The 442,473-nt window shown below is 45.4% G+C and overlaps 17 protein-coding genes across 73 annotated transcripts; 10 read left to right on the forward strand and 7 right to left on the reverse strand.

The window, feature by feature from the left end:
• Positions 1 to 23,299: 23,299 nt before the first annotated feature.
• On the forward strand, positions 23,300 to 308,644 carry LOC111072361 (CUGBP Elav-like family member 4). Of its 37 annotated transcripts, none has more exons than XM_041591599.1 (13): positions 172,572 to 172,661; positions 174,665 to 175,177; positions 189,588 to 189,629; positions 203,889 to 203,937; positions 243,657 to 243,791; positions 251,704 to 251,754; positions 262,839 to 262,918; positions 304,082 to 304,225; positions 304,296 to 304,569; positions 304,683 to 304,781; positions 305,780 to 305,857; positions 307,387 to 307,563; positions 307,636 to 307,910. In XM_041591599.1, exons 2-13 carry the CDS (start codon positions 175,118 to 175,120, stop codon positions 307,761 to 307,763), a joined length of 1,317 nt encoding a protein of 438 aa, XP_041447533.1. In that variant the 5' UTR covers positions 172,572 to 172,661; positions 174,665 to 175,117; the 3' UTR covers positions 307,764 to 307,910. The 37 variants fall into 37 exon arrangements, with proteins under 37 accessions (XP_022219848.2, XP_022219851.2, XP_041447531.1 ...); XM_022364167.2 differs by lacking the exon at positions 172,572 to 172,661 and adding an exon at positions 172,903 to 173,010; XM_022364156.2 differs by lacking the exons at positions 172,572 to 172,661; positions 174,665 to 175,177; positions 189,588 to 189,629 and adding exons at positions 23,300 to 23,526; positions 30,688 to 30,806 and having other exon boundaries at positions 307,405 to 307,563.
• An 8,475-nt stretch (positions 308,645 to 317,119) lies between these two features.
• LOC111072359 lies at positions 317,120 to 323,114 on the forward strand. Of its 8 annotated transcripts, none has more exons than XM_022364149.2 (2): positions 317,120 to 317,905; positions 320,710 to 323,114. In XM_022364149.2, the coding sequence occupies exon 2, from the start codon at positions 320,721 to 320,723 to the stop codon at positions 322,905 to 322,907; it is 2,187 nt and encodes a 728-aa protein (XP_022219841.2). In that variant the 5' UTR covers positions 317,120 to 317,905; positions 320,710 to 320,720; the 3' UTR covers positions 322,908 to 323,114. The 8 variants fall into 8 exon arrangements, with proteins under 8 accessions (XP_022219841.2, XP_022219844.2, XP_022219842.2 ...); XM_022364152.2 differs by lacking the exon at positions 317,120 to 317,905 and adding an exon at positions 317,926 to 318,191; XM_022364150.2 differs by lacking the exon at positions 317,120 to 317,905 and adding an exon at positions 317,926 to 318,173.
• Positions 323,115 to 323,181: 67 nt separating this feature from the next.
• On the reverse strand, positions 323,182 to 326,028 carry LOC111072360 (liprin-beta-1). Its single transcript, XM_022364154.2, has 3 exons — positions 325,634 to 326,028; positions 324,623 to 325,572; positions 323,182 to 324,568 (listed from the first exon to the last, which is right to left on the reverse strand). Exons 1-3 carry the CDS (start codon positions 325,829 to 325,831, stop codon positions 323,671 to 323,673), a joined length of 2,046 nt encoding a protein of 681 aa, XP_022219846.2. The 5' UTR covers positions 325,832 to 326,028; the 3' UTR covers positions 323,182 to 323,670.
• Positions 326,029 to 339,627: 13,599 nt separating this feature from the next.
• Positions 339,628 to 341,068, forward strand: LOC111072378 (vacuolar protein-sorting-associated protein 36). Its single transcript, XM_022364215.2, has 3 exons — positions 339,628 to 339,781; positions 339,837 to 340,562; positions 340,628 to 341,068. The coding sequence occupies exons 1-3, from the start codon at positions 339,686 to 339,688 to the stop codon at positions 341,003 to 341,005; spliced, it is 1,200 nt and encodes a 399-aa protein (XP_022219907.1). The 5' UTR covers positions 339,628 to 339,685; the 3' UTR covers positions 341,006 to 341,068.
• Positions 341,069 to 341,117: 49 nt separating this feature from the next.
• Positions 341,118 to 350,329, reverse strand: LOC111072380 (mediator of RNA polymerase II transcription subunit 12). Of its 3 annotated transcripts, none has more exons than XM_041596475.1 (8): positions 349,985 to 350,329; positions 349,713 to 349,899; positions 348,606 to 349,625; positions 346,328 to 348,511; positions 346,036 to 346,267; positions 344,338 to 345,960; positions 343,531 to 343,821; positions 341,118 to 343,472 (listed from the first exon to the last, which is right to left on the reverse strand). In XM_041596475.1, exons 2-8 carry the CDS (start codon positions 349,746 to 349,748, stop codon positions 343,072 to 343,074), a joined length of 5,787 nt encoding a protein of 1,928 aa, XP_041452409.1. In that variant the 5' UTR covers positions 349,749 to 349,899; positions 349,985 to 350,329; the 3' UTR covers positions 341,118 to 343,071. The 3 variants fall into 3 exon arrangements, with proteins under 3 accessions (XP_041452409.1, XP_041452408.1, XP_041447495.1); XM_041596474.1 differs by having other exon boundaries at positions 349,713 to 349,912; XM_041591561.1 differs by lacking the exons at positions 341,118 to 343,472; positions 343,531 to 343,821 and adding an exon at positions 343,902 to 343,998 and having other exon boundaries at positions 349,713 to 349,912.
• An 821-nt stretch (positions 350,330 to 351,150) lies between these two features.
• Positions 351,151 to 368,054, reverse strand: LOC111072381 (extensin). 2 transcript variants are annotated; one of them, XM_022364221.2, is made up of 4 exons: positions 367,833 to 368,054; positions 367,081 to 367,207; positions 352,458 to 352,793; positions 351,151 to 352,397 (listed from the first exon to the last, which is right to left on the reverse strand). In XM_022364221.2, exons 2-4 carry the CDS (start codon positions 367,139 to 367,141, stop codon positions 351,580 to 351,582), a joined length of 1,215 nt encoding a protein of 404 aa, XP_022219913.2. In that variant the 5' UTR covers positions 367,142 to 367,207; positions 367,833 to 368,054; the 3' UTR covers positions 351,151 to 351,579. The 2 variants fall into 2 exon arrangements, with proteins under 2 accessions (XP_022219913.2, XP_022219912.2); XM_022364220.2 differs by lacking the exon at positions 367,833 to 368,054 and adding an exon at positions 367,269 to 367,763.
• Positions 368,055 to 368,189: 135 nt separating this feature from the next.
• On the forward strand, positions 368,190 to 370,842 carry LOC111072371 (drebrin-like protein). Its single transcript, XM_022364207.2, has 5 exons — positions 368,190 to 368,870; positions 368,954 to 369,405; positions 369,471 to 369,647; positions 369,706 to 370,196; positions 370,249 to 370,842. The coding sequence occupies exons 1-5, from the start codon at positions 368,616 to 368,618 to the stop codon at positions 370,479 to 370,481; spliced, it is 1,608 nt and encodes a 535-aa protein (XP_022219899.2). The 5' UTR covers positions 368,190 to 368,615; the 3' UTR covers positions 370,482 to 370,842.
• An 825-nt stretch (positions 370,843 to 371,667) lies between these two features.
• Positions 371,668 to 376,407, reverse strand: LOC111072370 (BAG domain-containing protein Samui). 3 transcript variants are annotated; one of them, XM_022364204.2, is made up of 4 exons: positions 375,539 to 376,406; positions 373,559 to 373,667; positions 372,289 to 373,483; positions 371,668 to 372,222 (listed from the first exon to the last, which is right to left on the reverse strand). In XM_022364204.2, exons 1-4 carry the CDS (start codon positions 375,812 to 375,814, stop codon positions 371,913 to 371,915), a joined length of 1,890 nt encoding a protein of 629 aa, XP_022219896.2. In that variant the 5' UTR covers positions 375,815 to 376,406; the 3' UTR covers positions 371,668 to 371,912. The 3 variants fall into 3 exon arrangements, with proteins under 3 accessions (XP_022219896.2, XP_022219895.2, XP_022219897.2); XM_022364203.2 differs by having other exon boundaries at positions 372,289 to 373,667; positions 375,539 to 376,407; XM_022364205.2 differs by lacking the exon at positions 375,539 to 376,406 and adding an exon at positions 373,945 to 374,082 and having other exon boundaries at positions 372,289 to 373,667.
• A 2,558-nt stretch (positions 376,408 to 378,965) lies between these two features.
• Positions 378,966 to 388,631, forward strand: LOC111072373. Of its 2 annotated transcripts, XM_022364212.2 has the most exons (7): positions 378,966 to 379,609; positions 383,962 to 384,048; positions 385,974 to 386,090; positions 386,174 to 386,624; positions 387,157 to 387,714; positions 387,789 to 387,984; positions 388,063 to 388,631. In XM_022364212.2, exons 2-7 carry the CDS (start codon positions 384,028 to 384,030, stop codon positions 388,091 to 388,093), a joined length of 1,374 nt encoding a protein of 457 aa, XP_022219904.2. In that variant the 5' UTR covers positions 378,966 to 379,609; positions 383,962 to 384,027; the 3' UTR covers positions 388,094 to 388,631. The 2 variants fall into 2 exon arrangements, with proteins under 2 accessions (XP_022219904.2, XP_041449481.1); XM_041593547.1 differs by lacking the exons at positions 378,966 to 379,609; positions 383,962 to 384,048; positions 386,174 to 386,624; ... (1 more) ...; positions 387,789 to 387,984; positions 388,063 to 388,631 and adding an exon at positions 384,956 to 385,867 and having other exon boundaries at positions 385,974 to 386,065.
• Positions 388,632 to 389,930: 1,299 nt separating this feature from the next.
• On the forward strand, positions 389,931 to 391,279 carry LOC111072375 (dual specificity protein phosphatase 22-like). The gene is made up of 3 exons (XM_022364213.2): positions 389,931 to 390,080; positions 390,141 to 390,257; positions 390,318 to 391,279. Exons 1-3 carry the CDS (start codon positions 389,982 to 389,984, stop codon positions 391,035 to 391,037), a joined length of 936 nt encoding a protein of 311 aa, XP_022219905.2. The 5' UTR covers positions 389,931 to 389,981; the 3' UTR covers positions 391,038 to 391,279.
• On the reverse strand, positions 390,960 to 396,499 carry LOC111072372 (speract receptor). 5 transcript variants are annotated; one of them, XM_041593622.1, is made up of 15 exons: positions 395,973 to 396,499; positions 395,602 to 395,911; positions 395,289 to 395,539; positions 395,078 to 395,149; positions 394,850 to 394,995; positions 394,616 to 394,784; positions 394,527 to 394,532; positions 394,329 to 394,419; positions 394,057 to 394,244; positions 393,648 to 393,866; positions 393,476 to 393,580; positions 393,325 to 393,396; positions 393,067 to 393,241; positions 391,679 to 392,999; positions 390,960 to 391,610 (listed from the first exon to the last, which is right to left on the reverse strand). In XM_041593622.1, exons 1-15 carry the CDS (start codon positions 396,390 to 396,392, stop codon positions 391,403 to 391,405), a joined length of 3,753 nt encoding a protein of 1,250 aa, XP_041449556.1. In that variant the 5' UTR covers positions 396,393 to 396,499; the 3' UTR covers positions 390,960 to 391,402. The 5 variants fall into 5 exon arrangements, with proteins under 5 accessions (XP_041449556.1, XP_041449555.1, XP_022219900.2 ...); XM_041593621.1 differs by having other exon boundaries at positions 390,961 to 391,610; positions 393,648 to 393,827; positions 394,527 to 394,529; XM_022364208.2 differs by having other exon boundaries at positions 390,961 to 391,610; positions 393,648 to 393,827.
• Positions 396,500 to 399,629: 3,130 nt separating this feature from the next.
• LOC111072247 (pancreatic lipase-related protein 3) lies at positions 399,630 to 400,721 on the forward strand. Its single transcript, XM_022363983.2, has 3 exons — positions 399,630 to 399,694; positions 399,752 to 399,872; positions 399,939 to 400,721. Exons 1-3 carry the CDS (start codon positions 399,637 to 399,639, stop codon positions 400,630 to 400,632), a joined length of 873 nt encoding a protein of 290 aa, XP_022219675.2. The 5' UTR covers positions 399,630 to 399,636; the 3' UTR covers positions 400,633 to 400,721.
• Positions 400,722 to 406,773: 6,052 nt separating this feature from the next.
• Positions 406,774 to 412,326, forward strand: LOC111072277 (dnaJ homolog subfamily C member 5 homolog). Of its 4 annotated transcripts, none has more exons than XM_022364020.2 (7): positions 406,774 to 407,014; positions 408,566 to 408,704; positions 408,785 to 408,937; positions 409,024 to 409,155; positions 410,453 to 410,515; positions 411,152 to 411,359; positions 411,927 to 412,322. In XM_022364020.2, exons 1-7 carry the CDS (start codon positions 406,983 to 406,985, stop codon positions 411,956 to 411,958), a joined length of 759 nt encoding a protein of 252 aa, XP_022219712.1. In that variant the 5' UTR covers positions 406,774 to 406,982; the 3' UTR covers positions 411,959 to 412,322. The 4 variants fall into 4 exon arrangements, with proteins under 4 accessions (XP_022219712.1, XP_022219713.1, XP_022219714.1 ...); XM_022364021.2 differs by having other exon boundaries at positions 406,775 to 407,014; positions 412,223 to 412,325; XM_022364022.2 differs by lacking the exon at positions 410,453 to 410,515 and having other exon boundaries at positions 406,775 to 407,014.
• A 3,069-nt stretch (positions 412,327 to 415,395) lies between these two features.
• On the reverse strand, positions 415,396 to 417,668 carry LOC111072273. Its single transcript, XM_041591829.1, has 3 exons — positions 417,633 to 417,668; positions 415,682 to 416,047; positions 415,396 to 415,539 (listed from the first exon to the last, which is right to left on the reverse strand). The coding sequence occupies exons 1-3, from the start codon at positions 417,666 to 417,668 to the stop codon at positions 415,396 to 415,398; spliced, it is 546 nt and encodes a 181-aa protein (XP_041447763.1).
• A 205-nt stretch (positions 417,669 to 417,873) lies between these two features.
• On the forward strand, positions 417,874 to 423,106 carry LOC111072276 (SRSF protein kinase 2). Its single transcript, XM_041594296.1, is given in 9 exon segments — positions 417,874 to 419,181; positions 419,307 to 419,528; positions 419,589 to 420,040; positions 420,112 to 420,464; positions 420,742 to 420,869; positions 421,669 to 421,717; positions 421,720 to 422,313; positions 422,387 to 422,657; positions 422,724 to 423,106. Coding segments are annotated over 9 exon segments (2,961 nt in total). The 5' UTR covers positions 417,874 to 418,486; the 3' UTR covers positions 422,921 to 423,106.
• A 1,317-nt stretch (positions 423,107 to 424,423) lies between these two features.
• LOC111072275 (membrane-associated protein Hem) lies at positions 424,424 to 428,276 on the reverse strand. The gene is made up of 2 exons (XM_022364014.2): positions 426,901 to 428,276; positions 424,424 to 426,829 (listed from the first exon to the last, which is right to left on the reverse strand). The coding sequence occupies exons 1-2, from the start codon at positions 428,078 to 428,080 to the stop codon at positions 424,635 to 424,637; spliced, it is 3,375 nt and encodes a 1,124-aa protein (XP_022219706.1). The 5' UTR covers positions 428,081 to 428,276; the 3' UTR covers positions 424,424 to 424,634.
• Positions 428,277 to 437,347: 9,071 nt separating this feature from the next.
• Positions 437,348 to 441,688, forward strand: LOC111072233 (isoleucine--tRNA ligase, cytoplasmic). The gene is made up of 7 exons (XM_022363965.2): positions 437,348 to 437,550; positions 437,603 to 437,747; positions 437,818 to 438,436; positions 438,493 to 439,125; positions 439,181 to 440,031; positions 440,097 to 440,589; positions 440,650 to 441,688. Exons 2-7 carry the CDS (start codon positions 437,605 to 437,607, stop codon positions 441,598 to 441,600), a joined length of 3,690 nt encoding a protein of 1,229 aa, XP_022219657.2. The 5' UTR covers positions 437,348 to 437,550; positions 437,603 to 437,604; the 3' UTR covers positions 441,601 to 441,688.
• The last annotated feature ends 785 nt before the right edge of the window (positions 441,689 to 442,473 follow it).

Genomic DNA, 442,473 nt, shown 5'->3' on the forward strand with positions numbered 1-442,473 from the left:
TCTCCTCCTTAACTCAAAGTTCCGCCCAAATTCATCCACACTTTTCGCTGACTTTTCTTCCCATTTTCGGTTGCTCTGACCTTTTCTGCCAGTTCTGTTCAGCATTTTCAAGGACATGCTCTGGAATTTGATGAGTGTTTTTTGCTCCTTTGCAACTTTCGTTTCGGTTTTGTCAGTTATTCAATATTTGGAGCGTGTATAAGATTACTAAAAGGGTTATCGCTAGCCTGGCTTGCGCCTTTATTACGCCTCTGCTCTTATTTCGCCTCTGTTAATGTGCACAGGAGGGGTAGGAATAATGGAAAACAGAAACCCTTATAAGACTCTGAATGTATCTATCTATCTATAAGATAACATTTATGCATTCATAACCATTCATAAAAAAAAAATATCCTACGCTCGAGACATCGTTTGCAGCACAGCTGCTTCACTTTTCAGATTTTGCCTATTTATCTTAGCTCTCTCTAGCTAGGCCGAAGAGTAATTCCACTTGGCATTTTCCCTGCCAGTTTTAAATGCATTTCATGTAAATCTCCTTCAAGCTTATTGCATTTCCTCTCTGTAAATGCATTTCCGATTTATGAGACATATTGATGGGTGTTCTGGAAAAAATGAGAGGAAAATAAAAAATAAATATAAAAATTGGCAATCAAGTGCCTCTGCACGCCCCACCGAAACATAAACATGTTTACCGAAACACCAGTCCTCAGTGCCCTGTCCCGGGCAACGTGTCGTATGCGTAATAAACAGAATCGATTCCGGAATGGAGGAGGTCCTAACGATGATGGGTGGGCTGCGTGTTTATCGCTGAAATTGCCTCAACATCTTTCAGATACAACCAAGTCCTAGACGAAGGCGCAAGGCGCAAGGAATCGGTTCCCCAATCAATGGCAGAATGTGTTTAATAAGCTGAAACGGTGCTACAGATAAAATGGTAAAAGAAACAAAGCGACGACACACAGGCCCTCACAGAGATTTTTTTCGTTGTTGTTTGGATGGAGAGAGAGAGAGAGAGAGATTGAGTCTGGAGGACATGGAATGTATCTTGTATCTGAGAGTAAGCACGTGATGTGCATTTTAATACAATTTACTCGGTTTGCCGCCTCTCTCCAAAGGTGTGTTTACTTGCTTTAAATCTAATTTAAGTATCTCTTCAGCCATAGGCTTCGTTCGGAGGAATCTTTACCCTAAGTTTTAGACAATGAGCACTCTCCCCACCCCCAATTGTCCCTTTTTATTTGGCCAGTCAGTAGACAACAGACAAGAGAACAACATTGCCCAGAGCGACTGGTGATTCCTCCCTGGTCGATGTTCATTGTTGTTGCAGCTTCCTTTATTATTATTATAATACCCACAGCAGCTACAACAAGTTGGCTCTGCATTCTTGGTTAGTTTTTATGATTCTGAGGCTGCTCGCAGTCTGACTGCCCTGTCGGTGTCTGCCTGTGTGGCAGGCGTTGACCTTCCATTGTCATTTGACATTTTGGGGCAGTTTTTCGTTGGGTTAGCAGAAAGACGAGCGTATGTATACATATTGAATGCTATTAAAGCACTCTCTGTCCACATTTAGTTGACTGAACTTAAGTTAAAGTTGGCCACAAACTTGAAAATGTTTCGTGGGAAATACTTTTTGTAAAAATAATTATTGAATTCCAGTAAATATTACCTAAAGAAGGTAAAAGAAATTCTAAGAAATATTTTACAAAATCCATTCGCAGCTCTACAAAATAATTTTGCAATAAGTAATTAATCAACTTTCTTTGTTGTTCTTGCCTTTTAAACTTTTTTATGTGGCTGTAGGGCTTGATGGAGGCGAAGATTCTTCTAAGAAGAAAGTTTCCAAATGCCTTTAGATTTTTAATCAGTGTTTGTCTTAGTCTTTTATGAGGTTAGCTTGTATAAAATATGACACCAATGGTCTGTGGGAAGGAGTACGGGAAAAAAATGATTTACCTTGAATGGATTTACTTTTTCTAGCTGGATTCCTGTAAATCCTATTCTTAAGTTAACTATTATTTTTGAAATCTTCTGCTCTTTCCCTCATTTCTTATTTCCTCCTGAGTTCTGCATCCATTTTCATCCTTCCCGCCATAATACTAAACCATTTCTTGGGCTGTACAAAATTGTTCACTTAAATCGCAAGTGCTTCCTCCCCTCTTTACCATTATTCGCTATTTCGTCCGCCAGGACAACTCTTAAAGAAGAGAAAAAAATGCGAGAAAATATTTATAGAAAAAATGTTTATGTCTGACATCGCATTTTATGCGAGCTGCGACTGAAATTTATGCGATTCCCCGCTCAGCTTTCCCCAGACCCTGTCTCTCGTGCTGCGCTCTTTTCCTGTTGAGAGTATATCCTCGAACAGGACTCAAATTATATTTTGTAACAATTTTCGTAGGGGAATTTTCCCGCTGGTTGTTGTGGTAAGATTGTAATCTTTATGACCAAAAAACAACTCAAGCGACAAACAAGCAATGAAAAATCACAATAAGCCGATTGGAGAGGGGAAACAGAGAGGAATGCACATAAATTATTTGCTGCTGAATTGGCAATTATTTGATGTAATTTATTGTGTTGATAAATTTATATGTTGGCCATTTTTTTATTTAATTTGAAAATAATTAATTTTCTGCCAGAGCGAGAAGGAGAGAGCGTCAGATTTCAATTCCTGCTGTCCGGCTACGTCCTGCCGAGCTTTTCAAACAAATAAAGTGCCCCACACATGCACAGGCATGCTCACACAAGCCCACACACACACATGGCCATCGTGCATCCTGGCAGCTGCTGCTCCTGCTGGTCCTGCTACTTCTCCTCCTGCAGTGCAGCCCCTACAATATGTAATGACTTAAGTCAACGATGTCAATCATTGTTGTCATCTTCATTTAATCAATATATGTATGTGTATGTAGATACTCATGTGTTTGCGTGTGCTTGCAGTGTGCGTGTGCAGTCTGCTGCTGCAGCCATTGCAGCTGCAGCTGCTGATGTTGGCAGAAACTCAACTCTGACTCGATTAAATGCATCGAGAGCATCGAGTGAGCGGTGGAGAGGGAGACAGATGTCTGGCCTGTCATCAAAGCAAGCTTACTGAATGCATCTCCCATCCATGGCCTCACCTCTGACTCATATCCTAATACATCCCTGCTCCTATTATATCGGAAGGGAACGGAAACCCATGTCGAGTCATTGACGTCAGCCTCTGTGTGCATGTGCTGTAGCCTGTCCCGGAATTAAGTGTTATTTAAATACACATCTGTTGGAGGGAGAAGTATTCGCCATCATTGATTTTTTGAATTCACAAGTCTTAATGGATTAAAAGTGCATTCATGCTATTGGAAACAAGAGCTCATTAAGCACACTGACAAACAGGACAGACAAACAGGCAACTTCATATGCTTGGAGAACGGAAAGAGAAGGCGCTGCTCAATAAATTAAAAGCGGGAGATAAGCAGCTGGTGAAATGATTAGACGATAGTTTTCCACTGAAAAAGTCCGGATTGCTATTTACCAATGCATCTACCGACGCAATTTCAATAATCTATTCATTCACGATTTTTATCTAAGCTGAAAAAATCCTTTTTAAGCGTTAAGTACAAGAAAAATATACTCGAGGTAAGTGCAAACGTCACTGACAGCTTAAGAGAGAAAAAAAAATCTCTTAAAAGCTGTGGAAATGAAAAACTGGCGGCACTTTTGCTGTCACAATCTGAGAATAATTAATATATTGCTCACACGCAACGTGCGACATGCACTTATTGAAGCTCTGTTCTGGGTGCACGACAGCGTGGCCCGACCAGGCCAATCCAATGGAGAATCCAAGTCAGAGACATAAATCTTGAAACAATAGAGCAGACCACCAGCCATAGAAGGGCTCATCCATCTATGATTTACGGCTGCTCCTGGGGTACATCGTAAGCCCTTTTAATAGCATTTACATGACCGCCAACTCTGGCTCTGGCTCATGCTCCGACTCCCCCCCCCACCCCATGAAATATGATCTCGGATCGATGTCACTTTGGTGTTTGGCCGCTTACATTTGCATTGTGGTTACGCGCGCTGGTTCCAGCTCACACCCTGTGGGTCGTCTGCCCACTTTAATGGCCCCCATCGAGGTCGCAGCATAAACCAATTTATCTGACTAAATATATTTTGAGTGCCGAGTGCACAATTGAATTATGCATTTTCAATTTCACTTTACACAGCCAAATTAGTCGCTAAACATTTATTTATGGCCAAATATTTCTGGCTGCGTATTAATGTACGCTTTAGTGCATAAGCGGAAAATTAATGTATGGCTTTCATTAAAAATCTGCATAATATACTTAATAGATTTTGTGTCCGTTGTGTCCGTGTCCGTGTCCCTCTGTGGACTTTTCTGGCTCTGGTTGATCCGAGATTTCAGCGGCTTTTCCTGATTTGTAGTGGGAATTCTGTTTGACCGGGGGATATGATAATAATTGGGCCAATTAAAATTATTTTAGCTCTAATACAGAACTGTCAAGCTTGAAAATAATTAAATAATCTTGTAAACATTCCACCCCAATTGCGGGTTAAAGCAACATAAAAAGAGAGGGAGAGAAAGTAACAAACAAAAGTGAGAAAGGAAAAAAAAAACGTTTCACTGTCCAACAGCAGCTGTTGCTCTCCTCCTGCTCCTGTGGAAACTTCTTCTCCACTGGTTGTTGTGGGTATTGCCAATTTAAGCGCAAATGCAATTGGAATTTGCAATGAATATTTAAACAAACGTACACACACACACACACACACAGGGAGTGGCGTGGGGCCCGCCAGTGCTGTTGCTGTGGTACACCGTTGGAGTGTAGGGCGGGAGGATAGGCGGAATAAAATTAACGCAAGTGTTGAGCAAAGTGCATGCGTAATGCGTTTTTGCACCAGCACCAGCACCAGCAACAGAAGAGCACCCGGGAAAAGCCAGAAACAACCAGAGAAACCAGAAAAACGAAAACCCATCGGACGCTGTCCGTCACTCAACTTCGCTCCGTACAGCAGCCATCCGCTCTGTTTTGTTTTCCCTTTTCTTTTTTTCTTTCTGTGGTTTCTCTGTGGATACCCTAACGGGTGAGGTACGTTTTGAGGGAGTGTGGAATGGAACAGAGATGATTATCCAAAAGAGAAGAAGAGCTAGCGAATAGGATGTGGAGGTTGTGGCAGCATAAATGAAAGAAAGAGCATATCCAATTCGTGGCATTTTCCCTAATTTTGATGTTTATTTTGTTTCCTTTTTTTATTTCCTACAGTTGGCCAAATGAGCCTTAAAGTTGTAAATAAATTACCAGCACTGGGCAGAGAGCAGAGTGTGGCAATTAAAATATAGTTAATTGTTCAAGTTCCTTTTGGGAGGGAGAGAGAGCGGGTGGAGCATGGGGATATCTAAAGCGTAACGTACGGGCTAAAAGTGGAGGACCCACTGTCTTGGCGGCAGAAGTTTGCGCTTAAATCATAGCGCCATGGCTCTCCACGTTCTCATAAGCCTCGAGTGCAAGTCTGTGCGAGATAAGGCCTCAAAAGTTAGCTACGAGTGAGTAGGGAACCGAGACAGAGTCAGTGTGAGTGCAAGCGGCAGAGAGGGACGAGGAGATGTGCATATGTGCGAGAATGGTGAAGAGGCATATAACTCATGCGACGTGTGTGACAGCGTAGAGAAGCAGAAGAGCAGCAGAACAGGCCAGGAAGCAGAGGGAGGAGCAGATAGAGAGATGAAGAGCTGGCACACCCCAACGACAGTTTAAACTTTTCTGGGGGAGCGATAAGGATACGCTTTAAAGCGGCCATTTGGAGTGCAATAGTGCGAAAATAAAGAAAGATAACTTTAAGTGGCGGTATAAGGAGAAGGTCTGCGAATTGCAGGGCGAAAAAGGCTGCTCAGAGAAAAGAGATTATCACTAAGCTACCGAAAGGATAGGTGCTGTTGTCTTTATATTAAAAAGAAGAGCATTTCAGAGACAAGAGAAAAATACGAGAAAGATCGAGGAATGAAACACAGAATTTAGGAGAGAAGTAACTTCTTATAGTAGATCCTAGAAGACCTGCTAAGATCAAATCCCTGAGGAAATGAGAAAACATCTCCCACCCGAAACAGATTTTTTCTTGTACATGCCGGAGTACTTGACGTCCAAATTGTCGGCGTAGTCCAATTTAATTGTCGTTGCAACTGCCGAGTCCTCACCGACAGCTCCTCCTCTCTCATAGTTACCCATGTAGCTACTTCGCTCTCCAAGCTCTGCCTTCATTTTGGTCCGTTCTTCCCCTCGTTCTCTCAGCTCTCCCCCGCTTCTGTTAAGCCCAGACTTTGATTTATGCACGAACAAGCTGGGAAAATATCTTCGTCTGCTTCGTTTGCTCTTTTTTTCTGTGTTGTCTGCGGCTACAACAATTTCAATTTGCGTTAACTAGTCGGCCCAGTCCTTCTGTCTATATGCCCGCCAGTTCTGCCTTTCTGCATCTCCTCCTTTCGCTTCTGCAGCTGCAGGCCAAACCCTTTTGCTGTAAGTTGTCCTGGAGCAGTCGGAGGCTCATCGAATCCCTTTGCTCATTCCTGTAGTCGTCATTGGGATGCCACCATTTTCTGTTGATTTGATTTTGGGACGTCTTGTTTGTGGGCGTGATCCGTTTTTGCCCACTGCCATGCACAATTTCGCATGTGAAATTTGGCGGCTGACATGTCTGCCATTGCCGCCTGTGCTCTGCCGCTCCTTTGCTTTGCTTTGCTTTGCTCTGTTCTGTTCATGTTGGAGTAGGTAATTTTTAATGCATTTAAACGGCTGTCAAGTGGCCCACACACGCCATATACCCTCCGGTTCTACTCCATCCGTGCCACGCCATTGTTTGTTGCCCCAAAAATATGCAAAAACCGCGAGCACTTACGACACATACCCCGACGACCTCGTATATCAGTGCCACACAGAGGGCAGCCGGTCTCGACAACAAACCTGAAGTTAGACATTCTCTGTGCTGCTGTTTTGTGTTCAGTTCTCAGTCAACGAAAAATGCCACCAAATGCCAAAATAAAATAACTTTTTCATAGGCCTAACCAGGCTTAGAGAAGGCGGACTGAAAGCAGAGTGGAGTGGAGTGGAGTACTCTGTGTGGAAACACATGCCATGCATTTTGTATGCCCTTCATGTGGAGCTTGGCACGTGGGCTAATGGACGATTCACACATAGTTGAATGGTCGTGAATTTAGGGAACAACTATAATTTATCTATGATAAAAGTGTTGCTGAAATAACAGGGAATGCATCTACTTCAGAGCAGTTTAGAGAAAAATAGTCTTGGAACTAATAAAAACTTTGTAGCTCCGTTCAGAGTATCCAATCTTCGTTATGTTTGGGCCATACAAATATTAAACAAAAAATTCTCAGACAGTTGTTTTTTTCGCTCACTCATTTTCTGGAAAGGGCGGGGGCCAGAGCACATGCAAAATTGAAAGAGAATACAAACATGTTGGCAACTTTTCGCAAAACAAAAACCACTGCCACTGCTGTTGGGTTTGAGCCTACATCAGCAGCAGCAGCAGCAGCAGCAGGGAGGGGTGGGTGGAATGAAGCGGGATGGATGGTAGTCCGGAGAGGAAAAAAGTTTTAACTGATTACGTTTGCTGTTGATAATGTTGAGTGACATTTGGTTTGCGTATTAACTTAAGTGAGCGACAGCGGCTTCCCTCGCCTGTTCCGACAACTGCCCCCCTCTGGGGCATATGTGAAGTGCTCTCCAGCCCAGCCGCACCGAATCCCCACGTCCCTCAGTTGTGGCCTTGGCGTGCTCTGCTCTGGCTGCGTGGATTGCCAAGGGGTTTGTGTTTCAATTAAAAAGGGTATGATTTTAATGCGCTTCAGAGCCGTGGAATGATTTTTAGAAATTAATTTCGAGAAGAAACATAAAATCAGCGAGAAACGAGTCGGTACGGCAAGTACCAAGTACCTCCGTACTTAGTCAGTTTTATATGTAATAATATGATTTATGTAACCCATAACATATATTTTATACTGAGTATAAAATCCACCTATAGTATCCACCTAGTGAACAATATTCTAGCTCTCAGAGACTCTGAGAACAATTAATACTGACTAATAATACTGATTCCCTATACTCTTTAAATTATTTATAAAAGAAACTCAAGGGCTGCTTTTCCTTCATTTACCGTGTTCCCATCGCATAAAATGACTCTCTAGCAGGCATCGGATTCTAATGAGAATTTCATTCAAACAATCTCGATAGCCTCGAAAACTTGCTGGTCAGGTAACAAGCTATCATTACAGCCATGTTCAACATGCTCCCAAACACACACACACTCTCAACTTTGACATTCAAAAGGGGGCGGAGGTGGTGGTGGAGTGGTGCTGCTACCAAAAAACTTGCCCTTAACCTTAGTCATACGAGCGAGTGTACGAGCTAACAGGGCACCAGCTATGGAGCTACCAACTGCATATACATATTTACATCTTTTAAGCCCTTTTGCCAAACCAATAAACCAGCACTTAACCACAATTACCCCCTTTTCGGCAAACAAGGGCGAACAGTAACGTTTTTTATCCGCACCCCCTTTTTGCACCTGCCCCCTCCCTGTCGACACAAAATCATGTGCACTGCAATCAGTCTTCATTTACACTTTGCACCTGCGGCACTGGCACTTGGCCTGCTGTTAGTCTCTCCCCACCAGGCTCCCAGTTCTCAGCCACACGAATGGAGCATTAGGCTGGGGTGGTATGTGGCAGAGGGTGGTGCTCTGCCTGAAGAGGAAGGCTCTCAACTTTGGGGTCCAACAACTTTGAACTTGCATGCAACCAGAGCCGAGGACCAGAGAGAAAGAGAGAGAGAGAGAGGGAGAATAAGTTTGTGTGTAGGTTGCACAGAGAAAGCGACAAATAAACAAGCAAAAACTCAGGTCCGTTTTTTTCGGGGCGTATATGATAAAGATGGAGAAGGCTTTACATCTCCTACGAATATAAGCGCGGAGGGGTAGGTGAAACAAGCTGATTATAGTACCTGGCAAGAGATTGGGTGTATGCGGTGCAGCAGGTGCAGAGCGGGCAAATACATATATGTAATACATACATATTTATAAATATGTACATACCTAAATATAAATTAAACGTATTCAACCCGCAAACAATTTTAATTGAATTAATTTGACATTTATTTAACATTTCTTGAATTCAACCGGTCGGAACCGTGTTGGCGATTTTAATTAGTTTTCCATGAATAGTTTAAAATTGGTTCTTGATTTTGAAAACAGCGTCCCTTATATCTGTGAATGAGGGCTATTAATTTTTACACAATATATTGATGTTCCTTCATCGTTCAAAAATTCCGGATCGCTAAGTGCGAAACGCATTCACCTTTTTATGTATGTACAGCAGCGCATCATGTCATTGGAAAAGGGTATAAGTGCGATCAAATGTATTGTAGGAGTGCCAAGTTGACATCAAACCCTAGATAAATCCCACAGCTATTATTAAAGGACTCAACTTACGACACCTTCTTTTATATCTATCAAACGTATCTTAAAGGGTATCCATCAGTCCACAAATCGTATTCCAAGGTTTCCTTGTGGTTTTTATTATAACACTATGTACTACAATTGTTTCTTGTTCATTTTTGTTTCTTTTCCTGCTGGTTTTATTGTTCAAAAGTTGCACTTTCAACGTAATGCTAACGAGTAACAGTGCCAGGGAGACGAACGAGATGGATAGGACTGGGCTGGGCTGGGCCGGGGCAAGAGAAAGCGGGGGAGCCTTTTCTGATAATAGGGGTAGTCGTATTTCCGTTATTTCACCTCACAATCCGTCCCCTACCACCTGCCGCCGATGCCTGTGGCCAAAGCCTGAATGAGTTTCATGTTTGGGTTTCTGTTTTTGCTGTCGTTGCTGTTGTTGTGTTTTGCGGAGCTATTGTATTAACTTGACTTTTATTTCATCATTACAATTGTAGTTGTGGCATTGTTACTGTTAACATTGAGCACAGTCAACCTGTAAGCCCTCCGCCCTCTCTCTTTCTCTTTGTGCATGACTGTACCTCTCTCAGACCCATTTTAATTGTTGTTTTAGTCCCCGCAGGAATGGATTCGTTATGGGGTCTGGCAATGCGAATATACCCGAGTGAAAGGCGATAAAGGGGCAAGGAAAATGGAGAGTGCAAGGGGTAGACTTGTGCCTTTTTTCTGGTCAAAGTTTACAATGTTAATTATAATTGCGATTTGTAGCGAGGTGCACAGGCATGGATAGCTCTGCCAATAAAGAAGACTTTGTATGATTTTCAGCAGGCAGACCAGATCCGATCCGAAAATGTTTGCTGTGGTTAAAACTGACAATCCCATAGCCACAGAGAAATGCAAACATGATTGACTCATACCGGAGGGTAGCAGCTCCCTACTAAGGGAATCTTCGATTTCACTGTACACTCTCTGACAAAGACAGGACTTAACATTTCTAATTTCCGCCACAACCAAACTGGCGACAACAATTGACATTAGCAGTGTGTGAGGCGAAACAATGGGAAGCTGAGAGCACAGAGAAGATGCACACTACATGAGTGGCAGGCAGAGAACACACAGTGCCGCAGAGCCAGCTAGAGAATGCTTTGTTTTGTCATTACAATATGTCAAAATCATATACAGGGAATCGAAAGGAGACTCCCCCCCTCTGTTTGCCCGCCTCAACTGCCCCGGGCATGTCATCAAAATTTTGCATTCAGCCATCACCAGTCCGGGGGCCATTGCCACAGCCAAACTGGGCAAACCGCAAATAAGTTTTCTGGGCTCTTTGTGAGCACACACTGTTGGCAGTAGTGTAGGTGTAGTTCTCACTCCTCCGCCTCATTGCGATGTCTGGAATATTTGTCTGCTTATAATTTGCAGCGCAAATGACCAAGAGCTTGTGTACTCCTCGGGTCTGGTCTGGTGCTTTGCCTTGCTGCTCCTCGCTGCTGGCACAAGAAAGCAAATTACAGCTTTATGAATTAATGATTCGGGGGCCCGGCCTGGCCTGGCCCGGACTGGTCCTGGCTCTGGGTCTCTTGACCCCGTCTGGTCTCCTGTGCTGGCGCTCTCATCCTGGCATTCTCGTTTAAATTTTGAGTAAATTTTATTTGTCTTGTGTGTCATGGATATTTAGGGTCTCTCTTTCTGAGCGGAGAGGCTAGAATATTATGTGAATAGAGTATCATCCAGAATTTTAATATTTTTCCAATTAATTAATGCTTCAATATATTTTGGAGGAGAAGTGTCACTTTACATATTTTCCTATTACCTCCATCTGAGAGAGAATTTATATTTTCTTCTGAATATGACTCTTAAAGTGTGTTAATACTTTTTGAGAAATATATTTCATTATTACTCATTCGCCATGCAGACAGAGGTGAGGCATTGTTGCTGCTGCTTTCATTATTCTCCTATCCTGCCTTTGTCTGCCTAGAGTTTCCACACTCGTTTTCTCCCACATACCCGAAGGAATTCTGTGCTCATTATAATGGTTAGATTAAAAGCCATTTTGTTTGCTTTTGTGTCCAACAAAGTTGTTAATATGGAGAATCATTTACTCGAGGCAGAGAGCTGAGCGGATGGCCAGATATGGCCACAAACAAAAGGCACTCTTGCGGTGGTGGGTCAATGTTTGCCAATCGCACACTTATGGCAGCCACTGTTGTAGCCTCAGCCTCAGCACATTCAATTAGTTGCATGGCTTGTGCATTTTCATATTAACAGTCCCCTCACCGGAATGAGCTCATTCGGTTTCCAGTTGGCGTCTGTGATTCAGCTCCAACTAATAATGATTATTAAATTTTCATGCACCATTCCAGATTAAATTTGTGGAATTTTCGAGAGAGAATTTCTTAATTTGAACTGAGACCTGCAATTTAAGATGTTCATAATTAAAGTCTGTTAGGGTGGAACTATTTGGCTTGAATCATAGTTTTGATGTTGGATGGAGGCACATCCACAAGCTGAGCTAGAATCAAATTTAAATCGAATTTTGGTGTGCAAAGCGACTAAGAGAAAGGAAAAGAGAATATTGCAGAGATGTCAAGTAAGAGAGAAACTAGGGATAAAGAGAAAATAGCCAGCCTCAGGCGCGAGCAAAAATTCTGAGCACGATTGTTGAACTTGTGGACCAACAAATTTTAAGGAAAGTGTTTTCAGACAAACATCTCACTCTCTCTTGCCTAAAACTTGACCCCTTCTCCTATATGATTTTTCTATGATGCCAAAAAAGTTATATGAGAAAAAGTGTGTGAAATTTTGTTGCCAAACCAAAATTAAATAACTTTTGCAACACGATATCTGATTTGGAGGCATACGAACGAGCACTCTAATTACTGTGGAAAGTACTTTAAGATCTCAACTTTTTCTCACTCCCATTGGGACGCTAAGCCAGTGTAAGACACGACTCCTGACTGGATTTGCACGCTGGCTTAGGCGTTTGAGTTGTGTGTGGAAATATAGTATTAGCCACACGCAATCACGCTGACATACACCATACTCTTGGCTGTGTGTGAGGGTCCTCTGGTTAGAGCTACACCAAGAGCGCAATCCCCGAAATCGAAGCCCACTCTTCCGTTTTTTAGCTCAATATTTATTTCAAAGCTATTAGCAAATTTTTCCAACGTTCTTTTCTCTCTCTCTGCTTTGTGATTTGTTTCTCTGTCTCTAACACCCCATCCTCACCTTTGAGTCTATCTGCGTTTTTTGTGGTATTTTTATTTCCTATTTGCGCTGCTGCCCCGACTGACTTCCACATTTTGAAAATGAGATTCTTGGCACCAATTCAACACTAAATTGATTTTGAACAATGGACCGCGCCCCCAATCACCATGGTCGGTGGCGAGGGCGTTGCATAGGCGGTCCATCGGCATTGCCTTCTATTCTGCTATCTTTGGCAATTTATCTGGCCATGATTTTGGAGCGATGCTTCCGCTTTACCCTCTCCTTTTACTACACCGGGATCGTCGCCAGCAATTAAAGTTGCAAATAAAAGCCATCAAATTCAATTTCCCAGAGCCATTACCATCCACGCACCCCTGCACCCATCTGCCGACTGCATGCAAATTGTAATTGTGTGCCAAGGCTCGCTCGGACGACACTGGTGGAAGCGCTATCATAATTTTTCCGCTCCTTGCACACACAAAGGCATTTTTAGCTGCTCTGCCCTGGCAAACCATCCCTTCAATGGCTGCCGACATAATCAATAGTTGTGACTTCCTTTAATGGTTTTCCGGTGATTCAGCACTTCCCGTGGCGCTCCAGACCCCCCCAAACTTACTCCGCTATCCACCAATCCAGCGTCCTGCTTGTCTATTATTTTATTTGCAAGTTATTTGCCTCTTTTGTCACTTGTTGGACTTCGACTCTCTCTACGTCTCCAACTGCCAAAAAAATTGGTCTCGTTGGCTTCTTATTAGTTGTTCAGGCAGGGGTTTTTGCCCGCGGTCCCCAGGGATGAATAATGTGCAAATTTTGAACGAAGATATGGACAAAAAGTGAAGCTGTGTTAGGTTTACATTCTGGTTGGCTTTTTAAAATGTTATTAATTTTTCCGTATGAAATTTATGTTATTTTTTTTGGCCACACATGGCGGCTGGCTTGAACGCCTCCTAAAATAAGGAGCAGGAGATTAGTGTGGCATAAATGGGCTCTTATAATCTTTTTAAGCATTTTTTCACGCTCCGTAGATTGCAGTCGTTTAAATTCTGGGGTCTGTTGCGGTCTAAACATGCTCTTTAAGCAGGATGTTTGGGAGGGTATGTCGTGATTGAAGGTAATACCAAAAGATTTTAAAGGCTTCCCGATAGTCGAACCTATTTCACCGTTTCGGTGTGACTCTGCTTTTGTGTGCTCATTTCTTTTTTCCCCACTTTGTTTATTCATTCCTCTCAGCTTCTTTTTTTGTATTCCTTTTCCTGTTGTAAACTAAAACACATGTTACGTGTTGGCCAAACAAGCAGAAAATATATAAAAAGTGGACAATGTTATGGCTGGGCAAAAATTTGACCATTATCATATGTTACGGCTGAGAGCTGGGATAAAAAACTATCAAAGCTGCCCCGGGGCTCATCACTTATATGCGATTTTTTCCAGCACTTTTTCCATGGGCCATACATTTTTGCAACACAGCGCAGTCATTAATCAATGCAGGATATTTTTCTATTCATGAAATTCTGATATATATATTCCCACAGACTGGCAACTCGTTCCAGTTCTGACTTAGAGGTTTGGCAGATTAGTTTTTGTCCTCTTCTCTGGGGCCTGCGTTAACACTGAGGTCACGTGCTCCAACTTAATGCATTTTAATTAAGCGGAGCGTCGAGAGTTGAGTCAGCTTTCTGTCAGGGTCTGTTAGTAGTTGAAAAACTGCAAGCTGACCAACGCCAAAGTTTATCCCTTTGAATTTCGTAATTTATGCATAATTTTTTACAAAAAAAAATGTTGCAGCCTCACCATGTTACCTGCTAGAACTGAGCTAAAAATTGTATGTATAGGGTAGGAGAATAAGAAAAGAATATTAACGATTGGGTAGGATAGTGAAACTTTCCAGAAAGTACAATTATTATTTACTTAAATAGAGAAGATAAAGAAGGAAAGAAATCCTCCTGGGTTTTGCCGGAATGTTTCTTTCTACTTCCAAAATATATCTACCCATAATGGAATTCAACCCTATATCTTAATATTCACTCACTCTCTACAGCTGTACGTTATGACTACAGAAAGCTCGGCTGGCCTGGTTGCAATGGGCAACACCTTTAGTTTGAGCCTCTTCTGCTTCTCCGGGACTCCAAGGGAGAGCTGTGGACCCATGAGCAGTCCCTCTGGCACTGTGCTGGGTGTTGCCGCGAATTAATTAAGGAATTCAATTTAAATGCACATTTTACATTTTGTTCGCGTCGTTCACGTGGCGTATGAGCAACGGCTGTTCGCAACGGTTGACGGCAAGGGGATGGAGTCGCGTCACCTTTTTTGGGTTTTTGCTGAAAAATCTGCTGATTTTAATATTCATGAAAGTTGAACAGTTTTTGGGTTATTTATTTAATGTGAACTGAAATCCAGCAAGTCCATCGAGAATCTACAACAGCGAATGGGATCGTCGAGGGAAGAGTTTGGAACGGTGGGAAAGACATGTGTGCATAAATTTATATCATCACGTGTACATTTTTGTGCTTTTCCTTTTTTATGAGTTTGTAATTTTGTGAATAAATAATTCAAGATAATCATTTGGCATTATGGCGGCCGGGGCCGAGAGGCGAGCAGGTTCTGTAAAAGTTTTAATCGAATTTCATTTAAAGTTTTTACTCAGCAGGGAAATGGTCCCCCTCCATTTTGTGACGGCATTAAATTGTAATTTGGGAATTTTATTTATGCATTTCACGCTCATAAAACAAAAGTAAGCAATTTATTTCCCCAAAAATTCAAGATTTGCGATACAAATTTGTTAAAATTTAAAAAAGGATCTTTAAATAATATGTTAAGTTTCAGATGATATACATTACATTATTATCTGTCACCTAGCTACTCTTTTGGCTGGGTCTTAAAGCTGTTCTTTGTAATTCACAGATTCCCAAACACTCTTCGCCGCTCTTTATGCTATTTTGTCTCGGTTTTACTTCTGGTCATGGCTGTACTTTTTCTTCGTAGTGACATCACAGCTTCTGATTTTCCTTATATTTTTCTACTTGTTGGCCTTTAAATGCCTTAACCAGGATATGAACAAGCTTCCTTTTCCCCTTCCATTCCGTTTCGTAAAATGTGCTGGCTGGTGACATTTCTTGCTCTGGTATTTGCTGTCTCTTGTCTCGGCTTCAGCCTCTCCGCAAATGCGAATTCGTATTCGATGGCAGCAAACAGAAATGGAAAATTTTCTTCTCCTGCTGCTGTTGCTGCTGCTGCTGCTGCTAGTCGAGCTCTGAGATATTGCACATAATCAATATTAAAGATAACAAAGCGGGAGCCAACGAAGAACAATTTGTTCGATTTTTGCCAGCAAAAGAGTATAGAAAACAAATACAGGATTATTATGGCCAAAGTCAATAAGAAGAGGGCCTGCTTTTGTTGTGGTGAATGAAGACGCAGGCGGAGTGAGCCTGTATATTTCCATCAAGAACAAGAAAAATCGATGAGTGGGAAAACGGCAGTGCAAAGGAAAGCGGGAAAGCCAAGCCAAGCAACCAAAGCATTGAATAAGAAATCATTTGCACTAATGATGCTGGCACTGAATAAAGAACCAGATGAAGACGATGAAGATGAAGATGGAGGAGCTCCTGAAGACGTCATTGAGTTGGATGAGGTCCGACGATGTGTTGATGATTGGTTTTTGCGGCTTTAAACTTCTGGCCACACGAAAGCAAGGCCCTGACAATGATTTAGCTGACAGATTTATATTTTTCAAGTGTTTAGTGAGTGCGAGAGAGATGGAACTCAAATAAATTTCTTACACGATCAATCTAATCAATCAAAATAACAAAAAAATAAAATAAAAGCAACGATGAGAGGGGGAAATCGAAAAAAACCTCCAGGGAGAAAAGGGCACTTTGTCGCTGTCTAGAGACTGGGAATGAAAGCTGAAAATTAACTACAAAAACTGCTCTTTCCAGAAAAAACAAAAAAAAACCATCTGATGGATGGGGCACGGCACAGCAGAATTTTTACTAGGGCCAAGGACACTTAGCCCTTTGTCGGGGCGTTCTTCTGATTGTTTGTTGGCCCTCAGCCAAGAAGCGAGACGTGGAATGGAACCAGAATCAGAATCTGCCTAGGAAATGGGTCAGTTACTTTCAGGCGCCAGTCCACAATTATATCGTTCCTGTAACACACACATATATATATATATATATATATATATATATATATATATAATATACATACATATATCCATATATCTGCTCGCTGCCACTGATTGTCGTCGTTCTCTGGCAAATATTTATCCTCTCACTTTGCATACAAGAGATAGGTCCGGGCCTCCCTTTTGGAATTGACTTATATTTAAATAAAATTAGTTACATAAACAATAATTGACTTCAATTGGCTTTTGTGTTGGCATAAAATTCAATTTTCATTTCCGCCATTGAATCGAATTACGAATGACAATGATTGCGGGTCGGACAGTGGGCTGGATGCTGGGGGGCTGTGACACTGCTGCTCCTGGTTGGTTGTCTGGCAGTGGCATTTTCTTATTCCTTGCATGGACGGCTCTCTGCTCGTGGCCTGTTCTGCTTCTGTTTTGTCCGTAGACTTTGTTACTGGCAATTGCGCTACGTTTTTTTAGCATCCTCTCTGCTTTGTGGTCTTTAAAGTGCTGAAGAAATGGCTAGGAAACAACTCTGATTACCATAGTGAGTGGAATGGAAGGGAAGGGACAAATAAGGCAGTTTTTGATTGGGTGCTCTAGTAGGGCCTCTTTTAAAGCACTTCTCTGGTGTTAGCTATCGGAGCTACTATTTTCCTACCCCAGACTGGTCGAATCATTTCTTCTTCTCAAGCAATTTCCTCTAATTGTCTAGCATTTGGGGCTAAAATTTATTTACCTCTACTGGAGACCATTTACATTGCTTACGCGATTGCTTGCACTACTGCTGACCAGGCCAGGGGCAGACTAAGGATTTTCCAGATTTATCCCTTAAACTCCACGCTGTCGTCCACTCGCACCACCCCCTCTACCCTTTACGGACTGCTTCCCCTGACTCGCCACCACACACACTTAACACACGTTCAACACACACTTGAATTGCTCTGCTCTGCCCTTGCTCGCGCTTTCTTTCGAAAGAATAAAAGGAAATACAGAAAGAACTTCAGTGGCATCTGCAGCTGTGCGGCTATGTGTATAAATATTTGTTGCTGTATCGTTTTGTATGAGTGTCTATGTGTGTATTGCTGGTAACTCGAGCATGAATGTCTCGTCCTTAAGCACACATCAATTTCAAAACAATAATTGAAAATTGCAACAATTGGAAATTTTTGTTTCGCTCCTCTTGAGTTGTTCCCGGCGCCACGTACTAAAGAAAATCGAAAATGCTGCTGTTAAAAATAGTTGTGCATTTAATTCGTACTATTCGGGCATTAAAGCGCATGGAGCTGCAACAATTGTTTGAATATTTAAGTTTACAATCTGTGTACAGTCAAATGGGTGTATGCATTTTCATATGTGTTTTTGCAACACGCAAAGAGTTGGCCTGGCTGTGCGCCTAAATAAATAATTTACCCAACAACAAAAAACAGAAACAATGTATAGAAAATTAAATAATAAATATACGGAAAATACAATATACGGAAAATATATGCATATATTATTTATAATATTGCCTGCGAATGGAGTTGAACAAAAGTTGAACAGAAATCGAAAAGGGTTATTTTTGTACAGCATACTCAAAGAGTCCACCACATATACCACATATTATTTTCTTTATACATAGCATATACATGCTAGAGAATATACATATCTACTTATCTACAGAATGAACTAAAACAATTGAAACCCCCACCTGTCATTGCGCTGCTTGAACATCTGAATTGCGAACTCTATTAATGCTAGATCAATTCCCTTTTAATTATGAGTGCATTCTGTTTTATTTGCTAGCCAGGTTAAACGAATATTCGAAATTTAATTTTCGTCGCGTTGACACATTTAAATAAAAACAATTATCAGTGAAGAGTTGTGACATTTTGTTGTTTTGCTTTTATTAGCTCTACTCTCGGGCCTAGGGATTTGGGGTAGCATTGGAATGTCTGTCTGTCGTTGGAGTAAATGTATATGAAATTTTAATTACAATTATATTGTTATACAAACGGAGTAGAGGCATGCTAAATTCCATGAAAAAGCAATCATCGCATGACGAAATAAAATGACTGATTGCAGATGAAACTATCCGAGTGCTGGATACTGAACTGCTTGAATTATCTTAGTCTCTGCAAACTGTCGTTTATATGAAATTAATGTATAAGTAATATGCGAGCCGCTCAACGGCCCGCCTAAGCGCCGTCTTAGCCACGTTAACGAAAACTAATTGCAGCTGGCTTTTGCTTTTGTATGGGAACACGTTTTAGTGCTAAATGCCCTTCCTTACCGTCTTCTAATTAGATTTGCAAGCCTATGCACTACTACTCTTGCTAGGTGCATGGGGGAGTGGGAGAGGACAGGTGAATGGGAAAAACGAATTTAATTAAAATTTATATGCATAATGCCAGGGGAAACAACAGCTAAATAAGCATATGCTACGGCAGGACCACGACCCAACAGTCGGACTGGGGTTCTTCCACTATGAAATTTTTAATTACTCGTTCTCTCAACTTTCAAAAACTGAAGCTGAAGCTAACACTGGGCCAGAAGAAGAGGGCGCGCGAGCTCATTTTGAAAATTTTCATAATTACTCGACGACAAGTCACTCACACATACAGAGACAGAGACAGAAACAGAGAGTGAGAGAGAGAGAGTGAAGGAGAGATAAATAAAAAGAGAAAGAAAGAGAGGACGTTGTCAGACACGGACACATGGACCCCAGGATCAGGGGACCAGGTCAGACGAGTTGGAAGATGGGAAGGCGTACTTAAGAGCACTCACATGAGCAGCGACCAAAGCTAAATGAACTTATGCACTCATACACACACACACACACAGATATACACCTGAATGAACCTGTGCATGTGTGGTGAGCATCACCTCACGCTGATGTGGAGGATGGTGGCTGTATGCAGCGGTTTCCGGAGAGGCCGTGCACTTGAAACTAAAGGCTAAGTAGGCGCATTCATATAAACATTCACATTCTCACAACAACTCAACAGATACATATCCATGTGTGAGTAGGAGTATCGTATCTGTGTGTGTGCTTACTCATACACAAACATGGCGCCAAAGTTGAGTAGAAGCAGAGCGATGAAGGCCTTTAGTTCTGGATGGGGCCGCGGCCTCTGCTCTCTTTCAGCACTCTGCCCCTGGTTATGTAATTAAATTTATTTCATTATATTTATCATACAGAATACACACACACACACACATGAAAGATATACACTGGAATCCTGCGATTTATTTTCCCTTTACCAGCTAGTGGGGAGGAGGCGGAGGCAGCCTCTTTCTTGGGCTCATAAGCTTTACAAATAGCTGGAAGCAATGGAAAAATATAAATTTTATAAACTACTAAAACATAGGCAATGGGATATGTAAGCCAAAAGGTTAAAGCTTCAAGCGAAGTGGAGTAAATGCGCTAAAGATTGGTTAATTTGTTAATTGATGGAGTAGAATCTCACGTACAGCTACCTCAAATGAGATGTGAAGCGAAGCTGAAAGCACATGCAAATTGTATACACGAAAATTCCATTATGTTTTCCCTGTCAGAGAGGGCGAGAGGGGGAGGATATTAAGGCTAGACAAACCCCAAACAATGCATGGTTTTTGGCTTTAGCCCCCCGACTAATGTCTAACGAAAAACCGGCAACAGAAGCAGAATAACAGCAATAAAAACTTCATGGAATTTAAGTCTACATCAGTTAGAACCCACAAAAAAAAAAAACCATCAGCTAGGCTAGAGAATGCAGAAAAGCATAATCACATTTCGCAAAATTTGTCGTGGTTATTTTGGGGCTCTGAAAAATATTTTAACTGCTGCAGCATGGACACAGAAATCTCAAAGCCGAGTAAACGGTGTTTATTTTATGTGTATCGATAGGCTTATATATATACCCTATAGGAGCCAGCAAGGCAGACAGTCCGACGTCTTCGTCATTATTATCATCATCATCCTCGTCATCGTTGTAGTGGCTCGCCCTTTGTTTTTGCTACAATGTACCACACCATTATGGTTGAATGGTCAGAAAAGTTGCAGACAACACCCACGTGAGGGAGAGTGAGAGTGGGGAAGTTGGAAAAGTTGTGTGCTCCTGGCTTTTGGAAGCAAAAGCAGCAGCCCCACGTGTTTTGTCTGTATCCACGGAGAATATCGCAGGAGGGGCAACATTAACGTGCAGAAGCAAAATCAATATTTATATGGCATGCGTTTAGGGCTCATTAAAGTTTCAATGTCCTCAATAAGCTGCATAAAGAAGTAAGGGCACCGTGGAATGGCACTCTGCACTCATAGCTTGTGGCAAGTTCTTCTCAACCCATACGCTTAGCGAGTATTGTGCTTTGGGTGTGGGCTTTCCACTCAACGTCATGCTGTCAATTTGCTAATTAGGCCAAAAGCCTCAATGTAAAGAAAGTTGCTCAAGGGTGGTAGTAGCGATGGCTGGGACTGGCAATGGTCTACTGCCTACAAATACATGCTGTAAGTATATATAGTTGGAACAAAAATATTTGAGAGACCAGCCTGCCATTTAATTGAGGTCTGGCCTTGACAGATAACTACAAACTGCACTCAAGCATACAGGAAAAGCAATCAGAATGGGCGTCAGGCCCCGGGACTCAAATTGAAAAGCGAAAGCGTTACAAATTTAATTTTCGACTTTAATTTGTGTGCCAAGTCGTGGCCAAAATATCCTTATGGAAGTTCGCCTCCTTCTGTCGAGACTCTGGCTGTGGTCCTTGACTTGATGACTTTGCCGGTGGCCCTCTCTGCACTTTCGCGGTCTCAGAAATTTCCACCAAGCCAGAAATTCCTGGCATATTTCTCAGTTATGGTCGCTTCGTGCAAATGGTACCACACAACAAAGTTATTCAAATTAAAGTCACATTAATGCCAGGACACACAGATAAAGGCAAGCTTCGTGTCTTTTATTATTAATTTAAGATTTTCTGAGGCATTCTCCTGCAGTTCCAAGTAATTTTGCGCCCCTGTCTGCCTCCTGGCTGCTACGTTCATTAGCTTCCGTTGCGGAAGCGGAAGTGCTACACAGTCGCGCAGTCAGACATACTCGAACGTGGAGTCCAACTGGCACTCTCCTTGCACTACCCCGCCCCCAAAGCCCATTGAGTGAGTTTGTGTTATTTTGTGCAGAGGTAAAAGTATTTTTATGGAATTTTTGGTGGAATATCTGTGCAGAGGAAACCTTAGGCTAGGGGAGGCCTTGATGGGATTGATAGTGTTTTAATATGCAAGGAGCTACATACGTTTGCCGATCACTGACAACCATGAGTAAACATGAAGTACTGCTATGGAATTTATCTTAATTATTCACCAAAATCCGTGCTCCGAATCTTGTTCTAAAAATATTTATATAATAAAAAAGAACAGTTTCTCATAGCATTATCCTGTGATGCAGCCACATGTAGTAAAATCTGCCTGGTTCTATTCTTCTATCCATCTAAAAATAAATGCCAATAGAATACATCTTGCCAGGCGTTATGCTAGATTGGGGAAAGAATATTTTCCTACTACCACTAACAGGAATTTTGTATTTTAGAACAAATTTTAGGCTTCAAGATTTGCGCGATTTTGTTTATTTTTATTTTGGTTTCCCTTCACAGCTAATCGAATTTTTTTTGCTGTGCTTTTTTGACATGGCAGTTAACTAACTTTGGCCAAAACAAAACTCATTGAAGGCCAGAATGGCGGACTGAGTGAATGAGTGTTTTGCCAATCGTTTTGGTTGCTTTTGGTTGCCTGTCGTCTCTCGTTCATATTTTATTTTTGACATTTAGGTTCGATTGTTTGAACGCCTGTCCGGACCTGTCCCGCCTGTCCGTTTGTGTTCCATGCACTCGATGCCGTCACTCCCCCCTACTAATAAAGAGTAGCACCTCCTAGCCATTCGCCTTCGCTCTTCCACTCCCCACCACACTCATCTACTGCTGCTTACGGTGCTAGAAACGGAAGCGAAAAAATTCACTTCCGCAGCATGTGCTTCCGTTTGGTTGGGTGTGCGCTTCGTTGAGCCGCCGCCGCCTGGAATCGGGGAGTAGTAGCTCCCGCCTGGATGCCAAGGGTTCTGCCAAATGCGCCCCCTGCTGCACAATGCAATTTTCATGTGTCTGTATTTCGTTGTTTACTGGGACTCGGCGCCACTTAAAAGTTGTTTCCTAAAACTAATGGTTATGTTCTTAATATTTTGTGAAACCCAAAGCAAGAGAAGCCTGGGCCCTTTAAGTCATCCCCAGCTATCGGCTGAGCAGCGAATTTATAGCTAGTAAGTAGAAAAAAAAGCCAAAAAGTAGAATTTTAACTACAAACTGCGGGTCTGAAGTGAAACTTAATTATTTGGCAGATATCATGAATAATGAGGAATAAGGAATATATACAGAAAGAGTTACTTCAAGCGGTAGTTTATTCATTTGAACAATTAATACTTATGTAGCCATAACCCTTGCCATCCCATAAGCAATTAATAATATTAAATGAATATATTTTGTTGCACTATTTTTCCAGGCATTAACAAAGGTTATACCAGTACATCTAAAATTTAACACGGTTGATTCCCGAAAGTCAAAGTGTGAAATTCACCGCAGCAGTCGCAAACAGGATCGGAAGAGGCGGAAATTCATCGTACTACAACGGGCTAAGCCGCGTAAAGAGAGCCGCGTACAAAACATATATTTGGACACCGGAAAAGCCGAGCACACAGTAAACATGTTGGCCTTCCACAACGAGCACATTGCCAGTGAGTACCAAAACTAAAGGGATATTTTTGGGGCACCGCTTAAAGGTTTAACTCTGGGCTGGCTGTGGGCTGGCTGTAGGGCCATGGTCTACATGGCCGGCATATTTACAAATATAGTAATAATTTTAAAAGCAGCAGACAGGCAGCAGGAGAGCTGTGCTGGCCCCCACTCTCTCTCTGTGTTCGGGGAAAAATCGCAAAAATTCGTTCACATTACAAACACTTGGGACACGGCAATTACACTTAAAAGGCAACTAGCGCCATTAAGCAATGGCACTCCGGGAGCGGACTTCCACAGCTGCTCATATGGGATGCGGAGCTCTCGACGGCCAGGAGGCGGATAGGGAATGGAAAAGGGAAAGCTCTTTGCCTCTTTGCAAGTTAAAAAACCAAAGGAGCGAAAGACGCCGCCTGGCAACACTTGCAATCCATTAACAATAATGCTGGCCCATTATGTTATGATTAAAAAAAAGAAGAAAAAAAAAGGACGGAAATTCCAGAAAGCCTGGAATTGGTCCCAGTTGGTCCTTTTTGCAAATGCTCGTATGAGCGAACACTCGAAGCGAACAGAACTCAAAGGTTCTTCCACTAATTCCACGACTCTAGATTTTGTTCAGCTGATATTGAAGTATGCAATGAAACTTTAGTCAAACTCAATTCAACTTCTGGGCTTAAGATAGAGATCTCAAGGCAGTAAACCACTCAAGGCATAAGCCGGGACTGATAGAACTTTCCTGTTCGAAAGAGAGATGTAGAGGGGGAATGAGAGATTTAATCAGAGCCAGGAGCCAAGAAAAAGGGGTGCAGAAAGACTTAACCACTTATGTATGAGCCACAAACTAATCAATTATTAAGGGAGCAGCGTTTAACATTAAAGGCTTTTCCTACCTGCAACTCCTGGAGAACAGAGTCAGGAAAAGAAAAGCCATTAAGCATAACAATTTCCTGTGTTCTTCTGGTGGAGGTAGGAAGGAGCTAGGTAAAAGCAACTCGACGCTGCACTTAAGATGTTGCAGAGGAGCCAACACAGAGGTTTGAGAGTCTGGAAGGGCAAATACTGAGTGGAATGTAAGCCCTGCCAATAAACAATAAAAGCCAGCGAGCAAACTCCTTGAGAAGCCCTTCACATTGTATTGTGTGAGGTTTAAACACATAATAACTTAATGAATAACTTATAAGTACCTTCCTTCATCCACACATGGCTGCCAAGGGTCGCAGTCGAAGGAACGTCAATTATTTAACTAGACGCCTGTGGCATATTAGATAATATGAGCTCAACCCTCTACCCTTGCCTCTTCTGTTTCTCCCAATTGGAGGTGCATAATTCATGGATGACTAATAAGGCGGCAATTTGGTAGGGCCCGTCCACGCCCCTTTATTCATATTTGGCTTTCCTTTCCATTCCATTTCTCGTTTTCCTTTTCCCCCTATTGGGCAACATATATTTGAGTGCCACTTTTATATGCACGCCCTGCTATTTTTCAGAGCTCTAGTTTTGTTTTTTTTTTGCTGCCTTTTATAAGTGGATTTCTATAGATTCATTTATTGTTTTATTTTTATTTTTTTCCCCAGTTTTTCTTAAGTTAATGCAACCAAACGTTTACAAATGTTTGAGTAGTTTTGCGGAGTTGAGTAAAGATATTTTCAATGTCTTGTAAATTAAAGAGTATCTGAGGCTTCGGGCCCAGATTCTGTTGTCTCTTTCTTGTTTCGCCGCCTTTTTTTGCTGTTGCCACTTGCCGTCTTTTGTGGTTTGTCTACAACTTTTGTCTGTGCCATTGCCCCAGCTAACTCCCATTCCAACATTTCTCTTCTTTTTTTTTTTTTTTTTGCATGTAATAAAGCAAAGTTCAGCGGCCATTATCAGGGTGCCACCATCGAGAGTCATGGGGGCCTAGACGCCAGGCAATTGCCCTGCCAGTCCCGAAAAGTGTGCTTTTACTTTTACTTTACGGACACTGCGCGAGTCGAGTGTGTTGTGGGTCGGTTGTGATGTGCTGGGATGGGAGCGGCTTGTGTTTTGGCAGTCGCTTTTCGTGTTGGCGCATTCTTTTCTCAATGGTTATTGTTGCCACTCCATGCACTCCGCGCTGTCTGCTGTCTGCTGTCTGGCTGGCAGCTTATGAAATATTCAATTGAATTTAATGTACACGACCGACTGACTGACTAAGCTCTGTCTCTCTCTCCCTCTCTCTCTTCTGTCGGTATCGGGGGCGGACTGACAGTGGTGGGTAGTGTGTGTCAAAAAGCTTATTTACTTTTTCCCAAATCTGTAGTTTGGCTGTTAATAACTTAACACGGGCCCGCCTGTGGCTCTGCTCTTCTGCTCGGTGTGCGGGAAATGTCAAAGGTGGTGGAATCAGCTCGATCCAAATGCCACTGCAACTGGCAGTTGCAAGGCCAAGCCACAAATTTTAATTGCAACTCATCAAAGCTGCCCCACTGGCTCGCCCATCGCTGGAGTGTGCACTCGAGAAACTTTTTTGGCCAGCTCAAAAGGCGCGACTTTAAATTACCCCAATGTTGCTCCTTCTGTTGCTGCCTCTGTTTCTGTTTCTGTTTCCGTTCCTGATTCTATTTCAGTTCTCTCTCAAGTTAATTTTTTATGCATGCACTGAATTTCAATGACTTTGACAGGAACCGCAGGGCTGGTGAGGGGAGGCAACAAAAAGAGACCAAGGGTGCAGGCTTCTGTATCTTGAATACCCTGTATTTGCAGGGTACCCTAATAATTGTGCGTGCTTCTTGATCGTTTAATTTCGCATAACCACTAAAATATTGAAAACTGTTAAAGCTAGAGGTTTAATCATTCTGAATCATTTCGATTTGGAAAATATTAAGTCAGAACCACAAACAATAAATCGAAGAAGTGGGTATCTTTTGGTCTAAGCATGGACTATGGAAATTCAAGCTTGGTGTTTTTTTTTTTTTTTGCTGTGCCTACTTACATTTCTCTTTCTGTTTCTCTCACTTTTGAAACTTTTAATAAAATAAACTTATTTGCACAACATAAAAATGCATAAAACATTTCTGGTCTTTGATATTTCAATTTCCATAGCTAAGAGAATCAGAGTACGGGAGACAGAGTGAGAGAGAGAGAGAGAGAGAAGAGAATTCTGAAAGAGAGGGGAAACTGAAACTTATGCTAATTAAATTGTTCAGTTGTCGTTCTAGTCTCAACTTTTCGCCTTCTTTGTTGCTTTTGAGAACCGCAGAGCACCAGAACCATTCGAAAGTGGTGCTTGGTGGCCTGGCGCCTGGTGGTGCTTTAGTCTGCGGTCAGTGGGTCGGCAAAAGTGATTCATTAGCGGGCTGAGGTGAATACACGAGTATTCGCTTGCCCCCTTGTTGCCCCCCTGGCCAGCCGCAAAAGAGATCCCAACGAGCGGGTCCTCTTCCGTTTGTAAGTGAAAAGTTTTGAGGGGCCCCCACAAAATCATGCTTCGGGGGCACATTACAGAAGCCACATAAGCGGAAAGTTATGCCAGTGAAAGTGGTTAATGTGGGTTAATAAATTCAAAAAGAGATGAATTTACACATCCATACGAGTAGATGGGGTAGAACTTCGTTTTGCCATCGTTTTGCTTGGGTGGGAGGGGCACGGCACTAAGCAAATAATTGCTTTGACCAGCAGCTAACAACGCAGTTAACAACATTGTAGAGGCAGCTTTTCGAGTGGGCACAAAACGGGGTGGCGGCGGCGGTGGCCCCTTTAAACGATGCCAATTTGCAGGCACTCAACTGCCTTTGCACTCAAGTGTCTTGCTGCAGAAGGCCAGAGGCCAGAGGAAAATACGCACATGTCGCAAGTTGTCGCGACCACAAAAAAAGGCAAAACAATGCGGGGCCCACACCAATAAAAGAGGGACAGAGGTGCACTGAGAGAAAGGTCTATCGAATGCACACGAAATATTTTCCTTGCTTTTCCATACAAAGAACTTCTGCTTTTCTCCAAGTGCTTGTGAGTCACTGTGGTTCCCTGGCAGGTCATAAAAGTTGCATTTTAAAAATCGTTAGCAGCTTTGCTCCTTTCCCCATTATAGAGAAACCTTTTTGTTGGCGTGGATGTGTGATAAAAGTCCCTCACATACAGACAAAAATAAAAAAGAAGGATCGCGCGTTAAAGTTTGCACAAACATTTTCATACTCATGGGTTCTACCAAAGACAATATAAGTATACTTATATTGTCTTTGGTTCTACGGATACAGTTCTCATATAAGAATTGGCAAAACATGGCAGAATGCGATGTGTTTCAAACTATAATTTTTTGACATGCTGCGAGCCATGCAGAACCAGCGCAGATCCACCTTCGGATTGTAAGTCAGTCGTAACGGCACACAGAGCAAACAAGACAGAGCTGAAATCAAAAAAAGAGGGGCGGTGGAAAGGGGGGAAGCACACGTCAGCAATGCCAGCAAAATATCACCCCATCATTGTACGCAAAGATTTACGCGCAAGAGACATAACGGGATGGCTGATAACGGTAAATGGAATTAGTGAGAGAGAGACACGGTAGCAGAAGAAACATTTGGAGAAGAGCAGAAACGAATTGCACCGATTTCGCAATGAGAGCGAGCAGGGGCGTACCCAAGATTATGCGAAGGGGGTTTTTTTATTTTCCCATATCAAATCAAATCACTGAAACAAACAAAATCAAACAAAACTGCAATGGAAATTATATATAAAGTTGTTTTAATACGAAGAAGTATCCCCTTTGCGTACGCCCCTGAGAGCGACCAAAGAAGAAAGAAACAGAGCGAGAGAGAGAGAGAGCATGGAATGAGAGAGATCATTTGACTGCTACTCAGCTGCACAACAGTAAAAAGTGCGCGAAATGTTAAAATATTGGAAAATATTGCCGCGTAGTGTTTTATGATGAGAAGTAAATAAGTTCTGTGATCTACTACGAGACGAACCAAATGCGGAATATGTGAAATATGTGGTCAATCAAAGTAATACAAGTGTGTTGTAAATGTAATAGAATTATATTGAACATACCGTATTTTTTTCTTGAGCAAAAAGCCGCTGAGATTCCATCGGTTCCATGGTTCCGTTTTGTCTGCAGATGTCTCAAATATGTTCGTTCGTTTTTTCATTGCGGTGTGTGTAAGTGGAGAGCGAGAGAATGCAAAAGCAGCAACAAGTCGCTCTCCATTCGCATGGAGCGTGACATCAGAGAGCAGAAGAGGAAGAAAAACAGAAAAGGAGCAAGCTAAAGAGAATGATTTTGTATGTTTTTATTGCTTATTATGTTATTTATTTTGAAGAGCATGTTTCTATATCATACCTTGTATACACTATTTTTCTCTTCCTCCCACTCCTCCTTAGACCCACGTAGTTAGGATATGCAGACTTCGGCTCGCCTAAGGTTTAACTTTCTTGCTGTTCTCTTGACACACGACTCTCGTATGTACAGGCTGTAGCTGAGATTGGATTGTCCTCTCTTTTTTTTTTTGGTTTGTTTTCGTTGTGTTTAGGAAAGTCTCTCTAGCTAGCAGTGGCTGCTCTTTTACACTCAGTTGCCGCTGTGCTGATGTGGCTGCAGAAAGTTGAAGTGTAAATTAATAATTTATAGTTAATTTGTTGTGCTTTTAATGGAAATCTAATGCGCAAAGCGTGATCTAACATATGTACATACATATGTAGCTGCCAATGAAAAGCTCATTTGGGCACTTATGAGTTTTACAATGATGCCGTTGCATGCAACACACATTGGTCGGAGAGCTAATCGGAGCACAGTTAATTGCCAAAAAATATTCAAGTACAAAAGAAAACTAAGACCCGCTACTCTCTTTATGCCCTTTGATACGCTTTGTTTATCTGCCGCAGGAAATTAAGGAAATAATTTTGTGCCGTAGCTCTTCGTGTATTTCTAGCTAGGACATTAGCCAAGAAAGTCTATAGCGGATATTCCCCATTGCATTTAGCTATATAAAAATAGGATATCGACCCATTTATGAATATATGAAACCCGTACATGCCTTGTCCTCTGTAGCTGGTTAGTTCGCTGCTATTTTTCACTGGAGACCTGCAATTAGTGTGTGGCGCCGAATGCCATTCTTGGGAAATTCCATGCGAGCAAGAGGGTGATTTTTATTAATTAATAAACTCATTAGGCAGACCAGACCAGACCCTTTGGTCAACCTTTTTGTGCTCGTTGCTGTTTCCTTTATGTTTTACTAATTTTAATTACTGTCAACCTGCCTCTCTTCCGCTTTTCTGCTACAGAGCTCCTAATAATTTCCTGGAATTTCCACAATGTGCCGACAATTTTTATGTTTTTAGATGGCGCTGACAGTCAACACTTGTCGTTCAACTTTTGACGTGTTGCATGCTGTGGCCGGTGGTGCAGGGGTCTGTTGCCAGACAAAAGGCCACCAAAAATACACTCGAACGCGTCCAGGCTTGTCCTAAACGTGCCTAAAAATTAAATATAATTGTTGTTGCACCTGATGGGGAGGGAGGGGCTGAGCAGACAACCGGTTTGAGGGGCAGGATTGGGTGGCGTTTAGAACCACATGTCATAGATGGGATTTGTGTTGGCTGACTCCACGTTGGCAAATCGGTCTGGCATGACACGGGGTCCTCCTCCTGTTGGAGCCGTGTGGTTCGCTGAGCAGGGGTGTGCGAGTTAATGAGGGAGACGGTGTAGAGGACGGCCCGACACCTGACAGTCACCACAGCTCGACAGTAAAAAGGAGGAAATATTACACGGATTTATGAAAATGGCCACAAAACTGTGCTAAACATGTTGACGCGTTCCACACGCAAAGCGTAGAAAGCTTTGAAATTATGTGCGGTTCTAGCGAAAATAAACCACATCGTACCGCAACCCCTCTGTACAAGTCACCAGCCATTTACGCCAAGATCACAAAGTAAAGCTTTAATTGAGCAACAATATGAAACAGGGATAATCATGAAAATTCGGGCAGACACTAATAGATAAAATTGGTGGAGGAACACACAAAATTAAAAATTGCAGCAGTTAAAAAAATATCAAGTTTAATAGTGGGCAAAACCAAAATTCGACACTCCTGATACATATACCTTTAAATGCTTTGGTAATTGTAATTATATGTACTCCTGAACTCACACTTAAAATAAATTTGTAATTCCACCATTAATTGAGAATATATTTCCCTTCCATCTTCTTTTTGCAGGCTGTGCTTTCCTGACCTACTATACACCGGAGAGCTCCACGGCCACGGCGGCCAGCTCGCCCACCTCATCCGCCGCACAGGCGACGACGCTCTTCAATGACAAACAGGCCATATCAGGGGTAAGAGCCAGGGATCCCGATCTCTCCCGCTGTATACAGTAGTTCTCGAAAATTTGTGTTTCGGTGTTTTATGTATTAATTGTTGTGTGTCTTTCTGTTCACTAGATTTGCATACAATCCCAGACAATAATCCAAGAATAACCAATCGGATGGCTAAACAGAAACTGGTTTGCTATAGTACCCTTGCAGCGGTTTTGAATTAAATAATTAAAGTACAACAGTCGATAGGACATGTCTGCCAGTCGGTTCGATTTTTCTTTTAATAAGCACTATGAATACCTGAATTGCGGGAACTAAACAAATTAAACAAGAGCTTCGTTTCGCAAAAAAAATAGGCCAAGAAAAAACCCTTGTTAGCATCCAAAAGTGTGATGAAATAGGATTCCCAGTTGCCAAACCCATAACCAATATTTTCAGAAATATTCCAATCATTGTAGGGACACAAATTATAGCTTATTAGTGCATTGCTTGTGTTCGGTATTAAGAATATACAAACAAACTCAATATACTGTAAAACGTATTTAAAATTCGATTTCCAAATCAGATGATTATATGAAATGGTTTCCACACAAATGATGGATCTGCAAGGGTATTTAAAGCTTCGACATCCATATTACTATCTTATTTATTCAGTTCACAGTTCACAGTTCAGTGTCATATATTGACACTGCCCCCATATATACTATATCAGCTCTATCCTTGAAATTTAATTTTGTTTTGCATGTCGCCGCTCTATAGAATAAAGACCCCTCCTTCGCACCCTAGCATGGTCCACTGCAAACTGAATAAACTGCATTTTGTTGTTTGTTCATCGTTTGTTGTTTGTCTGTTCTATGTGGCATTTGTTGTAATTTTGATAAATAATTTTTGCAAAAGTCATTCTATCTCTCCCTCTAATTGTGTTGATTTGGGCAGTCCCCAGGCAGCCAGCAGGGCTGGCATTGGGCTGGAAAACTGTAAACGAAATGTTTGCAAATTTATAACAATTTTCACAGTCAATAAATTAAGGGCTTTATTTCAGAATTTGTGATTATTTATTTTTAGTATAATTTTCACCCCCTTAAATGCTTAACACGTGTAAATTTGTTAATGCGTGAAGGGAACGTATGTTTTAGGTTTCTGATTTTCCCTCGTCCCAGGAAAAGTGAATTAGCTGCAAATGCAAACTATATAATTGAAATTGGTGAAAACAGTGTTGAAATTGGCGTGAAAAATTGCGACTCAATTGGGGGAATGAGGATACACAAATATATAGGTAACATGGAACGGTTTTTTGTGGCGAACAAATTTCAGACTTTAATGGAAATTTCCCCATTGTTCTGGAGATCATTCGAAGCAGGATAGTCCCGAGTGTAAATAAACCTAAACAAAGATCTTGATGCCCACCGTTTGTTCTGCCCTTTGGCTCTGCTTCTGTCTGTGTCCTTTGTCTAAAATTCATAATCGAAATTAAGTTTTGCATAAAGCGACAAACAAAAACAAAAATCTAAATCAAACTTAAAATAAAGGCCAAAAACAGAAAAGTTGATTAAATATGCAAAATGTTTTGCGTATATTGTTGAAGCAATTATAAAAACTCTGCAAAAGAGAGATAGATAGATGGATAGATAGGCTGGCTGGCTGGATGGTTGGTTCGTTTGCCTATCACATGCTGCTCCTACACCATTTTCCCCTTTTTGTTTTCATATTTTAGTTGTCTTACTCTTCGACAGAGAGAGAGATAGAGTGGGGAAGAGTAGGAAATTTATGGTCGTTTTTGTAAAGAAATTTATTACATTTTCTTAGCCCGAGCCTCACACAGAGATTGGTACGAGTATGGCGTTCTTGCTCTGCTTTGCTGCGTTCTTGTAGAACTTTTAGCTCCTTGTACCACTTGTCTGTCTATATGGCTGTGTGTGTGTGGCAAAAACTTTTCAGGGCAGCTCTTATTGAAATTTTCTAAGCAAAAGGGAAATTCAGCCTTTGTTCAGCTGTCGCTGCTGCAGAAGAAAGAAAAAGCGGGAAAAGGGTATGGTATCCTGTTGCACAAGAGTTGATTCATCGAGTCGAGTCGAGCTCTGCTCTGTTCCACTGGGTTCGCTCTTGAAACAACCATTCTCTGAGTGGTAATTAACATATCGAGAGTGCTTTGATGAGTGGAGTCCCGCACAGTTCAAGGATCGGGTGTCGCCTCCCGCATGCCATCTGCTGTTACCCGCCGCTCGCCGCACGGACGATATAACTTCCGTTTTCCGCTTCAGAACATGGTTCGGATAGGGCTAAGTTCTAAGTTTTTTTGTGCAAATGAAATGCGGCCTGTCCGCAGAGAGGAAACAGTTTAGCATAAAAATGAAAAGTCAAATAAGTAGAAGGGCGAACGGACGGAAGGACTGCAGCGGGAACTGGAGCTGGAGCTGTAGCTGGAGCACCGCTCAACTTCATGGCAACTGGCAGTTTGGCTTTATCTGAATCTTATGCGCTGCTTTGTCGTATTCAAATTTCTGCAGAGAAAAAACGAGCACGGAAAACTGCTCCGAATTGTGTGGGAGCATGGCGGCACATCGGCGGAGAGGAAATCATAACGGAAATTTTTTCGAAAATGAAAAATATCTGCAGCGAAGCGAAACAGGAGACAGGATGTGGGCAGTAACTTTGCACACATGCCAGGAGGCGGCCAGAAATCCTTAGACCAGGAAGTGTCTGCAAAAGAAATGCCAGGCGGAAATCGCCACAACCGAACCAAGTCCTCTTTCTCTCCTATTTTTTGCCATGAGTATCATACTCGTATCCTCCCTACCGAGCAACCAAAGCAACGAAATGTATGCAGTAAATAATATAGCGCATACTTTAAGATTCTACGACTGGCAATGGGGCTGGGTGCAGTGCCCCACAGCTGCATCCAATTGATAAATGGTCCCGGGCTTTTGCTAATTCTCAGCAGCAGAAAAAATACCCAGAGCAGGAGTTGTAGCCGTAACAGATATACGAGTACGGCAGGATGATCAGACCACCAGCAATAGGCACTTTTATTCGGGCAATTTCGCGGTGTCTACTCTCCTTTTGTCCGCGGGCTGAGCATTGTGTTTCCGCCCTGTCCAGCTGTAAAATATTTTTGCTTACGTGTTCATACTCCACGAAAGTACAAGCGGGGGAAAGAAGCAGAGCTAACCGCAGAAAAACTGCCGAAATCAGCACAAAAAAGGATTTAACCACAGTCTGCAATTAATCAAGCACGCCCTCTCATGTTGCGCCCAAAAAAAGACAGTAAGAGGCGCTGGCGAAATTCAACGGCTGATAAATGCCCTGCACTCGACCTGCAAGTTTGCCCTAAAGTGGAATGTCTCTGATTGGAGGAAAGGAAAACTACGGATTATAATTAAATTAATTTTGTGAAGTTTAGCTAAAGATCGCTCCATAAAATATTCAAAAGTTACGGAAAAGTTTGAAGTTAATTTAAATTTAAATCATTGTAGTTTGAATGCTGATACGCAGATACTTTAAATTGGATTCAACATTACAGTATGAAATTTTTTGTAGAAACTAATGGAACATGGGCCTATTTTTTTGAGCTAAAACAAAATATTTTACAGAAACATTTCTGCTCAGTATTCTCAGAGTATTTTTTCTATTAATACAATGTTGTGCATTGCATCATTTTGTTACCATTAAAAAAATATGATTGCTCCTAATATTCGTCACTATCAGCTGTAGAGCATTCAGGCATCCTCCTCTAAAACCGCAAGAGGATCGAAAGCCAAAAGGCCTTTGATTTTAGTGCTACACACCATTTTACTCACCTCTCTTGCCAACATCCTTGCCCTTTTTTTGTTTTTTTTGTGGTTTGTCGAGGGGGCCCTTTAAAAAATATAATCCAAATTGTTGGCCAGTCCACAGACCTCAACCGAGACGAGCCGAAGAGAAGAGAACTAAAAGCGATTGGGATTTGGGTGCTTGGCGCTTCACTTTGCCAATTTATCTGGCCCCATCTGCATTTTTGTTGATTTTGCGTCGGCGACTGGACCGCAATGTATGCTATTGTCCCGCTTTGCATAAGAACTAACGAACTAGATTTTTTCAACATTTCTTCTTTGGTCCGGCAGCCAGGCTCTACATCCGCGCTGGGGTCTGTGCCTGTGTCTAGGTCTGGGCTTACAGCTCTCCAGCTTGGAGCTCGGCATTCGCTTCATTGGCATATCAATCAACGGCCAAAAGCGGGAAATGAATTCGCTTACTCACACCAGGCGAAGCAGGAGGGGCAAAGTGAAGGTTTGGGGGCGGAGCCACAGTGGGCAGATGAAGAATTTTGTCTGCTGCCTTGGCCGGATGCCCTTTTAATTAAGTGTAAGCCTAGAAGGGAGTCCGCCATGTCTCCTGACCAAGAGGCATTTAACATTTAAACGGGGAAAAAATATTTTAACCCATTCCCGTACAGCGAATGACAGAAAAGAGAGGGAGAGTTGAGCTGGTTTCTGCACTCCGATGCAACTGACAGTTTAATTATTATTTTTTCAAATTTGTTTTAGATAATTAATTAAGATAAGATAAAGACACTGTTCAAAGAGGTTGTTTCAGCTGCAGATTCTCTACCGCCAATTAATCATTATTGAATGGTTAAATGTAGCTGCATTCGAAATTCTCCCACAGACTTCGAGAGCCGAACAACGTAAGCAATGAAAGGATTAACTTCTAGCCTTATGCATACATGAGCTTTATGCACTTTCTCTATACACTTTCTCTATATGCATATATGCATATTACCGAGACTTATGAGTTTTATATGTATGTATGTTTCGGTCCATTTCACACAGCACAAGGGAGTGCACTCTAGGTTTTTTTTTTCAAAGCGGCTTTGTTGGCAATTAAAACCGCTTGGAAAATTTATGACCAACGAATTGCTCTTTGTGGTTTCGTGCTGGCAACAAGAACGGTACGAAATGTGTTCGTTGGGGCTTGGGGAAACCCGGACTAGCTTCTTCGAAAGACCACCATCTTCTTTGTCGGAGGATTAGCTGCGGTGAGGAGTTACCTTATATTCGATTTAAAAGTGTTTCCTGTTGCTTTTTCTCTTCTAACCCAAATGTAAGAGAGGAAAAAGTAAGAGACTGAGAGCCAAAGAAGCAATTAAGCATAAATCGCAGCGTCAAAGGGAAAGCGAGCAAAAAATGACAGAGAAAACCCGCCAGAAAAGCAAAGATTAAAACTGGTAAAAGGATGACCTAAAAAAAAATAGGGGGTGGAGCAGCATGGGAACCCAACCATTGGAAAACCACAATACCCTGCTCATAATGAGGAAAAGGACTTGATTAATGTGAGAAGAGGCATCTCCTTGTGGCAGCCATAAAAAATTGTCTGCGCAGGAACATCAGCATCAGCAAAAGCAATTTTCAACTTTGGCAAATCCATGAAATGTGGTCGACGCCGCCGCCGACTACAAAGGGAATATTTTATGCAGGCGCATGTGTAATAATATATTTTATTAGAAAACTGCCAGACGACAGAGTGGTGCTGGTTCTGGTGCTGGAGCTGGAGCTGCTTTTTGCATTTGAAAGCCCAATGCGCGACATTTTTATTGAAGTGCCGCACATCTAATAAAAATGTGAAAATTCTCGTTGTTGGAATGGGTGGGTGTGCTCCACAAGGTGCTTTTACATATTTCGCACATTATTCAGTCAGCAGCAAAAGGAACAACTGTTGCGCCATGGCTTAAAGACAGACAATTGTCTGCGAGATGAATGTTATATTAAATTCGGCATTTGTATGGCCGCAAAAGGCCCAACAAAAGAGGTTGAAAAATATAAATTCCCATTCGTTTGATATTTTATTGAATTTTAAAATATTTTTGAACGCCCTATTCCGGGCAGCACAAAAGGCCAGACTCTGTTTGTCGTTTGCGGACATTTTCGCTTTGTAATTATACTCTATGAAGGGGAAGATAGAGAGAATATAGGATATGCGTTGGTTTTGGGTCATTTGGGTGGTGTTTTTCCATAAACCATTTCTATGGCGACTCTTTCCCTATTCATATCTCAATTATTTTTTATCACACATAAAGAATTGTATGCTGGTTTTCCATTTACACATACCACAAATTGTATTTAATGCCTTTTTTTGTTTGGCTTAGTTCAATATGCTTTTGGTCCGCGAGAAGCGACCAGCACCAAACGCCATTTTAATTTGAATTATTTGCTGCAGCTCCCATTCGCCATTCGCCGTTCGCCATTTTTTCCAATTTCATTTGTAGAGCTCCATATTTTGTATACATTTTTTAATGCTTTTTGTTTTGTTTTGGTTTTTTTTTTTTTTGGCACGAAATGGAAATTCTTGTTTATGGAGCGACCGCTTAAATGTCTGCTGTTCCTTTGGGCTGGCCATTTAATTTGAATTTTTACCACTTTTGCTCTCATTTTTATAGTCCACTCCGAAGTTTGCTGAGTAATTGAAAGTAGAAGCCCGTAGAACCGAGCCTTCTTTTGCGGCACTTTATGGTGCTCTTTAATGCTGCATAAGTTGGATGCGTGACACACTGGAAAAAGTTTTTTTTTTTTGTGGATGTCCTTTGGTAGCGACAAACTATTTACTCATTTTAATATGTTATTCCAGTTCTGGGATTATATAATGAATGATATATTTTTGTTTGGGAGATTTCTTAGCGTTAAGTATTTAAAACACATTTTTGCATGCTCTGTCAATGTTTTTCTCTCTCACTTTTCTCTGTGCACTTTTGTTACTCTTCAAACTAATTATTTATAATATACGAAAATGTCTTATTCTAAACGGTAAGTGCCATATATATACGATTATGTGTACCATCTATGTGTATGTGTATCCTTTGAATGTCTCTCTAAGCAAGTCTAACCAATCAATGAATTTGGGTTTTTATTTTGAGCTGAAGGGAGTCGAGAGAGAGACTCGATAATGGGGGCTCTACTTACAATAAAATAAATATACAATAAAAATATAATTTATATAAATCGATGTTGTTATTGACTTCCATATATTGATGTTGTTCTATAATTGATGTTGTTGTTGTTGATGTTGTTTCTACTCTATTCTATTGTACTCCTATGATTCTATATAAAAGCAAAAAAAGATACTTCCCAATGATCATGATTTCTGTTTGTCATATATACACCCGCATATATATCGATACATACATATATTCCAATCCCCCTCCCACCATTGATGTTGTTGTTGTTATTGTTTACCCTCTTTAATCCGCATTTCAAGCAAGAGGAGTGCAATATTTTCTTTGAGTTTTCCTTTGAGTGTTGTGCCACATTCTGTGCTTGTGTTTTCTCTCTTGAATCTCTCATCAATTCTCTTGCAGGTTGCGTATCCCTGTGGTGCCCTGAGCGTGCGGCGCATGCGCTGGCAACAGCATCAGCAGCACCAGCAACAGCACCATCAACAACAACAGCAGCAGCATCATGTTACACAGTCACAGAGGCATCACTTTGGGTACCCCTATCCCCGTCTGTGTCTCGCTCAGCGGCTGCAGTTGCAAGGCCATCAGCAACAGCAGCAGCAGCAGGAATCGCATCAGCAATCGAGTCTGGGCCGCCTCATTGCCAGCAGTCGCAGCAATTTGCGCGAAATTTGTAAAACTCGTGCGATTTGCTAACAGCCATTGCATGCCTCAGCCAGCGATGCAGAAGCAACAACAACAACAACAGCAGCAACAACAACAGCAGCAACATCATTATGTAACTCAACAAAAAGAACAACCTCAACAACAAGAACAACATCGACAACAACAAGTCAACTGGTGCAGTCGCAAAAAGTGCAAATGCAACTGCAACCGTTGCCGTGTCCTACGCAAATTAGTCAAAACAAATTGGTAGGTGACCCCGACCCCCGAGCCCCGACCACCGACCACCGACACAACAGTCAAGTCCCCGAAGCCAGAAACCTCATCCCACACCCACACCCCCCTTTTGGACCCAGCGACTGATTGTGTTGAAAGAGCAGCTCAAAGCTTGATTAGGCTCCGAGAGAGCAAGCATTTTACAATGGAACTGTAAAAGTATCAGCTAGGAACTATTTTTGCACCATCCACATATAGGCCTCCGAAATCAACCAACATAATTATTGGAAAATATTCCTCAGCCTAGTGCAGCTAAAAGGTTGAATTTAATCGCGCAGAGAAATTTGGCAGGGTTATTTACTCGTATTACAATAAGAACCAAACATCAGGAAGTAAGCTCAGGATGAATGCTCAGCAGGAAGTACAAAATTAAGTCAGTATAATTCAGTTTTATAATAGCTAATGACAGCTAAGGATTGACTTCGAAACTAGAGGATTGACTTCAAAGATATAAATCTTCTTAAGTGCTATAATATTTTCCTAAATCAAAATTCCTTATGTAATCGGGTTAGCTTTCTTTTCAACTTCTCAGCTAATTATTGTATTAATTAACTCCATGCCGAAACTTCGTGAAAAGTCGTATTGAACTATTACTTAATAAAGTAATACGAAATTCGTATTAAATTCCCAGTGGACATGTCTTTATGTGTGGTGCAAGCATTTAATGGCTTCATACAACTTGCCGGAGGCGGCTAAAGACGCCTCTTTATCATCGTCCTCATCATTGGCGTCGTTTCAGTGGGGGCAGTGGGGGTGTTTGTGTGTGTGTGTGTGTGTGCTCTGCTCTCGTCATCATTTCCATCAGGCTGAATAGCTTTTCAAATGCCAAATTTATGCAAATTCCGTCAGAGCCGAGCCGCGACGACGAGAGACGAGACGAGAGAGCACACGGCATTTTGCACATGAATATTTTTGTGCCCAGGATTTTGGAGCCCCACACACACACACACTCCTCCACTCCTCACCTTTCCCTCTCATTTCGTGTGTCTGTATTTTTACCTGTGCCTAGTTTTTGAATTGCCATTTTCCGTTTTTGGCGTCCAAACGGGCTCCAGGTTATCCAGGACCCCCACTGGCACTGGCGGCAGTGGCATGGCGTGTGTCGCACACGTGCCTTTTTGTATTGCCTTCAATCATCTATCAATTTTTTCAGCACGTGTGCAGCTTTCAGCCGTTACTTTTGCATACGTTCGGGGCCGCTGCAGTCCCACGTCTCTCTCTCTCTCTCTCTCTCTCTCTTGTGCACCCGCCTACAGTTTTTCCTGACAATTTAGCAAAGTTTTCGTAAGTCCGGCAACCTTTGCTCCCTCACAATCCACCTCCACGAAGGCATAATTCATGTTGTTCAGTCGCGTTTGAATGTGCATCACGTAAATGGCAAACAAGACGCTGTCGTCGTCGTGCCCCTTGCTGGTCATCGTGATTTGTAGTCGCCGCACACGTGGTGTGTAAACGTAAAGGTAAATGCCCCCGAAGCTCTGCACTTGTCCAGCTGCATTCTCTTTAAGGACTTTGGGCTCCTCGCAGACTCGTGCTCGTTGCATACTTTTGCTTAATTGAGAGAGAGAGAGAAAGCAGGGAAAATCCAAGGGCGAACGTACCAAATGGAATGCAAGGATAATTACACTCCCCTAGGTACAGCAACCTGCCTCCACGCCTGTTACTGCTCTGACAACATCATCCGCCTCGTGTGCAATCGTCGGCCAAGGTGTTGACTGGAAATTAAAATTAATTTAGAATTCCGTGTGCATTCCAAAACGAGAGTGTCGCCAAAAGGCTGCAGCAGAAACAGGTTCTGGGAGACATGGTACATGGTACCCCACATGGGCTACTTCCGTTTCCCATTCTTCTCCCATCTATCTCTCATCTCACGTGCCAACTTTTTGGGGTTTTGACCTTCCTTCCTTCCTTCCTTCCTTGCGTTCTGCCGTCCTTCATGGCTGGCGAACTTTTGGCACTGGCCACTGGTCCAAATCAAGTCGGAAAGCTGCTCCGCTAACTGCTTTTTTTAATAAGCTTAATTATTGTTAAATTGCTTTACGTGACGTCAGCGAAGGGAGCAAAAGTTCGCCCCGACCTGTTTACACTGCCATGAAATTTTCTCCCTCTTTATCTCCGTGGAGTCGAGGTGCAAAAAAGTTACTCGGACTACACTTTCCCGGAGGCAATTAATGAGCCAGCATTGTCAGCAGCTACAGCTGCAAAAGCAATTATTTCGGGACCTATTTCCAGCGGAAAGGAGAGAAAAAACTAAACGATTTTAAAGGGTTAACTAACGAAAGTTTGCACGTCGATTATGATTGTAAATAAATGCAATAAATGCTCGCAGCGAATACTAAAAGTGCTAGCAGATCTTCTAATATGTAAATTTCAATGAAGATTCAATGGAAACACGAAGGACAGTCATTCCCAGCTGAGAATTTGGTAGCTGGAATTGTTATATCTCTGACAATGTATGGGACAAATCGAAATAAATTATTCTGACATTTTAGGAGTGGGACTGTTATTTTTGTCCTGTAAATTCCTGTCCAAAATATGCCAGCATACACACATTTTTTTCTGGAATTTTGTTGTTGTTTGTAAATGACAATGCAATAATATTTTGCTTAACGCCTGTCCGCATTCCTTTGGAGCCCACTGCTGTGCGAGAAATTAAACAATTTAATTATATTCATATGGAAAAGTTATGATGCTTTCGCTGCGTTGTTTGTTGCCTGTGTTGTCCCTGGTAAAGGTAAACACAGACAACGAATGAGCCGAGCCGGCTCCAGAGTACCGAGCGGCAATTGCAATTAATTGCATATTTTAAGCGATCCCTGATTAAAACCGCAGACAACGCAAACAACAACAGCAGCAGCAGCAGCAACATCAGTAACATGAAACGTTATGCTTAATGTCCATAATAATGATATCAAAAAGAGGCCGGAAAGGTTGCATTTGGTAGCCGAATATTCTGATATCCTTGCAGATCGATTTTGTGGGAAAATTTTTTTTTTTACTGCCAAATCTAAGTGACGTTATGGCATAGAAATTATTTCAAATATTCACCCAACTGTTGATGGACATTATCAGATATGTCCATGTGATCGGAAATGCATTACATCTGATCAGAATCATACAACTCTCTGAGAGCGTAAAAAAAAACAATGAGAAGCCGAACAGAATAGCGAAAAGAATTCCTCAATGAAGTCAGGGCCAGTTGTGCCAAAGAAGGAAATTAATTGCTCTTTATGGTACAAATTAACAATTATTATCATCATTAAAATTCGCTTTTTGTACGCTATTGCGACAGAAATAATTATGCAGAATGCAAGTCAAGGGGTTTTCACAGTCACCTGAGATCATTTATTTAATGTTTATATTTATGACGGCAATAAAAAGCAGGAATCAAAATAATAACTTTGAAGCTACATTTAATCGAAATAAAGAGGATTATTTAGCTTGAAAAATTACGTTCCATATTTTAAATCGAAGGAGAAGTAAAGTTGAAAGTTTAAGTACCTTTAGGGTACACATGGAACATCTTGAACATTCATTGATCCTAGTAGTTGTTACTAGAGATAACTTTACGTTTGTACTTGAGATATTTTAAATAATATATCTCTGTACCCCCGCTTCCTGCTCCTCCGCCGCTTTCCAGCTTTCAACACATGTGCATGCTAGATGGCTTAACTTAGTCGCCTGCTGCTGTGTGAAGTTTTGATTCATTTTGTGCACGTATGTGGAGGAGCTCCACTGTGATTCCGAGTCCTGGCAACATGCGTGGAACAAACAGAGGGGTGTAGCTGAGTGGGTACCCACCCACGCGGCTGCTGGAGTTTGTTTCCTCAACTCCACAAGTCCACGCTTTCACTCTGTTTCCCTTGTTTAGACATGCAACATGCAACAAACTACATGGACTCGCCACGATGTGATGGGGGCGGAAAGGTGTGCGGTGTGTGAGTATGGAGTGTGTGTCCTGGAAGTCGCTTTTTGCTAGCTGCTTCATCACGCATGCTAAACAAGCAGACGACAGCAGCAGACGAGCAAAGAAAATACTATTTGAATTTTGATAGAATGCAGCTGACTTTTTGTGGTGCGCTGGAGCGTCCTTCCATTGCCATGGACATGCCTTCTACTCTCTCTCTCTCTCTCTCTCTCTTTCTCTCTCTACTTCTTGCATTTTTTGTTGTTTCTCTACATGACATTCATTGATATTTTGTGCAAGCGTAGCGTAAATTCAATTTAATTTTGTGTAAATTGGCTGCAAATGCAATTTAAAAGTCCAGGAAAATTCCAAACTCCAGCTGCATCTGAGAAGCATGCGTTCCCGCCTCTTTTTTGGTTGTGTGTTGGAGCTGTCCAGGACATGACTGGAGATGTGAATGAAGATTTGCTGTTCTGTTTATTTTTGGAGCATGCGTGACGGCAACCTTTGGAGCCGGACCTCTGGTAGTTTCAGCTAAACAAAGTCTGTTTTAATCACTGATCTGCCTCCAAATTCCCTTTTTTGTTATGTCTAAAGTTTCAACTTTTATTCCTTCCACGGCAATCGATCACTGGGGGTTAACAAACCCAGTCGAGTATTCCGTTGGTGCTAGCCCTGACCTCGTGGTAGTGTCAACGACAGACGAGGGTGCCTGCCTAGACAGCACCTACCTGGAACTGCTGCTCTCACCCAGCCAAAACTTTGGCAAATGCGTGTGGTGAAAAAAGACGAAGCCCTGGCATCGTTTTCAGGTTTTTAGAGCCATAAAGCTGCAGCGGGTATTTACAATGCTGCACTAAAAATAATGTTGCATACTGCGTGGCACCCCCAGTGATTTATGCCAGTCACTCAGCACCACCCACAACCCACCCTCTTGAGCTCTAACTTTTAAATGCCAACACGGCTGGGAAGTGGTCCGAGTGGGAGGAGCAGCTATAGTTGTTAGACTACAAAGTTGCAGGTGCAAGTCCGCCCTACATCATCGCTTTACACGTGATGGTCGGGCATGGTGGTGGGGGTGTGGCGTAGAAAGTGGGGCTTAAGAAAACACAAATATGTATATAAAAAGTTGATTAAATATTCAAGCACGCAGCCAGTTTTGTCAGAATTTTGCAAAAATGTATTAAAAAGCGGAGAAGGCCTATAATTATTTGGTGACCAGGTCTCGAAATAATTTTTAAGGGGCAGGAGAAAATAATTACAGACATGAACACTTTTTTATACGAGTATTTCATTAAGAAATCAATTCGCTTGCAGCAAAGAAATTAAAATATATAAATACAAGCAGATGCAGATACGAAGAGCAGAACTCTGGCCCAAGAACCTCTCGAGTCCCAATATTGTGATGCCAAGTGTAGGGCAACACTTGGTTAATACGTGTATTCAACAGTTAGAGGCAGTGACCAAGTGGCTGCCGCCTGGGATGGAGAGAAATCTCAAGACAGAGTGAGAGAAAGCCATCATTGTTGTCGTCGTCTTCGTCGTTGTAAATTATGCAAAGTTCAATCAACTTGCGCTGATTCGAGAGCCACAATGCGGCGAGTGTCAAGTGGGTGGCTGGAGCAGGAGGGCCAATAAATCAAACTCTTCTATATATGTGTAGAAAGAGAGAGAGAGATAGAAACGGTGGGGCAGCGTGGAACGAGGCATCCATTAGAAGTGTTTGCTGCAGTATATGCTGCGCTTTCCAGGCTTCCATCGCACCTCGTGTTAAGATGTTTTAAGCACACATTTCGCATTATTTAATGTGGCAGCAGGTCCAAGAAAAGTTCTCATTCCACGCCTGGGACTTGGGTGACGAGTCATCTTCAAGAGTGCAAAAAAAAAAAAGGCAGAAAAATCTCTATCAATACCCCACATTTGAGTCTTTTTATTGGGACTTTCACGGAGCCTCCCTTTTTTAAAGTGGCTCCCAAATATCACAAGTTCATTGGGTTGCATACGCTTTGGGACCCATCCTTCTTCATGGAATAAAATGCTCACAGAAAACGTACGAAACTCTTCAGGTTTTGTTTCCTTGCCTCTCTGGTGCCCTTTAGCAGCGGGGGCTGAGTGTTTTTCGTTCCGTGTGCATCCTCATCAATATCATATTTATGCTCGGCTGCCAACAAACAATCGAAAACAATACAAAATACTTAGTAATTCCTTTGCTCCTTTTCCCAGTCCGCCCAGTTTCCCAGTCTCTGAATCTCTCTGCCTCTCCTATGAATTGTTTTATGTATGATTCCTCCTACCCAGACATGGGACCCCTTTTGAGTGTGTTTGTCTGTGCCATGAATTGGCCTTGCGCCAGAATATTCCCTCCTCCTCTTCTTTCCTTGTATATTGTTTTGCTATCGCTTTTTCGGTTCTTCGGTTCTTTGGTTCTTTGGTTTTTGTTTCCGTCTGGGGAAGTGGATAAATATCCACCAAGTGGAGGCCACAGGGCTACAGGGCCAGGCATAGTTTTTGGGTTAGGCCGTTATGCATATTTGCCATTCAGAGGGGAGGCCATTCGGGATATTCCCATCCCATCCCAAAAACGAATATACAAATGCCGAAAATGTGCGTCATGTGCTGTCAAATGTTGATGATGTGGGAATAAGGAGCTCGAATAAGAAGCTTCCCAGGTGGAGGAAGGTGCAGCAGAATCAGGCTTTAAGGTCATAGGAAAATATTGTTTGCTGTTGGATTGAAATGGAAATGAACTCTTAATATTTATGATTTATTTTCTATGCAATAACTAATCTCGATTTCTCTCTCTTTCAGGTAAGTTTATGACGAAATCAATTCGCAACAGCACAGTAAAACAGAGTGAGTAGAATCTGAGGGGGGGATGGCGGGTTCCTTGATCTTTCCCTGGTTCTCACAGCCTGCTGCAGTCATTCGATATGTGTGTGTGTGCGACATTCATTGTGCGAAGCCGCAGTGGCAGTGAAGAGCCAGAAAAGTCGCAATAAATCAATCAATATCCTACGTAAATAAATGTTCGGTCTGCCATATGGTCTGGCTTCGGTTGTGCCTTTCCGTCTGCCACTGTCACTGCGGCGACATCACCTTAAAGCCCCGGGACTGCCAGCGTCTGTTTACATTCTTCTGCTTCCATTCCAGCTCCTCTTCTTGCTTGCAGTTTAGCTTTCTATTTTGGGAGCTTTTGGCTTGCGGCCTGAGACCTTTATTTGTTGGGCTGCGGGGCAAGTGCTGTGCGACAATTCGTTTTAAATCTGCCCATAAATTGCATGGCTCATTAATTTTCCTGAAATGGCGCTCTGCGCTCATTACTGTGACTCTTCCCATCGCTTCCCTCGCCGTGTTTGGAAAATGATATGGCTGGGACCCCAAACGCATAATTGATTTAAATTGTACACGCACATGGAGTAGGGAAACACTGTGTGCGAGTCCCTGGACTCGCCGGCGGTCAGATCTGCTGATATGGTGGCAGATAATATAGCCATTCCCCCTGTGTTCCGTCCAACTGTTGATTAGCCAAATGCATTCAGACCACATGGCGTACTATGTGTGTATATATGTGGCATGTACCGACAGGGAAAGGCAACAATTATGCCAGGGAAGTGGTAAGAGGTTGTGCATGAAGAAAAAACAACTATCATTGATTGAATGCCAAATCACTTAACCCAGTTCGAAGTCATTGGCAACAACTTGGCAGAGAAATGGCAAATGGTCGATTGGCAGCTTAATGGCAGCCACGCTTTCCGCCTGCAGCCTCTACCACCATCTCGGCCAGCACCAAGGCGGCGGCTAAGAAGGCAGCTAAATAGCAAAGCGCCAGAATATGACTCCATCAGTGGTCTGCCATCGGGGTGCTGCAGTCAGCATCTGCCTGGCTTTGTATGCCATATAAATTTTAATTTCCTCCCTGCCTGGCGGCAAGCCAAAGCCCAATCCGTACCCAAAGATAGAGCCCCAACCAAAGCGAACAATCTGCAAAGTGGGAGCAGGCCACCAATTCCAATGCCGACTCCACAATTGTTGCTGAGTTAACACAAAATGCAGCCAATCTCCTTTGGCCAAGTCTCTTCTGGCTGTGGCTCTGCTCCTACCGCTTTGGATATTTGTCAATGTCCCCTGGCCAAAACTGTTTGGGCACTGGCAGCGCCCCTTCCAACATTCGAGTGTGTTTTCCGGTCTCCTCTTGAGTTTATTAGTGATTCGGATTCCGAGTCTTTCGAGCCAGCCATTTTGCATATAATTCTGGCGTATATTTAATGCAGCTCTTGGCATTGATAATCCCTCTGTTTGCCCGGTTGATTGTTGGCCGGAGCAGGGAGCCAGAGTGAGTGTGTCCATCAATATATTATGTCTCTATTTATGTGGTATTTTGCTGCTCGACCAAATGTGTTTGCTTGATAAACGTATTTCCATTTGCATAGCTCCAGGAGTAGAGAACTCCTCGCTCTATTAATTTGCTCTCTGCCCCACTTGACGTATGCTTAATAATTTGTTTACGTTGTCTAATGGCCAGACTTTTAACTTTTTTATATTCCCTGCTCTGCTTTCCTCATATGTAGCCGCCACTCCGCCACTTCTCTGACTTTCTCTCCTTCTCTGGCCTGTAACCTCACCGCACATAAAACAAACTTTGCGGTTACTTAATGAAGCTGAAAAATTGCCTTGGTTTTGCCATTTTATTTGCACTTGCTTTCGTTCTATCTCCCCCTGCTCTTGTTGCATATTCCTCGTTTTTTCTTGCACTTGTCTATCTTTTTCCTCGGCTTCGCCTTCTTTTTTACAGATTGTAAACGCTGGTTAGGCTTGGGCTAAGAGTGAGAGCAGTAGTAGGAGATCTCCAGCAGTCAACGATTTAGCCTCTTGCCTCAATTCAAGTTGAGTGACTGTCTGGCTGTAACGGGGCTAGAGAGGGGCAGGGACTGCCATTAAGCAGCCTCCCTGCCATAAACCCAGCAGGAGGAAACTTAACGCAAGTCTTCAACCCAGGCCCAGGAACCAGAACCAGAAGCTGGAGCTGGAGCCACTTTCGCAGTCTCTCGCCCAGTCATAACCGCAGTCTGTCTCTTTTTCTGGCTGAAAGTTTCGACTTCATCATATCCAATTTTCATTTAAATTTTTTGCAACATTTCATTTTTAACTGCTGAACTTTGCATAATATTTCTTGCCGGTAACTTTTTCTGCTTATTAAGTGTCTGTTTTGGCTGGAGCTCTCAGCTCACTGCTCTCACTCCTCCACCAACTGCTGATGACACCCATGCGAGCAATTGGTAATTTCCATATGGAACGAACTCTCTAGACATTTAAGGCTTCTGATGTGGAAACTTTGGTAAAATCAATTAAATCCTTCCCTGGATTGGGCCCAATCCCTGCTCAGTTCTGCTCTGTTCTGTTCTGTTCCGTTCGGTTGGGGCCCTATAAATAATGACTGCTGATTTGTAAATGTCGGCGGCCAGTCGACGCCTCTGAGCTGGACTCTCGGACCTCGGACTCGCACTGGCACTCGCACTGACAGTGGCACTGGAGCTGTCCGCCATGTTTGCCACTTCATTCATCTGTCTTAAGTGCTTACCACGCTGACGTTGTCGTGGTTGTCCCGTCGCACTCCTGGCGGCGGCCTGGCGCCATGCAAAGAGCATGTGTATTGTGTATGCTTTGCTAATTGGCCACCGACCCGACCTCGTGGTACGTACTCCGTACAGGGAGCTCCAATTCCCCATGCCAGACCTCGCCTTGTGATTGATTTGTATGGCTTAAGCTATATGCGCGTGAAACGCAACGATAAACGGTGTAAAATTAATTAGTCAGCCATGGGACGTGGCACTTGAATATATAGCCAAATAAACTCCTCCAATCCTCCGACTGTCTGTCTGGCGCTGGCTATGGCACTGGCCCTGGGTTTATAAATAAATAAATGACTCGAGCTTATGCCACCTCCTGTTTCCCATTTTTAAAGCCTTTCAAAAGGTGCTCTCTTCTTTCGCTTTCAATTGCTGTGGCATAAAGTTGAACCCGGCTCACATTTGGACGATAAAATTATTGACTCTACCCGTAAAAAGACTCAAGAGAGCGAGAGAACTGGCCACGATAAACATTTTATTTTTGGCACCGCACTCGACACAAGTTGTCGTCGTTCTGCCGGTCAACAGCCACCCGTTCAGAGATAATTTTCCGACTAGTTGTGGTCTTTCGACTGTGAAACTGCACTAAGAATTTCCTCCCACGACTCCTCCCACCCACAATTGTTGTTTATTGAGAGCCGAACAAAGTTTTCCCCCTCTTCTTCTTCGCCATCTGTGGAAAGTGTTGCGGGAAAAGTATCCTTCGTTTGAAGTGGGTGATTTTTAGGATAAAAATGTCCAATAAATGTTTAATTTTTGACACGCTAAAAATTTATTGTGGATCTTCACTAAAATTCTGTCGTATAAGAACTAGAAAATCCCGACCCCGACTCTATTTCTTGATGGCCTTCCATGCGCTTACTTGCATTTGGAGCGTCAGCAGACGTTGCTTGAGGTCGTCTGACACATTCTGGCCAGGAATCGACCAGCCCTGCGGCTGAATCTGCGGCTGGGTGCGGGCTGAATGCATCCTCAGTGGACTGGTGCTTCTTCCTTTCGAGGGACGCTCGATCTTGGGAATGTGAGGGGCCTTGGGCGGCAGAGATTTCTTTCGGCGGGTCGGATATTTAAGCATAATTTAGCTTGGACTTGCGTTAATCAAAGGGAACCCAAAAGATGAAAATATACAACAAAAGTTTGATCGAGAGAGAATATGTAACTTCAATGAAATTTTGTATTACAACAATCATCGGGTTTCTGTCTTATTTGGGGTAGCCCTGTACAGAGCCAGCTGTGATTCCTGTCTACCTTAGCTACGCACATAATTCCTGGTCTGTGTTTGAGGGACATTTGCCCAATGCAGCCACAAATGGAATTTTTAATTGTCTGCCTGCAAATAGAAATTATGGCCAGGTCATGATTCCTTGAATTCTGCTGAGCCGCTGCTCATCTGCCAGCCAGCTCCATGCACAGCCCGTTACAAAAGCCTTCACTGCTTAGCCCGCTCTCGAGTCACTGTATTATGTAAGCATCCTCTTTGGTTTCCTCCTCATTCCGTCAACCCCTCAAGTGTTGGCATAAAAAGGTAAATTCCAGTGCCTCCCCTAGAGCCGAAGAGCGGCTGCTGTTGCTGCTGAACTTTGTCCCTCCGGTGGGGACAACTTAAGTTATCTTTATGCCTCAAAAGGCCTACAACTGACGACTGTCTGGGCTGGGGTGTGGCTCGGTCTGGGTCACTGTTTGTCTGACAAGCTGGGGATGAACTGTGCTACAGTTGTGAGAGATATCTGCAAGTGTGTGCAGGTCGGAGTTGTGTGGCAGCCCGTTGGGTCTGGAGCCGCACCCGTGCCCATCTCTAATGCTCCAATTGAAATGCACAGCAGCACAATTAAAAATCAAGTCAAGTGATGCGTCCTATGCCAAGTGTTTGTTGTTTAAAAATGGCATAATGGCCATAAATGGCAAAGTTGTGGCAGGCCCAGGCCCAGGCCCCGTGGTGGTATCATCGTCAGGCTGAAGCATCATCTCTGCCACCATTGTGGGTGCTGCTGCTCACTGGTCCGGCTTCTGGCTGTATTTCTTTGTTGGTTTATGTGTCGCTTTGCCGTGGGCTTTTCCCTTTTCATGAAGAGTGCTCAGCCGGGGAATATTTTGCTTTCTTTTTCACTCTCTGTCTGTTTATTTTGTTGTTCTTTGCTGTGACGACCCCTTTTTTTCTTGTATGCTCCCGCACAAAAGAGCAATAGGAAGACAAATGTCTACAAAGCAGATTACAATTAAAAGGATTTATTAAGTCCGAGCCTAATAGCAGGGCATAAAAGGAAAGAAATCTGCGAAAGGATTGAGGGACGGGACGAGACGCCAATTGGGCGATTAAATAATTAAATTTAATTCGTGTATTTCCCCGAATATACTGGGCCATTGGTAGCTCTGCCTTAAACTAAATTTAGAACCTGTCAGCTGGAGCAGTAAATGAAAATGAATGAATCTGAGTCCAGTGCTGTCGGGGCGGGGCGGGGTAAGAAGCGGAATAGAATAATCGAATTCTCCTGCCAGATGCAGAATTTTTGCAGCTGCAAAATTTTTTATACAGTTCCGATGCCCCATCCACCAGCCCCTCTGGTATCTGGCGAATCAGTGAAGCGTGTTTTTTGGCATTTAACAAGCCAGCAGCTGTCCAGCAATGGTTTCGACATCATCCCAACGCTGACTCTCTCCTTCTACCTCTCTCTCTTTCTCTGCCTCTCGCTCTCGGAAGACCAGACAAAAATGCCTTTAATTAAAAAATGTTTGCAGCCCGAACTTTGCATAATTTCATCTCGATAGTTTTTCAGGCAACTGTTTTTGGCACACAGATACACACACATACGTACACAGACACAGACACGGACACGGACAGGCACTTAGGCAGAGCAGTTGTTGGAGACTGCCAGGACTGCCAGGACTGCCGGACTGCCGGATTTCAGGCGACGACATGTGACAACTCATCAGGCCACGCACGCAAAGGGAAAAGCTTTGGTCACCTGCGTGTCTATATCCATGTGTTCCCGGCAGTGGGGGACATGGTGGACATTTCCCACCGTCACTGTGTGCGAATTAGTGTCCAGCTGTTGTGGAGAGAGTGTCCTGCCAGGCCATTGTGATATTTTTGCAGTCGTCCTGCAGCGAACAGACTGTTCTGCAAGTGCTAATGGCTTTGGCAAATCAAAAGCGAGCTTTGTCAATGGGCTTTGCAATTGAGTGGCAGGATAAATTCGCATCAGCACCGCACCGCACTCCACTCTGGCGCTTCTTTTACTCCTAGCTGGTTTATAAATTTGCTGAAAATATCATGGGAAAATGCGGCATATGCCGCAATCAAATTTCATAAAATTCTACAAAAAAAAAAGAAACCAAATCCAGACAAATCTGAAAGCTTAGTCTAATAAGGTTGGCTTGTCGTACACAATGACAATATCCTGTAATAAAATTGATTTCCATGGTGCCTCAGTTGGTTACGTAGCCGTGTCCGTTGCGCCCTTAAAACTATTGAGAGGTACCAAAATGAATAAAATTTAACAATTGCTGCAGTTTTGGCACAAAGGATGAGGCAAGAGCTGGCCGGGTGAAGGGGAATGCATATTTTTGATGCTGAAAAATATTTGCAAATAAATTGCCAAAGCCAAGAGTGGGCAGCACTTTCAGGGTGGAGATCCCAAAAATGGCCAGCAATGGACGCAACTGCAATTGCAGTTGGCTAAAACCCTGCCCCCCCACACACTGCACCTCCCTCCCCTGCATCCATCTAGCCCAGCCCCTGCCTGGGAGTCGGCTGGCAGTGACGTAAATCTATTTCAGTTGAGGGATTTGTGCATGAAACATGCCGGACAGTTTAGAATTTCAGAGCTGCTCCTTCTCCTCCTCCTCCCCCCTTTTGTTGTGTTGCTCCTGCGCTGCTGCTCTGCGTCACACAGCCATAGTGCGTATGAGCAATCTTTGTTCCTATTTTTAGAGAATTTCCATCGGTTTTATCATCTATTTTATAACCCTCTCGTTTTGATTAAAAATCTGCACTGCAAATTTATTTCATTTAATTTCTCGCTGCACTTGTTTGTTGTCCAGAGCATGCAAAAGTATTTGAATTTTAATTTGCTTTGCCCCTACAGAGGATATCTCCCTGAGAGCAAAAGGAAACTAAACTCCGTGCCACCCTCAGATTTATTTTGAAGCTCGTACATCAAATTGAATTGGTTTTCGTTGTCCATTTGGTTAGTTGTTGGGGCTGTTGCAGATTTTTTTGGTAAGTGAATGGTTTTTATTTAGTTATGCGGCGATAGCCAGCCCAGACTCCAAAATCCAATAGGGAACTCACCAAAAAGTGGTTGTGGATTGGGGATCCCAAGGAATAAAACACCGAGGGGGTTGGGGCTTGTTTGGGTCTTTTAATGAATGAATGGGGGACGGGGCACGAGCAGCGTTTTAAATTTATAGATGAAGGGTATAGGTATAGGCCAGAGTTTCGACTCAAAGTGGTTATATTGCCAAAGGCTTTGTGCTGAAAATAATAAAATGTGAAATTCATTTGGGATTATTGGTTATTGTCCTTTCTTTCTACTTGCCCAAGCCACATAACGAAAGTAATAGCTAGATTAAAGCAGTTTCCTTTTTAGTAATCGAGCAAATTTATTTCAGCGGGCAAATACAAACGGCCCAGAGCAACGAGTGCGAGCGCTGCCACATCAAATTGAGCATTTTGTTTGGGCCCCCCCATTCATTCCGTTTGAACGGCGCGGGCCAAGCCAAAGGCCACACCCGTTTTGCATCCCGTCGCCTCGCTGATTTGCATGCAAACTGAATGGCGGGCCGCTTGACAGCAGCGGAACAACGAGACCTCAAAGTCAGTCCTAAAGGGGAGTTCCCGCTCCCATACCCGGCCTGCCACTCGTCGTCGTCGTCGTTGTCGTCGTCGTCGTGCTATGTGTGACATTTGTTTGTTCAGACGGCACTCCTGGCGACAAATATAAATGTTAGTTACGCTACCAGAGTTCTGCTTGCCAAATTGCCCGTCAAGTTTTCCCCCAGTTGTGGCTGAGACAGGGACTTGGCCTGAAAGAAGGGTTAACTGGGCCTGGGACTGAGACTGGTACTGGGACTGACACTGGGACTGGGGGGGGGGGGCTATAAATATCTGAGTTTGCCGAGTCACATACAATTTGTCTACTCCACCCTCAACTCTCAACTCGCAGAGAGAACGGGAACCTCCTGCAGAACGGATGCCTACTCGTATTATCCTGCTTGATCAGTCAGATGTACGACCAGAGCGTATTCCCTTAAAGTTGCAGCATTGCCAGTCATCATCCTTCTAGGAGGTGGGACGGTAACCAATCGGCCGAGAACTGCCCACTGACGTCATGGTGGCGTCAGTCTCCTCTCATTGCGGGGGGGTTGGCTATAATCGAATTTCCAACCAGTTAGCCCCGGCTGTCCGTTCGTCTGGTCCGTCTGGTCCCCTTGTGACTAAAATGGCAAATAGTTGGCCATTTTTCTTTTGTCTTTTGGCTCGTTTACACGCATAAGAGCACAAGTCCCATACACTAGAAGATAGACGAGGGCGCAAATTGCGTGTCTGGCCATAAAATTGCCTCGTCCTGGCCCAAAAACCTCAGTCTCAACCCCTCTTGTAAGGCTGCCAAGGATACTAAACCCTCAAGGCCAGACCTATGTCCATTTCGAGTCCTGTTTGCTTTGTGGCCATCCTCTGGGCATTGACACTGATTTCCTTGCATTTGTTTCATACATCGGTTTAGATTTTGTGCCTCGATTCGGGCGCTGCTGCCCTTTTGGTGGTTTAGTAAATCTAATTTATTTTAAGTAAGCTTGTTAAAATATACAAAAACTAGAGAGGAGGTGAGGTTAAAGAGTTTTTAACCACGTGACCCAAATTTGAGCGGAGCAGAGGCCCCACTGGTGCAGCACAGGAGCTGCTCGTTCTCCCTTTTCGAACAGTATGTATGTATTTTTTTTTTTTGTAGATTTTTCCTTCCTTTGTGGCTGCCACAATAGCATACAATTTGCTCATTTCAACCGCACCAACGGCGGAGTAGAGTGGAGCGAAGAGGCGCCCATTGGGGCACTCACATAAATAGTAATTTGTGTAGTGCGTTTTTGTGGGCGCAGGTAGGCGTGTGCTTCACCGTTTTAGCTAAATTGCCGCCGTCCGGGGCAGCACTCTCTAACACACCCCCATCCACACACAGACACACACACACACTCAGGAAAATAGGGGAAAAGCCGCTTAAGTTGCAGCCGAAACTATTGGAGTGGAGCGGTGAGCGGGGAGGAGGAGCTGGTGGCATGGGAAGGACGATGACGAATGCTGATGACGAGGCCAACGACGACGAGGACGACGACGACGACGACTGCAAAATGTACTCGTTCAAAATCGAAAATGTAATGAAAACCGCAGGACGCCTACGAGCGTCTGGTCAGATCCCCAGCAGTACGATGGGTTCAGCCTCGGCACCGGCCTAGTCACGTTGAATGGGATTGTTAAACAGACGGTGAACAGTGCAACAAACTGCAGCGAAGGTGCTTAAAATTTATTAAGGTTAGCCATAGATTAAAGAGAAATTTTCTATACTAAAATACGGCATCCAAATTCAGATTTAATTTTTGCAGCCATGGTACAAATATTACTTTTGAAATGAACATATTTCCAAATAAATAAATTTCTATGAGTATCTTTGGACACACTATACTACTGTCCAGCGGCGTTGCCACAGCCAGCACAGCCAGAGTTTTGACAGGTAGCCCCCCACGCACCCACGCACCCACGCACCCACTCACCCACAAACCATACACCCAACCTTAGCCACTAGCAAATCCTTCTACACAGCTGGCGCAAAATAAAACGTAGGCCACAATTGATCCAACTCGAGAGCCCAAAAATTTGCCCAAATTAATGCTGGCCCGCAAATTGATAGTAAAATATATTTTTCCCCCTTTTTTTCCTGCCCTTACTGCCGGGGGGTTCTCATCTTTCCACTCTACTTTTTTTGTGCATACTTTTAGCCGTAATAAAGTTGGCCGCTCCAACCACAAATAGAATTTTTGGCGCTTGTGGTTTCCCTACGTGAGTATTAGCAACTGAGAGAGTGTGTGTTTGTGTGTGTGTGTTTCAGTGTGTGCATTAGAGTGTGTCAATGTGTGTGTGCGTGTTTAAATTGCACTCTCTCTCGCCGTGGTGGCATCATTACATATTCAAAGAGGCAGCTCACGTAGAGAATTTTTATGAAATTTTACTCGCTTCTAATGTAATCGTTATGCCTCTGGCCCCAGCTCGAGCTTCCCCCGGTCTTCTCTGCCTCATCATCGTCAGCCTCGTGCTGCTCCTGGTCCTCATCCTGGGGCCTGTCATTTAAGAACGCATAAAGTAAATGTCCTGTGTTTAAGCGTTCCAGCCACACAGATACTTACGAGACATTGCTGCCTCCTGGCGTTGCTCTCTTGGCCTCCCCTCGTGACCCAGCTGGAGGAGACCATCGCTGCTAGAATCGAGTATGAGAAAGTTGGAAAATAATCTCTGGTGGATCGGCGATCCGCCAAATTGTTTACCCATAATTGTTTAACATATTTTGCCCTCCAGCAGCTTCAAGCGCGTATTGTGCATTCTATTCAAAAGTTTAAGAATTGTTTATAATATTTAATATTTAAAAGGGCCGCGCTCTTGTTATTTTTATTCGAATTTGATATATTCTTTTATCGACTTAATATCCTTTTTGTATAACGATATTTCTATCGAAGGACTGCCATCACGATTTGTACAAAAAATCCGCTAGGTGGCGTCGCACTTAGTGACGTGTGCAACAAATGGCAACCAGATGGCGTGCCACATTTAACGTAAAACGCCCTCTTGCGGCGAAAAATCAGACACTGCAGCGAAAAAATCTTTTTCGAACTTTAATTTTACATTACATTATAAATTTACATGAGACATGGCCACAGGACATGTGTTCTAAACCAGAATTTTTCTCCTTAAACGAAGCGATTAAAATTTGTAAGCAACAACATTTCGGATCCATTAAGATGGGTGGCCTCCTACCGGGAGCAGCATTGCCACCCATTTCAGCGGATGCGGAACGGAGCAATTATCTTTCGTCGTTACTCTCTCTCTCTCGACATGTTACGTATGTAAAAATTAGACACGAGACTACATGTAAAGTAAAAGTGCAGAATAACTTTTGGGCTCTGTTAATTTAACAGAAGAGCTTTTCGAAACTGTTAAGCTAACAGGTGGTTGGATTTTCGATCCAACTAGCTAAAAACCGAATCAGCTTTTGCTGGCATAAAGCAAACAGATAGTTTTACCTTTTAGATATTTCCATAATTATTTCTAACTTTAGTTTACTTTTAGATCTATAGATAAAGACATGGCAGGTTCAAATATAAAGATGGAATAATTTTTAATGGAAACATTCTACTTGGAGGCGACTGAGAATACTCTTTAATGGAGCATGGAAACCCTTTTTCAGGGGTCACAACTAAAACGAATCATTTACTTACTTGATTCACCCTTGCTCGCTTTCAGAGCACACATAAGCAATAAATTGAATCAAGCGTATACAAGTTGACACCCTTTGAGCCAAGCAACTGATTTCACAGAATCCGCAATTTCCCTTCTAAGAACACACGTGCCGTGCCGTGCCGTGCCGCCCTTCTCTTCAGCTCCTTCTTCTTCAGTTGATCCCAAAAGCAGCCGCTGCGACAGCAACAATAAATAAATATAAAATCCCCACTAATTGAGTGCGATTTTCGAGCATCAATTTCATAAAGCATACCGACAGAGCAAAAAAAGAATGATTTCTATATATGTGTGTGTATACATATACATTTATATATATATATATATATATAGCTGCGGAGAGAAGAGTAAGGCGGGGCAGGAAACATACAATAAATATTAAAAATAAAAAAAAATATGGACTCGACTCGACTGTGGCACCAAAAATCTGTTGTTGCCAATCATATATGTATACACTTTTTTGTTGCCCCATGCTTTCTCTCTCTCTATGGGACCCAAAATCCAGCAGCAAGGATAATACAACAAGAGCAGGCGCACTTATGACACATACAGATACTCTTTCCTTACTTATTCCAACGTTATGCTGATACACTTTGATTAGAGTACAGTTCAATATCAGTACCACTTTGTATGGCTCTAAAATGTCTGATGTTGGGTGCCTCTGGTACGGCTTTAGCCATGTCTTTCCTTGATTATATATTATTGTACCTTTGATTAAAGAAAAATACTTGCAAAATCGAATAGAAAATATTCAGACCCCACATCCACATTAAATATGAGTTTTGTAGAGACAATTATGCGGAAATCATTCTGTGCTGTGGAGGACTCCTCCTCCTCGCAAATACATTTTGAAAATATTAAAAACAAATAAGCTTATATTTAATTTGATGCAAATCGAATAAAGTCTTTGTAGCTGTCGTGGGAGCCAGCCTATATCTATGAGCAAAGGGTGTCTATAGCTTCGGTCCTATGCTAGCCGTTCTTTTTTGTCTTCCTTTATTTTTGTACTTTTCACATCTTTTCTACTCCTCCACTCAGAAACACACAGCCACAACCTTCTACGGCTGCTGCCGTTTTCTCCTCTCGGTTTTTCCTGCATTTTTGCAGCTGCTCTGAACAGAACTCAATAACAAATTATAACGTATTATAGCCATGGCAAACTGTTGCGTTGCTTAGCAATCGGCAAAGAGGGCCGGGCCGAGCCCCGCAGAACCAGAACCAAAACCAGTCCCAGAACCCAGAAACGGCCCTCAACATAACTTTTTTTCTCTGCCAACTATGGTGCCCAGTAACAAAGTTGCCCTGGGTGATGTCGATGATGATGATGTGGCCCCCAGCTTCAGCCCCAGCTCTCAGCTCCCAGCTCCCAGCAGATTCCCATTCTGTGCCCCCTTTTTTTTTTCTCCACCCACTTGTGATATTTTTGCTCTTGAGCCGGAGTTGTTGACGAGGTCGTTTTGTGTTGATTGCCTGCACCGCCCCGTTCCCAGACTTTGGTTTGAGTTTTGGGCTGTCGAATGGGGAATCATCCGGGAAACTGAAATGGAGAGAGAGAGAGGAGAGCGGAAAGAGTAGTATGGCTGCTAGGATGGAAATATGAAGTGCTTCATAATTTTTACCTTTTATTTACCTTTTTTTTTTTTAGTTGTTTAACTCGTGTTTTTCCCCCCTTTCCGGCTGTTTTTTCTTTGCAATTTTTTTTTTGTGTTGTTTATCTGCTGATAAAGTTGGGTTTTTAATTATGTGGCATAGATAGGTTTTTACCCCCACGATAGAAAGCCAGACAAATTGTTGTACAAAGTGGAAATTAGTTGTGAGCTTTTGCAAATTGTGTGGATACCCATAATCAGGTATTTGAAAGAAAGGGGAAAGAGTCCCATCGGACTGTAAGTGAATGTTTAATGCTGCAAAATGCCAAACAAAAATTATAGTTTTTATTGGGCATTTTATGAGCATAATCACATAGCCTTGTCTTTGATTTGCCAAAAGGGCGATTTTGGAGCATGTAGGATGAGTTGGTAGAATCCCTTGTATGGGGGCCAAATCCGCAGTCCAAACCAGGAAAACGCGCTCAATAAATCTGCTGGCCATTGAGGCGTAAAACGATGCTGGCTGGCTCTCTCTCCTGATTAAATGATGAATTTATGAGTACAACTCACACAAAAGAAGATGGCAATGGGGTAAATAGGGAAAATGCCAACTTTAACTATGCATTTCTTTTCGTATCGGCAAGCCTCACCTGACTGGCTGGTTGGCTGGCTGGCTGACTGTGCTGCATGCAACACATTTTGCCAGGTGCCTTGCAAACTGCTTCTCCGGCGATGCATTTATGCGTAAAAATCGTAGAAATATGAAAAATATTGGATTTGTTTATGGCACAAGTGGCCAGCACTTTGGATTTTGGTTAAGGCTACTACCCATTGCCCATTGCCCGTACACCATACCCAAATCCCATTTCCATTCCGATTTCGATTTAGATTCAGAGTCAGAGTCAGTGCTGGATTCTTGCTCTCAGAATCAATAAGGCAAAAGGGCTGGCTGTGCTCAATTTGGCGTGTAATTTAGCATGTAACGATGATGGCCATAAAGGAGCAGAGCCAAATGCAGTAGAAGGAGTAGCAGCAGCAGCAGAAGCATCAGCATCAGCAGAAGCTGAACCATGACGAGGATGAGTGTCCTGGCCTGCCACTGAAGCTGCTGCCCCTTTCATTGTTGAACATTTATTAGTTAGACTTGCCTTTGGCATTATGCATTTATGCTTCATTGATGCGCAATTTCTCTACTCAACTTTTTCGCTAGTTGCTCGCTCTCCCGCTCTCCCACTCCCACTCTCTCTCTCTCTCTTTATCGCTCTTTAGCCACTTCTCTAGCTGTCCCTTTCTCAACTCGAACTTAAATTGTCAATTTATGGACGTCGTCGAAAGTATTTTCTCATAGTAATTCTCTGCTCGGCTGACTTTTGCACAACTTTTCTTGCTGAGCAGAAAATTTTAATAAAGTTAACAACTTTATTGAAATCGTAAAAAAAAAAATTGCTCTTCTTCTCTATATACATATCTCCATCTCATCTCATCTCATCTCAGTTTTTCCCTCTTTGCTCTGTCTCTTTATATATTTTGATTCATAACTTTTCGTTTTTCCGTTCGTGTTTTTATTGCCTCTTTTTCAACACTTGGCTCGCTGTTTCGACCATTTTGCACATTTGATGAGAAAATTCTTGAGCTAATTATGTCTGCTTCGTTGTGCACACACACACACACACACACGCACACAAGCACACTCATACGCAAAGAGAGCGAAAGAGAGAGGCAGAGAAAAGCAATGGCAAATGGAGTCGTCCGTCTCCTGCCTTCATATTTCCATTGCTTTTTGACTCTCAATAAAATAGCAATTTGTAAAATTTGGAAAATTTTTGCGGCTTGTTTGCTGCTCTGTCTGCTGTCTCCCTCTCCCCTCTCTCTTTTATCGTATGAGTGTGTGGGTGGTTGAATGCGGCGGCACGCTTGGTTTTATGAACTTTTTAAGTTGTTTCCTGCTCGGTCGTCAAATTGATGCTGAGATGAGATGACCGACCCCTTGGCTCAAAGTTGGTAAAGAATTTCCATGGGTTTGATGGCTGGCAACCACTGTGACCCTTGCCACCCACCACACACAGCCCAGCAAGAACGAGAACATAATTAAAGAAAAACCGTCAGCGGCTTGGCTGAGATGTGCCACAAAAATTCAAATTCGATCAATCAGCCAGTTGCCCCAATGCCGAGGGACAGGCATACGGACAGACAGACATGTGGCAGGGGAGCGCGTCAAAGCCAGTGATGCCGGGCAGGACCATGAATGGGGAAAGGCGGTGGGGACTGCCAAGTAACGTTTGAGAAAATTGATTTGATTTGATTTTAGATTTGCCACTCGCCAACGCCCTACATGCCACACAGAATGCTCGGCTATATACATACATAAGTAATTCGAATTTTCAATCAAATGCAGAGGCGTAGTGTGGAGGGGGGTCGTAGGGGGTTGTTAAAATAAATTGCTGCATATTTTCGTGCGGGCGGCGACTTGGAGTCTGCTCTCAGCCTCTCAGCTTCAGCTTCAGCCTTTCGCCACGGCCTCAGATTTGCACTGGTCCAAGGAATTGCAAATAAATTGATTTAATTTACAAATATATTCAGCAATTGTATGCCGTATCTGTGCGTTGTTGCTCTGTCAGTACAAATTAAAGTAATGATCATTTGAGAGTGTGGCCGTGTCCGTCCTGATGACTCTCTCGGTCTGTCTGTCTGTCTGTCTGTCAACACTCTGTATGTGTAATCATTTTCTGTTCGTGCATTTCGACTTGGAAGCTGGCCTAAACAAATTTAATTAATTTACAACTGAGTTTTTCCCGGCAGCTGCTGCTCCCCCACATACATACATATGCTGGATAACTCGATTCAACAAATGCAAACTCATTTAAATCATTTTTATGACTGCCGGGCCCCAGATGAGCAAATCCAGAGCCGAAGCAATGCAAATTTGCAATTCTTCTATTTATGCAAATATTTGCACATCGCAGAGGCTGAGGTTTCTGGCTCAAAGTACAACTATGTTAGGAATACTTTTAAATGCTCCATAGAAGGAACCGAGTTAATCGTAGGCTGAGGAATGATTTCCAATGAGAAATCTAAAAAAAACGGATCCTAGTCTGGGAAGTAGATTTCTTGCAGCACCCAGGACACACACAAGCGACAGGCAACTGTAAGCCATGTTCTTCCATGAAGAGACATCTGCTGGAGATATCTGAGGAATGTCGAGCTACCAGCCAGTCATATTTCATTTGGTAATTGATCTACCTTCTGGCACGCCCCCTCAAAAAGGTAACCGCAAGAATTCCCCCCTGGGTAATCGCACAGAAACCGCAGGCAGCAGCCATAAGGAATATTTCTGCCAAACAAATCTGCATGTCACTTTGGCCTGCTCCTCCTCCTCTCGCTCAGGCAGCTCCTTTTAGCTAGCTTTTCCCAGTCCCTCCCGCTCTATCCGAATCATCTTTCTTTTGGGGTTTTTTTTTTTTTTTTCTTCATTGAAACGCCTTGCAATTTCTTGCTTGCCACAAGGTCTCCCACTACTCTCCGCTTCTCTCTCCTGCTCTATGTACCCATCTGCAACTCCATCTTCATCTGCAGCTTGGCTGTTGCTTTATGCATGACATTTAATCAAGTTGACGACTGCATTTGATGCCACAAATATTTCAAAATGACGCAAGACAGCCAGTGCTAGGTGTGTGTGTGTGGGTTGTTTGGGTGTGTGGTGTGTGTGTGAAAAGTTGCATATTAAACGCAGACAGGGAAGCCAAAGGCTGCCAGCGACTTTTGCCGCAGTTAATGCAATTTCCCGTCGACCCGCCAGCCCCGGCCACCGCCCGCTGTGCGCGATAATTCAAGCGGAAACGGAAGTGCCAACGTCAAAAGCCGCAAGCAGCAGAAATTCAACAAAATGGAAACTATTAAATGCACTGAATGCGAGATCCTCGACCTGCCTGCCCCCCCCAAAAAGACTTGCCATCACTCGCTTTCTTCTGCTGCCAACTTACATTTGACAATCTGCATCGACCGGCAGGCTGAGACCTCAACGAAGCGCTGATGCCCTAACCTTGATCTGAGACTGTGATTGTGTTGGAGTGTCTGCCCCTCTCTTGAGCATCATCGCATCATTCTGTGCTCTAGCTTTTGGTTAAAATTCGCATATAAAATCTTTTTCTTAGGGTATTTTGTTTGTCCGGGCGGATTCAAATGCTTGCTGCCTGCTGCATTTAATGACATCTGTCCCTGCGTGTCCTGCTCTGCATCCTGCCCTGTGGCATGCCACTCGGATAAGTTATTTCATATAATAAACTCTTCCCGCTCACGCAGAGGGAGTGGTGCGGAGGCGAGCGAGAGGCAAAGATGACTTAATGAAAACCGCAAATTGTTTGTGTTTGTCTTCGCAACACCCTAAACCCTCCCACAACCCACCACCGCACAATGCAAATTAAAAAATACCTGCTAACAAAAACAGGTAACAGGTAACAGCAACCAGAAACCACTGCCACTGGGGATGGGGGGAGGGGCAATGGATGAGGGGCAGATGAGAAGTAGCAACTGTTAGCTGCGGCTTGTTATTAATATTTATCTTTGGTAATTTAAGGTATTTTTTAATAACAAAAGCCAAGCGAAATGTTGTCTGCATTTTCCCTTTTCTGCCCCCAGCTGGAATTGCGCCTGAGGACGTCTGAGGAGAAGCGCTTCGGCTGGACTTGGTCTGGACCCTGGACTGCAACAGCATCCAAAGTCGAAGGGCAAATATTTGCCTAGTTCTGCATTGGAGAAAGTTTTTGCCTGCTGCCTGGGCAAACTTACTTTTCTGCGGTTTAGCAATTGAAATGCTGTGGCTTGCTCTGCACAGTGTAGAAATAAGGCAAAAATTGCACTGAAGGATGGGGCTAGGCTAGGCATGAAGCAAAACTGACCTCTAGGTAAAGCAGCCAGAGCGGGAGGACGCTAGTCATAGCGTTTAAATTTGTGCACCTTCTGATTAATTTTATATTGTTTTTTTCCACATCGTTTTCCACTCGACTGCCAGTCCACTCTAATTACCCGGGAATCTGCAATAACAGTTTATCAATAACATCCTCCGGCTTAGCGCATTGAGTCGGCAACTAATGTGCGTCTCTCCTCTCCTCTCCTCTCCTCTCCGGGAGGCGTACACACAAAAACTTGTCGAACATTTCACGCTGCATTGAGCAGGCTGCCAAGCAAACTGCACACTCAATCATTAAAAACAAAAACAAAAACAAAAAAGAAACTTTGTAGTTAATTTTAACAATTTTTTTTTTTTTTTGTTGGCAAAGGAAGGAAGCGGTAGACACTCATAAACTCAATCATATCACCACTTGCCTGCTTAATGTGCCATGCAGTAAATTTTCCAAGCACACACACACACACACATATGGCAGAGCGGAGCTGTGCGAAAAAATGTGTAGCTCTTCCTGGTTTATGCCTCCAGTGTGCGTGTGCAGCATGGCGAAGGAGGGGAGGCTGGCTGCTGGCTGCTGGCTGGCTGGATAGACTGCTGCACAAAGCGCTGCAATTAACGTGGCCCAGACTCAGTCGAGCTGCAACCGCAGTCCAGTCCAGTCCAGTCATTGGCATTGGCTTAATTTCCATGGAGTCCGGCGACTCTCGCTCTGTCTATCCCTCTGGGTCTGGCCACGGCCTCGTCCTCGTCCTCGGCTTCGGCTGTTTATCTTGTGCGTTGAATTTTTGGCTCCACTCTACTCGTACACACCCATACTCGCACAAATTGAAAATCCGCAATGCAAAAGATCTGTCCTCGCCCCGTTGCAGCCCCAATGAATGACTCGCATCCAATGAGGCAATAATCCATAATAACAATGGTTCGTCGAGAGAGAACGAGAAGAAATTGGGAGAAAGAGATGCTTGAAAAACAATACACGGCATTGATTGTGCGTCCACAGCTATACATACGACTGTTGCTCGTTGATTTAAATGCCAGTCAGAATCAGAGTCAGGGTAAGACTCAGAGTCATAAATAGCACTTGACTTTTGTTTCATAAGCAGCGCAGAGAAAGAGTCAGAAGAAGACACTAAATAGAGAGATAGAGTAAGCGGTGGGGGTAGCATTATGTACCTACTATCCGCTCTGGTTCCATCCTTTATTTTGGTACAGATAAATCCCACAACTAAACCGCTTAGTCCTCTTCCTCTCTGCCGTCACTGCGCCCTGTGGACTGAAATGCAAAACTATTTGTGGCAATTATGTTGGCATTAAAACCCAACCGCACATGCAAAACTAAACTATGCTCGCAAAATCTGCAAGTTTATGTGGAAAAGATCGAGAACATTTCGTAAATTATTGGCAGGCAAAAATGCACTAAGCTCTGGCAGCTCTTCGTCTCGTTCTCGTTCTATGCTGGTGGATGGTGGTTGGTGGGAGTGAGGGTGGGAGGGAGGTGAAAGTGCAAACATGTTAATAGGTTTTCAAAATTATACAACTTTTGTTGGAGCATTGGGCTGGCTGGCTGGGGGGAGGGGGGGTTAAAAAAGTAGGAAAGTGAGCGGCAAAATATCCAAAATAATATGCCAAACAAAATGAGTTGGCAAAATAGTTAAGCAGCTTTCTGCTCGACTGAGTTTTGTGGCTACATCGAGTGGAAAGGATGGCTCTGTGGCTCGAGTAGTTCTAGTTAGAAATTAAATCCCTTGCCAACGCATAACGAATAATATTATAGCAGTAAGGACTACAATTAAATTTCGTGAGTGGAAAAACGATGGATTACATTAAATGTAATGTAGAATATAATAGAATAATTTTTGTGGGATTACGACAACCAGAACATGAGAAGCAAAATCAAAATGAATCAATAAATTGTTATCTTTTTACCCGATTATTCATTAGCTAAGAAAACTAGAAATCCTTAAGCTTTGCCCATTGTGATTATCCCAGAAGATAACTGATTTTTGCGTATCTCAAAGTTGCTCTAATTGTTGGCTAAACTTTCACCAGCGAAACTCTAACCAATCCTCTTTCTCTCTTTTTATTTTTCACTGCAGGTAAGCGCCAGGCTGTGCCAAAACTGTAATTAGTCGTTGGTAAATGGCTCCGATGGAGACGGTATTGTTATGGCCCAAAAGGGAGGGGGTTTGCCTAAGTATATGCAAATTAAAAGGCAATTGAAATTTTATGGGCCAAAGTCGCGTTTAATTTATAGCCGCAAGAATTTCTGTTTCTGTTACCGTTCGAATGTCCCCACTTGCCTTTATATTTTTTTTTGCTATACCGGCGCATCCAATTAAAAGACAATTGAAAAATACTTAAGCACATGAGACTGGAGGTGGTGGTATGGTCGTAAAGAAGCTGAAATTACAGACCAGTAATTGCCTGAGAATAGAGCCGGAGGCGAGAGAGAGCAGCGGCTTGAGGGACTGCCAGTTGGCACGCTCCAAGTAAATAAAATATTGAATATGCCAAAGTATTTATGGGCTCTTCTTCCACTAACTCGCCCTCCATCTCTCCAAGCATCTCCCTTGGAACGTGTGTGGCAGATAGACGGCAGATGTGTACGTGTTTGTGTGTTTGTGTGTGTGTGTGTGTGTGTGTATTTAGTAAATTAATTACTTCACTCGAGCCCAAAAGGAAGGATGGAAGCGATTGCCCTAGATGTGAGTGCGTGAGGGGATCACCAGAGTCGTGAGTGGAAACCACCTTGAGAGATCACGAACGAGCATTTCCACTTGCCATACGATGCCAGAACAATAAGAAAACAGCATTTGTGAAAATTGGAAAATTCTCTTTCTTTGTATAGTGCCAAGAACAAGAACAAGAAAAAGACCAGGCCGAAGGACGATGGCAGAGCGAGCCAAAGCCAACCAAAGCTATTGCTATTAACTTGTTTTTCAATCTCGAGGCACGCCTCGTTTCTATTTGCTTCCTGCTGCTGCTGCTCCTCCTCCTTCCCCCGGTCCTTCTGCGCTCGTGCAGCCTCTACTCTGTGTCTATTGTTTTACAGGTGCTTTTTGCTTGTTTTTTTTGTTTTGTTTTCCACCAACCTGTTTTCCATTGTTTGCCTGCATTGGGGTCGGTGGAACGGCTGGCGGGTTGTGGGTGGAAAATCTACAAAAATAATTGCCCCGGCAGGCAGCCATTTGCCATTTGGTGCGCTTTTAAGCTTCACTTAAATGAAATTGTAATGAAATAGAAATGGAAATGAAAATGTATTTCTATGGCTTGATGTTTCGCCTGCCTCCCTGCCTCCCTGGCTACCTGCCTTCTACTGCCGTAATTGCTTAGGATAAAAGTTGCATTTAGTTTTAATTCAATTAGTTTTGTTGTGAGCGTGTGTGTGTGTGTGTGTGTGTGCATTCCTTGGGAAGTTTTTTGGAGCGAGTCTTGTAATGTACTTTGCCAAAGCTGCTGCAGTCCAACGGATTCAAGGTGAATGCAAAACAGTGCAAAAAATAATAAATTTATGGCCTATGGTTGGGTTGCTTTTGTGGCCAGAAATTGGTCAACGCCTTTCTTGGCTATGGCCCATAAAATGGGTGGTAAATGCAACTGGTTGAGTTAAAGGTTTGGGGTTGGATAGCAAAAATTGGTTGATATCTGGAATTAAACTTGTTATTGGTTTTGGGTTTGATAAATCAATCATATAGCCTGATGTGACAGAGAAATGCATTTTCCCTACTTGATTATGGTATTCTTATATGCAAACCACTTTAAAATAAACTATTATTAAACGAATAACTGATAAAAAGTTATTAATACATACGTGCATATGTATGTGAATAATTACAGCGAATGAAAAAAAATATGCTTCGGATTTGAATATTAATATGACATATAAAATATCAATGCATCAATGTTTATATGTATTATATATATTTATATTTATATTTTTTATAATTTTTAAGTACATATTTATGTTTTAGCTTTCTCTTTAATTTTAAGTGCAGTTTTTGGATATTCATTGCGGCTTGCTCTCTTGCTTTAAAATCCGCTCTCTCTCTGTCTCTCTATTTCTCTCTGCCAGGCAGAATGTCTCTTCCTACGTGCGTTGTTATTAACACACACACAGACACTCTCATATTCACAACGACACTCACACACACACACACACCCATATGAGATACACCCACACAGATGTACGTCATTAGCAGGGCCATTGTTTTCGCACAACAATATGCTTATTATCTCCAATTTCCGGGCAAAATGCATTACAAATAAAACCAACAACAACAACGCCATTCACTTTACCGATGTGTCAGAGCAGGACAGCATATACAGATATATACACAAAGAGAAAGAGAGAGCGCGAGAGAGTGAGAGAGAGAGTGAGAGAAATAGACAGACAGGCAGGCAATGGTTTATGGTTTATGGTTGCCAGTGCCAGTTGAAACGTAAAGTTTGCATTTCATGGCAAGCGCCTAACTTTAGGTACTTAAGCCTAAGCCTCCTCTCAATTGGAGCCATGGGAAGAGCAGAGCAGAGAGGCGCAGGGGACAGGCGGTGGATCCGCAGGAGGCGCGCTGCGGAGGACCTGCGGGCCAGGAGCTGTAACTGCAAACAATAAGCGCGCTAATTGAGGATAATATGTGTGCCTGCGATCCCCATGATGCTGCCAAGGCAGCCGACGGCCAAACGAGTGGCAAAAGAAGCCTTTACCCATTCGTATTTGATGTACTCCAAATCTGCAGGCAAATTCTATGCATAAAAATATGTACGTACATCAGAGGGAGTCTATACATACATATGTGGTTTATTTTGGCCCTACCCTACCCTCTAATCCTCCTTAATTAGCTGCCAACCAAGGCATTCCATTCGTTTGATGTAGCAGCAGCAGCAAAGAAAAAAAAATCAGCAAATTTCTCATTAATTTATTAAAATAAATAAATAAACATAAAAATATGTAATATGTTTTTTGAGAATAATTTGCGTATGTCAGCGAGTAAAAAGAGAAAGACTGTGGGGGGTGAGGTACACAAGCTACTTATGGCTACACGCAGCGGCAAAAGTTTTCCTTTTGAGTTCTTTTCGGCTTTGGCCCCCCCATATGTGGCACAATTCCCATGAACGAAACGAAACGAATGTAGCCTTGGTCTCTGTAAATGTTATCTTCATTGCTGCCATACCAATATCGATATACATACGTATATATATGTGTATAGCTCCCATCTGCATCCGTTCTACCTGGGCGACAGGCTCATCAAACTGTTTTACAGCTCATGTGACATTTTAATTGAAAACCATACGCAAATTGGCTTTCCAAAAAATGTCCACAGCCCGTTTTTGTGGGGACGATTTTGTTTCCATTTAGGATGGACGCATGACCGGTGTGATGTGACACCCATTGGTCAGAGTCTCTAAGACGGATTGCTGCCATTTCTGCCTGCTCCTTACCTGCAAGGTCAAGGCTCTGCAAGCATAGGATAGCATTTAGCGCATCCGTTGGTGTTGTGCTGAGAGCTCCACTGATGCATAGGGCTGCAGTGCGCTGCACCTTGCCCAGTTGTTTAGTGATGGTCCCCTTCGATAGGGCTGGCCACCACACTGCGACTCCGTAGAGTAGTATTGGTCTGACTATTGCCAGGTAAATCCATTGGACTATTCTTGGGTTCATGCCCCATCTTAGCCCAATGGCTTTCTTGCAAGTGTAGAGTGCTATCGTGGCCTTCTTCACTCTGTCTTTTATGCTCAGGTTCCAGCTAAGTTTTTTGTCAATTACCAACCCTAAGTAACTGGCACTGTCGCTGAATGAGAGCCTACATCCGTTTAGTATTGGGGGGTTGAGGGACGGGATTTTGTATTTGGTTGTAAACAATACAAGTTCCGTTTTAGAGGGATTGATTCCCAGTCCACGCGACTTTGTCCATTCTGAGAGTCGCGCGAGCTTTGCGGTCATTAGATCGCAGAGTGTTTGAGGGAATTTTCCCGAGAAAATAATGGCAACGTCGTCCGCGTATGCTACCACCTTGCAGCCCCCCCCTTCCAGGTCACACAGTATCTTATTGACTGCTATGTTCCATAGAAGGGGAGACAGGACACCACCTTGCGGGGTGCCTCTGTTGACATACCTAGACTGAGTGGACGATCCCATTGATGATGTCACTGTCCTGCATGTGAGCAATTGATCTATGAGCATCATCAAGTGACGATCCACTCCCAGGTCAGTCAGGGCCTCTGTGATGGCTCCCGGTATGACGTTGTTAAAAGCTCCCTCAATGTCTAGGAAAGCGATTAAGGAGTATTCGTTGACTTGTAGAGATTTCTCTACCGCCGAGATTACTTCATGGAGTGCCGTTTCCGTGGATTTTCCTTTTCGGTAGGCATGTTGAGCGCCTGACAGCCACTGAGGATTTATAGTTGTCCTCAGCTGCAGCCCTACTAGTCTCTCAAAGGTTTTGAGAAGAAAGGACGATAGACTTATTGGTCTGAAGTCTTTTGGGGTTGTGTGTGAGGGTTTCCCTGCCTTGGGGATAAAGACTATTTTAGCCTTTAGCCAAGCTCGGGGGATTTTTCCCACTGTCAGTATCTTCCTGAAGATACTTTGCAGCCAGTTGATGGCCATATCCCCGGCTTTTTGCAACTGAGCCGGAATGACTTGGTCCGGGCCAGGCGATTTGTAGGATTTGAAGCTGTTTACTGCCCAGCTAATATTCCGTTTTGTGAGGATGTGCCCCATCGAGGTTTCCGGGCCTTCACTTGGGGTGTCTGCCGGCTCGATGGTCGTACACCCAGGAAAATGAGTATCGAGTAGAATGTGTAGGGAGTCCTCACTAGAGTTAGTCCACGTACCATCCGTTCTCTTGAGGTATCCCACCGAGGGGATGTTTTTGACAGGATCTTGCGTAGCCTTGAGGCTTCTGACGTGTCCTCAATTTCGGAGCAAAATTTGTGCCAAGAGGCCCTTTTTGCTCTCCTTGTTTCTTTTTTGTATAGGGTTAGCTTACTTTTGTAATTTTCCCAGTGCGCTTCCTCGCTGCTGCTTTTGGCTCTGTTAAAGAGAGTCCTGCAGTCTTTCCGGAGGGTATCTATATGTTTAGACCACCAGGGGGGTTTCTTTTTCCCTCTTGGTTTGGTTGGGGTGCAAGCTGCCATGAAGGCCTTGTTGCAAGCTTCCGTGAAATTGTCCACAAGACGATTGAGATCGTCTTGAGTGTCAGGGCATTTTGGGGCTAGGGGGGGGAGTAATTCCTCCATTTTTGCACTATACATATCCCAGTTGGCTTTCCTTGGGTTAGTATAGCTAGTGGGTATGGTGCTTTCGAGCGATAGGATTGTCTCGATGTACCTGTGGTCGGAGAAGGAGTGGTCCTCTAGGACTCTCCAACTTTTCATTATGTCTGACAGTTTGTGAGACAATAGAGTGAGGTCAATAACCTCTTGACGGTTTTTTATGATAAAAGTGGGGTCATTACCCCGATTACCGATAATTAGGTTGGAGTTCAGGATGAAGCTGAAAAGTGACTCACCCCTTGCATTTGTATCCGAGCTCCCCCATTGGGTGTGATGAGCGTTGGCATCGCAGCCTATTAGTAGGCTTGTATCCGACCTCTCGCTGTCTCTGGCAATCTTGCGAACGAGGTCACTGGGAGGATCGCTTTCCTCGTGAGCCATGTAGGACGACACCAGGTTTAGGCGTGTCCCTTGTAGCTCTAGGCTAGCTGCCGTATTGTCGCCATTGCTAAAATTGTGGAGCAGAAAGATATTTAGGTGCTTCCTTGCTAATATGCAGGTTCTAATTTTACCTTCAGTTTGGGCTACAATCAGCTTGTAGTCCTTCGTCACTAATCCACAGACCCTGCCTCCTACCACCCAGGGCTCTTGGATTAGGACTATGTCCCCTCCGCTTGCGACCAAGGGAGTATCAGGGCAGCAGATGCTGCTTTACAGTGGTGGAGATTTATCTGCAGAAGCCTCAGAGACTTCATTAGAAACGTTCTCCACCACTGTTATGTCGGCGTCAGAGTCGTTCGAGTATCTCGTCCCGACACAACGCCTCAAAATCGAGCATCAGCTCCGTCTCTGAGGAGTAGCTCTCCAGGGCCGGCTCCGGCTCCGGGTCTACTTCGGGTGCCTCGATCTCCAAGGCAACGTCCTGCTCAACTGGGTTGTTGACAGAACGCGCCTCGGTCGCTGCGTCCGACTTGTAGACCTTCATGGTCACCGAGCTGAACCCGAAGTTAAGCTCTCCTCTGGCTGCCTCGATCGGGGCTAGCGATTCCTTATTTAGGACTACCACTGCCTGATTTGTGGGGCCCTTTGATGCCTCCACTTTGACCACCCTCCAGTCTGAGGTTGGCAGTGTGGGATTGCATCTTTGCAGCATCGTCAGGATCCGCTCGGGCTCCTTGAAAGTGGCCGGTACCCATATACGGGCCCTTGGCCTACTGGGCACCTCGCTCCAGTCCACAGCGACGAGCTTTGCCCCGGCGTAGACCTCACCGATTTGCGCCACCGCAGCTTTGTATAGCTTTACGGAGCGCTCATCCTCGCAGGCTACTACCTTGATGCTCCCCTGGAACCATCCCATGTCTTTGCAGACTGGGGGTGGCCCGGGATCCTTTTCAAGAAGCTCGAAGCAGCGGTCGGCCAGTGCCGCTTCCACCCACTTCCACTGGCTTCTGGGTATTTTCCCCTCCGCGCTGCCTTTGTCGAGAACGCCTATCAGCGTCCTGCACTTATCGTAAGGTAAATAAGCCACTTGTAACTCAAGTAGAACAGGCCCGGACAGGGAGCCCACGAACCATACCAGCGTTCTGTGTGCTTTGGGCTGCTCATGTATTTTTAATATCCCACCTCAAGTGTCTGCCTCAAGAGCCACCAAAAAAAGAGAAAGAGATAGGAAGAGAGGGAGAGGCTGGGTGGCTGGGAGGCTGCCTCTCACATATCCCTTTTGCCCCTTTTCAGTCGACTTTTATCGGCCTTAAAGTGTTGGCAGTTCCACACGAGGACTCAGCCTTCTTTTGGCCCCCATTGTCTGTCTGTCTGTCTTCCATTCCGTTTGCCGGCGCTGCTGCTGCTGCTGCTCCTGCGCCCACGGGACCCATAACCATAAACGCTCCATGTTGTTGCGGTGGCCCGTTCGGGAATGTGTCCTCCACCCGCCCACCGCTACCGCAGTTTCCTTTGAAATTGGTGCATTTAAAGGCACATGGAATTGGCCTTAAGATGTGTTTAGGCTAATTCGATGGCGATTGGTGGAGGCTGAAGCAAATGTCCAGCTGAATGGCAGCCCATACAAGTAAGCACTCGTTGAAATTATGTTTTTTTTTTTTGTTTGCTCCCCTGAAGAGCCCAGCATAATGAATACTTTTGGCCAAGTGGCTCGGCCCCAAACCCTTCTCTTCTGCCAGTTCTCCTCAACTGCTTTCTGTGTGGCTTTTCAGCCCAGACTCGAGAACTTGGAAACAATTGCAATGGCCAAGCGACGACTGCCAACAAAAAATTAAGACCCAGCCATTATGTGGCAGCTGATGAAGGCAATCATCGGCATAATGATGATGAAGATAATGCAGCTCTCTCCAACAGACGACGACTACGACGCGACTCTGCCAATTGAAAAATCTCCTCCTGTCTATTTTTATTCTTTCATTCCTTTCTTCTTTTCAGCGACTTCTTTTTGTGGCTTCTATCCTGGCTTCTCTTTTGTTTGGTGGGACTGGCACGGGACGAGGGGCTCAGTTATGAAAGAAACGTTTATGCGAAAATTGCTGGTTAATTGTGCTGTACTGTACCGCCCCCCCCAAAACCCCCGCAACTGAACAGCCATCAGAAAACCCAACATTTACAAAATTGAAGTGGCCCGAGGAGTTTGGCTCAATTAAATTACTTGTGATTTAAATTTTAATTGTAGACGAAGCAAATTGTCTCGCGGCTATCATCATCAGTTTTCCATTTTGATTTCCTTTTCGTATCGTTTTTTTTTTTTTTGGAAATTGTAAATTTACATAATAAGCTTTGGAAAATGCTGTAGCTGCCGGGTGAGGCGCAGGGAGTGGGCGCGACACATGCCGACCGACAGGTTTATAAGAAGTTCTTCGATTATGGCAGAACTGGTTGGGTGTTGGGCTGCGTTGGGGTGTCCCGTGTGACATTATTTTCCAGCGGAATAAGCAGCCGACTGGAGTGGAGTTGCCACTGACAACAAGTGGCTGGCAGCCAGGAGCAGCGGCAGCAAATTCATTATAATTTATAATAAGCAACAACGCTGACAAGGACGACACCAACGACAAAGAAATACATAGATATATGTGTGTGTGTATGTATGTATGTATGTACGATCCATACCTACACACTCGCATGGATACAGTGCAGGACGAGCAATATAACCAATAATGAAGCTCATCATTATCCTGTGCACAAATCCAATTTGATTATGTTAATACACGTGGAAAAGGAAAATGCTTTCGCAATTGCAATTGGCATTGCCTCCGCTGACAAGCCATGGCCGAAAGCATGGCACCAAACACCTACGCCACTCCCACTACGCCGCTAACCACCCCCACCCCACCCCGGTTTGTAGCCATAGGGCTTGGGTCCCGCCTTAACATGAAGTCTCTGCTTCAATTTTGTGACTTTGATTGAAGTGGCGCCACCTCGACACAGCCAGTTCCAAACTCCAGAGAGAGAGAGAGAGAGAGAGAGAAATTTTTATAAAAATTCAGCAACTGCACTTGACTGCATTCAAATGAATGCCCCCACCAATCCCACCGGGGATGTGCACAACCGCATTCTAATTAAACGCTCCCGACACATCCCAAATGCCAGTGTGACCAATGCGAGTGCAAGAGCCTTAAATGTCACACGAATGCATGACAAAAGCCCCACTGCTGCAACTGCAATGCACTTTCCATCTACGAGTGCGAGTGCGAGTGCGAGTGTATATGGGAGTGTTTCTATATCTATGCATGTGCATTTGTGTTTGGCAAGAGGCTTATATAATCGTGAGTGTCTGCGAGGGGCCTGCCCTATGCCGAAACCTTCTCGAATCCTTTGCCATTGCGTAAATAAATTATATTTACGCAAATTCGCACTGCAAAAGCGCGTGGGACATGGCCAGTGTATATTCCTCTGACGGTGTAGAGATGGTGTCAAAGGGGGATTGGACAGGGGCAGGGGCAGCAGTAGGAGTAAGGGCCACAATGACGACGACTGCGAGTGACATGATAACATTTTGGCCTAAAATTGGCAACAACAACAACAACAGAAGCAACAACGAGGCTCAGGCCCAGACAATGGAATCTGGCGGCCATAGGTGATGGAGCGGCAAGTAGGAAAGAGAAAGCCCATTGGGTAGAGTGGCAGTGGCAGTGATTGTGGCAGGGTAGGGCAGGGCAGGGCAGGGCAGGGGAAACCTTCATTGTTAGTGCTCGTAATTGGGTAGCAACAATTTATGCCACGGCTGTAGGGCATGGTGCGGGGGAGTGCTGGGTGCTGGGCTCCCAACATGAATTACAATTCGGTTTTCCACATGTGATGCGTCAGTCAGAGTAAAACCCACCCATCCTTCCCCCCTTTTTATCAACCAATTTATGGTTGCTTGCTGCATTATTTTTCACCATTTTCTTTTCCATGCAAACTCTTTGAAAATACCCAGAAATTTGTTTTACAAACCACCAACCAACCAACCAATCAACCATTTCAATGATTGATCTATAAAAGATTATAAAAACGAAGGATTCGATTTCGCTGAATTCCGCACAGTATGTGCATAAATTGCGCTCTCTCTATGTACTCTATGTACGAGTATCTCTGAGATTTTCTTCGTCTCTGTTTGCGTTTTCTTTCGACGAATTTTGTTTGTGACACAATTCCATTTAATCGGTTCTTTGGCGCCAAGAAAGGGGCTAAGGCGCTTGCTGCGGGTGTGGCAAGGGCGGGCCAAGATACCAATTGGAATAATAATGAATGCTTTCATTATCATAGATTTGGCTGGTGTAGGTTGTTTTTGTTGTTGTTGTTGGCACTGTTCTACTACTTCTGGCCTTGTTTACCCCTTTTTGGTGGCGTCGTCTGGTTGGGCACCGTCTGCAGTTGCTCCTCTTCTGGCGGCTGGCGGCTGCCGGATGGTGGATGGAGCAGAGACAGGCCGCTTTAGTTCCGGTCAATGTGCGGCTGCTGCCTGTCCGCTTCTCTGGCGCCTTTTACAATGGCAAATTGAGTCGGGTTAAGGGAATGCACTGACCGAAAAAAAAAGGTTTATGGCCATTGGTTCACTGGCTTAATTATGAGCTGACAAGGAATCCACAAAAGTACCAGAGAAATGCAAAAACATTAAAACTAGCTCATCTGTGCAATTGGAAATATAATATAATAATTCTTTGCATTAGTAAAGTTTCACAGTATCTAAATTAAAGTTCTTAGGAAAATCCCATCAATTTTTGTTGTCACAGAAAATTTTCACAGTTTCGCAATTATTTTATTTTGATGTTTTTTTTGTATTAAATTGCCTTAATTTAATAGTTTAAGAAATCGTTGAGAAAATCTGAAATCATTTTTTTTTTTATTAATTCGATTTTGAAAATGATTATTTAAGCTTTTGCAAGATATCATTTCAGAGCTGGTCGATAAGAAATTATTAAATTTTTAAAAGTTACCGGATGAATGTTTCATTTAGGAACTATTATCTGGGGTCACAATGACAGAATATTAAAGACCTTAATTTGGAATATTAAATCGGCAAAATGTACTCTTAAAAATATTTATATATTTTGTATAGATATTTAAAAACCGTCGGCCAGGTCTATAATTATACGAGTTCCTATCTATCGTGAAAAATTGTGTAACCAGCTTTGTGGCGGCTTTCACAATGTGCTGGCCTTGCTCATTTGCCTGCTTTTTGGCGGGGGACCTGCTAAGGAACCTCTGGCGCCCAAACCCTTTGTTCTGCTGTGCGCCCACCCGCAACCCCACAAGAGACTCAGCTGCTGCGGCAAATGCATTTAATTATAATTCTGTACGGGAGAGTGTGCGTGTGGGAGTGTTGCCTTAGTGGCATTTAATATATGCACATGATGAATGCAGCGGTAGCAGCAGCGCAGCAGCAACAACAACAACAACTGCCACAGAGGTTGCACATTCAAAACAACGCGAAGAGCGAAAGCGGATGCAGCGGAAACGGATGTTTGGGTGTTGCACATTGTTGGGTAGGTGGGTGAATGGGTGGCTGCTACGGCGTAAGTGCATGGATATGTGTACAGGTGTGTCGCTTAGTTTCCTCCAGTAGTAGCAGCAGCAGCAGAAGCAGCACCAGCAGCATTGTGGTGGAATTGCTTACTAGGTGTTAAATTTATGCATTTCGGATGGATGACAATACAACAATGCAGATATGTATATTGTAGATACAACTGTAGACGGCAACATTTAAAGAATTTAATAAGCCCACAGAGGGAGAGCGATTAGAGCTAGACTGAGGTAGAGCGCGAAAACGTGTGCTTTCAATCATCAAAGAGATAAAAAGCAAGAGACGCCGGCGTCTGCCAAATTGCAAATAAATTGCAGAAATTGAATCAAATACGCATGCAATTGCAAACAAATAGAGCGGGAGAACCCACAAGAGAAAGACAGGGAAAAAAACGGAGAGAAAGAAAGACCAGAAGCGAGACAAATAAACAGAGAGAGAGAGAGAGGCAGAGAGAGAAAGAGAGATAGATCCCGTGCTAGACAAACATGCCGAGACTCGTGGCCATCCCGCCTGCCTTGAAGCAAGATATTTGTTGCAAAAAAGCAATTTTATGCTTGCAAAGGCATGAAAAGCCTTTGTTCGTGTCTATTTCACGTTAGTTTGGCGTCTGCGGCGGTGGCGGCGGCGACTCGCCTCCCCCTCCCCAATCACAGACCCCGTCAGCCTTTGACTGTTGCATATGTTGCGCATACGCCACGTACCCACAGCGAGAAAAAAAAAAGCTTAGAAATGTTGTGCACATTTAGACTAGGCGGTTACCCTTCATTTGGAAATATTTTGGCAGTGAATTTAGATGGAACAAGGTAAAGAATTACTCCAAAAAAAAAATGATGAAAATAATTATGATTCTTTTAAGACATTATTTTGCAGTTTATTTTTCGTGTAGAAGGCTCAATTAATTAACTAAAAATTCCCAATTTGGTTTTCCCACAATCGATATTTACAAATACAAAAAAATGGCTAGAAATTTCATCTGTTAATTCTTCCAATTGTCTCCATTTGAGTCCATTTTCTAGCACACCCCATTTGGATATCATCTGTTAAGGGTAACTCGTAAAAAAAGGCTGTTCAAGTTAAGTTAGCAGGCGGGAAATGAATTATTTATGAAGTGGTTGCCTTGCTCTGGTTTAGCCCTCTCCTATTGCTGTTTCAATTGCTGGTAGTCCTGGTCCTGGTCCTGGTCCTGGTAGTACTCCTGCTGTTTCTGGTACTTCTCCTGCTGTTTGTTGTTACTGTTCAACACTCAACACTCGACTCGACTCGGATCACAGCTCCTACTCCCCCATTGTCGTTGAGCCTTTGTTACAGGAGCGAGTCAGTGCCTGGTGCCTGGTCCTGTGCCTCTGCCTCTGCCTCTGCCTGGGTGCAGTTTGAAGTGTTTTTTACTTTATCAATTGGTTGCTTTGCACTTATTTGCTATTTGTTCTTACACACTCACTCTCGCACACACACACACACACACACCCCAGATGCATTTCCGCTTCCGTTTTGTTAGACGGGCCTCTCGCTCTCTATCAGTGTCTCTCCTCGCTTTATTGGCAACTGTTGCGCTCCGGGGGAAGTTATTTATTTTATTTGCTCTACCCTGCCACTGCTCGTTTGCTAAAAATCAAAGAGGAAATTGAATTTGTTGTGAAAATTTATGTGTTCAAATGGAAATGTTGTTTGCCGTTGTTGCCGTCAATTTCCTGGACTTCTGGATCTGCCGCCTCTTGTTGCTCATATTTTTCCTTTGGCCTGCCCTGCCCTCTGCCTCCCGACACCCACCCTGCCACTGATTAGTAGATGGCTTGGACAGTACTGACCCTTGGCCGGGCAAATGCATCATCATCCTGTTTCAGCCGGGACACAAACGAGGGGAATCTAATCTTCAAGTCGCTCACAATTTTTCATGCCAGCGCACAGAAGCTCATCCTGCTACTGGATCCCTCTTCTTACTTCTCCTCTTTATTTTGTGCGTTGACGTCTTCGGCTCTCTGGCTTCTTTCTGCTGCTGCAAAATTTATGCATGCAAAAGTGACAAGTGGGCGTGGTTCGCTGTCAGACAGGCAGCCAGGCAGCCAGCCACGCAGCCAGCCAGGCAGCCAACTAGCCAGCCTGCCGCTGGATAAACTTAATGGCTTGTGCCTTGTTGAATGTCATGTGATAGTATGTTATCGATAATCGGCTTTAGTCAGCTGTGAAAGGCTTACAGCCAGGCGAAAGGGCGTGGCATCTGTAGCAGCATGCAAAGTGAGTGTAGCGAGGGGCTTTAGGCAACGGAAAATGGGGATATACTCGCATGTAGAGGCATGAGAAATGGATACAATGAATGAGGAATGCCTAAATTTCAAGAGCCATACTCAGGCGATACACAAGATGTCAACGGGACAGCAACGACTTTCTTTGAGAGATAAATAATATAAGGGGAGGGCAGCAAAAACATATTCTCTTTAAATAGCTGCACAAAAAATGATGCTACAAAATCTGAGCTTCGCAGAGTTCCTATAATAAACCCAATTCATCAGAATCCTTTGTTATTTTGCCAAGTTAAGGCTACAAAATTAATGGAAATATATGAAATAAAAAATCGTTGTTTTGATTTTTGATCAGGAATCTGTACATTTGTAAAGACTGTGGCTAGTTCTTGACGGCTGCAGCCGATCTCGTTATCTCGATCTTTGTTCTTCGGGGATTCCACCTCAGCTCAAAGATACATACATACATAAACGACAGATAAATGTAAAATATATATCAGAAATTTGTCATGCATCTATTTAGAGTTTTTTCTTTTCCATAGCGGAGCATTTTTTACAGTGCCACACAGGCTGTCGGGTTTTTTTGTGGAAAATTAATTAAACTAAATTAAATTTGATAGCTCGTTTACGCAACAAAATTACACAACGACAAAAAACGAGTCGCGAAAGTTGTGTGATATTAAATGAAATTAACGAACGGTGGATGCTGATTGGGAATATATATATACACATACAAACATATATATACATATATATATATTAAATTACTTATTTATCATTTTGCAGCAATTTGTAAAATTCACTCATTAATTTAATTAAAACCAATTAAATGAAATTGTCACTGTCATTTCGGGCATCGATTTTCATCGCTGGCTTTTGCCGAATGCGGTTATTCGGTTGCTTCTGCCACCATGGCCCCATGGTCTTTGCCTCTCATCCGCACTCGCTCTCTGGTGTTTTTTGGTTAAATGTGAAGAGAAAGAGTGAAAGAGAGAGAGAGAGAGAGACGCCTTGACAATTACATATTTCACATTGTACAAATTGCAGGCGACTCTGTTCGGTCGGTTCGATGGTTGCGGTAATTTAATAACTTTGCCATTTAATGAAGCGACATCAGCAACAAACAAGAATAAACAGCTGATGATGTCGAGAGAGAGAGAGGAGGATATTGGCATTGGGTGGGTCTTGGCCTGGGCACATGGGGTGCTCGCCCCTTCCCCGTCCTGTCAAAGTACGAGTATTTTGTTCATTATTTATGACATTGCATTTGCAAAAGTACGAGTATTTAAATGAAATTAAATTAAACACACCACATGCAACCAAGCCACCGGACCACCAACCCACCAAAGTTCTCGCATTGAGCATACGCCGCGTTGCGTGTGTGCCCATGCAATTCACACTCGATTTAAGTTTATTACAGATGTAAGCGAGTACAAACAATGGCTGGGCCCCCCCAGTGCACACTTCGTTTGCATTTTGATGGGCGGCAAGTGGAACGTGGAAATCTGCTGCATAATTCAATTTCACATGAAAAGACGGAAAAGCGGAAACGTAAAACGAAATCGAATCGTAGTGTGGCGCTGCAGGTGCAGGTGCAGATGCAGGATGCAGAACCCAAGTGTTGTTACCAGGCAACGACGCGGAAGGACTCTTCTGTAGTGCCAACCCCAAAAGCCTTTGTCCAGCAAAGGGGATATGGCACGAGAACTCCAACGAATATTTGACATAATTCCGAGCTTAACTCAATTAAGCTCTTGCTAATTCAGTTTCCGCAGCACTTTTTCGTAGCACATTTTATGTCTTAATTGAATTCTGAAAACTTTTACCACAATATATTGCATGGAATACCACCCGTGCTGCGCTCTCTCTCTCTCTCTCTCTCCCTCTCCCTCCGACTCTTTGTGTGTGACATTGACATGGGAAAATAGTTTCGCTGTTTACTGATTTGTTGCATTGTTTATTCATCACTCGGCGTGCAGCACAGCATTTTGATTTAATTAATTAAATTTATTGCGCATGCCGTGCATATGTAGATGTAAGCATCTACGTGCCCGCTTTACCCCAAAACGAAACCAACAACAAAACAACTCAAAGCTGCAACGGGCGTTTCCTGTTTTTCCATCAAAAGAACATTAAGCACAGCGGTGGTCGAGATGCCACAAAGGGCAGGATGCACCCTGCAATGAAATCAAAAATGATAATACAAAAAAAAATGTAAAGGTAAAACGTCGCAGCAAAGCGGCAAAGGAATCCTGGGGATATTCGCCATGGAATCACGCATATGAGCGAGTAGAAAGAAACTCCTTTTATTTACGTTGTCTAGGGTATGCCTTGGCCGTAACTCACTTATCTTTTGAACATATTTCGAGATCGACTTGTTGTTTATTTGCGTGGCTGTCAAGAGTACCAGGCGCCGCAGAAGGACTTTCAAAGGCAGCCGCACAGCATGGTGGTTGACACCACCGCTGGCCCCAGCCCCAGCCACAGCAACAGACCCAGGTCGGCAGCGGAGCACACCTTTCTTTGTTTGTTTTGTCACCCAAGACCCCCCGCCCTTCCCCAGGGATGGGTTATGTATGCAGTTTTTTATTACGCTGACAGGACATAAAAGAGAGAAATGTACATAAAAGTCGGTGAAGGTGTTTGCTGATGCGTTCGCTCGGTTGCCTTGCTGCGGGAGGGCGGGGTCTTGGCTGGTTACATGATCCAAACAGCAGTACTTATTCTTAAGAAACTGCTTTTATCATATGTCCTCTCATACACGCACACACACACACGCTCAAAATGGCCGCCTCAGTTGCACACTTCCGGCAGCGGAAGTTGTATATGTTATTAGCCGAGTTCACCCCTTGACAACTGGACAGACAGGTATAGACAGACGGAAGCGACAAGCTCAAATTATTGAATGCGAAGCGAGTCTGATGTGTGTGTGTGTGTGTCTTGCAGAGATCAAAAGTTTAAGTCCTTGGCTTTTCTCTCGACTTGAAGCTTTTGTCAAGTTTTGCTGCCTGCCTGCCTGCCTGCTGCCTGCCGCCTGCTATAAAATTAATATCCGGTGTAAATAAAAAATAAATTTTAGCCCCTCTGCTTTCCCATTACCCAACATCCAGCACCCCCTGCACTTTTTAAGCAAGCATCCAGCAACTTCCGCCAGCGAAGATGCTCCGCTCGCACTTTCGGAGTACATTTGTTTGTCTTAAGCCGGAAATTGAAAGAAACAAAAAAAACAACAGAGAACAGAAAACAGCAAATTTTTTGCTTTTTGCTGAAAGTTTTCGGTTTCAACTTTTTCTTTTTTTTTTCCATTTTTTATTTTTGGGCTCCCTGACAACGTTTCCCTACATAATTATAAAACCACTTTATTGTATTTTTCAATTACCTTTAAAAATTGACAACAAAAGAGGCTCCAGAGAGATAGCAGGAAGAGAGAGAGAGAGAGAGAGACAGAGAAAGGGAAAATGCAAAAAACGGCGAATGCAAATTACAGGGAATATTTAATTACGAAAAATTCGCATAATTATGTGGACTGACCAATATGTCGTCTCTGCCACTGCCACCCACTGAACGCTCTCTTCCTCCCGCCATCTGGCAGGGACAGTGCCTGCCATATTATATGGCCACATAAATAAAGCGACGTTGCGGCCACTGTCGTCCTTCGCCTGACGTCAGCGTCAGCGTCAATAAAAATGAGCAGCAAGCTATTGAAACGAGGCCGTGGGTAAGTCGCTTTCACAGTGAGATGGCAGAGGACTGACTGACACCGAATCGCAGCTCATAAAGCATATGCATATAACAGGGTGTGACAGGTTAGAGTGGTCCCTAAAATGGTATTGCGAGAGAGGCTTAAGAGAATAAAAAAAAATATATTACAAGGATTTTCCTCATATATTTTATGCACATCAAAAAATAATATATATCTCGATAAATGAAACCAACTTATGCTTTTGATTTAGATTTCAAGGTCTTGAAACTTGGTTCCATTTTCTTAAGATTTTATTTTCTTTAATGATTTGGTGGAATTTTTTCTATATCTCTGGTTTATCCATAAATGCAACCCACTCTGTGCATACATTTTTAAGCACCAGCCTAATTACAAGAACCACAAAGCCGAGCTCGACTTTTCGTAGGCCCAGCCGCTTTCGACTCTTGGCTTTCTGCGCTTTTGCTCTCGCTGTCTGTTTGGTCGGTTGGGTAATATTTTATAATGTTCGATTGCTTGGTCGGGTAAGTTGGGGTCTTTTCTGCTGTGCTCTTGAGCTGTGCAGCTCATTATGATAATTTTGCGGTGATGCCGAAACACTTTCGGACTGGCAATTAAAAATCTGCCATTATGCAGACATGTTACAATCTCATTCGCTTGCAGTTTCGCCTCGATTTTTATGCAATTTTAATTTGCGTACACACATTGTCATATGCCTCAAAAGGTGAGCGCGCTGCAGCGCTCTGTTGTGCGAGGCGAATCTGAGGGATCTGAACCGGCGATAAGAGTACAAAAATTATTTAAAAATTTAATTAAAGCAGCTGCAGGAACCGCAGGAACAACGACTGGGTCTGGAGCTGGCGACTGAAATTGGGTGTGGCAGTGGGACTGGAACTGAAACTGGAACGTGGAGGCGGAGGTGGACCACAACGAGAACAGCAATCACGTTGTTGTTGACGAGACGTAAACAACGTTGATGTTGACGTCGACTCTATTAAAATTTTCGCTTGATCAACAAGACAACGAGGAGATGTGAAGCGGTGGAGAGGAGCAGTGGCTGCCCCTGCCACATCCTGCTGCTGCTGCTGCTTCACCTCTCTTGTTATTGTTACTTGTGGCGTCTGGCAGCGACGCCATTTTGTTGTTTGTTTGTTTCACCTTGTGTGTGGCTGGCTGGCTGTCCCATTGTTTCCACAGAGAAACGGAGTAACTGAGACAAGGCCAACGCGAAAGAATGATTGAGCCGGGGGGACAGGGCAAGCAGATAATTATGAAATACACTTTTTCTTTGAGGCAATCCAAGGGGGTGTGTTGCGTCTGTGAAGTGTAACGGATAACGGATAACACAACGCAAAGGTTAGAAATATCCTGCGACTGATAGTATTGAGCAGGGAGCGGTCCAGAGTTTAAGCTTAAGGAAGGAAACATTTGCGACCCTTTTAAAATTGTTGATCTGCTACTCTGTGCAAAGAAACTTATCGCCCTTTGCCCAACTCGGGCGCCACAAAACCACTTGACTGTAAATTGTTTGATTTGGTGCAATCTTTGGCAAAACTCCCTCATTACCCATTCCCATTGCCAATGCCAATTCCAGTCGCAGGCCAAAAACAAATTCAAAAGTCAAAGCCCGACAAACAACTTCTTCTGGCCAATAAGTAAGCGAAACTTTTTCCTTATGTTTTGTGCCAACAAATGTGCAAAAAGGGAGTTCAGTTCCTGCCACTGCAGGTGGCCAAAAGTTTGCCAAAGGCCAAATTGATTTGCAACATTTTGCTGGGCGCCGACAGGATGGGTCTGTGAATGAAAGGAAATATCCACGATAATATTTCTTCATTTTGGCTGCCTTTGACGTGGCGGGCGGCCAATTAAATGGCTGCCATAAGTCAGGCAATCAAAGTCCAAGCGCAATGGTGGCAAGATTCCCGCAGAAACAGCGCCGATATAGGGGAATAGAGTGCTCCGGCAATTAACTGGGAATTGGGAATGCAAACAAAAACAACTAAAGAAATGTTGCTGCGCATACAACGAAAGCCAGATGCTCTCTCTCTGTCCAATAAACGTATGCAGGGCAGTGGGATAGAGCTGATGGCTACCCTGCCAAACTAAGTCACATAGTTTGATGGCCGATCGCCAAGAGTGTGGCAAGAAAAATGGCAAATTAATGCACTTCGGCATGTCTCAATCCGCTGTTCTCCTGCACACCGTCGCAACATCGAGCTGGCCTGGGCTGCTGCTGCTGTCGCTCGCATTGCAATCAATTTAATTAATTTTTAATGTCATTTTCTGCAATTTCAATTCCATTTCGCAAAAAACACACTCACTCGCTCACCGGCTGCCTGGTCAGTTGGATTGTTGTACACCTGGAAATCCATTAAATTGTCGCCTTGGCAAATTGAGAATTACGATGGTCGACCGACCGACCGACCCACTCTGCTACTCCTCCTCCCAAGCTCCCTAGCTAGGGGGCCCCCTCCCTACCATTTCCGTTGAATGTGGCAAAAAGCTCAAGACAAAAGCCAAAGTGCCATAAAACCTGCCAAGCTATATAAATGTGGCAACAATGTAAACTGTGTCAACTTTGAGGTGGCATTTGAGTGAGCGGGCAGGGCGTACCCGGGGAACCACAAAGCGGCTATAGGAAGTGCGGCAGAGAGAGAGAGAAAGACAGCAAAGAAAATTCCCTCGATGATCGTGTCCTGGCGTGACAAAGTATCGCCTCACGCGCCCATCCCCGGACACACGCAAAGTAATTTCTTAACGCAACGAGCGCTCTCCAGCGAGCAGCGCCAGAGGACGACAATTTTGCAATCGCCATTTTGTTGACTAAGAAATATCGAAGCCATCTTGAAGTGCGAATATGCTGCCATGTCAGAGACACATAGAGGGGTCGGGTGAGGGGCAGACACACCCACAGAGGATACAGAAATGTTCGCCTCTTCCTCTGGCTTGCGGTTTCTACTGGGAGTGGTGTGGAGTGGAGTGTAGTGTGGCAGTCAAGCGGCGGTCTGCGGGCGGGCTCCTCGGACCATCTCCGTCCCATCCCTTCCCATCCCAGTTGTCTTGTCCTGCCATTGGCATACATTTCCTTGGCTTCCGTTCACTTCCTCTCGGGCCACGCGCATGTCCTTCTGGTTACAAATTAAACTTCCGTATTTGTTTAGAAATCCATTTGTTAAATTACTTTGCCCAGGCCCAGGCCCAGGCACAGGCACAGGGATATGTATATGGATAGGGACTTTTTGCAAATATGAAAAATGAATTGCATTTCGGGGACGGGGGGCCGCAGGCACAGGCAACTAAAGCCCCCACCGCTCTCTCTCATCCACAAATGTATATATGTACGTATGTATAAGCCGATTTCTTCAACACAAATTTATTGCTAGGCTATAATGCCTAAAATGCATTTGATAGCTCAACAAAAGCCGCCCCCCTCCTACTGATAGAGTGAAAATTGAAATGCAATTTTTTTGCGGCAGTTTACAGTTATGCTTTACTGTAAATAACAAACAGAGAATTCAAATGCAAAACAAACAGCTGAAAATTGTTACAGAAAATGTTCACTGAACGCGTGTTTAGGCCCCGATAGCAGCCATTGGCCATTGTGTGGCTGCTGGAGATGGGAAGGAAATTGGTAGGGGAAGGGTGGAGAACAGCACTTGGCCGAGCATATGTTTTTTATAGATTTTTGTTTTAAACTTTTTTATGTGGAAACTCCCCATAAGAAAAAAACTGCACTCTAAAGTTGTAAAAATTATTAAAGTTAGCATAAAAAAAGAGGAAAAAAAAAATAATCGGAGCACGGGCATGTACATATGTTCCGTGTAATTTGGATTCGTTCAATAAATAGAAACCAAAACCACTTCATCATCATTCACCCCTTTAAAAACAAAAAGAGTTCTCTCTCCGTCTCTATTTGGGGGCCATCACTTTGCCAGGATGCAGTCCAGCCCATTGCGCCGTGAACTGTGCAATATATTTTTATGCATCAGGCCACAGATTTATTTGAAACATTTCAATGCGATAGAAACAAACACACTCACACACACACAAAATGCTCGCACATGCAATAGAGGATGGGGAAATCGTTCTCATTGTTTCTGGTGAGATGAGGTTTTATATTTCAAAACGGCTACGACAAATGTCCAAACATTGCCACCAACACATACACACACGCTCACACGAGTATACAGAGAAATGTAGATGGAGAAATGGAGAATAAGAGAAATGGTAAATGAGCGAAGGAGGGAGGACAGCCAGAGCCGGGGGACTTACAGCGCTTTGACCTCTCTCACACAGTGTGTGTGTCGCTTGACATTTTATTTAGAAATAAATACCATTATTACTTGGTATACATTCCAATTTTTTGTATACCCATGCCGCACTCTCTGGGGAGCCATTGGGGAGTACTCGAATTGGAGAACAATATGTGCAGGAATAGCCTGCTAGCAGGTGGTGATTATTTGGTGATCACTGCCTGCCACGATAAATAGGTTATCTCTCCTAGTCCTGCTTGGATGTCTAAAATTTATGATAGAACACATTTATAGAAAATATCCCACGAAATTCTCCTTTTATGACTTCCTCCCATCGTCGTTTATTTGATTATTTTGGGTAGAAATTCTTGAACGATTTTTGTAGCTACTCCCAACAATTTTCCCAATTAATCTATGTACGTAGCATTAGCTGCAACTAACCAGGGTATTCCCTAGTTCGTAACCCGCTAAGATGCTTCACTTTTTTCTCTATTCTTTTTTACTATTCTTTGCAAAGTATTTTTCTAAAATACCCCAAAAAGCATTTGTTGGCCGTCATCGCTTGGCATTACTCCCCCCCACCACCCTCCTTATTGCTGTGCTGTCCATGTGTGTGTGGACTTTGGCCCCCTGCGTGGCAATGGCGGACTGTCAATTGGTGGGAGGGGATGCAGGGGGGGGGCCTTCATCAAATTCACTTGTCTGCAGCAACCGGTATTACCGATGAAAATTATATGTTTGTGTTTCGTAGTCGTAGTCGTCGTCGTAGTCCAACGACCATCGAAAAAAGGACATAAATGAACCTGTGACCTTTTGGCCGCCTACCCCCACCAACCCTGAATCCTGAATTCCGCCACGATTCGGGATACTCTTTTGCGGGTTTTGTGTTTCAGTTTTATGTTTGCCCATTTTTTGGGTACGTGACTAGAGTGATACCGAGGTGTAAATCACAAACAAAATATATATATAAATTGCATTTGATAAATGCATACAGAAATATCGAATGTTTGCACTCGGATTGGAGCAAACGAGAGATACAGATCGGATGTGTGTGTGTGTGCTGTGAATGGGGCTGATGGGGATTTTCGTGGGATTTGCATGGTGGTGGAGAACACTTTAAGAGCCAGAGCCAGAGCCAGAGCCAGAGCCAGAGCCAGAACCAGCGGTCATTGCGGTACGAGTATAAGTATCTGCTGCTGCCTGAAACGATCGCTTCACACTCAAATGGTAATATGTCTGACTTGTTAAGAACCGGGTCGTTTACTTTCCCATACATTGCAGCTGCTGCTGCCCTGCCCTGTCCCGCGCCATCTCAAACCCCAAAACCCTTTGATGGCCTCGCCAAGGACCTCAGCTGGTTTGGCTCTTTGCTTTCCCATCGTCTGTCCCCTGTCCCGTGTCCCCCTTTCGCTGTCGCCGTGTGAAAATTGTTCGCTTTGTTTGTTGTTTGTTTGTTGACACTGCTGCTGGTGCAGCACCGCCTCCGACAGTGCCACCGCTTTTCCGGACCTGGTCCTTGCCTGCTTTGGCATTTCACTTAGAGCCCAACACCTTGGCCCAGTCCATTGCTTGGCTCGCAGCCACTGCCTGGCTGGCGCATTTTTATGCTTTGACATTTTTACGGCTCGTATTTTTACGGCACTGGCAGCTGACTGACTTGAGACTAACTGCTGCGAAACTGCCCCTCTGGCTAGAGCGCCAGAACCTGACTACAGTCAGAGCTGACTCCAGCTCTGGCCCTGGAGTTGCTCCCCGTTTGCTAATAAAGTTCTCTTCGGTGGCCTTTAAATGGGTTTTCCTGGGGTTCTGGCCCCGCCCCCATTCAGGGCTGTGTTTGCTTTTCTTGTCTTTGACTTTAATGCGCTTTCAATAAAATTTTATGCGAGTTTTGCTTGCATGCAAATTTTATAGTCCTAAGGACTTGACAAATACAGAAAGAAAAGGGAAAAGAAATACTAAAAAAAAAAATGACAATGCAATTTTTTATTTGCACTGAAGTTGGTTCCTTTCGTTTTGGTTCTTGTTATGCCCTCGCAACGGGTATATGATGATTTTTAATACCTTTTGAAATATCTAGGGTACATCAAATAATGAGAAAATCTTTGTGATTAATTCAACATAAATTTCTAAAAGTTAAAAATCGTACCAAAAAAATCATACATAGCTGATATGGGTATAAACAATTGATTGTATGAATATTCTGATTTTACTGACATTCCAATTAAACTTAATTAATTTAGCTATATTTTTTAAGTTGTTTCTTTAAAGCTCACTGAAATTTAATCATATTTGGAATACCAAATAACATACATATTATAATACTATTAAATAATATATGAAGGCCTAAATGTATTACACATATTTAAGGGTATTAAAAGCTTCGCTTGGCGCAGACAGTCTTTTTTTTTCTTTTATTTTATTTTCTGTATTGGTTTTTTTTATTTTATTTCGTTTTCTATCGCGAACAAATTCATTGCAGTTGTAACCGTTTGGTTGTTGCCGCTGCTGCTGCTTCTGCTGGGCGACTGTAAATTGCGCTTGTTATAGATAAATCATGCAACCATTATTTATGGTGTTCTCATGTGTGTGTGTGTGTGTGTGTGTGCTTGTGTATATCTGTGTCTCGGTCTGCGTTTGTGTGCAGCTGCCTGCATATGTGGCTGGTGACTGGTGACTGGCGCCTCCGCCATCCTCCTGCCTGCCCAGGGCCCTGGGCCCTGTCTATGCTGAAAATTATTTTTCAGTTTTCGATTTTTCCGCTTTGAAATACCCATTTCATGTATAGCCGTGTGTTTCGTTGCCTTGATTCTCCCTCGTTCCCTCTTCCCTATTTTTTGTTGTTGTTTCTTTTCTTATTTTATGGTTTTTTTCCTTCACTCTTTTCCCTCACTTCATCTCTCTCTCTCTCTGGTTGCGATTTTTCCGTATTGCATGCTTTTTAGCATATGCCATTGGCCGTCTGTTGGGTATCCCCCCATCACCCCAATCCTCTCCAGGCTTTCCCAATCTCGCAGCTTTTCATTGTGTGTAAGGTTTTTCACTTCGGCACCCCACCCCATCCCACCCCTGCCCATACTATTCTTCTCGCTCGTTCTTGTTGCTGTTTTTTAGCATTTAATACAGTTGAGTGTCTGGCACAAATGTTTGGTAGAAATCGATAAACTGACAAATTGCTTGTTGCCCATATGTGTGTCTGTCTGTGTGTGTGTGTGTGTGTGTGTGTGTGTGTGTGTGTGTTTTTTTTTTTTTTAATTCCTTAACTCGTTTATTTTCTTTTAAATTACGCATATAGAGAATATTAACTACTAGCTTAATGATTATTATATATTAGGTTATAGACTAGATATTATTCGCCGCCAGGATGCGTGGGGCGACAGAGGAAGTACCGTGTCCCTGCGGGACGGCCGCGAAGCATTGCTTCGCAGGGACGATGGTTCCTCCTAAACTGCCTCCCTTCTAAGGCGCTCGCATCTCCGGAGCTCTTTCAATGCAGCGGCAGCAAAATTAGTTACTGCTGTCCATACCGCCTCGTCTCCTATCATCGCTTCCACCAGGTTGCTGGGTGATAGCCGCCTGCCAATGGACTGCCACAGTTCGCACCTCGTCTGGTCGAAGCGCCCGCATACAAACATGATGTGCTCTGCGTCCTCTGTGCCGCCAGCGCACCATCTGCAGTGTGGCGAGACTTCGTGCCCGAATCTAAATAAATACTGGCCGAAGCAGCCATGTCCGCTGAGGAGTTGCGTGGTGTAGAAGTTCACCGCACCGTGTCCCCTGTTGGTCCAGCTTCTCACATCTGGGATGAGACGGTGGGTCCACCGGCCGTTTTCGGAGCTGTCCCAGCGGCTTTGCCACACGCTGAGGCTCTCCTCTCTTGCCTGCTCACGCGCCACCTTCCGTTCGGCTCCTGCCCGGATGGCCACAGCTACATTCTTCTCCTCGACGACTAAGAGATCGATGGGGAGAACTCCTGCTATCACCAGCGCGGCGTCGTCTGATATGGTACGGAAGCCGCAGCATATTCTCAGCGCGCAAAGCCGATGTATCGATTTTACGCCCCTCGCGTAGCTGGCGATTTTGATGGCGTCCGCCCACACAGCTGCAGCGTATGTTATGGCTGAGCGAACTACGCTGGTTAGCAAAAGCCTTCTCTCCTGCTTCGGCCCACGGGTGTTTAGTAGCAGGCGGAACAGGGCTCGGCTTGTATTGGCTGCTTTCTCCTGTACGAAACTCAGGTGCTCCCGGAAGCAGAGCCTGGTGTCTATCATCACGCCTAAGTAGCGGATGGCTCGCTTCGACGCTATAGTCTGGTCTCCCACTCGGACGTGCGCTGTCTCCACCGTTGATCGAGTGCTGACCAACACTGCCTCCGTTTTTTGTGCCGCTAACTCCAGCCCCACAGACAGAAGCCAGTCTGCTATAGTCTCTATTGCCGCGTTGCAGGTTTCCTCTGCCGCTTGCAGGTGTTTGGCCACCACAGAAAGGGCTACGTCGTCCGCGTAGCACGTGAGCTGACAACCGGCTGGTAGGGTCAGCCGCATAACTCCATCGTACGCTATATTCCATAGTAGCGGGCCCAGCACAGAGCCTTGGGGAACACCTGCCGAAATGCGGTGGGATTGCATGCCAGTCGCCGTGTCGAAGTTCAGCGTTCTTCCTTCAAAGTAGCTGCCTACAATCGACTGCAGATATGGAGGGATGCCCATCTGTCCCAGTGAGTTGACAATGCAGTCCCAGTTCACAGAGTTGAAGGCGTTCTTAACGTCCAGCGTGACGATTAGGCAGTATTCTTTTTTGCCGCCCTTCCATCTCGTGCCCTCTGCCGCCTTGGCTGCGATCCGGACAACTCTGTCGATGGCATCCACTGTCGAGCTGCCCTTTCGGAAGCCGAACTGATTGGCAGATAGCCCACCGGCTTCGTCCACCGCCCTCTCCATCCGTGTGCAGATTATCTGCTCCATCGTCTTCCCCAATGAGTCGATCAAGCATATCGGGCGAAATGAGGAGGGGTCCTCTGGCGGCTTACCTGGTTTTGGTAAGAGCACGAGGTGCTGTGTCTTCCATTGCGAAGGAAACAGTCCTTCTTGGAGGCACTTAGTGAACGCCGTCGCGAACTCTTGCGGCTTATGCGAGACAGCTAGCTTGACTGCCCTGCTGGGGATCCCATCGGGACCTGGGGCCTTATTTGGCTTCAACCTGCGGGCCGCTGTGATAGCCTCGTCTGCCGTTACCGGTTCCACCTCGTATGAGTGCGCTTCGTCGTTTTGAGGCAGGTTATGCATCCTAGTTGGGAACAACGCCTCCACGATGGCTGAGAGTTGGTCCGGGTCAGAGGGAGCTGCATTGTTGGTGTGCAGCCTCTTCATCACCGTCTTGTAGGCTCTTCCCCACGGGTCGTGCTCTGCTGAGTCGCAGAGTTGCAGGAAGCACTCCCGTTTGCTCCTCTTGATGGAGGTCTTCAGTACCTTCCTAGCAGCGCGGTACGCCATGTGAAGACTCGGCCAGTCGCTGTCGTTCCTTCTGCGAGCCCTCTGGTACCTCCTTCTGGAGGTCAGGCAGGTGCGCCTGGCATCCGCGATCTGATCGCTCCACCAGTAGGTCGGCGGCTGCGCGCCCCTGAACATCTTTCTCCGGGTCATGCTTGCTTCACATGCGAGTCGAAGCTGGGCCGTGAGCTGTGTGGCCATCTGCTGAGCTGATCCTCCGACTGTTAAGTCGCTCATCTCATCCAGGAAACGTTGGACCTGCAAGCTTTCGGGCTTGTATACCGTCCTCTGTGCTGCGTGGTTCGGGGTTGGTGCCATTCCTCCGCCAACTGTGAATAACAGCGCCTCGTGGTCGCTAGCCGTGTAGTGATTGCCTACTCGCCAGTTTGCCCGTGGGGAAAGGGAGCTCGTCACGAAGGTGAGGTCGATAACAGAGCCGGCGCCTCCCCGGTTAAAGGTGTTTGCTGTGCCCTGGTTTAGTAACACCACGTCTAGGGTCGCAAAGGCTTCCAGAAGGGCTTGACCCTTGTTTATGGCATCTGAGCTGCTGCCTCTGGTGATGTCACTGCCCCATTCTTGGGCCCATGCGTTGAAGTCCCCTGCGATTATGGTAGGCTTGTGGTCTCTGGCATCGTCGACCAGTTCGTCTATGGCTGCTGCAAAGCTCTGGCGGCTCAGACTGGGTGGAAGATAGCAGCTATATATCCAGAAGCTAGCTAGCTTTGCTCGGACGAAGTGCCTTTTTGCTTCACACGATGTTGGCCGCAACGGCGGCCTGCCACAGGACCATAGCGCTGCTTTGCCCGACGAGCTTTGGACCCAGTAGCCATCTGCTGGGGATCTGTATGGCTCGCTGATGATGGCGACATCTGTTCTCTGGTCACGAACCGACTGGGTGAGCAGGTCGCTAGCTGCCTCGCAATGGTTCAGGTTTATTTGGTAAAACCTACGCATGACGTTTGTTTCGTGCCTTCTCCTGGGCTGTGGGAGCCATTGGGCACCTGGCGCTGCCTGCTGCGTGTTTATGTGGCTGGCCCTTGGTAGCGCAATAGAAGCACTTGGCCTCATTGAGGCAGTCGCGTATCTTGTGGTCCGCGGCTCCACATCGGAAGCACCACCCGCTTCTGTCCACTGCGCTGCCACAGTTCGCTGCGATGTGTCCCAGCTCCAAACACCTAAAACATCTGGTGGGGAGATTTCGCTCCCGGATTCGGCAGACCGACCAGGCGATCCTGACCTTGCTAACGGAGAGGACCTTGGCTGCTATTGCTGCCGGAAGGCTAATGATAGCCCGCTGCGTACTGCCGTACGCTGGGCGCAGGCTTTTTATGGCGTTCTCCTCGAGAGCGACGCCGATTTGCTCTTTGAAGGCGTGTTGCAGGTCTTCCACCGTGGCCATCTCGTCCAGGTCCACTACTTCCAGCCTCGTCTGTTGGGTAAGTGCTCGTGCTTCAACCTTACCCTGTAAGGCCGTAGTAATGCTGTCTCTCAGCCGCTGCGTGTTCTCCAAGGTGGTGTCGTTGAGCTCTAGCAGGAGTGCGCCTTTGGCTGTGCACTTCACCCTGCGCACACTCTCACCAACGCTCTTCAGTTTATCGCTTTGACTGCGAGTAACTAGGCTTAGGATTTCGGCGTAGGACATTTTTTCCTTGGGCTCGATTATTATTGCATCAGCACGCGGACGCGGCTGTCGAGCATGCGCCCTTCCCTTGACTTCTATCCACTCATTTGGGGGATCTGTCTCTGTCCGCCGGGCTGCTTTTTGTTGGGCCTTCTCTGGCGCGTGGCCTCCCAGTCCTTTCCTTGGTTTTGGATGGTTCCTGGCTGTCCTCTCCGTTTTCGCTCCGTTCTGTCGTGGGGACCACTGCGTATCCTGGTCTTGCTGTGAGACCCTCTCGATTCTCCGAGTATTCGCGTCGAAGCTAAAGAGTGCAGATTTTTGGAGTCTCACCACCTTCTGCGCCAGATCCTTCATGTCCTTGTTAAGGTAGCGTGCGTCCTTTAGCATTTTTGACAACTCCGTCGACCTTTCGACTAGAGTAGCGAGGATTGACCGCAGGTCTGTGTCTGCCTCCGTCCCTGTGGTGTTCCTCTCTTCGACGGCGCCATTGAAGTCGAAGGGATTAACTGGGACTTCTGCTGGGGCTGAAACGGTCAGTATTGGCTGTTGCCTCACATTCAAGGGCTCCTTTAAGGGGGAGTCGGTCCCTAGGCCTAATTGAGCCATCCTATCGACCGCCTGCTCTCTGGGCCAAACGCCCCTAGGCGTCTGCCACTGCGGTGGGGAGCGCTGCAGGCTCAACCTCCGCCCAAAAGCTAGTTTTTCCTCCTCCTCCATATCTACGGCACTTGTTCAAAAGTTGGCGCCCAACTTCTAACCGTTTGGCCGATCTGGCAACCCTTCGGCGCTCCGCTGCTTTCTGGCAACTCCGTGCGGGAAGCAACTCTGCACGATCAGCTGCTCAGTGACGAAGCTCCAGACAAAACAATCAGGTTGAGTGAAAATTGTTTGTATTTTCCTCCCGCTGACGCGATGGACAGTGGAAGGCGCCAAAACAGAGGTTCACCCCCCCCTCCTGTGTGTAGCACGGCTGCTTGTGCCCCTGCAACCAGGCGCGATGTCGGCGAGATCAGTTACCTTGCGCAGTACGTACCGCCGCAACAGTGTGCTGTTCTAAACCGTTTTCCTTTTGTTTCCCAGGTGTGGTGCGGATTCTTTGCGTCGAAAACTCGGAGCTCGCATGGAAACACGGCCGCACTTGGAAACTTGGTATCTACCTCACTTGGTGTGTGTGTGTGTGTGTGTGTGTGTTGTATGTAGAGTGTTGGTGGAATGTGTTGGAGAGTGTGTGGTAAAGAGCATTTTTCCTTTGGCCATATATAAAGGAGCAATGGCATAATGGTGAATGGGGGGGATTGGGAACTGGGGACTGGGAACTGAGGACTGCCGAGTGCCGAGTGCAGCTGGAATGCCAAAAGGGGACAAATTGTACAACTGTAATTGTTGTCATATTTAAAATGCAAGGCATTTGTTACATTTTTGTGTGTCCGAGAGTGTGCGGTGTGGTGGGGTGTGGTGTGTGCGTTTGAAAAGAAAGATTAAACTTTAGTCCACTGTCGGGACTAAAGTTCTGAGCTTATCCAAATCGAGGCAGAAAAAACAAGTCAAATTGGTTGAAACACAATCACATTTTCACTACACATATATTCCAGCAGAAAACTCATATCTCAAATGCCATAAATTCCACTTAATACGCAGTCATAATTGTCATTTTTGGGTGCATTTTTTCGAGCTTATTTCTGTGTCTATTTCTGTATGTGTTTGCAGTTGAACGGGGTCGCATCTCTCAATATTTTCATTAGGAATTATATTGAAATTTATTCAGCAGACGCAACCCGGTCTTGTGTATTTTATATACATTTTGGCAATTTAGAAATGCAGCAGGGAGCGAAATGCAATGTTGTGCAGCATTTTCTTGCTAAAAGCAAACACTAAATGGCACAGAGAGAGAGAAGGGGAACGAAATTAATATTTCCATGTTAAGCACGCATCAAAGAAAAAGAAAAAAAAAAAGGAAAAGGAAAAGGCACACAGCAAAACGTGTTCTGCATCCGTATGCCAAAGGAATGTACATATACTCGTACCTCTCATATGCATCTACCATCTATATCCCTCAATGCACATGTGTGTGTGTGTGTGTGTTGTCGATATTATTGACAGCACTTTGATAGCCGCTGGTGATTGTCACCAATGTACGTATTGAAGACAAATATGATATGCTTGTCAAGGTAACGAACGACTGCCTCTGTTCGATGGTCTGTACCCCTCCTGCTGCCAAACGAGATAGTCCTTTGGCTCTCTGCGTCATATTTTAATAAAATGCATGCTTGCCTGCACAAACAAAGGCCCGGCAATGGCTTTTACCTGATGAAAATGGAAGGAAATGCGACGAATGTGAATCTCAATATATTTGCTTGACAAATATTTACAATGTTCTTTCGTATTTTATTATGAGTGTTTCGTTTCTCTAATTAAAGTGTGCTTAAAGCACACTTCACGCTCTTGTAGATATTGCGACTCAAGGATATCTGGCAATCAGATTTAAATCTTAGGCAATAAGTAGAATATGAGCTAATGGGATTAAAGCATTCGAACATAATGGCAGCTGGCCAAGGTAAATATATTTCTTGCACTTCCTAATCTTTAATTGGAAATAAATGCCACACAACTTTTGAAAATCGATGAGCCGCCTTTTCTCTTATTGTCTGTCACCTGCAGCTAATACAGCAACACACAGCAATGCCCTTGTCTGGCAGTCTGCAATACAACAATAAGGAGAACTTTCTCGCCCACCAAGCTGAATGCTTCTGCTGGGATTTATATGCCAAACATGCCCCAAGTAGATTAATCTATTATCGATAAGTGCAAGCATCGAAAATTTATAACCGTTGAAAAAAAAAAACACCAGCAGAGAGTGAAGCTGAAGCGGGAGCCGGAGCCGGAGCCGGAGCCGGAGCCTGCAGCCAAAAGGAGTCCCAAGTCAGACCGCCAGACTGCACTTAAGTGCTTGAAAATTGTTTTCGATATTATTTGGCTGACTCTCTCTCTCTCTCTCTGCCACATCACCCTCTTCTATATCCTGGCCCCTGTGTGTGCTTGTGCTGCCTTTCAGCACATTTGGCCATTGGCATTTGTCTTGTCTGGACAGTGGCCAAGAGCCAAAAAACCATTTGTTGCTCAGTTGAACTGCCCTCCGTCTCCGGTCTCTGCCGCAGCTGCAGTGAATTTTATTTATTTGAACGGTCAGAGAGTTGTCCCAAGTCTTGGTCCCCCCGGCTTTAACTGTTATTTATGATTATATTTTTGACTTTGCACTGCATTAGCCGCGCAAGGATTTGGCCATTGTCCATTGCCCTGGCCATTGTTGTTGTTGTTGTTGTTGTTGCCGTAATTAGGCAGCTTTGCTCGGATTTTCCTGGCTGTCCATTAACTGTAAATCTCATTCAACAGTTTATTGGACAGCTTTTTGTGTGCTGGATCTTGGATTTTGATGCATTAGCTGCTAAAGTATTTGTAAAGCTGCTCAGTAGCTCAGCTCAGCAGCAGATCCGCTTGAGGTTTTAATAACCCAAAAGGGTGGATAGGAAGCCAGCCCCATGCCCCATGCCTCATGCCAGATCCATGCCATGGAGGGTGAGGGCTGAGGGACAGCTGCAGCTGCTTGGATTAAGATAACATTGCATTGCATTTACGGTTAGTAAATTTTTATGGCCTGGCCATGACTTGATTTACCCGTTTTACGATCATTTCATTCGGTTCAGCAGACGCGATATGAGGTGCTGATGGAATAAAATGTAATCCACGCTACGTGGATCGTTTACAATGGGCTCTTTCTCTCCTGCTCAGCCTGCTTCAGCCGCTGTAACGAGCTCTTCTCTGTTCTTTTCTATTCCCATTTAGTCTGCTGCTCTGCTGATTGAGTCCGCCAACTGCTAATTTTTGGTCTTCCATTAATTAAGAAATATTTGTGGGGCTTTTCACTCCGCCAATACGCCACTGCCACTGCCACTGCCACTCCATGGAGCCAAAGAGAAGCGAATGTCCGGTTAGACTGCGGCTTGAGGCTTAACTTTTTTATTTACACTACTTAATTCCTCGCATATTCAGCCATGCCACACACAGAGAGAGAAGGATCAGGTCGAGGACAGGACCACGAGCAGGCCAGTACCAAAAACCAGTTGTCGCCGGGCAACCACAAAACTAGACAGGAGTCAATGAAAAAGGCATTGCATAGATATTGGGGACCTGAGCCGGGCTCTCCGGGTCTCCGGGGCTGGGTACGGATTTGGCTGCACTCCCATCGAGGTTGTGAATTTTCCCTATCCTCTAGTACGCTTCTTCCTTTTTTTTAGTTTTTTTTTTTTAGTACGTATCCAGGCTCCGGGTCCGGCAGTATATTGAAGTGTTAAAGAAAAATGCAGTCGAGTGTGGCGAAAGGACATTACTGGCTTTTAGCGAGCATAGAAGGGGGAGGGGGAGGGCAGAGCCACATGAGGAGAGGCAGCTAGGATGGGAAAGTGGGAAATAAAATGAATGTTGTATGGCAGTCAGCGAGCATATTGAAGTGTTGAATTCGCCCTAGATCCCCACAGGCCCCCACGGCCCCCCAAAGAAGGGTGGCAACACACAGAGCAGAGGACTGGGCTCAGAGCTGAATCTAGGGCTTGGACTGGGTCTGCTCTGGTTTGGGTTCTGGTTCTGGTTCTGGTTCTGGCTCTGGTCGATTCCGATGCCAATGTCGATGAGTCGATGACGATGAGCACACGCCCCACTGAAGTAGTAAGTGCCGTTCGCCACTGGATGACAATAAATTTCCATTTAATCGGATTTATTTGAAATTCTTATTCCTCTTGATGCTTCTCTCCCTTACCGCTGATGTTCCTCCGCCTGCTTGTTCATGGCTGCTGCTGCTGCTGCTGCGGTTTTTACTTGGACGTTTGCCACTTCCCAAAATTTTCGCTGCTCCATCTGCATCTCCCTTTTCTTTTTTATTGTTTTTAACGATTCCTCGTCCAGTGGATGGGAGGCCCAGAAACGAAATGATTTAATTCATAGTACGTCATATTTTTCGTGATTTTAATTTCATTTGATTTCAATGCAGACCGAGATCTAGAAATGCTGATATTTTATTCAAATTCCATTTAGGTATTGGATTCAAAAGAAAGAATAGAGCAGCCTAATCAATAATTTCTCTAAATAATAATTTCTAAATTTTCCTTTCTTTCAGGTGAGTTAACTCGAAAGCTTTTGCATGATTTGAATGCCCCAAAATGCATAGTAAGTAATAGTAATAGTTTAGTTAATTAGAAAACCATTAACCGCAGTAGCTTTTCAGCCAGTGTCTGCTTTAGTGCATTATCATCCATCAAATTTGATAAGCAAATGAACGGGCAAACAACCAAAGAACAAGAAATGCCATAATATGCAATCAACTTTGAAGTTGCATGTCACTTTCAGTACAGAGACAAATGAGGCAAGGCGTTGCAAACTGGAGCAAAGTGGTGGCAGGGCCGAGTGAGTGTCAGCACAAGTACGTCAACGTAGCGCGGTGTCCATGAAAGTTGTCTGAAGTACTACTTCAGAGCGCGGGTATATTCGGCTGGAAACAGATCCATGTGTATACTGAAATCTACGTGTAGTCCATTTTGGAATGGGTTTGGAGAGATTGTATTAATCAGTTTGAGACCTAGCTCTGTATCGGCAATAGCTTGGAATCTATAGGTTTTTTTAAATTTTCCCTTTATAATAATAAGATCTACTTGTGCTTCCCTCAGTGAAGATAGAGAGCATCCATCCCATCAGATTCAATTATTATATATTTTCTTACCTAAAATCATCAAAGAATTGACTCAAATTTGGCTTGCAATGTTATCAAAATTTTCTTTAAGAGTCACCAAAGTGTTCGACTCTTACATTGTGCTACGATTTCTATGCAATGCATTTTTGCTTTTAGTTTAATTAAAATTGTTGCTTCTGCTGTGTGATATTTGTTGTTTGCATTAATTATCGCGTTGTCCATCCATTTGGCGAATTATGCACATGGCAAGTTTTTAATTAAAATATAATGTAACATTTGATTGGCTGGAGAAATCACATTGAATGTGTATGTTTGTATGTGTATACAGGGATGCTGTCCATGGCTGGTTCGGGGGGTTCCGGGCTGAAGGCTGATGGCTGATGGCTGGCAGCTAAATGAAAACCCATCAAATTGATGGGCAGACTGGCGCACACTGTAATTAAGTCTAATCAGAAATTGCAGCAAGCAAAAAACATGCGTATCCAGGGCCGTCAAGGCTGCGTTGCGCTGGCTCCAGGGCCAGATCTCTCAGATCTCGCACATTTCTCTCCCTGGCTGACAACTCCAAGCTCCCCGTTCCCGTTGCCGCTCGGACTCCACCCGGTGGCTGGGTAACATGAGCTTCATTAGTGTATGCAATAATGGCCGACATTTTTTGCCTGCCAGGCCTGAATGGCCACGACGATGACGGCTACTATGAAGTCCTGTCGGTGGCCACATGGCGTATGCGCAACGAGAGGAGCAGTCTTCGCCCAGGCACTGCCAGCATGCAGTATGCAGGATGTGGGCCTGATATTTGATACCCGAATATGTAGGTGGGATGTGGCATGATGAGTGTGGGTGTGGGTGTGGGATGGTCGATGCATGTGCATTGAGTTGCATGCCACACATCAGCAGCTGCTGCTGCTGCTGCTGCTGCAACGATGACAAGGCCTTGTGATTTTGTATTTCGTATTTCTCGAAATTTGAATTTGGATATGATTCAACCTGATGGACTGGAAATAAGCGGAGGAGGACGCCTGGCCTCGGCCTGTCAAGGGTTTTTAATTATTTTGTTTGGTTTTTCTCTCTGCGTGTGGGTGCGTGTGTGTGGGTGTGGATGTGCGTGGGTGTGTGCGTGTGCGTGTGTGTGGTTTTGTAATGCAAAGTTAATTGATGGCCAAGAGACGCCCTGCAACGTGTCACAATACCAGGGAAGCAGCAGCAGCCAGCGACTTATTATCTCACACAATAACTGGAATATCAAATGACAATTTCCCTGACGAATTTCGGAGAGTAGAGCCTCTCCGAATTGAGACATATTTGGGGCTTCAGTTGCCATGACGTTACACCTATTCTTGTTTATGGATGGACCTTTGCTGTTTTTGGTTTTTGCGCAGCCAAAGCCAAAGCAATGGGGTGTCCGTGTTCGTGTCGCTGGCTGCCCTTTGCTGCCGCATGCACCAGTTTTTAATTAAGTTCTGCTGCTGACAAAATTACTTTGCCACTAGCGCTTGCATTGCTCCCCCCCTTAGAACACCAAAAACCAAACTCAAACTCAAACCCGAATGGAAATTGCTCGCATGCTTTCTTTCACGCTTCAATAGCTGGAAGTTTCAAGCAAAGATTCCTATTGGGCGCTGGCTGTGAAGGGGGCGAGCGATCAGTTTGCTGTGCTGCCAAAGTCTAATTGCACGGAACGAAACAAACGACTTGGATAAGAACTGCAATGCAGTGGAGTGCAGGGAAGAGCAGACAGGAGCAGAGAAGAGCAGAGAAGAGCAGTCGAAGCAGAAGAAAAAACTATTTTGCATGCATGTGAGGCGCTGAAGAGTATGCTATGGCAAAAGTTGCCAAACCCACTTGTCGTGTCACTGCCAACAGCAGAGGCAACACTCCCCGGCTGGCCCCTACCCAAACTACCATGTAAGAGGGGGAGTACGACGAGCAGGGGACTAACTGGCAACGTCGTTTCGCTGGCTGGAATTGTTGCATAAAAGTCAAAAATCTTCAACTTGCAGCATCAACTATATAAACGACGCGAAGCGACGCGACTGCTCTGCTCAAGTCGTCAATGGCAACGAGAACACTTGAGTGTGTGTGTGTTTGTGTGTGTGTGTGTGTGCTTTGCAAACACACAGACAGACCAGCACATGTGTAAGAAGAGTCTCAGTTGAAATCATTGCCATTCTCGATTTCTTCACTGCCATCTCCCACGCCGTCGCCCACAAGCCCTCAATCTTCTGTCGCTGTCGTCTATCATGGCACAAAAAAAGCGCTCATATTTGCCCAGCCCTCGCATCGCATGTCCTTTTTTTGTCCTTCGACTTACGTTGCTGCTGCTGCTGCTCCTGCTGCCGCTGCTATTGGTGCTGCCGATGATGCTGCTTCCGCCCCGACTGGTTATGGATATGCCTTTGAGCGTTTTAAATTTCATATTGCAACTGCATCGTCTTCTGTGCTCATTGGGCTTTCGTCTCGTGTATTTGCACAGTGTCATTCAGCGCCAGTCAGGCACGGGGCAGGAGTAGACTTGGGGATACCCAAGCATATGAATTTGATTGAGCAGGCAACGCACTCAATCCTAATCCAAGGAGTGGTTTGACTCATTAGCGATGAGCGAAAACGTACGCCAGGGTATCTGCCATTCGATTCTGCTGGCTGCTCTTGTGGGGTACATGCAATTATCCTGCCGAACCGAATGAAATCACACTGACCAGGCTCTAGAATCATTTTTCAAAAATCATTCACAGCCAAGTGTGCATTCAATCGTGCACCACTCTCCCTCTTTCACTCTCCCCTCCCCACCCCGCCCCACCCCGACCAACTACCCTTTTGCCTGCTTGCATGTAGTGCATAAAGCGTGCGTGTGTGCGGATGCACCCTCTGTCCACGGCCCCTTCTGTGGACATGGAATATTCAATTTTTCAATATCTCATGCTCCGGTCTATACCCATTCCCAGCCTCAGGCAAGCTTTGGCAAAAATCAACTGTAGCATTCGAGCCGACTCGTTGCAAGGACAACCGCCCCGACCGCCCCGCCCCACTCGCCCCCGACACTCTCTGCGGCTCGGTTTGCTTCTGTCCTGTCCTGTGCATCACAGTGATTAATGTCTGTGGCAAATGCATTAAATTCTGTTAAATGTATTACAATTTTGCCAGTCCTCCCCACCCATCAGCCATACCATCTCCAGCTGCAATCCAGTCTATCCCCTCGATCCATTCCAATCCCACCCCCCGCCCCACACAGCTGGCTAGGCTACCGTTTTCACACCAATATCTGCGTCTGGCTGATTGATGGTCGCCTCGTCTGCTCCAGTTGTTGTGTTTGTGGGCGGACCTCTTTCATGTAACTGTTCTTGTCTGTGGCTGCTGCTGCTGCTGCTGCTGCTACTGCTGCTGCTTTTGATGCTCTAAGTCCTTTGCTGGGTTATGAATTTGTACAGTTTAAATTTTCATAGCTGGAACTTGAAGAAAGGCTTCTCCCATTCGACTGGGGTTCTCGGTGGCCAAAGTTCTTTAAAAATTAATCAACTTAGGGTTGCCCGGATGCATGGTCGCGGGCAGTGTCACAAAATAAGATTTGTTCTATGTATATATTTAATTTATTTATTTATTTTTATTGTAAACCGCGCTCGACTTCCATGCTCCCAGGTGTTATTATTTTTGTCTCAATTGAACCGAAATTATCCCGTTTCACCTTCGAATATCCTGCAGAACGTAAACATAGCATTTGCCTGCTTGGAATTATCCCACTGATATCCAAATATGCATTATTGGCCGCATCCATCATTGATAAAATCTTCTTGAACTCTTTTAAGCTTATCCAAATAAAACCCAACTGAAATTAAAACTTTTCTCGTATGTATTCCGAATCGATGTGGAATCAGTGCCCAGCCGCTTAAATTCGAAGCATTTTCAGGCTTTAATTCGATTTGAGTGCTCATCCTTGGCTCTGGATTTGGGGGGGCTGAAAGCCGGCAAGTTATTCCTTTAAAACTCTTTTCAGTAGCCAAATCCCAGGCACGCACTTCAAATGCCAAACAGCACAACAATCTTCATTTGTAAGCCACAGATACACGCACACGCACATACACACACACACATGAGTCGCACATACAGACGCAGGCAGGGAGAGTTCTCTTTTTATAGCATACTTACCAGCGCCGCCTTATGCTTAATGCCAATTCAATTTATAAATTTGATTTGGCCTCTCTCTCTCGCTCTCTCTATCTCTCTCTGTCTCTCTCTTTTTCTCTGTCTCTTTCCGCACCGCAGCATTTTGGCAAACAAGTTTTGCACACTTGAAATTTTTGTGATTGATGTGCTTTGCTACATTTGCCACTGCCACTGCCGCCGCTGCCACAGCCTTTGCCGCTGTTTGACTTTGATGTCTCTCTGTCCCAGACTTCCCCGAATCTCAATCTCATACCAGAACTAGTTCCATCGCCATCTGCACCCGTACCCCTCGAGGAATGCCTGGGATGTGTGCATCTTGAGTTGGTGAAAGTTTTAATTGCTTTTTGCAATTAGAACTATTAGTGAGTGTGGCCGGGTTACAACTGCGTTGCTTGCATCAGTTGACTGAACAGCCGCAGAGGCTGCCGCTCCACTTCACCCCCCTTGCATTACCTAACTTTTGCCACCCACAGATCGGGTTCTTTTCTTCTACCTCTTCCTCGTCCCTAGTAATATCTAAGCAATTCATTTAATTGCTTTGCAATTTTCATGCATGCGAGAGTGAGCGCCTCTCCAATGATTTGTGCAAATATTTTTAAAGTTCACACACACACACACAGTCTTTCTCGATTCTCTGCTGCTGCCGACGCCCCTGATGCCTTCCCAATTATCAGATCGCGGGGCAGGGCACAGCGGCAAAGTTTAAAAAGGGATTTAATATTATTTTTTATTTTATTTTTTTGTTTTCCCCTCTCTCTTTCTGTTTTTATTTTTTACATTTTTGCACACAAATCATATTGTGCTTGAAGCTGCATTGACATGGCCAAAGCGTGGACTTCCTTTTGTGGCAAATCGAACCGGAGTCGACTCGATTCCGTTGTGTTGTTGGCACTTTGAGTGGTGCCCCTCCCCACAATCGGTTTGTTGCTGCTCTCCGCTCTACGTTTTTTTTTTACCCCCATTTCTCTGCAATCTTTTTGCATGTAGCAAAACAAATCAACTTTCCTGTTTGCTGCTGGGAAAGCGAGAGAACGCGTTACAGAAAGCAGAGCTGCATTCAATGGCAATCACAGCCGTCAGGAGGTGGGTGCTTTAGAGTGGGGTAGTGGGGAGGTTTGTGGTCAGTGGTGTGGTCTTGTCAAGGGGGGGGGGAAGTGGTCACTCCAAGTGAAAAATCTTTGACGAAACAAGATTTCCCTTCTGAAGAAAACTCACTCAAATGTCAACTTTTTGAACAGAACTTTTCTGGTCGTGAACGCAACCCCCTCCCCACAACCAAAGTTCCGCCCCTGTTGCTGTATTTTTAGTTGTATTCGAGATTCTCCGCCTCTCTCTCTCTCTCTCACTCCCTCTGGCCGACCCTGACCAGAGCCCCTTTGACTGTTTGTATCAAAAAATTAAACTAGATTTCCCTTTAGCTTTGCATGTTTCCCAGCCGCCGCGAGCAATCGCTTACTTTGTGCCTGACCAGAGAGTGAGTGGGGAGAGAGAGAGAGGGAGTCCCTTTTCCCTGGTCTATTCAGAACCGAACTCCGTTATGTGTGCAGTGCCAGTGTGGCCAATGTCGATTGCAATTCGAAGAAGCAATTTCAATACGCCTCAGAGCTGAAGGCGGCCAAAAGCACCACAAACGCGCCAACGGTTTTTTAATTGCCATGTGGCCCAGGGTCTGGTCTGTACTCTGGTCTGGCCATTCCAGACGACAGCCAGCATGATAGTAGGAGTGGTAGATTTAGGTTCTGGCTTGGCCAAAGGCTCAAAATATGAATCATAGCTCCAAAGGACGACCATGGGGCCGCCGCCGCCGCCGCCGCCGCCGCCGCCGCTGCCGCCAATGCCAATGACTAATTATGAAATGTTTGATTTCCCCGGGGATGTTAAAAAGCGCGACGAATATTTTCAGCACCGCTAGCTTTCTACCTGACTGAAGGACCAAAGGACTGAGGGACTGAAGGACTGGAGGTTTGCCTGGCTGCAGACTCAGTGCTGGTGGATGATGGAAGGGCGTTGCGGTGTGTCCTCGATATTGCGCTTTTTTTTTTTTTTGCCCATCCATTTTTCGTGATGAATTTTTGGCGCAGGGAGACAATCAACAAGGAAGCGCAGATGGCACGTGCTTGGGGAAAGGAGCAACGAGGAGCGAGGAGCGAGGGGAAGCCAAGTTCGTCACATAAATTCGTGATGAAATGAAATGAAAAATCAAAAACAAATTGCCCAGAAATGTAATGAATTTTAAGCATCCCACCTACGTACGTTATGCTCTCCGGGCATGATGAAAAGCAGCTGAATAAGGATACGTGTGGGTGTGGGTGTGTGTGGGTGGGTGGTGTGCTTTTGACAACTGTCTAGTGAGGCCATGTCACACTATACGGTCATGTCTCTTTGCGGTCGGCCACAGGGTGTCTCTGACGATGATGACAGCGCCGCACAGTGGGTCCAAAGGCCATGCAAAAACTAATATCCAGATAGATATTATTCAAAAGGCCATAATGAATGGGGCCGCAGCCACTGTAGACCACAACGACTCCTTCGTGTGCTGTGTCCTCTGTCCGTGCCAGGCATGACAAATATTTTGCAACTTCTCTGCAGCGCGCTCTCTCTCACACTCACACTCTGTCTCTTTGTCTCTATATCTATCTGTGATCCCTGTATCTCTCGCTCTCTCTCTCTCTGTGGTTTAAGTTTAAAATATTTGTGTTGAAATTGCACTTGATTTAATTGTTGTTGCTGCTGTTGCTGTTGCTGCTGCTGTTGCCTGTTGACTCTGTTTGCCTCGTATCATTTACATTTTGCCTCTCTTTCGGCTTGAGCTGCCTTTGTGGTGACTTAAACAAAAGTCACTTGCAGCATTCAATGGAAAATGAAAACCATTTTTTGGAAAAATCAAGTAAAATCTCTCAGCCGTTTGTGTGATGCTTTAAGCCCAGCACAAATCTGGACACAAATCAAAGTGGGAAAGAACCGCAAACAAATGCTGCCCTCGAGCCTTAAATGTCTGGGTACTCGGCTTCTCAGGCGGCGGAGGGGGAGGCAGGACTTGACCAGCAAATACTCGTAAGAGCTCAACGATTGTTGATTTGCTTCGGCTTTGATTGAATTGTTATAGCCACGTCTCCGTCCCCGTCTCCGTACCCGTCCCCGCCTCTGTCCACTGCCCACAGTCCGGGTGATGACATTTTCCAGTGACTGAGTTTTATGTTGATTACAGATTAAGATTGCAACATTTTGCCTCTCGATCTATTTGTCAATAATGCCTTTGAGCCGTGTCCTTTGGCCCGAGCATCATCCCCTGCTCGCACTGGGCTATCCAATTCCGATTCCCATTCTAGCCATTACCTTGGGTCCCATTTGACTTGGTCCGTTCTCCGTTCTCCGTTACCCTACCCCTTCTACTTCTGGGCTAAAGTGTTAATTTGGTTGAGTGGGTTTTTGGTCGCTTGATTTGAATACGAAGCATTCCCTTTCCCCTTTTCCCTTTCCCATTCCCAATGACATTCCCAATTCCCGATGCCCGTATTCCCCCGACAATGGCCAAAGTGTTGATAATAATGAGCTGACAGCTTGGCATTAGTTGTACGAAGTTGTATCGGGGATGATGTCTGCACCTCCTAACCGGCTCCGCTCCGCTCCGCTCCTATCTATCTATCCCTCACTGTCTGTGCAAGTAAATGTCTCGGGCTTAGTTACAATGTTGTCAACATTTCATGTTCGTCTAAGGAGGGACGCTGCCGATTCCAGTGCCGTAGATGTAGATGCCAATGTCTTTGTTGCTCTTGCAGCTCTCGCTCTCTGGTAATTAATTTTAAAAAGAGCCCCAGGCTAGTCAAACAAAGTGTAACAGGATATTACATTTGATGACTGGGGAAAGCGGAAGTGTTAAAGTGTGTATACAGTTGATACAATGATGGAGCGACACGATAAGAGCATCGGAGGCTAGCTCATTGCCAGAGGAAGTTCACATAAACACACACACACACACACACACTTACGCACGCACATACATATGTATATCCTATTGTCTCGTGTCAATCTTCAGTTTCGGTTGCCCATTAAACAACAAGCCCACCCACCCAATTCCAAATCAGGCAAGCTGACTGTCAACCATTCCTCCGCCTACGTAAATCCTATTGTTTCTTGTCAATCCTAAGATGCCTGTGGGCTCCTGCCAGTCCTTAGTTAGATTTGGTATTATATTTCCATATAATCGAAGATTCTATTAAGAGAATTCTGTCGCCTCCTTCTGGGCATTTTCTGCCATAAAATATACAAGTCCCTACACAGCGGCGCTCCGATGCCATACAACTTCAACAGGTGCTCGCTAACATCACTTAAATAAAGTGTCCACCTTCGCGCACACACCCACACACACACACACACACACACACACACACACAGATATTTTAAAATTCGATTATGTAAGCGACATGCAACCATTTCTATAAAGGCAACAAGGCGAAACAGAAACAGCAGAAAAAAATTTGCACTGGAGAATGGCAAAAGTTTCACATTTTTTTTCTGCCTGGCCCCGCACTGGCGACGGGCTGTAATGAAAATTCAGTTTCCATGTACTCAACTGCTAATGACAGTTTTTTAATGATGTTCTCGCGGCCACTGTTCGGACACCGGCTACACAGGGCAGGTCGCCAGGGGAGTGGAGACAGGGCAGCAAAAATATTGCAAAAATTAAATGGCTATAAAAAAAAAGTTTGTGCGCCAACAACTCACATAACAAAACGGCAAATGGACATTTAATAGGATAGACGTCGATGCTGATGCTGATGCCGGTGATGCTGCAGCGGATGCGGAAGCTGCGCTCGCGTAATTCTATTTTATTTAATTTCAGTATTTTTTCTATAAATTATTTCAAACATAAATCCGGTTGAGTGTTTTGTCCCTGAGCATGGTGAATATACACCCTCACGTGTGCCCTGCCATCAAATGGGGGAGTATATCACACACCCAAGGAGGGTTTGAAAGTCCTTACTTAATCTTGAATATTTAATAGCCGGAAAAGGCTGCTCCAGCTCTCCACGAATAAACGAAATATCAATCAACAAGAAATCAAAGATCATTGCCTGGAACTGCCCGCAGGTATTCCATATTTAAGAGTCCTTTGACCAAAGCAAAACTGCTTGCAGGGTTATGAGGGGCTTTTATCACCTGCCAGGTATGCTCCGATCTACTCTGCAGCGGTACGCAGTCAACCTCGACGCAACTAAGCTGCGGTCCGCACAGCACTTACCCAAAGCAGACCTCAAAAAGTTTTCCCAGCCACCCACACACACACACACACACACACGTCGCATCCACCTGCCCTTCCCTCGCCGCACTGTTCCATCCTTCGACGCTATAAAAAGGTGCAAAAAGCACCCGCTGGAATGGTGGCGCTTGGAAGGAGGACCATCGCAGGACCTCGCCGTAGCCGTTGCCGTTGCCGTCGCAGTCACCATCCTCGACCGACACTAAGCCTGAGTGCATTTTCTTGTTGTTTGTGTACGCGCGCGTAGTTTTCTGTTTGCCGTGCGTAAAATCCGCAACGTTACGCCATTTTGTGTGTGCTTTCTTTTGTGCGCTGCCAACACACCCAGCACCCTCCCATCCCTCTGGCCTTTTTATAATGCCCCGTTTCCGACACATTCCCCCGCAACCATCCATCCACCGACTGACTGCCCTGCGACGCGTCGCGTCGCCTGTAAAATGCAAAAAAGGTGCGAAAAGTGTGGCCAGAGCATAGCAGTGGCGGTGGGAGAAAGTGAGTGAGTTGTTGCTTCCTTCTCCCTGCTGCTGTTGCACAGCAGTTTGTCGATGCTGACGCTTTGATAGTGCCCGCCAGTAGAAAGAAGACGCCGAGTGTGGTGAGGTGAGGTGAGAGAAATGCCAGCGAGAGTAAGAAATATGGGTGAGCTAGAGATGGGCAGCATGACGGCGAAACTATCGCTCATCTCTGGAGGATTAGAAAGCGCTAAATGAAAAGCCATCGCTCCATATATTCTCGTTGTGTGTCCTGGCCGAGGGAGAACAATCTACAGAGTATGCAGCTAGCAAAAGCCTGAAGGATATTTAAGACAATTTTAAGCCACTGACTGGGGGAACATCTCTAGAACGAATTTCGTCTCTGCTCGGAATGGGTCTTCCCTCTCTCTCTGTTTCTTCGCGCCTTGCCGTAAAAGTAAAAGCCACGTTATTAAGTTGAAAGCACGTGCAACTTGTTGTTGCCTTCCAGCAGAGTCGGACTGCCTCCCCACCCACTCTGCTGCTCGCTGCTCGCTGCTCTGTGTGCTGTGGTCCTGGCCAAAGCCTGTTGGCAGTTGCTTTTATTGTTATTACTACAATACATTTGCCACTTGCCACTATTTCTGCCTCTGCCACTGCAATCTGCCGCTGCGGCCCCACCGATTCCTCTTCTATGTTTTCTTTCTCTTTGGGACTGCTTGCTAAATATATTTCTCACCTTTCCTGTTTGCCGTTTGCCTTTGCTTTTTAATGGCCTTTTGGTGCTGGGCAGCAAGCCGTCCCTCTCTGGCATCTGCCTGCAGTAGTATTTCATGATTTCCATGGCCACCGTATCGCCATATTCATTTGGCGATCTTAAATCAAAATGTTTGTGCTACCTACCACTACCACTGGCTGGGGCCAGCCCTAGAGTCGTAAATCTGACGAATCGAGGCATATGAGTTGAGTAGAAAAGTGGTGGAAAATGTTGCTCCATTTGGCAGAGTATTCTAGAGTCTGGTTCATAGAAGTAGAACCGTTTTACACTCCACCTCTAATAATCAGCATAAAAAAAACAAGAACGACAACAGCAAACATAAACGAGAGCAGCGGAAACAAAAACCAGCCCGAAACAGAAGCTGAAATTATTTTGCGCTTAATGGCATTTTAAATAAACTACACAAAGCTGTAAAAAACCATCTGAAGGTGGATGTAGGATGTACATCTCCCCGTGTGCGGACAATGGCGCACTTTTAGCCATTTTAATGGGGCTAAGTAGATTATTGCCCTGTGCAAATGTGCAAATAAAATACTTCAAATGGCTGCGATACACATATATATGTATTTTCTGTACAATACTCACTCCTGGGTAGGCCTCGAAAAGCCAAGGGTGGGGTGCTGTGGGCCTAATACCCATCCCATATGGTTGGCATAAAAAAGTTTTAATGATTTTGGACTAAAACTAGCAGATTGGCGGCTCTTAAAGTTACTAGAGGAAATGGAATCGCGTTTTAGCATAAAGGAAATGAAAGAACCACCATTAAACTCAGCACTGCAAGTAAACCTTATTATTTTTATTGCGTACCTTTTAGTACACATTTTCTTTATGTTTTAAACTTTTGGCGTTATTCATTAATATTTAAATATTTCTTTAATAAATTAAATGGGGTGAAAAGATGGCTCTATGACTTCATTCCAGAGAGAGAGAGAGAGAGTAAGCCAAGTTCCTCTGCTGGACAACATTCTGGGAATGTTTTTATTCATTTCAATTTTCTTTCAATGTTAGGTATGAATTTTCACCCATTAATATCCGCTTCATCAAGTCACTTCTAGGGAGGAGGCAAGGCAGGGAGGGCAGCCTGGTTGCTGGACAACTGTACAACTGCATAAACAAATGCAAGATTCTGATTAAATTGACAATTACAACAATAGCAGCAGCAGCAACAGCAGCTACAGCAGCAGCAACAGCAACAGCAAGAACAATGATAATGAGGACCGGACCTTCTTCCAACTGCCATTCGAATGTTGTTGCCATTTGCTGATAGCCATCAATGCCAGGCAACACAACAAAACATGGCCAGGGAGAGAAAACCAAAGCCCCAAGAGAGAAACAGAGAGATAGAGTCGGAATGAGGGATTGCTCCTCCTCACTCTGCGATGATGATGATGATGATGACGATGAAGTGATAATAATTAAATTTGCATAATGTTAAGTGATTAAGTTGTTGTCAACCGTGTTCGATGGATGTCCTGGCCATGGCAAGAGGGACAGAAACAGGAGCAGTCATTGTCAGGCCAAACGATTGCGAAATCCCAGCCAGCTCCAGCTACCCAATTGTTGCCCAACACTTTTCGATTCGTTTTCTCGACCGGACAGATAGCCTTGCTGCATGTCCTTGCTTTGCTGTGTCCTGTCCGTGTCCTCTGTGCCCTGGGATTAATTTTGTTATGTTTTTTTCCTAAATAAAACATTTTCGATGCGTTTCGTTTGGTAGTTAAACTAATTGAAATGGCGACAATGTCATGCAACAGGCAACAGGCAGCACTCAGCCACCCATCAATACCCCTCACTCACAATGCCACCTTGTAACGGATAAGGTTCTAGCAATTTATGACTCATCACGTTCTCGCCCCAACCTTCGCTTCGCTTCCCCCTCGACCAGTTTGAGGTCTTCTAATTACAGCGCTTATGTATAATTGATTTGTGGCAATTTAATTAATTTGAATTTAACTATTTAATGAGGATTACCAGGCCAGGGCCAGTGGCAGTGCCAGTGCCACTACCAGAGACTGGTTCTCGACAGGAGCCGTCGATGTCGATGTCGATGTCCCAGGGCATGACTGCACCACCGCTGCGGCATACGCGCTGAAAGCCGCATTTTAGTAGCCAGTCAACTAATTAGCTGTTGAATTTTATATTAAGCCTCAGCCGCTGCTCTCCTCAACCTGGTAGGCCCAGCCCAATTTATGGGTTAATTGTGGCAACATCTACCCAGTTGCCAGTATTGGGGATGGGGCACTTTTTGGCTGAAATATATTCTTCCTGTTTATGGGGTATATTATCAATCCGTGGTATGGGATTAATGTTAATGCATTTTGGCTGTTTTAGTTGCAAATAAATTTTCCACCTGATTGGCCAACAATACATTAATTGTCATTTAATATGCACGTCGTTAGTTATCACGTGGTTTTTCTTTTCACCAGCCACTAATTGCATTTGAAAAGTGCATTAGGTTAGATTTTTCTCTGTGGTTGGCTGTTGGTTAAATAGATTGATTAGGGCAGATGATGACAGGCCTAATTAAAATGTGATCAAGTTGTTGGCCAATTCGGTACAAGAGAACTAATTAAATTAAAATATCAAGGACTTATGTACATATATTCCTGTCCGACGGATAACTAACTGTAGGTAGCAACTTAATCACAATAGATTTCGAAGTATGCTGAGAATTCTGGTTGCAACGCTGGGATTTAATTGCCCAAATATAATTTAATTTAAAATTTACAATGTAAACAATGTAAAATGTCTTTTATTTTAGCTGAGTCAATTTTCTACTTACAAAATTATTTCTTTGCCCATTCAATAAAGTACAATAAAGCTGCTCGTCGGTTAGCTAGGTAAACACCTACGTCAGCTAAGCAAAATCGTTTGATAATCCTGAATACACCCCTCCACTGCCCGCCCATCGACAACAAAAACTATTCCTCGACACCCAAATGAAAACAAACTTGGCGCTGTCCACCCACGCATTCGTCGTACCGTACCCCCTTCCTGCAGTTCCCCCCAACCAATGCCAACCCCTGGGACATTTATTTGCTTAAGTATGAAATTTACATTCCATTAAACAAATTATTTTTCAAAGCTGCAAGGATACGCAACAATGCTCGGTTGGTGTGGCAGGGTGAGGAGGGGACTTCCCCGTCCCCAATCCCCCCTCGCTTATACTAATACTTTTTGCATGGCAATTATTTGTTTACCCCTTTGGCAGAGACCTTGCTCCCTAGAGGAATGTCATAGTGGGGTCGGTCGGTCGGTCGGTCTGCACTACTGTTTTTGCCATCCTTTCGATTCTGTTTTAATAACTTAAGCCAACACGTCGCCAGGCGGCGTCTTTACTTCACCCCACACCACTCCCACTTCACTTCACCTCCCCATCATCATTCTCATGCTGTTTTTGTTATCCTTTCTGCGCCATTGACAACATCGGGAGTGCGGGAGTGCGGGAGTGCGGGGTAGTGTGGCGCACCTGTAATGTCAACATGACCACGCCCCACACTAGCCCATTTCGTGCCACCTGCCCACCTGCCCACCTATGTCATGTCTTCGCACGCCTCAACGGTTCAATTGTCTTAATTTCTTGTCTGGCGTTTTGTTTGTTTCTCCGTTGCCGGGTCCACATCCACGTAGCCACCGCCATGGCCCCCAACCGCACAGACACAGACACATTCACATTCGCATTCCCATATATATGCGTCCTCGGCCACGTCCTTCGACGACATTCGTTGTCGTTGTCCTGCCGTTGTCATCATCCTTGCGGTTAGCGCTGGCATCTGCAGCTGCTTCCTACACTTCAGCTCATCCTGCTTCTGATTCTGCTCCGGCTGCAGTTCCAGCTGCTCCTCGTCCTGGGTCCTGGTTCTGCACTTGGCTCTCGTATTTTGTGCTGCGGACAATGTGGCTCCAATTTTGACACATTCAAGCGGCGCCAGTCAGCAGCAACTGCGGAGAGGCATCTTCACCGGATCCACACACAGTGGCCGAAAGTGCTCCAAATGGAATATCAAGTGCGGCATACAACATTCAACCGTTTATTGTGCTGCTCTGACCCACTGTTCTCCTATCTCTCCCTCGCTTTTGGTCATGCGTTATCCTGCTGCTGGTGCTCCTGCCCCTGCCCCTGTCCCTGCCCCTTCTGTCCATTCATTATTTGTCAATGTCAGTTGGAGTCAGTCCGTCAACTCTCTCTCTCTCGCTCTCTGTGTCTCTTTCTCAGCAGTTCTCTGTTTGCGTTTTGTCAAAATGGAAATGAAGAAAATTTGCACGGTCGCTGCATTTGTGGCATTTTTCCTTCGCGACGTTTTAGGTGTTTGCATGTCCTTTTTAATCATTTTTGTTTTCCCAGTCTCACCCGCCCTTTAACCCCCTCCCCACCCCACTGTTTTCTGCATTTTTTGTGCATTTTTGCACATTCCTGTCTGCTCCTTCGCCGCCGCCCCCGTGGCAGTGCTCTCCTCTCCATTTGTCTTGCATTTTTATGCGTATTCGAGAATGTCCTGCGAGTCCTGCTGTGCGAGTCGTTTGTTGCGTGCAACCATTTTTGAAATGCGACAACTTTTTGCCAATGGACAACTGGCCCCTCCATGCCCAGCCCATCCTGCCTCGCCCATCGTTGTTGCCGTTGTTGCCGTTGTTGCTGCTACGTGCAGTTCATTTATTATGTTGACACTTTGAAATTAACTAAGGAAATGAAATAAATTGATGTGACTTTATGAAGTGAGCGCGCAAACTGTAGCAGCGCTACGTCTTCTCCGGAGGGCTGCTTGCCCCCTCGGTTAGCCCTCTTTGTCAGAGACAGAGCGCTTAAAGTTTTTAGTGGATGCTGGCTGGCAGAGGGTCAGGGCAGGCAGGCAGGCAGGCAGGCAGCAGGATAATTAAAGATTCTGTTGAGCAAGAAGGAGGAGCTGGGGCCAAGCAGAGTCCAAACCCTGCCATACCTTCGCATATAACCGACAAGAGAGCAGGGCTGGCGCCTACTTACAGCCCTTAAAGCCCCCAAGCCATTAGGGAACTGACTCAAAGACACCTACTCCCTACTTCAATCATATCGATAACTGAAAAAAGTGTCAAGTTCAAAGCGATCATCAGTGGGAGGGGATGGTGCGGCGAGGGAGCACTTCCTACCGAGCTTCTGCGAATGCCAAAGCAATTTCCCGTTGCGAGCATTTCACGCGTCTGCTGGCAAAGCCAGCCAACAGGAAACCCCATGAAAGCACGCGTTACTAATTAAATTCAAGCAACGGAGATGGGGTGCAAGGGGAAATGTTTGAAATTTAAATTAAGGCAAAGCTGATTTTGAAAGAATGGAATAGAAGAGAAGCAGGCAGGCAGGTGCGAGCAAACAATGCCACGTACGTATGTGTAAAGAAGTCTCATGGCCCATTCTTGGGAGCCCCTCGCCTAAGCGCTGATCCAGATACTGCTCCGCCTGCTGTGGCAGCTACTACTCTCCTGCATCCTCCTCCGTCCACGTCTGAGGTTAAGTTTTTGAGCTGACAAAGTAATAGCAAGTGCAGCAGCAGCAGCAGCAGCAACGACGACGACGACGACACCACCGACGATGACGATGACGATGACAACAACGGCGGATATCCTGGCAACGTGCGCGGTTCCCAGTCTCTTCCCAGTCCAAAAAGCAGGGCATGATGCGTGATGGAGGGGGAGCAGGGAGCAGCCATTAATTCACGACTTGTAATTTCCTCACTTCAACTGCAGCCAGAGCCGAGGAGTCGTGAATGACATCGTTTCACGTGAGGACGAAACTGTTTTTGACTATCAATTAAGGCAGTAGCCAGAAGACCTGGTCTGCACCTCTGCAGGCTTTGCGTATAGCGAGGCAGTCACAAATCTGGCCCTTTATGCCCAAATGGATTTATTAAACAGCTGAGCCACAATAACCCAATGCTGATACACTATTAAATTGCGAAAGACTGTTGACTGTATAAATTTAGAGTTTGGTTGTGCAGAACGCCCTTGCACAATGCACTAGCAACAGAGCAGCAACAGTCCAAGCCATAAAGTTTCCATATGCAGGGTTCGTGATTGCTTCATTACCTGCAGCTTGATCTGAAATCAAATGAAATAATAAATCAATAATTTCATATGGAGAGGAGACTTCTATATTCACTTAGTGATAATTAAAAGAACGGGATACAGAATGGATTTTCTCCTAAATCGGTATTAAAAGTATTCAGAAATTATAGCATTTTATTTTAATATTTAGCTCTGAAAACTTTTTAACTTTTATAGATAAATATAACGTGGCTTGACGAACTCCGATAATAAATGTTATATTATCTGCAACATGTAGACGAACCTACTGAAGATTATTAAAAATTAATTAAAAATTAAAATATGACAAAAATATATTTTTTCTTACCATAATTTTGCAATCATAATAGACTGAGTGGATGCATTATTGTTAGCGCAGTGCAGATCACTGCAAGAAAACCACATGGAAATATCGTACTATAAATATTAAAAGGAAAAGAAAATTGTTTAAATTTAATTAACCCTTAATTAATGGGAAAATTATATTTTATTTAATCGAAGACTTAAATTAATTTTCAGCGTTAAAATGCCACCCATGCATGGACCTGCTGCGTTGCAAGCGGCGTCTTGGCCAAAATGAAAGTACTTTCCGTAAGGGTGGACAATTTTGCATGTGTCACCTAATTAAAATGTTTCTCGAGCGACCATTTCAAGTCTATTAATTACCTACACTTGCAGCCAGCCCAGGCCCACAGCCAGTGGCAGGGATCAGACAGTCCCAGTCCAAGGCTCAGTCGAAGGACGAAAGACAAAAGTGTCAGGGGTCTGAAACTCCTTTTGTTATGCATTGTAAATCACAGCGAACGAAGTGGAGAGGTGCAGTGGGGTGCGGTGCGGTGCTGTAGGGTCGTATTGCAGTGTGTGGCACTGTGGCTGGGGCCAAATGCAATCACTCGCCTTCAATTTTCACACCCATTGTCAACAAAAATCTGTGCAACTCCAAGCGAACTCTGCGACAGGGGGCCATCATTATGCCCACTGATGAATATGTGTGAGGAGAGGCTGTGCATCTGTGTGTCTGTGTGTGTGGGTAAAGTCAAAACGTCATTGTCCTAGGCCTCCCTCTCTCTCTCTCACCCCCCCCTCGCTTTTCTCTGATGTGTGTGTGTGTGTGTTTCTCCTCATGCAATGCATGCAACATTTCAGTCGTCGTCATCGTCACTTGCAGAAGTTGGCAGTAATTTTGAGAGAGAGAGCGAGACAGCGAGAGAGAGAGAGAAAAGAAGGAGCAGGAGAAAGGGGGGAGAAGTGGGTGCCGTCCCACACATAGGCCAGTGCGTGCAGCCGCAACATTTACGCAGGCGGACAAGAAGGAGCTGCAACTCCGTTCTATCGCCATGCACTGTGACAAAACCAGCAGGAAATTGCTGAGCCTGAGAGTGAGAGTGAGAGGATAAGGGGCAATGGATAAGACTGTGGGGCTACCTTTCTTACAGTGCATTCTCGGGGCCCTCTCACTGTGGTTGCCAGCTGAAAATGTGTCGGTGATTTACAAGAATGTCGCCTACACAAATTTTCCAAATGTGTTTTTGCCACGAAAGCAAACGCAGGCCAGGCCGCAACACCCCAGCCCCCACACAACTCGCATTGACACGCATGTTGCAGTCTGGCCTGCATTGGTGTGTGTGCGTGGCACGATCCTAGCTGCTTGCTGCCGCCGCTATGTCCTTGTTGTTGAGAGAGAAGGATAGAGAGTGCTGCCGAGTGCGACTTTATTAGCGGAAGTGCTTTATTTAAGCTACAGAGAATCGGGCTGGGGCTTGGGCTCGGGCAGGACCAGAACGAGAACCAGCACTGAGACTAGGACTAGGACTAGGACTAGGACACCTCTCCTTTAGAGCAGGACAACGTGCACTCGTTTGTAATACGTCCACGTAGCCAGAGCCAGATCCAGAGTCAGAGCCACAGGAGGGTCCTCTGGTTGGGTGAAGGGGTGTGACAAAAGCGCATGGCAGGCATTTTACTTGAAGGAAATTGCATTTTCGACATTTTTCACACTTGGAGGGGAGCTGCAACCGACAGAAAGGGAGCCGAGCTCCATGGTGCCGCAGGCAGGGACGGAAAAGCCGAGGCACAAAGCATAGCAAAAAGCACAGCAAACACCTAAACAGGACAGTGGCACCGGCCGGGGGGAGGGGCTGCCAGATACTTTGCATGCGCAGCGCCAGGACAGCAGGTGGTCCCAGGGAGAGCGAAGGCCCAGCGATGGAGGCGTGACGGGACTCATTGAGGATATATCTTCCAGGGGCCTGTGTCACGCGCTCATCTCTGGCTGGGACTTCGTCCGAACGCCTCCCTGCCGTTCAGCCCTTTTTGTCACACTTTTGCCAAAAGGTGTCAAAGGTGCATTCGTCCTTGTTGTCGTTCTGGGTGGGTGCGTGTGTGGCATTTCCGTTCATTTGTTTTACTTCTGCCACACAGTCGGTGCTCGCCCCGCCCCGTCCCGGCCCCTACTGCCCCGCCGCCTTGCGGAAAAAGCGCAATCAAAGCGGAAATGAAATTTGCAGGAAGTCGAGAGGCAGCAACAACAGAAAACACCAAAGGAGCAGCATTTTTTTTTTGTTGCTGTTTCCCTTTGAATTTTAAACACACACAAAGGAAAAGTGGCGGAGTGGGAAGCGGGGAAAATCGTAAAGAGGGCGAAAGGTTTTGGGATTTAATAAAATTTTTCGAAACGCTTTTGGCCCAGGCCAATTTGCTTACTGCCAAGTCGGAGTCGTTTGCCATTCGCTCCGCCTGCCGCCAACTGCATGCTGTCGATAACGTAGCCGTGGGTGGAGGGGCGTATGGGGAAAATGGGACTGTTGCATTAGGACTCAGTGGAGCGTCCCGCGTCCTCTGTTGAGTGTTTGTGGGGTCTGCATTGTCAGTGATCGAATGGAAATTGGTCGAGGGCGTAGCACAGTGGGCAGTGCCCCTTTGAAAGGGGCAACTTCTACGCCCAAAAAGGCGGCCATATTCCACACTCCAATCCCCCATAAATGACGCTGCATAGAGGAAGAGCTTATCCCCTTTTAGATGATGTGATGATGTGGGAGAGCTGTCAGAAGCATGAAAATTGCATTTGGTTTTTGTCGGGGCCAAGCATAAAACAATATTCTACTTAATGCTAAGAAAGCTGACAATTTCTTCACCCTCACATTTTTCGGTGGCGAAAAGATAGTGACAGAGATAGGGAGAGAGACACAGAGAACAATAAAAAGTTATAATGAAAATGTCACACGCATTAATGACACTCAAGGTGTCAGCCCGATGTTTGTTCTTGTTGCAACAATGCAGTCAGTCCCCCTGAGAGAGAGAGAGAGAGAGGAGAATGTAAGCCTGTCTCTGACAATATTGCTGCCAAAGAGAGCTTTTTGTGATGGTGCTGTGCCCTCTCTGCCCTTTCACTGGTCTCTTTCCTCGTGTGTTGGCATTAAAACCTAAAAGATAAAAGGATTTCATAAATGCAACATGATGATGTTGTTGTTGTTGTTGTTGTTGTTGCTGTTATTGTATCTTCTGCTGCTGACAACAAAGTTACATGTTGCAACTCCCTGCCACCCCTCTGTCAACCCAAATACTCATACGTACGTATAAATAAATAAATGTTGCAGCTTGGGAGAGAATGTCCAAACGACTTCAACACGCCTGTCGTCTGTCTCTTTGTGTCTCCCTGTCTCTCCAGCGCTGCTCAAGCTATCCCTCTCCAACTCTTTCTATGTCCGTTCTCTCGCCGATGTCCGCCCATCTCGCTTTGTCTTCCTATTTGTCGTTTAAATGAAATTGCAGCCCTTGGGCATTGCAAACTCTATTCATTAATACAGATGTCAAGCCAGAGGTTAAGCAACGTTAAACAGCAGATATCAGAACGCGCAAAGTTAATCAATAATTTTCAATAATTTCCTCATTTTATCTGTCCTTCTTTTTGGGTAAGTTTTTTGAGCTGCTATTCTGTTCGCCTGTAGGTATGCGTTTTCTACAATTTTATATTAATCCGATTAATTCCTTATGCATTCATCATTTTAATTGCTGAAATTCAAGTGTCCTTTGCCCTTATAGCACATACATAAAAAAAACCTTAATTAGCTTTTGCTGAACGATTTAAATCGACGTGGAATGTGCTTCATAAAGTCAAAGTCCCATAAATAACGCAGTGGCAACGAACATTCAACTGACCGAACGCCCAAACTCCCCCCTAACCCTACAGCCAACTAACCAGCCAGCGTAGAGCCGAAGCCAATCCCAGACCCAATACCAATACCAATCCCGATCCCAGCTGGATTCATCCATCAATAGGTGGAAAGACTTTTCAATAGCGCACAAAAGGCATTTAGCCGCTGTTTGGTATCGCCCATTGAACTACGCATTGAATAGGCTTAGCAGGGACCTTCTTCCACTCCCACTCCAACTCTCTCACTCGTACTCCTTTTGGGCCAGCCTTTTTCTTTAGGGCATACAAAACGAATCGAGCCAAATGAATGAATGGCTGTGGTTGGTTATATATACTCGTAGATGGGGAGGGGTACCTGCCTGACCCTTATCCATTCAACACACGCTGCACTGAGCGTATGTTTTATATGCAATTGAAGAACTGAGAACCATACAGAAATCAATGCTTATCTCCCAGTGTATGTATGTGTATGCCATGAATGGAATGGTTGTTATCGTTACACACTTTATGATTAAACTATTGACGGTTCGTGTGCGGATTCGCGTTGGGTTATGGATTGGCTGGCTGGCTGGCTGGGTGTCCAGGGTGACCATTATGCATGGGCCACAGAGCATTAAAAATGATGCTTGGCTAATTAAAATGGCTGTTCGCCAGAGCTGTAGCTCTTTCTATCTCTCTCTCTTTCCCTGTGTCTGTTTTTTTTTTTAACAAAAAATAGAAGATGAAAAAACGGAACTTTCTCTGCAGTTTTTTCGCTTGCTCTGCTGGAAGCCTTTTACCATTGACATTTGTAAAGCGAGAGATATGCTTTGTCTCCATCCGTCTCTATCTCTTCTACTCTCTCTGTCTCTCTCTCTCTCTATATTTCACTCCACACTCTGTCGACGTGTGTGTGTGTGTTATACATTTGTTAATTATTTCGCTTTGATGCGCACAAAAGTATGCAGCGGCACGGATGCAAAAAATTGTCGTTTGAAAGGACATAGAAAAACAGTTTTTGCTGTTAATCAGAGTTGTAGCTTAATTAGTTTCCTTATCATGTGTGTTTGTGTGTGTGTGTGTGTGTGTGTGTGTGTGTGTGTGAGCCATGAAATTAATTAACGTTTTTCTGTTTGGCTCACTGTCCGTCGCGACCTCCAAGGGAAAGCAACAAGCAACCGCTAGGGCCACGCCAAGCCAAGCCACATGGTGAGCTGTCGATGTCCCCGACCCACCCACTGTGAGCCGGACAATCCTTTGCCTGCAACCGTAAACAAGAATAGCCCGCTGGGTTGGCTATTCACCCCCTTTCTACCCGCGCTCCTTCTGCTTTTTTGGCCATATTTTGGGCGGTAAACAGGAAACAATAAGCGCCTTGATTTTGCACAAATGAAATTTAATTATGCCTCTCTCTCCATTTCTTTCCTTATGCATATACATATGTACATGCATATGTGTGTGATAAATTTTTTGTATTGAATAAAAATGCATTCCTCCCCACGCTACTTGTCCCGCAACGCCACAGCCCCCCCTCACAATTCGCTGAAAAGAAGTGCGGCCTTTAAATGTTGTCGCTGTTGGCTGTCAACCGCAGAGCCAAGTGGGAAAAACTCGGCTGAAAGAAAATTTCGTATGCTCGGACAACAGAAAAGCGAAAAAGAAGTAGTGGGAGTAGAGGAGTGGAGAGGGTGGACAGAAGCAGAGACAGAGACAGAGAGTGAGTGAGATGGCATGTCAGATGCCATGGGCTTGTCAGATTTTCATGCATTTGTTCTCTTACTCTTTTTCTTCCCCGCCTCCATTTTCTTCTGAAACTCCTCCCGCTACCCCCCTTTGTCCTCCTTCTGATGATTCGTCTTTTGTTTTTTTTTTATTTTTTTTATTTCCTGCAGCAGCTGTTTCTGTGGGCGTGGCACACGGAAAATCACAAGATAAAGAGACCGAGACAGGGGGGACAGAAAATTTTCATAAAAATTGCGCCTGTTAAAACGCTGTGGTCACTTTTTCCGTCCACTTGCGTCCCACGCCGTTCTTACAAATTAATAATTTTATTTTTATTGTCTTTGCCTGGACGCTCCTGTCCCAAGTCCAGACCCGAGCAGTCCCGTCCACTGCGATCCAGGGGAGATGTAACGCGTAACTGTTGCTGACGCATATATGCCAGACATTTTTATTTCATTTCACATAGGCAATAAATATTGAAATACTCTATAGGGTAGGAAAGCTGCTAGATTTTCTAGCGGAACCTGACATTTAAGAAGCGAAGAAATGCAAACACCACAGAGGCTTTTCGCTTGAAAACAGTGCCTTTCTTTGTCGATTCCTAAAAGGTTATTGCTCGAATTCTTTTCTACTTTTCTAGATTTAATTTACAGAAAAAATTGAGTGCAAAATTATTAATTTATTTGTTGAACTTGAAACTTAAAATTGTTTGAAAAATACATTTATTTTCGAATTTAATTCCTAAGAATTCTGCACCTAAGATATTTAAAATTTGAGTAAAAAAAACTGTTCTGAACGCCTGTGATAAGTTGGCGAGGAAATTGGGATAGTTAAGCTTTGCTCCCCCTCCTTCCTTCAGCTTTCAGATTTTTCTCCAGAGCATTACAATTTCGTGGAGCATTTCAGCTATAGTTTTCATTCATTTTGTCAACTTTTGTTGCTATTTTTATTTGTTTTCCCCATACGTTTTGTTCCGTTTTTTTCGTCATTTTGCTGGGTCACTCATACGCCATGTTGTCATCGCCGTCGTCGCGTTGTTGCTTTTGCTGCCTTGGGTTTTTATTGAAAAATAATTACATGTTACAGTCATGCCGACGTGCGTGTCTCTCCCTCAAACTGTCCGTTTGTTTGTCTGTCCGGGCTGTCGGAGTGTCCGTCTGGATTGGATTCTCACATGGTGCGGTCTATTTGTGCCGCCTTCTGTCCGACTGTCTACCGTGCTGCAACTTTTCTCCTGCCGCTCTCCCTCGTGCTGCAGCTTTTCTCCTGCCACACGCTCTTGCTCCCCCGTTCCGCTGCCTGTCAAGTGCAGCATGTATGTGTGTGCGAGAGGAAACGTTCTGTGCGCTGACAAAGGGCTATCATAAAATAAAACACGTTCATATAATATATATATATTTTTACAGATATATTTCTCTTTTTTTTTATTCCCTACCGCGCTATCACACTCCCTTTTCTCTTTTCCGCTACTGCATTGTCAACGCTGCAAGTTGTTCCCCTTCTGCTCCTGCTGCCGCTCCTGGCCCAGTGCTGCAGTTGCTTTTGTTGCATAGCTTGTGACAAGTTTTATTTAATTTTAATTGCTTGTTGTATATTAAGTTATATTGTCAGCAAAAACGGTTCGCCTGTCATGTGGTCCGGTCCGGTCAGTTCTCTCTCTGCGCTCTCCCCCTCTCTGTGTGCTCTCGCAACAAATTGTATTTTAGTTTTGTTCGAGTGCTAGATGAGGGCTTTTAATCAAAATCTGTTTGAAGTGGATTTTCGTCAGAGAACTCTTCGGAATGTAACCAAGTAATATCTTTTCTAATATGCTCTGCCCCGTTCCCATTTGGGGGCAGGCATCAACCATTTTTGTGGAGAACCTCTTTGGCAATTAACAGGAAATACTCCTCGTATTTCGAGTTCAAAAAGTCAACTTTTGTGGGGCCTTTCGTTTTTGGTTTGCGTTTGGATTGGGTTGGGGGAGGGAACACGAAGCACTCCTGCCCCATCTACTCACATATTTCGCTCATGTCTGTATTCCCCCGTTCCTCTCTCCTCCTTTCGCTCCTTCTCATTTAAATGTGTTGAAATGACCGAAAAAGATAAGCAAACATCAAAAATACATACGTGAAATCCAGCAACAATTTCTGAGCTTTTGCCAGGTTATGTGCATGTGTGTGTGTGTGTCGTACACAAAGTGAGCAATACGTGGGTGTATGTGTGTGTGTGTGTGTGCGTGTGTGTAACTGTGTGTCATATTTGAGTGTATCAAAAGATAAAAACGTTAAAACAAACAAGCCAGCGATGGGGCCAGGGCAGGAGGGAGGCATGGGACACTGGGGACACAAACACGTAGCAAACAGTAATAAGCATGCAGCAGAGCACACATGAATTGACCCTCTCCCTCTGCCTCTGCCTCGTACCACTCTTTGATGGGAGCAAAAACCACACACAGAAGGAAAGAGATGGCTGCCGAGTGTATGAAAGATAGACAGAGAGAGAGAGAGAGACCAGAAGCGAGTGAGAGAGAGGGTGGGCAGTGATGTGATGCCTGTGCCTGTGATGAATGACTCTTTTAATTAGTTGCCGCAGGAAATGCATGAATTGCAAAATGACTCTGTTTGTTTACCCAGCGACGACGACGACGACGACGACGAATCATCTACCTCTCTCTTTCTGTCTATGTCTCTGTCTCTTTCTCTCCCTCTCCATCTCTCTAGGGAATGTCCGACACACAACCACACACATGGCAGCAACAGCAGCAGCAGCAGCAACAACAGCAGCAGCAGCACTCCTGTATCTCATCGTTGTGTCCCCTCCTCTATGCGCTCATTTATTAAATAGTAGTTTTCAAGTGTCCTTCAGTGACATGTTGTTTGTTGGTTCATGTTGCTGTTGCTGTTGCTGTTGTTATTGTTGTTGGTAGGTGCTGTCCCTAAGCCAAGCATGGGGTGTCCTGTCCGGTCCTGTCCTGTCCTGTCCCTAGCCCAACGTGCATCTACCATGCCCAAGTTTTGAAGCTATTTGGCTGTAACCCCTCACCGCATTTCCTTATATTTCCTGCACGCCTTATATACATATATGTATATATGTGCATGCCCATCTGTATGTCGCATATCATAGAAACGATCGATCGAACCTGCGCGTAAAATATGTATTTAACCAAAGCAGACAATTAACTTACATTAAATTCAGTTAAAGATAATCCGAATCAGAGGATATTATCATATAGTTAGTACCTAAAGTTTTGTCCTTCGGGTTGGGTTGGATTTTCTGCAACAAGTTTTTCCCGCTAGTCGTTTGGGAAAGCTTATTAATAATTTTGCCAGTTGCATACAAAGCAAAGGATAAAAGGGAGAACACAGAAAATAATGAGAGAATTAGCAAAACAAGCCTAAGCCCGGGGATAGGCATTAATTAATATGATAAAGAAATTTTACGATGAATATTTTCAATGCATGGTTGGATCTACAAAAATGTTGCTTGTTTTTTAAATCTCAAAACTATTTGCCTGCTGGATAGCAGTCGATAATGAGAAAAAGTTTTCGCGCACCATTCACCCCGGTATTCCGTTGTAATTGTGCTTATATTTTACATATAAATCATATATACCACCTAAGCTACACCGCCCAAAGTTTGACCTTAAAATTAGGTAGAATAAAAAATTGTATTTCCTCCACAATCAAACCAGCCCAGTGGGGCCTACGCCCTTGTCAGACAGGCGAGACACGCCTACCTCATGCAACAATGCAAAAACAGAATAAAATGAAGCAAAGTAAAAAAAAAAACAAAAAGAAAGATAAAGGGAAAGGAAAAACAACAGTGGGAGAAAATAATTTAAGTCGACTTTTGCGGCTTTAAATTCTGGAAAACTTGAATGCGGCTGTCGCTCTGTTTAATAAAACTTTCAGCAAACTCAATTAACAAAAGTTTTTGCTGGCCGCAGCAAGAAATGCAAGAAAAGTGGCATAAACAAGGCAAACAAACAAGGCCAAAGGGTTGTGGGGTGGGGGGAGTCCAAGAAGAATGGTCTAAGATGGTGTCGTGGCCAGGACACTGCCTAGAAAGGACTACCAACTAGGCGCTGATTTATTGTGGAAGTGTAAACGGATATGCCCAGTCGGTGGAAGTGGTGGAAAGACATTTGAATGCGGGACGAGTCATCTTCGTTTTGTCATTGAAAGTCCACTTAACATTTTGTCATTTACAGTTTTGAAATAGTTTTCGAAAACTTGACACCAAACAAATCTGCACTATAAAATTGCAGGAAACAATTGCTGACAGGCAGACGGAACGGCATGGAACGGGAACAGGACTAGTCTGGCCTGTGGGAGAATCAGAATCAGACCCAGACCCAGAGCTAGACTCTCCAGTCCAAACTTCGTATCAGGAATGTCAGCAAGCGCGTTATAAACTTTTATTGCAACAACAATGCGGGTGTTGCAGGCAACAGAACAGCACAGAGAGGAGAACTGCTTTTTTTTTACGAGTACGAGTATAGTCAAAGTAATCGAAAATGATGCGTCCTGCAGGACAAAGGGGTGGGGGGGTTGAATAATAGAATGAAATGAGGCTCTTGATGCAAATTGATTTGGATTAGAAACTTTTAATACAGAGCCAGACCAAAACAAGCGAATAAACGAAACGAACAACTCTCTCTCCCACATGGGCCATCCAGAGCCAGAGCCAGAGCCAGAGCAGCGATGGAAACATTTCCAGACTCGTCTCGAAAGTGCATAAAAATTGATCACCAAACCCCCAACCGAATCGAACTGAAAGTGCAACCAATGGCGCACACTCGAAACCCCCCAAAAATCCAGCCATTCAGCCAGCCAGCCATAAGGATGGGGAATGGTGGATGGGTGGGTGAGTAGTGCCGGCGGAGATTGAGTGACTTTTATGCAGGAGATTCAATTTTAGGGATATCAAGAGTTCGGAATCGGAATTGACCCGACTTGAAGTGGGGAATTTTCTGTTAAATTTCCGTTCGAGTATGGATCGTTTAATACGCATACGAATACGAATACGAATCCGAGTATGAGTGTTGTTTGGTTTAAAGCTGCATGCAAATAATGGATAATGGATGCTGCAACATTCATCTCCTGGGCCACTTAATTAAGCTTTATGGCCGAACGACAATCCATTTACATGCGCCGGAACTCCTTTTGGCCAATAATAATAATAATAATAATACACAGGTTGTTTATAAATCAACAGTGGCATAAATCAGAATCCAAACGATTCGATTGCCAAACGAACGGCTGGCAAAATGTAATTTCATCCATGCGCTTCAATTGCCTTGAGCATTGGCTCCTCTTTATACTCTGCCACTGCCACTGCCTCTGCCTCTGTCACTCTCCTCTGCCAATTGGCTGGGCAAACAAATGAGACACCGACCGACCATCAATACTCGCATAAATAAATAAATCTTTGCCGTTCGTTCGTTCCATAACAACAAAATCAGTTGCAGTGGCACGCACATCTCCCATACGCACTCGTGCAGCAGCGACAGGCAGGCAGGCAGCGGGCAGGCGGCAGGCAGGAAAAATAATAACAATTTAATTAAAATATTCAACAAAAACACATTTCCACAGATAGAGCCAGAGATCGGAGCGGACAGCTTATGAAAATGCAATTTTTATTTTTTAATTGATTTCTTGTTTGGCCAATATTTACTCATATCTGTGTGTGGCCTTTCCCCCTCCCCATCCTCGGATTCGTTCCGAGTTCTTTATTGCACTTTTTCTGGTGTGCAACAAGAGCTTTATTTATTATTTGCTTACGCGCTATTATTAACTCCCCGGGGTAAATATATATCACCGACTCTCTCTCTCTCTCTCTCTATCCCACTCTGAGTTTATCGCTGATGGATGTAGCCATGCTTGACAGTTTTTAAAGAATATTTGCGAAATATTTGATTGTGCGAATGTATCTTTAAATTGTTTAAATATATGATAGATAGTAGGCCACGCAATGGTTCCATTATTACCTAATTTTATATATTTTTTTTTTCTATTATGTTAGCATTGAAGAATGCAACGGAAATCGAACAAGTAATTGTAGGAAATATTCAATTAAAAAATGTTCACTTTCTGAATTCATTAAATACTGTTTGTTGCCCCTGCTTGTTGCCCAATTGTATCAGTGATTCATTTGGGTTGCCGGAAAATGTCATTCCACCAGCTTTGACATTATTTTGGTGTTTTTATGAATTTTGCGGCTTTCACTTTGGGGTCTGGTCGGAACGCTGGCATGGCATTGTTCTCCGGCCCAAGGTCCTGGGTGGGAGATTGCACCGCAAAATTCTGGACAGAGCACAGCAGCAACAATGGCTAGGTAATGATGACAACCCAAAAACCGCAGTCTCGCTTCATGCATGTGTGTGTCTGTGGGTGTGTGTGGGTGGGTGGATATTATAATTATATTAGGGGCCCAAAATGTAAGCAATCAATTCAAAATTAATGCAAATGCAGCAACAATATCCCCCCGCCATCACACGCATAGAAACACGATGGATGCATGGCTGGATGGTTATATAGGGAATGGTTATGTAGGGGAGGGTGGAGAGGAGAGATCCATGTGCAAACAAGCTGCCTGGCGTACGGAAGTCGTCGGTTGCGGTTTTCCAGAGTTGGCCATGCAGTCCAGCAGTCGAGCAGCCTGCACTGCCACCCGTCACCGCCTCCGCACTTTCCACAATTGCCATGGCAACTCTGTCTGTAGCCAGCTGTCAGCGCAAACGCCCACAAACTGTCAAATTCATCAAAATCACACGAATGCAACCAAATAGAGACACGGAGAGACACCGAGAGACACCGAGAGGATGGTGCCGAGAATGGTGAGCTCATCACATACACAGTTGCAGTTGCAGATACAGATACGAAGAATAGATGGATAGATAGATAGATAGACAGTTTTGGACTGTCATCCACCTGGAAATGTTTTTATATTGTTATTCTATGAAATCTAGTGAAAATCATTCACTCAGTGAAGCTTTCTTTCAGTGTAGGGAGGGCGACTGTTTAATGGTCAGAGTTTGCCTCTGTTTGCTGTCAGCTGAAGCGTTTTAGTTAGTTGAAGTGATTAGCATCGTTAGTGGCTTTTTCGTTTCCACCAAAGCGGAAATACACATGCAAAGGAATTGGCTAACCATTTATGAGTATGTTAATATGACAGAGGGAATCTGCACTCCAAACTCCCACTATCAGTCTCTCTCGCTCTCGCTCTGTCTCTCACCCTCTATCTGGCTTGCCTTTTGCGGCCCACAACATTTTGCAGCTTATTAAATGAATTTAAATGTTCGTCATTATTAGCTCTCCCACAGAGCTCTTTTGAAGGGCACACTGCCCTGAGAATCTGACAAACAAAATATCCCAAAAAGCTTCTGGTAACTGGTTTGCTACGAAAATAATTAATATGTCACATATCCCCTAGGCGACAGCTTCCTTACATTTTTATTAGCATCTGCAGAGGTCACAAAAATTCACAGCACTTCATAGAAATGTAGTCGGATATATGTATGTATGTTTGTATGTATATATCCGTGTGCATAAACAAATTATGTTACTTTTGCTTAGTTGGAAAGGCGAAGCACTTCAGCTTTGGACAGTTGTTGCGGTTGCCTTGGCAAATTGAAGTACAATGGGTAGCTCCAAAAAAAAAAAGAATAATAATAAAAATAAAGTATAAGCAAGCAAAAGTTATATAGGAATTTCTCATGACTATGAGGCTTCTTGCGACCTGTATGCGAAACCCATAGAAATGCCATCGTCGATGGCGAAAAGGAAACTGTGATCTCCCGGCCCTCTGTTCATGCCACTCAGCGGATTTTCCAATGCCAAAGCCGCACTCCCAGCCCCGTGCCCCATGCCCATGCCACCTCTATGATCCGTATTCGCATATTCCCCAAAGAAATTTCCTTTTGATTTCACGCCGTAATTGGGTGTCAAACGTTACTTTTGTTACTGGCTTTCCGCTTTATTTTTTGCTCTCTTTCATTCCCTCTCTGTGTGGCACTTATTGACATCTGCCACCTTGTTGTTTTGTCTCTTTTACACACACGCATACATGCACACATATATATATATATATATATATATATATTTTATATATTTTTTTTTGCACTGATTCCCGCACAGTCTTTAGAATGAAATCAGCTGGCTGGCGCTGGCTGCCTGGATGGGATGGTTGGAGACGAGTACCAAATGATTGTCAGGGCCTGGATAGAGACAAGCAAATTGACAACGAAAAGGGACGGACGCATGAGAACACCCAGCGGGTAGCAGATAGAGGGAAACTAGATCAATATTATTCGATTTTGAATGAGTGACAGTCGCACTGACAGATTGACACGCATCCTGGGGATGTGTAATGCCAGATAATTCGATAAGAACTCCCACGGATCGTAGCGGCAACTTAAATTGGAAAGTTTTTAAATTTGGCTCTGGAAAAGAGAGAAAAGTGAAGGAGCGATAGAGAGAGAGAGAGAGAGAGGGCACAAGGGCGATAACAGGACATGCTAATTTCGGCAGGATACTCCAGCAAACCGGAGCAGCAACGGATGCTAACCCCAGAAACCGGAAGTCATAAATCATATACGAGTATGTGCATGCAGTTGCTTTAGGAATCCTCTGGCGTGGCCATGTGTGTGGTCCTCCGTGAAGCGCCACAACCGCAGGTGTTGGCTTGCCATGTCGCCCCTCCCAAAAAGAAGCATGCAACAAATGTGGAAAGCAGGAAGGGAAAAAGGAAGGGGCATGGAAGCTGTAAAACCTCTGGAAAAAAATGTAACAGAAATTAAAGTTTCTAGGGATTGCCATTAAAATTAAGTTGGCTAGAAGGATTGATATATATTGTTAAAAAAAATATATTATGGATTGATTGTCTGGTAAGATTGGACTACCAAAAAATAGGAAACTCAGTTCTTATATTTCAGGACAGGTAACAGGGAAAGCAGCCTCCTCCCTGCCAATACTGCAGGTCCTGTCCCACCACTTAAAAAGAATATTCTGGCAAGTGGAAGATTTGGGCCCTAGCTAGGCCGAAACGCGCTCACAGCGATTTCTATTGTTTGTTTTGAAATTTAATTTTCGTTAGCATATTTTTAATGTTTGGCCAGTGTTTGTCGTTTTGACTAACAACTGGACATGGTCTATTCCCCTATTCCACACCCTCCTAGCTGCCGCCACAAACGGAAGCACTTTAAAATTATATGAGGCCTTTGCCGGGTATACTCTCTCTCTCGGTCGTTCTGCCACAATATCCCTGTGTGTATCCTCTTGTGTCCTTCAAGCCACAAGCCGGTAACCAACGAAAACTCAACTCAAAAAGTTTTCCCTGCTTTTCCTCGTGTGTGTGTGTGTGTGTGGCGACACTTCTATCGCTTGGCTGCGCTTTTTCCCTTTCTCCACAGCAGGGGGGAGCAAAGGCGAGAGTGGTGTCTCGTCACCCATTGGGATACTTGCAGGACGAGAGTATGCAGCGTGTATTTTTGTTGGCCAACTATTTTTCGGTTAGTGGCACTTTTTGATGCAACTAAGCGTATTTATTACTTATTTATACACAGGGAAGTGCCATCCGTCCCCGTATGTGACATAAATAATTGAAAGGCCAAAAGCGAGTAAACAGTTGTAGCGGCAAAGTGTGTTCGAGTGTTTTCCCCCCACCCCCTGCCATCAGCCAGAGGAAATTCCTCGAAAATATTAGAAATTAAATTAGTGAAAGGCACTCGCTCTCTCTCTCTCTCTCTCCTACCTAGCCCCAATTGGAATTCCTGGGGCACTCTGCACATTCCCTCAGTCATTCTGGGATAAGGCCCAGAGACTACCATGAAAGATAATTAATTAACTAGACTTTGGGCCATGCATTCATACCCTCTACCCCTCTCAAGGTTTTTATTGTGTAAACTCGCAAATAAATGGATTAAATGGCATCAAATGCTTTTAGTTGAGTCTTAAACAGGTGCAGCCCCGGCCCACACTCTTAGCCATTAAAATATGGACACTGCTACGAAATGGTGTTCACTATTTCAGCTGCGCGTAGACTGAATACTGGCACTGTGGCAGCTAGAGAGAGTGAGAGAGAGAGAGAGAGTCGTGTGGAGCAGAGTATTTACAAGCCAGCGAGCAACAGTGTTAAGCTGCTTAAAATTTATTACCTTTTGCTTGAAATAACTTGCCAGGAACAAATACCCCCAGATACCTACATCTACACGCACACTCAGATACACAGAGACAGAGAGACACACAAACACAGAGACATAAAACAATGCGCAATGATAATACAATAAAATACCAAAAAACACACAAAAAGGATGGATGCCAACGAGCACGAGGGCAAGAACAATAACAAGTGCCATTGTTATAAGCAAAGCACAAGCCCAGAAAACTCTACAACAAAACAGAAAAAAAAATGAATGAATGAATGAATGAACGAATGAGCGAATGAAGAAACCAAGTCTTGAAATGGAATAGAACTGGCTTCAGATACCATTGAAGGACTGTGTTGCCTTGGGAGCTGTATGATGCTTTACAAAAATATCAAGAAATTTACTGATAAATAGTACAAAAGTCGCTACGACGTGTGCCTTGTGGATATATACATAAACTTCTTTCCTCCAGGTAACTAAGAACCTTTTTGGCTTCTTATCTGAAAATAAGATACGACTTGAGTCCATTCCACTAAGAGTAGCAGGAACTTTGCCCCGAAGTAAACGAAACGTAAAACAGAAGAATAGAAAAAAATTAAAATTAAAATACATACAGGAAACCAATTAGACAGTTTCGTCCAATGGAATATGGTCTAAAAATCATAGGACAGAAAGTGTTCCATACTCAAATGATCAAAATGTGTGAGGAAAACCTTCAGTTGAGTTCTCAATTGACTGAGTAAATCATTTGAGTCTCTCCTATTTTGAAGCACTCTCCCTACAGTTCTTTTTCGCGCAGTAATCATCATAAATTATAAATTTGGAACATCCTAACGCGGTCTGCCATGGGGGAAAGTTGCACGCCAAAAAAAGTGCCTAATATCTTATTATTACTCGCATCTATAGAATAATTTTTTTTTTTTTTTTGGCACGCACTTTCCCCAGACGGGGGCCCCCAAAGAGCACCAAGTTCTGTGCCGTGCCCCCTCTGCAGCTGTCAGACTCGGTAAGCATTTTGCAGTGCATTTCCTGCTACTCAACCCAACTCCTCCTAATACTATTTATTCCCCCACCGCCACACTGTCTAAATAATAAATTTCAATTTTTAAAGATTTTTACGTGTTATTGAAAAGCTTCTCTGGCTACTTTTCTTTTTCTCTTTTCTTTTTGTGTGGCATTCTTTGCCCCGCTGCTTCTGCTGTCTTGGGGACCACCCGCCCTGGGGGACATGACTTTCGCTTTATTATGTGTGGGTTTGGTACCACCACCCCCCAGCCGGCCCCCGTGCTACCCCTCAGCTGGGCTCATCATGTGCATTATATTTGCTTTTTTGTTCATATAAACATAAATAACTTATGTATTGCTACACTTTGCTGAATTTTCACATCCTCTTCGGTTTCTTAATACACTTTGCTCGGACAAATTTTGGGAATAAAAAGGTGGATGGGTGGGTACAGTACCGGTACCGGTCCCGCTGACATCTTGCTACATTTTTCATCATTTCTGTCACATTTTCGTTTTGTCATTGCCGTCAAGATTGTTGTATTGAATTTGAAAATAAATTTGTAGGGCCTGGCCCTGGGGTCCAGGGTCAAAGTTGATTAAATTGTACACAGAAATTAAGGCACAAATTCAAGTAAACGTGGCACTGTTCGTAAACCTGAAAATTCCTTCACTTAGCATGGAGAAAAGTTGAGGAGTATTCCTGACATTTGTTAGCATTTAATGTAACAAAAGCATTTTGCAGAATGCAAATACTTTTGCAAAATACTATATACTCGTAGAGTGCAGTTGCTTTCTGGGAAGAATGGGAAAGGTACATAGAATTCACAATAAAGCCGAACGTGCAATACACTTACAAATACATATACATAGGTGTAAGAGGAGCTGCTTATAATATCAGTTAAATAACTAAAATAAATAAATTAATATTAATCTGAGTTCCACTGAACAGTGAATTCTCGAATGTCTACTATTATGGGGGAAATAACCTCCGAGTATTAGTCAAGCGATATATTTATTGGCATCTTTATTATATTTTATATTATATGTATTAACTGGCACTTCTCTGGCATTTTTTAAATTACTCACATTCTGTTAGTTCTGTAGATATATATTTTATAATGCTCTATATATTTTTCTTATGCTGTAACTTTTTATTAAATTGTAATAAGCATCCGCCGAACCATGTTGAAAGATCTACCCTTTCGAATCGGCTTTCGTTAACTCTTTCCTTTCGGTGAGTGTATGAAATACATTTTCCTCTGACTTTGGAATGCCAAGTAGGTAGCATAAATATGTACGAGTATTGGTAGGTTCTTAACTTTTATTTGACATCATTTTGTTCGCTCTACCTCCAGCACGCCCTCTCCTTTCACGCTCCTCATTCCGGAAAATAAGTAAAGAGATGTTGCTGCTGCTGCTGATGTTGTTGTTGTTGTTGTTAACTTATGCCATCTCTGGAGATAATTTGCCATGGCAACAAACTGAGGAGCAGGCCACCAAAAAGAGGTACACGAACCGAGAGTAAGGGAAGAGAAGAGGAGACTGACATGTACAGAGAGAGGGAGAGAGAGAGAGAGAGAGAAAGATGGGAAGAAGCTGGAGCTTCAGGTAACTCTTAAGCTTTCTCAACGCTGTGGTTTTTACGTTTGTTGTTGACGCTGCCAGCCGTTATAGAGGTAGATTGCTGCACCGAAGAAGAGTGGGAGAGTGGGGGAACGAACTCTTTTGGTAACGCTTATCCACTTGTCTTGTGATTTTAATGCAGTGGGCGGAACTCAGGAAGAGAATATGGCTGTAGATTGCCAAGGGCAACCAGAAGGAGCAGCAGCTGCAAATACTTTGCCGTGTTGTTGTGTTTCTCTCTCGGATTTGGTTGGATGGATGGAGAGGGTGGTGTGGTGTGGCATCGGAAAGTGGGTGCCTGCGGTTCCCACGAGACCCAAACAGATCCTTTATATACTAGAAGATATGTATGATAAATTCCTGGAAATTCATTTGCAAGAATTCTTTTGAAAGAGTTCTTATCAATAGATTCACATTCATGTTCTAAGAATTGGGTAGTTATGCCCGAAATGTAAAGTCTACAGCTGCCCATTGGTGTGCTTTTATTTGTCCAGTTATTTTGTTCTCAGAGTTTGGCTAATTTTCAAGAAAAAGGACAGGCTCTGAGTGTCAACGAAAAAGCTGAAAGATAATCAAGTGCAGCAGCAACGAGCTATTGTCATGGAAACGAAAAATTGTTCATAAATCGCCTTAAGTTGTACTGTCCTGTGTCCTTGCCTCCCCACTGCCCTGTCCTGGCCTGTCCTGTCCTGTCCTGGCCTGTCCTTCACCATCCACTGTCGATGCTCGGGACCTTCATGGTCAGCCATTTGTATGAAATTGGCTTCTTGAGTCGCCTCGCCCGTTGTGCCGGGGCACGTCGTAACTTGAATTGAAATTGAAGTTCGCTTATGGAATTGGAAAAAACTCTGCCCGCTCTGCCAGCTCTGCCAGCTCTGCGTTGTCGTCGCCGTTGCCGCTCAGCGAGTTTTGCAATTTTCCTCACACACTTCATGTTCAGAATTAATTTAATATTAATTTTATTTTTATATACGAGTATGTATGTATGTCTGTTTGGTTCTCTGTTTGCTCTGTTGCTGCTCTCTTTGCGATACTTTCTGCCGCCGACCGGCACGGCACCCTTTCCCTTGGCGCAACTCCATCTGCCACTTGAGTGCTCATTTCAAGATTTCCTTCCTTCCGTCGCGACGTCTGAAGCTCGAGAGCCGGGACTCAGGCAGGACCCCTTGTGTGGACACCAGTGGAATTTTAAATTGTATTAGCTGAACATAATTTCGAATTAAATGTAGTTTTTGGACGCTTTTCAGGAAAAGTGCTCCAAAGGAAAGGGAAAATGCCAAGAGTGAAACTTTCATCGATTTGTGGCCACAACCCATCAATGCCCACGGAAGGAAATATCTCCCAGGTCTACTCATACTTCATATTACACATCACTCCCCCTAATGATGGTCTGCTCTGCCTCTTCAGCCCTTAAACGCTACCTACCTGTGCCAAGCCTCCCTTTCCATCGGCCACCGCCTTAAACGTATGTTTTCCTGGCCCAAAAAACCGCAATCAACGTTAGGCCTTTTCATATATTTCGGTCACGTTTCCTGTCCATTCAGAATGGATGCTTCCACTGCCGCCACTGATCCCATTCTGTGGGGGTAAAAGTGTCATTTGATAGTGGGACATGCAGACACACACACACACACAAACACACAGATACGAATACGAATACAGAAGGCAACTTAAAGCTTTTGCGAGCTTCCCAATTTCCTTCGAGCCCAGAGTTCAAACTAAGCCAATTAATTAGGACGACTTTCGTTTGGTCCGTATGTCAAGCAATTTGCCTCGTTGCGCCTGTTGCATTCCCAGGCCCCCCTCGGAAAACAAAAGCAGACACCAAAAAAAAAACCTGAAAGGGAGAACCAGCTGGGGAAAACAAGGAAAACAAAATGCCGAGGCCAAAAGAGCAGGAATGTAACTAAATAAATCAGCTTACGAGGAGTAGTGGCCCACGCACAAATTAAACCCAATGAACTTGCATAATGGGTACCCGGCCAGACTCGCTCTCGCTCTCGCCCCCCTGCCTGAGACAATATGGCGGCATTAATTAAAGTAATTTATCATTTGGGGGTCAGGGCGAAGCCAGCTCGAAGAAAAGAACCAACACGAGCAACCTTTTGATTTGCCAGGAAGCTGTATAAATATTTGCCTTCTGTGACTTCGACTGCGACTGCGACGACACAGTAACAGAGACCGAGAGAGAGAGAGAGATGAACTTGGGTGGCAAACCGAACTGTTGGCATGCCATATGGAAATCAAACCCAAGCCAGGAAACCTCCAAATGATCCATCCACCTACTCCCTACTTACTCACTCCACTCCAGACCGTTGGGCCACGCTTCATTTCGTGTCAGGCTTTAATCTTTTAGCACGCATCTTTGGCATTTTTATTGTAATTTGTTTCGATTTGTGCGAACCGCCACCCACCCCCCAGTGCGTGTGCGTGGCAAGCACGAATGGGGGCATACACTAACGACAGCCAGTGGGATACACGGAGTGCGACTAGTTGCTAGAGAGCTGCCCAAAGCCATGAGCAAGCCACAATACTCGTACCTTAGCGAGGGTCTCTCCGCCTTCTTATTCTCGATTCTCGATTCGTCAGCATGGGAATAAATTATGCGTGTAATTCAACATTTTATTTAATGAAAACCTAATGAAATGCAAAATGCTAACACAAATGAAATAAATTTTCGTCGAGCCAAGGGACTGACTGTAGCTGTTGCTCCTACCCCTGCTCTGTCTACTTGTGACGTTTTGGGCAAATTGATTAGGCGCAAAATCCTGCTAATACAGGGGAGGTTGTACTTGTGTGGATTCCAGCAGAAAATACAGGATACAGTGGCGAGTGGGGAATGGGAAAAGCGTCGTTGGCTGCACTGACTTTGATTAATAATGTGCGCTTTCGGCCAGGTACAAGTTATAACAGCACTGAGGAGGGAGCACACAGCACACAGCAAATGAGCTGCATAAATGGGATGAAAGCATTCTCCAGACATTCTCCCGAAAATATCTAATTAAATGGCAATGCAGAAAAAATTGGTTATCTAAGCGCAAATAAAGAAGGGAAAACCACATTCAAATATGCAATTTCATCTGCAAATATTTATGCGCTCCAAAGCAGGGAAATTCCACTAAAATCTCATCACTCACATCCGTAAATGGTTTCGTTCTAAAAGGTGTTCGAGCGTTTCAGCCGAAACCAAAGCCAAAACCGAAATGCAAAATTCATATTTAGCCACATAATAAAGCAGAATGAGTTTTGTCCAGAGAGCGCGAGTGTGTAAAAAGGCGGCGAACTGAAAAATCCCCAAGTCAATTAGAATGAACAACGGGGGGCGGTTGTTCACCCCGGTTACTCCACCAAAAAATAAGCTAAGCGCTCAAATTCCCCAACAATCAGAAACAAAAGACACGCAAACGGATTTAGCAAGAGTAAGTCGGTTGAAGAATACCCTTCCTTTGGCCGCTTTCAGTGCGAGTTTTTACTGCTAATTAGGTTATTTTTAGTTCGTACAAAAGTGGGAATTTCCTTGCCCAGAGAGTGTCTAAAAAGCCAGAGGAGAACTGGCAAATATGCTGCCATAATAACTGCTTCCGACAGCTATGAGTGGGGTGGGGTGTGGTGTTGGTGTTGGTGGAGGCATGCGTCGCCACGCTGGCAATCACATTCATTTCATTTCGCACAGAAATTTATTTACACACACACACACACACCAACAAAAATCATGGCCAGAAGGAGATGGAGAAACGAAGAGTGAGAGAGGGAGAGAGAGAGAGCTGCCGGGGAATGCGCTGTGGCAGCCACTTCCGGCGGAAACTAGCTTTTAACCCCATGAATGAGTCTAGGCGTTAATATGGCGCCCAGCTATCCAACCCTATCCCAGAGCTTCTGCTTTTGCTTCGGCTGCTTGTCCTGTGTACTCCGCTTTCTCCGCCACTCTGCCACTCTGCCCTGCCGTCTATGCGTAATGAAAAATGCAAATTCCCAGCGGCTAAATTCTAGCAAACAAGCAAAACGACGCGCCGCGTCGAGAGCAGCGCGTTTCATTTTTTTGCTCCATGCGCTGAGAGAAAGAATTGGCACAGAAAAGTGCCACAAATCGCAGAGATCTTCACTTGCCTCAGACTCGAAAGAAAGTAGTTCCACTGGGATGCAGATCGCCAGTTCCACTTGTATTTAGCCTTAAAGCTGGCAACAAGTCAAATTTCAACACAATTTCTCTGAGTGTGTGCAAATAGACTTGCCTTGGCCTGCCCTCCCCCATCTCCCAACCAAGATGCAGCAGCTAGAGCAATTGCAGCCAGTCCACAGAGAGTGAGAAAGAGAGAGAGAGAGAGGGAGAGAGGAAGTGCTCCCTCCTCCTCATCGTTGTTGCCGCTCTCCAGCGTATTGTGTGGCAAATGACAGGAAATTTAAAAGGATGCCTTTGTACTCTTCCCATGCAGCCCCACACCAGAAGCAAGCAGCAACAGCATCGCCACCACGACCAAGAGCAGCAACAGCAGCGGCAGCGGCAGCATTCCCCATAACAAAGTGCTGTGTTCTATTCCAAAGTCTCTGGCATCCCGGGCGCTGCGCTGCCTTCGTCCGTGGTGTTCTGGTGTCTAGCTCGCGGCCATAATTTCAATGCTCAACTTGATAAGCAGCTTAACCCACCAGTGGCGCAGCCACTACCAGCGCCAGCGCCAGCGCCAGCGCCAGTGCCAGAGTCTGCCTCCCACTTGACCTGCCCCACTTCTCGTACATCCGCTTGCACGGCATGGCCTCTTTGGCCATGAATCCCATTTGTGTGTTGTTTGCTGAGCCTTGGCATTGCTTCAAAATTTCACGCATTTAAATTAATTAGCCCGCCCCAACGACCGCCGCCCCACCCCCCCACACTGAATGGGTTCTGAATGGTTCCTTCCGCAGTGCTCCTTCACCGTTGTCTTCTATGATTTGGCAGAAAATGTGGCGGCGCGCAAATGGAAAGGCGCTGATGGAATTCAGTGTTTGCGGTAATTGAATTTAAGCTTGGGGTTCAGGTTTTGTGTGTGCTGTGGGATCAGCCATGGGGGCAGATCAGATCACATTCATATTTATTACATACATTGAGAAATTCTTTGCAGGCATTTTAAGTGTTTAAATCATACTTTCCAGGGGCGTTTGTTGTCTCTTGTTTTCCCTGCTTTATTCTTGCATATTCTTGACATTTTCTTCGACATAAAATTTCCGCCTACGCAAGTGCGTTAAATGTTTATTATCCGTTCCATCCGCTGTCTCTCTCTAAGCATTACCATTGGCCTTAAAATATTTATAAATTGAGCTTTTTATGCAGAAATCTGGCGAACATTTTACAAAGTTCGACGCCATTAAATTGAGCCGCTGCCCGTCCAGCCACCTCTCCTGCTCCTGTTGCTGCTGCTGTTGCTCCTGCTGCTGCTGCTCTTGCTCTTGATCCTGCTGCTGCTCGTCCTGTCCAATAGTTTATGAGCGCAGCTTATGAAAATCCTTTTGTTACACAATTTTACAGTTATTTTAAGAAGGAGGCAGAGGATGGGTCGGGAAGGCAGGCAGCAAGATGGGGTAAAGCAGGCTAATTTTGTCGTCTCGGACGTGCCAAAGCAACCGAAGAAAGAAGCGGAGCGACAGGGCTCAGAGCAGAGCGGCAGCGGCAGCCAGACAATGTTGGGTGTCCTGTCTTGGCAATTAAAAACAGTTGACATTCTGCAAACTGAAGCAGAACGAAGACGAAGATGAAGCAGCACCAGGAACGATGGGGGGGAGGGCGATGGCGAGGGCTTGCCTATAAACTAAGCAACGTGAGTTTGCCTAAAATTATGCTAAGCCGTGCAGCCAATGCCAAGAAAAGCGCAGCAGCAGATGCCCTTCCCTTCCCGCAGCAGTAGCAGCAGGCAGCAGGACGAAGGCAGCAGGACGAAGACAAAGTAGTCAACGCAATGCATCTTCGTCCTGCTCAACTGGCTTGCTCTCTCTTTCTTTCTCAGCATCGCTCTCTCTCTCTCTCTTACTCTCTGGGTGTAGTCGTATCTCTGGTCCCGGCATAAGTACTTAAGGCAACAAAGTAGACTTTTGCATGCAAGCGCATGCCGCCAGCGGGCGCTGACAACTTTGTATACTTTTTGGGGGGGGGGCGGTGGAGAGGAGTGTGGGCTAGGATGGGATAGGATACTGGGGCTCTGAGGCAAGGCTATTGACAGCTTCAAACTGCACACAGCATAAATAATTTTCAATTTTTTCCAAGCAATTTTCCAGCACAACTTACAAAGTTGTTCGCGCTACTGTCTCTCTCTCCCTCTCCCTCTCTCACCCAATATTCCACAAGAAGTTTTTTGTATTTTTTCGGAGTCGGTTCAGCGCTTTAAATGAGTTGCACATAATATGTTGCCGTTGCCGTTTGCTTGGCTCTTAGATGCGAGCTAGAAAGCTGTAGTCCGTAGTCTGTAGTCCTCCTGCGGGCAGCCTCTCGCAGGATAAGTCTCAGATGTCGGGGCAGGATATCTAGGCAGCCTCGTTAAGCGCCCAAGCAGGACAAGCTCAACAAGTTTTACCACTCAGAACGAGCAGATGACAGAATTTCGTGCAGCAGCTATGTACAGTGGGATGCACTGGCTGCTGGATGACTCAAAGACACAAAATATATCCCACAAAATCGAAGGGAAATGGGATAAAATTTATGATACTTGCGGGGAAAAATGTAATCTTGTACTTGCTTTAATATTAACATTAAATTTAAAAATAATTTAAATTAAATTAAATTTTAAATTAAATTTATTCTCGGAATGCTCGGAAACAAATGATTTTTTTTTTTGGTTGATAGGCTAATCCTTTTACTGCCGCTGTCTGGCTTCAATTGCATTTTGATTCCCCCGGCTTAGGGCGGAGGAGGACTACTACTACTCAGTACCCAGGACACTCGGGAGAGTGGCGCCGGCACGCAGCTGCTAATGTGTCTTGGGTAATTGACTCGGCACAAAATTCAGCATTGTTGTCACGCATTCTCCTCTCCGTCGGACTTGACTGTCTAACTGTCTGACTGTCTGCCTGCCTCTGATAGTGTGTGACTGAGCCTGGTCCTGGGACTCTGCCTGAGACTGGGACTGGGACTGAGACTGAGACTGGGTCTGAGGAATATGCAAATCAAAGTTGTCGTCAATCCTCGTCCTGTACTGGTTTTGGTTTTGGTTCAGACTCTGCTGTGCTCTTGAGGCGAGGCGACAAAACTAGCGCGCCAACTAGGCAAACACTTCCGGTGGCCGGAAGCATAAAACAACTCGACAGCGGAAGTTGGCAAAGGCGTCGCTCTCCGGCGACCCTTTCGTTGCCATCGCTGGCGCTGCTTATTCATGTGCTTGAGTTTAATGATTGGAGTTTCGGATCGACTTGGCTCCGACTTGGTACGGCACCGCGCACTTATTATAATTATTATTTTATGTGCGGCGGGCATATTGCGTGCCACATTTGCACGTGAGCTGTTTAGCCAAAAATGTGTTAAAACCCCATAAAACTCGAGCATGAAAGGTGCGCAGCCATAGAAGTGTGAATACCCTTTATGGCCATATCAGAGCTACTCCGCCCCAAAAAAATGCACACAAAACTTTTGCCCAAAACTTGTTTTATGCCGCCTTGAACTAGAGTATACTTTGTGCCCATAATGAAATTGTTGGCTGGATAATAATGCAGGCGACATGCATGGGTAATAGGGAATGGGTGTGGGTCGGTGCGGCGATGTTTCGGAGGTGTTTACGAGGCCGGGCAATTAATTTAACTGCAGTTGCTCCCTCGGCACAGCAGTCACGCCAGCGCAAAGGCCATAACAAAATTGATGGCCAACAACAGTTTTGTCAATAACTTTTATAGGAAATCGTCCCACGTTTCGGTCTGCAGCATTCGTACTCCTACCCCACCTAATCTAGCCGGCACTTCATTAATCCAAAGCTCGCAGTTAATGCCATGCATGTCAGAGCAGCAGACAAATGTTAGGAGGATCCTCCTGCTTCTGGCTTTGCCTGTGGCTGCTGCTGCTGCTGCCTGGGAAATTTATGAGCCACAGCAAAATGCAACTGCCAAGGCAGCATATCAAATTATATGGGCGGCCACAAAGCAAAAAGAAAAAAAAAAGAGAAGTGTATCTGTGCACGGGCAAGGAACAGGGAACAGGGAGTAGGGAGTAGGGAACAGCACCAGAGATTGCCTGGCTGCATAAATTCTGATGAATCACTGCACCTTTTGACTGGCTGAATGGCTGGCTGGGTATGTGTATGGGGTTCCCCGAAAATGTTTCCACGTAATGCGGCATCTAATAATAAATTTAGCTTGTGCAACCAACGAGCGAGCGCGCACAGCAAAACTTTGCAGAATGCATAATTCAAAATAATTCAAAACACAGAGAACAGAGAACTCTGATTTGGTCCTCCCCCACCGCAACGCAGGTTGTGCTTCCACTTTTCATAGCAGGTGGTCGGGAGGGGTGGGGTGGAGAGGGGAATGCCAATAACATAGCCAAGGAGATGAGGCATTAACTAGACTCGTGCCTCGGATATCTTTTCATACTTTGAATGGAGGCTAGTGCAATCAGAAACTCTGGCACTGAAATGCATTGGAAGAACTAGATTCCCTTATGCTGGAAATCAAAATTAAACTCAAAAATAAACCACAGGGGTCTCAAGATTTATTTTATTATTGGATGATCAATCTAACGCAGTTTCAACTCTCTTCGAGATGGAAGAGAAGGCAAGTAAACAGAGTAGCCATCCTCCAACGAAAGCCCTTCTCTTCAAGCAAATAGCGTGAATTCTCCTTTGGCTGGAAGAGATGTACTATATAGTATAGCTCTCTGTATATGTATCTGTATACGTTTACTTCATTTGAATAACCTGATTGCCTGTTTCTGTCAGAAGAAAACCTTTGAGCTTCCCTGCCATTTTCCTTTCTTCCTTCCTTATACGCTCGTCCAACCAATTCTGGCCTTAATTACTTTCCCCCCAATCGACGTAAGTGCATCCCCGACCCGGCAGCATCTCCTTTGACTTGTGCTCCGTATATGACTAATTGTTTTACCATTTCCTTCTCCCTTTTCCTTGCAGGTAAGTCTGGCAATTCAATCGGCATTCAGCGAAATGATTTCCTTAAACACTTTTCACAATTCTCCGGTAAGTTTTCCCCCCCTTTTACTGTCTGTCTGTCTGGATGGTCTGATGGTCTGCCGGTGCTCTCCAGCCTCAATTACGAATGTTTACATGCGAATCAGATTGGTGGGGTCGGCCAGATAGTGATTGAGGCAGCTGTAGAGCGGAGAGCAGAGAGCAGAGGAAAGCCAGCGGTTTTCCAGGGGTTTCCCTTGCTTGAAAATATTTATTAAATATTTTCAACAATCGAATATCATTTTTATTTGCGTATCAATAATATTGAATATTTCCCGTGCCCCAATTGCCTTCCACGCTCTATAATGGAGGGGAGCGGACTGCTGACTGCGGACGTCGGACTGCGCCCTCTTGTAATCACACAAACATATAGCTTTTCACTCAATTATACATAACAATAAATATTGGATGCGAACAAACACGGCGCACAGTGGGCACTTTATTTAATAATAAACTCCTCTGGAATGGCACTCCTCCTTCTCTTCCTTTGCCACTTTGCTCAGTTCCTCCAGCGAGACTATCCACGTACTGGCATCCTTCGCATCCTTAATATGCATTAAAGTGCAATTCATATTTATTTGTGCAAATTTTTCACATGCTCCGTGAATCTGGGTGCCGAGACGGGCAGCAAATTCTGCGTTCCACTCCACTCCACGCCATTCCGTTACGTTTCATTTTGACTCATTCCTTCTCCTTTATTCTCTTTCTCATTTATTCGTTTTTTTCTCTGCATTGTTGTGTGTTGATATTAACCAGATGTAGAATATACCCTTAAACCAATTAAAATTGTTTGAGTAAAAAATATCTTTTCAATCCAAAGATCGTAAAAACAATTCCATATATATATAAATAAATAAATTTGTCATATTAGACTTTTAATAAACCCTCGAATTATTTTATCAAGTCTCAAGTATTAATTTCTTCTTCTGAATTGGGGATATATATATTTTCAAAATTCGATTGATTTATTTTTGTTTGTTTTGTTTTATTTGCCGATAACTTTAACGAGCATTGGGACTATTCTTTCCTTCATTCAAAAGCAGATACAGAAATGAATATCCATCAATCCCTGCAGCATAACATAGCAGTGCGCTCTTAATTGTATTTTCATATTTTTAGGCAATTGGATCTGTTAACCGTATTCACTTTTGCGAAAAGAGTATGATCCAAAATTACATGGCCTTTCGCTCTACGCTCTTTTGTCTCTTTCTCTGCAGCTCTCTGCAGCAAGAGCTATGCGCACGCATAAACAATAAATAAGGCTTCATAATTTTCCTTCATTGAACTTGCTGAATCCCCTCCCCTCCCCGCCCCACCCTGCTCACCCACTGTTCCTGTTCCGCCCACAGCAATGCTTCATCATGCCATGCCGCTGCCGCTGGTGCTGTTGCTGGTTCTGTTTCTGCCGCTGCTGCTGCCATGCGGCCCGCATTGTTGTCATTGGCAACCCGGAGAGTCTGTCCGGAGTCCCGGAGTATGGCAGCAGTCCGTAGTCCGTAGTCCGTTTGCCGATCCGTGGGCCGTGCCTTGCACTGGGGTCCGTAGTTGCTGCTGAATCCTGTGAACGTGCTTTTGTCGTAATCCTTTGAATTTCGTTGCAATAATTCCACTTGAATGTTTATTTGTGTATACAACACCCCACAGAGTGGGTGGCAGAGTGGGTGGTAGCAGAGGGTGGCAGAGGGAGCGTGGGCTTGCTTTCGGGCTGTGTGGGAGCCCCGTTCGCTTCGGTTCGGCCTTACGGTTTTATAAGGTTATTGTTTGCGTCACAGGCGTCAGTTTAAAACGCACTCCGCCATCGCCTCAATGCTGTCTATGGGACCCGGGCTCGGGCGCGGGCCCACCTCATAGGCACTGCCAACTCTTTCCCTGTAATCTTAGCCATTTGTTTGCTCTGAGCTAGTGGAACCCAATCGGCATCCCCGGATCCGAGAGTATCTGCAAATACGCCAAACGACAGGTGGCTGGAAAGAACCGGAAATCAGAATGCAAAAAAAAACAGGAGAAAAAAATTCATAAATTTTTCACCAATGCTGCTTTGGTTTCGAATCCATAAGCCATTGATGCTTTTTCCATTAGTGACAACGGAGTCCTTATTCTCGTTATGGTTCCTTGTTCTGCTATTCCTTCTCCCCAGCATTCTTTGCCGCCTCATTCTTGTCGTCTTTGCGGCTTCAAGAGGCTTAGAGACTCACCCATCGATGGGGAGTGAGGCGAGAGAGCTCTGCTCTGATCTGCTCTGCTCTGCTCTGCTCTCTTCATATTCAATTAGCAGAGCATTAATTGTTGTAGTGCCGATAAGCCGCCCACCCACTTGCAGCGCCACCCGAAACCCTTTGTTGGGCAATCACCATGCATGCATGTAATTAAAATTGGTTTAAATGCGAGCACGCCCTGCAGTCCTGAAACGGTCCACAATCACCAGTCGGCCGCTCTGTATTGGGCCCACGGCACAGCTTAGATTAGAGCAGAGCATTACTGGGGGAGAGTGTAGGATTGGGCGGGGGGGCGATTGTGTTGCTTGGACTGCATCAGGCAGCTATTTAAGCTGCAGCCGGAGTCCCTTTCTCGCCCAGCAGCCACTCATGTATGTCCATTTTTCGATAGCTTCAAAGTAGCTTAGTTATCTACAGAGTCTCTCCATAAACCCCTTCCGGTCTACCAGTCAAATAAACCAAGTCAAGCCTAAGCAAAGCGCATTCCATGAAAGTTGCCAAGCACCGAACAGCAGCATCGAGTACCGAGCAGCAGCACCGAGCAAATTAACAAAACAATAGCCATAGCCTAACAATAGGCGCGCTTCATCTAAGGCTCGAACCCCATCACCATCCCCATCACCAGCATCGGCATTGGCTGTGGCTCTGTGAGGTTTGAACCTACTGCTGCTGCTGCTGCTGCTGCTGCTGCTGCTGCTGCTGCTACTACAGGGCCTGTTGGCAGTTGGCGAAACAAGCCAAATCCAAATGCAAACAGACAGTCTTGACCAAATACCAAAGCGAAAACGAAGAGCTCACCACTGCAATGGAATGGAGAGGGAGGGAGCGGGAGCGGGAGCGGGAGCGTGGGGCTCGATGCCTGAATTTATGCAGTGTTTGGTTTGTTATTACCAGGCGAAGGTTGCCACGAGTAGAGAACGGGGACAGCATGGCTGCAGCTGCAGCAGCTCATTTCCTACCTTTTCTGGTAATAGGCATAGGAATGGGCTTCATCAGAAAAACCCGCATGCAAAAGTTGCCCTGTGGCCGGTGCGAGGGCTATGCCAGGTACAGCAACAAAACACTGAAAGAATTATTAAGCTAATATTAAGCTAATAATTCGATGATTAGTGCAACAATATCTACCCACCTTTAGCTCTAATATATTATTCAGAATATTTTATTCTTCTTTTTTCTTGGATACTACGCATAGAAGTTCTTTTTGTGGTGCCATGGCTACTAAGCAGGATCATGGAGCATATATATTTCTCGCAGTGTGGCAACTGCAGATTGGATGCCTGTTTGCCTGCTCTCCCCCTGCTTGCAATCTCAGTTTGTGGTTAATATTATGCTGCATTTCTCATTTCGCGCAGGTTGCCGTCGCCGCTGCTGCCGCTGCTGCCGCTGCTGCTGCTACTGCTAGTGTTATCCTGGCTGTTGTAGGTTTATTATCACTGGCATTGCCAATGCAAACACCTTCATTGCCCCCCCTCCCCAACACCACCCACGCCATTCGACCCGGGGCGTCCCAAGGACTGCATTCAAGGGTTTATCTGTTCGTTTGGTGTTCGGTGTTCGGTCTGTCCCTGTCCCTGTCCCTGAGCCGTGTCCTTGTTGTTATTGCAATGTTTTTGACAAATAGTCAGGGAAATGCACACGGATGTCTGTTTATTGTGCCGTGCATGCGGTTTACGTTTATCTTCAACTTATGCAGACAGAACCGACCGCCCGGCAGCCCGCCCGAGTACTGTTGGGTTCCGTTACGAGTTCGTTCGGTGGTTCGGTTGAAGGAACCAATGTGCAACGCTCCCCCCCCCAGTGCATCGCTGGTAGGACTTGCTGTGGTCTGAGACATTTTTGACGGGAGGCGGCTGGAGCGTTGCAGGATGGTGTGGTGTTTGGTCCAGACACATTTCGTTGTGGTTGCTTCCTATTCTCTGGCCTCTGGTCTCTGGTCTCTGGTCCTCTGGTGCTCTGGCCTCTGGCCAGACCACAAGATCAACTCCACTGCCAGAAGCTGGTTTAGCTTTTGGTTTTCTCATCTCTCCCACCACACCCAAAATGACTCTGTGTGTGTGTGTTTGTGTGTGTGTCTGTGCTTTGTTTGCCACTTTCGGCGTGTCTGCACTTTCAATAATAATAATCTAATTAGGGCCGGAGCTGGGTCTACTTACTCGCATGTGGATTTGGGGCTGATAGGCTAATGAATAGCCTGCCAGCGAATGGGAAATCTTCTATGGTTTTTCATCCATTATCGAGTTAATTAACACATGGCCAGGAAGCCCGCCCAAGGCATACGAAATGTGGCATAAAGGCATTCTATCAATGTGCTAAGCTGCTTCGATAATCCCCCATTGTTCGCTCTATTTCCAGTCAATATTAATCAAAATTCAGTAAAGTAAAGCAAAGGATTCGGGCTCTGAGCCTGAGCCTGAGCCTGAGAGCAAGACGCTTATTAATAAACTTTTAAGCATTTGACAAAGCCTCTTACACAGTGCAGGTGAAAAGTCTATGGCTCAAGTGAGTCAAGGCAGAGTTGCAGCTGTCCTAAAAGTATGCAATAAATCATTGATGCCGCCTAATTGCATCGGAAGGAGGGAAGTATCCATGACGCACTAGCAGCAGCCATGGCAGCCCTTTAGTGGGGCCCGGACTGCAGCTAATTGGCTTGAAAGCCCGAAAGTATGCAGGGCACATCAAAGTAATGCAATTAGCCCAAGAAAAGACAAACATCTTGGCAGCAGCTGCCACAGAGCTGCACAGTCGAGGCGGCATGCAACAAAAAGCCAATTATTGGCTGTGGCCCCGTCGCCAAACAATGGCAAATTATGCACAGAATTTTGACATTAGATTAAATGTCATGACAGGCCATAAACAAAAGGCTCAACTTTTGCCGCACCAGAAAGTATGCCGAACTAAAGTTGCACTGTGTGTGAATTCGAGTGTGTGTGACTATGTGTGTGTGTGTGTGTTTGTGTGGGTGTGTAGTGAATGCCTAACTCAATTATGGGCAGGGCAAATGTTTTGGCGCACAAAAAGCTCAAAAGCCACAGGAACACGGCCCATAAACGGAATGAAGCGCACTCCGCTCCGCTCCGTTCCGATCCGCCCTTGAACTGAACTGCTGCCCACTTTCTACCTTTCTCTCTCTCGCTGTCTCTACCTCTGTATACTCTGCTCTGCTCTCTCACTCTTTCGCTGTGTGGCAGCTGCGCCTAATTGCAGGCAACATCAACAGCAGCAGCACCAGGAAACCCATCCCACAGCACACCCACACACACACACACACACACACACACAACAAACCCATGCAAACTCATTTATACATGCAATAATTTGGTTTATTATTGGCTTCCTCTTTACCAGCCTCTCCTCTCCCGTAACCGTAACCGTTCCCCGTACCCTTTACGCTACATTTGCCATAACTTTTAATTAAATTAAAATGCACAGCCCAATGCTATCAGAGAGCGAGAGAGAGAGAGAGAGTGGGAGAGGGGGAGAGGAAGGTACGTACCCCCGTTGGACGTTAATAACCAATTCGCTTTGTAGCCGAAATGCTCTGCTGCGTTCTGCTGCTGTAAACATATTTATGAATATTTAAGCAAAAGGCCTCAGTAAACGATATGTGGGAAAGGGGTGAGAGAACGAGGCATGTTAAACAAGTTAGCGATACGGTAAATGGACTATAAAATGAGCCTTCAACTATGCACGAGAATATGTGATGCGAGTATTTCCCGTGGGGGAGAGCACGGATCCTCCCGCTGCATTCAACATCAATGCAGTCACACACACCTCAACTCTCAGTCTCAGTCTCTGCACACCTCAACTCTCAGTCTCAGTCTCTGCACACTTCAACACCTAAGTCACATGATTCTACCATCCCCATTCCCATTCCCAATTTCCATTCATTTGGCCAAATTCTGATCCGGCTTCTGCTCCTGTTCCTCCTCCTGTTCCTGCTCCTGCTCCATGTGCTCCATGTGCCATATGGTTAGCCAACTTCATAAAAATGCAAACTTATGCTTTTCACAACTTTTGGTGTTTGGCCAACCCTCCTCGTCTACGTGGACATCGGCATCACCACTCCACAATCACTGCTCCCCCTGCACACGCACACTCACACTCACACATACACATACACCTGTAATCCAATTAAAGGTAGCACAGTAGTTGGCTTTTAGCGTTGGCTGTGCCTCGGCAGGTGCCTCCAGCTGCTGCACCAGCTACCTGCTTTATCGGGGGCACCTTAAAAGCTTTTACCAATCGACAACTCGCCTTGATTTTCAGCTTCAGCGCAGCAGCAGCAGCAGTGTCGAGGCCAGGAGATGGAGATGGCCATGGCGATGTTCTGGCTCTGGCGATGTCCTGTCGCTGTTCGCGTTTTACGTATACTTAATTTGATTTTTCACACAGGCCCCCCCACTTTCACACACACACACATAGAGACAGTGGTCATGCTCTGATTTTCGTTGGGGAAAAAAGAAAATCTGAAGCGAAAAAGAGTCCGGGAAAAGCCAGTACGAAAGAGCGACCCAGCCAGCGAGCAAAAAATAAAAAAAAAAATCTAATTTCTGTGCAATTTAACGAGACATTTACGTTTTTTCATTTGATTATCTCACAGTCAGTTTGGCAACTGGGCTCCGCCCCACGCCCCCACGCCCCCACAACCCGAAAACCGGCGAACCCAAAGCCGCCATGAGGAGCGTTGATTGTGAAGATTTGCTGCAGTCGCTTCCCTATTCTCCATTATGTCTCCCTTTGTCCCTGTGTCGCATTCAAAACGCTTAGCAAAGGACTTACCTGGTCATTGCTCGGAAATTCACTTGCATTATGCCCAAGGCAAAAAGCGGAGAGGGTAGAAAGAAGTTTCTGCATAAAAAGAGTTCGTATGGCATTTGAATGAAAATAGAAGACAAAACCCTTTGGCCATAATATTGGTTTATAATTCGGTTAGTTACGGAAGTGATTATGTTGAGGATATTATGAGATTAGAAAAAGGTTAAACGGCAGCAGAAATGTTAAACTGACTTACCATGTAAGCGGAAAGAAGGATAAATTGAACTCAAAGATTTAGCTTCCTTGCATTTTACTCAATTAATAAGCTAAGAGAAAGATACGAAACTGGATCAGTGACTGAAACTCCCTACAAAGGTTCCTCTACACTTCAATCTTTATGGTGAGAGCATCCCACGTTCGTTGCCAGCTATGCAGCTCGGGGTACTTGCATTTTGTAGCATACTTTTGCGGGCTATGGAGCCTGCAACTTTTCGTGTAATTTGTTTTATGTGATTGCTCATTGGCTCCATTTTTGGGATCGCATTAGCAACGGCGCTCGGCTTTCAGCCTGTAAGCCACAAAAGCGCACACATATGTATGTACCTCCGGCTCCAGCTCCGGTCTGCCGGCTCCTACCCCGCTGCAGAGAGTGGCCAAAAGTATGCAACAAATAGCATATGGACAAGCGAAACACGAGTTCGAGGGGAGCACGAGAGCGAGAGAGAGATGGGTAGATAGGTGGATTCGGAAGGACACACACCTTTTGTGTACGTGATGTCATTATGGCCAAAAGGTAAATTTCAACTGTCAGGGACTCTAAACGACTCTTTCGATCTGCTTGCCACACCACACTCTCTCCGCTCTCCCCACTCTACAGCACCCATGTGCTGCTGCGCTGCTGCGCTGCTGCTTTGTGGCTGGCTATGCCACCAAATCGCAACTAACCCCAACGCAAATGCACGTTTAATGTATTTGACATTTTGAAAGTCAAACCGAAAAACAGAGAGCACCGCCCGGCCAGGCAACATTTAAACATATTCCTGAACGTGGGGTAGGGATGGAACTCCAGCCCCCGCCCCCTCCCCCGCCCACTCCCCTGCCAGCCGCCCGACACATTTGTCATTCGAGTTGACCCGATTTTTGTGGTCCGCCGTCTGTTTTTGCGCCTGTTTAGAGTTTAAATTTCCAGCTGCTGCCTCCTGCTGCCGTTTCTGTTTCTATTTCGGCTGCCACTCGGATTGCTCCTGTTCTGTGGCCAGGTCCTGGCTGGCCTGGTTGTTGTTGCAAATTTGTAATTTGAATAATGCGTAATTACAAACTGGCCGGCCAGTGGAAGTCATTAGAATGGCGAACGCGATCTGTGCAGCGATTCGTGTTTTCGTACACAATTTTTTAATGGCTACTCTGATGCCAATTTGTGTTTGGTACAGCGGTGCAGCTTACTGCAACCTGACTGGGCACCAGATCCCTGGTTAGCTGATAGACAGGAGAGCTGTACTTGGGAGAACCGCTTGCCCCTAATTGTCTTTAGCTTTTTTTATGGCTCTTTGTCAATGCGTCAATGGCGTCTCAACTGCTTCGGACTCGTTAGCTGCAGCAAATACAAGGAAAAATGGTAAAAAAGTGACCAAACATTTAGTCTTAATTAGGGCCACGCACAGATGACAGTATACGAAACGACAAAAACAATTAATAAGCCACACAAATTTGACATTCATTGGACTAACTACTCGACTACCAACCACCCACGCCATCGGAACCAGGCCAAGACAACATTTGTTCTGTTTATGAGGCTAGCAGCGCACCATATAGTAGACCAGGACTTCAGCTCACCCCTCGCCCTGCTAGAAGTTACTTTCCTACCCTACTTTGTATGCCCTTGCAGAGGGTAATATGACTTTGAACAGAAGCCCAAAAAAACTCTCAGCTATGAAGAAATCACCTATAGCTGTAGCTATTAATAAATGTAGCATAATTCTATACTTATATAAAATTAATCATATTATATGGCATCATCTGTTAGTGTATCAGACCCTTCGACTATGCAGCGTGACGCATTTTTCTTGTTTTTTACATGCTGTCATTTATTTGCTTTTATTTATGCATTATTTTTATGGGCCTCTCGTTTTTGTTTTGTTTTGTTTTTTTTTTTATGGACCCCGTCATTATCCAGCGTTGTTGTTGTGTTTGCTTTGACTAAACAAATATTATGGCCATTAAGCAAATTGGTCAAAATGAGACACCGAGTGGAACGTGAAACGGGGAACGTGGAACGGGGGTGGGGGGGATAGATAGATGTGGGTGGGTGGGTCAGAGTGCTGTCGGCCATAAATGTCGGAGACAATTAAAAATGTGGCAGAAGTTGGCTTCGATCATCCACATGTCCGTCCGGCGCGGCAAGTTCTCGCCTAATTGAACCTGGCACTGCGGTCGAAAGCAATTAATCAACAATTTTGTCAATTAAAAGGGCGCTGAAAAAGCGCCCGTGCCGAAACCAAAAAGAAAAATCGGTGCAATTATGCAAATTGCAGAGAAAAAGAGAGAGAGAGAGAGACTTTTCCTTCGTTTCTTTTCTAATCTGAGCAACCCTTTCCAGAGTCGTGACCTTGCTTTGTTGTCTCATTAGACGCATAATTACGCAGCTCTCAGGCTGCTCTCCCTCAGCCTAAGGGGGCTAAAGGTCTTCAGTTTAAATTAAAAATAAATTACTAGGAAATCCGTGCCGGGCCAAATCGAAGAAAGAAACAAGCTCTCGAACCCAAACCCCAAGCTCGAGCGTGGAACGTGGAACGTGGAACGTGGCAGCCTCCACCCACCAGAGGAACCTGTCAAAATTAGCGAAATTAATGCAAAAGCGAAACGAAACTGTCAAATGCAAAGACCAACAAATGTGGGGCTCATCAAATGAGAAAATACGAGTAGAGTACGAGTCGACTTCAAGGAATACCCTTTGAGCAGCCATCGAAGAAAATTTATATGAAAGTTTCTTGTTATTCTCCTTGGAAGCAGTTCTTACCCAATAGATGGGATAGCCAGGGTAAAAATGCCGGCTTATGTGTCAAATACTAGCCGAGGGGCAAAATCCAAAGCAAAAAGGTTCTTTCAACAAGAAAACGGAAACATTTTCCACGTCGTCGGGAAAAATGTCCTTCTCTCATTACGCGCTACAACCCTAACTCAGCATCAACACTTCACTCCACTCCCCTCCCCCATACACCTATACGCCACACCAACCCGCTCCATTCAGATTGAAATCCAATTAATGCCGCTCAAAGCTTTCAACTGATTTCTTTTCCCACTCCCACTCCCACTGCCCTCCCCTGCCCATCATCTCCTGTTCTTTGATGAGCAAACGACTTGGAAAAAAGGGAGTCGTCAACACGTCCACCTTTTGCCGCCTGGAAAATCCTTTTTTTCTCAGTTCTTCTTTTGTTTTTTTTTTTTTTAAATGGCAAACGCGTTGCGGCCTTAATATGTAAAAATTCGAGTGCGGTGTAGCAGGGTCAGGGAGTTGCCCTGGGCTCGAAAAGGAAGAGGGAAAAAAAACCCCTTCACGGGTACGGAAACTGTCAACGCGATGATTGTGACCGCATATACCCGATGCGCGCGATGGCCAGCAACTTTGGCGGATCGGCGAAAAGTTTCTCGGGGCCTGCGTAATGCGAAAGTCCCGGGCCAATCCAATTGAGGCTTAATTAGAAGACAGGCCCGGCCAGCCGAGCCCAGCCCAGCCCAGCCCAGCCCAGCCCAGCCCAGGAGGAAGTCCAGACAAATTGGATGCACAAAAGTTGGAAAGCCTTTCCAATAAAAAGCTATCAATGGCACGACTGGGTCAGACAGAGTGTGAGAGAGAGTGCGAGAGAGAGGGGGAAGCAAAGAGAAAGTTTCAGCGGCTTAATACAGCGGCGATAGCTATCTATCATTCGAGTGCTATTAGAAAATCCCACCTGTAAATATTTGCTGGCGAAACAATTAACTTTGACCACAACATTCTAATTACGCAGTTGGCCGTGGAAATATCCACTTCAGGATACACATGCAACCCATGCACCCCCCCCAGCCAGCCCACTAGGGGGCGAGTCCTAACCCTCTAGATACCAAAAACGTTTTGTTGATTCAGTCAGCGCTCATAATACAAATTTATATGTGTGCTTAATAAATAAACATTTTCTACGCTATATAAACGCAAATATGCTGGAAAAACAACAGCAACGCAACAGAGTAACCAGCATGAAAAATGCGTAAATGGGTGGGGTGGGGTGTGGAGTGTGTGGGGGGCGGTAAAAAGTACGAGAAACATTTCCTCTTGGCAACAAAAATATTGTGCTAAAATAATAAAAGCAGGCAAAACAGAATTCCAGGCACAGAAACAACAATTAGTGTGGAATGTTTACACTGTATGCAACTTTACTTAATTATTGACAAATGCATTAGCATAGAAGAGGAGCGAAGGAGAACATACAAACATACATACATATATATTCGTGCAATGACATTATGGCAGGAGCATTCCAGTAGGAGATTTCTCCTGGAATTCTATGATTAGTCTTTCAAAGAACCAGAAGCTTATCCGAGCAGACTTTGTTTTTTATAGTTCTCCGCAATAATATAAATAAATACCGAGCTTTCCATTCCATTTTCCACGTATATTCAGTTCATATTTTCAGTCATCTTTTTGGGAACACTTCTCGTTGGTTTCCCCTCATTAGCATGTGCGCCCACAAAATGTTATCTACTTTTATTTTTCACCCAACCCCAAAACAAAATAGAGATACTTTTTCCGCTGGCCAAGCGCATTAATAAACAGAAATTAAGCGCTTGTAGCTGCATCTAAAAAATATGTACATTCATGCCAGTATATATATATTTCAGATTTCATATTTGTTTGCAGTTTGTAGAGCATAACTTGGTTTTGGCTTTGGCTTTTGGCTTGTTCGAGTGTGAAAAATGTTGGTGAAATAAAATTCGGTTGCAGCATTTTGTGACTTTTAGTGATAGATTAATGTCTCTCTTTCACCCACACTGCCTCGCTCTGTCTCTGTCTCTCTCTATCTCGCTGTCTCTTGCTATCTTTGTTTCTCTGTTTCTCTTAGTGTGTGTTCCCAATTAGATTTGATTGTTTTCGGTGCGATTGCAGTTCGAATTGTTTGATGCTTGTCGTTCCCTACCTCTCTCTCACTCTCTCTCTCTCTCCCTACCTACTGCGTCTGTCTGTCTCTTTCTAATTGTTATAGTTGTTGTAATTAGTGAAGCGCAAACAAATGTCGCTTAATGATTCATTCAGCAGACAACAGAAACTACCATAACGATTTGTGGGTATCAATATAAATTGTAATGCCTGGCAAACAGCTTATGCTGCTTTAAAGCCAAACCCTTTGATAACCTTGACAAAATTCTATTAAATTCCGAGCTGGAATCAGAGTCTCCGAAAATAACCGCTGGGCAATCCACAGACAGAGAGAGCGAGATAAGTCCATGCGAGCCAAGTTCAATAATAATTAGTTTGAGATTTAATTTTAATTACTTTGAGTTGTGTCGAGGCATCCTTGTTGCCTGCGGGCTCCTCAGCTGCCTGCCTCAGCACTGTAATTAATATGAGGGACAGTAGGACATGCGTGTATGTGTGTGTGTTAGCTGTTTATTTACTTATGGTCAAGGCTAAGACTCAACGAAGTTTTCCTTGGTTTTAGTTTCATTAAATTGCACTCGTCGTTTCTTGGCTAAACAAAAATGTGCCCCACGGCGGAATCCAGCCTGGACAGGACATGTGGCCGGCAGGAGGAGCTTGTGGAGTATCAGCCCCATCTTTGCTGACCTGGCCATCTGTCAAACATCTAATAATCGCCTACACCTCTCTCTCTCTCAGCATTCATGAGGCAGAACATTCCGCTTGACCCCTTGGTTGAACTCCTCAACGAACCACTTAGCCATCCATCTCTGTCCCGGACCCTGGCATTTCATTAGCCCAAAAATGGAAAGGGGCAAAAGTTTTTCCGGGACATCTTCATTGGTTGCTGGACAGCTGTTGGCCGCCCCATTTCATTATAGTTTTTCTCTTCGGCCATAATGAGACGTGAGGCCCGCCCTGATGATGATCAGACATATTTTACTTGATTTTTGGCACACATTTGTTGCAATTTGCACACACTCCTCTCCCACGTACGCCCTGCCAACGCCTCAGCAGACCAACCCCTCGCCATATTTGATGAATTATGCGTTACATAAAATTCGCCAGCTCATGACACTCATGAAGCGGCTCAACCTTGGGTCACGGTGCGCCAGTGAACGGGCAGAAGGAAAACGGAAGAAAAGTTTTTCCACAGCACTGCCCTTATTTATGCATGCCTAATTTATGAAAATTTGATGTACTTGTAAGCCATTTCGGCGGGATACTTTTATATTTGTTTGCTCATAACCGCAACACATGCTCGTTGGGTGGGGGTGCGGGGGCCCAAAAAGCTGTCGATGTGCCCATCATGCCAGCACAGAAGCAATCCCTATCCCTTCGATTCTCTGACGCACAGGAAGGGAGAGTGGAAGGAAGGAAGGAAGGCTGAAGAAGAGTCTCAAAAACTTGCGCCTAAATAAATTACTTGTAAAACTTTTCAAATACTCGTAATTCTACATGATGTTGTTGAGGTCGTCAACGCAACAACCAACGTTCGATGCACAGACCTTAGTCTGCTTTCTTCACTTCCATTCCCCACAGCCACCGCCCCCACCCTAGACCACTTCTTTGCAATGAGTCTGCTGCAGCATCCTACTGAACCATTCAGCGTTATCGCCAAAGTTTACTAAACCAACATAAATACCATTTACTGCAGAAAGTTGCCAGCAAACACCACCAACATCGGCACGAACAACCAGGCAAGGGCAGGAGCATCACAGGAGGCTCTGGAAAAAAATGCCAAAAATGAGTGGCGATTGTTGGCACCAAAAATTGCGAAGGAATCGTAAAGGACACGTTTGAATGCTCTAACAAATGAACCTGAAAAGGGTGCAATAATGAGAGGACTGCTCTGACTATATATTCCGTTTTGGTTCAGTTCTGTGCAGAGTTTTACAATTCCAACGTTCCGTGCACCTTGACGGGGCAAGTGTAGCGCATTGCTATCTTCTGTCAAATATAAATATACCCTACATACAGCCTAAAATTCTAAAAAGAAACTTTGATATGCATGCTTAATATGTTGCCTTCTTTTTCTCTCTCTCTCTCCCTGCCCGCAAACATACAGCGTTTATTTTATTGACTCTGCACGCAGACACACACACACACACAGCTATACCCCTGATTGTGCTTGTGTGTGTTTATGCGTGTGTACGTGTGGACTTTCTAATAAGTTGCCGCCATTGCCATTGCCGGCGACAACAACAAACAACTGTTCATCAATACTTTTGGTCTCAACAAACAGAGGAGGGAAGCAGACCCCCAAACAAAAACAGAGTGGGAGTAGAAAGGCAATTCAAGAGTGGGAAATGGGAGAGCTACAGAGAAAGAGAGTGAGTGCGAAATCGCCTTCAAGTGTTTTCTGTATTTCTGGGGATCACTGCAAAAAAGTAGCAACAGAACTTGTAAATTTGTGTGTCAAAGTGCCCACATGAGTGGCGGCCGCTCTTTTCTTCTTCTTCCCTTTCTGCCACCCCTCCCCGTAATTTTCATATTTGTATTTTGTCTACCTTATAGACCCAGGAACAACTCCCACTCCAAGGAAACATTTTATATTTTAGTATCGATATTTCTTATTGTTGTTGTGAGCCTTGTTTGAGCAGCAGCCGAAAACTTTTTCCTTGCCAAAACAGAAAGATGGAAAAAACTTTTCCAGCACGCACCCAAAAATGCGAGTGGGTGGGTTGGGTGGCTGGGGCATGGGTGATAAGGGACGGACCCTTGCTACTTGCGAAAGCACACTTAAGTCGCCTGTTTGTTGCACGAAGAGAACGTACAAAAGAAGAAGAAATACTTTGTTGCTGAAACTAGAGAAGAGGAAAGGAACAGGGACAGGAACAGGGACAGGGAAAAGTGTATAGAAAGAGGTAAGGAATCCCTCTGAGGCAGAGCGATGGAACTTTTATGTTTTGAGGATAGGTAAATACGAGTATATGGAAGATAGCCGAATCCCGATCATCTTCAAAAGAGTTTTGAATGCTTTCATCATGTGCGTCCCCAATCCCTGGGCCTGTGCCTGTTGCGCAAAACCCTTCCGCAAATAAAATTCAATAAAACGGAACTGTCACAGGCAGGCAGGCAGTCCTCGCAAGACTTGAGACCTGAGATCTGAGACCCTCCCGTGCTGTTCCAATAATAGCATTAAAACATTTTCTACATCAATGATGCATGACGTATGTACGTATCCATACGTCAGTGTTGGGCAATGACGCGATGTGTGGCAGATATGCTTATGTAAGGCGGGGGATGCCGAGGGCAGGCCCGAACTGATTGATTTACATGGTTTGCCACGCGTAGCACTGTCAGAGTCCATTGACTTTGACATGACGGAATATATGTGGGACAGATATGAAGGGAGTTTCAGACAAAAATTCGTGGGCATTATGAACTTATTGCTATTTATAATAAGAAGGAGGAGTAGGTATCTATCTAAATCCTGCCGCTATTCCAATGGATTTTAATGTCAATTTAAAAATGAAAGAACTCCCATTAAATATCAATTTTCGGTTATGTGCCAACACGATGCCTTCCACTTAGTTTTATTAGACAACGAACGCCACAACGCTACGTCTCTCAGTCTCAGTATCAGTCTCTCTTTTGCAGAGCCCCCCCACAAAAATTGCCCAGCAATTTCCTTTATTATCCTGCGGCCTTCCTCCGCGTTTCCATGTGTGTGTGTGCCAGCTGCTTGCGGAAATGTGTTGCCTGGCCATAGGCGCATTACTATAAATTTTTAAACCATTTCCCTGCCTTGGACTACAGGTGTAAAAGGCTCTTTAAATGGGATGGGGGTAGCTGTGGCGGCAGGTGGGTTCTTGCTACAATTTTTATGGCTGCCCCAACAATATAATAATCTGTTTTCCTTCCATCCTACCCTTATCCCCATCACCACTTCCTGTCCTAAGAAATCACAATTTTATTGACAACTCAAGTTGTTGCTGATTACACTGACTGTGTGCCTGTGTGCGTGTGTGTGTGCGTATCCGACAGATACAGACAGAACCCACACATGCACACCCTTTTAAGTTTATTAAATTTGGCAATTTCTTAGTCCCGCAAAAGTCTCGAGCTTAAGGTGAACTGCCCCAATGCCCCAGCCCGATGGGTCCCCCACCCCTTACCACTCAAATCCCTGGCGAGTGCGTGTCTAATGCTCTGATGTCCAAATTTCGTTTTCAACATTTAATACCCTCACTCACGTGAGCAGTACATCTGCTTTAATTCCTTTTTGTACCTCTATAGATATTCGTATTTCTTAGACTGAATTGTGTACCCTTATTAGGGTATTTCCACTTCGTATTGCCCGACGGCTACTAAATCCTATTTCTGGCCTTCTCCATTTGTTCTTTCCATCGTTTTTAGCTTTCTACGTCTGACAAGAAGCCGCCTTTCGCTGACTGCCTGAGTGGGTGAGGCTGGGTGTGGGTGAGGGTTGGCTGTCTGAATGGGAGGTGGGAGGGATGACTGCAAAATATTATTAAAAAGGTTTTTGGCTGCTGTCATATGTACATCCTCTGCCAGACTTCACTTTGCTTCTGATTGATTAACGCTTGTCAAATAGTTTTCGCTACAAAAATTCACTCAAGAACGAGTCCTCGAAAGCGTCTGCCAGAGCTGTTGACAAAAGCTATTTGCACAGAAGTGCATTTTGCATTTTTGATGCTAATCAAAAAAAATTCCGGACATTTGGCAATGGATTTTCATTGAGGCCAAAGCTGCTAGCTAATGTGGACACACTTTTCACAGCTCTCTCTCTCTCTCGTTCTCCCTGATCCTCTATTTGTCTTCCTGTTGTGACTTGGCCAGGGATTGTGCCAGCAATTTGTGCGCAGCTAGCACAATGTGCTTTGAATGTCGCCTTTTGATTTATTCGAATATATTTTGGGCGCACAGCACAGCAAGGCAGTGAATTATTATCTATAGACCAGTAAATATATGTTGAGGTGCTAGATTTACCTTCAGTCCTGCTGCTTAATGTTGCTTCTTTTCTAGGCATGAATTACCCTACTTTTCAGGCTTTTCTCTACCCTCTACCCTCTTACTTTTATTTTGTATTTCCTGAAGTTCTTTATGGTTCTATTCTTTAACTTACCTTCAATGTGGCAGTTCATTTACTTCAATGCAATTTTTCGCTACACTGCTTGCTCTCTGTTTCAGCTCTCCGTTCTTGCTGTTCCCGTTTAAGCCAACTGATTTGACTCTCGTTCGTAGAACGCTCGCACATATATTTATTTGAGCGTGCTTAGCAGCTATGCAACGTGTTTTGGCTTAATAAAGTCGGGAAGAACCATGGCTAAGTGGGTGGAAGAAGCCAACATAAATTCACAAACACACACGCGGTCTCCACCAACGCCACACCACAACTCCACCCCCACCTCTAAGATACTGCCCGATATACAGTTATAAATTTAAGCAATGTTGTTGATGTGATTTACTTGCACACCTCGCCGCCAGCCCCCAACCTCCTTCAATCCTCCTACGCCCTACGCCCTACGCCATACTGCCCATCGCCTGTAAGATGGCAACAAATATTACAAGAGTCACAGTATCTGTATCTGTGTCTGCCTCTGTGTGTATGTTTGTGTGTTTTTGTGTAAATGACTTTATCTATGTCTGTGTCTGGGCCCCAAGCAGCGGGTGGCATTCTATGCGTGCAACATGTGCGCTGAATGTTGACGTTAATATTAAGAAAAATAAATAACCAAGCTGTTTGTTATCTAAGTTTATATAAACTGAACACACAGCCAAAGAGAAAGAGATGGAGCAGAGAGGAGGTAGCTTCCGAGAAAGAGAGGGAGGGAGAGAGAGGTAGAAGGGGATGCTTTTGTTTTATTTATTGTATGGCAAACTACACGAATTGCGTTTTGGGGTTTTGTCTTAAATAACAACAAAACATCGCAAGGCGCTTATAAATTTTTGTTGTGTAGCCAAAGGGAAGTGCCCGCCTTCCCTTGCCCCCCCCTATGACACCGCCGTGCGGTTGTCCAGGTGAGAAATATCCTTTGACCCCCCGAGCACCACCCCACCACCGAAAATAAATGTGATGAAGGAAACTATAATATGAAATGCTGTGGCAAGCGACTGCCTCAACCAAATGGAATGGAAATGGCAATAAATTCAAATGAATGCTTAAATGTTCGAGTGGCAGAGACAGAACGGATGAGAGGGCCTATAAATAGAATATGGAGAGAGGAGAGGTGGTGAATTGTCTACAAATTAATGTTGTCTTGGGTTGAATATTTATGGGAGAATCAGGGAAAGAGGTCAAGACACAAGAAAAAGCAGTGGACTATGGATATAAGACAAGGATCGATCTTGCAGCATTTATTATTAATAATGGGCTGCTGAAAAATACTTTATTTCTAAAAATGAATCAACTGTAGAAGACTAGACATTTTTCCAGCTATATTTTTGGTTCCTTAAATATGGAGAATTGTCTGATCGAATGAGATCGTACACAAAGTTACTCTCATGAAGATGATCTCCTCAGGTTTGCCTTTTTTCGTACCATGAAGTAAATAATTATCCCATAAGGAGGACGATGTCCGATTCCCAAAAAAAGATCTTTATGGTTGAAATCCCATGGCGAAAACCCCTTCGGCCCATCTTCTGGCTGCGCGTATTTCTAAGTGCATTGGACGCTACCTGTTCTCCATCTCATGCTCCCCTTATCGACCAGCACCCCAAGCCGAATCCCTTCATTAATCTTGCTCAATTCCCCTGAAGTATTGCCTGCCCTGGAGGCGCTAACTATTTGCGCACTCACGCATCTATGGAGAAGCGAAGAAGCCGCCAACGATGAGCCCGAAGCTAATTTTTCATCATCATCATCGGACATGGAGGTTGCTGAAGGCCTGATGCCTGATGCCCGATGCCTGATGCAATTTCCCTGCCGCTGGCCGATGGCTGCCGCCATCCTCTCGACTTTCATTGCCATGTGCAATTCATCAATATCATTTTATCAATTTTCACCGCTGTCCAACAGCAGCAGCAGCAGCAGCAGGAGCAGGACACAGGGACAGAACCGGGACAACGTGGCCATCAACTCAACTGTATATCACATTGCAATTTGTTGTCTATTTGCTGAAGGATATGCAGATGTGACTCCCTCCCTTGGCAAACACAACAAAAAAACAGGGCGCCTCCTTCTGTCGTTTTTCATATGCGTTGACTTTTTTCCCGTTACCCCCACCCACCATATCATTCACTCCATGGATCTGGGATCTGGTTCTGGTTCTGGCTCTGGGTGTATGCATGGGCGTATGGGCGTGGCAGTGTTTGCTCTTTCAGGATTCAGCGTTTTGCAACTGTAATTCAATTTTAACAATTTTTCAACTGCATTTCGTTATTGACGTGACGCATCGTCAGATGATGATTTGTTGCCCCCCCAGCGTGTGCGGGGGCTGGTGGGGGTGGGGCACTCTCTACTCTTTGCAGAGGTTTTGTTTGGTCATTTGTTATTTGCATTGATTTTTTGTTTGGGGCTGTGCGTGACCCGAACAGGTAGAACAGGGGGCACACAGCAAACAGCTGGGTAGAGAGTGTGGTGTGTGGTGCGGGGGGTTATATCACATTTCATTGGCCGTAATCAAATATTGAGTGGCCAAATATTGAGTTTCATGTGACAGATACGCTAAATTACTGCTGGCAAACGGTTTTCGTGGCTAATTCGATTGGCTGTCATTTAGAAAGCTGAGAGAGACAGAGAGAGAGAGTTGCTAATGGAATCTATGGCTTCAGAGCACCAGCTGATCGATAAGTAATTGTTGGGGTGTCTCTTCCCTCCATTAAAGCCATCATCTCATGGCTTATTTGCCGCTTTGTTTCACATATTTAACGCTTCGTTCAATGCTACTACTTTTCCTCCCGTCAATGCTCACGTGGCACGGCCTACCTACCTGCACAGAGGGGGCGCGTAAAGTAGAGAGGGAAAGGGAATACTTCAAAAATGATAGCCACAACTTTGTTATACAAAATACTGGCAATTTGTTTGACGTTGTTGTGATTTGTGTGTGCTAAAAGTATCTGCCAGATACATTGTGGCTCTTCCCTTTTTCAGGCTGGCAACCGCAACCATATGGTGGCACATATCTCTCTCTCTCTCACTCTCTCTCGCTCTCTCACTCTGCCACTGTGTGCACATGTATTTCCATTTCTTTCATTCATCTGCATCTGGGGTCAACAGCAGTTCAATTGCTCTTGCCGGCCGCCTCACTTGCTGCCTGCCACTGCTGCCTGCTGCTGATTAGAATAATTAGCTGCCGCTGCCGCTGCTCGCTCATACACTGCTTTGTATCTGGCACGCATTGCGGCACGTTCCCCTGCTCCTATTACCCATCTGCTGCTGCACTCGCTTCCCGTGCCAGCAGTCTGCAGTCAATGCCAATCATTAGGCAGCCTTCTGGTGTAAACAACACAAAAAATGCAACTATTAATAGACCCTGTCGAAGTGTGTTCGTATTGCAGGCGTTGCTGCGTACAATTGTTCTTGTTGCTGCCATTTGAAATATTTATTATGAAGAGTATGAGCCACGGAACAGATTCCACTACGATTCCATATCTGATTTGAGGCCCAAGTCAAAGCAAAGTTCAACCGAGTCTAGCTAAAGTAAAACAAAAACAAATTAAAGTCAAAATCAAAATCAAGGAGCGATTGATAGAGGGGAAAAACAGAAACAGTTCCAATAGGGGTAAGCCATGTGGCCAATTCAAGCGGCGAATGTGAGGGGAAATTTCCCAAGAGAAGAAAGCAAGTCTAGCATCCTTCCCTTTAAGGAGCCCCCTCAAAAGGGAAATTTTCCTCCAAACACAGCGAACTTTGCCGCCGCAACATCATCGCTTTGGTGCCGCGGCGAATTCAATGCCATGGCTACAACACATGCGCACTTTCCAGGCCCCGAGCTTCCAGGACCACTTAAGAGAGAGAGAGGCTTTTTTGAAAGAGAAACCAAAAAACAGACAACAAACAAAAAAGCGGATGGAAGCGACAAAAAGAGGAACAAAGTGAAACAAACTTTTCTTTTTGCCACTGATTTTTTTTTTGTTTTTTGTTTTGTTTGCCCCCCATCTTTCTTTTTTTTTTTTTGTTTTGTTGTTTGTGCAAAATCAGCAAAAACATGAAACGACATAAGTATGTCAAAATGCATGGAGAGATGGCACAACACAGTCACAGTCACAGACATAGACGCAGACAGGGGGAAACACGAGGGCACGTACTTATATAAGGGCCTAGGAGTACTTTTCCCAGCACATACTATATATCTATATACTATACATATATTTATCCGTATGGGAAGGAGTACGAGTACATGTGTCTATGTGTGGCGGAGTATAGTACATTCTAGGGAGCAGCGAAACACGAAGGGCAGAACGAAAATGTGAATGTTTGGCTGAGTTGAGGCTTTCGGTTGCCGCCCAGATGATTTGCCCCAACAATAACAGGAACGGAGAGTGGAGTGTGGGGCAAGTACAAGTAGGGTCTGTCTCCCAAAGGGAGTCTGTAGGGATCTCAGTAGCCTGGTGGTAGCCAAGGCAACGTCAATCACAGGAGCCGAGAAAGCAACAAAAATTTCTGAATGCTGCGATATATGGCCAAAACAAAATCCAACACACACACACACACACACACACACGGAGGGATAGCGAGCGAAAGAGACAACAAATGTGTGCGAAAGAGAGCAAATAGAAGACAAATAAAAATACGGAAATGTGTGGGGCTAGGGTGTGGGTGGGATCTACGAATGTAAGAGTGTGTGGTGCGACTACTACTCGTTTATATATGTGTGTGTGTGTGTGTGTGTGTGTGTGTGTGTGTGTGTGTATATATATTTTATTCAAGCAAAAATCCATATAATTCAATGGATTGGCTCCAACTAAAAGCGGAGACGGGGCAGCAGACGAAGAAAAAGAGGCTATGGGAAGGGGTGGGCGGGGAGAACACAAAATGAACACAACAAAAAGCAAACCGCTGATTATGAGACCAGCTGGTGTGGGTGTGAGGATGGATATAGTACGAGGAGGGGCGACAGGACCTCGACGACGAGGACGACGACGACGATGGCAACGACGACGCGCTGTGTGGCCAGTCAGACATATTAATGACAAAATGATTATGATGACACTAACTGAGGTCTGTCAATCCAGATAGAGTGTACGTCGAGAAACAGAGTGAGAGAGAGAGAGAGAGAGAGATAGAGAGAGAGTGAGTGAGAGATGGACAAGGCGAGGAGATAAGCTAAGAGGGGTGCGTTAGACAGAGGGATGGATGCCATGGCAGACTCTTCCGTGATGTATGTAAAACAAGATTGACAAACAAACCAAATACTTTAAATGATACTTAAAGTTGACACAGCTGTCGAGCGTAGCAGAAGATGAGGGAACTCGCTCAAGTGAAATTAATGACAAAGAAATGGGCAAAAGTGATGTGATAAGAGATAAACGATATAAAATAATACACAAAAGATTGCCATATTGTGGCAAGAAGTCATCAGATTCAGAGAGAAAACTGATTTTAAGTGATTTATTTTACGTTTGAAAATCAGTTGAAGTTTATAAATATTTGTACGAAAGTAAATAACATTAAAACATAACATAAAGATCGGCATATGGTAAAGATTTTACCAAAACAAAAACTAGGCTTAAAAAAGCAAATATATGTAACAAATATAAAATAAAATATAATATAAACATATGTATATACAAATTATATAAATATATATATAATATATATAATATAATAATATAATATATATATTATATAAATATAAAAAATATAAAATAAAATATATAAAAATTATATAAATATAAAAAATATAAAAAGCATATACTAAATTATTTATTGCTTAGCAGTTAGTTAAAATAATAAATTCAGTTCAGCTGATTAACACCAGCAACAGTTTTCTGCAAGTAAATCTGATATTTTTGATGCTGAGAGGTGCCATTAACATCCCAGCTGACATCGATACTTGTGGCTTCTTGTCAAATTATTATGGCTGGTCTGGCTTGGGCTGCGTCGTTGTCACCTGCCTGGAAAACACTTTCCATTTTTTAAACGCTTTTCGGTTTTGCTTTAGCTGCGCTCTGCTCCATCGGCTAAAATAAGAAAAAAGGGAAGAAAACCCCCGAAGCCAGATGCCAGAAACAGCTAAGAAAACCCGCGCTAACCGCGCCACCTCATGGAAACTACCTTCTACCCGCTCAGATCGCAGTTCCCCAATCCATGTTGCCCCCACCCCACCTTCCCCCTGCCACCATCGACAATGGCAAGACCAAGACCAAGCGCCCCCGTTAATTAGATTTTGCGGTTTTTGTGTTGTGCAAACTTCAAAAGCAAAAGCAACACACAGATGATGATGACGCTGCCGGCTTCATACCCATACTACTTTCATAAGCATTCCCTCTATGCCAAGCCCCTCCTTGGCGGTGGCTGCCAAACGCCAAAAAGTATGCTTTAAAATTTTTTGATACAACATAAAATTGGAATTGAAATGGTAGCAGGGAGCGAGAAAAAGATAGAGAAGGAGAAAGAGTTGGAGGTGGAGGTGGAGGTTATTTGGTTGCTGCGCGTCGCAAAACAAAATCGATAAATAAAACTTTTTACAATGCGGCAACACTTTCACGCACTTTGCCCCCTTCCCTTTCCTATGCCACATGCCACATCTCGCCCTCTCGCTCTCTCTTTCTTGTGGTGGCATTGAAAAACCGCCTGAAAGTATGCGCCAACAACAAGTTTTTTACGCAATTAGTGTACAATTTCTTAATTTATACGCTGTCGCCAATTTATCAGAGGCAACACAGGCCAGAGACGTCGACGGGTAGAGGTTGGGTCGAGACCAAAGTGAAATATTATTATGAGTACGTGCTGTGTTCGGGAGCTCTGTGTTTTGCCAGAGCTGGGCGGCAGCCCTTAAGTTTGTCCCGCTTGTCCCCCGAAGGGCTAAAAGGGTTGCTGTTTGCTGTTGCTGCTTCCTGGCCTCTATTTTCCGAGCTTAACATATGCTACTTTGACATAGTTCTGTGGGTCGAGCGTTGCTAGTGAAATATGAAATGCTATTTATAACTTAATCAGCCCCGGATGGGTTAGATGCAAAGCAGGGGATGACAAGGACTCATTCCCAGTATCTATCATGCTCACAGCTCCGATGAAAAGATGAACTGGCTGGGGGGATGGATTGGAATTAGTGTTGGGTGTGGGACGGTGACGGCGGACGGGGGACAGGGGACGAGCCTGTGCATGTGGATATATGGCTGTTAATTAAGTTATGATGGCAAGCCACAAACATTGCGATGGCTTCTGGTGGTGAGCCCGGGCTCAAGTTCCTGAGATAGGATAGGATATATATACTTCGTACATACGTAGTAGGCACCGCCGTCAGTTTATGAAATTTTCATTAATTTTCGACCACAAGAGAGTTTCTGCTGATGCTGTTGATGTGCCCTCTCTGACCCTCGGGCTGACAGCAGAACGAAAACTTGACGACACAGCAGGAATAGAGAAGGCAGCGACAGCGACAGCGGCAGCAGCAGCAGCAGTTGTAATGAAATTTTGCGACATGTATGACAGGACATTCAGTTTCGGTTCAGCTCAGCTCTGTTCTGTTCTGTTCCGTTCTGTTCGGTTCGGTTCTGTACCGAACTTTTGACAGGCATTTCGGCAAAGTATTCTGTGACCTTTGTCTCCCCTGCTGATGGATGATGACAAATGTATTCGAACATAAGAAACTTTCTCCTAATTATATGATAATCAAAATCTATCAGCATCGACTCACATTTGGGGTTTTTAATTAGCACCGGAACGGAAAAGTGGGCCATTCCATTCGCAAGATGCGTAATCATCATAACAATGCTCTCTCATATACCCCCGCCCCACATTTACAGTTCATTTTGTGGGCCACAGAAGCTGGAGAAGGGAGCAGAGATCTGGTATCTGGTATCGGGGATCAGGAGCGAAGTCATGGCCAACACATGATGCCTCCTACTTCTGGCATGGCATTTAGCTTTAGCACTGGCATATAATTTAGATTTATCGCTTGATTTTCGCATAAATATCGACCATGTCAAGAGGGTAGGGCTGGGGCCCGTGCCCGGAGGTGGGTCGCGGTAGTCGATGGTCCTCTGCCACTTTTGTGTGCTCGCTGATGCATAAAGAGGCATTGGCTCGCTCTCTCATTCTCTGAGTGCCCGGCTCGGCCTAACGACTTGTTGTCCGTCCCGTATATGTATATGGAAGATGTAAAATCCAAATGACATTGAGCGAGTGTACATATATGTGTGTGGCAGTGTGGCAGTGTGTGTCGGGGGGCATGAAAGTGTCAGATAATGTCGTACTGCATAAAGCCAAAGTAAATGGCAGAAAAAATCATTGGTGATTTTACGTTTTATTGATTTCAGTGCCACTTCAGGAGTCCGCTAATGCTCGCAGGCAGATTTTTTTCACGCATAACAGCGTTCATGCACGGTCCTGAAATATCCTCGGATAACAGATCCCCAGTTAAATATGCTTTAAGGACCGTTCATAGCCGGTTAATAACCGTTTCAATGCATATTTTGTAGCGTTAAAAAACCGTTAAGAAACTTGGATTACCGCTGGCGTATTCCATCAAAACCTGCTGCCTCTGCTTGTACAATTGATTTCGTATCATCGTCGTCGCCATCTTGACACTGATTATGTGCCTTAACACATCAGTGCCTCCTGGCATATTCCGCCTGCCTAGAAAAATGCCTAAAAAAGAAAGAAAGAAAAAATATCAACAGACCATTTAGCGCTAAATACACAACAAGCCTGGACGACGACGTCCCGTCCCCATCGGAGAGTTTAAGCTTCCCAGAGGAGTGGCAAGGAGAGGGGGCTGGGCGTCCACTGTTGGTGTCCAAAAAATTAACGCAAAATCAAAGTAAAAATGCGATAAATTGGCGACGACAAGCGCAACAAACCGCCTGGCGATGATGGCAACGTTGTTCCGCGCTCGAAATGAGCGAGAATCGGTCGAGCATATCAAATTGAAAAACTCCAAGACAACGCACGGGGATGGTGATGCTGGCATGATGAAGGGGGGAGGATGCTCTGCTTCCGACTTCTCTTATGGGGGGAGATAGAACGAGAGAGAGAGAGCAAGCGGGAGATTGTGGCGCGTGATACTTTTGCGTATCCTAGTGACACACAAACACATCGAAAGAGAGATAGAAACAGACACCCCACCCACCCAGCCACGCACAAAGAACCGAAAGCAAAAAGCGCGTAGCAAAAATATCAGGCGAAAAAAAAAGAAATAACAGCTACAATAATAACGCTTGAGCGGAGTGGCATGTCATGGCATTCGGGGGTAGAGCAGGGTAGTGGTCCAGATGGACAGGCAACGGAGTAGACGACATTCATTGCTGCTTTGGCAGGTTGTTAGGTTTCAGACCCTGTCAAGGGCGCAGATTGTTAGCAGCTTGAATGAAGGACTGACTGACTGACTGAACGCAACTGAACTGGACTGAATTGAGCTGACTATTGATGTATTTTGGCGTATTAGCTGGCAGATTAACAGCCCTACTAGGCATTAAATTGGCGTCTTTCTACTTGTAACCGATACCAAACCCGGCTCAGAAAAACAAACCTTTATAAAATGATAATTAAACTTCATACTTCACTTAATTATTAATTATTAATATTTATTATTTTTATATTGTTGATGCACTAATCACAATCGTTGGGAAAAACCTTCTTTAGAGACACCAATCACAGCATCGCGAATTATCACCAAATTGCTGGGAATTCTATCACCCACTGTGTGAACGCATCGCTAACACTAATCCCAATTGAAACAACCTTTCCCGCTGTTATCCATTGTGACTTGCAGCCCAAAACTGTGTCTCAACTATGAGGGAAGCGCCGCAAAGAAAAAAAAAAAACAACCCGGAAACCGGAAAAATAAATAAAAAATCAAACAATCCCAAGCCGCGCCCCAAAAACTTGGCTCACATCACATTCGATGCCTCGCAGATGTTTTTCTTGTTGCTGTTTTTGTTTTGTTGCCGGCTTTAAGCCACGCACAAAAACGTTACCCTCCACCCACCTACCTACCCACCCACTCTGTTGTTGTAGTTCGGGCAAAAATTGTTGCGTTTCGCATATTAATTTCTTCCTGTCTTCATCATCAACATCTCAGCATCAGGCATCAGGCATCAACATCATAATGATGTATTTTGAAAATATTTTGGTGAATGGAGTGAAAGAGAGTTCACTGTCTCTCTCTTAGGGCTCTCTTTAGTCCGTTCGGTTCTCTCTTAGCTGCTCTTATTGGCGTAGCCTTCCAGCCACGTTTTGTGTGTTTTTGCTTTTTGGCAGCGCAATAAAAACAGCAAAAGAAATGCGAAAAAGAATGAAAAACTGTTACCCAGCCGTAATTATATATATTGTGAGTCATGTGTTTCATAAATACGAGCATTCAAGCGATGCGATGATGAGCAGCGCTTTTCCAGTCAAAACAGAAACAGAAAACAGAAAATGCAAAAACAAAGTGAATCGCGGGGAAAACGCACATGTTTTCAGTTGTACGCTCTCCTCTCTCTCTCTCTCTCTCTGTCTTTCTTCTGCCGCCCGCCTCGTCATAACACTCACCCACTCTCCCCCAGCTCTCGCTGCCCCCCCACCCCACCACCCGCTGTAGGCACAGTCCGGCCAGCCAGTAAGCCCGGCACATGGCAGCCACGCGCTCTGCTCTCGCGCTCTCCCACTCAGATGCATTCCGCTCCACTATACAAAACACCTCACATATCTAAGGCGCAAGCTAACCGCTAGCCGTCTCGCTCGCTCTCTCACCACCAGTGCGAGAGAGGGAGTGACAGAGCGAGAGAGAAGGCGCCGCGAGTGAGAGAGCAAAGGCTGCGCGTGCTTCGGCTAGCACGAGTGGGTGGTCGGGTGGAACGGAGGGTCGTCGGTGGGTCGGTTGGGTCGGTTGAGTCGGTTGAGTCGGCTATTTTCCCTTTAGGCCTTGTTGTATTTTCCAGCCTCTGTGTGCCGCTATTCGGTCTCGGTCGTTTTCCTTTTCCCTCGATTCTTGGTTGTGTTTTGTGTTATGCTCTGCAACGGATGGCAGAGAATGCGATTTGTTCTTGAGAAATGCCCTAAGAAAAGGGCTTTATAATGGTTTCTAAGGATATCCATGATAATATAATGATAATAGTTTCCAGCATAACAACTATTCGCAGAGGGACTTTTTCTTATCAGTTACTTATCGGGTGCGGACCCGACGCGACGCCCATCCTTCCACCCAGATCTTGTTCTTAACTTCCGAACTTCCTGCTGCTTGTTTTGGTTCGACATCGAACCGCAGCACACATGTTCGACAACGCTTGTGTGGGTGGCTGCTGTGGGTGGATGGGTGGTGCATTGTATTGTTGTTTACCGCTCCACCCACCTACTCGTTCGTGTTGCCGGCTGTGTGTGTTGGGCTGTTGCGTTCGCTAGTTCGAATTGGTCGGATGTGTTGTAAGTTCGTTGGTGTTCGGTCTTGTTCGCTTCGGTTCGGTTCGGTTCGTGGTTCGTGGTTCGCTTCGGTTCGGTTCGGCTCGTCTTTTGGGGTTCTTCTCGCCTTCGAAAGCGCCGTCCTTCTTCAGTATTTTCCACATTTTCACGTACAGTTCAATCGTGAGGTTCAGCCTAGTGAGTTCTGTGTAGTTAAGTCGGAATATTTCGTATAGTTCTCGTCGACTGTCGTGTGACATTTGTTCTTCGATTCCGAAACGCTGCATTGAAACACAAAAAAATAATACAAATTAGAATATTCAACCAAAACCAAGGAAACGAAAAAATCCAATTAAAATTTTAACAACATAATAATTCGCTTCAAAATATATTGCAAATATATCAACAAATTTAATCAAATCAAATTCACCAAAAACAAAAAAACCAAAATCGAAAACAAAGTCTACAAATTCGCTTACTCAAAAACCCCCCAAAAAAAAAACACAAAACAACCAAAAACCGAATAAAATATATAACTGTTAAATCTGTAAGCAAGGGCAATTACCACTAAGATCATCCTCCGTTCACGCTTAAAAGTATTTCTCATAGCTCACAGCACACACATAAAGCAGTTCCCGTATCATCCCAAACCGATTTCAGAATTCTTTTCAGTTTCTGTTCCAACTCTCAACAGCGCCTCATCGACATTAGCTCTCAAAATAGATCGACTGCCATGATAAACAAAACCCCAAAATAATTCCAAATAATTGGTAAACAAAAAAGGCCCAAATAGAACTGAAAAAAAAGAGCAGAACTCAGGCTGCTGATCAGGTTGTTTTGCTCTCTGTGCGATGGGGGCTTACTTAAAAAAAAAAAAAAAAACACACACACACACCTTTTCCTCTCTGTTATTTTTTGTGTCTTCTATTTTTTCCAATTTGCCTACATAAACAAACAAACGGAAAATTGTTTCACGCTCGCAGCACACGAAAACATTTTCAATTAAAATTTTGGCCCAAAAAGCAAACCAAACCCAGAGTAGAGAAAATGCTTCTCACATTGAATTTGAATATTTTGAGCATTCCATAATTTCATATTCATTTCCATGGCATTCCTCCGCCGATTCTCCAGCACTCGACAGACCCGAGAGGCCCATTGAAACCATTTTTGCCAAAATAAAATCTGTTTTGTTTGCCGTAGTTTTTGGATTTGAAGTGCGTTTGCCTGGGCGTTCTCCCAATACAAAGATGTACACAAATATGCACATAGTCTATATTTTCGATAGAATTTATACGAGTATGGCCATGTTAATTGAACATGCATTTCTCTTAATGATTTTTGGCCAGCAGAGCATGATTTTTGGCTCTATGGGCTGGGACTTTGGCCTGTGCTTTCTGGAAATACTATTGTATGGAGAGTATTTTCGGTTCGTTAAATTATTTTACGGCCGCTTTGATGTGGCCCGATTGGCATACATTAAATTAAATTATTTGCCTGGCCAAAACTGAAAATTTCTGCCTCTCAACGAGTGTTAAAATGGTTCTAAATGGCTTTAACAATGTCTAATAGTTTTCTGTGGGGTAAAAAAATAATGCCCTATTTCAAAGATTTTTTAAGTGAATTTTCTTAGACATATTCTTTCATTTTTGTGCTCGACGACTGCTCATGTGTGTCTCTGGTTTGCTGAAATATTTTGCTGGTAAACGGCTTGAAATAAATTTTTTTTTTGATTAATTTTCAATCTAGTGCTGAAAAATGTTGTCAAATTCCACTCAAAATTCAAAGTGAAGTGCTTGGAAATGTTTTTTGTTCAAAGTGCACTAAAATGTAGACTCAAAAATTGTTTTAAATGATTTTTGTAGAGTTTCAATATTAGGGAATGTTTCATAAATCATTTTCCCAAGAATAAATCCATGCATTGAATAAAAACAATAAATAATTTGCTTTGCCAAAAACAATAAACATCAAAAAACATTTGAACCAAAAATTGTGCAGTGCTACAGATTTTATTTATTTCCTCCGCCTTCAGCACCGGCCTATGCCACACCTCATTTCCAAGCAATTAAACACGAAACGCTTATCTAAATATGTATCCGAAAAAAATTATTTCAAACCGACAGTACCTGAAAAGCGCTCCAAATTACCCATGCTTACACCAGACACGAAAAATCCATGAAATACAAATTTTAATTCGATTTTAGAAACGAGCAGGAGATCCACTGGGAAGCGAGAGAGAGAGAGGAAGGGCAACATCAGCAGCAGCAGTACTACACGCGTGTGTGTTTAAATACTGGAAAATACAGATAAGATAAATTATTATAGACACTCACGAGTACATTTAGAGCAGACCAAAGGCAGAGATAGACAACCGCAGAGAATCAAATGCACTCAAAGAGCAAATCTATAAAATAAAAGAAACAAAAAAAAAACAAAACAACATCAAAAACAAAGAGAAAAAGTGCAAAAAAAAAAGAAACAAAAATTAAAAAAAAAGTGTTACCCAAAACAAACTTGAAAAAAAAAAAAATAAAAAAAAAAAGAGAAAAACCGTACACATAACGGTGCAGACAACAGAACATACCCAGTGAAAATTCTGAAAAGCGTTGAACATTTTTTCTCGCAAAGGCGCCACGTCCAAAAGCAAATCGTTCCATATGGTTCATATTATTGAATTGGTCGGCCAGCCGAAGGTTGAGTTTGCTCAACAAGTTACTGTGAGTATCAAATCGAGAGTGGAATGAATTTCCACACCACACCACAGCACAGCAGCGGGGAGAAGTGAAGAGAGGAAGTGCAGGAAACAGGAGAGTGCAGAGTGCTGTGTGGAGTGTGTAGAGTGTGTGGAGCGGTCCCGGAGAGAGGACAAAATGATAATAAATCTTGTTGTCCGTAGAGTCACGTAATGACAACTTAATACAAATACATATGCATACATGACCGCACACACACACACACACACACTAACGCACATTTTATTATGTTGTTGTGAACGCTTTCCCCCGCTCGCTCTCTTCATTTTTCCGCTCTCCACTACCTTTTCCTCTTCCACAAGTTTTTTTTTTTTGGCTTTGCTCAACATATTTTGACAATTAATCATTTGCCAGTGTGTCTGTGTTTTATGCATGTCCTTTATGTATGTGTGCGTGTGTGATATATATTTTTTCTGGTGGGAAATTCAAAATCAGTGTATGTGTGTGTGTGTGTAGGTCAATGTGACTCTCGTTTTGGCCCGTCTGCCTCTCTGGGCCATTAACGCACTGCAATCTTTGAATTGGCCCACATCTGCTGGTGTTTTTGTTATGACTGCTTTGTTCTCCAGGAGCTGAATGAGTTGGTGTTCTTTGTTCTTATCCCGAAAGCAGACTACAGTTTTGGCCAAATATGCACTTTAATCATAATTTATTGGAGATTTTTCGAAGCTTAGCTTCACATTAAAGTGAGCTTGGAATTATTAGGGAGAGACATAAAAAATTCCAAAATTGTCTTCAGAGGAGAAGTCATACCAATTATTTAATTTAACAGAAATATATAGAGGAACTCAAAAGTGTGTAAATTTATCATTTTGAAAGAAAAACAAAACTTTTAAATTTATTTTTACATTTTTTAACCATTTTAAGTGGTCAAATAAACGTTTGAACTAGTATATTTTGAGAAATTGTGAAAGATTTTGTGTGGAAATGTTTTTCCCTTTACCTATTTAAACTCTTAAAGTTCTGAAAAATTCTATAAAACAAATTTCTTAAGTTCTTTGCTAAACATTCGAATTTCCACACTACTCAAAAACTATTTAATTACTGAACCACACTTTTAACAGTCCCCCAATCTCTTATTAGATATTTCTAGATTTCAGGTGACCACTTAACTCCTTTCAAATATTATCTATGCCTTTCTGTTACCCAATAGATTGGAACATTCTACTTTCTAAAGTAAATCATACACCTACCTATTGATTTATCCACTGTATTTTCCCTTTGCCTGTTCTCGCTGCTTTATCCCACTACCTCTTTCTCTTAAAGTTGTCCACCAGCTTTGGGAAATTTACGAAAAACTTAAATTCTAATCGGATTTACATATATTTCTGTTGCGTTACAGTCCGCTCTCTCTCTCTCTGTCTCCCTGCCTTCGTCTCTCTTTGCATCTGTCTGTCTGTTTCACTTTCAGCTGACTGCTTTATCACATGTTGTTGGTGTTGTCCGCTTGTCACCCTCTTTCCTCTTATTCACTCTGTGCTCTACACTTCTTTATTCTTTATTCTCTATTTTCTGATTTTATTACAGAGAAAAGTCTGTTACTTGGGAGGATATTGCGTAAATTTCATTGTGTATTTCACTGTTATGGTGGTGGCTGTCTAGGATCGGGTGCTAGTGCTACTACCATCGTGTGGGGATGGTATGGGGTGGCATAATGTCACAAGAGGTGGGTGGGCGGTCGGTCGGGCGTTTGTGCGTGCGGCGTTAGATGACGTCGCCGGCGTTCTTTGTTGTGCTTTGTGCGTGCGTTCCGAGTCCTGGTGTCCTCGTGTCCTGGCCCTGTTCCTCATCCACCACCCACTTCCTACTTATTCCACTTCTGTCTGTTTTTACATTCATCCTTGACAGGGGATGTTCGCCCCGTCTCTGTTTCTGTCTCTGTCTCTTCTCTGCTCTGCTTATTCCTATAATGAAACATGCGTTCGTTCTCTGTTGCTTTTTCTTATCGAGAAACTCTCTCTCTCTCTCTATCTCCCCCTGGGTTCCTCTCTCCGTGCCTCTGTGTCTCTTTTCTCTATTGTTGTTCAATATTTTTGTGCCACTTGTTTTGAATTTTTTCACATCCCTTTGCTGCTGGCATTACGTGTTGGCTAACTCGCTCGTTAAATGGTTAAGTGGAGCAAAGTCGTTGACACAGTTCTTGGGGTCCTTTCTCCCTTCCATTTTCCGAGCAGTGCGATTGCATTTTGGGCTATGACTCAGACACGAACTTGCTTTTTAAAGTTTTATTTCTCGGTTGCCAGCAAGTGAGTTTTCCATTGTCATTCACAGATAGAGAGCCCAGCCCGGACGCAGGGGTGAGACTTGTCAGTACAATGAATTTAGTGAAGGACACAGAAAAGTTGCCAGCTAAGACATTTCCATGCAAGAAAGTCGTATAATTTGATAGGGGAAATGCTGTTAAATGGAAAATGGCAAAGGGAAACCTTAAAAGTTTTGTAGTGGGGGATATAATGATATCTTAGATGCTGAAAACTTTCTAATTGATTGATTATTAAAGTACAAAAATCCACAGCAAACAATCAAATATTTTACTGGGGTTGTAATGTGTGGAGAGTTCCTGAAAAAGTTGCTTATAGTTTCTGCCATTTGAGTTTATTTATTGAATGCTGAAAGTAACATTGATTATATAGAAATTAAAGTAGGAAAATAACAGTAATTGCTCTCAAATATATTCCAACTTGTATCTTTCTTTCAACATTCGTGTCTGTAAAATACTTAGCCCCATGCAAACCCCCTCTTAATTGTGGCTCCCATCAATCCTCTTTCATCTTTACCCTTCAAAACCCTCTTCTGCTTCACTCAACGCCATCCCCATCGTCAGCCCCTCGAGTAGGCACTCTCCCGCAGCACTTGGCACAATCATACACTTAATTTTCCACTTCATTTCATAATTTTACCCTTGAAACCAATAATCTTGAACGGTGCCTGGCCACAGCCACATGCCACACAAGGAGAGACCGGAGACCAAAGGAGCCGTGTCTCTGTCTTGTCAGCCGCTGGCATAATTTACCTTTTGACATGCCACTCCTGACTCGCTGCCCACCTGGGGGCGCATTCAACAGCGCCATGGCACTCACAAACACACACACTCACATAGTGAGTGCTATTAAATTACATGCCACTGCAAATTACTTGGGAAAACAAAGCGGTAGAAACAAAAAAGAAAACAAAGAGCCAGCGCCTTGACGTATGCAACAATAATAATAACGGGTTGTGGTCGCCTTTTCCTTGACTTTTGCTTGCCTTCCCCGCCATTGTTATGCTTGGACTTGGGTTTTGTAAGCCGTCAAGCATTTACATACCATTAGGAAGGGGATCTTGGATGGGGGAAATTGGATGGCGAAGCGTATAAATATTGAAAAGCGCCAACGCCTTTTGTTGGCTTGCCTGGTAATTGCCTAAGTCGGCAAATTGCTCGGCCTAATCAACATAAATACTGCCCAAGGAGTGGGTAAAGCAATGGAGGTGGAAAGTTGTTTGCCAATGGGAATTATCGTAGTGGGCGGGTAAGCAAAACGAAGTAGTGGAAACTTAACATTTTAAACCATAAATTGAGCAGCCAAAAATACATTTTTTTGTAGTCATGTTTCGATTTTTGATATATTGAAGAAAAATTTATATATTAAAGATATATTGAATTCGTAATATTGTTTTTTTTAGGAGTTTTTGTATTCGAATTATTTGATAGAAGATAAACAAAATTCAAGGAATTGCAATTAAAAAATCCAGGGGGTGCTTAAGCCCCTTTAGAAAATGAAATAATTCTTGCAATACTTCGCTTCCCTATTGAAAAACGTCGTGCGATTTTTTTTCCAATCAATTCGATTAATTGCCCAAAAGAAAATTGAATGACTCATTTCGTTGGTTCTAATGAGAGGAGGAGAGCCTTTCTGGAACCCAATAAAGCTATGCTCGACTGCAGTAATTTGCGTTTTTATGATGTATGCTAAAAGCCACGCGACTGGCTCTGCGCCTTGGCGTCTCTTGATTATTATAGGTGACAGTTTTATAGCTTTGTTAACAGGGAACACAGGCCGACTGCACCCTCCCCTGAAGCACAGCCACAGCCTCGCCCACATTCTCTTTTGCATTCTTTTGTTGTGCTTGGCATGTTTAGCGCTGATTATGCTTTGTGCCAGCAACAGCAGCAAAAACTCACCCTCACCCCCTGAAAGGCAGAAAGAGAGACAGAGAGAGAGAGAGAAAATGAGTGAAAAAGGAAAACTTATCGCTACAGGGCAGAGCGGGCAACACGGTTGAGGGTGCGGGTCTGTTCGGGGCATTGGAATTACTTGCGTGATTAACGCACACCCCAGAGCGTATCCCTGGCCCATGGTGCCCATGGTGCCCACGGTGCCCCCTGCTCTCTGGGGTCTTATCTATGGCTGCCCGCCTTAATTGTGGGTCTTCCATCTGACTATCGATCCATTTGCGATTCCATTCAATTCGATCATCGTAATGAGGCAACTTCAAAAGCTGCACAGCTCATTAGGTTTCCCTATATACATATGTATATTGTGCTCGCACTTGTATATACTCGCATTTATATTAGTTATACATTTTCCGACTCATCTCCGATTTCCTTCACTTCACTTCTCATCTGCTTTCGATTCGCTTTTCCTTTGGCTTCTGCACGTTTTCCTTTCTTTTGTTTATGGCTTCTCAAAATAGCTGAATCGAAATGTAAACAAAAGCGCAAAAAAACACCAAAAAGCAAAGAAAAACCGAAAGAAAATCTCACAGTTCATAGCGGCAGCTGCGTGCGTCATGTGAACACATTTTCCAGATGCTTGCCTTTTCCTCTCTTTCTCTCTTTTGCTCTCTCTGTATATTTCTCTGTTGCTGTGGCAGGAGTGGGATGGGTGGTGGCACCATCATCCGTATACATTTATGCATAATTTGTTTAATGTATTTCGCCAAAAGTGCAAAACCGCATGAAAGAGGCCTTTGGCTTGGGCCTTTGCTCTCTTTCGATTGGGAAAGACTATATTTTGTATATCGGATTATTATAGTTTATGTGGCGCAACAGAATGTTCTTTTCCCATATTTCTAAATTTTAAATTTCCTTCACCACTAATTATTTCCTGCCATTGTGGTTTCCTCTTATACTTCCACTCTCATAGCTACTTGAACTCAACTTATCCTTCCTATTGTTGTTTCCACTTGGTCAATAAATCAACAAACACTCACACACAAAAAATAGAGAGAGGAAAACCCACTCGGAGAGAGGAAAAACCATTCAGTTAGAGCGGGAGACGGGGCACAATGTTAACATTATGCCAAGGAAAACTCGGCAAACAAAACCGCTAATTGTCGATAAACAACCAATAAAATACAAATTTCCCAAAAACATTTATCAAAAATAATATAAATAATAACAATAACCACACGCACACGTACACACACACACACACACATACACAGGAACACTCACAGACACTCGAGGGCGATAAATAAAAATGGCAAAAGGAAACTCGGAACGGTCTTCGACGGGCAAACACAGAAGAAAAACCTGTCGGAGATGGGGCTGGGCATGGGGACGGGGACGGAGACAGAGACGGAGAGAGAAGAAATGTATGGAAAATAGTGTTTGACAGCTCATAAAAAATAATGTCGCATTCATTAAGGGGTGCCGCCGGCAGGGGTGGAAAACCTGTAAGGGAGTGTTGTGGCAAGGAAGTTGCCAAAAGCGAATTTCATTTTATTTACGACAGGAAGCGGCCCCGAACAGCAACAGCCACTTGAAACGCACGCATGCAATGTTCCAGCAGCGGGTGGAGGGGATGACATGTTGCAGGGGGGAATCCTAACGAGATACCACAATGGGTGAGTGGTGCCAGTGGAGAGACAGGCCCAAGTCAATGGGAACACTAAATGAGACATCGAATCATATGGAAAATGCGAAAAGAACTTGAAGGTTAAGTAAAGCATAAGGAACTTGCAATACCCTTACTTGAAGGTTAAGTAAAGCATAAAGAACCTGCAACACCCTTACTCTTACCCTCCTTCAGTTGGAGTACATCCCTCTCTGCCATGCTACTCGCTATGCTATGAACAAGCAGCGCTCCCAAATGACATTGACAATGTCAGGGGACTTTAGTAATGAGCAAATGATTGAATGACACACTGACAGAATGACAGTGTCCCTCTGGCCGGGGGCTGGGCAGGTGTTTTATGGTTGGTTGTTGCCGCTGTCGTTGTTCCTGCTTTATCGTATACTCGTGTACCTGTACTCTGCTGCGTTTGCTAGAGGTTTGCGTGCTGAAACTTTTGAAAGTTGTTCGGCTAAACAGCACGAGGGGGCGCAGCACGGGGTGCGGCGGGGGGTTTGTTTGTTGGTTGGTTGAAACATGCAAATGTTACAAGGTGTTATGCTTTATGTACATTTAATTGAGACTTATTAGGTAGTGAAGTGAACACTAGTTAAATGTGCTTGTTGTTTATGGGGCTTGTTGATAGTGTCGTTAGCGGCTGAATGGATGCGGCTGTTGGTGCGGGTGCCTGCGTGCCTGGGTGCTGGAGGGGTGGCCCCGTCGAATCGATGGCTTGAAGAACTGTCAACTTTTGTTGACAAATCCTCTAACCTAATCAACCCCATCCATGCATCTATCTCGATATTCCCTTTCCCGAACTTCAGCGAAACGAAAACTGCGCAGCCAAAGTGCATATCTTATTGAGGAATTGTAACCGACAGCAGGAAAAAAGAAGGAACAAAACAACTCAGAAATGTATCGGGAAGCTGTAACCTCCAGAGCACCCACAGCCACTCCGCCAACCCCACCCCCCTTCGGGTACATTAGACCCACCGCCGCCACTTCAATGCGCATTTGAAAACTTATTTTTCTCGTTTTGTGTGTGTTGTGTGTGTTGGTTTTGTTGCATTTTTCTATTTTTGGGTGCAAAAATACAAAAGCACGAAACGGATTCCGCCTTCGACGAGCCCCGACCCGACCCCATCCAACCCCGTCAACGCCGCGGCGTCCCTGGCGGTCTGCCTTTCAGCATTTTCCTTTCTATTTTCAATAGACGTTTGCTGCTGTTGTTGTTGCTGTTGCTGCTGTTGCTGTTGCTATTTTCTTGCAGCCGACAAACAATAAAAATGATGCGTTGTATTGCAAAAGCACTGCTGTCCACACCCAGACCTCACTGCTGGTGGTTCTGCCCCATCTGCCACCTCTCTGTTGCACAGCATAGCACAGCATATGTTGCAACTCTGTTGCTGGACTCAGCTGAACTGAACTGAAGGAACGAGAATGAGAGAGAGAGTGGGGGTTGGGCAGATTTTCACCCATTGATATTGATGAAAACGACGTCCAGTTACAGTTCGTTGGCTTTTGGTGCATTTTTCAAGGGAAAAACACACGAAACGCGCCGCTGCAATCGGAGCAGAGTGGGAGTGGTGGAGTGGGGGAGTGGTGGTGGGGGCCATGGACCCGCAACAGCTGAGGATATGCAAATGGTATACATTTTGTCAAAGCATAAAGACGATGTTTGGCAGGGATATAAAAAATACATGACACATGTTACTCGCAGATACACAGATACTCGCACACTCGCACGACTACACAGTTTCAGTTCGGCATGCAGAGCTGCAGATGCAGATGCAAATAGAGACGGAGATGGAGATAGAGATAGATGGAGAAATGCATATGCATCATTTATCCAGAAGCAGTGGCACAAAGCGGAGTAGGACATCCTAAATAGAAGCGAGAGGATACCGCCAATCTCTTATGATGTTATATTCCTTTTGATTTACGTTGTTTCAGACCTTAGAATAGACTGGAATAGGTTGAATTAGGAATATGAGTGGGTGTTCTAAGGCACTTAAAATTTGCACTATTTTTTAATGGTTCCATTAGGATCAAACTGACAGTCAATAAGTAAGTCATATTTAAGTCTTATTTGCAGTCAGGGTTAGCTGCACTCCGGTGCTTCTGGTTAACTTCGATTGCCAGAATTCTCTAATCCTGTAAGAGCTTCTTTTTTGTTAGTTTCCGTTGAATCAGAAATATATGTCAGCTCTGAAAGAATCCCCTTTTTTTTTGTGTTATCTCAACACGTTGTGCAACACTTTCAATCTGCCATCTTCAATCTCCATCCTTGCAGTTTCAATTTGCCGCCTTTCGCTAACTAATCTCTGCCTTCGGGCATTTCATTTTCTTTCTATTGTCTGCCTGTCTGGCTTAATTTAACGCTCCACGCACATGTACTCCCCCCCCACCCAACCTATGACCCCACCGCACGGGAGACTCCACACCCCCGCTAAATTGTCACTAATATGCCGCCTTGTGTTCAGCGTTGCGTGCCCCGGCACATAATTCATAGAGAGAAAGGGGCAGGGAGACAAGGCTAACAACTGCAATTGTCGGCAAGAAAAGGAAAAACTTAATAATTGCCACAGCGCAACAGCGCAACACTTTAACGCCACAGCCCCAGCACCAGCACCACAGTCCCAGCCCGGCACTGTGCCCCATCCCAACCACCAGACGACAGTGCCACATGTGCTGTCCAGCCAGAAAAGTTCTATGCAAATCTTTCTGGTACTCGCAGTCCGTGGAGGTGGGGACTAGCCAAGTGACAATGCACAGCTAACACACACACACACACACACACACACACAACGAGAAGCACTCACACAAATACTCATGGAAGAGCTCCACAAAGCAGGCCAGGACAGGACACTTCGCAGAGCTTGGGGAGCTCCTCCTTCCTGGTTTTCCGGTTATATGTTTTTTCTTTTTTTTTTTGCCTTCCATTCATTTCATACCTTCGTTTTTTTCTATCGTTTTTTGCCTGCTGTGTGCAAGTTTGTGCAACTATTTTCCATGCGCATGGGCACAAAAAGGCAACCACCACGACGTCGACTACTGGCAACTATGAGCCAGGGGAAGTGCCCATGCCCATGCCCATGCCCATGCCAAAGCCCAAGCCCAAGCCCGGCTCTCAGCCCTTTCCTCCTCAACCTACGAGTATTCCCCTTCGGGAGGCCCCAACCCTTAGCCGAGCATGTGGCCAGTGGCAGGCACAGCCAACCAGAGCCACCAGAAACTGAGCATTGCAACTATTTATTTGTTGTAGTGGAGACTCCGAGGAGGAGACGAAGGAGAGGACTTTTTTTTTCCATTACGCGCTCGTTTATTACGGGAATTTCAGTTCACGCCTAAATGTATGCAACATTTTGTGATGCTCCCATGCTGAAGGCGGAAGGCTGAAGGCTGATGGATGCAGCGCAATCAGTGGAAGAAGTCCTTTCATCTTTTGTCGCCTGGCCTGCGGTCATGGGAGTCTCCTGTGTAACGCACAAATTAAGCAATCCACTGCCACCCCCCACCATCTCCCCGTGGATTGATGGCCAACTGTCAATTGCTAAGCTTCCTAGTCAGAGCCAGAATCACAATCAGAGTTGGAGTCAGTCAATGGAAAGAAAGTTGAAGAGAAAGGCAACACAGCGAAAGAGAGAGAAAGACAGAGAGAGAAAGAGAGAGAGAGAGAGAGAGCGCTGGAAAAAAAAAAGGAGAAAAGCGAAACTTTTTAATGATGTAAAGTACAAAGTTTTCTGTCTTGTCGCTGGCGCAAGTAACTTGAGTAAACTTTGAGTTATGCCCTGCCTTAGACGGCGACTACGGCGGCAACGGCGACGACCTCAAAGCACAACTTGGGAGGACATCCTTTCGCCCAAAAGCGAGCAAGAGAGAGGAGCAAAAGAGTCTATCGATCGATGCAGTCCTCCGACTGGTATTTTGTCGTTTGTTAAAAGTTTTCAACACTCATTTTTATTATGACATACGCGCCAAAGTACGCCGAGCCCCAGCCGAGCCAAATTAGTGCCATGCAGAGAGAGAGAGAGAGATCGAGAGAGAGTGGGTGAGTGGGTGAGTGGGAGAGTGGGAAAAGATTGCCGGCAATGGGTTCGCTAATAAAATGCCAATTTGCTGCCATTGAATGGCTGCTTTATTGGCCGCCATTACAACTCGTACGCATAAAAAAAAAGGGAATCCATTTCCAGACCAAGCCTCATCCGCCCACATCTACACGAAGAGGCAGGAACACGCTTTGGCACAGCCATACGCACACTCATGTGTGTGTGTGTGTGTGTGTGTGGCAGGACTCTTGCTTTTATGACGGCAACATTTACACGCATAAAATATGCATGATAAAACTTTGTTGTTGCAATAAATCAGCCCCCCAAAAAAATTGTGCAACGCCTTGGCCTTCCTCGTGCTCCGCCTCCACTGATGTGATTACAAAACCATTCCAAGCGGAACATGGATCACGCAGCAGCGGGCGAGAGAGGCCAGAGTGGCAGCCAGCCTTATCGGCGATTTAGCCGGAATGAGTTGAGTGCCAAATCAATTGCGGCTCTAGGCTGACTGTCAAACTACTTAAACTGCCATTAAACTATTGAGGAAGGAGCAGTGCCAAAAGAAGGGACAACTTTTGCGGGCTCGACTCCTCAATCAGAAAAAATACTCGCACTCTTACCCCTACCCTACCCTTATTCGGGGTGCAAAAAATATTCCCAACTTTGTTAGAGGTGCAAATGCTTCACAAACAGATAGAACAACTCGGCGCCTGCAACCCGCACCCCCGACCATCTTCTTGCAGTGCTTACTTTTTTTGGCCATTGTGTTTTGACTGCTTTTGTTGCATGCATAAAATATTTATGCGCTGGAAAATATGCAGCAACAAAAAAGCGTTGCAGGGCGGAGGGTTTGCCTTTATTTGCCGCAATTTCCAACTACGTCTGCCTTACCGCCTGTCCGTGTGCCCGCCTGCCTTCCTGCCCCATGTGCGTGCAACTTTTCACACTCAAATGAAATTACGACGAAAAAAAAGTGGAGGAGAGGAAACTTTGCTACTTAAATGTAGCATTCTCTTTCTGGTCTCACGCTCGTTCTGGTTCCTCGTCCGCTCGCCCCACTCGGCCCTTTCTGCTCTTTTTTTTTTATTGCCTTCTGCACTTTATCAAGCATTTTGCCATGGCTCAGTGAGCGCTCAATTGCTGGCTGCCAAAACGAGGAGTGAGCATAGGGCAGGGCAGAGAGGGTGCTGGGTGTAAACTTTTCATTAATAACGATTTTCCATTAACTATCGATTGATTTCGAGTCCCGAGGACAGCCAGCATCCTTGCCTGCCCCCCACAACAATGGGGCGAAAGTAGCGAACGCACTTCAGACAATGAATGCAACCGGCAGCTCCTTCTGCAGCAGAAGCAGCAAGGACAGCAACAACAACAACAACAAGAGCACTCGAGTCTATTTAAAACGCAAACAACAATAAACCGCCAGAGGAAGAATCCGGAGGGGCACGCTCATAACCGACGACGACGACGCCGCCGCCGACAGGAAAAACTCATTGAAAAGTTTTTCTTTTTTACACTTGGCGCGCTCTCGCGTGCTGCAACCTCCACTCTGCCGCACCATGCCAGCCTCCTCTCTCTCTCTGTCTCCCTGTCTTACACCTAAGCTGTGTATCGAAGGAGCAAGTTTTTAATTTTTTATCGCGCCACCGCCAACGCCGAACCTGGAACCAGGAACCAGTGCCAGTCCATGCAACGTTTCTGGATACGCTTAGGTAGATTCAGGGTACTCCATATTTGGTTAGAGATTTTGGAAGGCTTAAAAGTAGCTGTCAGATATATATCCACCTGGATGGGATACCTTAAAACTTCCACGATACGAAGTAGAGTGAGCTTCAACAGTTTTTCCAGCTGAGACATGATCTAATTTATGACGATTATCTACCAAATGTTTGCAAAAATCTCCCATTAATAATAATCGTTATTTTATTCCTTTATTTCATGCTATATCCTAACGCTACAAATTATATTAAATGTTTTAAATACGAAGCTATAGTAAATAATACTTTTTGCTGATGAAGAAATACACAAAAGGGTACCTTGACTTAATACAAAGTTTTTTAATAAAATTTTTGACTGAATTCTGCGCTGATTCTACGCTATCTAGATGATAAACTACACGACTGTCTGGACTCTAGAGTATGATAGCTTCGACTTGCAGATAAACATAATTTTATTCTTTAAATTCCTCTCCTTCTTCATGCTAGCCTACCACCCTCCCCCCAACCTTATTGCTACACGCGTTACCTTCACGGTACTGGGGACTGGTTGTTGTTGTTGTTGCCACTCCATTTGTTGTTGCAACCATTATGTGTATTGCCTTTTGTGTAGGTCGTCGGCATTGCGTTTTTCCCAGATATTTTTTTTGTTTGTTTTTTTTTGCCCCCATTTGGGTTTTGTTTTGCCCTTACCGTTGCCATTTTATATGGGCAAAGCGCTCGCGCGCCCAATATATATAAATTATTGCATAAAGTTTGGCGCTAAGTTGCAAAAAGTTTCCTTTTCATTGCTGCGGCTGCCGCGACGACGTCGGCAACGTGAACGACACACAATAGTCTATAAATCTTTATGGTCAGCAGAGATTACATGGCCACAGACGCAGAGAAGAAAGCCTTCATGTAGTTTACTGCCCATCCCTCCCCCTCCCCACATACCGAGAGCAAGTCCTTTTCTCTCTCTCTGGCAGCTCGCATTGGCCTTAGCAGCTTTTTAGGCGCTCTGCGTTGTTTTGATTTGTGTGCTCGTTCGTATTCCTGAACCTGGACGCGGACGCGGACCAGACCGGGCACGGCCGAGCAACTGGCTGCTGCCAGTTGTTGTGGCTTTTCCGATTGTTATGTGGAATGGGTAGAGGAGGAAAAGCGTGAAGCGGGAAGCGGGAAGCGGGAAAGAGCCTGAGCATATGGCCATAAAAATGTGGTGCAGACGTGGTAGATGTTAGATAAATCATTGCAAAGCCTCGAAAAGTATGCAATCCTAGATGTGAATGCATAGAAAATGCTTGTAAAAATCAGCGCATGGAGTTTTCCCTATCCTATTCGCCATCTCTCTCCATTCCTCTGCCCCCGTCTGGCCTACCTTTAATTGCTTGAATTTTTGTCATTTCGCGTGGGCTTCGAGCATTTCCCCAATTCGATTTCTCGTGGCCTCGTAAACAACTTTCCAAAAAAAAAAAAAAAAAATACCTATAAAATAGATGCCAAAGACGTACGTATATAGGTTTACCGTTAGCGGCATTTTACATAAAAATGCAATAAATAGCAATACAAACATTTATGGTGCTGGGTAAAGGAAAAGGAACAGGAACAGGAAAAGGGGAGATCCTATCCTTCTCAGTGCCCCAATGGACTCTCTCGTAAATGTCAAATGTCGTGTGCCGGAAAGCGAGGGGCGACTCGAAGTATGCTTATAAATTGCTCTAAATAGCACTTTTTGGGCAGTAGTCTTCCTATTCACTTTTCTTCAGGGAGTAGACAAGAGAGAGAGAGAGAGGGAGAGAGAGAGAGCGAGCGAGCGAGTGTCGTGTCATTTGTTCGTTTTCTTTATTAGTGTCATGTATTTTTATAGTTCAAAGGACATTTGAATGATTGAATGAACTGTTTGCCCCACAGCTCCAGCCCTGTGCCCACCCCCTCCACATGGGGTGGCAGTGGCATGCTTGACCAAAAACGAGTTGCGCGCATGATTTCATCCCTTGCAGCGATGGGTTCCGTTCCGTTCCATACCGTTCCCTTTACGTGCGGTCAGCTCCTGCTCCTAGTCAGTGTCCGTGTCCTGGTCAGCGGCGGCGTTGGCGGTCCCAGGCACGTTTCATCATGTTGGTCGGGCGACTATATCAAATAACGACTATTGACTACGCCTGTCCTCTCCTGGCTCCTGGCTCCTGGTCGTGCCCTGTCCTGTCCTGGACTCACTCTCTTTATGCACGTGTAGGGTTACACGACTCTTTTCCACGCCTGCCCCCTGTGGCCCCTGTGGGTGCTCATGATGACGATGATGATGATGATGATGTTGTTGTCGCCATCGCCATCGCCGTAGCCATCGCCATCGACATCGCTCTGTCGTGGCGATGACGAATGAAAATCAATATTTATTAGATTACTTTCGAAATTTTATACGAAAATAGAATTTTTATGACATTTTTTTTTTTCTTTGGTTTTGCCCTCGGCAAACTTTGGGCCATGTGCTTGGGTTTGGGCGTGTTAAAGTGTTGTCGATAATCAATTTTTCCAGCAGACTTGAGAGTGGCAGCGTGACAGTCTTTAAGAGAGCGAAACGGAGCGTCCTTAAGCTGATTTGATCCTAAATGCTTTCATCTTTCATCAGACCTAATTACAGTTTGTGTCCCAGCTGGATTGGATTATATTTCATAGTTTTATCCACCCCTCTGATTATGACATAATTATAGTTTTAGCCAATTATCCCAGTGCGCCCAAGAGCCCTTCCCTTTTCCGCGCCACACGCCACACATAAAATTAAACTTTTCGTGTTCTCCCTTATCTGTCTTTCCAGGTAAGTTGCCATCATCCATTAATACCACCAGCCATCAAATTAGTAAGTACACAAAACGACCTGCTAACACTCTTTATATTCATCTTTAGCTGTATAAGACCCGCATCCGTATCCGTATCCCCACACCTCACGCCCATCTATCCTATCTGTACCCATCATCCTGTTCATATACCCCTACTTTCTACTCATACCATATATTGTAAGGAATATAAAGCAAATGCATTTTAGTGCCCTCAGTTGACCTCGTTTGGGGCTTGTTTTTATGGCCCGAAGCCCAAGCGATGATGCTACTCACGTGGCTCAAAACTAAAAGCTCCCCTGAGTGTGTCTTTCCCCTGACCCTGCCACTCTCCACTGTTTTTACCCCCACCGGCCACTGCTAGTTTTTGTCTGTGTGTTTGTGTTTGTGTCTCTTCCCTCGTTGCCGCCTTGGGAGTCACTTAATTATGAAGCTGCACATGAAGTAAAACGTCATAAAGCGTCGAGTGGCATTCTGGTCTGGTATGGTCTGGTCTGGCCTGGTCGGGGGCAATGGCAATACTGTGATGGCTGCCACATGCGAGTATATATGGGTTGACTTGGGTAGCATCATCAGTCCCCACGGCTGTCTGCCAGTTCCTCTCACAGTTTTGTTTCTTTTTTTTTTTTTATCTTTTTCCTTTGGAACGGGTACGGGTCTGGCAACATTCTGCAGTTAATTTTCCGTTGCTAAATAAACTGTTTATGGCATTTATGCCAAAAATTGTTGGCCAAAGCCAGAGCGGCGCAGAGCGCAGAGGGCGAGAGAAAGCCCAGGATGAAGGATGACGATGAATGAGCCCCACCTCCAGTGCCAGCCATGGGTGTGTGTGTGTGCGTGTATGTGGAGCTGAGAAATTTTTGCATAACCAACAAACAGAGGAACGCTGCTGCTGCTCATCGTGGCCCTGTTCCCGTTCCCGCTCCTGTTTCTGTTTCTGTTCCTGTTTCTGTTGTGTATTCTGTGTGCCCGAAATTGACTTTTAATTGTAATTTTTTGCCCGACTTTAAGCCGTTAAAGCAGAATTCTGCTTGTAAATTCTATAAATTTTACTTAATTTAAAGGAAATTTTGTTTGCATTTTGGCTATAAAGCGAAGGGGTTTTCTTCCTTGGGCTAAATTATAAAAGAAGAAACAAACTAAAAAAAAGCTCTGCTCCGATTTGACTGCTACTGACTGCTGAATACATATCGAAAGGATTATCTTTGCTTGTCCTGATACGGCTGTTTTTGATGACTTTTCTGTATTCACTGACCCCACCTCAATCACACTCACCCATACACATACACACGGGGGGAGGGGGACATAATGAATATTTACATATTATGCAAACACACACCCTTGCAGCTTTCCACGGCATACATCCACACACACACACACACACACACACACATTTATCCACTGACAATTTGGCAGTCACCGCAATCATAAAAATTTCCACTTCCAAGAATGTGTGGTGGGTATGTGGGTGGGTCGGTGGGTGACAGGGAAAACGAGGCCCGTCAGTCAGTCGCCTCTGCGCCTCATTTAAATGCAAATTTTTGACGAGCGGTTTTAACGTTCTTCTTCTTCTGCCGCTGCTGCTGCTGCTGCTGCTCCTCCTCTTTGGCTCGACTGCGTCTGCTGGCGGGGGAATGAAAACATTAAAATTAAAAAATAAAAAAAATGTAGTCTGCTTTTAGGCAGAACTCTCAGGGTGTGTGTGTGTGTCTGGATCTGGTTCTGTTTCTGGTTCTGGAACTGTATGCGACTGTTTGTGTGCTCGTGAGAATAATTCAAGGTGATAGCTTAATTGAAATATGCTTTTAGGCGCTTTGCCACTCCCCATCCCCATCTCTCTCTCACTCTCTCTCCCATTTTGCATACTTCACTTTGTTGTGAAGCACTCGGCACCGCACCGCACCGCACCACACCGCAACACTCCACTCCACTCTGGGTGCATATTTTATGGAGCTGCGGTCGACCACAGAGACCCGCAAATAAAAAGAACAGAGCAGGGCTGCGAATCCGAATCGGAATACAAAAAAAAAAACGAAAAAAAAACCAGAACTAAAGAGAACTGAAGCTGCTTAATGTTATGCAAAGTGTTTGGGCCTGCGGCATGCGTAAACCTACTGGAAAAAGGAAGGACCAATCCAGGAAGGCAACGGGACAGGCAGGAACGGAAGGGGGCGGGGGTTGAAAGCTGTAATGGAAATGGCCCGAAGTGAGGTGCGACGGCGCCATCATCATCTTTAATTGCTAGCCATTTCAATTCTCATTACAACTTCAATTGACTTTTGCCGGATGTGGATGTGAATGGAAACAGAGCAAAAGAGCGACCTAGAGATTACCTTCAAACAAAAAGGGGTAGCAATGGGCATGACCGACTGGCAAAAAGGTGGCGCACCTCCATATGGTAATTGCTCCACCCCCCGTTGGATCTGCCATAAACATTCATATGCATAAATTGGACATAAAAAATACTCCTAGCTCAGGCCTTTTGCCAGCCAGCAAGCCAGCCAGCAGCTCCCAAGAGTCTGGTCTGGGGAAATTTATGCACATAACAGCCACTCCACTCAGACACCGCCCCAAGTGCAACATTCGCTGGCATTCAGTGAAGTTGATTTTAATGAAAAGCGACAGCGAAAGATGCTCGAGGAACGAATCTGTTTGGCAATTTATAAATTGCCCCCAAAAAGCCAAAGGAAGCCAAAGAAAAACAAAGGGAAATTCGGCTTATATTTTATGCAATATGCCACACCGCGCGTTTTATTAAGCAAATTACGATGAACGATGCCCCGGCAAGAAAAGAGTCGGCAGGAAATGGAATCTCGGCAAGTCCTACTTATGACCTTGGCAAAAACAGCCTCCACATCCCTCCACTCTCCACTCTCCCCTCTCCACATTGCCCGTCTGAATTGCTGCTAAGCAATTGGGTAAACAGACTCTCGAGTGAACTCTCTCCACTCTCGAAGCATTTTTGCTGCTCTTAACGCACATTTTCATATATAAATTATTAATTTTGTATGCCTGCCTGATCCGGCACGAGGACGAGCCCCGTCCACCCCCGGCCCACAGATGCGCTGGCCTTTGCGGGGGAGGTGGCAGAAAACCGCACGCCTAAGCAGCAGAGAATGGGAACAGGGGAGCAGGCGAGCAAAATGCATTTTGTGCTCCATTAAATAATAAAAGCAAACGTGGCAAAGATAGCTGCCTCGGATAGCGACTGTCTCTGTGTCTCCCTCACTGTGTGTGTACACACAATAAAAATCTCACACGAAGAGCATAAAAATAAAGCAAAAGATACCCCCAAAGTGGGATTTCCCCAAAACTCACACTCTCTCTCTCTTATCTAATGGCAGAGTCAAAGCCCCATTGTGATTTTTAAGTTGGCAACCTTTATGGGAAGTACGAGTACGAGTATATGTTTGCCGGGGAGCGGGAGAGAGAGAGTGCATAAATAAGTAAGCAAATGCCTGTCGCTTAAGATTACATGGCAAATAAGCAGCCGGCAGTGGGCACAGAAAGCACTGCAGGACAGGACAGGACAGCAGAGCATTTGAATGTGGGGAATGGGATTCCCCTGCCTCGCTTACTTGCTTATTCATAGCCAGACCTGGCGGCAAGTGTGTGTCTTGAGGGGGCATAAAAATCAGCATAAACAGCGATTGTTATGGGCTGTGAATGAAGCCTGAGATCAGAGCCACACCAGCAGCACTTCAGTGCCAGTTCTGTTGAGGTAATTTCGGCCCTCAAGCAGCACAAATCAATGACATTGCAATGCCATAGTCATAGGGGCATTTAAACTGCATTCTCCCTAGAATCACTTGACGAAACACCTCTCGGCCTTGCCATTCTTTCTGGTTACATTTCAATTCAAATCTGAGTTCCTCCCATTGTGCCTCTCTGAGCATCAGCTCACATAAAGGGTGGAAGGCAGGGAGTTTGACACGCACGTGTCCTTGCCAATGACAAGGGAAATTTTACAACTTTCAAGTTTAATTTGGCAAAAGTAGCAATCAACCAGCAGCCAGCAGCCAGCGGCCCGAGCAGAGAGAGACAACCCCGAGAAGGGTGGCTTTTTAAAGGACTGTGTATGGGGGATGGGGTTAGGGGAAAGAGTGCCAACGCCAACCCTTTCGACCTAATTGCATGGAAGTTGTTAAATGTAAAAATTAAAATGTATAAAATTGTATTTTATATAAAACAGAGGTAGAGGAAGAGGCAGCAGCAGCAGCAGCAGCAGAGCTCTCCAACTGTCAGTCACTCACTTTCACTCTCTCCTCTACTCACTCAGCCATTCAGTCATTCAGTCAGCCATTCGTTCCTCATTCAGTCATTCATTTATTCAGCCAGAACGTAGCCTGTTTTATGAGGTGTTAAGTGGGCTTAAATTAAAAGTGGGTGTAGGCGCAATGTGACGAAATGTTTGCATATTTATTCAAGTTATGGCTCTGCCAAAGAGCAGAGCTCCTCCACTTGAGAGCTTCCAGAAAAGCTGAGGCTTTTCCCTTACCCCCATTTCTCCTTTACCCTCTGGAGAGGCAAAACTTGATTTTTGTTTGTTTTTCGTTTGACATGAAGGGGCCACATGTGCGTGTTATAAATTTACATTTAATAAACTTTCTTCTTGCCGCTGAGGCTTAAGTGGGACTCGCAGTATCTGTGTGTCAGGGATCGGCATCCCTGGCAGAGATGGCAAGTGACAGGGCAAAGGGGAGAGGGCAAAGCACAAAGGAGAAAGCTGTTAATGAACATGGGAAGTGCCACATCGGTCCAAAGTAACAGTCGGACTTAAGATACAAATCTCTGCCAGATGATAATCAAGTTATTTCATTCACGTTCTCGTTCTCCGGGCTTTTCCCCATTAAATTCTTTGCGCACCCTGTACTTTATCACCGTCCCACCACTCTCATATATATGAAGTTACATAAAGCCCATTTCTTTGTTTACTTTGGTCACACACTCTCTCGTAACGCTCTCGCGTAACCGTGTCAGGGGACACGTGCTCGCATTTTGAGCGGCAGCAGCAGCAAATTGCTTATTAAAATAATAACAAGGCAAGCCGGAAAAAAAAAATGAGACACTGAATTGCAATCAACCCCTCGGAGAACTAGCCCCTGCCCACGGACAGGCAGCAGAAATTACAGATGCGGAATCAACCCACCCGATAATGAAATAGGCCGAAAAAAAGATTCTGCGAGCACTTCTTAAAGTTTTAAAGCTGAATGCGGCCTAATATGTGCGCCTCTTTGATCATAAAATCAAGTTGTTCCTTGCTCTATGGATGGGGCAAGTTCTTGTGTGTGTGCTGCTCGAGGACCCAAGGAAGCAACTATTTTTGACCCAAGAGACAGGACGACAGCCGGGGGAGACAGAACTAAATGAAATCTAAATTAATACAATTTTCGGGTCGCTACGCTCAGTCCGGTCCGGTCCGGTCCGGAACGGTCGGACCGGTCCGTCTCCCTTTCTGCTGCCATATTGACAGCCATCAAGATCAAAGATGTGTTAAGAACTTTTGCTCGCAAGGAATTTGCGTTTGTTGGATGGCAGGGCGGGGCGGGGAGTGGCAAGCAAGCAGAGCAGGCAGAGCAGGAGGTAAATTGAGACATGGACACGGACCAATTTTTGGTTCATACGGCGCCCAGGGAGCATGGCAAATAAAATAAATGGCAATGAATGACTAAGCAAATGAATAAATGGGAGACATTTTTGCTTTGAAATTCAAATTTCAAAAGTTGTCATGACATTGTGTTTATGACATTTAGTTGCAGCAACCAGAAAGAGATGCAAACACAGATGATGATAGAGAGAGAGACACACAAAGACACAGAGAGAGAGAGAGAGAGAGAGAGAGAGAGCTGCTGCTGTCAATTCTTCCATTTTTACTCCTCATGTTTTGGAATGGCGGAACGGGACGGACTGCATATTTAAAATTGAATATTTGCACGCCTTGAGCATTTCAGATTACAAAGATATACTTCACTTATGCGCACACAAATCCATTTAAACGTATCTCTCTCTCACTCACTCTCTCCCTGTGTGCGTATATGTGTGTGCATGTGTGGGTGTGTGTCTTGTTGTCATTTGCATGCGCTATATGCCATGGTACTCGCATGCTATTTGCACTGCTCAAAGCGATGTTAAGCGGTTTTTTCTTTTTGTTTGTTTTTTTTCTTCGTTTTTTTTTTTGTATGCACAGCAAACAAAATTTGCTAGTCGAAAATTGAATTTAAAGAGATGTTCATAGCGCTGCAGATGGCAAGGAGAGATACGCAGGCAGTCTTCAAATATGTAGATGTCAGATCTAAGCCCAGGGACTTGTCCGCTGTGTCATTTGTAACGCATCATTTTATCACAATTTTCTTTTGTTTTTTTGCATAAAATATCTGGCCATTTCATACAATATTCTACACCAATCCTACCCTAATTTAGCCATGCCCTGTTCGCATCCAATCCCCTGCACATATCCATTGCTTTAGCCATACTTGTACCTGAGGGCACTGTGCTTTAAATTTAATATGAAAATATGAATTTCCATGATTTCATCAACTGTTTGGGCTGAGGGATCTGGCTGAGATATGAGTTACATATAATGTATCTCACAGATACATTTGCAAGTGTACAGGCAGGCAGGCAGGCAGGCAGGCAACCCGCCGCTGCTGAGAAACGTACGCGATTGCTATTTACAAAAACACGCTGCCGTATGCCGCACACGATTTTCCAATTGAACTCACACGTGTACACACACACACACACACACACAGAGAGAGAGATACGGATGTGCAGGGAAACAGATACACAGATACACAGAAGATACGGATACAAATAGAGTACTGCCAGGGGGTGGGCAGGTGCAGTGGGCAGGGCACATGCAGTGCTCATGTAGGAGCGAGCCTGCCATTGATGCAGTCGTGCATTCAATCGCTGCGTCGTCACCTCAGCAAGCGAGCAGTACGGACCACAGAGCCCGGTCCTGGGGATTTGGAACTGTGGACTGGGTACTGGGTACTGTGGACTGTGGACTGACTGCCCGAAATCATTTCAAGTTAATAATAAATGGAGCATCATCATCAGACATCAAACCCGAAGAGCAAATATCGAGTATCCTTTTGGTCCTCGTTCTCACTGTGTTTGTGTTTGCGTGTTTGTCTGTCTTTCAGTCTCTCAGTCGTCTCCCTCCCCATCGGAATGTTTGCATTGCCATTGATTTACTTTTGGCATGAGTTTTTCAATTTGTAACCCGAGCAGCGGCGCCTGCTCCATGTCATTTAATGAGGAGCTGTTGCCTCGAGTACTGGCACGAGTACTGCCTCCCACTGAAGCTCCTTGTGTGGCACGAATCAATTAAAATACGTGCCAAGCATTAGAAGAGGAGTGTGTCGTGGCCAGGAGGCTCGAACCCAGACTGACTGGGCAATATTTCAATCAAATTTTTTGCTATGCCTGTCCAAATGGATATTTATGCTTATCATGCTTATGGGAAATTCACATTAGACTGAAAGTCAAGAGGCTGCCAACATGCCAGCTCAATTGACAGTCCCGGCCAAGGCGGTTCGGGGCGGGGCGGGGCGGGGCCGGGGTCCGTGTGTAAATACTTATATGCCCAATCCTTATGCTCGTACATCAGCATACAGGAGTATATATATATATATGTATGTATGTATGGGTGGATATATATGCTTAATATATATACTGTCATCCTGTTGACAGCCAAGGTATCCCACACACACACACACCCACACACACACAGAGAATCACATACACAAATACACATGAGTGCGTGTTTGTTGCCCTTAACAGACATTTTCACAGTTGAGTGCGTTGTTTGGGCCCAGCCTCTTCTGAATCTTCCCAATCTGCCGACTCTTCTGCTCTTGGTGGTGTGGGTGTGTGGGTGTGGTGGCTCTATGTAATTTGTAGCATTTCTAGCACGCCTGCTGGTATGCAGCAAAAAATTACATAAGCTGCTTCTCGATTGCTTGGCCCAAAAGGTAGGCTAGGCTTTTAATGCCACCCCCCCCTCAACACCACCCACTCAACACCAATCTCCAGCCAAAAGCAATCAAATGGGTCATCGCCCCAAAAAGCGTAGGCATTAAATTTATGCCTCTGCCAAAGCCGAAGCCAAAGAGGAACCAAAAACCGGCAAGCAACCACCGGCCGGAGTTTTAATTAAAATATATATATTTGAGGCGGCACGAGATGCCGGGCAGTCGAATTTTAAAGTCAGTCCAAACATTACGCAATCGCAATCGATAATTCAGAGCCGCCATGCCATGACACACAGCTCGACAAACACGACAAGACACAGTCAGTCAGACAGTCAGACAGGCGTCCGTCTTCTCCAGGCTAATTAGTAATTTCTGCAAAAGGTTCGTCTGCCATTGGAGCGGGATTGGAGCTGAGAGGCCCAAAAGTATTGATTAGCTTTCGCTGGGCATTTGGTTGGGTAATAAATTACCAAAACTAATGTTTGTCTGACGCTGGCCCCCAAAGTTTGCCTAATTAATGGCAAACCTTTCAAAAAGGCTACACCTTGTTCCATATTCCCCTAGTCGCCCTAGAACATTTTCGTGGCGCTGTAGCCGGACGCGGACGGACAGGGCTCGAACCGTGCCGAGCCGGTCATTAGCATGCGTTAAAATGGCGTTAAATGTGTAACGGAAACGCGGCCTGGCCAAGCCGGGGGGACAAGCACAGGGACGCGGACATGCTTTTACTTTCATTTCTTTGCCATAATAAAAATGTCATAAATATTTGGCATTGTGTCCCCTGTCCCTGTCTCTCTCTCTCTCTCGATTTCTTTGCTTTCGTTTGCTTCGGTGTGTGTGTTAATTTTTTCTAATTGTCTAAAATTTAGATAATTACATGCCATTAATTATTTGCATAATAATAACGTTCCTTTTTTTCCCCCTTTCTCGCGCTTTACAGTTTTGCGGTTGACTTGACTGAGGGTGGCGCACCCACTCACGTGTACAAGTGTGCATAGGTATACGTACATGTATACTGTATAGGTATAGGTAGTATAGGTTTTGTTGTGGTTTGGGGAATAAAATTAAATTTACATAATTTATGACTTACTCAGCACTGTTCCACGGGCGTTGTGTTGCATAATTTTAGGCATTTTTGTTTATTGCGGCGTAAAATGTGAATTATGAATCAGGAATAGGCAACCGTTTCACTCTTCCTTCTTCGTTCGTCCTAACCTGCCCTTCCCCGTTGCGTTGCTTCCGTGTAAGGGTTACATTCTGAGGTTATTAGTAATTTATTTGCATATTTTGTGGGCATTGGACAGGACGGGGGAGGGTGAACCGCAGCTGACGGACAGGAGCAGGAACTCAAGTGTCATACGACAGTCAAGTGTCGTGTCTTGAATGAAATACGCTTTGAGTTGGGTCGCCCAGGTGGGGGCAGGTGTGTGGCATTGGTCTCCTGGCTTAAGCTTGGGACTGGAGCTGAGGCTGGAGCTGGAGCTGGGGCTGGTTCTGGAGCTAAGAACTCTTCTAACGAAAGATTCGACGTTTTTAATGGACTCTTTTTTCATTTGCCCATTGCCGTTGGTTAACAGCTCTCGTGCTGGCCAATCTGTTGTCTGGCCCTCGATAATATATATATATACATATATGAACCAATAAACATTCCACCTACCCCACGCCTGCCACTGGCTGCCGGCTACCGGCTGCTCACTGCCTGCTCGTCGTCGTGTGGGTTCAATGCCAGACTCCGACCAACTTTAATTGCCACTTGCTAATTGCAAACTCCCACAGACCCATCCGCAGAGCGGACCATTATATATGTACAGATGCCATATTTCATACATCACAGATACATAAAGAATATAGATATTTCCCATTGAGAGCGTGGAGCCCAGACAACATAAAAAATGGAAGAAACAGCCACTGATTAGTATCAAAAAAGGGGAAGTGCAGGGTGTGGGTGTGGGTGTGGCTGGCAGTATGGATGCTACAGTTGCGGTTGGTTGTTTGCCCTCCAGCTGAAGCTGAAGCTGGAACTAGTGCTGTAACTGCAGCTGGAGCTGAGGCTCTCTGCCTGGGCTCTGGAAGCAGTGAAAAACTTTTGATTAAGCTGCAGTTATGGCAGGTTGTTGGCGAAGGAGCACAGAGCAGCCTCAGAGCAGCAGCAGCAGCAACAGCAGCAGCAGGAAAAGGAGCTGGAGCTACAAGCTTTTGTTTTGCTTGCTTGCTCGTTAGTTTGTTTTGCTTTTACCTCTATCGCAGAAAGCTCCCTTTGCTGCCACTCCCTTGTACCAGCAACACACACACCAACACACATGACAGATGCTTGAGGCAACATTGTCTACTTTTAGGTGCTTTGCCAGTGACAAATTTGAGCAGCGTATCTCGCAGTGCGCCGACTACCCGTATCTGTATGCCGCAAGAGAGAGAGAGCAAAAAAAAAAAAAATCGGAAAAACTTTTGCATAAAACTTTGATGATTTTTGTTAGAGAAGAAGCAAAGCGAAGCTGCGTTTTTCAATAAGCAGAGTTATCCCACTCGCCCACACTCTCTCACCCTCCGGCTAGCCCCATAAAATATTACTTTTCTATCAACAAAACTTGCCGGGGAACCCACTCAATTCGAAACCATTTTCCAAACTATCATCATCATCCTCGTAGTCGTCGTCGTCGTTGTAGTCGTCGTCTCTGGCCGAGTGGAGAAAGCATAATAAAAATAGCTCTTCATGTGGTTCGCTTTGGTAGAGGGGGGCAGTGGAGGTTAGTGGAGGCTGACTGCTGCCATAACAAAGCCATAAAACGTAGTTTTAATTGCATTTTCGTTGTTCCGTTTTATGGAGTTCGACTAGCGAATGCAGGGAAACCAGAACAGAACAGAACAGAGCAGAACAGGAACAGAAACAGAAACAGAACAACAAGAACATCACAGGAATGACCAGAACAGAGCAGACCAGAAGAGAGCGGAAAGCTTCGGCTTTGGACTGGTTCAATGCGCCGCATTCTAATTGCATAGAGGGGGAAGGGATGGGCACTTACGGCTTGACTGGATATGGGTGGGATCTCCCAGTCAGCCAGGCAGTGTCCCATCCGCTTGCTGTCTCAGCGCACTTCGCTCTGCTCACTTAGCGCTCTGGCATCATAAACTAACGCAGTTTATGGGTCCATGCACCCAACGCAGGCAGACAAGGACGGAGAGCAACACACAGCACACACAGTACACACAGCACTTGGCCAAGTTGGCACTTTTGGCCATTGCATATGCGTAGGCGGCGACACTGCGGCTAGCCAGTGGCCCACTGGCCCTCTCTCGGACATGCTGGGGCGCTAAAATTTGCGGTTTAACGTTGCCACTGGCGCCTGTCGACTCTCAACTGTGGCTGCAGTATCTCATTCCCCCTCCAAACCCCGAACACCAAGCACCAAGCACCAAACCCAACCCCCACACAGACACTTTGTCATAAGCAATTGCCAAGGGTAATTGTGTCGAGGCAGGCATCTTTTGATTCCTCCTGCAGCACACACCACCACCCCCACCAACAGCAGAGAGAATGACCAAAAAAAAAGAGAGAAAGATTTAATTAACATTTTGACTCTCAAAGGCTTCGTTCGGCTTTTGGCAACATTTAAATTTCAAATTATGTGCGCTAATTACACGGCCAAAGAAGGTTGGCGGCGGCAGTGGCAATCCTTGCTCTTGGTCTTGCTCTTGCTGGCGGTAATAATTAGCCAGCCTTTTGTGCAGATACAGAGCGAGAGAGAGAGGCCTTAGAAGGGCAGTCAAAAAAAAAAAAATAAACGAAAAGTTTCAGCGTACTCAGAAGAACTCAGAGAAGTGCAGTGAAAGCACTCGGCACTCATGTGGCTGCCAGAGAATGCTTTGACTTGGTGCCTCAATTTTCCAGGAAATTCTTCCATAAATTGCCAGCAGTTCATTAGCCAAAAGGCAAAGCGGGACATCATTGAATGCTGCCTGCTGCCTGCCTGCCGCCTGCCAGTTCAGCTTTTGCTGTTGCACTGATTTCTGTTGTGTTTGTTGGATTTTCCAGGGCTAGCTGCTGCTGCGGGCTTTTCAGCGCAGATAATGGATAGCAAGCAGCCTGCCTGCATGCTCTTTGGCTCCTCCTTCTTTGAGATGCTGCTCCGAGCATTACTTGTGCTGAAAACATTTTCCAATTTATTAAACCACGACACATCAATCATTCATCAGCATCAGGAGCATCAGGAGCATCAGAAGCAGCCAGAGCAGCCAGAGCAGCCAGAGCTGGGGCCATCCCCCAGGAGAGGAGAACGTGCGACTAAATGAACATTTTTCGGTTAAACATTGGTTTAAATTTTGCGGCGTCACCCGACCACCCACCCACCCTTCCACTCCACTCCACTATCCACTCTCTATCTCTCTCGCTCTCTCTGTCTCACTCTCTGTGCCTGCCCCCCGCATCACTGTCAACAACATGGTGCTGCTGCCGTCGACATCGCCTGTATATAAAATCCACAAGGCTTCAGTTCATCGACCACTTAATTTATCCAGCTGAGCTTTGAGTAAGGCAAAAGCGCATTTGTGTGTTGTCTGGCCAAGAGTGATGAAGTGGGAAATGGCGAGAGGGGATGTGAAACAGAAAAGTGTGTGGAATGGAGGGGGTGTTGGGATGGGAGTGGTTCGGCATGCCTTTGGTCAGACAGTGAAATGCACTTAATTGCCGTGCCACCGCCCTGTTTAGTGGGGGGACTCCGATGGAGTTACGATTAAAAAATCAACCAGCCAAAAATAAAGTGCAGCCTGCATTTAGGCGCACTGTCTGCTGGTCCATCCATACTCCTCGTCTCCATGTCCTCGCGGGGAACTGCTGCACTCATTCATTATGCATTAATGTAAATACGGTAAATGTTGTCCAATCATTAACATAATTGAATTACAAACAAGAGCCGAGGAGAGGCCCCAAAATTTCGGTTCCATGCGCGTGCATAAATCGCAATTTTAATTACTTGCCTCCGACTAATGGATTGTTCCAAAAAAAACACACACACATACACACACACACAAACACACACTGAAGGGCAGAACCGACCCGACTATGACATTAAATATTTCATAATACGAGAAGGGCTCTGGCTCTCCGCTCTGCCAGCCACTACCCCCACGGTTATATAAAGCAATTGAATTTTGCAGTTAAAAGCTTCAATCATTTTCAATTGCCGCAAACTAATGGCTGATTATAAAATATTCATGCGACAAGCGTCAGGCGATGAGACGACAGACTTCCATGCGGCTAATGACAGGCAGAGGCAAAGGCCCAGGCCCAGGCACAGTTCCTGGAGCCCAGGACCTCGCCTTGCCCCCAACTTGCCCTGGGCCCACTGTTGATGAGCCAATCTAAGGCCAGGAAGCCCAGGGGCGTTGCCAGAGCCGCCCCCTTTTGCATCTGTGTGCGGTGCAAATAAATTACACCTGCGAAAGGCAGAGAGGAAGAGAGGAGAGCCGTTGTGGTATCCCCACCTTTTTTTGGTTATTGATTTGCTTGGGTTTTTGCGGTTTTCGTTGGAGCGTTGGAGGCGGGTGGACACTCGATTCGAAGAGTCGGTATAAAGCCCTCAATTAAGTTTTATTTTAATGCATTTCATTTGAACGTCTTTTAATGGGATTTTTCGTGCTCCGGCATGGCAATATTACTCATTTGCCATAAACCGAAAGGTGACCACAACACGTAGCCCTGTCCCAGTCCCAAACCCAAACCCAGGCCCAGTTTCAGACCCAAACCCAGACCCAGTCCCAGATCCCACTACCAACAGCAGAGGGAATGAGCAGAGCGAGAGAAAGAGAGAGCAGAGCAGAGCGGATGAGTGGATGAGTGGACGAGTGGACGAGGGAGGAGAACGTTAAGTGTTGGCTGGCCAGAATCGACATGGGTCGCTTGGGTGAGATTTAAGCTTTAATGATGCATGAAGCGGCACAGGATGTGGCTGCCCAGTCGTGGGTAAAAGGCAATGAGCGCAAATGTGCAGAGGAGAGAGAGCCACAGAGAGAGAGAGATAGAGAGAGAGTGGGGCAGAGCGAGAGACAGGACATGACAGGAGATGGGCTTGCATATTGAGTGCCATTTAAATGCTTGAAAATGCTTCGCTGGTCAAATGTGTTTTTGGAGGTGTTTATGAAGAGGTTCTATTCCGCCGCCCCACAGTATGTTGATTGAATTTGAGGGGTAACCAGTACAAATAGCATCGTCTGCCCGTATAATTATCGCATAATCTGAAACTCATCGAAATCGCAATCCCAATACGATATTAACTTCGATATTTTCTCTCTGCTTCACTTTCCTTCCAGATGAACCGTGCTTTACAGCTGAAGCCAGCTGAAAATGAAAGTCGCAGCGGTAAGTAATCAAAATCTGCATTATCTTTATATATCATATATATTTTCCATAGTTTACCTTACATAAGTGTGGACTCCCCATGGCTAGAAAAATCAATCAAGTCTCTCCATAGGTGACCCAAACAAATAATTACAAAAAAAACTTGACCCGTCTTTCGCTTTGGGTAAAAGTTTCTGTGCCAAAGTAGTCGGCCAAAAAGTGCAGAGCCAGCAAAAGTTTTGTAGCCCGCATCTAAGTGTGTGCCAGCGCCCGTTCTTCCTCTCTCTCCCTCTCTCTCACCCTGTTTTATTCTATATTTTCAACACCTACAACACACGTCAGCAGAAATTACGAGCGCACTTCGATAAACTGTCAAAACTGTCTGCAAAAATTTGACATTTCAGAAAAATACAAAAAAGAAAGAAAAGAAAAAACAGCAGAAAAAAAGAGAAGCTCGAAAAAAAATACTTGGAAATGGTAGAGAAAATGGGAAAAGCGTATAGCAAAACAACGTTCGACTGTCAATGGCAGTCAGGCCGGTACACACAGGAGCCGGCGACCCGACCCGTGAGCGGTGAGGGGTGAGCGGCAGGCCGAAGCTGGCCAGGGCGCCATATTGTTTTTACCGGGTTCCCTCCCTCACACAGTTGTCGTGTTTCACGCTTGTTTGTGACAGCCCATCGACCCAGGAACCCCTCCAGAATTCGTCATCGCCCCACCACACCACAGCACACCACACCAACCGTTGGGATGGTAAAAAGAATGATAAAGATTTGCATAATTTACACAGCACTTCAACTTTGTTTTTGGGTCAGCTGCCGCTGCCCGAGTAGTTGTTGCTTTGATAAACTTATTGACAGGCTCATTATGCAGCCGGGCTTTCAAAAGTAATTTCAATATTTCTCCCGCCCCTACCCCCTCACCTCTTACTTGGGGTGAGAGCTTAGCACTCGGCTAAACCCCTGCTCATTATACTTTCTGCCCTGTCCCTGGCAGAGGTGCAATCGCACAAAAGTATGCTACACATTTCGCAATCAACTCTCGGGCTGCCCCGGGGCCCAGAATCCATCCACAAGTTGGTTTGGAGTCGCCGGAGTCAGTGCACTCTGCAATCTTTTAAGACATTTTGCAGCTGGCATCGCTTATCACAGCAGAGCAAAGCAGAGCAGCGCAGCGCAGAGCAGTGAGAACCGGGAGCAGCGCCCAAAATGTCCATTGCACAAATTGCTTGTGCACACACTCACAGGCAGCGACACAGTCTCTGCGAGAGACGAGTGGCTGTGTCGCTGGGTGGGGCAGACACAGCCATTGCTCATAACAGTCGCTGTCGCTGTCGCAGTCGCTGTTTCCGTTGCCTGGTGGCTCTGTGGCAAGAACCTTGACAAAGTTGATGTGTCAAATCAGCAGCCAACGAACGTTGAGCGAACGCAGAGCGAACGCAGAGCGAAGGATGCCAGCCAGCCAGTTGCGCTGAGCTGAGCTGGGCCCTCCTCCGGATGACCTTTAAACTTTGCCAAAGGACATGAAAGCACTAATCGTTACGTTGCTCCTTTCTTTATTCATTCATTCATTCATTCTTTTGGCTGCTTCGATTTCGCTTTGCTTTCGTTCTTTGGCTCTCTCTCTCTCTCTCTCTCTGTCTCTGACTCTGTCGCTGGCTGGCTCGGCGGCAACAATTTAAACTTTCTTAATCCGCTGGGGATTGGAAACTTCAAGCTGCACAAGCAACTGAACTCCGCTCTGGCAACTTGCTGGCAATCTGTCCGCACAATTGTGGACCTGAACCTGGACCTGGACTAGAAGCTGGGCTAGAACGAGGACCAAACCATCAACGACGCAATCAAGTCGACATTTTTGTTTGTTGCTTTGTTGGCGGCTCGTCGTCCCACCCCAGGCCCCACCCCCGTCTTCATCACTCGAGTGGGAACAAATTTCTAAGAAATTAAAGCGCTAAACTTTTGTGGGCCCCCCTATCAGCAACGTACTTGGCAACTCTGCACCCGAGCCCTTTGCTTTCTCCAACTCCCCTTGGCTGAGACTTTTGACTTGGCCTGCTTGTGTGTGTGTGTGTGTGTGGCAGGAGGGATCTTTGGCTTTGGGTTTAGGCCAAAATGCAATTAGACAAGGACAAGTTTAATTGCTTGGTCGAGAGAGGTCCTGATATCCTGCAGGCTGCTGCTGCTGCAAGCTTCACCCGCTGACATTTGCATTTTTCAGCCGCACAAAGAAGTTTAATTTATTTAAACTCAAATCAAGCCTGAAATGTGAATGAGTGTGGTGTGGCGTGGCGTGGCGTGGTGTGGGCGAGGGGTATGAATACATTTTTTACTGTTGACAAGTGCGTGGGGCAGAGATCATTTAGGGGCTGGGGCAAACCCTGCTCATACTGTTCTCCTTTTTGGGCTCTATCCCCTGCCTTCAATCTGCCTGAAACTTCATCAATTTTAACTTACAGAATGGGCATGTAGGAGGACTTTGTTGACATGTCTATGCTTTGACCAAAAACCCAAACTGAAACCCAAACCCAAGCCCTGAGAACTGTGAGCACAAATTGTTGCCGTTGTCTTTCAGCCGTTGTCCCTGGTCCTTGGTCCTTCTGACGTCCTGACAACGTTTGCCGCATTTGCAATCTTCTGTGCCATATCTGAGTCTGATGATTGCCACACACACACACACACCCAGACATACATCCCTTGCTTAGTTATTTATCTTGATATTCCTCCGCCTCACACACATACACACACATCCATCCATCCCATGCCTCATCATTATCAAACTCATATTGTCGTCTGTCTGCCCTTTCTCTCTCTCTCTCTCGCACTCTCCATCTATCTCTTTTTCGCTTTCACGCGTAATTTGTACTTGTCTGACACGTAATGATGTCACGTAAATTGCATACGTTCGCTTACGTTTACGTTGACGTGTTACGTTAGCTGTGGCTCTGCTTTTTCCCTGCGACTTAAAGTCAAATTAATATCACTCATACGACCCGTGAGCAAGGTAGATCTGCTTGGCTATGGCCTGTAACCGTGCTTCCCTCTCTGTATGTAGCATACAAACATAAATTGTGAAATCCCCGCCATTTCCTCACGAACACTTTTACACATACCTTCACACACACACACACACACATACATATATATACAGCCAAACACTCTCACACAGATTTATATTTCTAACTACGCATTAATTTCCTTACCTTTATCCCAGTCGGGCTGTGTCCTCGCTTGACTCCTTGTCACACGTCAGTAAATCAGATGCCGTCGCTGCCCTGCTGCCCGGCTTCCCGTCTTCCCTTCTCGCCTCATTCATCATACTTATAAATATTCATTTCCTCCTTGTGGTGCCGCAGGGGAATATACTCCGAAAGGGAAGCGCTGCTACAGAAATGATTGCAAAAGATTAAAAATCAACTCCATAAAAATTTCCTCGAATCTTTCACCTCATGATAAATGACAAACGAAAATTAACAAAGCAGCCGCTCCCGAATCCCAACGAGAGAGAGACAGAGAGAGAGATAGAGAGGGAGAGGGAGAGTGTAGAGCAGAACCTTAAAGAAAACTGAAGGCGCATATGTGGAAAATTCCGGAGCAGAAAACTTTCGACGAGCTCATTATAGACAACGTCTCATCAAATTGAAAAGCAATGAGCTATGAAAGGGAAGCACATCCCCTGCTAATAATCAGGCTGGCAAAAGTTTTAGGGCGAAAAACTAATAATAATAATAATACGCAGGCAGCGTTGGCCCCGAAAAAAAACTTTTCTCATTTCGTTCGCAGCCCCCTGTCTGCCCTGCCCTGCCCTGCACGCTGCTTCTTTCGCCTGATTACGCATTTGAATTGTGTTCGCTGGCAATTTGTGTTGCCTACTTTTGGGCGGGCACTCAGCCCCGCTACCAAATTTCATTTCATTTCGACATAAAGTTAGCGACACATTCCACTCTACCTGCTCCAGCTCGCTGCTGCTGCTGCTGCTGCTGCTGCGACCTTATTAGTGTCAACATTTTTATGGCAGCTTGGAAAGAATGCCATACAATTTGATTAATACAAATAAAGGGCGACAAATTCAATTGAATTTGTAATATAGATTGACTGCCAATGATGATTGGCTTCAGCAGCGACTCCTTTTATCTGTCCCACATGTGCTCCCCCCTTGCTTGGAGATTTGGTGGCTTGAAGTTTGTTTGGGGGAGTGCAAATTAAAAGAGACGCCAAGCAGGGCAGGGCAAGGCAAGGCGAATGCGAATGCGTAGGCCAGGATATTCACCGCTAAGCCCCCAAATAACAAAGCCTCTGAGGCCAGACAAAAGGCATAAATAAAGCCCATCCAGCAGCAGCAGCAGCAGCAGCAACAGCAGCCGCATCTACGCGTACGCCTAAAAGCAGACATCAATTTCTGCCTTTCTGCGTTTTTCTTTGCTCTTCCATTCTCTCGCTATTCATTCACTTCTCCGCTGCTCCAGTGGGATGGTCGGCGGTCGATGGTCGGTGGTCGGTGGTCGGGAGGGAGGCTCAATTCTTTAATCAGCTTAAATTCACACGTACCAAAAGCGACGCATAGCCATTGATTGGAGGCTTACCCCCCAGTCGCTGCCACTCCGCTTTTGGGCCGAGTCTTCTTGCTTTTATCAAAGCCAGTTCAAAGGCTCGTATGTGTATTTAGGCTTTTATTGTTTTTGACCTTTTTTTTTTTGCAAGAGACGAAATAAAAATCGATTTTTCACCATACACACACACGCACACACACAGAGATACATCTCACGCACAAAAAGGAAGGAAAAATAGGGAGGAAAAACCGAGCCGAAATAAAAGTAAATCACAAGCATCGCTGCTGGCAGCATTCACAAGTTCAAATAAGCGATAATAAGTATTTATAGGCGGGCAAACAGATTCGGTTTTGTACATAACAGCCTGCCACCACCCCTCCCGAACAGCCTGCTAAATGCGTTTTAATGTTTTTTAAACTTTTCCCAACTCTGCTTCTCTGCTCTGTTCTCTTTAATATTTAAGTATACTTTTAGGCAGCTTCTCCCTACGTAGTTTTCCCTCGAAAGTTTTGTCTGCGCATCATTTTTCTTCGTTGCTTGATTTTGTTTTTACGAGCGACTGAAGCCTGTCAATTGGCTGAATGCCTCGTAAAAATGCCAGAGGCCTATGAGGCAGGGTCTTTCGCTTACGCTTTCCCTTTCCCTTCCCATATCCCTTGGAAGGCAACCGTAAAACGGAGAAAAAAAAAGAAAACGATTTGTTATGTTTTCTCAGGCAGCGAGAAACAGGAAACGGAAAAGCACACAAAGACAAAGACAAAATGTGCCTGCCATCTCGCTCTCACTCATCTTCCCCCTGTGCTTCCACTTGCTTTTGGCCCTGCTTTTAGTTTGTTATTTTGTTTTCTTTTGGCCGCTGCTTAGGCCTGCCAAATGTCATCATTAGCGTTTCAATTGCCATTTTAGTCCGTGACACTTGAAACATTTGCATAAAATACCAAAAGTCAAGTTTGTTGGCGTTGATATTGTGCGCGGGTGGGGGAGGGGGTTCTTTGATGTTTACCTTCGTGCCCGAGGAGAGAGACCTACATAAAGACGACAAGGAAATGCTCTTACTGGATGGGATTATCTCTGAAGAGAATCGGAGTTCTCCGTCAGAGGGTTCCTGCTTTATTTTCCCCTATTACAAGCGCTCAAAATTATTCCCATCTGAACTTTGAGCTGCCCCCAATCACAATTCCAAACCCAATCCCAATCCCAACCCAAGGCAAAGTACTCTGCACGAAGCATTCCCCATTCAATTTATGAGCCATTCTGCCTTATTGAATAGAGTTGACGCGGCTTAGCCATGATTAAGTTCCCATTCTTATGGATACCCCGCACTTCCATTCGACTTCCCCTTGCGCTCAGTCAGGTGCTGGACACTATACAAAAAAACATTTCTTTTTAGCTGATCTTATCGGCTCGGCAATTGTCTGACGCTTTTTTTTGCCTTGGCCATCGCCATTGCCATTTCTCCGTCTTCTGCTTTTGGTTGTGGCTTTTGGTTGTGGCTTTTGGGTGTCTTCATTTTTGTTTTGGCCAAAAGCAATGATAAGCGACACGCAAACGCGACACTTTCCTGTGATGATGGAGAAGGAACACTGGGGGGGCAGGAGTAGTAGTAGTAGGAAGTGGGTCTACAATTGTGACCGCAATCAATAGAGCTGGCTGAGGGGATGAGAGGGTAGCAGAGGAGCAGCAGGCGTATGTGTAATATAAAAAGTAATTATTTCTTATGCAATATGGACGCCTGGTCTGGGATAAGCATCTGGAACAGCATTTTATGGAGGGCAGAGTGGGGCCAAGGGGAGTCAGAGAAGCATTGTTTTTAATTGTTTGTCGTGGCAGGGTAGCCAGGCTTCTTTTTGCAGCACAGCACAGTACAGCACAGCAGAGCAGAACAGCTGCAATATAGATTGTAATCTTAATTGCATTTAGAGTGCCCCGCATTGTAGGTTAATAATCATAAATGTTATGGTAATAGTTACGAGTGCAGTGGACTGAGTGTGAGTGTGGGTGTGGGCGTGGGCGTGGCAGGTGGGACATTTCTGTTATTGTCGAGCGGTATTTAGTTACAGTTTGTTGCTGCCGTTGCAACAATGTAATGGAGAGGCTGTCCCCGACTGATTTAAGCTTGCCACGAAAAGTGGCGGTGCAATTACACAAATTGTTATGGGAGAGGAACCTACAAAAAAGCAAGCAAAAAATTATGGATTTACCTTTGAAACCAAAATCTCTCTAGAGAGATTTTTTTTGCCGTTTGCTCAGATTTCTGAAAAACATAAAAGATCTATAAAATCTGTGCAGGTTGCAGGCGAATCGAATTTCATGGCTTTGCTTTTGTATAGCTTACATTTTGGTATCCCTTACACGAAGGTCCCTCTCCCATCCCTGCCCATGGCTTGGCTTGGCTTGGCTTGGCGTGTTGTGGAGTGATTGACCCAGCTGGGGGCTATTCCTATTTATGGGCAAAAGAAGAAAGAAAAATGTATAGCAGCAACGAAACAAAGCAGGACAACGAGCAGCAGAAAATACGAGTATCAACTGCATCTACTTTAAATGCAGTTAGCAGGAGGAGGAGGAGGAGGAGCAGCAGCAAGAGGAGCTGAATAGCTTTCGGAATCCTGCACATGACTTTGAAGCGACTTTGAGGAGAGCCAACACTAAAGAGCAGGGACACAAAGCATACAGGCACGGCAAACGTGTGGAACATTAATCTTGTCTGGGCCACAAGACAGTCTAGCATGCTCTCGCTCTCTCTCTGTTGTGTAGTTAGATACTTGTTTAATGAGCTGTGAGCCTGACGGGGCATTAAAAATTATGAAAAGAAAGGCAGAAAAACTGCTGGGTAAATGCATTTAAAATGCAATAATAAAAATGAAAATAATGAAAATGATAATGGCATTATAATACTAAGCCCCCCCCCACCATCCCCTGCAAACAAACAGTTTTCATATTCAGCCGGGCAGCGGAGCGCATTTGATGCCAGAAAGTATGCTACATTACTTTCAGCTCGTTAATTTTTATAGGATATTCTCTGCTTAAATTGTTGTTACACTCGGCCACCTACATGGCGCGGCAGCACTCTCTCTTCCCGCTCTCTCTTTTTCTTTTTATACTCTTTATATTGATTTCAGCTAAATTAACGCACGCTGAGAAAGCTTGTAGCCAAAATATACAGACAACAAAACTCAACCCAAAGCTTGTTTTCTCCATGTAGCTGCTGTGGTTTTTGTGCTGTGCTCTGCTGTGCTGTGCTGTCCCCCGTTGTTATTTTTATGAGACTTTTCATATTATTTTACTTTTTGGCTTCGACTTTTGGCTTTAATGTGCCAAATTTCCACCGCCCTGCGCTGCTACCCCGCTGTCAACCAACTGGCCAAAACATGTCTTTGCTTTCTAGCTTCAACGCTCAACTCCAGCTCCAGCTCTAGCTGGCTCTCCTTGCCCCAGCTCTGGCTGCGTCTTCTATTAAGTTATCAAGATTTGTAAAGTATATGAGCCGAGCAAGCGCTGCCTTTGTACGGCTCTGCTCAAGTGTGCACAAGAGGGATGGAAGAACGCATAAAAGTGCTATCTGTCTCTTTTACACGTTCCCATTCGCGTCAGCAGGGCACACAGCCCGAGAATGAGCCAGAGATATGGCCAAATGGCGTGTTGGCAGGCCACAAGGAGCTGCTCGGATGGTTAGAAGGAGTGCTCCGATAGTGAGTGGAGATGCCATGCCGTGTGGTTGGTTAATACATTAGAGGACTTGGCCAGGATATGGAAATTATAGAGGGCTCTTCCTGCTCTTCTCTTGCGCTTCTCTTTCGCTGCGAATCACAAAAAATTATGCAACAATTTGTGCTCAGTCTGGCAGTACGCCTTTAAGGCACAGCATTCTCTCTTGCTCTCTCCCTTACTCTCTCTCTCTCTCTCTCACCATCAGTCAAGTGTAAATGCAGTTGCAACTGTAGCCAGAGCATAACGCATCAATGGCCAGCCAGATATGGGGGCTGGCCAGAGTCTATGCCCCATATGGAGGTTCATTTTGTGCTTCTCCTACTGCTGTTATTGCTTCTATTCCTGATGCTGTTGTTTTCGTCTGGCGTTGATTTTACGTAACGTTACGTTAGCTGGGAGAAGGAGAGGGAGCAGGAGCAGCAGTAGAAGTGCGAGGGCGAGTGAGTAGTGGAAACAGCAGGAGGTGCTTCAGCTGACTAACTCGACTGCTGTTGCTGGACGCTTAAGCCTTCAATAACAGCAGCCTGAAGCAGCAGGAGGAGCAGCAACAACAAAACTTTTTAGCCTTTTTGTTATGTCCAGGATCAGGAGCATGGCAGGGCACAAAAAACAACAACGGCCAAGCAGAAGAATTTATATGATAAGCGTAGGGACAGGCAGCCAGGCAGCCAGGCAGGCAGGCGTTTCGGGGTCCGTCAATGTGAACTCCAGGGCCATAGCTCAACGGGTCCGGTACGGTCCGGTCCGGCTTGCCATGTCCTGTGGGTCTCAGTGGGGAACTTTCTTCTTTTTTTTTTTGTTGCGCCCCAATGCGTGTCAGAGAGAGAGAAAGAGAGTACAAAATATGACAGCGGCAGGAGGCCTTTTGTTCTCTTCTTTCTGTGTAGACAAACAACATTAAAAATAACAGGAAGCAACAACAACAGCAACAACTATAAGTCCAATATGTACGCTTTAAGCATAGCATATTAGTTTGCTCTGCTCTGCTCTCAGTGCTGGGACGAGGGGAGCCAGAGCAGTTCTGAAAAGTGAAAAAGAGGATTCAGTACCAAATAGCCCGAAATGTTGGAGGGGCAGAGAGCTCTCGGGGGCCAGTTGTAGCTTGGATGTAGTTTGTTGTGTTTGCAAAGCCAAATGCATGCAAGAGCTGGACAGCTTGATGTGAGCAGAGCAGTGGAGTGGGGGGAAGTGTGCATGTATAACCAGGGGTAGGCAGGGCGGGTATTTGGGTATACTCCGGGCAGACAAAGGCTTCATCGTGCGGGTCAGCGAGCTTCGCTGCATGACTTGCTGCATTGCATAGATGGATGGATGGATGGATGGATGGCTGGATGAATGGATGACTTGGCTCGGCCCAACTCCCACTCCCCCCTCATATATAGATAGCTATAGATGGCTGTATGACTATGGCCATGTTTTGTTGCAGGCCACATTTGCCCCAGGCAAATATCCCTGCCGAAACAACAAGCGATTTGCAGGGAGTAAGTGCATTGCATTCGATCAGTAGATGACAGAGGGAGAGGGGAGAGGTCAAGTCAATTGGAAGTGGATTGCAGAGCTTTAACTTCGCTTTTAAATAACAAATGACCAGTTCGATTAGCCAGAGACTTCATCGAGAGTTCCATGGCGCCCATTGCCCTTAGAAAGTGCAAACAAAAAGGTCGCAGAACCCAGGTTAACCGCATTCTCGGTAAGACATAGAAGTTATTCGCCCCCGCACTCCCTCTCCTTCTCCCCCTCTCTCTCCCTCTTCGTATTGTAACTTTGGCTATAACTTGCAATTTGTGCCAAGCAATTATGAGTTTTCTTCAAAACAGTTTGCCTCTGCCTGCGCTTCCGCCAGGATATAATGTTGCAAGAACGAGTTGACTGCGTCTCTGCCTCTCTCTCTCTCTCTTCCCCTCAGTCTGTCTGTGCATTGTTTTTAATGTTCTCTGGCAGAGCAAATGTAATGCAATATAAAACAAAAAAAAAAATGGGCAAGAAAAAAAGAGCAAAAGGCATTAAAAGGAAATGCTCACTTTCAAGTTGTTTGTCTCTCTGTCGCTAGCTCCCTCTACCTCTACCTCTCCCTCTCTCTCTTGCACTCACTGCCGTTTTTTTTGTGCACACAATCGTCGAGCACAGAGAGTCCGTCTGGTACACATCCCCATTCCCAGTCCCATTCCCAGTACTGTTCTATCTTGTTTGCCTCAAGTTGCACATTTTCTTGTTGCACTGTTTGACGTAATTATAATTGAAGTGAAGTCGTGAACGAGTTTCAGTTTCCTTTCCATCCTCCACTCCTGTTCCCTGTGTGCTCTCTCCGTGTCTGTGTCTGGGCCCCTGCCTTTTGCTTTTGCTTTTGCTTTTGCTCTCTCTTTCTGGCCCGTGCACCATAATGAGCATGTTAACAGGCAGACAATGGCACTCAAATGCGAGTGTGGTCTGGGCCATAAGCTTCATCATAATTTTATTACCCTTCTGTGCAGCGCTCTGCCCTGCTCTCAAACGCTTCAATGTCGTTTCAAAGTCAAACGCGTCGCCATTGCCAACTTTCAATTAAACTAGCTCCCATATATATTTCTGGGATAGAACTGCCACAGCCACTGCCACTGCACTGTCCCTCCCCTCCCACATCCTTCTACAGCTAAGCACCCAATAAAATGTCATTTTTATCGCGCGCTCTCAGGCACTAGACTGAAATTTGTAGCACACTTTGCAGAGCTTTCTCTGGCTCTTTGCTTATTTATTAATGGCGAAACTCATCTGGACTTGCATTCGATTACGTTTTTCGGCCCATTAGAAGCGGCGAATATTTTTGTTTTCATTATGCTAGTAAATTTTTAACTATCAGACAATGTGACGTCTCCGTCCAGCTGTCGGGCCCATCCATCGCGGGCTAATCCTTCGACTCTGGGCATTATTCTGTTTTGTGTAATTAAAAACATGCGCGCTTTGCTCGCTTATTTGATAGACTTCTCTCGCTCTCTTCCATATACTTTATATATATACGAGTAGATATATCTCTTCCGCTGTATTTCTGTGAGTCACACTCTGACTGAATGGCAAATTTCATTACGTTGATGAGTTTATAGTGCTGCCAGCTTGTCTGAGCGGGGGGATAAGTGGCAACAGTTGTGTTTTATGACCGCCAAGCGTTTGGTTAATTATTATTTGGCATTTAGTTTCCGATGGCAGATTGGACAGGCAGCTTGATGATGACTTGAGTTGGAATTGGTTGCCTTCCCTTTGACGTAACAGCGGCTGTACCGAAACAGGTTTTGGTTTTTGGAAAGAAAACTGTCAATTGGGGCTGGAATTAATTCGATTCCATATGAGTGCAGAGCATGCCCATGACCATCTTCCAAGCATCGAGAATGGCCAACTGCAAGCGACATAAATATGCAAGTAAGCGCCTTAACAACGATCTGCCACACCCCTACCCGGAGGGGGGTAGGACTCCCAGAGTCCCAGAGTGAACTGTGAAAACTTATTAAAATTACACAGAAAGAACAGTGGAGAACAGAGGGGAACTCTGATGCTGGATGCTGGATGCTGGATGGATGCTGGGCCATGGATATGGTTGGCATGGCATGGCATGGCACTCCCTTTAAGCTGCGTCTGCATAAGCAATGAGCAGGCGCTGGAACAGGCTATAAATTTCTGCCAACTGTATTTTAAAAGAATTATGCACGTGCAATTAAATAAAGCGACAGCGCCCGAAAGTATGCAGCGGATAATGCAATAATAACAGCAATAAATGCTCTTGGAAGAGCACTTGGACGGAGACGGAGACGGTGACTGAATGTGTACAGTCAGTCCGACTACAGACGCCGACGCCTCCTGACAGTTATTGTTGTGTATTTAACTACGGACGAGCTTCATGCAAATTAACTTTCAATTTCCTAGCACGGGGCTAGGACGCCCCTCTGACTCCCACCCTGCCAGACAGAGACAATCAAAACTAATTTGCATAAATGTTGCCTTGCCCAAGCAACAAAAACCAAACCAAAAATAGCTGCCGACTCCTCTCCGTACTACGGGCAGTTCTTGTATCTGTATTTGTTGCTGCCGCTAGTTTTGGCCAACGACCCTGAGACAGAGACGTGAATTTGCGAAACAAAAAGTCTAAATTAATAAGTTTTCGGACGGACCCAGAGACAGAGAGGAGCAACAATAAAGAACAGATTTTTTTGTGGGCTGGGGGCACAAGTGGCGTCCACCCTGAAATAAATTACTGCTGAGAGATCTTGCCCCGTCATCTCTCACAGTGACAGTAGCGGCGGGGCAGGGCTGGGATGATGAGGAAAGTGGAGTAAAAGGCAGGCTGTGGACAACTTCTCTCATTTTGTCTGCGCTTTTCTGTTATTGTCTCCTCCACCTCTGGACTATTGTCCGGCTGCAGCTCTGGCTCCGGATTGGACCGAGTCCACTTTGCTCGGGTCCTTTCCTGGTCCTTGTTCAACTGCCGGTCCTTGGTTCAGAGTGCAGCCTGTAAAAGATATCAATAAAATGGCAACCACTGGCAGCGTTCAGGAATGAAAGAAATTCTTTAAATTTAAGAATAACTTAAGGCAGCTCCTCACAGTTTCAGAATTTAAGATGCTCGAAAAATGCATTTTCACTGGCAGGCTGTAGGACAAAAAAATTCCAACTCAAAGAGCAAATATCGAAAGCTATCATCAGCTGTCCGAAACCAACCAAACCACCCACTCACCAGCACCAGCCTACCCATTCCCTATAGTTTTTCGATCGTTTTCAATTTTTACTGTTGCTGCCGTCGCAGGGCGCTGAAATTTCACAACTAATTGAATATTTAAAACTGCCAAACCGCAATTTCAAATTTATTACCCAATGCAGCGATCCAAGGGGGAATACTCACACACACAGCACACACACACACACACACACACACACCGATGCAGCATTTGTAGTGGCTGGTGGGCAGGCCAGACCATGGCCATTACCTCACTTTTGACTGGGCACGGAACAGAGACTGGACTGAAGCGAACCGAACCGAACCGAACAGAGCATGGAGCTGGGTATAAAATGTCACTTAATTGCAATTTAGTAAATTGTTTTCCATGTTGTATAACAACAGCGGCAACAAGCGGCAGCAGCAGCAGCAGCCTTCTCTCCACCACTGATGATGAAGGGCGTGGCAGTTACACACACACACACACGCGTACATATATTAAAAACCATAAATTTTGCGGTGATTTATCTTAATTTAAATGCTGCAACAATGCATCGAGGCAGCAGCAACGTCTGTACTCGGCTTTTGTTTAAATATAACAAAGCAACTAAAAGTATGCAACGGTACACATTTTTTCGTTACATATATATTTTTGGGTGAATGCTGATGTGTGTGTGCGGGTGTGTGTGCGTGTGTGCTTATATTATATGGCGCGCATTTCATGTCGTCTACCCCGGGTAGATGTAGATGGCAGAAGAATGTAGCTTTTGTTATTTGCCGCCATGCTGTGTGCGAAAAATCAATTAAAAATTCATCAAATAATTAACAAAAGCATCGCAGTGAGTGCCGAGAGTACTGTGGATGGTTGGTGCGGGGGGGGGGGAGGGCCACCAAGGGGTTTAACAATAGCCGTCTTCGTCTCGCTTGCCGTTCTCTCTCCGGCACTCACACTCTGGGGAGTGTTTAACTTGGCCTCTGCATTGGGTTGAGGATGTAATATTCTCTGGTGCTGCTGCTGCTGCTGTTCCTCCATGGTCCATGTGTGCGACGCGCAAAACAAATTAAATTCAATTTAGTCAGCAAGAGCCAGGGGGGCAGCCAGGTTGGTGGGAGGAGGAGCAGTAACAGGAGCTCCTACAAGAAGGTGCAATTTTGATGGATTGCTTTTGCCTGCCTCCCTGCCTGAGCAGGGATGCCTGCCTGCCTGCCTGCCTGCTTTTCTTCTTGCCAGAGTTCAGGACTGGGACAGGACCTTGTTTGTTGCTTAGCTGCAAAACTTTGCCATGTGTGCGTGCCTGCATCTGTGTGTGTGTGTGTGTGCGTAATTTGCATACGTGTGCGTGTGCGTGTGAGTTAAGACCAAGTTAAGGCAGCTGCATTTAAACTTTGTTTTGCCGAATGAATGGTGGCAGGGAGGGCGGAAATAAAGTGCAAAGCAGCGGAGGCAGCTACACGAAATTAAAAACTTTTCCAGCTAAATGACATTAAGCATTAAAGTGTGGCACTCAACTCTACTGTACTCTACTGTATTGTACTGTAGTGTAGTGTAGAATAGGGTAAGTCCCACTGCGTTTTGGCCATTCATTAATCCATTCTTGGGCTCACTTTTTAGCCTACATATTCATTATTAATTGTTTTGCCAGCGGAGGGCAGACATCTAAGTGAATTTTCTGCTGCTTATTAATGACTGAGCGCCTCGGGCTGTCTGTTTGCCTGAGTGCCTAATTAAACACGAAATCAGATCTCGCTCAAAGGCGCTCGCAGGCGCTGGCCATATCTCTGTCGCCTCTGAAACTCTGCCGCACGAAACAAGTCAGAAACCAAACCAAAAATCACAAATTTCCGTTTTTTAATGAAGGAACCCCCAAGCAAAGGGTTGAGTGAGTGAGTGGCTGCCCCAGCAATTGTGTTTGGTGGGGGGGGGCGTGAGTCGCAACGATAACACGTCGCAAGCTGTAACTGTAACCGGGTTTCGTTTGCGAAACTGAAGTCGCCGTGACATGTCAGGTTTACCAGGCATTCTACGAGCTGCTCCCCCCAGCCCAACTGCTGGGTCTGCCAACTTCATTTATAACAGAAATAAAAACCCTTTTCTGCTCTTGCTCTGCTCTGCTCTGCTTTTTCCCTTGGCCTCTGACTTTTGGCTTTTTGTAATTTATACCCGCTTAAAGGCGTCATGTTGGCAACACCTACAAAATTCTTTTGCCCCGCGTTCTCTGAGCTTTTTTTTGCATAACGTCAACGTCTGACAAATGTGCCATAAGCAGGGTATTGGCCATGGTGGAGGCAGCAGCAGGCGGCGGGGGGAGACAAACTTTTGCGTGCGGTTTTTGGTTTTGGTTTTTCTGCTGCTCCCTCTGCTGCTGCTGCTGCTGATTCTGCTGCTGGTGCTGGCCAGCGTGTAAAAAAGTTGTGGCCAAATAAATGGGCAAATGGCAGAAAATGACAAATGACCGTCAATCATGACAGGCCAGACGAGGGGCAGATTGTGGGAGGAATACCAGGTGGCGGCGGGAAGGCCCAGGGCTAAGCTGTGTCTGGCCTGGAACACACCTGCTGGTCAATGACAGAGTCGAAAGCTCATCATTGGTTCGTCCTCTTCTGGCCAGGGCTGGGGCAGGGGCATGGGCATGGCCATGGGCAGGGCGCCATCTAAATGGGTGTTTTGTGTTAGATAACCTGACTAGCTCCTAATCTGCTGGGGATTGAGGGGAATAAAATATGGATGGGCCCATTATAATGGAACTACAGGAATATACGAATTCGAATTTGGTTTTGGTTTTGGCGTAACGAGAAGGAGATTCGTTCCAGCTGGGCTGGCCTGGGCAGTGAGTAGTGCGGTGAGTTTTCGCCTTTTCACTTTGGCATTTAAAAGCCCTCCACAGAATAAACACTCACTGTAAAGGGAGTGGAAAAAAAACCGTAAATGAAAGCGCGGCAAATCACTTTTTAAATTTAATTTGACACTTTCTTTTCTGCGCTTTGCGACTACAAAGTGTAAACTTTTCCAAAAGAAATTTCATTTTCGTTGCCCAAGGGTTTTGTCCCTCAGCCAGCGGAGAACGAGCAGCAGGAAGCGATGGAGTTGGGCTTGGGCTTGGTCTTGGGGGGTACGGGGAATGGGGTGAGCTGTGGGACTTGGTATTTAAATTTGGTTGCCTCCTTTCTGGCCGAAAGTTAAATGTTTTGTAGTTTTCATTTAAGTGCAAAGTTTTTTGCGCTGCATAAACTTTGCGTTATTTCACACGCAGGTATTATATGGCCCAGCCAGCGCACACAAAGGCAAATGCAATAAATGAGTGACACAAAGAGAGACAGAGAGTGAAAGAGAGAGAGAGAGAGAGAGAAGAGGAGACAGAGAACAGTAGAGAAAATGTTTGCAATCTCATATTAAATGGCATCAACAACTTTGTCTCCGTTTTGGGGCAGCGCTGGCAAAGGAGAGAGCGAACGAAAGCGCACAGAAAGTTTCCTCTGCTTATTATATTCAATAAAATATTTTACAGTGGCACTTTGGGGGATAGCCCCCACACCCACCCGCCTTGTGCCACACAAAAAACTTTGCCAGCTCGCGAAAAATTTTGATAAGATTTTCTTTTTGGCTGTCCATCGGGCCGGGAAGCTCCCCACTACTGCTTCCACTTATTTGGCTCTTGGCGAGATTGCAAAACTAAAATTATAAATTTGAGCCGGCAAACGGTTTTGTTTACTCGCTTTGCTTAAAGTTTTTTTTTTTACTGCTGGCATTACCCATACGCATCGTTGTCCGCTTATGAATACAACCCACTCACACTCAGTCGGTTGCCAGCGGCTGTTCATATGGCATGTATAGACGGGGTCTGAGTGTGTGTCACTCGATGACACTTGCCACTAGCTGCTGCACTGAAGGAGTCTCTGCTCGGAGTACAAACAATTTTTCATTTCCAAGGCACGAACTGAAATCCCTGCCTGTCTGCCTGCCTGATCAATAGGTTTGTCCTTCAGGTGCGTGTGAGTGTAAAGTCAACGTTTTTCCGTTTGACTTGATTTGAATGCATTCCGCGAGGCGCCAGATCCCCCCACTTCCACTCCCACTGTACCACTCTACATGTACCTTCCACACTGCAGTGCAGTTCACCAGCTCTCCCGCTGCTCATCCATTGATTCATTTATTTCGTAGGTAGGCACTTGTGTCTCTGATTGTGCCGCCTGCTCGCTGCTGAGTTCGCTTTCAATGACACTTTTTTTTTGCCGCCACCGCCGCCACCGCCGCCGCCGCCGCTGCCGTACTCCCAAACTTCGTTTGATTGAGTGCCTTTTTCATTGGCAGGCAACAAACTTAATCAATTTCAGCGCCTGTGTCCAAACAAAAGGTACGCCCAAAGGCTGGAAAATTGCTGGGCTCAATTCTGTTGCATAGTTTTAGGGGCTGGCTGACTGGCAGACAGACAGACAGACAGAAGGACAGTGCTCCTGTGACTCACCCACTAGCGCCTTTGACTGGTCCTTCTGGGCTCTCAGACAGGGGGGCTTGGATTGCGACTGTGTGTTTGCCCAACGCAAGCGCCATAAAATAATTTTGTTTTAACACAAACACATAGCACACACACACACACACACATATAGAGACTCTGGCACGGCCACACAGAGACATATTTGCCTGGCGCAAATACGAAACGCAAATGTATATATTTAATTCGAGCAAATAACTATTTTTGGCAGCAGACAGACAGGCAGGCAGGCAGGCAGGGTGGCAGGCAGCTCTTACCCTTCCTTGTTCCGCCTTCGTTCACTCTGTTTACATTTTGCTGCCGCTGCCACTGCCGCATACAAAATATTTGAAATAATTAGTGTAAAATATTTGCATAGAAATTATTTGTTACTTGCGGTGGCCGAGGACGAGGCCAGAGAGTGCCCAAAAATTCTTGTGCCGCCTTAATTGAGCGCCTCTGAGGTGGTAAAGTTGGTGGGTCCAACAATTGGGGATGCCACTGTAAAACCAGAACAGGATGCTTTGATTAAGAGTCACCAAACTGTAAGTCGGCAAAGATTGAGCCATATCAGACCGACTCTAGAAATCGGAGCCGAAACCTCGCTCAATACTCCCAACAGCACTGTTGACTGGCACGACCACCAGTGTAGACAGGCCAGGACTGTGACAGTCAGACCTTTTAATTAAAAACTATTTTGCTTTGCATTTTTAAGGCCTGTGGCGTTAAGGAGGGGGCCCAATGGGCGTGAGTGCTGACGCCCACAGCTTGAGCTGGCAAATTTTAGCATTTTAATTTTAATTTAATGTGGGCGTGGCATGGCGTGCAAACTGTTGCACCCGCCCCCACCCCGTGCAACCGCTTCGTGTATCTTGCCTTTTTTTCTGTCCGTTGCCGTTGCCGTTGCCTGACTGCATTAAGTCAAACGTAATCCGCACATGGCCAGCCACAGCCGGGCATAAAGAGACACGGACTCTGACACGGCTGCAGGAGACGGCGACGGGAGCGAGGACAAAGCAGAGGATATCTCACACTCGCAGCCCTCTTGCTTCTCTTACTTTTTCACTTTGTTGGTGCTGGTGCTGGGGCTGGTCCTCGTGTTGCTGCTGGTTCTATTGGTTTTCTGGTTAGGTCTCTTCTAGTCTTCTGACTTCTGGGGTTTGGGTTGATGTGGTCTGGGTTCAGTTCGGTTTGGTTTGGTTTTGGCTTACGGTTTGCTTTGACTGGTTGCCCAGCTGCCGTTCCCACACCCTCCACCGCTTGCCTGCCGCGCTGCCTTGTCGTTTCATTAAGTTATACAATTTAACGCCCTTTCAGCAGTCGGACTTCTATTTACATTTGCTTTGGGTCAAATTACACAAAATTCTACGGGTGTTGCGGCGACAAAAGCCATCGACAGCCAACCGGCGGCAGCGGCGTCTCCTTCACAGTCTCTGTATCTGTATCTGTCTCTGTCTCCATCTCCATCTCCGGTCTGCGTCTCGGTCTCCGGCTGTGTCTCTAAATAAATTTCATACGAATTGTTTGCACAACGTCGTCTCTGGGTAATTTTAAACTTTGCTCTTTCTTTTGTTTCAGCGGCCAGACAAATATTATTGAACTCGGGGATTTCCCTTTGACTTGCAACTGGTCTTTAAGCTCTCTAGCCGAGCATTTCCGCCTGCTTGCCGGGCTTCCCTTCCAACCTGACCCAATTAGGCTCCTGCTACCTGGCCGTTGGCTTTGTCTGACTTTCGAATATGTCGTAGGCAAAAAGTTCTGTTGAGCACAGGAGCCACCAATACGCCAGAAGACGCAACCCTTGGCGCATTTTGACTGCAGCCATGTTGCCATTATCAAATTGAATTTCTCATGCAAATTGTTTTTGGGTCTTCTAAAAAGCTTTCAAGTTTTATGGCACGGAAATTGGCTCTTGGAAGTTTCTTCCCGGGCCAGGATGCTGCTGCTGCTGGTGCTTCTGTATACTGGCCTGGCCTGTCCCGGTCTGGCCTATTCCCGCATAGAGATGTGCTGCGCTGCTCTTTGGGTGTCGTGACTCACGTTCTGCGTGCTTCACCCTTAGCACGTTTTTGCACATTTTAACCTCTGGCCCCAAAGCATGTCAAGCTAATTTCGAGCGCCCAATGCTAATTATGATGTCTTTTACGTGCCAACAAACGCTCAAGTGAGTTAGCCCAGTCGGAGTGCAGGAGTCCCAGTCGCAGGCTCCACTTAAATATTTATTTCACTGTAAACTCAACCTAAAAACCCAACGAATACTCGCTCCCAGCTGTACGGAACGGTACGGAGGCGAGGACGAGAACGAGAACGACTGCCAAACCCCATTCAAAATTCAAGTGGGCGTGTTCTGATGACATGCTGCCTGCTTACCTTCGGCACGTAATGCGCTAGGGATTCGCCAATATTAGCCAGAGGACTGAAACCGACAGAGAGAGAGAGAAAGAGGCAGAGTTCTTGTATACGGAATAGAGAAAAAAAAAACAATATTAATAACGGAGAGCCAGCCCACAGAGCCCAATCTAGAGGGCCATAATAATACATCAGCTGTGGCAATGCCCCCGCAAGGGGTTGTGCCGCACACAGGACGCAGGACGCAAGACAGACGGCGAGGCGAGGCGAGGACATTGAGGACATCATCCCAGCCAGGCAGCTAATAGTCGAGGCTGCTTCGATGTCCCTGTTCCTGTCCCGTTCCTGACTGACTGACGAACGAAAGAAACAGACCGACAGAGAGACAGACACAAAGCGAGCGAAAGAGAGCGGGCAAATCCAACGTTCGCTTCATTGAAAAGTTTCAGCGTAATGGCTTTTGTTTGGCGTCGTCGCCGAGTAGTCGCTGAAGGGGGACCCGGGACCCGGGACCCGGGACCCGCCCGGCCAGAGTGGGGCTTTCTTCTATAGCATTAAGTAATTGATTACATCTCGAGGGACTTTTAAGCAAGCCGAACCAGGCAGGCACGCCACTTCCACTGCCACTGCCACTATACTCGTAAACCTCATAAATTTCTATAAAACTTGACTGCTCCGCACAATTTAATGTAAATACATTTTTTTTTTTCCGCTAAATACTACGGGTCGAAGCGTGGGTTGGTGGCGCAAGAAAAGGGGTAGGATATAAGAGTGGAAGTGTGAGTGGTAGGGTTGGGAGGCCGACCACCGATTCGGCTAGACCAGACCTCGACCTTAACCGTGTTTTACCATAAACAATAACCATAATTTAATTCCCCTGCCACCCAAACAAAGTGTCCGTTAATATGGTTAGTGGTAGGAGATTGTGCACAGGAAAATCCAGCGAAAAAATGTAGGATGGATAGCCATTAGTGGGGGGCATAGTTCTCCCCAAGGATCCATGCAGAGAATATCTACCTGCCAGCCATACAGAACTGATCGTAAATCAAGTTCCTCGACTGATCTGTACCCTGGACCGAAATATCTGCCACTCTGATATCTCAATGCAACTTTGTTCTCTATGTATATAACTCTGCGCATTCTTTGCGGCTGCTCACGTTTCGCTGTGGATTTTAAATTAAAAATCCCGTGAGATTCTGCGGGCTGTGCGGGTCGAGAATGAAACAAGGAAAAACAAAAGACGCAAAGATAAACAACCACGCCCAACTGGGGCGGTTAGCCATTTTTATGGCGCCTAATTGCCAAACGCTCCCAGAGAGAGAGTGGGAGTCAGAAAGGGGGGAAAGTACGGTACTGGAACTGGACAGGGCCTCGGCTGTTATAATCATAAAATTGCTTTTGTGGCATACAAACCGGTTATATTGCTCCCGTGTGATAGTCCCCCATCCCTAGTGCTCCCCAGATCCCACATTCACATCCAGACCCGGCTCCTTTTTTATTTACCCCCCCCCTCATACAAATGAAAAATGTTGCGGTTTATTTTCATTTGGAGTTTTTCCCCGACCAAGTCCGCGCTCTAAACATAATTTGTTGCATTAATGTTGGCCACATGCACATGAAAATAGAAAATGGAAAGCTTGCCCCACACACATAGACACACACGCACACATACATAGTTTTTGTTTAATTTCAATGTAAATTACTTGAGGGGAGTGGTGAAGAGGCATCTGGCTGTGTCTGTGTGCTCTGCTAATTGCTTGGAGCCCTTGAGCTAGAAATTTTGCGCATAATTAGTGGCAAATGTGCATATGGAAAATGTGTTTGGAAATTGCCCGGAAAGCCGAACTGGAGACCCCATAAAATATACAGAGATGTTGTTTTGACATGGGTTAAATGTAGCAGACAAGGAACGAGCAGAGCGAACTCTCCTTTAAGCAATGTTAAATTCGCAAATGCAAGTAACTTAATGGCGTTCTTCTTTGGCGCAGAGAAAGTTTTCATTATCATTCAAAAACGCCTGACCCCAATCCCATCTCCCATTTTCGCCCTGCTCCTTTGGTGACGCTGTCCCATTTGCCTGTCACACCATAAACCTACATTTTAGTACTGCCCCCCCGCCTCGGCTAAATGTCCCATAAAATATACAGGCCAGGCCAGGCCAAGGCATATTGCCTCCACCCGCAGTGGCGCCAAGGTGAATGGACAAACATAAAAATGAGAAATAATAATGCCATTGACAAATACAAAGCCATAAATTATAAATGCGAAATGCTTACTTATACACGATATCTACTTGGAGCACCGGCCGGAATAAAAGGAACAAAAAACAAAATACTGACATCAGACGGGGAGGGGTGGTGGGTGCAGCGGCAGGCCAAGGCAAAACTGAAAACTGAAAACGCAACAGAAATACAAACCGCAACTTGTTATAAAATTAGTCAAATTTTCTCAGCAAACATTTACATTAACTACAAGGCCCAAACACACACACACACACACAGAGCCACACAGCCACAGAGAAAGTGCGAGGGCGGGGAAATTCCCAGCTCTGGGAGCCCTAAGCACCCACAAGGACTTCAAAAGACCCATAGAAGCGGAACAAGGCATTGGGAGAAGGAAAGCCCAAGCCATCAGAAGTAGCAGAAGCAGCAGAAGCAGAGCAAGCACAAAAATACGAGTATTATAAAAAGCAAACGAGTCCTGAGCCTTGTCCCAAAAGTATTAAGAGAGCAAAGCAATTAAAATATGAAAATGTACAACTTTCATCTTTTTGAGCTCATTGCATAAATCATTTCGAATGCCTGACATTGGGGGGAAACCCAAATTTACTGTGTCGCTTTTTCTACTAATCAGCATAAGTCCTTGCCAGGCGCACAAATGCTGCCCACGACCACGACTCGGTGGGAGGACAAAAAGTGATTTATTTCAAAAATTCTTCTTCTTCTGCTGCTCGTTTACCTGTAGCTACTTTTGGGTGGGTGAGTCGCAGGAGGGTTCGGGTTCAGATGGTGGCAGGATGACTCTGCCACGACCACTGGCAACCACTGACAATATAGAACATAATTATAATCATTGCGGCCATGGTCTCAATTGTAATTATAAGTAGGAAACTAAGCCATCTCCCCGCTCCCACCACCCACAGTGGCTGTGGCAATGCCCGCGAGGCTGAACGCTCGAAATTTTACATAGAACAACGCGCACGGGGCGGCAATTTCCATCATGCCCAAGCCCAAGCCCCAGCCCCAGCCGAGGGATGCGTGTAAAGGGAATGTCTCATGTTCATGTCGTCTTCAATTAAAAGTTTGTACAAATTGCCAGCAATTTGAGCGCGACTCGGTTAATTGCTGGAAGGGTATCATACGGAAGGGACGTACTGGCCGTGAAGCTGATGCCAACGAAGTTGAACAAGCGAACTTTTCAGGCAGCATGCAAATTGATTGTTATTAAAAAACTCATAAAAAATCAAATCATTGTGAATAATAACAAATTGCCTGGGCACACGCAGAGAGGGGGGAGGACGGCACACTTGAAATTTGCATACGAGTTTTGGCCGCCGATTTTGTTGCATATTCCCCGACTTACAGCGTGTAACAAACTAACAAAACATGAAAATCAAAAATCATATTTTAAACCAAAATAATTGAAGTATCACATAGGCAGTGTGTACTCGTATATTTATACAAATAAATACTCAGTACACATAAAAATATATGCTCTATATAGAGTGAGTGAGTGAACGGGTGGGGGAGGGGGAGTGGAAGCGGGAGCGTCAGAGTGGTTGATCCAACCAAACGAGATGTGCGTATATAAACACAAGTATAACCAATCAAAAATCCAATTAAAATTGAGGAAAATTCGATTTGCATGTAAAATATGGGGGGAAAAAAGCAGAAGAGAAGAGAAAAGATGAGATGAGAAGACGAGAAACGAAAAGCGACGAGCACTCGCATCGGGGGGAAAACATAAAAAATATTTGCTATATGTGAAATTGAAAAGCCCGAAAAAAGGGCAGCCCGACACCGAGAACAGAGCTCTGTTAGCATTGGATTGATGTGTGCTCGAGAGAAAGGGATCTGGCAGTGACTGCCACTGCCACAGCAGCAGCCGAAGCCACAGCCAAAACCCGTGCCACTGCCGCCAAAAAAAACAAAAAAGAAACAAAAACAGAAAAGCATGCGGCAAAAAATGCAAATAATAAAATAAAACAAATTTTGTTACCTATAAACGTGCGGCATTTACACACGGCAAATATTATTCCGGCAGGCGTGTATAGTGCTGCAGATTGGGTGGCTCTTGCCACAAATAAGAAACGGAAGCTGGCTGCTGAGAGCAAAAACACAAATCGATTTAGCCGTGGGGGAGTTCCACACACTTAAACATCATTTAATAACTTATTATTATAATTTCTAATATCTTTTCTCTCCCTCTCTCTCTCATTCTAGGTAAGTGTTATCTACCATATATCTATTCCGGTCAGATCTAGTAATAAGCTCGCAGTAAGTCTATCGTTTAATAAATATAAATAGAACAACCAAATGTTTCATAAGTTACGCTTTTACTTCTGCAACGTTCACTCTTTCACTCCTAAGAATTTCCTCCTCTCAGTGTTGATCCTTTCTTTGCTGTTTCTGCATTTGTGTTAGCTCCGTTTGAGATGCTTTTTTATGGGGTGTATTATGCGGCTGATTTGTGTGCATTTGACACTTTGCATTTTTCCCTAAATTCCCTTGGAATTGAGTTTGTCGAAAAAGGCAATTTTCGAACTATTAAACACTCTATTATGGGGCGAGACTCGGTCGATTTAATTAGTTTATTATTTGCATTATTGAGAGTGTTATTTGTGTGTGTGTGTGTGTGTGTGTGCGTATGAATGCGTAGTCGAAATTTTCTAATAATTATTATTTATTTGGTGTTAATCATTTTAGCGACGGCGATTTTTAGCTCGCTTACAATTTTAATTGCGTATTTTTGTGCAATCTCTGTGCGGCGGCTGAGTGTTAATTAATTTTGCGCCTGTAACGATGTCAGTTGCAGTTTCCATTGACTGTGAACTCAGAGAAGGGAGAGCGAGGATCGTCGCCTTTTAATTAGACTTCAGTTTCCAATTAAATAATGCTTTTGCATTAATTAAATTTCCATTTTTGCGCTCTCATTGCTTGCTCCCCTCTATCCTGTCAACCCCATCCCAGCCCCCGCGTTGCATGTAATTTGTACAAAATTAATTAGAAATGTTTCCCTCACCCACCGGAGGGCGAAGAAATCAAATCAGAACAGAACAGAACTGAACTGAACAGAACTGTCGTGCACCAAGAAAAATAACTCGAGGTAAATAAATAATTGAATTCATTAGGCAAATGAAAAACTCTGTCACGAAGTCTGGCGACAGATAAATATAAATAGAAAGCGAGGGCCAAAGACTGTGGAAAGGACTAAGGAACCGTAACCATACTCGTATTGACCTAAATCCAAGGGATAAACCCTCGGACAGGCGCCTGCCAGGACTGTTAAAAATGTAAAGACAAATAGATAAAATACCTGTCACCCTGCCCCTGCCCCTGCCCCTGCCTCTGCCTCTGCCCTGCGTCACGCCCTTCTCAAGTTCGCTGCTCTTTTACGGCTGCTCATTAGTGACGAAAATCGAAGAACCCGACTAAAAACTAACAACGATAATAGCACACACTACGCACACTCGTACATACATATGTCCTCGTATCTCTCCCATCGTACTCGTAGTACCTACGTTGGTAGCTTCATCAAAGGCAGAACAGGATATCAAGGATATACATACATACATAGGGGTACATATGTGATGGAGGAGATGTAGGAAAAAAATACGAAAAATAACAATGGCCACGACAAGGAAGCAAACAATGCGACAGAAATAATACATCGACAGAGACATGGAAAGAGCGGGAAAGACAGGAAGCCCGAGGAGGCCACCACACTCATAGTCACACTCCCACTCGCACACTGTGGCCACATTAAAGGTGTGCTGTGGTTATTTTTTTGTTAGTTTCGTAGATATCGCATCATGTTAACAAAAGCAGAGCCACAGGGATGGGTTGGAGGCTACAGGGTGGAAAGGAAAGCAAAGGAAGGGGGCGTTTGCTCAGCTGGGAGGTGTTACATAAATCGATTCGATGCCATGCGAGTATATTGAGCTGAGAGCGAGCGTAATCATTGAGAGGAAATGTCATCTACGGAAGTGGATGTTGAAGCTTGGAATATGTATCTCATTAAGTTGTGATACCCGCTTGATTGATGTTATCCAATTATCTGGCATAGCTGGAACCCGAACCGCAGCAGCAACCACCGCAGCAGCACATCCCACATCAAGCCCAGGGCAAAATCTGTCCAAGTGGGGAGTGCTCGTGCTCGTATTCCACCACTAAATTGCATTGCATAGTTATAAGCTGAAATTAACCAGAAACAAAACAGCCCAAAAAGAGCATTAAGCCAGAGGGAGGAGAGGCTCCCAGGCAGAGGCTCCTCGCTACACGCTTAATTATGCAGCAAATTAGGCCCGAGACGGGCACCAAGGGTGCAGTGCAGAAGGTAGAGTCGGTGTCTGTATGCCGAGATGATGAAACGAAATTTTGCATTATGCATGGAAAATATGCAGTGCCAGCAGGCCAAACTCGGCGAGGCTCCATGCTCCATTACACGTCAACCAAGACGACAACGACAACGGCAACGACGAACTTGGCCACCTATGCACCACCCAGAGCAAGTCAGGCCAGCTGCAAGCTGCTCTCTCCTCTCTCTCTCTCTCTCTCTCTGGCTCTCTCAGAGGGTAGACTTTATTATTAAATCCGAAAACTTAAACGCATGTGGAGGAGAAGCAGCAGGCGAGCCAAGCAAAGCAGAGTCCTCTCTGCCTGGCAGCTCTCCAGAGTGCACTCAGTGCACAGTGAGTTATTAACACGCTTTGCCACATTTGCTGCCGAGCTAATGTGGCTTGGTTTAGTGGCTACCCCGGCAGTTCTCCTCTGTCTACTCTGCCTACTCTGTCTCTTTCTGCATGTTTCGGGGGCCATGCTCCTGTGCCTGTCATTATGCTAAACTAAACGGCAGGCAGTGCTAGAATTTGCACCCGCAACCAGGTGGCCTTCTGCCTGCATGCCCCATGCCACCATGTGCCCAGCCCCAAAACCCCTTTTTGCACGTGCTCTTGCCAGGTATAACGGCAACATTTCCGTTGCAGCTTCCGCTGCTGCGAGCGCTTTATAATTATTTCGCCTGGCGGGCCTTCAGTGGATGGCATATGCTGCCTGTTGCCAGGATTGTCAGAACATGTACGTGTTGCACGTTGCAAGTGTGCGGGGCGGGGTGCCTTGTGGTGGGGTGAGGGTGGGGTTAAAGTGGAAGACGGCGGGAGTTATAAGCTTCATTAAGCATATGTACAGCACGTTGTAAGCTCTCTCTCTGTCTCTATATGTACGAGTATCTGTGTGTCTGGCTGTGTGTGTGTGTTGCATTTAAGCATATATTTAGCAAAAGGATTTGTCATTAACGCTAAAACTTCTACACACACACACACATGAATAGATGGATAATTAAATGAGGGCTAATGCAAATTTTAATTGCTGCCAACTCAAGTTCAAAGTATAAGCAGATACTTCTGCTACGAGTACGAGTGCGAGTACCAGCATCTTCCCTACATATGTGCTAAGTCTGCTTTGGGTTTTCCCCATTTTAAAGCCACTTCTGGCTGACATTTCTATTAAAAGCCATCAAGCCATGGTCGCCTCAAATTGCTTTGACCTTTGTACACCAGATGCGACTTTCCGTACTCCCTCCCTCGGCACGAACCCGCACATAACTCTCTGGAAGGCGACTGGAAGGGGGCGAAAAAATTCTTCCACACGCACATTAAGTCACGTTTTCGCACCATTAACCCATAAAGAACGAGACTCCGAGCAGGAAGGAGCGCGGCAGCGTTACTGACGGGGGAAAACTGAGCCAAGAAGCAGCAGCAGAAGATTTACAAATATTGAACTTTTTCTGCTTCGGGATGCTGGCTCCTGGCTGCTGGCTGCTGGCTTTCGAGTCGTAAAGCAGTCACAAGCATATTTTATAGATTTTAATATGCGCGCTACATAGCACACCCCCCACCACCACATCCAGCATCACCCCCACAAGGCCAGCAGCACCCATGATTTCTGCCTTTTAAATTCACGCCGAAAAGTAGGCAAGGCTTTCTTCTCGGCTGATTTTTTTTTTGCACCCTTGTCAGATACCTCCGCGTTTCGTTTAGTGACTTTTCTCCACGCCCCCCTATCCGACTGGTGCCGCGCCCCCTGACAGGGTGTCAACGTGACTCCTGTGTGGTGTGGCATGTGCGACTAAAAAATCCACTTGATAAGGGTTTATCAACGCGACACAGTAACTTAGTGATTTACTCGTGTGTGCGCCGAGTTTTTTTTTTTGGTTTTCTAATTTTGAAAATTGAAAAAGTGACTTTTGCTTTCCCGACTCCAGAGATGCTGTCGCTTCCGGGTGCCCCTGGGGCTTAGGCTGGGCTATGGAAATGTAATTGAAACTGGCTTACGAGCGGATCATTGGGGACTCAAAGATCTTTATTTATATCCGCCATCTGATTCGTTGCCTCTGCAGCTTCAACTATCTTTAACTGTCATCATCATTGACTGCACTCTCAGCCACTCCCTCTACTGGCCCGACTATCACTTCAATCTGCCAACTCAAAAAGTTGCCAACAAATTCTTGTGGCTCTCAACGGTCACCTCTTACACCCATATCCCATATAGACGCTTTCAATCCTCCCACACATACAGAAAGAAAGCCAAAAAATGTTGTGCCAAAAAGCGCTTTTCATCTTATGAAATCATTTTTGGCTTTCAAGGATTTCTGAGCGCACACACAAAGAAGCAACCAGGAGGAGAACGGCCGAAAGATACACCTGCATAAGCGGGCCAGAGTTTCCAATGCTATTTAAAATAAATAACAGCATACACACACACACACACACACACACAGTGAGAGAGGGAGAGGGAGATGGAGAGAGGAGAGAAAAGCAAATAAATTGGTTTCGTAACCGCAAAAGCCAAACGAGCTCGGAGATGGAGAATGGGGAATGGAGAAGAGCACTCACTCTCTCACATCCATCCATTCAATTCAATCAGACATCAAGCATATACAATTTTCACTCGCAACACAAGAATTATACAATCAATGGCTTGCCAGAGAGCAGACTATCCTCAGCTCAGCTCAGAACCGCACCACACCGCCACACCACCTGAGCTGCACCAGCTCTCCTGCCGCCCCGGTATCTGGCTGGAAAGGAAATAAAATGCGGCAGGCACGTTGCAACACTATTACTTATTTCGTCGGGCACACAGACAGGCAGAGGCAGAGGCACATGCACAGGCAGTGGCACAGACGACAAGGACGACGTCTGACTGAAATGAACTACGTTTGTTTGTGATTGTGTGGCCGTGCCTGTGCCTGTGCCCAGGTGAAAGCAGGGCGGGATCAGAGCTGGGCCGTGGTGGGTTGGCAGTCTAAAAATGCAATAATCTTTCAGCGCCGTCGTCGTCAGCGTTTAAACGTGACTTTTAAGCATGATGTTGTAATATTTTAACCTGACTAAGAAAGAAGGAATGTAAGGGGAGAGCCACAGAGCCACAGGACGAGGGTTGCTCCTCCATTGTGTGTATGGCTGCAAAATTGTTACAAATGCCCCCAGCGTGCATTTTATGGCCAGTGCGATAAATAAAATGTTGCAACAAACACGAGCACACACACACACACACACACTCACTGCCAGATAGAAAGAGAGAGAGAGAGGGTAGAAATATGTGCAAATAATATGGGAGCAGGCCCCTGGCCAAAAGGTACGTAGTAGTAGTAGTCCTACGGTCTTCCGTTCCTGCTCCTCTCCTCCTAGCTGGCAGGCAGTCAGACAAACAATAACATAAATTTCGTTAGCTATTTTATTTTGTGCCCCCTACTCGCTCTCCCTCTCTCTATCTCTATCTCTGTGGCAAGTAATTGTGCAATATGTTTTAGAGGATGGCTGGCAGGAATGGAGTAATAGCTGCAGCCTTGACCAGAATGTGAAGCGGGGCAGTGGTAGTGGGAGTGCAAGTTGCTAAGTAGTGGGAGTCAAGCGAAGAAGATCGGGAGAGCCTTGAAGGAGACTTCCTTTAAATTCTGGACTATTTCTCGTGTTCACGGGTTAAAGGTCCGTTAAGCTGCTAAATGTTTTGCCTACTTTGTCTGTCATTACAATTACTGTTGGCCATTCTTCTTCAGCTACGAACACGGACCGGTTCTCTCCTTCATCTCGTTCTGGGCTTCTCTGCTGTGTTCTCTGTTCTATGCGTAATTGTAATTGCAAAGGCTTCGAGGGTCTCTTACTTTCCCTTCCCCTCCCTTTATTGCCACTCTTTTTTGCTTTACCCTTCCCCGACATTCCGTTTCGTTTCCATTCCACCTCCTCTCTGCTATCTGTCTTGGACGGAAGCTTAGACAAGTTTGCTGCTAAGCCAGCATAAGACCCGCAAGCATTTCATATACCCAGAACGGAACGGAAAAGGCAACAAACTACACAACTTGCTGGTGTATTTGTGTACTCGTATCTGTGTGTTGTTCTCTCTCTCTGTTTCTGTTGTTATCGTTGTGGTTGTGTTTGTCTTAGTTAAATTCCGTAAAGCGTAACGGGGCAAACGAGGCTGAGCCAGGGACTGCATTGAGTGTGGCTTAAGTGTTCATCGACTCAACCGCAGCAGAAACTCTTCCTCTCTCTCTCTCTCTCTCTCTCTCTACACTGTCGAGCTCTCTATCAACCCTGCCCCACCCAGCTGTCAATAGTCTCCGGTCTGCTGCAAGTTCAATTAATTGCGCGCAACGAACAAACAAACAACAGCAACAGCAGCAGCAACAGCAACGACGAGGAGGGGCAACCACAAAAATTAAATTAAAGTAGAGCGCACATTGTCTTCCCTCTCGCACTCGTCTGGCCTCACTCTCTCTCTCTCTCCCTACCCATTCTTTCGTGTAAATGAGCGATGTGCATGGAGAGAGTGCTAAACCCCTTTTGTTTGCTTGTGTGAGTGACTGTGGTGTACAAGTATTTATATAGGTATGTATATGTATATCCGTTTGGGGCTAGATGAAGACGTATGGTTATTGTGATGACTTGGAAAATTGATAAATATTGCAAAACACACACAGACACATACACACACGCACACCCGTGCACAGATATACTCGAAGGAGAGAGAAAATATAATTTAATTAAAATGTTTCATGTAAGACATGTTTATTGAACCATTTTCTTTCAAAACTTCCCAAAGCAATTTGATTGACGGACTTGACTTGGTTGTTGTTCTTTTTGTTGTTGTTGTTGTTGTTGTTGCACAACATCTCTTTCTCTTAATGGTGCTGTTGCACCCTACCTATTTTCCTCTCCTCTCTCATTGAAGTTGTTTGTTTTTGCTTTTATTGCTTTTATTTGTTTATTTGAGACATCAGCTGCTGTCAAGGTGTTGAAGAGTGTTCCACGCCCCAGGTTCTGCATTGATTTGTTGCCTTGATAGAGTGTGTGGTTGTGTTCGTGTGTGTGTGTGTGTGATGGAATGTGCGTGTGGAAAGGACTCGAGCAGCGGTTGTTGGTTTTGCACGGGTTGAGCTTGAGCCGGACAATATTTTTCAATTAGCAAGGCATTCAATCAGATGGAAAGAATCTATGATTGAGAGCCTTGTGTATCAGATCTTGCCAATATATTTGAAGCTTTCACCAAATTTCCCCAAAATCGTTAGATATTTTCTGATATTAAAATTTTGGCAAAGAAATTCGGCAAATTTTTGAAAATTCATAAATCATCAAATAGGATATACTCGTATTTCTGTGGATTGTTCTTACTTTATAAACACTAAATCGTAATATCCTGTTCCATTGTTGTGGTAATTATTTGCCTTTGGCAATAGGCCTTGTTGGTATTGCTAACACCTAGATTATTTATTTATACCTTAGCCTTATATCTAATATAATCTAATCACCATTATTTCCGTATTTGTCGTGGTTGTCGTGTATTTTACAATATTACCTACATATATATCGTGCGTACATTATATTACTATATATACCCCCCAAAAACATTATATCAGTTATCAGACTTTGATGCTTTTGAACATCAGCCATGACTTACTCGTACTCTTTACATATTGTCAATTCAAATTCTGTGATTTATCTAACACCCTAGCCTAACCCCCTACACTTCCTCTTTAAACTAATAACATTTTTCTGTTCCTTTTTCCTTTTCCCCCCCTATAAAGTTTTTATATCTCAGTGTTGTTGTTCCTTGATGTTGTGAAAAAACAAAAAAAAAAAACGAATAAAGTGGAAAAAATGCAAGAAAATCTGAAAATTTATGCTAAATGTTGTGCTATATACCCGTATACCTACCACTGCAAAAGATTTGAAGCAAAAAATGGTTTGCAATTCGTTATAGTATGACACGTAAATATTTGTTGTGCGTAATTTTCCCGTTGCTCATTTTCCGTAGTGCAAACAAAGATAAAACCCACAATTAAAACAGTTGAAAAAACACTGATAGACAATTTAATTAATTAACAATAAGCAACAACATTTTCAAAGTAAATATTTCACCATAAAAGCCCACAAATAAGAAAACTTCCAATCAGATGAAAAAAAAAGCAACAGAGATTATAAAAATTTTATTTATTCTTACTTTTTCTCTTTCTTTTTTCTGCTCTTCTCTTTTTTTGCGCAAAAACTTTAACCAACAACAACAACAACAAATACCACAAAATACCATAAATTTGTACACAAATTTAGCAAAAGGCGTGACAAGCTGGAAAATGGCAGCATTCAACTAAAGACAGCAGCCGATCGATACCGCGTTCCAAGAAGATGGTCGATGACAGGGCTAAGAGAGTCTATCCCACAGTAACTAATAAATTAACCAAATGATTAAATAGACCCCAGAGGATATATCAATGAGGAGTAGTTCAATTAGCTGAGCTTTAAAAGCATCAAAGTTTGTTACTGATATCATCGTCGTAAACACCATAGCCACACGATCAGTTACATTAGTTGGTGATACATTTACCCTACATATATAGATCTGCAAGCGTGCCTCAAAAAGACAGAACTTAAACCTCTCAAATCCTTCAGTTCAAACCGGCAATGTGCGGAACTCTAACACGACAACAGGGATAGACAAAACTAATTTAATATTTAAAACTAGAGATACAGAAAAAATACGACAAAAATACAGAGTGGTATACAGAGTTTCTAGAGAAAAAAAAGCAGAATAAAATCCAACAAAAAGTAAGCATATTTATGAATACTCTACAACTAAGATAGCTATTTAATTAGTTTTTAGTATTTAACGATGGTTTATGTACAATGGCCCGATGGCGGCTTGTGGCCCAGCCCAGTCTATTGGCCATTTGGGGCAATCTCCTGCGTGAATGGTATAAAAGCGGCACAGACCATATAAATGCGAGAGCGTTTGCAGGACGGTCTCTGCCTAGAGCTCATAAACTTAAAATTCCGCTTTATCGCGGTAGATGCTCAGTTTTCGCCTTATTATGTATACATACTTCTACGAGCGAGTACAAGGAGTATATGTATATGAAATAAAAAACAAATCTGCACACACATAAAGCGGCAGCCACAAAGAGGACATTCCCCGGGTGACATTTCCCTTTTTCTCTATCCATTCTCTTCTGTTCTCCGCATGCCACCCTCTGCTGTGGTTCTATTCGCTTTCCTTTCTTTAAACATTTCACGGGGTCGGTCGGACGGTGGACACTTTTATGCGTTTGAAATGAAAATGCCATGTGCCATTAACATTATCCCTGACGCGTCACTACTTAAAATAAAAATTTCTATATTTTTTATATGTATATATATACCGGTTATATGTATGTGCATAAAGACAGCTAGGGAGAGGAGAGTACCTTTTGGTCGTGGCTCGCCTTTTATAGCCAATTTCTGGTTACCCACAGACAGTCACTGTGTGCAGCCAATTTCATGTCAAGCTGCAGCAGCAGCACCGAAAAATGATAATCCCGAGGTCATAAAAAGAATTTTTACTTTATATTGACTTTTAGTGTGATAGTCGAGGCAGCTGAAAAAAAAAAAACGTGGAGAAAAGGTGCACATGAAATGTTAATGGCATGTCAAGATTGTCTTTCCAGAGAGCACAGGCGAACAGACAAATTTATTGCCACCTGCAACATGAAATGCAAATGGAAAGATGGCCAGGGCTGATCTTAAAGGGGATGAAATGGATGCCAAGCTCTACGCCTTTTCCATTTCTTATTTTCGCATGCCCTTCTCCTCTTCCCAAGTAAGAGAAAAGTTTATCCTTTTCAATATTAATTAACACTTCAATACCACAATAGCAAGGAGGCAGAGGCAGAAGCCCAAGACAAAGTTTTGCCTTCTTCTTGTTTCCGTTTGGTCTGCCGCTGACTTTTGGCTCCAGCCAAACAAAAACTTTTGTGCCTAAAAATGTGACTATAGAAATGTCTGCCACTGTGCATACCCACAAACAAAGTCACGCTGACACTAATTAACAATTAGGCGCATTTTAGCGGCATTTTCCCCGGCCTCCGTTGCTCCGTTTCTCCATTCCTCGGATCCTTCATTGCTATTTCCATCCGAGAGTCTGTCAGCGACTTGAGCAGGAACTTTGTGAACTACTTACAAGGCTAATAACTAATTTACTTCTGACTTTGGCTAAACTCCATCCTACTTTACCATCATCCTGGGTTCAGCTGGCGCGGTGCCATTTGCAGGGTTTGTCCCCAGCCTATAGTCGAGTTTTACGCTTATTACTCCAGAATTTCAAACTGACAAATAAACACGTCTCTTAAAGTCGGAAAGTCGGAAGGAGACCCAAAGGATTCCCAGCCACAATGGCAACAAAAGCCACCAAGAACCGGCCTTGCACTTTTCGGTGTCAACGTCTTTTGGGTGGGGGCCTGGAAAATGCCTGCCTGCCTGCCTGCCATTCTGACTTATCTCTAGTCATATATAAACGTCAAGTCGTCGACGAGACAGAACGGAATGGAATGGGACGACTCGGGAGACTTTTGACAATTGCCACACAATTGTCGAGCCACGACACCAACTGTTTGCCTCCGTCGACGTTCCCGTTCCCTTTCCCTTTCCCGTCCCCGGCTCCATATCCGGACCGTTCTGGGAGTCATAAAGGAAAAATTTAGCTTATTTGCTGTATAAATACTGACACCTCCGACGCGTCGGCTGTGCAGGGATGGCAGTTTTCCCGTCTGGCAGTCTGTCTGAGTGCCATAAAAATGGGATGTGGCCTGCAGCGACGCTTGGCTGTGACTTTCGACTCTTGACTCTCGACTCTCGACAGGGTCCACATCCAGATGAGATGGGGCAGAACAATTGCCGGTAATATTGATGGTGCAGCAGCTGATGCTGATTCCGGATGATTCAGACCCGACATAAGGCAGCAATCTAGAGGAATCACTTTCATTTCAATGTATATCTGAGAGTAGAGCTGGCTCTCCAGCTCCTTTCCATTTCTATTCTGATATGAGAATCTGTGAGATTTCTACATTAGCCTCGTTACATGTCAAATGAGTGTCACTAATTACATATTAATTAGTTTCCTTTTCCCAGTCACTCCCTCTCCTACTCCAGCTACCAGCCATCCAGGCACATCATCAATCAAACAGAGCAGCGAACATAGACCCGCAGGGAGAGAGTGAAGAGAGAGGAGGGGTCCACTAATAAAATATAGAAAAATGCAAATGAAAAACTACTCAAGTCCAGGGCTCAGACTGTTGCCCTTCACTTAATCAATGTACATAATTCTAATTAAATTTGCATTATGAGCAGCAGGGAAAAACAACAACAGAACAGCAGCAACAGCAGCAGCAGGAGCAGCAGGCTGAGCGCTGGGAAAATAGTATTAAGTATACGGCTTGGTACTCATTTACCCATTTCCTGCCTAAGTAATTACAATTTCAATAATTTATAGGAAAATAAACGTAGTCGAATGCACTGCCCAGGCAAGTCCAGATGAGCAGATACAGAGATACAAAGATACAAACGAGCAGAAGCAGCAGCATCATCAGAAGGAGACGTTGAGCTGATGATTCCTTTATATTTCAATCAATTTTTGCCAAGCAAATATTATTCGAAAACAGCACTCGAGTCCCGCAAAGTTTTGTAATTATAACGAAGAGAGTCGAGAGCTAGGAAATCTCCACAAAATAATTAATAACTTAAACATATTTACATAGCATTCTCAGCTATCTGGTGTAATCAGATTAAGGCCTTTTCAGATATGAATTGGTCGCATTATGGCAGGATCTCAGTTCTCAGCTCTCAGCTGCTTCTCCAAGCTCTGACTAAGCTGTGAAAATTAATGGAGTATTTATTTGTTTGCTTAATGATTTATTAGCTGCAATCAGAGTCCATTCGTCTCGAATGCCAAAAGGGTTTTCAGAGAAGAGTGAAAAGCCATGCCATGGTCTGGGGAATTCCAGAAATGTGAATGTGAGTTGTGGCATCTTCTGCATTTGTACACCTCAATGAACAGAAACTCCTCCACTAACCTGTCCTAATGTATTCAAATGGCTAACCTCTTGGATTCCTTCTATTCTCTCTTCTGTGTGCTCTTCTCGCTTTGGGAGAGAGAACTAATCCTCAGACGCTCATTAGCAACCATTAAATGTCAATTTACATGTCAATTGGCAACAGTGCACAGCAAGCCAGCCAGCCAGCCAGCCAGACAGCCATCTAGCTAGCCAGCCAGTTAGTACAGTAAAAAATGGAATAAGGAACACGAAGGGAATGGGACATGTGCTTTGAGCTTTGACTCTCGCGTTGTCAGCGACTCTCTGTTTAGTTTTTTTTTTGTGTGTGCTTGTCTCCTCTGGCGCCGCTGACTCCACTGACTCCACTGTCTCCACAGTTTTTTGTATAATTTATAGACGCGACTGGCTCTTCCACCTTTGGCTTTCGCTAGGTCTTAAAATACAATTACTTGCCCCCGGGGGAGGGCAAGGCAGGGAGGGGCGGATCAGCCAGAGAGCAACTCAAAGGGAGATAAGCAAAAACATAACATGCAACAATTAGTGGCCTGTCCTTGTCTCCTGCCGTGCCACATACAAAAGTTACCATGTGGTTAACTAATTTAATTTGGTTTTCTTTTTGCCTGTGCCACTCGACTCCGTTCCACAAACTCCCTGCCCAAGCCACCTTTTGACGGCAGCATCAAAGACAACGACACGTTAATGACTTCTTTTGCCTTTGCCTTGGCAACAGACAACGGGGATGTAGACTTGGACGTGGACGTGAATGTGGATGTAGAAGTGGAAGTGCATGTGGACTAAGAGGAGAGCAGGCATGAAAATAAAATCTAAAAATTGCCACACATGGCCGGCAAAGGAATCACGAACAAGGATGGAGACCAGGAGCCACTTAACTTGTCTATATGAGCCTAATGGCCTTTAATATTATTTTCACTGCTCTTTCCTTTAGCTCGGAGACAGAAACAAAAACAAGAACAAGAACAACACTCTAAAGAGCTGAAAAAAAGTGAAACGGCCAAAAGGGAATCACTGAAAGCCCTGTGTGCATTTTATCCCTGCCGGTCGGTGGCTCGGTGGCTCGGTCTGTGTCGTTGTGCCCCCAGGTAATTGTAGAAAATTGCTGCAACGCCAGGCTAAACATTGTGCAAATCCTTTTGTCCTGCTCGGGTCTTCTCTTTTTCTCCTGTTCTTTTCAGTCTACTTGGCTCTATTCCCCATTCCCGTCTCCATTTGCTCGTTCTTTACCCACCACTCCCTCTCTCGCTCTCTTTGGTTTTTTGGCCGCAACTGTTAACAGCCAGTTGAACTATGCCATTTCATATGTACAACAGCAGGCGCCGCAAAGTATGCTGCACTATTTTTACCTTGTCCCAGCTCGCCTGGGAGACCCCTGACCATCGCGTCCCAGCCTCGAACCCTGGAAACCCGGAACCCCCAAACCCACCACCACCACTCTGAGCCAACGTGCTTTACATTTTTATTAAGCCAACCCTTTTCTCCAGCTCCTCTTCGTTTTTGTTGCTTAGCATGCCAGGGGCGTTGTTTGGCTTATTGCACGTGCTCGGAGGTGGGGCGAGAGTGTAAAAGGCCAGAACGGAACCCAAATGCCATTAGGCTTAACCCGGACACAAGACAATTGCCTGCAGGCCATGTGTGCATGCATGGGTCCAACGTGTCGTATTAGTTATTTTCTACTTCGATTGCTTTTGCCACTTTAGCGCGACAGCAGCTGTGCGGCGGGCTCCTTGTCTCGGCCCGTGTGCCAAGTGTTTTGCCAATTATGTGATGCTCAATTTTCGATATGATACGAGAGGATGCCCCCAAACCTCAGATCTCAGACCTCCGACCAGAAGCTTAAATGGTGTTCGGGCTTCCACAGGGTAAGAGAAAGGACTGGCAATCGATTGGGGACAGCTGTCCTCAATATGGGTTCATCTTTCGCACATCCCAGTAGATTAGACTTAAGCGAATCTATTGATCCCTATTCTACTTCCTTTCAACCTCTTTCTAGTCTAGTCTAGTTTAGTCTAAGTACTCGTAGTCAGTAAGTATTCTTAAGCTATGCATTTGTTGATTCCCAGCATACCAACTTTTACCATATCTTTTCCAAGTAGTGGCTAACGTGTTCTATTCCCCCATCAATGTCTATCCTTAACTCCGTAGCCAGCTCGTAATTGTGTGCGTGCCAGTGGCTGTTCTATATATATTTAAACATACCTACCACCTATATACATATATTATACGTATATATCTAGCTAATTGTTACTGTCAATCATTTGACATTTTCGATTCTCGTAAGTTGTAAGTTAAAACAAAAACAAAACAAAAATTGTGCGACAACTTTAACTAAATATCACCCATTTTTGTCTTCTTTTCTTTCCTTTTTATGTAACACTTGTTCGTGCTCTGTATCAAAAAAAAAATATATATATGATTGAAAACGAAAAAAAAAAATAATAATATTTACATCAAAATTGGCAAAATTGGAAAACTGACAATTCTTCTACTTATGATTTCCTGAAAATTCTGTATTACTTTCCTTTCATTTGATTTTATTCGATTCGGTTTGATTTGATCTAAAACCGAAATTTTTTCTTACTTGATGCAACAATTTCCTCAAAAAAAAAAAAAAAAAAAACAATTATGAAAACCATTTGTTCCGCTTTTAAAAATCCAAAATTTATATCCCCGTACCTACCCCGAAACCCTGTTAACCCACATTAATAAATGTTGTAACTGTATTTGCTCTATTGGTGCTCAAAATATCCACCCGAAACACCAACAAAAATCTCTCGTTAACTAAATGTTGTTGCTTTTACTTTTCTTTGGGTATTTTGCGCCTGTTGAAATCTTTGAAATTATCGAAAACACACAATTACATAAATGTGCCTGCCTCGTTCTCGTTACTCGTTACAAAAACAAAAACATACAAAAAATAAATAAAAAATGTACCGAAAAAATTAAATGATATGTGCTACGTAATATGTAACCTTGTTACATTTACATTCTTTAATACGATACACATATATATTAATATATATAAAAAAAAAACCACAATGAAAATTTTATTTTTTTCGGTATTAAATTTTTTGTTATCATTTTAATTTTGTGCGAAAATTGTCTGGCTATGGCTTCTTGATTGAAAACTTATAATTTCCGGAATAAAACAAAAAACAAAAAACAAAAAAAAAACAATCGCACACCCACATTGACACTGCCACATTGCCATTTATCCATTTTGCCGCCTCTTTTGGTGCCTGAACAATCGAAATCAATCAATCAATCCGATTCAATCGATACGATTCAATCCGATCCGAACCGATCGTATCACATAACATTACATGAAACATGAACATGAACCAAAAAATCGAAACTGAAACTGAAACCGAAACCGAACCAAAACCCGAACCCAAAACAGAGCATCTAGATCGCAAGCTCTTCGTTGGCATGCTCAGCAAACAACAGACCGAAGACGATGTTAGACAAATCTTCCACCCGTTCGGCTCTATAGAGGAGTGCACCATATTGCGGGGCCCGGACGGTACGAGCAAAGGTGAGTACAGCCCCCAAAAAAATATTTATTAATACATAAACTACATCTACTATATATCTACTATTGCTATACTTCCTATTTCTTGTTTATTTATTTTTGATACTGTTTATATCAAGTATACGTAACGTGTTCAGCTCGTTATCCGTTGTAATTGCCAGTTTTATTCCATTGATTACCAATTTTGCGATTTTGTTGAACGTTGCGTTTTTGGTATTAGTTTTGATTGTGCGTAGATATCTAGCATTTTACAAATATAAACTGTACCTTTTAGGGATCTGCATATATGTATCAAGCATATCTCATGGCTGCAACTGAGTAGCTCTTTTAGCTTGAGGAGTGAATTCAGTAGTGCAGGGCCCTCTGCCCTGCCAAATGGCTCTACTGATAATGGCCCAGCCATGTTGGCAGCTGTGCAACGAGCCAAATAATCATCACACACATAACCGTAACAATTACAGTGCTCTGGATGGAATGGGGGGACGGGTGTGAGTCCCGAGGTGGCATAAAATAAAAATCGGGTAAACAGTTCAATTAAAGTTGTTTGCTTTTGGCAGCGCTGCTCGTTTCACACGCTCGCCATTTGCATTGTGTCTGTATCTGTGTGAGAGTATTTTTACTTGCAAATGCCACGCATACACATACAGACACAGCGCATAAAAAGGCAGCGACAGAGGGTGACAGAGTGAGGGAGAGAGAGAGTGCGGGAGAAAAGTTTCGTTTGTTTTAATATGCAAGTAACTTTTTTAACAATAACATTCCATTTTATTATGTCAAAAGTTTTGGTTTTACAAACACATAAACACACACTGTATTTGTATCTGTGTATCTGTGTGTTTGTTTGTTTTTTTGTATCTTTTTGTTATATATATTTTTATTTTGCTTACATTTGCAACATTTTTGACTGCCGCCTTTTGTGTCCCTGTATCCCACACCCGCCCATTCCCTGTGCGTGTGTATTTTCATGTTAATGTTTGTTATTTCTGTTCTTTTGTTGGCGTTTATTGTTGCCATTTTGATATGCATGAAAAGGCACTCGGAAGGGGGCGTGGCACGCGGCCATATGACACTTTGCATAGAAAACCAATGAGGAGCGTGGAGACAAACATATTTTTGTTTTGGCTGTAAAATGGGGACACACAGCTCCTGAGATTGCAGCCCTCAATTGCTCCTTCAGGCATACTTTAAGCCGCCCCCCTGCGGCTCCCTCACCGTTTCGATAGCCAAGTTAATGTTAAATCAAATTGATGCCACAACTGCCACAAATTTGAATTGCCGAAATATCTCACTGAATACATTTCCGGCCACCGCCCCAGACCCCTCCCCAAAGCAATGCCACGCACACACACATATTTTTGACAAAGCCGCCACATAATTTGATACACATTTTCAGTTTTTCTGTGTTCTATTCTTCCCCAACTTCCTGTTGAGCGGGAAAACTTACTGTTGCCGTTTGCGCTGTCGCTGTCGACAGCCTTCAAGTTCGACAGTTACCGGCGCGCAAAGTTCAAAGCCGCGAAAACTGTCAGTCGATGGTGGTGACGGAGCAGTGGGTCGATTGCGGCTGTTGTGGCTGCGATGCCAACATATCATTCTTCATTAAAATGCGCTTCAAAGTCAGCCGTTCGGGAGCTTCGTTTTTTGAAGGAGGAGTCGGTAGTCCGGAGTCGGAGACGGCGTTGACTCTGGGGTGAAGTGACAGGCGCTAGCCTGTGTAAGTGCCAAAATCCATCAACGTCAATGCTTTCTTTCCACCACTTTTCCACCGCTTTCCTTTCCGCACAGTGCCGCGAATTATATTCAAGGAAAATCGAGTCAGCTTAGGCGGGGAAAATGGGAAAAAGAGAGCAATGGAACGAGGGACAAGCGAAAAACGAACGAAGTAATGAGGAATGAACATTGACTGACTGGGCGAACTGCAAAATGTATGCAAATGATGATGCATGTGGCAGCAGAATGCGGTGACGCTGAATGGAAGGAGTGGAGAGGACAGCCGTGGCCCAACCAACAATAATAACCAAGGAGGTGTTCCCGCTGCTCCTGCTCAAGTCTGTCCGTGCTGTAGGTGTGTATGTGTGTGTGGGTGTATGTGTGTATCTGACAGGCAACAGGAATAAGCGCAACCATCATGTTAAATTATGCAAATTCGATTTCAGTGAGTGAATGAAATGAAACGAGGTAAAGGCAAGGTTTTTCTGAGGGAGCGGCTCAAACTGACTTTGAAACTTTTGCCAACACAAAACACAAAGCATGTGGTGCCCCCAACACTGAGCGAAATTAAATACCAAATGGGGGATTAAACTTGGCCACACTTGAAGCATTTGACACTTGTTTTTTCTCCGGGTGTAGCCAGGCGTAGACACAAGCAAATTTTCTAGCTCGACAATGGCAGGAGCCAGACCCAGACCCAGACCCAGACCCGGACCGAGACCTGGCCAGGACACTGGCTGGTGGCTCATTTGATTAGAATATTCATGCATGCACTTCATTGTCATCAAGGCTTGCAAGGCAGCAAAGTTGTCATCTCGTCCTACGTCTTGTCATCTGTGCAATCAACACAATTGTGTGTGGCTCGACGAGTCCACCTCCACCTCCAGCTTCCACTCCGTACCCCTTCTCTGGCTCTGGCACTGGCTCTGGCGGTAATCAAAGCTTCCTTCTACACGAGTATGTGGCAGCTGCAACGGGTGTCGTCTATTGGCAGAGCCGAGCATTTTGCATAAGTAGCCGCATGTGTGTGCTGCTCAGGCCAGGCCAGGCCAGGCCAGACCATGCCCAGAACGGGGGCCGGCTCCTGTTGCTGACAGACAGTTGGCATAAGTTGACGTTGAATGCGCCGAGTTGGCATTGCCAATGATGCTCAGAGACCAGAGGCTTTTCCAGCTTAAAGCGTACCTCGGCCTAATCACTGCAACTGGAACCTGTCATTAAGTAATTGCTGTCGGGGGGTGGGGTGGAAAGGGTAGCGCAGGTTGATAGAGCCAAGATTTTAGAGTGAATAATGGGACACAACTTCATGAATTAAATTGACGGAATTTTCAACCGAAAATCTCTGATTGCCAGCTAAGATTCAGCAGATTTACCGCAGACCTTGAATCAGAATCCGACTCAATCGACCCACTCAATTCGGGTAATGGCATTGTCAAGTTGTGCTGCCAAAAACATAAATTGAATTAAAACGTCGTTTAGACTCAAAATTAATTCGAATGTCTCGCTTTGTCAAATTAACTTTTAATTGCCGCAAAAGCCAGCAGCATCAGCGGCAGAAGCAGCATCAGCAGCAGCGGCGTCTTCTCCTCTGGCAACTGACACACAAAAACAAATTCCAATTAATACAACCGTACGCACACACAGCACACACATAAATGAAGATGCCACACACAGACGCACACACTCAAAGCCACAACAATAGCAGCCGGTGCGCGCCGTAAAGTAGACTTCAAATTTCGGCCTGCATTGTCGTCTATCATATCAAAAGCGGCGCAAACCCCATAAATGCCAATAATTAATGTGACATTTTCGGCGTAATTGAGGCAAGTATGCAGCAGCAGTACACAGCCTGTCACAACCACACATACACTCTCACCCACACACGGCCAATATGCCATGGCTGAGTGTATCTGTCTCTGTATCTCTCTCTCTCTCTCTCTCTGTATCTGTGCCTGTGCGTGTGCTTCAAAGCATTCCCCAAAACTGCATGGCATGCCAAGTGGCAAACTGCTTCCTTTCCTCTGCTCACCACGCATGGCTGGCTAATTGAATTTCTGCACATAGCACTGGCAAATTCTATGAGTGGGCTGCAGGCCCACAAAAAATAAACCCTCCCCCGCCCAAACCTGAACTCGAGCCCCAAACAAGAATCGGAGTCGAGTGTGGAGTGTGCAACAAAATTGTGTCGCCGCTGTTCAGGTGGGTGAAAGAAGCTCTGCTGGAAGAGAAAATTTATTGCCTGCAAAAAAATATCAGAAAAAGAAGTTAAGTAGCCTTCACATAATTGCTCAGAGGAAAGTTTTTTAATACCTCTCCGGTGCCTCCTTTGGATGGGTATCCTACCCAGCTTTGCCTCAAACTTTCCAATGACAGTTTAAGTTGTTTTTCAGGCTGTTGCTGCTGCTGTTGCTGTTGCTCTACTTGTTGTTTGGCCAACAAATTTTTACAGGCAGCCATTGTGGAGAAGCTCTACATAGCTCTCCGCTGGTTGTCAACTCTCACCAGCCTCGGCCCACACCCACACACATAGATACACAGACACAAATACAAAAATACAGAGATACAGAGATACATACTACACTCAAATATCAACGTGGCAGCTCTCGCATCATCATTTCATTTCATTTCAATTTCAATTTATATGAGCAAAGTTTTATGAAGTGCATGTCATGCTGCTGCCTCTCCTGTTGCCTCTCCGCCGGACGCAATGCATTTATTAAATTTCATTTCATTCCAACTCTATGCTCGTACTCATGTTTATTTTACAGCACACTAAAAAGTTCTAACAAGTGCTGATTGAGAGCGCTGCAAAAACTGTCAAACAGTGCCCAACAAAAGCACACAAAAACACACAGCCAAACACACACACGCACACAGCCAAACACACAAACATACATACAGTCACTGGTAACCACACACAAAAATGTTGTAAAACTCAAATTGAATTTAACGCTTATGACATGCGAGAGAGAGCTCTACTTTCAATTTTTTATCATAATGGCCGAGAGTGTGATGGGATTTCGGAATTTACCACTCAAGCGTTGTTGATTGATTCCAAGGGGGGAAATCCCATCCCATGCCATACCATGCTATAAATTCCATATCCTATGGCTCTGCCAATCTCTATGCAGCGCCATTAATGACTCCCCCAGCTTGGGGCATAACTCTGTTTTAGCTAAACTTTCGATAATTAAAGCATCTGCATCTGCTGCATAGGGACAGAGAGAGCGAGAGCAACACCCGCAGGCCTCGTAAAACATTCCACTTAATGTGCCTTAATTAAAACAAAACTCGCTCTTCTCGCTCTCAGTGAGTGGTCTCTGCAGTCTATAACTATTTATTGTGTGGCACGAAGAAGCATTTGTACAAGCATAAGAAAAAATCGGAGTAATAATAATAATGTAAGTTGTGGCATAAGCTCATAAGTGCCATTTAAGCCAGAGTCATCCTTGTTGTTGCTTCGACTGCTGCTGCTGCTGCTACAGCTGCTGCTGCTGCTGCTGCTATTGCTGCTGGTAAGCTAAAAGTCCCAGAGTCGTAGAGCCCGACTGCAAAATGCCACACAGGCCATGGAATTAAAATACATATCAAAAAGGAAAAAGGAACAAACGCGAACTTTGGCGTCCCCCGTCCATAGACCAACCCAAAAACCAAAACCAGAAAACCCAGCCAGCAAACTTTGCCGTCATCGTAGTCGGAGTCGTTGCCATGGCCACAAGTCTTTTGTGAGGTCTGATCCTCTGAGCCTGAGCCGCTCTCTCTATCTCTCTCTCTCTCTCTCTGTCTCTGTCTCTCTTTAGCTGTAAGTTTTGTGTGTGGGCCGCAGTTTAATGCAGCTTAAATTTAATTGCAATATAGCAAAAGTTTCATATGCAGAGTGAACGGAGCGAACGGAGCGAACCGAGCGGAGAGAGCGACAACAGCCGAGTCCAATAAATTTTTATCACATACAACTAGCAAAGGCAAAATGTGTTTAGACTCTCCCTTGTCCCTCCCTTCGTCTGCGTTGCCTGTTTAATGCTAATTAACATGCAACATGCCCGAAACTATGCAACGCATACAGCCAGGCCCTCGCACAAAGGTCAAGGCAATTAAACGTAGCCAAGGATGCGACAGGAGCAGCCGAGAAGGTACCAGGAACTAGCTGAAATGTGATGCCCCAAAGCCAAGCCAAGCCAAGCAAGTCATAAAAGCCACACAAAGTGCCAGCCAACTTATGCTACACTAGCCAACAAAGAAGCGGCTGTAGCCCGAATACCCTCACCAGATCAGGCACCACTTAGGCAGATCTTTGATCTTGTCTCTAGTCAAATGTTACCAGCTTAATGCGGGGACGCGTATACCCTGCCTCAAGCCGTGGCAATCTGGTTTCTTTCCGCAATTTCGTTTCATTATGTGGCCACGTTGGTGGCAAGTGTGCTTTATTAACACATTTCGTGGCCCACACACACACACACACACACATACAGCCTCATCCTCTACCACACACAAACGTATAGCTAAGAACATAACTTTTTTAATACCCATCGCCATCGCCATTGCCATCGCCCATTCGCTTGGCAGGCAGCCCTACCGGCCGGCCGGCCGGCTGGCTGCCTGCCTGGCTGGCTTTAGTTGTAATAGTTTAATAAAGTAGTAAAAGCTGCGGAAATTAGATTTGACCGCAACACACGGGCACACGGGAGACCGACCAGAGACGAGAGGAAACTTTGCCGCAACGCAGCGCAGCCCAGGAGGTTGGTCGGAAAAAAATGTTGTACACGACCACCGCATGGGAGAGGAAACCCTTGGCTGCTTCTGTTGCTTCCTTGGGCTCCTGGATTCTTGTCAATAAAAATGTCAAAAAAGTTTTGGCTAAGCATTCAACAAAAAGTTCGGGGCTGGCCTGAGCGGGGCAGAGCTGAGAGGCTGAAAAGGGTTGCCCAAGCATACTTCGGAGAATGTGTCTGGGGACGGGCATGAGAGTGAGGTTGAAGATGAAGATGAGGATGCGGATAGGGATGTGCTTATTAAAGGACAGGCCGAGTCGATTCGAGTCGAGTCCCAGGCGACGGCAGCGGCAGCGGCAGGAAGAAGGCCTTGCAGCAAATTTAATTAACTCAGTTGAGCGCGTTCGCCTTCGGTTCGTATCGTTGGTTCCGGCATCAATAAAAGATTAGTCCTATCAGCCGTGAGGTATGACACTTAAGATATTTGTTTTAGTTGCGCTGGATTATTGAAAAATTAATGCAATAAGCGGCAGCATAAGGATACGGATACGGGTACGGATACGAGCCTCGACTGCAATTAAGCGAAAGCGAAACTGACAGAGGCGCTGCCTCCTCCGCCCCCTAATGGTTATTGATGTGCCCACACATACTCTGCCTCGCCAGCAGCAGGCGCCCTACGGTAGGCTTTAATTTTAATAAACGGCATAAGGCGGCAGCCACTGAAAGCTTATTAAATTTCAGTCAGCGGGCAGGCTCGGCTGTCGTGTCTCTTGTGTCTGCTGCTGGGTGCCGGCTCCCGGGTTGGGTCCTGCCACCTGTCAGTTGCACATATTTTGTTATTATCAGGCGGCGAGGCGCGGCGGCGCCATTGCGTATGCCACATACATATTCTGGAGCTCATTTCCTAGCTCATTGCCGGGGCCAAGACATGAGCTAAATTAATTTATTCCACTTTTGTTGTTAGACAATATCCCGCGCAGCCGCCTCCACCTCCGCCTCCGGTAAAAGGATCCGGGCCGAGGCCGTGGCCGGGGCAGGGGCTGGCAGCGCCGCGAAGGCATTTAATGAAAATGAAAACGTCTAGAGCCCGAACAGGATACGTGGCTGCCTCGGTCGCTATCCTTTTTCAAAGCTGAAGGCACAAACTGATATAAAATAATATAAAACTGACACTGACGATGGGCCTGCCTGGGCTGGGCGGCTTGCTAAGCCGCGTCAAGTGTCGCCAGGCAGCAGGAAAGGCATGAGGCAGGAGCCAAGGATAGGATGCTGGGGCCCAGACTTTGCACCCCCCCTCAGCAAAACAAATGTTTATGTTTATGCACTTAAATCCCGGGTGGGTTCAGCGAATGGTACCTCCCTAAAGTTTTTCCTGTGTTTCTTTGACGTTTCCTTGGTTAAACCCATTACATATATATAGTACCTACGTAAGCCCGATCGATAATGCTCTGCTTTACCCCGAACTCATTGAGTTTTCATTCTTCTCTCTGTTTTAGGTAAGTGCACAAGGCTTCATCCTTACAACAGAACACGTGATCCACGTGGCGGTAAGCAGATGACAAAACACTATTTAACCATTCATCCAATGCCATCCATACCTGCAGGTAGCCTCATCAGATCTCCCCTCATGCTCGTACTCGTATGTTACATTTCACATTTAACCCCCCTCTCAACCCACTCAACCCACTCTCTCTCTCTCAACACCCTCTCTCAAAATGCAAATGAACGAGTAGCCCTGGCCAAACACAAAAAAATATCAAGTATCAGCATATTGTCAGGCCACAATGAATAATAATGAGAGTAAACATTCATACTTACATATGCACGTATGTATGGGGCAGGTCTTTGCCAGACTTATGCACGAAATAATAAAGTCTCTTGGTCGGCGCACTGGACCTGCAAATGCAATAAATAATTTCTAAAAATTGTGTGCCTTGAAACTTCATACTTCACACTTTAGCCGGCAGTAGCACGATTATGAGACGTTGCATTTTATCCACAACAAAAATTTACAAGGCCTTAGGCCTAAGCTTTTTGCCCCTCTGGTTTTTTGCTTCTGTTTTCTCGGCACTCAATCAAAAATCACATTTCCGTGTCGGCTATTTTGGCATACGAAAAAAAAAAAAGGAAAAAGGAAAAAGCAAATAGCACTCACTCCCAACCACACGGCCACACAGATGAAGCAAATGTAATTAAAATTCGATATACTTGTTTTCGCAAAACTGCCCACAGGGAGCAGCACCAAATGGGGGGCGAGAGTATTGAAGCGGAGCTGGGCATAGGCCAGTGCAACATCAGCCAGCCAACCCTCTGCTGTGCATCAGAGTTGGGCAAGGGATAGGGTAGAACAGTTGCATACATCATCATCATCATCATCATGGTAGACGACGTCGTCATCCACGTTGCAGGCTGCAAAATTTGGCAAAAATTTTAGCTTCAATTTAAATTTTTGGTCAGATTTGCACGTACTCGACTCCGCTTCGTCTGTGTCTGTGTATGTGTGTTTGTAATTACATATACACACACGCACAATCAAGCACACACACACACACACACAGCCAGCAACACAACCACACAATTCATGCAAATTGATGTTGCTTTTAGCATGCACAGGGAGAAAATGTGGAGTATCCAGGAGCAGCAGCAGCAGGGGCTTTGAAAAATATTTGGTAGTGTCCGTTCTACTTTACTCCGCTCTCGGGCCCAAAACAATGAAGATTTATAATGCCCTTCTGGCCTCTGCTCCGCTCCGCTTCGGTCCGCTCCACTCCGCTCCGCTCCGCTCCGCTCCTTCCGTTGCCATGGCTATACGTGGCATACGCATCCTTGGGGCCAAAAGCACTGTATGCCATAATAGCCATATATTAGGGTTCAGCAGCGATTTGGCCGCAACCAACAACAATTGAAGCTGGCGGCCACTGGGAGAGTAAAAACAAGTAAAGAAGGCTTGCCTGGTATAGCCGAAGCTATAGATACCCTTGCAGGTCGGTGGGCTCATGACACATCAATATCATGACATTTGAAAGCAAATATAGACATGGAATGTCATATAGAAACCTGTGCAAAGTTATAGGCAGTTGCGAAAGAGATATATAAATATACACATGGTATATCGCCTCCACATCGACTGCCTTCGCTGTGCTGCAAACATGTTTGTAAGCCGAAATACCCTCTGTAAAGGTAAAACATGGCCAGTGGGAGGGAACTAGAGATTTTTGATCGCTTGTAATTGGAAAGAGCTTAGACCTGAAGCGAATCAACCTAGAAGAGATCCAACCACATTGAAGTACTGTCCAAAAAACAGTCTTAAGATGCATACATACATACTCCTGCTCCTGCTGCTGCTCCTGCTGCTGCTGTCTCTGGCATTGTATAAGTTATGCCAATCACATAACAAAATATATGTTTTTGCTCTTCTCAAATTAAATAAGAGCCGCAGTGCAACAACATAACGCAGCATCACTACCAACACTAACTCCACCACCACTAGAAATACCAGCAACAGCAACAGCAAAACACCAACAACAACTACAAATCGCACACTCGAGCGCAGAGCGTAACAAAATTCAATATCGCTTTTAATTGCATGTTGCCCCGGCAACGGCAACAGCAGCAGGAGCAGCAGCAACACCAGCAACAGCAACAACAACATGCGACAGACATTGTAAGCCCCTTGCAAACTGAACTGTAGTGTGGATGAGAGAGGTTGGGTGGGATGAAGGCCACTTATATAAGGCCGAATGCCTGGGACGAACCTGTAATTTAGCAAAATGTTATGTAAACTTTAAATCGAGTTATGCATTTTAATTGGTTGTTGTACAATTTCGCAAGCGGCACGTTTTGTTTGCCACATCACAGAGCACACGGCTCACAGCACAGAGCTCACAGAGCACAAACTGCACACTGCACAGAGAGTTGCCATTACGCATACACAGATACAATATATAAATATACTCTCACATACATATACATATACATATGTATGTATGTATCAACAATTGAAACTGCAATACTTCACAAATTTTTGCGTAACGCAATTGAAGTCTTGTTCAATTAAAACAATTTTCAATATGATTTAAAGGCATTCTTACTGGTTCTGGTTACTTCGTTGCCTGTTTTCCATTGTGCTTGGAGCCTGGAGCCTGAAGTGGCTTCTTTCTGGCTTATTTATTGCGGAAAAACTCCCCCAAAATGAAGCACTCGTTTTCCTGCTTCCCATTTCTGGCTAATTAAATAAATTTCGAGACACACAAAGCCCCAGAGAGTGCAGCGAGCGCATCTGTCTCGTCAAAGGCAAGCGGCGGCTTCAAGTTAATCTACCTCATGGCTTAATTGCTGCCATTGCCACTGCCACAGCGATGCCACTGCAAATTGCACCCAAAAGGCCAACAGCAGCCACCGAGCTGTCTCAGTTCTAGGCGTTCGGTCTCCTTCTCCTTTTCCATTTCCTTGCTCCAGCTGCTGGCCCCTGTCTACGACGCTAACTCATTTTAATGATGCTCCTACCTGGGGCGCCTTAAGTGCAGTGGCAGTAGCAGTGGCAGTGGCTTGGCTGGTGTCGTCTTCCGCCCGGTTTGGTCTCAGTCTCGGGGCAATTATGGCCAACTTGGCTGTGCTTACATGTGGCCAAATTGTTGTGGTCGTTGCTAGCTCCATCGCCGTCTCGGGCGCATTAAAAATGAATAATGTGCGCGACTTGGGCGCACAATTTATGCACTCGCTGTCCGACCGCATCCAGATGCTTACCGCGTGGGCCCAGAGCCAGAGACTGAGACTGAGCCCTGTGCCTGGCCCTTTTCAATCATATATAAATCCATGCAATCAAATTCCTTTGGGCAATACAATTAGCTTCGTCTTCGCTCCCTCTTCGTTACGGGGAAAATAAATTTGCTGCATGCTTTTGGGCGCGCAGTTTATTAGGCTTAACCTACCTGTCCAGGTCGAGGTCGAGGTACAGGTACAGGTCCAAGTCCTGGTCCCTTGTCCCTCGTCCTTGCTTATGCTTTGATGTTCCAGCTAAGCCCAGGTAAATTGATTTTCCCTGCCGGCCATGCCGGTCCGTGTTGCTGTCTTTATTTTTATTCCACGGACCCCACGAAGTCAGCAATAAAGTTCAAATGAAGCGAGTCGCTATTAAGTTATGCGGCTTTAGTTCCCCCCACGACAGAGTTCGGTGCTCCTTCGGTGAATAAGTGGGCGCATAAATCGTCAAAGAATACCAAATGAAATGCTGTGGAATAAGCTGAAACAATGCCAGGTCCATTGCCAGATAAACCTCTCACTCGAAGGGCGTAACAGTTACCTAGATGGAGCTACCTATCAGAGTCGTACAGCTGCTGCATGAGATTAAAGTTTATTTCCCTCACGTCTTTCCCCCCTGCTCGCTGCTCGCTACAGCTACCGGCCCCTGCCCTCGAAAAACCTCAGCGCCCCAAACGGTTCTGCGGTTTTAGTTGCATTTGACTTTGCGGTTTGACGTTGTTGCGTTTTTCCCCGTTGTTTTGTTGTTTTGTTGTTTTTATGTATTTGTTGCTTTCGCTCTCTGGCCATCCCCAGTCGCAGTTCGTGCCCCACTCCTTGTGTGCTGCAGCACACGCAACAGCTTTTTGTTCACACTTTCGCCTGGCAAAAACAATTTTCCTCCCAAATCAGGAATAGGAGAAGGAGCAGAAAGCAGAAAGCGGAGTGTGGAGTGTGGAGAGTGGAGTGACTGCTGCCTGCCTGCCCCGCATGCATTGCGGTTTCTGTTGCATAATTATTATGTTGCGGTTGCGAACCTTCCCCCGAACACCCTCTAACCAGAGCACCACTGCACCCGCATTTGCCACCAGCCTCGTGTTGCTGTTGTTGCAAAAGCATTTACCTTGTTTGTGGTTCGCTGAGCGCTGGCAACAGTTTTTCAGAGGCCCCTTTCTGGCCTGGCCTGGCCTGGCCCGAAATTACTTTGGTCTGGGTATGGGCTCTGGGCCTAGGAGGAAGTGGGAAGCCTGCCTGTCGAGGCCTTTAAATCTTTGACGGTGCCGTTTATTTTTCTGTTACTTTACGCCACGAACCTCCCTCAACTTTAACGAGTTTTAAAGTGACATTTGCTGATTTGATTCGAGCGTTAATTGAACTGCACTAAACGAAAATAATCATCTCTGTGTAGAAGCTGCATGCCAGCATACCAATTTGCTCTTATAAAAGAGTATTTGCGTTAAATATTTTAACTTCAGAGTCAAATTCCACTGATGTTAGAGACGCTGTGACATGGGTTTGGGTTGCTATGCGGAGAATCTGGCCCACTAAAGGGTTCGAACCCCCCTCAAAAAGGAAACACAAAACTAAACAACAGAAGGGCGACTTCCAGAAGTAGAAGGACAACTACAACAGGAATAAGTTCTAGTAGAAAAGGGTGGAAGGGGAGGGTGGAGCAGCAGCAGCAGCAGCATACTTTTTCGGCTGCGCTCAACAAATGTTACACAAAGCAGCAGCAGCAGCAGCAGAAGAAAGAGATGGAACACACAGGGAGGGAGCGACAGAGAAGGGTGAACGTGAACAGTGACTATTTGGCTTGTCCTGGTCGGGCTTCTTCTTCATCTGTTGGTGTCATTTGTTAAAGAGGCTTGTCAACATGCCTTATAACAAGCTGGCTCGGACTTGAGAGTCAGAGTCAGACTCAGTTTCAGAGCGCCAGCCAGACCCAGAGCAGACTCTAAAGTGGAAGGCAAGGCGAAGAACTTTTGTGGGAAAATAAAACAGGGACGGGGAAAGGGACAGGGCCAAAAGCAATAATATTTCAGCTTTTGTTATAGGTTTTGGCTCTCGCTTTGGGATCGTAGCTGGTAGCTGGTAGCTGGTGTTGGTGTTTGTTCGTATTTTGTAGCATACTTTTGTGCATTATTTGCACAGCACTTGTACGGAACTAGAGACGAAGGCGTCGCTTGGCTTTTGCTATGGCTATGGCTATGGCTTTTCAATTTGCCAGAGACATTTGTCTAAGTGTGTGTGTGTGTGTGTGTGTGTGTGTACACAAAATATTATTTTCTTAATTGGTGTTTATTGTGTGTCAGACGCACACACAAACATACCAGCCAGCAGACACACAGCCGAAGTGAGGCGGCGGGGTCTAGTATACTTTTAGGCCAGCACTCGAGAGTGCCATAAAAATGTCAGCAATGTGGCCCTGAGCCTGGATCTGCCGCTCGATCTGTATCTGACTCTCATCTATTAAATTGTTAGAGATGGAACACACACACAATTTCTGCCTTGTTGAAATGTAATTTCCAGTTTGCCCTTTTCGTTTGTGTCCCCATTGTCCCTGCCCAGCCCTGCGGCGCGCTCCAGAACTCGTTCGTCCTGAGCGAATCAGGCAAATTTCCCAGTCAGTCAAAAAACAGAACAAAAAGTTTCGTCTCCGACTGTATCTCTCGTCCAGTGGCAAATTGCTTATGAAATTGCAATTTGAGCCCGCTCTGGATACTGATTTTTATTTAATTTGGCTTGCGGATGCCTTAGACTCGGAGCCAGGACAGCCAGTGGAAAATATATCACATTACACGTACGGGGAAAACACACAGGGACCCGGACAAAGCTACAAATATTTTGCATGCGACTTTAGAGTCCGTCTGTTGAGCAATGGATTCGCATATGAAGTGACTCTGAGCCGAAATGTTATTTACTAAAGTTGCAAATCCTCAAAATGCTTTAGGCCTTTGTCCAACCAAAGTTTCGTTGTTTATCAACTGGCAAAAGGTAGTTGAAAGTTTCTTTCTTTCTCCGTCTCTCCCCGTCTCTCCCCGTCACCCCCCACCCCCTTCATACTGGCCAAAATCAAGAATAATGCTCCCACTGGGCATGTCGACATTGCACGTGAGAGATTGTGTGAGTGTGTGCTGGGGGATGAGAGATGAGAGATGCTAGATGGTAGATGGGATGGACATAGACCCCAATGGACTCTGTATGATTTGTATGCAAAGTGCTGGGGCCTCATGCCTGGCAGAGTTCAATTTCAGGCGGCTGGGTTCACAGTTGTGTTTGAGTTTGTGTTTGGCAGTGCTCGTGTTCGTACTGGTAGTTGGCCATATTGATAAGTTCTGCCTCTGCGATAAACTTGATTAGAAATGCTGGTCAAAGTTTTGTGGACACATATGTCTGCTCTGTGTGCTTGTTGGAGTGACTTGAAACGACATTAGTTACCTGTACCTGTCCGGTACATCATATGTTGCATTCGAATGAGTTTATTCGATTTCTTTTGGCATGAGATGCATTCAACTGCGAGTGCCGTGCCACAAATGCAATTTTCAGTGGCAGTGGCATCCATCCACAGATGAATGGAGTGGCGAGGCAAGGCCAGTATCCATCCTAGCATCCTTCCTCATGCATCAAACAAATTCGATAGCCTTGCCGGGGCATAATAAGCGTAAACGTTGGCTAACAAGATTCATGCTACGCTCTTGCGCCCAAGAGGCAAACATGCAATGGCCATCAACGTGGTCCAGTCACATCCTCATACTCGCTTCTCATCTCTGGACCCATGCTCGGTCGTCGGTACTCTCTCCGACAAATGACTGTGACGCGACCGGCGGCCAACGAATGTCGCGCGCTTAATGCAACTTTGTTGCTGATGCCTGTCCAGCCATCCCTGTCTCCTCCCCTTGTCAACATCGAAGGCAGCAACAGCAACAGCAGCAGCAGTAGTAGCAGCGATTGAAAAATCCCACTAGGGCGTTTTTAATTGGATTTTAAAATACTTGTCCCATGCAGCAACAGAAACAGCAGCAGCAGCAGCAGCAGCAGCAGGAGCGGCAGCAGGCAACATCAGGCATCACAGGCAGGCGGAGGCAGAGGCCATAACATGAGCCTGCCGCTGCCCTTACTGCTGCTTCGACAATCCTTCCAGCCGACAAGGCCAACATATCGACCCAAACCCCGTTAACAGAGTGGGACGGCGGTTGCGGGGGGGCCTCAACACGCTCGTTATCCTTGTTTCCTGCTGTTGCTGCTGCTCCTGGTTCTGGTGCTGTTTCTTCCCCTGATCCTACTGCCACTGCCAATGCCACTGCCGCTGCTGCTGCTGTGCACAATTTGGTTACGTGTTTGACCATCGGCGATTTTTCATGGCAAGGCATTTTGGGGTATTTTTTTTGTTGCTGTGACCAGGGGGAGAATTGGGGTTTCCCATACATTAATGGCATTGCAAATTTGTATTGCAAATGTGCAAGTTGTGGCCAGGCATGAATACTCCGCTCCAGAGCGCCCTCCCCCATGCAGACCCATAAATACCATAATCGCATGTGTTTGCATGAAATCTCGTGCAACTCAATTGTCGTACCATACTTTTTGTATGGTCAGACAGAGATTGACCCATTAGGGCCAAATGTCGCCCGATAGCCAAATGGAAAAGTACAGCCATACTCGTACAGTGGACATACGGAGAAAACCCATTATTATGAGTACTATTTCTCTAATGCTGCAAATACAAGTAAACTTTTGCTTGAGGAAGCCATGGGAGGGGCAGGGCAGGGGCTCTGGCAAGCAACAACTTTTGCCCGACTATAATTTTAATGACAGCTCAACTTTAGCATTATCATTAGCATATTTGATTAAAAAGTGTCATTAGGCTCAGCTCAGCTCTACTGCTCATCTCTGCAGTCTTCAGTCTCCTGCCGCTGTCTCCTGCACTTTTCACGCTTCACGCTTCACCGGAAGTTGCACAAGACGCTGAAAACTTGGCGCACTCGCTCTCACATTTTAATTTCAACTAATTGCTGAGAATCAGGGATTCAAAAAGACAGAGAGAGAGAGGGAGAGGGAGATCTCCAACCATCTCTCTGGCAGTTAAGTAATTAAAGCGTTGCACTTTGTTAGCTTTAAGGAGGAGCGTTGTCCTGCCACCTGTCCTGTCCTGTTGCGCTAATTGTCAGGAGTGTTGGCCGCTGCCTTGGCTTGATTTGTATGCAAATTGAATTTGACTTCTTCTGCGAGCACTGGCGACTACATCACATCAAAGCAAAAGTCGAGCTAACTGAACTGATGAGCTCCGACTCACTCGGACTTCCGTCTGAGTCACCTCTTTGGCTGGCTAATTTGCTTTTAATTAATATAATGACTCCAAGTTCGACTCACAAATTATCCCTGACGATAGTTAGGCGAACGTCGCCGGAAAAAGGTAAATAGTCAAATGGAACCATTCAGTCCAAGTCCAAGTCCGAGACATCATCCTTGGAATCCAACTCCATTAAAAGATACACAAATTAGCTGGATGGCCAGCCATGTTCTGCTAGTGTTTGTCCAAAACGCTAATGAATATGAAAGTACCAGAGTTTGCCTTGTAGCAGGAGGCGGGTTGGGCAGAAGGAGCCCCGTGATACTTTTCAATAAATACGAAATGAGATAAAGAACTTACCCCTGCCCTGACGTAACAAAGGAAACATTTATAAAGCATTTTCAGATATCATTTGGGGGCATCACATAGGTGGGACTGCTACGTACAACAGTTTAAGCCTCCACAATGTTCCAAAAACTTTTGGCTCAGAAAAGTTATGCCAAGAAAAATATACAATATTTCACATAAACATAAAGAAGTCTCCCCCTAAAAAAAAAAAATTGTAAAAACGAAAAGAAAAACACACAAAACACAACAAAAAAAAGGACAGAAAAACACGAAAAAAAACAGAAAAAGGAACACAAAATCAACTTTGATTTAAGTTTACAAAAATGCTTAGCAATTGTGTTGCTTTTTTAGCTTTTTTTGTTGTTGTGTGTTATTTTCTGTTGTTTTTCCATTTCGTTGTTCGCTCTCTGTCGCTTTTTTTCTTCTCTGTTTTGCAGCTGTGTGTGTGTGTGTGTGTGTGTGTGGATTAACAGGCAACAAAATATTTTATTTTTTATTGTTTAGCAACGCTGATTTGCACTCTTGTGTCCCTGTCCTTGCCCCTCCTATCCGCCTGTCCGTCTGTCCGCCTACGCGCCTGTCCGCTGTATGGGACAGAGAAATTCTGGATTTTGTTGTCACTTCAACACACAAAACATAAAATACACAAGAGTCGAGTCCACAGACGAGGCGGGACGAACAAAACTCCACTTGAATTTTTTACACTTTATTTTTTGTACATTTTCTGTGAGAGGAATCCAAAAAAAAAATAAAAAAAAATAAAACGAAGAGGAAAAGGGGATTGCTTCCAGCTCTTCGCGCTGTTTGCACGCGAAATTTGCGCTTGTCTGCCTTTCGGCTTGTCAGCTCGCATGTTGCATGGTTTTAGGCGGGATTTGTTCTGTTGTTCTGCCTCTGCCTTGCCACCACTCCCTTAAAACTCCCTTCTGGAATAGCGTCAACTACAAAGGCAACAGAACAGATACAACCAGGGCAACCAGAACAAGCAGAGCAGCAGCAGCAGCAGGAGCAGAGGCAAGAGCCCAAGCCGCAATTTGGACACCCATCCATTCCGAACCCTCGCCGGGCCGGGCCTGTGCTAAGGGTTTGGGAATTAGACATTTGGGAGGGTTTTTCAAACGGATAGCCCTGGCCCCATACTCCGGGGTGTATGCTGGAGGGTCTTAATTTTCAACATTGTTGATGTTGTTGCGTAAAGAACAGAAAAAACAAGCGAAGAGCAAAGGTTAAGCTCAGGGAGTGAGCGGCAGAAGCCCTAATTAATTCCATGGCTCTGTTTTGTTGGCGAAACAGAAGATAAATAAGCTAGACTTCCCAGAGAAAGTGTGCATAGAGGCCGAGAATATATTATTAAAAAATCGCAACTATCCAGGTGCATAGTGTAGCGCACCTGCCACTGATGGAACTCTTAATTTGTTCTCCATTTACAACTGTAAAACAATACTTGAGCCGCTCCGCTTTTACCGCATTTTAAAATCGCTTTCAAGCACCAGCTTACATGTGGCATAAACCGCACTTACTCCGGCTCTGCCCCTCTCCCTGCCCGCCCTCGAATCCCCCAGGAAAGTCCTTACTTTTTGTGGTTATTACTGTATATTAAATTAGCATAAATGATTTTTAATAATTATGCCATTGAAGCCGGGCCCTGAAGACCCAGCCCCAGCCTCCAACCAGCAGCTGGCACCCAAATTACAATATAATGAGCGCGCAAGTGCAGCGTATATTTTTTTTGTATATTTTTCGGTTTGAATTTTACATTCCCTCCATTCCATTCCAGTCCAACGCAGGCCGACTATTATTTTTATATAATGGGCGTTGATGGGCGAGTATGCCATGGCCCCCCTGCCACCCTATGTCCATGTTGATTTTCATGCAAGAGTGCACGAAGCGATTCTTGCAAAAATGTTTTTTAATTGCACTTAAAATTTTATTTAAATGCCCCACACACATGCCACCGAAAGCGTCGCGGCTGTACGAGTATCTGAAGCTGCATCAGCTTACGCTCCAGACCCATCCACCCCCCCACACCCCACACTCAACACCACTCAATTGGTCTTTATGGAATTTTTACTGATTTTTAAATTCAATATTCAATATTGTGGAAATTTCAGTTGATTTTCGCACAGGATGTGGAAACAATTGAGTTTACCAGACACAGTTAGTTATGCATACGATCAACTATATTACGTACTTCACGATTTATTGCCCCCATCCATTCCCGAATGCTAATCAACGTCTTGTATATCTCATTTACAGGCTGCGCTTTCGTCAAATTCGGCACGCAACAGGAGGCTCAGTCAGCAATAGCCAATCTACACGGAAGTCAAACTATGCCGGTAAGTGTACAATTTCTATACCTTCTACGAGTGCGTTTAGTATAACTGAACCGATGTCCGCATCGGGCGGGCGGCTGTCATTTCCCACGCCGCTTGGGAAAATTAGAAATTTTTATTTTCTGTTCACCATCTCTGGCCAGGGCCCAGCACCCTCCTTGGCTCTGCCTTCTCGAGCACATGATGGCACTTGTGTGCGAATAATACGAAAATAATGAAATTTCAAACCTGAAGTACGCGTACTCAGGGTTGTTGTTGTTGTTGTTGGAAAGTACTTAGCAAACTTCATTTAAGCTACAAGTGCCCGCCCCCCATCCGGCCCGTTCCGCCCACCTCAAACTTCACTTCACATTTTATAAATAAAATTAGAATTAAATTAAATGCCGAGCAGCAAAATGTATTATTATTTTTCCTTTGCGCCGCACTTCAATGGGAAATCAAGAAGCTCGTTCTACTCTAATTTTCTAAAAAAGAAAAAAATAAAATACCTAAAAAGCAAAAAATCAAAAAAAAAAAAAGTGAAAGAAAAAAATAAATCAAAATAGCTTTTGGCCTGAGAGAAAAGCGACAGACAGAAGAACGACGAAGGTTTGCCGCCAAGTGACTTCATTATGCTCGAATTTTGTAAGGAATCACCATATATAGACGATGCTGAGGCTGAGGCTCTGATGCTGAGGCTGAGGCTGTGAGGCAGAGGCAGAGGCTAGGAGTGCGGCTGTAGCCATAGCTATAGAGCGAAGAGCCCGTTAGCTCTATGACAACGTAGCCCGGGAATAATTTCGTCTTTTTCTCGCTTTGCTTCTTGCGAAAAATAAATGAAATTTGCATGACACTTGAGTTATTTTGCACGTAAATTGCTTCTTTTGACAAACAAACAAGCAAATACACAAACCAGCTGCCGGGGCAGTCGAGAGAGAGAGACTTGGTAGGGGAATTCTCTGTGAGGGAAGCGAACTGGCGCCATTGTTGTATTTTCGGTGTTTACGGGCAGCAGAGGCAGCAGCAGCGGCAGCATCCATCCAGTGCAATCCCAAGTCTCCTCGGAACCATCCTTAGCCCTCGCTTTCTATCGCACTTTCGGCAAACGAATTTTACATTTGGGGTTTTGTGTGTTTGCTGGTTGTTGCCGTCCCTTTCTGCCGCTCCATTCGTCTTTCTATCACTCTCTCTCTTTGGTATGCTGCGATTCTCAAGTCGACAACTCGTTGCCGCATTTAAATTCAAATTCAAATATTGTTGATGAAATTTGTTGCTTAATTTGCAATTTAGATGCGTTTTTAAACAAACGCCGCGCTGCTGCTGCTGCCTGAGAAATCATGTGTTTACTTAGGCGGAAGTTGATGATGATGGCGACAGGATGGGGGCAGGAATTGTGGCAGTAACTGTGGCACCAACTGGGACAGCAACTGTGGCAGCATGGAGCAAAACTCCAGCCGCGTAATTACAGCTGTCTGTGTGTGCGTGGATTCCGGGGACTGCGCCGCCGGGCCACAGTTACACTTTTTCTGGCTCACAACTGGCGAAAACTTCAAAAATATAGCCGCAAGTGGGACGCCACAGCCGCAGCCACAAACAAACAAAACGAGACCCAATTCCACTTCAGAGGCAAGTGCAAACAACTGAGGCTTAAGTCAATTTCAATTTCATGGGGATGCCGTCACATTTTATAGCTGATTGCAGTCGATACACAGAAAATCAAAGCGTATCCCGGGGCCCTCGCAATGCCTCCCAATGATCGAAAAGGGTTTTCCAATCTAAGATGAAATCTGTGTAAGTTGAAAGTTGTTCCCGAACCCCCAACCCCCGACCCACTCCTGAACATTTCCATAATTCTTTTCTTGTATTACGGCGGAGCTGCGTCTCCGCTTCGGGCCTACATCCAACTGCACTTTAACTCAAATTATGCTGGGCTGGGCCTGGGCATGGGCATGGGCTTTGTCCCACCTTTTGCCCGGAGCGATACACGCTTCGAATGTCTGACCTGGCCCGACCCCGACCCCGACACAACCCACCTGTCCGACCGGTCACGCCTCTGGGGCCAGGAGGCAGGGCCCACGCCAGCAACATGCAGCACATGAAGGACTAACAACGACAGCTGCAATTTTTCACCTGGCCAATTTTTAAGATGAGCAGCAATCCGCTTCCCCTAAACGAAGACTATGGCAAATGGCTGCTGCCTTGGCATGGCAGCAGGGCAGTAAAAAACGAGCCAAAGCAAGTTGTACATTTTTTCTACTTGCTCGTTTCATTTTTTTTTTTTTTAATTTTAAGAGCGCGTAATTTTTGTATACCTGCCTGAGCATTAAGCATTTTAATGTCAGTGTGGCACCAGCCTCCCCACCGCGCCACCACCGCCCCCTTCAGAAACTTGGCTGTAATTGCAATTTGGCATTACGACTGCTTCGGTCCTGGGTCTTGGATCCCGGTCTCAGGTCTCGGTCTCTGGCTCTGTCTCCGTCTCTCTCTTGCAGAGAGTGAGCGTTGCACCCTCGGCTGGGAGTGAGGTAATTAGCGCTAAAACGACGCCAGCTGCTGTGTTGTATAAAAATTTTAGCTGCCACACTTTTTCCCGGCACCAGGCATACATTAATTATACAACCAAGTGCATTGGGAAGGGGATTAGTGGGGTGGGGGGCGGGAGAGTACTACAAACGGGAGGAACCGAATTGATTGCCTACCTGCAGGCGTCAAAGTTGCGCCAGACAGAACCGCAAGTTAATTTCAAGCTTAACAAAGTTCTCCCAACAGTGGGCAGTGGGGGCAGTCCAATCCTCTGCTGCCTGTCATGCTGATGTGCCACCGAATGCTTTTAAAAAAAAAATGCAGAAGAAGAGCATTTTTTGATTACGCCAAAACCTTAAGCAGCTTATGAATGCCCCTTCGTTCCCGGGACTGGACGCAGCCCTCATTAAAAGGGAATTTTCAGTGCTGGCCACATTGGGAACCCACCTCAGTCCTCACACGTTCGTTCCGTTGTTAATCTCTTGGCACTCAACATGTTATAAGTCGCTTTTAGTGCGGTTTGCAAACGTTTTTCTAAATGCAAAACAAAAACAAAAAAATACACAAACAGAAACAGATAGAGAGATGGAGAGAGAGAGAGAGAGAGTGGGCAGGCGTAGAGGAGGGGTAAAAGTTTACAGTTTACAGTTGTAAACAATAATTTCGTATTCACTCAACACCCACACACACACAGCCAGACAAATGAACACAGATACAGACGAACACACACACAGAGGCATTTGCATAAGCCGCTGATGCGATTTTTTTTGCTGCCCGCTGAGCTTCTGTGGGCGCGGCTTAGAAGTGGGCGTGGTCCGGGCACTTGTTAATGAAAGCTCGCGCATGCATTAAAGCTGCCGCTGGCTCTCTAAATGCTTTTGATTGACGAAGCGCAAAAGCCTCACTGCCAACACACACAAAATACAACAACAAAAACAGTAACTGAAAATAAAAATAACACAACGCCAGGGGCAGGAAGGTGGGTAGGTAGGAAGTAGGTGTAGGAGAGGGCAATGGGAAAGCCCGCACAACACATAAATAAATATTTTAAATTACAAGCAGACCCCTGGACTGAAACGAGGGCAAACGGCAGTCCTGCACCTTTGGCTGCCACACTTTTTCGAATAAATTAGTCAATTAGCATTTCCAGTTTTATTATTTGTTTCGTTTTGCTGCGGCGAAAGAGTAAGTGGGGGAAGGTAGGAAGCGAGCCACGAATAGTGGCCATTATGGTCGTGGGGGGAGACACACTTCATAAACATTTGTCGCACCTTGCTCATTATGCTGTACACACACTCATTCCAAATTCCAGCACAGATGCAGGCGATGAGAACATATGTTTTTCCAGCCATAGAAGCACACTCGTCACCATCGTTATCGTTATCGCTATCGTCATCAAAGACGCTTTTTCCAGCAGCAAACTTGCTCCATGCGCATTTAAATTTCAAATTAATTTCTCGCCATGTGAGCACAAAAGGAACAACAAATAGCAGCAATTGAAAGCAGTAAGAAATCTGCAAGCTGACATCGTTCATACATACACACATACATACATATTTAGGGGAAAGTCCCTGAATAAATACGAGTGGCGTCCGCGCTGTCCCAAAAAATGATATGCGAGGCAGCAGTAGGAGTACCTGGAGCTGGAGCTGGAGCCGGAGCCGGGGACATCTCGCTTCCATCCCATCAAACCTGTTTTCACAGTCATTTCGCAGTGAGGGTCCCGTAAAATATGCAAAAGAAGAACAATTTTTGCGCGCAGTCCGCACTGCTTTCTTTCTATTACTCTTAACAGTGACGGGTATATTGTCTTCAATTAATCGCATGTAACAGTCAGATAATAGATCAAGGAGACTACAGCTAGAGCAACCTTTCTTCCAATTTATACCATATAATATCTTTCAGTAAACAGAAGTTCATCTAGCTCGAATAATTATGAGAGTCAGATTAAACAGACCGATTTCGATTACTGGGTATTTTATAGTCGGTATGTGGCGACCTGTTTCTGCCTCTACTGATGCTGATGCAGATGCTGATGCTGGGGGGGTTCCCCATTTTGTTTTCGCTGCTCATGGCTGAATTGACGCAACATATGCCAGTCGAATGCTGTGCGACTGCTGCTACGTCAACTACTCCTCCTTCTGGCGCTCCTTCTCTCGCTCCCTTTGTTTTCCTTCCCTCTGTTCGGTGTGTCTCGCATCAATTATGCTTTTATTTATACAACAATTTTCGTTCTGCTGGCCGTTCAATTTTCGTCAGCAGACGAGCAGAACGAGCTGAGCGAACGAGCGCCGCCTTAATGCGACTTGACAAAAATGGCGTCCAATATGGCGCAAATGTGGCTATGCTGTGGCTGCTGTACGCCGTGCTGGGTGTGCTGGGTGAGTTTGGGGGTTTTCTTCTTAACGCTTGAGCGACGCCCACACGCGCACACACCATCAGACGCACACATACTCACACACAGATCGCACCTTGGCGCGTCAAGATGACGACCAGAAGAACGTTCCCGGGTCTGTTCCGGGGTCTGGCTTTCTATTTTAATTCACACGCCATTGTTGCGCGGCGCCTAAAAGAAGACGAGGCGAAGTTGAATTTCTAATGTGCAGCAGCTGCTAACAATGGAAGTGTGGGGCATCGGCAGGGGCAGGGGCAGGGGCTGTAAGGCAGGTGATTTTGGCATAGGGAGAGGCATGGGGCCGCAACCTGATTGTGTTTTGGCAGCTTCTTCTTGTTGTGTTTGTGTGCTTGTACACGCGTATTGTGCTCTTCTTTCTAAAGCATACTTATGAGCGCGTTTAAGCAATTTTTAAATCGCTGTCATGTAAGCCAGTACCAGCGTGTACCAGCGCCACCTCAGCAGCAGCGGTTGAGGCAGAAACAATCTTTATGAAAAGTTAGAGAGCTGAAAATCTTGTAAGTGGGAATTTAAGCAACCTAAATTGGGATATTTACAGCAAGAAATATTCACTAAATTGAGTATGAAATAAATTAAAGCCATTGGCAGTTCTATGCCTAGGGAAGCAATACAGAGCATTTTTTTGAGAGTCAGTAAAGTAAGATAATTTATTAGTTCTATGCCATTTTGACGATTTACCAATAAGAGAATTTTAGATAATTTTTCTATTATTCGGTATATTAATGAAATAAACTGACATATCCAACCAAAAGAAGAACCAATTGAACAGAAAATACTTTTGAAATTTTATTAAACTTTGCCAAAAAAATACATCAGGTTCCTTCTATGTATTGTCCATCCTTTCATACTCCAAAATCGATACTCCAAGTGAGCACTACATCGAAAAATCGCACTTCATATCGTTAAATTCTTTGGGTTTATTGTTGAGGTTTGTTGATGGGCTTAGGGATACCGTTTCTTACAACTTTACAACTAATTTTCAGCTGCTGTACATTTTCATAAGCAGACACGCCAGATAATAGTGCAGAGGCGACATAAATCTTGGGGTTAATGGCAAAGCCAGATCGACTCATCCACCACTAAATCATGTTTGATGTTTAGCATATTAGACACATGCTCGGGGCCCCCTTTGCCGGTATTGATTTGGCAGCCAATCTGGTATCCACTCACTCCACTCAAGACCCACCCCCACGCTCTCGGGCCGCCTTCAGCTTTCAGGCTCCATCAATTTCAATTTCGCTTCAGCACAAAATCCAAACAACGGCTGCCACATACAATTTCTGGCACTGCCTGCAGACTGGCTCCTTCCTCGGGTCTGTCTCCTCGCGGCCTGGGCATCGGCGTTTTTCGGTAAACTAATTTTCTTGCTCAATATCTTGACAGTGAAATTGGCACGCGGCAATGTTGCCAATCAAACCCCCACGCACCGACAGACACACAGACAGAGACGGAGAAATGGGAATGGAAATGGAAATGGAGGCAGGCTCCTCCCAAGAGTAAAGCAGACTTTAAGGAGCTGTTCCACCTGTTTTGCTATTGACATCACGTTCCGCGTTCACGGCGGATTCTAGACCAACTCCAAGTCCTGCCTGCCTGCCTGCCTGCCGGCTGAACGCCTCCTGGCTGAAATTTCCTGCGGAGTGGACATAAATATTTGGTTTTTAGTCGCCCGGAAATTGAAGTTGAAAGTCTTTCGAGTGCAACATCTTCCAGTCGCTGAGAGACAGAGAGAAAGACAGCAGAGAAATCTGACATTTCCTTGGCCCATAAAAGAATCACTGGTAATGGTTTTCTTTGGGGTTCTTCCGCTCATAAAACCAAGTCATGGCAGCTAAGAGCTCAAAGCTTCCGGCTTTTTTGTGTCCGAACGCGCGTGCATCATTAAAAGTGGCATCGGGCCGTGTTTCTGCCCCCAAAAACTGTGTGCAACATAAAAAGCTGTGCAGTGGCAGCTGCGCGACAGTCGCTAGAGTTGTTCGACTCTCCGGCAGCGTGTTATAAACAATTTTAATGGACTTGCTTAAGGGCAAACATTTGCAGGTAGCCCTCCGACTTGTCTGTGCTGCAGTCATCCTCCTCAGGAGCCTCAGAAGCGAAACATTGCAGCTGCTTCATCTTCATCACCATCATCATCTCCATCATCATCATCATCCCCGATGTACCCCCATTGTCTTTTGCATTTGTTCTTGCTGCTGCTACGTGCCGCTCTGCATTCGACGTCGTCCGATGCGGCGGCTACTTAATTTAATGCACGTCTGTTTGCATAAACCCAAACCTTATTGAATCGGGAGAAGCAGCAAACAGCAGGCGGCAGGCAGCAGGCATCAAGCAGCTTGCAACATGCAGCGGGGCATCATCAATGTATGGGCACGTTCGCCGCCAATGCTCCGGTTGCCGGCGAATGATGAGCAAACTTCAATTCGCTGCCAGTCCTAGGAGCCGTCTGGGAGCATAAACTTTAATGAGCCGCACGAACTGGCCAGAAGAAATTGAATGCTGACGTGATTTTCGGCACACAAAACTCCTGGCATACTTGCGGCGAAGGAACTTTCAGGAAATGACTAAGAAAACCCACTATACCCACCCACTCGCAGTATCTTAGTCTCTGTATCTGTATCTGGTTCGTTTCGCTGCTATCCTGTTTGGCTTTGTTTGTTGCATACCTTGAGGCGCTGTCAACCGCTTGGCTTTTTGCATTCGCCTTTCATTTAAGCCGGAATAAGAATGAGAATGAGAATGGGAGAGAACCCTTTCCCCGAGGCCAATGGGGCTGGGCTGTTTTAGATTTCTATCACACATCGAACGGGTGTGGGTGTGGGTGTGCTGCTGTGGTGTTGAGAACACCAAACCAAACACTTCAAGTCAAAAAGGGAAACCGGGGCCCAGCCTTCTTCCGCTTTACGTGCCAATGATGACAATTGGTTTTCTTTTTTTTCTATTTTCCTCCCTGGCTTCGCGGCTTCGATTTTGTTATTTCTTTCGTTTCGTTTCGTTTCGTTTCGTTTGGTTTGGTTTCCTTTCCGTTTTCTGTGTTTTTGTGTGTTGCACGTCGTCGTCAGTTTTTCGCCGCTTGTCTACAATTTCAATAAAATTTTATTAACGAATTCCGGCGAATGGTCGGCGGACGGAATCGGCGATGACAAGGCAGTGCAGGGCCGACAGTGACTGTGAGACCAGACTGTGGACATTTTTATACCTCCACACGAATGCGAATCGATATTATTATTACAATAACAACAGCAGAAGTAGCAGCAGCAGCAGCAGCAAAAGGCTGGCTGGCAGGCAGGAAAGGAAAAGTGGCATGGCGGGATGGTGATGGGGGCAGGGGCAAGGCAACTGTGGCAATTGCCTGTCAGCATTGTACTTGTCGATTTTGCAGCTTACTTTGCTGGCATTGCATACTTTTAAGGCGCTTTGACAATTCTTTTTATCTGCGCCCAGGACCGAAGGCAAGGACTTACTTGGCTTGTTTGTTTGTCATTTACGCCACCCCCAGCCCCATACCACCCACTCCTTGGCTGCCCGCTCCCCTGCTGCTGCTGCCGCTGCTGCTGCTGAACCAAGTTGAAAGCCCGCAGTTCAATTCTCAATGGCGCAGCAGTTTTTCTTTCTTTCTAATGGCAACGTTTCCGCTCCGTGCCCGACGTCGCCGTCACAGAGTTTGTTTTCTTCTCCTGACACTCCGCCCCCTCTCTCACTCCTCCTCTCGCTCTCTCTCAGACGCTCCTCCTACCCACCATTTTTGCCACCCAAAAGTTGACATCAATTCTGTTCAATTTTATTATTTTCATCTTCATTTCAGCGCCAAATCTATAATTGTATTTATGTCAAATTTTTTTTTTAAATAGATGATGTGCTTAGGGGTGTCCCTTGGGTAGTCCCCACCCCCTGCTCCCTGCTGCTGCACTCACTCTAGACTTGTGGAGTATGGGGCGTGGCATTATAATAATGACTTTGCTTTTGTGATAACGACTTACGGAAATGTTTGGGCATGTCATTAGCGTTTGCTAAGAAATTTGTCTTCAAACGATATTATTAATAGACAGGAAAAGTGCCAAGAGGGTAAACTAGAGTCAGAGCTGCCAGCAGTACGAGGATATTTATGTGGGCGCCAGAGAGTACGAGTATGCAAAGCAGCAGCTAGCCGGAATATTTATGGGTAAAGTTACAAGTGCAATATAAATTAAATGTATGTCTGAGCGGCAGAGAGTGGGAGAAAGAGAGAGACAAAGACAAAGACAAAGACAAAGACGATGTTGCATGAGTAATGGGAACATGCAACTATCGACTGGGGCACAGGGAGAGAGAGTGAAGATATCTAAGAACTGCATATAATCCGGCCTCCTACAGTAGCTCCAAGTAGCTCTTTCATCCTCTCTCTCTCTCTCTCTCTCTCTCTCTGAGACAAAGTCCAAACATTTTCGACTCTCCAAAAAACTTGCTAAAAACTCGAAACGAACCCTGGCCAAAAACTATCAACTGTAATCAAGTCGGCTGGCCTGGGACTAAAAGCCAAAGCAAAAGCTGCTAAAAAGCATTAAGGCGCTGTACCTCCAGGCAAACGTCAAGAGTGGCGGAAGGGTGCAGGTTGGGGTGGGGGGTAAAACTATAGACGGAAGTCGGCAGACATTAGTGCCAAAAGTGCGTCACAAACAATATTTCCGTATCAGGCAGTAAAACTAAAGCGCAGGCAAAGCCTAGACACTTTTTAAGAGATTAAATTTTGGTTGTTCCGTCCCGTTCCTCTGGTCTCCATCCCCACCCATGTCCATGCCCATGGCACAGTGTCTGCCATGAAGCGACGAAACTGTAACGAAACATTTACGGTGAGCACACAGATACGAGTACATACTCGTGCATACAAACATGCATGCATCCGAGCACATACACGAGAAGTTTTGCGAAACAACAATGGGAAGGACAGAATGGCAGATGGGCAGATGGCGAGGAGAAAGGCTTAGAGAATGATGCGAGCATACAAGAGGGTATGGATAAGGGTAAGGGTATGGGATGGGTATGGGTATGGAATGGGAACCTGCAACTAAAATAGCCAGCAGCATTTTTGCGTTTGCGTTGTTTAAACATGCGCAAAGTTCGGGGTTTTGAACTTTTATCAAACATACGCCAAGCCAACCCGATCCGATCCGAGGGCAGAACGGAGCAAAGCGGAGCGGTGCGGAGTGGGAAGGTCTGGGACGGTCTGGGCCGAGCCAAGAGCAAGCCGAGACATGCAGCATACTTTTAGGATGGCCCAACAAATCTATCCCACCCTCCTCGTTTCCACTTCTGTGACTGTGTGCTGGTGAGGATGTAAAAAGCAACTATCAGAGCCCTGAGGCCGAGCTCTTGTTATTCCAGCTTGGCTCATTTCCTCCTCTCGGGGCGCGGGGGTACTGGCCGCCACCGCCCGATACAGCCAGAAAGGACATTAAGGAAATTACCAAAATTAGTAATAGCATATAAATTACCCACAGCCCAAGTGGGGGGAACTCTCGGCGAGAACTGAGCAATAGATAGAAATAAAAATTTTTTACGCTACGCATAAATATTTCATAAGACTCGCGGCTGTTGCCGCATAAAAAACTTGACAGCTGTCAAAACTTGCCGCGCTGTCGTTCTCTCCAACTCCAACTCTCTGTCTGTCAGTCTGTCAGTTTGTCTGTTTAAAATTTACATTGCATACATTTGGGGCTCTTGACGGTTCTGGCTTTCAATTTTCATTAAACGAGGCGAATGGCAGCGCCACCAGCTCCTTGAGGACTGCTCCCTGAGAAGTTGCTCTTGGTTGGAGGGCGCAACAAATAACTAAATTCCACAATAAAATCTTTTAATCCCAATGAACTGTGCAGATCTGTCCGAGCTCGTGTCGGCGTCGTCATCTCTGCTTCTCTGCTGCTCTGCTGCTCTGCCTGGGAAAACAACAAGCAAACGTTTCAGGCATTTACTTTATCGACAAGGGATTAGGTCTGGCCAAGAACCATCCACGTAGCAGCTAGTCCCCGTCACCGTGCCCCTGCTCCAGCGCCTTGCAATGTTGGTTTCCATTTGGCTTCGTCCCGTGCCCACTTTAAATTGAGAATTATTGTCGCAAGCAACTGTCTGTGTGTGTCTGGGTCAGCCCGGGGGGTCCCGGCCCCTGATAAGGATATATTGTGTCTCACGCAGTTTGGACAGCTTTAATCTCGGGCCAAGCTCCGGAGTCCGGACCGAGCGCGTACGTGCTTAATTTTGTTTGCACTTTTAAGCCAGCCTCCAGCCCCAGCCCCAGCCACAACCTCAGCTTCGGCTCTTGTTCCAGCTTCGACCCTGTCGACCAGCGACGCCTGCAGTTAGGCTACAAAAATCATGGGGATGCGCCAGAGGATGGGGCCGCCGCATGCGCTTGGCCGGGGATTAGCGCTGATTGAAATTGCAAATGAAAATTTATTTTTACTGCGCCTGGGTCGAGACCCCGCTACCCCCGACTCCCGACCCCGCACAATGTTAGTTTAGCTTAGCTCTTGGCCAGCGAAAGGGGGAAAGGAAAAAGACCGCCTGCGGGTCGGAGAGAGTGCTCCACCGCGCTGCCCCATTGTATTAAAATTTAATTGAGTTACTGACATTTTATTTTTGTATAATTAAATTAAGCCCCGGCTTAGCGTTTGATTTTAATTTGTGCGACATTTGTCCGGTCAGGCAGCCCGGACAGTTCCGTCTGCATTAATGTGTCATAGAAAATGCAGCTGCCCCAAGCCCTGCTAATGCCACTGACTCACTCTCCTGCATTGTCAGCAATTATTTTGCCATAAATTGTTTTTATATAAATATTAATGTGAATGCCGCAGGATTAGTTGCAAAAATTATGTCGCTTTTTTCGAGGCTCTTTAAAGCCCCGTTCAGTCGCAGGCGTTGGCGCATAATTTATTGTCCTGCCGACTGAGTGTCTGTTTGCACAGCTGTGTCCGGCCAGGAGCTTAACCAATTGATTGGCCGGGCCGACAGTTGGGGGGAGGGTGACTTATATGGAAATTAATATTCTCTCGTCCCACTGCCACTGCCACTGCGCTGATAGAGATCTTTATTGAGGCTGGACGAACTTCTGCTAATTAAGAAATACTCGGAGGAGAGGCACACACATACACACACAGTTTGCTGTGGGGATAACAATGGGAAAGAGTGTACTCGCCTAAGCAAATATTAACCATCCGCCATGTAAGCCGCGCTTTTGCTCAGCCACTTTTTTAATAATAAAAATTTCATTATTTCAACAAACAGAGTGGGAGAGGGAGGGGTTCCCTGTTCCCCCTACGGTTTTGTTACGTTCCGTTCCGTTCTCTTAGCATGTACATACAACGTTTTTAATTAAAAAATCCTTTGGTCAAGCAATTACGGGGCCACATTAAAATAAACACTGAGCCAGGACCAGAACCAGAAGCAGAACCAGCCACCTTCCGCCCCATCCGCAGCCCTTGCGCCAGAAAGTTGGAAGCGGGTCCCGGCATGAGGCAAGCGAACCCTGGACCCTTGTTGGCACATTATTAAAGCGGAATGTATTACAAACTAAGCTTTCATCTAAGGGAACGGGCGCCCGACCGGCTGACCTAAGTAAATATTAATAATACATATTAATAACGACGGGCGCTGCCCTTTCGGCTATTTGCACGTAATTCCTGTAATGCATAATTACGGGCAGCAGATGCCGATGCAAAGGTCCCTTTGGGAGGCTGGTGGCTGGGAGCTGGGGCTGGGAATTCCGGATTATTGAGGCATTAGGCAATTACAAATATTTGGCCGTTGCATGTCTAATGCGTTCTAAGCTACAATGTTCAAGAAAGAAAAACCATCTGACATCTCCATATCTCATGCCCCCACCCCTCCCATGCTCCATCCAGCTAAAGCCACACCTTTGGCTTGCAATTTATGGCACACTTTTAGGCGCACTGTCATTAGAAATGGAATTAAGCCTACGAAACTGGGTGTCGGTGTCGGTGTAGGTGTCTGTGTCGACGGCCTTTTGCGGGGCTTACTTAAAAATTACATAAATTTTGCTTTATGTGCCAGGCCTGGTGCGGGCCGTGCCTAAGCCAGGCAATCTTTTAAAAACCCATCCATAAAGTATGCAATTAAATTTTCACTTAAACGATTATCACATAAATCCCCACATAGCACACATTGAAACTGGCACAAGGAAAACGTTAGGACCTGGCCGGAGTCAAACGTGTTTGCATTTAAATTAAAAGAGCCATTTTTCTTCGACACGGCCACGATTAGAGCGGTGTGAGCCCAGGTGGGCATGCCGAACCGACAGTGTGGGAGGTGTAACGACCACAAAGAGCCCGCCCACCTTATGATAAGACCATTACAGAGTCTGGCCAAGTATCTGGTCTGAACCGCAGCACGCCTCTCACGTACACACGGAGCACACACGGAACAGAGCCAAAAGCCCAAGCCCAACCGAACCGTACCCGTACCGTACCGAACCCGTTGTATATGTATATATTTGCTTATGTTAATTGCCGTTGAATCCATTTCCATTAAGATGCAAGTCCTGCTCTTGACGATAATTCCACACACACACACACACACACACACACACATATAGTGATGGGATGAGGAGGAGGATGGTCGCATAATTGCTTACAGGGGAGAGCGCACAAAAGTATGCCTTGACCGAGGCAAACGTTAAGCTCGAACCCAGCCCAGCCCGGCCCGCCCCGGACCGGTCTTGCTCTCGCCGTTGCCTTTGCTTTTCAATATGCACAGCAATATCCTTGGGTAAACACAGATCCTGGTCTCTGGCCTGGCCCTGGTGCGAGCCCTAGTCCTGGTCTTGGTCCTGTCATGTGGCAGCTTCGGCTTGGCCATTTTATTATACAATAACAAAAAAGCTCCGGCATACCAAGTGGCGCACTAATGCCAACGCACCGACCCTGCCTGCCACTGCCTCCCTTTCAGCCACTGCGGAATCTCCGGAACGTGCTCTTACATATTAGTAAACTTCATAATTTTTAATTGATACATTAAATTCCGTGCAAATATTGATCGAGCTGAGTAGTGTGCCGCCCCGCTGGGGCAAATGTTTCTGTGGGCCTTCCATGGGGCGGACGTCATACTTGAGTGACAGCTTAACGATGTAAAGCCCAGTTTATTATGCATGGCGAGATGGCTGGGATTACTTGGCCAATGCTTAAAAGTAGGCACTGTTTGCCCAGGCAGTATACAACAATCTTTTGGCTTTGCTTCTTTCCCGGCATGGATGTATTAATAAACTGCGCCCAAAAAGTGCTCGCAGATCAATCTAAGTGCTGGCATGGGCTATCCATCAGTCTGTTCGGGCGTCGTTGTTCCATTAGTGGCCTGTTGCCCTTTTCATAATCTGCCTCTTTGCACTGTGTCTCTAAGTTCACACAAGAAATTCGCATTCATATTTGGAAGCGGGGTGGAGAGTTTTGTATGATGCTCGGATTCTCCGACTGTTTGCTGTCTAGGGCCAAACACTCAAAAGCAATTTGCCCGCATTTTGACTTTGCCGTTTTCAGTTTTTTCCCAGGGCCCAGTGCCCAGTTTTGCAGCTTTCTTTTTTGGCACTCTCTTTATCATTGACGTCGTCGGAGCCCTACAGCGGGGCCCCATTTGGCACTCAACCGCAAATGCATTTCAACGTAAAGTTTTTAAGCAAATATTTGCTCAACTTGCAGCCGAGCCGTGCTTGGTTGGGCTTCATTTTTTTTCCCCAGTGGGTCTGTGCCTCAGTCCTGGCATTCAAACAATGCACAGCACAGCACAGGCTGCCGGGCTCCGGCAGGAGTTCAGGTCCAGGCCATGCAGCCAGCCATAAAATGAGCAAACGGTGCGCCATGCGGTATGCAACAGTTTTTTGTGAGTGTATCTCTCTGTGCACGCTCCTTTCATATTTGTAGGCATGGCAAGGACAGGGCAGGACGGGGCAGGACAGGGCAGGGCCGAGGCAAACAAATGGTACAAAAATGTATTTGCAACTGTTGCGGCCAGGACCTGCTCTTGGCTGGCAACTCCATAAATGAATGTCCTTTTGATTTTGTTCAACGAGCCTAGCGAGCGACTCAATTCAGCAGCTCCAGCTGGAGCTACGGCAGCTACAGAGGCCCTTTTGTTTCGGTCTGGGCCGGCATTCTTCTAGGCGGCCCACCTACTACTTCCTCTCGGTTCCTTTCTTCTCTTCGTTTGTAGGAATGTTTTAATTTGTTTTCCTATCCGCCAGCTCTGTGGCGCTTCTTTTTATTGCCCTGCCACGGAATCGGTTTGATTGTTTGCCACTGCCACTTGTTTATGTGGAGCCGCTTCCTGGACCCACCCCCTCCCGCCGCTCTCCGGCTTCCACCGATTTCTGTTTGCATTCATGACACATGACACACGACACACGCGGCATGCTACGGATACTCTCTCTCTCTCTACGTGTTTCCCTCTGCTTTCTACTCTGCACTGTGCTCTGTGGGGTCGTTAAATCTCCTTCTTATATACACTCGCATATTTCTTTTATTGTTTGTTGGGATGATTAATTGGAGTCATAATAATATGGCGAGAATTTCAATTCCATACAAAAATATTTAATTAAAACATTGGCTCATTCCCCCTCTCTCTCTCTTTTACTCTCTTTACTTACAGGTAAGTGACGTCCATCCAGATCCTGGACAAAGCGTAAGTCCATTCGCCTAATGAACAACAATATCCATGGGCAAATCTATTTACTGGGCAGGGAGTGGGTATGGGAATGAGAGTGGGAGTGGGAGTGCAGTCACCGCACGCTTTTGTATTTAATTACAAAAGCAACTATCTTTCAATTATTTACACCTGCAACAAAAACCGTAGCCAGACCGTGTCCGTATCTGTGTCCATGTCCGTGTCTGTGTCTGTGTCTGGGTCTGGCCTCAATGGGGCTGCACTTCTTGGCAAGCCAAACAAAATATATATCCGCTCTTTACATTGATTACCCCATGGACTCCATGGTCCGGGGTGGTGGTCGGATTGGGACTGGGATCCGCGCAGTCACTTACTCTCGCCCACTTGACGACCGCGCCCACTTTCGATAATTAATTGCAGACATCAGTTGCAGTTGCCAGTGTTTGCGACTGTGGATGGGGTTTTTGCTGGGTTATTTTCCGGCAGTGAAAATGGTAGTACGAATGGGGGATGGAGAAATGAAGCATCCCATCCATTTGTCTTTCAGTTTGTAGCATACTTTTAGGTGGGCAAGCAATTGTTCTGCAGACGCGCATCGCGGACCAAACTGAGCTGGAGTGAAGTGCAATTACAAATGCAACTCAAGTAGCAGCTGAGACGGGGTGGAGGACAAAACGCTTGAGGAAATGCTATTAGTCGGAGTGACACAGGCAAATAAAAGCAGGTGAAGCGAGAAGCACTGAACAATGGAGAGGAGTGTCGAACGCCAAAAAGTATGCAACAAACTGTTGTTGCGAACGTTGGAAATTCTGTTATGAGAACTGCGTTAACTAAACAACAATCTACTAGTAATAGTATGTGCTACAAAATTGGATATTGGATTGGATTACAGCTGATTATTTGATTTATCAAGCATCTTTCAGGCATTCCTCCCTCGGACATGTCAATCGATCGAAGTGAACGAAGATTTATTCGTTGTGCCAGTTCATTGGAAAGGCTCCTACTGGAGCCGGTAGAAGCAGACAAGTTTCTCATCCACCAGCCAGCAGACAAAGCTGTGCAGACAATGACCGCAAATCTAATAAAAATAAATAACAATTAATATGTGCTTTGCTCTCTGGCTCTCTGGTTCGTTGCTTTTTTGTGCTTTCTTCTGCCACTTTCGCTATCCTCCGCCTCTTTGCGTGGTTTTTAAAAGCTTAAACGTGTTGGGATGCCCAGCTCTAGCCTCTAGCCTCCCTTTGTCTCTCCTTCATTAGATCCACCTCTTAAAAATTTAGTTGGAATTTCAAATTACCTCACTGAGAACGGTGGAAGAGAGAGGAGAGTCGTGCGGGAACGCAGTTAACTCGCGGAATTTAATTAAAAGAATTGTAAATGTTGCTTGTGGCACTTTCCGCGTTCCCAACTTCCAACTCCCCACGGCCGACTCCCAGCCGACTCTCCGATAGTTAAAGTCGGTCTAGTACAGCTCATAAATGCCCCGGCTTCAGAGTATCCGCTGACTAATTGCATTTTATGAATATTGCATCGCATTTGCCGTGACACAGGACACGGAACTGACGGTGCTGCAAGATAAATGGCCAGCAAGCGGCTAAGTGGCTGCCCCACTCCTAGGGCGCTGTGGCCTGTCCGATTGTCGTCGTCCCTCAAAAGTTAAACCTCAGGTGTGTCCCTGCCAGTGCATTAGATTAATGAAACGCTGCCGGGCAGTCGTGCGGCGTTGGCGGGATAGAACTTTTCGGGGGGGACTGGTGACTGGAACCCTTTTCCAATAAATGCCAAATTAATTAAAAAATACAGCACAAAAGTAAAGAAAAAGCCAAACTCAAGCAACCCGAAAAGGAAAACTTGAGACACACAATGAGGTTTCCCTTCTCCATTCTCCCCTTTTTTTTTTTTTTGTTTCTGTTATATGCGTTTCTTTCTTTTCATTATATCCCGTATCTGTGTGTATTGTATTTTCTCTCTCCTTCTGCTCCCTTTCTCCTGCTGCTCAACTTGAAAGTGTTAATTAAAAATTGTTTCACAGTTTAGCTGCGAAAATGAAAATTGAAAAAGGCAAAGGCAAAAGCAAAGGGAGTCGAGTCAGTGAGTCAGTCTCGGATCCAGTCCCAGGCCCAGTCCCAAGCTTCATATTTTCCTTTTGCGCTTTCACTCTGCACTGTCCTCCTATCCCTATCTCGGCCTTGCCTTATTTTTTCATTAGCCGCCTCAATTTGAGGAAGGGACCCAAGTGTATTTATCTTAGGACCTCTTCGCCAACTTGTAGTTGTAATTGCAAGTGGAATGCAGTCGGCCTCAGTCTTAGTCCCACTCCCACTCCCAGCCCACTCTGAGAAACTTGGCCATATTACGGTGCTTGACCTTAGTCCACTCCTCTTGGACTTGAAGTGCTCTCCTGATTGTTAGTGCAGCGCTGCTGGCGTTGCATGCAGCTTCTCTATCTGCATCTGCTGTAATTGCAACAACTTAAACCGCTTCGCTGCTAGCCGGAGATGGCAGTCGCCAGCAATTGTCCCACAATTAGGTTCCATCTCTCGGCTAGAAATCTTTTGGAAATGGGTTAAGATTAGAAAGGAATTGAGTGAGCTATTATCCTCTTCCATTGCCATTCTTTCGCCCTTTTTATGCATTCCTCTTGCTCGCTTTCCCCGGAAATAGAAATGTATTTTCTGTGGAAAAAAACGCTTTCCATCAAAATGGTTGGACTTTCTATTTGAGTTTTTCATTTAATGCCGGGAGACTAGCGCAAAGAAACAAAAAACGGGCTACAGCCGGCAGATTTTCCATCATCTGGCTGGGATTTTGGGGGCGTGGCAGTCAGACTCCCCCTAGCAGCAGTTTGCCACCCCTTTCTGAGGGGAGGTAGCGGCTGTTTATCTTGCACTGCGTGTTTTTAATTTTGCGCGTTTCGCTTGTTCTAATTGAAAGCCGCGTTGTGTGTACTTGCCACGGGGGGGGGTGTAGCTGGTGGGCGATAATAAAACACAGTGGTGGTGGGTGGTGGGTGGTGTGTGGTGGGTGTGGGCCATGTATGCTTTTCCTGTCTTGTGTTTGTCTTAACATTTATACGCCACGCACACTTACACGCGTACAGCACTTCCAATTTCCTTCTGGCTGCTGCTGCTGCTGCTCTACACTCGTAGATAAATAATTTACTTTTTGCGCACTAAGGCACAAACAAACATTGAGCAAGATACGGAAAAGGATACGGGAATGGGACAGGGGACACGGACGGGCCACGGACAGGACACGGGCCAGGAACAGGAACAGGAGACCGTGACAGGCAACAACTAAAAGCAGCGTCGTCGGCATATCTTTTCTTACAGTAAATATTTATATGTATATCTGAGTGTGTGTGTGTGTGTGTGTATCTGTGTTTGTTTATAATATAATGTACAGACAACAGCAACAACAGCAGTGCGTAGATGTGGGGAGCAGCAAAAAAGAGAAATTTTTGCCAACATTTTTTGTGTTTGTTGATTTTGGGCAAACAAAACTTTGCACTTCTTCCCCTCCCCTCCCCTCACGCAACGCAACGCAACGAAAGAAGAGAAAAACCCTTTTCCAGTCCGCCCCCCAAGGCGGAAAGGTGGCGCTGAAGTGTGGAGCGGGTAAGGGTTCGGCTGACGCATTTTTCTTTGCTTTTACTTCTCATATTTTGTTTTGTTTTTTCTTGTCCCTTTTTTGAGGCCTGAAATTAAAAATTAAGTTTATTTAGCCCAAGACCAGACCAGTGGAAGGAGTGTGGAAAAGGGGCTGCACAGTGAGGCAGATCCATCAATTTTCGTTGCCTTTGCCCTTAAGTCATGACCTTGTGGGCGTGGCCGGAGGGGTGGTGTGGGGTGGGTCTGCTGCTAAGCTCGATGCACTTAAATCATGTTATTGCCCCAAAAACTAAAAAGTATGCAAATGATACACAGACACACACACAGACACACACAAACACACTCTCCCATGTATGGATGTGGGAGACACTCCCAGAGAGACGTGAAAAAATTGCATCGCATAATTTATGGTGATTCCGCTCTCTTTCCTCGCTTTCCCTTAGCCCGTCTTTTCACTGGCCGTGCAAAAAAAACACAACAGACAATTTGCCCTGTGTAAAAGCATGTGATTTGTCTTGGTTTTCTCGTTGAACTCTGCCCAAAGGATCCGCAAAAAAGAGAGACACTCCAACAGAGGGCTAGTGCAACAGAGGGACGGGCTAGTAGGAGTATATTCTCCTGTATTTGGTTTGCTTGGAAAATGTCAACAGCAGACGATGCCTAGGCCCCAGGACCAGTCCGCACTCTCCGACTCGGAGGCTGAGAACCGAAACCCCAAACGCCTGTCGCGCATTTTGACGAAATAGACAAATTTGCGTTTTGTTGCAACCAAATGCCCTGAAACTGGCAGGACACTGCCACTGCCACAGTATCCCTCTCTCTCTCTCTCTCGCTCGCATGGCACATGCATTTCCACTGCAATAAATCATATGCAGAGAGACAGCAGCAGCAGCAGCGGCAGAGGCAACAACACCAACGTGGCAGCAAAGAGTGGGGCTAGCAAAAACAATGTTGCGGCAAAAAGTTTGCTGTTCTCCGCCAGCCCCATTGGGGTTTTTTATGTTCCTACAACAGCAATGTGACAAATACATAAATTTGCCAAAAATGTCGCCGCCTTTCAAAAAATTTGAGCTGGCAATTTGAAATTGTTGTGCTTCCTGCCCCCTACACTACCTCGTGCCTCCTGTGGCATTTAAAGTAAAAAGCCTGACGACGACGCGTCATGCCCATAAATCAAACGGCTGCGGAATGTTCGAAAGGGCAAAGCGACCTGGCAAAGGGTTCGGCTCGATTAATTTTTAAACATTTAATCTACACATCGCCGGCACTTCGATGAGATTGAAATGTCTCGTGGGTATAGGGAAGGCCTAAGGGGTTCTTGTCCCAATTGGCTTCGGCTTCATTGGCCAGAGTTCTTGTTGTTTTCCAGCTAAAACTTATTTTTCAAACTGCTTCATATTAAATTAATCAAAATCAAGGCAAACATCTTTGGTTGAGTTTCTCGACAATGGTGTACCCTGTGTTCAGATCCCGTTGACAAAAAATTGAGATAATTATGTGTGGTTTTATCTTGAATCTTAACAGCTGCTAACCAATCCACCTGCAGGATTAATAATTATCTTCTTATTTTTTGTTTGGCAATAATCGGGAATGCCCTGGGATGGGTTATAAATCAAAAATACCCTCATACGCCACGGGTACTGGGTATACTAGTGAAAAGAATAATTTCTTCCCTTGTGATGTCGCAAGTGGAAAAACTCCGATACATAATTCACATGCCAAAACAGCACGAAATGTTTTGCATAGCTGCGATAGTGGGCGGGGCGTGGTAGCGGCGTCCCGGGTGTCACGGACGCGGACGCCGACGAGGACAACAACAAAGTGGAAGCCATTAAATTTCATGCATGCAACTAGTAAAAAAGTACAAAAAAAAAAGAAAGGAGCGTCACAAAGCGGAGGGGCGAAGGTAACGCTATCTGCCACGCCCACGCGCTGTTTTGCACAGGCGGCCAAGAAATGAGTTTGCACTTTTGTTATGCAAAAAAAAGAAAAGGGAAGCACCTGCAATGTTGCACCTTAAAAAATGCTGCTGAGACAGCAGACGCTGCCAGCAGAGGGCATGCAGCGGGACAGTGCTCCCCCAGAAGACGTTGCCCTGAAAGTTTTTAGCATGTTTTTCATATTTATCCTGGCAAAAGAAGCCTGGCAGACAGGCAGCCATGCAGCCAGGCAGCCTGAAGAAGCAGAAGCACTGAAGGGTTAAGATGCGTGTGCGAAATTATTTAGCCAAAGTGTCAGAATGCCAGCTAGCCATCCTCCACTTTTGCTTAAGTACTGCCCTCTCCTCTCCGCTTCGCTCCTCTCTGGGCTGAAATATTTGTCTGCCTTATTTATTGCTTACCCTCAGGTGCACACACTCGCATGAGCGCTTCTCCAGCTGCCAGAGTGTGTGTGTGTGTGTGTGTACCTGTGTGTCAGGTGTCAGTGCCTGCAGCTATGAAAATACTTTGTAAACATTTCCTATTTCTATTAGCGAACCCTCTCGTCAGCTCTCCTTTGCTCTCCCTTTGGCCCAAATGGCCTTCAAAAAATTGCATACCATTCCCCTTTGCGCAGCGCCCAAAACTATGCAACAATGTTTTGTCAGACAGACAGGGGGTAAAAAGTTTGCCCATAAGTGCTTGGAGTCCCTAGAAAAGTACAAATATCTTACCACTTTGGCCACCTTATCGATGCCCCGGCTGAACCGAGCCCGAGCCCGAGCCCGCGGCTATGGGGCCATAAATTATATTTTTTGAAGTCTCACCCAGAGACAGTACCCAAAAATAAAAGCAACAACAGCAGCAGCAGCCAAACAGAGAGAAAGAGACTGAAAACTTTTTGGCAGTTATTACCAAGTGTTTTGTCGTCTCTTCCTACCGTCCTGAAGTTGCATATCTGTAAACATTTTTTGCGACTTTGAAGCGCACCTGAAAAAAGTTGCGACCGAGCGGAGAGTTGGAAAGGATATCTCCCGCTCGCTTACTTTCGCCAAAACTTTGACTGCAGTTTGTGCAAAAGTTTTTGAAGGTTGCTAGACCTTTAATTATTTTGTGATAAATGATGACACTCGAGTGCTGGAACACGGCAAAAACAATTACAAATACGAACGAGAGTAGGAGTAGGAGTACGAGTGAGTGTAGTCGTAGAGCCTCGTAGAAAATCTGCTGCGTCAGGGGCGAACACTTCATTAGCACCTGCCAGCCCTGTTAGAAGATGAGATCTCGCCTCGAACCACCTTTGACAAAGCCAAACACGAAAATGTTAGTGCAAACAACAGCTGACAATGACATGGCCACACAGAAACAGTGGGGCCCAAGATTGTCCAGCCCATCATCCACTTAAAAGCGCTTTAAACCGGCAGAGTCCTGGACAAACAAAGCCGGCCAAGTCCACCTTGGACAGCCAGAGCCAGAGCCACAGCCACAGCCCTGTCGATGATTGATGATGGCATGTGACACTAATGGTGATTGTTGCTATTTTATCACACATCCTACAGCGGAAGAAGGGGCTACAGCGCTACCCCCAACCACCTGCAATTTGCTGCTACACTGGCAAACATATTTTTTCATAAATATCCCCTATCCGTGGCCGTATCCTTGGTCTAATTTTACATTCTAATAGGGCTTTATGTGCGGACGCCTAAAACTATGCAACAGCTTCCATGATTTATGATTGGACCTGCCAGGACCCCGAAAACAATTACTCAAATTTGATATTTACTCAGGCGGGAAGGGATTTGGAACAAGTGTTTTCGGCTAGATTAAATATACTTTCTAGGTGCTATATTTTTTATTATTTTGCGTTGATTAATGTTCAGTTAGCTGACTCGAAAGAGGCCCAAAATGTCTGGAGATCCGATGGGATATGGACGTATATTATTTCGGACTTCATTCCGATGGCTAATACCCGACAAACAATTCATTCAAATGCATTCCAAAATGAACCACAACCACTCCAGCCTCCCGGGTAGCTGAACCACCCCAGCATACCCCTCTGGTCGAAACAATTGTTAATTAACTTTAATGGAAAACATTTCTCCAACTGGCTGAACACTGGGCAAAAATTCCAAAAATTGTTGGGCTAGCCACTGAACAATTCACACAAGCGGAAGTCGTGGCCGAGCATTGAGCAAATGCTATTAATGTAATTTAGCATTTATTTATGCATTGCCATTAAAACAAATAGACACGCGGCGCGCGAATCATAATGCAAAATGATATAATAATTATAATTGTGCTGACAGGCAAATAACAAGTACGAGTGTTGTCCCCGACATTTGATGAACATTGAAAATGCATTTTTACAGGCTCATTTGCATGTAGCGAGTAGCGATTGCAACTCAATCTGAACATAAATAATTTTCCATTTGATCTGGTCCTCTGCTCGTATTTACCATCCACACTCCTCCATTTTTCCACTAATCTCTCGGGTGCTTTTCCGAGTTAAGCCTGAAATTGGCGGCTTTTCCTTGATGTATTTTCTCTGGCTTGCCGCCGGCCATTTGAATTTTAATTAAAAATCAAAAATAATTAGCTATTTGTTTAATTACATGAAAATCATTTGCGCCTGGTCGCAGCCATTAATATTTATTTGAAATATATTTCCTCGCTCTATCTTGCTCTGCTTCCCATTTATAGTATTTGTTTGTTGCATTATTTATTAACGTTTCAAACATGTGTCAACATGGCCGCTGGCCAAAAATGTATGCAAATATAAATGAGAGAACAGATAAATATATTGAAAATGGCATAAGCATGTATCGGGATACGCCCATGCATACATACATACATACATATGTATATACATATGTATATCTATGAGTATCTGCATCTGTGGATGTGGCAGATGAATTATGTTCGCGCCAGCCCATAAATGCATATTTAATTACAAAATTAATTAACATGAAAAATAACTAACGCAAAAGGTATTATAGCAACAAAACAAAACAAAAAAAGTATAAATAAAATAAAATTATGGAAAAAGGCTATATATTTATGTATATACGTATGCTCGTACATATATTTAATAATTGTATAATACAGAGTTCACTCGTACGTGTAGAAATTAAAGACAAATATAAGTTTTTTATGCATTTGATAATATTTAATTCAATTAAAAGCATTTATGGAAATTTATTTTTCATATATTTCAGTCATTGCTTTCCGTTCTCTTCCGCTCTCCCTCTTTCTATTCGTTTCTCAATCGCTCCCTGAGTATATTCATTTGCCTGTTCCCAATGTTCTCCAATCAATTTTAATTAAATTAATTCCTCAAATTTAGCACACTTCCAGACCACAGGCAAACTCGGGCCAGGTCCTGGGAGAAGGGAAAGTTTTCCAGCACCCCCTTAACCGAAATGAGTTAATATTTGGCCTGGGCCTGGTTCTAGTACTGGCCTAACCATGAAACCATGAAACAGGCCATGTCCCCCCGGGCAAATATCACTTACTTGTGTTTAGTTGTTGGGTAATAACTTGTGCCTTGCCTTGCCTCTGCCCAAGGGCTGTGGCGCCTGCTGTTAATGACACAGCCGCAAACAAAGTGCGAGGAGCACACACAGACACACATACTCGTATGCATGTGTGGAGAGGGGAGCAGTAAGAGGAAAGCTTGTTGTGTAATGGCATAGCTCATTAGCTTTGCAGGCAAACAAGTTTTAAAGCATGCATTTAGGCGCGCTGCGGTTTGACAGCCAGCCTCCGCCTGCAGGCACTCGCTCTCTCTACCATGCGCGTTTGTGTGTGCTTGCGAGTGTGTGTGTGTGTGTGTGTTGACACAACAATTAAAAGCATTTAAAATAAAGCATGCCACACTCGTAGGCGGCTGTAGGCGCCACACAGCCAGACCCTGCCACAACACCCTGGCGTGACCCCTCCTGCAAATGCATAAATTCTGCCTTACAGCTGTCTGACTGTGTCTGTGTCTGCGTCTGTAGCTATGTGTGCGTGTGGGTTAGTCACTAATTAGTATGTCTTTAGCTTTGGGATGGCTTATGGCATTGGCACTGGCACCGGCGCTAACATTTGTTATGGCCATAAACCCCAGAGGGCATGGGCAGTTCGGGCAATTATAACACATATGCCACACTGGAAGTGGGAGCCATAAGCATTCTCTTTATGAGAAGAGTATTCCTTCCTCGACTTGGCAATTGATTTCTCCGATGTCTGACCAAATATTGTTTGGCATTCGTAATTATGTGCTGCCAGGAGCCATTTAGCATTTAACATTGAACAACAGCTACTACAGCTTGAATAGAGTACAGTCCATCCCCTCAGCTCCACAGCTCAGCTCCATAGACAGACAGACACATTAAATTTTCAAGCCATGACAAACAACAAATATTACTTCAAACAAAAGACAAATTGCCACGGGGCCAGGAATTCTTACCTCAATCAGACGCCGCCAATCTGCGATTCTTTCACAAACTGCGTTCCTTCTCAACTCAACTCAAGTCGACTCGATTCGACTTGGATCAAGTCCGCGTCAAGTGTTTGCCAAGGAGAGTGGAGCAGACTTATCGGGTCTGGCCCGTTGTTTGCTAAATTGCAAACACATGCTGCTTCCAGTGGCGCACAACGAGCGGTGGCACGGACGGATAAAGGACTCCGAACGGGGCAGGACAATGGCCAAAGTTTAATCAGGCGTGAAATCAAGCAGGTGTTTCAATTTTTACCAAATTGACTTGAATCTACCTGACTGCCTTTGTACTCTACTCCGCTCCGCTCCGCTCCTCACGCTCGCCCTTCATCCGTGGCTTGACGGGCGTTGATAAATCGGTCCCAGCTCTGACACCAGCTATGGTCTGGGTTCTGGGGTCTGATGTCGTTGTCAGGTCGTCTCATTAAAACGATTATTATGCATTGCATTTCTGATTATACAAACCAAATTAAAACTTATTTATGCAATGATTCGGTACGACGATATACTCGCACCCGAGTACACGCATATGACAAAAAATTATATTTGTATTTTTCTATGTGGCATTTAATATTTCACATTTACTTTCTGACAATGGCCGAAGACGGGACGGAGCGGAGCGCAGCGGAGCCATGGACACGGAAGGTTCCGTGGAACTGTGGCGCTGTCAATTCAATGTAAAAATCAAACAAACAAATGACACAAAAATTAATTATATAAAAAATACTCAATACTCAATAATAATAACAATAATCTGGTCATGCGTGTCTGGGCCCACGCACTGATTTCGAATATATCTCGACTGCAAAAAGAATTGTAATTATTATATAATTATATATGTGATATATGTAGCCAAAGAGATCGAACCACACAATGTCCTCTCGTCTGAATAGGTACAGTTGCATGCACAGTTGTGTGTGTGTGTGCGTCTGATTTATGAACGGGTGCGAAATGAAACCAAAAGTTGAATGGAATCATCCCGAATTGCAGTTCCAATTGTACATATTACTGTGACCAGCATTGTGTGCCCACACCTACACACCTACCAACCTCCCACCACTCCCCCATGTGTTGTCCATTCTGCTTCTGTTTGCTGTTGGGGGGGACTACCATTTTTTTGTTTGCTGTTTTCTGTATATTATGTCAAGCATAAATTGGCATTTTCAACTGGATTTGCATGTTAATTAAAATGGCGCACGCACGGACAGTGGAAAGCAAATTCAGACACGGCATTAAAGCTGCTGTCTCTGCCTCTGCCCCCTTGCTCTCTTAACAGCTGACCGAGCAAGGAGGGGGGCTCGGTAGGGGCTTACGATAAGTGCGAGCAGAGCCACGAACCAGATCGATGACAGGCGGCAGGGACGGACCCAGCACTTCACCCGCGGCTGGTTGCATTTCATTTTGAACTCTATTTACTTGAGTGTTCGCCAAGCAAAGGCAAAAGAAGACGAAGTGCAGTGCAGCAGCAGCAGCAGCAGCAGCAGAGGCAACAGAAACAGCAAGCTGGGAGTAACGTCCCCAATCCCAGTTCCAGTCCCAGTTTCAATCCCAACTGAGCTGAACTCTACAACACAGAGCGCGACCCGACCAACGACCTACACTTGACTTAACCAGCATTGTCGATTGCATGGCCCCGCCTTGCGGAGCTGCAACGCCTGCTGGCGGAGGAGGGACAGGACTACAGCAAGACTTTAATGATGATTTCTTTGGCGCTTAAGTCGTTTAAACTGCGCCCCCATCTTCGACAGCACCAGCAACAGCCACAGCCAAAGCAACGGCGACTTGGGCACGGGGCTTGGGCTTGGACGACGACGTCGTCTCTTCGTCTTCGTCTCCGTCGTCATGGACTTGACGAGTGCCTTTTTGTGTGTCTGACTGGGAAAGCGGGTGGAGTTCTTCGCTTCGCTTTTTTATTGCTCAAGTCTCCTTTCATGTGCATTATGGAGCACTCGTTCTCGTCGTCGTCGCTCTCTTGAGCTGCTTTAACCACTTGACTTGGCCTAGAGGAAGCAGTAGCAGCAGCCCCGGGACGGCACAGGTCCAGGCCCATCCCGCATCCACTTGGCTGGCTTAAAGATTGCGCTCGTCTTGATGGAATTATGGACAAGTGCATAGTCGTAAAGTTCAATATTTTTATAGTTCAGTGTCTGTATCTCTCACTACCTAAAAGTCTGCAAACATTGATGGCCTTCCCCAGCCACCCACCACATTTCCAATGCCAATTTCCCGCTCTCACACGGACTCGAACATTTATCAACTATTAAATAAATGTGCAGCTGCATTTTACTTAATTCATGCGGCTGCAAATTTTATAATTTATTATAAGCAGCCTCTGCCTGTCAGCGATTGTCCGGGGCCCCCCTTCCGCTGCCCGTTTAATTGACATATTTAAAATATTAAATTGCATCCGTGTGCAGAAATGTTGGGGGCATTCTTTTCGGGTTTTGGCGCTGCATTTCTAGAGCTAGGCAGCAGTGCTTTGTGGGCAATTATGAATTTTTAATCAAGTAAATAACACTGTGCACGAAACGCAAACAAACTGACAGGACGGGACGGGACGGGACAGGACAACAGCCAGACAGGATACATAACAGAACAGCGCAGCGCAGAATAGAACAGAACAGAGCAGGAAGGGACTACTAACCACAATGTGCGTGATTTCCTTTTTTGTTTTCAATGAGAAAGCAAGGTGAAAAATCAGTGCGAGTCGGGAAATGCTCTTTAATGACACTTTAATTGGTATCGTATTCGAATATATTCGAGGAAGATACAGCACCGACAAATTGTATCCGACTTTGAGGAATGTAGTGTGTAAAACAACCTTTCAGGCGTAACACTTCCAGATCGATTACGATTTAATTTAATTACCGCCGAGGGGCAAAGAAAAAGAGAGAGACTGAGAACTGCTGCCGTCGCTCAAAACCGCATTCGAAAGCCTGTAAAGCCTCAAACGTTGAGCGGAAAACACGCTGCAAGTCTGAAAAATTAATAACAAAATTTGCAATGCCAGTAGAATGACAGCAATTATCCCGGGGACAGTGGCAAAAGAGGAGGCCAGAGACCAACCGCTCGGTGGCGTGGCTATATTATTAATTAAATGACGCTTAAAAGTTTGCTCACAAAAACGAGCTTAGGGCTGGCCAATATCTATGTACAATATTTTCCAGTGTTTATTTTTTATTATTTTCAGCATATTTCGATTTTGTTTTTGCCTATCGACTGCAGCTGGAAATTTATTATCAGTGACAGGCAGACGGACAAACAGCAGCAGAGCAGCCTCTGAGCGAGAGAAGTCGTTGACAAAAATTTAATAAACTAAAAACCGCAGGATATTTACACTGCACTCGATTGCAGGCCACCTATCAGTGTCAATGTCCGTGTCCATGTCTGTGCCTGTGTCCGTGTCGGTATGTGCACTTCGTGTGCCTGGCATTTCAATTTGAATCAGTGTAAAATTAGTTTGTCTGTGCCATATTTTTGTGGATTCTTTTTTGTGTGTGTTGAGAGCTGCTGCTGCTGCTGCTTCGAAATTAGTTGCTGTTTATCGCATATTTGGTCATGCATAAAATGCGCTGATTCGTGTTGCATAGCTCTGGATGCCCGAGCTGTTTGTTTAGTTGTTGTGACTGCCACTGTCAGTGCCCGGAGGCCATTGAGGCGCTCCGCCAGAGCTTTGATTTATTATGGAGAACTCGTGTTGGGTCGCCGGCACTCGAGGCACTACCATAAAATTAAAGCTGCTTTGATTTAAATGACAGCAAAGTCTAAGTGCAAACTGTGATTTGGATTGCTGCTGGCAGAAAAAGGTCTCGAATGTCGAACACTATATGATTGAAGGAAACCCCATTAAGATCATATTATTTATCTACCCTAAAGCCAGAATGAAACAAATTATCTACCGAAATTCTGCCTTTCAAGTGACAGTTCTAAGATATTTTCCTATAGATGTTGTGCAGCTAGAAACTTGTTTGTTTTTCTCTCTTTAGGTTGTTTTGTTTTTATTTCTCATTCAGCTGCACCTTGGAGCACGCGTGGCCCCTTCCACCCCATTCATGCAAATGGCGTTTGGCTTTGGCTTTCATGGATGTGTCTGAATGTGTGCCTGCTTTAAAATTCAGAAACTCTTTGGCTTAAAGTTGTGCCAGCAATTAGGGCATGCTTCATTGGCTGCCAAAAGGTACATAAACTACGTGAATGTGTCTATGCGACCACACCCTGGCCCCCCTTATGGCCACATTCCCTTAGAACTCAACCCCCATCCGACCCTTAGACCCGCTCAGCTTTTCATGTAAACGCTTGCTCTGCCATTCGTTCCGAGTCATTTCATTTTCACTTTGTTGCCGGAGATGGAGACGGAGACGGAGACGTAGAACGAGATGTAGTCGGGGGCGAGGCGAGTCCTACAATGCCATTTGTGCCGGGTGCCTTTTGCCCATAGTTCCACCTCACTAGCTACCCATGGCACTGACTTAAAATGACAAACAACATTGGGACTCCTTGTCGGAGGAGTCCTGCGTCCTGAAAAACGAAAAATGCTTTTCTAGCACACACACACACACACACACAGTGTAGAGTGACTCGGGCAGACGCGTACATGCCATTGCACAATCATTGGATTCCGAAACATTTCTAGAATATTTAATAAGAAAACTGAAAATCGTTGAAATGCCAGCAACACTCATAATATCATCCCAGCCTTCTTCCTCCTCCGCCTCCTTCCTCGTCCTACGGGTGAGTCTAGGTCGATTGTCGATGTGCGTGCTTGTGTGCTTGTGTGTGTGTGAGCTTGCATGCCGCCCCTCCGATTGCTCCAGCCAGGGCAGCATTTCTCGATAAAAGGCTAAGGTCAAAGACAATATTGAAATGCCAATTGAACTTTTAGCTATTATTAAAATTTCACTGGTCCTGCACCCGGCTGGAGCAGCACCAGTACCAGTACCAGTTGAAAATGTCGTTAGGGTCCTGCACATTAATGGCACATTTTGGGGCACGGCCCTAAAACGGTTTTGGTAATTGATTCTTTGAGACACAAAGTGCAGAGCGTAGTACTGGTATTGGGGAACAATCGTTTGCAATTCAATGATCAAAATGTGGGTGATGGGAAAGGGAATGGAATGATTATTTTAGTATCAAGGGGGAATCTCCTAGTGAATCTCTTGCATTTACAAAACCTCATTCAATTCAAACTAAATCTGATTTGCCTCTCTCTCTCTCTCTCTCTCTATCGTTGCAGGTATGTACTACAAATTTGCATAGCTCCAAGGATATCAATCCTTTGCCCTATTCTGTCGTAAGTTCAAGTGCCTTTGTCTTGTCTTGTCTTGTCCCGTCCAGTCCAGTCCAGTCTGGGCCCCATCGAGGACAGTGAAAAATTTGTATAGCTTATTATTAATAACATTGTAAGGAGGCAAAACCCCATCAAGTAGCTAAATCTTGGGAAGCATTTAAGCAGCATGTCAGAAACAAAACGACGGGTAAAGCCACCACCATCGCCCACCCGCCTCCAAGCCGTCGACGACATTGACAGTGATTACAAGCTGAAAGTATGAAAAACAGCAAAAACTACTTAAGCACAAGAAATAACAATAGGATGGCCAGGACGTCGTCCCGGGACATCTCAGCTCGAAGAGGCGTAACCGGCCAAAGACCAAGACCAAGCCCAAGACGGAGACAGAGACGCAGACGCAGACAGTAGACAAATTTTTTGCATAAACACAGACGACAAAGCCAACTACTGACTGCACTTAAAACAAGAGCCGCCAACGGTATGGGTCGGACCTGGGGACCAAGCCAAATCGAAGCCGAAAGCCATCGCAGAGAAAGCGAAGAGCTGGCCAAGGAGGAATTTCCTCAATTCCTGATGTGAGATGCGAATTTTTCAATAAGTGCAACCGATGGGTATGGGCGACGCGAAGCGACGGCCAGCCATCCAGGGACCAGAGACGTATAATAATTTCGGAAAGGGCAGCAATGGGGGCGCGGCAGGACGAGCATCGTTTAAAATGTGGCTGGTCGATGGGCAGGGCTCTCGGATAGACGGGGTCTCGGACTAGGAGCAGGAAGCACATAAGTTGAAACGGCTCAAAATGCAAAGTAGACGACATCCGCTTTGAGATTGGATGACGTTCGTCCAGGCTCTGCTGCTGGCCCTGGTCTCGGTCTCGGTCCCAGTCCCGGTCTTGGTCCAAGCCAACGTTCTCGTCAGCCCTAGCGTCGTCGTGAAGTATTAAAAGCAAATAAGTAATAAAAATAATAATGGAGCATTTTTACCATTTTTTTGCCCCCACGAAAGGGAGCAGCAGCAGCGGCACACAGAAAAAAAAAAAAAAGGATAAGCATCTTAGCGCAATTTCTTGCTGCCTTCTCAATATAACAAAAGGTCCTATGCCGAAAATCGGAGGAGTGGGCGGGTCGGGCCAGCAGTAAGGGTCCGCTGCTGTTTTGTCCTTTATTTCCATTTTTTCGTTCATATTTCCAGCCCCCCTCCAATCGCAGTTTCCCTTTCCCAGTTTCCTTCCCCAAAGGGACACCAACATAAATGCAGGAAATTTGAATGGACGAGCGCAGTGAATGAAATTTGCAAATATTTTTCAAAAATTGAACTTTTCTGGCAAATTTTTTCCTCGAATGCTGACGGGGCCGGGATGGGATGTGCGGCTAGAGGAAAAGGGACTGCTTCGGGTTTATGAAAATAAGTGAAGAAAATTGATTTGAAGTACTTTGAAGTGCAAAAACGCGTAGCCAGAATCAGTGAAGAATGCTTTGGCATATTATTTCGACTTTTTTTTCGCCCTGACAGAGTTCCCCAATTTCCTCCATCTGCATCTCTCCCGTTTGGCCAGACAACTTTTGTTGTGATAAGCAAGTCAAGCAGAAGCGGCCTGTCCATATAAAAATGGAGAGCTGTGGCGAGCGGCAGGGGTAGCAGGGGCACGGCAACAGATGCAACTGCATATCTGCTTATGTTTGAATAAAGTTTCGAAATGGAAGAATAACCAGGGCCAGGGAGAACTTCCGGGTGGCACCGAGAGAAGCAACTTAAAGAGATTTGCAGATTCACAGACTCACAGACTCTGTCTTAAAGCTCACATAATCGGGTAAATTGCTTTCTAGGCTTAGGCACATCCTCCCGTTCCCAGACAACAAAGGAGCAAGCAACATGCGAGTACTACGAATATACGAGTTTATAAATCGCCTAGAAAACTACCGACTACCGACTGCCGTCTATCATTTCCTCCGGCACTCTGACAATTCGGGAGCAGCGACAACCGGCAAAAAGAAAACTTTACCTGCAGCAAGAAAAATTGTCAAAATATAAAGCCCCCACACACACAGATCGAGAGAGAGCGAGAGAGGGAGAGAGAGAGGCACAGGGGCGAGCCAGGTAACCAAAACGACTGTCGTTTATCAAACAGGGAGCAGTCCTGCCTGGGCTCTCACATTTTTTTCGACTCAAGTGAAACGTTTCACGCCGCCAACGCCTAGAAGTATGCACTGGCAGGGCGAATTTTTGTGTTTTTTCCTCTGCACTTGCTTTTTCCTCTGCCAAATATATTCATTGCAGTATTTGTTGCCGCTGGGAGGGGCAACGAGCCAACGCCAACCCACCATCCAAGCAACGTTTTGCATATGAGGCAAGTTGTTGCCTTCGTCTGATGCGTGTGTGAGACTGAAGAGACTTATGCTTGAATTGCAAATAGTTAGAAAAGATTTGCCTTGATTTCGGTGACAGCGACTGGGACGACTCTCCGCTCGGAGTGCTCTCTGTCCTGGGTGCGGACCAACTTGCGGCTTGCCTCTCAATTTGGAGACAGGCAAATGTGTCTGCCGAGGCACTCGAACGATTTGTGGTACTGCATTTGGGCGGTACTCCGGCATTGCGAATGATTAAATTGAGGCGGTTGAGAGATGCAGCCAGACACTGTGATGGCTTCACTAGTGCCTGGGGACACTTTTTGAAGATTTAATTTGTTGCAGCCCCATTTACTGCACTTATGTATAAGTGTGTGTGTGTGTGTATCTTTCTCTGTGTCTGTCTCCGGCATTAAATAAAATGTGAAACAATCAGAAATCAACGCAAAAACCAAGCAAATAAAAATATAAAACATTTGCGGCCATTTGCCGTTAGCCATTTGGCCCACGCATACAAACACACAAACACACTCACACACACACAACATATTAGTGTGCAATTTGGCCAAATGTCGCCAACGTGGCAGCCTGTCCTCCGCTCAAAAACTTTCACAATATTTCCGCAAAACAAATTGCGCGTAAAAATGGCAATGCAATTTTTGGTCGTTTGTTGCGGCGGCCGTTGCCAACTGGACGCCACATTGCATTCACATTCACATATGTCCTCCCTGGTACCCCCCCTGGTACACCCCCCCTTGTACGACCCCTTCTGGCATCTGCCTTTTGCCTGCGTGTGCGTGTCCTGGTCCATGTTTCTGTAATGTTTGCCCAATTGAATTTAATAATATTTTCATTTGGATTTTAGTTTAGTTTTTCGTCGAGAGAAAATATTTTTCGTGCCACTCTGGTCGTGGACCCTGCTTGTGACATGTCCTTTCCGAAATGTTTTGTGCGTCCTGCGGCTGCAAATTGCCAAGGGAACTGGTCACGACTGTCCTTCGGGTGGGGTCCCTGGCCCGCTCTGGAGCTAATTGGGTTCGCGTGTTGTGCGGTTAATTCTGATTTCGAATCTGATTCTGATTGTGATTCGGAATATTATGTTACATTCATAATTGGCCTTGTCCTGGAGCGGTCTCTCCACTCTCTTCCTCTCTCTCTCCCTCTCTCTCTCTTTGTAGTGGCTGTAAACGAAAGAAACTCTTTTAGTGCCTTACTTATCCCAAATCCTTGGCACGGACCAACTATCGTCTCAACAGCTCGTAAAACCAAAGCTGCAAATTAAACTGCCACCATAAAAGAAAGGTCTCGTCTCCCTTTGCCCTTCCCCCACTGACCATTACCCTGACCATTACACTGACCATAAATACAATATTTGATAATTTTATTAACAATTTCGACTGTAAATTGTTTACGACCCCCCAGCAGCTGGGTGGAGGGGGCGAGGATGAATCGAAGAGTCTGGGAAGATGGAGCTTTTTAGGCGTCTGGTGCTGCCTTTCGTGCAGTTTTTATGCTGCCGCAGAGCGAATGAAATATTCATGTCCTCGGACTATCTCTGTCTTATTCCCAATTCCCCTCTCGCTCTCGCTCGGAACGTAAATTTAATTTAGCTTCGCCCAGAATTCTGTTCAATCAAGCACAAAAAACGCCGCAGACAGACCGACAGAGCCCGGCAGAGAGCAGGCGAGTGAAAGCGGCGAAAGAGAGGAGTTGATGGGGAACGAAAAGCTTTATCCTTACTATCGTATATCCCAGCAGTGGTTTTGTTTTTCTGACTTTGATTTTAACTGCATTAGAGGCCCAGTCCCCAGAACTGGATTCAATTTGTTGCAATGCTATGCTAAAATGCTGAAATCGGGCAGGGATCTGCCAGCCAGCCAGCCAGGCAGCCAGCCAGAGGTCCTTTTTGTGCAGCTTTTCGCATTAAATTTATGAAATTGTGCGCTTCCTCTTTTTCGGTTATGTTCTCTCAAAACTCAATCATGCCTGCATGTAATATCCTGCCGCCTCCTTAGCTGTTTCCTCCATCCTTTGCCCTGCCCTGTCTTGTCCTGCCCCGGCCCCGGCCTGTGTCCTGTGTCCTTCGTTGAGCTAGCCCATTTGTTTGAGAAAACTCCCTCTGCAGTTGCTGGTGACATTTATACCCAACAATAACAACATACACAAATCCCGGGCCATGTTATGCTGCCAGGCAGTGCTCACAGTTGGACTTCCAGCGAGACCTTCTTCTTATGCGCCTCAAAAGTATGCGGGACAAGTGCAGCTGAGGGGGAAAGGATTCGAAGGAAGCAACCTTTAACTATGCACTACCTAAGGATTCCCAACTTCTTCGGTGGCGAAATTGCCCCTTAAACTTTTCTGTCACATTCCGGGCATATCTTCGCCAAAGTTGCTGCAGGCCAATTTCCAGCCTGTTGATTGCCCATTTAGGAGAAGCCTTCCTCCACCCATTGTCCTTCGGCGGATATACAAAGCGGTGCAGAATCGATCCTCAGACCCTTGTGAAACCCCATTAAAGATGGTGCACAAAGGGTTCTGTTCTGTTCTGTTCTGTTCCGTTCTGATCTACGCGCGGCAGCGTCTTTGACAAATTTCAACCCTGTTGATTGCCCTATTAGGCACTATGGAAAAAATGGTGGAAAGCGGAGTACCCTTAAAAAGAACTCTCGGCGACTCGGCGAGTAATTGAATTAAATGGCTGGAGCTGCGGCAAAAAGCAAAGTAAATTAAATAAGTTTTTCATTTTGGGCCGCGGCCAAGTTGCATTGTCAACGCCATCGTCTGAGTCCTGCGATGGGTCGCGCTTTTTGCTTGCCCGCATTTTACGCTTCGCCGGCGGCCTTTGTTGGCAGCAGCAGAGGAGGACGAGGAGGAGGAGCTGAGGAGGAGCTGGAGCTGGACCCCAGCCAGAATGCAATGAGCCAAAAGTTGTTTAATGTATGCATTGCCTTGCTGCCCCGCCCTGTTTCTTTTTGGAGCAGCCCAGGGCTGCGGTTAACAGCGCGTCGCAACTTTTCGGATTCGGGTGCGGGTTCGGTGGTTCGGGGGTTCGGGGATTGGTGTTCAGGGGACGCGGACGGGGCCAAAGTTACTTTCCGCATAGTACGTAAATTGTAGGATTTTTTGCGGACTCCGCTAATGCTGAGCATACTTTTAGGTGGCTTAGTGGCATTTACACTAATTTCAACTGCAGTCGGACGGCACAGCACAGCACGATGGGGCGATGGTGTGATTTATTTGCCGGAAAAGATTACTTACTCGCCCTGTGGTTCCTCCAGGGTTCCTGTGGGCACGGATGGATGAGAAAGAAGCCTTTTGAAATCCCATTTTGACATTGCTCGGCTCAGCCCCTCGACTCGACTGCCGCTGACAGCGAAATTGAAATCTGAAAACGAATTTATAATTAGTTTTACTGCTACTTTTTACTGGTACTTTTTCTGCACTGCACTGCACTGCCATTACAACTGCAATTCTATTGGTAGTTTTTGTGGGCTAGACTCAGGTTTGTCATTTAAATGAAAATTAATTGGAAAATTCGTTGAGAACTGTCTTTGGTCGTGTGAGAGTCAGAGTGAGTGGCAGATTCGAGTGCAAATGAAGGGTTCGTTGTTCTGGTTTATGGGTCAATACACGTATCTACCAGAGTTGTGCTGCTGCTGCTGCTTTAATGCTACCCCAGGAAAACAGCTTAAGCCAGGCCATAAGAGGAACAGCAAACATTAATTGAAGTGCACTTCCTTTCAATTTTCGCCCAACAAATTACAGAGTATCAACAACAGCAACGGCAACGGCAACGGCAACAGCAACAAGGAGGCATCGCGTTCTTGTTGCTCCGTTTTGCTCTTTCAGCTCATGCTCCTGTTAATTTCATATTTCGAAACATGACACTTTCACACTTTGGCTAATTTAAAAGCATACAAAATTGTTGGTCGACACACGCACGAGGAGAGACCGAAAGCTTTGTTGCTGCTTCCTCGTTTCGTGACGAATGTGCTTTGTTGCTGCTGCTCTTGCTGGTGTTGCATGTGGCACACAAAAGGCTGGCAGGAAGGCAGAAATCCTTTCCGCGCATACGTGTACGTGTATGCAACGTTGTCGCTCGTTAAATTGTCGCCTGACACCTCGCTAATGTCATCATCATCATCATCGCCATCCACATCCACATCCGCAACACCACTACGCCTCGTCCCAGTGTTGTTGGTACTGGTGCTGGTTCTGTCGTCGTCGTGGCCAGGTTAGAGTCTCGGCCACATTATTACTGTAATTATGTTGGCCGTGTAAACGTCATTAGGCGTTTTAGCGGCGGTCACACTGCACAGGCAGGCGGAACGTGCCACAGCCCGAGTGTTGCACTGCCGTACGTATACCAGTAGGTGTTGAATCTTTCGACACGTTCACCGAAAATTGCAGTGGACAAATTACAGTTGAAAGTAGTTGGATGAGTGAGTTGCACTAGGGAATACCTACCATATGCGAGTATCGCTAGAAAATAATCAGTTTTAGGGCCAGGGTCAGGCAGCAGCGAACACTAAACTTTAATTCAATTTCACACAATCGAAAAGATTAAATCGGCTTGCCCCAAAGTCCAAACTTTCACCCATACAAAAAAAAGAAACAACGCCCATCAACAGTTGTTCCCAGCAAAAAGAGGAAAAAGAGGAGAAGAGAAAGCTCCCATTACCATTAGCTGTAAAATTTATGTGCTGGCATTTTTTGAAAACATTTCGTTGTCGCTGCTTTAATTGATAGATAAAAATGGCTGACCATTAAACAAATGCGGACCAGAGGCCGACCAGGCCAATTCATTTGGCAATTAAAACAAGCTGCGGCCAAAACGAGCATCAGAAGAAGTCAGCAAAAAAGAGTGCGAAAGCCTCCAACTGCAACTGAAACTGCAAACTGAAAACTATAAAATGCAAATCAGTTGCATACATATACATATGTGTATGTATACAAATACATATATAATTCATTTGTTAAAACCATTTGCCGCCCATTTGCTGGGCAATTTTTTTTGCGTTTGGCCAGAAGAAATATGTTGTCCTTTTAGGCGTTGACAAATCGACTCTCACACTCATGCCTAAAAGTATGCAACAAGCAACAAGCAGCGCAACGCAAAAAGCAGCAGATGCAAAGCCAAAGCCAGTGCAGGGCAGGGCCACTGCCACTGCCACTGCCACTGCCAAAGCGTACGTGGCGAGGCGGGAATAATAATTTTTGGCACGACTGCCATGTTAACATGTCCCCAGACACGTATGTAGTAACCGTAGTCCTCTGCCTCCTCTGCATCCCCTGCCTCATCTCCCCTGAATACGGTGAACGTTGCATACTTCCCTGCGCGAGTTTATTATGTGCGAGAGAGTGTGTGTGTGTGTGTGAGTGTGTGTGTGCCCTAGCTGCATTTCAACGCCCCTGTCCGGGTGGCTCTCTGGGCTCACGGATTGCCCTTGCGGCTTGTAGAACCATTAGTGAACACGGGTAGCTCTGATTACCCCCAGAGCCACTGTGTGCCCCATCGCCACAACAGGTCCCAACCCGGCAGAGTCTTGGTTGCATTTACATTTGCATTTGCATTGAAATACATAAATACGTGCGCGGCTTTTGGGGCGGCAGACAAATTACTTTTTAAATGCACTGTAAGCCCTTCAATTGTAATTGGCCGTCCTGTGGTCTGAAACTTTGCCAAAAAAGCAGCACAACCATTGAACAGCGGGCGAGGGGGAAAAGAGTGAGAGAGAAAGAGTGGAACAGAGGACCAGAGAACTTTGAGCGAGTGGCATTAAAAAACAATAAAAAATATTTGCTAGAGGCGAACAGGCTAAGGACGAAGGCCCATCTAATGGCGTCACGTTTGTGCCGCCCGAAAAGTGGCATGCAACATGCGATTGCTGCCAAAAGTGCCGCCTGGCACGAGTCCAGGAACAAGGAACAAGCACCCAGGCATCCAGGCATCCCGGGCACTGGGGAAGACCTCTCTTGTTAGTTGGCTTGTTAGTTGGCAGCCAAAAACGGCAGCCTGCTGCCTGTTGCATTCCCCACTGAGGCACGACGACGATTCGTTCTCGTTAGGCGTGCTGCCAGCTCGCATTCGCCTCCTTCTAAGGCTTGGCTATGTCTGTGACTCCAACTGGGCCTGGGACTGTGGGTCGTGTTGAATTTTTCATTTCATTTGGTGGCAGCAATTCACTTGAATGGGATCTTCGTGTCGTCGTCGTCGCAGTCGTCTCCGTCAAGCGGAAGCGGAAGTGAACAGGCCAAACAACTGCACACGTATTCTCATAGCATATAATATTGAAAACGTTTATATTGACTCACACTGACTGCTTGCACTGCCTGACAAACTGCCTCGCAGAATTTTACTGGCAACATAATTCCTTCCGAAAACAGCGTGGATTTTGTGGTCTTTTTTTAGGTTTTGAAACATCCAAAAGCTTTGAGGAACAAGCAGACATGAGCTGGGGATTATTGGGCAATTCAATTGACGTTAATGAATTAATTTATGAGCCTTTGCGGCTCCCTGCGCGCCTAATGTTGAGCCTGTGGCATGGTTTTCAGCTGCTGGTCGGCAGCAATTAGTGCCACAGATTAGCAATGGATAATGGAGGTTTATCGCTTTCCATGGGATTGCCAATTGTGGCTGCACTTTCTTAAAGATGCCATAAAGCATACGTGTCGTTTCTGACGCAGCTCAGAATATCTGTGCTGCTTGCTTGAAGGTTGAAATGAATTTTCACATGATATATGAAACGCTGGCCCGGCCCTGCCACGACTTGAGTTCTAATGTAGCTCATTAAAAGCTATTACACAGGAGCTGCCAAGCATCTGGGGCTATGACAGGACCAACAGAAATAGTTTCACATTCCCAAGAAGCCCCTTGAGTCCACTCCCACTCCCTTACCTGCACCACGGTCTATCCGCTTATGGCCTTTTGCATAAACTCGAGTTTCATATTTCATTAATTAAAATTATGTTCGGAGCAGAGCAGATAACTGCTGTACTACGTGAAGCACCTGTTTTGTTGTAGTCTCATTAACAGCACACACCCAGCCACCCACCCACACGCTCACAACCCCCAAGCCAAGGCAAGGCAAGGCATGGCAGCGGTAGAGGAGAGCTAGAATAATGCAATACAATATCATTGTTACTTTGATTAATGATTTGCAAAATCATAAAAGCATTTCTGCTTCCTGCCAGCTGCCTTCCCCCCCGAAATTCATCATCATCATCAGCACAAGCAGCGGCAGGCAAAAAGGTTTCCTATTACAAAAACAGTCTTAATTAGAACAAAAACCAAATGTTACCGAATATTGGAAATGTCTATTCAAATCAAATTGTCATACGAAAGCTGAGACCTCTTTGGGCGGCATGGGGAGTGCGAAATGTGAAGCCTGCCATTATTATGCTAATTAATTGACATCAAAAGCAAAGAAGAAGGAAGAGTGGCCGGGCCTAGCCGTGCTCAGAGTTCTGAGTGCTTTGTTCCCCCCAGTATTTACGAGTATTTCGAAATCAATGAGAGACGACGACAATAGATGACATCGGAGTCTCTGGGCTAAGGTAGGGTAGGGCAGCAGGTAGTGGGTGGAAGGAAAGCGGATCGGTGCGGAGCGGAGCCCATAAGCTGCTTTCAATACAAATGCAAATTGAAGTACTCGTATGCCAATTATTTTGATATATACTTATTTTTCGTATATAATTATATTATAACAATAATGAGCAGCAGCTGGAGCGGCAGCAGCTCAACAAAGGACTCAAATCGAGGGGTATGGGAACCTAGGCGGGCAGGTGTACTCTTACCTGCCAGTCGCTGTCATCATCACAAAATAATGGCCTGTAATAGGATTTCCTGTTCCCGAGAGAAGAGAGAACGAAAAAAAAAAAAACAGAAAACGGAAAAGCCTCCCATAAATATGCAATGACAGTCAGTCAGCTTCCACTCACCGCGCTCTCGGCCCTCTTATTTTCCAGGGTGCATCCTCCAGCCTGGTCGTCAAATACGCCGACACAGAGAAGGAGCGACAAATCAGGCGCATGCAACAAATGGCCGGCCATATGAACCTGCTGAATCCGTTTGTCTTTAATCAGTTCAGTCCGTACGGCGCCTATGCTCAGGTAAGTGGATGCAGCTCCAGCCCCGTGAACTCCTCCCCCCTAACGACTATGTCTCTCTGGATTCGTGCAGCAACAACAGCAAGCCGCTCTGATGGCAGCCGCTGCCACGGCGCCTGGATCAGCAGCCGCTTACATGAACCCCATGGCCGCCCTGGCAACGCAAATACCTCATGGCCTCAATGGCACCGGACAGCCGCCTTCGTTGCCCTCGCCGACTATGCCCAACTTCAGCATGGGCGCGAACACGCCCAACGGCCAGCCCGGCGGAGCTGCCGCGGCTGCAGCAGCTGCTGCGGCGGACGGGGTCTTCACGAATGGCATTCCACAAACGGCATTCCCAGGACGTAAGTACCAGAGAATCAAAAGCTTCATTTGGGGCCCTCTCACCAATAAAATCAGTCACAAGTTCCCTTTCTTTTACTACAATATTCATTAATCATAATCGTGCTCATTGCAGATCCGCTGCATTTGACTATACCACCACAAGGTCTGCCAAACGGCGATGCTGCTACTCTGCAACATGCCTTCCCTGGTCTGCCACCGTTTCCAGGAGTTGGTAAGTGTCCCCCAGCCGGCGTGCACTAAGTCTCTATCCGTAGCCTTAAGATAGAATATCTAGGTTAGGCACCACAAAAAAAAAAAGCATCAATTGGAATTAGAAAAATCTCCCAAACTCATTGCGTACTCATTCTGCACACTCGAAACATTGTTGCCTTGTCATTTGAGTCTCATAATTAGCCACGGCATTAGCATCAGCATTGGCAATGGCATTAAATTGGTTCCATCATCACCATAACCATTATCATTTATACCACCAGGTCATGTTCCAAAGAAAACAACAACAAAAAAAAACAAGCCCATCATTCATAATTGTTTTTATCGAAATAAATAATAATTGTTGTGTCATGCCATAAATATATTTTAATTGTTAGTAAAGTGTTATATAACTCTAACTTTTTATATAAATATTTAATTGATTTCCTTTGTTGAACGGAAGCAAGCGAATGTTGGAGAAACGAATTAGAGCGAATCTCTGCTGCATAAATAATTTTCTATGCGATCTGCCTATCAGTAACTAATGCAAGAGTAACGCCGCTCTATTCGAATCGACAACGCTAGCTTGGTTTCTTTTGTTGGCTTTTGATTTGAATATGTTTAACTGAGTTATTTCATAATTTGTTTACCACAAAGATGTGTTGTTTTGATGTTAAACGGTTAACATTTGTTGCATAAAAGCTGAATTTTAAAATTATTTATTATTTTCTGATGGGATGCACTGATGTGTATCTGATGCATCATCATTTTGAAAATTCTTTCTCAAGTCCAGCTTCCCTGATCGGCTGGTATATTAGCACAAATTGGATTTTTCTTGTAAAGTGTGTATCATTATTTGTTTATTATTAAACTATAAAATTACTTTAAACATTTAATTATATACATATGTATGTATACATATATATTACTCGTACGTATACTTAATTGTTGTGTTGTCTTCATAAATGTTTCGGATTTTGTGTAAAAACCAAAAACAAAAATTATTTATATATAATGCAGCCTTCCCCGCCGTCTATGGACAGTTTCCACAAGCTTTACCACCTCCCCTAGCGGCGGTTGCACCCACTCAGCGTGAAGGTAAGCTTTTCATTATTATTTTGTTAATCGAATCCCGTAACCCCCGTATCTATCCCCGCCCACCAAAACCACCCTCTACACATTCTAGTTGGTTCGTTTCCGTTCTCGTAACTCGATATCGTGTTTGATTTTTGCAAAATATCGAATGATACATTAACAAACAGCTGCCAATACTCGTAATTATTTTACTTATTCCATCAAGTACTCGTAAATGTTTCACTCCATGTTTTCCTCGATTCGTTGTCATCGTGAATGTAACACTCACACATACACACGTGAAATACACACACATACATGCAACACACAGACAATTAAATATCGGTCTTCATGGGGCTCGATCAAGCCAATCCTGAAAAGTAATTAATTCCTTTTTGTTTTGTCCGGAGAGAAATTAAATTTAAAACAAAATCTCATAAAAATTAATTACTTTGCATACAATGTTCTGTTCTGTTCCTTTTGCCTTTTGTTTTATTTTGATAAGTATTTTATCTCTTTCCGCAACCCCTGCAAAGGAGAAGAAGGGACGCGAATGAGGACATTCAACCCTTTCGCGTTGGGGGTTTGTCGGGCAAGGCGTAAATCGTTTTTAATGGCTGCATTCAAAGGCATTTTATGCCATCGTAAAAATTACATATAAACTGCTTAAAATCATATAAAGACCGTCGGCGTATTTCGAAGACATTTGCTCATAAAATTTTATGTTTCTTTTTCGGTTCGTTTTGTCTTTCCTCTTTTTTTTTTTTTTGGACAGAGACAATATCACTCTGTCGTCCCCCGGTAAAGCATTATATAATTTATGTCTGTCTGTTGGTATGCGTCTGTATATTGCAATCATATATATGCATATATCTACATACATATGTGTGTGTGTGTGTGTGTGTGTGAGTGGCTACCTGTATGCTAACTATATACGTAACTTGAGTGTAACGTTCTATATTCATATATATATATTGCGCCGTAGTCTGTTGTGTCTCTATGTATACCCTATACCCTAGAATGTACCCTGCATGACACTCGCACACATATATACAGACACCATATCTCATATATACATACACATATATAAATAGAATATACATATTACAATCATATGGTAATGTGGGGGGGCTAGAATACTTGGTAGAGACCTAAGCTAAAGTCTATAGTTTACATTTACTAGATCCATTAAGCATTTCTTGACTAAGCGAACATTAAAGCCTGTATGTATATATCATTTAGCCTGTTCGTTTGGTTATGGTTTTGTTTCCTAGTTTGCGCCGACCTCACAGCGCATTAGTTTTAGTTTGGATCGTCCAGAAAACAAGATCAGCCACAGAACACAGATAACAAGTCACAGATCAGAGCACAAATCAGAAATCGATCAATTCAAAATCAAATTTAAACAAAATCAAACGAAACGAAACGAAATCCATGCAGACAGAACAAGAAAGCAGAAATACTCGTACTCATAAAGTTATGAAATTATGATTTCGCCATCGCTTAATTTCATTGTCTACTTTGTTTCTTTTCTTGTAATGTCTTCTTTTAAGATTTTCTGATGTTCCCAGGATGCTCGATATCCGGTCCAGAGGGCTGCAATCTCTTCATCTACCATTTGCCCCAAGAGTTTGGCGATGCGGAATTAATGCAAATGTTCCTGCCCTTTGGCAATGTGATCAGCTCTAAGGTCTTCATCGATCGCGCTACAAACCAGAGCAAATGCTTCGGTAGAGTCTCAATACACCCCTTACCCATTATATTCAGCTGTAATTAATCAAATGGCTCTCCGCTTTATGTAGGTTTTGTGTCCTTCGATAATCCCGCCAGCGCTCAAGCGGCCATTCAGGCCATGAATGGCTTCCAGATTGGCATGAAAAGACTGAAAGTTCAATTGAAGCGGCCAAAGGATGCCAGTCGACCCTATTAACAATCGGAGTTCCTTAAGTGTAATTCGCAACAACTACAACTACACCCTGGAGCACCAACAACAGGAGTAGTCGCAGGAGCAGCCATGCCACAAACAACAACACACTATGCAACTGCAGCAGCAGCCACTGCATCCACAGCAACAGCCACAGCAACAACCACAGTACATCACTATAGTCGCAGAAGCAGCTTTAGGCCACCATTTCCCACTGACAACTCCACTCATATGCAGTATCAATTCGCCAGCTGGCGAAATGGTACCTACTGCTATCGCTATAGTACCCCCAGCAACATCTCTCCCAGCCCCAACAGCAACATCAGTAATGCCAGCAACTGCAGCAAGGACAACAGCAACAGCAACAGCACCACCAGCAACAGCACCACCAACAACAATAGCAGCAACTGCAGCAGCAGAATGGACGATTCCCAACCACATCCAACTGAACCGGACACGGCATCCAATAGCAACCAGAAGAAGAACCTATCCAAAGTGGAACTAGTCGAAAAACTGTTCAAGTGGCAGCAACAAAAGCGAAAGACCTAAAGCCACCAGGAACCAGCAGCAACCAACAGCAACCATTGACAACTGCGACAACAATAAGGAGCAACTACTGAAAGGGTGAGCCATTGAATTCGGATGATTGGGAATTCCCAATCCCCCAACCACTTCAGAAGAAGATGAAAAAGAAGATCTCTTTCCAAATGGAAGATTTCCCAGAGCTGCCTCGGCGATCTACTTGGAAGGAGATCTTGCGGATAAAACTTGGAACAGCTTACTGATGCTTTACCATTACCTCTTTTCAGATGGTCTTCACCATGCTAAGTGAAAATGATTATAAAAATAAAACTTAAACACATGCAAAAGCGTATGTCAAAAAAACCTAAAAAATAGTAAACAAAAAAATGTATAATAAAAAAAAAGAAAATACTTTAGAGCTGAAATTTAAATAGATTTATATATATATATACAAAACAGCAGAACATACATGCAACTATATATATATTTATTCGATTATACATGCAGCTGAATGCAGTACTTAAAAAATGAAAGAGAAAACCAACAAAAAACAAAATGATAATGATGTTGAGAAGCCCGAAGAAAGAACAAAATTTTTGCCAAAATATCGATTTATTATGAATATATATAGACACATAAATATATATATTTATAGAAGCAAGGAACAAACATTGATATTGATAATTTTGTTAACAAGAGATAAACAAACCACATAACATATGCACACCCAACACACACACCACACACAGGACAAAAAACTTGAGACAAAAACTGACTGGCAAGAGACCAAAATTATCTGGGTTTTCAAATAAACAAAAAAAAAACAAAAAACAAAAAAACGAAACAAATAATAAATTAAAGAAAATAAATAAGAAGGAGAGATACGAGCAGAGCAGCAACCATTTTATAAGAAAAATTGGTGATGGGAATTTATTAAATTAACAAAACGCTGCAGAAAAAAAAAACAAAAATTAAAAAGAAACCAAATACAAGAGAAAAACTATCAAAACTGAATTTGTTAATCTGATGATGATAAAATCGAATGGAGTTGACAGTTAAACGAGTTGGAAGAGTTAGATGGAAGCAGAAGGATTTAATGATAGAGCATAGGCGATGATCGATAGAGGAACATAGCTCTGCAACTTTTTAGCATTTAGTGGTAAGCAAAAGGCAAAATGTTCTATATATGCATATACAAGTATATATATATATATACACACATATATATGTATAGAATTGTATACATATATGTGGTGTGTACGAATGAAAATTAACACAAAAATTCGAATTTAATTAATTTTAAGTAAAACAAAAGGATATAAGAAGTTAGGAATAGACTAGCTCAGAGCAGGCCACTTAATATGCGCAATGCTTTGATGGCTACGTGGAAGAATACGAATGAGGAGATGGAGATCGATATGGTGAAGGAGAAAGAGCGCAATACTGTGAGGTATATAGTGCTACTGGATAGGTGGAGGCCCAGGCCAAAGCCCCAAAGGGTGTGCCTGGCCTCGCCGCAAAGCAAAAATATCATTTTTTATAATATATAAATGAGAAACTAATTTAACATCATAATATGAATTTGTTAGAGCTATTAACGATAATCGATAAATCGAATAGAGGAGTAAACACAAAACTAGAAAAGATAAATTAATACAAAACTCTGAAGCGATCACTTGTGTTGGCCTGAGAACTCTGTTGGAGATATTCTTCTACAATACTAGTTTGCAATTACGAATTCTGTATTTATGTTCGTTTTGTTTGCAGTTCGTTTGAGAACTATTCGAAAACTAATGAAAATCGTAATCGATTTTATAGTATAATAAACTAATATTTGTATAAAATCAAACACACAAAAATTTTACACTTAAACTTAGCTGCTTGCAACAAAAACAAATACAGGTACTTACAAATATACATACATATATATATATATGTATATAATGAAAACAATGCAAGAAACACTAAATAATACTTCAAATATATGAGCAAAGGGATAAGCTGCAAAAGAAAATAGGAGCAGATGAAAACCAAAAATTTTGCTAAGAAAGTATATATACATACATAACTATAAATATATATACAAACAGAAAAGCAGAAACCCGAAGATTTTGGCCACTTATTTTCAAACCCAGCTCCAAGAACCGAACAGAATACATAAACAGACCCAGATAACAAAACCGTTCAAGTTGACCATAGCGCGCCCTAGCCCGACTAAGCAAACTATTTAACACTTAGAACTTAAAAAATGATATATATGATTAATTATTGATTATTATTACAATATATGGACAACAATTAAATTAGCATTTTTATAAAAAAAAAAAAAACAAAAACAAAACGAAAACGAAAAGAGCAACAACATTTTAGCAAAACTAGAGAATTGAACACGTCATTTTGAATTTAATCAACGTTTTGGCCTTCGTTAGACACTCTCTCATATGGGACACACCCCAAACACATCCCGAACATACACAAATCTAACTTATTATTATCATATAAAGTAAAGAAAGGAACAAACAAAAAACGGAGATCTTTATCCAGCATTAACTCAACTAAATGCAGTCTGTTGAATTAAACCGTTACCAATTTGACTAAATTAGCAGCAAAACTTGTACAAACGGAAGGGAAGAGAAGCGTCAAATCTACAGCTAAATATGCCAAAAAGTAAGGATATTGATGGGAAAAGGAAAAGGATGCAGATTAGGTTGAGATAAACAAAATGAACAATTATTTAGAGTTTGTATAGAGAAAACAAAAACAACTACGTTTAGAGTCGCCTAGTCTGTGGGTCCTGCAGCGGACCCGAGTGCTCTGCATTCGGGACGTATTTGATACTAAAGATATGAAATTTAATTATTAACAAATATATACATACATATATATACACATATATACATATATTTAAATTTATAAGAAACAAGAAAGGGAAATTGTTATCAAAGTTGAAGTTAGTTTTGTTACAAGTGCATAAAATATATATCATTTTGTGCAGATCTATAGCTATTATCTCATGAGTTCCCCTCTCAGCAAATATCAATATCCAAATCAGTTTAGTAATGGTTTCAGTTTCAATTACCACTATTGCCATTCAGATTACTAGTATGGGACAGTATTACGACTAGATAGATAGGATCTCTAGTCTGCTAACCCAGCCCAGAAAAAAATGGCAAGTATTATATATATCAGAGTTAAATTCGATTCATTTTACTCCTCTTTTCACACAAAAAATGTTAAGTCTCAGAAGGAGATATCTTGTAAATATAGAAAAGGAAAAGGAAACCTAGAAGCGGATGAAAGTCCCACACAGAAGAATGAAACGAATGGAAATCGCAGTTATTTAACATACAAATACATAAAAGTATAACTATCTACATACAAACATACAAATACAAATACATATACAAGTACATATACATACATATATGCAAAATTATCAAATTGATTTAGAGTCTATCCAAAAGTAGTTGAGCAAGACACCAAACAATTTGACAGCTTCAAAACGAAATGGATGCTTAACTAGAATTTTATTCAGTCGTCACCCAAAAACATAAACAAACAAACACACAAAACACACATTATACCCACACTATATGTATTTACGATCTTGTATGAATCGATCTAGTCAAATTCAAGTTAATTATTGCATAATGAAAACTAAAACCTTAAAGAGTAATGAGAAGATCAAGATCCGAGTCAAACTATTGAGATAATAATGGATTACTATTATCATTATTATGCATTATGATTATTTTATCAGATTATTATTATGATTTCTCCATGTATTGAAAATACGAACATGTATTTGGATTTTGGAATATATAAAGCGATTTATTATTATTACAATTATTATTATTCCATGCTATTATACATACAAACGTTTTAGATCATGTACAATATACAATATACTTATTATTGAAGCGGATTCAAACTTAGAGCAAAAACTGATTTTGGCAAAATTATGCGAATTATATACCAAGAGGAGAAATACTAAAACCCTAAATTATCCTAACTATTATTTCTAAAGCGTAACACACAATAAACTAAACTAACACTAAACCAAAAGAAGCAAAACAAATAAAAGAGAAAACAAATTGAAACCAGAAAAATACAATGCAACCAACCTTGTTTTATTTTCTCATTATTTTCGGAGTTCGCGATACGCGACTTGCGCTTACTTTCAATTGGCGGAGACCAGGACTGGACTGGACCAGAAACAACAACCCCAACCAACACCTGACAGAGAATTTGGCACATTCCATTTCCATTCGTATATCATTTATCATGTTCACCCTTAAGTATCATTTGATAAACCAAAAAAGAAAAAACACAAAAGGGCTGTGACTTGAACGTTTAATAAACACAAAAATGTTAACCAAAATCAAATTCATTTATCGGTTTTGTTCACTTTGCTTTGGTTGATCATTTTATAGAGCGGTGATAACTAGCTAACACGAAAGCCAAATCAAAATTAAATCGGTAATCGAATAAACAACAATATAACCTAACACTAAAGTCGCTTATTTCAAATTCGAAATGAAATGTGATGAAAGCTAAACAAAACATAAGATATAATATTATAAAGTAAAAACATATGACAATTTCAAATTAAACAAAAAAAAACGAGAAAATAAGAGAAAAGAAAGACAATTGTACCTTGAGCATAAAGTGTAAAGATTGGAACTCGCAAACAAAAATATTGCTAGGCCGAAATAAATGCAGAGATAACCAAGAACGTCACCTAAAATTGGACAGGTTTCGCCGTCTCGATTGAAAATAACATTCAAATTGGCACATTTCTTTGCAAATTTTGCCAAAATACAGTTTATTCCGCGCAGCACTCATACATGCACACAACCACAGACAGTAACTCCCACTCACACGCACACATCATATCAAAAGATCAAAAGATCGAAAGATCGCGGATTATCGAAGTTGTAATCGTAGCTTGGCACTCTTCTCGGCGATTCTCAAGCTGTTCAGCTGGGGAGTGATGAAATTAACGGGACCCCATTGGCACTGCATTTCCTCTCTGATTTGCTCGATTCGTTTAGATTTATGTTATCAGTTTGTAGCCCAACTAGAATAGCCCTTAACTAAGGATAAGCATTGTACATTTACTAAATGAAATGAAGTCTCTTATCGATGATCGTTCCTTAAACTTAAACTATAAGGTATACACATATATGTACATTGTACATATACATATGTATGTATGTATGTGTAAAAAGATATATGTATATGGCGAAGCATAAGCTGCAAATAGATTTTGTCCTATGCATAATGTATTTTTATTATACATAGTGCGAAATGTGGCATTCTTATAGAATGTTTATTACTCTATACAAAACATTACTAAAACTAACTAACTTATTTATTTATTTATATATATATATATATATTGTATACATTATATATATACATATATATTATGCTAGTTAATGACAGGTTAGACAAGGTAGTGAATGAAGCTTACAACACTGACACACAACAACAAGAACAAAAACAACATACAAACGAGAAGAACAACCAAAAACACTGGAGTCCAAGTTTAGAACTTAATAATCAAAAATATATTTAGATACACTTTTCTGCAGGTATTTAAAAGAAAGTAAAACAAAAGCCTAAACTAAAGATAAACGTAATGGTAACGATAACGATAACGATAAAGATAACGATTAATTACGATAGAGACAAGCACTTAACCCCACCATAACCAAGGACTTACCAAAATTGCATACACTAGTTTTTCTATCCAGACACATCTTTACTAACACAACACGGACTTACCACACACTTAACCCACACTTGACATTTGACATTCACAGATCACAGTTACACGGGCCCAAATAGGAGGGAGAACGGCAGTAGGCAGTAGGGATGGTATGTAGTGTAGTGTAGGGTTGGGCAGGCAGGGGAATACTACTATAAATGAGGGGTGCATATCCTTTTTGCTAGGCGTAGAACATTTTGCCTTTGATATATAGAGAATTTTGGGTTTGTTTTTGAATCTGAACACGAGGATACATTTTAGGATACAGGGTAATACATGCAATTAAAACTAAATAAAAAACTCAAATAATCAAATCACTTTGAAAATTGAAAAATGGAGCATTCCGAATTTTTGGTTCTAGTTTCCTCTTAAGCTTTTGCACTTGCATTGTTTTTTCGATTCGGGTACTTTGAAGCTTGAGCAAGATTTTTGAGGCTTTGCTTACCAATTAGATTTCGCTACGATAGGGATATGGATAGGAAAATGGATTGATTTTACAGCAAGATCAACCATGGGCATAGTTGGTAAATGGAACGGCGGCAAAGTAAGGCAAGATATAGAGGATATATATATATATACCTAGGAATATAACAGCAAACAGCAACAATAATTGGCGGCGCTTGTAAGAAAGCTCAGAAAGTGCATTTAAAATACAAAAAAAAATAAAAATAATTACGAAGATGGATAAGAGATTTAAACATTTTTAAAAACAGAACCTAGTCATATTTATATAGGCGATGAATTATATATATATACAGATATATAGATATATATTATACTATTATTATGACAATTATTACTATTACTATGAAACAAACAAAGATTTATTAGCGAGCTAAGGTCAACAACCAAGCATTACCAGTATAAACCAATTTTGCAATTATACAAACCAAATCGGGTGGAATTGGAAATGGAAATGGGAGTTCGGTTGGAGCCATTGGAAGAAGTACATAGTAGCGAGGGAAGGCCCAAAGTTATTTTTTGTAGATAAAACTGTTATCCTTTAGCACTTAGCCAAATGTTAGATCGAGGTACGAGATACGAGGAGATGCAGAGTCGAAAGACACACAGATGAGAGCGAGAGCAGCTAAGGATTTAGAAACCAAATGGTCAAAGCGAATTTATATTGTACATAGGCACCAACAACCCCCAAACGAAGCCCCATGGATGCGAGGGTCTAATTATTACAGATTACTGAATAATACAAATACATACATACATAGTTGCTAGTCTAGATTTTAGCATCGACACCCACTCAGACACACCGACACTTACAGACCCACCCTTGAAAATCGTTTGAGTGCAGCTTCAGATGCGTTCAAGAAATTTTTTCCCAGCAGCAGCAGCTTTTTTGTACACTCTATACTTTCCGTTTAGAAATCCGTCCGTATTTAGCATTATGCAAGCACACACACACACAAACACACATACACACATGCTATCGCAAGAAATTTGGTTTTGGTAACGAAGGGCAGTCAATACCGGCTGCCGGTCCACTTTTAAATGATTTGCAAGTGACACAGAGCTATATGAGAATTGTCTTTCCCAACACACCAACCACACCACAAGAAGAAAGCCACACAAATACAATTACCTATCAATAAACACAAGAATCTACATATTGTTTGAGATTTTGAAGAGCACCTTTAACGAAAACAATAATATATTAGCAGAAAAAAAGCAAAACAAAAAATGAACAAAAACAAAATGAGAAAGCCTAACAAGCAAGATGCAGCAAATGCCATTTAAAATTAAGAAAAACTTGCACCTTATACTAGTAGAGTAAATGTAAAAACAGAAGAAAACGATCCTGGAGTGGAATCCTTATCAATATTGTTTGAGAATGATTAGGCGCCAATCCAACAGAATTCGTGACTAGTTCCTGTCAAACTTTCAAGAGAAAACAAAAGGAAACAAAACAACAGAATCAACACACATAAATTAAATATTAAATGTAAAATGGTTTCAGAATCAAAAAAGAAGAAAAATAATGAACTATGAAATAAAGCATAAACAGGATCACTCACTCACCATGTGGACATGAAACTGTTAGAGCGTGTTCCTCAGATTTCCCTTGTCTTTGATTTGAATTCTCACATCGAATGCACTTTGTACCCATATCGAGCATTTCCCAAGTCACAAATTCTTTCGAATACGCCACAAAAAAAAAACAAAAAAAACAGTCAAGGAACCGGAAGTAGAGGCAAAGGCAAGCACACATCTACTCGTAGAAAAATGCAGATATACGTATATATTTATATTGCAAAAATTTATATTTATACACACACACACACACACACACACACATAAAGTGCAGAACTAAATGGGAAGAAAAGAAGGTACGAGTAATGGGAAAATAGTCAAAGTAGTTGATGCGAAAGACAACAGAGAGAATTAAATAACTTATTTAAAATAGCAACCAAAGTCTTTATATAACTATATATAAATATATATGCTATATACTAAACATATGTGTACATTAAATACAATCTATGAATAATGAAACCAAAATGGCGAAGTGTGTAAAATTTGTGCATTCGTTCATGGAAACAAAAGGATGAAAGTAAACACCGAAAAACATTACAGATATATATCTAAATATATTCAATACGGCGCTTTCCGCGCTGCCCCGCCACGCGGTTGGCTGCTGGAAGCCCACAACACAATTAAATGCTATCGAACAAGAAACTATTAATTAATTATGGACAAAACTATAAATATTTTAATACTCAACGCATTATTAACAGAAAGTATATTTTAAACATTATTTATACGCCATACAGCAGCATACAATACATACACAGTAAATAAATCCAGCATATTAATAGATGAGTACATAACTACAGCCACAATAGTGATCAACTAGAGAAACCCCAACATCCACACCCACACACAAAAAACATACACACACACCCATACACTACCATTATAAAAGATTTGTTCCCTTAAGAGAGTACTTTTTCAAGAACACACACTAAACCCGGAATAGAACTGAACAGCAGAAGCAGAAGCTAAAGCAAAAGCTAAAGCCAAGTTAGGCCAAGAGTGCGGCTTAGAGCTAACAATAAGGGGAAAGAAAAGAGGAGCGGCATACATTATAATAACACAGATATCAAGAAACCCTAGGATTAATTATTGCCAGTTTCACAGTGAGGGCAAGCAAATGTACATTTTGTTTAGTTTGCCAAAACTGGGCGTCGCTGATGGGCGACATAGGAACGAGAATGAGGATAAGGTCGAGGATAAAGTGGGAAAACATAAGACACACACACAAGGAGCAGTAAATATAGAAAAAAAGAGAACATCATAAGTGAACAGATAAACAAAGTTATAATTACATTACATTATTATTAATAAATAATTATTATACACGAAAACTTATGCAAAAGTGTACTAGGTATATAAATAAAACAAAAAGAACAACTGGCAAGTTAAACAAAACCAAACAAAACAAAACAAAGAAAAGGAAATGATAAAAAGAAAAAGAAAACGAACAAAAAAAAGAAAAAAATACAAACCACAAAGGTAAAATTACAGAAATGCAGAAATATATATTATATATACTTTATAGACATTTAAACATGAAAACAAAATGCAAAGGAGAAAACTAAAAAATAAAGTTGCAAATAATAAACTTTTACCATAAAAATATTACTCACACCTTTGTTTAATTCACACCACACCAAATTCCATCGTGCTGGCTACTCTGCAAAGCTGCCAGAGAGTTCGTTGGATTTGAATTGGAAAAAAGTGCGATTTTTAAATTCGTTCGGGCCAGCAATTTGCATATTTGTTGTGCAAAATCAGTCGCAATGCCGCCGCCGCCGTCGCAGCCGTCGCGAATTCTACGCGCGTAAGTTCTGACGCCAATATAGGTATATGAACTGGCGAACAAATTAGTGACTGTAATTGTGACTGTTTAAGAAGTTTCCTCGAAGAAGGTCTCTTGCGGTGATTCCGGTGGGAAAGTACTGGGCTGAGCTCGAGATGGGGGCATTGGGCCAGAGCGACCCATAGAACTGCCTCTGCCATGTTTGATGTGCTGTGTGTGCTGTTTTCTGTGAGCAAACAAACCGAGCGTGGGCGTCCGAAGTGGCAGTTATGGCCATAAATACAAATATGTACGTTCGCGTAAGCAGGTATTGAATAAAAATATAAAAATTGCCATTGACTGTCGCTTAATAAACATGCTCGCAGATAGCAGCAGTCTAAGAGTCGCACAGTCGCACAGTCCCAGCTGGCTGCCAAATACTCGTAGATGTGCAATAACCAAAGCTCCGATTCCACCGTAGGTTGGAAGCCGCTGGGTTGGTGATGTAAGCTCCGGTTCTGGCCGCCGTCTAACAGCCGTCTGTGTAGCTGCCGGCGCTGCACCGCAGCATTCTGTGTATGTAGAATGTAAAGCCTCATGCAGAGCAGCGCTACTTGAAAACTTGCCCACCCACAGCCACTGGCCACAGCCAGGCCACAGTCAGGCCAAGCGTCATCGCTGCACAGTTCGACATGAAGTTTGAACTTGCACTCGATGCTACCAGTCGAAAATCGGTCGATGAGGAATGTGATAGACGGCAGTGTTTTGTGACATTAAATAAGGGGTAAGGTAAGGTGAGGTCTGTTTTTATTGTCGATAGAAGACCAAATGTGTAGCTTGAAGAGCGCTGCCCCAAAAGGCGTCTTTTCGTTTACGGACTGTGGCAAACAACTAAGGCTGTGCTTTGCATTTTTGATATCATGTATCTATTTTGAGTACATATTCGACATCCCGCTGCGACTGCGCAGTGGGAAAAAGTGACATAGGCAGACCCCAGACCTACATTGGATTATCCCACTCCCACTCCCACCATTACCAGTGCCAGCGGATGCAGAGATGACCTATATTCCCATGCTCGTGGCCCAAAATAGAGGGCCTCAAACAATTGTCTATTTCGGGCAGTGCTGTTCCTTCCTTTCTTTTGCCGAAAATCATAATCCCAAAGAGGCGCAAGGCAATACTTAGTTGCCCTAACCCAAAGCGCCTAAGGTGCTATTAATAAAATGTCATCAAAATGAACGATCTCTATCTCGATCTCGTGTGTGTGCGTATTTATCAGCGGGAGAACTCAGCTCTCCCACCATGGAGAGAGTAGCGTTAGATGCTAGTGATCGACGGGGCTGTACCCTCTGCTTTGCTCAAACATCTACCAAATATAGGCAATCAGTTCAAAATAGCTCTCTTTGGTGCTGATCCGATTGCAGAACAGAACGTAAAACGAACCAATTTCTATACACCCTGATCTGTTGATTAAATAAACACGCACGATGTTGTGGGGTAGAGGCATGGCCAGGGACAGGGGCAGCAGCAGAGGTAGGGACAGGGGAAGAAGAATGCTCATGAATGAAAAACAGCGAAAAATATATATTTTCGAATTTATCTTCTCTCAATTTTTTCCGCCGTGTTTTGCGTTGGTTTTTAGTGGATTGGATTGGATGGGATGGGATGGGATGTGTTTTGGCTGCTGATTGCTCGGGACGGGGTGGTTTAGTTTATATGGCCGGCAACAAGTTGGATTTGTTCTAAAAATGAACACACGAAATATCTTCGTCTTTGGCGTTAAATACAGACAACGACATCGGTGTCGCGGGAGCACCAACAACGCATCTCAGTCCGAAGAGCTGAGAAGAGCAGAGCAGAGCAGAGGAATTTGATTTTCTTTTGATTTTCCTTCGGTCTCCCCGTCGTTCGCGCTATTTTCCTCTATTGTCTGTGGGGCGTGCTTGCCTTGCCTTGCCGTGCCTTTCCGTTCCGTTCCGTGCTCTCCGCTGCGATCCATCTAAGGAGCATATTCCGAAGAAAAAAAACGATGATTTTCTTGACTTGATTTTGGCCGCAAGTAGTTGCGTTTTGGATGTCACCACGATGTACACGCGCACAGTGGCGATGCTGCCCGACCGACTGCCCGTGGGAGAGTGAAGTGAACCATAGACTGTGACTTGGACTCGAACTGACGCGAGGATTACCAGCCATTGGATAGATCTAAAGACTGAGACGAAGTGAAGCCTGAACGCCCTTACCCCTGTAGGATACATTTTGTTAGGCCACTTCTTTGTGTACAAAAACAAACAACTTGAAAAGGTAAATCCATACTTACCCACCACCAGCCCCCTCAGATCGTATGATCATGGATATAGATTGGGGAATATAGATTTCCGTGTCATTCCCCCAGTGAGTGCGGTTAGACCATTTATGGCCATGCTTTTCGACCAAGGGAATCGAATTTCATGCACAAAAACATTTCTGAGAGAGAGCGAGAGAGATTCGCTGCGTTTCTGTGTGTATATGTGTTGTGCGTGCCAGTGTGTGTGTGAGAGCGTACAGCGCCACTTGCCAGTCGTCCCCCTCAGACATTTAAATAGAATTCCCGTGCTGGCCACCGAACGAGAGCGCACTCATCTCCGTGTCCGTGTCCGTGTCCGTCCCCGTCTCCGTCTCCCTGTTCTTTTGCCGGCGAGCATGATACACAGCAACAACAGAGCAAAACGTGTGTCTCTCATGAGAATCTCTACCTATGTACCTACGTATTTATTTCATATAGGCGCATACATTCCGATCCCTCGTGACATATTTTCCATAAGCAAAAACTCGATCTGATTGCCTCAACTCTCGTTTCTTGTCCGCAGCAAGGATCAGGATGCAGGAACTAACGAGGGTCTGCGAACTGAACAACAACAGCATCCGTGGCAAGGTGGAGACAACAGCCACTCCCCCAGCAGACAGCAATCTGGAGCCGCTGCTGCCCATCAAGCTGGAGCATGACCATGAACTGGCGTCATGGCGGCTGTCCACAACAGATCATGGCCACCTGCGCCACAGCCACACCACCCGACTGCTGTTGCAAGGATCCGACGATCCTTTGATTTCGCATGGCGCCTCCAACGATGCCCACGACGAGGATCATCCCTTCAAGACACTGCTGGCCAGAAAGACGGCCAACCAGGAGCAGCAGCAACAGCAGCAACACAACGGCACATGCAGCCTGCTCACCAAGCAGCAGCTAAAGGCCAACCTGTTGATGGGGAACCGGAAGACACACAGGCCACAGCCCGCACCCCAGCTGCCAGCGCCGGAAGAGCCAACAGCTCCACTCACACAAAAGACACCGCGACTTGCTCCAAGTCAGAGCAGGTCCAAGAAGCGGACGAACTCCGCGGGAGCCATGAAGCTGCGCTTCCATCACCAGGCGCTGCCTGCGGAGTATGCGGCCCACTACGAGGCTACCCAAGGTCGGCAGCCGACCAGACCCGTGCTACAGCCGCCGCCGCCGCCTCCTCCTAGCCAGGCGCACGAAAACGTGCGAAGCTGGCTGAGGAAGATAGCCGAGATCCAGCGCAGTGCAGAGCGCCAGCAACAGAAGCAGGCATCCGCCAGGAAGGACTCTCCTAATATCCGCCCTACGCCTCCCGCCGGAGTGCCAGCCCCCACAAAGGCGCCAGAGGTGGCCCCAAAGCGGGGTGCACTGAAGTACGCAGATCTTCCCTATATGGGGGAGCTCACCCTCGACAACTACAAGCCGCGACGCGGACGCAAACCGAAGAAGGCCGATATCTGCCACCTGATCTACAAAAACTACGGCACCATCGTGCCAGCAACAGCCGCCGTGAGCCTGCCAGTGAATGCTCCTCTGCCTAAGAGTACCGTGCATAGGGCCACGTCCATGTCCACGTCCACGACAGTGATACCGGAGGAGCCCCTGAATCTCTGCCTGCGGGATCAGAGCAGTGATCGCTACTCCATCTCCAGTGGGGACAGCGACAAGCCGACGCCGACGACAACGACAGCCACCACAGACTGCGGCAGCTCCTCCCATCGAACGACGCCCCTGAGTGCTGTCAAACCGCTGACCTTGGAGCTGGTTGGGGGTCACGATCAGCCCCTCGCCGCATCCAAGCTACTGCTGCAGCCTGTGGGGCTCTACTACCAGCAGCTGATGGAGTCCTGCAGTTTGGGAGGCTTGGCCGTGCCCGTGGAGACCATCGAAAAAGACAACCAGCTCTCGCTGAAGATACCCATCCCGAGTGGGTTCTTTGCGAACGAGGCCATGCCCCTGGCTCTGCGGAAGAGGAAACGCTCTGCTATCTTTATACCGCCCATGCCTGCCGAGCACTCGTCAAGCCCCTCCACGGAGGTGAGCATCTGTAAGTTCAAGTTCACGGGCGGGGCCAAGCCAACTCTGCAGGAGAAGAAGATGCTATCGGTGGACGCCGAGGGAAACTATCGGTACTACAACGGCACCGGCGACAAGACTTTGCGGGGCTATGAGTTCATCTCCCGGGATCAGCAGCAGCAACAGCAGCAGCAACAACAACAGCAGCAGCAGAAGCAACCACCAGGACAGGAGAAACTCTATGTGGACATACCACCACCATCAACTGATCTCAGTCTGGAGCTTCTCCAAATACCACCAGTGTCGCCGCTCCTCTCCAGTGGCAATAGCCTTGTGCCCGCACAACACAGTCCCGCCTTCAGCGTTCAGAGTCCGATGGCCCCCGCCGTGTTTCCGAGCCTGCCGCCCGTCAAACCCTCGACTGAGAGCGAACGGAAGCGTCGGAGCTCGCGTCGGTCCAAGCAGCGGGAGAAGCTGGAAAAGACATTCAAGGAAAAGGGCTTCCTCATCCAGACCCAGCAGCTACAATCTGCCGAAGGTGCCACCTACTGCAAGTTCAGGCAGCTCAAGAAGTTCACGCGCTACCTATTCCGAAACTGGAAGGATCACATACCGGATAGTGATCTAGTCAAGCACCAGAGCGGTGGCAGGGAAGATGACGGTGTCATCGACAACCTGCTGGGGCTGGAGAGTCTGGCCAGCCAGGCCACATGAGGCTGTCAACAGTTTTCGGAACCACACAAAGCACTGCCAAAGATTTTTAGGTTTAAGACGAGACGATTGCCGACTATTCCGTCCATGCAGGCTGCACCACAAGATAAGGATCCATGATCCACCAGCCACGCCTCCTAGTCGCTCATCAGTTTTTCATAGTGCCTAACGATGTGTTATTGTTAACAAATAAAGTCAATGTTTAACCTTACGGGCTGAAGGAATGAAGCTCTGCGGCTGAGAGCCGATCCGAAGGGCAAAAGTGAAAGGCATGGTACGTGCATACATCGTGTATTTGTATTTTACAATATATGCGTTAATATATGTAAGTGTTAGTACAAAAAATAAACTCCAAAATGGGTAATAAGTCTAAAAGGGTAAGGCCAAATAGCTTGGCTTTCTCTCCATGTCGTTTGAATGCCATTGCAAATACTTCTCGTTATCGTCGTTATGCTTAATTTCGAAGATTAGGCTTATGTTAGGCTACAGTAAATGTGTTGTATAAATTTCCAAAATGTTTCTGGTATGTTTTAGGTTTGGTTCGCAAATGAAGAGTTTTGATTTCCGATCCGATTGGTGCTTGGAAGATTGTGCGTGCCCAGGTAAATTCTTGCTAATATTGTCGCGCTTGGTCGATTTGGTTGCTTGCTGGTTTCGGGGTGGCAGTACATTCGCCTGGACCCACTGACCGGGCTGGGCTGTGCTTATAACTAGATTAACAATATTTGTAAATGAATTGTGCGTCTTCCGACGACACCAGACACCATTAGTTCGAGCTCATTGAGCTCTCGGGGTCCTTGACCGTCTCCGAGCTCGATGGCTCTGGCACCCTGGCATTCATCGGGCACACGTACTCCGTCCAATCCACATCGCTCTGTCCCTTGGTGCTTTTGCGACGCTTCAGCGAAAACTGCGTCCGCTTGACAGGCTTTAGCTTTGCCGTAATGTTCAACGGCTGGTACCCAGGAGCCGACTCCGCATCTCTCTTGCTCAGGATGACCGGGCGACCTACTAGCTCCTTGAAGTGCATGGCCAAGTGACGACGCAGCAGCGACTTGCTCGGCGGTATCGAGAGCAAGTCGGCAAGCAGATCTGCATTAAACCGCGACTCGTACATCATCAGTGCCCCATGGACTCCGGCCCCTCGCAGATTTGGCGTGTACTCCGACAGGTCGATGGTCTGTAGCCAGCCCATTATGCGATGTGCCGTCCACAGTTCCACGCTGCCCCTGTCCGGACTTCGGCTGGCTTCATCATCGTTACGCACCTTGGTTGAGCGTCGAATCAGGCCCTCGCCATTCCACGACATGCGGCGCATGCATAGAATCCCGGATCTCAGCGAGGCTATATGCAGACAAGAGCTGACATGCAGCTGCGACAGATCCTCGAGCGTCAGACGGTGCAGCATGCGACCATCGACCTTGGCCTGCATGAAATAGTCCTTGTATTGTGGCAGACCAATATCGTCCAGCCAACGCAGCACCCAGGCCGTATCCAAGGTGGCCGCCTTCAGAGTGAGTTCGTCGTACTCTTTGCCCGTGATGTCGTCAATGGCCAGCAAGATCTTTTTTCGGTGAAGCGGAAACTTTAGGTTGAGCTCCCGCTCAATGTCCACCGGCGAGGCGGTGAAGAATGATGCCGTTGGATTGGCCTTCAACCATTTTCTGGGAATCGCAAAGTTGATTTGTGACTCTTTTTCATAAATATGATTTACTTACCGGCAATTGTCCTCGTAGCAAGCTAGTCCAATGTGACAGAGCCAGTTGCACACATCCTGGGGTGTCCAGGAGCTCCAGTGCTTTTCGTTGTCGCTGAACAAAGACGTTTGAGCACTCCATTCGATGCGTCCACCGGCCGTCGCCCGAGACCCGCCGCGACGAAACTCGGGCTCTGCCTGCTCCAAGCCAGTCAGCTCACAGTTGCTGCTATTGCTGCGTCGTAGCTTGCCGAGAATGTTGCGCAGGCCGCGGGCAGAACGCTCCCGCAGCTTGGGCGAGGGAGTAAACTGAGACATGAAGCTGGACGTCATGGCATCGTCCGTATGAGCACTATCATCGATTAGGATTTGTTCGTTCGATGCAAATGCCACATTCCGCTGCTTGCCACTGCTGTTGGCGTTGACATCCAGGGTGCGAGTGTTGTTGTTGTTAGCCTGCTTGCCATGGGATCTTGGCAAACTATGAAACTGCGGCCTTATCTGGTGGCGCAGTGCCGAAGGCGGGGTCTTCGGTGAGCCCATGAAGCCTTTCTGGCTTATGCTACTCAAACTGCCATAGGGTAAACTAGTATTAATCGTAGATCCAGCTCCACCCCCATCGTTGGCCTGTTCCAGCGCTGTACGATGCAATTTCAGTTCACTTAAGGCACTCATCAGCTCAAGCTTCTGCGTCTCGAGAGCGGATCGGGATATCATCTGGCGCTGCAGCAGCTCTTCCTTGTTCCACAGCTGTTGGGTCTTGTCGGTAATCAGACCTTCCAGCTCGATTATCTTATCCGCCTGCTCGGACACCCGCTCCGCCAACATTTGGTACTGCAAAGCCAGACCCTCCTTGTCCCGCTGCAGGCGACGCATTCGCTCATCGGAGTCCTGGCGTGGTATGTGCGTCTCCAGCCAGTCGCTGATAATAGCAGCCGTAACAGGATCCGGAGCCGGAGCAGCCAATCCCACCTACAACAAGAACAGAACCATGTGAGTGTCAAGCGGGTTCGGTTCTTTCGTTGTGACTCACCTGTTGCAGTGCCAAGGCTAATGTTTTTGCTGTAGATAAAACATTGGTGGCCGAAATCAAGTTACGCTCACTTAGCGTCAGCGAAGCACCCGCCCCACCGCCCGGCTGGCCAACCGTGGCCGCCGTACTCGATATGAGGCCATCCATTTGCTGTAATGCTGCCTCAAGCATTTTGCTGCCCTCGGTTGCCGTCGCCATGAAATCCAACTAAAGCCCTTGCTAATGCCCTGATGATCGATGTGGGAACTTATTCTGCGGCTAGTGCATGGTTATATAAGAACTTTAGGATAGGCACGTCATATTGCAAATAGCCGTACGCAAATTTCATTTATGGTTATTAATTGTAGCACAAATTCAGAAAAAAAAAAACTATCACGAAAATAGATGGGGAGCAGTGTGACCTGACCCTAAGAAATATACCGAAATATATACTCTAATTCTCAAAATCTACCGTAAATATACCGAAGATAAAAACCATACAGTATATAGATGTGCCAGTTCAAACAACGAAAGTGGCGCAGCTGAGGTTTCAGCGTACGGTCCCAGGTCTGACTGAAAGCAAGCATGTTTGTTTATACGTGTAACACTCCAAAATATACGATTGCACATACTGTGACTGAGATACCAGGCGCACAAAAATCAGCAGAAGGTCGCTGCTTTTTTTAAATTCTCGTTTTTTCTTGTTTCTCTTTGTATTTCGTTGTTCTCTTTTTTCGTTCTTCTTTTTCTCATTTTCTGCCTCCACTTTCCACCGCTCAAGTGGCAGAAAATCGTTAAATTCAAATCTGAGATACCAGGCTCACAGAAATCAGCAGAAGGTCGCTGGTTTTTTTAAATTATCGTTTTTTCTTGTTTCTCTCTATATTTCGTTGCTCTCTCTTTTCGGTCTAAATTTTCTCATATTCTGCCTCCACTTTCCACCGCTCAAATGGCAGAAAACCGTTAAATTCAAATCTGAGATACCAGGCGCACAGAAATCAGCAGAAGGTCGCTGGTTTTTTTAAATTCTCGTTTTTTCTTGATTCTCTTTGTATTTCGTTGTACTCTCTTTTCGCTCTTCTTTTTCTCATTTTCTGCCTCCACTTTCCACCGCTCAAATTGCAGAAAAACCGTTAAATTCAAATCTAAGATACCAGGCGCACAGAAATCAGCAGAAGGTCGCTGGTTTTCTTAAATTCTCTTTTTTTCTTGTTTCTCTTTGTATTTCGTTGCTCTTTTTTTGCGCTCTTCTTTTTCTAATTTTCTGCCTCCAATTTCCACCGTTCAAATGGCAGAAAACCGTTAAATTCAAATCTGAGATACCAGGCGCACAGAAATCAGCAGAAGGTCGCTGGTTTTTTTAAATTTTCGGTCTTTCTTGTTTCCCTTTGTATTTCGTTGGTCTCTCTTTTCGCTCTTCTTTTTCTCATTTACTGCCTCCACTTTCCACCGTTCAAATGGCAGAAAACCGTTAAATTCAAATCTGAGATACCAGGCGCACAGAAATCAGCAGAAGGTCGCTGGTTTTTTTAAATTCTCTTTTTTTCTTGTTTCTCTTTGTATTTCGTTGCTCTTTTTTTGCGCTCTTCTTTTTCTAATTTTCTGCCTCCAATTTCCACCGTTCAAATGGCAGAAAACCGTTAAATTCAAATCTGAGATACCAGGCGCACAGAAATCAGCAGAAGGTCGCTGGTTTTCTTAAATTCTCTTTTTTTCTTGTTTCTCTTTGTATTTCGTTGCTCTTTTTTTGCGCTCTTCTTTTTCTAATTTTCTGCCTCCACTTTCCACCACTCCAATGGCAGAAAACCGTTGAATTCAAATCTGAGATACCAGGCGCACAGAAATCAGCAGAAGGTCGCTGCTTTTTTTAAATTCTCTTTTTTCTTGTTTCTCTTTGTATTTCGTTGCTCTCTTTCTTCGCTCTCATTTTTCCCATTTTCTGCCTCCACTTTCCACCGCTCAAATGGCAGAAAACCGTTAAATTCATATCTAAGATACCAGGCGCACAGAAATCAGCAGAAGGTCGCTTGAAAAGAGAAAAGAAAAGAGAGAGCAACGAAATACAGAGAGAAACAAGAAAAAACGATAATTTAAAAAAAAGCAACGACCTTCTGCTGATTTCTGTGCGCCTGGTATCTCAGATTTGAATTTAACGGTTTTCTGCCATTTGAACGGTGGAAAGTGGAGGCAGAAAATGCGAAAAAGAAGAGCGAAAAAGGAGAGCAACGAAATACAAAGAGAATCAAGAAAAAAAGAGAATTTAAAAAAACGAGCTACCTTCTGCTGATTTCTGTGCGCCTAGTATCTCAGATTCGAATTTAACGGTTTTCTGTCATTTGAACGGTGGAAATGGAGGCAGAAAATTAGAAAAAGAAGAGCGAGAAAAGAGAGCAACGAAATACAAAGAGAAACAATAAAAAAAGAGAATTAAAAAAAACCAGCGACCTTCTGCTGATTTCTGTGCGCCTGGTATCTCAGATTTGAATTTAACGGTTTTCTGCCATTTGAACGGTGGAAAGTGGAGGCAGAAAATGAGAAAAAGAAAAGCGAAAAAGGAGAGCAACGTAATACAAAGAGAATCAAGAAAAAAAGAGAATTTAAAAAAAGCAGCGACCTTCTGCTGATTTCTGTGCGCCTGGTATCTCAGATTTGAATTTAACGTGTTTCTGCCATTTGAACGGTGGAAAGTGGAGGCAGAAAATGAGAAAAAGAAGAGCGAGAAAAGAGAGCAACGAAATACAAAGAGAATCAAGAAAAAAAGAGAATTTAAAAAAAGCAGCGACCTTCTTCTGATTTCTGTGCGCCTGGTATCTCAGATTTGAATTTAACGGTTTTCTGCCATTTGAACGGTGGAAAGTGGAGGCAGAATGTGAGAAAAAGAAGAGCGAAAAAAGAGAGCAACGAAATACAAAGAGAATCAAGAAAAAAAGAGAATTAAAAAAAAGCAGCGACCTTCTTCTGATTTCTGTGCGCCTGGTATCTCAGATTTGAATTTAACGGTTTTCTGCCATTTGAGCGGTGGAAAGTGGAGGCAGAAATTGAGAAAAATTATAGCGAAAAGAGAGAGCAACGAAATACAAAGAGAAACAAGAAAAAAACGATAATTTAAAAAACCAGCGACCTTCTGCTGATTTCTGTGCGCCTGGTATCTCAGATTTGAATTTAACGGTTTTCTGCCATTTGAGCGGTGGAAAGTGGAGGCAGAAAATGAGAAAATTTAGACCGAAAAGAGAGAGCAACGAAATACATAGAGAAACAAGAAAAAACGATAATTTAAAAAAAGCAACGACCTTCTGCTGATTTCTGTGCGCCTGGTATCTCAGATTTGAATTTAACGGTTTTCTGCCATTTGAGCGGTGGAAAGTGGCGGCAGAAAATGAGAAAAATTATAGCGAAAAGAGAGAGCAACGAAATACAAAGAGAAACAAGAAAAAACGATAATTAAAAAAAGCTAGCGACCTTCTGCTGATTTCTGTGCGCCTGGTATCTCAGATTTGAATTTAACGGTTTTCTGCCATTTGAGGGGTGGAAAGTGGAGGCAGAAAATGAGAAAAAGAAGAGAGAACAGAGAGAACAACGAAATACAAAGAGAAACAAGAAAAAACGATAATTTAAAAAGAACAGCGACCTTCTGCTGATTTCTGTGCGCCTGGTATCTCAGATTTGAATTTAACGGTTTTCTGCCATTTGAGCGGTGGAAAGTGGAGGCAGAAAATGAGAAAATTTAGACCGAAAAGAGAGAGCAACGAAATACATAGAGAAACAAGAAAAAACGATAATTTAAAAAAAGCAACGACCTTCTGCTGATTTCTGTGCGCCTGGTATCTCAGATTTGAATTTAACGGTTTTCTGCCATTTGAGCGGTGGAAAGTGGAGGCAGAAAATGAGAAAAATTATAGCGAAAAGAGAGAGCAACGAAATACAGAGAGAAACAAGAAAAAAACGATAATTTAAAAAACCAGCGACCTTCTGCTGATTTCTGTGCGCCTGGTATCTCAGATTTTAATTTAACGGTTTTCTGCCATTTGAGCGGTGGAAAGTGGAGGCAGAAAATGAGAAAATTTAGACCGAAAAGAGAGAGCAACGAAATACAGAGAGAAACAAGAAAAAACGATAATTAAAAAAAAGCAACGACCTTCTGCTGATTTCTGTGCGCCTGGTATCTCAGATTTGAATTTAACGGTTTTCTGCCATTTGAGCGGTGGAAAGTGGAGGCAGAATATGAGAAAAATTAGAACAAAAAGAGAGGGCAATGAAATACAAAGAAAAACAAGAAAAAACGAGAATTTAAAAAAACCAGCGACCTTCTGCTGATTTCTGTGCGCCTGGTATCTCAGATTTGAATTTAACGGTTTTCTGCCATTTGAGCGGTGGAAAGTGGAGGCAGAAATTGAGAAAAATTATAGCGAAAAGAGAGAGCAACGAAATACAAAGAGAAACAAGAAAAAAACGATAATTTAAAAAACCAGCGACCTTCTGCTGATTTCTGTGCGCCTGGTATCTCAGATTTTAATTTAACGGTTTTCTGCCATTTGAGCGGTGGAAAGTGGAGGCAGAAAATGAGAAAATTTAGACCGAAAAGAGAGAGCAACGAAATACAGAGAGAAACAAGAAAAAACGATAATTAAAAAAAAGCAACGACCTTCTGCTGATTTCTGTGCGCCTGGTATCTCAGATTTGAATTTAACGGTTTTCTGCCATTTGAGCGGTGGAAAGTGGAGGCAGAATATGAGAAAAATTAGAACAAAAAGAGAGGGCAATGAAATACAAAGAAAAACTAGAAAAAACGAGAATTTAAAAAAACCAGCGACCTTCTGCTGATTTCTGTGCGCCTGGTATCTCAGATTTGAATTTAACGGTTTTCTGCCATTTGAGCGGTGGAAAGTGGAGGCAGAAATTGAGAAAAATTATAGCGAAAAGAGAGAGCAACGAAATACAAAGAGAAACAAAGAGAAAAAACGATAATTTAAAAAACCAGCGACCTTCTGCTGATTTCTGTGCGCCTGGTATCTCAGATTTGAATTTAACGGTTTTCTGCCATTTGAGTGGTGGAAAGTGGAGGCAGAAAATGAGAAAATTTAGACCGAAAAGAGAGAGCAACGAAATACAGAGAGAAACAAGAAAAAAACGATAATTTAAAAAAAAGCAACGACCTTCTGCTGATTTCTGTGCGCCTGGTATCTCAGATTTGAATTTAACGGTTTTCTGCCATTTGAGCGGTGGAAAGTGGAGGCAGAAATTGAGAAAAATTATAGCGAAAAGAGAGAGCAACGAAATACAAAGAGAAACAAGAAAAAAACGATAATTTAAAAAACCAGCGACCTTCTGCTGATTTCTGTGCGCCTGGTATCTCAGATTTGAATTTAACGGTTTTCTGCCATTTGAGCGGTGGAAAGTGGAGGCAGAAATTGAGAAAAATTATAGCGAAAAGAGAGAGCAACGAAATACAAAGAGAAACAAGAAAAAAACGATAATTTAAAAAACCAGCGACCTTCTGCTGATTTCTGTGCGCCTGGTATCTCAGATTTGAATTTAACGGTTTTCTGCCATTTGAGCGGTGGAAAGTGGAGGCAGAAATTGAGAAAAATTATAGCGAAAAGAGAGAGCAACGAAATACAAAGAGAAACAAGAAAAAAACGATAATTTAAAAAACCAGCGACCTTCTGCTGATTTCTGTGCGCCTGGTATCTCAGATTTGAATTTAACGGTTTTCTGCCATTTGAGCGGTGGAAAGTGGAGGCAGAATGTGAGAAAATTTAGACCGAAAAGAGAGAGCAACGAAATACAGAGAGAAACAAGAAAAAACGATAATTTAAAAAAAGCAACGACCTTCTGCTGATTTCTGTGCGCCTGGTATCTCAGATTTGAATTTAACGGTTTTCTGCCATTTGAGCGGTGGAAAGTGGAGGCAGAAATTGAGAAAAATTATAGCGAAAAGAGAGAGCAACGAAATACAAAGAGAAACAAGAAAAAAACGATAATTTAAAAAACCAGCGACCTTCTGCTGATTTCTGTGCGCCTGGTATCTCAGATTTGAATTTAACGGTTTTCTGCCATTTGAGCGGTGGAAAGTGGAGGCAGAAATTGAGAAAAATTATAGCGAAAAGAGAGAGCAACGAAATACAAAGAGAAACAAGAAAAAAACGATAATTTAAAAAACCAGCGACCTTCTGCTGATTTCTGTGCGCCTGGTATCTCAGATTTGAATTTAACGGTTTTCTGCCATTTGAGCGGTGGAAAGTGGAGGCAGAATGTGAGAAAATTTAGACCGAAAAGAGAGAGCAACGAAATACAGAGAGAAACAAGAAAAAACGATAATTTAAAAAAAGCAACGACCTTCTGCTGATTTCTGTGCGCCTGGTATCTCAGATTTGAATTTAACGGTTTTCTGCCATTTGAGCGGTGGAAAGTGGAGGCAGAAAATGAGAAAATTTAGACCGAAAAGAGAGAGCAACGAAATACAGAGAGAAACAAGAAAAAAACGATAATTTAAAAAACCAGCGACCTTCTGCTGATTTCTGTGCGCCTGGTATCTCAGATTTGAATTTAACGGTTTTCTGCCATTTGAGCGGTGGAAAGTGGAGGCAGAAATTGAGAAAAATTATAGCGAAAAGAGAGAGCAACGAAATACAAAGAGAAACAAGAAAAAAACGATAATTTAAAAAACCAGCGACCTTCTGCTGATTTCTGTGCGCCTGGTATCTCAGATTTGAATTTAACGGTTTTCTGCCATTTGAGCGGTGGAAAGTGGAGGCAGAAATTGAGAAAAATTATAGCGAAAAGAGAGAGCAACGAAATACAAAGAGAAACAAGAAAAAAACGATAATTTAAAAAACCAGCGACCTTCTGCTGATTTCTGTGCGCCTGGTATCTCAGATTTGAATTTAACGGTTTTCTGCCATTTGAGCGGTGGAAAGTGGAGGCAGAAATTGAGAAAAATTATAGCGAAAAGAGAGAGCAACGAAATACAAAGAGAAACAAGAAAAAAACGATAATTTAAAAAACCAGCGACCTTCTGCTGATTTCTGTGCGCCTGGTATCTCAGATTTGAATTTAACGGTTTTCTGCCATTTGAGCGGTGGAAAGTGGAGGCAGAATGTGAGAAAATTTAGACCGAAAAGAGAGAGCAACGAAATACAGAGAGAAACAAGAAAAAACGATAATTTAAAAAAAGCAACGACCTTCTGCTGATTTCTGTGCGCCTGGTATCTCAGATTTGAATTTAACGGTTTTCTGCCATTTGAGCGGTGGAAAGTGGAGGCAGAAATTGAGAAAAATTATAGCGAAAAGAGAGAGCAACGAAATACAAAGAGAAACAAGAAAAAAACGATAATTTAAAAAACCAGCGACCTTCTGCTGATTTCTGTGCGCCTGGTATCTCAGATTTGAATTTAACGGTTTTCTGCCATTTGAGCGGTGGAAAGTGGAGGCAGAAATTGAGAAAAATTATAGCGAAAAGAGAGAGCAACGAAATACAAAGAGAAACAAGAAAAAAACGATAATTTAAAAAACCAGCGACCTTCTGCTGATTTCTGTGCGCCTGGTATCTCAGATTTGAATTTAACGGTTTTCTGCCATTTGAGCGGTGGAAAGTGGAGGCAGAAATTGAGAAAAATTATAGCGAAAAGAGAGAGCAACGAAATACAAAGAGAAACAAGAAAAAAACGATAATTTAAAAAACCAGCGACCTTCTGCTGATTTCTGTGCGCCTGGTATCTCAGATTTGAATTTAACGGTTTTCTGCCATTTGAGCGGTGGAAAGTGGAGGCAGAATGTGAGAAAATTTAGACCGAAAAGAGAGAGCAACGAAATACAGAGAGAAACAAGAAAAAACGATAATTTAAAAAAAGCAACGACCTTCTGCTGATTTCTGTGCGCCTGGTATCTCAGATTTGAATTTAACGGTTTTCTGCCATTTGAGCGGTGGAAAGTGGAGGCAGAAATTGAGAAAAATTATAGCGAAAAGAGAGAGCAACGAAATACAAAGAGAAACAAGAAAAAAACGATAATTTAAAAAACCAGCGACCTTCTGCTGATTTCTGTGCGCCTGGTATCTCAGATTTGAATTTAACGGTTTTCTGCCATTTGAGCGGTGGAAAGTGGAGGCAGAAAATGAGAAAATTTAGACCGAAAAGAGAGAGCAACGAAATACAGAGAGAAACAAGAAAAAAACGATAATTTAAAAAAAAGCAACGACCTTCTGCTGATTTCTGTGCGCCTGGTATCTCAGATTTGAATTTAACGGTTTTCTGCCATTTGAGCGGTGGAAAGTGGAGGCAGAAATTGAGAAAAATTATAGCGAAAAGAGAGAGCAACGAAATACAAAGAGAAACAAGAAAAAAACGATAATTTAAAAAACCAGCGACCTTCTGCTGATTTCTGTGCGCCTGGTATCTCAGATTTGAATTTAACGGTTTTCTGCCATTTGAGCGGTGGAAAGTGGAGGCAGAAATTGAGAAAAATTATAGCGAAAAGAGAGAGCAACGAAATACAAAGAGAAACAAGAAAAAAACGATAATTTAAAAAACCAGCGACCTTCTGCTGATTTCTGTGCGCCTGGTATCTCAGATTTGAATTTAACGGTTTTCTGCCATTTGAGCGGTGGAAAGTGGAGGCAGAAATTGAGAAAAATTATAGCGAAAAGAGAGAGCAACGAAATACAAAGAGAAACAAGAAAAAAACGATAATTTAAAAAACCAGCGACCTTCTGCTGATTTCTGTGCGCCTGGTATCTCAGATTTGAATTTAACGGTTTTCTGCCATTTGAGCGGTGGAAAGTGGAGGCAGAATGTGAGAAAATTTAGACCGAAAAGAGAGAGCAACGAAATACAGAGAGAAACAAGAAAAAACGATAATTTAAAAAAAGCAACGACCTTCTGCTGATTTCTGTGCGCCTGGTATCTCAGATTTGAATTTAACGGTTTTCTGCCATTTGAGCGGTGGAAAGTGGAGGCAGAAATTGAGAAAAATTATAGCGAAAAGAGAGAGCAACGAAATACAAAGAGAAACAAGAAAAAAACGATAATTTAAAAAACCAGCGACCTTCTGCTGATTTCTGTGCGCCTGGTATCTCAGATTTGAATTTAACGGTTTTCTGCCATTTGAGCGGTGGAAAGTGGAGGCAGAAATTGAGAAAAATTATAGCGAAAAGAGAGAGCAACGAAATACAAAGAGAAACAAGAAAAAAACGATAATTTAAAAAACCAGCGACCTTCTGCTGATTTCTGTGCGCCTGGTATCTCAGATTTGAATTTAACGGTTTTCTGCCATTTGAGCGGTGGAAAGTGGAGGCAGAATGTGAGAAAATTTAGACCGAAAAGAGAGAGCAACGAAATACAAGAGAGAAACAAGAAAAAACGATAATTTAAAAAAAGCAACGACCTTCTGCTGATTTCTGTGCGCCTGGTATCTCAGATTTGAATTTAACGGTTTTCTGCCATTTGAGCGGTGGAAAGTGGAGGCAGAAATTGAGAAAAATTATAGCGAAAAGAGAGAGCAACGAAATACAAAGAGAAACAAGAAAAAAACGATAATTTAAAAAACCAGCGACCTTCTGCTGATTTCTGTGCGCCTGGTATCTCAGATTTGAATTTAACGGTTTTCTGCCATTTGAGCGGTGGAAAGTGGAGGCAGAAATTGAGAAAAATTATAGCGAAAAGAGAGAGCAACGAAATACAAAGAGAAACAAGAAAAAAACGATAATTTAAAAAACCAGCGACCTTCTGCTGATTTCTGTGCGCCTGGTATCTCAGATTTGAATTTAACGGTTTTCTGCCATTTGAGCGGTGGAAAGTGGAGGCAGAATGTGAGAAAATTTAGACCGAAAAGAGAGAGCAACGAAATACAGAGAGAAACAAGAAAAAACGATAATTTAAAAAAAGCAACGACCTTCTGCTGATTTCTGTGCGCCTGGTATCTCAGATTTGAATTTAACGGTTTTCTGCCATTTGAGCGGTGGAAAGTGGAGGCAGAAAATGAGAAAAAAAGAGCGAAAAGAGAGAACAACGAAATACAAAGAGAAACAAGAAAAAAACGATAATTTAAAAAACCAGCGACCTTCTGCTGATTTCTGTGCGCCTGGTATCTCAGATTTGAATTTAACGGTTTTCTGCCATTTGAGCGGTGGAAAGTGGAGGCAGAAAATGAGAAAATTTAGACCGAAAAGAGAGAGCAACGAAATACAGAGAGAAACAAGAAAAAACGATAATTTTAAAAAAAGCAACGACCTTCTGCTGATTTCTGTGCGCCTGGTATCTCAGATTTGAATTTAACGGTTTTTTGCCTTTTGAGCGGTGGAAAGTGGAGGCAGAAAATGAGAAAAATTATAGCGAAAAGAGAGAGCAACGAAATACAAAGAGAAACAAGAAAAAAACGATAATTAAAAAACCAGCGACCTTCTGCTGATTTCTGTGCGCCTGGTATCTCGGATTTAAATTTAACGGTTTTCTGCCATTTGAGCGGTGGAAAGTGGAGGCAGAAAATGAGAAAAAAAGAGCGAAAAGAGAGAACAACGAAATACAAAGAGAAACAAGAAAAAACGATAATTTAAAAAGAACAGCGACCTTCTGCTGATTTCTGTGCGCCTGGTATCTCAGATTTGAATTTAACGGTTTTCTGCCATTTGAGCGGTGGAAAGTGGAGGCAGAAAATGAGAAAATTTAGACCGAAAAGAGAGAGCAACGAAATACAGAGAGAAACAAGAAAAAACGATAATTTAAAAAAAGCAACGACCTTCTGCTGATTTCTGTGCGCCTGGTATCTCAGATTTGAATTTAACGGTTTTCTGCCATTTGAGCGGTGGAAAGTGGAGGCAGAAAATGAGAAAAATTATAGCGAAAAGAGAGAGCAACGAAATACAAAGAGAAACAAGAAAAAAACGATAATTTAAAAAACCAGCGACCTTCTGCTGATTTCTGTGCGCCTGGTATCTCAGATTTTAATTGAACGGTTTTCTGCCATTTGAGCGGTGGAAAGTGGAGGCAGAAAATGAGAAAATTTAGACCGAAAAGAGAGAGCAACGAAATACAGAGAGAAACAAGAAAAAACGATAATTAAAAAAAAGCAACGACCTTCTGCTGATTTCTGTGCGCCTGGTATCTCAGATTTGAATTTAACGGTTTTCTGCCATTTGAGCGGTGGAAAGTGGAGGCAGAAATTGAGAAAAATTATAGCGAAAAGAGAGAGCAACGAAATACAAAGAGAAACAGAAAAAAACGATAATTTAAAAAACCAGCGACCTTCTGCTGATTTCTGTGCGCCTGGTATCTCAGATTTGAATTTAACGGTTTTCTGCCATTTGAGTGGTGGAAAGTGGAGGCAGAAAATGAGAAAATTTAGACCGAAAGGAGAGAGCAACGAAATACAGAGAGAAACAAGAAAAAACGATAATTTAAAAAAAAGCAACGACCTTCTGCTGATTTCTGTGCGCCTGGTATCTCAGATTTGAATTTAACGGTTTTCTGCCATTTGAGCGGTGGAAAGTGGAGGCAGAAATTGAGAAAAATTATAGCGAAAAGAGAGAGCAACGAAATACAAAGAGAAACAAGAAAAAAACGATAATTTAAAAAACCAGCGACCTTCTGCTGATTTCTGTGCGCCTGGTATCTCAGATTTGAATTTAACGGTTTTCTGCCATTTGAGCGGTGGAAAGTGGAGGCAGAAATTGAGAAAAATTATAGCGAAAAGAGAGAGCAACGAAATACAAAGAGAAACAAGAAAAAAACGATAATTTAAAAAACCAGCGACCTTCTGCTGATTTCTGTGCGCCTGGTATCTCAGATTTGAATTTAACGGTTTTCTGCCATTTGAGCGGTGGAAAGTGGAGGCAGAATGTGAGAAAATTTAGACCGAAAAGAGAGAGCAACGAAATACAGAGAGAAACAAGAAAAAACGATAATTTAAAAAAAGCAACGACCTTCTGCTGATTTCTGTGCGCCTGGTATCTCAGATTTGAATTTAACGGTTTTCTGCCATTTGAGCGGTGGAAAGTGGAGGCAGAAAATGAGAAAATTTAGACCGAAAAGAGAGAGCAACGAAATACAGAGAGAAACAAGAAAAAACGATAATTTAAAAAAAGCAACGACCTTCTGCTGATTTCTGTGCGCCTGGTATCTCAGATTTGAATTTAACGGTTTTCTGCCATTTGAGCGGTGGAAAGTGGAGGCAGAAAATGAGAAAAATTATAGCGAAAAGAGAGAGCAACGAAATACAAAGAGAAACAAGAAAAAAACGATAATTTAAAAAACCAGCGACCTTCTGCTGATTTCTGTGCGCCTGGTATCTCAGATTTTAATTGAACGGTTTTCTGCCATTTGAGCGGTGGAAAGTGGAGGCAGAAAATGAGAAAATTTAGACCGAAAAGAGAGAGCAACGAAATACAGAGAGAAACAAGAAAAAACGATAATTAAAAAAAAGCAACGACCTTCTGCTGATTTCTGTGCGCCTGGTATCTCAGATTTGAATTTAACGGTTTTCTGCCATTTGAGCGGTGGAAAGTGGAGGCAGAAATTGAGAAAAATTATAGCGAAAAGAGAGAGCAACGAAATACAAAGAGAAACAAGAAAAAAACGATAATTTAAAAAACCAGCGACCTTCTGCTGATTTCTGTGCGCCTGGTATCTCAGATTTGAATTTAACGGTTTTCTGCCATTTGAGTGGTGGAAAGTGGAGGCAGAAAATGAGAAAATTTAGACCGAAAAGAGAGAGCAACGAAATACAGAGAGAAACAAGAAAAAACGATAATTTAAAAAAAAGCAACGACCTTCTGCTGATTTCTGTGCGCCTGGTATCTCAGATTTGAATTTAACGGTTTTCTGCCATTTGAGCGGTGGAAAGTGGAGGCAGAAATTGAGAAAAATTATAGCGAAAAGAGAGAGCAACGAAATACAAAGAGAAACAGAAAAAAACGATAATTTAAAAAACCAGCGACCTTCTGCTGATTTCTGTGCGCCTGGTATCTCAGATTTGAATTTAACGGTTTTCTGCCATTTGAGCGGTGGAAAGTGGAGGCAGAAAATGAGAAAATTTAGACCGAAAAGAGAGAGCAACGAAATACAGAGAGAAACAAGAAAAAACGATAATTTTAAAAAAAGCAACGACCTTCTGCTGATTTCTGTGCGCCTGGTATCTCAGATTTGAATTTAACGGTTTTTTGCCATTTGAGGGGTGGAAATTGGAGGCAGAAAATGAGAAAAATTATAGCGAAAAGAGAGAGCAACGAAATACAAAGAGAAACAAGAAAAAAACGATAATTTAAAAAACCAGCGACCTTCTGCTGATTTCTGTGCGCCTGGTATCTCAGATTTGAATTTAACGGTTTTCTGCCATTTGAGCGGTGGAAAGTGGAGGCAGAAAATGAGAAAATTTAGACCGAAAAGAGAGAGCAACGAAATACAAAGAGAAACAAGAAAAAACGATAATTAAAAAAAACTAGCGACCTTCTGCTGATTTCTGTGCGCCTGGTATCTCAGATTTGAACTTAACGGTTTTCTGCCATTTGAGGGGTGGAAATTGGAGGCAGAAAATGAGAAAAATTATAGCGAAAAGAGAGAGCAACGAAATACAAAGAGAAACAAGAAAAAAACGATAATTTAAAAAACCAGCGACCTTCTGCTGATTTCTGTGCGCCTGGTATCTCAGATTTGAATTTAACGGTTTTCTGCCATTTGAGCGGTGGAAAGTGGAGGCAGAAAATGAGAGAAATTATATAGAAAAAAGAGAGCAACGAAATACACAGAGAAACAAGAAAAACGAGAAGGAACGTGTGAGTCGCTTCTGGGGACGCGACAATAAATTATTTAAGTTTTATTATATATGTGCGTAAATCGAAATACCCACTGGTAGCGTTCTCTGTAAATGATCGTAAATCATATTCCTCGATTTTGAAATGCGGTTCAATATTACCAGCTATCTATCTACTACCAATGAAGCCACAAATACAATTCTAGCATATAACTTGGTTTTTTTTACTTAAAAAAAGCTAGATATGCTTAAAATAGCTATTTTGTCAACACTGCATAGTGTGCATCTCTAAATGTTATCTCAAAAAAAACACAAGAACTAGGAATTTATGAAATGAATCGCTTCGCTTATGTTGAGGCTCGTCTGAGTTCCAACGAAACCTTCGTCAGCCGCGACAGTAGAGTGAAAATCTTCGATGGGGACCAGAAAGTAAGTAAAGTGCTCCATAGTCCCAGGCTTACCTCATTTTCCATGACATTTCCAGACAGACTTTGAGGAGGGTGAGGTGGTGCTGACAACACACAGGCTGTTTTGGGGCCGTCCTGGAGAAATTGCCAGAGCCGCCGTTACCCTCTGTCTGCCACTTAGCTATGTGATATCGCTCGGGGAGGAAACGACTGCCTCGAATTTCTTTGGCCGCAAGACGCGCATTATAATGCACTTGCATCCGCCTGGCCCTGACAAGATGCCTGGCCCCCTGGACACCAGTCGTGCAACGCACATCAAACTCTCTGGGAAGAATGGCCTAAGCGTGGAGTTCCACAGCGCACTGCGGGAGACTTTGAATGCCCGCATCTGGGAGATCTCCCTGACCAGCGAGACCATCATCAAGGGAGCGGACAGAAGTCCGACGTCTGAAACGGGCAACGATAGATTGGCTCGCATTCAGAAACGTACAGGCATCGGGGGCATTGAGCGGCACCTGGAGGCGAAAGCGAAGGCAACGGATGAGAACATTGCACTAGCCTTCCAGGATCTCAGTGTTCTAATGACCATGGCCAAGGATATGGTGGGTCTGTCCAAGACAATCAGTGGCCGAATACGCGAGCAAAAAGGTGAAATATCCGACGATGAGACGGTGCGTTTCAAATCCTACCTCATGAGCCTGGGAATCGATGATCCTGTGACGCGTGACAACTTCACCAGCAACTCGGCGTACTTTTCCAGCTTAGCACAACAAATTTGCCAGATGCTGATCGATCCTATTGAGGTGAGTGCTTCGCGGCTGAATTTGATTTACTTGTCTAACCCGAAAAATTATTGAACGTGGTTTAGGAGCTCGGTGGTATGATGTCCCTGGCAGATGTCTATTGCCGCGTGAACAGGGCTCGCGGCCTGGAACTGCTCTCGCCTGAGGATTTGCTGCACGCCTGCGAACAGTTGAGGGGACCCATCCGGTTGCGGAGCTTCCCCAGCGGCGCCAGGGTGCTGCAGCTCGAGTCGCACGACGATGACTTGATTGCCATTGACACCCTGGAGAAGGTGCAGGCAGCCGAATCTCTGGCCGTGGAGGAGCTGGCCAAGCAGCTGGGCATCTCTCTGCTGTTGGCCAAGGAGCGACTGCTGGTCACCGAGCGCCTTGGCAAGGTGTGTCGGGACGAGTCTGTGGAGGGGCTCCGCTTCTATCCCAATCTGCTGCTGCAACGAGACTAAACGATCTGTGAATCTGTGCTTGTTACTAGATATTCTAAATAAATAATTTGTATAGTAATCGAAGCCTGTGTAAGCGTTTGCCCGTTCATGCAATGAGGACTCCACTTGGATCTTATAGTTTCATTTCACACTTTATTGATTAACGGAGCTTTTTCTGTGACTTTGTCGACGCTTCATTAAGTATTTTTAATATTCTGGTTTCGTCATAATAATTTTTTTCGTTTGCTTTTGTTTTTTTTCGTTAGTAGTTCTCGAGAGTGCTCTTCGTAATTAATCAGTTTAATGAAAATTTTCTACAGTCAGGTATTTTGATAAGCAGTTATTGAATTGAAATTACACATTTATATTAATAGTTGGTTTCATGTTTAAATATACATATAAATAGCTTATGCTGTCGCTTAGATTGCTCCGCATTACATTAATAAATCTTTGAATTACGTTTCAATAACCATTTGATCAGACCACACGTACAAACATATATCATCATTATCTTGTAAGTATATATAGCTTTCGTACTCAGGTTTTTTGCCAGTTATTTGCTTTGCTTCGCTTGAGTAGTAAACTCATCCCAAACTGCTCTGACTTCTTGCGAGTTCGAATTCGTAATGCTGTCGTTCGTCATTCATTCATATTCATTCGGTTTATGTAGTACCATGATTTCTTTTGTTTTTATTCTTCTTAAATCACATTTATTAATTAATATTAACATTGAGTAAGTTATGTTTGAGTTTTGGGGGTACGGATACGTTTACGTTTACGGGTATGGGTATGGGTGTGTGGGCTGCCATATTTTTATGGGGTAAGGTTAATTTGTGTGTTGTGTTCGTTTTCGCATTATCAAGAAGTTTGGTTTTTGGATTGGTTGTACAGCAGAAGAAGCAAACAATGCTAAACAAGTACAGCACAGATGTAACATAACTAAAATCGTTGCTTAAATAAATAATTTCATTCTACAGAAACTGGTGTAGTTGAAAAAACAAATTGGCTTAGTGTCAGCGTTACTTTTAACACGTTACTCGTCACTGGCTCCTTCTGTAACTCATCCCTTTCTAGTCTCGTTGTACATTGCGCTATTACAAATAAATTGTTTAAATAAGTGATGACTTTTTGCATATATTTTTGTTTTTGTTTTTTTGCTTTTCGTTTTAATGTTTCTGCAATTGGAAGTACTAAATTGGTTGAGGCTACGACTTGTTCAATAAAAACTAAAATGTGTTTTTCTTTAGCGAACTTAAGCTAAGCAATCGATTAAATAATTAGCAATAATAATGATAATAGTACAATTTTATATGTATAATTATTCATATGAACCCCTACACCGGTTCATATTTCATATTCTTTTGTAGCGTAATCGTAATAATTAGAATTTCTTTACAATTAAATTACGTTTTTTGTTTGCTGTCTGTCTCCTTCTCAATTCACATCTTATTGCTTTCTTTTGTTTTTAGTGATCCATTCCCTGCTTTACAATTTCAAATTAGCACGCTTTATGGGCTAGCTAGTCTTAGGGCCTTAATTGGAATTGGAGCTGGGAGCCAAATGGACAATGGTTTCGAATGGCGGTTGGATGCGCGGGAAAAGTTGAAACAATCTTCACATACTCGTATTTATAATATATATAATGTGTATATACAACTAGATAAATATTATTAAGAGCTTTACACCTAATTCGTTTATGCCAAGGGGACACAGTTAACACATTTAGCGCAGTCGGCAGAGCTGGAGGGCCCAACCAAATTCAGTTCCAGTTGCCGCTAGCTCCAGCTCCTAACTAGGTTGCACATATTATGAGCTGCCATGCTATTGCCCATGTACATGTACATACACATACATATACATATTTCACACTTACGATTACACATCAAAACATATATAGATATATGGGTATACAATGTACGGTAGTGGTGATAGTTAGGAGGTAACCATAAGCTATAATATCATGCAAATACACAACGCGTAGCCTTATTACTTTTTCGCTCTTATCTTTCATATCTCAGTCCTCTCATTCCTTACAGTCCTTGCAGTCCTTACACAAATCTAATATTGTGCCATATTCTTTATCGCCCTTACTTTGTCGCGTCGGTGGTGGAGCGCCGCCGATTGACCGCCGCCTGTTGTTGCTGCTGCTGCTGTTGCTGCTTGGCCACCGCCATAGCCGTGAGTGTTCGCTGGCTGATTCCTCCCGTTGCGGTGGTGGCTCGTCCAGCGATTTGGATGTGTTGCAGCTGCTGTTGCTGTGCCACCTGCACCTGGCTGGGACTGGGCAGTGTCTGGGACGATACTGTGGCGGTGCTCTGCTGGTTGAGTATTCGATGTTGCTGCTGCAACTGCAGTTGCTGCTGTTGTTGCTGCTGCTGCTGCTGCTGATGTTGCTGCTGCTGCTGCATAGGCGCCTTCACTGTCTTTAGCTGCAGCTTCTGTCCAGACATCACAATGGGACCGCCACTACTGGTTACGACATTGGCAGCTACAAAGGAAAGTATTAGAAATCTTTGCAAGTACTCAAATAGTTTCATTTCAATCACCATTCATCGGAGTAGTGGCAATCTTCAGCGTCGAGCCGCCTATCTGCCGTTGAGTAGTGATAAGCTGCCTGCTGGCCGTTAATTGCTTGGCTCCAACCACCTGGACGTTCCGGGCCCGGGGCTGGATGGTGCCCACCAGCTGAATGGCCGCTGTGTTGCTGTTGCCCGACTGATGCTGCTGCTGTTGCTGCTGCTGGATGGACTGCTGGGCAACACCTACACCACCACCAACACTTGAGGTACGTATTGTTTGAGGATTTAGTTTCTGTACACCGGCACCGACTATTTGAGCTGTAAGCAGAGAGAGAGCAGAACGTGGGTGTGCGGGGAGATTTTTTGGTTGTTGTTTTAGGTTGCAATGAGAATTGTCACAGGTTGACGGGTCAGGGGCCGCCGCCAACTTGAAGGATATAGTACGAGTAGCATGGTTGGGGTTTGGGTTTACAAAATGGACTCTCTAATCTCAAACTGATGGCATTTGGGGTTAACACACACAAGACACATAAAAAAGAGTTTAGTTGAATGAGGGAGGGATCGAAACGAGTTGTTAACGGGTTCGTTTGGTTTGTGTGTTGTGTTGTACGAGTATGTGGTTTTGTTGTAAACGAGAAACGAAACAGAAACAGAAGAGAACAAAATTAAGCATGTTCAATCAAAAGAAAAAGAGTTAAATATAATAATGCAGATATAAAAGAAGATCGCAACAGGTAGTTCGGTATCAGAAAAAATTCTCCTCGGCCCGGCCGAGACGAGTTTGCAAGTTTGCTGTGCGCTCTACTCTGCTCCTCAGTTAATCCTTTCACTCACCAATGGGTAGGGTCAGCATGGCCGTTGTTCCGCCTCCTCCACTGCCGCCGCCGCCACCATTTCCAGTGCCGCTACCTCCGCCGCCGCCTGCGTTGTTCGTGATGACCACCGTCTGTGTGCCGCCCACCGTCGAGGGCAGACTGACTATCGTACCCGTTGGCGGAGCATGCTGCTGCTGTTGCTGGTGTGACTGCGTCTGCAGCGTGATGGTGTGTGGCAGTTGTTGGTGCTGCTGGCTCGAGACGGGTACCGACACCAGAACACTCCTCTGCTGGCCCTGCGTCGTGCCCGCACCCGTTACCGAGTTCCCCGTCTGCTGCTGCTGTTGCTGCAAACTGTTGCCGGAGAACTGCAGCGAGATGGGCTGCGTGAAGCCGGGAATCTGCACTTGAACATTCTGCAGGCCGCCAAAGTTGGCCATGGCACCCTGCAGCTGTGACAGATTAATCCCCTGCAGGTTCAGTGTGGCGGTGGTTTGTTGCTGCTGCGTCTGCTGATGCTGTTGCTGGTGGTGTTGCTGGGGCGAGGCTGAGGGCTGCGGATGCGGACTAGACATGGGCGAGTGTATGGACGATGTGGCGGGAGAGTGTACGATGGTTTTGGTGATGAACTGCTGCGTCGCCGTCGGTTGCTGCGGCGACATATGTGGCATGGCCACGGCTGACACGTTGGAGGTAACATTGCTGAGACGCTCCAGCAGAGCCTGGTTCTGATGCGACTGCGAGGACTGCGAGTGGTCCGACCCCGAGGGCGAGGGAGTGGCCGCATTTGTCAGCAGGGCGGAAAGGGTTCCCACCCCACCGCCGCCACTGCTGCTCGACGCCAGGTTGTTGGGCACTGCGAACCCGCTGGCATTCGAGGCATTCGAATCACTGCCAGGCGAGGGGGCGGCCATGCCCACCACAATAGCGTTGGGCGGTGCTGTGGTGCTGTCTCTTCTCAGAGTGCTCAGAATACGCTGCTGCACTGGCCCCGTGGGACTCTGAATCCAGGCCGCAGCCGCCGCAGCGCTGTTGCCCGATGAGATCACCGTATAGCTTGTGGTGGGATTGGTCATTACGGCCGGTGGAGAGGCCAGCTGCGAGGCCAAGGCCGACATGGATACTCGCACCGTCTGGCCGCCGCCATCTACCGTCTGCTGGTGCTGCGCCTGCGTGCCCGGATTGAGGTTGACGGCTATCAGATTGCCTGCAGAGTTGGTCCGAAAGGTGGTGGTGGTGGTGCCGGCGCCTCCCACGATCTTTCGGTTCGCATTCAGCAGATTCTGCAACACCTCGCTGGACTGCTGCTTCCGCTGGGCAGTCACGAGGGTGGGCGTGCCGCGGGTTGTTTGCACATAGGTGGCTGTGGCTACATCAGAGGTGGTTGGAGCGGATTGCTGCTGCTGCTGCTGCTGCTGGTGTTGCACCAGCGTCAGCGTCTGCGGCTGCTGTTGGCCGGTGGAGGAGGTAAACGTTCCGCTGGCCACTGGAGTGCTGGTCATGGCAGCTGGGGCACTGTTGAGCAGGTTCAGAATTGAGGCATTGCTGGAGTTCTTCAGCGTCGCGGTGTTGCTTCCGTTGTTATTGTTGCCGCCGCCGCTGCCGGATGTTGCAATGTGATTGCTGTTTGTCGTTGTCCCGCCTGAAATGATCAGCAATGGATCGATCAGTAACCTATAAAGTCCCCTACACCTGGAGGCGCCTTTTTTTCTCTTACCGTGCTGCTGCTGCTGCTGTTGTTGCTGCTGCTGCTGCTGTTGGTACTGATTGGCAGAGTTCATGATGCTGTTCATTATGGCATTGATTGCAGGATTCGGATGTATGGCCGTGTTGTTCATATTGTTATTACTGTTATTGTTGTTATTGTTATTACTGGAGGCAGTTGTCTGTTGTTGCTGTTGCTGCTGCTTTTGCATTAGCTGCTGCTGCTGAGCCTTCAGCTGCGATTGCTGTCGAAATGGATGGGCGATAGTCAATGACATCCTTTGCATATCATATTGTGTACTCACCAAAATTGGCACATTGGAGTTCAGCTGGGCACGCAGAGCAGAGTTGGCGCCAATGACCGATGGCCCCTTCACCTGCTGCTGCTGCTGTTGAATGCTGGCTGGCTGAATGGTGATGCCTGAGTGTTGCAGAGCTTGGGTCAGCTGCTGCTGCTGCTGCTGTTGGGGCTGCTGTTGTACCAGGACCAGGGATCCATTGCTCAGGCTTACTTGGTGGGTGGTTGTGGTAGAGTTGCTGCTTCCGGTGGCCAACTGCTGAAGCTGTATGTGTTGCTGCTGTTGCTGCTGCTGTTGAGGGACAATCTGTTGTGTGGTTGCCTGTTGCTGCGTTCCTTCAACGCTGTACGTTTGTTGCTGCTGTTGTTGTTGCTGCTGCTGCTGCTGCTGCAGCTGCTGAGGCTGCTGCCGTATGTTTTGCTGCACGTTGATTACATTGCCCCCTGCTAGACTGAGTGTCTTTTGGGTGATTTGTTGGCGCGGCAGGGCCACATGGTGCACAGTGGCAGACATTTGTTGTGGCTGTTGTTGAGGTTGTTGCTGCTGAGGCTGCTGCTGTTGTTGTTGTTGCTGCTGATGGCTGCCGACCACGACCACATGTTGTTGCGGCTGTTGCTGTTGTTGTTGTTGCTGCTGTTGTTGATGTTGTTGTTGCTGCTGCTGCTGCAATTGAGCTTGCCTCTGCTGCTGCTGTTGTTGCTGCTGCTGCTGCAGTAGAAGCCGCTGCTCGTTCGTCAGCCCCGTGTGGGTGACAATTGGCACATGTCCCGGTATCAAATGCGTTATCTTGACCGCCTTGCGCCCCTCCTCCGTGAAGATCTCGCGAAATTGCTGAATGTATCGATTGGCATGCACCCGAGTGCCCAGCGCAAAGCGGCAGGACTCCCCATTGCGCTCCCCCTCGCGAAAGTCCCGATCCACATACAGTTCGCCGAGGTATTCCGCATCGGAGGGACGCTGGTAAATGGATAGCTTAATGTGGTACAGCGCCCGCCGTCCCTCGTTGGCTTCCCGCTCAGTCTCCAGCACGTACTCTTCGATCAGTTGGGGCTGGAAGTTGTGGCGACAATTGGGCTGGCAGCCATCCTTGCACGCCTCGCTGAACTCATTGAGCGGCTCGAAGGTCTTGGCATACTTTTCCACGCTGATGACATGCTCGGGCACCTTGAGATTGGCGGGGTATTCCAGGCACGGAGGACGAATAGGCCGAATCACTTCGTGAGGCCGCCTGGGGACCTTTGAGGTAAAGGAGGAGAGCATGGCGCCCACCAGAGGATTGTTGGTGGGTGCGGTGGCCGGAGTGGGGTTGCCGCCAGTGCTACTGCTTCCCGTCCGGGGCCTCTGGCGCAGTCGTGACAGATAGTCGCACAATTCCAGGCCGTGGTGGTGGGTGAACTGGTCCAGCTTGCGCTTCCGATTTATGGCAGTCTGGGTGAACTTCTTCATCTGGCGGCGCAGCTCGTGCGAGTTGAAGAGCTGGCGCTGGTGTTGAGCATTGATGGCCTGCCGTCCTATGCTTGGATCCGGTTCCAGGCACAACGGCTCCGCCGTGGCCAGCACCAACTGACTCTCCAGGGCAAGCTTATCCTCCGCCTGCAGTTGGCTGCCTATTTGCTGCACTTCCGCGAAGAGGGTGGCGTTCGTGGGCCTGAGCAGGATGTGCTTCATATCACAGATATTCGTTGAGGTGGCAAACGTCTGGCGGAAGTCGCGGATCTGGGCGATGACGCAGCCCGCGTAGAACACGCTCGGCTTGGCATAGATCCGCGTTCCTCCTCCCCCATCCGACAGGCTAACTGTCTCCGCACAGAGCAGATCCATCAGAAACTCTGGCAGAATCTCGCGATCGATGCACTGCAGCAGCAAATCGTTCTCGTACGGCCATCGAAGCACTTCAACCAGGCCATACTCGTGCTTGGCTGGGTTCGACTCCGCCTTGGCTTGGCTCTCATCCGTTGCCGCCGACTTGGTGCGACTCCTATGGCCTCCTGCTCCTGCTCCCTCGCTGGCCGCCTCGTCCCTGTCGCTGACGGACCACTCGTTCGTTTGCGGATTCAGCACCACATGCTCATCGTAGTGCAGGGCCAGCGAGTATCCCTTGTTGCCAGGATAGAGGTTCACCACGATCGTGTTGAGTTTCTCCCGCTCCACCAGCCGCTCCAGCGTGAACGATCGTGTGCGCTGCTTAAGCTGTAAGTTGGGCGAAACAATATACAATACATGTAATGCAGGGATTATTATCCACATTCCTACAGCTGCCGCGGCAGCTGCAACTCCAGCTTACCCCTGTCTCGGCAAAGTTGTTGATGTCGTTGCTTAGCAGCTGCATATAAAGATCCTTGAGTTTCTCGTGTAGATTGAAGAACTTCGTGCTGCCCGGTGGGCACACCGAGGAACCCTTCGATGTGGACGAGGTGCTATTGTTGTTGTTGGATGCAGCGCCGGCGCCAGCGCGCGCTGTTGACGACGACGACGAGGAGGATGGGGCTGAGGATAAAGCTGAGCTGCGACTAGAGGAGCTGCACTCCTTGCTGGTGCTGTTGCTGTTGGACTTCTGCCTCTTGCTGGGCGATGACGTGGGCGAGGCCCCATGGACCCCATGGTGATTGTGTGACTGATGGTGCAGGTGATGGTGGTGCAGGTGATGGCCCCCAGAGGAGGAGCTTGAATTGGCAGATGCGGGCCTCTTCTCCGGTTTCTTACTGGTCGTCGTCGACGTCGTCGTTGCAGCTGCGGCAGTCGAATTATTGCTTAGGCTGGAGTTGACGCCTGGCGGCGTGGACAGCAACAAGTCAGGAACTACTGGCGAGGGCGACGTGATTGAGTTGAAGTTCGACAGCGTCGTTGTCGAGGATGAGCATGATGAGGGCGATGGGGCAATCGCTGTGGGCAGGCCGGTGGGCGTGGCCGATGTCGGCTCAGTGAGTATGCCCAGGGAGCCTCCAATTGAGGCCCCTCCCTCATCGGGCGGCGATTCATCGTCATCGAAGATGCAGATGGGCGGTTGGGCAGGAATCTGTGGTATGGCTTGCAACAGGCTGGTCTCCAGATACGATTTACTGCTCGTCGGGAAGCCAACAGTGACGGCTGGGGACGACTGCTGTTGCTGCTGGAGCGCCGTGTGGAGGTGGTAGGACTGCGTTTGCTGCGACTGCAGCTGGTGACTTGGGGAGGAGGCTGGCTGGTACTGGACAAACTGCTGCTGGTGTACGCCCGTGCCGTGGACCACGGCATGAGCTAGTCCCGGGGCATGGTCAGAGTTGTTGGAGCCCTTCAACTTCTTCAGCGTGTCATTTATGATAAACTATTTGCATATAAATGCGCAGGAAAATAGAGAGGATTCGTTATTAGATTGATCGACTAACTGGTAACTGGCGCAAAGGGGTCTTACGTCGGCTTCTTGGCACGATGAGTCCAGGCTTTGCATTGTGCCAGCGGATGCGGATTGCAAGAAGAGTCCCAACTGTGGATCCAGAGTCCAATTACCGACGACATTCAAGCCAGGATAGAGGACTGAGTTCGTTCGAAGGCCTGGAAAGGATCAGCGTTGCTCTCATTGCGCTTGCAGGTGTCTGCCCCTGTGAATTACAACTACAGCTCGTTCGTTGTTGTCTTTTATTTTCGCTCACGCCTCGGGGCTGCGCCCCCCACCGTAACACTCACTTGTTTGTGCATCATTTCAGTGTAGAAACATTATTGTTTCTCAAATGTCTCTTATTGTTGTGTTTTCAGTGCGCGCTTTTGACGAGAAATGTAATTTCTTCACTCTTTTTCTGGTTCTGCTGCTGCTGCTGCTGCTTTGCGTGACATTTTCTCTCTTCGCCCCTCTGCTGAACGACCGTTTTTTTGGCTCTTTTCCACAACAATAATACACAGCCACCACTTTTGCTTCAATTGATAGGCGAACGCAGGGGTTGTTCTTTAATAATATGCTTCAGATTGCTTAATTTTAATTGTTTAAAAACTTTGTTTTAGGCTTTTTTTGCAATGTAAATGTACTGTACAGTGTGACCGCGGATTTATTGATAAAATATACCGTTTGACCCTCACAAATATTCCGAAATATACCTTCTGATTTTCAGAATATACCAAAAATATCCGATATTAATAAAAAATTAACAGAACCGTATTGTCCATTATTTGAGATCATTCAGTGCATTCCCTTCTTGCTTGGTCTTAATAATATCAAATAGTTTTGTTTTTATGTCATATTCTTTGGCATTTTGCAAATCATTACATTTTCCAGTTCAAAATTTTGACAACAACCGTTTTTTCCCCTATTTCTCTCTCTCTATTTCGTATGTGGGTTTCAATAGAATTTACTCCAGGGAAATTCGTTCACACGGTACGTGTGAAACGTGCAATATAAGCAATCCCTTCAGTTATTTATGATTTGATAACATTATATTTCAGCATGTTCTTGAAATATACCGTAAAATACCCAAAATATGTACGATAAATATGCTTTCACTTCGATTTCATAATATACCAAAAAGTATAAAATATACCGTAAATGGTCACTCTGTTACGCCACAGCGCCATCTGGCGTTTTTTGTTTTGTTTTGCTGCAGCTGACATAAGTGTGCAGCGTATTTTTGTTGCAAATCGTTTTATCGAAAAATGCCCATCACCACGGATACATCTGTTTTCTGGCGGGTTGATTAAAAATGAAATTCAAATGCAATAAAGGCCTCCACCTTTACACCGTATTTATCTGGGACTATACTGCTCGGACTGCACACTGCGGACCCTTGACGTAATTCCGATATTGTAGTATGACTGGCGTCTAGATCCTCCGCTGTATTTACAGAAATAAACAAGAACATTCACATTTGGATTTGTAAGCAATAATATATATATTATTTGTAGGATTTTCACTTAATTGTATTAGGTGTATATTATTAAGGATTAGTCTCTACCAACTAAGCATTAAGAATACAAAATTTTGTCGCTTGTACGTATACACAGTTTTCCATACACATAAATCATAGATCATGGATCATCGTAAATCATATATCATCGTCCGTATCATTATATATCCGTATATAACCGCTATCAATATTCAATATTCAATAAAATCATTATCAGAAACATATTGTAATACACTCGCAGTTGAAGAATTTCCTTTCACATCGTCATGTCATGAGATCTTTAAACGTTAATTGTGTAGTTTTGAAATATTTATAATAAAAAACAGCTCTTGAGTTGGATCTGGGTGAGGATCGGGATCGGTGTGTAGTCGCTGCTCGTCCTTGCCCCTAGTCCTTGTGGCCACCCTGAAGCTTCTTCCAGGTCTCGCCCAGCGCCTTGGCAAAGTGATCGTCGACGGAGGCTTCAGTCTTGGTGAATATCGAAATGTTCGTGGACGAGGTGGGCGAGGCGGGTGGCGTCTGCGTCGAGGAGGCGGCCACAGCTGCCAGCCCCGGCTCGGCCTTCACGCGTATGATCGCCGGCATCGTGGGGGTGCTGCTGGCAGTGGGAATCTGCGTTGGAGTTGGCGTCGGGGTCGGTGTTGGAGTCGGCGTTGGCGTAGAGGCTGGGACGCTGCCGTACGCTGGCGGCGGTGGCGGAGTGTTGTACCTGGGCGGCGTGTGATGCAGTGTGTCCAGTGCTCGCTTGGCAGTCACCGATGTGTCCAGTGCCTGGCTGGGAGCAGTTGTTGCTGATTGTGGTGGCTGTGACGGCAACGGTGACGGCGACGGTGGAGTCGGTGAACGATGCAGTGAGAGCGGCAGCGGTTCCTCCTGCGGCGGCGGCAACTCCAGCTGCGGCGACTCTGGCTCCGATCGCAGCGTGGGCGAATGCATCATGGCCAGCCCTGGCTTATGCAGTGGCGAGCGATGTTGCTGGTATAGAAGAGGAGCAGCTGCTGCTGCTGCTCCTGTTCCTGCTCCAGCGCCTGCTGATGGCGGTGCAGGTCCATAGGCCAGAGGCGATATCTGCTGCATAGGCGTTCCACTGGGCGAGGGCGTGGGCGTGGGTGTGGGCGTTGGCGACTTCTTGGCAAAGAGAGCCGCGTAGTCCTTGCCCAGCGAGCGACGGAAGTGCTCATCAATGTCGCACATGGCCACGTTCTCTGCAATCAAAGATGAATCAGTTGGGTTCGGGGCCGTCTGCGCAGAGAGCAGTGTCCTACCTGAGGAGTGGGCCGGCTCGGGCACCTCCCGCTTTGGCGGTGCCTGGGTGATGACGCTGGGTCGGCTGTTGGCAGCGTAGTTGGTGCCCGGCAGTGGCTCGCGGTAGGGTGGCGGCGGCGAGGCCCGATTCTGATGAAGCTTCAGTGCCCCCGAGCCGGAGCCCGACCCCGACGTCACCGACATGTCAATGGGGCTGTCCATATCACGCTCCTCCCGATCCCGATCCCGCTCCCTGTCGCTGCTGCCGGCATCGTGAACCTGGTACTCGGCGGTACGCTGGCGGCGATCGCGCCTCCATTTGGTAGTTGGCAGCTCCTTTGACGTCACTCGCATCTCTGCAAAAAGAAAGAACAATGGGAAGAAGCTCAGTCAAGGGAAGTCAGAGACCGACCGACCGCACGCCGGACCCCGGATGCCGGAGAACCCGTTTTGCCATCGTTTTTCGGCATTTTCGAGTCGGCACAGAAATACATAATAGTAGTAGAAGTAGTAGTAGTAGTAGTAACAAATATAATAATATCATAATAAATAATGCCCGATGGCGGGCCACAGCCACAGCCAGAGCCAGAGCCACAGAGCAACAGCAACATCAACAAATCGCATTTCAATTAAAGGCCATAAATTTGATTTGGCTTTTGTGGTCGATTTGGGCTTTTGTCTCGTATCTTAGTCTGGGTCTGTGCCTGAGCTTGGGCCTGGGTATGGTACGGGGACTGGCACTGGGGGGCTATGGGTATGGCTATGGGCAGTCCACTCCTCTGTGTGGTTTTACGTGTCTATCGTCTTGGGTTTTGATTATGCGGTCGCCGTTGTCGAGAGTGGGCGTAATGAATCACATGGAGTTAAGGCGAGGCAAACTCTACAAAAGTTCCCCTCCCCCTGCGCTCCATCCTCCTCCTGCCGTCACGTTCAAGTTTGTTGCCTAAGTCTTTCGCTTTTTTGAATGAACTTCTGCCAAAAGCTCTCCTCAGAGAGGGGGCAGCAGGCGGCAGCAGGCGGAAGGCGCGGTCAGGAGGTGGGCAGGCAGGCACAAAAATTATGCACAAAGGCACAAGAAGACGTCGCCAGCTAAAAAATAAAAAGCAACAACAATCGAAACTCCACAGTCACAAATACAAACAACAACAACAAAAAATTGGTTAAGAAAACCCGTTTCGTCTACGCTTAGTGTGTGTGTGTGTGTGAGTACACTGAGCAAAATGCAGGCCACCATCTCTGGCCCGAAACGTGCTTGGCGTGCGAATGGGGGGAATCGCCCGAGTTTCTGGCGTGGGAAGTCGCCCGAGTCGCAGTCGGAGGAGCCCAGTGCGTGGGCTGCGCTCTGCGCTGTGCTGCTCGGGAACTGGGATGGTGAACTAGTTCTGCGGAGCTCCAAGCTGGAGCTGGAGCTGGATACCCTGACAGCTGGGACAGCGATTGAATCTCGCGTCTCTTTCCCTTCGCTGCGAGTGCGAGTGCGAGAGCACCTCGTACAGGAAACAAAGTTTATAAATAAAGCTGGTGGCTCCAGGCTGCACTGCTCCACTGCTCCACCGCTCCACCGCTCCAGCGCCCCAGAACCCAGTTTCTTCCCCATCGTCGGGCGGCGGCAGCATCCAAAATCGAAGGGGCAAACCAGTCGGGCGACTTCTGCACATTTCGAGCAGCGGCGGCACAGCGGAGAGGCTGAGAGGCTGAGAGGCCGAGAGCCTGAGTGCCTGGTTGGACCCAGAGTCGGACAAACGCATGAATGAATGAATGAATGGCGATGGATGGGGATAGATGGAAGGTTGCATGGAGGCGGCGGCGATGGAGATGGAGTTGCTTATGTTATGGCGTTGGTGGTAGTGGTGGATCGTTGGCGGTGGCGGTGGCGGAGGCGGGAACGTTGTCCTGTTTTTGGCAACGTCACCGCGAGGCTGCAATTTATTATTTCTGCGCCTGCGTCACGAGAGGAACCCACAACCAGCAACACAAGCAAAAACAAAAAGGAAAGAGACGACAGGGGCACCGACAGAGCAAGAGGAATAAACTGGTCTTTGGAGAGTGGAGCATGGAGTGGAGACTGCAAACCAAATGAAAAACATAAAAGTGAGGCAGGAGAGTGAGGCAGAGGCTGCTTCGGATTGGGATTGGGATTCGGAATGGACTTGGGCTGCTGCTGCTGCTGCTGCGCTGCGGCGGATGATGATGGGGATGATAATAATAAAGAAACATTCAAATTTTATTGCACATTTCCGGTCGTCGGACATCTCTGCTCCTCGCCCTACCCCCCCGCTTGGCCAGACACTGCTGGCGGCTGTGTTGGGGGATCGACAGCAGCAACGCAACGCAACGACGACGATGACAACGACAACGACAACGTCGGAGCTTTCTTTTTGAGGCTCTCCCTCTTCTCGTATTCTGCGCTGCCGCTCGCTCATCTCCTCTGTCCCACCTTCGCCGCTTCGGCTTCTGCTTCTTCTTCTGCTTTGCATTATTTATTTGTTCTGCTTTTGCTTCTGGCACAGTCGCTGCCACTGCCACTGCCGCTGCCGCTGCCTCTTGCTCTGCTTGGTGGGAGCTTGGAGCTTTTTAATAATTTCATGTCCGACTCGGCTAATTGGCGATAAAGGGGGAAGACAAGTAGTGGCCACAGCGCGATTGAAGGGCAATCTGCTTGCAGGGGTGTTTAATGGATCACTCAGGGGGAGAGTTCTGATTGTCCCCTGCATCCTCTTTTGGGGTCACGGTTCTAGGAGCAAGGGTACGCTTCAAGGGAAGGGAATGCGTAACAAGTTGAATGCCAGCGATCCCAAAAAGGTGTAATGGTGATCATAGGATCCTAGGAAAAGGCAAATAAATCCTTGAAAAGCTTCCTTCCAGCTTCATTCATTTTCTCTAACTATTCTCACCATCCAAAAAGCCATTCAGTTAGTCCACTATATGTATGTACATTATGTACTAAGAAACTGTATCCTCCACATTCGTTGGGATTAAAATTCCCTCTATGATCTCTGAGAATTGTGTACGACACCCTCTGAGAACCAACTCCGATAAATCCCAATCCACTGGCCATAATGAGTATAGTATGGAGTATATCATACTTTATACCTTCCTACTAAAAGAGATCCCAGAAAAACGGTTAGCAAAGAGAATATCAATCTGTGAAAAACTGCACACTATTTGTCCCCCCCCCCACACCTATACCTCAAATAAATTACACAGAACAGAGAAATATGTTTGTGATTGTAGATATTTCCAGAAAAATCGAATTACCTGAATCTATAAGGAAAACGGATCAATTCAATCGCTGATAAGCAAATCTTTACTTCTCCCACCTACATTTGTATTTCTCGAATTTCGAAATATCCAGTATTACAGTGGATAAACCCGGAACCTGGTTCAAGCCCTTGAACAGATGATGCAGCCTCCCCCAAAAGAAGATTGGGTCCTATTATGACAGCACAGAGAATACATATATGTAGAACACAATCGTACAGAGAAGTTTTCGTAGGGGAAAATAAGAGAACACGAACACGAGAGTTACGAGAGTAAATGCACACACACACGCCACACACCACACACACACCACACACACACACACACACACACACACATATGGCATGCATTGCACTACAAATAGCAATAGCAACAAAAGCAACACACAAATTTCTTGCTTATGCAAACAAGTTCTTGTTGTTGTTGTTGTTGTTGTGGTTATTGTTGTTGTTGCTGCCGCTTCTGTTGCTTTTTGTAGTTTTTTTTTACATATTTATTTTTCCATCATCGTCGCCGTCGTCGTCGTCGCAGGCGTTTCTCATTATTTATATTATTTCTCGCGCCGGCTCGTGAGTCATGCCCGTAACCACGAATCCCCCAATCCCCCACCCCCACCCTCTTTGGCACCACCACTCTCCGCCAGGCCAGCCATTCACCGTTCTCCGGTGTACCAGCAACATTGCCCCCCCACCACCACCACCCGGCACTTCCCCGCTGGCCGAGTTGATTGCAAATCTGGTTTTAATATGTCAACAAATTAACAAGAAAGAAGTCTAGCTTCTGGAGTCGCCGTAAACTGGGATACCCTTATGGTTCATACACACAAACATACATAAATATATATATGTATACATATATTAGGTGTAAGCTAGTTGAGATATTGATTGCCTTTGCCCAATCTTCGCTATCTAATTTGACAAACGGAAATACTTCCCGCTCTATGGCAGCACTGCTCTGCTTGGCAAACATTTAATTCAAATGTTTATACCTTCTGGGCAGGGTATATATATAAAGTAAAGCAAAATAAAGTCGAGCCGAGAGCCAAGTACAGCAGCCAAGCCAGCCCCCCTCCCCATTCCATTCTCTTGCTTCCTCGCTGCTGGCACCACCTCATCATCCAATTTTTTGTTGTTTAGAGGTTTTATGTTTAAACAGGCGCTTGCCCGCTCGTTTTTGTTGCTGGTTTTTGCTTTTTGTTGCTCTTGCTCTTTGCAGTTTTTGTGTTTGTTTGGCGTCGCCATGTAATTGAAAGCATTTGTGTGATTTGTGCAATGTCGCCAATTACACAAGGGGGAAGACAGAGAGAGAGAGAGAGACAGAGAGAGAGACAGAGAGGTGGTGTGGACTGGTGGAGACAGGCGAGACTGAGGGGGAACGGAGAACGGGTAACGGAGAAGGCAATGCAATACGTCAATGGAGCCAATCGAAGCCCGTCTAATGCGGGCCCGGCTGGCTCGTGTGGAGCGTAGTAAAAGTGTTGCCAATTTCATTACCAATTTTCCAGCTCAGGCAAGCGAAATGGAAATGGTAACAGAGAACAGAGAACAACCCCCCCACCCAGAGACGCCATCGTCTGCAGCTGGCGTAACCAATTGTGGGGCTGTTGCCAACTCCCAACCCCAACCCCAATCCCACACAGTCGCGACGGCACGTCCTAGCCACGCTTTGGCTCCACAACCCCAGATAAACGGAATCAGAACGCACTGGAACCGTATCCAATCCGATACGATCCCATTCATTGAAGGAGTGCTCATCAATGGTTAGCGGCAAACGGCACGTACTCCGACCCATTGAACTTTAGCCCCACAGACGACTGACGACTGACGAATGCAACTGAGTGTTGGCGGTGAGTGTGCGTTTCACGTGAGCAACAGGTGCATCTGCATGCTCTGATGCTCCCCACCCAAGAGTCAGCATAACGTGAGGTTTGCCAGATATAATAGAAGGAGAGACAGAGAGAGAGAGAGATAGAGAGAGAGAGGACTGCACCCAGGAAATGATGCTCCAAACCGGAGTGAGTGATGCCTCTTGGGATTTGGGACTCACAAAACTCCTCTTGGGGAGATATATTCTTCTGTTTCCTCTGATTCTACACGCACTGAAATATCCGCATAAATCATGGCTTGTAATATTAACCAATTTATTATCTTCTCTCCTCTCTTTTTCCAACAAGTTTAATGTTAATATTTGAACTATTGAAATTACACCACGCTGCAACAGAAATTATATTTACTTTCCATTTCTGATCAATATCAAAATCCCTAGCATACGGCACTTATGCCCTGCCCTCCACCTTCTTTTGTGAGTTCCAAGAATAATCTTTCCCCATTTTCAGTATGTGACATATTCGCTAATTTCTCGCTCTCTCTCTCTCTCCCTCTCTCTTTTTTTACTCTTTTAGAGGTCAGTTCAAAGGTTTTCGCAAGATTTTCTTTATAATTTTCCCCCGACAGACGAACCTTTGTGCAACTGCTGCTGCTGCTGCTGCTGCTTGTAGAGCTGATGGTGCATAGCGGCCGCCTGCTGAAGGTCTCGCCAGGGCTGCCAGAGCAGGCTATTGGCCATATTGGAGGCGCTGGGGTCCGCGGATGTCTGGGGCTGGGGCTGGGGCTGCTGCTGCTGCTGATTAGCAGCTACCGCCTGTAGCTGATGTTGTTGTTGCTGCTGCTGGTGCAGCTGCAGCTGCTCCAGTTGCTGGCGATGCTGCTGCTGATAGAACATCCCGGACTGGGCAGGAAACTCCCCCTGGCCCGGTCCCTGTCCCTGCGCCTGCGCCTGGCCATGATAAGCGGCAAGCCTTTGAGTGGCCGCCAGGGCGGCTGCTGCCTGGGCCACTTCCCTGGCTGTAGATGTGGGAGAGCTGGCCGTGGACGAAGAAGCCGAAGAGGTGGACGGGTCACTCGACGAGCAGGATGCTGAGGGGGAGGAGGCAGTCGAGGATGCGGCAGCTGCTGCTGCTGCGGCGGCCAGGCGCTCGATTTCCTTAATGCGGTTGTAGTAATTCTGCTCGAAGGCATTCAGTATGAAAACGGCTCCATGGTATTCCATGGCTCCCAGTAGATGATGCTTCATAATCTCGATGATCGTTGATCGCTGATCGCTGCTCGATTTTTGATGCTCGATCCTCTCACATTTCCCGCCCTGACTCCACCGATTCTCCGCAAAAACTTCACTTCACAGAGTTGGGGAGATGGGGAGACACAAATCACACAATTCGCGGATAGCTCTATCTATCGGAGGGAGAACTATCAGAGGAGGAGAAGGAGCAGCGGCAAAATTTTGTATTTATTTATTTTTCTTTCCCTCTAGTTTACGATTACTTTTGGCGCTTTGCCGCCGCCTGCGCCTTCGATACCGATACAGATACAGATACAGCTACAGCCGCCGCACTAATGTACAAGTACACAACAAAACACACACCAAACGGGCCGCGGATCGCGACTATAGATACAGATACAATCTGTTTTCTGTTTGTATGTTTTTCTGTGCTTCTCTGCTTTTTTTCTGTTTTTTCTGTCTTATTTCTTATTATTTTTTTCTGCTCAGTCGTGGACGGCGACTCGGGTTACAGTCTCTCGATCTGGGCTCTAGCTCTGGTCTCTGGATCTGACGACGTGAGTCTCAAGTCGACATTTAGCGGAATAAAAATAGCACGCTCTTTTTTTTTCCTTCTGCTTCTGCCTCTGACTCCCGACTCTGACTCTGACTCCCGACTCCGTATTATATATTTATGTGTTTCTTTTCCGAGTAATAATTTGCATAGAAATCGACAAATCGCTGACTGAACTTGAGCGCCAGTTTTCGCTTTCAGAGACACAAACACACACACACACACGGACACACTAAGATATACATATCTGTATATATTTGTTGCTGAACGAACGCTCTCATATGGTAGGTATGGCGGCGACCGACGCGACGCACGTTTCGCTGGCGACGACAACGACCAACAGCGGCAACAACTGGCGGCTTCGACGGACAAACTGGAAGTGATCGACACAGCGACTTGAAGATTGCGACTGCGGCTCGCTTTTGGGGGCTTTCAAAGCTTCGCGCTCGAGTGTTCGCCATCGTCTTGCTCTTCGTTTTTTTTCGGTTCGGTTCGGTTCGGTTTGCGCGCGCGCGCTCACACTCGCTCGCTCTCCGCCCGAGGAGTGCTGCTGCTGTGCCGAGTGACTTCTTTGGGCCTTAAAAGCCATTTGCACTTGCGCCAGTTGTTGTTTTTCTTTGACTTCTCCTTCTCTTACCAATTTCCGTTTTGGCTATTGTTCCACCTCTCTCTTTGCCTCGTTCTCCCTCTCTCTCCGTCTCCAAACATTTGCTTTCTTTGGTGATTTTGTAATTGAAAAACAAGAAAGCAAGGCTCGCTTTTGGGGGCCGAAGCTTTGGATACCCTGCTGTGGCATATCGATCGTTCTTATTTTTAGTTGGAGTTTCTTTGGTGGAAATATGTTCAAAGGGAATACAAATTGCACTTAAAATAAATAAGTGTAAAGCCCAAGTAAAATTATGAACATGGATCTGCATCTGTATCAGATCTGTAGCTAATGCTGATCAATATAATGCATTACACACATCTCTAATACTCCCTGTGAGAGGTATCAACAGCTACATCTGAAAAAGGGTCTAAGCTGGGAACGCCTCTACGTAGGATGTGGCTGACACGCCCCCTCGCCCATCCACTGCACATCTTTGGGCCACTCTCCCCATTGATGCTTGGCAAATTGGGCAAAAGGGTAACGAAATGGCAGCAATTGGAAATTGGCCACAGTCCCCCCGGACGACTCCGGACGCGGATTCAGCGACACGGGACTGAGTCTCGCAGTTGACTCTTTGGCTGCTTTTGGCCTGTGACTGGGGACTGCGACTGGGACTGCAACTGCGATTGGGACTGGGACTGGGTTGGGCCCTCTCCCAAGTCTAACCTACACATGGTGTGGGCGTTCTTTAACGTTTCTTTCTGTCTTTCTGTGCTGGTGGTTAGGTTATTTTGTTGTTGTTTGGTTTTTCTTTTTGGGCCCGGTCATTGCATTGGGGCTCATTATAATGTTTACTCACAGTTTTGCCACAAAACAGACAAACAAATGAACAAACACTACAGTGACACAGGTATACATACATACATATGTGTGTATGTATGTATCTGTGTAGCTGCGTGAAACTTAGGCAAACCCATGCTGAAAAGCGTAGCTGTATCTATGTGTGTGTGCCTCTGTGTATTTGTGTGTGTGTGGAGTGCAAGCGAGCTTTGCGAAAATGACAACAAAACGCGAAAAGGAAGGTTAGATGCGGCTCAAACCGATGGTGGGATGCCCTAACCGTTGAAGGAACTAATCTAACTGACTATCTTCTAATCTAATCTGGTTAAAAATCGTTCAAAGGGGTTACAGTATCAAAAAATGATAGATCCTTATTGAAATGGCTTTAGCAGGATCTTTTTGGACTTGCGAGGAACAAACCTGACCGCACACTGTAAAAGATTGAGCAACAGAAGAAGGCAGCCCATTTATGAATAAAGAGAACGCTACCATATCTCAGTTGTAACTGGCAGAAAGTGAACTCAAACATTGTTACTTTTGACCCATTACCCACCCATTGCCAAGAGATAAGTTCTGTGTGCGAAGCAAAACAAAAACTCGTCTCCTATGGATTGCTCCAAATGATTATTATTATAATTCGATTTAAGTTTTATTTGGTAATATGTTCTCGGCAATCGCAGGTCCTATGTTAATTCAGATTCAGTTCATTGGTTGAGCTTTGAATATGTTTTGTTTTGTTTTGTAATTTTCGCAGTATTTAAATATTGAAATTAACAGGAAGCAGGGCCTATGGGGCATAAGGCTCTAGAGACAGCCAATGTGCTCGCTTCTAATGAGGCAGGCAACATAATGAAGCAAACAATGGGTCGATGGTGCTACACGTTTGTTGCTGCTTTGGGGCTTGGCTTGGTTTGGCTTCGTCTGTCTCTCTGCCTGTCTGTCCGCCTGGTGGGCTGCTCTGACAGGAGCAGGCACGGCAGTTACCATTGCTGCAACTGCAACTGCAGCTAGAAAACGGCAACATGCAGCCGCGCACAGAAGCAGCAAAAAGCAGAAAGCAGCAACAACAGCAACAACCCAAAGCAAACTCGTTTTTAATTCAATAGCAGGCCCATGAAATTTTACGCCCGATTTGTAGTACAACTACTACTGTTGTTGCCCCATGAATTGCAACTGCAGCAGCAACAACAACAGCAACAGTAGCAGCAGCAGCAGCAGCATAGAGAGAGGAGAGTCTGTTGTGGCATAGAACGTATCGGATCGTAGCACGAGTGTTATGTTGCCATCACATCATATGGCCCGCCTCGACTTATGGCCTGGCCGCCCCTCTTGGCCCCTCTTGCCCCATCTCAGCTGTTTGGATCTTTGCCAGTGCCAGTTGCACCTCATCGCTGGATCCATCGATTGTTCGATATTGGTTTGTTTCTCTTCCTTTGCGAGTCTGTTTTCCAGTCATTTGCTAATCCATGTCAAAAAATGTGCAATTTTCTGTTGCGTGGCTCCAAGAGGCCAAAAATCGAACAACAACGAAACTTAAGCAAAATCAAACTTAAATTATGGACTGACTGACGGATTGGCTGCTCCTCTGTCTGGCAGCCCCCCCACCCCTCCTACATTTTGGCGCTTACTCATCATCATCATCATCGGAGTCCGCTTCATGCCCGTCCGTCTCCGCTCTGGCCTGGGCTGCGAAAATTTGTAGTGTAGCGTGAAACATGCGCACGCATGCGCAACGAGGTCAATCGAATGGCAATCATGGCAGCAATAACAACAACAAAAACAAAACTACGAAAAAACACAACGACAGCGAGACAACGGCAGCAGCAGCAGCACCAGCAGCAGCAGGCTTTGGGGGCAGCAGAAGAGTCTTCTGCCTCCGCCGCTGGCCAACAACCAACAACCAACAACAATGGCAACAAATTACAGAAACCCAAACATTGAAGACCAAAGCAAAAAGAGCCACAAAAAAACGAGTCGAAAAGTGGGCAATGTGTAGCTAGTTTTGGGGGACAAAAGGTAGAACCTAAATGAAGGCGATCCCCTAATGATCGGGCAGAGGAGTTGCTCAAACTAAATGGAAGTGCAAGTACCCTATAAAACAGCGATGGACGTGGGCATTCTCTTTAGCAGCGTTCGTGTGTGTTTCAACTTTAAAGGGAAATAAGGGGAAGCCACCTCTGTTATGCCTTTGCCCATTTATGTATCTCTAAGTAAAAGAGTTGCTTAAAGAGAGGTACCAAGTTAGGGGATAATATTATATTCAACTGGAAAGGTTTCCCAATCACATCCCAATAATGCTGCTCATCTGTTCATCATTCTCAAACTTCTTCTGCTTTGGATATATCCATTCCGCAAGCTAAGCCAGCAATGTAATATTGCACCATGTATCCATGGATTCAACTTAGATTCGGTTTACAGCAAACAGAAGAACAGAAGCCGAAAAAAGAAATAGAAACAGAAATCAAAGTACAGCCCGGAAAATGCTTTGCTAATTGAAATTTGTTTTGTTTGGAAATCGGCACAGAAATTCGAGATCCCTCGCTCCGATCGGGGCGGCTTGGGGCGATTTGGGTCAGTGTAATGGGCAGCAGCAGCAGCAGCAGCAGCAGCGGTACGGAAGTCAACGAGATTGTTCTGCTTTGTGGGAGATCGATCTCTGGCTTCCGATGACACTGTGATGGCCCGGCCGGCCATTTCCAGAACATATTGAATATCAAAAGACAATTTATCCCAGGCCCAGTTTGTTGGTTGTTTGTGAAATCTAACAATCTAATATATGAATATCTGTGACTAGTGCTAGTGCTAGTGGGTACATAATATATACGCCGCGGAGACAACACAAATCAGCGGCAAACCAGTTCAAAATTTAAATAAAATTCGAGCGTGCGCGCGATTTGAGGAGGAAACTGGTTTTCGATTGCCCAGAATAGCAACAAAAACAATAGAAGACAGCAACAACAACAACAACAGCAGCAGCAGAAGCAGCGATGGAAAATAGCAAAGCTAACAATAACATAAATATAGTTGTCATTATAAAATATCATCCGGTGCTAAATCAAGCGTGAGAAAACATTTAATACACAATTTTTGCCGAAATTTCTAGTCGGATTGGATCGAACCTGACCGGATTTCCAAAAGTATCCAATAATAGTGGATGGGCCATTGGCGATTGGCTCTACTTCTGATTCTGACTCATACACAGGCACAGACACACACACACACACAGCCACAGACAGTGTCTAATCCTAATCCAAGACAACTTTCATTTAGATATTGTCGGCAACAAGTTGATCTTGCCCCTGCCCCTGCCGCTGCCGCTGCCGCAATCAAAACAGCGCGCTGCTCTCTCTGCTCTCTGTTCGCTGTACGAATCGACTCGACTCTGCTCGCGGCAAAAGTCGCGCTGAGTGAAAATTTATGGCAAATAGGCAAATGTTATGTTAAAATAAATAAATAAATGGCAGCTAGCACAGCAGCAGCAGCAGCAGCAGCACTAAAAAGAAAGGTAATGCTCTAGTCCCAACTCTAATCCCCAGCCCAGTCACAGTCACAATCCCCTACCACGACTACAACTACAACTACGACCCCATCCCCATTCCCATTCCCATCCCAGTGCAGGCAGCAAACTGGTTTGGCTGTTTGGATTTTCTTCTGGTCGAGATTTACGGCAATTATGCGCACCGTTTGGCCATTGCCAGTAAAAGGAAGAGAGTGTTTGGCCCACAGAGTTGGCACTGGCTAAAACGGAGAATTGAAAGGCCATGTAAATTACCCGATGAGCCGTCGACCAAGCCATCCCCATCCCATTCTGTTTCTTTTTCGGTTTCAGCGGCTGCTGCATCTCCAGCTGTGCCTGGACTTAAGCTCCAAATTGCCACAATATTTCTTTGTATGGTGCTACACACACACACACACTCACACATAGACACTGGGGCAGGCAAGGGGCAGCGCTCAATTTGTGTAACTATTTGTTTATTAATTATGGCCTGGCCTGGCCGCGCTCGCGATCCTCGACAAACAATGGAAGGGCAGCTTAATTAACGGTCCGATCCAATCCAATCCAATACTAAACCGAACCGAATTGAGCCGATCGACCCGCTTTTCTACGTGTGATTTATGAAGAACCACAGAATCTCCGTCTCTGTGGTGCCTCCTGCGAGTGCCGCAAATTCATTAATCATGCACGGGTTAACGACATTTTGCATTTTCAAGTTGGCTGCCGCACGCCGATCAATCAATCCCATGACTGACGACGAGCGAGCCCCATTAGAGCCGCGCCGAGCCGAGCCACTGGTCACTGGCAAAAAGTGTGCTTCAGCGGCTCAGGGACACCTTAGAACACATAACTAAGCCACGGACACCCAGATTCAGGCATCCCTATGACGATTCTACGGAGGAAGCGCTTAAAACCGCTCGAGAATCGCGTGCGGTATTCATATATTTATTTCAATATCAGAACCATTTTTCTTCTGACTTTTGGGGTCTGGTGTGTTGTGTCTGGGTGTTTTCGCATAAATTGCGCTTCTGTGGTGACAGCTTTACGCAATATACAGTGGACTTTCCCTATGGCGGACAGTCCCCAATCAAAGGACTGCTTGTCAGGGTGGCACAATTTTCGTCTACTTGCGTGCATTTTTCAGAGCAAAAAAATTAATAATAGCCTTTAGAATGAAGTTCACTGTAGGTACGTATCACCCCAGGAATTTGTCAAATATTCATAATTATCGTTTATAAAGCCATCTCCCTCTCAATGGGTAAATAAAATAAACAAAAACAAGCATAAATATAAACTGAAATGGAGGCCACTATCGGCATTCCATTCCTCCCCCTTCACAGATTTGCATATATAAATATGTACATACATATGTATGTATGTATATATGTGTAGCATATTGTTTTTGTGGGAGGAGGAGGAGGAACCACCCGACGAACCCCATTATCAGCAGCTCGGGAACTGAAACTTAAACTGGGGGGAAAATCAGAGCCCAAACAACGCAGCCGGACGACCCCAGACCCCAGAGAGAGATAGAGAGAAACGTGTGCTTATCGCCCCGACCGACCCATTGCCCATTATTTGTGCAATTATGAACATTCCTAATCAAATTGTTTTTTTTTTTTTTTTTTTTTGTTTAGCAATTATACACATATTTACGCCTCGTAGTGAGCATTTCTTTGGCATGTCACGCGGTTGCAGTCGCGTTTGTTTGTCGCTTTAGCGCAATGGGAGAGAATGTGCGGGGAATGGGGGGAGAATGGGGAATGCAAATTGCAAATATAAAAGATATGTATGTCCCCAGTGCAGAAATATGCAATGCATACACGAGTGTGCTGGTGAGAGGGGCGGCGACATGCCACAATTCGTGCTCGTCAGCCAGAGCGGGAGCGACGACGACGACAGCGACGACTGCGACTGCCCTGCCCGGCTGGCTGGCTGGCTGGCTATTGATAAGGGGATCCGCGACCCGCGAAACAGAATCGGACGTACAATACATGTGCTATACATACATACATACATATGTATATATGTACATATATCGGTACGTACTTACGTACCTCGTATCTGTCTGTGTGTCGTTTCGTTCGGCTGTCGTCGAAAATGCGGCATTTGACACATTTATGAAAATCGGAATTGGAATGCGCCGCAAACTCATTTTGTTGGAATGTTTCTGTTGCCTTTTTGTACGAAAATAAAACATTTCTCAGATATGTCGAGTGTTTATGCGTACGCACAGTGCCTGCCATAATTAATCACATGCACACATTCACGCCACACCACCCCGAGAGGCTCTCAATAACACATTTGCCTGCCTTCAGGTCTCTCATCGATTCCTGAGCAGTAGTGGCCGCATGCCGCATGCGTATGCGTAGTAGCCGCATACTTTTTTGAGTCACTGCGTGTGGGTTGGGGATTCGTTTTACAAAGAAGATGTCATGGAGTCCCAAGGCCCTGTTGCAATCATGAATCATGCATCTGGAATGGAACATGGGACTGGGACTCGGACGCAGAGTCACAGACTGGACTACCCACAGTTCCGTCCCCACACCCCACCTCACCACAGTCCATTCCATTCCATACTCCATGCCGTATGACACACCAGAAGTGGCAACGAGAACACATTGTTGAAATACTTTTCAAGTTGGGGCTCAAAGGTGAAAGCCATAAAAGAGGAAGAAGAGTGGCAGAGTGGCAGCGACAACCCCCTGCCCCCAACTGATGTACATACACGCTGGTTGTTTGGTTGCTTGGCCAAGTTAACATCATAAAAATATGTCGACTCTTTTTTGTTTTTGTTTTAAACGGAATTGGTTAATGACCATCCGACATTCGACATTCATTACTTACCGCTCGCATTGTTCTGGACCATGGTCGCCGCTCTGGAGAGCACATCCAGCGCTGATTCCATGTCGGAGTCTATGAACGTGGGCTGCTGCTGTTGCTCCGACTCGATCCGCACCGCATGAGTTTCACACTGAAAATGCAAAATGCAAAGAAATTGACCATGAGCCATACACACACACTCTCGTACGTACGTCGTACACACAGCGCCGCTGTGCCGCCAGATATCTGTGCATTATACTGCTCGTACGTATGCGAGTATATGCACATATCTCTGCACCACAAACTGGATATATCGCGGTGCCCCGGAGCCTGGCTGCATTGGCATATATGTAAATGGAACGAACAACTGAACAAAGACACTGACGCTTGCCCGCCGTCGCCGCCGCCACTTCTTACTTTGACTCTCTGACTGACTTCGGAACAAGTAAGGCGAAAATCCTGCTGCCAAACAGTTTTCATATGTTACCAACTGGACGAGGGGGCGAAGGCAGGGCGGCACAAGCACGATGCAGTTGGGACAGGTTTGGAAGACGACGACGGCAACGGAGACGGGGGGCAGCCGAAAATTTTGGCAATGACCAAGTACAGCAGCCAGCAAACGAAATCACTGACAAATGCCATATTGTTGCCAAGCAGGTCAGGCCCATGCCCAGGCCAGGCCAGGCCAGCATCTGCTGCAGCAGCAGCAGCACCAGCACCACCAGCAGTTACCAAAATCATCCAAAATCCAATCGCCTTACAGCAGCAGTCTTTACCTTTTGCCTTGGGACGCCTCCAAACTGTTGTTGTAACGGAATGCTGCAGCTGTTTTTGTGGCCGAAGAGTATATCGAGGGCAGTGAATCAATTTATTTGAGATTTATCTTAGCACAGCACTGGTTGGTCGGTGTTTTAGTTATTTTTGGTACGATTTCGATCGCAAAATAGGTGAAAATTATTTGCTTTCGTTTCAAATTCAGTGTGACTGCGGGTACATCCAAAAAATATACCGAAACTTGCATAAATGGCATGTTTAATTAATTTTGTGGTATTGAGTGGTGTAATTCAGTATATACCGAAATATTTTGAAAATAAGTGTAGGTATGTTTCAGTATGTTTCTGAGGGTCAGACGGTATATTTTATCTTGCAAAAACTGTGTAGGAGCAAATATTTAAAAGTCGATTTACACTAGGCCAATTAAATAAATGGAAGCGCTGCCCAGCCGTTACTTTTTATCACTGATGCACGCGTGACTTGGAGAAGCTGTGACCAGGAGCCAAGACCATCCACGCCGCTGGACATTCGCAGGTACGGAGACTGGAAAATCAATCAGGCCAGGCCGCTATCCTATGCTGTTTTGCTGTGTGTGTGCGAGAGAGTCGGCTGCAGTTGTGCATTTAATTAAAACCTAAGCCACTCCGAAGCCAGAGTTGGAGTCATTGCGGGGCGTTGGCTTTCACTCGAACGACGCGAAGACGCAGGCACAGGCACCCAAATAAGGTGAACCAGTGAAAGCTGGCCGAGATCTCTTTGTTCAAGGTCATTGGCAACCCCACACCATGGCCATCAGCTTCGAGAAGAATCGCGCGCAAATCATGGCCGCCTGGAAGGATGTGCTGGACGACAAGAGCGGCACCAACTGGGCGCTGTTCGGCTACGAGGGCCAGACCAACGAATTGAAGCTCGTGGGCTCCGGAGACGGCGGTGTGGAGGAGCTGACCGAGGACCTCAACAGTGGCAAGATCATGTACGCCTACGTGCGCATTGAAGATCCAAAAACCGGCCTCAAAAAGTACTTACTCATCAACTGGCAGGTGAGTCAGGACGGCTAATCTTATCGGCAGACACTTATCTAAACTCTAACCGGCTGCTCTTGTTGTTTCTTTTTATGCTGAAGGGCGAAGGCGCACCTGTTCTACGTAAGGGCACCTGCGCCAACCACATACGAGACGTCAGCAATCTACTTTCCGGTGCCCATCTGACCATCAACGCCCGTAATGAGGATGACATCGATCTGGAGCGCCTGCTGAAAAAGCTGAGCGCCGTCAGCTCTGCCTACAGCTTCAAAGAGCCTCGCGGCACTATGGAAGAGCAGAAGGCACCGGTGGGGACAAACTATACGCGTGTTATCCCAACCAAGGAGCTCAATGCCAGCGTCATGCAGGACTTCTGGAAGAAAGAAGAGGCCGAGGAGAAGCGCCGACTCGAGACAGAGAAAGATGCCAAACGTGTGGAGCTGCAGAAGCTCGAGCAGGAGGTTCGCAGCCGCGAGGAAAAGGAGCACAAGGAACGGGAGAAGCTAGTCATCAGCACCACCAAGCTCCAGCCGGCACATGTGCCCATAAAAACGTAACTACGTTTACTACCATTAGACACCATAACTTGGTGAAAATTTTTCCCATTTGTACTTGTAGTTCCCCGCAACCGCTCAGCCCCGAGAAAACCGCACCAGGATTTGGCAACAATTTGACGGATGCAGAGCGCATGCGCCAGGCACGTAACCAGGAGGCCCGAGAATTGATTGGCTCGCGTGTCGGCGCCGCCAAGGCCATGTTCACCAAGCACACCAGCGAGGGTCAACTGCAATCCAAGTGAGCAATCCTTCCTTTGCCATGGTTCCTATACTAATAGTGCGTTCTCTTCTCATAGACTCAATACGCAACCGCCGGCCAAACCAGCTCGCAACTCGATTGCCCAGCGAATCAATGTGTTCAACCAGAACCAGCCTCAGGAAGCATCTGTGCCTTCACCACCACGCGCTGTGTCGCCCATCAAACTGCCAGAAGTAGTAGAGACTGCTGCCCCAGTCGTTGCTATTGCTGCCGTTGTTGCTGCTGCTGCTGCGGCACCGGTGGCCGCTGAAATTGTCTCGACCATAGCCGAGGTGGAGGCCGAGACACAGCCAGTGGACGACTTGCCCCTGGCCCACGAGAGCGAGCAGTTCTCTACCATAAAACGATCGCCGCACAGTAAAACCAACTCGCTGCAGTCGCAGTCGCCGGACGAGACAACGTCTTCTAATGAGACGGACACGGCGGTGTATCAGGAGGAGGAGGAGGTGCGCACCAAAGTATCTGTCACCGTGCAGCAGTCGCAGTCGACCAAGACGGGCGCTCTAAGCACCTTGGAAAGGAATACATGTAAGCAGAAGCATTGTTTCAGTGTTTCCCCCTACTAATGCGTTTTCTTTAGTGACGGATTTGGTCAACGAGGACGACTTCATATGCCAGGAGAGCCTGGGGGATCTGGGTCTGCGGGCCCGAGCACTGTACGACTACCAGGCAGCCGATGAGTCAGAGATTACATTCGATCCGGGCGATGTCATTACGCATATCGATCAAATCGATGAGGGATGGTGGCAGGGCCTCGGCCCTGATGGAACCTATGGACTGTTTCCGGCAAACTATGTCGAGATCATCAACTAAGCAGCGACCCAAGTGCCAAGCAGCTGGGCCACCTTTTTGCTAGATATCTACATACATCCCTACTTTATGGAACAGGAACGAGAACTACTTAACATTTATGCCCAACTCTTGAACAATAATGCAGCACAGAGAGAACCGAACCTAGAGGAGATTCAACGATGACTAAATACGACTATAAGACGATTTCTATCGTGCATCACGTCTGTTTTTTACATACATATATTACATAGTACTACTTTATATAACGTACATTGCATACATCTACATATATATATATACTCGATGCCACATATGCGAACCCCGTCTGTGTCCTCTGTATACATACTTATTATTATTATTATATGATTACACGATTGTTTGACTTTTGAGTGTCGAAACCATGTTGCGTCCTTTTAAAATGTTCTTAATATACGAGTGCATACGAGTGTAAACCACTACTTAGTCAGTATTTAAGCCCCCTCTCCATTCCTCCCATCCCATCCAATCCAATCCGCCCATTTGCCCATCCTGGACTCTGTATATGTATTTAGATGGAGCGACATTTGTAACCTTTCGATAATAAACTTTGATAATTGTGCAACAATATTGTGGTATGGTCAACAATATCTACATTTATTCTCGTATTAATTAGTAGCATAAATAGTTATTCATAAGAGTTTTCAATAAGTGTATGTGTGGGTGTTTGTTTGCCTTTGTTTAACAATTCAACTGCAGCAAAGAAGCGGGCGGTGTAAGCGGTGTGCCCGGAGAGGCGAGGTGTGGCCAGCCAGCAAGCTCCATTTGCTGTGGATTTGTATGAGATCATACTGCCTGCTTGCCGCTGTTCCGTTCCCTTCCGTTTCGCAGTTGTCTTCTTGCACAATGATTATAGAAACTGGACTCGGATAGTCGTGATCTTCCATCGCTTAAACATAATCAGCTCTTTCAAGTGTCAAGCCACTGAGTTATCTAATATAAATCGTTGCTAAATCGTTTTCGGTTTGTTAACTTTCAAATTCTCTATGCAGGCACTTGCTTTTGTTTTGTCAATATTTCAATATCAAATTCCTTACTAGCCTAATCTATGCGGGTGTACGAAATGTACCATGTGGTGTATGAAGGATGGTGGGTGTACTGGATGTTGATGCCTTTGTTATGTCACATGAGATTTGCATGCTTATAGTATATACATATACAGTATGTAGTACGTATGTGGATATATGTATCTGTGCATGGAACACTATCAAAGATACGTGTATTCACATTCACTTCACATGCCGTTTAATCAATCAAGTTTACGCTGTCCGTTGATAAGTTCCAAACAAAACTCTCCCTCCCTCCCTCCCTCTCTGCTCGCTGTCGTCGCTGTCTCCCGCCCAATCATCACTTGAATTTGGTTAATTTGCGTAGCTGCCTCGATGTGGTGGTCGCCTTGTAGAGGCGCTCTGTTCATCATTCGGACGTCGAGGTGGTTGTCTCAGTCGAAGAGACGGTTTGAGCCGCCTCGGCTGCAGCTGGTGGAGCCTCCAATGCGGTGTTGGAAGTTAGTCCCTCCACAGCACTTGGTGGCGGAGGCAGAGGGATTGGCTCTTGGATCTTTGTAGCATCCTGTGGCTGTGGTGTCAGTGGCTCTTGCAACTCTGTGGCAGCCTCTGTGGCCGCCTGCTCGGTGAGCTGGGGAGCCCCAGCCTCTACACCTGCCGCCAGCCTAGCGTTCTCCTCGGCCTTGGCCTCCAGCACATTTATAGAAGCCTGAATGCATCTGAAAGGGTGAGGATTGATTGATTAGTAATGTAGAATCGGTAGATCAGGAGATGACAGCACTTACTTAATGGCTTCTTTGCGGGCTAGACGAATGCTGTCCTTGCCGTTTGTGTCGATGGTGTCAAGCTTGAGTAGATTGCGGGTTAGCATCTCGTCCAGGTAGGCATACTCCTTCTCCTGCCGCATGCCCTTGAACTGCTCTACCTTGGTCATCAGGTCGAGCACGTCGCGCTGGATGTCCTGAATCTTGTTGATCGAATCGAGAGTGTGGGGCGTCTGGGGTGGCAGCCCTGCGGCTCCATCTGCCGGAAACTGTTGCTCCGCCGCCTGCTGCTGCTGCTGCTGCTGAGTATTGAGTGGCGTTGGACGCGACTGCTGTGGCGAGAAGTGGGCCTGAGCCTGTGCAGAAGCATGGGCCTGAGCCTGAGCTTGGGCCTGGGCACTGGGCGGAGCATTCTGGTTTGGAATCTCCTTGTGGGCATTGATGATGGGCTCAGTCCGCCCCTCCACGAAGATGGGTATAGTGCGCACAAAGCTTCCCCCGGGCGTCTGTGGGGCAGGTGGCGGCGTCTGCTGCTTCTGCTGAGGATGCGTTTGCTGATGCGGGGCATAGTACGACTTGAACTGAGGCGGATGCTGCTGGGGTTGCTGCGGTTGCTGGTACTGTCCCTGCACCGGTGGACTGGTCTGAGTGCCAAATTGTGGCTGATGTACTCCAGGCGGGGGAGTGGGTCGCTGCTGCTGTTGGTACAGCAGGTTCTGCTGCTGTTGCTCCGGCGGAGGGGCAGAGTGGGAGCGGGCTGCCTGGTCCTGCTCGGCCACACTCTTCACACCCATGTCCACAGTGTTGCGCAGTCCATGCTGATTCAGATTCACGGGTGCGGCACAATCCACCTCAGAACGTCCGGCAGGATCCTCCGTTTGGATGGCCGCATCGCAGAGACGCTTCGAGGGCGATTGCGGCACCTGCTGCTGCTGTGAGGCAACAGGCACATACTGCTGCTGCTGTGGCGGCACAGGGTAGTCCTGCTGGTAGTACTGCTGTGGCACAAACTGCTGCTGCGGCTGCGGCTGTTGTGGAGGCACGGCGCCAGTCGCCGGTCCCTGGCCTCGTCTGGCCCCAAAGCCATCGGGGATGTACTGACGGAACTCCGAAGGCAGCCGGTTGAAGAAATCGTCGTCGTTGTCCATGTGATTGTTGGCACCGCCAGCCATGCGGCCCCTCCTGCCCATAGTCGAGAACTGGGGGAACCCAAAGTCTGCGTCATCAAAATGGGAGGAAAAGGCATCGTCAGCATTCGTTTGGGGGGGACCATGCAAACTACTCCGCTTACGTGAGTCGGCGAAGCCGGCAAAGGGATCGTGGTGCATCCGCCCCAGGCGTGAGCGCGGGAACATGTTGTCCATGTCCATATCCATGTCGGGTTCGAATCCAAAGGTCGGCTGCAATCACAGATCAGATCGAGAATTGTTATGAGAACAAGTGCGAAAAGCGAATGCGAATGAACGAACGGGGGAATGGGGCATATGGGGCACATGGGGGGAGAGTGTAAAGTGTAGAGTGTTTGGCTCGGTGGGCGAATTGTTTATAAATAACATCATGACTCAGCGAGAGGAGAGGCACTTGTGGAGAGCAGACTACAGCAATAATTCGACACGAACGAACAGCTGTTTGCACTGCCCGTTGAGAGGCAAGGGGAGCCACTCCGACGCCTCTTACCTTTGCAATCGTATTCCGGATTGACTCTATTGTTTGCTCTAGCAATTAACAATTATTGTTGTTCTGTTAAAAATTTACTTTATTTCACTTTTGCTGTTGCTCTTTGTTCGTTCTGTTCGGCGGCTTGTGAATGAATGAGCAGAGCAGTCGGACGCTGAAGGCGTTTTATAGCAATGGTCGCCCACTCTCGGATCTTCTCTGGCGTTCTCGTAATTTCTCGTAGTTTCTGTCTAGCTCTAGCTATCGCTCTCTCTCTCTTTTACACTCCCTCTCCCGCTGTAGAAAATAAACTTGAGTCTGTCTTGAGAGGACACTCTCTCTTTGTTTCTCACCCTCTTATGGAAGAGCAGCTGTAAACATGGACTTTTTGTGGGAGGGTACATTAACTTGTTGATGACGTTTGGATGAGGAAACGTCACAGTGTTGTGGGCTCTGCTCTGCGTTGGCCAAGCAGTTGAGCAACCCAAAAATATCGCCCACGCCTCTCGTATTAGACAACTGACTTGCTTACACAAACGTACATAAATATATAGCGTCAGTCAATATTATATATTACTGTATGCTGCTGCCCACCTACTAAGGAGAACGCACACACACACACGCAGATACGAAGCCCATCCAATAGTCGCTATTTCGCTAGAGAGCAGCACGTCAAGAGAAATAGAAACAGAGAGCTGGGGCAGCATACAAAGAGAGGGAGTGAGAGAGAGACACAGCGCGCGTCCATTAGCTTGAGGTTTTTTGTTTCTTCTAGAAATTTTCGAATATTTTCAGCGAATCGAGCGCCAAATCTTTTTGTTCTTGATAGATTGGATGGCTGGCCAATAGATTAGGCCACTAAAAAACAGCTGTACTTTTGGCTCTGTGGTAAATTTCCGCACGCGTTGCCGCATTTATCAAACGCAGAGCTGCCCAGAAGAGTGCTTGACACGACAGCAGTCTTCCCTTTCCTTGCCTTTCCCACACCAGGCGCAGAACAGCAGCGGCTAAGAGACAGCAGCCCAGTCTGAGTAGGTCAATAGTGTATGCATACATACTTGACACACTGTGCCCACAGCTGCCACAATGGGTTGCCTGCTTGGTTGCCTGCTTGGTTGGTTGGTTGGTTGGTTGGGTGCATCTAGCAGCTGGGTACGAACGCACGCCCTCTCCTCCCACTCAGTGGGGGGCTTTTACGCAACCTCCAACCGACTTTTCCCATTGTTTGTGCCCGTTTTTCGATTCGGAAAGTCTACAATGGAACCGAGGGCAGTGCGAGAAGAGACGGTGAAGGATTCGTATATCCGCAAAAAAATCGAACAGTTGCAACGTCAGGGTACAGTGAAGCAGTGGAGAATGGCAGTCGAATAGGCCATTTCGCAATAAATGTAATGAGCATTCCTCTCTGGAGCAGTTTCACTGTAATTGAATTTCCACACAGCCTACAGACAGCATCAGCAGCGACAACAACAACAACAAAAACAACAATGATACGCATCCGAATATGTCCAAGCGACCTTGCCTGGCGCCAACCTTGAAGCTCGCTCACTGACGCTCGTCTCCCCGTCCTCGTCCCCACCCCCTCCTTCACGACTGACCCGTGAAGTCCACTCACCTGAAAATGTTGCTGCTGTTGATTTGTGGGAACCTGCTGCTGAGGATGCTGCTGCTGGTGCGGGGGTCGCTGCCTGGGCGATCCGTATCCGGGCAGAGTGCTGCTGTTGAATTGCGGGTGCGGCTGCTGCTGGTGCGGGGATCCATGGGCTCCGCTCACGTACTCCCGATTGATGGGTATATTGATGCCCGAAACATTGCCAGGGCCTCCGTTACCGCCCGCACTGGCCTGAGCCTGGGCATGGGCCTGATTCGGTGCTATCACAGTTGGCTTCATCTCAGTTTCGGAGTTGTTTCCTTAACCTTTAACCCTGCCGTTGCCGTAGCCGTCACCGTAACCGTGTTCTCGAGTCCGGAGTGAAAATAATTTTTTTTTCTGAGTTTCTTTTTAACTTTTGAGGCTTTTCGAAAACGTTGCTGCGGCAGAGATTAGTTTTTGGATGGGACACAAACCAGCTCTCGGATCGTGCGGGGGAATGGAGTGCGGGTTCACCTTGAACGACGACAGCGACGACGACGCGTGCTGCTCTGCTCTGCTCGTTCTCGTATGTTCCGCTGCGTTGCGCGTTAATTTTCGCCGCTTTTGTGGGCGCTTCTCCGGCTGATACTTCTCAACGGCTGGCTCCTGCTAATCACTCTGTTTCTCTTGTCCCCGCGTCGCCTTCTCCGGGTGTGATGTCACTTCTGGCCACACTTTCTAACACACAGACACGCCGACACTTTTTTTTCCACTTCCACTTTTCGATTTTTGCTTTTTTAGTATTTCCGCTGCAATCTTTTGTCTCCCTTCCACTCCTCTCACGTGTGTGTGCTTTTGTATTTCTATATTCAATTTAAAATATATATAGATTTTTTATTTTTGCACATTGCCGCCGACTCACACACACACACACACGCACGCACACTATCAAGCACACACTTTGATTTTGTTGTTGTTTGTTTAGCCAAATATCCACGTAGTCTGCGCCGTCGTCCGTTCTTCACGCTGCCAAAGTTGCTCGTCGATTGAGCGCCATCGCCGTTTGCTAGTGGCCCCAAAGCAAATGGCTCCCGCCGTCGCTGGCGTTGGGGCTGCTCTCTTACTCTCTCTACCTCTCTCTCTATCTGTATGTGTGTGTGTGTGTTGTCTTGCCACGCGGTTTGTGTGTGTTAAGCTTTGCTTGGCTTCTCTGCCATATGTCGAACCTGTCTCCGTGTCTCAGTCTCCTCTCTCCACTCCATCAGGTTAAGGCCTAAATAGGTAAACATTTTACTGTCTCTCTCTCTCACTCTCCAACTGACGCTCTCTGCTCTCTTTGGTTTCTGCACTGATCATTGCCCAAGATACACACACATCAGATTTATAAATAGACGGACGTGGAGACGACGCGACGATGGGGCTAGAAAGCTGGCCGAGAGCGGCTCTCAGAGACGAATTCCATGGCAGTCGCAGTCGCATGGCTTCTAGAACGTGTAACCATAAGCCAGAGCGCCGCCTACATGTCCGCCGCCGCCACACACTCACACACATCCACTGCGTCACCAGCGGCAGCAGGGGTAAACAGTTGTCGTCGCCCACTAACGGAGTTGTTCAATCGTCAATCAATCCATCAATGGGTTCGTGACTAACGATCTGTTATGCCCCGATCTGCTCCCCCATTCGAGACCCTTCTGCCGCAAAGGTGAGGGCGCCGAAATGTCTTCTGCAATCAACCGATATGACGATCGGCTGATAACTGCCAACTGCTTACTTGACGCCCTGGCCAAAAACTGTTTACTTAGCTCTGCTGCTGCCTTTTGTAGAACGATGCGTCATCTGCGGCCAAGGCATTTTCCTCAGAATGCCAAATGATGCATATGTATGTACATATGTATGTATAGTCGCCTGGCCGGCGACACGCCCACACAGAAAGCTGCTTTAACCGTTCGATGTATTTTCCAAATATTTTCTAGCTTCTCGCCCGAACAACAGCGTCGACCAAGCAAATAAAATTGAAATAATTCATAATTAAATATTGCACACATCTTTATAGAGAGAATACGCATATGAATACAACACAATGATAAACATACATATATTTATATAACAAGTATACATACATATGTATAAAGGGGAATGCCATCTAATATAGACACAAAGGCGAAACGCAATGCAAAAACGAAGTCAAATTCATGTTGCATCCCAGACGTTTTTCCTCGGAATTCTAAAACCGAAATTCTAAAACACAAAATCACAAAGATAAAACATCGAAGCTAGAATTCTCTCTCCATAAAATACGGATCCAAGATCATTCTAGACATGGTTACCGTAATCCCCACAAAGAATCAAAAATAAATTGTCATCAACAGTTATTAAAATATCTGATACACAATATCAAGAGAAAAACTGAGTAAAATCCATTAGGTTTCTGCCAAGTTGCTGGGCAAGAGTGGCTGATAATTCTAGTGAGAGTATCGCATGCGAATGCGTTCCTTTTATGGGACCCTGTAACCCGTCAAAACAAATCGAATCGAATCGAATGAGTCAGTCGCGCGTCAAGTGTTTGTGTTGTCTGGAAAAAGCTGAAATCGGAGAATGACCGAAAGCGATATAGGAGTAGCGAAGAATTGGATAAGCATTGGAATTGAAATTGGAATAATCAGAATTGATTCATTCAATGCAATTACTCAGAAAGTGTTTACACTTGGATATGCATACCGACATACATATATTTTATATGTATATGCATACTGCAAACCAATTTCTTAATGGCTACTTATAATAATAAATTTGTGTTTACACTGGACACAGTTCAGGTACATTGAGTACAATGAATGTTTAAATATTTTCGACATTCCATTGCTCTTCTGATCCCACTGTTCCTCTGGCGCTGCACTGCTTTACAGTTGGTGTCCAAACATGGCTTCCATTAACCGTTTCATGAGCGTATCGACAGTCTTTCGTTATGGTTAGTGGGTGCGGTGGGGGAAATGGCAATTCCCAGATTATTGCTGGGGTGGCGTTAATTTCCTACGGACAGGTACCGCTACTCGTATACGTATATAAGGCAACAAAACAAACCTGGCCACCAAACCTGGCCCACCAATTATATAACTGAATCAACGGTTTTTACGCACTCTTTCTCTCTCTCTCTCTTTAGTGTCGTCTCACTCACAGTCGCACTCTCACTCACTCTCATCCGCCGTCTTCAGCTGTGCTTTGAGTGAGCTTTAATTTTGGCGCGCTGCGACAGAGCGCATGCTCGGCTCAGGTTCCCATTCATGACCCTCGGCTGTAGGCTGGCTCTCTGCCACTAGCGCTGCCGCTTCCGTTGCCTCTGCCCGTTGTCGGTGTCGGTGTCGGTGTAGGTGCCGTGCCTCTGCCTTTTGCACTCCACTCGAGCCGAGTCCTGGCTGAGCGGTTTCCCTGCAAGCGCTTTCCTTTCAGTCTCTGACCAGCGTTTGAGGCGTTTTGTTTGGCGCTCTCTATCTTCCACCACACGACACTCACGCGGCGGCTGCAGCTCGTTTTTTAGTTCCTTTCCTTCCACTTTTCTCGCGCTGCGTTTCTTGCGGTTTGCCTTTCATTGTTTCTCCTACTACTTACCTTACTCGCTTTGTGGCTGCTGTTGTTGCTGTTGCTCTTGCTGTTGTGGCCGTGGTTACTGCTGCTACCCGCCACCCGCCATACGATACACACGCTGCTGGCACGGCACCACGGCAAGGCAGAACAGAACACACAACAGTAAACGGCAGCCCTAACTGTCACAAAATTCAGTTTTTGCGTTCACACTGAGAGAAAAGCGACTCGGAAACTCGTAAACTCGTAAACTCGTTAACTCGGAACGGAGCTAAAAACGAATCAAAATTTCTACGTTTGCGGCCGCTGCGGCGTCCTCGTCGTGATATAACAGTCTTCGAGGAGTTGCTTGGTTCCGCTCACCCTGTGCGACCCTCTCTCACCCTCCCACTCATCCGGGAGTTTCTCTTTTTCGTCGTTGCTGTTGCAGCAGCAGCAGCAGCAGGAGTCGGACTCGAAGACAAAATCCCCCATGCTGCAGTTACATTGACCCAACGCCGGACGAAGGAGTCAGCAGAGGAGCGCAACGATAATGTAAGTTTAGCCATTCCCTTAACGGTCCCTTAATGGGTCGCTTACCTGGTCGATGACGCCTGACCCTCCACCCGTTCCACAACTCCTCCTGCTCCTGGTTCCCGCTAAACGCAAATGCCCCGAAAATTACACTCCTATATGGCGTAATTTGCGGCTTTTGGCTTACTCCTATTCCATTTTAGTGAAATTATTTTGTTGTTGTTTTGTTTTTGCGTTCTCGATGCTAAGGCACGCAACCGGGGAATTAACGGAATCCCAGTCCCAGTCGCAGTCCCAGTCCCAGTCCTGTGGCAGTAGCAGTAGCGCGTAAGTGTTTTCCATGTAAATCATGCCCCACGGGTCGTATGTGTAATGTCTGGCCCCAGACCAAGGCTGTGTCGGGCCCAGGTCGTGCCCCTGTCATCTGGCCGTCAAATGCAAATTGGTGTGAAAATGCCACGAAACGTGACTATGGCGGCGGGGAATACTGCGATGACTCCACTCGACTAAGGGCCATGCATAAGGGCTGCAGTGAGGATCTGGTCTAGTATCGGTATGGATGTGCCGTGTTCGGAGGTACGCATACTCTGTGCTTGATTACATTGATTTGGATAGACTTCATGGGGCTCAACCAGGTATCTGCTTGCTCTCCTGCCTACGTGATTTAGGTCCTTACTTTATTCCCACTTCCGTTTAATTTATTTGCTTGGATTGTATTTGATTGGGGATTGAGTCATATGTTTCCATATCCATTTCTAATCTGCCTACAAATATCTGATAAATAATATCCACTAAATTATCTATTAATTGAAAAGGTTCTGTCTTCTGTTCGCTCCCCTTTATCTGATATGTATCCCCCTCAATCCCCATCCATTCGACAATTAAAAGGCTCCATTTTGCTTAATTTCCCTTGTTGCACACAACAAACAAAAAAAACAAGAACATGGCCCAAACTCGGTTGTGTGTTCCTGTTCCTGTTCCTGTCATTGCATATGTAAAACGAAATTAATATTTTGAGGCATGCACAACGTCCCCTGGCTGCCGGATCCCTGCCACGCCACATCAGGCTAATTATTTATTTAAATTGAGTTCCGACAATGGCTAAAACTTTGCCAGCCGAGTGCTTCATCAGACACAAGTTGTCACTTTCTGACGGGGTTTCCCCTGAATAAAGAATGGGAATGGGAATGGGTTTGGTCATGAATGCAGTTAATTAGCTTTCTGCGGAAGAGGATGGTGGGGCTGTAGGGAATGGTGAGGTGGAGGCTGCACTGAATGAGAGGGAAGATGAATTGCATGGCAAATCAGGGCTGATGTCCTCGGGTCGGATTATGTGCGCCATCATGGGGGGAACAGTAACGCCCGCCCGGGCGATCCATTTCACTTTTATTGCCACTGCGATTGCAACACTTTGTCTCTGTCAAGGATGTGGGGGAGAGCGGACAGCAAGGAGCACAGGGGTCCTAGCAAGCGGCACGGTCAGCAGATAGCCAGTGGCCACTGGCTCAATGGAATAGTTTCTGCTGGTCCCAGCGTTTGTTTAGGAGCCGTACCCAAGCGAACTACTCAAATATTTGCCTCCAGCATTGGATGCTCTTCGATGCGATGCTCATGAAATCCACAATCAGCCATCCCCCCGCTTCCCTGGGCCCTCCGTCATGTTAATAAACCATTTTATGGCAGCACGTGTCCCCGAAGAGAAAGTTTCTCTCTGTCGAGGAGGAGTGGGACTCCAATCCGGCCGGTCCATATCCATTGACAGCCTCCCCAGACAAAGCGGCGCTATTTGGTTGCCGGCTTGGCTGTGAGCCCTTATCCAGTCGTGTGTGGCCAACATGATGTCCTCTCCCCATCACCATCCTCTGCGATTTCATCTACTTTGTGTGCCGCATGCCTCATGCCTCTGGCCTCATGTGTACGGAAGCAGAAGGCTCGCTCGGTTCGCTTTGAATTTATTTAAAACTGCCTGCCTGGCAGAGAACGAAGCAAAACTTAATCGCCCTTCACAACATATATATTTAGATAGAGCTTCCTTCATATGTGTGCGTGCGTGTGCGTGTCTTTGCTGTTTGTGTCCTTTGGCCCGAGACATTTATCATAAACAAAACCCGTGGAAAAGGCACAATTTTTGTGCACAGTCACTGAGCAATCCAGGCGCTGCGGGGGCTTCGGCTTCGGCTTCCGCTTCACTCCAATCCAATCCGCCGGCATTGACTCACCAGCGATGGAGTCATAAAGCCCGCTCCATCCTGCTGCCAGCCCGCGTTCCCCAGTAGGTGTGGCTTCTGTTGCCCCATTGCATGTATTTTATTGCTCATGTAGAATGTCTAAACGATATAATTGACTGCCAGCCGGCATGGGTATGGGTTGGGGTATGGGGAGGTGGAGTAGTACAAGGCCGGATTCCAGCTAATTTATATACTATGTACATACATATCGTACTATATACTCCATACTATATACGAGTAATATTCCTGCCCCACCACCTCCCCTTTCGACTGACATTGGGCAGAGCAAAAAGTCGAAATTAGAAGTCGATTGATTGCCAATGATAATGAAAGAAACTGTCGTGGCAAAAAACAAGGGAAACTAAAAAAAAAACCATTAAGTGGAAAAGTTGGCAGCCCATGAAAATCTTGACAAGCCCAATGAGACGCTGCGCGGGGTGGCAGGGAGGGACCAATTTAATTTGATTAAAGTTTCCCATAAATTCCGAGCCTCGCTCAATGTCTCTGGGCCTTGGCGCATGCAACACTTTTTTTTCCCCGGGCAAAATGCTCTTGGCAAACAGCCCACAAGTAATCGGGGGGGGAGACAGACAGGCCACCCCACAATGCGATTTCATTAGGAGTTTGTCGGTGAAATTCAATGCAAAAATGTTTTCCAATCATGGCCCCTAAAATATTTGGCCACAGGCTAAGCAAACACAAAACGCTCACATGGCCGCAGAGGACGAAGACATCCCAGGACTGGCACACAAGCGAATCGATTCCGAGTTGCAGTTTTCCGGGGAAACCTCCTCCAACCTTCCTGGCCATAAAAAGTGTGGCAGATTCGCCAGCGAAACGGCAAAGCGGAACGGCGACGAGGCTTGGAGGAGGACACTGCTAGGAGGCGAGCGAAGTGTCACATCAATTGATTTGAATTGAATGTCGGCGCACTGGTCGTGCCACCTCAGCATCTCCACAAAGGGGAGTGGGGGGGAGGGGGGGTAGGGGCCTGACTGCAGACTATTTATAGCCACTGTAATGGTGATTGGATGCACTTGAGAATCCATGCCGGTGTGGTGTAGTCCGAGCGCTGCTAAGCAGCCATTTCGGCTGATCAATTGCCTGTGGATACCATCGAGATGATGAAGAGGATTGACTGCTCTAATTTCGTAATTTTTGTGTGGGGAAAAAAAAGGGGCAGCAGGGGGGCAGCAGGGCTGAAGCTGACTGGCAAATGGCAGCTGCTTCTGCTGTCGTGACGCGTGCCTTATCTGCTCCTCCACGGATGTGTCAGTCAATTTAATGCCCGTGGCCCGACGACAACGTGCCGGGAATGAAATTACAACAAAGCGACACTTTTCCTCATTGCCTCAACTCGGAGACACTTATGCAAATGTGGCGGATTCCAAGTGCACCCAAAGGATGGCCTATCCACATACACATCCGTGTGTGTGTGTGTGTGTGTGTGTGTGTGTGTGTGTGTGGTTACATAACTGTGATGTGTACTGCCTACGACTTGACTTTGTGATGAGGCGTCAGTGTCGTCTCTCTGGGGCGCTTCCGCGGCGGAAGCATTGGCGGAAGGAAGGCCCAACCAACTGTTGCAAGGACAGCGCCGAGAGTGAACTTAGCCTTGCCCACAGTTGCGGGGACACAAACAAGCGAAGCACCGCCGGATGATGGCCAGGGGCTCATCACGATGATGGCTGGCTGGGCCAACCGCAACCTCTGGCATTTCAGCCCAATTCGAATACCAATACTAGGAGAATCCTTCTCTGTGTGTGTCTGTCTGTCTGTCCCTCTGTCTGTCTGTCTTGCTGTCCCTCTAATGAGATGCAACAAAGACAGTGTGGCGTGGCAGAGTCAACGTCAAGGTCTGTTTACTTCCGCGACGAAGGCGCTGGCAAAGACATCCATTATGTCTCGGCTGAGGTGGGTTGTCGTTGCCGTGGCGGCCCTGGCAGTGGCAGTGGCAGTGGCAACAGCTTGCAACTTGCCACTTGCACTTTCATCAGGGCCAAAACCAAAACAAAAGCGCAGACCGACAGATAGACAGACGGAAGAAAAGACCTCCCCACAGCCTGCTGTCCCAGCCTTCCCAATGAAAGGATTCATAACCCAAACCCCTTCTTTTACCCCTTTTTCTACTTCTTCTTCTTGCAGCACTTAGTTTTTGGCCAATTCGTTTGACAATTGAGGAAGTGAGCCGCAACTTTTAAATGAAGAAACATGGGGAATGGCATGAACAAGGTAAGATCCAAATTTATGGTTGACAAACAGTTTCAAGGTTCGATTCGGTTCGGGCCATGCCACACAATAATTTCACTTTTTTCGCTGCTATTTAAATTGATTTTCACAAAATAACACACAAAATATAAAAGCCAGGACTGAGGGTAGAGTAATTTACCGTCGAAACGATTTGTGGACTTTGTGCAATTGATTTAAATTGATTTAAATTGATTTAAATTACATGTAGATTATTTTTAAGCCTGACCCTTAGCCCTCTATAAAATATAAATTTAATTTAAATTGGTTTCAGCAATCTATGCTCTGTGCAGATCTGCACATAGAAAGACAGGACTAGATTTTGCTCTCTGACTTACCACAAAAAAAGAGATAGCCGTATGGGAAGGCCATGCAGCGAGAGCGAGAGAAACATAGGCGTTAGCTTGGCGTTTTAGTCTATCTGATCATATAACTAGATCATATATTATCTCTTGCTCGCACTGCCAGCTTTTCACCAAGTGCTTTAACATCGAGGTCTAGTCCTAGTTCCATTCAAACATAAATTCCACGAAATAATACAGTTCTGTCCCATCATCGATATATCGATATCGATAAAATAAAACATTTCTGTCTCCTGGCTGCGGAACTTTCGTTTCGGTATCACGCTACGAATTAACGTAAGAGGCGACCACGCGCACTTTTCTGAATTTTAGTTTCAAGGTGAAATTGGTGCCCCTGCATGCATCCAAATCGTTCCAATCGCAGATTTTCGTCACGCCACTTAGAAAGTTGCCACCAAAATCCAACCGAAGCAAAGTTCGAACGATTCCGAAAGAGGTAAATCAAAACGAAGCCCAGAAACGTGCACGATTTGTATGAAAAATATATTTATATCTGAGCAGACAATCGACTGGCTACAGAATCAAACAGGCAAAACGGCATTAAGCAGCACGTCCAGGACATAAAATAGCAACTACGACAGCATTGCAATTGGATCACAGAAATCTACACACTGATGTCCCGGCCAGGCGCCTCTGCAGCTGCCAGCAGTGCTGCTGGCAATCTGTGCGACCTGGGCGCGTGCATCACCAATCCCCTGGCCAACCCCGATTTGTTTGTCAATCTGCGCGGCCCACTCGCCACGGCCGTAAAGAAGCTTTTCCAAGGAACGTCGCCCGCCAGACGACTGACTCTGAATGGGCGCAGCTCCCACGAGTGCTCCCGGCGATCGAGTGCCGCCGATGAGAACGCTTCGCCGAATTGCTTGGCTCAAAGCAAGCTCAGTTTAAGCCCTCGGAAAGGGATGTTGCCAAGAAAACTGGACGAACGGAAGCTGGAGAAGGAACTGAAAGGAAAACTGATAGGAGGGGCAGAAAAAGTTCGTTGTGGGAATCAGCAGATCGTCGAATATACGATCCAATGTCGAGTGATCGTGAACCGACCACAACCGATCAACCAATCGAACTACTTGAAGATTTCCCTGAATAAGCTGACGAAATCCGTTGCCAGGATTAAGCTGCCGTCGGCAAAGTGGCGCTTCGTGGTTAATGGCATCAACAAAAAGACCTTGTGCGTGATTTTCCATCGCATTAGAGACGAAAACGGCCTGCAAAGTGTAAGGTTCGATCGGGTCGTCATTTTCAAGCACGGGAAGTACTTCCTCTACATAGACGACAAGAAAGTCAGTCTGAACGGGGCCCCAGTCACGATCAAGTCTGCGGCGGATGTTGAGATATTGGTGGACATTATGGAGATGCTGACCCTGACCAGCGACCTTGTGGAGATAACCGAGGATGCATATTAGGAGGCACTGCCACTAGTCAGCCTTCGAGCCTTTTAAATTGTACAAATAAACCTACATAAAATACTCGCATATAAATTGAACTATGAGATAAACAATAATCCCTATTACTTATCACTCATTGCCCCCTGTCCTTGTCCTGTTGCAGGTCTTGCCGGGACTGTACGTGGGAAACTACCGCGACTCCAAGGATCACGCGCAGCTGGAGAGGTTCCAGATATCGCATATCGTCGCCATACATGACAGTCCCAGACGTCTCTTGCCGGTACGTGAACAACACAACACAACAAAACACCAACCCATCCCACTCGCAGGCAGCGATCTGATCTCTGTTCCGATCTCTTGCAGGACAAACACTACCTGTGCGTGATGGCCTCGGACACGCCGGACCAGAACCTCTCCCAGTACTTCTCCGTCTGCAATGATTTCATCCACGCCGCCCGGCTGCGGGAGGGCAACGTGCTCATCCACTGCCTGGCGGGGATGTCGCGCTCGGTGACCGTGGCCGTGGCCTACATCATGACGGCCACGCACCTCAACTGGAAGGAGGCGTTGAAGGTGGTGCGTGCGGGTCGCGCTGTGGCCAATCCGAACACCGGCTTCCAGAACCAGCTGCTGGAGTTTGAGCAGTTCAAGCTGTCAGAGGAGCGGCGCCGGCTACGGGAACGATTCCCGTCCGCGGCCCTGGAGCAGCTGGACCGCCTGAAGGTCGCGACGGCACTGAACAACTACAAGGAGCTGCTCCAGAACCGGGACATCTGCGAGGGCAACTGTTCCCGCGGCGAGAAGTGCCCCACAGGTGCGCACACTTCCCCTTCCCCTTTCAGTCCCGTAAACGACGCGATAGCCGACGAGGGGGCGGCGGCTCCAGTGGATCGGCTGCAGACCGAGACCCTGAAGTTTGTGGTAGAAAAGTGGAAGCGCCAGACCTTCGAGCGGACCCACAAGAACCTACACGAAGAGTCCTCTGGCTGCCGCAACAGCAGCTCCGGCGAAGAGATTATGCCCAACGTGCGTTACCACAATGCGGACAGCGACAGGGGGCGATTCGTGAACAATCTGGACGGGGATCCAGAGGAAGACGTCCGCCACAGCGCCTGCACGTCGCACATGAAGCGTCTGGCCAGGTGGTACGAGACCACGCACCCTCCGCAGCAGGCGCTGGTAGTTCCACAGGTGGCGCAGGCTCTGACCAAACGGCGCAGGCTGCGTAAATCCAAAAAGAATCCCAAGGGCGGCAAAAAGAAAACACCGATAGACCAATAAAAGATTTTCCGTGCTCGCAAGTTATTTTAAAGCTATTTTCCATCCATCTTGTTGTGTGCTTGCAGGCGTGTGCAACATGGACCCCACCAAGGGACTGTTTCGGCGCCGTCCCTCGACGGCCTCGACCCACTCGCGTTTCCGTGCCCAATCCTCCAACGCCAACAACGCCTCGTCCAGCACGCTCAGTGTAAGCGGCGGCGGTGGCGGCGGCGGTGGCGTCGCTGCCCAGTCCTGCCCCACATCGCCCAAGCACTCGCCCCTGCCGCTGCCCCGCCGCTCGGTGGGCAACGAGCGCACCACCATACCCGAGGACGATATTCCCCTCGACCAGCCGCCCACCACCTCCAGCGAGGCGGCCCAGTATGCCGCTGCCATCGAGGAGGCCCGCCGAGAGCAGGAGCAGCGCTCCCAGCTCCCTGGTAAGAGCCAGGGACTGGCCTCGGCGAGGCCAGGAAGCTCCACGAGCGGCGCTTTACGGGTGAACAGTGCAGGGAGTCGGAGGGAGTCCAAGGGCAGGGACGGCTCCGACGGCTCCAGCTCCCAGCTGCAGCGCAGTGCCAGCACCGTGAGCGGCTTTGGGGTGCGTCCGCGGAGCAGTCCAGCAGGTCTGCATGCCTACACGGGTGAGTGGGGCCCTTTAACCCCACTTCAAATCTCTAACACATAAGACATTCTTTTGTTCTGTTCTGTTCTGCAGGTTCGGTTCCCTCCTTCATCCACGGATCACGCGTGGATCTGCGGGACCCCGACAAGGGTTCCGCCATTTATCTGGGCTGCTCCGCACCGCGGGCCTCCACGCTGTCTATAGCATCGTCGCGCGGCTCGTCGGGTGGCTCGGCGCCTCCGTCGCCCTGCAACACACCTCCAGCCAGTCCACGTCACATGGTTAAGAGGTCAGTACTCGATTCAGCATCATCCAATCCCTTGCTAATCATAGAGAGAGCCTCCTCCTCCTCTTCCTTCCCCTACAGATCCACTAGCCTGGTGAAAAAGCCGAGATGAAGGCCCGGCCAGAGGGGGGCATTGTACGCAAAACACTGGAACTACTTAGTCTTTAATCTGTAATCCGTAATCCGTAATGCCTAGGCAACCGGCATGGCATCCCATTGGTAAACGCGCGCGAGACCTGCAGCATTATTTGGAGAAGATGGAGGATTGCGTGGGAATCGCTGGCTAATCTTTGGCTTACTTCTTTTAGACGCCAAGGCTGTGTGGCATCCTGCGTTGCCTGCTTTTGGCTGCTGGGCCTCGGCTTTGGGAGCAGCTTGAATCAAAATCAAATGTGGAGAGTTTATTTTTCAGAGACGCATTTAATAAGTACCGACATATACATATACACACACACATATTTACTGTATATAGCGTATATAGCGTACTCGTATGTACATACATACATATATTTATACGAGCAGATTTGTTGTCGGTCCCAGTCTGACCAGCAAGGACTAAGGACTGGCCGACCGACCACCCCCTAGGCCCAGGATTAGGTTCAGGCCCAGCCCCTGGCAGCACGACGGGCATTTGTTAGTTTTTTTTGTACCAATCAAGCGAGGCGTGGCGTGGCGAGGAGAGGCGAGGCAGTTGGCAGTCGCACCGCACAATAATTGAGAATTGTACAATTGCGTATTTTTGATTAGATTCATTGTTGAAAATATTTTGATAGCAAAAACAAAAAAATAATGGTTCCACAGGGAAACCAGAAACAGAAGCGTTATATACATTCATACCTAGCTGATATTGATATTGATACTCGGCCCCGTATCGAGATTGTTACTGTAGAGTTGTTGCATTGTGTAGCATTGAATATATAAACCAAGTTTATTAGCTCACTCCTCACACCCCCACACGCTCACTATCACTCTCTCTCTCACTCTCTCTCGTGAGATAAACAATACTGGAGGATATTTCAAAATTAGGGCAATACACAAAATTAAAGCTAAAAAAAAATTAAACTAAAAACCAAAAACGCATTGAAGTGTGCTTTAAAGCTTGTGGCTTATCGTTATCGTCAAGATATGAACAAAAACACAATTAGATTTGTAATTTGTAAGCGCGTAAATTTATTTACAACACTTCCTAGAATATCGAAAAACAATACAAGGGAGATTTGAGACATTTTTGCAAGCTGGCTTTGGCAAAAGAAGGAAGGTGAAGAAGGTTCAGCTTAGGATGCGGATCGGTTGGTGGGGCAATCAAATATATTGTATTTATAATGCCTAGAGAAATGCACAAATCGGTTTTAAACTAAAGTTATATATTGAAAATCGTTAAGTTTGACAAAAGTAAATACAATTATTATACAATAATAAAGGCAACTGTCTCCAAGACACAGAAATTTAAATAAAATCTGACACATACTAGCTTATAAAATAAAAGCCCCACGAATATTCCTAAACATTTTATTTAGTTTTTGTTGGCGTTTATTTAACAACCATTGGACCAGCGGCCATTGAGCATTTTCAATTTAATTCAACATTTTTCAGTCGTCCACTTTCTTTTAACTATTTGAATTTAACTGCTGTTGCTGTTCCTAGTTGTTTGGTGGCAGTCACATTTATCGTCATTTTCGATAGGCAGTCGTCGGCGATCGCACTCATTAGAGCAGAGCAAAATGTTAACCCATTTAGTGCCGAAGGGTTTTAAAAAACCTATTTTATGAATATAATAACAAAATTTACTCGAAAATATGGTCCATTTGTTTATAAGCAAAGATTTACGGTGCACTCATCTATTCTTAGGCAGTCGTGGAGCGCGTAAATTTATGTTTTCAATCAACTATTAATGGCCCTAAATGGGTTAAATTGTATATGTGAATTTGTGAATGTGTGCATGTCAACAACAAAATGTAAGCAATATACAATTCATAACAAACAAATCACAGATACAAAATATGCCGCCAGATTTAAGCGTGCAGCATCTGAAAGAAACAACAATGACAGCGAGAGTTGTACCAATTGCTGACCAGAGCATGAACTGGCATATGGGAGAGGTGAGCTGAGTCAAATCAAGCAGGTCTCAGTGTCTAATTCAAATCCTGTTCGAGCCGCAGGTGCTCCGGGGCCTGTATGTGGGCAGCTGTCACGACTCCAAGGATCACGCGCAGCTGGAGAGGTTTCAGATTTCGCACATCGTCGCCATACATGACACTCCCAAACGTCTGTGGCCGGTAGGCAACAGGGTTTCCACACTGCGTTCGCTCGAGTTACTCCGTTTCGATTTCTTCCAGGACAAACACTACCTGTGCGTGATGGCCTCGGACACGCCGGACCAGAACCTCTCCCAGTACTTCTCCGTCTGCAATGATTTCATCCACGCCGCCCGGCTGCGGGAGGGCAACGTGCTCATCCACTGCCTGGCGGGGATGTCGCGCTCGGTGACCGTGGCCGTGGCCTACATCATGACGGCCACGCACCTCAACTGGAAGGAGGCGTTGAAGGTGGTGCGTGCGGGTCGCGCTGTGGCCAATCCGAACACCGGCTTCCAGAACCAGCTGCTGGAGTTTGAGCAGTTCAAGCTGTCAGAGGAGCGGCGCCGGCTACGGGAACGATTCCCGTCCGCGGCCCTGGAGCAGCTGGACCGCCTGAAGGTCGCGACGGCACTGAACAGCCACAAGGAGCCGCTGCAGAACCGGGACATCTGCGAGGGCAACAGCACAGCAACCGACGCGAAACCTCACCAGGGAGAGGTGCGGACCAGCATGGCCTACAGCTTGCAGTTTGCGGTGGAAAAACGAAAGCCCGTGTCCCTTGATCAAACCACAAAAAAACAGCATAAAAACATCTCCAAGATTAGCAATTGCGGCGAGGAAATAATGCCCAATGTGCGTTACTGCAAAGCGGACGGCAGCACGGGACGCTTCTGCAATGAGTTCCTGACTGGCAGAAATGAAGCGTCTGGCTCAGAGATTACAGGAGCAGGCGACAACGCAGCGCAGGGCAGCAAATAGACACCTTAGACCTTAGATTTGTACGAGTACTCTCTCCAGTTGGTTTATTCATCCATTAAGGTAGGGCTATTGACTATTCGGTTTAGTTTAAGTTAGCGATTGAATTTGTTTAGACAACGACTAGATTTATAATCACTCTCACAATATGCTGATGCTACACAGATACCACAATTACACACTGGACGGGGCACAGACCCCCATGCCACCCCGGGAACATGCCAACAGGAATTCGCTGGGGGGCCTGTGCCTAGTCCTAGACACAACACTAAAAGCGATAGAAATACTTGGCTATACTATGCTGAACACAAATTCCACTAAGATCCCTGTAGTTGGGTTATACTATAAGTACTAGGCCTGACGGCACCCTACACCTCCACATGGTTCAGGAGCAGCGGGGTGTTGGCAGTGGGATAGGAGGAGGGACGCCGCTGATTCTGCTGGCCGCTCACCACCTCGATGCTCTGGCAGGACAGAGTCAGCGACAGCGTCGTCTCCTCGTAGCGCGAGTGTGTGGAACCGCCCGAGGAGCGTCGCAGCCCCGTGTAGGAGTCCACCTCGAGAAGGGCCTCGTCACTGAAAAGAATTCCAAGGATCAGTTAATTTCTTGCCCGAGAGACGCAGAAAAAGAGACAACTGCAAACCTGTGATAGCGATGATGTTCGAGGAGACTGCCCGCGGCGAAGCGCAACTTCTTGGGCGACTCCAGGCTGGAGGATCGGGTCAGCGAGTTTCGTGGCAGATGCTTCTGCTTCAGCGATGACCGTATGCCGTACTCGTTGGCCTGGTCGTGGGCCTGCTTGATGGTGCCCTGGATGAACTTGTTGAGGGCCCGCGAGCCCCTGCGCTGGGAGCGTTCGTAGGTGCGACGTGTACGCGCCTCCTCGTCCTCCCCCAGCAGCCAGTACGTGCGCTGCTCGCCCTTGCCCTTCATCGAGATCATGCCACGCTCCTGGAAGTGATAGCCGCCCACGCGATCCAACAGCTGACGACACTGTCCGCTGCAGTGGATCTTCAGGGGCACGCCGCTGGACTCCATGCGCGAGGCGGTGTTGACGGTGTCCCCAAAGAGGCAGTAGCGCGGCATCTTCAGGCCCACGACGCCCGCACAGACAGGGCCCGAGTGGATGCCGATGCGCAGCAGCAGACGATTGGTGGGCCGATGGCGGATCTTGAACTCGGAGACGGCACTCAGCAGGTGCAGCGACATGGTGGCAATCTCGGCCGCATGCAGATCTCCGTTGCGCAGCGGCAGTCCCGATACGACCATGTAGGCATCGCCAATGGTCTCCACCTTGTAGACATCGTAGTGGCCGATGATCGAGTCGAAGCAGGTGTAGAGATCGTTCAGAAAGTCGACCACCTGCAGGGGCGTGCACTCGGCGGACATGGCCGTGAAGCCGACTATGTCGCTGAAGTAGATGCTGACCTGCTCGTAGTGCTCGGGATCCACCTTGTGGCCCTTCTTCAGCTGATCGGCCACGCAGCGCGGCAGCATCTCGTGCAGCAGTGCGTCAGTCTTCTTCTTCTCCTCCTGCAGCTGGTCCGTGCGATCGTCGACGAGTGCCTCCAGATTGTTGGCATACTTCTCCATCATGGCCATCATATTGTCGAAGATGTTCGGCCGCATGCCCTTGCGCAGGGGCCGCAGCTTGGCCCGGATTGTCTTGAAGTCGGGCCTGTCCTCGGGCCGCTCCGACCAGCACTCACGCAGGCACTCGCTGACGCAATCGAATGCCGTTTCCAGTGGCTGCAGCGAGGGTCTGTACGGATTCAGCTGATCCTGCGGCTGGAGCACCTTTTGCAGGCACTGCATGGGTGCCAGGCCCGTCTCCCCGAAGGGTCCGCGCCGCACATGCATCTCGTAGAGGAGAATGCCAAACGAATAGGAATCTCCGCGCTGTGTGCCCATGACCAGTGACGAGGGGCCCAGCCTGAGCAGCTCCGGGGCGCGGTACAGCAGCCCTGCAAAAGAATAATAGTTCCATTAGAGGAGGGGGCCAGGATAGTGGGGGGGCAGGCGGGCACTCACGGAGACACTTGGCCGACATGTGCTGCATGTCCATGGAGCTGTCCTCGATGCCCTGCTTGAAGGCAAACAGCCCGAAGTCGGTCAGCTTGACCACCCATCGCGAGTCCACCAGACAGTTGGAAGTGCAGAGTGCCCCATGGAAGCGGATGGGTGACTCGTGCAAATAGATGACGCCCTGCGCAGCACGGGGAGGAGAGGCAGGCAAGGGTTTCAGGTTTAGGGGTTGGCTGGCCATTAGTATAATGTTACAGCACTCACGCGAATAATGTCCGCCACCATGGAGGCAATGAACATGTTGTCCAGCTTGACGTCTTCGTTCTCCAGAATGTCCTGCAATGAAACCAGTGCAGAGGTGGGGTGGGGTGGGGTTAGAGTGGAGTCTATGTAGTACTGGGACCGCTGGACTGACCTTAAGGCTGCCGCGGGTGCAGTACTCGCTGATGATGCAGATGTTGGGCGGATCCGTGCAGGCGCCAATGAAGGCGCAGATGTTGTCGTGGCGTGCGTCGCGCAGCTGCGGAACACAATGCAGAAACTGCAGAAACGCTGGAGAGTGGGCAGCCTACGGCTCAGAGACTCACCAGCTTGAGTTCCTTCTTCATTTCGCGCGTGATGTCGACGCTCTTCTTGCGCACCTTCTTGATGGCGTACAGCTGACCCTTGTAGAGGCCGATGGGCGTGAAGATGGTCGTGTAGCGGAAGTCGGCATCCGGATTGGAACTGAGGCTCACCTGGCTGGTGCGTATCAGCGGATGGGTGGACTGCGGAGGAAGACGACGTGGCAAGTGATTTAGCAAAAGCTGTTGTCAGACATGCAAAGGCAGGAGAAGAGTCTTAGACCTTGGCCCCCCCACCGTTTCAAGATCCCGACAGAGTCATACATAAAACCCACTTGCTGCTGACAGGCAACACAACACAACTCAACCGGATGTGGATGTGTCTGCCCGTCTGCATCATTAAGTGAAATGCCTGTCACTGCCAGAGACTTACGCGCGTCTGCTTCTGGCTCTGCTGCTCCCGCTCGTTCTCGTGCATCTGCACCTCGCGAAAGTCTATCTTCCAGAGCAGGCTGTCCAGCTCCTGCTCGTAGCGCCAGTTGCGGTACAGGACCAGCGAGACAACGCCCAACAGCAGCAGCGCTCCGCCAGCAATCGCCGCTGAGATTTCGCCCGTGTAATCTGTGAAGCACACACACACAAAATAGAAATAGAACTCAGCGCAGTTCGACCAGTGGAGCAGAGCTCCCTCGCATGGGTACTTACTGACACACTTCTCGCCGCTAAAGCCGCAGCGTGGCGCAGCTGCGGGACGCGTGCCGCCCACCCAGTCGATGGGGCTGTACAGATTGAGATCCTAAGGGGGAATTACAGACAGAGAGACCAGAGAGTAGGATTAACAGCAAATAACATGGACAAACAGAACAGGTGTGTGTGTACGAACCAAGCCAAAAGCGCTCTTACCTGCTGCTGGACGTGGCCAAGCGTGTGTGGGTGCAAGGGGGGGCAGAGAGCAAATTACAAGAGTAGATTGAGAGAGGGATTTCACTTACGGGCAACGCGTCGCTGCTGAGGCTGCTGAGGCTGCTGTTCCTGTGACCGAAGGTGCCCACGGGCCGGAGTCCGAGCACCGTCTGGTTGCGTCCGTTCCTCGCCGTGCCCCTGGCTAATACTGTGTAGTTGCCGGCTGCGTCTCCGTTCTCGTCGATGTAGACGTGGTAGCTGAAGCGGATGCGGAAGAGATTCAAATGGAGGCGATCCAGGCGCTGATGGGAGCGAGCACTCACCCCATGGCGCTGCGATAGCGCGAACCCTTGATGGCCGACACAATGGCGCTGCCATTCTTGGGCCGGCCGCCCGACTCCAGCACTTCCAGCAGCGCCTTGGCATACAGATGCACAGCATCATAGAGATAGGCAGCCTCGGCACTTATCTGTGGGGGATGCAGAGGGAGATGGATGGAGGCAATAGAGAGAGATGCGGCTTGGGTTTCCTTCAGTGCGTGCGATGCAAACCTGCTTAGTGCCCCCGAAAAGGCCCAGCGGATTGGGGAAATTGAATGGCGGTCGCTCCATGTATTTGTTGACCTAGAAACAGAAACGAGGGTCGTGTCAGCATGTCTGTCTGTGCTCAATGTGGCGAGAGGGCCGACAATTATGAGATGAGATCAATCACATCGCTGTCAGGGCGCTGTCAGTCCCGCTGCCAAGACACCAAGGCACCCACCTCATGGGCGAACGTGCCGAAGGAGATGGGCGCTGTGGGGACGATGCCCAGATAGGACTGGAACGCCTGCACGGCCAGCGGCTCCACCTCCTCCAGCAGCAGTCCACGCAGATACTTCTCGGGCTTGGCCGGCTCATACTGCTCGATGTCGATGCCCACCACAAAGTAATCGCCTGCCGAGAGCAGTCCCCGCCTCTGGAGCGAGACCATCAGGCCGACATGCTCGTAGTAGTGCCCCAAAATGAGGTAGACTGTGCAAAGGAAGGGGATTAGTTGACGGAAGATGATGCAGACTCCTCGCACTCCCACTCACTGCGCGTATTGACGTGGGTCTGCTCGACGAGCGCCTCAAACGGATTGGCCATGAATCCGTGATGGTATATGGTGTTCCAGGTGCGGACGTCCCGAATGCTGACGCCAGCCGCACTCAGTGTGCTCAGGATGGTCTCCGCCACCGGCTGGTACTGGCCGCTGGCATCGTCCAGGTAGAGGAAGCTCACCTGCGTCCAGTTGAAGGCCAGCAGCAGTGCCACCACCGACTTGGAGATCTGAGTGTCCGGCGGCCGGGTCCTCGCAAACGTCGGAAAGTCGCCCTTGTTCGAGGGATCGCGATGGGTGCAGTACTGTGGTGGGGGGATTACACAGGATTAAGTGGGTGCTCAACTGGGTTCAAAGGTTACTCACGTAGGATATCATTGGCAGGTTGAAGGCGGCCGCCATGCGCCCCTCGTGCACGCACGTCTCCTGCGGCCCAATGTAGACGGCCACCTGCTGCGTCCACAGCGCCGCCGTCTGCCGTATGCTGGCCACCTCATCGCCAAAGGTCTCGGCCACCACAAACTCCAGCGAGTGGCCCAGGGCTCCGAGTCGGCCAGCGTTGACCTGCTCCACGGCCAGCGAGATGGCCCCAGAGATGGTCAGGCCGGGCCGATGGTAGTCCAGGTTGCCCGGCCGCCGTTGCGATCCCGTCAGATAGCCCAGCGTGAACACATCCCCATTGGCCGGCGGCAGGGGGCAGAGCAGCAGCAGCAGCAGCAGCAGCAGTGGCAGTGGCAGTGGCAGCGAGAGCAGCAGTCTTGAGTGGTGGCCGGGGGGTGTGTACATTACGCGTGGGGGAGGCTGGGGAAACTGCTCCGCTCTGGATGGCGCTTAATTCAAATGGAATTGATTCGCTTCGCTGATGTGGGTTCCTTCTGTTGTGGCAGTGGCAGTGGCAGTGGCAGAGTCCTTGGCAGCAACTGTTTTCTTATGCAGATGCAACATTTTCGTTCATTTCGCATATCCTGTTCCGCTACCGCTCGTTTCTACTGCTTCTTAATTACGTTCTCGACTTGGGCCAGCTCTGCTCCTGCCCCTCTGTGTGCCCCTCTGTGTGTCCTTCGTTGCCTGTTTCCTGTGTTTTCTGCTTTCTGTGTAGTACAGCAAGTGAGAGAGAGCTCTTTAATCACAAAGTCGTTTATGCTCGAGTCCTGTAACAACATACGCACAAGGACATGGTCGCACGCACGGCCATGCAGGACTGCCTCTGATTTATGCGCTGGCACACCCACACCACACCACACCCATAACACACACACACACACGTACTAACTTTAGCGGAGGCTTAATCAAAGATGGCTGCCCTAATGACGCCAAAGATTCCTCTCACTTCCCGCAATTGCTTCAGCGGCAGGATGAGGCTTACTTAGGGCTGCTTCAGTGCCTGCGGAAGTACAGCCACAAAAGCCACAAAAGCCACAAATCAAGCAGTTGGCATGCGGAGATGCAACTAGTCAGACCAGACCACAATTCAACTGCCTGATAATGGTCGTAATGCTCGTATTCTACACTACACTTCAAGACACTTGCTGCCAGCAGATCGACTACAAATCCAACCCAGTAAATCGCTATATACTCGTACTCGTAAATGGCCATTTGAATGTTTTTATCGCAGATCAGGCGAAAGATAACGTGTTAATTTATGTTTAAATTAATTAAAGAGCATAGTTGATAACAAGTTTAATTAGCAAACCGTATTATTGCCGATGCTTAACTCAAGTTTCTCCACTGTTATAATTTCGGTTGAAACATAAATCACAGAAAAAGCCAGAACTGCCAGAATTCGCAAAAAAAAAAAAATTAACAAAAAACGCCATTAAAAAAAAAACGACAAAATTATTATCTAAACTGTGGTTAAAAAAGTTCCTTTAGTGAAAATGAAAAATGAAAAATTGAAAAAGCTTAATCTTTTTTTGCCAGCTTCGGGTGTCCTGGCAAGAGGTGTCCACAATCCATGTTTATTGCAAATGGGTAATAAAATACCCAAAAGGGTTTTTGTGTGTACCAAAAATGCAGTTTTTAGACTACTGAAAGTTTGAATAATATCAAGAATATTTTATTTCTTTCATTCAACTATGACGAACCTTCCCAAAAAGTGTTTTATATGTAGATAGTATCACTGTCTGAACTAGAAGTTTATTGGAATACGACATACATATACGAAGCAAGTGTCATATGGGTACCGTACGGAGCTGAAGTACTGAAGTTCTTAAAGCTAGCCAAGGAGCCATGGCATTGCCATATATCATTGGTTTCTGGGCGTGAAAAAGCCCGATCAAGCATGTTTTGGAGGTCTTTATGGGGCAGGATGTTGCTGATGCAGTCGAGCAGAGTAAAGTAATGTGGGGTAACCTTTGCTGATATTAAACTGCCACACATTTCGGGCAATGTAATGAAATTTTTATGAGAAATGGCGACGCATCAAGTGTGATTCTCACAGGGATGCTGCATGGCAACTTGCTGATAGACAAGAGAGCGGGCGCGCCTTCTCCGCCCACTCCACTCCGTTGAAACGTCTTTGTTTGCCTTTTGTCTGGCAGTAGCTCTCAGCTCCCTCCCCCACTCCCACTCTTCGTGTTGGCTGATTGCTTCTTTCACACGCCCTTCTGGCCCTTCTCACTCGCCCCCATTGTGTGAAACCAACATCAGTGCGGGGTGGGTGCTGGGGCAATGGGGCCTGCTGCGAGTGCTGCTCGATTCGATACGACACGAGTATTGGCAGAACCTTTGCAGCTTCTTGCAGCTCTCACAGTAATTTATTATATTGACTCTAGCAGCAGCAGCTACCCCGCCGGAAACCACTTGAAAGTTAGCTGTCCCCTGGCATATTGACTTTCCTTCCCCCTTCTTGACCCCAGCGGCTGAATGGAGGATGCGCCTCATGGCTCATTGTATTCCCCTTCACTTGGCTTATTACACGCGCTGCGTGTGCCGTCATCCCGCTCCGTTTATGCTAATACAAGTGGCTTAGTACGACCCGCCCTCCCGCTGCTGCTCTGCCCTGTTATAAATGGGCGCTGGCATCGCTTAATAACGCGTCTTTTGGTCATAAATCCAGCGTAAGCTCGTGACGCGCCCATTGAGCCGGAGCGAAGAGTTCTTGGATCTTTGGTTAATTGTTGTGCCACAGAGAGGACGAACTCCACGCTCCTGCAACGCCTGCACTTGACACAACAATTTCGCAAGCCATTTATCCGCATCCTGCAATGGAGGGGGGGCAGCACACAAAACCAAGCCAAGCTCTTCTTTCCGCTCCAGTTAGTCCGAATGCGAGTACCTTCAGAAGGTTAGACTTGCTCTGTGCACAGGAGGTCACAGCGGCACTGGGATCTGATTCTGCTGCGGGCCTAATCAAGCACGTGCCTGGGGGCAGAGCCAAACTGCAGCATTCCGAACAGTTTAATTTGTCAGCTCAACCCAAATGTCAGCGTCGGAGTGTGGCAGCGTGGCAGTGTGGCAGTGTGGCAGAGTGAAGTGCAGGCAGATGTTTTTCATTGTTTCGCTTTTATCTGACATTGATGCACCCCCCCATCAAGCGCCCGGGCGCCAGGAATGCCAACCACGCTCGACTCTTGACTGGAAGTTGGAGCTGTCAGGCAATTAAGTGCAATTTGTTAGCCGGTCCCCATGCAAATGCAACTGCAGTCAGTCGGAGATGGAGATGGAGTGGTGGCAGGGCAGCGGGGAGTGGCGAGTGCTGTGCTGCTGGTGATTAATCGGACAATCTACAACAAGTGCCATAAAGAACAATTTTTTCGCGTGAGAGAAATACGAACGAACTGAAGCGAACAGGAGGAACCGTGTGAAAATCTGCGGCCAAGTGGATGGCTGAAGTCATTCCAAACCATAAACGATCGTCGCTCGATAGACTGGTGGCTGGTGGCTGGTGGAATCCGGCCGCACTTATCAAGAGTAGATATCAACGGCAATAAAAACTGAACCCGCAATCTTATCGAGCATAACTGCGTTTGATTCGGCGGAATGCCTGCGAATAAAGGGTTCCTTGATCGATTCCCCAGTCGATTACAGAATGCCGACGAGAGCGTTTCTACTGCTAGCCCTAGCGCTTGCCTCAGCTGCCACGGCTGGTGAGTGGGCCCAAGGTCGAAGGTCGCAACTAATCAAATGTTCTCTCCTTTATTCAGTTCATGGCCAGGCTGCCGGCTTCCTTCTCTACACGCGCCGCACCGCGGAGAGTCCGCAAACCCTTGAGCCGGAGGTGGAGTCGCTGGTGCGCAGCTCTTTCTATGCCGCCGATCCCATTGTGTGAGTCATCCCAAGTGGCTGAAGTGGTCGAAGCCTCGAACGCTGACTAGAGTCATCCGCTTTCAGGCTATCCCTTCCCCGCTGGCTGGGCAACAGCTCCGCGCCGGAGCACTCGGCCGTGGTGGCCGCCCAACTGGAACAGCGGGAGTGCAATGTGATTACCGTGGATCTGGCGGAGACCACGGACGAGGCAGCCATCACCGAGAGCGTGGGCAGCCTGATCGAGCTGCTAAATCGAAACTTTGATGTCCCGCTGGCGCGGATTCTGCTCGTGGGCTTTGCGGAAGGGGCCCATCTGGCGGGCGCTGTGGCTGCCAAAGTGCAGACCGCTCTTGGCCAGCGACTCCCGCAGCTGACAGCCCTGGATCCCACTGAAGCCTCTCTGCAGCATGTGCTATCGCCCTCCGATGCGCAGTTCGTGGAGGTTGTGCACACCAATGGCGGCGGCTTGGGCACCTTGGAGCGCCTGGGCCATGTGGACTACTACCCCAATGGAGGGGAGACACAGCCGGGCTGTGTGGAAGATTCCTGCTCGCATGAGCGCTCCTTCGAGCTGCTCGCGGAGATGTGGTCCCCGGAGAACGACTTTGTCAGCGCCCTCTGCGGCTCCGTGGAGACAATGAACGTTCAAAACTGCCGCTGGACGTCCCTCAAGATGGGACAAAGGAGCCAACGGGAACCCACACCCGGCATCTACTTCCTGGAGACGCGCAGCGCCCAGCCCTTCGCCAGAGGAGCCTACCACATCAGCTTCCTGTGAACAGACCCAATAAAGAAAGCCCCCAGAAACGATGGAAACAAAGGGGCAGGCCAGGCCTGTCATTAGTCATTGCAGCCCTGTGCCCCCCCTGCGGGCAGGAGCCGCCCTGTTTGGAGCGACAACTGCCAGAATTGATGTGCGTCAGGCGTTTGCCTCATTCATTATTTTAAAATCAATTTGAAAAGGTCTCCCCTCCCCCTTCGTCATACATTACGACGCGCGTCCCCAGCCGGGATGAGTGGAGCGTTACCCTTATCTTCAGGAGAAGTTTCCAACTTTTCTTCTGTTTTCCCAGCACTCCATGCCTAAAAGTTTATCAGCAATCGAAACCGCCTCTTTGCGCGTACTCAAACGTGTTCCTATCCTTCCGGATGGGAGCAGATTTATGAATTTGGAGGCAGGAAAGCACAGGGAACACACGCTGTGCATGAGTCGTGAGTGCAGTGAGGAATACTCGCGGTATATTCACGGGAAACACTCGATTACTCAACAAACATTATCGTGTCACGCGCTCAGCTCGAATCGAAAGCTTCGCTCTGTTGTCTCGCATATCTCTGTGCGATTTTATGGGGAAATTCCTTTGTACAGGGCATGCCATGACTTTCATGCAATGCGGGTGGGGGGTGGGTCGCCTCCTCCTGCTCTGGCTCCTGCTGTGACCGCCCGCCCGCCGTGTGCGTGTCAACTGAAAGTCGCGCGAAAGGAAAACTGTCACAAATTGCATTTAAATGCGCTGTACTTAAGTTTATCTTTCGGGCAATGTCGTCTGCAGCTTCCCCCCAGCAACCGCGGAGCCAAACTTTGTGGCGAAACCAATTTGCTGCGTGCCCAGCAAGCAAGCAACCAATCCCCGGGCTAATCCCTCTCGTGCAGTGCGCTCACGTACGCTCATCCATCCGAAGATCCATTTCCTGTTTTCATTACGAAACATGCTGCACCCTTGCCCCGCACCCGAACCCGCACCCTCTTTATGGTGCACCCATCGCTTGGCTGAGTGTCACTCAATTGGCTAATTAGCAGTCAATGATGATGGCTGATAAGCGGCCAACGCTCCGCGATAGCGAGCGCCCAAAAGCAGGCAAACAAAAGGGATAACTTTCCCATTGGATGAAAAGTTTTCGCAACGCTCGAGCGCGCTCATTGGGAGCTTCATTAGCGGACACAAAGGTTGTGTCCCAGAGCGTTCGAGAGCTCTGGGACAACCAGCTCTCTTCCGGCACATCTCCGGTGATTTATGAGCGCGCGCTTTAAAGTTGCACATTGCTCAGTTGAGTTGCCACCAAGCCAGCCGAGCTGGCAATGTGGGTTAAGCGGGCATTAAACCCGCCGCAAGGAGAATCCGCTGTGACTGTGACTTAGCTGCTCATTTGCCTGCACTTGGCCTCCACGGTGCGCCACTGTTCGAATCTCGGTCTCCGATTCGGCCCGAGATGTTGGGCATTAAATGTCAGGCCATAAAACAGGAGCCCCGCACCCACTCTATGGGTCGCCAATAATGGGCCTGTAGGTGGGCCATTAGCCATTGACCCCAGCTCGTCGTTGCTGTTGCCTCTCCAGGCCCGGCCCAACCACAGTCCCTGGAAAATGTTGTCCATTGCCTTTTGCTATTCCTACTTTTTGTGGTATTTTCCCAGCACGTCCTGGTCCCTATCTCCCTCTCTCTGTCGCTCCTTGTGGCACACACATTCTCGTGGAAAGCATAAAATATTTTCATTACGGAATGTGTAACAGAAATTAAGTCGCAACAAATTTCATGTTACACATGAAAAGAGGATTCTGATTTTGCTCAGACGTTGGCTTCCCCAACTTCATATAAATAATTTCGTATGAATATAATTTGGATTAAGTAATCGATTTGTACAAGACCAAATTTAATCGACTTTCAAGGAACTGTGCCAATAAGGAGTATCAAATCTTCGGCTTCTAAATCTAAACATTGTTTTTTCCATTTCATTTCACTTTGTGCTTGTCGTTCTCTTTCTCTTTCAATTTGCTTTGCTTTTTGTAATGTTAATTTTAATGAGTCTGGGAATGCGCCTCTGAATTTGGCCAGCTCCAATTGATAAGGAATCTTTCTCTCCCTGCCTCTCCCTCAATTAAAGTTCCTTTGAGACACGCACACACTCACCCTTACACACACAATTACACGGACACATAAAGGTAAAAGTAAACGTACCCAAAGGTGGGCTCATACACTGCCTCTGCAGCACCCGCCTAGCGAATTTGGCGTTTTATGGCTATGTTAATTTTTGTACAACGTTTTTATGGGATGCCATTTGAACGGCTCACCAGTCCCCGAGCCAAAACCCCCAACCCCAGACAACCCGACCAAGCCCCCCCGAAAACTGTGCCAACTGTGGGCGAGGCTCTTTGTCGCCAACTCAACGCTGGTGCTGGTGGTGGTGGTGGCCCATTGTGCTGTTGCTGTAAGCGTTGATAAGCGACGACAGGCCGAGTGTAACATATGTCGAGCGCACACACAGGTTCCACACCCACATAGTGTAACCCCAGCGGGTTGCCCGAGGAAAGTGCTTTACATTTGGAGCTGCCTCCAGTGATAAGCGAAGGTTTGTCCAACTGGGAGAGCCGATTGAAAAGCCATCTACATACAGGTTTAATTAAATTTGCATGTTCTACGAGTGATAGAGCGGCGCCCCCAGCCATCAACCGCACTACAGGTGTGAATGGTGTGGTGGTACATCAGTTTTGCGGGTAATTTGCGTTCCACTGGGCACGACACGGACACGGACATTCCACTCTCCGCATAATCTCTTGGCCCCGTTTTGCGCTTAATCAGCAGCATTACTTTTATACATGTATATTGTGGGGGTATTTAGTTATTTAAATTCTCATGATAAGATGCGATGGGATGGATGATGTTCAAAGTGCGGGCCAAGAACATTCCAGAGATCCGAACCAGACAAATCTGACGCTGCCTGCGGTCAATAGCTAATGCATAATGGTTATGCTGGCCACGAACATCAATCATTAATCGTTGTTTTTTTTTTCATTTCAAATGCATTTCAAATGCAATTCCAAAAAGCTGCACGCAAAGAGCCAAAGCAGCAAACACACACACACCCGCAGCACACATGCAGACAGACAGAGAGAGACGACGCGACGACTGTCGATATGCCGTTGACTGTGGTCAGTGACAGAGAGGCAGCGACGCCGACTGCGAATGCAGAGCGGGAAAAAGCAATGCAAGAAAAAAAACTCGCGCCTTGCAGCAGCAGCAGCAGCAGCGCCACGAGTGGGCCAATGACAGACAGCGCGTCCCCCGCTCACCCACTCAGACGATCACCGTTTGACAGCAGCATGCATATGACAGGGCAGCGCAGCGCAGCCTCTGTCGCCACAGAAGTACGCGCTGGCATGCAGTGCTGCAACACACAAAGCATCGAATGCAGCGCCACGCGACGACTGACTCATTTTGGGGCTTGCGCTAAAACAAAAAATTTAAATAAGTTGTGGAAAAATTGCACTGCGCGCAACAATGCAGATTGTATGCCGTTTGGCCTGTTGCCGCAATTTGGCTTTACAGCTGCCGCCGTCTCTATCCATATCATTGTTTTTGTTTTATGGTGCTTATCAATTATGACTATTTTCCCACTGCATGTGAATTTGCTTAAATTTTTCAATTGCGTAAGAACTGTCATACGCAGAAACAAACACACTCATCATCCATATGCAGTTGAATATACATACGTATGTATGTACGTTGAGTGTGTGTTAAAGAGAAAGGCTGCTCTGCAGAGGAGGAAGCGCTGGCTGGCTGTTGTACTAACTCTCTCACACTTCATTTGCGCTGCGATGCTAATTGAAGTGCATATGGATTTTATAATAATATTGAAGACCGTTATTTATAGACTTCTTTTCACTCCGGCGCGTGTGTGTTAGAAGGGCGCGTACTTCCTACTCATTCCATCTTCTTCTCTCTTAATAGCTATGTATAATACTTTAACTGTTATTCTATGTGGAGCGGCTGTTGCTTACAAAATTTGGTCACGTTCAAAGTCACAAATAAAAAACTAGATATTCTCTTTACCATTTGCAATTTCTGAATTAATGAAACACTTTTTGTGTGCTGTGCTGTGCGGCAAGTGCGAGTGTGCGATAATTTATTAGTGCCACATTTCTGACACAGATTTCGATTTCGGACGATGGCCAACTTAATTCAATTTCTTCACGCGCACACTTCGTCACAGACCAGACCCCGCGGACCGGGGGTGCAAATGCTAATAATGCGAGCCTATATCACTCTATAAACACACAGATCACCGCACTTTTAGCCGGATCCACATACCGAGCCGCTGGCAGATTTTCCATCGTCTGACACCTGTTGTTGCTAAAGTCGCGGCACAATTTGCAGGCGCCGCGGCATCCGGAGGCAGCAGATGTTGGGCATGCAAAATAGTTTTTGTTTTAATGCTGCTCTGGCGATGGGGTTTGATGTAATCAATTGTATTATAAACACTCGACACGCGCCGCCCTATTTGCTTTTCATTGTGCTCGCTCCAGTGCCCGAATCCAACAATTTTTCGCGCGTTGAAACTCCCGCGCTTTTAAACTCGCGTCCGTCGTTCACAAACCGTTTTTAAAAAGTGCCTCGCCGTGGGACCGTTTTTCTGAATGCCGTAAATACCGAAAACAGTTGTTAACGTAACCGTAACGTAACCGCGTTACGTTACTCATTTGTTTGCTCATTTTGCGTTGGCCAGAAGAAGGGAAATTCAAATTTCGATTTTTTAGAGCATTTTTATAATGCAACCTACATATTTATGTATATATACATACATTGTAAGGCAACACCTATAAATGCATATCAAAACTCGTGCCATAACATATATTGTTACACATTGATACGTATAATTAAAAGTCGCGGTTATATCTGATCGAACGTTAAACTTTTAGACTAGTAGTAGTAGTTTCTGATGTATCCTTCAAAAATATCCATATCAAGATTATCGCTAGTCGAAAAACATATTATCAACAAAAAAATATATCGATAGATTTATGTCAATATCCCACATCGCTACTAAGAATTTAATTGCGCTCTCAATTCGTGGTGGGTTTTCAAAATTTGCTCTCTTTTCAAAATTTGTTCTTAACGGGAACGCGTATGGAATGAAGATTCATTGTTGCGTCATTTATATACGCGTTCCAGTAATATGCATTTGATCTGTATGAGAAAAATTTCAGCAACTTGGGGAAATGAAATAGCAGCATTGTTGTGCAACTTTGGCACGGTACGAGCAACAATCCGCATACTGTGGGAAAATGGATATTATGGACTTGAGATATTGTTTGTAATTTCAGCATCCAATTAATGCAGAAACTACTCAGTCTCTGTTTTAGAGATATTAACGAAATTTGGCATCTCACGGGTTCCAATAATAGGTATCAGAACCGGGATAAATGTATATATAAAACACAAACATGTGCATTTATAGTTAAAAAACATGTCAATCTAGGATAAAATCATAAATAATGTTTCAATGGAGCTTGGAACAAAACATTTAACATCAATTAAAAGAAATAAGGTATACAAAAGTACATACGCATAGAAGAAACTTAGTTGACCAGCAACACTGACGTCACATTTAGTCAACATTTACGTTTTATGCTTTGGCCGTTTTTGTTTGAACCCTATTATCTAAACAATCCCATTAAAAATAGTTCTGAAAACTAGCCAATCCCAAAAAAATTCATTGAGGAATTGGATAAAATTATTTGTTCAGGGCTGAGAGTCCCAGCTAGCCAGTAATATTAAACGGAATATCAAATTCGAGGTATATCAACGTTAAAGGTTTTGAAAGAAACAATAAATACTATCGTGATAGTATCGGGCTCAACTAATTATTAAAAAACCAATGAAACCTTTTAGGGACTTGCCCATTCTAAAAATTAGATGCCACCTGTCGGTTAGTTTACAAATGTGTCTCCGTATTTTATAGCAGCCAATCCAAACATATCAAAAGCGCAACGAATGTAGCTCGATACTATCATGATAGTCGCAAAACTGTCGATAGTAAAGGCTAGCAGTAAAATATCGATACTATCGATAGTGCCCTCGAAAGTTTGACACCTCTATTGTTCGGAAAAAATATTATCAACAAAAAATATATCGATAGATTTATGTCAATATCCCACATCGCTACTAAGAATTTCATTGCAAAAAAAATAAAATAGGAAACGAGGCAAACGGCAACGGCTACAGCAACTGCAAGAAAGCATTAACGGAGAAGAGAGTTGGAGAGTTTCGGCAGCCCAGGGCGTGTGTTAGCAACTGCAAAAAGTGCTAAATAGATTTATCCCGAGACAGCCACAGTGACATCGCAAGCAGCAAAATGAGCGGAGGCATGGACAAGAGAAAACTCTCGTAAGTACAAATAATTCGCAAGTTCTGCAAAATTTCCCCCCTCGTTCGTGCTATTTCTTCTTTTTTCTTCTGCTGCGCGTACACACACATTGAAGCCATCGGTAGAGTACACACTATTGTGTGTGTGTGTGACTAGCAGCTGCGCGCAGGCTGCGGCAGCGCAGTCGGCGTTTAATTGATTTTTCGCGGCAGAAGTTGTACGGCGTATGGCATTCCTGTGGATGTGTGTCCCGGGATAAACAAGGAGCAGGATCAGAACAAGCGGTGGTGGGGGGTGACGGAGACATACTATACTGAGAGAGAGAGAGAGCACAACAGTGTGACAGCTGCCGTTGCTGCATCTGAAACACAAACAGATTCGTCCTACGCAAGGCCAAGGATTTTCTGTCCTGCTGCAATTTTCCATTGATTGTCTGTGCCCCCTCCATCTCTTCTGCTGAATGGAATTTAATAATTAGTTCGTGCAACACCAAATCGGACTAAAACACCATGCAAATGCTTGCTGGGCGATAACAACAAGTGCGATCCACCCGCACCCATACAAGTACTCAGAAAAGAGTACCTGTTATCTATGGGAGTGTTTTTACAGCCGTTTTAGCTCCCAATTCGATGTCCCATGAGTAATTCTGACGGCCACCTCCATTTGGCCCAATTCTAAACGGCCATTACTTTTCCAAGGCGAAAGCGAATCCGAATTCGCGCTGCGCCTTCGTGACGACTGCCGTTGTCCTTGGCCCTGAATCGCCTTCCACACCACAATTACACCCCACCACCCAAAACTGACCTTGAATCTCTTATCCGCTCGAGTCCTAATCACCATCGTCATTGTCATCATCCCCTTCAAGGGGAGAGCATTTGGGCTTCGTTGCGCGGCCTCTTCTGCCCACCCAACGCTCGTTGTCTTATCAGCTTGTAGATTTTCCCGGCCCTGCTTGCAGACATAACATAACAACGGCTAGACCCAGCCCCATCAGTACCCCCTTTGCTGCTCGGGCTTATAAATAGCTACGCCCTGCCTACCTGCTCAAGAAAATCCATACAAAGTGCATGGGGTGCAATCTATGCTGCACGCGACCTCCGCTTAGGTGCCGCTGCTGCTGCTACTGCTGCTGCTGCTCCTGCTGCTGCTTTTCTGGCTCTGTCAATGCCAGCTGCTTCCGACGGGCCCGTGGTTACACATCAGACAGGGACCGCTCGATTCCAGAGTAGGGGCGCAGGCGCCTCCCTTGGCTATCGCGTGCCACTCCGCACCTAACTGTTGCTGGCATGGGCACTGACTCATCGCGGGACTCGTCAGAGCTGGCTTCTTATCGCCACGATGCAAGAAATGTTGCTGCTGGCTCAGCTCTGATTCGCAGATGACAGCAGCGCAGTACAGTATGCCCCCGCTAAAGAGCATTTTAGTATTTAATCTAAACGCACTGTTATCTAACCCGTTTTGTTATCAGAAGCGAATTCCAAGGTTCGCAATGTGAATGTTTTGGCAGCTATATGTGGGGGAAGCGTTATTATTAGAGCAACTTATAATGATTTTCTACATTTCATATAAAGGACATCGGGAGACTCGCTGTACGAGATCCTGGGACTTCCGAAGACTGCCACCGGAGACGATATCAAGAAGACATACCGGAAGCTGGCACTCAAATACCATCCGGACAAGAACCCCGACAATGTCGATGCTTCCGATAAGGTAAAACGATTGACTACGATTAATCGGGGAGTGTGCCCTACCTTATCCCTTTTCGTCTTTCGTCTTTGTCTGGATTTCAGTTCAAGGAGGTGAACCGGGCGCACTCGATACTGAGCGACCAGACCAAACGCAATATCTACGACAACTACGGCTCTCTGGGACTGTATATAGCCGAGCAGTTCGGCGAGGAGAATGTGAATGCATACTTTGTGGTCACATCGCCGGCGGTGAAGGTCAGTGCAGTGACACTTGCATACATAGATATAAATATATATGATATGTGCGACGCATCATCTGTATAATGATTTCTCCATTGCAGGCCTTGTTTATCTGCTGTGCAGTGGTCACCGGCTGCTGTTGCTGTTGCTGCTGCTGCTGTTGTTGCAACTTCTGCTGCGGCAAGTTCAAGCCGCCGGTCAATGAATCGCACGACCAGTATGCACATCTGAATGTGAGTGATGTTTGAATTGGCCCAGCCAAGACCCAGCCCTGTTCCCCGAGTCCAACCCCAACTCCGCCCGCTACTAACTGAACCACCCATTTTGATTTAGTTAAGAAACGACAAAAAAACAAGAAAATCAATCTGGTGCAAGTCTTAAATACCAAATCTTACTACTAACGCATGCCTCCCATACCCCACACATACACACTGTAATATCGCCCGAACTGAACACCCCACCCCGAACACTGAACACACATTTTGATGATTTTTGTGAGGCCATTTACCATATACCATTTACCATCACACGTAGTTCCGTTTGAGAAGCAAATGTTTAGTCAAAAACGTTCCCCCAAGGCGACGAGCACACATAAAACGCTTACCAGCTAGTAGCTTAACCCGATCAATAAACGCTTACCATTATTTAGTGCATATTATTTACTTGACTTATCAGATTGCTTGGCACGCCCTCTATCGTATACCAGTTAGCATATACAAACAATATGTTCGTTCGGTTTGCTTTTCTTTCGTCCCGTACGACGAATCTTGCACTGATCTGTTTTTAGTTTTTCGTTGGGGTAAGTATTGGTTTTGTTTTTCGTATTCCGTATTCAGTATTCAGTATTCAGTATTCCGGGTAAGCATTCAGAGCTGGGAGGCCAAAGGTAAACACAACTAACACCACACCCACAAGTGATTCGATCATTCAGTTTAAGTTTCCACAATATATTTTGTATGCAAAATTCGAAATTGATTCTATTTATTTTTATAACATGAACTTCACGAAAATCATCAAATGCTTCCAATGTCTCTCTTTCTCACTATCTCTCTCTCTCTCTCTCTATACATATATATATAAATATATACTACATAAATATATTTGTATGTGTATGTAAATATCTTTTGACTAAAAATAACACATAATCGGGTTTCCTGCGATATTCAATCTGGGGATTATCGAATCTCCAGACAAGTTTTGATTTGATCCACGATTGTTTTTCTTGTTTTTTGTACGTGTCCCATTCCGCATTCAGACTTTTGAATTGGTTTTCATTTACATATTGCATTCGCAATTCGCGCACTGCATTCTATTCCGCCTTATTCTTTGTTTATTTGTTTGTTTGTTCGTTCGTTCGAACGCAAACAAGAGAAGACGAAGATACGATTTACGTTTCTATATTTTTGTTTAACTTTTTTTCTCAAAACTCTTCGATCGACTCATCAATCCACCTACTACTCTACCCACCACCACCACCACCAACCACCAACCACCTTCCACACACAAACGGCTCCTCATTCGCTCCGAAAGCGCCCCGATGGCAATCGAGAGGCCAGTGATCTGCCACCGCACCTGGGACACCAGCCACGTCTTGTAAGTATGCGAATCGAAATCGAAAATGATACCGGCACGAGTACCGCATGAGATCTGAGCCGCCACAAGTCCGCCCCCCATAACCAAGCAACTACTCACTTACTACTGCTGCAAAACTAACCAGCCCGAATCTAAATCTAAATTTAAATCAAATTACGAGCTCCAGCCCAATCAAAACTGTTTTCTGTATGAACGAAATTTAGATGTCCCCCCCCCCAAACTTATTTAGTTGTCAAAATTGCCCCAGTGTAAATTGAAGAAGACGAAATGAAAGTGGAAAGTGTTTTGTGGGAGCGGGTTCGATCGTTCCATTCTGCTGTAAATGCTTGGGTAAATTACTTATGATTTTCCATTAATCGCTCTCCTCCGCTGGTTTAATTTTGATTTCGTAGTTTGTATTTGGCTTGAAGCTTCCCCTTTAATAAAACTAGCATAAATAAATGTAATATAATGCTTGTTTGTAGACCGCTCTGTAGACCGCTTACTACCAACAGTTTTTGACTAAACATTGCCGAAGGAACCACTCCGATCCACACTCTACTAACACACAAACACACAAACACACACGAGACTCTCGACAAGAGCTCATATTGCCCCGAGTATTTCTAACCCCGTTTCCTGTGTGTGTCCCTGCAGGAGGACGTTGATCTGGACGACGTGAATCTTGGTGCGGGCGGAGGCCCCGTCACTTCGCAGCCACGCGAGCAGCCCGGTGGACAGCCTGTCTACGCCATGCCACCGCCCAGTGGAGCAGCTGTGGGCGTGAATCCCTTCACGGGCGCACCCGTGGCGGCCAACGAGAATACGTCGCTGAACACCACAGAGCAGACTACATACACGCCAGGTATATAAAGAGTCGAGCCAGCTAGCCAGCCAGCAGTCGTTGGGTCGGTCGGTCGGACGGTCGGTCAGCCTCCGAAGAGGGGGTGGCATTAAAACTAATCCCTAAAGCGTCTTTGACCATCGAACTTGTTAAATGTGCGTGACGTAACTCGAACAAATATTGTAACCTCCGGTCGTTTTGAACCGAAACTGAAACAAAACAAAACAAACCAAAACAAAACAAAACTCTGTTAACTCTCGAAATATCCCAGCCAGCGCAGCGCCCACATACTCGTACATACATACACAACACCTCTCTAGCAGTTAAGCTCTCGTGTACACGATGTGGCCCAGTCCGAGGGCCGGGCCCGAATAGCAGTACATGTATATTTTTAAAGTCTCTCCATGTATGTAAAGTCTCTGCCAAGCCATACCAACACGTCCAGCCGGTCATGGGATCTGCATAGACACATACTCACTTTAGTTCGTACAACTTTTAGTTTGAAACACTGCCTGATCGATTGATTGATTTGATTTGATTTGTTTTATTTGATTTGACTGATGGCCGTCACATCCTTCCGTTCCACAGGTCTGCGGCACTCGCTCAGTCACCGCTCCTAAGCGCCCTTTCAAGCATTTTCAAGTTTTTGTGTTTTGTTAACATCTTAAATTGAATTACCAAACTGGCATCTCTCTCTGTCTCTTGCCACCAAATAAATTGCCATAGAAGGAACGGCACTGCCATAATCAGCTGTAAAGTTTATTCGTGTTACATATTTTGTTTACATTTTGTTCGATTTCGTTTGTTATGCAACATTTGGAATTTTTATTTTGTTATCACATATCACTCTCTACTCTATTCTCTCTTTCTCTCTCCACCTCTAGATATGGTTAAACAAAAATATTAGGCGAGCCCCAGGCCCCCTGTGCATGCGTACGTTTCAGATATAAAACCACACACACACACACACAGAAACAGAAAGCACAGAAAGAGGAAAAAGAAGTTAAAAGAAGTTAAGCAGAGCAGAGCAGAGCAAAAGCGCTGATTTATTTGATATCTATTAGAATTGTTTTTAAGATTGTGTGCGCATTATGTTGAAGCGAGAAAACATATAAACTTATGTATTACTGTAAGCTGTAGCACTTAACTCTAATTTTAAACAATCTAACTTCGAAGCGTAGTCTGGCAGCTTCCAATTGATTGCAGTTGCCGATGCCGATGGCAGTCAGGGTTGATTTTGGTCCATAATTCGTGTAAACGTTAAATCATTTCCATTGTTCAGGCCACAGATCCCGCAGGTCTGTACCCGTGCACCCATAGTTATACCATATAAGCATACGCATACGCATTCGCATACCTTACCCACATAACATAGAACTCGAATTGAGAGCGCACCAATAATATACATACCTATATAGAGTTCGATTATTTCGATTCAATTGTATGCCGATAGTTAATCCAATCAGATCTACGAAATATCTAGACATTTGCTTAGGGAACGGACTGCGGATTGCGGATCGCTCTCCTTCCTGCGTAGCTCCGTGAATTGAATTGTGTTTGTTTTAACCGAAAGCGAAGGAGGAAACTGTAATTATATATATATATATATAATATGTATGTATGTATATGATATATGTATGTGTGCATATTAGTTTGCATTTGTGTCGTTTAGCTAAATTGTTCTCGAATTTCCCTCTTCACCGATTGTTTCTGTTTCGCACCAAATTGTTAATGAATTAACTTATGTAAAGCAGAATATAGCTCTGTCGAACGGTGAGCGGCGGGCGGCGAGTCCAGTAGAGACATCTCCGCTCCGTTCCGATCCGATCCAAATGCAAATGTAAATAAGTCAACTTAAACAACTAAGCATCACACACCACACAGACAGAGGAGGAAGAGGCGGATGAAAGGCGAAACTTAACGGAATATATAAACTATAATAATAGCCCCCCATCTTTATACATATATAGTATAAATATATATATATATATTAAATACGAGTAATCAAAAGTTCGATTGTAACCCCCCCAAAAGTATTGCACATATGTAATTTAATGTATTCTATTCTATTCTGTATTCTTTCCAAATTGTATTGCAAATCCTGTTTTGCTTCGGTTTTTGTTGTTAAAGCGCTTTTAAATGTAAATGAATGCGATTAGTCCAGCAAGAATTAAATTTTATATGCAAATACTTATTAGACACTCTATTCCAAGCCCTTGATATCAATTAAATTATTGTATGGCGGAGTCAGAGCAAGTAACCCCAGCAGCAATCGCAAGGGGGCTAAAACTCCTTTGATCCAGGCTTCGTGCCGACCTCCAAAAAGGGATCGATGGGGGGTTGGGTGCCCTGGTCTATACATAGCATAACATGCATACATATATATGAAATTCAATTAATGATAATTACATTTTACGGATTTGCGTGTGTATTTATTGTTCGTACAAGTCAAAAGCAAAAGCAAAAGCAAAAACAAAACAAAAAATATAAGTAAACTACATTTAAACCTAATAACATTGTTTTCAAATTTGAATTATACTCTGGTATGGTATACTCGGTCCATGAAGCCGAAATCAATAAAAATTTACTATATAAACTTATCCCATGCAAATACTCTACTGCTACAGGTTTTAGAGGGCATCCACCAGTCGACTCTTGTGCGGGCTAGTTCTTCTACAGATCTTCCTGAATTCAGAATAAACATAAACCCAACTTTGCGATCGTCCTGCAAAGCTCAACAAGGAACGCAGTCTCTCTTCTGGTCTGTTGTTACCGTTATCCGGATGGCGGATGGTAAACAAACTGGGCGACAAGCTAAGCGTCCTCTTCCTTCGCCCGCCTGCGCTGGGGGTGAACTTTTGACAGCTGATACAGTTAGCTTTTACTCGCACTCGCACTCGCTCTTTCTGACTTTGTTTTGTTTTGGGGCAGTAACTCAGGCACAGGCCAGCACATGCGCTGTCTCTTCAATGCTCTCTGTCTCTCCCTCTCTCTCTCTCTCTGTATTTCCGTGTTCGTCCCCCTAGAAAAGGGGGCGAAGGAAGGCGGCTCGAAACTTCGCTGCAGAGTTGTCAGAAGCCGAAGGGCCGTCAGTCGGGAGAGTTTGTTGCGCGGCGCATTTCCTGCCACAGCGAGCGAAAGAGGGAGGGAGAGAGAAAGTAAAAATAATTTTCCTGGCTGCTGCTCCTGCCAGATTCGATTCGGGAGGAAACATTAAAGTGGAAAATGTGAAATGTGTTCGCTATAATTGTCGCAGATAAATCAATTTCGTTGTTAACTAGCTTCCGGAGGACGCCTGGCAGTGTGCCGGACGGGGAGGTGGAGCAGGCGACAAAGGCAAATCAAAAGCAAGCCGTGAAAAAATTCCCCAACTCGTGTGTGTGTCCCGTGTGGGTGTGGGGTGTCGGTGTCAGCGTGTGTGTGTGTGTGTGTGTTTGTGCGTGGCTTTTTCGCTTTTATTTTTTCATGCGCAATTTGGGTTACAAAGCGAGAAAAACGCTGCTTAAAATGCATTAAAATGTTTTAGGCACACGGGGGGGCTTCATTGATTTTCCTACGCACAGAAGTATGTTACACAAAGCCGCCACCAGTCCACTCGACGGGAATAAGCACGAAGCTGAAGCTGGAAGTGGAAGTGGCACTGAAACCGACTCTGAGGCTCCGGAACAAAGAAGGCAGGACAACGATGAGGACAAAGACTCGAAGTAGCTGCTCCTAAGCGGCTCCAACCACCGCTGCCACATCAGTAGCAGCAACAGCAGTAGAAGAAGCAGCAGCAGCAGCAAGAGAGAGAGAGAGACGGAGAAGAGACTCAAACATTGGACACGAAGGAGATCCCCATCCTGGCTCCCGTACTCCCAAGCAGCGGCATAGCCGGCCTCGTCGGCGCCGCCAATGGCAAGCACCACCTCATCTCGCCCACCCACACACCGCTGAACTCGCTGCCCCCACTGCCGGCCGGCATATGCAGCAGTGACAGCGGCATCTCCACGCTGAGCGCCATCTCGCCCCCACTCTCGACGACCACAGCAACGAGTGGCGGAGGCGGTGGCAGCCCTCAGTTGCGAACCTCGCCGGCCCTCAGCATGCTGGGCAGCGCCACGGCGACGGCGAGCGGCAAGACCACGCAGAGCCTAACGTCTGGGATGCTGGGACCGGCGGCCAGCATCGATCTGGGCAGCTCCCCGCTCTCGCACCGCAACTACAGCCACTCACTGAAGGGCTTCAGCTTCCGGCGGAGCTTCGACGACAAGATCATCACCCCGCCGTACCTGTCGCGCGCCCCGCCCGCAATCCCCTATCCGCACTTTCACGCGCCGCCGCCCACCTCGACGACGTCGCACCATCTGCACCTGCACCACCACGGGACTGGGAATGGCGCGGGAGCGGGCGCGGGCGTCGGCGGCCTTTACTCGCCGGCCCACCAGCAGCCGCTCTCCCTGTCCGCGGTGGCCGCTGCACTGCCGCTGGCGCCGCTGTACGCCTCGCCGCTGCAGCTGCCGCTGACCTCGTCGCAGTCCACCACCAAGCTCTCCTACCGCGACGACTTTCTGCAGCAGATTGGCTATCTGCCAACGACGCGCATCTACAGCACCCCGACCAGCATCGTGGACGAGGACAAGGCCCAGCAGGACTTCCTCTCGCTTTCCCTCTCCCCGCCGCTCAGCCGACGTAGGGACATGCCGGCGCTGCGCGGACCCTTTGTCAGCCTGTGAGTATGCCCCCTACCCCCTGACCCGTCCCACATCACACCCCTCCGAATCCTTGCCAGAATCGGGCCTATCCCCCAAGTACCTGTGCAAATCAAGTATACGCCACGTGCTGCGTCCCGTGCCAATTAATTCCGTCCAGCTGTGACACGAGCCCTTGTCGATTCCTCCTCTGTGCTGATGGGCCGTACAAGTGTTTCCGTTCCCACTGTGCCAGTAACAGTACTAGCTACATATGTGTATATGTGTGAGTGTACAGTGGGTGACACAGTATCAGAAGTGGGCCGTGGGGGTGTCCAGCAATTTATTCCGCTCATTCCACTACGCGCTGGAAAGCGAACTACAGCGGAATAATGGGAAGTCGATTCCACATATCACACATTCCCTTCCCGCTTGCCTTTCGCAACACACACACAACCACTGACACACGCATCCCCCCTACAGCTGCACCCACTCTACTGCCCTCACGCTTATCCGTTTCGTTTGTTTACGTTTTTAATTTTCCGTAAGCGCAAAATCGCCACCACGTGACGCCAGCAACGGAGATGGCTATACCCGCGGCGCCCGCCGTGCTCCCTGCACTCCCACCCACCCATACCCACCCCCCAAACACACACACACACTCACATGCAATTGGCAATGGCTATGACGTTGCTCTCCCCAAGCCCACATTCACGCACTCCACTCCTCCTTTTTTTGCACTGATTTTCTCTAGAATTGATTGTGTTTTGTTTGTATGCCCTGGCAGAGAGGGTATTACGATTGAGATCAGCTGTTTGTAACGCCTAACGTACATACACATATAAGTATATATTTATTCTCCTGCTAATCACCGATGGACTAAAGATAATCCCAAAAAAGGTAGTCGGAAAAATAAAACCCAAAGCGAAAGACGTTAAATTCGCAAGGGTATAAAAACCTTCGGCTTTTGGGTCTTGCGTTCTATTTTTATTATTCTTTTTTTTTGGGCGTCTATAAATAATAATATTGAGGAAGCAGCTACAGCAGCCACAGCAGCACAGAACCAGCCAGCAGCCACAGCAGAGCGCTCTCCGGCCCAAGGTGCGTGACCATGTCCATGTGTGGAGCATTAGGGTGACTCAAGCACCACTTACTTACAAGAAGTAGTAAACAGTGTTGTTGGTAGAGAGAGGGTGCGGTGGGGTGCTGGAAAAATCAATAACAGAGTCTGCTTAGTCATTTTCGGGAACTTCAAAATTTGCATTTTGCAGTGCCCACCACCACCCACTCCAGGGGTTGAGGGGAGGGTAGGGGAGGGGCGAGGAAACCCAAAGCATAAAATATTGCTAATGCTTACCTTGAAATCTATTTGGATGTGGTTCGCTCTGCTGAATGGCTTTCGAAATGTTGGATTTGGAATTTGAAATATTCGGAATCCTGCATGTCGAATACCCCTACCCCCCTCGGTGCAGTGTGTGTGTGTGTAAAACAATACGTAAATAGGCGAGAAGACAAACTTGGCAACATGCCCAAGAAATCAACTCGATGATGAACATGACGACGATGATGATGATGATACCCACAGCTGTGGCTGTGTGTGTGAGTAGAACACATCCATCCGTACATGTGGCGGAATCTTGCCTGGTGTGGTGCAGTCCATGACCGGCCAGGCCACGACGACAACGACAACGACATCGAATTGATGAAGTACATTGGATAATGACGCCAAAAGACAGACAGACAGACAGAGAGACAGACAGACACACCACACACTCGTGCCGTGAGTACTACGGGTTCTAGGTGATCCGTAGTACACAGTCGCACACTCGCATGGACGGGCCCCGGACGGACAGTCGCAGCAGGCGGAGAGACTAAACTTAGTTGCGACAAAAACAGAAAACAGTTCTGACGTGTTGGAAAACGAACTCCGCTCCTCTTGCTCTTGCTCTTACTCTTGCCTTTGGTCTTGCCTTTGGTCTTGCCTTTGGTCTTGCTGTGGCATTCTCCGCTAGCTGTGGCCTCCGCTAGCTGCGGCTCTCGCTCAGGAAGAGACGGGCGAAAACAAAAAACGCGAAAAGCCATTTCGACATTCTCGCGGACGCAACTGAACGAATCGGTCGGAACGGCAAAGAACTGAATCGCATCAGCAGCAACAGCAGCAGCACAGATACAGATACTTTTCATAATTAAGATTTTTTTTTGCGTTTTCCGCTGCGCGATATTTGCTTTTCACCCAATTTCCCCCGCACTGGTTATGTAAGGGGTGTGTTTACTCCTCGCTGGGCAAAGCACTCGTCGGGTCGTCTCCGACATGCAAGTGAAGGCATAGGAAAGTCAAGGTCGCCACCCCCACCCCCACCAGCAGCGCAGCCGCCACCATTGCACCCCGTTACTGGCAGCCGGGGGGGCCATGTAGACGCGACAATCGAAACAGAAATCCAATTGTCGAATCGAGCAGCACCGAGCAGCGCATAGAAAATGAACAGCTGGGGAACGGGCATGGCCGATGCCACCTGCCCCAGGGAGGACAATGCCACAGCGACAGCTGGCGCAGAGTGGCACTGGACGGCTGATCTCTGGCTGGAATTGTACCCCAGTTACCTGGAGAAGCTGCAGGTCATCCTGGACCTGGCCAGCTGGCTGCATCAGCAGAGCCAGCACGTGGCGGATACCCTCGCCCAGGATGAGCTCTTCGTTGGCGTACTCAAGGTCTCTCTGCTGCTCCTCTTCCTCTACCTGATGTACCAGCTGCAGCAGTGGAGCAGCCGGAGTCCGCAGGAGCCGCCCAATGCCACGGCCACGGCCGACGTCACGAAGCAGCTGATCTGCGAGTTTAACTTTGTCTCCGAGCAGGAGAAGCGCGCCGCCCAGGAGGCAGAAACGGAGGCCCTGCTCGAGGTGGAGGAGAAAAAGCGCCGCAAGAGGTTCACTAAGAAGCGCGTCTGCGTCTCGGCCGGGCCCGTTCTCATCGCCCTGCGCCAGCAGTCGCGGCTACCCAAGCCGCATCGACACCAGGCCTTGGTCTTTGAGCCAATCTCTCCCATGGAGCGCGTCCTGGAGGGCTACCTTCCACCGAGAGAGCAGCCGCTGACCATCAAGCTTCCGCAGCAAGAGCCAGTCCCAGTCCCTGTTCCTGCCAGGCAGGAGGAAACAACGGAGCTGCCTGAGTTCATGTGGGTTCGGGTTCGAATTCGGGTCCTGTCCCTAACATTAGAATATCCCTCCATCTGCTCTATCTCTATCTATATCCAACGGAAATCCCAATACTAATTCGTGTAATATTCAATGCTCATTTCAGTTCGGAGCCCCGCGGTACTCTGAGCACGACAGACGAGATCTACCCGGACTCGTCGGACAGCAGTCTGTACGTGTCGGACGAGGAGCAGGAGGACGCCTCTCAGTATTGCCGCGGCGGCTACCATCCGGTGGTCATCGGCGACATATTCGACAATCGGTTTCGGGTCGTCCGCAAGCTGGGCTGGGGTCACTTCTCCACCGTCTGGCTGTGCCGGGATCTCAAGTGAGTGATCTCAGAATGTTGTGTATTCCTTCTGCCATTCCTCGCTTCGTTACCCCGCAGAGACGAGAAGTACGTGGCCCTCAAGGTGGTGAAGAGCGCCCCGCACTACATCGAGACGGCCGCAGATGAGATTCGCCTGCTGGAGGCCATCCGCGATGCGGACCCGCTGGACATGAAGCGGGAGCGGATCGTGCGGCTGATGAACCACTTCACGGTGCGCGGCGTGAACGGGATGCACACGTGCCTGGTGTTCGAGGCGCTCGGCTGCAGCCTGTACAAGCTGATCGTGAAGAACAACTACCAGGGCCTGGCCATCGCTCAGGTGCGCAACATCATCAAGCAGGTGCTCGAGGGACTGGACTACCTGCACAGCAAGTGCAGCATCATCCACACGGACATCAAGCCGGAGAACATACTGCTGGTGATCGACAATGCCGCAGCGATGAACCAGCAAATCGACGACGAGATCAACAGTCTGCGCGTGAAGGGAGCCGACTTCCCCGACTCATACAGTAGGTCCCGTCCTTTTTGTCCAATTAGGCAGAGCCTAACCCTATGTTATCCCCTCACTGTTTTCCACCAGTCAGCTCCATCGAGAAGCAGACCAAGACGCGGGCCAAATGGCCGCTGATCGAGCCGAACGGATCGACGAACACCAACACGAACACGAGCAACAGCACGGGCAACAATTCGACCTCTTCGACGCCGCTGGCCGCGGTGGCCATGTCCTCGCTGGACAAGGACGACACCACCACCTCGTCCACCCTCAACTCGAACACCACCTCCTCGCTGGCCTCCAAATACTCGAGTCTGCTCGGCGACAGCGAGTGCAACGGCATCGGCGGTGGCGTTGGCCTGGTCGGGGGTCTGGGTGGTGGCGTCGAGAGTCCCATTCTGAGTAACCGATATCGAGCCGAGAAGAAAATCACTGCCAAGGTGAGTGAAAGTTCGCAGGCTCGGCTGCCCCTTCCGCCTCACACTCGACAGCGCTTTCCCCTTGGAAGGATTACCCCCGCCCCATCCCTCCCTCTAATCACTTGGTGTGCGTCCATGGTACAGCATTCTGCACTCTCGATATTGTCAATCACCAACACAGCCACACAGCTACACTACACTACACACACACACCACACTCTGCAGCAAACAAATTTTGTACTCTTATAATTTTGGTTTTATTTTCCACGTTGCCTTTTGATTTGATCATCCGCTGCAGTCTTCCGTGGAATGCGACGACGACACCCTGGGCGACAACAGCACCATGGCCAGCGATACGCCCACACCTAGCGATGATCCCGACCCCGATCACGACGCGAGTCACAGTGCCCAGGCGGACAAGGTAAAGTGGATATTGGACTTAGTCGGAGCCGTAGAGCTCCTTCGAGGATAGCTCATTCGTTCGCTTTGTTCTTTGTTCGTTTTTTTATTTTGCTTTGAATGTTTGGTCGGGACGGGAATCGGCAAGTGGGAAGTGGGAGAGAAACTGCCCAACGGTTCCTGCGAGATAGCTCCTGTCCCGGCTGCTGCTGCTGCTGCTTAGTTACTGTTCAACCATTCCCAACACTCTTCAGTTCATATTCAGATTAATTTTACCATACACACACACACACACTAACAAGCCCACACTCACCGGCTACACAAGTTCTAGAACTAGATTCAAGTGCTCTATGATAAATGCTTAATGTTTGATTGTGCTGCTAGCAGCTTTAGATGTTTTTTGTGTAATGGGTCCAAGGCCACGTCCACGACCACGACCACGCCCACGCCCACCCAGTGCTTTACCTGCATTTACCCGCCTTAACCACCTGCATAAGTCTATGTCTAAGCTGTTCGTTCGTGTTCCCATTGATCTCTGATTGTTCTGTGTGTGGTCACTGGCCCAGGAGGAACAACATACACATACCCCTGGGCCATTGACCAAGGGGCTCGAAGTTCGGATCTTTCACGGAGAATCCCAACTCTGAGCTTCCACTTTTATGTGTTTTTTATATGCACCAAAACAAAACAAAAACCAAAAAGAAAAACAAAATCAAAGCAAACCAACATTGTGTGTTCTTTTTCTTCTCCTTTCTTTCTTTCTTTGTGTGAACCAATTTGTTATACCATATTATGATATTACCGATATATATATACATATATGAAGCAGCTGCCCAGCTCCAACTCCAACTCCAACTCCAACCCCGCCTCCGCCACCGCCTCCACCAACAACTCCTGCCCCTCCTACAACGCCAATACGAATACAAACCCAAAGATCAACACAAAAACTCAAAGCACGTGCACGTCCATGCCCATGCCCAGCGAGTACAGCAACAACCAGAACGAAAACCAGAACCAGAACTGCCCCTCCACAAGCGCCATATCGGTCACTCCTAGTGCAACTCCTGCCACCGCCTTAGTTTCCACCTCCACCTCAGCCTCAGCCACGCCCCCCAGCACGTGCACGTATTCGTTCACGCATCTAGCGCCAACAGCAACAACAACGACTCCAACAACTGCAACAACTGCAACTGCAAGCACAGAGCTGTACAATGGCGACCATACATCTACAACAACAACAACAACAACCAACGCGACCTCAACAACGACAACAACAACAACAACAACAACCACAACAACAGCAACAAACACATCCGCTAAACTAAATGTCCATGCCAATGCCATTCCTTCGCAGAACCAGAGTCAGAGTCAGAGTCAGAGTAGCCAGAACAACACCTACACGATACAGTCGCTCATCAGCAACAGCAACGTGCGGGTGAAGATTGCGGATCTGGGCAACGCATGCTACGATGTGAGTAGAACCTATAGCACCTGTACCACTTGTGCCAACCTTTTAGTAACCATTGTGTACTCGGTCCGTACAGTACCATCACTTCACTGAGGACATACAGACGCGACAGTACCGATCGATCGAGGTGCTGCTGGGGGCACCCTACAACTATACCGCCGATATCTGGAGCACCGCCTGCCTGGCCTTCGAGCTGGCCACCGGCGACTATCTGTTCGATCCGCATGCTGGCGAGTCGTACAGCCGGGACGAGGACCACTTGGCGCACATCGTCGAGCTGCTTGGCTCCATTCCGCAGTCGGTGATACTGCGGGGCAAGAGCGGTCTCAAATACTTCAGCAGTTATGGTAAGCAATCAATCAATCAATCAGACTAGAGAATTGGTATCATTCAATCACTGCTGTCCCTTGCAGGCAACCTGAGGAACATCACCAAGCTGAAACCCTGGAGCCTGATGAACGTGCTCGTGGAGAAGTACGACTGGGATCCGGTGGAGGCCAAGAAGTTCTCCGACTTCCTGCTGCCCATGTTAGAGTACAATCCCGTCATACGCGCCTCGGCGGCCGAGTGCCTGCAGCATCCCTGGCTCGAGCAAGAGGAGTTCGTCTAGACTCTAGAGTCTAGACAGAGCGCTGGAGAGGCAACAGACACATAGGCCTATGTGACTCATAGACCCATGAATATTGCATAACATACGTATATACATACTCATATTTCTAGGCTTAACTTTTATATGCGACCCAGTTTGTTATAAACCAGAAATTATAGTTGATAGCGTTGGCAGCGGAAACGGAAACAAAACTAGAGTTAAAGGATTCGACACACAAACAGAAACACACACACACACACACACATACAGGATAGGACAGGACAGGAGGGGAGATGGGGACGTGCGTGCCGCCTGGAATTTTTTAAGCTTTTTTTTTCATTTGAAACACAATTTTTGTACTCGAGAGCTTTAAACGTAATTGCTAAAGAGCGATTTTATTTTTAACAAAAACAATGAAAACGAACGCGAGAAAATGCGCAAATCTTTTTCACGATTTTATTTCAACTGCGTACATACATATATATATATACATATATACACAAACATATATATATATATACATATATATATATATATATATATATTTTATATTTAAAAGCGAAAACAAGTAAAAACAAAAGACAATGACGACAATTTTGAAGTCAACAGATGCCTAAACTGACTGACTGAAATGGAAAAAACACTTTCAAGCGAAAACACCCAAAATAAAAACATGCAAAATAAATTATACGAACTAGCAAAAATAATAATACTACGAGTAACTAACTATAAAGCCAATAATATATGGTATGTGTATAATTAACGAACCCTAAGTGTAGATATCGACAATGTTCAATACCAATCAGATACAGATACAGCTACACAACTACAGATTTAGATACAGATAAAACAAGATACAGACAGCTTTCTAGCAGCGTGTAGTGATTGTGGTAGTTCATCTAACCAAGCAGATTATGGATTATTGTAGAGCCCTAAGGCTATGTTCCCTCATAACCCTCATTTGGAGTCTATCTCCTCGCACCCAAGAAGATGAATAATCCCAGTTATATATTTTTCGTTTCCACAACATTAACGCAATAAGCCATTAAGCCATTAACCAACTCGATGTAGTGGAATTGAGAACTCTTAAGCGAAGTTTACACAACACCAAAATAATACCAAATACCAATGATATTTAACGAGAAATCGAAATCGCATTACCAACCAGATCTAAGAAACGAAAATATTTTATTACTTGCCTACAAGTATGTATTTGTACACAAGACAAGCCTAAGATGTAACTTTGAACGTGACCAAATAATTTAATAATCGGAATATTTTTCCCCGAATCACACACACATATTGAATATACAGCAAACGGACGTGCAGGCACACGGCTTCTTGATCGATACGCCCATGCCTGTGTCCAGATACATATTATTTCACGAATGTGGTTGGGGCAGCATCCATCCACATGGAAAAGGAGACGAGCTGCACACGTTCGGGGGAGCGACAGACAGACACATGTTTCAGTAAGCCGAATAAAGAATATATACATACCGATCAAATAACTGAAGCGCGGTGTTTGGTTTACATAAGCACTTTATTCGAAGTTGTGTAAAAATGCAGAGTCTAGAATACAATTAGGGGTATGTTTAACAGCTTTAGAGTAGATTATATATTAGCATAGTGATCGACAGTCGACCGGCGGATACGGCTACGGGCTACGCTACGGCGTATAATATTCGGAATACAGCGACGGCGCTTATAATAATACTCGATGTTCGAACGCCGCTCAGAGACCCAGTATCTGCTCCTGCTTGTAGACGCCATGGTAGGCGTTGCGGATGAGGACATAGGGGAAGCAGGACTCCAGCAGATCCATGGTGAGGAAGGGCGACTGCTTGACAATCTCATCAAGCAGCAAGTAGATGGACTCGCGGTTGCGTGTAGCCTCCTTGTCGGACTCCTGCCCCAGGCGGAGCAGCGATGAGCTGGCCAGAGCCAAGAACTCCTTCATGCGGTCCTCCATGTCGTTCTGCCCGCAAATGGTGAACAGAGCGCCAAAGATGTTGTTGATGGCCGCCGCCATGCAGTGCGTGTTGTTCGAGTGCCCGTCAATGGTGGCCCTGTAGAAGGAGTTCTCGTTGCGCGCCAGCTTTGGAATGGAGACGGCCACGAACACCATCAGCAGGCAGGCCGTGAGATGTTCGCCTTCGTCAAACTCGGGCTTCTTGGATTTGAGGGTGGTGGCCAGCGTAGGGTCCACCTTGCAGAGCAGACCAGCTGCCGACGCCATCTCAGAGGCAACGCGTATCTGATCTCCGCCAGGTAAATGCTCCTGAAAGTCCTTCACCGAACTCAGCAGGAAGGGAATGCGCTTGTCCAGCACATCCACGAGAGCCTCATGCACCAGATTGCGGAAGCAGATGATCACCCCAATGATGGTCATGCGCTGCAGCACCCGATCCACGTCCTGCAGCCGCTTGCACTGATCCTTCATCACCTCCGGCTTGTCAAAGCTGGTCCGCAGAGTGATCAGCACCTCCTTATTGGTGCCAACCAGCGTCTTGAGCTCCTGCACCTGGTTGGCAATGTGCCACATTAGCGTCTCGTTCAACGTTTTGATGCCATAGGGACCGACGAGCTCTGCCAGAGCGCGCAGCTCGTTGAGATCGGAGAACTCTTGCGGATTGAAGGGCACCCAGCCCTCTGGGGAAATGGGCACGAATGCCTTCTGGTTGATGGAGAACACAATGTTGCCGGCAGACACGCGTCTCAGTAGAACCTCGCTGTACCAAGTGTTGTACAGGGCGGCAATGGTCTTCTCGCCATGCGAGTCCAAGGCCTGCGTCTGCTGCAGCAGGCAGTTGTTGAATACGCGCGTTATGTCAATGTGGACGTAGTTCTCCACGGTCTGCAGCACATTCATGTAGGCTCGCACGCTGGCCAGCAGCTCCGAGGGCTTGGCAATCTCCATGGTCTCCTGGTTGAACATCACCATGCCCACGAGGTCTCGCGAGAAACGGTGCTCCAGGTTCTGGCAGAGATATTCGCGAGGGGCAAATGCAAACTCCCACACATTGACGGTGGGACAGTAGTTGATGGCATAGCAGAGCTCCGTCAGGGCCATGTGCAGCTTGTCCATGGTGGTCAGATCCTCGCGCGTCTTTCGATACGACTCGTCGCCTGGCTTGCGTATGTCGTCAAAGTGCTTCGACTTGGATTTGTCCTTTTTCTTGCGGGCTGACTGCACGGACAGGATCTTGGCGCAGTGCTTGGGCAGCAAAGCATCTGCCATGGTGCACTGCTCATCGCAGATGGTGGTAATAATGTTCTTGGCCTCCTTGGCCATCTCCTCCAGAAAGATGTTGACCACACTCAGTGATCTTTCCCGGATGTGGTGGCGCTCCTCCGGGCACATTTCGTGCGTGCAGTTCTGGAAGTGGCTGCAGATGAGGGGGAAGGCTATGATGTAGCGGTTCTGAGCCGGGAACTCCAGGCACATGTGGAACTGGTCGTCAAACATTTTGTTGTAGAAGCAAAATATGCTCAGGTCAGAGGTCTCCACCAGTATCTCGTCCAGATTGTCCACGACACGCGTGTGGAACACCATAGAGTCCAGCAGACGAGCCAGTTCCGCGTGCTCCGTTATCCTCAGGGCAGCCTTGCCCACGCTCATGTAGGTCTGCAGACGGAACCAGTCCAGACGGAAGGGTCGGAAGTAGAACAGCTCGTTGTCCTCCACTTGCTTCACGGTCAATCCGGCAGCCGTGTTATACAGCGAGCTAAAGATGATGCTCTCATCTTCTGGACACATCTGCAGGCTCTGCATGCGAATGTTCAGGTCCGTGGCGTCGAAGCCAGATAAATATTGCACATAGTAGCGCTGCATCACCTGGCTGTACTTGCGGACCAAGGCGCGCAGCTCCTCCATGTGGAAGAGCAGCTCTGGTAGTTGGCGATCCACCAGATCCTCGTTGCTTTTACCTATAGAGTAAGCATTCAACGTGAGTGATAAAACAGTGACTAAATAGTCAGATTGGAGTACAAATACGAACCTTTGTGCTTGAGCAACGGAGGATTGTCGTTGTGCCGCAGTAGCCAGAGAATTTCGTCGCGCGCCAGGCACAGGCCAATAAAGATGAAGATTGCCTTGGGACCGAGCAGTCCCGGCTGATCCGTCATAATCAGAGCCAGCTCCTTTAAGGCCGTGCGCAGGAACTTGCGGCGCTCGCGATGCATCAGGGCTGCCTTCTGAACTGCTGTGTTGTACGCCTCCTTGACCTCGGCTATCCTCTTGCTGTAGCCCTTGATGCCGTCAAAGGTAGACTGTATGTACTGATGGATCTGCAAGACCTCGTCGCGAAAGAGGGCCACCACCCAGCTGGACTCCAAGGCAGACACCCAGATCTTGTTCACCTCTGGGTACTGGCCCAGCATTTGGTGGTTCAGAAGGAGGCCAAAAATAATCCAGCGGTCCATGGCCTCCAGCGAGATATACTCGCAGGACATGGTGTCCGTTCTGACGGCTTTCAGCAGTATAGCAGGATTCCCCACCAAGCTTAGCTTCTGCATCTCCCGCCACTTGTCCGCCGGCAAGTTCCGCAGAGCGTAGATGGAGGTGAGCGAGCGCAGGGCATTCGTCAGCAGCCTCTGGTGGGGAATAAATTCCTCCGAGAGTTTCTTGAGGGGAACCTCGTAGTCCAGAATCATCTGGCCCAGGCGCGGAAAGCCAGTGTCGGCCTGATTATTCTGAAGCTCAAAGGCAGCGTTGTACAGACCCAACACAGCCTTGCGATCCTCGACTCTGGACAATACAATCATCAAAGAGACGTATGTCACCACCAAATCCAAGTAATTTTTGGTCAACTCAAAGTTCAGCGTAATGTCCAAGTGGATCTGACAGGCATCCATTGTGGTGAGCAGCTCGCAGACATTGTCCTTGAAGTCCAGCAGATCCACAAAGGTATGGTAATACAGGGACAGCGATTTAATTATCTCCGCCTTGATGTTGACGATGGCGTTCAAGCCCTTCACATCGATGTTGGGGAATCGCTTCACAATGAATTTGATGCTCGACTCCAGCGACTTCTCGGAGAGGAAGCCCGGCTTGGATTTGGTGTCGCCACAGGCCTTTTTGATATTGTATATTCGCGTGAGAATGCCCAATCCGCGATCATTCAAGATAATCAGCTTCTCAGCTATCTTTTGCTGATTCGGAAAAATTGGGCGTGCCATTTCCGATAACTGATGGGGAGGGCGTGCTGTGGCTGAGGGCGAGTTTCCGGCGTGGCCAAGTACACAAATGTGTGCTGGCGAACTATTTTAGCTAGCGATAAGGGCTAATCGGTACTCTATTTATATTTTTAAGATAGATTAATTAGCTTAAAAAAAATTCCACAAAAATGTACACATAACTCTTCTTCTTGGTTGGTGATGGGCGCCTAACGATAGTTTTTCTCCGTTACTTGTCCCGTGATTTTAAAAATACCTAGTCACTGTCGTGACAAATTGGATGTGATTTGGAACAATTAAAAAAAAGTTCAATTAACTGAATGGTTATTATCACTAACCATACAGTATACAGATGTGGAATAATTTTTAGCTGCCCAAACCGATTTTTCTTGAGATTTCAGATTACGTAAATGTGTGTGGTGAACCATGTATTCTCACATACTGTGCTTGTGTGGGTTCTACAATTTTTTGCCGCTTCAGCCGAAATTGGTTTTTATTCCCGTACTCAAAAAGAGCTTAGGTGTATATTGTATTTGAGGTAAAAGTGGATGTGTGTAACGCAGATGAGGTTTCCGACCCCATAAAGTATATATATTCATAATCATCATCAATAGCCGACTTGAAATAGCCATGTCTATCTGTCCGTCTTGATGAGCGCCTAGATCTCAAAAACTATAAAAGCTAGAGCAACCAAATTTTGTTTCCAGACTCATGCAATATCACACTGCTACAAGTGCATTTACAAATTTCGCCCCGCCCTCTTTCGCCCCCACGAAAATCTGTGGCAGCCACAATTTTAAGGAAACAAACAAAGTAGTTGTATCGTAGAGAATGACCATATCTTCCAGATTGCCGAATCTGAATCAGATCGGATAATTATAGCCAGAATGAAGAAATTAATTTTCAGTTACTTCCCCCGCCCCCTTCAGCAAGAGACCCTGTACTCATTCTCTTTCTCGCTCGCACACTCTGCCTCGTTATGTACGCGAGCACCCTCTAGCGCAGGGGATGTAGAATCTAAATGGTACATGTAGAATCTATATGTTAGATGTAGAATATACATTGTAGCTCAAAAATGTATATACTGACTGAGTACAGTTATAAGTAGAGTCGCGTCCCCAGAAGCGACACACACTTTCCTGCTCGTTTTTCTTGTTTTTTTTTTTTATTTCTTTGTTCTCTCTTTTCGATCTGATTTCTCTCATTTTCTGCCTCCACTTTCCACCGTTCAAATGGCAGAAAACCGTTAAATTCCAATCTGAGATACCAGGCGCACAAAAATCAGCAGAAGGTCGCTGGTTTTTTTAAATTCTCGTTTTTTCTTGTTTCTCTTTGTATTTCGTTGCTCTCTTTTTTCGCTCTTCTTTTTCTCATTTTCTGCCTCCACTTTCCACCGTTCAAATGGCAGAAAACCGTTAAATTCAAATCTGAGATACCAGGCGCACAGAAATCAGCAGAAGGTCGCTGGTTTTTTTTTTAATTCCCTTTTTTTCTTGTTTCTCTTTGTATTTGGTTGCTCTCTCTTTTCGCTCTTCTTTTTTCATTTTCTGCCTCCACTTTCCACCGCTCAAATGACAGAAAACCGTTAAATTCAAATCTGAGATACCAGGCGGACAGAAATCAGCAGAAGGTCGCTGCTTTTTTTAAATTCTCTTTTTTTCTTGATTCTCTTTGTATTTCGTTGCTCTCTTTTTTCGCTCTTCTTTTTCTCATTTTCTGCCTCCACTTTCCACCGTTCAAATGGCAGAAAACCGTTAAATTCAAATCTGAGATACCAGGCGCACAGCAATCAGCAGAAGGTCGCTGGTTTTTTTTTTAATTCTCTTTTTTTCTTGTTTCTCTTTGTATTTGGTTGCTCTCTCTTTTCGCTCTTCTTTTTCTCATTTACTGCCTCCACTTTCCACCGTTCAAATGGCAGAAAACCGTTAAATTCAAATCTGAGATACCAGGCGCACAGAAATCAGCAGAAGGTCGCTGCTTTTTTTAAATTCTCGTTTCTTCTTGTTTCTCTTTGTATTTCGTTGCTCTCTCTTTTCGCTCTTCCTTTTCTCATTTTCTGCCTCAACTTTCCACCGTTCAAATGGCAGAAAACCGTTAAATTCAAATCTGAGATACCAGGCGCACAGAAATCAGCAGAACGTCGCTGGTTTTTTTAAATTCTCTTTTTGTCTTGTTTCTCTTTGTATTTCGTTGCTCTCTCTTTTCGCTCTTCTTTTTTTTCATATTCTGCCTCCACTTTCCACCGCTCAAATGGCAGAAAACCGTTAAATTCAAATCTGAGATACCAGGCGCACAGAAAACAGCAGAAGGTCGCTGCTTTTTTTAAATTCTCGTTTTTTCTTGTTTCTCTTTGTATTTCGTTGTTCGCTCTTTTCGCTCTTCTTTTTCTTATTTTCTGCCTCCACTTTCCACCGCTCAAATGGCAGAAAACCGATAAATTCAAATCTGAGATACCAGGCGCACAGCAATCAGCAGAAGGTCGCTGGTTTTTTAAATTCTCGTTTTTTCTTGTTTATCTTTGTATTTCGTTGCTCTCTTTTCTCGCTCTTCTTTTTCTCATTTTCTGCCTCCACTTTCCACCGTTCAAATGACAGAAAACCGTTAAATTCAAATCTGAGATACCAGGCGCACAGAAATCAGCAGAACGTCGCTGGTTTTTTTAAAATTCTCTTTTTGTCTTGTTTCTCTTTGTATTTCGTTGCTCTCTCTTTTCGCTCTTCTTTTTTTTCATTTTCTGCCTCCACTTTCCACCGTTCAAATGACAGAAAACCGTTAAGTTCAAATTTGAGATACCAGGCGCACAGAAATCAGCAGAAGGTCGCTGCTTTTTTTAAATTCTCTTTTTTTCTTGTTTCTCTTTGTATTTCGTTGCTCTCTTTTTTCGCTCTTCTTTTTCTCATTTTCTGCCTCCACTTTCCACCGTTCAAATGGCAGAAAACCGTTAAATTCAAATCTGAGATACCAGGCGCACAGAAATCAGCAGAAGGTCGCTGCTTTTTTTAAATTCTCTTTTTTTCTTGCTTCTCTTTGTATTTCGTTGCCTCTTTTTTCCGCTCTATTTTTTCTCATTTTCTGCCTCCACTTTCCACCGTTCAAATGACAGAAAACCGTTAAATTCAAATCTGAGATACCAGGCGCACAGAAATCAGCAGAAGGTCGCTGCTTTTTTTAAATTCTCTTTTTTTCTTGATCTCTTTGTTTTTCTTTTTCATTTACTGCCTCCACTCCACCGCGCGCCACAATAGCGCCGAAATCCAAGGTCCTGGTTTTTTTAATTTTTTTTTTTTTTTTTTTTTTTTTTTCAAGGTTTTTTCGTTCTTCGTTTTCTCATTTTCTGCCTCCACTTTCCACCGTTCAAATGGCAGAAAACCGTTAAATTCAAATCTGAGATACCAGGCGCACAGAAATCAGCAGAAGGTCGCTGCATTTTTTAAATTCTCGTTTTTTCTTGTTTCTCTTTGTATTTCGTTGCTCTTTTTTTCCGATCTAATTTCTCTCATTTTCTGCCTCCACTATCCACCGTTCAAATGACAGAAAACCGTTAAATTCAAATCTGAGATCCCAGGCGCACAGAAATCAGCAGAAGGTCGCTGGTTTTTTTAAATTCTCGTTTTTTCTTGTTTCTCTTTGTATTTCGTTGCTCTCTTATTTCGCTCTTCTTTTTCTCATTTTCTGCCTCCACTTTCCACCGTTCAAATGGCAGAAAACCGTTAAGTTCAAATCTGAGATACCAGGCGCACAGAAATCAGCAGAAGGTCGCTGCATTTTTTAAATTCTCGTTTTTTCTTGTTTCTCTTTGTATTTCGTTGCTCTTTTTTTCCGATCTAATTTCTCTCATTTTCTGCCTCCACTTTCCACCGTTCAAATGACAGAAAACCGTTAAATTCAAATCTGAGATACCAGGCGCACAGAAATCAGCAGAAGGTCGCTGGTTTTTTTAAATTTTCGGTCTTTCTTGTTTCCCTTTGTATTTCGTTGGTCTCTCTTTTCGCTCTTCTTTTTCTCATTTACTGCCTCCACTTTCCACCGTTCAAATGGCAGAAAACCGTTAAATTCAAATCTGAGATACCAGGCGCACAGAAATCAGCAGAAGGTCGCTGGTTTTTTTAAATTTTCGGTCTTTCTTGTTTCCCTTTGTATTTCGTTGGTCTCTCTTTTCGCTCTTCTTTTTCTCATTTTCTGCCTCCACTTTCCACCGTTCAAATGACAGAAAACCGTTAAATTCAAATCTGAGATACCAGGCGCACAGAAATCAGCAGAAGGTCGCTGGTTTTTTTAAATTCTCGTTTTTTCTTGTTTCTCTTTGTATTTCGTTGCTCTCTTTTCTCGCTCTTCTTTTTCTAATTTTCTGCCTCCATTTCCACCGTTCAAATGACAGAAAACCGTTAAATTCGAATCTGAGATACTAGGCGCACAGAAATCAGAAGAAGGTCGCTGCTTTTTTTAAATTCTCTTTTTTTCTTGATTCTCTTTGTATTTCGTTGCCCTCTTTTTTCGCTCTTCTTTTTCTCACATTCTGCCTCCACTTTCCACCGTTCAAATGGCAGAAAACCGTTAAATTCAAATCTGAGATACCAGGCGCACAGAAATCAGAAGAAGGTCGCTGCTTTTTTTAAACTCTCTTTTTTTCTTGATTCTCTTTGTTTTTCGTTGCTCTTTTTTTCGCTCTTCTTTTTCTCATTTTCTGCCTCCACTTTCCACCGCTCAAATGGCAGAAAACCGTTAAATTCAAATCTGAGATACCAGGCGCACAGAAATCAGCAGAAGGTCGCTGTTTTTTTTTAATTCTCTTTTTTTCTTGATTCTCTTTGTATTTCGTTGCTCTCTTTTCTCGCTCTTCTTTTTCTCATTTTCTGCCTCCACTTTCCACCGTTCAAATGACAGAAAACCGTTAAATTCAAATCTGAGATACCAGGCGCACAGAAATCAGCAGAAGGTCACTGGTTTTTTTAAATTCTCTTTTTTTCTTGTTTCTCTTTGTATTTCGTTGCTCTCTTTTCTCGCTCTTCTTTTTCTCATTTTCTGCCTCCCCTTTCCACCGTTCAAATGGCAGAAAACCGTTAAATTCAAATCTGAGATACCAGGCGCACAGAAATCAGAAGAAGGTCGCTGCTTTTTTTAAATTCTCTTTTTTTCTTGATTCTCTTTGTATTTCGTTGCTCTCTTTTCTCGCTCTTCTTTTTCTCATTTTCTGCCTCCACTTTCCACCGTTCAAATGGCAGAAAACCGTTAAATTCAAATCTGAGATACCAGGCGCACAGAAATCAGCAGAAGGTAGCTCGTTTTTTTTAATTCTCTTTTTTTCTTGATTCTCTTTGTATTTCGTTGCTCTCTTTTTTCGCTCTTCTTTTTCTCATTTTCTGCCTCCACTTTCCACCGTTCAAATGGCAGAAAACCGTTAAATTCAAATCTGAGATACCAGGCGCACAGAAATCAGCAGAGGGTCGCTCGTTTTTTTTAATTCTCTTTTTTTCTTGATTCTCTTTGTATTTCGTTGCTCTCTTTTCTCGCTCTTCTTGTTCTCATTTTCTGCCTCCACTTTCCACCGTTCAAATGGCAGAAAACCGTTAAATTCAAATCTGAGATACCAGGCGCACAGAAATCAGCAGAAGGTCGCTGGTTTTTTTAAATTTCCTTTTTTTCTTGTTTCTCTTTGTATTTCGTTGCTCTCTTTTCTCGCTCTTCTTGTTCTCATTTTCTGCCTCCACTTTCCACCGTTCAAATGGCAGAAAACCGTTAAATTCAAATCTGAGATACCAGGCGCACAGAAATCAGCAGAAGGTCGCTGGTTTTTTTAAATTTCCTTTTTGTCTTGTTTCTCTTTGTATTTCCTTGCTCTCTTTTTTCGCTCTTCTTTTTCTAACTTTTTGCCTTCACTTTCCACCGTTCAAATGACAGAAAACCGTTAAATTCAAATCTGAGATACCAGGCGCACAGAAATCAGCAGAGGGTCGCTCGTTTTTTTAATTCTCTTTTTTTCTTGATTCTCTTTGTATTTCGTTGCTCTCTTTTCTCGCTCTTCTTGTTCTCATTTTCTGTCTCCACTTTCCACCGTTCAAATGGCAGAAAACCGTTAAATTCAAATCTGAGATACCAGGCGCACAGAAATCAGCAGAGGGTCGCTCGTTTTAATTCTCTTTTTTTCTTGATTCTCTTTGTATTTCGTTGCTCTCTTTTCTCGCTCTTCTTGTTCTCATTTTCTGCCTCCACTTTCCACCGTTCAAATGGCAGAAAACCGTTAAATTCAAATCTGAGATACCAGGCGCACAGAAATCAGCAGAAGGTCGCTGGTTTTTTTAAATTTCCTTTTTTTCTTGTTTCTCTTTGTATTTCCTTGCTCTCTTTTTTCGCTCTTCTTTTTCTAACTTTTTTCCTTCACTTTCCACCGTTCAAATGACAGAAAACCGTTAAATTCAAATCTGAGATACCAGGCGCACAGAAATCAGCAGAAGGTCACTGGTTTTTTAAATTCTCTTTTTTTCTTGTTTCTCTTTGTATTTCCTTGCTCTCTTTTTTCGCTCTTCTTTTTCTAATTTTTTGCCTTCACTTTCCACCGTTCAAATGACAGAAAACCGTTAAATTCGAATCTGAGATACCAGGCGCACAGAAATCAGCAGAAGGTCGCTGGTTTTTTTAAATTATCTTTTTTTCTTGTTTCTCTTTGTATTTCGTTGCTCTCTTTTTTCGCTCTTCTTTTCTAATTTTCTGCCTCCATTTTTCAAATGGCAGAAAATTCAAATCTGAGATACCAGGCGAAAAAGGAGAGCAAAAGAAAGGGCAATTTTTGCCATTTGAACGGTGGAAAGTGGAGGCAGAAAAGGAAAAAGAAGCGAAAAAGGAGACAACGAACAAAGAGAATCAAGAAAAAAAGAGAATTTAAAAAAAGCAGCGACCTTCTGCTGATTTCTGTGCGCCTGGTATCTCAGATTTGAATTTAACGGTTTTCTGCCATTTGAACGGTGGAAAGTTGAGGCAGAAAATGAGAAAAAGAAGAGCGAAAAAGGAGAGCAACGAAATACAAAGAGAAACAAGAAAAAAAGAGAATTAAAAAAAACCAGCGACCTTCTGCTGATTTCTGTGCGCCTGGTATCTCAGATTTGAATTTAACGGTTTTCTGCCATTTGAACGGTGGAAAGTGGAGGCAGAAAATGAGAAAAAGAAGAGCGAAAAAAGAGAGCAACGAAATACAAAGAGAAACAAGAAAAAAAGAGAATTAAAAAAAACCAGCGACCTTCTGCTGATTTCTGTGCGCCTGGTATCTCAGATTTGAATTTAACGGTTTTCTGCCATTTGAACGGTGGAAAGTGGAGGCAGAAAATGAGAAAAAGAAGAGCGAAAAAAGAGAGCAACGAAATACAAAGAGAAACAAGAAAAAAAGAGAATTAAAAAAAACCAGCGACCTTCTGCTGATTTCTGTGCGCCTGGTATCTCAGATTTGAATTTAACGGTTTTCTGCCATTTGAACGGTGGAAAGTGGAGGCAGAAATTGCGAAAAAGAAGAGCGAAAAAGGAGAGCAACGAAATACAAAGAGAATCAAGAAAAAAAGAGAATTTAAAAAAAGCAGCGACCTTCTGCTGATTTCTGTGCGCCTGGTATCTCAGATTTGAATTTAACGGTTTTCTGCCATTTGAACGGTGGAAAGTGGAGGCAGAAAATGAGAAAAAGAAGAGCGAAAAAGGAGAGCAACGAAATACAAAGAGAATCAAGAAAAAAAGAGAATTTAAAAAAAGCAGCGACCTTCTGCTGATTTCTGTGCGCCTGGTATCTCTGATTTGAATATAACGGTTTTCTGCCATTTGAACGGTGGAAAGTGGAGGCAGAAAATGACAAAAAAGAAGAGCGAAAAAAGAGAGCAACGAAATACAAAGAGAAACAAAAAAAAAGAGAATTAAAAAAAACCAGCGACCTTCTGCTGATTTCTGTGCGCCTGGTATCTCAAATTTGAATTTAACGGTTTTCTGCCATTTGAACGGTGGAAAGTGGAGGCAGAAAATGAGAAAAAGAAGAGCGAAAAAGGAGAGCAACGAAATACAAAGAGAAACAAGAAAAAAAGAGAATTAAAAAAAACCAGCGACCTTCTGCTGATTTCTGTGCGCCTGGTATCTCAGATTTGAATTTAACGGTTTTCTGCCATTTGAACGGTGGAAAGTGGAGGCAGAAAATGAGAAAAAGAAGAGCGAAAAAGGAGAGCAACGTAATACAAAGAGAATCAAGAAAAAAAGAGAATTTAAAAAAAGCAGCGACCTTCTGCTGATTTCTGTGCGCCTGGTATCTCAGATTTGAATTTAACGGTTTTCTGCCATTTGAACGGTGGAAAGTGGAGGCAGAAAATGAGAAAAAGAAGAGCGAAAAAGGAGAGCAACGAAATACAAAGAGAATCAAGAAAGAAGAGAATTTAAAAAAAGCAGCGACCTTCTGCTGATTTCTGTGCGCCTGGTATCTCTGATTTGAATTTAACGGTTTTCTGCCATTTGAACGGTGGAAAGTGGAGGCAGAAAATGAGAAAAAGAAGAGCGAAAAAGGAGAGCAACGAAATACAAAGAGAATCAAGAAAAAAAGAGAATTTAAAAAAAGCAGCGACCTTCTTCTGATTTCTGTGCGCCTGGTATCTCAGATTTGAATTTAACGGTTTTCTGCCATTTGAACGGTGGAAAGTGGAGGCAGAATGTGAGAAAAAGAAGAGCTAAAAAAGAGAGCAACGAAATACAAAGAGAAACAAGAAAAAAAGAGAATTAAAAAAAACCAGCGACCTTCTGCTGATTTCTGTGCGCCTGGTATCTCAGATTTGAATTTAACGGTTTTCTGCCATTTGAACGGTGGAAAGTGGAGGCAGAAAATGAAAAAAAGAAGAGCGAAAAAAGAGAGCAACGAAATACAAAGAGAATCAAGAAAAAAAGAGAATTTAAAAAAAGCAGCGACCTTCTTCTGATTTCTGTGCGCCTGGTATCTCAGATTTGAATTTAACGGTTTTCTGCCATTTGAACGGTGGAAAGTTGAGGCAGAAAATGAGAAAAAGAAGAGCGAAAAAGGAGAGCAACGAAATACAAAGAGAATCAAGAAAAAAAGAGAATTAAAAAAAACGAGCGACCTTCTGCTGATTTCTGTGCGCCTGGTATCTCAGATTTGAATGTGCAATTTTCCTTTCTTATCAGTCAGCTTTTGTCAGCTAGCAATTATAATTTTTCGTGTTATATCAGTCAACTATTGTCAATGAACAATAAAGAAATTTTTCGTTATTTTTAAATTTTATTACATTTTTACATTTTTTCTGTTAAAAGCTATTAAGTACGCTGAAAGAGGATTTATTGAAAGTCACAATGTCACAAGTCACATCGCTGCCAAGCCGGCGCTCGTTACATTCTATCGATATGTGCCTACGATATTCCAGTTCCTCTATTTCTGCGGTCACACTGTAGCGCACGTTGTGTGCCACGCGAAATCGCCGCAAAAAATATATATTTTGATACAAAAGGTAAGAAATAACATTCGATTACTGCTTTTATTTCAACCGCGGAGTCTTGCAGCCATGGGAAAGAAACTGGAGCGGAGTGACGTTTGCCGAGTGCCGGAAAATATCAATTTCCCGGGCGAAGAGGAGAATATACTTCAGCAATGGCGTGACGAGAAGATCTTTGAAAAGTGCAGCCAGCTGTCGAAGGGAAAGCCAAAGTAAGTATTGCAGACTATTGCGTCAGCCTCACTATTCATATATATGTATACATGCACATTTATGATTTAGGTACACATTTTACGATGGCCCACCTTTTGCCACCGGCTTGCCCCACTACGGGCATATCCTAGCCGGCACAATAAAAGATATTGTAACTCGTTACGCCTACCAGCAGGGATACCATGTGGATCGGCGCTTCGGCTGGGATTGCCATGGCCTGCCTGTGGAGTTTGAGATCGACAAGTTGCTGAACATTCGGGGGCCTGAGGATGTGGCCAAAATGGGCATAGCTGCATACAATGCCGAATGCCGGAAGATTGTCATGCGGTATGCGGATGAGTGGGAGAACGTTGTCACTCGAGTGGGTCGGTGGATTGACTTCAAGAACGATTATAAGACTTTGTATCCTTGGTACATGGAGTCCATTTGGTGGATCTTCAAGCAGCTGTTCGACAAAGGTCTGGTATATCAGGGAGTTAAGGTCATGCCCTATTCGACTGCCTGCACAACGTCACTGTCTAACTTCGAGGCGAACCAGAACTACAAGGAGGTCGTGGATCCTTGTGTTGTCATAGCTTTGGAGGCATTGACACTGCCAAACACCTTCTTCCTGGTGTGGACCACAACGCCCTGGACGCTGCCGTCGAACTTTGCCTGTTGTGTGCATCCCACGATGACCTATGTGAAGGTATGCTCTAAAGTATGTAAATTACTGATTCCAAATACATTTCCTTGTCAATTCAGGTACGTGACGTGAAGAGCGACCGGCTGTTTGTACTCGCGGAGTCACGCCTGTCTTATGTCTACAAAACGGAGGCAGAGTATGAAGTGAAGGAGAAGTTTTCTGGCAAAACTCTCAAGGATCTGCACTACAAGCCGCTGTTCCCGTACTTTACCAAGCGTGGTGCCGATGTGAATGCCTACCGCGTCCTGGTCGATGAGTACGTCACCGAGGATTCGGGTACAGGAATTGTCCACAATGCTCCCTACTTTGGCGAGGACGATTACCGCGTCTGCTTGGCCGCCGGTATCATCACAAAGTCCAGCGCAGTGGTTTGCCCCGTCGACGATGCGGGACGATTCACAAAGGAGGCCAGCGACTTTGAGGGCCAATATGTTAAGGATGCGGACAAGCAGATCATGGCCCATTTGAAGGCGACGGGCAATCTGGTGTCCAGTGGTCAGGTGAAGCATAGCTACCCCTTCTGCTGGCGGTCAGACACTCCGCTGATCTACAAGGCCGTGCCCTCGTGGTTTGTGCGCGTCGAACATATGTCCAAGAATTTGCTTGACTGCAGTTCTCAGACCTATTGGGTGCCTGACTTTGTGAAAGAGAAACGATTCGGAAACTGGCTGAAGGATGCCAGGGACTGGGCTGTGAGTACCATTTTTATTCCTCATTTCTATGTTAGTTAATTTTAATTCCCCTAAGATCTCCCGTAATCGCTACTGGGGTACTCCGATTCCCATCTGGCGGTCGCCCAATGGGGAAGAAACTGTGGTAGTTGGTAGCATCAAACAATTGGCGGAACTTTCCGGCGTTCTTGTAGAGGACCTGCACCGGGAGACCATTGACGATATTGAGATACCGTCAGCTGTTCCCGGAAACCCTCCACTGCGTCGGATCGCCCCCGTTTTCGACTGTTGGTTCGAGTCCGGATCGATGCCGTTTGCCCAGCAGCATTTCCCGTTCGAGAACGAAAAGGACTTTATGAACAACTTTCCTGCCGATTTTATAGCGGAGGGTATTGATCAGACCCGCGGATGGTTCTATACGCTCCTTGTGATCTCGACGGCGCTCTTTAATAAGGCGCCGTTCAAGAACCTCATCGCAAGCGGATTGGTGCTGGCTGCCGATGGTCAAAAGATGTCCAAGCGCAAGAAGAACTATCCCGATCCCATGGAGGTCGTCCACAAGTATGGAGCCGATGCCCTGCGCCTGTACCTTATTAATTCCCCAGTGGTGCGCGCCGAGAGTCTGCGCTTCAAGGAGGAGGGTGTGCGCGACATCATCAAGGATGTGTTCCTTCCGTGGTACAATGCCTACCGTTTCCTACTGCAAAACATCGTCCGTTACGAAAAGGAGGATTTGGCAGGCAAGGGCCAGTACAGCTATCAGCGCGACCGTCACTTGAAAAACATGGATCAGGCTTCAGTTATCGATGTGTGGATACTGTCGTTCAAGGAATCACTTTTAGAGTTCTTTGCCACCGAAATGAAGATGTATCGTCTGTACACAGTCGTTCCCAGACTCACGAAGTTCATTGATCAACTGACCAACTGGTGAGATCTGTAATTTCTTTTTGGCTAGATTGGCGTATAATCCAATAATGATTCTTCGTTTTAAGGTATGTTCGTCTCAATCGTCGACGCATCAAGGGAGAGCTTGGACCAGAACAGTGCATCCAGTCGCTGGACACGCTCTATGATGTTCTTTACACGATGGTTAAAATGATGGCCCCTTTTACGCCCTACCTCACGGAGTATATATTCCAGCGGCTGGCCTTGTTCCAGCCACCTGGCTCCCTGGAGCATGGTGATTCAGTCCACTATCAAATGATGCCCGTTAGTCAAAAGAAATTCATTCGGAATGACATCGAGCGCTCCGTGGCCCTGATGCAGTCGGTTGTGGAGCTGGGGCGCGTTATGCGTGATCGACGCACTCTGCCAGTGAAGTATCCCGTTTCGGAGATTATCGTCATACACAAAGACGAGCAAACCCTGGCGGCTATCAAGAGTCTTCAAGACTTTATTCTTAGCGAACTGAACGTTCGGAAACTGACATTGAGCTCTGATAAGGAGAAGTATGGAGTAACTTTGAGAGCCGAGCCCGATCACAAGGTAAGTTATTGACTACTTTTTACTTTAGCAATTATTATCAGAGTGCGAATCTTTTTTTAGACGCTCGGCCAGCGACTAAAGGGCAACTTTAAGGCTGTCATGGCTGCTATCAAGGCGCTTAAGGACGATGAGATTCAGAAGCAGGTTGCCCAGGGATACTTCAACATTTTGGATCAGCGCATAGAGCTGGAGGAAGTTCGGGTAATTTACTGCACATCGGAGCAGGTGGGAGGCAACTTTGAAGCCCATAGCGACAATGAGGTTTTGGTCCTCTTGGATATGACGCCCAACGAAGAGCTTCTTGAAGAAGGCTTAGCCCGCGAAGTCATCAACCGAGTACAAAAGCTGAAGAAGAAGGCTCAACTGATACCGACCGATCCTGTACTTATCTATTATGAGCTAACTGCCAACACCAAGGCCAAGAAGGAAACCTTAGAGGCCGAAACTCAGCTGAAGAAGGTTTTGGTAAACTATGCATCCATGATCAAGACGGCCGTCAAGTCGGAATTCGCACCGTATTCAGCTAATCAGGCAGCCAAAAAACGCCTTATCGCTACTGAGCTAGTGGATCTGAAGGGCGTTCCTTTGAAGCTGACTATTTGCTCTACCGAAGAGTTGCAGTTGCCAAGTCTGTCTTGGTTGAACGTAACCTTGGCCGAGGAACTGAAGCCACGCTTTGGCAAAAGCAATAAGGCGTCCTTGTTGCTTCAGCATAATGTTACTAAGGAGCTCATAACCTTGGCTGCGTTACGAAATGAGCTAGATCTATTATTCGGCCTATATGGAGTCAATTATAACATCTATGTCATCGATCAGCAGAAGAAAGTCAGCGAGCTGAAGGCCATCGACAAAGGCCTCAGCGGAAAGCTGTTGGTTCTAGCACGCAGCGCGGATGCGCTCCAGACGACGTCAGGATATGAAGTGGCCGCAGCGCCTTACTCTAAATTTGTTAACCAGCCATCAGGCAGCACCGCATTCACGGAGAATCCTACAGGACATGCTCTAGTTTAAATTCGCTGCTATTTGCATATAGTAACCTATTGTAAACGAACAAAGTTATTATCAATAAAGTTGCATTGCGATGCTCAACCTGAAAGGATGCCTCAGATCTTAAATAAATTTGAATTACTTGGGGTCAGTTTGGCAGTAAGGACAACATGTTTTAATGTTTTTTTTTTCAATTAAAGCGCTATGGCTCAGCTATTGCTTGTCAGATAATGGCGTGCCACGCCTTGATACGGGATCGTTAAAATGTCCCCGATCGTTTAAGCCAGATTGACATAAAGTATAATAGTGATAATGATTGTAATCTTTGTTGATAAACCTTTTGAAATAGGCGTTGCATGCTCAGAAATTTATTACATTTAATACTTACTCTTAAAGATTAACAAAATCATCAAAATTCAAATTGAGAAGAGTTGTTTTTTATATTTTCCATTTTATTGAAATCGCTTTTTACTCGTAATATTATTAGTTATTATATATATTTATATGGATGTATTATCATGTATGTATATCGGCTTGCCATAAATGTAGTTACGTTATGTGTATACAATTAATTTTTGCTTTGCGTCAATGTTTGTTTTTTTTTTTTTTTTGCAATCGTTTTGTTTTGTATTTTATAAACTATCTTTACCGCTGCTGTGGCGTCTTGATCGGTATTTGTATGATTTTAAGAGACAATTTAGTACACTTAATACATGTATTGTTCGTACGTTATGTATGCTTCGAATCGTAATTGCTTTGCTTCAACGGCCTGCTGCTTATAGATGTGGTTTCTATTTCATTACAATCAGTTAATAAGTCTAAACATGAGCTCAACTAATTGCTTAAGGTTGGCGCTTGCCATTTGCTGGAAATTTACAGTTCACGTCGAAGAACAAA

The sequence above is a fragment of the Drosophila obscura genome, unplaced genomic scaffold, assembly GCF_018151105.1.
Source record: "Drosophila obscura isolate BZ-5 IFL unplaced genomic scaffold, ASM1815110v1 contig_1, whole genome shotgun sequence".
NCBI lineage: Eukaryota > Metazoa > Arthropoda > Insecta > Diptera > Drosophilidae > Drosophila > Drosophila obscura.

What these genes read in the sequence shown, in the direction of transcription:
- LOC111072277 (XM_022364020.2), top strand. Translation starts at nt 406,983, where the DNA reads ATGAGCGGAGGCATGGACAAGAGAAAACTCTC. An exon ending in ATGTCGATGCTTCCGATAAG is followed by an intron (nt 408,705 to 408,784) that starts GTAAAACGATTG and finishes TCTGGATTTCAG; the next exon opens with TTCAAGGAGGTGAACCGGGC. An exon ending in TCACATCGCCGGCGGTGAAG is followed by an intron (nt 408,938 to 409,023) that starts GTCAGTGCAGTG and finishes TCTCCATTGCAG; the next exon opens with GCCTTGTTTATCTGCTGTGC.
- LOC111072373 (XM_022364212.2), top strand. Translation starts at nt 384,028, where the DNA reads ATGGGGAATGGCATGAACAAG. An exon ending in GTCCCAGACGTCTCTTGCCG is followed by an intron (nt 386,091 to 386,173) that starts GTACGTGAACAA and finishes GATCTCTTGCAG; the next exon opens with GACAAACACTACCTGTGCGT. An exon ending in AGGTCTGCATGCCTACACGG is followed by an intron (nt 387,715 to 387,788) that starts GTGAGTGGGGCC and finishes TCTGTTCTGCAG; the next exon opens with GTTCGGTTCCCTCCTTCATC.
- LOC111072360 (XM_022364154.2), bottom strand. Translation starts at nt 325,831, where the DNA reads ATGGCGACGGCAACCGAGGGCAGCAAAATGCTTGAGGCAGCATTACAG. An exon ending in TAGCCTTGGCACTGCAACAG is followed by an intron (nt 325,573 to 325,633) that starts GTGAGTCACAAC and finishes TTCTTGTTGTAG; the next exon opens with GTGGGATTGGCTGCTCCGGC. An exon ending in TGCTACGAGGACAATTGCCG is followed by an intron (nt 324,569 to 324,622) that starts GTAAGTAAATCA and finishes TGCGATTCCCAG; the next exon opens with AAAATGGTTGAAGGCCAATC.
- LOC111072233 (XM_022363965.2), top strand. Translation starts at nt 437,605, where the DNA reads ATGGGAAAGAAACTGGAGCGGAGTGACGTTTGCCGAGTGCCGGAAAAT. An exon ending in CCACGATGACCTATGTGAAG is followed by an intron (nt 438,437 to 438,492) that starts GTATGCTCTAAA and finishes TTGTCAATTCAG; the next exon opens with GTACGTGACGTGAAGAGCGA. An exon ending in GAGCCGAGCCCGATCACAAG is followed by an intron (nt 440,590 to 440,649) that starts GTAAGTTATTGA and finishes ATCTTTTTTTAG; the next exon opens with ACGCTCGGCCAGCGACTAAA.
- LOC111072273 (XM_041591829.1), bottom strand. Translation starts at nt 417,668, where the DNA reads ATGGACTGCACCACACCAGGCAAGATTCCGCCACAT. An exon ending in CAGGCAAGATTCCGCCACAT is followed by an intron (nt 416,048 to 417,632) that starts GTACGGATGGAT and finishes GCATACTCACAG; the next exon opens with GCTGACAAAGGGTCCGCGCA. An exon ending in TGGTGGTGCAGGTGCAGATG is followed by an intron (nt 415,540 to 415,681) that starts GTGCGACGTCGT and finishes GAGTGGCTGTAG; the next exon opens with TTGCGGTGCGAGAGCGGGGA.
- LOC111072372 (XM_041593622.1), bottom strand. Translation starts at nt 396,392, where the DNA reads ATGTACACACCCCCCGGCCACCACTCAAGACTGCTGCTCTCGCTGCCA. An exon ending in TGAAGAAGGAACTCAAGCTG is followed by an intron (nt 393,581 to 393,647) that starts GTGAGTCTCTGA and finishes TGTGTTCCGCAG; the next exon opens with CTGCGCGACGCACGCCACGA. An exon ending in GCACCCGCGGCAGCCTTAAG is followed by an intron (nt 393,397 to 393,475) that starts GTCAGTCCAGCG and finishes GTTTCATTGCAG; the next exon opens with GACATTCTGGAGAACGAAGA.
- LOC111072361 (XM_041591597.1), top strand. Translation starts at nt 23,496, where the DNA reads ATGTTGGCCTTCCACAACGAGCACATTGCCA. An exon ending in CGTACGGCGCCTATGCTCAG is followed by an intron (nt 304,226 to 304,295) that starts GTAAGTGGATGC and finishes GGATTCGTGCAG; the next exon opens with CAACAACAGCAAGCCGCTCT. An exon ending in AAACCAGAGCAAATGCTTCG is followed by an intron (nt 307,564 to 307,635) that starts GTAGAGTCTCAA and finishes CGCTTTATGTAG; the next exon opens with GTTTTGTGTCCTTCGATAAT.
- LOC111072378 (XM_022364215.2), top strand. Translation starts at nt 339,686, where the DNA reads ATGAATCGCTTCGCTTATGTTGAGGCTCGTCTGAGTTCCAACGAAACC. An exon ending in TCTTCGATGGGGACCAGAAA is followed by an intron (nt 339,782 to 339,836) that starts GTAAGTAAAGTG and finishes TGACATTTCCAG; the next exon opens with ACAGACTTTGAGGAGGGTGA. An exon ending in TGCTGATCGATCCTATTGAG is followed by an intron (nt 340,563 to 340,627) that starts GTGAGTGCTTCG and finishes AACGTGGTTTAG; the next exon opens with GAGCTCGGTGGTATGATGTC.
- LOC111072275 (XM_022364014.2), bottom strand. Translation starts at nt 428,080, where the DNA reads ATGGCACGCCCAATTTTTCCGAATCAGCAAAAGATAGCTGAGAAGCTG. An exon ending in TCCGTTGCTCAAGCACAAAG is followed by an intron (nt 426,830 to 426,900) that starts GTTCGTATTTGT and finishes CTTACTCTATAG; the next exon opens with GTAAAAGCAACGAGGATCTG.
- LOC111072380 (XM_041596475.1), bottom strand. Translation starts at nt 349,748, where the DNA reads ATGCAAAGCCTGGACTCATCGTGCCAAGAAGCCGAC. An exon ending in ACAGCAGCAGCAGCAGCACG is followed by an intron (nt 345,961 to 346,035) that starts GTAAGAGAAAAA and finishes TGATCATTTCAG; the next exon opens with GCGGGACAACGACAAACAGC. An exon ending in CATGCTGACCCTACCCATTG is followed by an intron (nt 343,822 to 344,337) that starts GTGAGTGAAAGG and finishes CTCTGCTTACAG; the next exon opens with CTCAAATAGTCGGTGCCGGT.
- LOC111072370 (XM_022364203.2), bottom strand. Translation starts at nt 375,814, where the DNA reads ATGAAGCCAACTGTGATAGCACCGAATCAGGCCCATGCCCAGGCTCAG. An exon ending in AACAGCAGCAACATTTTCAG is followed by an intron (nt 373,668 to 375,538) that starts GTGAGTGGACTT and finishes CTGTGATTGCAG; the next exon opens with CCGACCTTTGGATTCGAACC. An exon ending in GCCCGCAAAGAAGCCATTAA is followed by an intron (nt 372,223 to 372,288) that starts GTAAGTGCTGTC and finishes TCACCCTTTCAG; the next exon opens with ATGCATTCAGGCTTCTATAA.
- LOC111072247 (XM_022363983.2), top strand. Translation starts at nt 399,637, where the DNA reads ATGCCGACGAGAGCGTTTCTACTGCTAGCCCTAGCGCTTGCCTCAGCT. An exon ending in TGCCTCAGCTGCCACGGCTG is followed by an intron (nt 399,695 to 399,751) that starts GTGAGTGGGCCC and finishes TCCTTTATTCAG; the next exon opens with TTCATGGCCAGGCTGCCGGC. An exon ending in TATGCCGCCGATCCCATTGT is followed by an intron (nt 399,873 to 399,938) that starts GTGAGTCATCCC and finishes ATCCGCTTTCAG; the next exon opens with GCTATCCCTTCCCCGCTGGC.
- LOC111072359 (XM_022364145.2), top strand. Translation starts at nt 320,276, where the DNA reads ATGGCCATGCTTTTCGACCAAGGGAATCGAATTTCATGCACAAAAACA. An exon ending in CAGCAACAACAGAGCAAAAC is followed by an intron (nt 320,571 to 320,709) that starts GTGTGTCTCTCA and finishes TCTTGTCCGCAG; the next exon opens with CAAGGATCAGGATGCAGGAA.
- LOC111072381 (XM_022364220.2), bottom strand. Translation starts at nt 367,310, where the DNA reads ATGCACAGATATCTGGCGGCACAGCGGCGCTGTGTGTACGAC. An exon ending in GGTCCAGAACAATGCGAGCG is followed by an intron (nt 352,794 to 367,080) that starts GTAAGTAATGAA and finishes TTCTTTTTGCAG; the next exon opens with AGATGCGAGTGACGTCAAAG. An exon ending in CGAGCCGGCCCACTCCTCAG is followed by an intron (nt 352,398 to 352,457) that starts GTAGGACACTGC and finishes CTTTGATTGCAG; the next exon opens with AGAACGTGGCCATGTGCGAC.
- LOC111072371 (XM_022364207.2), top strand. Translation starts at nt 368,616, where the DNA reads ATGGCCATCAGCTTCGAGAAGAATCGCGCGCAAATCATGGCCGCCTGG. An exon ending in ACTTACTCATCAACTGGCAG is followed by an intron (nt 368,871 to 368,953) that starts GTGAGTCAGGAC and finishes TTTATGCTGAAG; the next exon opens with GGCGAAGGCGCACCTGTTCT. An exon ending in CACCTTGGAAAGGAATACAT is followed by an intron (nt 370,197 to 370,248) that starts GTAAGCAGAAGC and finishes CGTTTTCTTTAG; the next exon opens with TGACGGATTTGGTCAACGAG.
- LOC111072375 (XM_022364213.2), top strand. Translation starts at nt 389,982, where the DNA reads ATGCCGCCAGATTTAAGCGTGCAGCATCTGAAAGAAACAACAATGACA. An exon ending in TGAACTGGCATATGGGAGAG is followed by an intron (nt 390,081 to 390,140) that starts GTGAGCTGAGTC and finishes TTCGAGCCGCAG; the next exon opens with GTGCTCCGGGGCCTGTATGT. An exon ending in CTCCCAAACGTCTGTGGCCG is followed by an intron (nt 390,258 to 390,317) that starts GTAGGCAACAGG and finishes GATTTCTTCCAG; the next exon opens with GACAAACACTACCTGTGCGT.